Source organism: Esox lucius, chromosome 8 (assembly GCF_011004845.1).
Source record: "Esox lucius isolate fEsoLuc1 chromosome 8, fEsoLuc1.pri, whole genome shotgun sequence".
Lineage (NCBI taxonomy): Eukaryota > Metazoa > Chordata > Actinopteri > Esociformes > Esocidae > Esox > Esox lucius.
In genome coordinates, this window is record NC_047576.1 from 24433597 (window position 1) to 24941308 (window position 507712).

General features: G+C 42.1%; 9 protein-coding genes across 43 annotated transcripts; 7 read left to right on the forward strand and 2 right to left on the reverse strand.

The window, feature by feature from the left end:
- Positions 1 to 76862: 76862 nt before the first annotated feature.
- On the forward strand, positions 76863 to 321664 carry ptprfa (protein tyrosine phosphatase receptor type Fa). 24 transcript variants are annotated; one of them, XM_020049027.2, is made up of 40 exons: positions 76863 to 77260; positions 157841 to 158041; positions 183875 to 184020; positions 185694 to 185835; positions 215831 to 216019; positions 219858 to 219875; positions 224253 to 224363; positions 230900 to 230911; positions 236800 to 237069; positions 239611 to 239756; positions 239919 to 240160; positions 240365 to 240558; positions 241208 to 241341; positions 241553 to 241697; positions 250911 to 251216; positions 255309 to 255502; positions 265212 to 265238; positions 269822 to 269939; positions 271093 to 271534; positions 271711 to 271850; positions 272643 to 272740; positions 274964 to 275220; positions 277048 to 277129; positions 280258 to 280470; positions 285151 to 285311; positions 287584 to 287595; positions 295833 to 295945; positions 299745 to 299777; positions 301448 to 301545; positions 308927 to 309050; positions 309781 to 309956; positions 312138 to 312257; positions 312437 to 312591; positions 312701 to 312986; positions 315970 to 316148; positions 318407 to 318533; positions 318642 to 318767; positions 318990 to 319144; positions 319237 to 319372; positions 319910 to 321664. In XM_020049027.2, exons 2-40 carry the CDS (start codon positions 157939 to 157941, stop codon positions 319976 to 319978), a joined length of 5799 nt encoding a protein of 1932 aa, XP_019904586.2. In that variant the 5' UTR covers positions 76863 to 77260; positions 157841 to 157938; the 3' UTR covers positions 319979 to 321664. The 24 variants fall into 24 exon arrangements, with proteins under 24 accessions (XP_019904586.2, XP_019904593.2, XP_019904595.2 ...); XM_010872304.3 differs by having other exon boundaries at positions 76864 to 77260; positions 285148 to 285311; XM_010872303.3 differs by lacking the exon at positions 76863 to 77260 and adding an exon at positions 132241 to 132673 and having other exon boundaries at positions 285148 to 285311.
- A 442-nt stretch (positions 321665 to 322106) lies between these two features.
- kdm4aa (lysine (K)-specific demethylase 4A, genome duplicate a) lies at positions 322107 to 343024 on the forward strand. The gene is made up of 22 exons (XM_029121591.2): positions 322107 to 322213; positions 323379 to 323545; positions 326502 to 326677; positions 326922 to 327036; positions 327236 to 327429; positions 328081 to 328130; positions 328251 to 328354; positions 328545 to 328682; positions 328785 to 329035; positions 329527 to 329702; positions 329797 to 330815; positions 330956 to 331052; positions 331318 to 331499; positions 333349 to 333574; positions 334589 to 334665; positions 335493 to 335548; positions 336616 to 336724; positions 337953 to 338141; positions 338432 to 338602; positions 340067 to 340186; positions 340379 to 340471; positions 340920 to 343024. The coding sequence occupies exons 2-22, from the start codon at positions 323405 to 323407 to the stop codon at positions 341058 to 341060; spliced, it is 3825 nt and encodes a 1274-aa protein (XP_028977424.2). The 5' UTR covers positions 322107 to 322213; positions 323379 to 323404; the 3' UTR covers positions 341061 to 343024.
- Positions 343025 to 348449: 5425 nt separating this feature from the next.
- LOC106024423 (CMP-N-acetylneuraminate-beta-1,4-galactoside alpha-2,3-sialyltransferase-like) lies at positions 348450 to 404472 on the reverse strand. 3 transcript variants are annotated; one of them, XR_004576031.1, is made up of 3 exons: positions 404396 to 404472; positions 380285 to 380431; positions 348450 to 348930 (listed from the first exon to the last, which is right to left on the reverse strand). XR_004576031.1 is itself a non-coding variant. In XM_034293652.1 (3 exons), exons 1-3 carry the CDS (start codon positions 394734 to 394736, stop codon positions 348856 to 348858), a joined length of 234 nt encoding a protein of 77 aa, XP_034149543.1. In that variant the 5' UTR covers positions 394737 to 394758; the 3' UTR covers positions 348450 to 348855. The 3 variants fall into 3 exon arrangements, 1 of the variants encoding a protein (XP_034149543.1); XR_004576030.1 differs by lacking the exons at positions 380285 to 380431; positions 404396 to 404472 and adding exons at positions 366542 to 367217; positions 367806 to 367939; XM_034293652.1 differs by lacking the exon at positions 404396 to 404472 and adding an exon at positions 394725 to 394758.
- Positions 353234 to 391366, forward strand: LOC105011892 (CMP-N-acetylneuraminate-beta-1,4-galactoside alpha-2,3-sialyltransferase). Of its 8 annotated transcripts, none has more exons than XM_020049131.2 (14): positions 353234 to 353355; positions 353551 to 353598; positions 359043 to 359133; positions 359315 to 359453; positions 361052 to 361108; positions 363337 to 363376; positions 365611 to 365697; positions 367639 to 367733; positions 382671 to 382734; positions 383167 to 383262; positions 384418 to 384604; positions 387307 to 387453; positions 388574 to 388720; positions 390820 to 391366. In XM_020049131.2, exons 4-14 carry the CDS (start codon positions 359345 to 359347, stop codon positions 390925 to 390927), a joined length of 1137 nt encoding a protein of 378 aa, XP_019904690.2. In that variant the 5' UTR covers positions 353234 to 353355; positions 353551 to 353598; positions 359043 to 359133; positions 359315 to 359344; the 3' UTR covers positions 390928 to 391366. The 8 variants fall into 8 exon arrangements, with proteins under 8 accessions (XP_019904690.2, XP_019904691.2, XP_019904689.2 ...); XM_020049132.2 differs by having other exon boundaries at positions 359043 to 359120; positions 359312 to 359453; XM_020049130.2 differs by having other exon boundaries at positions 359043 to 359120.
- LOC105011888 (CMP-N-acetylneuraminate-beta-1,4-galactoside alpha-2,3-sialyltransferase) lies at positions 403727 to 453466 on the forward strand. Of its 2 annotated transcripts, none has more exons than XM_010872326.3 (11): positions 403727 to 403932; positions 404423 to 404570; positions 414216 to 414258; positions 415649 to 415741; positions 426097 to 426191; positions 430514 to 430577; positions 431226 to 431321; positions 431673 to 431859; positions 443107 to 443253; positions 444798 to 444944; positions 451815 to 452163. In XM_010872326.3, exons 2-11 carry the CDS (start codon positions 404456 to 404458, stop codon positions 451821 to 451823), a joined length of 996 nt encoding a protein of 331 aa, XP_010870628.1. In that variant the 5' UTR covers positions 403727 to 403932; positions 404423 to 404455; the 3' UTR covers positions 451824 to 452163. The 2 variants fall into 2 exon arrangements, with proteins under 2 accessions (XP_010870628.1, XP_010870627.1); XM_010872325.3 differs by lacking the exon at positions 451815 to 452163 and adding an exon at positions 452171 to 453466 and having other exon boundaries at positions 403732 to 403932.
- Positions 453467 to 462158: 8692 nt separating this feature from the next.
- On the forward strand, positions 462159 to 486203 carry LOC105011891 (neurturin). 2 transcript variants are annotated; one of them, XM_020049134.2, is made up of 5 exons: positions 462159 to 462483; positions 465383 to 465583; positions 477861 to 477922; positions 479563 to 479770; positions 481771 to 486203. In XM_020049134.2, exons 3-5 carry the CDS (start codon positions 477869 to 477871, stop codon positions 482184 to 482186), a joined length of 678 nt encoding a protein of 225 aa, XP_019904693.2. In that variant the 5' UTR covers positions 462159 to 462483; positions 465383 to 465583; positions 477861 to 477868; the 3' UTR covers positions 482187 to 486203. The 2 variants fall into 2 exon arrangements, with proteins under 2 accessions (XP_019904693.2, XP_010870631.2); XM_010872329.3 differs by lacking the exon at positions 465383 to 465583.
- Positions 486204 to 489788: 3585 nt separating this feature from the next.
- On the forward strand, positions 489789 to 497792 carry rad54l (RAD54 like). Its single transcript, XM_010872324.4, has 18 exons — positions 489789 to 489961; positions 490356 to 490436; positions 490542 to 490667; positions 490813 to 490873; positions 491003 to 491138; positions 491405 to 491474; positions 491597 to 491885; positions 492102 to 492226; positions 493695 to 493845; positions 494005 to 494131; positions 494281 to 494355; positions 494510 to 494643; positions 494906 to 495016; positions 495122 to 495245; positions 495325 to 495403; positions 496039 to 496218; positions 496473 to 496636; positions 496824 to 497792. The coding sequence occupies exons 1-18, from the start codon at positions 489959 to 489961 to the stop codon at positions 497023 to 497025; spliced, it is 2238 nt and encodes a 745-aa protein (XP_010870626.1). The 5' UTR covers positions 489789 to 489958; the 3' UTR covers positions 497026 to 497792.
- On the reverse strand, positions 497482 to 503206 carry lrrc41 (leucine rich repeat containing 41). Its single transcript, XM_010872322.3, has 10 exons — positions 502768 to 503206; positions 502471 to 502557; positions 501390 to 501454; positions 500500 to 501268; positions 500077 to 500310; positions 499513 to 499677; positions 499136 to 499237; positions 498863 to 498991; positions 498691 to 498763; positions 497482 to 498493 (listed from the first exon to the last, which is right to left on the reverse strand). Exons 1-10 carry the CDS (start codon positions 502910 to 502912, stop codon positions 498274 to 498276), a joined length of 1989 nt encoding a protein of 662 aa, XP_010870624.1. The 5' UTR covers positions 502913 to 503206; the 3' UTR covers positions 497482 to 498273.
- Positions 503207 to 503272: 66 nt separating this feature from the next.
- LOC105011885 (proteasome subunit alpha type-7) lies at positions 503273 to 506011 on the forward strand. Its single transcript, NM_001304054.1, is given in 7 exon segments — positions 503273 to 503466; positions 503844 to 503970; positions 504068 to 504192; positions 504417 to 504539; positions 505040 to 505159; positions 505453 to 505515; positions 505653 to 506011. Coding segments are annotated over 7 exon segments (756 nt in total). The 5' UTR covers positions 503273 to 503364; the 3' UTR covers positions 505749 to 506011.
- The last annotated feature ends 1701 nt before the right edge of the window (positions 506012 to 507712 follow it).

The following is a 507712-nucleotide window of genomic DNA, read 5'->3' on the forward strand; positions in this document are numbered from 1 at the left end:
CTCTTTTACATAGACGGCCACACATGGGGACATTGACGGCCATTGACACTGTTCACCTCACTGTATCCTCTTCATCTGTCTTCCTCTCTGATACTGGCTGTCTGTCAATAAAAGCCTTACAATATTAAAGGAGAAAACATTTTCTATACTACTGACTTTCTTGCCTTGTCAGACAGAACAAACAATATTAACTTTTTGTATTGAGATATCTGATAGAAATCAACATCTTATAGTAGCTTGCAACAAAAAAGCTGTGGTTAAGGAATAAGAGTTTCAAACATTTTCCTCAATGAAAGTAATTGTCTGAGCGAGAACTTACTTTTGTACCCTGCATTTGAATGTGTTACTGCTGTTGGCACGGGAAAGGTTATAAAACAGTGCTAGAGAGAGAGAGAGAGAGAGCTCACAGGCAAACAACTTGGAGAGTGTGTCCTAGTTGAAAAAGTGTTGTTTTCCATTATATGAATGACTTCTTTTTCGGCCGTGTGAATTGAGCCAACGAAAGGCATATACTTCGCAGAGGTAGAATGGAACAGTTCTATTCAAACACCAAGAGGGCCAATAATATGGCACATTACCATACCGATTTTAAGGGTAGAGCACCCTTAAAATCGGTTGTAAGTAACACAGGAGCTGCTGTGGTCGTCTTTAGGTTTATTTCAGATGGGTTGTCATAGATAGGAGACTTGCGGTTATACTTCAGTCAAGTTTGAATCTGATATTGCCACAGCTACACAACAGAACAATTTCAAGACTTCATAAGCTTTTGTTGGCGAGGGTTTCAAAAACAGCTGCTATGAGATGATAAGAAGGAAGGCAAAGCTTTACACAAGCCAACTAGCACTCAGAAGCTGCTGAATCAACAGGAATAACAGTCGGTACAAGCTGTATCTGTTAGATTGGATTTGCGAAGACGGAACAGAATTAATATCTTCCTTCTTGAACTTCAATACAAATATCATAGGCTTTGAAATGTTAGAGAATACGATGCTTCACGAATGTCAACATATAACTGGAGCACATCTTTTCTGATTGTAAAGTTCATTGGTAGAGTTTCTGACTGTAACAGTCTTAAGCATGGTTTTATTTGTAATGGTCCTAAACATGGTTTTGGATAATACACTACATGCACAATTATTAGGCACATCATATTCCTCAATATTTATTTTATTGTTGAACAAACACAATGCTCTCAGTCAATCCAAAATATATTTGAACTCAAACCTGAATGTTTAACAAAGGAAAAATTATATGCAGTTAATGTACAGAATTATTAGGCAACTAAATTACAAAAATAATTTAATCCAACTCACTTTTAAGAGTAAGTGCAACAAATACAAAATGAAAATTAACATTTCTGGCCTTTCAAAAATATTCAGTGACCGAAATAGCCACCCTTCTTTTCAATAACTGCCATGATCCTTCCATCCATGCAATCTATCAGTTTCATGATCTGTTCACGATCAATCGCTGAAGCAGCAACCACAGCCTACCAAATGCTGTTCAAAGAGGTGTATTGTCTTCCCCGACTGTAAATCTCACGTTTGAGAATGGTCTACAAGTTCTCAATAGGATTTAAGTTTGGTAAGGAAGGTCATTATTCGGGCATCTTTGAGGCCCTTGCTTGCTAGCCAAGCAGTGGAGTACTTGGATGCATGTGATGGAGCATTGTCCTGCATAAAGAACATGGCCTTCTTGAATGCTGAGGACTTCTTCCTGTACCACTGCTTGAAGAAAGTATCTACCAGAAACTGGCAGTAGGTATGGGAGTTGAGTTTCAGTCCATCTTCAACCTGAAAAGGTCCATGATTCCAGCCCATACCAGTACCCCTCCTCCACCTGGCTGGCGCCTGACTTGAAGTGGTGCCCTGTGTCCATAAGTGATCCAGCCACCGGCCCATCCATCTGGTCCATCAGGGGTCACTCTCATGTCCATAAAACCTTTGAACAATCTGTCTTCAAGTATTTCTTCGCCCAATCTATACGCTTCACTGTGTGAATCGTATTCAGTGGTGGTCTTCTTTCAGCCTTCTTGACCTTGGCCATGTCTCTGAGCACTTGATACCTTGTACTTCTGGACACTCCAGGTAGGTTTCAGTTCTAGAATATGGTGGCACTGGAGGATAATGGGTTCCTGGTAGCTTCATGTTTAAAAGTATTTTGTAGTTAATTTGCGCCTTTTCTTCTCCATGCATTTTTTGCACCCCAGTTGACTATTAGAAACAAAACGTTTGAGTGTCCAGTGGTCACGCCTCAATAGTTTAGCTAGTTCAAGAGTGTTGCATCCGACTGAAAGGCATTTTACGATTTATTACTTTTCAGGGTCAGTTAAATCTCTTTTTTTGGCCCATTTTTCCTGAGGTCATGAAGCTGCCTAATAATTATGCACATCTTGATATAAGGTGTTATTCACTGTTGCCACACCCTCCCTCATTACACCAATAAATTTCACCTGAAAATTATTCAATCCAATGAGCATTGGATAATAGTTTGGAGTTGGAAAATGTGCATAGAAATAATAATACGATCTGAATACTCACTTACCCAATAATTTTGCAGGCAGTGTATTGGTCTTGCAATGTACAGGTTGTGAAAGTGTTTGGAACATTATATGCGGTATCAAAACGTATTCCTGTCAGAATCAACCCAGGATCGCAGGAATTACGTAAATATGTAACTATTCTGGAAAACACGATTACATTCAGTAATGAAAGGATAAATAGTATAATAGAGTGGCTTGCATAACGTTGTGGTCGGGGGTGGTGTGTGGGCGTTTCAACAAATGACTTTCAGTTTGATTGTTTAATTCCGACGAGAGGCGAGACATAATAGGAGCAATATAATAGCTAAACGTTAAGGAGCAACATAATAGCTAAATGTTAAGGAGCAACATAGTAGCTAAAAATTAAGGAGCAACATAATAGCTAAACATTAAGGAGCAAAATAATAGAGATTCATTAAGGACCGATAGCACTCAGGAAATGTTAACAGAGACTACATTTGCACAGATTGCCCCGATCAATAATAACAACTAATTTGTTATTAATTAACAAATTTGTTGTATATGAACGTAATTCCTTAGAGGTGAGGTTGGACAGAATCAATGTAATGCATTACTGTATAATGCTGAAATAATTTGGTTCTTAATTATTGTTATTAACAAAATCCTAATATTGTCAAATCTTAAACCATATTATTGGGACATATGAGCCAGTATTATATTCTACATATACTGTATGTTGATATCAAACTTGATCTCATGGAAATAATAATTGATGATTTGGGAGCCTATGCAATATGAAATTACTGCCAACCACAATGGACAGCAGTCTGGATCCTTTAGTTGTAATCTTAGACTGTGGCTAAACACTAAAAAGCACTCACTGTTGCCTGCCTGCAAGCCTTCAAATTGAAAGAAATTCTTGACGACCTCAATTATGCTTTTGTTCCAGGAATCTTGGCAGGGGTCTAATACATCTGTCTAGATTGGTGTTGCTGAATGGATTCCTGACTGTGTTCTGGCCTCTTATTGTGTTCAAGCAAAGCTGGGTTCTGCAATGCATTCTGATGCTGTCGATGATCTTGTGCTCCTAAAATCTTTTGGGGCTATATTAAATCAGATTGACATTTGCATAAAGTATTTTTGAGACAGTGTCAGAGACCGAACTGAATTACAGCTGTTCATTTCTCAAGTGGCTTGTTTACACTATATTGTGGACACTGTTGGTTACAACTGTGATAGTTAGCTATTAAATATTTTTTTGAGAGGATGCCATTTAATTATTTGTACATTTAATACATATACCTATGTAATGTTTATTTTTCTGGCTGTGCAGTTGGTTGGTCATGCATGTTGTTCATAGCCATGGCAATGAGCTACAAACGTGGGTAGGTGACGAAACCTGACAAAACACAATGATGCCACAAAAATGTAAAATAATAGTTAGCTATTGTGTATGTACAGTTGTGACCGAAAATATTGGCACCCCTGTACTTTAGCAAGCAAGCAAGTTTATTTATATGGCACAATTCATACATCGAAGCAATTCAATGTGCTTTACAAAGAAAAATATATGAAAGTACAATAACATAAAACAAATACTCAAATTAAAACATCAAAGCAAATGAATACATCATAATGATAAAAAAATATAATAAGAAAACAAATAAAGATTAAAAATGGGATAAAAAACCTAGGAAGCTATAAGTTCTCTTAGTCCTGGTTAACATTCTAGCAGCAGCATTCTGAATGAGCTGCAGTTGTTTTACAGTCTTTATTGAAATAAAGCACCGTTTAATTTAGAAAACTGAAAAATTCAAAACTATTTTGGTAACCACATGTATTTCTTTGGTTTGCAGTTGAACAAACCTCCCCAAAAAATCTGGAAAAAAATAAATATCTGATTTTATTTTACTACAAAAAAATTATGTCGCAAACAATATCATTGGCACCTTCTAGAAGTAGCTAGAAATAATAATTTTGAAAGGAGAAATGTACTAATTGTCCTGTTTGTGTCACTGTGTGTACTACTATGACCAAGGAGAAAAGAAAAAGAACCATAAGAATTGTCTGAAGGGGTCAGACACAAGATTGTAGCCAAACATGTCCAATTTTAAGGTTACAAGTCCAGAGACATTGATGTTCCTGTTTCCACCATAGTGTTTTGAAGAAATGTAAGGCCCACTGAACTGTAGCCAACCACTCTGGATAATGCCACAAGAGAAAACATGATCGAAGATCACAGCAAAGAATTCTTCAAGTACTAGAGAAAGCACCTTGATCAGCTGCCACAAACATTCAAGCTGACCAGGGACAAAAGTTTCATTGCACTACATCTGTTGCCAACTCAGTGAAAGTGGATTGTATGGCAGGAGACCCACTGCTGAGAGATATAAGAACATAAAAAAAGCTTACAGCAATTTGTCAAAACACTCCTGAACATGCCACAATCCTTCTGGAGCAATCTCATGTGGACATAAGAGAATAAATTAGAGCTTTTTGGTAAATTACAACATCTCTATGTTTACCGAAAAGAAATTGAAACCTTCAAAGAAAAGAACACCTTCCCCAAAGTCAAACAAAGAGGAGGTTAAGTGATGTTTTGTGGCTGCTTTGCTGCCTCTGGGACTGGGTTAAATGGCCAGATCTAAAGCCTATTGAAACCTGTGGAGAGATCTGAAAACAGCAGTTGGCAAGAACACGCCAAATCGCTGAGAATTTGAGCAGTCTACAGAAAATGAGTGGGCCAAACTGCCAGTACATTGGTGCAGGAAGCTCAGCTATGGCTATAGGAAAGCCCAGACTGTAAATATTTTGACTGTGCTACCAAACAGCCAATAATTTTGACATCCTAGACTCACAATTTGTTTATTTTCTAATTTAATATAATGTATTAGGTTCTGAATTTAAAAAATCTCCAGTTTTAACAGTGAAATATAGAATTGTGGTGACCAAAACAAAATCTTGTCAATTTCAACTACTTTTCTGAGAGAATGGTATTTGTAGAAAGTGCAAGAGTGCCAATACTTTCGGCCATGACTATCACGGTTGGAGTACAGGACCCGAGGCACAGAGAGGTTGTAAGAAAACATTCCTTTATTGGTTTACTTATAAAACAACAAAAGGAGAGGTGGCAACCAAAAGCTGACATGAACAAAGCACAAACAATAATCCACCACACAGGTTGGAAATTGGCAATGACCGGCAGCTGCCTATTATTGGAGACTAAAGAGGCATCCCCACTGTCAGTCCCTAACAATGACTGTACATTAACATCTTATAATTCGTTATTATTGGATTCATTTTGTTAATATATATTTAGACTTTTTTCAGACTCCGAATGCCATTCATCATTTTTGCCATTTGTGAGATCCATCGTTATTTGACAGCCTTAGTATCATTAAATGATTTCTCTTTGCAAGCCACAATTGTGCATCATGAACTTTAACACCCCAATTTGAATCACTTCAAATCATACATTAACATACAGAACATTGCTTTAATCATTTGCATAATTGCAATTGATTCTCTTATTAGGCAACATAATATTTTGCTTCACGCCACATTTGCCTAAATGTTTCTCTGGTGTGGATTTTGTCTCTGAGGCATACATTTGACAGTAGACAGGCCATTGAGAGTTTTTGAAAGTTCACAGACTAGATGAACAGAGATATTGATGGCCTGAATATATGGAGGATTCTATTCATTTCTCGCTTACATTTCATACAATTACCTAAGTCAATATTTTTAAGAAGCTGTGTATCTGATTAGTCACACATGTTGGTCACAGCCATAGCAATGAACAGTTGACTTTGACTGGGTGACAAATCCTTTATTTACTTATTTACATAGTGCTTTCATTTGTGGGAGTCAGTGCAGTTATTCAATTTTCTTGTATTACCATGAAGAATATTCATACTGTTGATGGGTCTAATTTGTGGATGATCAATTAGTCATGGCTACTGTGTTGTTGAGCAGGCCTTGCCTCCCCAGAGTCTTACTATTAGTGACTAGCAAGAATTAAACTTATTAGTGACTAGCAAGAATGAAACTCTGTTATACTTTATTTGCTTAGGATGTATGGTGGAGCTTAGCTTTCACCCCCATGGGTGTGAGTCATAGCCAGGCCTACCTGTGCATAAACTCTGCATGATATTAGAAATAACTGACATTGCGATATTTAGTTTTTCTGCAATATATATTGCGATATGAAAAAATACAAGATGTCTTCAGAAAGAGCTTTGGCTATCAACCTGACAGTATGTATCCTTCCTTTTTCCCCAGCCCCATCCTCTATAAGTAAAATTTATAAAACTTATGAAAATGTGTACATTTCAGAACAGGTTGCTAGGTAATAATATGTAACAGTAATAGTATAGAAAATGGCAACAGTAGTAAAATAGAATGCACAATTGGGCATAGCTTACCAACTGCAAGATGCAGTCTGTGGCCAAAGCATTGCAATTTGGTCCACTTGTTCAGGTGCAGCCTTCACCATGTTCGCGGCATTGTCTGTTGTTATACAGACTAGATGACTCCCATCTAGGCCCCAATCAGCTAAAGGATCTCTCATCCCTGTTGCGATGTTCTCACTTGTATGATCCTCTGGGGAAAAATGCAGTTTGCAAACAGTGACTTTTCAGGTGGAAGTTAATAAAGTGTATGGTCAGACTTATGTAGGGCTCCATGTCCGGGTGGACCACAAGTCTGTTGTTGCTGTATAATATTCCACTTGTGACAGATCTGTTTCAACTTGTGCTTTGCATTTCTCGTACAACTCTGGGATGGCAACTTGAGAAAAATAGTTGCGTGATGGCATTACATACCGCTTGTCAAGCAACCTTTGTCGCATGGTGTAATACTGGCAAATGCATCCGAAATAGATTTTTGCTTTGGACGACATTGCAATATTGGACTCATCATACAAAGATTTGTGATGCCGCCTTAAATGATCAAACAAATTGGTCGTGTTGTGGCAACAGTTGCAAGCCACTCTAGACAAAGTACCTGTTTTTGGTGAACATTATCCTGTCTGTAGCCGAAATATTTCCATATTGACGATGCATTTCTTTTTGCAACCAAATTCTCCATTTCAGTCTTTTTTGCCTGTTCCTCGCGTCAAGCACAAACAGAGCCTGCATGTCAACCAAGTGCAGCAACATAATAAACTGTGTATCTAATAACCCATAAATCCGAGTACATTTCCTAATATCAGATAGATATAATTATAGTTTTCCATTAAAAAAATATATATATTGTAGACTGATATATGTTTACCTTACTAAATCGCACATTCTGCGATGTGACTATTGTGGATGCGTACATCGCAATGTCGATGCTGAAACGATATATCGTGCAGCCTTACTATACATGCATTTCATTACATTTGGTCTGATATTGATGTCTGTCATTTTTAGAATTGATTGCTCTGGTGTTATCATTGAGCTATAGAGCTGAATTGGTCACTCAAAATATATAGTCAAGACAAGAGTGCTCATTTAACTGCTCCTGATAAACAAAGAAATATTGAAAATGTGTAATGGTTTGATAGTAAATTAAATCTCACTCATAGAAATATTATCAAGCCACATAAATAAGCAAACAATTCCTCCTCAGCTAGCTAGATGTAACTAATCACATTACTGGCAAAAGTACTTAGCTTATACGAAGTTATCTGACATAAACAGTTTGCTTATTGTTGAAGCATTTGTTTTGTTCAAATGTTCAGTTTCTAAGATTTATTGGCTGTCTAGTTGCCCTTTACCACAGTGATCAGACCAACTCTAAAAATGTAAAGTGCTAACCGGCCCAAAGTGTCTCAGTAAGGGGTTGGGCCGCCACGAGCTGCCAGAACAGCTTCGATGCGTCTTGGCATAGATTCTCTGGAACTCTACTGGAGGGATGGAACACCATGCTTCCAAAGGATTCTCCCTCATTTGTTGATTTGATGATGATGGTGGAAATCGCTGTCTAACAAGTCTGTCCAGAATCTCACATTGGTGTTCAATTTGGCTGAGATCTGGTGAGTGTGGAGGCCATAGCATATGAGTTGCATCATTTTCATAATCACCACACCACTCAGTGACCCCCCATGCTCTGTTGATGGGGGCATTGTCATCCTGGAAGAGACCAACTAATGATCCCTTGTTGAAAGCCAATTACATCCTTTCCTCTTGCCACCTTGATCGATTTCAACTGGGCCAGTTTAGCATTTTTATACATGACACAGAGCATGATAGGATGTTAATTGCTTTATTGGATCATCCAGTACACAATACAACCATAAATAAACTATTTCCAGATAACTACAGTGCTTCAAGAACCACCACGCACAGACGTATGCAAGACATGGGTTTCAGCTGTCGCATTCCTTGTGTCAAGCCACTCATGAACAAGACACAGTGTCAGAAGCATCTCGCCTGGGCTATTGACAAAAAGGACTGGACTGCTGCTGAGTGGTCCAAAGTTATATTCTCTGATGAACGTAAATTTTGCATTTTCTTTTGGAAATCAAGGTCCCAGAGTCTGGAGGAAGAGAGGAGAGGCACAGAATCCACGTTGCTTGAAGTCCAGTGTAAAGTTTCCACAGTGAGTGATGGTTTGGGGTGCCATGTCATTTGCTGGTGTTAGAGCACTTCATGCTTCTTTCTGCTGACCAACTTTATGGAGATGCAGATTTCATTTTCCAACAGGACTTGGCACCTGCACAGTGCCAAAGCTACCAGTACCTGGTTTAAGGACCAGGGTATCCCTGTTCTTAATTGGCCAGCAAACTCGCCTGACCTTAACCCTATAGAAAATCTATGGGGTATTGTGAAGAGGAAGATGCGATATGCCAGACCCAACAATGCAGAAGAGCTGAAGGCCACTATCAGAGCAACCTGGGCTCTCATAACACCTGAGCAGTGCCACAGATTGATCGATTCCATGCCACGCCGCATTGCTGCAGTAATTCAGGCAAAAGGAGCCCCAACTAAGTATTGAGTGCTGTACATGCTCATACTTTTCATGTTCATAATTTTCAGTTGGCCAACATTTCTAAAAATAATTTTTTTGTATTGGACTTAAGTAATATTCTAATTTTCGTAGATACTGAATTAGGGATTTTCATTAGTTTTCAGTTATAATCATCACAATTAAAATAAATAAACATTTGAAATATATCAGTCTGTGTGGAATGAATTAATATAATATACAAGTTTCACTTTTTGAATGGAATTACTGACATAAATCAACTTTTTGATGATATTCTAACTATATGACCAGCACCTGTAAATGTATTGCAAGTCAATAAAAAAAATCATAGTATTTTTTATTCTGCTTGGGATTCTGCTGTGATGCTGCCTTGCACCCATCCCATCTACTGAAGCTCTGCTTCCATTCAGGATGGTGCTTAATAGTACATTAGTGTAAGACTTACATGTCCGGTTTTGAAGACAACGATCAGGCTGATTCATGGACTAAAAAATCAAGCTCAATCAAATCTCTATTGCGCTTTCGTTTTTTGTCCAGGACTAGGCTTAATCTGCGTCTGGCCCTCACTGTGTAAGTGAGGTTTAACACCAGCTCAATACCTACCTGAGTGTTACACAGTACTCCTTCACACTTCTCGACACTGTCTAAACTGACTGCTACATGTCTGACTGTCACAAATTTTGGGATTTTAAAATGGTGAATGTCTACTCCAAGATCATCTCTCTGCCTATATCTGCGCTTTGGCTCTTTTGTTTTCTAGTCTGGTTTCCCACAGGGCTGTCAAACTAAATGTAAGTCCACAGACAGTACAGCAGAGGACCCTGTGTTTCCCCTCCTCGTGACTCCTCTAAAGCAAACAGCCTTAGTCTTGCTGTCACCAGACTCTCTTTGTGGATCGACAGACATGCTGAAGTCCTCTTTACAATAGCTTGAAGCAAGCAGAGTGAACAGTGTCTCTGCTATGCTGTAGCCTAAGTCTGAGGATAGGTTACACGAGGAGGGCTTCATGCATATGGAGCCACACGTGCACATGTCCGTCCCCTTCCCCCCAAGGTACCATCAGTTAGAATCAGTCTCCATCACTGCAGACAAGAAGCAACAAGTCATGACAACACGCTATCAGTCTAAGATGGAAAAAAGTGCCCTACTGAACTCTGGGAAGTAGAGGCACAATGGTCACTGACAGTGAGACTGGGAGCGGTGTTGTCAGTCATAGGTAGCATCAGTAAGACGCACACATGCATGCACACTCATAGCAGAAGTCTAATAATAAGGACAGAGAAGACAGAAATGATCTCTAATGCCATCATGTCTGTCAGTCTGTCCATATTCATAAATCTAAAACAATTATGTATTTCTGAGAAACATAAGCATAGTTCAAACACAAAGTTGGTGGCAAACTCCCACATTGCACATTGTTTTCAATAGACTTAAAATCTTTTCATTCATTATTCTGTTTGGTTTGATGAGTTCAGAATACATCTTCAAATGTATAAATTCGGTTGACAATCCTGAAAATCCACATTGTCAATATACTGTAAATGCAAAGTTTGATTTGATGAGTTCAGAATCAGACTAAATCTCATCAAATCAAACTTCATTCAAAGTGTTTACAATTGCAATTGTAATTGAAATTACAATTAAGTATGAATATGAAACTGTTTATATGTTCATTATACACTCACCTAAAGGATTATTAGGAACACCATACTAATACTGTGTTTGACCCCCTTTCGCCTTCAGAGCTGCCTTAATTCTACATGGCATTGATTCAACAAGGTGCTGAAAGCATTCTTTAGAAATGTTGGCCCATATTGATAGGATAGCATCTTGCAGTTGATGGAGATTTGTGGGATGCACATCCAGGGCACGAAGCTCCCGTTCCACCACATCCCAAAGATGCTCTATTGGGTTGAGATCTGGTGACTGTGGGGGCCATTTCAGTACAGTGAACTCATTTTCATGTTCAAGAAACCAATTTGAAATGATTTGAGCTTTGTGAAATGGTACATTATTCTGCTGGAAGTAGCCATCAGAGGATGGGTACATGGTGGTCATAAAGGGATTGACATGGTCAGAAACAATGCTCAGGTAGGCAGTGGCATTTAAACAATGCCCAATTGGCACTAAGGGGCCTAAAGTGTGCCAAGAAAACATCCCCCACACCATTACACCACCACCACCAGCCTGCACAGTGGTAACAAGGCATGATGAATCCATGTTCTCATTCTGTTTACGCCATATTCTGACTCTACCATCTGAATGTCTCAACAGAAATCGAGACTCATCAGACCAGGCAACATTCTTCCAGTCTTCAACTGTCCAATTTTGGTGAGCTCGTGCAAATTGTAGCCTCTTTTTCCTATTTGTAGTGGAGATGAGTGGTACCCGGTGGGGTCTTCTGCTGTTGTAGCCCATCTGCCTCAAGGTTGTGTGTGTTGTGGCTTCACAAATGCTTTGCTGCATACCTCGGTTGTAACGAGGGTTTATTTCAGTCAAAGTTGCTCTTCTATCAGCTTGAATCAGTTGGCCCATTCTCCTCTGACCTCTAGCATCAACAAAGCATTTTCGCCCACAGGACTGCCGCATACTGGATGTTTTTCCCTTTTCACACCATTCTTTGTAAACCCTAGAAATGGTTATGTGTGAAAATCCCAGTAACTGAGCAGATTGTGAAATACTCAGACCAGCCCGTCTGGCACCAACACCATGCTCAAAATTGCTTGAATCACCTTTCTTTCCCATTCTGACAATCAGTTTGGAGTTCAGGAGATTGTCTTGACCAGGACCACACCCCTAAATGTATTGAAGCAACTGCCATGTGATTGGTTGATTAGATTTTTGCATTAATGAGAAATTGAACAGGTGTTCCTAATAATCCTTTAGGTGAGTGTATTTTATTCACTGTTTTTCTGTTTTAATTTGGTTGCCATGTTAAAATAATGTTATCGTTGAACTTTCACCCTTAAAACAATCATTTATGGGTTATTTTGTGTGTTTATGTAGAATAAAAACATAGAAATGTATAGCTTCCTGGATTTTTATTGTTTTATACCCACATAATTTCAGTGTTAATAAGCACGTCATGGAAGACGTTTTTATATAGAAAACATTTCTGCCCTAATTTTACATGTCCTAGAGTATGCATTGCCCTGGAGACAAACACACACACGCACGCACGCAGACACACACTCACACACACGCACACTTTCAGGCTAATAGATTTATTCATTATGAGGTGTTGAACCTAATGAGGTTAGATACACAAAGTCTGCTGGCTCCCATACTCTTGGCTTGATTTTTAATTCACATTTAATTAAGATACTGAACCCTTAGAGGAGGAGGAAATTATAGTAAGTGTCAGTGTTGTTCAGTGTGTCACAGTTTTACCCTTCTCTGTCTGAAATGTATTCTATATTATCGTTTAATTAGACAGTAATAGCAATAGTAAAATGTTTTATTATTATATCTGTCATAAGTGCCTGAGAATGAAACAAAGTTAATCTAGCCTGTAATTGTAAAGATCAAAGCATAAGACTAATTCATTTACTATTTTTGGGCTATACAGATCTACATATTCTGTTTCCATAGCACCATTTTGTATATCTTCTGGTTGCTGTTCCATGCATATATACAGTATGTGGTGAATGACTCAGAGGTTTTATATGTCAAATAATCCAGTGCAAGGTGCTTTTACTAGATATGTGATGCAGTGCTGGTTCTATAGAGGAGAACAGAAACACGCTGTAAGGACCCATATAAACATTGTGGGCTATTTGCCAACACATCTTGTCTTTTAATATAGTATGTGTCAAATCATTTCGCTTTAGGCTACAATACAGTCCAGCATGTAATAACCACTGCAATGGAAATATTCCTGAGGTGACATTTAGCAGATTACAGAGAAATAATGAATGTAACCACTTCCCTCCTCTCCCCCAAGGACAGGATAACGCCATTGTACTGTTGCTTTACTATATCGTTTAATAAAATGTTTTTTGTGTTTGAAGGTGTTTGTAGCATGTTAATAAATATTAATTATTTATTTAGTCAGGGTGCAGATTAATACTAATTAGTGTGGGATACAGAGCAGATCATTCCTGCCGTTTCTTAATGTTTCCGTCAATTGTAATAAATATAAGGAAATGTTCCATGAATAGATTGGAGGTTGGAGAATTACGAGAGGAGAGCATCAGTGCAGTCCTGGCTGGCTGACAGCATTCTTTATAAAGTGTACTACTTTTGACCAGAGCCCGATGGGTATATAATGCGTATAGTGCACAATTTAGGGAGTAGTGTGCCATTTGTGATGCCATTAACCACACCAAATGTGGTGTAGTTTAATCGGCACCGGGCCCTTAATCCCTCTCCACCTCCTCCCCCTGAATCACAGACATTATAGAGCAGCACATCATAAACACTTTAGTCTAAAATGCCTTTTAGAAAGATACTGGGAGGCTGCTTGTATGCTGATGGTAATTGCAGATTCACTCTCATGATTGCAAGTACATGCATTATATGTTATTGCTGGATGTCTGTAAGTATTGACATTGATTGCATCTTTTGGTTGAGACGGTATTTGCATAAGGCCCAGTAACCCATAGGTGCTGCATGCTCTTACCACTACTTTGAAAGATGGTTAAATAATGGTTGAGTGATGGTTTTACTTGTGGAATGTTTTCCACCAGTAGAATAGACCAGAAGGAGGGAGAGGCCCACACAAAGGGACACGGAGAGAAAGAGTTTGTCTTTCATTGTGAAAATTTGAAAAGTATATTAAAATGCATTTTAGAGGCTTGGTAATATGGGGTGACATTTAAGGGTGCAAAGGCGTATTGCATTTTAATTATTTATTTGAGAAAAAAATATATAAAAAAATGTCCCTCGACTTCTCTGCCTCCCATTTCTCTCTCTCAATCCCTCCTCGTCCCTGGTCCTGTCCTCTCTCACCCTCCTTCCCTGCTGGCAGCCTGCCTCCCCAACCTCCCCCTCCTCTGGGTCTCTCCATCTCTCTAACACATTAAGATTCCGAATGCAGCCTCTCCTACTCTCCTTCAAGTGAAAAAAAAGAATGTTGGGAAGCAATTGGCTGTAATGACCAGCCGGGTCACCAGCGAATTCAGTCTTAATGAAAGCTGATGTTTTCTATTCTGCCCATGGAACACAGGAATTGGCAACATGCCTGGAAATGATATGGGCATAAAGAACACACCATAGTCCTTGTAAACATCCTAGCACTGATTGCATTGTTTATCACTGGAGAAGGTCCGTAGATGGACTATGATATGACATCATACGTTGTTTACCATAGGAGTAGGTCCATAGATATTACATAATACTGAGAAGTGAGCACTGTATTTCACCGAAGACGACGACTGATTGGACATGTGTTGTTGACACATGCCAAACAGAGACAGAACTCATCTCAGTAACGATGGGATTTTTTATTGTTTACACTTGTATCCGGATACCAATTCCACCAGATGATAAGATGTCCCATGTGATGTGTAATTTTAGAACAGACGCTAATGGAGAAAAGATATGGAATGGCTTAATCTCAGATTCTGCTGGTCAAAGAACTCCCTGCAATCAGGAAGGCACCCTGAGAACATCCATGGGAACATGACACAACCTCCTGATGTTCCGCAGACCCCCTAATGAGTTTGACTTGCTTAGTGCCGTCTTGGTAAGTCACATGGTTATATAGTGATATATTTAAAAAATATATTATTCACAGTACCAGGCAGTTCATCACTTTACACTTATAATAAAAGATGAGTGAAGTAATCAACTGGCCACCCTAGACAGCCTGAGGGTGTGACATCCACAGAATCAAGTTTAATCATTAGGTATGTTTACATATACCAATAATTCTACTTGGTGAAAAGAGCTGCAATATCTTATAGCGACAGCGAAAACAAAAAATACATACAAAATGATAGTTGACCTACAGTAATGTAGAATGAGTGGTCAGAATGTGGAATTTAAAAGGTAAGTTTATCCTATTACAGTTGACGTACAGGTTGAGAGATTTACAATTCCAGTACATTAATCTACAGTGAATATACTTAATGGTGAAGAAAAAAGGTAGGCATGGATCTGTCAAAGACTGTACAGACAAGCCCAACTGCAGACCTCTAGAAGGTACACCACAAGACGCAAAGCACAACAACAGTGAGCCCTAAAAACAGCCAGGATCAATGTATTACAAAGTGCATGAAAGAGCCTGTAGAATTTTGCGACAGTCTTTTAGAAAGATGAGACAAAGTTGAACCTGTGCCAGAAAGATGGCATTTTGAAATTGCTGAGGAAAAAATTGAACTGACCATGATCCAAAGTACACCACCTCATCTGAAACATGGTTGAGGTAGTGTTATGGCTTGGGCATGCTGATGGTCGCTGCTCAATGAATTTGTAAGTGTACAGACATATCTTGTCTTCTAAGATATAACCAAATGGCTCTAAACGTATAGGACAATGCTCAGTGGACAGAAGCAAAACAATGACAGCCAAAACAAGAAGTGTTGTATTCTAAGGTTCACCCCTGCAATGGGCAGATGGCCGTGAACCAAACCACACAGCGATGGAGGCGAGGATGGACGCTACATTTGATCTGTAGAGCTGGGTCATATTGCCTGGTAGTTTTTTTTATTCTGCTGTTAGAGACAGGCCAATCAGAGGCTTCTCCACCCCCTCCTCTGTCGGAAAACATAGGATGAGGAGCTTTGAGGTACGAGATGCCTGTGAAACCACACACCTTACGTGACATCAATCATGCATGATTTAGTGAGTCTTTAGCACGTCTAACCTGCCTACCCATCAAAGAGGTTCCTTGTGAAACATGCTCTTTACAAATAAAAGATTAGTTGCAGATGGCAGAATAGAAGACCCATCATGTGTTTTGTAGCATATTTTTGGGATATTGCAGTAAATCTAAAAGTTCTGAACCTGTATTAATTGCACCAGTGATTAGCTTCACAGTAAGCTAGTCAGTGGATTGAGTCTATCAGATAGATATTCGTAGACATAGTTCCTGTGAAACGCAAAAGGTTGTATTCTTCAAAGTAAAGTAATGGTGAAACAAAGCAGATGGCAGATAGACGCTTTAAGGGTTTTTCTCACTGACATGCTTGTACCATTAAAGCAATATTACTTTGCTGATTTGAATCGTGAATTGTTGGAATAAGTCCTGGGAATCCCAAATGACAACCAATTCTCAACATAGTTCATATTTTCTGAAATATATGAGCACCTAACCAGGCCCGGATCCATGAGGGGGTGGGTGGGTCAAATCTGTCAAGAACTCCCATCAAACGATGAAAACAATTATTCTACCTACACATTACAGCTGCGGCCCATATGACATTACTAACATGACATCAGATTACTTAGCGTAGTTGCTGTGTATAAACCTTTCTTCTTAGATTCTCACTCCGTAGTTGTGGTGTGCTATGCCACCATTCTTAAACTAATTCTACGCTAATGTGTCCCAGATGCTCTGATGTCCTTTCAGGTACACTTAATGGGCATTAGAATATTCCTTTGCGTGTACCATTCATAAGCATATTACACTCATATGTATCTATAATACTCAATGCTTCTAACATACTGTTCATACTGTGCACCGCATCCTACTCTTTCAAAAATGTATGCTAGCATACATTGTAAAGTATATTACTGCCATACTTGCCATATCTATAATTTCAATACCATTACTATTATTGCTGCTACTGTAATTTACAGTGCTTTCTATAAATTGCTGCTAGTCGTGCAGTATTATGTATATTATTGTGGAATTGTTGAGATTGCGGATTGTTGACGTGCTGTACGCTGCCTGCTGTTACCTACCTGGCTACCTGCCAAACTTCAGTTAAAGATAGCAGAGTTAGAGGCTCGGCTTCTAACACAAATGTCAGGCAAGGATTATGCTAGTGTAGAAATAGAAAAAACTGCGTCAGTGCCACCAGGAATAAACGATAGTCTTGTTAGCCCCACGGCACAGCTCCCGCAGCCGGGCAAGAACATTTTCTTGGTCACTGGGAAGAAATGCCGTCGACCAGTTAAACCTGAATCGTTGCTAAATCCAACTGAGACTTTCAACAGGTTTTCCCCACTGGAGTCGGAGTCAAGGCCTGAGCCGTCTTCGGAAGGGAATGATCGGCAGGCATTTTCTACCAGTGGCCTTGAAAAACTGAAAACTTTAGTCATTGGCGATTCCATTACCCGCAGTATTAGACTAAAGAATCAGCCAGCGGTGGTACATTGTTTACCAGGGGGCAGAGCCACCGACGTAGCCGCAAATCTGGGGTTGGTGCTAGCGAAGTCTAAAACTGGCAAGTATAGAGAGTACAGAGATATTGTTATTCACATTGGCACCAACGACATTAGGATGAAACAGTCAGAGGTTACGAAGCAGAACATAGCATCAGCGTGTAAACTAGCAAGAAAGATGTGTCGGCATCGAGTAATTGTCTCTGGCCCCCTCCCAGCTAGGGGTGGTGATGAGCTCTACAGCAGACTTGTGCAACTCAATCGCTGAATGAAAACGGAGTTCTGCCCGTCGCAGGAGGTAGAGTTTGTAGATAACTGGCTTTCTTTTTGGGACTCTCCCAGAAATAGGGCCAGGGCTGATCTGCTGAGGAGCGACGGACTCCATCCTAGCTGGAGTGGTGCTCTTCTTTTATCTAGGAACATTGACAGGAATCTCACTCCTATAGCTTTAACATGAGATAGGGTGCAGGTCAGGCCGCAGGCTGTTAGCCAGCCTACTAGCATAGTGGAGTCTGTCGATAGCATAGCCAGAGTAGTTAGTACAGCTTTACCTATTGCCACTGTGACTCGTTCCAGGCTGAGAAAAGTTAAACAAGGTAGTGCTAACAAAAACAACCTTATTAAGATAAAGCCTTCCTCGCCTCAGTCACAAATAAAAATGACTGTATCACCTCGCATCTCAAAATGGGACTCCTAAATGTTAGATCCCTTGCTCCAAAGGCAGTTGCCGTAAATTAATTAATCTCTGATCATAAACTAGATGTTATTGGTTTATGTGAAATGTGGCTAAAGCCTAATGAATTCAATGCCTTAAATGAGGCCTCTTCTCCTGGTTATACTAGTGATCATATCCCTCGTGCATCCCGAAAAGGAGGGGGTGTCGCTAATATTTATGACAGTAAATATACATTTACTCTCAAACATATCACTGAGTTTCATTCTTTTGAAGTTTTACTAATGAATGTTAACCAGGCCGATAAATTGTTTTACATAGCTACTATTTATAGGCCCCCACGGGCCATGCACAATGTTCCTCACTGAGTTTCCAGAATTCTTGTCTAACCTTGTAGTCAAGGCAGATAATATTTTAATTTTTGGCGATTTCAATATTCATATGGAAAAGTCCAATGATCCTCTTCAAAAAGCCTTTGAAGCCATAATTGTCTCAATGGGTTTTATCCAACATGTCTCAGGTCCAACACATTGCCATAATCACACCTTAGATTTAGTCCTGTCACGAGAAATAGATATTGTAGATCTAATAATTTCCACCCTAAATCCTGGATTATCGGACTGTCTTATTACATTTACCGTTAAAACAAGAAATCCGCTTGCTCCGCAAACAATGAGTTTCAAAAGCCGTACTATAAATTCTCAGACTACAAATAAATTCCTTGATATTCTTACAAGTTCACTCATTAACGACAGAGTAAATAAATCTGTAAACGATCAAATCGAGGATCTAAACTCAACACTGCGAAATCCATTACACACAGTTGCACCACTAAAAACTAAAGAAATACGCAACAAGAAACTTGCTCCCTGGTACACAGACAATACTAGAGCACTTAAGCAACCCTCCAGAAAATTGGAGCGAAAGTGGCACTCCACCAAGTTGGAAATATTTAGACTAGCCTGGTTAGACAGTACACTACAATACCGAAAATCACTCACGTCTGCTCGATCAGCTTATTTCTCCAACCTGATTGAGGTGAACAAAAACAATCCAAAATTTCTCTTTGATACAGTTGCAAAGTTAACAAAAAAGCAAAGCTTAGCAAGTGAAGTGGGTCTTCACTTTAGTTGTAATGAATACATGAACTACTTTGATGAAAAGATCATCACCATTAGAAAACAAACAACTGACTCCTCCTTAAATAGTTATGGTCCTCAAAATCTCAGTTGTCCTAAAAATGTCCTGAACCTCCCTGACCAGATGTCAATGGGGACACTTGAATTTTTTGATACCGTATCACTCGACACATTTACTACATTTGTAATGAGTTCTAAACCCACAAACTCTCAGCTAGACCCGATTCCAACAAAATTACTTAAGGACCTATTTCCTGTGCTAGGTCAGCCAATGCTGAACATAATAAATTGCTCCCTTTCCTCCGGATGTGTACCAAACTCACTAAAAATAGCAAATTACCTTCTAATGGCCTCAGACAAAGGTTCCGCTTCCGTCCTGTTGCTTCTTGATCTTAGTGCTGCTTTTGACACTATTGATCACTCCCTTCTCTCAGAGAGACTGGAAACCCACATTGGGCTACGTGGACATGTTCTAGCCTGGTTTAAATCTTATTTATCTGAAAGATATTAGTTTGTTAGTGTGGATGGCATATCCTCTGACAAGTCAAAGGTATGCTTTGGTGTTCCTCAAGGCTCGGTTCTGGGCCCATTATTGTTCTCACTATATATGCTCCCTCTGGGCGATGTAATCCAAAATCACAATGTAAACTTTCACTGTTACGCTGATGACACACAGTTATATATTTCAATGAAGCATGGAGAAGCCCCTAAATTAGCTACTTTGGAAGCATGCGTTTCAGATATTAGGAAGTGGATGACAGAGAATTTCTTGATCTTAATCTCAAGGAAAACAGAAATGCTCGATTTAGGACCCAAGAAGCAAAGAGCATTGTTAGCAGATCTCACTGTGAACCTTGACGGCTGCATGGTCGTATCCCAAAAAACTGTAAAAAACCTTGGCGTTACCCTTGACCCTGACCTCTCCTTTGAAGAACATGTAAAATATGTCTCAAGAGTTGCTTATTTTCATCTTCGAAACATTGCAAAAATTTGAAACTTTCTATCAAAAACTGATGCAGAAAAATGTATCCATGCTTTCGTTACTTCTAGACTAGATTTCTGCAATGCCCTTCTCTCTGGTTATCCAGACAAATGAATAAATAAACTTCAATTAGTGCTGCACACGGCTGCTAGAATCCTAACTAGAACAAAAAAGTTGAACACATTACTCCTGTCCTAGCGTCCTTACACTGGCTGCCTGTTAGGGTTAAGGCTGATTTTAAGGTTTTACTCTTAACCTAAAAATCTATTAATGGACTTGCTCCTACTTACCTTGCTGAAATGATCCAGCCATACATACCTACACGTAACCTACGATCGCAAGATGCTGGCCTTTTAATTGTACCTAGAATTTCTAAACAAACAGCTGGCGGCAGGGCCTTTTCTCATAGAGCTCCACTACTGTGGAATGATCTGCCAATTAAGATTAGAAATGCAAACTCAGTGAAAACTTTCAAGTGTCTATTAAAAACTCATCTCTACAGCACAGTTTATAATTAGGTGTAGCCTGGCCCGGGGGCGTGAAGGTGATCAGTAGGCTTGATACTGTCCACCCAGGTGGGCTCTCGTCGCCACTGGGATGCCCTCCCTCCAATGCCTTTCGGGGGAAGAGTCACTGGCTTGTTGTCGACTCTCTGTTGTGCACTTGTGCAATTGGGCTGTACGCTGCTGGCAATACTCGGCCCTCATTCAGGGGGGTTGCGGTTGGTGGATGTCCCTTTGGTTGATGCCTAGCAATGTGGTTGGATTGATTTCCTGCCTGTTGGGCCCTGTCCGGGGCCTCCCCCGTCTGGGGCCACAGTGTCGCCGGACCCCCCCATCTCAGTTCCAAGGTGTTTCGCTGCTATATTATTGTGCTGGTGGATATGAGGAATGCACTATTAACTTTTCTCAGTCTCCTAAATTTTAGGAGGAGATGAGGTCCTGGTCCACACCTGCGGAGTACCTGGTTTGGGGGGCCCGTTGCTGTCCCTGTCCTTGTCCATCTGGTCATACTTTTGACCTAGTCTAGAATCAAATAGACTCTGTATTTAGCCCAGAGAAATGTATTTATTATTCCAATTGGACTCTTAATATCTCACCCGGCACAGCCAGAAGAGGACTGGTCACCCCTCTGATCCTGGGTCCTCTCTAGGTTTCTTCCTAAAATTCTGCCTTCTTAGTCTAAGTTTACAGTACTCTTCTTTTTTTTAACTGCTGCTAGTGTAAATTGTTATGTACACTCACCTAAAGGATTATTAGGAACACCATACTAATACTGTGTTTGACCCCCTTTCGCCTTCAGAACTGCCTTAATTCTACATGGCATTGATTCAACAAGGTGCTGAAAGCATTCTTTAGAAATGTTGGCCCACATTGATAGGATAGCATCTTGCAGTTGATGGAGATTTGTGGGGATGCACATCCAGGGCACGAAGCTCCCGTTCCACCACATCCCAAAGATGCTCTATTGGGTTGAGATCTGGTGACTGTGGGGGCCATTTCAGTACAGTGAACTCATTGTCATGTTCAAGAAAAACCAATTTGAAATTATTCGAGCTTTGTGACATGGTGCATTATCCTGTTGGAAGTAGCCATCAGAGGATGGGTACATGGTGGTCATAAAGGGATGGACATGGTCAGAAACAATGCTCAGGTAGGCCGTGGCATTTAAACAATGCCCAATTGGCAATAAGGGGCCTAAAGTGTGCCAAGAAAACATCCCCCACACCATTACACCACCACCACCAGCCTGCACAGTGGTAACAAGGCATGATGGATCCATGTTCTCATTCTGTTTACGCCAAATTCTGACTCTACCATCTGAATGTCTCAACAGAAATCGAGACTCATCAGACCAGGCAACATTCTTCCAGTCTTCAACTGTCCAATTTTGGTGAGCTTGTGCAACTTGTAGCCTCTGTTTCCTATTTGTAGTGGAGATGAGTGGTACCCGGTGGGGTCTTCGGCTGTTGTAGCCCATCCGCCTCAAGGTTGTGCGTGTTGTGGCTTCACAAATGCTTTGCTGCATACCTCAGTTGTAACGAGTGGTTATTTCAGTCAAAGTTGCTCTTCTATCAGCTTGAATCAGTCGGCCCATTCTCCTCTGACCTCTAGCATCAACAAGGCATTTTTGCCCACAGGACTGCCGCATACTGGATGTTTTTCCCTTTTCACACCATTCTTTGTAAACCCTAGAAATGGTTGTGCGTGACAGACCGGCCCGTCTGGCACCAACAACCATGCCACGCTCAAAATTGCTTAAATCATCTTTCTTTCCCATTCTGACATTCAGTTTGGAGTTCAGGAGATTTTCTTGACCAGGACCACACCCCTAAATGCATTGAAGCAACTGCCATGTGATTGGTTGATTAGATAATTGCATTTATGAGAAATTTAACAGATGTTCCTAATAATCCTTTAGGTGAGTGTATATTATTGGTTTATTTTATTATTATGTTCTGTCTAGCTATATTTTTGCTTATATACAGCTCTGGAAAAAATTAAGAGACCACTGCACCTTTTTCTTCCTTTCCAAAAAAGTTGAAAAGGAAAGTTTTGAGTGAGGAACAGAAGTGTTCAATTTGCAGTGCTCTCTTAATTTTAGCTGTTCTGTTCCTCACTCAAAACCTTACTTTTTGACTTTTTTGGAAAGGAAATTAAAAGTTGCAGTGGTCTCTTAATTTTTTCTAGAGCTGTATAATTCTTCTTACAGTAACTCTCACTACGTAGTGGTTGGGTGTCATGTCACAAGAATTTCATTTTGCAAATTGATGACACTGTATTGTTTGGTGCATTTGAGAAATAAACCTTGAAACATGAAACATAGAGAATGTTGCTAGCTGTGACGCAAAAAATAAATTAACTTGCATGCTTTGGCACCTGGTTTTGATATTCTTTTTTACACATGTGGATATTTAGTCTGGCAGAGCGATAGGTCATTGCTACTTTTGGATGGTTGTAGGTAAACTTCTTACTACTGACCACAGAACCATTGACCACTGAATTAGCCACCTATATACTGTAGCGTAAACATGGTCAAACAAGAAACAGGAGCAGCTACAGTTCTGCATTATGACAAACACACATGGAAATATTCTGCAAGATACTGCATATGGAATGGTGCGAGTGCGTAAAGGTGAGGCAAAAAAGAAAGAGAACATAAACGGGGACCGCTGTTGCAATCATTCTCCAGCTGGTGGTTAGTACATCGGCGAGGTGGAACGCCGGAGAGGAGGTAGAGCAGGCTTGCTACAAGGTGCAGATGTTTCAGTACCCACCCCACTAGGTGCAGCTCCGGACTTTACATGGAAGTCAGGACCCATCTGCATTCCTCAGTGCCGTAACCCTCCCAGTCCACTAGGTACTGGACCTGACACCCCCGCTGCCGGGAGTCCAGGGTCGACTCCTCATGATACGCCAGACCCACTGCCACCTCCACCGGGGCAGAGCCGGATCCCCCCAGCCGACCAGGAACCACCGACCTGAGGAGAGAGACTTGGAAGGTGGGTGAGATGTTGTTATATGGAGAGCTGAGGTGCAGTGTGTATGAGACGTCATTTACCTTCCAGAGAACATGGAACAGCCCCACATCCTGGGGCCCAAGCTTACGGCAGAGCAGACGGAGGGGAAGGTCCCTCGTGGACAAACACACCTTGTCCCCCGGACGGTACTCAGGGACGTCACTCTGCTGCCTGTCCGCCTACAGGCGGACGTGGGCAGCGGACCAGACCTCATCGGACTTCCTGAACCACTCCTCCAAGGCCTGGACGTTGCTGGAGCTCCCCACTCAGGGGATGGGTGGTTGGAATCTGAGTACCACCTGGATGGGGGTCAGACCTGTGGAGGAATGGCACAGGGAGTTCTGAGCATACTTCACCCAGGGGAGAAAGCGGGTCCACTCATCTGGACAGTCCATGCAGTAGGACCAGAGGAACACTACCAGTCTTGATTGGTGCGCTCCACCTGCCCATTACCCTGCGGGTGAAGTGCAAGGCACCTACTGTGCCCAACCATACTGCCTGGGCACTAACCACTTTCCTGCTCCGCATTTGGGCCACGGAGCACCCCTTTCGGAAGTGCTCCCTTTCCCCGCAGAACAGGCACAGCCCCTGACGATTCCATGGGCTCCTCCTGGGTGGGTAGGAGTTGGGAATGGTGCGTTTGGCGGTCACAGTCCCGGAGCTGCCCATCGATGGCAATGAAGGGGATGAAGGCGTCCAGCGACATGGAACTGCTTATGCACGGCAGCTCCATTTGGACCAAAAAGAAACAATTGAAAAAAGTGCCTCGGTGCGACAGACTGACGGTGCAAGTGCGTAAAGTTGAGGCAAATAAAAATGAGGAATAACGATCAATAGTCTCTTTACTTTGTCTTTCTATAAATTTAAACAACAGAACCTCACGGTGAAGCGACAAGCAAACAATGTTCTATGGGGTGCAGTGGTAACACAAACACTTATATGGGCATCTAATTAGTGATGGGGAACAGTTGCATCCTGGGGAAGCGCTACTGCCGTCACTCTCCAGCCGGTGGTTAGGACACTGGAGAGGTGGAACGCCGGAGAGGAAGGGGAGCCGCCGTGCCACGCGATGCAGACGTTACACCATATTTCTCCAAACTCCTTAAATTATTTACTCTATTAGTTATAGTATATGAAACAGTATATTTTTTTTATTGGCAGACCGCCACTGATTTGTCCTTTTTTTTTTTTTACAAAATGTTACGCCTCAAAATATCTTTAATGGGGGCAGATATCTTTAGTTATAACGACTGTTGTTGTGTTTGGTTACTTGTCACATACCTTTGAATACTGTGTGTTTGAATAATGGCACTGATATAATGAATAACATAATGAATGAAAATGTATAGGGGCCCGTCATGGATATAAAATGCCCCGGAATGTCATAGCTGGTGCCAGGTCGGCACCTGTTTACCTGTCACTCCAAAGGTCTGGGCGTGGACTTTAGATGTCCTACCTCACAACACCACCTAGGCCCTGGGCTTTGGCCCTACACACTCAATGACACCACCCCAACAAACTGCCATTTCAAAATACTGGGATTCCTAAGATGGGATTTGTCCACAATTATTTTCAATTTCATGATCCAATATCTTTAGGCAGCTAGTCAGTCAGCAGTATAGCAGTGATCCCAAGCATTATCATAGCAATTATACTTCCTGTTCTAACTCCTGTCTGTCTGGGGAATTGGACAACCACAGTGGTTGTGTCCTAAATGGCACCATTTGTTCTTCCACAATTTTTTTAGTGCACTAAACAGGCAAAAGGGTGTCATTTGGGAGGCATCATGAGTCTGCTGTTCATCATCATTATTAAAGTTGACCGTGGGGGAACTGATGTATGTTTGAAATATTGTGCATAGTCCTACACTTTGAAACTGTTTGGTTTTGTGCTGACGTTTATATTTTCAGCTCATTTTTCCTGGTTTTTATGTTTCCCACTCTGCTCAAACTCTACCAGAATGACAGATGGTGGAAGGACTTTTAAAGCTAGAGGAAAATTGCTGTTACCATACATATCTACGTTATTGCCAGTAATCACATTGCTGAGTGGACAACATATTGATAATTACAGTAAACAGTCTAGTCCATATATTTAAGCAATAAGGCAGGAGATGGTGTGGTATAAGGCCAAATAACATTGGTAAGAGCTGTCTTTAGACATTAGTGTAATTGAAGTGCCGGGATGCCATCCTTAGACATGGTAAATTGGCCATATACTACAAACCCAGACGTACCTTATTGGTTATTATATACAGTGCTGCTTACCAGCATAATTAGATAGTCATACCTACACACTGCCCGCAACGGCTTCTCTGAATGATACAAAAGTCTGGGACCCAGCGTGAACACAAAACAATGGTGCTCCAAAATCCTATACCTCAGGACAACCACCACATACAGTACATGTTGTGAACTACTTGTCAACGAGGAAAGGCGGACTGCCAGCTGCCACCTTTCTTGACCAAGACACTGAACGTAAGGTGGGAGGGGAAACGGACCGATGTCAGCGTCTTGACCCAAACAACCTCACCACAGTGGAATCAAGAATGCGTCTAAGATCACCTCAAGGGTAAAGATTAAAACAATGATATAATATCCTGCCACTTTAACAATTAAACATGCTCCCTGTCCTCATATATAGGTTCTTTCTGTCGTCTTCACTAAAATCCTGTCTGTCACCTTAACTAGCATCCTGTCACACCCGACTAATGTCCTGCCTGTCACTTTAACTAGCATCTTTAATATCACCTCAACTGACATCCTTCCTGACACCTCAACCAGCATCCTTTCTGTCACCCTAACCGACATCATTCCTGACACATCAACTACTGACACATTAGATTTTCCTGAGAGTTGAATGTTTGATGGCAAGACATCAATTTTGTTACATCAGATTTCACAAAAATTCTACCTGCTCTTATTGGGATGGGGTCGATAAAGTGACTCGGTAGAAAGTAACACAAGGAACTACAACCCTTCTCATTTGTTAATCCTCCTTATGACATCAGATAAATAGACATTGGAGTTCTGTTATGGAAAACCAAATTATGTTGCTATAGGAACCAACCGCACCAACAAATCACTTGATTGTATTTTGCAGATCCTGAGGTTCTGTCAGAGAGGTGTGCTCTTTGGAACAGCCCTGCTGGTGACAGAAGTCTTAAGAAGCAACCGTGCAGAATAACAAGTGACAGTTACGTTTTTATAAACTGCAAATTGCTGTTTTCTATTTGGGGGGAGATCAGCACCTCCTAGAAAGGATTCGCTCATCTCTTGCCTGTCAAAAAGTTTGTATTACTTTGAGTGTTTAAAAAAAAAAAAATGGTAGAAAATATATTCGTAACTTTTTATTTAGCATTACAACTTTCAACAGTGCAGCTTTCTTTTACAGTGTACAGGTTACTATGGATCTGCTATTGGCTTAACCAGTAATGATACATGTAATTAAGAATCAACTCAAATAGGATTACAAGAAACATATGGTCATATAGATAACATGGCATTGTCTAAGTTGAAAATTAAAAGGAAATTTTTCTGCTTAAATTAAATACTTTTTAATAGATAACCGATAAAAACATGATTAGATGTAAATGACAAAAACAAGCATTGCATACTGTTTTAATATGCTGTTCTTACATATCCTAGGTGAATAATGGTTTGTTATCACATAGCCTGCCCATGCATGAACACTTTGGTGTCCAGGAAATTGGATTGAGAGCAAATTGGTTTATTGTGGGTGAGCTTTTTCACAATACAGAGGACTGGTTAGCCAAACATTATTTACACACACACATATTACATTCTGCTATCCCTATGAGGACCCCAAACATTATTTACACACACAAAGTTACATTCTGCTATCGTTAAGAGGACCCCAAACATTATTTACACAAACTCAAAGTTACATTTTGCTATCCTTACGGGGACCCCAAACATTATTTACACACACACAGTTACATTTTGCTATCCTTAAGGGGACCCCAAACATTATTTACACACACAAAGTTACATTTTGCTATCCTTAAGGGGACCCCAAACATAATTTACACACACAAATTTACATTTTGCTATCCTTAAGGGGACCCCAAACATTATTTACACACACACAAAGTTACATTTTGCTATCCTTAAGGGGACCCCAAACATTATTTACACACACAAAGTTACATTTTGCTATCCTTAAGGGGACCCCAAACATTATTTACACACACAAAGTTACATTTTGCTATCCTTAAGGGGACCCCAAACATTATTTACACACACAAAGTTACATTTTGCTATCCTTAAGGGGACCCCAAACATTATTTACAAACACAAAGTTACATTTTGCTATCCTTAAGGGGACTCAAAACATTATTCCCATTCAGAATTCTACTTTCCCTAACCCATCGACATAGTTTTTTTCTCAAGGGAACACTTCCTCTTACTTTCTCTTAAAGTAACATTTCCATGAATTACAATCCTTGTAGGGATTACACACTCACTACAACACAGGGCTCCATGAGATTACACACTCACACAAACACACTACAACTCAGGGCTCCATGAGATTACACACTCACACACACACACTACAACTCAGGGCTCCATGAGATTACACACTCACACACACACTAGAACACAGGGCTCCATGAGATTACACACTCACACACACACTACAACACAGGGCTCCATGAGATTACACACTCAGACACACACACTACAACACAGGGCTCCATGAGATTACACACTCAGACACACACACTAGAACACAGGGCTCCATGAGATTACACACTCACACACACACACTACAACACAGGGCTCCATGAGATTACACACTCAGACACACACACAGCTCTGGAAATTATTAAGAGACGACTGCAAAATTGTAAGTTTCTCTGGTTTTAATATTGATAGAGATGATTTTGAGTAAAATGAATTTTTTTGTTTTATTCTATAAACTACTGACAACATTACAATAGAAATATTGTGACTTATTTATTAGTAGACAACAACAACTGGCCAAAATAACCAAAAAAATATATATTGTTTTCAGACCTCATTTAATGCAAAGAAAACATATTCATATACATTTTCCAACAACAGAATACTAATACTTTACTTAGAAAGAGTTCAGAAATCAATATTTGGTTGGAATAAACCTGATTTTTTTATCACAGCTTAAATGCGTCTTGGCGTGCTCTCTTCCAGTCTGTCACATTGCTGTTGGGTGACTTTATGCCACTCCTGGCACAAAAATTCAAGTAGCTCGGCTTTGTTTGATGGCTTGTGACCATCCATCTTCCCCTTGATCAAATTCCAGAGGTTTTCAATGGGGTTCCGGTCTGGAGATTGGGCTGGCCATGACAGGGTCTTGATCTGGTGGTCCTCCATCCACACCTTGATTGACCTGGCTGTGTGGCATGGAGCATTGTGTCCTGCTGGAAAAACTAATTCTCAGAGTTGGGGAACATTGTCAGAGCAGAAGGAAGCAGGTGTTCTTCCAGGATCACCTTGTACTTGGCTTGGTTCATGCGTCCTTCACAAAGACAAATCTGCCCAATTCCAGCCTTGCTAAAGCATCCCCAGATCATCACCGATGCTCCACCAAATTTCACAGTGGGTGTAGGCCTCTCCAGGTCTCCATCTAACCATTAGACAACCAGGTGTTGGCCAAAGCTGACTCATCAGAGATGATGACCTTACTCCATTCCTCTACGGTCCAACCCTTATGGTCTTTTGCAAACTTCAGCTTGGCTCTTTTTGCTTCTCATTGATGAAGGGCTTTTTCTAGCTTTGCACAACTTCAGCCCTGCCCCTAGGAGCCTGGTTCGAACCGTCCTCGCCGTGCACTTCACCCCAGCTGCTGTTTGTCATTCTTTTTGTAGGTTACTTGATGTCATCTTACAGTTGTGGAGTGACATTCTAATGAGTTGACGGTCATCTCGGTCGTTTTCGGCCTCTGACAGTCTGTAGCTTTGTTGTCCCCAATGTCTGTTGCTTGACCTTGTTCTTATGACCTGCAGTCTTTGAAATTTCCAGGATGGAAGCAACCTCTGTATCCCTCTGCCAGTAAAGCCAGAATTTAAACCTTCTTTTCCTCACTCAAAGATTTTCTTTTCATGCTGAATAGTTTTTTTAATTCAAAGTACCTTTGAATTTTTGCCATCCAGCTGGTCCTATTGCAAGAGGATAGTGTTGACCACAGCAGTGGTTTTTATACTTTGCCTCCTTATATTAGGTTTGGTTCAGGTAATCACCTAATCAGTACCTCATTAATTAAAATGTGGCGTGCCTGTGTTGGAATTTAACAGACACTGGAATGGAATGGCTGCCATACATGTAGTTGAGCGGTGTCTTAATTTTTTTCTAAAGCAGTATATATATATGGCACTGTTTTACTTTACATACATTATTGAGGCAATGATGTCAAAGTATGTTTGAATGTGCTGTTATTTCTTATGCTACAGCAGGTTGGGCTGAAAGAGCAGAGGGTCTCAGAGCTCTGGAAATATAATGACTCTGAACATTGCTCAGAGCACTGGGACACAAATCTCCCCAGCCACGGAGAGCCACTGAAGTTAAATGCACTCCGGTGACATTACAGAGTCGATGCTTACTGCAAAGTGTGTGAAATAGTTCTAGTCAAGAAAGGAATCAATTTCTTGTGTGAAGTACTGTATCTGGAACTACAGTGTACCGAGTTCCAGAAAGAGTATAGTGAATGTTACAGTTTTAAGGCTAGCCCCAAGGACGTCATTACTTCCTGTATTATACATTCATTTTTGATTTGGGGAAAATAATTAGGTTTATTTTTCCTCAAAAGTCTAGTTCTTCTTTCTGATTTAGTATTTAGAATTGGTTTTAGAACCCCTGGAGGTACAAATGTTTTGGGTTTTAATGCTAATTCCTTCTTAGATTTGTAAAAAGTTAAATATATTGAAAGTGTAAGAGACAGAGGGAATAGACAGACCGATGGTTTTCAGGGCCTTGGCATGTGTTTTATAAAAAAAGAAACTGGGAGAGATGAGAATCCAAACTAAAACATATGCATTCCAGTGGTGGCTTCTCTCTGGGACGACAATGGGTTAGGTCCGGAAATAACTAATGACTCTAACACAAGTTTTGTTATTTTGGCTGTTAACCAAAAAAGGTTACAGTTAAATAATGAATAAGGGCTTAAAGTGCAGGCTATCAACTTTAATTTGATGGTATTCAGACTATTCCATCCATATTGGAGGAAGGATTTAGGAATTACAGCTCTTTAATGTAGCCTCCTCTTTTTCAAGGGATCAAAACTAATTGCACAATTACACAAAAGCTGTTTCATGGTCAGGTGTGGGCTATTCTTTCGTTATTTCTTCATCAATAAAGCAGGTAAAAGGTCAGGAGTTGATTCCAGTTTTGGCATTCACATTTGGAAGCTGTTGTTGTGAACCCACAACATTTGGTCAAAGGAACTCTCAATACAAATGAAACAGGCCATCCTTCAGCTGCAAAGATATCCATCAGAGAGATAGCACGTAAAAAAAGAACGAACCGGTGAGCTCTGCAACACAAAATAAGAAATAAATAACTTCACAACATCCAACCAAGTGAAGAACACTCCATGAGGTAGGCATATTATCCAAGTCTATCAAAAAGTGAAAACTTCACAAGAGCAGAGGGTTCACTACATCGTGGTGGGGTACTGATCCAAAATCATGAAAATGTTGTCCAAATATTTCCAGACCTAACTGCAAATGGGAGGAATGGGCTTGGGCGATCTCTTTCTTCCCATTTTTCAGCCTGTTGTCTGCAGCACTATGTTCAGCCTCTTCCCCCTGCATTACTCCTGCCTTTTTTTAACTTCCCTGCCAATCCCATGATGAAATCTGATGTCAAGCAAGTAAAAGTTACAATGATAAACAGCACCATCTTGTTGCCTACTGCTGACACGTTCCACAAGGAGGGCGACGGAGGCGTGCGCAGAGGTTGAGGTGTCGTTTAATGAGATCAAAAAGGAAAGACACAAGAAAAACCAGCATGCCAAGAACTACAAAAAACACAAACAATGACCGACAAGGACTGGGAGAACATGGCTGAACTAAATAAACAGGCTAACGAGGAGAACAGAAACAGGAGGGGGCTAAACACAGGTGAAAGGAATAGACTGATAAACTGAAACAAGAACAGGAAGGACCATACAAGGACAAGACAAGCCAAGGACAAACAGAAAACACAAAGCGGAACATCAGGCTGGGACCGTTACAACTGCTTAATTTCATTTGCTTTAATACACATATTTTTAGCTCACACAGTTGGGGTTTTTGTGAAGATTGTCTAACCGGAATTTCTTACTTTGATGAAACACTGCATTTTTGGAAAGGCCTTAAACCTGCAGAGTGTGAAGGTCACTGTAAAAATGATCAGGACGGCTACACTCACCTAAAGGATTATTAGGAACACCATACTAATACTGTGTTTGACCCCCTTTCGCCTTCATTAAGAACTGCCTTAATTCTACGTGGCATTGATTCAACAAGGTGCTGAAAGCATTCTTTAGAAATGTTGGCCCATATTGATAGGATAGCATCTTGCAGTTGATGGAGATTTGTGGGATGGACATCCAGGACACGAAGCTCCAGTTCCACCACATCCCAAAGATGCTCTATTGGGTTGAGATCTGGTGACTGTGGGGGCCATTTCAGTACAGTGAACTCATTGTCATGTTCAAGAAACCAATTTGAAATGATTTGAGCTTTGTGACATGGTGCATTATCCTGCTGGAAGTAGCCATCAGAGGATGGGTACAGGGTGGTCATAAAGGGATGGACATGGTCAGAAACAATGCTCAGGTAGGCCGTGGCATTTAAACGATGCCCAATTGGCACTAAGGGGCCTAAAGTGTGCCAAGAAAACATCCCCCACACCATTACACTACCACCGCCAGCCTGCACAGTGGTAACAAGGCATGATGGATCCATGTTCTCATTCTGTTTACGCCAAATTCTGACTCTACCATCTGAAAGTCTCAACAGAAATCGAGACTCATCAGACCAGGCAACATTCTTCCAGTCTTCAACTGTCCAATTTTGGTGAGCTCGTGCAAATTGTAGCCTCTTTTTCCTATTTGTAGTGGAGATGAGTGGTACCCGGTGGGGTCTTCGGCTGTTGTAGCCCATCCGCCTCAAGGTTGTGTGTGTTGTGGCTTCACAAATGCTTTGCTGCATACCTCGGTTGTAACGAGTGGTTATTTCAGTCAAACTTGCTCTTCTATCAGCTTGAATCAGTCGGCCCATTCTCCTCTGACCTCTAGCATCAACAAGGCATTTTCGCCCACAGGACTGCCGCATACTGGATGTTTTTTCCTTTTCACACCATTCTTTGTAAACCCTAGAAATGGTTGTGTGTGACAATCCCAGTAACTGAGCAGATTGTGAAATACTCAGACCGGCCCGTCTGGCACCAACAACCATGCCACGCTCAAAATTGCTTAAATCACCTTTCTTTCCCATTCTGACATTCAGTTTGGAGTTCAGGAGATTGTCTTGACCAGGACCACACCCCTAAATGCATTGAAGCAACTGCCATCTGATTGGTTGATTAGATAATTGCATTTATGAGAAATTGAACAGGTGTTCCTAAGAATCCTTTAGGTCAGTGTACATTCAAAGTGATGATGTCAAATTGACACACAGCATCTGTGAATGCTGTGGTCACAATCACTTTTTAAATTAGCCAAACATTTGAGGATGAAAAGAGCAACAAAAAAACCCGTACTCAGTTGCTACAGTAACACTACATTTAAAAACAGATGTTATTTATTTCTTCCTGTCCCTTCTAAATGGATGGCCTGGTATTGTATGATGTTGTATTGAACAGCTTTCACCCAACAAAACCCATTGTTATGGACTAGACTAATAAGATTTGGGCCCTATTCCCTTGTTCAATGGAGGATCCTTTAATCCAGGGGTTCAGGCCAGCAGGTGGCTAGTTGAAGACAATACGCAACTGAGGTAGTGTCCCAAATTATATCCTATCCCCTATATAGTGAATTACATCCATATGACTCCAGTCAACAGTGTGGCACAATGTAAGAAATAGGGTTCCATTTGTAGCATACAAGGACTTATCCCTCTATCCTGTTGGCTATCTAGTCGAACCAAGCACCTTCCCTCTGAACTCATTCGCATTCAATGTGTGGGAGAGGCCACTGGGCGGATAACGGCCAAGCTGCTTAGCCTCTGTTGACAAAACCCTGGAACAATTGGGCAAAAGCTAGTCCCTCCATTTTGATCAGTAGCCCTGGGCACGGTGAGGCTATTAAGCAGGGAGACTTGGTGAAATGGATTGTGTCTCAAATAGAATCCTTTCTCCTATATAGTGCCCATGGACTGGTCAAAAGCAGAGCACTACATAGGGAATGGGGTGCCATTTGAGATGCAGGCCATGGGGAAGCTCTGTCTTTGTCTTCCACAGCTGGGATGAGAGGGATAAAAGGTCAAATCTTTGAAGCCCACAGTGAGATTCCACGGGTTTATCTACTAATACAACTAATCCTAACACCTCTGCTCTGTAATCAGACAATACTTCTTCTTGTGTTCTACAGTAACACTTCTGGAGGAGGGGGAAATAATACATACATTAATTTTTCTGTCCATTCTTCATTTAGATACGACTTATTACAGTGTAATAATTAGGTAACCAGGAAATTAGCTTAGTATTCATTGTACATGCACATATGTTGGTAAGATCAGGTTTCCATTTAGTCACTGTGATCAGGAGGTGAAAAAGTCCAATCCCAGCAGGGGTTACTGGGTGCTAAAGTCAAATAAGATTGCATCCAAATGGCACTCTATTCCCTACAAAGGCTCTAAATACCTAGGTTTAAAGAAGTGTTCTATATAGGACATAGTGTGCTTTTTGGATGCAATCAAAGCTTTGGTGCACACAGTAATTGCCATTACAGGGTGGTGACACTGTGATGATATGAGTCTGAATAGCCAGCAGTTCCTCTTTAGGGGATTAGCCTTGTCTTTGAACTGTCTGTTTGTTTTTAGTGTTGGAAGTCAGAAACAGGCCCTGTTTGAATGTTATCTTATTCATCCTCAGGAGGCTTGAGGGATATTCGATTAAACTCTATATCATCCCGGTTAAAAACCTAACGTTGACATAACATTAAAAAAATATTGGCCCAACATTTTGCACTTATTTTATAGTAATTTATAATTGACATACATTTGTATGTAGATTTTTATTTCTATTAATGAAAAAAAGTGAAGTATCTTGTGTACGAAGTATTAAACATATTATTCAATATGTTGAAGAAACACATTGGACAGCTATTACAGCTTAAAGTGTTATTGAGTGTTCCTCTACCAGCTTTGCACACCTGGATTTGGGCAGTTTCTCTAATTCTCTGTCAGATTGGATGGGAAGCATTGGTGAACTGTGACTTCTGGTCTCGTTCAATGGGGTTCAAAAAGTGATCAATGATGAATCTTTGCCCTAGTCTGAGATCATGTACGCTCTGAATCAGGTATTCTCCCATTTCTGCAGAGAATCTTTAGTGCCTCGTTTCCTTTGGTGCCAAACACTGGTGTTTTACCCTAAAGTCAATTTTTTTGACACAGGCTAGCACCAGTCAGCCACTAAGCCATGGCTGAGTAGCCCGGCTCTCACTTGGTGCCAAGCCCCGGACTTTAGTACTTAGGGTTTGCAGGGTTTGCAAGTTGACACATTACATGATGTGAAAACGCATCATTGTGCTAATCGAATAGCGATCAGTATCATTTGCTTAGTCTTAGGCTTCTCGTAATGGTTTTCATCTGATCTAACAAACAGATCCCAGATAAAATAAATAAAATAAAGCAACAGTGCAGGGAAGCAAAGACTCACAATGGAAAGAGTTGGAACGACTGAAGGTGGTAGCGCTGAGAAAACGTTGCCTGCGGAAACCTATTACAACTCAAAAAAAACCCAAATCCTTCTATTTGAGGTAGATAGTTTTGACAAAATTATTATTATACCCAAATAATGAATACCCTGGCTAACGGTACCAAACGTGCAGTCAAAACAGGAGAGTTGAGAACCAACATTAGCATAAATTACCAATGTAGCCCTGGTACTGGGGTAAAGCACCAGTGGAGATGTGGCATTAAGCTCTTTTAGAGTGGCGATTGGGTTCTTAGTCACCTCCTTACTAGGGATCACTGAGTCCCTGTGTTCTTAAAATCTATCTGGCAAACTCAGTGACAGTAATCGATTTAATAGTTTGTTAGTTGAAATACATGCTGCTGCTTGGAAATGGATATCCATTACCAGCATTAACCGAATTTGTCACAGAGTTGCACTGCTCTCCAAACCGTCTACGACTATACTTACAGACATGTCAAGTTCTACTGAGTCATGTATCAACCAGCTGTAGATTCAGCCCATCCATACGTCTGCTACCCCAAGGCCAGTGGTCCTTTTATGGCCGGAGGACATATCTCAAACGCATGGCCTTGTGACGAAAGAATGAACCCTGTGCACAGAGCCAAAGATGTTCCAGACATTAGAAAAAATTAAAAGATGCAGATGTGGAATGGATATGCAGACAAACATTTATAACAGTGTTTATTAATAAAGTTTACATTTTATGGATTTAACCAGATGGCCAGATCAATGAAGACTTGGTGGTTTCAAACCTCTTTCATTTCACCATGATGGAGCCCACTGCGCTCCTGGGAACCTTTAATGTGTTTGAATTTTGTTCCTCAGATCTACGCTTCAACACAGTTCTATGTTGGAGGACTACGGAGAGTTCTTTCAACTTCCGGGATTGGTTCTTGCTCTAACATGCGCAGTGAATCAAATGAAGTTGCCACAGGTGGACTCCCATCAAGTTCTAGTGAATTCTCTAGGATTATCAAAAGACAGGACGCATCTGAGCTCAAACTTTCATGTGTCATGGCAAAGGGTCAAAATTCGTGAGATAATAGTTTATATGCAGAGGTGACGTTTTTTATGTTCAATTAATTTGCACACATTTCTTAAAATGGGTTTTTGCTTTCATCATTATTTGGTATTGTGTGTTATTTGATGGTGAAATAAATAAATGTAATCATTAAAGTAGTCAAATTTGGAAGAAGTGAAGGGGCCTGAATTCTTCCAAAGGCACTGTATGTAGTGGTTGGTTTCACTTAAAGTTAGTGTCTAGCTTGTAAATATTGTCAAGAGCGTGAGGTGAAAAAAACGTCTTACTACTATAATCCACCAGAGCCATAACATTGAAGCAATGTCATTTTGTGTACTGACATGGGACACTACAAAGCATCAAAAAGTATGCTGACATTTTCCATTCCTTTGATTGCCAGTTGTCCAGGTGGTATAGCTGAGTCTGTGCATTCACTGTGGTCCCTTGCATCAAAGGTATGACACTGAGCTGACATTCCAAAGGTTAGCATTCCCTGTAGAATGTTTTTTTTCTGTTTGAGGTAATCATCATTGATTACCTCAACCTCTATTACCTCTACACATGTATTACCTCAACCACTATTACCTCAACCTCTGTTACCTCTACCCATCTATTACCTCAACCTCTATTACCTCAATCTCTATTACCTCTACCCATCTATTACCTCAACCTCTATTACCTCCACACATGTATTACCACATCCTCTATTACCTCTACCCATCTATTACCTCAACCTCTATTACCTCAATCTCTATTACCTCTACCCATCGATTACCTCAACCTCTATTACCTCTACCCATCTATTACCTCAACCATTATTACCTCAATCTCTATTACATCTACCCATCTATTACTTCAACCTATATTACCTCTACCCATCTATTACCTCAACCTCTATTACCAATATTACCTTTTTAATGTTAATGAACACGACATCATAAATGAACAGATACATTAATAACTACAGTATTTTGACCTCGCTTGTCTACTACACGGCAGTGGTGGACAAGAGAGCTAGAAAAATGTGTTTGGCTGTATGCCTGTGTTGTCTGCTGTCATAGTATCCTGCAGTATGGAGTACCACAGTAGGGACGTGTGAGGAACAGCACGACAGTGGTGGTGATTGGGGGGGTCGGATGAGGGAGTAGGGGGGTTTGACAGGACAGACTGTGGGGATACGTAATTCAAACCTTTTGACAGATTATTTTTCAGGCCTATGAAAGCTAGTATCCCTGCAGGGGCAGATGAGTGAGGAGGATATTGGGTAGACTGACTCTTTCTCTGTATGCATCACCAGAGCAGAGAGAATCTGAGCACCAGACACTGCTGTGGTCTGTCTGGCCTGATGTCTGCATCTCCCTATCCACCTCTGCACTGGAGTCCTTTCACCAGCCTATCTGAATCTCAGAGGTCTAATTTCATTGCTGCACGGAAGTGAGAGGCAGGTTTTTCTTTTGTATCTAACTGTTCACAAAAATTCCCTAACCCGTCCACAGTTTTTCTTCAAGTTCAAGTAAGACCCAAACAACAAAAAGTATGATGCAAAAACAGAAAGTGTCTGTAACATTTTATAGAAATTGTTACTTTTTTCTCTTCAAAATTAATAAAGACAGAAACAGTTTTTGTTATAAGGAATTTCAAAGGTTCATAGAGATCACTTAGGATCTTGATGCTTCTTTCCCAAAATAATTGGGATACTGTCTCACATAAACATAATCATGCTCTTATACATTACCTCATGTAGAATAGAATAGCTTACTCACAGGCTGAAATTAGACAAAACTATTGCATGCAATGGAAACACATTTAACTTGCAATGAATTGCCTGCTGGAAATATTTGGTGGGAAAATTTGCATATTCTTTCATTCTGATTTAAATACTCACTTGACAGTCTGGTACAGTAGTTAGAAGTCTAGCTAATGTGTATAAAATGATCCCTTTTTCTACAATGGTCATACAAACATATAGCTGTAAATTAACAGACAAAAAACTATTTAACCTGAAAAACATTTCGCTGTGTCCTCTGTGCTTTGATTTTTTGTTTTTTTAAATTAAAGTACAATGTCTTTCTAGCTTTCTCCTGTGAATAACTAAGCATTGTTGTCTGCTTTTAGCTTTCTAGACTCAAATAGTTTTTAATGATTTCAGTCCACCTGTGTCTGAGTTTAACTGAATTGGAGTTGGCCCATTGACCTTCTCCTGCCCAATTACTAGTTCTAGTACCGTGGGGATGAGCCTCAGTGAGACCCCACCTCTCCGCTGACAACAAACCAATAGGATTCCTGTTTTGTTTGAGTAATTTTTACCTCAGAGTAGCACAGACTTTCCTCAAAGGTGAAATATGCAATACAGACCACCAGAAGAGCACAGATTCAAGATCTGTGTGCAAATAGCACTGCAATTATTCAGTTTTCGAAAACATGAATGTGTGTATCACTGTGTGAACAGGTTTTACTACATGAACAAGGAAAAACATCCCCAAAATGTTACATATTTTTCAAATCTGGATAATGTCATGTATTTGGACATTTTCACTTTTCCCGTTTTGTTTTTGGCTTCAGTGTATAGTGTAGGGTAAAAATCAAATTAGTGTTAATGGCTAGTTGCTTTTTTGTTAGGATTAAGTTTAAGGTTGCGGTAAGTTTTTGTTGACTACTGTTAAAGTTCGGTTTGGCCTAACATTAGAAAATATCAACAAATCGTTGAGGCCCCAATTTATATGGCTAAATTAGACCTGTGTGTATGCGGGCTTGTGTGCGAGTGGAGGCACGCACGTGTGTTACAGACATATTCGTAGGGATCGGGGACGCATGACATGGCGCTAGCTGCTCGTCCCCCGAGCTTTACGCGCAGGGGTTAGGGAGTTGTGACGTCGGAGTGAGGAGGTATAATTCAGTGTTTTATGACATGACTTTATGGCTCCCATTGCAGAGGGATGTGGTTCCTGACAGCTCTGGGACCGCCAACATCAGGACAGCACACAGGCAGTGAGTGGGTGGCTGCTACGCCTGACAGTAAGATGCATGGCCTGGCCAATCTGGGCGATTCTGTGAGCTGTGCCAACTGCCATCCTATTCCCTACACAGTGCTCTTTTTTGAGCCTGTTGTGTCTTTGTCAAAAGTAGGGCACTTTATCAGGAAAAGGCAACCATTTGGGATGCTGGTTTTTGCGTGAGCTGTGCCATAATGTGGGGGAGCTGATTAAGTGAATCCTGTAATACTGCTAAAAGAACACTTGGAGTTGTGCGGAGCCGGCAATGGGATTTATATTGAGAGACAGGTCACCTTGGTTTCATCCCAAAGAGCATTTGAATCCTTTCACAGTGCGCTACATACTAGAAAGACGCAGTTCCTTCCTAGGTCTGGTGATAGCCAAATGTTGTGCTGCAGGCTGTGTGGTGTTATTCAAATATCTCCATGCTGAACGTGACATATCACACATCCTATAACAGAGCGACATTAGAATGCAATGTCATGAGTGGTTTCCGAGTAGTGCGTGCAAACGTGTTTGGGGCTTAAATCCTACCTCAAAAACAAGTTAGTATGCATTAATGTGTTTTTTCCGGGTCACACATTTAAGATACTGCTTGTATTACAAGCCCATCGTCAAGTCAACATGTTCGACCATGTCCCCTCTTTTCAGGATCATTCTATTGTAAATCCGTTGCTGAGACCCGGCTGACCAAACCACAGCAAATGCTGCCAGTCCAATTTAACGGTATGTGCACTCCTGCTCCCACCGGCCCTGGTGGAGCTGTGCCGGGCTGTGGGACTAGGATCAGACAGTGTCTTTCTCTGTGTCTGTCCACCTGGAAACAGATTGGACCACCTCCTCTCCTGGACCACCCCGGCTGCTTGGTTCACTGACCCGTACGCTGAGACGCCACCACCGACCAAGTTTCCAGAAACCAGGAAGTGCCCGGGGCAGATTGTGGCAGACCTGCCTGATGGAGCGTCTCCTCACACCACCACAGGACAGCCTCCAGCATCATCATAAGGGACAGAAGGATAGACATAGGCTGGTCTGGAAGGGTTCGGGAAATCGTAAGAAACCTTTGGCGTTTACTTTGTATGTTATTAGGATTGTGAACATACATCCCAACGTCACACGCGGTGTATTATTTAAACCCAGTAAAAAGACAAATGCCCTAAATGGTCTGGGGCATCAATATGTAAATCGGCATTGTTCAATTAAAACATGCCAAGTAACACAAGAGTAATGACTCCTCCACAAGGACAAAACTGGGCGTTGTGTATTGTACTTACACCTGTCACTGTAAAGACCCTTTACTTTCTCAAAGAAACACTACAAAGTATCAGGTTCTCATTCTAGAGTCCTGTACTTCTGGCTTCGATTATTTCAAAGCCACAACCACCTCTCTATCTGTGTTTATTATTGCCTACTTCTAATAAAACTGTGCTTATTTCCCTTCCCATCTCAACAATTTGAGGTCAATCAAATCCAGGCCCCAGGTGTTTTGCAGTATAGCCGAAACTCTTCATTTCTTCATGTGGTTCCAGAAATATGAATTACGAATCCCAGACAAAGCAGGGGGCCATAGCTTACTGTAGAGGCACGGAGAAATCAATGGGGAATTAAGCTAGTTTTCTCTGCTAGTGGCGATCCCATAGAAATGAGGGGTAGCAGTGTACAATGAGATAAGGCCGCCATGCTGCTAACATCTGCCGCTCCCAGAGAGAAGGCCTGTGTCCCAAAAGGCATCCTATTCCCTACACAGTGCACTCGTGGAGTGCATTCCGGTGGGAAGCAATGCACAGTATAGGCTACAGTAGACCGTAGGATGCCATTTGGTCTCATTGTGGTCCATTGAGTCTCAGCAGATGCATACTTCTCACTGCAGGTGTCCTACTGCACAAGACAATATCAAACACCCATCCAACTCAACATGGCAGGTTATTTGTTTCCATCTCGTCGTTCCTAAAATCAGACAGGAGATCCAAAGTTCTTGTCTGCAGTTTTGCAGGGGTGGCAAAGAAATAAAATCTATGATGTCTCTCACATTTAACGTTAACCATAAGTGTTGGCTAACCAAAACATACTCGATATAAATGTGAGTTAGAAGTAAAAAAGCAAAAAAGATAGATAACCTTGACACGAGAAACATACCTAGGGTGACTGGCCTCTTTTTTTTTGTATAGTTCCTCTGACAGTCTTGCATAGAGGTCTTGGAAGACAGGGTGATAATCCCTTGTCATGAACATGGCCATTAGCACCACACTGCCGGGCTGTTGCCAAACCAGGTAGTGATTTGGCCTGCTAAGATGCAGTTAATCACGTAGCCTTAGAACCTTTTGAGGATGTCAAATACCAAGCCGAGTCTTTACAGCCTCCTGAGGGGAATGAGGCCCTGATGTTGACACTGAGACGCCTGAAGCTTTCCACCCACTCCACTTCAGCTGTCAATGTGGATGAGGGCATGCTTGTCCTTCCATTTCCTATAGTCCATAATCTGTTCCTTGGTGTTGCTGACCTTATGAGATTGTTGTCCTGGGACCACTGTACCCCAGGTTTTTCCACATGTCCCCACAGGCTCTCGCCATTAGCGTTTATCAAGCCTTCCATTGCTGCGTTGGCAAGTCCAGTGTTGTATTCACTACAACAAAAAAGCATTTTAAATCAGCGGAAATATTTTTGGGTCAAAATGAATGAAACAAGGGACCTACTTGATTTTTTCCAACTTATGCTACTGTTTTTAACTCTAGATAGTACAATCCAGAATGAAAACAGCCCAACACTAATCATTCCTCTTATTGAGCACCACTAAATATTTCACATACATTTTTGTCAGAGACTGTGATACTTCCTTGAGATATTTACGTAATAATCTTTTTATTCGAAAGCCTGAAATTGACTCCTGAAACTGATCATGGACTTACGGTAGGCATAAGCTATTAATGAGTTACACTATTCTTAAGTAATAATGCAGTGACACACCGGAGTGTGAAGCATGGATGAGCATGGATGAGCATGGATGAGCATGGATGTGGATTCACATAGGGTGTTGTAATAGGTGATTCATTTTATCTGGCATAGTGATATATCTTCACTGCCTAGGTGGACTATAGGGTCTTGTCCATGCTCCTAATGGTCGGGTCCCCTATTGGTTTCAGTTGGGATTGATCCATCCAGTAACCTATCAGTGCACCTCATTATAATGTCTGTTTCCGCCCAGTTCATTCAGGCTGGCTAGAAGAACTGTAGAATAAAGAATGACCTGTTTTGTCCTCTTAGAGTAATTTGATGTTGATTGGCATAGATCTGCATGCCTTTCCAAACTGAACCAAAAATGGCAATCATTCTTTACAATGGATTTGGGTGAAAAGTGGCCACTGATCAGTAGAGAATGGACTGATCGTGATTGTTAATGCGATAATAGTGCTTGTTTCTATAACATCACCATACCATCTCTGAAACATTACACACACACACAGACACTTTACCACCGACCACTGCACTCCATTGTAACAGAAACATTTCCTTCACCCAAATGTTTCCTGGGAAAACTTGCACATTCTTCAAATCATACCTATTTTGGGGACAAGTGTATGGACGTTGGCTCCACTATGTATATTATACAACCTGGTCACACACACACATGGACCAAAATAAAATGTGCTTAACACTTACCCTTTCTCATTATATCCTCTCTCTGTCTGTCTAATTATTCGGCTACAAATCAATGGCCTTCCCCTGGCATTGAGGCACAACCACAGACAGATCCAGTTTCAGAACAGGGAGAATAGGACCGGCACACATCATCTAAGTCCACAGGGGCTCTTTTTTTTTTCAGGTGCCTCAATTTCCAATTTCAACCTTTTTATTTTTCCCAAAATATGTGATTTATAGAAACCCATAGCCTGCAGTCTAACCAAGCCTGTGTTAAAGGGGATGTAGGGAAAGTGGGGGGTGGAGGGACATTTCCAGTCTTCTCCAAAGGGTGAGAGAGACCAGACTTGATGAGACACGAAAACACATCCTCTGTTGGACCCCGTAGTGAGGAGATTATTCCCATTCTGTGCCGTACAGCCTGTTAGGGTGTATAACATACAATATGTTTCAGCCATGATTAATGCACCTTGCAGCATGTTCTGAACTGAACCTTCCCCAAATACAAGATGTTACATATTCACAATAGGAAGACAACGTTATATCGGAGATTCGTTATCTCCACAGTTTGGCAATACGGTTTGGGGTGGTCAGGGTTTGGGGTAAGGACAGTCTGGTTGGCCACAGGTTCACAAATAAGTAACGATATTACTGTTTAAAGCTTCGTCAGATGGTATAATTCCTTTGACTTACTGTGAGAGTGAATGAGCCATCTCCTACCTACTGTTGATTTAGATCAGATCCTGGAACATAATATTAATTAAATATTATAGACAGTACTTCTGAGTAGTATTCACCTCTCTTAAAATTGATTTAATTAGAAAGTTTTGCCACTGATCAACACAAAAATAATATTGTCAAGGTTAAAAATAAAATCAGCAGATTATTTTCTATTAATTACAGATATAAAACAGAAAACAATTGACACAATCAGGACACGGATACAGTCAGAGTAGATGACAGGCTGGAGGGTGTTTTAATAAAGAACGAAAAAAACGGTACTAAAATGACACGTTCAGCTTTTTGTTCTTCTCTGCCATTGTCTTTTGGGCACACACACGCACACACCTTCAGTGGGCTCCCTTTATGCCAGCTCCAATTGCGAGGCAGCTGTGTAAGGGTGGAGCCTCTGGAATACTCCAGCATTTCCCTATGTTTCTGCTGGCCGCTCCGTCCACGTTGCTGAACTTCTGTGGGCAGCATGCTCATGCAGAGGCGAAATGCTGATACGACCGGCACGCCACAATATATAATATGTATATATATATATTGTAGAGAGATGGAGTGACGAAATGATAAAAACACCCAAATGAGACTTATACATAGAGTGCACTACTTCTGAACAGTAACCTATGGACCCTTGTCATAGGGCACAAATTGTGTACTAAATAGGGAGTGCAATTTGGGACACAGACTTATCCACTATGGGGGTGGTGTGTTCTTAATGCAACTTGGTGGGACTTGGAGAATGTCCTAGGGAAGAGGTTAGTCTGCAAAGATAACAGATTTGCCAGCTCTTAGTGAATCCATCCTACAGTGACTGTGGATGAAGGTGGAGGGGGAGGGCGAGGAGAGAGGAAGAGGACTCAAAGACTTGGATTAGCAACATTTCAGTTTCTACCAGCCAGGAGTTTCTCATGATAAGAAACAAACAAGGTATTCAGTAAAGTTTCAAGATGCAGACATGGAATTTTAAAGTAGAAGTTAAGTCTGAGGTGCTATAATTCCAGAACCTTCCAAGCCTGTGTGGCCAGCCTGTCATTGTAAATTAGAATTTGTTCTTAATTGACTTGCCTGCCTGGGAAAAGGTGAAATAGTAGTAATAATAATTAGAATTAAACTATAAGCTCTTTATTCAACTTATGAAACGTCTATTTAAAGTACCTTAATAAAATCATCATTACATGATCGTTCCCCACATTTGCCTGTAACCTCTTAAGCTCCCAAAGTAACTTCACCTACAGAACTGTAACCTGACCCTCCTCTGATCTGTTTGTGTCTCGGAAAATAAGGCAGGACGGTCCGTGGAGTATCTGGAGAATCAGTATCTTTGAGGTGGTATATATATATATTTGTTTTAGTGTCTGTGTCTTATTTTCAGATGCTGTTATTCTCAGCTGCCAAATCACATTCATCACATTTTAGAATTTGTCAGTGCAAAGCTTCTCTTCTGAGTGGTACCTAGTTATCTGGTGTAGTAAGGAGCGACATTGTTTGTGCTAAAAGCTTTACATGACTACAACTGTTCTCTTTTAAGAAAGATTAATTCACCACACCAGGGGAAGGCGTTGTGGTGAAGTATGATGTTTTGTTACAGATTTGACATTACATTTTACAAAATGTCACAATCAACATAACTGTTGGATTTAAACAGAGTTGAGTAATAGAAGGTGCAAGACCGATAGCCAATGTGTTACAATGACATGATTTAGAACTAATGAAATTTTCATATTACCTGTTAAAGGTCAGCCTATTTTGGTGCATGTTCCCCTGCACGCTTAGCTTGCAAAATGAATGTTATTACTGGAAGCAGGGAAACATCGTTGTTGCTGTCATCGATTTCAATCTGTTTTTTATGACTGAGCACACTGTCCATAAAAGCAACCTAACCATGGCGGATGGCACTGTTTTTAGATTCTTCTTCAGTGTCTGGCTGAGTGCCTGTCCAAATTGGCTCCCTATTTCCTTAGTAGAGCATTACTTTAGATCAGGTCAAAAGTAGTGCACTATGTAAGGAAAAGGGTTTCATTTCAGACACACCCTTGGTTACTGTTTCTTTTCAATATGTCCTCCACATACAGCCAGGGATAATTCACACACCAATGGATGCAATTTTGTTTAATGTTTTTTTATTCCTGCTGCCATGAGTAGCCTATTGAGGCATATAAGAAGTCATCACCATGTCATAAGCCTGACTTGGAAGTGGAGTTAACCCGTTCAACAAGCAGACTGTAAGGGATTTGAATGGTAGAAAAAAGATTTTCAGATTCACTGCTACATTACTGTATCTGTCTGCCTCTGTAGATTAATGCCAGCACCAGCCAATCCACTAGCGGTAATGATGACCACTTGTCAATCCGCTAGCAGTAATGATGATCTCAAGCCAATCCTGTAGCGCTGATTATGATCACTAGCCAATCCCCTAGCAGTGATGATGGTCACTAGCCAATCCAATAGGGGAGATGATTATTCCCAGCCAATCCACTAACAGTGGAGAGGATTTCTAGCCAATCAACTTACAGTGGCAATGATTATATTTTCACTATGTGCAGTCTAGCTAAAGTGCTTCATTGATTTTGGATATAGGATTAATTGATAAACAGTGAAAATATTGATGGACTAATGATAAATATTGCCATATCTTTTACTGCAAAACTGCTTAATGCCATTCTGTCTGGACTGTTGGAATGCTCTTTTTAGTGTTGCATCTCCCAAGTGCTTGAGAACACCATATCCAGAACTTTGCAGCATGTGTCCTCACCTACACCTCCTTTGTAGGCACATCACTCCAGGGCTGGTCAACCCTCCACCGGTCCTCAAAATGCATTACATTAAATTCCTGGTTAACATCTACCAAGCTATCGAAGACTCTAGACCCAGGTATCGGACATCATCCTACCTCCTACCTCACACACCTTCTTCACTCCTCTATCTCCCTTCAGCAGCCCCACAGAAGATTAGATAATGTGGGTGCATCCAGGTGTGTGGATCCTTACCTTCCAGCCAGTGTCAGGCTGTTAAGTCTCAGACATTGTCACAGCTAAAGACTAAACTGTTTAGAAAAACTTTCAATGACTTACAGGCCTGTACAGACTTAATATAATTGGTCATTACTTGTAGACTGTACTTGTAGAACACTTCACAGGTTTTTAATGCGGTGTAGGTCCGGGGACTGGGACGGTCATTGCAAAAGCTTGATGAGTCATTTTTGTGGGGATCTGTAGAATGCTTGGAATTGAAGTTCTGCTGGAAGATCCAGCAATGAACCAGTTTTAGCCTCCTGGCAAAGGCAGGCAGATTTTGGTCTAAAATCTTCTTGTACTTCACAGGGTTTCTGCAAGACCAAACCTTTCTTTATACTAAACCAGACTATGACAATATCGTTTGTCTCTTGATGAGAGTAGAAGCTTTCTTCTGGTAAGACATCCAAATGGCTTGTTGGCATGGAGGTGTCTAATCATAGTTTTTGAGATTCAGTGACTACAAGATATAACCAACTTCTGCAATTCTCCAACTATGATCCATAGAGAACGTTACCTCTCAAACCATCCTCCTCAGTGTGTGTGGACAAAATACATGTGGGGCCTTTTCCAGGCACATTCATCGCAGCTCCAGTTGATTCAATCAACTTAATAATTGCCCTAAAAGTGGAGATGAGGTGATTACATACATATATATTTTTTCAACAACCTTTTGACTCATTCAATTGGCAGAGTTTTGCTCATAAGTTTGCGCACCCTGGCAGAAATTGTGAAGTTTTGGCAATGATTTTGAAAATATGATTGATAATGCAAATAAATACTTTTATTTAAGGATAGTGATCATATGAAGCCATTTATTATCACGTTTTTGTTTGGCTCCTTTTTAAATCATAATGAAAACAGAAAATACCCAAATGACCCTGATCAAAAGTTTACATACCCTTGAATGTTTGGCCTTGTTACAGACACACAAGGTGACACACACAGGTGAAAATGGCAATTAAATGTGAATTTCCCACACCTGTGGCTTTTTAAATTGCAATCAGTGTCTGTGTATGAATAGTCAATGTGTTTGTTAGTTCTCATGTGGATACTGAGCCATGGGAAGCAGAAAAGAACTGTCAAAGACCTGCATTACAAGGTGATGGAACTTTATAAAGATGGAAAAGGATATAAAAACATATCCAAAGCCTTGCAAATGCCAGTTAGTACTGTTCAGTCACTTATTAAGAAGTGGAAAATTCAGGGATCTCTTGATACCAAGCCAAGGTCAGGTAGACCAAGAAAGATTTCAGCCAAAACTGCCAGAACAATTGTTTGGAATACAAAGAAAAACCCAGGAGAAATACACGTTGCTCTGGAAAAAGATGGTGTGGTTGTTTCAAGGAGCACAATATGACGATACTTGAACAAAAATGAGATGCATGGTCGAGTTGCCAGAAAGAAGCCTTTACTGCGCTAGTGCCTCAAAGAAGCATGGTTACAATATGCCTGACCACACCTTGACACACCTCACAGCTTTTGACACACTATAATTTGAGAGATGAGACCAAAATAGAGTTTTATATTCACAACCATAAGCGCTGTGTTTGGAGAGGGGTCAACAAGGCCAATAGTGAACAGAATACCATCCCCACTGTAAATCATGGTGGTGGCTCACTGATGTTTAGGGGCTGTGTGAGCTCTAAAGGCAAAGGAAATATTGTGAAAATTGGTGGCAAGATGAATGCAGCATGATATCAGAAAATATTGGCAGACAATTTGCATTCTTCTGCACGAAAGCTGCACATGGGACGCTCTTGGACTTTCCAGCACGACAATGACCCTAAGCACAAGGCCAAGTTGACCCTCCAGTGGTTACAGTAGAAAAAGGTGAAGGTTCTGGAGTGGCCATCACAGTCTCCTGACCTTAATATCATCAAGCCACTCTGTGGAGATCTCAAACATGCGGTTCATGCAATACAACTAAAGACTTTGCATGACCTGGAGGCATTTTCCCAAGACGAATGGGAAGCTAGTTTTCGGGGCCTCATAAACAACTATTACAAAAGACTGCACGCTGTCATTGATGCTAAAGGGGGCAGTATTAAGAACTAAGGGTATGCAGACTTTTGAACATTGGTCAGTTCATTTCTTTCTTTGTTGCCATGTTTTTCATTATGTTTGTGCCATTCTGTTATAACCTAAAGTTGAATGTGAATCCCATAATAAATAAAAGACATGTTTTGCCTGCTCACCAGAGGTGTTGCTAGAATCACAATACATTAGAGGTTTCTCTAGGCGGGCTCACACAAAATGCACACGTTCCAAATAGTGCAAAGTAGGTCTGCTGCTTGAACGACACACAGAAAACCCAAAACATTAGCATTTTTAAATCAACAATATCATATTATTTTTGGACTTTAACGCATGAGTGGAATTACAGATGAACAGATCAGGGGCTATTTTTTTATTATTACTTTTGTCTATATTTGTATATTTATATATGTAAATAGTTTGAGATCCGGGGCTATTCATAAAAGAACTGAGGCAATAGCCTCAGACGCCCAGGCCTAACGACGCCAATGCTGCTCACTCATGTTTTCTTTACAAATGGTACCTATAGTTTCAATTCTCCATGGGTATGCAAACTTTTGACTACCACTGTATGTTCTCTGAGCTTCACTATGGTTGATAGATGAATAAGTGAATTTAGAATGTGACACCTTTATAGTTATTTTCACCACAGTAAATGGAAGTAATAGAACACTTAAGAATTACTATTTACAAAGATTGTCTAAATTTAATACCAGTGTGAAGAGAATTATGTTAGATTTAGTTACAAACGTAATAAGTCAGACAAACAACAATAAAATATTTAAGTTGAGAAACAACCGTATTTATTTTCATGTTTTGCCCATGTGTACCAATATTTTTGTGAGGCACAATTTGTTAATTATTTTCTCCTGTCTGCAGGATCTATATAAACCTGTAGCTCTGCATATTTAGATTTTACAATATTCTGTATTTTTCATTTGATATATAATTTTTTTTTGTCTTATTATTGTTATTATTTTTGGTCAGCATCTTGTATGTGAAAAATATACTTTCAAATTTAACAAAAGTCTTATTGCAAATTATATTATTATAATATAATTATTATTAAAGCCGTTATTTACCACATTAACGCATTACAAAAGTATTTACAGAATCTCCGGTGGACAAAAAATAAGTCTTTGATATACTCCAGTGACATTCCACTAATCTTGGACCTTGTGCGCCACCCCCTCGTCACCCCCCCCCCGCCACCCCGTCCCCCGCCACCACCCCCCCCCCGCCACCCCCTCGTCACCCCCCCCCCCCCCGCCACCCCCCCCCCCCCTCTAAGGTTTCTCTGGTCTGTTCCGTCATGCTCTGACTGCATCAGCATCAGTCATCGTACTTGGTGCTGTCGCTGTGTGTGTGAGAGCTTGCCTGTGCTTCTTGTGTAGTGAGTCAGAGATGCCTAGGCCATCTGTCAGTGGAAGTACCTTGAGAGATGCTTTAATATGTCTAATATTAGCCGTTTTTCCCATTGCACATCCCCTCTGAGGCTGTGTCCTGGGGGAACACCATCTGGCTATCTATTTAGTACTGGATGAGGGGAGAGACTGGTGCTACTTGACCATACCTGGCTGTATTGTAGGTCTACATTGTAGCTTATATATGTACACACATACTTTTACTTTTTTGCTTTTATTTTACCTATATATTGGATTTTGCTCCACCACTTGATCCTTGATGATGTAATACAGTACTGTGTATTTTGTGTTTAAATACAATTTTGTATTGCATCCTTTCATTACCTTTGCTTAGCATTTCTGTTGTGCTCACTCACCCACATAAGAATGCTGGAAGGAGGACTTTGAGCAGTTGTAGGCAAAAGTGAAGAACTTAAAAAAAGACTGAAATTAAATTGCAGTGGTGTACTGTATCTTTATTAATCGAGGTATTTGATAAAGGTCAGAAGTCAGAAGCACAATGTAAGGTTGGAAAGCGTTGGTCCTCAAAGTTATTGCAGCAATCTGTGCACTTTTTTATCCCCAAGGTCACCACTACAGTCTAGGCTTGATCCTTGACTGTACTCCTAATTGACGAGTGACCCAAGATGTGAGGATGCCCATGAGGGAAACTTGTAGTGAATAAAGAAGGTAGCAAAACAATTCAACTAATGATTATATGAACAGTAGACAGTACCTTTGGAAAGTATTCAGGCCCCTTCACCCTCTACACATTTTGTTTCTTATAGACTATATACCAAATATAACCAGTAAAGCAAAAAAAAATTCTGATCATCCTTGAGATATCTGTAGAACTTGATTGGAGTCAACCTGTTGTCTAATTGATTGGACATTTATGAAGGCACACAGCTGTCTATAAACGGTCCCACACTTTACAGTGCATGTCAGAGCAAAGCCAAGCCTTTGATGTACAACTAAGTCACTACAGACCTCCATGACATAATTGTGTTGAGGCAGAGATCTGGGGGAAAAAGTTGTAAACCATTGAAAGTTCCCAGGAGCACAGTGAGCGCCATCATTGTGAAATGAAAGACGCTGGTTGGTTAGGTAGGTGACCAAGATCCAGTGGCCACTAAAACAGCTTCAGACTTTCTCTGCAGAGATGGGAGAACCCCGGGGTGCACAGCCAATACAACACAGAAGTGGCTTTGGGACAAGTCAGTAAGTGGTTTTGAGTGAACCCAATTAAGCATCTGTGGGGAGAGCTGAAGATTGCTGTTTACCAATGCTCCCCATCCAATCTGACTGAGCAGAACCGGCAAAGGCTGAGTACTGAATAAAGGGACTGAATACTTACATGAATGTAAATGAGATTTTTCCATTATTCAATATATTGGCTAAAAATAATAAGTATTTTCACTTTGTCATTATATGACATGGTGCGTAGAATGATTGTAAGCAATAATACACATAATAAATTATAAATGAAGTCTATACAAAACAAAATGTAGAATAATTAAAGGGGTCCAAATTCTTCAAGAGGGCATTGTATATAAATATGTATAGACTGTGCATTTCTATTTTCATTGAAATTCTAAGATGTTGCAGTGTAGTGTTTGTCTTTTAAAGTAGACAGTCAATGTTAATTAAACAATGTACAGAGTATAGCAGAGGTTCAGTTCAGAGCCTAGGATATTTGCATACCTTGTCTCTATCTGCCCCTAAAGTGTATGTTTCATGGGGATTTTATTAGCATTTGAGTAAATTGCATTATGCATCAGGCTCAGATTAATACCCGGGCCCCAGGGCAGTGTGTTGTGTGATGCCGTGAGAATGGCATGACCATGCACACGTCCCAAATGGCATCTTGTTCCCAAAAGTAGCGTACTAAATAGTGAATATGATACCTTTTGGGACGAAGTCCTAACGTTACGCTAACGTTTCTAAAGGGAGAGGAAGGATTTGCTCCTACGGAATCTGCGGCATCCCTTTATAATTGATTGTCATTTTGAAATATTATTGACATAAAATTGCAAATCTTGTTATGCAGTCATACAGGCAGGCAGACAGACACATGATGACCAGTAGATAATGTAGATAGGGGTGCACTACTCTAGTGGTTTTCCAGTCAGCAGCGGTCTAACTGATACCCACTGGAGACCCTGTGATCACTCCAGCTATCCTCCAGAGCCCACCACAGGATATCCTATCCTATCTGGGGGCCATTAGGACACTGCCCTAGCTACCAGAACTACACAGCTATGCATTCAAGAAATTAAAAATTAACTAGTCATATATCTCTTTTTGCTGTCTACTCCAGAGGAAGGAGGAATGAGGGGAAGAGAAGATTCCCTCAGCGCAATGAGATGGGGATGGAAGAGTGAACAATAAGATGACGTCAGCAACCCAATATTCTCATGATCAAACACTTACTGTTAAAAGACAGGCGAAGGGAAATAAATGAGACATGTAACTAATTATGATTATTTTCAACATACAGTAAGACAGATGAGCATCACAGAGTTGCTGAGGGCATTCTGAAAATATTGTGTTATTTAAAATTAAGGGATGCAACGTATTTGTTACTAGTTAATTAACATGTGGCATGAAAACAGTTCTGAACCAATATAAAATGAGCATATTTTTATTTTATTTTTTAAACAGCTCACTTGCTACAATTTAGCGTAATTATTCTAAAATACAGGTCTCTGACAGTAATCGGAATGCAATGATTGAAACCATTCACTTCCTGAAAGAGTATGCCTGTATTCCCTTTTAGCCTTGCTGATACTGACACCCGCTTGGCTACAATGAGGGGGAACATTATGTCTTTGACAAACTGTGCTGAATCTAAAGAGATGACATCAGCATCGGTAGCTGTGTGCTGCCCTGACTGTCAGGGATGATGCTTCATTGTTTTACATCCTAACCAGCTTACTCATCGATTGCTGCAAGGTTGAGTGTCAACTCATGTTAAATGCAATCTACTTCCATTGTGAAACATACAGTTGACTCACAATTGACTTGTTTTCTCTGAGGTTTCTACTAAGGTATCACTCAAGGAAACGTGGTATGTACCCACAATGCGTTGCACCTTTCAAGAATAGGTATTAAAGGGTTTTGGAGGTTTAAGACATTGTCGGCCATATGGGACGCACTTAAAGCTTCATGTTTTTCTTCTGTATTTATTACAAGGTCAGACTTGAAATTAAGTTTAAGGTTAGCCAGTATGTTTAGCCTCATCAACTGCGTGGAGGATGGCACTTGGTTTGTCGGTTTCTAGAGGTTAAAGAGAGATAGAGAGTGAAAGAAAGAGAGAGAGGTGGCGAGAGAGCAGTGCGAGGCCTACTCATCTTACCAGTTCAGCCTCCTCTGGATTCTTAACAGGACGGACAGTAAACAATACAAAACATATCCATTACCCCTTTCTTGTTAGCACTCAACAAGGTCAATCTTAAGAGTGCCGGGCAATCAAGCACAAGCAGTCTTCTGAGTCGTCCTGGGGTGTCAGAGCCGTCACACTGCACCCACCCAGACCTCACACGTGCAGTACTGCTGCTTTGATCTGATATACCAGAGACCTGCAGCAACCCTTGGAGTTCAATTGAGTTTGTGTTACGTGACTGTGCTTCTAATACAGTGTGTGACTGCGATGTGTCCGCGGATCCAGGACTCACGTCCTAGCAGCAGCGTTTGTTTACATCCCAAATGGCACCCTCGTTTTAAACCAGATCCCTGTGATGAACCCAGGTCAAAAATGGAGTGCACTACGAAGGGTATAGGGTCCCACTGGGTAAAGCACGATTGAAAGGAAAGAGGCAGACCAATTTCCCCGCCAGCAGCACTGGAAGCATTGTCCCTGAAGCACTAGCCACTCTAACCGTCTTCAGGATTAGTGAATCTAAGCCCCAGGCCGCTGGAAAATTTGGAGCCTGGGTTTCATGACAGGAACTGTAATTTCATGTTCTAGATCCCCCCCACCCCTACCCGTCTATCTTTCTCCAGCTGATCCATCTCTTTCTCTTTCTACAGGACAACCATCTGATGAACCATCTCTTTTTCTTCTCCTTTCTCCCCATTTTTCTCTCTGATCAACAGAAGGAAATATGTTGGTTGCAGGCAGGGCTCTAAGGTGCAACTATGTATTTTCAAGGTTAAACGCATAATAATGTTTCTCAGCAAAACCTCCTCAACATAGCTTCTCTCCCGTTTGCCTGGGCCACACACACCAAGTGGTTGTCCCCGTTGCTCAACACACTTACAGGCGGGGAACACCAAGATAAAGTAGTTCCTCCATGCCAGGGCTGTTTCTCTCAGCAGTGATCCTGCAATAACCAAACCTGATTTAAACAACAAGATGGCAATGCTGCTCTGTCTACTATTATATAAGTTTGTGTACCTTGATTTCTGCAAAACATGACTTAGTCTAAGCTTGCATGTGCTTACTCCTGTAGCTACTCCCCAACACTAAATGTTCACTATTATACTGAATGGAGTTGTTCAGGGCAACAATCACCACAACTGACGTTACGTACAGTGTATTACCACAAAAGGTCAAAATAAGATGGTATCTTGTTTTTGTCCAAGTGCACACCTCCAATAAAATCACCTATAGGCTCTGTGCACAAGCGTATGGACGGACTTCCGCTTTAGCCAGATGTTGGCATATCATTTTCCGGTTTACTTAAGGCGATCACCCACGTCGCCCAAAATTTCAGTTTTTAGTAGATGTGTCCAAGACCTGCCTAAAATAAGCATTAGTGATGTCTATCGAATTGTTGATGCCTGGTCCCCTGCTCCAACAAGCAAGCGGAACAAGGGATTCAAACTCTACGTATCGAGTTATCTGCACAACTACGAGGGTAAGTAGTTTACTGTGGTGTGCCGGCCGGCTATAGGCTAAGCTAGTTCGCGACGTGTTCCTTTTTAGTGTAGTATTAGGCAGGACAATAGAACGCATAAAAATTTACCCTAGCCTCAAAAATGGCTAAAGAACGCTGGCTGAGCTGGAATGCTAGCGTGTCCCCATAGCAAGTGAATTGAAACGAACCTTCGTTCAGCGTCTTCAACCTGAATGAAGCTTAATATTCCATAGCCTCAGAAAAGCACCAAAACAGGCCTCCTCTTTTATTTTACTACTGTAACCTCATTTCACAACGAAACTGAAAAATAACAACTGGCATAGGAAGTAAACATCTGGTCCTATATGGTATTAATTGCGCTTAAACCTGCGTTACGTGGAAGTATATAAAAAAATCGCCTTTTCTGACTATTTCTAGTCTAGCGTTTGAAGTCATTGAATGGCGCAAGCCATATTTTATTAAAAAGAGGACATTCTCCTGATTAAAATGATGCCCCACTTGTACCTTGAAACTTAAATGAGTCACGTGCATTATATTTCTTTTTTTTCCGTACAACAGCATCACTCATCTTGTTGTGAGTTTAGGTGTTTACTAATGCGGATGAGTATTAGCAAGTAAACCAGAAACTGCAATACCGACTTCTAGACAAAAGCGTAGGTTCCTCACTACGCTGGTGCACAGAGTCTATAAGTACTGCAATGCACAGGTCAACTGATCCAGCAGCAAAAGGCTACAGTATTTGGAAGACGATTGATTATATAAAATTGTAAGTATATATTATAATTGAATTTTATAGCTATATTATATTATAGATTATATGCATGTATATTATATTCTTCAGGTGTGTTTCAAAATGACTTAGGCACAATACTGGTTATATTTCAATATATTTTAAGCCTTAGTTGCATTTGATTGAAAGCGAGATCCTACCTCCTTTTCATCCAACAGACTAGGCTTTTTGTAGTCATTCTGCATCACTCACATTGCTCTTTCTTGAGCAATCTCTCTGCTCATTTCAATCCTAACACAATTGAGAGGCTTTGATTGCCTTGGTTAATTGAAAGCATCTCACAGGAGGAATCAATGACAACATGGGCCATTGACTGAATCTAAATCCTTTTGTTGTCATCCCAATGACAACAATTTGTTTATTATTATTTGTATAGACTGCTCAAAAAACAAAAGGCTAAATCGTACCTTCACAATGTATTGATACTTTCTCTGGATACTTTCTCGCTCTATCTCTTTCTTTGTTTCTCTTTCTCCCCTGCTTTCTCTCGTTAGCATTCATGAAACGTGTGCCTCGTCACTCTGAATCGACTCCTTCCTTTGCTAGTAACTATATATTCTTTCCATATTTCACCGGTGAAAGAAGTTTAGGCATGGATAGTAATTAAGAAAACCACCCGATCCAACTGAAGTTGAGCTGCCCTGTTGTTGGGGAGGAAGCCTGGAGGGTGAGCGTATGAGGACGTCAGCCCCTGGTGGGGACCTAGGTAGTTATCTAGCCGTATGGTATGGACATAGTTTGTACTGAGCCTGCCAGTGGGGCCAACAGCACCCCGGAGTTACGCTGGCATGAGAGAGGGACTCAGTGGAGGAAAGGATGAACCAAAGTTTGTCAAGAACCAACAGTGAGGAAGCAGTTTGTGAAGCTTAGGAAGTGAATGGGGTTCAAATACCAGAGAATGGTTCATTATGCAAAAGGGATTTGTGTGATTGTGAGGCAGGCCTGTGGTTAAAAGAGATCAGATACAGTTGAGCAAATTGACAAATGTCAATGCCCACATAACGAGTTCCTGCTCTTGGAAGCATTTTTGAATAAAAGTGCAAAAATGCAAAGTTCCTTCTGTAAGGCTGCATTCCAAACTGAAAACGGCTGTGCAATGATGTGTGGTTTGAGACATTCGCCATACTGATCTATTTGTGGGACTGAGCAAGTTCTATGAATATAGCCCGGGGGGAAGCTGATCTATGGACTGTTACATCAGTGGTCAAACGTTGGGAGGAGCGCCCTTCTTGTCAAGTTGTCAATAACACGTGCATTTTCCAGAAACATTTATTGATAAAAACAAATAGCTTTTGTAAAATACACAGCACATTAATAATTACCCCACAGATTAATTACATCATATTTGTTTTGTGTAAACTTCACCCTTTTGGCCAGAACTTGATACCCAGGTCACTTCCAGAAGAAAGATTTCACCTGGTTCAACACAGGCCTAAAAATGGGCGTCCCGCCCAGATAAAATAACTTCCTCATTTATTATTGTCTAACTGGGCCCCAGGATCAGAGGGTTTTCGAACTGGCAGTCTGTCGACTGCATTCAGTTCAAGATGCCATATGAGCTGGAGGCTTTGCTTTCAGTTGTCGTGTGAAGACGGCTCAGAGCTAAAGTGAGGTAATTAGCATAGGAATTAACTGTTAGAATGTGTGTTTTCACACATGGAAAAGGGATTGAAAAAAACACTGCATGCCTTCCTCATTACTTTGAGAATTCTACTATATTTTCTGGGCAGTGCACCCTGCTGACTTTTTGAACCCTGACAGACATTTTCTGCATAGGGATGTCTCATATTCTATCTACACCATTGTACCCCACACTTTGAAAAACCTTTGGAAGTCAAACATTCAGTTAAATTGCTGTGCCAGCTTGGCCAACATTGCATTATAAACTGCACATACAATATTCTGTATTTACGGTTTTGGGGAAGAAACTCTAGATATACAGTTTACTGAGATACCAAATACTTCACAATGGAAGAAAATATATAGTTTGTTAGGGACTTGTTGTTGATTGTAGTTCTTGGACATATAATATGTACTGTACACTACATCTAAAATGTTATAGATTACAATTTCCTAAAAAACACAATGAGTATGAAGCCATTATGTTAATTATTAATTATTTTCTCACTAGTACAAACAGTGTAGTAAGAAATAACCAGGCCTGATTCTGAAAAATAAGTTTTTACATCCACCCATATTTATTTTTGCTAAAAAGTAGTGTGGTTCCATTAGGTCTCTACATTGTTACATTACAAAATAAGTTGCAAATTTATTATTGTTATTCCATTCACTATTCCCTCTTTATTATTATTTAATTCACAGTGCACATGTTGGTGGAATATTTCACCATACTATAACATTTCCCCATACTATAACAAATAAACATACTCTACTGACACGGGCAGTCCTTAATCTTGTTTGGTCACACAGTCTATGATGATAATGACCATTGTGTGTGCCATCACCAGGCACCTGCTAGCAAAACTACAACACTTCTAAGACAACTTGATCTCACCAAGAGCAGGTTAATCCTTTTATTTTCATTAACTGCTCCTCTAGCCACTGTTAATCACGCTAAGGTCCACCTAAATCTTTATTCTCATATTTAGCAACACATATTTTGTCATAGCAATAGAGACATCTTGCAGTAAAATAATGAAAGTTAATAACCTCCTGTTATAGTCCCACAAAAAACATTACTGTCCCATTAGTCCTGTCAGTACTTCACTGACAGCTGCTACTCCCACCTCTCCTAAGCCAAATGAATTTAAAGTAAGTAGCACCCTAATTCCTACATATTGCACTACTTTTGTCTTGGACCTGCAGGACTTGAAATTAGTCAGCTCTCAAAACTGGTCGAAAGCTTACAAAAGTACTACACAACTGTTCAATGTCTCTATTACTATATACATATAACAATTGTAAAAGATAATCTTCTAAATTTCCATGGGGAACTTGAAGGATTTTAATGGGAATGGCTAATGTACTGTAATTGTTCAAGACAATTTTAATAAATAATTACAATTAATTAATTCTGTCACATTCGTCCTTTAAGCAGCTTGGGGTAACTGCCTTGCTTTTGGGCACCATCTTTGTATGTGGGAATTGAACCCTGATCTTCAGTTTAAGAGCCTCTGCATTCATCAACAAACCAAACTGGAATACCTCAGATCAAAGTCCACGCAAGTCCTAATGTAGCTGCTAGAACAAGGAATCTCAAAACTTTCTACAGGACCTTGAGGAGAAGTTTGAGTATCGCTGAGCTGGAATATGATTCAACATCACTTCAGTACCACTTTTAAGGCTTTCTTGCATTCAGTAGTGTTTGAAATAGGTTTTGAGACAGAATCATAGAACTAGGGTCGTTCAGCAGGGAACATGTTATTGGAATGTAGATATATGCTATAAAATATGTGATATGGATCAAACGTGCCTCTCCAACATTTACAATAAAGAATCATGTCGGCTCGGCAATGGTATATCTATCAGCAACGTATGGGAACATTTTGCAACTGAATGAAACCTTTTTTATGTGAAGCAACAACTCACCTCATTACACTAGATGCTACAAATCAAAAGTTGCTGCACATCAGAGTGAACTCAGTCTGAGGACTTAGCGTTGTACTGTATTTAGATGTGACAGGACAATAATAATATCCTGACTAAATAATGCCTTTGATCATATTTTGAATGGAAAAAATTTAGACTTTCTACTTTACTGATGTTTAATAAAGGATCTGTTTCAAACAATTTAAATCTGAGACGTAGGAGATAAGGTGTGTGGGCATGGGAGCAAAAGCTTCTCTAGTGACATGAATGTAAAATGTTTGGTTACACTGCAAGAGTTTGTAAACTGTACGTCATGGTGGAAAAGTTGGAGGATGGAAAGGTCTGCAGTTGTGGTGGAAATCCATCCCGATAAGTCCCGAGAGCCATTAGGGTGAAGGAAGACAAAGTAGGGCTGTCAATCAGAAGACATGCTCAGGCAGTGCAGAATTTTAAAAGAACCAAATTAAATGAAGAGGTAATAGAAGTCGATGCTAATCGTAAAATAATAATTGTGAAGGATATTGTTGCGTTCTTCTATGCTGTAGTGTAGGCATCCTTACAGTGGTATTAGAATCAAATAATGACCAACAGCAAACCCTAGGAATGGAGGAATATAAACAGGGACTGTTTATATTTTAAGTCTTGTTACTTAAAATGAGGGAGATAGAACATTGTATTTAGGACAAGACATGTTGGTTTTTCAGGTGACCAATTGAAAAGGACATAGAAATAAAATGTCAAAAAGAAATTGGACTTAATAGTGCAAGTAGAAAACAGATTTTGGAATCTCCAGGATTTTCTAGCCAAGGAAAACTGAAATAAGGAAGAGGTTCCTCCACCCTGGCACTTTTGCCTGTGTGGTGATGAAAATTTAACAGCATGTTGTTTGTTCATGGTTTTGAATAAAAAATAAATAAAACGTTTTTCAAAAGAATGTATTTTACAGGAGAACTGTCCTTACTACTAAAGGTTTCCATCACTTCTGAAACTGGTTAGTGTGAAAGCATTGTGTCAGTGCTTTTAATTGTACTGTTCTAGTCTTTGCTTTCTTACAATCTATTGGTGTTTGTTTTGGGTGCCATGAGGACAGTTGTAATCATGGTAGAACCCTTCATATATTCTTCATGGTAGAACCCTTTGTAGAGGGTTGAATGTAGTACCTTTGAACAATTAAAGTTTTCTTAGTGGCACCCATCATACAGGGATTTAGGTACAGTACAACAATTAATTGCAGGATCTAGTTATAAACATTTAAATCGGGGGTCATTTGCAGAACCCTGAAAAAAGGGTTCTACCTTGTGTGGAGAAAATGAAGAACCCTCAGTGGTTCCATCTAGCTCAAATGTTTCTAAGTGTGTAGGTGGTTAAACATCCCCGCCCCTCCCCCTGTGATCAAAGGCTCAGCTGTTAGTTTAGTTGAATCATTAATATTTTGAGAGTCTGTCATCTTCAATAACCTCAAGTGGGAGGATCACATCACAGCGATTATAAAGCAGGCAAACCTGACAATCAATAAATCATGAAGGCCCTCCTCCACTACAGACTGGTTTGGGTGTGTGTCTGTCCGCTGCCGGGGTGAAGTGTTTACAGAGAGGGTCACCGTCCACCACCTGCCTTCCATTGAGGTCCTATGTGATTCCAGGCCAAAGAAGCTTTCAGGAAAGACAATTGACCCCATTCCACCTCGGTCATCCACTTTAACCAAAATGTTCCTCTGGCAGATCAATCATCCAAGATCAACAAATACTGCCTCCTGAACAGTTTCTTTCCCCGTGCTGTGGCCCTACTGTACGCAACTGGCTGTCTGTCCCATAGAGACTAATTAGACTATGCTCACCATATTAAGACACCTCCAAGCAGTTATTGAAGAGCTTATTGAAGGTGCAATTTACACCTACTGTACTGAATAGCTGCAAACTCTTATTCAAGCTCCCTGCATCTAAATATATATTAGTGGTGCTGTAAATGTGTACCTAGAATTCAAATACATGTTAAATATGGGATTTTTTCTCCTATCCCATTTTGTTATATGCTCACAAATGATTGGATGTAATTGTATGTCAACTATGCGGAGATTCTATGTATTCGGTCCCTAAGTGTTTTTTAGGGTAATTCGGTTTCAGGTTCTTTGTAAGGAAAATTACTCCACATAATCTTTCTTTCAAAAAGTATTTTATTTCTAAAAGTGATTCTCTGCAAACGGTTCTATCTAGCAGCAAAATAGGTTTCCCAATTGAGAAAAATCAAAGAACCATATTTGTTTGTAATTAGCACCATTTGGTCCAAGGAGTGTCATGCATTAAATATTGAGTAATTTGAGATGCAGCAGCCTGTAATTGTGATTGATCTTCTCCCATTGTGCTGCTGGGGTATGGCATTTGACTTGCAGTAACTATGACAGCTCCCACTGGAAAGGTCAGCATCTTTAAACAGGTCTGAGAGTTTCTGTGACAACCTAGCCAGAAAAGAGTGTTCAGTGGATTTGCTCCTGAGGCAAAGGCCTCATTGCTGCCGTGTGAAAACCTCTTATCTTAATAACCGGCCATATTTTACCATTAACAAAAATACAATTTCAAACCTTCAGAAGCTATGACGTTTATCTGATTTAATCTACTGATAAAAGTTACAGAATACATTCAGGAGAGTTACTGCTGTGAAAATATATGTAAAAATGGCCAAAAGCAATATGTTACCATACTCTTCTTATACCTGCACTAGGCATAGCACCATAAAATATCAGAACTTGGAGTCAACCCTTAACTGGCAAGTACAAATGGATTTTTTTACATGCTATATAGTGTATGATGTGGCATGGGTTCAAATTCAGCATTCATGTGATGTACAAACTTGCCTCACGACTAAATATGGGCCTTACCCTGTCTTATACCATGCAAACATTGTTCCCAATAAAAATACTGACAAAATCAACTAAACATATGTTGCACAGCCTCTGAGGGATTGCTGATTCCATTAAACTGGCATGTGGCAACAGAAAGAACATCTCCTCTCATTAGCAGTGCTTTGTTATTCCATGTTCCAATCTCACTGCTTTCTCTATTGAATTGTATTACATTTTCCCACAATTCTAGTGTTCTTTGACCCAATTAACCCCCAGAGAACACAGGTTGTGTCCAAATGGCACCGTATTCTTTACACAGTGCACTGCTTTTACTAGCTATGCTAAAAGGTTGTGTACTATGTAGGGAAAGAGTGCCATTTGGGAGTAGTCTTGAGTGAGTAGTCTGAAGAGCCAAAACTGACAGCAGCCATGTCAGAGGGATAAGCTGTATGTGAAGTGTGATCTGTGATTGGAAAACCACCCAGCAGCCAAAGAATTACATTGTGTTGCATTATAAATCTTGCGTTTAGAAGTTATGTGAAAGGGTACAGATGGATTAAATGTGTTGACCTTGAAATCAGATGCACGTTGCCCTTAAACGGTCATTGTGGCGTAGGTGTTACTATTCTAATTCCCTCTAAACTGTGGAAGTGTATGAATGTTTTCTTGTTATATTAAGATAACAAAATAATATCCGTACACAGGAAGTCATGTTCATTCAAAGCGCGACAGTAATTAACCAATGGGCTTACAGTACTGGGATGTGCATTCTGGTTGGGATGTCTATAAGTAGAGGACAACCGGAAGTTTCTTTGAGATTGAGTTAGATGAAATCGAGTTTGTAAGACTGAGTAACGAGTCTGTAACATCATGAACAATAGACTATCAAATGCTGCAATAAATAATTGAATTACTCTCTCCTTTGACAACCAGATCCGTGATCATTATTTCAACCACTATACGAAATGGCTGATTTCTAACAAAACCAAGATTCAATCTGTGTATCTTTACAATGGGGAGAGTTCCGTGTGGTGCCTTCCAATTACAGGTGTCACATTTATTTCCTTGAGATTCTAGTGTTTACAAGTTTCTTCACACTGGAAGAACATATGCTACAGTACACTAAAACCTCCACTAAAATATGCAGTTGTTTTCATTTTCTCAACTGAAGTTGTTCCAACAAACTACAGTCCTAATACTATTCTGAAATGTAATAGATGACAATTTGCAAAAAGAGGATCATTTGGATTGACCTGCTCTTGGTGAGGTCTTGTTTGGGTTAACATAGTGTCAATTAGCCTGTTAAACAAAACAGCTTGTTTCAATTCAGAATTAAACCGGTCTTTTTTTTTAACCTATTACATAATTGGCTTACACCACAACATGACCAAAAGTTTAGCTAAAATAATCATAATATATGCCTTTATTTGAATTAGTCGATCATCAAACTCTACTTTAGTTGCTAATTACTAGTAACTCTACTGTAGTTACTAATTAAGAGAAATTAATGTAGTTAACAACTCCACAAATCTGTACATTGAATGCTTACAAAAATAATAATGACATGCTTGATGAGAAACTCTAAACCAATAATACCATTGGTTTCTCTGGTCTGATGTGATTAATGATCATCAAGTGTAATTGGATTGTGAAACAATTTTAAAGACCTGCGACTGGATCATCTCTGCTATACTCTGAGCTAGACAGCTCGAGAAGGAGGAGAGGCACAGTCCCTGTGGGACAATGAAAGTGGGGATGATACAGCCCCCCCCCCCCCCCCCCCCCCCCCCCCCCCCGCTGTTGTGATGCCATATGCATGCTCCTCTAAGGCCATTACAGGGCCAGCCTGCTTAATCAACTGAATTAGTGTGTGTCCTCAGAGTTGGGGTACGTTGGGAAGAGTGTGGTGTGTGCACTATTAAATTAGGGCCTATTCTCATTAATGAGATTTACCGGGGCCACATTTTAGCATTTAAACATACAGTAGATACGCTATTTTATTTATGGTTCCAGTGTGGACATATCATGCAGACAACCAGAGCTTGGTGAAAGATGTTACATATACAGGCGCACCTTGACCTCACCAAAAAATTATCTTCAAATAATTTACCGTCGTAAAAGTACCACAGTGTGATACTGTGATCGAACTGTGGTGCTATCTGCAGGGGACATTGTGTAACAATTTAGATTTTTGCAAGTTTACGTTCACACAAACCTTGTGAAAAGACTTAGCACCTCAGTCTTTTTTGTGGTCAAATAAAGCCTAGACAGTAGCTATAAACCTCCAGGGAGACAGAACATGCATCTAATTAGCTGGTAACGTGTAGAAGTTTACTATTTTAATTTAGTTTTATAATTACAGTATTGTGATTGTGTGTGAATTCATATTGGATTATCAGGATATGTTGGTGCATCTGTCTCAACTCAGAAACCGTCTTGCGGATGAGAAAAATCGACTGGAAGTGTACAATGAAGCTCCTTCAAGCAAACTTCACTTTGCAGACGTGATGGTTTTGCCTGTGCTGTAGCATTGTTTTATTGATCACAATGACTTTTTAAACTGCTACTCACAGTTCTGAAATGTTTTGGAGACGTTAACAGCCTTGGTATAGTTTAGCTGTAAGGCAAGATTTACAGAGGCAACCTTATTCCGATTCATTAAAAAGCCACATTATGCTTCAAAGAAGGCCTTGAAATATCCTAGTGACACCACATACAGTACCAAAAATAAATCTCTGTGTATAGTATTGTTTCTCATCTTCAGTGCTATCAAGTGTATACTGCTTGTATACTTCATGTTTGCATGTTTCTGATAAATACCTCTAACTTTTACCAACGGTTTTCTGCTCAAAGAGTGGAAACTTGGTCCTTTAACACCCTTTAAGAGGTACCATACAATAAACCATTAATCAAAGCCAAAATATTTCTTAATTCTCACTCCTAAGCTTTTCCTGTTCTTAAAATGTAGGGTCAAATAGCTCAGCTTGACTAAAAAATGAAATCAAGCAGTGCTGGGTTATTTTGCACAGCCAGAGTAGTAAGAGGTTATTAAATCTCTGCGTAACTGATATTATATTCTCTAGCATACATGGCTCAGTGATATATTCCACATGTTATTGTTGTAATATTGCTACTGATACAACATGCACCCACACACAGACACATTACGATCACTCCAAAGCCACAGTGTACCGTAGTATGATATATCAAAAGCTGAATTGGACATGCTGTAGTAATACAATCATGTAAATGGAACATGTTATGGATACTGGCAGCATACCGAATAAACACAAGCAGAAGGTGTATTTGCAAAGCATGGTGTATACAGTACACTAACAAATGGGTCTTATTTGCCTTCTGTGACAATCCATCATTAATCATCAGGAACAGATTGCTCATGCGACGACCGTGTTTCATTTCTGATGTTTTGCTTTGCATGCTCTTGGAAACAAAATGGTTCTACTTAAAGGCAAAAAGGATCTATAAGGAGGACCAAATAACCTTTTTGTAACCCATTTCTTCAATGAAGGCATTGTGTAGCATCCTGCTGAACAATATTGCGTAGAGATGTTTCCCAAGCTGAGTGCTTGGCTAATTTCTGACATTGGACTTCTCACTGTGACAGACAATGCATCTCAAATGGCCCCCTCTTACCTATAGTGGGAATGTACTCCCTGGGCCATGATCAAAAGGAGGGCACTATAAAGGAAACAAGGTGCCATTTTGGCACAACTAGGTTCATAGAGGGCTGAGGTGAGGCTTCTATGATACACATCAATCTGGTCCCTGTGCTCTGAGCGTTTGAGCTGATAAAAGATTGATGTTCAATAAGAGCTGCACTCAGTGAACAAAATCCTTTATGTTGTTTTTTCCCCCTCTCCAATAAGATCAGATTCCAGCATCATTCATATTGGATGAGGTTGGCATTAAAAAGCTATATCTGTCCACAACGCTTTGTGGTTTCAAAATGCCCCCGGCTGCAATACAACAGCATTTGAGGTGCAGCACAGCTCACATGAAAAATCAAACATTGTTTTTGATAAATAGATAACCTGAAAACAACTAGTCGTTAAGATATTCTAGGAATATCAGGAAGTTGTGTCATGATCCCCTGAACGTTTCATGGATGTCCTCAGTTTGGTGGGTAAATTAAGTACATAAATAAATAAATCAAGTATGCCTGGGGGCTTGCATGAGGGGGTACACATTTTCTTAGCATTGTATGGGTTTGATCGGGTGGAATGTTTTGCCTCATCTCTCTCTAGTCACCCCTTGTGGTGAGTTGGGTATCTGCAAGCTCATGGTTAATGTATTCTCCCCTAAGTGCATAGGTCTGGTCAAGTACTTTATGGTGGAGGAAGCAGTGTGATAAGAAGCAGAACAGCTTGGCAAGATGTGCTTTGGAGGACATATCTTGATCTTCAACTCCACTGAGCCTCATGGGAGTTGCTGTGATGAGGCAAGGCCATAAGAGCAAATTGGATTTATTTTTTATTTGATTTTGATCATCTAGTATCTGTGCTGGTTAAAGCGTTTTTTATCTCTGTAGTGTAGTCAGCCAGCTTACAAGTCAGAAAATGGTCTCAGCTTGACCTCAGGCTACAGAGACAAAATCTTTATGATTACATTTTATACAGTATTATCTCTATAGTCCAGTCAGCCAGCCAGCTCACATTAAAGGGAAAGTTCACCCTAAACTCAGAATGTTGACTCAGTATGAGAATGTTGTCCTTAGTCCACCTATGAGGTATCACAAAACTGTCTGATATTGGGGTGAACTGTCCCTTTAACTCAGAGCCATTGATATATACTGTACATGTAATCTCAAATGGCACCTTATTCATTCCTTATGTGGTGCGTTACTATTTTTTACCATGACTTCAGTGAATCAATGTACTATAGGGATGTGTTGTCACGTGGGAAGGGATGCAGACATATTACAGGGTTCTGGGTCACATACTCCATAGGAACTTCATTAAAACCTCAAAGCTGGGAGGAAGGTTTGGAGCTTGACTGAGGCTACAGTACAGAGCTGCTCACACAGATGCATCTGTGTTCTATCAAGATATTTTTAGACAGAGGAAAGTAAACTGACTAGCTCTAGGCTAAATTCCAATAACCACATTGACTTTAATAAACGTATTCCAAACATCATTAGCTAATACTTTTCTTCCAAAACTAATTAGGTTTGAAGGACATCATGCTGAACTTGTTATCGCATAAGTGTTTATAGAAAACAGGAAGTTGTATGTAGTTAGGTTACTATTTAACAATGAGCTACTAATCTGAATTTACTAACAAAACTGTGCTGTAGCCTCGCCACAATCGCTCAGTGTCACTGAGAATGAAACCAATTATAGCTATTTAACATTACACCAATTTTTTGGAGAACGTGCCTAAATGCAGTAAAGCATTAGTTTCTTGGAAAATGGTTGATTCTCAGTACCATATATTTTTGCTGTTCCACGCTTTTAGGCCAATTGTTTACATTTCTGTTGATTAAAAATGTTAAACTTCAATGACATTAATTCTCATCGACAAAACTATATTTTGGGTTATTAGTTTTTTTCCTCTCATGTTACCTTGACATGCAAACTCAGTTAAAGATGCATTCTGGGATTTTTGGCCATTTGTTGTAGAAGTGGCACTGTTCTGTCATATTATGTGCCTTTATGTGACCCTTGTCCAAACCATCCCTTTTCAAACTTGGAATTCCATGCCAAACAGAGATGTCATAGGGATTCTACTGATTCTATGGATTCTACAGATTATGCATTAACAACATATTACACATTCAGATGAAAATGGAATGTTCGCAATAATTTGTAAATTGCATAAGTCCCTCAGTTTGAGAGGTTAGTTGTGATTCATGCCAATCTTTTGATTGTTTAGGCACAGGATAGTTGATTAATTTGAATTGCGTTAAGTTTGGCATGATGAAGCACTTTGTGTACAGTATATTTAACCGGATTCAGGAGGTAGGTCCAACAAGGATTCAAACCCATATCTGGTGAACACCTACATGTCTAACCATTATGCAATGAGATCCAAATCTCTGATAAAGGCTGATAATGTATGTCATTCAATCTCCAAGGTTGATCAAATTAAAAAGTAAGCATTCTGCCTAATGTGTTGGATGTACCCACAACAATTAAACAAAAGGAGACAATTGAAATGATGTGCCCGGAGGCAGATGTATATTTTTAAGATGTATATTAAGGAGTGATTTTTTTTCTTTTTTCTTCCACAGGTGGGTACAATCCAGACAAAAAAAGCATTACAGGGAAAATGTTTAAAGAAAATCATTGGGGCCTTGATTGTACTCAAAGGTTCAGACGTCATCTAACAACCATTACACAACAATCTGACCGGTATCCGAACTGCCTATTTAAAGAGCCGCTTTCCGAGACTATAAAGAAATACACATGTACTGTATATACAGAATATCCCAATTCCAAGCATGTTCCCTAATGTTCCTGTAAGGTTTTACACTTCCATAAACTTTGACCTGTTGCAGATGCACATCCCTACACTTACGATTATGGTACAATAGCACTACCAGCCAAGAAACCTTTTGGTTTTTCTTTCAATTTAAATTGCTTTGTTTTAGAGTTGCACAGTAATTGGTTCAACCTGGCCCTGTTGTTCAGTTAGCACAAAGAGATTGTTGGGAGAGGAACACTTGGTTAGCTCTTTGACTTTAAGCTGTCAGTTGAAGTACTTGTGTTATACCCTGTTTGAAGTCGATCTGTCATTTCTTTCCCTTTTTGAGATATGTCTAAATCCTTCAGATCCAGAAGCTTTTGTGCATGTGCGGATCACATTCTGTGGTATTTTCTGTGTTAATGTTATATGTAGCTATGGCACACGCTGCTGCTGGCACTTCACCCTTCTTCCTTCCCAGATCCTGTGGCAACGATCAAACACGTTTTGTCTTTTGACACGACATACTCCAACATTTCTTACAATACAGTTGGGACCAGAGATTTTTGGATACTCATACAATTTTCATAAGGGGTTGAACCAATGTAATTGGACGAATTAACACAATCATAAATAAAATGTTCATTATTAATACTTTGTTGAAAATCCTTTGCAGGCAATGACTGCTTGAAGTCTGGAACGCATGGACATGATCAAATGCTGGGTTTCCTCCTTTGTGATGCTTTGCTGGGTCTTTACTGCAGCCGTCTTCGATTGATATTTGTCTGTGGGTCTTTCTGCCTTATGTTTTGTCTTCAGCAAGTGAAATGCATGCTCGATCGGGTTGAGATGAGGTTGATCTTAGTTTCATCGTTCTAAAGAATGCTGTTCCAAATTGGGGCTGGCTGTTTTAGATGTTTTTTGATCTAATCTGGCCTTTCTATTCTTGAGGCTTATGAATGGTTTGCACCTTGTGGTGAACCCTCTGTATTTGCTCTCATGAAGTCTTCTCTTTATGGTTGACTTGGATAGTGATATGCCTACCTCCTGGAGAGTTTTCTTCACTTGATTGGATGTTGTGAAGGATTTTTTCTTTACCATGGAAAAGATCCTACAACCATCACTGCTGTCTTCTGTGGATGTCCAGGCCTTTTTGTGTTGCCGAGCACACCAATGTGTTATTTTGTTCTCAGAATGTACCAAACTGTTGATTTGGCCACTCCTAATGGTCCTGCTATATCTGATGGATTTTTATTGCAGCCTGAGGATGGCCTGTTTCACTTGCATTGAGAGCTCCTTTGATGGAATCATCTCCAGACCATTTACCTGCTTACTTGGTGAAGAACTAACAAAAGAATAGCCCACATCTGTCCATGAAACAGCTTTTGAGTCAATTGTCCAATTATATTTGGTCCCTTGAAAAAGAGGGTGTTACATATTAAAGAGCTGTAATTCCTAAACCCTTCCTCCAATTTGTATGTGAATACCCTGAATTTAAAGCAGAGAGACTGCACTTTAAGGCCCTACTCATTATTTAAATGTAACATTAATATATTTTGGTAAACAGCCAAAATAACAGAACTTGTGTCAGTGTCCAATTATTTCCGAACCTAACTGTATGCATGCTCAACACAAACAAGTTCTCCATTCAGGTATACAAGCCATACATTGAAGGACTTCTTAAAGGAGGTTTACATTTTATTTTTAAGTCACTATTGCAAGCATAAGATATTCGTTTTTGGAACGTTTGTTTGTGGTTTATTTCTGTTCACAAATATGGGGGGCAGAGTCATGGGCTACAGGCTGATGAAGGGGAAAATTATGCAGCACATATGTAAGAAAAGTAAAGGGGGTGTGGAGGGGGCTACATTTAAAGAGTATATAGAGAATACATTAATGCACAAAATCTTCTGGATCTTTAGCATCAAAGCGCATTATAGGCAGACCTGATTCACTGGCTGAACTTTATTCTTGGCAGTCTCATCAGATTCAAAAGCAGCCTCACATGAGGATAGGCCAGGCTGCTGGCTTGGATACTGTCACAGACATTCCGACATTCCAACATTCCGATACTTCCAGGAATGACTGTGGATCATACCCACCAGACCAGACCCGGGTTTGGGGTTTCATTCGGAGTAGCAAAACATTAATTTTTTTTATTTTACATTTCTACAATATTATACTGATCAACTTTAAATGTAAGGAGTGCCTTTGATTTGATGGTTTGTACTTAGACATTTTGGTATTCTTGGTGACCTGTTTCTGCGCTTATTTTTGCTAGCTAACTTCGTCATGACACTGTCTACAAACATGATTGGGTTTTCAACTACAGAAACACTTGTTGCTTATCTTCATACTCGACTACTTTGCCTCTCTGATACAGCGCTGCAAAGAATGTCCTACAAACCAACTGCTCATCGCTATCAGGTTCCTTTTTAGAATATTTAGAATGAGCAGAAAATTATAGCTTATTTTAGCTTTGTTACCTGAACCCCCAATATAATATAATTCCTGATCAAAGTTTTAGGGTATAGACATTTGATATGGCTCTCTAACAACAGTTTTAGGCTGCTCAGGTGCCTGCAAAGCCAACTGAGTTTGTCAGGTGAGGGAGCGTGTGCTTATATATATATGCAGTATTGGGAAAAGCAGAATGGTTTTCTCCTAGGAGGAGGACTTGAACTGATCTTTTACTCCCTCAAATATTTTGGGAGTTTTTGTGATAACATAGAAATTCCAAAATTAGAATTGGGGAAAGGGGAAAAGGGGGGGTAATTTGCATAATAAAAAAATATTGTATGGAAGGAAATGCCACCTTTATATACTAGCTGGATCTATGGAATTTGGAAATTAACTCATTCAATAAAAGTTTGTTTCATCAACATTATCAATCCATAGTTATTTGATATGGAGACTTAAAAGGAAAGTTGCTTGAAAAACTAATGAACATAAAGAAGGATATTTCTTGCACATGCTCCTAGATAGCAAGGTGTTATTGGATCACTGGCTGCCTTCCAAAGTGAAAATGGCACACTGCCAGTAAAATTGCAAAGTGGCCCTGTGGTGGGACAGGAGCTTTTTAGGTCCAAATACATTGCTCAAAAAAACAAGGAAACACTTAATCATCACAGTATAACACCAAGTCAATTAAACTTCAGGGATATCAATCTGTCCAGGAAGCATAAGCGATTGTGAATTCATGTCACCTATTTTGGTGCAAATGAAAGTGACAACAGGTGCACTGGAGAGACAACAGCAAGACAATCCCCAAAAAGTGAGTGATTTTGCAGGTCGTGGCCACAGACAATTGCTCTCTCCTTATCCTTCCTGACTGATTCTTCTCAAGTTTTGTGTTTTGCTAGTGTCCTTGTCACTGCTGGTAGCATTAGGCGATACATGCAGCCCATTCAGTTTGCACAAGGAGTTGAGCTCCTCCAGGGTGGACAATCCATACGTGCCGTCGCAAGAAGGTTTGCTTTGTCTCCCAGTACAGTCTCAAGAGCATGGAGGAGATACCAGGAGATGGATCGTTACACGAGGAGAGCTGGACAGGGGCATCAACCCGGCAGCAGGACCAGTATCTGCTCCTTTGTGTGAGGAGGAACTCTCCTCCAGGTCTGGGAGGAGATCCCCCAGGATACCATCCCCCTGTCTCATCAGGAGCATGCCCAGACGTTGTCAGGAGTGCATACAGGCATGTGGGGGCCATACACACTACTGAGTCACATTATGAGTTGCCGTGATGGAATTCACACAAGTTGAAATAGCCTCTGATTTCAATTGTTCACTTTGATCTTCAGTGTGAGTTTAAGTTGGGCCCTCAATGATTTTGGTGATTTTGGTTTCCATTAACTGTTGTTACGTCATTTTGTTCTCAACGAATTACACAATGTAAAGTAAAGATTTTGAGACCCGATGTCTGATCAAAGTGTTCCCTTAATTTTTTGAGCAGTATATATGGAGGTGTATTCAGAAACAAAAGATGTGTTATGCAACTATATAATGGAACCGTCAATAAAAAATCACTGTCAACAAATATATCAATACAGTTTCACAAAAATGTGTCAAGAACCAAAAATGTATATTTAACTGTAAACAAATACAATGATAAGCAAAAATGTGTACTGTAGCTCCTGGGATGTCACCTTCATTTTTCAGATTTGTGACTTGCATTGCAATTGCTTTTCTGACTATTATTTTTTTATTTATTAAACTCTAAGTTACAAGGATTATACACACATCTGCTAGCTGCCTTCTTTTTAGATTTTCTTTTATACAAGCTTTCATCAACTTTTTAAACCAGCTAGCTAAATTGCACTGTTACTCTATGAACTAAATCCCATGTAGCTAAATATTTACCTAAAAACAGTAATATTGTTTAGTAATATTTTAAACCTAAACCCATTTTCACCCATTCCCCCTTCTGTAATAAATAAGTGTAGTATCCCCAAAAACATGAGCTATGAAGTCTAATATGTTTTAATTTTCTGGAGTTATGAGTCTGCAATGCTGTTAGATTGAGTCTGCCTTGGTGGAGATTAGGATGCATCTAATTTCATGTCTGTCTGGCCATCTCTTTTTCTTCTGTTATCTACCCAATGCTGAGTATCAACTTCTAGCTTTCCATCATGAAGTTTTCTGGTCTACCCTAAGATTGGTGAGACCTCATTATGGGACAGCCTTACTCAACCCTGTACATGCATATCTACAACCCTTGTCTAACATACCTGATTATGATAATTAGCTGGATATAAATCTAAAACTGTTTAGTCACCACTAGGGTTGGAGAGAACACTCCCAGGGAGGTTGTTCTCCATGAACAGGATTGAGCAGGCTTCAACTAGAGCCTCTGCAACACCCAAACATACCCAGGCTGTGCAGAGCATGTGCATGTTTTTTACTACCCACAAGCTGGCTACACATTTTGTATATTTTTATTGTACCTAATATATTACCTATCTTACAATATCATCTTGCAATACAGTCCACCATTCTACCATAGCAATGGTATTTCACTCTTCTGAGTTAAGTAACATGCTTTAAAGCTAAACTTTGGGATGTAAAGTGGAATGTTTGCATATTCTGTTAAAAGTGTTGATTTTTCTTTTTAGGTGATCACCAGAACTATCCAGAACCAACAGCTGATCTTTTATAAGTTACAGCAGCAGCTGACCACAACTACACAAATCTGTTTTTACTATTTAAAAGACAAGCAAAATTATTCCTAACTACGAAGGCACAGGTTGAATCGACCAGGCCTGAACACGGTCACTCCAAACAAATTCTCAAAAAGGACATTAATAAACAGAGCCAGTGTTTAAGGCACAACCATCAAAATCAATCAATATCTATACTCATTTGAAATTTAACAAATACACTGAGCAAAATGTTTTATTAAACATGAAATGTTGCTCCCATGGGACAAACGCTTTACATGTTGCATTTATTTTAATGGTCCTATTTCCTTATGAACTGTTTATCTTTGAAATCATGACATGCTGTGTATGTATGTTTTTGGATTGTATATTTCCAGGGATTTTAATCTTTATTGGACAAATAATTGGTGAAAGATGTTTTTGCAGAAAGAGGGGCAAGTCAGACTCAAACCACCCTATTCCAGGTGTTTATATTTTTGTTCAGTAACTATTTTAGCAATAAAACATCAGGGGATGTGGTATATGGTCAATATATCATGGCTAAGAGCTCTTCTTAGGCGTGATGCATTGATGATGCCAGTATACAGGGAATGCCTGGATACAGCACTTAGCCAAGGCTTACTGGTTGTATACCACAAGCCCCTGAGATGCCATTGCTACTAGAAATTGGTTACCAATACAACTATCACAGTAAAAGTTTATGTATTGTCATACCCTTGGTGAACAGTCTCGTATAGCACGATTTTCAGCTAATCAGCATTCAGCATTAAAGCTGCCTGATTCATAATGAAATATTTACAATGTAACAGGTTCTAGTAGACATACAGAGGTCCATATGAGATATGTACTGAACATTGAAACATATTGTTAATTAAGATAAGATGTATTCTTTTATTTTTAACACCATCTGACATGGAGAAAGACAACAGCAGCTTTATTCACAATGACATTCCTTCAGGCCCTTCTTAGATAATCGTCCATGCATGAACTAAAAAATTTCCAGGTCTAATTTTTCTTTCTTGTATGCATCCAAACTCTACTATATTGTCCCTGTTACTCTGGCCATACATAATGTGATTTTAAACAGCAATTTTGATTATTGATTCCATGTAAATGCTAATGCTGTAATACAGGCATACGTCGCATAATACGAGTGGGTGAAAAGAGAGAAATTATGTTTTTTGCATTTTTCACAATATAGTGGGGTGCCTGAGATGCGACTACTGTCCTCTGTTGATCTGCTGCAACCACAATAGTAGGTGGGTCACAGCATCTATAAATCGCAAGATAGGAAGAGGTGTAAACAGTTAACAATCTGATCAAACTACTGAACAAAAGTCATGTAATCAATGACCATCTATAGCCACTGTGATTCAACACTGTTGTTGCTTGCTCTTTGGGGTTTCAGACAGGGTGTTTTATAAATACACTTTGTGACAACTGCTGAGGTAAAAAGGGCTTTATAAATAAATTTGATTTATTGATTAACCATCTAGAACATACAGTCTGTGACAGTGAAGTCACAACAGCTCATGTCCAGTAATATGGCTTGCCAGACGAGTCCCCACCCTTCACAAACCCTGCTTGGTTGATGCATTTGAGTTAATAGTTGGTATTGACTCCTATTACATCGGAGTTGTCCTCTGAGTTCTCATTCTAAAAAGGCCAAAATAATATTTTGCCATTTTGAAAAGCTTTTCATGGTTCAAATATAAAAAGAAAACTGCTCTAGTTAAAGTATGGTGTCACTAAACCTTGAGTCAGGTCAGCAAACAGTGTTGATTGACGGACGACCTCGTGTCACACATTTTTGGGCACCATGGCTTTGTCTGTCCATTCCAGATGAACAATGTTTTTTGCAGTGATGGCTTTCCTAATGATGGCCCACATGGTTCACAACAGACTTGAGGCTTACTTTTATGTAAATCTTAATTAACTGAAAAATATCACTCACAAGCTATTTTAGCAGGAATGGTCTTTATTTCAAATTAATAGTCCATGGTGAGATAAACCTTGTTTTATTTGTTGACAGTGATGTTTATTTGACAGTTGCATTATATATTTGACTCGTTGTTTACACATTTACAGTATTTTGATAGAACGGTACCTCCAAACTAGTAGACCAATCAGATATGCAAATCGGGATCATCAGGGATGCAAATCACATCATAAGCCGCAAACTCCGCTCACCCGCTGGTGGTGGGACTTTATAGCCGTTTGCATTAGGTAGCCAGATCATTACAAGCTACGGCACATTTGGGATTTAATCGGGAACTCTAAAATTACGTAATGTCCTATTTACTTGCTCTCGTGCTGCGTTCAATCAAATTGCAAATCGCAAATGTCCTAGTTTCTTAGTTTGTCCAGCACATGAACGCGGTGAAATATTTTACAGCCACATCCTCCCGTAAATGACCGACCAAATACGACACCGCGCGAAAATGCCAGCGAACAACCTGTGTGCAGAGCGCAGCGCGCGAGCAAGAGAAGGGGATCCTTGTGCGTTCATGCAGCGCTACAGAGAAGAAATAGAGAGCCTGTCACTTCGCGATGAACAGCGGGTGAGCTACTGAGGAGAGGAGATATAAGACACATTGCTGCTAGAGAGTCTTTGGATAATATGGTCTAATTCAGCAGAACAGTTCATCCAGGTTTTAAACTGTACATCTCAAGGATTATACAATTCATCCTGGTGTAGCCTATCACACAGAGGGCGCACGCCCGGAGTAGGCTAGGTGGACGGCGGGACTGAGACAGAAAGGAACTGTATTCTTTCTGAAGTGCATCGGGAGAACCAAGTTCTTGCTGTTTGCCAAGACCGAAATGCCAACGACCAGGGGACCTAGAGAGAGTGAGTTCTCGTTTTTTAATCAATTTACAATTGTTGTGGACGTTGCCTGAATGACATTTGAATAACATTGTTCAATAGTGGCTTTGAGGGGTTTGTATGGAATTAATGTTGAAATGTGACCGCATTTGCCTATTGTTTATGATGAATGCTGGTTTGCAATATAGGCTGGCTGTTGATAAATTATCTCGTCATGATGAAAAGTTGCTGACTGAATATGGAATGGAATATATTTGCTTTTCTGGTTACTTCATGACAGAATGCATTCAAATGTGTATCGATTCAGAGCTTGTTTGAAATCAATACTGCTATGTACACGCCTCACGGGCAATGCAGACTGGAGCACCTGTGAAGCCGCGTACTGCTCTGCTCACCCGTGGAACCTGTTACATGGACAAACAGGTTGGGTGAATTACATGATAGAGAGGGTGAAGGGTCAATTAACCACTGCCACTGGAGATGTTGTAGCCTGTTGACGAAAGCATCTTAATCATTTTATCTATTGAGTTTTTCTATTGGCCTAGTATGCGCAATAGGTTTATATGCATGTAGGCATGTAATTTTCTATTGGATGTGTTACCAATGAGATTCCAATTAACCACATCTTTGACTGTTTGTTAAGAGAATACATAGCCATACATTTAGAGCAACAATTCGGCGGTGTTTATGGTTCAGTAGAATAGAAGTAAAAAAGCAGGGATCTGGGGAAGCTGTTGGTAATGGAACTCATGGTTGTAGATATTTTCTGATGTACTGTAACTAAGCTATCGTGACTATGGATAGTTGAATAATTATAGTATATCTTTTTTTAAAACATGGCTTTATTTGTTTCATTCGAATTTGACGACTATATGCATGAATATACTAATAAATTAATTAAGTTCATTTTTTCCCTCATCAATCCGTATTAGCCTATGCATTTTTTCCAGAGCCCCAAGGTTATGTCATCAAGGTGAATATTGCCCTGCCGTACTGTAGCATTACGTACCCTCTGCCATTTGTCTAGAATTAACTGGACTTTTTAGAGCAGCTCATTCACTAGCCTTTACGGTTTTCTTTTTGCATTTTCCCCGGATAAAACAACCAATAGTAAACACCACAGAACTCACACATAGAACTTGTCGATGTTGTTTCATGTGGAGAAGAATTCGATTTTATGAGGGCGTCACATCGTCTCTTGCGTTTGACGCATTCGCCAACATTCGAATCAAACTCACCGCTGTGTTGTGATTTACCTGGCGGCTTGCTGTTTATGAACAATATTTGGATTAGGCTGTGTTGTATAGGTTCGACATTCAATAGCGGCCATCATTCATTTTGAATTAGTAATACGTTTTTAATGTGGTTGCAATTAGGCAACAATAAATATAATTATATTGTTGTTTCTTATTTATTTACTGCTTTGGATAACATATACTATAATCATAATGTTGTTATAATGTTGTTATAAGTAGGCCTATAATACGATTAAGTATTAAGAAGTCTAAAATGTAGGCAATTGCTTAAACTTTCTTGATCGGTCTTTCCTGCTGGAAAATTGGGGTTCCAGTAAATTACTGCACCATAATGGAACACAAAGTTTTTGGAACACAAAACAATATTTTATATTTGGATTCATGAATCTCTTTTTTTTTTTGTTAATGTGTCTTGTTTGAATATTTATAAATAGTAACTCGTGAATTTGCCAGTTAGCCAAATATTTAATATAGGCTTATCGAAGTACAGCTTATGGGTTTATAACTAAATGGGTTGACATGGCGCGTAAGGCCACATATGCAGAGAGCTCCTGTAAATTGAATTAAATTTCATTGTTTTTACAGTTTTCTCTATAACTTTTTTGCCTAATTAAGTAATATCTTCCACAGCGTTACAGGACCTGCAAGCCAGTTGGTTTGGTAAAACCACTGAAAGACTGGCTACTGTAGCCACATTTTTTAAATCTGTATTTACCATTGAGGTGGGGTCTAAAAATAAATGATCTACTTGTTTAGAGGCAAACATGTTAATCAATTGTCTCTTACCACATTTTTATCTCCACATGTTCATTCTAAATTGCTTGAGCCTAGTTTGTCCGCAGAATATACAAGAGATTCAAAGATCTAGACCTTTTCTTTCAAGCATGTTTCGTTAAGCCTTTTTGATTCTTACCACACAGGATTTGTTGAGTTGGTACATGTGTACATGAGGGTAACACATTTCTAAGCTTTACAAGACTCAGATTGCAGGCTCCTATCCTACCTGAAGGACTTATTAGAGCCCTGCGTGTGAAGTGCGACTTCCAGCCGTCCATCCCAGGCTGTGTTGAGACAAATTGCATTGCCTTATGCTGGATCTCTCGGCATCGCCAGTGAGCGGCTACCAGGAATGGAATCCGCACCACGTTTTGACCAAATATAGCCTTTTTGTGGCCGCAATTATACTTTGTTCTTGGTTACCCCATATTACCCCAAGTAGCAGAATCTCTGAGATTCCAGAGGCCTGTTGAAAATGAGCTGATCTCTCCAGTGGTTACTCCAAGTTGGACTTTACCTGGTTATGATGTGCGGTGAACCTCTGGCACTTTAGTGATGACTGGCTTGACACCAGGTGTGACCTACACAATGTTTGTGGAGTGGTTTACCACATGGTCTACAAGCAGCTGCTGGAGATGCGTTTCCCTGAGCAACAACTTTGGACATATAACCTCCTGTCCCAACCCTCTGCTGGAAGTAACCTCCCATTACCCTGCTCAAGCCTGATTCATTTGGTGCCACTGATGAGCCATGAACTGTGAGGCAGAGGGCTGTGTGGTCAGATAGAATGGAGACAGTCCAAGTCAGATGTAATCTGGACATGTGCCGGCCTCAGTAGCATTTATTTAACCATGCAACCCTTGAATCTCAGTTAACCTAATTATTTCTTGTTGTTTTCACAGAAAATCCTGATTTGCTGTTTTATTTTGAGGAACAGTTTGAAACTATACTTGTGGATAATTTGACAAAATAATAATTAAATATAAAAATAAATAACTCTTCAATTTCTTTTTGTGTTTAATCTCTCAAGATAGATCAGTCAGTATATTAGGGCGCCACAATGAATCAAATTCCCATCAAAATATTAAAATGTACATGGACAATATGAAAATAAAAAAGGCACACTGTCCATTTTATATTTTACTGCAGGTTTTTTACTCTTGCGACAACTTCACGTAAACACCAAGCCCAGCCCCTTGTTACTTAAGCAGTGCAGTTTTTCCTCCATTCTGTCAGATTCAATATGTTTGCATGCTGTTCTGTAAGGTCATACAGTCAACTGATTGTTTGCCACAAGGTTATTTTGTCACTTTGCGTGTGAATAAGAAAATGTATTTCTATGACTTCAAGAGTTCACCAAGTGTTTTTTCTCACACAAACCACAATATTTTGTGGAAAAATTTCACTTTGAGTTTTGCACATTGGTTGCCCTTAACTAAATTCTTGTTTATGAGCAATTTTTGCAATTGTCCTTCAAAGAAAGAACTATTCTGCTGTGTTGTATTGGTGCTGCATATTTCAGTCCAAGACTCAGTTGCAGTTGTTTAGGCGACATCATAATGAATTCTGTTGTACGAAACACAAGTCACCCATGATTGTATCTTCTCTAACCAATTACAGAATGAAAGCCACTAACATTTTCCAAACATTGCTAGATCCACTTATCCAAGCCATTTGTCGCTGGAACCAAGCAAAATCCATCTGTTTTTTGGGGCCACTGAGATCTAAAAATGGTCTTGAAGATACTCAGATTCATTCATTGTTTTGGAGCAGAAACATCCATTTGGTGCAGTATAGGCTTTGGCTGAAGGAAGGAGTTTGGATAGCCAGTCAACTCTAGAGATGCGCGTAATAAGTAGATTAATATACATGTAAATTCACGAGGGTCAGTTTCATTGCTACTTAATAACCGCATTGACACTCATTCAGTGCGATTGCCTAATTGAATATTGTTTTTGAAAGGAGGTTGTTGCTGTGTGTGAGCGAGAGAGTGAGCTAAACAGTGAGAAGAGAGAGAGAAAGAGAGAGAGAGAGAGAGAGAGAGGGAGTGAAGGGGAGCGGCGAGAGATAATGGAGAGGGATATAGGGTGTGGAGTGTCTTATTAGAGGCTGCGGTGTTGTGCTGTGCTGGGGCCACTGTATCTGTTTGTGCCTCTGCCCTAGGCTAATGAGTGACAGGGCCTGCTGCCTGCTGCTAACTCTGAGCCCTTACTGGTAAACAAAAGGCAGATATTGCTGCCTGACGGATGAGTAATTACCACTTGTAACCACTTTCCTCTTCACTCTCTCAGCACACACTCGCTCTCCTCTGCATACCCTCCATCCCTCTGCTGCTCTCTCGCTGGCTAACAGTTCTCACGGAGCACACGCTTCCCTTCCTTTCCTGGCATGTCTATCTCTCAGTTGTCCTGGCACTCCCTGGCTCTGTGCCGGTCTTTGCTGGTGCTTGCTACGTCGACCAGTTGTGTTATTTCAGGTTCAAGCGTGAGCATCATTTGTATGTCTGTTATACTGAAGGCCGATTGGGCAGGCTTGCAGGGTCAACCCGTGTAATTTCAGCAAACCATGACTCTCACCAACTCAGGTCGTTTATGAAATCTTTTCTGTAATTGGATGCAGATATGATTAGCATTGCTGAGGCATTCTTTTCTTGGAATTTGATATGATCTGTGAGAAATAAGGCTAATTGCTTGTACCCGAATCGTACATTTTTATTTTAATTGAATGTAGTTAGCAGTATTTGATTTGTACCAAACGTCTTCCTTCAATTGATTAATATAAAAATAAAGCCTATCCCTTCATCTGTGTAGAATCAAAGGACATAGCTACTACTTAATTCTGAGGATACTCCTTGCTAATTCTGAATCTTTACTGTAATGGTGAATTAATGTTGAATGTGTAACTCACAACCTCTGCCTTGATAAAACAGTGAGCTGGTTGATCAAAAACAGCACCATCCGGTGGTCCTGGTAATATAAGGGTGAGCCCTAAACTTAGCTCTTTCAACAACCTATCTCTCCGGGCAGGAAAAAACACCATCACCAGATTTGAAGGGAATATATTCCAAAGTATTAAGAACATTTTCTCAAAACCACAGCTTCATACTACTGGTTAAACAAAGATAACTCCTACTGTATGCTGGCCATTAAGTTGGGCTTGGTGTGGGGTGTATGGGATTCCTTAGGTAGCATTTACCATTAATTTGGATACATCGTTTCTTGATCACTGTTAACAAGAGGGTTTGGTCCAGAATCAGAAATAGTTAGTTTGGGTCCATTAGTTTGGGTCCATTGGTGCAGCAGTTTTGTACAAATAAGATTGGGTATGTAATGATTGGGTTAGGAATATTAATTCTATAAACTGAAATATCAATTTTGCATACAGTCCATCTACTTAATCTCTCAAAAATTGAACATATCTCTATTTTGATCTGATACTAAATACAGAACTTGTTTCTGAACAATCTAAGATGTTGGATGCCAAATAATATTTCTGGAATGACTTATCAACCATCTTCTCCCAGGTGATTGTATATGATTATTTTGATGCTCAGCAGACTAACTGATGAGCGTTGACCCTTGATAAGCAATATTTAGCTTACATTTCATGTACAGTACACAAAATGTCCTAAACAGACTAAACTAAATATAGTATGGTAAATAGACTAAGAGACTACCGAATAGTCAGACTTTTGGCAAAAATTGGCAAAAAGACTCACTTCAAAAATTTGTTTTATTATTGGGTATTGTGTGTAGATTGATGGGCAAAAAAGTATGTAATAAATGATATATTAAGTCTATAAGCAAAATGTGGAGGAAGTTAAGGGGTCTGAAAACCTTTTAAAGGCACCGTATACAGTAAATGTCTGTTAATGTCCTTTATTATTTTCTCTCTCACATTTTTGTAATCAAGAAACATGAACTGAGGCCAGGTTTGAAGGAAAACTTGAATAAATACATTATCACATTAGAATATTGGTCTGCGTTGTTTTTAAATGTATGTAGTTCTATCTAAGCACTCTACCTTGTCTATTGAAGTTCTGTATGTTTGTATGTATGTATGTCATGTTTAATGTTTTATGTGGACCCCAGGAAGACTAGCTGCTGCTTTTGGCAGTAGCTAATGTGATCCTAATAAAATCCTAAATCCTACACATCATGCTTTGTAAGTCTAATATTGATATTTGACTCGAGGGCATATTGCATCTTTAAAGAACTCACTCCATGGTGCATATCTCCAAGTAAATATTAAAATAGATATTGATACTCTGGTTGGCTTACATTGAAATTATAATTTGGTTAGCAGCAGTAGACCGGGTTCTCTGTTTGGTAGTGGTCTCCGGATAATCATGCTTGAACTTCTGTGTGGTGTGGGCAGGGGATTGATGTGAAGCAACAATAACATCCAGACTCTAGCGGCTGTGTCCCAGCCCATGCAGTGCTTGCTGGGCTCTCTTTGTCTGCCCCAAGAAGGCACCGGAACATGTAGTGTGTCACTGGGTTGTCAATGTATTGTCCATCTGCAGATTGACCTATCTGCAGAAAAGTCCAGGTTTTCTCTCTCCTTTCATTTCCCCACAATGGAACAGCAACAGCTTTCAATTACACTGGCCCATTGTTTGCTGTTAGACCAGCATATAGAGTTTTGGCTGGCAATGTTTTTGTTTCATCTGTCACAGAGCAAGTGCAAGATCCTATCAGTCACAGGCACAGACCTAATGGAGTCCCAAATGGTCCCCTATTCCTTACGTAGTGCACTATTTTGCCTTGGTCAGTAGGTAATAGGGTGCCATTTCAGACATATGCCAATAGCCAATGATTTCCCCACTGTGATACCAAGGCAATTTACCCTGTATCTAATAATTCTACAACTGTGTTGTTGTGAATGTGCTCTGTCATTGTGTTTTGTGTCTGTGATGTCTGCAGTGTCAGGATGGATGTTAAAGGATTGATTTAAATAATGGCAGCTCCTTCAAGCAGATGAAACTTAATTTAAACAGCTTTCTTTGTCAGGTAAGGTCTGCATCTGGGTAATAGGTAGAAATAATCTGAAATAAATTGGAATCACTGTGCCACAATAACATCCAATTTTGTTTTCTATTCAATAAAACCCAGGGGCATTTAGTTTCCTAACATGATGAAGAACTCAACATGTTTGATATGTATTAGCATTTTTTATTTAATAATGCATTATGTAAAATGTTTGCATTGGAATACAAACCTGATTCCAAAAAAGTTGGGACACTGTATTGTGAATTGTGAATAAAAACAGAATGCAATGTGGAAGTTTCAAATTTCAATATTGTATTCAGAATACAAAATAGATGATATATCAAATGTTTAAACTGAGAAAATGTCACTTTAAGGGACAAATAAGTTGTCTCAAAAAAGTTGGCACAAGGCCATGTTTATCACTGTGTGGCATCCCCTCTTCTTTTTATAGCAGACTGCAAACCTCTGGGGACTGAGGAGACAAGTTGCTCAAGTTTATGAATAGGAATTTTGTCCCATTCTTTTCTAATACAGGTTTCTAGTTGCTCAACTGTCTTAGGTCTTCTTCCTCTTTAGGATTTGCCAAATGTTTTCTATGGGTGAAAGATCTGGACTGCAGGCTGGCCATTTCAGTACTCGGATCCTTCTTCTGTGCAGCCATGACATTTTAATTGATGCAGTATGTGGACTGGCATTTTCATGTTGGAAAATGCAAGGTCTTCCTTGAAAGAGACAACATCTGGATGGGAGCATATGTTGTTCTAGAACTTGGATATAACTGTCAGCATTGATGGTGCCTTTCCAGATGTGTAGGCTGCCCATGCCACATGCACTCATGCAACCCCATACCATCAGAGATGCAGGCTTCTGAACTGAGCGTGGATAACAACTTGGGTTGTCCTTGTCCTCTTTAGTCTGGATGACATGGTGTCCCAGTTTTCCAAAATGAACAAAATGAACAAATTTTTATTTGTCTGACCACAGAACACTTTTCCACTTTGCCACAGTCCATTTTAAATGATCCTTGGCCCAGAGAAAATGTCTGCGCTTCTGGATCCTGTTTATCCGGCTTATTTTTTGACCTATAGAGTTTTGGCCGGCAACGGCGAATGGCACGGTGGATTGTGTTCACCAACAATGTTTTCTGGAAGTATTCCTGAGCCCATGTTGTGATTTCCATTACAGTATCATTCCTGTATGTGATGCAGTGCCGTCTGAGGGCCCGAAGATCACCAGTATGGTTTTCCGGCCTTGACCCTTACGCACAGAGAATGTTCCAGATTCTCAGAATCTTTGGATGATATTATGCACTGTAGATGATGATAACTTCAAACTCTTTGCTATTTTTCTCTGAGAAACTCTTTTTTGATATTGCTCCACTATTTTTCGCTGCAGCATTGGGGGAATTGGTGATCCTCTGCCCATCTTAAATTCTGAGAGACACTGCCACTCTGAGAGGCTCTTTTTATACCCAATCATGTTGCCAATTGACATAATAAGTTGCAAATTGGTCCTCCAGCTGTTCCTTATCTATACATTTAACTTTTCCGGCCTCTTATTGCCTGTCCCAACTTCTTTGGAATGTGTAGCTCTCATGAAATCCAAAATGAGCCAATATTTGGCATGACATTACAAAATGTCTCACTTTAAACATTCAATATGTTATCTATATTCTATTGTGAATTAAATATAAGTTTATGAGATTTGTAAATTATTCCATTCCTTTTTTACTCACAATTTGTACAGTGTCCCAACTTTTTTGGAATCGGGTTTGTAATATAAAATGTCAATTGAATACCTGCAGTAATAGTTGAATGATTGTGTATCCCAATATTCTCATTTCCACACAACATGTTAAAATGATGATTCTCTATTGTCAAATGGAAAAGCTGAACTCCCCGTTGTTTTCCATTGGTGTCACTAAAACATGACAGGTGGCAGACGGGGTACAGGGAGAAAGCAAAACCCATCCTTCATCTACTGGTTGCTAAATGTCTACAGAGGTCTCTCAAGTGAGGAAACAAACAATCCTTGTGCCATCAAAAATATTGTTTATACATTTTTTTAAAGACCAATACTGAAGGAAAACGTGCGCTTAAGGGGAGATTTTCTTTGAATGCACTGTTGCTATTAGTCAGTCAATCAAATGTATTTATAAAGCCCTCTTTACATTTGTCACAAAGTACTTTTACAAAACACACAGTGTGGACATTTTATAGCACTGTGTGCTGTACATGTCCGCACAGTGGGAACAAATTAGGGATATCCCCTTTAACAGTTATTTAGCCAGACAAGTCAATTGAGAACACATTAGTATAGCAGGATGTTGGTGATTTCCAATGCCGTTTTCAATTTAGTTAAAATATATTTATTTTTGTGACACTGTAGGCAGGAGTTGGGAATAGGGACTTCACTAGGGACAGCGATCAGTAACACAGGTGAGGGCAATAACAACAAACAGGTGTCCATTTGGCACTTTGGCTGATAGATTGGCATAGGCTTTATTTTTGGTCTTCATGTAATATTTTTGCTGCAGCATTCTCTGCTCTATTTCACCTGTTAAGAAGAAATGTTCTGCACTTTGAAATGAAGCACTGTCAGCTTTAGAAGGCGGGGAGGGGGGCACTAACACTTTGTAGTTTTAGCTATGGTATTTTAAATGTTATACAAGCGAGAGGCATTTGCGTCATTGAAATGTTGGGATTTCTTTTGATCATGGAGCCGAAAGGCGTTGCTGTGCTTGCATTGCTCAACTTGCAAGATTGTTTTATAGAAGGATGTAGAGCAGTTCGTTTTCCTGTCCTCCAATGTTACTTTATAACAGTTGCTACAGTGAAGCCTATTAACAAGGCTGCCCTGTCATTCTCTATTCTCCTACCTGTCTGTTTATTTTTCTGCCAATAAGCAGGAATCACCTCGTTGAGCTCCGATAGATACACACACAAATGTTTGTCTACCCTTATGGGAACCAGACAAAAGATTCTTACCCGAAACCTCAGCTTTTGTTTTTTATGCAAAATAGGCCTTGGTTTTGTTTGCCGAAATAATTGATTAGTCTTATTTCTGGACAAACAATTGTATTCTATGAATCGATTGATATGATATCTTAACATCAGACAATTGTATTCTGTTAGTCAATTGTTCAGACGTTGGTATTTTTTCCTTGTGAGAGAACATTTTGTTTCTATGATTGGCCGATTTTCACATGGCGTTGTATAAATGATGTGATTTGTGTGAATTTGCTACGTGAAAGTATACATCATGATATCTGACATTGTTTAAGTGTTAGCATTTACTGTAACCACATGTAAAATACAGATTTGAATTAGTGTACACAAAAACTTTAGCCAGTGGCTTTCAACATATAATGTAGCTAGCTAGCTCACTGATTTAGACATAGTCAATAGTTAATGAAGACACAAGAAAAACTATATTTTGGCAATAACCTACATAATGAAGTGTAGCCAGTTATCAAATATGTTTATGTAGTCATTCTCATTTAACAAACCTTTTGCCAAATTGAAAAAATACAACTCATAACTTTAACCAATCACCACACAATATGGGTCAGTTAGGCCACACTGCAATAAGCATTTTCATTCGTTAACGCATGATTATGTCAGATTTGAAAAGTCAATGCATATTGTCATATAAAATGTAATCAACACCTTAGTAACATTACACATTTAATCTCGCATACAACTCTGCCTTATAGAAATTGTCCAGCTTCAATTCCTTGGTGTAGATTCTACAATTGTCTAGAACTCTGTTGGAGGGATGCAACAGCCTTCTTCCTTAGAAATCCAATACTTTTGTTTTGTTAACAGTGGTGGAAAAAAAGACACGAAAAATGATGTGGCCATGGTTTATGTTTTAAATTATTTTCACAAATCAGTCAGAGAAAAATGGTGCCTTGTACTTCGGGGATTGTAATCCTTTAGGGGCTTAGCAATAGTAGTTAAGAGTAATGGGCAGCAGGTACTGCTAACATTGTTTATTCATGATGAGTTATACTGTAACTAAAACAGCACCTAAATGGCTTTTCCTTTGTGTTGGCGCTTACCTGTATTCTACATATGAAATGTATCAGATTTAAATGTATATGCAGGATATATATATATATATATATATATATATATATATATATATATATATAAAAGATAATTGGCAATAAAAACATGTATATTGACATAAAAACTTTAATGTGCAATGACAGTAATTTTGAATATTACATTGAGAACAAATATTTCATAGATTCTAGAATTCTTTATCCTCTGTCGGTAAAATAAATGGGAGTGTCACAGCTGTTTTCAACACATGAAAATGGTAAGCATTTGTTTACAGTTTAAGATGAAAATGTTGTCATGAATCGCTGTCCTTTCTGGGAGTCCACTATGTGTAATTAACATCTGAGAGGAAACAGATAAAAGCATACTGCTGTTCTAAATGGCAATTTAACACTTGATTTCACATCAATGTTTATTCAAAAGAGCACTTATCTTGTGTCCTATCCGTCCCTTGAAAGAGGACCATCAAAACCTAAGCGAAACACTTTACTCCCACTTCATGAGTATTCTAAAATAAAGGCAGGTGTCTGTTGTCCATAGGCTTTAAGTAAAACATGAAAACACCGCTAAATATTACATAAAGTATACTGTATATTGTAGTTTGGCTTCTATCACTGTAGCTTTGGTTAAAATCTCTTGACAAATTCTAACAGTAGATTTTTTCAAATATCAACTGTCGAGTGCTGTCTATCCATCCCATATGGCTCAACTGTAGTAACAACTGCCAGACTGTGAAAGTGTAGCGTCATTTACAGCAACCTTTCTGGTTGTCAGGCACTTTACCGCTACATTGGACATTATCCCATTCAGGATGTGTCCCCAATGGAACCTGTTCCCACTTGAATGCACTACTTACGACCAGGGCCCAAACTTGGTCAAAAGTAGTGCACCATGTAGGTTTTCTAGTGCCATTTGGAACACAGACTTCATCCAATTTACTCTCCAGCCTTTAGATTCCACTGGGAAGGTTTAGCCATTTAGCACCAATAGATGTTTTGTAGTTGTTATTGAAGATTCTTTTATTTTCTTGGCCTGAGATTGCTGCAATCTGTGACATCAACCATGTTTTATTACCTCACACTGTAAACAAGGGATGGACTTCAGAAATTGAGCTAAATTATCTGGATGTATAGTCACACAGGAGGGGACTGGTAGAACACAGCTACAGCAGGCAATCACTTATTGTAGCTCTTTCAATGTAGGTGCACTACAACACAGACATAGATAAATAAATATCTAATTTGTCAAATAATCCACAGAGTGGAAGTCTCCGTGAACTTCTATCTCCTGGTGAAATGTGTTTAAGTTTATCTGGACCAAGAGGGTAAATAAGTAAGTTTATCTATTGATTTGTGCCTTGATTCTTGCTAAACAAACATTGGTGGGAGAAATTAGCTTACTGTTTTTTTGACTAGGAAATAAACTATTAAGATCTGTGGCTAGCAATTTTAGCTTTATAACACATTATACTCTTTATATATATACAGTAACTGACGTTAGAACGTCGATTGATTTAAGCATTGATTATTTAAAATTGTGCCTGTTCAAATTAACTGTTGAGGTCTGTGACTAGCAATCTTTACTGTAAAATATATACTCTTTTTGGATGTGGCTGTAGTACCATCGTTAAAACAACATTGTTTACCACAACATCGGAGGAAATTCTATTTGCTTGCTAACCATGCTTGCTAAATAGGGATCTGTCAGCCTGTCTACTGTGTATTGTACATGAGCAGAAGTGTTTGTATCGGTCTTTAAACAGCTTAAACAAATTCTAATTCAGCTACTTTGCTGTCATTCAGGCTAATGAACATGTAGTGGAAGGAACAGTGGCATCCTTTGTAGAAGGAACGACCAGATTTAGTTGATAGTTGAGAATGCATGAATTTGCTTGTCTAACAGAAAATGTAATTGAAAAATAATTTTTACTGTTAAATGTGTGTTAATAATGGTGTTTGTTTGAAACGGTTGTGTAAGTGGGATGAACATGTCCAGAGTGTGGGGGGGTGTATCTTGCAGAAATTAAAATGTGCTTGTTCTAGAAGATATGTTCCGGTTGCCATGGCGCCTTTGTGGTAGTGGATTGCTCTGCTTTTTATATTTTTTTATGTATTTATGTGTATTTTATTTGAATAGCGTTTTATGAATTTATGTATTTTTATTTGAATAACGTTCAGTTTTTGACTTGCTAATTAAATGCTGATCAGTCAATCAATATATATCAGAAAGTTCTACAGAAATTTTACTTTTCTGCAATCAACTCATTTAGAGCTAGTTGAATGTTTTCTTTAGAATATTTGTATTGAAAATCTGCTCTGAGATTTCCTCTATAATCTGGAGATCTACAAAGAACTGAAATGAAGGACATTCAAGTTTACTCAGGAGTATTTCTTTATAGTTTTGGGAGAATTGAACAATTCTGTTAGTGATGAGCGTAGGGAACATTGAGGAGTGGAGGGTGTGAGTCGCCAGCTTTAGAGAAGTTGCTGTTAGATGGCAGAGATGGTGGGGTGCTGGGTGGGCTGTCCTGCCTACCTGCCTCCACAGGTCCTGCTCATTTCCCTCGTTGAACACATTGGTCCTCACTATGCTCAAATCATGTTCCTCTTGATGGTCATTCTAACTACTGAAAACCTTATCTCTGTCTGAATGTTCTAGTCCACACCTACTCTGTCGCAGTCGTTTGACTTTATTTAGATTTTTCAAGTGCTTTGGGATTTTTTGGTATAATGAAAAGCGCTATAGAAGTTGAGTAAATTATTATATTCATTATTATTATCATTGTTAACATTAGTAATTAGTTAATTAATTAGCTGAGCTAGTCGTGTTTGCTGTAACTGCATGCTGAATGCTTGGTAAAACTATGGGAAATTGCAGTACCTACACCCACTTGTACCTTCCCCCCACTAGGCAGTACCTGCCCCCACCTCAGTAATTGTTCTTACCTTCGTTTTACCAAACTTTACTAAACTCTCTATGATTTTTTGAGGTATTGTGGGCTGTTCTTTGCTATCAAACTATAAGTTACAGCCACATATGAATAATTCTATGAACGCATAAAAGAAAAAATTGCCACGGAAAGCTATTCCAGTGGGTGTACCCAGCGAGACGGCAGTAAATGCTTTCGAGGAATAATATGAATATTGCAAATAAAAGTGCAGTAACAGACAGAACGACTCTGTGTGGTTCTCACTTTATAGCAACATTTACACCATGTTTTGGTTGGGAAACATATGGAATTTGATCAAGTATCTGAGAGTGGTATTATGTCACCATATTGGAAGAAGTGTGCTGTAACTTTGGGAAAATAGCATACAGTTAGTTATTTTTTTCATCACTGAATTCATCACAGTGCTGCATAATTGTGTAGATATCTTATTTCAGTATTTCTGTAAACTTCATGTTTTGTGACATGTAGATTCTTTAACGTTGTTTTCCCCAGAATGGTCTGGCCCACAAAGCTATGGTCCTGATTAGATTCAACACACTAATGAAAGTCTAATGACTTACCCATTTGTTCAGAGTCTGTCTGAGAGGTCTTTTCTCTCTGTAATCTAGCCACAAGGTCAGACTCAGCCAGCATCCCAAATGGGACCCTATAGCCTGTAATGGGCATTACGCTTGACTCCTGTCAAAAGGTGTAGCTCTATAGGGAATAAACTGCCCTGTGAGAGACAGACAGCATGAGTCCATCTTGTACAGCTAAATGTAATGATGTTATGGGGAGAGTTTGATGTATGTCATTTTTCATTGTACTGCTAGATAGATGATCACCTGTAGCTATTGTACAGTTGGTACAAAGGGCTATTGTAGATACTGTATACTCTAGAGACTGACAAGCCAAGCTACAGAGACGGTGCCTCTGTTATATGAGTGGGTTATGCTGCTCTTCACTCACAGGAAGTAAATAGGAGTTGAAGTGTGACCAATACGGTTAGTCCCAGATGGCTTCCTATACCCTGTATAGTGCAACACCTTTTGACTACAGCCCTATTGTCTTCCCTACAAGCCTTGGTCAAAAGGAGGGCACTTCGTAGGGAGTAGGTTGGCCTTTGGGATGCAGTCCTAGTAATTGTAAACAGACAAGACATGGTGGACATAGACCTTGACATGTCCAGAAGATTGAAACACATCAAGGAATGAAATCTACTTCATCAAATATTCAATCACATGTGGTATACATGTTTGTGTGTGTGTGTTTGTGTGTTGTGTCTTCCGTAAACATATTTGACAGAATTAATCAAATCCAAGGTCACAGAAGGACATTTATCAAGCTTTTCAGTAAGTATATCTTTGTAAATCGGTTTTAATTTATTTTGAAGTGGTTAGGTAAGAGAGGAAACGTGGGTTGTGGTAATGTGTGGCTCAGTTGGTTGAGCATGGCATTGCCAGGAATTTAGGCTTAATTCCTGCTGGGGTCGTTCATACCAACATGTATTCATGCATGATTTTCAGTTGCTTTGAATATAATATCTGCTTAATGACCTCTAATAACATATATGAACGGTTAATTTGTTGCTCAGGCTACAGCACTGCTGTACATTATTGTCCTTTATTACCTAAAACGCTTTAATCAGATCTGACTTACAGTGGCCTTTTTCTACTTCCCTCCTAGCAAAATGGAGGACTCTGAGAATCACAAGAAAAGACAAAGGATCTATGAAAAAAACTCCTGTTTCTTAAGCGCCTTTATATAAAGGTGCTTACAAAGATAATTGTATTATGCAAAAGTCCATTCAGACAGTTTTTATATTCCTAGTGTTATTTGAGTAATTGATGTTCTCATCCTCCTTGATTGGGTTCCAGTCTTTGGCCTGATAGCCAGAACAACTTTGATTGGTCCAGAGGAAACGAGGCGTGACCTTGCAGTCCAACAATCTGTTTATTGAATTCCAGTCAAAATCCTTGTCAAAGTGATGCTGCAGTGGAAAGCAACATGAGAGGGTTCATTCATGCAAACATGAAATATGGGTGAGAAATTCTCTGATTCTTTTTTCTTTTGTGTGATTTAGTATGAAGCGCTGTCTCTCAAGATTGCCGTGGCAGTAAAGGTGACAGTGTTGCCATGATGGTTAGACTCAGCTCCGTCCTCATGTAACCGTGGCCATCTGGGTCATTCTGTCCACAACACTGTCTCAAGCCAAGCTACCACTGTGTGCCACAGTGAACCTGTGGAGAAGAACACCTGAGACAGAGTGAAGGGTCATATCAGTATTCAGTGGGTCCCCTTTGCTCCATTTGTTGGCTTCTTGATTGGCTTATACACCGTAGGGCATGGCCATCCTGGTTATATGGTTGAAGAAACATAATGCTCCCCCCATCATGACCCCAGACCACGCCTACCTGTGCCAAACACACTCGCCCACACTACTCATCCGGGTGTAATGGATTTGTTAAGGCCTAATTGAGTTTCATGGTTATACATTGATCTTACCTCTCCAGCCGAGAGCACATCATCGTTTAGAATATACGTCTCAAACAGATTGGCGATCAGCGGGTACAAAAGATGTAAGACCTTCAGTAACCTCTAACCCCCTCCAAAACCTCCATCTACCTCGCCTTGCTCGTCAGCAAACCCCTCCCCATCCCCCCTGTTGACTTGAAAACGGGCGTTGTAGCCTACCTTCCAAATTCCATTGTTGTCTAATGAAAAGAGTAAACTGTTGCCATGACCGCCGCAGTAACCAGCCGGTGCTGCTGAGACGTGCACAGATCTGGACGCATCAATAGAATCTACAAGTGTGGCGAGTCTAATGATCCTCCAATGTCATTACACTTTCATTTTATTTTCATAGCTGGTGTCTCTTTCCATTCATCAAACTGTGGATCCTGGAATTCATCTTGTATTGTCTGAGTGGACAAATGGGCTCACGTAGTCAACAGGAACGCCTTCTGACTATCAGGTGAAAACATCACGACCTGTTCTGTTTATGCCGCATTAAATGGTAATGCACGGTAAAACTGACACCCTAAATCTTTCCTTGGCGTACTAGTCCCCCGGGGATGAATTCATTGGGATTGTAGATGTTTCTATGATACATTATTTGTGGGCACATGCGAGCTGTTCCACACTATTACGTCCTGTATCGGGAAAAAAAGGAAATCTTCCATCACCCATGCTGCTTCCCAACCACCACTGGTGCTCTTAGCGGCTGTGACCTTCTGACTGGCTACCAGGTGAGCAGTGACACGACCGGTGGCGTCGATGTTCTCACCACAGCCACTGGCTCCAGCTGGCAGGGGGGAGGGAGAGGGAGAAGGGTGTATGTGTGTATGTGTTTGAGAGGGAGAGTAGCCCTGGCCTGGTGGTAGAGGGCCTGGTGATTCATGACCATCTCTAGCCTCAGCCCCAGGGCCCCATGGGAAATGGTAGGCATTATCAGTGTTAAATGGGTCTGAAAATGCTCCTCTCTCTCCTCCGGCCGCCCAGCTCCAGGACAGGCTGTACGGCTGCGTGATTTATGGGCTCTGATGCAGCAAATAGTTAGCCACGACGACGTTACCGGCGTTCATTTCCATGGCCACAGTTCAAGTTTATTTCAGTTATAAATTGTAAAAGCCGCGGAGCAAAAAGAGAAAGTGGATTTATGACATCGTGGATGTTGTTTTCAAGCTGCCAAAGGGAAGGCAGGCTTTTTTTTAATGTGTTCAGGACCGTTCTTTTGTGCTCTTATCTTTTTATTTTCTATCCACCCGCTAGTATAATATTGAAAAAATATATATTTTTTAACTAGAACGGTGGATTCACAGTTTTGAAAAAGAAAATGAAGCCAGTTAATTCATAGACTTACCAGAACATTTGTATTAATTTGGTTTCAATCAAAGTTTGTCTTAATATCTGGGTTTTCTGAACCATCTTAAACTGTTTTTATTAGGAGATCATTGAGTAAAAGCAAACAACAAATTATTCAGAAATCTGAGAAAAGTTTCCTGATAAAAATGTTCTGTCTTTCTATTTTACATTTCTGTCTGGAGAAATGTGATGTGGTCTGGTGTGACTTGGTTTCCCAAACCTAGTTAGAATACTATTGGACTAAACAGCTCTATTCAGCCTACTAATGGACAAAAAATCTCTGTTCTGCCTGCTTCTAGACTAAATAGCTCTATTCAACCTACTAATGGACTATTGAGCTCTTTTCAGGCTACTCATGGACTAAAAAGCTGTATTCTGTCGACTGCTGGACTAAAAATCTCTGTTCACCCTACTCATGGACTAAAAAGATGTATTCTGCCTACTCCTGGAATAAAAAACATGTATTCAAACTACTCCTAGACTCCTGGAAAAATTTGTATCTCCTTCCTAATTGAAAGTACGTTTGAGTATAGAATGAGACTTGGTGTGGAAAACTGGCGGTTATAGATCAATGAGAGTAATTAACCTCACAGCGAACCAGGAACACATAATGGGGAAGCAGCAAAACAATGGAACAGGTCAGGACCTGCTTGCCAGACAGGTGGGCCATCTCCTCAGTGTGACCAGCAGGCTCTGTTCCCAGTGGCACCCTATTCACTATGCAGTGCACTATATTTGACCTGGACCTGTAGACAATCTTATTCATAGGGCTCTAAGTCTAGAGCAATGCGAAAAAGTATTTTCAGTAAGGTGTCGGTTGGGACACATCGTCTCTCCTCTCTCTCTCTCTCTCTGTCTGTCCCTCTGTCTCTCCCTCTCTGATACTATCCTGACTGGTCTTCTGTCTCTATACTCATTTAGAGACAGTAACTATAAATCAATGGTCTGGATCGACCGACCACCACACAGTCGACTGGACAAGATCACATTTCTGTCTCACTCTGTACGAGAGAGAGGGAGGAGAGTAGGGATGGGGAGAGGGAGGAGAAGGCGGAGGGAGGAGAGGGAGTGATGGGGAGAGGGAGGAGAAGATGGAGGGAGGAGAGGGAGGGATGGGGAGAGGGAGGAGAAAGCGGAGGGAGGAGAGGGAGGGATGGGGAGAGGGAGGAGAAGGCAGTGGGAGGAGAGGGAGGGAGGAGAGTTAGGGATGGGGAGAGGGAGGAGAGGGTGGAGGGAGGAGAGGGAGGGAGGGAGGAGAGGGAGGGATGGGGAGAGGGAGGAGAGGGCGGAGGGAGGGCAGAAGGGTGAAGCATTTACTTCACGTTAGACAGGGAAATGATTTGTTTACCACCTGAATGAAGGTTTAATTGCTTGTCACACCTAGTGCCATAATTTGGAATCAGTGTGGGGATAAATGTTGAAGTACTTGTAGTGTGGAACGATTTTATATTCTATTATGGTCCATACTATTCTATAATGAATTAGACTATGTCAAATCCTTGACCTTGAGGCATCCTTTTCCTCCCTTTGCACGTTGCAGACCTTAACAGGTGGGCCTGGTTGAACTGTTCTCATATGCAGCATTTTTTAGGCCCTGTATATTGAAGATATGCCAATGGAACCTGCAGGGTGGGACTTGGTTACGTAAGTAATGGCAGATGAAAGCTAGTGTGAGTATTTTCCCTTTGTCGAGAACTCCCACCTCCAGTGACAGGCAGGAGAGGGGCTCTAACGGAGGCGTCGAGAAGATTGTCTTTAAACGGAAGGCGACAGTTGCCTCAAGTCTGTGCTTGATGGAGACAGCACCAGAGGCAGGCAGGCTGGCAGGCAGGCCGCAGCACTGCTGCTCTGCTGTGAAATATGTTACCCTCCTCTCTGCTCCCAGCGAACGTGTCCCTGCAAAGTGACAGCTCCCCCAAACACAGCACCCTTCCTCCTCCAAGAGATACAGCATACCTCGGCTTCTGCCTCAGAAGAACAAGCTCTTCTCCTTCCCGCCATCTGCTGTTTCTCTCAGTTGTTAGTCTGCATCTCTCTTGCTGACATTCCCAGATACAGATAGGGGAAGACTTATTTGAGCTTCTCCCTACCCAGGACTAATACTGTACCTTGAGTAGTCAGTGGACTATCTAGGGATGAAAAGAGGAGGAATTAAAATGGCCTTGATCTAATAGTTATTACCGTGCATTTGTGTCTCACAATCATTGAGCTGGAATATTCCAGTTTCAATTGAGTTACATTTAGAATGTGCATCATTAAATCCCACTTAGATTAGGAGGGTCATTTCGTCAGTGCTGGATGCTTCATTACATTTGAATCAGTTGTGCCATTAGATTGAAATTATTCGCCTTACACTCTTTTAATTGTGTGTCTTGTCAACCCTGCCGCATGATAAATCAAGTAAAAGTGGATGCAGTCATAAGGTATAATGTCTTCCTCTTGAAATGGGTAGTGCCTCAGTGGCCACCCCTGATTACCACTACAGGGCCTGAGATATTGGATGTAATGATGAGATGTTAATGTCTCCGCCCTAACAATGGTGTTCATTGTTCAGAGCAGAACAGGGCTTTAACTAGTTTCTATTGGCACAAATTCAGATTCCAAGGCACAAATTCCATCTCCTTCCTATTCCTTTCTTTGGAGTGGTTGATACAGCATTTAAAAAAAAAATACTTTATATAACATTTGATGAAGGTGTTGACATTAACTGTTGGTATTAATTAGACAGTGAATCGTTATAATAGTTTTGTGAATATTTTAGTTGTCTGGAGGTGCATCACACACAAGTACACTAATAACCACCTCAGCATAACCAGACATATATATATATATATATATATATATATATAAGATTAAGGAAACCTCACGTGTCAATTAATTTTAATCTTGACCATATCTGACACTCTCTCTGACCCTGATACAAAAACTCCTTACCTGTTTAATAATTAAGTACCTTCTTAACGTGGACGGATTATTGAGGAAGTTGTCCCTCTTGCTTAGCCTCTTCATCTCCGACAGGGCTCATATCTATAATGCTTCTCAGAGGAGGAGTGCTGATCTAAGCTCAGGTTGGCCTTTTCTGAGCACATTTGAAAAAAGATTACAGGGGGCCCTGATCCTGGATCAGCACACCTGCGTCGATAAGGTTTACTGATACAAACCCAGAAGCCTTTCAGTGAGACGAGCACCGGTCGCTTTCCAAGCAGGCATGACGGTCACGTACGATATGACTGACCCTAGTCTGACTTTGAAAAAGACCAACTGACCCACACAAAATGGGCACACCACAAATGGCACCTTGTATAGTGCAATCATTTTCACCAGGGCCCAGAAGACTTGGAGCAAAAGTCGTGAACTGGGGAAGTGAAAAACAGAATATTAGGAATAGGGTGTCTTTTGGGCCGTACTCTATATGCTCCCTATTCTACCTTTAATGTTGAGTTCCACATCAGATATGCATTTACTTGAAACAGGATTCTTTTTCTGCTTGCTTTGTAGACAGATCTGAATGGTGGAACACTGGCAACATCAGAGGTGTTCTAGTGTTCATTGTTGAATACTGATTAGTCTGTTTCTCCATGCTACATATTTGTTGTCAATGAAAATGTAGTGCTGCTGCAATGATTTCTGTAATTAACGCTTACATTTTCAAATATGCTGGTGTGTATTTCAGTAAAAACAGAATTACGGATGTGGAATTGGCGTAATTATTCTTCATATCTATTATTGTAAAACTAACAGCCTGGTTAAAGCATTGCTGTGCCAACAATGCTGTCTATAACAGATAGGTTGCATGAAGACTGTGTTTAATCATAATCCCTGACGCATGTGTGATGATGTATGTATGGGTGCCGCCTGTTATGCTAATGCCAATAAATATTTACAGAGACAGTGATGTCTAAAGGATATACTGTTTTTATTGCATTTATTTTCTTTTAACAGTTTAACCTCAATTAAATTTTGTTTCTCTGCTATTTTACATAAATTTTCTCTACAAAAGGTGGGTGTAAATAAAACAAAAAAAACAAATGTTTAGAATCTCTCATACTCTTGCATACGCATGGCCTTACATAATTTCAGTGACTCAACAGCAGGTGCTTGAGAGTTGAAGATCAGGATGTGTGTCCTGATCTGTTCTGCTTAGTATCACTGCTTCGTTTGACCAGGACATTTACACCCGCGGAACTTCTTTAGAGGTGAGCACATTCCTTGGGCAATAACAACAATTGAGTTCGCAATGGCAGCATCCTTCCTTTGTCATGTCTGTCTAAATGAGGCTTTGTGAAAAAGTTTGGTTGAGTTGCAAGTAGAGTTCTCTGTGTGTTAGTCTGTTTTATGGGCAAGACAAACGTCTTTAAACAGAGGTCGGGTTGGTTTTAACCTATCTAGAAGTGACTGCTATGTTCTTCTGTGTAGTGTCTTCCATATCACATCCTATATCCTATAAAGTGCAGTATTTCTGACCAGAGCACATTTTGCTGACGCGGCCACCATGTTTCTGCAGTCTGGGTCCGGGGCCCTGGCTCTGTCCTCTGATGAATATTAAAGGGCTCCTCTCTAGAATCTGCCTCCGGGGGACTGCTCCGTTCGCTTGCTCGGCAGCGTCTTTAGCTCAGATTAATCCGCAGTGTGGCACCGATGATTATGTGTGTCCCCCCCCCTCTAATTCGGAAGAGCCGTTGCCATTTTGTGCCCTGTCATGCTGAACTGTTTGCCCCCCTCCACCCGCTCTGCACATGGAGATGGAGATCAAACAAGGAGCACGGAGGAGGGTCACGGAGTGCACATGGACAGGGATGGAGATGCAATATGCAATTTGTTTCTGTCACCCTAATGTTTCCTGTGCGTGGACTCTTTGTGTCCATCCACTTGGCTTTGTTTGGCAGGCAACAAAAGACGCCAAGTGATTCAGAGTTTAGGGGTTTAACCCTGGGGAATTGCCCGTATGTTAACTGTTAATAATATTCTAAGTCATTTTACAGAGAAAAAGTCATTTTAGCATTTTCATATTTCATAAAACAGCATTTTCCAGTAATACTTATTAATGTCTGGAATTTGTTTTGATTTAAATCTTTCTAGTCAGACTTTGATCATTGTAAGCAATGTTTGATCACTCAATCTGTCTTAAGATGTTGAAATTGAAAGGCTTTCATTTCATTTAAGCGTGTTCTGTGTTTTACATTAGAAGTGAATGAGGTCGATTTGTTGAATGTCAAACATTGTTAATTGTTGTCATCAGTGTATTTCTCCAACTGAAAATATACTGAACACCATGCATTATATATATGTGCGTTTACAGTTTTATAATCAAATTCATTCAACAGGAAACAAAGAGGAACACATGTGACTAAGTAAGTAAATTAGACTCCTGTCTTGACACATTTTATCTGGCTGTGTCCTAAATGACACTATTCCTGACATAGTACACTACTCTGACACCCTCTCATCTACAACTCCATTTCCAAAAAAGGGGGATGCTGTGTGAATGCAAATTAAAACAGAATGCAATGATGTGCAAATCATTTATCCATCCCTGGGCAGCTCAGTGTGTAGACCTGTGTGCTTATACTGCCAGATGCTGTTGGTTTGAATCCCACAGGAGCCAGTGTAAGTTTAACTGCATTTTGTTGTACTGTACTGTACCTGCAGAAGTTAATAAGCAGTTTCTGCCATAAACAAATTTGTTCTGGAAAGATGATATAAGGGGCAGAATGACTTTTCAAGATGTTTGGTGAAACATTTTGCAACAACTGTACTGTCCACATTCAAAAGCGACATCAGGCAGTCAGATCCACAGACCAAAGTGTATTTGTCTTTCTTAGGTAAAAGACAAATTGATGCTGTCTCAGTAGGGTGGTTATAACATTCATAGGCATATAAACTTGTAGCATCTTGTAGGCATGTAGGATCCCCATTTCATCTTCATGTATGTCGCTCAATAACAGTCTCTCAACCATTTCAGACTGGTTTTGATTCTAAATCAAAGCCAGTCTGAAATCAGTTTTCATAATCTTTTCATTTTTGTTATTTGAGGCAAAGCTGATAATATGATCTCAAAATATGCCTTCAGGCCCTCCCACCAGGTGCCAGGAGAGATTTCTTGTGAGGTGTTCACTTGAGAGCAGGTCTCGAGAGCTGGCCATAACTATAGTAGCTATTCTTTCTAATTGGCAGTTGCAAACCTTTCTGTAACCTGACAGAAAAGTGAATTACACTGAATATTGGCAAAATCTAATTTCTTGTCAACAAAGGCATGTGTAATATCTCTACAGACTATACTTAACATCCACAGGTTTGAATTTGTTCTTTGCTATCATCAAAGTTGTTATCATCAAAGTTGTTCAAAAAACATCCCAGATAGTGCAACAAGAAAAGTACTACTATTTTCAAACTCAGTAAGTGCAGATAACATCATGAAATGTTAAACAAATATGGATGACAACCATAGTTTTCTTAGTTGTTCACTTTTACCGCTAAGCTGCATAATTAGCATTTTGAAAATTTTTCTCTATTTTAATTTTCTGGGTTGAGCCACAAGGTATAGAAACAAACAGAAAGGGATGTCAATGCCAACCATGTATATGGAGGAGTCCTGTACAGGAGGCAGGAAGCACAACGTATTGTAGGTATAGTAGTAATTCTATCTGCTCTAAACCTTAGCGTTGCTAACTGACATTAGCCTGAATACAGGCAGCAGGAGATCACCCATTCTGGGTCTTATGTTAGGAACTCTCAGTTGGATGTGTGGGATGAAGAAGCCTTGCTGTGATGTACAGTTCAACAACCAGCCATCTGTCCCATCAAGCCACATCCCAACTGTAAACTAAGTAGCTGTACTATATTCATACTTCGCTAATTTCCCCTCGTATATATAAGCTGTACTGATACTGGAAATGTGTACATCCACTGGAAACCCATTTGAATTATATGCTCAGAGAGTGTCTTTGTGGAGTGGTGCGTGTCAACTTGTCTGTCAGCTGTTAAAAAGTAAGATGGATAGACTGTAACTTCCTGGTTACTAGAACATCTCGCATTATCTTAAGCCATGAGACTCTGTGGTCTTTTTCGTGATTAATCCAAACAATTGAAAACCCCAACTGTTCAAGATCAAACACCATTTGACTTAAAGTCAGGCAATTCTGTAGATTAGTCCTTCTACTCCAAAAAACTCTTTCTGCTAGGAAAATGTTTGCTTCAGGAGCAATGAGGTCTCCATGATGGACTTCCCAGCATTTTACATTTTGTGAAGAACAATCGACTCCTCTTATGCATCTATTGAAAGAAATCATCAACACAATATTTTTCAGACTAGTAACTAAAGCAAGTTGGCTAGTGTTGACCAGTAATCATTCATGTATATTTGTATATTAGCAACATTTATGTTACATGTTTAATGTGTTATTTTTTATAAGCAGATTTGTATATTTGGTCTACTTCTTCTGATTGAGAAACGTTGATCAAGAGTATCGTAGGGGCGTGGTTAAAGAGAACCACAGGTTGTCAAACTTCTGCCCCAGAAAGCCAGCCTCTGTCCCAAGGTGATGTATGTGAAAAGGGTAATTGTTGTCCTCCGGCTACACTCTGACAATTCATAAACCATGGATGTGGGCTCCCTGTTCAGATAGAAGGAAATTAAACTGTAGGCAAATTTCATCCCCTATGAAATGTGTGACTTTGGTTTATGATGGCATATCATAATAAAGACTTGACAATGTGTTGATCTCATTTGAATCAAGACCTAGTTAACAGTTGGCATGCAATGGAAGATAGTGTTGTGTGTGTAAGGGTGTGTTTGTGTGCATGGTTGTGTGTTAAAAACCGTTAGGACTAAAGAGGCCAACAATCCCCTTCAAATACTAGGGGGTTTCTGAATATTGGTATTTCATGCCCTTTAATTGAGAGATCAGTGAGTCGTCAAGCCAAGCCACTCCTTCCCACAATGCTTCATGAAATCAGTACCTCTTCTTCTCTAGAGCAGTTTTTTTCAGCAGAGATTGACATTCAAACAACATGACTTGAACTAGCAATCAAAAGTGCATTTAAAGGAAATATGCACGACTCGCTCACATCTCAGGGTTTTATTCTAGAGTTATTTCAATTTAAAAACATGACGTTTGGGCCCTGGCTGTAGCTGTATTATTTCCATCTGAGATCCCCTGTCTCCATCTAAAACTGAACTGGAAGACATCCTAATGTTGCAACCAATGCGGAGCTACAGATAAATTATTCTCTTTCATTTTTAATCTGAGGTCAAAGGCATTTTGGATGTTCAAATCTGCATTAGCGGAAGTGAATGCCAGAGGGGTGCGTTGTCTGAATGACGATCATAAAAACTATGTACATGAACACACAATCATGACCATAATGGCTGTGACAGCAACTCCGTTACTTCAGTTCCCTAGTTCAGGGCTCATAGGATTCTGGTCAAAACCAAAGTAGGGCACTTAACAGAGCATAGGTTGCCATTTAGCAAGCCACCCAGCACTTTGTGGCCTTGCTCTTGCTTAGTGTTGCTGTCACATGTAATTGTTCTATGTGTCTTAAGTGGCCGCCACTAGCAACCCCTGTTTACAATTGCTTGTCTTACACCCCCATGAAATACATTGTATTGTTCATTTCCTAAAGAGATCACTGACACATTTCCTCCATTTCCTGGCGTTTATATACTTTAAAATATATCCCCTTGTATTATTTTTAGTGTGGGGCTTATTTAAAATATCAATAATTCCCCTATACTGCAACCAATTCTGTTTACACAATAGATTGGTAATGATATGTGTGGGTCATTGAGAAGCTTTGAAACCGTGGTTTGTGAATATAAAATGTTTATGTCTAGCTCATATCATTTCATTTTATAGGATGCAGTAGGCCGGGTGTTTGTTATAAAATAAATATGGCAAAAATTAATATTGATAATAAATGCATTTCCACAGTATAGCTTATATATTTGTTTCCTTTAAAGGGAGGATTGCCACAAAGGCTGCATGGGGCTACTGTACAGTGCCCACATATCAATAACATAGAGTATACAAACATGAATATCACCAGCCAAACTCTGTTCCTATGCTTTTGCGCACTGAGCATATAAGCCAGGTACAACAAAGATTCACATTTTTCCTTGGCGGCAGTGACCATAGTATTCTAGTGAAGTATTTTTTCATCGTTATACCTCTACTAATACTTTGCTATAGAATCATCTTCCCATGAATTTCAGTGTACCGCCTAACGACCATAACCTATTTTTTTGTGTATGCCTACTAAGCCCCTTTGACCAAGAATATAAAACCAAAGGGCTCAGATTTTCGTGAGACAAGGTTGTTCGGTCCCTACCTGGATGAACTTCCGGTATGGGTACTGGGGTGTTTTGGTCCCTGTTCTGCCTCTTAGATCATAATGAATAAGAGGGGGGGGGGGGCTGCCTTATCCTATACAACACTCCTACTCTGAGATGGTTTGTATCTCTGGGCTGTGGAAGAGATGGGTGGAGGTTCTGGCAGGTCTCCACAGTCCAGGCTGTGGGTATGAGGGGATGTGACCAACTGTGCCTGGCAGGGCTGAGGGGACCGGCAATCTGCTGCTGTCATGGGAAGGGTGAGTGTGTCTAAGACAACCTACGGACACAGGCTCATACAGGGGAGGGAGGAGACTTGGAGAGAGAGAAATGGTGCTACTGCCCACATGCCGTGTTCCTGATTATGTACACACAATACAGCGCACTCAGCCACGCACGTCCACACAGACACACACACCCACACAGACACACACCCACGCACACCCACACAGACACCCACGCACACCCACACACACACCCACGCACACCCACACAGACACACACGCCCACACAGACACACACCCACACAGACACACAGACACAGGCCCAGAAAAGACTAGGGCTGTCAAAATTCCTCAAAAATGACGTTCGAATATTCCCTCTAAAAAAACACATACTATTCGAACTATTCGAACTGGTTTTGTCAATGACGCGCATTACGTCAATAACAGGACAAATGAATACAAAGAGACATAAATAGACTACCTATACAAGTAGTTAAGTTTAAACATATTTGACAACGTATTACCTACACAAAAACAAGTAAATCAAATGATGACCAAGACCTCAGACCTCACGCTCGCTCGCTCAAGCACTTTCTCTCTCTCGCCCTCACGCTCTCTGCGCAATAACGGTTTAAAATGAACAACAATAAACACATTTTGAATGCTGATCAAGAGTTTTGTGCAAGCAATATAAGGTTGCGACTATTGTCCCAAATATAGCAGGCTTCATTCACTGATTGAAACAAATATTAACATTAATTGAAGTTTCACAGTTATAAAGTATCCAGTAGAAGTAGACAAATATCTTTCAAACTAACCTTTGTAAAGCTGAAATGAAGACAGATTCAACAACTGCATGGCCTATTTCTCACTTAAAATGTTTTCAGAAACATGTTTCAGTGAACTATTTTTCAACGAGTCGCCATGACACTGTTGAAATTCTCGATTAGCCAGACCCACATCACGCGTTCATCCAATCAGCTGCTGGTCAGGGGCGTGGAGCATCAACCATGGCTGTATGACGTCGCGACAACCACGCTTCAGTTGTGTCGGACATATGGATCTGTACCGTCAGGCGCGCTAGCGCGCCCACTCGCAAAGCAGATAACCAGACAACCTATGCTACCACAAATGTTTTTTTCCACATTTTTTTTTTTTTATTCGAATATTAATTTTCACCTTCAAAATTTGTTTTTTAAAAACTATTCGAATATATATTCGAATTTAGAATATTAGTTGACAGCCCTAGAAAAGACACACACCCACGCACTCCCACACAGACACACACGCACGCACGCCTACACAGACACACACCCACACAGACACACACCCACACAGACACACAGACACACACCCACACAGACACACAGACACAGACCCACACAGACACACACTCATACAGACACACACCCACACAGACACACACCCACACAGACAAGTGGTGATACAACTGTCCTCTTGCGGTCAAAAATGCTCTTCCAAAATGCTGTATTGAGAACGTTTTGGTCTTGCTCTTTTCTTAGTCTTTAGACAGAGACTGAAATATTCCTGTTTTCGATTAATCAATCAAATGTATCTTTCAAAGCCCTTTTTATATCAGCTGTCTAAAAGTGCTTAAACCAGACGAAAATCCCAAATATGTGAACATCATATGAGTACACATAACCTTTTCGGCCCATATTAAGATTTTTGCATGTTCAGATGACCAGTGGGTCAATAAATACAGGTGGGCTGTGTCCAGAGTCTTTAGGCAGAATGTTGGTCAGCTGCACAACCAGGTGGACAAGGACAAGAACGACCAGGCTGGTAATATCTCTCACTAAACACCAGACCACCAAAAGGATGCTAGCCCACAGAGTTCATTCCCACCACACAAGTGTTGGGGGGCGGCATGGAGTAACACAAGTGGGCCGGTGACTCTGCCCTAGAATGGCACTGGAGAGAGGACAGCCCAGTGGAGATGAGAGCTGCCTGGCTAAGACAGCCAATATGGTTTGTAAATCCAGAGCCTTGCCGTTCACCTTCACACCCCTGGGCCAGAATACACTTAATCATAGATCCTGCTGAAGAGTCTTTAGTAAATACGTAAAGGTTGAGACTGAGTCTTAGTCTCTCAATCCTCAGTAATGAAGGTCTGTGGGAGAAAAACCTTGCCTCCAGCTGTTCGTTTTGAAATGGTCGGTACAGTAGTCCACAAGGGAGCCTGCGTCATGTGAATGTCACATATGTGTAGGTATGTACAACAGAACCAATTCAGAGAGATAAGTAGGAGCAAGTCCATGTAATACTTTGTACGTTAACAGTAAAACCTTCAAATCAGCCATTGTCTTCTCATCAGAAGGGAGGCTAATATTGGAGTGATTTGATCAAATCTATTTGCTCTATTTAAGATTCTAGGAGCCATATTCAGCCCTAATTTAATTTTATTTTGTGTCTTATCAGGGTAGCCAGAACAAAGAGAATTGCAATAGTCTTAAATTATCCTGAAGCAACAAAATTGTAGATATGTTTTTAATTAAATATTCTTTTGTTTTTCAACCTTTTTTTGTCCCGGATCATTTTCTTTCACGAACCAATGGCCAAAAAGGCACCCTTGAAATATATGTTATGAAAGATGAGGGTCCAAAATATCACAGAGGCCCCTCTCAGTGTTCTGGAAATGACTACAAAGTTCATTGTGAGATCTGACAGCAAATCTCTGTGGCTTATGTCAATTGGCCACTGTTGAGACTTGACCCTGAGTCATATATCATAAAAGCTTTCATGGCAGAAATATGCCTTTAGAAGTCTAGCAGCTTCTCTCTCTGAGTGGTTGACAAACCAGTGACCTTGGCTTGGCATAAATAATTGCACTTGATTCGCAAGTGCTGACCTAATTTCACAACCATTATACAGAAGAATTACCAAGGCTTTTCCTTCAATTTCTGTCTGCTCGTTCAGCCCCTGACCTGGCTCAGGTTAGAGATACCATAGTAGTTCGGCCCCCTACACTCATTAGCGTAAATTAAGTGGGTACAAATCATCGTGGTATGCTGCCTGACTAGCACTCTTGGCAAGGCATCAGTGGGACACCCATTTCAGAGGCTGGCTGGCACTGGAGCTGATAATGATTTAACATGTAGCCCGGGAACCTCTGGGCACAAACTATTGCAAGGCTAATTCAGTCCAATTAGAAAATAGTTTTCGTACTAGCCCAGATAAAGGAGCATAAATAACCCAGTGTTTTCTTCCCTCCTGGAGCCTTTAAATGCCTGTTGACAGGTTAATGAGTTCTGGTACCTACTGGTCTTCACCTCTCTATCGGTTTCCCACTGTCTCTCTCTCTCTCTGTCTCTCTTTCTTATAATCTCTTGTCCCTCCCTGTGTTCTCTCCCTCCTCTTTTTCTTTCAATCTCTTTTTCATATCTTCTCTTTGTGTTCTCCTCCATCCTCCCTCCCTTTGACAGTATTTGACACAGGCCCCTTGACAGTGCTTAAGTCATGGATTATATAGTTTTATGGTCCAGTTTCAAGCTGGCCAGCTAATGTGTGCTGCTTCTCCTGTTAGTGTGGCTTTATTAAAGCTTCATGTTGTTGGTCCCAAAGCCTCATATACTTTTGTTGTCCCACTGGGTGAGTGGAGTAAACCCATACAAATAGTAGCACTACACTTATTCAAATCAACCTTTTAATGCTTATTTGACATTGTTAAACATTGGTTGCTATTCCTTGTTGTCAGGATGGTTTACTGGGCTCTCTGTGTCCACACGTACTCTCCTTGTGTTGGGATGTGTACGATGGAATGTGCAGGTCTGGAATCCTCCCTCTTTTTTCCTCTCTTCTCTCCCACACCATGGTGGAATGTGTGAGCTAATTGATTTGTTTTGCATACCGCTCTCAACTAGCAACGCTAGTGAGCCTTTTCCCATGCCAAACATGCAATTACTGTGTGTACTCTTCTTTAGTGTTTGCCCATATAGTCTTGTGTGTGTGTCTGGGCAGAATAAATCCCAGGCACCTGTGCCTTTCTGTAACCCAGACTGTGTGTTACCCATTGACACAAGACATCACTACACATCACACAGTCGGTCCCAAAGAGTACCATGCTAATAGGGATGTGAACATTTGCACTTACCATTAAATCAACCTTCCTGTAGCTTAAACCATCCTCACTTCAGTCAAACGTCCTGTAGTTCAAACTATCCTCACTTCAGTCAACCATCCTGTAATTCAAACCATCATCAACATGTTAGTCAATCTTCCTGTAGCTCAAGCTATCATGGGCAATAAACAGTCCATGCAAACATGCATACAAAATCCTTGACGTGCAAGCGATGTGCATATGACATCTCATCTCCCTTGGATCTCTCAGAGAGTGCATTCATTGATCTCCTCATCTGTGCACATTAGCCGGAGGTGTTGTTCGCAGAGAAATCGGGAAGCAGAGAGCCAGCAGCATCTTGCTTTTGTAATTGTATTAATTGTTTTTATTTTGGGCTGATATGCATTCATCATTGTCACTGGAGACCGGAGAGCTGAGAGCATCTCTATGCAGATAGGACTCTCAGCCTTTTTAAGGGGGTATTGGAGAAAGATTCAGTAGCTAACAGAGATAAGAGGAGAGAGGGAGACAAGAGAGGGAGGAGTGTGAGAGCAGGGTGAGAGGGTGGAAGGTTAATGTTTAGGCCTTATATATATGTATATGTATATGTATGTATATATGTATGTATATATACACTCACCTAAAGGATTATTAGGAACACCATACTAATACTGTGTTTGATCCCCTTTCGCCTTCAGAACTGCCTTAATTCTATGTGACACTGATTCAAAAGGTGCTGAAAGCATTCTTTAGAAATGTTGGCCCATATTAATAGGATAGCATCTTGCAGATGATTTGTGGGATGCACATCCAGGGCACGAAGCTCCCGTTCCACCACATCCCAAAGATGCTCTATTGGGTAGAGATCTGGTGGCTGTGGGGGCCATTTCAGTACAGTGAACTCATTGTCATGTTCAAGAAACCAATTTGAAATGATTCGAGCTTTGTGACATGGTGCATTATCCTGCTGGAAGTAGCCATCAGAGGATGGGTACATGGTGGTCATAAAGGGATGGACATGGTCAGAAACAATGCTCAGGTAGGCCTAAAGTGTGCCAAGAAAACATCCCCCACACCATTACACCACCACCACCAGCCTGCACAGTGGTAACAAGGTATGATGGATCCATGTTCTCATTCTGTTTACGCCAAATTCTGACTCTACCATCTGAATGTCTCAACAGAAATCGAGACTCATCAGACCAGGCAACATTCTTCCAGTCTTCAACTGTCCAATTTTGTATAGTATAAAAATGCTTGGCAGGCCTAGTTGCCCATTTTTTGGCTAGGATGGCTAGAAGAAGAGATTGGCCCCAATGTTAATGTTGGGGCATGTTTGGCGGGAGCTTCAGTGATGATGGCTCATTCATTTGCTAATGCTTAATTAACTGTCACTGTTGTACATAAAATGGTTAAATTCATTTGTGTTTAAAAATGTCAAATAACCCGTCGTTCAGTATTTAGTGGTGAAAAGACACTATGACTGCCTGCTCTGCGGGTCACATGAATCTCAGTGTCAAACCAAAGAGAATAGTACTGGACATAAAACAAATGTATAGTATGTAGACATCTCATTTTACTGTAGTTGTCTTGCACTTGAACTAGGTTGAATGCACTGCCTCTAAGTCTTCCTGGATAAGAGCTGCTGTTGACCACTAAAATGTCAATGTAAATCTACTGTCTGCCATTACAAAGATGTCCCTGCATCTATGGCAACACCCCAGTCCAGATGTATATTGCCAGGTTTATAAATGCTGACCTGCTGCCTTGGCGTAAGGGCCTGTAGTGTGTTGAAATCAGAGTTGGCTGGGTTACCCTGCAAACTGGCTGTCAATCAGAGCGGCTTGATACCTGGGTCTGTCCATCCCTAATCACCACATACGCGACTGCTGGGAGCCTTGTGCAGTTTACAGTGCAGAGAAGCAGGCAGGCAGCCAGTCCAAAACCATGTGTTTGTTTTTAGCGAAGTTAAGCACTGAGGCTTGAGCCTTCCCACAGTGCCTGTGTGCTCGACAGCCATCTGCTTCAATGGGCATCATGTGGAACTGAATACACCAGCTAGCTACCAACCTGATACAAGGTACAACTAAGCCCCAACATAGACAGCCAGGAGAGTGTTTAAGGTATATAGAGAAAATATAGGCATTTTAGCCTTGTTCGTTTTGCAGGTAGTGGGACAGAGGGATCCAGAACACCTCCTGTTCCATGAAGGATTTGAGCTCCTCTGCTCTGAAATATATTCAGTAGAAACAGAATTGATTTTATTCTTCTCTTTAACTGGCTGTGAAGATTTAGCTGAAATCATTCTCCCATGGGAGTCCTAGGCTGTGCACTGACTGAAGTGCCTGAAGCTGTGCTGTCTCTTTCTCTCTTTCTCTCTTTTTCTCTCTCTCTCCCTTTCTCTCCCTCTTTCTCTTGTTCTATCTGAAGTCATCCTGTGCCACTGCTGACGAATGGATTTTTTTTTGGGGGGACTCTTTTCACAACTGATTCCTACAAATAGAGAAGACGAGGCAATGGATTTTGTTCTTCAATCTGAAATGACCATCGCAGTCAATGCAATTCTGTCCTGTTAATTTACACTATTGACCAAACCCAAACAAAAATATGTTGAATAAATCTGAATCTACCTTCCACTGTCTACCAAACAAAACATTTTGGATTGTTTTACACTACATTTTTGAATGCCCTTTTGTTTTCCAAATGAGACATATGCAAAGCAAAATTCAATGCTTTCGGAATGTATTCACACCCCTTCACTTTCTTTCAAATTTTGTTGTATTATATACTTAATTTATATTTTTATAGAAAATAGAAAAAAAAATAGAAATTTTATAGACAAATAGAAATTCTCATAATAACAGAGCAAAAGTTTTTTTTTTCAAATGTGTGCCAACAAAAATTTTAACTGAGATATACACTGATGAGACAAAACATTATGACCACCTGCCTAATATACTGTTTGTCCTCCACATGCTGCAAAAACAGAGGTGACTCACTGAGGCATGGACTCTACAAGACCCCATTAGGCATCCTGTTGTATCTGGCACCAAGACATTAGCAGCAGATCCTTCAAGTCCTGTACCTGGCGAGGTGGAGCCACAGTGGATCGGACTTGTCGGTCCAGCACATCCCACAGATGCACAGTCGGATTGAGTTTGGAAGCCAGGGCAAATCCTTGAACATTTGGTCATGTTCCTCCAACAAGTCCCGAATAATGTGTGCAGTGTGGCATGGCGCATAATCCTTCTGAAAGAGGCCTCTACCATCAGGGAATACCATTGCCATGAAGGGGTATACCTGGTCTGCAACAATGTTTAGGGAGGTGTCACATGTCAAACTGACATCCACATTGCTCATACCCAGGTTTTCCCAGCCGAACATTGCCCTGAGTATCACACTCCCTCCATCGGCTTGTTGTCTTCCCGCAGTGCATTCTGGTGCCATCACATCCCCAGGTAAACGTTGCGCACGTACACTGTCATAAATGTGATGTAAATCTTAATGGGACTCATCGGACCAGGCTACCTTCGTCCACTGCTGGACAGGGGTCATCATGGGCACTCTGACCGGTCTGCGTCAATGCAGCCCCATACTCAGCAAGGGGGCAATGCACTGTGTGTTGTGACACATTCCTCCCGTAAGCATCATTAACATTTTCTGTGACGTGCACAGTAGACCTTCTGTCGGTTCAGACAAGATGGAATTGTCTTCATTGGCCCTTGCCCATCAATGTGCCTTGAGCGCCCAACACCCTGTCACTGGTTTGTGGTTTGTCCCTTCTCGGACCACTGTCAGTAGGTACTCACCACTGCTGACCAGAAGCACCCTACAAGCCTTGCCATTTCAGAGATGCTCCAGTTGTCTGCCCATAACCTTTTGGCCCTTGTCAAAGTCGCTCAGGTCTTTACTCCTGCCCATTTCTCCTGCATCCAAAACGTTTTGGAAGTACAGGAGCGGGCAGCCGAATCCTGGGCGGCCTCTACTCCATCTATGTCTGGGCTTTGTTTCTTCTCTGTAAGCTTGGTGAGTTGCATCTTTTTCTTTCGTCTCTTCTTATTCAGCCTTGGTCCTGAGCTGCCGCTTGGGAGCACTTACTATTGGGTCTCCTCAAACGAGGCTAAATAAGAGGCCGGTAGGGGAGAGGATGGACCTGCTGGAAGGTTTGGGAAGCAACCAGCTTTCTCTGTGGAGGGCGTTTGTGTAATGTTGATTGAACAGGTGCGGGCAGGTTCATACTACAATATGTATTCCGACCACTTGCCATGACACTTTATATTGAGCTCAGATGCATCTTGTGTCCTTTGATCATTCTCTAAAGCTGGATTGGAGTACACATGTGCCAAATTGAATTGATTGGATATGATATAGAAAGGCATACATGTATTCATGGGTTGCACGTTTCGATATACTTGACTGATTTAGCTCGACAATTACAACATTGCAGTGTGTCAAAGTACATTTGATAATGTAATGATGATTGCAGTGTTGTTTTTCGGTAAATCTTAACCTACTTTGGCAATGGTGTCGTATTTCCAAGCCCCTATAGTGTAATTTTGACTAAACATTAATTAGCCCATGTTTAAAAGTCATTAGCCCAGATTCATCTACTAGCAATCAATATGGCTGATGTGTCTGTTAATGATTGTTAGTGACCATGGAAACAAGGTGATCGAGTCACAGGGTTTGATCAAAGAATGTAATTCTCCACCCTTTACATTGCATTTCAGAACAAATACCAAACCATACATTTCAAGGAAATCTCTGTTGACATCCAGGATATGTGGAGGCATAGATTGGGGGAAAATTATGAGTTGTTAAGGGATGTGACCAAGAACTCAATGGCCACTCTTACACAAAGAGCTTCTGAGTTTCTGTGCAGCGATGAAAGAACCTGGCAGAAGTACTTCAAGCTGCCATCACTACTAACGGCCCTTGTCCCGAATGAGGAGTGGGAATAAGGAACCAAATGCAGAGTTGGTGAATGTGAAGGACGTGTCCCCTTGCAGACATGTGAAACAACGATGTATGACAACGTAGAACTCCTGCGTAATGCAGACATGCACGTCCGCTACACGGTGACAATCAACAAAACAAGACAGGAAGGAAGGAGAGGGAGAAATATTTATACACAAAGGGATTGGAAGATGGGGAACAGGTGTGCATGTTAGAACAGGATGTGATGAAGTGCAGATGGGAATGTGGACGATCGCAGCTAGAAGGCCGGCGACAATGAGCGACGTGGTTAGGATGAGGGAGGATATAGGACAGACAAAAGAATGAAGGAGGATACAGGACTGATTAGGTTAAGAGCAGATATAGGACAGACTATAGGATGAGAGGGGATACAGGACAGACTATAGGATGAGAGGGGATACAGGACAAACTATAAGATGAGAGAGGATACAGGTTAGACTATAGGATGAGAGGGGATACAGGACAGACTATAGGATGAGAGGGGATACAGGACAAACTATAAGATGAGAGAGGATACAGGTTAGACTATAGGATGAGAGAGGATACATGACAGACTATAGGATGAGAGTGGATAGAGGATAAACTAGAATGAGAGAGGATACAGGACAGACTATAGGATGAGAGAGGATACAGGACAGACTATAGGATGAGAGAGGATACAGGATAGACCTTAGGATGAGCGAGGATGCAAGACAGACTATAGGATGAGAGAGGATACAGGACAGACTATAGGATGAGTGAGGATACTGGACAGACTATAGGATGAGAGAGGATACAGGATAAACTATAGGATGAGAGAGGATACAGGACAGACTATAGGATGAGTGAAGATACTGGACAGACTATAGGATGAGAGAGGATACAGGATAAACTATAGGATGAGAGAGGATACAGGACAGACTATAGGATGAGTGAGGATACTGGACAGACTATAGGATGAGAGAGGATACAGGATAAACTATAGGATGAGAGAGGATACAGGACAGACTATAGGGTGAGAGAGGATACTGGACAGACTATAGAATGTGTTGCATTGGCATAGTGAGGTATAAGTCCCTTTAGGCTGAGAGCAGGAACCTTTCACCTTCTTCAGAACTGCCCTCTTATATGCTTTAAATCAACGTGGTTGTGGGAACGACAGTAGAACAGCTCATGGTCTCATACTGAGAGGTGTTAAAGGTTTATATGGTGCTTGTCTATACCAGGTTTTACTTACAATGCCAGGATTTTATACACACTCTATGTTTCAATCATGCACTTCAATATCAAGGACCTTATTCTCTTAAAAACAGCAGACATGAAACCAAAATGTTCCTTTTATGCTGTCTTGTGATTCAAGAGAACCTTAAATGTTGTTATGGGAACGGAGGCACTTACATGGCTGGTCATTTGTTATCATAGGGCTTGTAGTGGGTAAAACACTAAATTAAGTGGTCTATTGACCAAAGCAATTACGTTTTCTTGTGCTGAGTGGAATGAATGGAATGTTGTAATGACCTTGACTTGCTTTAGAAGTTGAAGTTAAAAATCATGTTCAATGGGAGAATAAGAAAACATCTAACTCACCTATGTACTATATAAGTGCCTTTTCAGATAATTTAAAACTATTTTGTTATTCTCTCTGAGGTAATACTTTGAATTTTGTGCTTTGTGTTAGAAAAGATTTATGTCCAAGGTCACAATAACAAATTCCTGTTCGATGATAATGTCTTGTTTTCAGATAACCTTGCATCTACAATATATCATTTCCGCTGCAGTACTAGCCCAGTGGCTGGCAGACCCTACAGTACTAGCCCAGGGGCTGGCAGACCCGGCCTTCCTCACAGTAACCTCTATATGCTGTATATTGGCATTTGTGACATGACACGGCGGTGACGGGGGAGGGGCAGTGGCCCCAGGGCCCATGTGTTCCTGTGTAGGTGGGGTTAGGGGTCAGGAGGTCTGGTTGACACCAACTCTGTTATTATCTTGTGGTTTTATCGTTTGAAGGATGGGTATAGATCTATGACGTTGTCTTGGAGAGTGTCGTTCTCATTTCATACTGTAGGTTTTCTCGCTTCCTCGTGTCATTTTTCATCACCTCCTTCTCAAAACACTTTGGGGGTCAAGGTCGGAAGAAAGGATCCTGAGATGTTTTTTAATCATTTTAAGATGGAGGTGATGAGAGAGGACATGAGGGATTAAGAAAAGACGAATTGAGGAATAGCCTTGGAACATAACCTCCCAAGCTGACTGTCATATTAATGTAAATCTCATCCTGATGTTGGTTTTTTCTCTCTGACATCTGCCTTAATAATGACTCATAACGTTATTTCTGGAGAGGGAAGCCTGTTATAAACATGGAGGCTGCTGACTGCTTAGCCATTAATCAGACGTGATGCATGATAGCTTTTTAGAGTCTCCTTCACCACCATAGACCAAAGGCTGACCTGAGGATGTCTATGTCCATACAGTATATCTATGAATGGAAGCTGGGAATCTCTACTAGGCACTGTTGGACACTAACCATACAGGCGCTTCAAGTCCACAGACCTGTGTGGAGTTTGGGGTATCTTTGAGATGACATTCCGTGCATAGTCCACGCCTGGTTCACGTGACGTCCTCAGTGATTCAGAGTTTATGACCCTGCTCCACCCTAACAGGTGGCCAGATGCTCACCGCTAATGGGTCGTTAGTCTACACCTCCACACACCTGGAGATCAGTGCCATTCCCCTCTGTAGTGTAGCTGTCTGCCAGTGGAAGAAGTTATGGTGGAGCCAATAACATTGCTGCATCTGCGTGAAGTTCACAGCCTCTGTTTCACACAGCGCGCCGACTTACATCACTCCTATTCATAACAAAATAAAGGAAATGGAGTAAAATGTTTAGATATTTTCGCTGGGCAATATTCACTAAGCCTTTTAATGCACAGTCTATCATAGAATGTGACAGATGTAATCCAACCTCATAAAAGAATGGATGGGAATGATTCAGTATGTTCCCTGTTTATCTCTAAAAAGGGAAAACGTGTCATCCTCAAAGACAGAAGGCTGCATCCAAAATAACACCCTATTCCCTACTTGGGCCTCTGGTCAAATGTAGTGCACTGTGAGGAATAGTGCACTGTGTGGAGTTCCATTTGGGACACAGCCAGAGGGTCCTAATTCCATTCATCTGCACGTAATGTTGGGTAATTCCCTAGTAGTTTATGTGCTTCCTTTTTCTGTAGCAGAGATGAGAATCAGAGTTTAGCCTATCTGGACAAATCCTCCAGGCCACGCTGTGGTAATGAAGCTCAAACCGTCTGAAGAAAGGAAACTTTATCTCTTTCATCTCTCTCTTTCCCTCTTTCTGTCTGATATTCTCTTCACTCTCTATCACTCTCTCTCTCAGCTCCTAAACCCAAACCTCCTCAACTTTTTGCTTGCCTGGCTCAGTGAAAATAATCACAGTTTTCTGCGACTATATCATTGGGGGCAGCTCTTGAAAGACAACAGTGAAGATTGGAGTGGCTTGGTTAATTGTGTGTGGGCAATAGATCCGTGTCCTGACTCTGAAGCAAGACTATTTCTTGTCTTTTAGGACACACAAATGCTGGCATACACAAAAACACACTCCTAGGACAGGTGTTATTAGGACAGATGATTCTAAACCAGGGGGAAGAGTCTATGATTGGGGTCAAACACTCCTAGGGAAATAACAGCATTCAGTCACCATGTTCCAAAAATCTATATTGGTGAATATTTCTAAATCTTTTTGTACATTTACTTTATTTCATGTCAGCCATTCTAAAATTTGATTTGTGAATATATTCAAAATAGGGTCGCTATTTAAATAATGTATTATGCTATATAATAAGCTTAAATGTTTATGAAACACTAAATGCATTTAAAATTATTCAGTTGTATCTAATTTGAAGTATATTTAAATTTTATGGAGTAATACCCATCATACCCAAAGTCTCACATGGGCAGCATTGTTAAGAGCTCACAGACTGTAAAATGTTAACCCACTGATACTACGGAAATGCTGCAATGTGTCTTCATATCATAACAAAAGGATTAGGTTGTAAGCTCTGGAATGAACTCAAGACAGGCTCTGCTTTAAATACTTTAATTATATTTGGAAATTCTTTTCTGGGACTTTAGGGACTATATAGATCTGTGTTTCACTGGTCTATTTTCTCTTCGGTCGAGGAAGAGGAAGAGAGATATAGTGACAGAAAGACAAAGAGAATGTTAGAGTGTCAATGGGCGGGAGAGGGGAAAGTGAGACTGAGAGAGAAAAGGCAGGGAATGAACGAGAGAGGTAGAAGGAGAGTGATAGAGAAGGAAAGGAGGAAGAGCGAAAGAGTGGGAGGGAACAAGCGAAGAGAGGGAAAGCGAGGGATAATGTGGCAGCTTTTCTCCCAGAGGGTGGTTTAGCTAACAGTAGCTGTGAGTTAGTGTGGTGGTACAACAGGGCTACAACGCTGACACCGCACTTCTGTCACAGCACCCGGGGACCAACAGCATCCTCTACACAGGCCCAAACGCAACCCCAATGCTTCCTACATCGTGCACTACCTTTGGCCAATCCCCAGCCTAACGCAGTGCACTGTCTGGGGGACTGACCGCAGTTTGGGACGCCAACACCGTCTGCCTGACTGGAGTGACGCACCGACGAGATGTGACCACGTCGACGTACAGACACACCGAATCTTATGCATACATACTGTACGTCATACAATTAATTATTCATAGGATTTGTATGAAGCATTTCTACTAAGGAACTCTAAGTGCCTCACCATTGTCTAACACCCATCTTTGCGATGCATGGCAACCACTTTGCACTAGAACACTTACCACACATCAGCCATGAGGTGAAAAGGTGAGGAGTCATAAATGCCAGTGAGGAAAGAGGGGGATGATTAGCAGGCTTTGATGGGAAAAGGGTCAGGTCAGGAATGTAGCAGCAGGGTTAACACCCCTACACTAACGGTGAGTAGTAAGGGACCTTTAGTAACCACAGAGGGTTTAGGCCCCCTGTTTAACGTTGTACCTGAAAGACGGCAGCCTACGCAGGGTGTTGTCCTGTTCAATGCCCTGGTCCATTGGGATTCGAGTTTTTTAGTGTAGAGGGAAGGGTGTCTCCTACTGGCCCTCCAACACCATTTCAAGCAGAATCTGGTCTCCCATCCATGGACGAACCAGGACTGACCTTGTTTAGCTGCTGGCATGGCTTGGAATGCGCAGCAAAGTGTGTGAAATATGAGCCATACATGAGGGAAGAAAAGAGCACGCTGCCTCACGCACACGCACACACACACACACACACACACACACACAAACAGACACCTACAAACGCCCACATCCTTCTACATCAACACAAGCACACAGGTACTGTCAAGAAGACACTGATGCTTCTACACCCATGCACAAATCACAGAAAAGAAATACTTGTCATGCTTAGGCCAAGTCTGTCAACAAAGTGTCCATCGCAGCACGCACACATGCACAAATAATTCCAATACAACGCACACATAATTCCAATAAGAGAAAATGGTCCTGCATGCAAAAATCCATTCACGATTAATTCCGTTCCACAAGGGCCGACAAACAGTGACACATTACAGTAATAAGATCAATTGTGAACTCATGCTGGAGATCAATACGCTGAGCACGAATACATCTTTCATCAGATGCTCCTGCCAGGGTTTATTGACCATGACTGCGTCCCAAATGGAATCCCAGCTAAGAAGTACACTACTTTTGACCAGATCCTTGTAGACTCCAGGTCCAAACAAGCGCACTGTTATCAAAACCAGGGTTCCATTTGGAATGCTGAGCTCAAGTTGAAGACAGTCATTTGACAGGCCAGGGGGTTTATCCTCATACCTGTCTGCTCTAACACAGGAACCTTGTTAGAGACATCCGACCAATGACAGCCTTGGGATCGGATCTCACAGCTGTGCCAGGACCGGGCTGCGTCACTGGGCTATTCTTATGCTGTATAGGTGGAAATACTTGGAGTCATACAGTATTCAATGGATTTGTTCTTGAGATGTGGTCTTTTCATCCTGGGGATGCTCTAAATTCTGCCTGTTGTTTTCTCCATCCATACTGAGCCATGAAAGTAAGAAAGCTTTCTCGACAGAAACACTTCTGGTGCTCCTGCTTTAAGCTTTGATTCTACAGCCGATACTTGACTAATTGTAAAAAGAACCTTTGAAGAACAGGCTGTGACACTCCCTGGAGTGGAAAACTGTTTTCCTAATGGACTGGCATTGTGCGAATATAAGTGAAGTGACTGGAAGTGTTTAATATCATCAGGTTTAAATTGGCAGATGCAGACGGGAAGTGCCAAGAACTCAACTACCCACAACAATACTCTGTTCTTTAGATTGGATTAAGCTGGGAATGTAGCAGGAACTAGGGGGAGTTTATCTACCTTACCAATAAGATTAGTAAATGCATTTGTGGAAAGGTTTCTGTAGGCATGGTGAACAGCGTTGGTGTTATTTGTTCAGGAGGTCATATTAATAGGCAAGCCCCTGTCAGAACCCTGTTAAAGCACCTTACATGTCTTGCATAAAGATTCAGTAGTGCGGGGGCTTGTCACCGTTATCACAATTACCTTTTCAGGAATGCTTCTGGTTCTCTGTTGTACTGGATAATCAAGTAGACAAACCTGATGCCCCTGGTCTGAAATAGAGCCTTTCTTGAACCTGCCTTTCTCCACAACACCACACACTCAAGTTCCTGTCTTGTCTACCATGGCCACACAGAAACCTGATTATTCATTTCTCACCCTCTGAAGCGTACCTGTGACCTTCTGAACGATCAGGAGCGCTGGATGTCAGACACTCAGTGACCCCCTTACATTTTTCCTTCCACGTTTAATGTCATCAGCCTCTACCATTAGGTTATAGTTGACTTCCTAAATCAACCAATCGAATGTATATATGAAGCCCTTTTTACATAAGCAGCCGTCACAAAGTGCTTCTGCAAAACACCCAGGCTTAAACCCCAAGGAGCAAACAACAGAGTGGAATTTCAGTGGCTAGGAAAAACACCCTAAGAAGGCTGAAATTTAAGAAGAAATCTAGAGAGGAACCAGGCTATTAATAGACTCTGGAGAGGAGTCCAGAGTCTATAAAACCTAGTCCAGGTCAGGACAGGGACAACCCGAGGGAGGGTCAGCAGAGTGGCAGGTGAAATTGTCAGGTATCATCTTGATCTGCAACACAACCAGGGGGACTTTGGACAGGGACATCAACAAGTCTTCCATGCCTGGTACTCTGGAGGTGTGGGCCAAGACCTCATGTCCTCCTTAGTTTAAAACAGGGCAGGAGACAGGGAAATTTTAGAAAATGCATTCCTTAGATCTACAAAGATTCATAGTGGAGAAGGAGAACTGACCCTAGGAAAGGAATCAAAAGGAATCAAACAGATATATTAGGCATGTAATGCTTCCTGTAATGCTTGTAATGCTTGTAATGCTTCCTACTGCAAGGATTGAGAGAACACAGGACAAAAGCAGTGGTTCTATGAGAGAAAGCACAGGAACTCTTGTTCTAAGAGAGAAAACACAGGAGCTCTTGTTCTAATAAAGACAACCCAGGAGGTCTTGTTTTAAGAGAGAAAACATTAGCTCGAGTTCTAACAGAACACAGGAGCTGTAGTTCTAAGAGAGAGACCACAGGAGTTCTAGTTCTAAGAAAGAGAACACAGGAGCTCTAGTTCTAAGGGAGATAACAGCGGAGCCAACAGTGCTCTTGCACTGCATCCAAAACCTCCCCCCTTTCCCTTCCCTTTTGGCATGTATCCCCTGTCCTCCCTCCCGGCTATGATGCCATGGGCTGTGCTGCTAACACTTTCCAGACCCGCTTGACAATGTACCCTAAATCCTCCCCGGAGACCACCCCTCCCAGTCAAGCCTTCAGTGCATCTCATAGGGGAGAGTGACGTGCCCGGGCCGCAATGTCACCGCCGGGTGAAGCAGCTCCGGTCGGGAGACGAGGAGCGGGGCTCTCAGCTCTCTCGGGCCTAATGACGTCCTTTAAGGCCACCCGCTGCGCTGCCATTCAGAACATGCAGGTAGCTGGCAGGTAATGCGCCCCCCGGGATCTGATTTCCATGTGGGTGTTATGTTGTGGGTGTGAGTCATGGCTGCCTGATGATTATCCGCATCGTCGACATGCGGGTTGAACTGTCCGCGGGCCCAGCGGCGCATCGTCCCGCCTAGTGCGCCAGTTTCGGATCAGGACTCTCAGCTGTTCGGTCGGCAGTAGTGTGCTGTGAAATAGGGCGGCGTTCAGGACGTCGCCAGAGTGTTGCTCTGATTGCTGCCGATGCCTCTGGAGAGACTGTTGACACTGAGAGAGAGAGAGAGAGAGAGAGAGGCGTTATGAGAGACAACCCTGCCTTTCATTATTTATTTAATGTGGTTATTAACAGGTAGGACCTTTTAATAGTCTCCCTCCCTCCTGGTCTGGGAGGCTCTTTGATTTTGAGCATTTTTATTTTTTTATTCACTTGTTTCTCTACTTCCTGCTCAACCAGAACCTCATCAGATGTACAGCATTTGTAGATAGAGGTTTCCAATTCTGCCCTCTGGGCAGGTGCATCTATGAAAGTTATGGATGTTAATGCTGAAAGGCTGGTTTTCAGGAAACATCTGAATAGTATGTACATATTCTTTGCGAGCTTTAACGTTATTTTGAGACATTGATCCGATGCCCTTCTTCAAGGCTACCTTGCACTGGGTTAGGATGGGGTTAGGGTTGGAGTTATAACTGGGCTGGGTTGAGCTGGATGCCCTGTCCTAGCCCAGTCTGGTCTGAGCAAGGTCAGTGTGAGAAATGTGCAGTTCTGTGCAACCATTGTGCACCTCATCTGTGACAGAGAGCCAGCCAACAGGAAGCCACGAGGCAGGCCTCTAATGATTCCCCTGTGTATTGGAGGAGAGTGGATCCGGTAATTAGAGCAGGGAAATGTTAATGCATTCGCTGGAAGATAATGGCCCATCCCTGCCTCACAGCAGCATCACTGGGCATCACACTACAGCGTGACACAGCCAGGGTGTAAATCTCCCAGGTCTGGATGTTTCCTGTCTGACCTCATACAGCAACACTAGCCAAAGCCCCTCCCTCACTCCATGCGTTGATTATGTTTATGTATTCGTACACAGACAGCCTTCCGCCATGACCTCACCGTGCCACTAGCCTCCATGCTTTCCTTTTGTTTGCCTTTCACGTTAGAGGAAAGGGATCAGTCTCATCTCTCTTCTCATCCCGCTCTTTTCCTTTCTTCTCTCTCGTCATCTATTTTCTTGCTGGGCAGCTCAGACGTTCTTTAATTGTCCTTAGAAGGAGAGTTAGTCGTAGCGTTTAAAGTGTTTTGGTTTGCTCTGTGTTCTCACTTATTCCTGCTGACTTGAGAAATAAGAAGGGATTACAGAGCAGCGGAGCCAGTCTCAGACAACAGGGAGGTGCTCACAATGAATAATGGAAAAGGTGTGTGTTGATGTGTTTGTGTGATTGTGTGTGTTTATAGTATGTTCATAACAAATTTCTGCTAATAGGGAGAGGAGATCTGATGAACAACAACACTGCATGACAAAGCGGACAGATGGGCTGGTGAACAGTCAGGATACTGACACACATACACACACACACACACACACACAGAAACACCCACTCTCCAGTGTCTATGTTAGTTTGGACTGAAAATGTTGTACCACAAACATTTTATTTTACTTAACCCCTAACCCCAACCCCCAACACTTAGACCTATGTCTTATCTTAACCATCATTCCACCCTAACATTGAGGTGAAGCCTTAAAACTATTTCATGAGTAATAGCCTGCCGAATGTCCAACGGGTTCCAATGATTGTGGTCAATTTGCTATTCCTGTGCTAGGAAAATTAGTACATACTTACATTAGACAATTTAGCGTGTGTGTGTGTCTGCTAGCCTCTGATGCAGCTAGTAAGGGAGGCGAGCCAGAGAAGCTGTAGAAAATCATGGTGATGAATTGCCTATATTCATTCCCTGACTGGGCCAAGTATTTTATTAGAGGGAGGGGGAGTGTTAGAAAACACCTCAGTATCATTTAACATGGCAGGGACAACAGACATAGAGACAACCCAAAGGTGCCCTTGTTGTTACACTAGCTGAATGTCATCTACTTCACACACTCTGACAGTAAGGCACCACGGAGTGTGTGTGTGTGTGTATGTACATGTGGGGGTGTTTGTGGGTGTACGTGTGGGGGTGTTTGTGGTTGTACGTGTGAGGGTGTTTGTGGTTGTACGTGTGGGGGTGTTTGTGGTTGTACGTGTGAGGGTGTTTGTGGGTGTACGTGTGGGGGTGTTTGTGCGTGTACGTGTGAGGGTGTTTGTTGGTGTACATGTGAGGGTGTTTGTGGTTGTACGTGTGAGGGTGTTTGTGGGTGTACGTGTGAGGGTGTTTGTGGTTGTACGTGTGAGGGTGTTTGTGGTTGTACGTGTGGGGGTGTTTGTGGTTGTACGTGTGAGGGTGTTTGTGGTTGTACGTGTGAGGGTGTTTGTGGTTGTACGTGTGAGGGTGTTTGTGGTTGTACGTGTGAGGGTGTTTGTGGTTGTACGTGTGGGGGTGTTTGTGGGTGTACGTGTGAGGGTGTTTGTGGTTGTACGTGTGGGGGTGTTTGTGGGTGTACGTGTGAGGGTGTTTGTGGTTGTACGTGTGGGGGTGTTTGTGGGTGTACGTGTGAGGGTGTTTGTGGTTGTACGTGTGGGGGTGTTTGTGGTTGTACGTGTGGGGGTGTTTGTGGTTGTACGTGTGAGGGTGTTTGTGGTTGTACGTGTGGGGGTGTTTGTGGTTGTACGTGTGGGGGTGTTTGTGGTTGTACGTGTGGGGGTGTCTGTGGGTGTACGTGTGGGTCTGTGTCTAACATATAGACTTTGGGGCGTGTGTGTGCTTGTCTGTACCAGCTCAGCCCCTTGAAGTCAGTCAGTGTGCTGAGCAGAGCTGAAGGAGAATGAGGAGAGCGGATACTATGGCTGTACCCAAAGTGCCTTTACACTGACTAATTTCCTCTTTTAATTCAGCTATTTAAATGCATCTCCAGTTTGTCAATACCTACTGGGATAACCAATGAGAAATGATTTGTTGTCGGCATTCTGCTCCATGCACAGTGGGGACCTGGGAGAATAAGCAGCCTAGTCAGCCCAGTTAGATGAGTGGGTGGAGGATACGTGTGGTTGTAAAGTCTTTCCATTCAACTCAAAGGGGTTTTATGTGGGGAAACATGTCTACGTTGCCAAAGCAACTGTTACTTTACACAAGTGAAATAAACAATAGAAGATTTGAAGTAGCTGAGACCTGGGTTAGTCCTCACACCTTAGTAATGAGTGTTTTTCTCAGAACCAGTACATCTTCTGTAGAGAGAACCCAATGTCCATGACACGGTATGGGGTTAGGTTTGACACAGTATGGGGTTGGGTATGACTCACTATGCGGTTAGGTATGAAATGATGGCGGTGGGTATGGCACAGTATGGGGTTAGGTATGACACAGTATGGGGTTGGGTATGACACAGTATGGGGTTGGGTATGACACAGCATGGGGTTGGGTGTGACCTGGTATGGGGTTGGGTATGACACAGCATGGGATTGGGTGTGACCTGGTATGGGGTTGGGTATGACACAGTATGGGGTTGGGTATGACCTGGTATGTGGTCAGGTATGACACAGTGTGGGATTGGCTTTGACATAGTATGGGGTTAGGGATGACAGTATGGGATTGGGTATGACATAGTATGGGGTTGGGTATGACACTGTGATTGGGTATGACATAGTATTGGGTTATGTATGACAGGATGGGATTGGGGATGAGACAGTATGGGGTTGGTATGACACATTATGGGGCTGGTATGACACAGTATGGGGTTAGGTATGACAGTATGGGATTGGGTATGACATAGTATGGGGCTGGTATGACACATTATGGGGCTGGTATGACACAGTATGGGGTTAGGTATGACAGTATGGGATTGGGTATGACATAGTATGGGGTTGGGTATGACACTCTGTGATTGGGTATGACATAGTATTGGGTTATGTATGACAGGATGGGATTGGGGATGAGACAGTATGGGGTTGGTATGACACAATATGGGGTTGGGCATGACACAGTATGGGTTTCGATAGGCCACGTTATGGGCTGAGTTGTCACATAGTTTGGGGTTAGATGGACCACATTATTGGTCAGTTTTTAGTCGCACGACAGCTTTGATAACCACTAGTTAGAGTCAAAAACAGGATGGACTGGAAAGTACCTAAAAAAGTCTGCAGTGTTGCTGAAAAAAGGTCTTGTGGTCAGATGATACAGAAATGAACATCTACTGCAGTGATGGCAAGAGGAAATTGTGAACATAAAAAGCAACGTATGGTTGTTATGTTTTAGTTTAATGTAAGACTGCTATCAGAACTGGCTCACTTAAATTCCTTGATGATTTCACTTGGCAACAGCAGGATGAATTCCTATGTGAACAGCAGTGGCAAACTGTGGACCTAGGCCTTCTGTGGACATAGGCTTTCTGTGGACCTAGGCCTTCTGTGGACCGAGGCCTTCTGTGGAACTAGGCCTTCTGTGGACCTAGGCCTTCTGTGGACCTAGGCCTTCTGTGGAACTAGGCTTTCTGTGGAACTAAGCTGTCTGTGGACCTAGGCCTTCTGCGAACCTAGGCCTTCAGTGGATTTAGGCCTTCTGTGAGGGGAAATCTCCTCTTTTACATATTAAACAGCAATTAAGCAAACAGGGGTGTGGTATATGGTCAACCTACCACGGCTAATAGCTTTTCTTAGGCACAGCACATCGCTGTGGTATATTGACCATACACCACACCCCATCATGCTTCATTGCTTACATATACTATGGCTATCAGCCAATCAGCACTAGGGATTTGAAGCTACCAGTCTATAATGGAATCAATGCTTTTTGATGACATCTTAAATGAAGCTAACAGGCCCGAGCTTGAGTGCAGTGAAGCTGGAGATGAATACACAGACTTTGGTCAGAGCGCAGAGCGCTGTAAATGGTTTGCCTAATCACCGGCACGGTATGCTGCTGAAATGCTTCGTCTCAAATACCACATCTCAAACCCAGTTGAATTAAATAATTACAGAAGTAGATGTGGTGTTTGTTCAATTTTCAAACCCTTAGAAATGAGGATTTTTTCTGTACCCTAGGGAACTATTCAGAAATGATCAGTGGGTATATAACCCCTCTAGTTATTGCACAACATCTTGTCAACATGTGAACAAAGAATGCCGCAGATATCTTCACCAATTTGTATTTGATGACAAAAACATGTAATAAACCGTTATAGAAAAATCAACCCACAGGACAACTAGGACAACTGTTTCTCCTTGCCTCTACAGACGGACTGGTTTTCCTTGCCTTTAAAGACGGACTGGTTTTCCATGCCTCTAAAAACGAACTGGTTTTCCATGCCTCTTACCTCTAAGGAAAACTAGACTGGTGTAATGTACGCTTCTGTTTTAGGCTGCATTCTGACAAGATGTTTGGCAATCTCTGGAGGGGACTTTATAGGGGGGTATAACTTGACTGCCTATAGTAGTCTGACCTGTGCTTTAGACAGCAACACCACATTATCCCACCACAGTATCCTACAACAGTATCCTACAATAGTATCCCACCACAGTGTCCTACCACAGTATCCTACAACAGTATGCCACCACAGCATGCTACCACAGCATGCTACCACAGTATCCTACAACAGTATCCTACAACAGTATGCCACCACAGTATCCTACCACAGTATCCTTCTATAGTATCCCACCACAGCATGCTACCACAGTATCCTACAACAGTATCCTACCAAAGTATCCCACCATAGTATCCTATCACAGTATCCTACCACAGTGTCCCATCACAGTATCCTACCACAGTATCCCACCACAGTATCCTACAACAGTATCCTACCACAGTATCCTACCACAGTATCCCACCATATTATACTACCACAATATCGTACCACATTACCCCACGACAGTATCCCACCACTGATTCCTAACACAGTATCCTACCACAGTAGAATACAATGATAACTAAAACACCCCCACAGCGCACCCACCAAGGCATAGATGGTACACCTGCATTGACAGTCACAACAGTAATGGACAAGTTAAGTGACAGAGTCAGTGACAATTACCATTTCCACTCCATGTACGCTAGGCATTTTATTAAACAAATCTACCAGACTGATATAAAAAAAATGACTTTTTAAACAATGAATACAAAAAGCATTCCATTCTATATTCTGAATGCAATAAGCCAGTAAGCCGCAATCATGACAATACAACACATTTCCAAATCGAAATGTACAACTATTTCTACTGCAAACATAATTTATCAAGTTTAACACATGAAGCCTGAATGCAACACTCTCTGTCTCGCAACACTGTTGTTATAGACAGCTAAAAGCAACCAAGCTTTGGAACTTACCAGATTATTATTATTTTAAACTAACATCTTGTTAAAAGTTTGAGAAGAGGCACATGTTGATAAATTTGTGAACATAATTGTTGCTTACATGTCAGTTAGTGACATGTCTTGTAGTTTTCTTGATGTTTTCTTGATGACCTAATGCATTTTTGGCTTACTCTAGAACTGTCCCACCCTTTGCAAGTCATATAATTGATTCTACTGTCATTTGAAAATGCTGCTCTAATACAGTTGAATGGCACATCCTGAAAGCCTTGCCCGGACTGAGCTGTCTTAAGCTAAGATGTCTTAAGGAATGTTAAGAAATCAGAAGACCATCAAAATCATTAAAAATAATAAATTAATAAGAAAATATCTAAACAATACAAATGATAATAAAAATACTAAATATGTAAAAAAAGATCAGTCCTTATCCTTTCTCTGATACAAATGATCCTGTTTTCAAGAATATCCAAAAGAATAAAGCAATTATATTTGATGTGCTTTTGTATACAGTAGATCTTCTTATGCTATACAATATATATAGTATAGTCCCAGAGTTGGTTTCTACAATTCATAACAAAACCTACATTATGAAGAAGAAGCAACATTAAAAGCAAATCCTGAAAAAGGTTATTCAAAAGCACCAATCAAGGTAGGATATACAAGCATTTCCAAGGCACTGAATATCTTCCAGGGGACAGTGAAGTCCATTGTTAAGAAACAGAGAGAATATGGCACAACACAGGTGCTTCACAAAACTGATCATCATGTGAGACTGACAAAAAGAAAACATCTCATATCTAAGTGTATTGGAGTGGCCAGCTCATTCATGGACTTCAATACAATGAGAATGAGAATACTGTAGATGGAAGGAGTTTTGCTGTTCAGCAAAGGTCGCCATCCAAGCTGATTCATTTTGCAAAGAATGGGCAAAAATGTAATTGTCCAGATGTGCAAAGCAGACTCATGGCTGTAATTCCTGCAAACATTACTATTACCAACCTTGACTAAAGGGGGTGAATGCCTGTGCTGTCAAATATTTTCTGATTAGTTTTTTCTATTCCATGTTTTGTAATTTTGATTCTATGTTGTAACACAATAACATGTAGAAAGGTCCATGGGAGGGTGGATGCTTTTGAGAGCCACTACATGTACCTTTCTAACTCATCTCATGTGGGAGTATACTATCCTATACTGGTTTGTTCCCTATCCATGGAATTGTTCCTATCTACACCAGAATAGGGCTTGTGTGAAGGGTTTTTGTACACATACCAAACAGAAAGTCTTAGTTAATTCGTCTGTCACGCATTGTACCATCCAATGAAAGGATAATGAGCTGTGACCCCTCCTCTTTGGGGATCCAACATGACTTCAGGGCAAGGAAGCCTGCTGGCTCATATCTGACAGCTCACGCCCTGCTCACACCATTCCGAAAATGTTCCTCCGGCACGCAAAGGTGGGGTGGCCAGCTCAGGTCAGTCATGACCAAAACATCCAGCCCACCTGAAAAAAAAATCCCCAAAGCATAGGCTCTGTTAGTCTCATGGAGTGACTGGTATGTGCATTTTTGAGTCATGGAGAGACAATGCTCACCAAATCTAGCCACCACCAAACTCTTAACTGTGAACAAACAGCTTCACTAAACTGCATCAAACAATCATCTCCCTTCATCTATATAGACCCACATACTGGAACTGGAAATCTGTAAATGTGGACGTGAACTGAAAAAACATATGTATAATGTATTCTCCTTTCATATCCCATTATCTATGTTCACCAAGAAGTAAAAGTGAAGAAGTTAAAGTTTGGTGTTAATGTTGTTAGCGAATGTTATTCTTATAATGAGTTTCACAACAACCAGCTCACTATGAGGACTCTTTTTTGGTTTCACCTCTTGACATTATGATGGCATGTTTTGAGTTGGCTTGTTTTTAGACGGCTGCTCTTTTTTCAATTGAAACTATATGGGAGTATTGGCCCAAGGGTCTATCTATCTCTCCCCCCTTTCTTTCTATCCCTCTCTTTCTCTCTCTTTCTCCCAAACAAGCAGGTGTTTACTATTTCTCCAGCATATTATTTGCTCAGCTCTTTGTGTGGTTCAGTCACATTGTGCTGTAGTATTGATTTAACAGTGATCACCACCCTGACAGTGTTCACTACAGGCTGAGGGGTTTGACATGAGCCACTCAACACAGGGTTATCGGCAAAGGGATCTTTATATAGCTAGCACCATTTCATTACATTTGAAAGGCTAAAACCAGATATTTTTTCGTAGCTTAGTGTAAGTGTGAATAGGTACTCATAGACATACAGTTGAGAACCTTGTCTGTGTGTGTGTCTGTGTCCGTGAGTCCGTGAGTATGTTCCTTTTCAGTTTAGTTGAAAAATTGCAATTCTGTGGCCTTCCTTCAGCTACTTCCTATTTGGGATGAGAATTCTCTCCTTTAGTGACATGGGTACAGTAACACGTGTCTGTGTACAGGCCCGATCATTTAAATCCGCAATAATGTGCGCAATTCTCCATTTTGTTCAATAGTTTTATAGTATCTAGTATCCTGGCTTTCGTTACAGATCTGTAATCACATTCTCTGTAATTTAGTGAGAAAGCTGCAGACTAACTGTAGAGCTGGAAGGTAGTGTTCTTGTTCACAGATGATTGGATTTCCTCCTGTCTCATTGTTTATGAAAGCATGATTACGATATGGTCATTAACCAGCGCTTCACACCACTAATCATGCAGACCTGCATGTGTGTGTGTGTGTGTGTGTGTGTGTGTGAAATGACTGGTGGGAAGTAATGCCACCAGCCTCCTTTGCTTTCTCTGCCATGTGGTCATTCCAACGCACACACACTCTTTCACACACACACACATGCGCATGCATGCACGCACACACACGCTCACGTTCATGTTTCATGTTTGTTTCGATGCCGTGAAATTGCATGGTTCTCATTTTGCTGGCATCATAAATCTGTTTGTGAGTAATGTGAGAAGTTTGCTGTTCTGTGATATTCAGTAGAATTGGATCCTGCTTTCAAAGCAGCCGCTTCAGTGTGACTTTTTCAGTTGTGCTTTGTTGTAGTTTGTCATGTGTGAGAGCTGGGTTGGAGATGCACTCGACCATACAGTACGCGTTGATTTTACCAGAACTATGTTCAAATATATATTTATATTTATTTATTTCATGAGCAGAATAAATGTTTTTCCAGGGATTTTCCAATGAGGAAAGGAATGCATGCTGTTTTAGGGCAGCTTGACCTAAACCTACATGGAAAGTAAACAGGTTGTGGATGGCTTGAAAAGTTGACTTGCCACTCAAATGTCACAGCACTCCGTAATAAACAGTCAGCATCACAAGGAAGTTAACGTTCTCTACTGAAACAACAGGCTTTGGATAGAAATGTGGAACTATGAACATATTTTCCATTCTGATTTTGTTTCTTGCTTTCTTGTTGGTCATTTTCATGTATTTTGGATTGTACCTGTAACATGTTGGACTATTGTTCTTTCAGTCTCAAAAACCAATATGAGGGATCCACAGAATCAATTAAAAAATACATTTATCTTTTGTTAATTGCAAACTGACAGGTGAAATATATATCTTCTGTAACTCTTCTTAACCTGCTATTAAAAAGCAGTGGATTTCTCTACCTGAACAAACTATTATTTCGATGGTAACTTTTTTAATGCATTTCTATTTGTTCGACAGGTTGAGTTTAATCTGAAAATCATTGTGTGTTCCTTTGAATGTGCTTCACATTTCGATCAGGCTTAGCAGTCCAGCCTGTTAGGGAGAGTCTGTCAGTGTGCTTTCAGACAAATAATGGGTCCTCCATAATCAACACTAGCAAAGATAAACCCCCACTCTACCCAACCCCCTGGCCACTCCGGCGCCACCTAGAGTGGGAGAAAGGGGGAGGAGTGTGATTCTACCTGTGTGGAATAAAACTGCTTTCCCTCCCATTGGCTCAGATACCTGACAAACCCTCCCCCCAAAACCCTGCCTTGAAACTCAACACCTGTGACATCACACCACGGCATTGGCTGCGGCTGGGCTGGCCTGTTCAGATCTCACCGGGTATTCAGACGAGAGTGTCCCAGGAGACATTGAGCTCCAAGACCCCAGCAAGGCTCCCACACAGCTCAGCCAGGAAAGGGCCCAGCGGCTATAGTAAGAGTAGACACTAAGACAATCAGGGGACTAGAGAGCAGCCAACCTGAAGTGCTGCAACCTTCCTTCTTTCCCTCCACCTGTTGTGGCTCGCCCCCACCAGCTTCTCTCTCGCTGTCTTTGTGCTCTCCCTCACACTTTCTAGGAAGGCACACTGGCTCAGGTTTTGTTCTACATCAAGGACCAAGGGATTTTGAGTGGAAACTTGTATGCCTTTTGTTTTTGGGGAGGAAGAGCAGCAGCTTTTTTTTCTCCCGGGTTTTAAAGAGTGTTTGAAGTGGGGATTTTTGTTGTTATTCTGTTGGACTTTAATATGGGTAAGTTTGGCTTTTTACTGCATTTCAGCAATTTATAAAGAGAAAATATTGCATATAGAACACATGGTCACGTCGCAAAGTGTTTATGGGCTGTTTATGGGCAAATGTAATATCATAATATATGATTGGCTGATTTGGATGAATTTTGTGTTTTCTAACTTAAGTTTTCTTTTAAGTTTTCTTATATTTTATCTAGAGAGACAATTTTCTGGAGTTATTTCAATGGCAAATTCCAACTTCTATTGTTTCCATCCATTAACTAAGTACCCCCACCTGTTCAAAGTAAACACAAACAAACAAAGCAGTCACAGAAGGTTGACTAAAGGCTAACGGCTCTCCTGGGTGACCTGTAGCCTGTCTTTGCCTTAAGCTACATTACCTGTACTAAGGTGAGACGGCATCGCCAGGTTTTTGTGAGCGTGTAGTGGCAAGGCTTCTCTGGTTGTTCTCCACGAGGTCGGCCGCCTTCCATCATAATCTCAACATATTGCACCCGAGAACAATGTCTGGATTTTGGTAGTCATTTGTAAAAATTTAAATCTCAGTTTTCAGAGATACATTTGTATATGTTGTACAACTTAACGTTAATGTAGTGTAATGATTCAAGAGGTCATTTTTAAATAAGCTTTTTTAATTTTGTGCGTATTCCAGAAAATAAAATATGATTTTCAAATACAATAAATAAAAGCATTATTTTGTGTAAATATAGTTCAGAATATATATATATATATATATATATATATATATATATATATATATATATATATTCTGTGTGTACATATTATTTAAAAAATATATTTTATTTTTATTTATTCTTTATCATAAAAGCTAGGCATGTTCTTATGACCTCGTGAACCTTCCTTGTTTCATAGATAATGAACTCCTTCAGAAAGGGGGTGTCTTTGGGTGAGAAGGCAGTTCCCTTGAACAAGCTGTCTGTTTTAGTTTGTTAACCAGAGAGCTGAGAGCCTCTCAAAGGAATGACTACATTTCAGCAGCTAAGCCTACCCTTCTGTCCCAAATGTCACCCTATTCCCTAGGTAGTGTACTTCTCTACAGTGCCAGTTGGGACATAGGTGTCTTTCAAATACCCTGTTGTCAGCAGGCTGATCCCACTGTCCCTCTGTACAGTTCTGCAAGTTGTTAAGAGACTTCCACTATTGGCGTGACAACAATTTCATTTAAGAAATATTTACATAATGTGTAAATACCATTTTCTCTTCACTTTAGCAACAAGAAAGTTATTCTGTAAAGCAAAACACATATAAGTACAAAGTGCTTTGGCCTTACTCCTGATATGGATATGGATATGAAATTATATGGACGATGACCGTTTTTACACTACAGTAGTTTTATGTAGAGGAAAGAGACTTGGGCCAAATTTGAATCGGAGATACATTTGTTGTTGTGTAAACAGGTGATAATTTAAATTGTTGTACGCTATTTTCCGGTTGTTAGGTGGTACACTTTCCTGGCTGACATTCCCCGCGATAAGGTCTGTTTTGGAGTGAAATGAGCAGTGATATAAGTTTAGTCCTGCTCCTTGTATACATATATCACAGATTTTAGGAACTAAAAAAATCTCACGCTGGCTCCTCAGAGATTCTACTATCACCAGAAACAGCATTTGTTGATTTTATTTTTGCCGGACCTCGTAAGTGGAGCCTGCCAAGAATAGCGAATGTCTCTTACTGACTTACTGAGTACACCTTGTTAAATAGCGTAGTGATTCGAGAAGCGACCATGCGAACTATAGGTCCTGAGTTGGTATCTCCTCGCAGGCGAAGCGAAGTACGTATTATGAATTATTCCGTATAGACGAAACTTCGCTGGCTGAAACCTCCAGGGACTACATTATAGTAAGCCTGAAATAAGACAGTTTACGGTTATTTTGCGACTGTTTCTGGTGGATTTTCGAAGTATGCATCCGTGCATGCGTTTTGGGTCAGGATAGACACATTTGCTGGCTACAACATACAGTAGTTACGTTATAGTGAGCCTAAAACTGTCTACATATTGCGACTGTTTCTGGCAGGGAAACGTTCATCTTCAGTCTTGCTATAAATTGCTAAATTCTTATGATTATTCCTATGAAGTTAGTAGATACTAGTAAGCTTATTATTGGCTAATACGCTGTTAAAACGGCCTGTGGCGAAAGCTAACAGTTCATAGATGCTATTTGTGGTGGAGTTAAACTTAGTAAGAAACATTAGTCAGTTTAACTGTATCAGTATCATTCACGAATGGCCAATTAGCTGTTAAAACGGCCAGTGGCTAAAGAGGATTTGTTCAGGATAGACACAAGAGGCTATACTGACACCCCTCAAACGTAGAGCTCTGTGGTGTAGTGGTTGGTGACAAAGCCTTTCATGTGGGCAACCCAGGTTAGAATCTCAAGAAGGCAATACCCTCTATTGCGGTCCGGCTGAACTAGGCTTGCCTGGTTTCTTGTTTTTAGGTGCCTGTGTGAGAGGTTTTTAGTTACTTCCAAGCAACGGAAATACTTTGTCTTTATAAAAAAAATTGTCTTTATACATTCAGTGGAAGGGTTTCAGTACCAAACTTTCTATGTCATCACACATTCTACTCAAATACACATTGAGTGAGACATAGTCTTTAGACCTCGGTCGCCAAAGGGAGTTTCTTTAGGGAAAGTGTAATTTCATTAGAAGGATAATAGAATTTTTCAACGATTAACACAATAAAAATGTCACAAACGCGGCAACAGGTTCATTTAAATAGAATGTAGTGTAACACAAGGTGGCCTGTATGTTGCCACAGCACCGGGGCGTATCATGGACAGACACCTCTCTTATTAACGACTGTCTTTCTGTCTGAGAAGAGGGTCAATAGAGAAGGAGATAAGAACAAAAAAAGCTAAATCACAGCTGGCTCCTGGTTAAAATAGTAAATAGGCTGAACAAAATACACACTTTATATTCCAGGCAGACCTTCCCAGTACTACTACTTCAGACCTTTCTCCCCCAATACTACTACTTCAAGACCTTTCTCCCCAATACTACTATTTCAGACCTTTCTCCCCCAATACTACTATTTCAGACCTTTCTCCCCCAATACTACTATTTCAGATGGAGACTATAATAAGGGCTGCAAGGGGGCTTTATCTCTCACCTTCCTACTGCGCTGACTGGCCTGTGCATTCTGTCTATACTGGTTTTTCTGGGCAGTAGCCCCCTCCTCTATGCTAGTCTGTCTCCTTAGCTCCCCTGGGACTCCTAAATGATAACTTGTTCTCTATACTGCACTACATTCCAACAAATCTCTGTCGCGCTCAACAGCGACTGGGAGGAGGCATTGGGCAATGGTCAAAAGTAGTGCTCTATATAGACAATAGTGTTCCATTTGGAACGCCACCCCTAAGCAACCCCATCTGCCTTTGGTTCAGCCCCGCCCCCAGCCCGGCGCCATTCAGCATGAATCTGAGAGCCGGATTTTCTGTGCTCACGGCAGGTTAATTGCATTGCAGATTCCTCCACTAATGGAGCTAATCCCTTCTTTGTGTAGTCTTTGGTTCCGGATCTGAATGATTTGCTTTGTCATTGTGTTGTAGCAGGTATTCATTGATTATTGTTGAGACTATATTTGTTTTCCAGTCTTGTTTTTTGATCACCCTCACACTTGTGACTTAAAAAAGAGCATACAGTCACACAGACACGCACACACACCCACACATACCCACACACATTGTCTCACACACATTGTCTCACACACATTGTCTGAATGTAACCAAGCCATAACAAATATCCGTAACCGGTAATGCCTAAACCTAAAAAAACATTTCCAACAATATGTTCCGTCGGTAGGGAAGTTCTTAAATTCTTGTTTCATAGAGAGGCCTGCAGAAAATCCTTTTGGGACCAATTTATCCAGTTCTATTATCATTGTGGGGACTCGTCCTAACGTTCACGTTCACTAAATAAAAATACTTCTGATAGCTTTGTAGTTCAGTAGTATGTATTCATATTGTGAATCACATACATATATTACAAGTTAGAAAAGATCACTTCCTGAATATTACTTCATATCAGCCAAAAGACAAAACAGGACAGACAAGTACATCAAAAAACATGTTTATGAAACATTCTTGCTTGTAAAAAACTATTACATGTTTTCTTGGTCCACCTGATTTAGACTGATTACCAATTGAGTAACTATGGTAACAGTCTCATGTGTAGACAAGCTAAAACGCTGCTAGCTTGCCACTGTGCCCCTCTGCGTAAGCATATTCCTTATGCATACGGACTATTTCTGCTGTCTTTTATTTCAGCTCATGACGCATGGGACCAACACTTTGAGATTTTGCAATAATTTTCAGATATTTGCATATTTGTTGGGTACAGTTGGTGCGAGTGTCAGAGGACGGGGCTTGGCATATCTGTGTGTACAGGAAGGTGCAAACAGGAGAAAATGGCACAATGAAGGCTTATAAAAATAACCAACAGGATTCTGGCGTTAGACTTACAGGCATCATGAACTTGGCCCTGAAACATAAATTCAAATGAATCAGTTTAATTCTATATATTGCCCCCTCCCACAAACAAAAACACACACACACATACACACAGGTCATTGCCTGGGGTTTACTTTTTAGTTCACTAGGATGTGAATCAAATCAACGCTAGTAATTTAGTTTCCTGAAGGCAATCTTTCTGTTTATTTCTCCACTCTTTGAACTGGGGAATCAAAGTCCTCTCTCAACAACCCCAACCGTTAGAAGAAGAGTTCAAAATAGATGGGATTGAATATTGGTTTGCCTTTTTCTCTGGTTCCGGAGGCACATCTGTCCCAAAGGCAGAATTTATGTGGGTGATTCAATGACGGTGCAGCTTCGTATTTCCCAATTAAAGTCATCCCATTGAGGTCAATTAGGATAATCCTATTGAAGTCCATTTAAGTCACCAAATTAAAGTCCATTGGAGTCAACCTGTTTTAGTCCATTGGAGTCCTCTTATTGTAGTATATCGAAGTCTTCTCATTGATTCCATTAGAGTCATATCACATAATCTATTAGAGTCATCCCATTGAAATCCATAGGAGTCATTCAATGAAGGGTCAGTGGAGTCATCCCATTGAAGTCCATAGGAGTCATCCAATGAAGGTTCAGTGGAGTCATCCCATTGAAATCCATAGGAGTCATTCAATGAAGGGTCAGTGGAGTCATCCCATTGAAGTCCATAGGAGTCATCCAATGAAGGTTCAGTGGAGTCATCCCATTGAAGTCCATAGGAGTCATCCAATGAAGGTTCAGTGGAGTCATCCCATTGAAGTCCATAGGAGTCATCCAATGAAAGTTCAGTGGAGTCATCCCATTGAAGTCCATAGGAGTCATCCAATGAAAGTTCAGTGGAGTCATCTCATTGATGTCCATAGGAGTCATCCAATGAAAGTTCAGTGGAGTCATCTCATTGATGTCCATAGGAGTCATCCAATTGAAGCCCATAGGAATAATCCCATGGAAGTTGATATTTAAATAGTAAGGTAAAAAACTATGTTACAGTAGAATAAAAAAAATAGTTATGTTTAAGGTAATGATTAAGGATTCTTGTTAGATGTTAAGATTATACTATTAAACTATATGGTAGGGACAACCACTAACCAATCAGGTGACCAAAGAGGGAACCAATAATGTAATAAAAAACATAATTACAAAAAACCTGCTTATTGTATCACCTGTTGATTCTCTGGCTTTCAGCCTAGTATATGATGTCATGCCGGATGGTTTAACTTCATCTACTGAGCCAACTTCAGATGAAAAGCTCATCTACAGTATTTCTCTGGGCTTATATAAAATGTGAACTTCCCTGTCTGGTGGTCGACCACAACAATTAGGGCTGATCTGGCTCATGCTTGTCAAACAAGAATCGTCTATTTATTACATTTTTATGGACTGTTTTTATGAACCAGTGTTGTTCCCCATTCTAAACCATATAGTTATCTGTTACTGTTATGTAGTGAGCAAGTTAGGCTATCAAGGGTTTTGCATTAACTGGGGTCATTTGGTTTCAAAGCTGATAACCCTCATCTATTTTTTGTTTAACATTTTTGTGTTTGAACAACTGAAGTAGGACTGATTTGCCTATAGCAATATTTTCCCTCTACCACATCTTGACATTTTTATCAATGAGGAGGTTGCTGAATTCAGTGTCCGTGAACCTGGTAACCTCCCAATCAAATGTTCTCTTCTGCCTTTACCCTACGAGCTGCTCTGCAACGGAGAAAACTTAAAGTGGCTTTGAAGTCGTCAAAAGGCCCAACCTACAGGTCGACATCCGTCCCGCATTCCAAAAGGCATCCTACCCCCTATATAGTGTACTCCCTTTGACTGGGGCCCGTATGTCACTGGTCAAAAGCAGTGCACTATTTAGAGAGTAGGGTGTCATTTGGAGCATAAAATGCTGAATGCTGGTCCTAGTCTGGCTCTACCTGTTCATTCCTTTAACTGACAGTCTGTAGGTTCTATTCTGTTGTCTGCAAAACATCACATAAGCAATAGGGTGTCATTTTGGATAGAGTGGAGACAGGCTGAGAATTCCTGTCCAGACACGCCCTGTGGAAGCAGAGAGAGATGTCTGTCATGACTGGAGTCCTAAGAGAAGACAGCCGTTCATTTCACTAAGCCTTGGCAGTTAGCACATTGTGACGGTAACATAGTACTTTATGCAGAGTGGGAAAGCTTCCTCACGTATGTGCTCGTCAACCACGTATGATACATTCATGTAGCACACACACTACATGTATCATCTGCTATAGAAGACCTCCTTCTTTTAATCGAGTTCCATCATTATTTGAGAATCAGGCAACATTAAGCCGTGTTATTCGCTGCACTGGACACGCTGAGAGACAGTGTGTCAGGGCTGAGCCGCTCAGAATAGGACCCATCCCCGTGAGGTGACTCCTGTCTCCCGAAACTGAATGGGACCTGTCCCCATGAAGTGACCCCTGTCTCCCATAGCTCTGAATGGGACCCGTCCCCATGAGGTGACCCCTGTCTCCCATAGCTCTGAATGGAACCCGTCCCCATGAGGTGACCCCTGTCTCCCGAAACTCTGAATGGGACCCATCCTCATGAGGTGACCCCTGTCTCCCGTAGCTCTGAATGGGACCCGTCCCCATGAGGTGACCCCTGTCTCCCATAGCTCTGAATGGGACCCGTCCCCATGAGGTGACCCCTGTCTCCCGTAGCTCTGAATGGGACCCGTCCCCATGAGGTGACCCCTGTCTCCCATAGCTCTGAATGGGACCTGTCCCCATGAGGTGACCCCTGTCTCCCGTAGCTCTGAATGGGACCCGTCCCCATGAGGTGACCCCTGTCTCCCGGAGCTCTGAATGGGAACAATGATGTCTCCTGGAGCCCGGCGGTGGGAGAATGCCTCCTCCAGACCGTGTGTTTGTCCATGTGTGTGTGGGCTGTGACCCCTCACGTCTCCCAAATATGTTCCGGACACGTCCGTCCACCGGCCTGGAGACGGGGGGAATTAGCAGCGTTTGTATTTAACCGTGTTTATTAACCCAGTCAAGCTCCCAGCTGTCCTGGACGGACATGTCAACTCAAAGGCCTTGTTGCTTAGACAGTGGAGGGAACAGCTGCACAGTTGACTGTCTGGATTTAGATTTGGCTTTGTGTTGGTGGCCACCTTGCCAGTTCCAAATACAAGGATTGTCGACGTGTCATAGGGAACATATTAAGATAGTTATTAAGATAGAAGTGACACGCTTACTAATCAATTGAAAACGCTGCATGTTATGTATGTGGGGAAAACCTTTGAAATGTATTTGTGGGGGGTTACCATATGGGGCAGTGTAGTATTAGAGATTGACATTCAGTGTGAAACTACATCACAACAGATACCATGGTACTGTGTGTTTGTGGGACGTGTTGTAGGACACACCAGGACCACACCGCTCCCAGTAGGGTTATGTCACGGCCACACGCCCCGCAGCTCCACAGTCTGTACGTCCTGTTTCCTGACTCACCCGTCTCATGCTGACAGACTGCTGTCCTATGTAAATCAGCCTGGGAACAGAAGCCTTTAATGTCTCACTCTGGCCTGTTGGAGACGAGGTCTTTCTAGACACTGCTGGGCTCAGTGTCTCCATCCCAGGCTCCCTGCACAGCGGCACACCGCTGATTAAAACACAGTTCTCTCTTTGGAGTGGCCTGCCACTGAGATGTTAGCCCTGCTCAGCCTTCGCTCATTATAATTGCGTCCCTTTGGCTATCAGGCCGAAATGATCAAGCTACAACTCTGTTTGTATTTAATGGATAACAGAAATATAATGGAACACACTGATTTTGTTGGCCCTAACACAAGATTGATTTTCCTTGATTTGGTCCCAGGCTCTGCTTGTGCACTCTGTGGTGCTGCGTGGTTGATTAAGTGTGCATCCCAAATGGCACACAATATCCTATGTAATGCATTACCAGAACCCGATGGCCTGTGTAGGTTATATGAAGGGGTCATTTGGGACTCGCTCAATGTCCTGAGATTAAATGTATTTTTTTAGTTTTTTTGCTTGATTCTTTGTTTAAACAGGACAGATTATCTAAATTTGTCTTCTTTCTAGAACCAGAGAGCAATGCATGAATGCTGAGAATACATTAGGCAGATAGGGCTCATTATTCACTATTGATTAAGAGGTCAGAAATTTGGAATTTGAATGATTGATGTGATTGTTAATGAATGATTACAGCTGTTTACAGTGCTCTGTTTATGCATCAGTGCATTCTGAAAGCCACCTCCTGTTTTGGTAGTCCAACAGTCCGCTGATTGGCTGACGACTTGATCTATTCTTGAACCAAATGTTACCATAATGCCTATTCCCTCGGGTCAAAAGCTACATTATGCATAGACAAGGGTGCCATTTGGGGGTCCTTTTCACCCAACAACACTTGCGGTATTTGCAACCCAAATGACTGTAAACCTTCAGCAAGCTTTTACATCTGCAGTCTAATATGGTGCTTTAACCAATAGTGTTTCAGAGTCCGATTTTTTTAATGTTCTAGTTTCAGACTTCAGAACCAGAAATAGAACCGGTCAAGCTTAGTTCAGCCGTCCCGCAATTAAATAATAAATGTTGTTGCCCTCACTGGATTCAAAACCAGGTCTCCCACGTGAGAGGTTGTGTCTTTAACCACTACACCACAGAGCTATACTTCTACCAGGGTCAGTACAGCATCTTGGCACAAGATCATTTTGTCACGCATTAACAATACGGCAAGTTTGAATATTTCGCTTGACACCATTAAGCATTGTATTAAACTGACTAAGATTTCTTATTAAGTTCACCTCCACCAAAAATAACTTCTATGAATGGCCACTGGCCGTTTTAATAGCTTATTAGCCAGTAATAGGCTTACTACTATCTACTAACTTGCTACTTAGAATAGTCATAATAATTTTGCTATTGCTACTGAGACTGAAGATGATCTTTACTCTGCCAAAGCTATTTAATTTTATGGCAACACAATGTTTTTTTAAAATTTTATTCATGAATGACATTGATACAATAACTATCAATATAGGTTACGATAATTGACTTTTCATCAAGTGAAAAGATATGAATCGTGGAAACCCCTACTCTTTTACAGCCCAATAGGTTGTGATCTACACTATACTGTATTAGCCCATGAAACATGCACGGATGCATACTTCGAAAATACACCAGAAATAGTCACTATATTGCCATAAACTGTTTTATTTTTGGCTTACTATAACATAGTTACTGAAGGTTGCAGACAGTTTTTGACTAATTGGAACAAATCCTAATGCATAACTTGTTCTGACTGAAGAGATTTGAACACAGGATGTCTTGTTTGGCCGTGCACGTCTCTAACCACTAAGCTATTTACTATGGGTCAGTCAGTCAGTCACTCGCTCACTCAATCACTCAGTCACTCAGTAAGAGACATTCGCTCATCTATGCGGTCCGGCAACAAGAAGAAACTAATAGAAGTTAGAAATAGAGAAAAAGAGCAAACAGGGATATTGTGATGGGAGACTGGAGGTAGAAGTCTACCAAGTGTCTAAAGAACATTGTTCTATAAACTCCACGTAACTGATAGTCTGGGAGTATATAAATCCTGTCTGAGCAACCGTGATATAGGGCCAGAGGGAGAGCTAAGAGAGAGACAGTGTGTTAATGAATGGAAGGAGAGATGGGCTGGGCCGGTCTTCAGGGAATAGGCTCAGTTTGCTAGAGCAACATGTATCTCATAACCCGGGTCCCATAAAACTGCTGTCACAGGCTACGCATAAAAACCTTGTTACCTCAGAATTATGTTCCCTCTCCTCATTATTTCACAATTACATTTTGAGGAAGTGAATGGTGAATTTAAGCTATGGCGAACACAACAGCTTAACACTGCAAGCAGCAATAGGCTAGATACTGTATGTCCTGATCCAGCGACTAGCTCAGAGCCTCAAACCATGCGTGCCCACAATATCTTCATCACAAAGCACTTCTTAGGGCCTCAGTCAATGCTGGCCAACATTATCTTCATCACAGTGTACTTCTCAGAGCTTCAGACTGTTCTGGGTCTCATCGTCCACCATGTATTTTAATGGCTTTACCCAATCTACACTGCTCTTATCGCTCTGGACTTCGGAGCAGAGCGGAGAATAGTTCTCTCTATACTTAATAAAGTGGAGTTCTTCACAGGACATGGGTGTTGGGGGATTTAGGCCAAAGCCACACAGATACAGTTAAATGGCTCATGGGGAGGGGATGAGCTAGTAGTATTGCGCTCATTAACATGTTGTAGCAGAGATAGAGAGAGAGCACCACTATTAAGCTCCGTACAAGATTCCCTGCATGCTTCCTACTCTCACTCTCGGTCTGTCTCTCACTCTTTCTGTCTCTCTATCTCTCTCTTTATCTCCTACTCTTTCTCTCTTGCACTCTCTCAGTTAATCCTTTCACTAAGTGGCTGCCCTTTAGTATGTCCAGGCAGGTGTAGTGAACCAAGGGTTGATCTCATATTGTTGCTCTAAAGGCCACCATTACATATTGTTGCTATCAGCACCACATTCTTGTATGAGGATTTACCTAAACCTGGTACATACAAAACATAATATGTGCAATAAGACCAATTCTTCTGCTACAATTACCATTGCAGTTGGTTATAGCTGCTAATGATGAGAACCTCTAATTGTTACTGCGAGGTCTTTCCAGAGTGGCGCGGCAGTGAATGATTTCCTAGGTTGTGATTATAGTAGGGGATCTTCTAAGATGTCCAGCTGCTAATTGCTGTCTGTTGATTTCAATTCAAACCCATCTTGAGGGTCCTTTCTTCTATAATTAAAGAATGTCTTCATCCCGAATGGCCTCTGCTCAGTGGTATTGCATCGATGTAGGGAGAACATGGTGTCATTTGGAACGGCAGGGCCAGACAGGTTACGACATCACTGACTGTAAGGATATGTAATCTGTGGTCAGAGTGGTAAGGGTCTGTGCCCTGGCTGGCTGCCTGGGCGTGTTGAAGGGATACTGTAGGAGGTCTGTATCATCCGTGTTCCCCTGTCAGCCACTCAGGTAGTCTGAGTTTACGTGGCTGCTCCTGTCTTCCCCGTTCTCCTGTCTGCTGTCGCGTCATCCCTTCTGATCCCTTCTGCTGCTCCTCTCAGACGGGGAGAAAAAGAGTCCCAACCCTCCCAGAGTGCCAGCTCTTGGCTGCATCATTTCCTTTGCTTTAGGACACCCCCCCCCCCCCCCCCCGGTCTCTGTCTTTCCAGAGTAAACTGCAGGTCCACCCCGCCCGGAAAACAATCGCTCTCCTGTCTTAGTAGTCGTAGACGGGACTCCGGGTGCATCTTTTGTCAGGCTTTTCCCTGGTTTCTGTATATATGAGCGTGGACTCTGAGCCTGTCTACTCTGCCTTCACACACGCTTGAGTAATTGGCTGCTAGATGACAGTATTGGCTGTGACTTTGTTGGTTGCCGACTTTGACACAACATTGTTGGCCCGGTGTCGGGTGGGTGACAGGCCGCTGTCACCTCTGGCTGCTTGTGCGTGTTGACACCTTCGCCATCGTCTCTCTGACAGACCAGACATACCCCGATCTTGATATGCCACCCATCTTCTCCCCATCAGACACAATCTGGGTCTCTGTCTTCCTGCTTTCTTTGGCATCCCAAATGGCACCCTATTCACTCCAGTTCGCTAGGCTGTGGTCAGTAGGAGTGCAGTTGAATGCGTGGGGAATAGGGCTCCATTTAGAAGGCAGACCCAGACAGGGCCTTGGCTAACAGCTAGCGGCTAACCTTTAGTCTACAGTGTGATTGAGGGGAGTACCGCCGAGCAGAAGCCAATCTCTCCCTGGGGTGGCCACTGAGACAGAATGACACTAACAAACGACTGACAGGTCAGCGTGCAGAACACACACACACACACACAAAGACACACTCACACACACGCACGCGTGCAAAAACACACAGACAAACAACAGTCTCTGTGCTGTGTCTTTAGTATGGGGATGGTGTCACTGCCACCGTGTTTCTGATGCTGTTACAATAGAATGGAATGGCACTCAAATCCCATTTGTGCGGATTAGTGGACAGCAGAATCTGGTGGCACCAGGACACTGCTGTTGTGTCCTCTGGAAAAGGTTACTTCTGTCTGTCACAGCTGTGGTTATGGTCTTAATGAGGTTGATCACTAGCTTTCTCTCTGGCATCAGTAGCAACAATACAGATTTGTGAACAAAAGCAGTTAGATTATTGACAGAATTGCAGCCAATTTTTCAGCCCAGATTTTCAGTGGCACATATTGGAATGAAATATTTAACCCAACATATTAGCTAGCCATTGCAGGGTTATGTTTGGGTGTTGGGATAAATAGGTGTTTTAATCTAAAGCATGTCCATCGTCTTGACTGCTCTCTATACAGGGAATTGATCTATGCCTGTCCTCAATGAATGGGATTGTCAGATGCGCCTAATGAAGCTGTGGCATTATGTGATTAAGCTTCAAGGGCCACTGTAAATGCAGCCAGTCAATGGAATTAAATATTGCAGCCAGACAAGTCCAATAATCAATGCAGTGACCCCTACCTTTCCAAAAAAAACACATTAATGATCGCCATGCGCTACGACAAGCCGGCCACCATGTGTTTCTTTGTCTGCGCGTTCGTTGGAAAGAGCGTGTGCATGCTTCATCCTGAAACACTCAGATAGGAAGGTGTCTTGTGGCTGTTAGAGATAACAGCCACAATCTACCTGGTTCAAATTCTGCACACCATTTGATCTAAGCTACCTCCTGCCTCTGTGCACCATTTGATCTAAGCTACCTCCTGCCTCTGTGCACCATTTGATCTAAGCTACCTCCTGCCTCTGTGCACCATTTGATCTAACCTACCTCCTACCTCTGTGCACCATTTGATCTATCCTACCTCCTGCCTCTGTGCACCATTTGATCTATCCTACCTCCTGCCTCTGTGCACCATTTGATCTAACCTACCTCCTACCTCTGTGCACCATTTGATATATCCTACCTCCTGCCTCTGTGCACCATTTGATCTAACCTACCTACTACATCTGTGCAGCATTTGATCTAACCTACCTCCTACCTCTGTGTACCATTTTATCTAACCTACCCCCTGCCTCTGTGCACCATTTGATCTAACCTACCTCCTGCTTCTGTGCACCATTTGATCTAACCTACCTCCTACCTCTGTGCAACATTTGATCTAACCTACATCCTACCTCTGTGCACCATTTGGTCTAACCTGCCTCCTGCCTCTGTGCACCATTTGATCTAACCTACATCCTACCGCTGTGCACCATTTGGTCTAACCTAGCTCCTACCTTTGTGCATCATTTGATCTAACCTACCTCTTACCTCTGTGCACCATTTGATCTAACCTACCTCCTGCCTCTGTGCACCATTTGATCTAACCTACCTCTTACCTCTGTGCACCATTTGATCTAACCTACCTCTTATCTCTGTGCACCATTTGATCTAACCTACATCCTACCTCTGTGCACCATTTGATCTAACCTACCTCTTACCTCTGTGCACCATTTGATCTAACCTACCTCCTGCCTCTGTGCACCATTTGATCTAACCTACCTCTTACCTCTGTGCACCATTTGATCTAACCTACCTCCTGCCTCTGTGCACCATTTGATCTAACCTACCTCCTGCCTCTGTGCACCATTTGATCTAACCTACCTCCTGCCTCTGTGCACCATTTGATCTAACCTACCTCCTGCCTCTGTGCACCATTTGATCTAACCTACCTCTTACCTCTGTGCACCATTTGATCTAACCTACCTCCTGCCTCTGTGCACCATTTGATCTAACCTACCTCTTACCTCTGTGCACCATTTGATCTAACCTACCTCCTGCCTCTGTGCACCATTTGATCTAACCTACCTCCTGCCTCTGTGCACCATTTGATCTAACCTACCTCCTGCCTCTGTGCACCATTTGATCTAACCTACATTCTACCTCTGTGCACCATTTGATCTTTGTGTTTTGGGGCTGTTGGACTCATACATTGACTTGAACGGGGACTTAATCAGCAGCCAAACAGATACGACGCCCCATTTCATTAATAGCTCAGTGTTTGTCACAGCCTGCTTTATTAGCCTCCATTTGTTTAAACATCATTCATTCACCTAGAGCTCTGTGTCTGTATGTGTGTGTGTGTGTGTGTGTGTGTGTGTGTGTGGCACGTTAAACACGGACTGCTCCATTATCCCTAACTCAGCACAGTTGTTGTGTATTTACAATGAATGCGTAATGAAATGAAAGAGGTGTTTCACTCCGGGCAATCTTTGGGCAACATTAAAAATGTCTGCTAATATTGTGTCAGTCACTTTTAGTCGTCCCATGATATGCAGCAGCTCACAGGAAAGCAGCAGCTCTTATTTATAGTAGACTACTTTCAGTCAGGGCCCATAGAGCTCTGGTCAAGCTTGGTGCACTGTACAGGGAATATAATTCCATTTGGGATGCAGGCATATTTGCAGGTAATTTATGCTATTACTGGTAGTTCACATCGTTCAGAGACTGTAAAATAAGTATACAACTACTCAGCAGTGCTGTGTCCTGCTAATTCAGCATTTTTGGCTGCTACTGTAGGGTTTAAAACGGAGGGTCACTCGTGACTGCTCATTTACTTTGTGTCTCCATCCAAAACGGCACCCTAGTCCCTTATACTGTAGTGCAAGACTTTTGACCAGGGTGATAGTGACCTATGGAAATAGGCCTAGGGAATCACTTTGGACACAGCCCGTCCAAATATTTCATGAGTTTCTATGTTCAAGGGCAGTAAACCATTTAGCTACCTCGTCTACGGTTAAGAGGTGGGGTAAAGTGTGAAGAGCATGTAAATTGTTTGCTGTCGACACATTGTTCGTAGATGTTTTCAGTATTCCTGAAGTATTCTGTATATTTGTCACCGTTGTGTAGTGCTTCGGAAGCGTTCCTCTGGTTCCAGCATGCTCTGTGTAGTTTTCAGAGGATCATTTTTCTGAGATGACTCACCCGACAGCTACTTTACTCTGTCTTTATACTCATTCTTTCCAATGTTTTCTTTACATATCTGACTCTAAGGAATTGTGCTCCACCTTGTGTATGTACTGGGCTTACGAAGACATACAGAAAGAACATTTGGAATGTCTATTTAAATGGAAAGTTTTATCCCTTAAAGTGGCTCACAGAGAAGCTGCAGCAACATTAGCTTGTAATCAAATACACAGAGGCATGTTTCATAACCATTTTGGGATTACTTCAGAGACACCCCTAGCTCCCATTCCACCCTGCTTAATTAGCATGTAAAACCTGAGTTTCCATTGATTTCAAAGGCCGACAGAATGCTGAGGTTAGAACACCAAAGAAGTTCCTAACAAAAGATGAATCGCACTGACTGAAACCGTATGTCCAGCTTCAATAAATACCATCCATTTGATTCACTGTCAGGCTGCAGCTGAATGCCAACCAAGCCTGGTTCCTCCCCGGTTCATTTATTCATAGCCCTGTTTGCCCCCCCCGGTTCGCCCGGTTCCTGTTGGTTTTCCTCAAGACAGTCCTAGACCCGTGTTAAGACAGAGACGATGCGAACTGGTACATTGTTAAGGCAGGTATTGATCCACTTTGGGACTGCTCAGCTGGACAGTGAGAGGAAGAGATCAAAATGGCAATGCAACTGGCCGTGTCAGACATCATAATGAGGTCCGCTGGAGGACCATGGACACGGAGTCAGACTGCAGTCCAAAGCGTTCCTGTTCCCTAGTGCCTGAATCCGGAGCCACAGAGTTGGATATCACCTGCTAATGAATCCCAGCTGAGACTCCCTCCATCCCTCCCTCTCTCCTTCATCCCACCTTCCATCTTTTCTCCCTTCCGTAGTTCCCGCTCAGTCTTTCCCATGTTTCTGTCACTCCGCCGTACAACTCTCCCTCCTCATTCTGTCAATCTGTCCCTCCGTCCTCCTCCCTGCTTCAGTCTTATTAGTATAATCGCACCATTAACTCGTGCACTGATACTTTGCACTGGGGGCAAAGTTATTTCATAAATCTTTTATGACTCAGTCTCGGTCTCGGCTTGGCAGGGAAATTTGTTGTGATAGCACGTCTTCTGGGGCTCATCTGCTCACTCCCATACTATTTGGAGGTAACTCAGGGGCCTGCACTCCCCGTTTGCAAACCAATCTGAATCCTGTTCCCTAAATAGTGCCTTACTTTTGCCTAGGGCCCATAGAGGTCTGTTTAAAAGTAGTGCCCTACATAGGCAATGCACTGCCTGTTGTGATGGATCCCACGGTTGCTGTGTAATTAGCCACTGTGGTGTAGAGGAGGAGTGCTTCACCAGTCCCTCTGAACTCGTAAGGCCAGTAATCCATCCAGACTTCATCACATCCCAATTGACACCCTGCTCTCTAATAATAGCATTACTTTACCAAAGGCAAATACAGCTGTGTCCGAAGAGGAGCGCTGAATAGGGGGGCGGTTTTGGGACGCTGGTTGTATTCACACCGCGGTGGCCCCTGCTCCCTGTTCTACACTCAAAATGAACCTCTTTTTCTTCCCCATTTTATCTCTTGTTTTTCTAATTCAAGCCATGACTGTTCACTCTACCAGACATACTCTGCTTAGAAATGCATTGTGTGTAACGCTCTCCAGTATGATCTGTATCGATATGACAGTATGCATAATGGTACATTTAATCCCATTGGTAAATGTGTGAGGACAGTGCTAAAAGCTGAAACAAACTACTGGAAGTAATTCTTGGTCAGTGTGAAAATGTGACTCTGAAGGTGAGAAGGTGAGATTAACGCTAGGCTAGTGAATGTCAAGTGTGTCTGTCCTGATGCTTCCCGGTTAAACCAATGACAACATTTAATATTGTCATAACTTTTAATGAACATATACAGTATGTTGTATAATCATGAGAAAACAAATGGATTTGTAAATGTTTGTATATGGAGTGGAAACAAGGTTAAACACAATATCCTTTCATTTGTAAACCTAGTGAAATAAATCATAGGAGATTTAACAGGTTTATTGTTCTTAGCCCATCTTGCTTACCCCTTCCCACCCAATGTCCCTGCTGATTCCACTTGCCACATTCATCCCACTTGAACCTATTTGCACATACATTTTGACATGATTTTGTGGTGTTTTTGTTCATTTCAGTGTCTGGCTGTGGTTGTTTTGGGCATTTTAAAGTATGCAGACCAAAAATTAACAATGTTGCAGTCCTGTATTTCGAGACACTCTCTTTGCTTGCCAAGTTCTGCTTGGAGCTAACCAAACCTAATGTATATGTACCTTTATGATATCTCTTCCTGCCCCTGGCCATTTGGATTCCAGTCTCCTGTTGGCTGTGAATAGAGCCCAACTCTTCCTGTCATCACCATCCCACAACCCAGTCACAACTCATCTGCAAGCAGAGCTGTAAGAGAGCAGAAGGAATGTTTTCTTCATAGTCCACCTGTGTTGTCTGGTGTAGGCCCCATGTGAATCTGCGGGATGTTCATTCTCTCAGGCTCAACCTGTCCTCAGAAACTTGGTTACGCACTCATGATCTAGTTAAAGGTCATTCTTGTTATGTTTTTTTTCCTGGACAATAAGGGGCGTTCCTATATAGTTTCTGTAAAACAGTTTAGCACTATGTAAATGACACCAGATTGAGTCATGGGAGAGGTGCCACTTACTCCAATGAGAAGACACCTCACACATATGCTCAGAACGTGTCCACTGCTGAATGAAGTTATGCTGCAGGAGACAGCCAGTGGACTGTGAGGAGCACCCTTCTGCTACTTCCTGTGCTGCTGAGGCTCTTAGATACTACTGCGTGTCACTGATTCATACTCCTTTCTCTAATCCCAGGGTTTGTCTGCATCCAAATGGAGCATAGCTGGTAGGAATGTCAAGGGGTCTGGCAAATGGGTGTGGCTCAAAATTATGTCATATTTCACAGTATCCCCGAATAGGTTTGACTGTGAAGAATAAGGACAGCTACACTTGATGTTCGATAGCCTAGCGTGTGTAGTGACTTGGGTATTAATCACTTTGTCTCTTTTCACACCAACCAGAATGACATCTAGTAATGTGTTTCAGCAAAGATGTTGGCTGATATGCTTGCACCATAAAATATGTGTTTTTGCTGGACCGCATAACTGGAGCCGGCCAAGAAGAGTGAATGTCTCTTACTGACTGAGTGAGTGACTGACTGACTGGCTGACAACCCATTGTTAAAAAGCATAGAGGTTAGAAATGCAGACTGCCATGTAGTTGACCAGGGTTCGATCCTCACCATTTATTCAGGATAGACTAAAACTTTGCTGTCTATTAGCTTCCGTAGCTACATTGTCGTAAGCCTATAGTAAAGCTGTTTACTGTGATGGACAAACTGCACTGACAACAAACATACACACTCACAAACACATCCCGGACTTGTTTCATATCACATGTCTTCAATCATTCACACCAGGTCCCAATCATTTCATTAGTATGTGTTTAAATGTTTCCCCTCTGCTCCCCACAGGTCATTGTTGTTGACTTGTTCCATGTCTCCGTTTGCATGTTCACAGGTACATGGTGAGTGTTTCGTTCTGCTGTTTGAAGTTCAGCCCGGTTGTTTTTGTATACTCTGTGTTGGTTTTCATTAAAAAAGCCTACATCGCCTATGATCCGGCTGCGCCTGGTTCCTTTCCTCCACAACATCATGACATTATACCTGTTGTTGGTTTGGATGCCAGCTAATGTAGGGAACTTGTTTTGAGAACTAATTTCGACAAATTGGTTTGACAATGCAAAAGCAAACCACTTCTCTATACACGAATCATGTGCAACAACATCTACTGTTTAAATAACGTAGTGGTTAAAGAAACAGTCTGTCACATAGTTAACTGCGGATCGAATCCAGCCTGGGCAACCACATTTATCCCTTCTAATCGCGGGCCCGCAGAACTAGGCTTACCTGGTTCATTTTCTTGTTCTTATACTTGAGTAATTAGGCCAGCGGTCTTATCTTACCATTGGTTATTGGTGCATTCTTCTAACAGCTAGGTGGGACCATCATACAGACTTTATAATTGTCAGTATACAGTACTGCCCTAAATAGCAATCAAAAACAGGGCTAGAGAGAAGGGAAACAATAGAATAGTAACCATTGCATTATTTCAAGAACAGCAACAGTGTGGTTATTTCAAATCCTCTTTCAAAAGGTTTCCCAAACTGGGCAGGGACTCCTAGATTCAAAGGCTTTGAGGGGGTTCAGTGGGAGCTGCCCTCATGCAAGGGTGGGAGGGCGAGTATTGTGAAATGTGGGTAGGGATGTGTTGTTCAAGCCTGAAGGTAGGGAGGAGCAGTTTGTCTCCCTGCTCCTTAGACAAGCCCCATTGTCTTGTTGTAGATGTGAACTTCCACCTGAAGCAAGGCCAGTGGAGTGTATGCAGCAGGGGGTGACATGGGAGAACTCTGAAGAGTTCAAAACCAGGCCGGCTTCAGCGTTCTAAACATGTTGAAGTGGTTTGACTGGACGAGCAGAAAACCTACCAATAATGAGTTGCAGAACTCCAGATGTAAGATGCCTGGAATACTACCTGTGTCTAGTCTTGCGTGAGGTAAGGTCATACTCTGGCGATGTTGTAGAACGTGGCGCAGGAATTTGTCACCACCTTGAAGTTAGCAGGAAACACAAATGTCTCGGCGCACTATGCAAAATGAAGTACCGATTCAGATTATACTAGACAGCAACTAATGGATCTTGTGAGTAAAGACAGCATGAGACACTATGTTTCTGTTCCCTTCTGTTAATAATATACAGGATAGGTCTATGTGCAATGTACAGTATGTGCGGTATATGCTTGGACTTTTAGTCAGCTGTGTGGGGATAACAACTTTGCCGCATGGTCCCCCTTGATGACACATTCACGACTGGTGTTAAAGGCTCTAACTTTCTCTCAAGTGGAAAGGGTCTACAGGGGTGGCATCCCAAAAAGGTTATTTCAGACAGATTTACTTTCTAGAGGTTCTTACTGTTGATATGGCCCTGCTAAAGGGGGGTTGTTTTTCGGTTGATTCTTCCTCTGCTAAATGAGGTTCCCATGGAATAAGCCGTGTCAATAGACAGTATAGGAGATTTCAGAAGTGCCATGATAACCAAAGTAATAAAGGTTATATTTCTCTCTCTTTTTTTTTTTTGCATGGCTTCTCCCAGGAACAAAAAAGGGGTTCACCTACACAACCAAAAGCACCTGTTGGGCTACATTTTGATGAGATTGCTGCGTAGCATTTCACTGAATCATCCTCAGCTCTTTGTGCTGTGGGGGATGAGACTTTCCCTCATTTAGAGAGGGTTTGTCCTCCAGAACGTCCCTTTCTGCAGAATCCTTCCTCCAGGGATGAAGGGAATAAAGTGAAAGATAAGAGGAGAGAAAGAAGGATAACACAAGAAGGGAGAAGAGAGGATGGGGGGGAAGTGAGAAGAGATCGAATGCAACAATAGCAAGGAGACGAGAGAGAGAGAGAGAGAGAGAGAGAGGAAAGAAGAAAAGGATAGATAAAAAAATAGGGCATTGAAGATATTAAGATATTGAGAGCAGGTGGAACAGGAAAGCGAGAGTGAGGAGGGGGAGGAGAAGGAAGCAGTTCTCTCTGGGGGGGTCCCTCCTTCAGGAGAAGTCACATCCTCCCATCTCGGCACTGTCTGCTGGGAGCAGATATCACCCCCCAGGAGTGTTCAGCTGTAAACATGCTTGACTTTGGCTCTCCCGACCCAACGACACTCCCGGGAGTTAGTTTAACTTTAGCTGTCTGTCGTGTGGGTCTGATACTGCGTGTGTGATCCTCTTAGGTGTGGGCTGTTTCAGATAACCTCCAGGAGGAAGGCGCTCTCATGTATCCATGCTATGTTGTTGAAGAGGGAACATCAGTGCCCTGAGATGTAGCATTCAGCTATGTGTAATTTTTTTTTGTGTTGACACTGTGTGACGTCGTAAGTTGTTGTTATAGCAGATTTAGACCTCATTATTTGGATTTCATTTGACCTAATTTTATTGCATAGAAAAGGCAGCTAGAGAAGCACCAGGGTATTTGTGTGGTGGTATTCATGTGGTTTTCCATTTCAATCCAGGTAAATGGTCCATTCAATTTGCCTTAAGCCATACACTCTAATATAAAATACTGATATTGGGATAAACCTTCACTTTTAGAGATTTGAATAAAATGAATAAAGAGTAATGGCACTGTCATATAATATTGACAGGATTAAACTAGCCATTTACACAACGGATGTCTTTTCCAGATATCACCCAACCTTTATTATCACAGATGTATTTAATTTACATAATTGAATTGCCCAGTTGGATACCGTATTTCGAATGAAATAGCTGTCAGTATGAAAAGTACTATGTATTCACGTTCTAGATCAACATACGATGTATTGCATTATAATGTGTTAAAAAGTAGGGTAGTATTAGAATTAAGGATTGTGAACTTAGTTTAACCAGGGAAATCTGATTTCCCCTGCCCCATTTTGAAAAGGGCAATGCTTGGGCATAAGTGTTACGTTCAGGGTTAATGTGTTATCTTTAAGGTTAGGGTTAGTTAAAATATGATTTTCTTTTAGGGCACTCTATTCTGATGTTTCCATTTGGACAGCTGAGTTGGACTTGTGTGTCTGTGTGTGTGTTTTATGCCTGTGTGTGTGTGTGTGTGTGTTTGTGTGAGATCATTTCCCTGAAAGCCTCTAATACACTCCAACAGCCTGCCAACAACATGTCGTCTGGGATTAGCGTACATGTGCCATATGATCTAAAATTAGATTATGCATATCCATCGTCCCAGAGATCAGAGGGTCACAGTGTCCAGTCAATTACTGCAAGGACTAACAATGCTATATGGACATGAGGCCGTACAATGGCTTTACTGATGGTACGTACTTCATGAGGAGTGACGAAGTATGCTGTTTCTCTTTGTTGTAACTGACAAACATCACCCAGAGAGATGGATTTCTAAGCTCGGGTTGTGCTCATTAGGGCACAACACCAAACAGTCATGATTGTCATATTGCACATTTGAGACTTGTTTGTTGAAGCCTCAGGGGAGAAAACAACATTCAAAGTATGAAATATTAATGTCTTTCCCAATAAGTTGCCATCAGCCGTGGTGTGTTTCATGAGTCTGTTCGCAGAGATGACTGAAAGTTCGAGGTGATATTGAATCAACGAAGCTGGAAGCTCTGATGGTAATGATTATTCCCCAGCTAGCTGTCTCGGTGTGCAGGTCTCATGGAGTGGTGCTGTCTTGTTTAGACACACAGTAAACATTATTTGAAACACCGCCGTTCTGTACTGTTGCCATCTAAGCTACTTCTTACTTTCAAACAAAATCTTCCTCCGGCCCAATGTACTGTCTTGCAAATGGCACATCACAGTTCTTTGAAAACACTGTCTTAAGTTTCCAAGAGGATTTGTTGTGTAATTGCTGAAGGTTTTTGTTGTTCTTGCCAGCACTGTGCATATTAGGAAGACAGGGAGAAAGAAAGGGGAGGAGGTCACAAAGAGTCAAAGAGAAGGAACATGTTGTGTTTTGCTTTCCATCTTGTCATGAACATGTTCATTATGAAGTTAATTGCAGCCAAGAACGATGCAGGCCCACACACAGCCTCCTTAATGAACGCATATGTATGTTTTTGACGAAAACCACAAAACTTTCTGCAAAGGAATGGCTTTGGGAACAGCCGTTCTTCACCTCTCACTTCGTGGGTTTATCTCCGTGAAGGCAGAATTCACCCCAAAGAGTCCTGTATGTTGTTTATGGGTGAAAGGGAAAAGTACAAGAGGCTACTTCGATGCTTCCCTGTACTCTGGGTGACTAGTGAGGCAGAAGGGAGTGGTTAGGACAGGCCTGAGTGGTCGCAGAATGCCCTAACTCCACCGCACACACACACACACACACATACATACACACACACAAATCGGCTCTGGTCTGAGCACCTGATGAGGAATCTGTGGAGTTGTTAGTTGTTCAGGGTTTTCGTTCCAGGTGCATGATTCGCTGTAATGACCCAGGAATGACCCTGGAATGACCCTGGATAAATGAAGAGCACTGAGGCGGCGTTTTAATGTGGAGACATTGACGACTGCTGTATGGGGTTGGCATGGCAACAAGGAGACTTGGACTCCCTCTCAGATGGCGTCTCTTTTTAGTGTACCGCTGGAGGGCCAACAGGGCGCTGGGCAGAATTAGCTCTCAATTTATGAAATAAAGTGCCATATGGCTCTGAAGGAAAGAGTTTTGTGGGAAACCACTGAATAAACAGTTTGGTCAAAGCTAAGTAATTATTTTGCAATGACAAGAATTATGTTTGGTGGAATCCTTGGTGTCATTCACCTCTGTTTGTTTTCAGTTTTTATTAATCCAATCATTGTGACTTATGTTTAAATCAAAGATTAACATTCCCAAGTAATTGTTCAGGATTAAACCTTGCCTGGATGCTTTTGTTTTGAACAAGCTTCAAACAGACTGACTGTACCGTACCTATGACAGGCTTGGCAGTGCAGGAGCCACTGTAGTAAACATTTGGCTCTGTCAATCTGAGACAAATGGGAGAGAAATTACACACAAGGCTTACATAAGCATGGTGCCTTTTGTGATTTGTGGTCGATTTATAAAAGGCACATGCTCAATAGTTATTATGCTGAAGATTACTAATGTGTGTGTGTGGGTGTGTCTGTGTGTGTGTGTGTGTGTGTGTGTGTGTGTGGGTGTGTTTGTCTTATTGGCAGATCTGAACAACCAAAGAACAATGGCAGCCTAAATGTGTTTTGTTATTTTGTACGAAGGCTGCATCTAAACAGGTGACCCAATTCAGATTGGTTTTTCACTAATGGTATTTTGACCAATTAAATAAGCCCTTAACATCTGATGTGAATAGATCTAATTAGCACAAATAGCAATTAAGCTATACAAGTATGATTCACTGTACATGGGATTCCCCCCTCTTTACAGTTCTTGAAATGTATGTAAAAAAAAACAATTGGGATTTATATGTAAACACAGCCTTAGTCAGCTCTGATAAAAGACGGATGTGAATTTGCAAGAGACACACATACACAAAACGTGTCAGTGTACATACGTCTGTGTAATGATTAATCTCCATGGCTTTGAGGCAGTGAGGAAGTGTAACCGTTAATAGGTCTGAGAGCTTATCTCTGTTCTTCTGTATGTCTGGTTGGTTGCCTGCATTAATGTTGTGCTTCCCTGGGGTATAGTGTCCCTGTCATTGGCCTGTTATTCACCAGGGGTCTGTATGTCTGTTTTGTCTCTTTCCGTCTGTTTCTTTACCCATTCTATCCGTCGGATGGTCCATTTAGTCTCTCTGTCTGGTGTTTCCTTATCTACTGATCTAGTCTAATCGTAGTCTGCTCTACTGGATTTCTACAGCTTTTGTGCAACACAAGGATTGGCTAGTTGCCTGTGTTTAATGATGATAGATTTGACTGGGACAGATTTTATGGTGATAGATTTGACTGTGATGTATTTGACTGTGATAGACTCTACTTGCAATGTTTTTGCTATGTGGTGGGTCATGCTAGTAGATAGTAAGCTGCATGCACGTACAATGTCTTTAGGTATGAGGCTGTGTGAACAGGCCATCCCAAACCTGGCTCACTCCTGTCTCCTTCCTCAGGTGTCACTCCATGATAGCCTGAGCTCCTAATCATCGAGCGGAGCCGGTGTGTGTCGGCAGGGGGAATCAGAGGAGTAAGGAGTGCCAACACCTGGACCATGGCGCCGTGCCACAGAGGGGCTGAATCTCCCCTCGCCAGGGGGGCCATGTTTATCCTGCTGCTGGGCAGCCTGGCCCTGCCATCGCCAACCCACGCAGACAGTGAGTAACACAATACTATCTACCTCCGTAGAGATACGCCATCTCATTCTGTTTCAGTGGATTCATCAGAGAGAAGCGTGCAGTTCTCCGTTGCTGGAAACGTACCAGCTATGATTACAATTTAACTAGCCAATGGAAATCATCCCAGTTTGGAAAGCTGGGTGAAATTAGATCATTTCCGTCAGCTCCTGGCAGCCTGGCATGTCCGTCCCACACAGACAGGCGGTAATACCATGATAATACCTTCTCAGAGAACATTCAGCCGGTTATTCTATAGCTTGGGGAGGTATTTTCAATAGAATATATGGCCTGGTTTCCTAGACCCAGATAAGACCAGTCCTGGAATAAACATCTCGGCATGGAGGTGTGCTGTGAATTATTTAGCATTGGTATGGATATGTCTGTCAGACATGGGCAGCATTGCATGGCCAGAGACTAACCATCTATCATTACTGTTTTTAACCAGCCAAGGTAAAACATAATAATCTCAACAAGCATTGATTCAAAGTTGAACTGACATCTCTACAGCTTTGTGGAACTGATGGTAAATGGTTTATAGTGACACTACTCCAACCAGTTTTGCTTTCTGGTATAGCTCCTATATTAATCTGTCATAACACAGTTCTGCTGAGGTACAGTTCCCATTATCCAACAAGATAGGCACTAGGCCTCCTTTACCGACAGTCCTACAGATGTTTTGGCGACATTGTCAGTACATTATCAATACAGACGTTTTGTTTGCTGTTACATCTATCTCCACCTAATCTTAACAGATCTGGCTAACTAATGATCCGTCCTGTTCTGAGATTTCAGTTCTGCCAGCCTCTGTGACTCTTCTCATCTCTCTATGCTGTTTAGTCATATTAGTATCATGAAACGTTGTCTTGTGGAATCTGTCCCCTCACAACTTGTTGTAACAGGGACCTATCTGAATTTAGACAGAGTGGAAACAGCCTGGAGTCTGGAGAGCATTTCAGAACCTTTCAGGCTCTCTTTAGTTTTTTTTAGAAACATTGTACGTGTTCTGAAGGACGATTGTTCTGAGCTTCTTCATGAATGAATGGTTTCCAGTGAATCTGTGAGAGCTTCTCTCTGTCTGCCATTAACCCCTCTTCATCTAACCAACTTAATCCTTCTGGTGATACAAAAGGCCCACAATGGCAGGGACCTCACCCATTGAGACTATGTTTGAGACCGTGTTGAGAATGCTTAAACCTGCAGTGGAATCTCTAACTGGGTTGTCTGTAACCTATTGGTCTGTTATTTTACACATGCTCCATATACCCTTGCTACCTTCTACATTACACAGATATGGTACGTAGAAGTTGAGTGATGGAATGATGCATGACACCCAGGCAGGTACACAAGCCTGCACCTGCCCTTCCCAGCTGTACCCCTAGATGATTGCATCACGGTAATCAATAAATGTATTAAGCAATTACATGCCTCATTTGTTATTGCAAGGTCAGTTCTGCGCTGAGGTAGCTAGACAACAAACAGGGTGCCCGGTGAACCAGATGACCTAATGAACCATGTTGTTGGGGGGTTTTCTCATGGGAGTTCCATACGCACGTACACCCACTAACGCATACGCACACATACTGTACACACACACACTGCAGTGATCTCATTACTGCACATCCTCCGAGGGGAGCAGCACTCTTTCTAATGAACATGACATGCTTCACGTCAAATTTAGGGTGATTTCTAATGGAAGGAATTAATAAGACAGAAAATGTAATTTTCCCAGCCTCTGTGTGTGTGTGTGTGTGTGTGTGTGTGTGTGTCTGTCTGTGTGTGTGTTAGGAAGGTTAAGTTTGAGTTAAATCCTCTCACTGCCATATTACTGTAAGGTGCTTGGTGTGGCCGACACAGAAAAGAGATGAAAGGAAGGAGAGCTAGGGTTGTAAGAAGAAGCTAAAGCTTAAAAATAGCTTGGGTTGCCAGAAAGAATGAGGCTGATTCTGTAGAGAAACCCTCTTTATTATTCTTCGTCTTAGATTTTCTGCCACACACCTTTTAGAACCTTACATCCTAATGTAACTGGCTGTCAATGGTGATTGTAATCATAATGATAATTTGTTGATGTAAAAGGTTACTGTGTTGTAGATTATTTTGGGAAAATTAATTAGTACCATAGCATTCAATAGAAGAAAAAAACGGATTCATAAAAGATTACCAATAAAACAGCATCCAACCGACAAAGAACATCCATGTAAAAAGCAACACATTATTTATGAATGTATACACAATGTAAGTCGGAATAACATTCAAATCTATTACATGAAATTGCATAAATAGAGTACTTCAGTAAAACAATCTGTTGACTAGTGCCATTGAGAGTTTGAAACAGAAACATTCACATGATTAAAAGATCTGTTTAATTATTTGCCCTTTGATCACATGGCCTTGGGCTTTTTGGTTCACTGAGAGCTGAGTAAATAAAATACCCTTTTCCAGCTTGGGATCAAATTTCTGTAACGTTTAGCACAAAACAAGATTGCATGTATCTTTTATTTTTTTTTTCAGAAATATAGGTCAAATGTATATAATCCTGAAATGGCCTTATAAATCACAATGTTCTAGTGTTTGAGTCTGTATGTTGCTAGCGATGATAACCAGACCACAACAGTGAGTATTGCACACTGCAGTGATTGTAGGCCTTGTGATTACTTGGTGTTCATCTTACCTGCAATTGCCAACTCACCTCATGCTATGCTCACTCTGTGTTTTGTTGACCAGTTACGTCTAGCACTTAGCCTTTAGCTTTTGGCGTTACTCAAAAGCTGCAACCTAGTGTCAATCACAGAGACTATGTCAATCACAAAATGGGAGAAAAAAACAAGTAAAAGTCAACAAGAAAGTCAACAAGGGTGTGAGACTTATTTCTTATGTGCAACACTTTACTTGTACATCCCTACTCGGGACTTGTCTGAGAGAGGTGCTAATTGCTCTAATGTCTGAGTGCAGCCCCTAGAAGCCCCATATGGGCAGGACCCTTTAGATGTCTGGGTTGGCGACAAAATGACACAGAGTCAAGAGCATTCAGTGTACAGTTTGAGACTTGACTTCCAAATCAACTCCTTTATGACTGCCAATTCAGAAAACAAACTATACTGGTACTAAAACCAAAGTTTCCAACATGGGTTGTAAAGATCGAAAATACAGCCAAAATCCCCTTTACAGTACTGAATGTTCATGTTTTGTCAGTCTAATGTTCTTCCAGGATAACAATGACAGGGTGTTCAGAGTTTGTCATTTTCTTTTACATTTCCAAGCATTTTGTGTTTCAGGAATAGTACACGCTTCAGTTTTTTCAGAACTCAAACTGATGCCAGTCAAATAGATAACACAGATGACTGCAGCAGAACAGCACTTGTGCTTGTGGTATTCTTGCACAAATGATTGATTATATGACAGATCTCTAGATACTGTAAAACCTAGATACTATATAATCTAGATACTGTAGAATCTAGATTCCGTAAAATCTAGATACCGTAAAATCTAGATACCATAAAATGTCTTTACATCATGACATTCCAGGCAACCGCTATCGTCCGATAAAATCCATCCATGTAGTCCATGCATTCCAATATTTCAAGGAAGTAGTAGTCACAATAGCTTACATTTCCAGAAAATATGGGGTTGCCGAAAGTTGCGGGACATCAGCTAGAATACAAAGATTACAATGAATAGATTTCATCTGGTGATTTAAACATGAATAGCTCAGTTTATGTGGGCTGTTTACTAAGATCGCTTATTAATGTGACCCGGCATTTCCTGGCCTGATCTGAGCCAGAGGCTGCATTCCAAATAGCAGTGTCCTTTTATAAGACACAACCTTTGACCAGGGCCCTGTAGGCACAAGACTATACAGGGAACGTTGTATTGTTTGAAAGGTAAGCAAAGGCTATTGAACCGGAATGAGGACAATGTACCTGATCAACAAGTCTCTTATCGTATACAGAGGTGCTTTGTGGCACCAATAAACACATTGCTGTGTAATTTAACCTGATAGGAACCAGCAATATAACACACAGGGCCCTGACAGTGATTCTGTTTTGTTCTGTCAACGAAGTGAATATATTTCACACTATTGATTTTCTAGGGATGTGGTAGAGACAACATTATAGTAATTGTAACAAACAATGTGCACATTGAAGATTGACCACTAACTAAGCCCAGGAATACATATATTTTAAATGAATTTTCAAAAATTAACAAATACTTTGGGGGTGCCAAGAAGAATTCACTTAAGCTGGGTTGAATCTATGTGAAGCCCAGCCTCTCCTCCTCTCCTGTCCTCTCTTTCTGTCAGGCCTGTGTGATGAAACCTGGGGAGCCTGGGGACTACAATGTTTGTTCCTCATTAACAGGACGTATCTCTACTGGGGCCATGTGCATCTCTAACTGGCTCACTTCACAGACTGAAATACATATCTTCCCACACACACACACACACACACACTCAGGCACACACAAACCAACAACATGCCTTGTATTGTTCCTTATGTTCTGTGTGTTAGAATTCCCAAGGGAATGAATATGTTTTGGTTTCACTTGTCATAACATGTATTTCAGGTGCAGCCACACCATACTGGTGAAATATTTGCATATAGAGAATATAAAAAGTGTCATAAATTTACCTTTCTGTCTTAATGTTCTAGAACAATATGAAGACAGTTCCCTAAATAGTACGGTACTTTTGGTCGGAAACACAAGGTCCTTGTCCTATTTAAGCAGAATTTACAGCAGGTCCTTTATGTGAGCTTGAAGAAACTTTTGGATGTTCTCTTCTCGGCAAAGCTGCTGAAACCCCTAAACGTGTCGTCAAAGTGTCATAGTCCCCAGGGTGGAATATTTGTGGATGTGTGCTGCCATCCCCACCCCAACCCATAGACCTCTTCTTCTATGCCACTTGCAGCACAGTAGACAAATTGCGTCAAGTCTTTGTGCTTGCAGCTCCCCTGGGTCACGTTTGTGTGATGATCTGCAAAATAGAATCTATTTTTCCCTATTTTTCATTGTCTCCATTTCCGTTCCCCTTTCAAGTCGCTGTGGTAGCTCTTCAAGTCTTCTGTGGTGGGAGGCAGTTGAGAGGGTCTCTAACAGAGTGAAGATCAGAGAGATATTATTCATCAGAACAAACATGACCAACCACTGGTGTTGCCATTACATTAAGGCTAGCGCCAAACTGAGGGTTGCCATATCATTACATTTGCTAAACACAGTCTGATACTTGGCTGCATTCGGATGGTCTTGTATCAAGGGCTGAGAGAACGTTCTTCTATTAAAGTTACAATCCAGCCGAATGATAGGTAGCTATTATATACTCCCATTGCATGAAAAGGCCTGTTTCGGAGGGTCCCCATACAAGTAAAGTTCTTTGTAATAGTGACAGGTAAAAGGCCAGTACAGAGAATTCGTGATATAAAACGATTTTAACCAGTCGTAAGAAGTCAGCTCTTGACATTTCTGTAAATTCCTCAAACTTTGCACATGCAAATTAGTTCTTAACACTTGTCTTTTGTCCTCATTCTAATTTCAACAGTTTACACTCAGCAGGCAACCTAAAGTTAAAAAGCAGTATACTTATAGTTTTGTACTTTTCACAAAAAGTTCATTTGACACGACAAACTGATTTTTATGGGGAAGGCAAATAATATCAGAAGTTATTGCAAATGAAACACTTGTCCGTTGGTTATTCTCACTCTTTTCCGTCTCTATTGATTTCCTCTCTGCTTTTCTCTTAGCTTGTGTCAACAAATATCTTGCACTTTGTGCAAACTGCTGCATTGGCCTCTGTTGGCGATCATCTGCCTTGCTCTTTGACATTATAGCGACTTGACTCAAGTCCATCATTTGACTGGACTCAACTCAGTTGGAGCAAATTAAGTTTAAGTAATAAATAAATAAATAAAAGTGCGGAGATGACACATTGTTTTCCGATTATGGCTCAAAACAGGACGGTGATGGTCTAGGCACAGACTATATGTTTCTGTGGCCAATCAAATTAATGGAGTTAGGAGGGCATAGTGATGGAAAACTAAATAACACAATCTGGCGAAGAAAACCAGGAGTGAGGGCGTGACGATTTTCAATGACCAGTGAAATTAAGAGGATTTGAGTTCACTACAACCCCGCAGTGTTGCCAATTAGATTTAGTGACTTTTCAGATCCCAATAGCTTTTTTTTCCCAAAAAGCGACTAGCGACAAATCTAGTGACTTTTTGTGGTGTTATTGGAGACTCGTTCTTACTCTTCTCAACGAGCAGCGGGTGCCACCATGGGCTCCTCCCCCATCTGAAAGCACTCACAGGTGGCTCAGTCCTCGCACAGCAGTTCCTCCAAGCTGCAGTCAGAGCAGAAGATGTTAACTCCTCCATGTCCAGACTGCAAATGAATCGCGCATGCGGGAAGCCCCTGCTGGCTTTTCCTGCCCATAATGTAAAATGTAAATGTTCTTTGTTGATTTCTTTTGATTTTGACTAAAATAGCGCCCCCTTTTTTGATTTGTTCTTTGTTTTTTTGCTCAGGTGATTATTTCTTGTACATGTACAACGTGTAGTTATTTTGTTGTCCATGACTTAAAATTGCATTGCATTGCTGTGAGGTTAGTATTGCGTAAAGGTTTTATTCCCATTGACAATTTTTCTATTGTTACTTCTCATTCTGTACATTATTTTGGCTGCCAGTGTCCTTTGGAGAACTTTCTATTCTTGTATTGCTGTATGGGAACCTGCAAGCAAGCATTTCCACTTTAAATGTAAATATTATTAATTTAAGTGTTTTTAATTAGAAAAAGAACGAGGGGATGGGCCGTCGGGTTTGAAAAGGGGTTACAGGGTAAAAAAAAATTATGTCTTTACTGGTGGACACAAGTCATGATCTGGAATCATTGCCAGTCACAATCTGTTCTCCACTGATATGTTAATACCTCACAGCAGGGGGTGTGGTTGTGACAATGGAGAGGTTTGTGTGTTGTGATATGTCCTAATGCCCAGTGGTGGGGTTTCCTTAAAAGTAGGGAAGAGTAGAAGAATGTCCCATGCTGGAGCTGTTGCAAGTCAGGATTCTAACTTCTTGACTGGTTCCTTTGCGGTTCCTCTTCGTGAAAAGTCGCGACATAAACCGTCTTTGGAGTGTTGAGTAATTAAAGACTTAAATTCTCACGACTGGCCTGGACTTGGCAACATTCATAAGAGGTAACTAGGACTACGTAACAGGGGTATTTGGCCCAGTGTCCGTTTCTCCACGCGTGGGTGGGATTTTACAGATACTATGACAGCTCTGTTAGCCCATCAGGGACACCTGAACCGGCTCCATAAATCACAATAAACTCTGTCTAATAAATTATTGGATCTCTCCTCTGTCTCTCTCTCTGCCTCCTCTGACCATGCCCCCCCCCCCCCCTCTCCTTTTTGTCCTCTCCTACCTCTCCATTCTCTGCTCATGCTTAACAGAGCATGTTTGGGTGAAAGAATGTCCCCTGTAGCTGTGGGGAGGAGCTGACTGTTGTTGTCAGAGATCAAGCTGAAGACAGAAAAATCTTGCACGACTGCTTTGATGGTCTGGAGGAGATGAGAGTAAAGGATTTCAGTTGCAGCGGTGTGTAGTGATGAGTGGAGGTTGGAGGAGCAGGTGCTGGAAGCAGGGAGGAGTATGGGTAAGAGAAGGAGTGGGGGGAGGAGAACGGGCTGAAATAATACAATTGCATGCAGTATATGTTAAAAAGTAGATTTCTAACATAAAACACAAATTGTAGTAAAGAGAACAAAGATGCCTCGCAAATGAACACTGCTTCAACCCTAACCATACATAATGCTTTATATCCTGAGCCTATGTTTAGGTTATTTAGTTAAACAAGACTAGTTGTGTATTTAATGAGTGGTGACGGAGGTAATCTGTTTCTGTAGTCCTATAAAGTAAAACGTAAAAACATCTCAAACATGCACCTAAAATAATGTAGGCCTGTTATTACCAGCAACAGCACTTGTTTGACATGCAGTGCCATTAGTTACCAGGTAAACAGCATTATCAGTGAGTTTATACCCCTTCTAGGTCAGGGGTCTGGCCAAAACACTGCGCTGCTTCTGTACCTTCTTATGGAGGCTCTCTGGGGCAGCAGTTGCTACTGTGAGTTGTCAATTGTATTTACATATTATGTAAATGCCATTTAAATGTAATTGTTGTCTAAATAGGCTCTAAGTAGAATTATTGCATGTGTCTGTCCACTGTCTCTTGTTTTTCTTTTGCTTCTTTGTTTTTGTTTGTATCGTATATTTGCATATCAAAGATCCATTATAGATGGGATTATTTTCAGATTTACAGCATCATTTGAATATGCTGAAAGCCTTATCAGATGTTAACAGATCTGTATTTGTTTTTCCATGTGTCTGTGTGTGTTTGTAATTGTGTGTGTGCATGGGCCTGTGTCTTTGCCAATATATTATTCAGTGTAAATGATGCCTGAGTCTTTTAGTTTTTCATCTCTCGAACCTACGTACAAGTATACAAGCTAATATTCCAAGGATAAACAAATTCACACGGTGATGCCAGAGCCTTTAAGAGCCTGCCGTGCTGAAGAGTAGTAATATACAGAGTGTGTATCACCTGTAGGTCCCTGGTGGCTCACACTTTGGTGTCCCTGCTCACTTTATAACATGCTGCCAGGAAACTGTAGGTCCCTGTTCCTTATATAACCTTTATAATCTGCCAGGATGCTTTTGGACCCTGTTCACTATATTACCTTTGGTCATGATACTGTAGGTCCCGGTTCCTTATATCATTTATATAATCTGCCAGGATGCTTTTGGACCCTGTTCACTATATTACCTTTGGTCATGATACTGTAGGTCCCGGTTCCTTATATCATTTATATAATCTGCCTGGATGCTTTTGGACCCTGTTCACTATATTACCTTTGGTCATGATACTGTAGGTGCCTGCTCCCTCCTAGTAATGACGTCCTACTGAGACAGCCTATCAGTGAGCCCGCCCACCCCACATCCAGACAGCCTATCAGAGTGCCCACCCACCCCACATCCAGACAGATCTTCAACCTCCTTCAGACAGTTTCTCCCTGGTCTCCCCAGTCTCCTCTTGACTCCTCCACTCCACGGTCAGATACATATCCTCCTTCCTGCCAGCCCTTTCCTCTGCTGCAGCATGGAGCCAAGGGGAGCTCCTGAGGAACTGAGGTACATGCCTGACAATTTCTGCTGTCAGCCACTTCACTGAGTAACACTGGGGGAATCTGAAGATTTTTAAGTATTAGAAGGCAGGCAGGGAGGTGTGGGTTGTGCTGTGAAACTAAATGAGCCAGGTTGGTTCTTTTCTCTATCCTTCTTTCCCTAAAGCTCTTGCTTACTCTCCCTGTATCCCTCCGCAATTTATCCAGCTCATACTGTATGTGTCCAACACACACAGACACTACCTCGCTTGTGCAAACACTCCAAACCAATTTGCACATGTGCCGCACATACTAACATGCCCCAACCATGGTACGAACATATCCATCTTGATTACTGTACTCAAATGTGCTAGTCGGGAATGACAAAAGTACCCTTTTCACAGCAAGTGTCTTCACAAGGCGACATGCCAAATTAGGCAGTGTTATGTTAATATAAACATCTCATGTGATTCCCCATCAGTACACACCATGTAATGTGCGCGCAGCCGAAACCACGCCCCTCAGAAAAAAGACTCTTGGCGTATCTGCTGCAACAGATGTGTAGGTTGGCTAAGAGTTTGAATTTCATAGTTTCATTGTGTATCTGTCATTTTGCTGTGGTTTGACGTGTTAATCATGCCTTGTCGTGACACATCTTAGTTGTCTGTCACACTCTGGAAAACAAAATTAACAAAATGAGTTACTGTTCGGATTAAGGTTAAGAAATGGGTTTAGCAACTATTTGCTTGTTAAGATCCATAAACTGTCTGCCAATAGTGTTCATTATTGGTGGGATTCACCGTATCTCAGCATAAGCTCAAATGTACAGTATATAAGCATTGAAACATTCAATATCTAAAGCACATAACAGCCTAGTCACAATTGTTTTGGTTTCAAGAGCATTTGTTTGCATCCATCTTTACAGTCTATGCATTTTGGTACATGCCCTTTTAAAGAACCAAGTTGTGATGTTATGGATGCTGCTTCCATTTTTCAACGTGGAGAGCTGGTAGAGTATAATGCTGGCATTGTTCTGTATATATTTGAATTGATGTTTGGTCTTTTATCCCCACCAGCCACAAACAATATTGCCCTCTGAACAACTGAATAGATTCCTTTTTTATTGCTTGGCCTGTCTGGTTATTGAATGAGTTGGTTAAAAGAAGTACTCTTGTTCTGTGCCCGCTGTGTCAATCTGAACCCTATAGTCTATTTAGCTCACAACTATTTAATGTTCTGTTTATTTGTAGTGTACTACGTAGAGGACAGGATGCCATTTGGGACTCACATGCAGTGAACAGTGGGAAGGTTGAAGCGGAGGAAGGAGAGTATTTCTTTTTCCATCTCCTATTTAGAGGGATGTATTGAATGTATTGAATGGATGTTACCTGTAGTGCTTCGGAGGGTAGGAGTGTGGTGGATAGAGAGCGCGGAGGGCCGAGCTGCGATTGTTTACGTGTCATTGTGACTGATCAGACGCTGATATGCACGGCTGCTTCATCCTCTAACTCTGGCTCTCTGCTCTGAGTCCTAATGAGACTTTCTCAACAGAGGAGTTACTTTGTTTGAAACTTTTGTCATTTATCAGTGTGAATTGCCTTTGAAACACAGCTCCCTTTCGCCTTACACAACATTTGACTATCTGGCTGTCGGCCTAGACACCATTAAATTCATGGGGGGGGGGGGGGGGTTTCCAGCCCAAATGAGAAAATGGCCTGTAGGACAAGCGGGTGGTGAGGAATTACAATAAGACGTTTGAAACGACATGTTCTAAATGAAAAGGTTTTAGCGTTTGAGGTGTCATGGCCTACTGTGGGTAATGACACACCAGGGCAGCTGATGGGATGTTATTTACCTCATCCAGTCTCTCTAATTTTCTTGTTTGTGTGTGTGTGTCTCTCTCTTTCTCTGTCTATTTCTCTCTTCTGTTGATCTCGATCTCACTTTCTTTCTCTTACCTTTCCCAAAATGGGACTGTCTACCCAATTTTGCAGTAACCAGTTCATCACATCAACTCCAAATGTGTCTGGAAAGTCAACGGTCGAAACATGCATCCTCAGAATGCATGCCCCCCCCCCCCGACTATGGACCTCAGTTAGCTTGAATGCACCCAACCCTCCACAAGAAGTTGCTTCTTGTCAAGGAAACTACAGTCTACAAGAAACTACAAGAAGTTGCAGAGTCAAGGAAACCTCATCCTATGGAACTCACAGACACAGGCTCGAACCCAAGCTATAGCATCGATGTCCTAGATATCTCCATTTTAGATTTCTCAATCCTAGATTTCCCCGTCTACGCACGCACGCGCGCACACACACCTACACACACACACACACACACACACACACACACAGACTAATAGAAGAACAACATGCAATTCTCTTTAATCAATACACTGTTGTAGTGTCATAATGAAGCCACCCCTCTTGTGTTCCAAGCCAGTATATATACACCAGTTGGTCATTGTCTGTTTGACTGGGTAATCTATCTTTCATATCTGTGAGCATGAACAAGCCTCTTACGACAGTTTCCTCTGAGGCCATTAGGCGTTTCATACCTGTCTTTAACTTTAAGTTGCACTTAACAGTGATACTGTCTGCTTAGCGTTTTATGGTGTCAAGGGTTAAAAGCTGAATATCAGGGGTGAGAGGAAGTGTTTCTCCTTTTGATGATTCGGGTGAAAGCAGAGACAACAAGCTTTCCTAACCGTGATCCTATGGAGTAGGAGCCACAGTTCTTTCTCACAGTTTGATTGTCTTTTGTTTTAGCTGGATCTTAGATATAATCCTGATAACCTGTTGCTTTGAAAGAGCTTGCACCCACCTAAACCGTACATTCTGATTCCTGTCTCTGAGAAACGACATACGCATTAACAAAAGGATATCATCACACTTATGACCCAAGTTCCCTGGAAAAACATAAAAACCGCAAGGATTTCTGGGAATAGTGTTTCACCGCTAGCCTTAACATTACCGACCTGGCTTTGCCCAACAACCCTTGTGGTAGTCATCCTCACGAGAGAGAACGTTTCCCAGTGAATATGAATCTGCTCCCTTTACTATCGATAATGTTTCTATAATATCTATTCATGGCCATGAGGAGACTGGAGAGTTGGCGTGAATAGCAGTGGAATTGGAAACCCTGGTGATAATGGGTGAGTCCCAAATGGCACCACTATTCCTGTCACAGTGCACTAATTTCAGCGCCCCCAAGACTGTGGCCAGAAGTGCAATATGTAGGGAGCAGACTGCAATTTGGGACCCAGTTTATGTGTGCGCAGTCCTGGCATTCTTCAAGTCTGTTTGAAGAGGACCATTACTTTAATGCACTTCACAACAGGGAATAAAGGAAAGGTAATTTCACATGGGGTTTATCTCCTCCTGTTGAATTATTTATTTTGGCTGAAAGAGAGAGAAAAAGATGGGCGCTGCTGGAGTGGAAATGGGACGATCTGGAGTGTGTTGTTGTAATGTGCTAATGGAACTCAGTCCAACTAGTTACCCTCCATATGTCCTTTAAAACATCCAGCAGAACTTTGTGTCATAATTTGCCCTGAAGACAAAAACTGTATATGATGGACCTGTAAGTGAAAACTTGCTGGTTTGAATCTCGAAGGTGAACAAAATCTGTCAACGTGCCCTCATGCAAAGCACGGCCCCCTTATTGCTAATATGGGTCACTTTGCAAAAGAGCGTCTGCTGAACGGCTTGCGATGTACAATAACGTTTCTGGCCCTTCTAAAACACAGCTGCTCATGGACGGCTCCTGTCCAGGCTTTCATTTGTCCTCTCTGTGTATTGGAAGGCATTCCTATGGTACTTCCCCCTCGTTCTCAACGTATTGGACTAACTGACCCCTGCACCATCACCTATGTGTAGCAATCACGTGGGTTATTCAGTGCAGCCAATTAGTGCTGCTAGGGCAATCCTCAACTAGCATGCTGTCACCATGGAGACAAATTGGACCCGGGGAGTTCTCTTCTGTCACTCAGTGACTCAGTGACTCAGTGACAGTGAATGGGAATAGCTGGTTTTCTGTTGGATTTATTTGCTTAATAAAACCATTCCCTAACCCCGTTATCCTCTTCTGTCTTGTCATGTCAATGAACAATCATTGTGGATACAGTAGCAGAGTTACAAAGACATAATGCTGAAGGCCACTGTCCCGGCTACAGGAACCCATCTGTATAGCTGCGGACATCCCCCCCAAAGGCCAATGTCCTGTCCACAGTTGTTCTCTTTTCCTCACTAATGCCGGGGTCAAGTCAGAATGCCCATTGTTGATTTGAGTAGGACATGCTCTTGGCTTTCGCCATCATCTGGGGAACACTGTTCAGCTCTGTCCCTGCTGTTAGAATATGCCAACATTTTGGGAAGAAATGAAATGAAGGAAACACACTACTTGTTCCATTTAAACCACCCATGAAGCAGTGAGTTCGTATGTGATTTATTCCACAAGAATGACTCTCCATAGCTGGTGGGTTTAGTTCAATGGTAGAGCATGCATAAAAGAGTAGTGTGTTGGTGACCTGTGAGAAACTCTGCACTGCAGCACTATATGTAAACTGAAACTCTAGAACTTGAGGCATTATTTGTTTCTCGTTGTTCACTTGTAGCCTGCAAAAAGGGATTGGAAGTTACTGTTCATGTAATCACTTCCAACTAGTGTTGCCTCTTGTGATTTCAAATATGTGTAAGTAAATGAACTGGCAGTAGATAACAATATTAGTGTCTGTATTGAATAACGTGTGTTCCCTCTAATGCAAACCACCACATTAATGCGATGTCTTTGCCCAGTCCAATCACCTCCATCGTAATCGACACAAACATATTAACAATGTAAATAAGAGTATGCATGTAAGTGGCTGGATCAATTATTAATGGGAACATATTGGTTGGACTCCAGTATGTGTATTGATTTCTGGCTTCAAATTGCCTTGTAACAACTCGCTGGGTCTGGCTTCTTGATTCCTATCTGGCCTGCTTCGGTTTTGCTTCCACTCACTCAAATTCAATATTAAAACGTCACAAAGGGCTCCCTAATGGTGGTGCACTGAATGGGGAATCGGGTGCCTTTGAGTTTGGATACTGGCCATGACGCTTAACTGTGTGGAAAGGCAGTGTAACAGTGTTGAGGTGTATTCACTATTCACTCTGTTCTGGAGGAACACAGTGCTGATCGTTAGTGTCTGGGGTGTTGGGTTATTTTAGAGGCAGAGATCTTTTCTGGTGGTGAGGGAGGGAGGCTTAATCCTATCTCTCACTCTCTCTCTCTCTCACTCGTTCCCAGGCTGTAGGGACAGAACGCTATTGGATCCTGACGTGTAACGTTCTGGTCCACTCCAACCAAGCTCAACATGATCAAACTGACCTCTCTCTCCCTTGGTTACATCCCGTTCAGCATGACTGATGTTAAAGTTCATATAATCATTGTGGGACATTCCCCTGAATGTTGAGGTAGAAGATATTTACCATGACCGGAACCAACTGTGCGCGTGTGTGTGTGTTTGTGTGTCACCACAGTTCATTCCCACTTGACATCTTCCAGATTACATTATGAAAAATTGGAATTCCCTTTGGCTTTTGATGTGTTCAGGCTTGAGGCGTTAGGATATTCATGGGTCTCTCAGCAAATACAACAGATTAGATAAAGCACAGGTTAAGCTGAGGTCCACCATAAACCACTGGCTGTTCCTGACTGCTTCCGCATCCCCAATGGCCCCTACTCTTTCTGAAGTGCACTACGTTTCACCAGGACCCTAGGGGGTGGTTTGGGATGCAGTCAGTGTGTATGGACTGTGATTCCAGTAAGACAAGTCCACTGCAACTAGGGGTGAACCATTTTTGGAATCGACTCTGACTGATTGAAGTCAGAGGAGTTGACTCTTTCTCGACTCCGACTCCACAGAGCTGGGCAGGTTGGGTAACCAGCAGATTGCCGAGACACACATTTCTTGGTCCTAAACATAAACCATGATGCATTTAATACCTCCCAAGTCTGTCCAAAAATAAATTAATAATTCTCTGACCCAGTGGTATACAGTGGATATGAAAAGTCTACACACCCCTGTTAAAATGCCAGGTTCTTGTGATGTAAAAGAATGAGACAAAGATAAATCATGTCAGAATTTTTTCCACCTTTAATGTGAGCTATAACGTGAACAATTCATTTGAAAAACAAACTGAAATCTTTGAGGGGGGAAAAATTAAAAACTCACAATAACCTGGTCGCATAAGTGTGCACACCCTCAAACTAATACTTTGTTGAAGCACCTTTTGATTTTATTACAGCACTTAGTCTTTTTGGGTAGGAGTCTATTAGCATGGCACATCTTGACGTAGCAATATATGCCCTTTTCTTTTTCAAAAGCGCTCCAAATCTGTCAGATTGCGAGACATCTCCTGTGCACAGCCCTCTTCAGATCACCCCACAGATGTTAAATTGGATTAAGGTCTGGGCTCTGGCTGGGCCATTCAATAACATTAATCTTCTTCTGGTGAAGCCATGCTTTTGAGGATTTGGATGTGTGCTTTGGGTCGTTGTCATGCTGAAAGGTGAACTTCCTCTTCATCTTCAGCGTTCCAACGGACGCCTGAAGATTTTGTGCCAAAATTGCCTTGTATTTGGAACTGTTCATAATTCCAGTTGAAGAAAAACAGCCCAAAAGCATGATGCTGCCACCACCCATGCTTCACTGTGGGTATGGTGTTCTCTGGGTGATGTGCAGTGTTGTTTTTGGGCCAAACATACCTTTTGGAATTATGGCCAAAATGTTCAACCTTGGTTTCATTAGATTATAACACATTTTCCCACGTGCTTTTGGGGGACTTGATGTTTGTTTTTGCAAACTTCAGCCGGGCTTGGATGGGGTTTTTTTTGTAAGAAAAGGCTTCCATCTTGCCACCAATTTTGGAGGGATGTCCAGTTCTTGGTAATGTCTCTGTTGTGCCATATTTTCTCCACTTGATGATGACTGTCATCAATGTGTTCCATGGTATATCTAATGTTTAGGAAATTATTTTATACCCTTCTCCTGACTGGTATCTTTCAACAATGAGATTCCTCTGATGCTTAGGAAGCTCTCTGTGGACCATGGCTTTTGCTCTGAGATGCAACAAAAAAGAACAGCTGACCTTTATTTGTGATTATTCAGAGTCACTTTAAATGATGGCAGGTGTGTAAAGACTTCAATTTAACATGATTTTGAATGTGATTGGTTAATTCTGAACACAGCCAAATCCCCAGTTATAAGAGTGTGTGCACACTTATGCAACCAGGTTATTGTAAGGTTTTTATTTTTCCCCCTCGAAGATTTCAGTTTGTTTTTCAATTGAATTGTTCACATTATAGGTGACATTAAAAGTAGAAAAAGTTCTGACATAATTTATCTTTGTCTCATTCTTTTACATCACAAAAAAAGGGGTGTGTAGACTTTTTATATCCACTGTATATACTAACCTAGTTATATACTGTGCTATATACACTCACCTAAAGGATTATTAGGAACACCTGTTCAATTTCTCATTAATGCAATTATCTAATCAACCAATCACATGGCAGTTGCTTCAATGCATTTAGGGGTGTGGTCCTGGTCAAGACAATCTCCTGAACTCCAAACTGAATGTCAGAATGGGAAAGAGAGTTGATTTAAGCAATTTTGAGTGTGACATGGTTGTTTGTGCCAGACGGGCCGGTCTGAGTATTTCACAATCTGCTCAGTTACTGGGATTTTCACGCAGAACCATTTCTAGGCTTTACAAAGAATGGTGTGAAAAGGAAAAAACATCCAGTATGCGGCAGTCCTGTGGGCGAAAATGCCTTGTTGATGCTAGAGGTCAGAGGAGAATGGGCCGACTGATTCAAGCTGATAGAAGAGCAACTTTGACTGAAATAACCACTTGTTACAACCGAGATATGCAGCAAAGCATTTGTGAAGCCACAACACGCACAACCTTGAGGTGGATGGGCTACAACAGCAGAAGACCCCACGGGTACCACTCATCTCCACTACAAATAGGAAACAGAGGCTACAATTTGCAGGAGCTCACCAAAATTGGACAGTTGAAGACTGGAAGAATGTTGCCTGTTCTGATGTGTCTCGATTTCTGTTGAGACATTCAGATGGTAGAGTCAGAATTTGGCTTAAACAGAATGAGAACATGGATCCATCATGCCTTGTTACCACTGTGCAGGCTGGTGGTGGTGGTGTAATGGTGTGGGGGATGTTTTCTTGGCACACTTTAGGCCCCTTAGTGCCAATTGGGCATCGTTTAAATGCCACGGCCTACCTGAGCATTGTTTCTGACCATGTCCATCCCTTTATGACCACCATGTACCCATCCTGGATGTGCATCCCACAAAATCTCCATCAACTGCAAGATGCTATTCTATCAATATGGGCCAACATTTCTAAAGAATGCTTTCAGCACCTTGTTGAATCAATGCAACGTAGAATTAAGGCAGTTCTGAAGGCGAAAGGGCAAAGGTCAAACACAGTATTAGTATGGTGTTCCTAATAATCCTTTAGGTGAGTGTATATTTGGGGATTTTACTTGGCATTGATTACCAGATATTGACTTGCCCTTCCCTTCTGTTCCTCACGGGTTTGCCTGCTCTTTCAATTTCACTATGAAATAATCAAATCCACGCCCACCATCAAGATATGAGAGTCAACACTGGGAGTCGAACAGCAAGGATTTGAGTAATCGGTTCTTTTTCAGTCGACACTCCCCCACTAGCTATAACCAAATCACTAAGGTTCCAGAGTCTACTGGCTGCAACAGTGCCTTTTCGTGTGTGTTTGCGCACCTGCTGAGTAAAGGCGTGTGAAACAAGTGTTTGTGTTTATAAGGTGTATTCACAGTGAAGTAACCTGAGACAGGTGTGTGAGACAGGTGTATGAGACAGGTGTATGAGATGTGTGTGTGTGTGTGTGTGTGAGTGAGGGAGCCCACAGCAGTGAGAGCGTTACAGTAGCTACACCTCCTCTAGTCTAACAGTCGACTGACAGTGTGGAGCGGAGCGGAGCCACCATGGTCCTGGGTAATGTCTCAGGATGCGTCCACAGGGAGGACTAAACACAATGTTTCCTCGCCTCATTTGGCTTTATTATATTGCTGAGCTCTGGCTATAGTCCGTGGCACCACATCTCAAAGGGCAATAACAGCTTCTCTAGATGCAATACATGCCAGTTCTCTGCAAATGGCCAGTCTGTCTGTCTGCTTGCCTGTCTGTGTGTCTGCCTGTTTGTCTGCTCTAATGGCCATACGTCATTTAGGGGATGCGCACGAATAACCGTAAGCAAATTTCAGGAGGGCTCTGAATCAGAATAATTTCTAGTAGTCTGTATCAGAATAATTTCTAGTGGTCTGAACCAGAATAATTTCTAGTGGTCTGAACCAGAATAATTTCTAGTGGTCAGTGATAGCTGCAGGAATTAAACCTGCAACCTTGGCGTTGTTCATGCTGCAGGGTCACTAACTGAGGCACACAACACCAAGGGAACTTGCAACCCGGGCTATGGCCCTGACAGTTTATTTTGCACCCTCATGGTTTCAGGGTCAAAGGCCATTGGCTGGGTGTCCTCTGGAACAAGAAGTGTACAACTATGCCCAGACAGACTTGTACAACAATGGGTTATTCAGACAGGCAGTCATTTGGGCAATAGTTTTTGGTCAGTGTTGATGTGTTAGGGATGTGCCCTATTTTTCCATCTGTCTCTTTATATATTCTAAGGAAAGGATTATTATTTTGGATGCCGCTGTACAGTGCAGTATGTTGCTAGCTATTAGAATGTACAATGGGATTTTAATTGTTTTCTACTACATGGAATAGTCCCAAATCTGACTGTTTTAACAGACATAATACAGCATATGCCTAGTGCCTTAAACCAAACATATGCCTCTAATGGAATTACATGTCGTTAACTTATCTTGAACTTCTGATAATGACTGCTCTATATCCTTGCAAACTTTTCTGCACAATCGAGAGCATTCTGACTAACTGCACCACAGTGAGGTTTAGCAGTTGCTCGGAGGCTTGGTGGCCCAGAAAGCCCTGCAACAGGTGGTGAAAACCGCCCAGCACATCACTGGTGCCCAGCTCTCAGCCATCGTAGACCTCCAGTGCAAGCGGTGTCTACTGTAATCCTGCTGAACTCTGTGACCCATCATTTACCCCCCCCACCCCGCCTCTCAGGGTCCTTGTTGCACTACTCCCTTTGTACTACTCTGACACTGCCTTGCAAAGTCTGGTAATGGATGTTTTCAGTTGTTACATGTACGTGTCTCCCTCAGGCAAATCACTGCTGCTTTTTCCTGCTTTTCACTTGCACATTGCACATTTAATTTGCCTCTTTGCACACTTAGAATTGTGATTGCATTTTTACAGTTGTTACATATACATGTCTACCTCAGGGACCTCATTGCTCCTATCTCTGCATCCCAGTTGCACATGCTACCTTACCCCTTTAATTTGCCTCGATTGCACATCTAGAATGCCATTCAGAATTGCTGTTTGTACCCTCTCAAATATTTATTCCACTTGTAACATACACTACACTTAAAATGTGCTGCCCTCTATTTGCCTTCATTGCACATTTAATACTGCCATTTGTACTGCATTTGCCTTCATTGCACATCTATACATTCCACTGGTAATATACATATACTTATTACATGTAAATGTTCTGCCAACTTATATTTGCACTTCTGGTTAGATGCTAACTGTATTTCATTGTACTGTACTTGTTCAATGACCATAAAGTTGAACATAATATAATGACATTTTTGACTATCTGTGCCCATCCCCAAAGTATTTTTTGCTTTGGAGGCAGCAACAATTCACACAGACCACATTTAGGGCATGTAACCCTAACCCTTTCAGGGATTCGTACCCGTAATAATGTGTCATGTGGAATCTTCTGCATGGTCAATTCTTATACCATAAATATTCACACAGTATTTTTCTCTCATTTTAAGTCCAAGAGGCTTGTCCTTGAAAACATATATAGGAAGTCAAACGTTCCTTTCTTGCCTCTCTCTCTTTCCCTCGCTCATATTTGAGCAAAGGCTGAATGTGAAGTAGAGAAAACTCACAGCTGTCAGTCATATAAGCGTTGGGGCTGAAGGAAAGACAGAGCTATTGTGACGATAGTACAATACATAGCATGGTGCAACCCAGCCTCCTGTCATCCGTTTTCCACCCCTCGTTCCTCAGATTAAGAACATACGTCATCACTGATGACACTGTCGCCACTCTGATTCTCGCTCTCTTATATGGTGTTTTAAAGGGCAACCTTGTCCAACTGAAAACTGCCCCTTCCCAGCCCCGGGCTATAACATCAGCTTCCTTTTATCTCTGTACTGCCCACTAGGGTCCTTCCTAGATGGCCATTTTAAAGCTGTTGTTTGACAGTGTGCCAGTAGCAGAATATTGCTTCAACACCCCGATGGACTGCAGATGTTTTTTATTTGAATATGAGTAGAGGAAGCTGACAGAATGGAAAAATTGCATTGAGGTTTCTTTATAGATTCTCAGTTTTTATTTGTGTATATTCGTTTTACCATTTGGAGATTGCAACACTGCCATGCAAATTCAGGGCGCCAAATTTCTTCAAATAATTTATAGATTAAGCACTGATGCTGTGCAAGGCTAGCACAAACACTATCTTCTGTTGTTCTATGAGGTGTTCCACAATTCCACTATCTATGGAATTATGTTTGGTGTTATTGTTTGGTTCTATTATGAAGCCCAGTCTATTACATTTGGAGGGTTTTGGGGGTGCTTTACTAGACAACATATTTCTCCATACTTGAGAAGCCATTCTGCTGCCACTGTAACCTAGCACTCGTGTTTTTGAGGCTATCTGATGGTTTACGCCTTGCAGTGTATCCTGTGTAGTTCTTCTGGTGACGTCTTTTTTGCAATTGTTGGTGGTTGACCCATCCACGCCTTTTTTCTTGTTTTTTCTCGTGTATTCTTTGGCCATCCACTAGAGGTCTTGCACAGCCTTTGGCTCGCCTGTGCTTCTCTCCTTTTCTGTAGTCCAAACTGTTGTTTTTGTTGTCGTGTTGACTAACACGAATAGTAGATTTTAGATGCAAACTCATATCCTACAATCAAAACTAAACACAGTCGTTCCCTTATGCATGCACAAATGATGTTGCATGATGTTACCTCACTAACCAAAAACACCTTTTGGTCCCAAAACTTTTGGTGCCCTGAAATAGGGAGATAATGTTCAAAAATAATTTTAATTTTAAATGGTTTAACTGTACCATCAAACAAAAGTTAAAAGTATTTACTTTAAGAAAAACATTTGTTTCACTGTCGAATATGAATGCCACAGTGTCTATGTACTCTGTCCCTAAGTCTCCTGTGTTCTGGTTTTACCAGGGGGAAGATTAACACTAGATTCCCCATTGGGATTACACATTATTGCCCAAAGTGGTGCCCAGACATGAACAACTTAGTCATGGCATTACTGTAGTTCCCTCAGTGAAGCTGGGTTTTCAGTAAGATTGTACCTTTGTATTAAGATTAAACACGTCACACCATCACATGACATGCTATCACAAAATATCTGTCATTCCGCTTTAAATACTGGATGTACAAACAGAGCTGTGCTTCTGAACCTCCGGCCAAATGCATGACCAGATTAGAGGATTTTATTTCTCTCAGATCATGCAAACCCAGAAAAAGCTGAAAATCAAATCAAACATTGATAAGCCGCTATCTGTGAGGCAAAATACCTAAATGTGCAATTACAGCAGCAAGTTGCAAGACCCACTGCCATGAGGAAGGAGCAACCAGTGGAGCACAAACTGCATCGTGAACCTAACGCATATTCATGTCTATTTATTTTCCCTTGTCAATTCTCTCTTGTAGCTACTTGCACATTTTAACAACACTGTGCATAGACTGTAATAACATTTAAACGGATTCATCCTTTTTTGCATGTGTTTATAATGTTTAGCCATAATTTTTAATTTACTAATGTTATTTCTGTTTACCCTGTTTTTATTATGTTCTTTTTTTCCACTTGCATTGGAAGACAACAGTTTCACATTAAAATTAATCCCTCTAATTCGAAAATGAAAATGTATATAAAAGTAGAGTTAAAGCAGGAAAAGATAAGTAGGGAAATAGAAAGAAAACAGGGAAAGACAAGTAGGGAAATTGAAAGAGCAGTCAAGACAGAGGAAATGTAAAGAGAGATGTAAAGAGAGAAAAATAGCAGAGATAGATAGGAGAGGAGATACAGTGGCCTCCATAAGAGAGAGTGCAGTCAAAATTGCTATTGTTGCTGTACAATCGAGGGATATAGAAGTACTATTAAAATATCAACATGAGACAAAGGTACAGAAGCAGAAGACTTCGGCAGCAGAATTTAAGGTACACTGCAGGATGTAAACCCCTGATCAGCACCAAAAACAGAAAGACCAGAGATCAGCCAGTATCGTTTTTAAACAGAGTTTTGTGGACAAATGAGACAAAGGGGATTGTTTATCAAAGTGATAGGAAGGCAGAAGTGTGGATGATCCAAAGCATACCACCTCATCTGTGAAGCAGGGTGGGTATGCATGGTTTCCTCTGGAACAGGCAAACCCATCTTTAACAAATGAAGGAAGCAGCAGAATTAATTCAGAAGTGTACAGCATCTGGGATACAAATGTACACGAAAATGCCACCAGACTCATTGGGCAGCGCTTCACAATGCGACCAGACACTGACCCAAAACACACTGCCACATCCACCAAGGAGTTCCTCAAAGGGGAAGATGTGGAAGGTTTTAGTTTGATCAAGTCAATCTCCCCACCTAAATGTGACTGAGCATGCATATCAGTTGCTGAAGAGGAGACTGCACACAGAAACTCCCCAAAACAAGCAACAGCTCAAAATGGCTGCAGTAATGTCTTGGCATAAGACCTCAAAGGATGATATCAAAAGTTTGATGATGTCAACAGGTCATAGACTCACTGCTGTTTTTGCATTCGAGGGATTTGCAACTAAATACCGACTTAATAGCTTTTATACTTCTTACATTTGCTTGCTTACGTTTTTCAGATGCCTTGAGTATACAGCAAGAATTGCAATTTTACTGTCCCAATACTCACAGAGGGTACTGTAGATGCAGAAAGAGAAAAGGTGCAGAGAGAAAGAAGTAGAAGGAGGAAGAGAGGAGAGCAAAAGCTTTCTCATGGTATGTGATCCGCAGTTTTCCGAGTGGTGCTACAGCATAGCCCTACATGAGGACCACATCCACTGACCTGTATTCCCACTGAGCCAACTGGCAAAATTTGCTGCATTTCACTTTGTAATCAATTTGTCTTAACTGTATTATAGCAGTGTTGGTGTATAGATTCTAGTTCCAATCTATACACCAGTATATACCATCTTGAGTCTCAAAAGGACAGTAATTGAGTTCAAATAGAAAGGGGCCTTGTTCTGGTTTGGAATTGTAATTTCATCACACCAACATTTATTAGGAAATTCCCAAAAAGACACTTAAGACATAAACTTCATGCACAAACCAGCAATTTAATGTTTGATGTCAGTGGTTAGCTCATTATTCATTCATCCATCACAGCCAAATGTTTTAAAATGTTACAGGCAACCCATGTCCTTCTTATGGTCCCAGTAAAGCAGATCGTCCACGAATCATATTGTTGAAACTGTAGGTGAAAATATTTATTTTCCAATTCTGTTACACATGCAAGCGTACATGCGATTAGGTTTGTCTACCTGCCACTGTATATGTCTCTGGGTGGCTAATTGGGTCCATCTAGAACATCATAGGGGGTGGACTGTGTGCCCACATCTAGAGCATCTTTGGGGGTGGACTGTGTGCCCACATCTAGAGCATCTTTGGGGGTGGACTGTGTGCCCACATCTAGAGCATCTTTGGGGGTGGACTGTGTGCCCAAATCTAGAGCATCTTTGGGGGAGGATTGTGTGCCCACATCTAGAACATTGTGGGGGGGTGGACTATGTGCCCACATCTAGAACATTTTGGGGGGTGGACTGTCTGACCACATCTAGAACATCTTGGGGGGTGGACTGTCTGCCGACATCGGAGAGGAATGCTGCATGCAGGAACAGGAGCCTGCTCAGATCATGACATCATCTCAAGATGTTTGCCAATTATTCTCCATATTCCCTACATGTTGTAGTGCACCTGAACAAAGACACACTGACTACCTCACAGGGACCTTTTATCAACCCCCATTAAGATAAAGGCTATTTTAGTCTTTCAATTTAGGGCTTAGAGTAAAAATTACAATTGGGGTTGGGGTTAATGTTAAGGGTTGGGGTTAGGGTTAGAGTTAGGGTTAATGTTAAGGGTTGGGGTTAGGTTTAGAGTTAGGGTTAATGTTAAGGGTTGGGGTTAGGGTTAGAGTTAGGGTTAATGTTAAGAGTTGGGGTTAGGTTTAGAGTTAGGGTTAATGTTAAGGGTTGGGGTTAGGTTTAGAGTTAGGGGTTAATGTTAAGGGTTGGGGTTAAGTTTAGAGTTAGGGCTAATGTTAAGGGTGGGGTTAGGTTTAGAGTCAGGGTTAATGTTAAGGGTTGGGGTTAGGTTTAGAGTTAGGGTTAATGTTAAGGGTTGGGGTTAGGGTTATAGTTAGGGTTAATGTTAAGGGTTGGGGTTAGGTTTAGAGTTAGGGTTAATGTTAAGGGTTGGGGTTAGGGTTAGAGTTAGGGTTAATGCTAAGTGTTGGGGTTAGAGTTAGGTTTAATGTTTAGGGTCGGGGTTAATGTGAAGTGGGGGGGTTAGGGTTAGAGATAGGTTTAATGTTAAGGGTGGGGGTGTGGGATTGTTTTTAAATTGGATTTCTTGGGCTGGTCCCCACTAATATAGTAATAATAAGTAATATAGTAAAACAAATATGTGCGGGTTAGCCTACAGCGTTAGTGCTTGACACCTCTGACAAGTTCAGTGGAATATTTAATTACACCTCTGTCTCATCAATATTCCTCTAAAATAATAATATAACTCAGAGCAATAGACTTGGGGGGGGGCGATAGGTTGCCATGGTGCCTTGACAGTGTGTCATCCAAGTTAATTGTGTTCCGTCAGAAACCCCTTGCTCTAAGACAAGGCTTAAAGACTGCATCCTTCAGTACGTTGTGTTCCCTATATAACTTCTATACTGTACTATACGTAGTGGACCCCTAACTTTGGAAGCTTGTCAGAGACCCGTTGACCCTTAAGGTGATGCACAGGACCAAAGTGAATAATTCCATGTGTTTTCTCCTAATATATCAGATTTATTTAACTAACTGACAGTTTTGGATGACAACTGAGAGGGAGAATCACAACAGTGGTCCTGGACCATTTGGCTTGCTGGCATTTTTAAATTGGTTTGGCTTGAGGCAGTGAAGTGGCAGTGTTTCAGAACGCACTTCCTGTTGTTGCTGAATGAACAGGACCTGATAGACAACCTTTGAGAGCCCTACAATCGATGCCCACATGTAACCTGTCCAGAGAGTTGTTATTGTTTTCTCTTTCCTTGCCTGTCTGGCTCTTTTTCTACTTTGGTGTCTTGACCAACTACCTGCCCAGGATTATGGGATTACTGCAACCGCTGATAAAATAAGACTTGATGAACAATAAAATAATCTTCTTTTCTAAATAAGTGTTTTCTCTTCCTCTTATCCAGGCATGCCCAGCTTCATCAAATCTCCAGATGACCAGACAGGTATCTCGGGAGGCGTGGCTTCCTTTGTTTGCCAGGCGGTGGGCGAACCCAAGCCACGCATCACATGGATGAAGAAAGGCAAGAAGGTCAGCTCTCAGCGTTTTGAGGTATGTCCTATAGAATAATAAACCTGGTCAGTTGGATCCATTGTGCTTATTGTCTGAAACCTGTGGTTTCTTTTAGCGATGAAGTCTGAGAAGATGTGGTATAGTCTACTTTAGTCGTGTTGTGTTGGCCAAATACCACAAACCTTATTTCAATTATAAACTGCTAACAAAGGAAACCATGCATGTTTTTATTTATTTTGTCACAACCAAGCTGTGCTAGAACAGAAATTATACATTGTTTGGTTCAGATAGACAGAACAAGCAGACAGACAGACATGCAGGCAGGCTGGCAGACAGACAGACAGACCAGGTGGGAGACAGACACACAAACATGCAGGCAGACAGGCAGTCCAGCTAGCAGCCAGACAGGCCAGGTAGGAAACAGACAGGCAGACATGCAGGCAGTTCGGCTGGCAGACAGACAGACCAGGTAGGAAACAGACAGACAGATATGCAGACAGGCAGTCCGGCTGGCAGACAGACAGACCAGGTAGGAAACAGACATGCAGGCAGGCTGGCAGACAGACAGACCAGGTAGGAAACAGACAGACAGGCAGACAGGCAGGCAGACAGACCAGGTAGGAAACCAACAGAAAGGCATACGTTGAAAGCAGCAGTAGCAGCAGGGAGGCCCATTAGCTGCCAGCTAGTAAAAATGATTTTAAATGAGCCGGTCTCAACATGGTTCCCTCCACAGATGCAGACGCTTAGCTCACATTGACGTGATTAATAGGAAATATCTTCCACCTGTCTGCACTGCACTCAAAAATGAGCCTGGCTCTGTGTGCAGTCTGTGCCAAGGTTTGGACGAGCAGTGAGCCCAGGGGGAGACAGAAGAGGAATCCACTGTAGACCTGGATTTAAATAGCATTAGAAATATATTGTATTCATTAGCTGTGCAATGATTGAGCTTTTCTGGCGCAATGGGACCAAACAAGTGGACCCTTTAATTGTCAACCCAGTCCATCTGACACTTACATGGGAGGCTCTTGTGAATGCTCAGATTGAAGGAAAGATTTCAGATACTGCGTGAACCCATGTTCCACTGATAAATACTCAGTCATTAGAGTAAATAATGTTCATGAATGTTCTCTTCCTGTCATGTGGATGTTTGGGTCAGCCACTTCCAATCGCAGCAGAAGGAATTTTAGGAGCCCCTCTCCACTGACCCCTGACCTCTGATCCTTTGCATTCTAAAGATTTGCTTCCAAAATGTCTGAAATACCTGCTGCCCACTCAGCCTGATCGTCACATACAACTGACTTATCTCCGATTGGACGGTGGTATAATGGCAAACTACCTATACGGCCGTAACCACAGCCATACCATGGTTAGAAGTCTTTCTTAAAGCTGGCTTTGCTGAGTGAGCTTCGAAAGTCAGGTTCGGCTCCGTTGTCTACCTGCTACATTTGCAGCCTACCCATGTTAACAGTCCACATCCTCGGTCCTTCCTAGCTAAATGAAAAGCAGCAGGTCCTATGGCCCTGAATTAGTCCCCCTGTCAGTGATCAAACCAGGTCTGTTCCCCGGGGTCAACCGCTGCTGCTCCGACAGTGCCCTGCTGCACCGGGACGTGTCCGCGAAACAGCGATCAAAGGAACGCCTGGTCTTCCACGACACTTTGAATCAGTTCGGATCTCAGTTATATGACGACCATGCTGCTTATCCCCCAGGTGATAGAGTTCGATGACGGCTCAGGTTCTGTGCTGCGTATCCAGCCCCTTCGGACCCACCGGGACGAGGCCATCTATGAGTGCACCGCCACCAACAGTGCGGGAGAGATCAACACCAGCGCCAAACTCACCGTGCTGGAAGGTAGGATCTACATCAATCCCTTCCTTTCTCTCGCTCACATACTCACGCAAGCATGCCCATACACACTAGCATGCCACACACACACACACTTCAAAGGTGACCCAGCGGGAGTGGAATATGAACACACACACACACACAAAACCACACACACATACTCACACAAAGTCCAGTGAATGTTTGAAGTAGGACAGAAGCCCACACAGCCACACCCAGAAACACAGACACATACAGACACGCAGAAACCATTTTCCTGTCCCTCTGTCTAATCATTCCCTCGTCACGTATTCAGCCACAGTGGGTTTCTCCGTCTTGATCGGCGTTGCTCGTCCACATACAGTGGGGAGAACAAGTATTTGATACACTGCAGATTATACAGGTTTTCCTACTTACAAAGCATGTAGAGGTCTGTCATTTTTATCATAGGTACACTTCAACTGTGAGAGACGGAATCTAAAACAAAAATCCAGAAAATCACATTGTATGATTTTTAAATAATTAATTTGCATTTTATTGCATGACATAAGTATTTGATCACCTACCATCCAGTAAGAATTCCGGCTCTCACAGACCTGTTAGTTTTTCTTTAAGAAGCCCTCCTGTTTTACACTCATTACCTGTATTAACTGCACCTGTTTGAACTCATTACCTGTATAAAAGACACCTGTCCACACACTCAATCAAACAGACTCCAACCTCTCCACAATGGCCAAGACCAGAGAGCTGTGTTAGGATATCAGGGATAAAATTGTCGACCTGCACAAGGCTGGGATGGGCTAAAGGACAAGGCAAGCAGCTTGGTGAGAAGGCAACAACTGTTGGTGCAATTATTAGAAAATGGAAGAAGTTCAAGATGACGGTCAATCTCCCTCGGTCTGGGGCTCCATGCAAGATCTCTTCCTCGTGGGGCATGAATGATCATGAGGAAGGTGAGGGATCAGCTAAGAACTACACGGCAGGACCTGGTCAATGACCTGAAGAGAGCTGGGACCACAGTCTCAAAAGTAACACACTACGCCGTCATGGATTAAAATCCTGCAGCGCACGCAAGGTCCCCCTGCTCAAGCCAGCGCATATCCAGGCCCGTCTGAAGTTTGCCAATGACCATCTGGACGATCCAGAGGTGGAATGGGAGAAGGTCATGTGGTCTGATGAGACACAAATGGAGATTTTTGGTTTAAACTCCACTCGCCGTGTTTGGAGGAAGAAAGAAGGATGAGTACAACCCCAAGAAGACCATCCCAACCGTGAAGCATGGATGTGGAAACATCATTTTTTGGGTATGCTTTTCTGCAAAGGGGAAAAGACGACTGCACCGTATTGAGGGGAGCATGGATGGGACCATGTATCGCGAGATCTTGGCCAACAACCTCCTTCCCTCAGTAAGAGCATTGAAGATGGGTCGTGGCTGGGTCTTCCAGCATGACAACGACCTGAAACACACAGCCAGGTCGAAGCATCTCAAGGTCTTGGAGTGGCCTAGCCAGTCTCCAGACCTGAACCCAATAGAAAATATTTGGAGGGAGCTGAAAGTCTGTATTGCCCAGCGACAGCCCCGAAACCTGAAGGATCTAGAGAAGGTCTGTTTGGAGTTGTGGGCCAAAATCCCTGCTGCAGTGTGTGCAAACCTGGTCAAGAACTACAGGAAACTTATTATCTCTGTAATTGCAAACAAAGGTTTCTGTACCAAATATTAAGTTCTGCTTTTCTGATGTATCAAATACTTATGTCATGCAATAAAATGCAAATTAATTACTTAAAAATCATACAATGTGATTTTCTGGATTTTTGTTTTAGATTCCGTCACTCACAGTTGAAGAGTACCTATGATAAGAATTACAGACATCTACATGCTTTGTATGTGGGAAAACCTGCAAAATCGGCAGTGTATCAAATACTTTGGTCAAATATGTTGGTCCAGATTCCAGCCATGTCTGGAGGTCTGCCAGTGATCACAGAGGACCAGCCTAGCTGTGTCAAGATGGAGAGGATGTTTTATGTTATATTAGGGCCTCTTTTAGCTAGTCTGTTGCATGGTTGAAGAAGTACAAACGAGGCGTCATTTTGTGATTTGCCTGTAGCTGTTAGTTGTTCTGATTAGTGCCCAAAATGTGTCTTGACATCTCTATTTGATTACGCTTGCCGACCATGAATCTACAATCTATCCGCTGCAAATTGATTTTGTTCTCAAGTTGAAAGCTACTGTAGGTGGGTCTGTGTGAAATGCTTTTTTTTAAATCTCCTGCCAGTGGGAAGATTAAAGATTATGTCCAACAGCAATTATTTTATCCACACTCAAATTGATCGAGAAATATTTACGCAAAATTTTATCCGGCTGGTAGGGTTATACCAAATCACCTAGGAACACATTACCTGGACTAGGAGCCGATGTTGTAGATACCTTCAGGCCTGCAGGCTCCCTTTCTGGCTTGCTCAGTAAAAATAGCTGGGGGCTGTCGCGCAATACACCCAAGACTTCAACGCTTCAGCCTGCGTCCCAAACAAGGCCCGGTTTGCTAAGTAGTGCCATGCTTTGAATCAGAATAGGGTGCCATTTGGGATTAATTTTCAGAACTACCGAAGGTCTGGTTAGTGGAGCGGCCGGGCAGTGAGGTAATTGGCTTTACCCGGTATCGGTATCGGCTGATCTAGGATCAGATTAATGGTGGATTAAAATCAGTCTGATGTAGATGTATGCAGAATGCCTGCGGACAGAGAGACTGAGAGATGGATTCGGGTAGGGGGGCTTGGCAGCATGTAATTGACTGGTCTCTGATCAGCCTTAATCTGCTTATCCAACTGCACCCTGTTCAGCTACATAGAGCATTACTGACCAGGGTTCATAGGGCACAGAAGTTCTTCACTATGTAGGGATTTCCATCTGGTTCTGTCTGGTTCTGTCTGGTTCTGACTGTTCTGCCACTGAATATGTGCTGTCAGATTACAGAGTTTAACCTGTAGATTTAGAGAAGGTTCTTGGGCAGCTTGGTGACAAATACAATTATTACATATTTTGTTTTTTAAATATCACGTGCCTTTTTTTAAGATAGCTTCCAGACTGGCATTGAGTTAACATCGGTCTGATCTAAAGGACATGGCAGCATGTTAAGACTTACGGCCATTCCAATCTGTCCTCCATACTTAAACTGGTGGGCTACTATAATTGCATACAGTGTCGGTCAATAGTATTTGGACAGTGACCATGTTGCGCTTCTGGCTCTATACTAGTGCACTTTGGATTTTAATTGTATAATAACTATGATGTTAACCAGAAATGGAACCAGGCAAGCCTAGTTCAGCCAGCCCACGATTTGTAATAATGTTGTTGCCCTCAATGGATTTGAACCAGGGTCTCTCATGTGAGAGGCTGTGTCGTTAACCACTTCACCACAGAGCTTTAATTTTGTGGGTATAGTGTCTCGACATTAGATCATCATGTCACACATTAACATCACGCCAAATTTGAATATTTCGCTAGACACCATTAAGGATTGTGTTAAACTGACTAGCATTTTTTAAGTTCACCTCCACCACAAATGGAATCTATTAACTGGCCTTTGCCGGTTTTAACAGCTTATTAGCCAGTACTAGGCTTACTAGTGTCTATTAACTTACTACTTGGAATTGTCATAAGAATTGAGCAATTGCTAGCGAGATTGAAGATGAGCTTTACACTGCCAAAGCTATTTCAGTAGTCGGTCAATCAGTCACTCGCTCTTCTTGGCCAGCTCCACTTAAGCGGTCTGGCAAAAAGCAGACTACCAGCTTTAATTTGTGTAATTTAATGCAAATTTGGTTACTTTGTGTTACTGTTTAATCTTTCTGTTGGTCTTTTTGTTGCTGTAATATGCTCTGGTTGAACTGCCAATGCGGTTATTCTCAGATTTTATTTTGAGATTCATTTTTGCAATGTTTTAGAAAACTTGTCTTGTCTTGAATCTTGTCTTTATTATTCTATAGAAATCCAAATATACACAATATGTCATATCTTTGTGTCCCTGGAAAATAACTAGTCCTTATTTTGGAAAACTCAAGGACTAACGGCAGTGTGACTTAAAACGCTAGAGATATATGAATAAAAAATGTTAAATGTATTATTTATATTTTTATTTTGAGACTTTCCAGAGCTAAATCACTCTAACCTCATATTAATTGTGTAATTTAATATCCAAAAGGGTTTGGTGCACAGAGCCAAAACAACTCCATGTGTGACAGTTCAAACGCTTGTAAACCTCAATGTAGGACGACGGTTGATGCAGCAATTGAGCACTTTACAAGACAGCCTTCAAATATGTGAAAGAAAGATAGTAGGATGATTGCTCCAGTGCACCTTACCGTACGTCAGGATCAGAGGCATATGGGAAAGAAAGCAGTGATGTTTTAGACAGAATTCATGTTTGTTACCTGAGGTTGAGCTGTGACAAGGAGTGGAGAAGTGGAGATGGAGGAGAGTGATGAGAAATGTGGGAGGAGAGGAAAAGAGATGCAGGAGGCGAGGAGACCGAATGAGAAATGGAGATGGAGAGGAGAGATGGATGTGAGTAAAAGAGAGATGGCGGAGGAGAGATGAATGTGAGGAAAAGAGAGATGCCGGAGGTGCGCCGAATGTGAGGAAGAGAGAGGTATAAGAGGAGCGCCGAAGGTGAGAGGAAAAGAGAGACGGACAAGGAGTGCCGAATGTGAGAGGAAAAGAGAAATGGATCACGTCTCCCTCATTACAAAACAGCAGGAAGAGAGAAGGTAGTCCTGAGGCTTAAACATTTCATAACAGACAGCCAGATAGAAAGAGAGGGAGAGAGAGAGAGAGTGAGAGTGTGTGTGTCAAAGACCTAGAAAGCCTTCACAGTCTCTTCCTCCTCTCTCCACAGACTGATGAAGTAATGTTTTCATGCGAATAGAAGCGAATTCAAAAAAGGGAAGTGAGAGAAATGGAAAGTAATGAATGAGGGAAAGCCTGAAAGGTGAAGAGACAGCAGAGGGAGCGGCAAGAAGAGAGAGAGATAAAAACAGAGAGCGAGGAGAAACGGGAGGAGAGCAGGGAGAGTCAATGAGAGGAGAGAGTCAGTGCGTACAGCCAGGCGCTGTGGGTAAGAAGAGAAAGGCATTAGTCACGAAGTGAACACTGGAAGGAAGCCTGAGGGAGAGACAGTGAGGAACAGAGAGAGATCATTAAGACTAAGAAGGTATGGCGGCGAGGGAGAAACAGACAGAGAGGAAACACACTCGTGTGTGGGATGCTGTAGCTGTGGCTGTCCTCGCGCCACACTGCCATTCACAACGGATGGACCCCGTGCATCACATCACCATATAATGAAGCCATGATATCACTGCGCTCCGTGGGTCAGGAGCTCCATGGTGGATCTGATTCCAATGTCCGTCCCAAGCATTCATTTGAAGTCCATACAGACTCACCCCCGGTACCCGTGCCTATCTGGTGGTCCTGAGAGAGTTGACTCAACAGGGCAGGGTGGACTCCCTCCCTGCCTAATGCTGATGTCTTTCCTCCGACCCATGTCCGATTATGCCAAGCAAGGATCAAGTCGTTCTGGCCGAAAACATTTACAGATGTAGCTCAATTTTGTACCGTGCTTTCCATGTGTGTTGGTCATTTGGCATGTAAAGGCTTTTCTACAAAGTTCTACAAACAAGCTGTCCACAGGATGAACCATGTCTGGGTTTACTGTTAACAGTCTGTTCAAATTTGGTGTCAGTCTCATAATCCAAGCATGTCGTTTCAAGTCCAGGCTGGATTGGTTCCTATTAAATGGTTCCTGGTTCTGGCAGTGAAATCTGTGTAGAATGAGGAATGAAGCGGTTTATAGGGGGCTTCTCCCAGCCTGACTACACCGGTAAAGTCCTGCTGCAGAGTTATAGGCTAAATCTAACACTTACTGCACTTAGAGAGACTGGCTAGCATTCACAATGACCACATTCATTTTATCTTTAAAGGTATTACATTATTTCTACTTTGAAACACTATTTCCTCAACTTATTAACCAAACATTAAATAAGTACTGAAATATTTAAAATGTGGGTCTCCTGCAATTGTGTAGTTCGAATCTCCTGCATTTTCGTAAATGTCATGGGTTCTTAGTATAATACATATCCTTTCTTGCTGTAGGTTTATTTTTGAACAGTGTTGGCTGTAGAGACATATTCTGCCATGGGGTTTTAATTGTAATCACTTACCCAGTTCATAGATCACTCAAATGAGATGCTAAACCAACCCATGCCCAGTGATTGCCTGTTGATGATTCTTTGTATGTGTTGGTATAATGTCTATTCTTCTTCTGGGTTTTGCCCTTTATGGTACACTATGCTGAGGAGGAGTGTTTGGGATGCAGGTATGATCTATATTATTCATGAAGCGACACCCAGGGGTCTGTCCCTTGCCCATATGGCTGGGGACTGATCCAAAATTACCTCTGTCATCTTCACTCTGTCTTCTATCTGCATTCTCCATCTTCTGGAGACATGCCCAGTCTGTGGATTGGAGGGAGGAGGGATGGAGGACTAGAGCGGAGGAGGTGATAGAGGAGGTGACAGAGGATATGGCATGGGAGGGTCTCCGGGACGGTGTAGCGCCAGTGGTAACAAATGACTACAGCATAATTAAATATGAATGATGAGCAGTATTTAACAGTCACGTCACTCCCTGCCACAGTATGCCAGAGAGTTTACGATCCCCCAGCAAATCATGTGGTTTGTCTCAGCTGCAGTGGCTGTCACGATGACAGACAAGGCCTGTGCCTCAAATGACACCCTATGTCCTACGTAGCACACAGCCTCTGGGCGGGTCCACGACGGGCCCTGGTGAAGTAGCACTCTATGCGGACCTAAATTACACCCAGCATTTTTCATGATCACTACGATTGGATTGCTCCTATAACGTGAATTCTTTTAATGGAGTGAAGCGATTTGTCAGGCTGTGAATGAAGTGAAGGAATATTTAACATGGCTGTGGTTAACGACCTGCACTCTCCGATTCTGTCCTGTACTCAGAGCATAATGCCGAAGAGACAATGTGGCAGTTGTTGGGACCATCTAGATAGCTTGGCTCTTATTACTCTAGCAACGATACCGTGCTAAAATAAGCCGTAATGCCTGGCACAGTGCTGGGCCTTTCGTCAGATTTCTAGCTGGTGGTGTTTTGGATTTTCCAAGACGCACCCGCTTTTTCCTGGAGCTGGAAAACGGGGCTGGTTTTCACATGGAGCGAGGGTGTAGTGAGCCAGGGAGAGATGGATGTGAGAGGGAGATAAGGAGGGGGGGGATGAGAAGGGCATGCAGGAACCAGCACACCTGCTGGATAGATAGAGAGAAAGAGAGAGCCAGAGAGAGAGAGAGAGAGATAAGGGAGGTGCAGCCAGGGAAGGTGTGTGCTTGTGTATTGACCTGATCTCTCCACTGTAGGCCCACAACATCAACACAGTAATGCTGGAGGAGGGTGAGGGCGTCTACTGTTACACGCTAGCTTAGCACCCAGGACCTCACCGATCGCTTCATCTGCATGCTTAAACAGACACCAGAGAGGAAACCAAGCCAAACCAGCATGCTGGAGTTATCCTCTCCATCACACGCCAACACACACACATACACACACACACACACACAGCAGTTCACTAATGTCCCATGTGTTATATCATATAAACCTAAATATGTGACCAGTATAAGACTATGCAAATGAATGAACCAAGTCTTTAAGACACTGTTGGACTCACGTAAGATCATCCAAAAAATCGGAATTTGCAAGTGAGCAGTTTTAGAGCAGAATTTAGAGCACAGATCTCTACTAGTTGTTTATCAAGGGCACATATTGAATTAACATTGCAGAATTTACATGACATATTATAGTGGCATTCTTTTCAATTTCAACTGCACTGGCATTAGAAGGCATTAGTAATGTAGATAGAATTATTAACCATGTAAAATAGAATATGACCAATCTATATATACATACTACCTTGTTTTAGACATTCAATAGTGGCCTTACTTGTTTTTACCCATATAAAATATTATTTATGAAACAAATACTATAATAATAATTTACTATTACATACTGTCAATTATGAAACTAATCTACATGGCATTATCATATGACTTAATCCATAGTAAGAAGCAGGAAAAGAGACAGAACTAAGACTATGGAAGCAGTACACGAGATGGCTTAGGTTAGTGAATCAGGAAAGGAGAGGGCTAAGGTTAGTGAATGAGGAAAGGAGAGGGCTAAGGTTAGTGAATCAGGAAAGGACAGGGCTAAGGTTAGTGAATCAGGAAATGAGAGGTCAAAGGTTAGTGAATCAGGAAAGGAGAGGGCTAAGGTTAGTGAAGCAGGAAAGGACAGGGCTAAGGTTAGTGAAGCAGGAAAGGGGTTAGTGAAGCAGGAAAGGAGAGGGCTAAGGTTAGTGAAGCAGGAAAGGAGAGTGCTCTTAAGATAACGATTATCTAGATTTTTTGCTTATGCCTCATAGTCCTATAGCCTATGTTCATTACTTTTTATTATTAAGCCTAATCCAAATAGATGATTATCAGTTCTTACATAGATGCTTCTCTAGTGCTTATTTAGTAGTCTAACGATAGATCAAAGCAAACCACAAAGATATACCTGTCTTTAGTGATGCAGTTTGGACATTTCACCTGAGGAATCCTTCTCTGGGATGATGGCTCGGTTTGATGTCTAACTGTCTTTTTCTTTTAGAGGCAATAAGTTACTTCATGTGTGGGCTTAGGATGACATTGCAATAATCATTGGCTTATTCAATGGGCAACATCTGTTTGTAGACTTCACAGCAAAAGCTGGGATTGAGAATGATAACATCCGTATTTTGTTCCTGTCTCAAAAAGAAGCGCTACACCTCTGCTCTTCTGTGGTCAACATTTAGATAAATAGCAGACCTTGATGCAGTGTGTTTGTTCTAAGACCAATCTAAGCAGTCAGTCCTCAGAATACTGTAAAAAAGAGAGAGCCAGGGGAGATTTGTCCAGCACTGGAAAGAGGATTTTGTGTTTTGGGCAATTTTCCCTAGGTGACAAAACAAACACGCAAAAAAACACAACAACCTCCCCGAAGCTAGATTTGGCAGAGTGAGAACCTAGAGTATCTGTCATAGGGCCTTTAAGAGACAGACAAGTGATCCTTCCTTCAGTGTCTCAGAGGGTCAAGGACAGTTCTCCACTTGGCAACCACCATTTACACTCTGTTTTTAAAGGTGAGGTGCTTCTCTTGTGAATCAACTCAACATGCACTTGAGTCCTGTGTTGTTGCCACTATATATATATATATATATATATATATATATATATATATATATATATATATATATATATATATATATATATATATATATATATATATTACCTAATATAACCCATTATTATTAACACTACATATACTTCTGTTACCAAAGTCAACGTTATTTAGACTACACATACTCCTGTTACCTATTATAACCCAATGTTATTTACACTACATATATTTCTGTTAGTTATTATTTATTATAAGCCACTGTTATTTACTCAACATATTTCTATTATTTATTGAAGCCCACACTGTGATGCATTAAGCCTAAAAACATATCTTAGCAGTGGTAGATTGGTCATATTCTACTCCCTCTCTGCCATAATTACTTAAAACCCAGTGTTATTTTCACTATATTTACACTGTACTTCCATCAGTGGTGCCGTTCGAAATGGCACCCTATCTCGCCCCAAATTGTGCACTATATGCTGCCATTTGGGACGCATGATGTCTTTTTTCTGGTAATGTCCTATTGTAATTAATTATTTCTTCAGTATGTTTGCTATAATACTATTCTGCCCTTGAATTTAAAACATATATACTTTTTTTCCATTTGGCTCTAATCTTATTCCCAGGCACTTCTGCGCTGAACGCAATTGCCTGAGGACAAGGTTAATTTGGCTCTAACAGAATGTCTCAAATAACACAGCAACAAAATGGTTGTTGGTCTTGGCCATTGATATTCTGTAGGTACAGCATTTGATGTCACTGTGACCTTGATCATTGAGTATGATGGGTCCTCTCAAAGTGGCAGGGAAGGAGAATTGCTATCAGAGTAGGAAACATTACACCAGCTATTTGTGTCTTTGTCTATGAACAGAAGCAGTCACAGAGATGCTGTGTAGTCTATAGATGTGATAATGCTATTAGATCCTATAGCCCCTTGAGGATTATGTTCAAGAATTCAGAACACACAACTGGGCAACCAGTCAAATTGCTAACATATTTATAAATCCTATGCCTCGGGAAGACATGAACATTAAGCTAATGACATTGGATCACATCATCATAGGCAGGAACGTGAATATATTATCTTGAAGTTAGGTCAGATTCTTCAGTGATGGCTTACATATGATTTCATATTTATGTTGATGGATTGATGTGACCTTGTGACCGACTGATTGTCAGTAGAACATCCAGGTTTGAAACATATCAACCTGGTGTCCACACTGATATAAAAATTGCATATTGCTGCCAGACATGTGCTTTTTGTATTTACAGTGTAATAAAAGTCAAGGCATCCCATCACTGATTAGCCATTATGTGTCATGTCTTAATGAAAGGGAATGACTTGTATTCTCATGATGGACTAGTCACTAACCACTAACCTTTTCTAGTCTGTCTCATTAAACTGTAGTGTAGGAGATATGTACAACGTTCACCTTTCCACTTAAACAGAATAACAGAATGTTTTCTTGCCTGTTTTAGGGTCTGAGTGTAGAAACAGCATGAGTCTGGTTGCAAAGGTTTTAGAGTGGCAGACTGTGTAGTGGCTCGTTGTGTTTGTCTGTCTCTTCTCCGACAGCCCCTTGCTGACATTATGACATCCCAAACAGCACCACAGTCCACTACATTTACAGCCAACTGAAGGGCTCTGGTGAAAGGTTGGGAATGAAGTGCCACTGGGGATGTCCAGGACAAGATCGGTTTCCCAAAAGGCTTGTTGTTCCCTCGCATAATGCTTTTACCAGAGCTGGTCCTGGTCAGAGTAGAACATTACATTGACAGTAGGGTGTCATGAGATGCAGACAAGTCTTGCAATAGCAGAAATGGTTTGTTAAACCACCATGGACTATATTGTGAGTCACTGCGTACTGCATCGTGAGTCACTGTGAACTGCATTGTGAGTCACTGCGAACTGCATTGTGAGGAACTGCGTACGCATCGTGAGACACTGCGTATCGCATCGTGAGTCACTGCATCGTGAGTCACTGCGTACTGCATCGTGAGGAACTGCGTCCCGCATCGTGAGTCACTATGTACGGCATCATGAGGAACTGCGTACCGCATCGTGAGTCACTGCGTACTGCATCGTGAGGAACTGCGTACCGCATCGTGAGTCACTATGTACGGCATCATGAGGAACTGCGTCTCCCGCATCGTGAGTCACTGCGTACTGCATCGTGAGGAACTGCGTACCGCATTGTGAGTCACTATGTACGGCATCATGAGGAACTGCGTCCCGCATCGTGAGTCACTGCGTCCCGCATCGTGAGTCACTATGTACGGCATCGTGAGGAACTGCGTACCGCATCGTGAGTCACTATGTACGGCATCATGAGGAACTGCGTCTCCCGCATCGTGAGTCACTGCGTCCCGCATCGTGAGTCACTGCGTACTGCATCGTGAGGAACTGCGACCCGCATCGTGAGTCACTGCGTCCCGCATCGTGAGTCACTATGTACTGCATCATGAGGAACTGCGTCTCCCGCATCGTGAGTCATTGCGTCCCGCATCATGAGTCACTATGTACTGCATCGTGAGGAACTGCGTCCCACATCGTGAGTCACTGCATCCCGCATCGTGAGTCACTATGTATGGCATCATGAGTCACTGCGTCCCGCATCGTGAGTCACTATGTACGGCATCATGAGTCACTGCATCGTGAGTCACTGCATACTGCATCGTGAGGAACTGCGTCCCGCATCGTGAGTCACTGCGTCCCGCATCGTGAGTCACTATGTACTGCATCATGAGGAACTGCGTCTCCCGCATCGTGAGTCACTGCGTCCCGCATCATGAGTCACTATGTACGGCATCATGAGGAACTGCGTCCCGCATCGTGAGTCACTGCGTACCGCATCGTGAGTCACTATGTATGGCATCATGAGTCACTGCATCCCGCATCGTGAGTCACTATGTATGGCATCATGAGTCACTGCGTCCCGCATCGTGAGTCACTATGTACGGCATCATGAGGAACTGCGTCCCGCATCGTGAGTCACTATGTATGGCATCATGAGTCACTGCTTACTGCATCGTGAGTTTCTGCGTACCGCATCGCGAGGAACTGCGTATGGCATCATGAGTCACTGCTTACTGCATTGTGAGTTTCTGCGTACCGCATCGCGAGGAACTGCGTACCACATCGTGAGGAACTGCGTATGGCATCATGAGGTACTGCTTACCTCATTGTGAGTTACTATATACCACATTGTGAGTCACTGCGTGCCACATTGTGAGTAACTGCATACCACATCGCAAGTCGCTGTGTACCGCATTGTTTGGAACTCTGTACCGCAACGTGAGTAACTGCATACTGCATCGTCATTTACTGCGTATAGCATTGTGAGGTACTGCGTACCACATTGTGAGGAACTGCGTACCACATCGTGAGGAATTGCGTACCTCATCGTGAGGGACTGTTTACCACATCATGACTAGGCATTATCCCAGGTGATGGATGGGAGCCAGTTTCTGAACGAAAACGAACAACATTACAGTTTTCACCGACCTTGAAATGAGATTCGCTCCTCTAGCGCTTTCTCTCTCTCTCTGTTTAGGCCCCTTCAGTGTGCTGGTCGTTGTCTGCCTGCCTCTCAGACTGCAGGTTAGATGCATGTATCCCTCTGTCTGTGGTACGACACCGGCTGTGGTCCCAGACATCCCTGTGTAGTGTACGACTGTTCGCCCAGGGCTCGTGTGTGATGTACTGGGGATGCAGCCCTGACGCAGACTTGGACGCCCACGTACCCAACCAACCCTTCGGCCTTTGTTTTCCTTCAGAAGCTCTGCGTTGGGAAAAGAAAAAAGGGGGGGAGGGCCTCCTTGAGAAATGATAAATCTAAATGGAGGGGAGGATGAGGATGGTGAGGAGAGAGTGAAGGGCTAGGAAACATCTACATGTCCTTCTCATCTCCTGTGTTGTTTTGTGCTGCCTCCCTTCCTTAGCAACAAGATCTGTTGGTAGGTAGAAGTAACAACATTAGGATCATTAATCTGCTGTAATGCTTTTTCCAGCCATGCATAAAAGCCCTATGCTAACATAGTCATTAAGTATCTAACCACACTGAATCTATCACCCACCCTGGGCTATGCAATGTGTCTGTTTTGGATCCAGACAGATTAAAATCAGGCTTCAAAACAGGTTAAAAGGGTGTGAAATGAATACTAAAAAAAACAGGGAGTTAAGTCAGTCTTCAGTAAATCATATCCCTCTTTAAAACTGGCCCTATAACCAAGCTGGACTCATCGATCTGATGTAGCATAGTATACGTACATTTTAAATGAGTCTCATATTATGTTTTATTCGGTACAACTACTGGGGGCAATTCTTAACCAGAGAACATCAATTCACCTCATAGAAAAATGAGCACCAGTCAGTGGTGCAGGCCTCACTGATATGGTGCTTTTAATTGCCAGAGGAAAACTAGCACTGTTTTATTCAACCTCAAGTCAATCAATCAAATTTATTTCATACAGACCTTTTTAGCAGGTTGTCACAAAGTGTTTTTACAGATACCCAGCCTCAAACCCCAAAGAGGAAACAACAACAGAGTTGATGCTCAGTGTCTCTGAAAAACTCCTTAGCAAGTCCGAAATTAGGAAGAGACCTAGAGAGGAACCAGACTCTGAGGGGTGGCCTGTCCTCTTCTGGCTGTGCTGGGTGAAGATTATAAGAGTATATGATCTTTTGGACCATGTTGATGTTTTTGCATGTTCAGATGACAAACAGGCCAATACATGCATGCGGGTGTGTACAGAGCCTTTATGCTGAATCCAAGTCAACTCCATAACCAGGTGGACAAATCACAGCAAAATCAGGTGGGCTGTGGGCGATATCAGCAGGAATCCTCAGACAGCCACTTGATCTGCAACACAACCAGGAGGACTTTGGACAAGGACAGCTAGGAGTCATTTGGGCCAGGTAGTCCTGTAGCGTCATCCAAGGTCTCCTGTGCTTCTGAGGTTAAACAGAACACAAGGAATGTTAGAGGGAGCATTCCTTGGATTCAAAGGCATGCCTGATCATACTGTTTCAGATTGACCCTTGCACCCGTCAAATAAAGTAATGCAATCTAAATTATTGGGACTGGACAGACTGACCCTAGCCCCCGACACAATAATATATCCAGAGTCACTGTGCCACTATCTGTGGTTAACCCAGGACAGGGCCTACCAGGCAGGAAGTGACCCCACCCCCTATGCCAAGTATCAGACCAAAAGGGACACCAACCAACCGTGACCACCCTGAAAGGGGGCTGAGTGTCACCCACAGTGCAGCAAGGGGGAACGAGACTCAGTGACTCCGCCCCCGATTGGCATTGGAAAGAGGACATCCCAGTGGAAGGGAGCCCCCAGTAAAAGTTGATTTAAACGGCTGATCATTCCACACTAGTGGAGCTCTATGGCGGAAAGCCCCGCCTCCAGCTGTTTGTTTAGAAATTATATGTATAATAAGGAGGCCTGCATCTTGTGATGTTAGTAAACGTGTAGGTATGTACGGCTGGACCAATTCCCGAGATGTGACTAGGAGCAAGTCCACGAAATGATTTGAAGGTTAACAGTAAAACTCTAAAATCAGTCCAGCCTTTGTCCAGTCATGCACCTAACGCAGTGTATTCACACACAGTTCATGTAATTTCATGAAACAATGCAGGTGCTGATCGCACAGCTGTATTAACTAATTGATGGGTGCGTAAGAGAAAAGGAACATTGGTAGGAAAAGGCACTCAATGTCAATGAATCACTCGACTGCTATACAGTTAGTGAATGTTGCACTAAAATGTCACAATGACAATGATATATTTGAATATATATAAAAAGTTATAATAGGAATGTTTCAAAACTCGCACTACTGTAACACTGTTACAATGTATTATAGAATAAAGTAACAATGTTGAAATACTTAATGGTTATTGATTTTTGTCTTTGCTTTCTGTATTCATATCGGTGTTGTATAAGGGCTCAGAATGTGTGTTGGTCATGTGGGTTTCCTTCCCCACCTGTTTCCTGCCAGAGCATGACCTGAACCAGCTACGCTGCTAGTCAGTCATTCCCAAGTGTTCCAGTACATCACTCTGTGTGTGCATGGGTGTGTGTGTGTGTGTGTGTGTGAGTCTGAGTGTGTGTGCGCACATGCCTGCATATTTGTTTGTATGCGTGCAAGCATGTGTGTGTGCGTGTCTATGAGCGAACAAGCGTGTTTATTATAACCAGAGAGAGAGAGGCAGAGAGTGGAACCTCGATTACATTGATCTAATTTGGTGTATTAAGAAATACACTTGCTCATTAGCCTGTCATCTCCACGGAGAACTCTGTAATGTCCGGAGGTATGGGAACATTCCCAGCTGAGAGTGTTGGACATCACAGATGACAGCGTTTCAGTTCCTCTTCAACGGGTTTCCTCTCTTGTCTAGGAGGATACTATTTCATTACAGGTGGGATTACAAAGACCAAACACCTGTGACTCATGTTCACTAACAAAACACTGGCTATAGGATACTCCATAGCACTCTCACAGAGACTCTCACTGTTGTGTCTACTGAACGTTTAAGGCTCTTAGAGGGCTGGTTGGGCGAGGAGTTGTGAGAGAGAGAAGGAAGGAGATAGCTATGGAAATAGAGATGGAAAAAGAGAGAGAATAGAAGCAGAGAGCTCCTGGGCATGTGTAGGTCTTGGCACACATAAAAACGAATTTAACAGCCACAATTATGTGTGTTGTATAAAAGAAATGCGGATGATGTTTTATAATGGACATGGATGACATGGATGAGTTCTGCCTTACAATGTTGTATAAACGAGAAGAGACATTAATGTGTTCAACCTCACTATGTTGTACAAAGGACAGGAGACCTGGATGAGTCCCACCTCAATATGTCGAATAAACGAGAGGAGACTTGATGAGTCCTACCTCTCTGTTTGATAGAGGACAGGAGACGTGGGTCCCGCCTCACTACATAGCGGAGACCAGTCTAGATGCCCCACATTCCTCTGCCCATGTATACGACGCACACAGGGTAGATTACCCTTTAGAGAATGGGTGGCCTGGGGAGAGTTAAAAGTAAATGATAAGAACGGTGTTACGTGACTGATTTAGCATTGATTGAGTTCATTAGTGCCACGTCTTCATGAAGTGTATTGAATGATGACCATTCTCTCATACTATCTCGTGGCACTTCAGCGACATAGGAATTTGATTGTGCATAATCAAAAGAGTAAAGATTTGTTTCTATATACAATTTGTTTAATCATTTTGTTCACCTTAGGTGAAAACATTGCAAGTCCATTGAAATGTTTCAAGCTATTGTCCCAGAGAACATGAGAGCATGTAGTGTTCATTTTGAGAAAGCTCTGACCCCTGACGGCCTGCAGGGATTGGGAGAGGATATCATATCTGTAGTCTGAACTGCCTAAGTGCTTAGCCTCAGAGATAAGAAACATGTCTGGCACGCATTCCCCTTCAGCCGTCTTCAGTCTTTCTTTACACATACTGTGTTTGTTTATCTTTCTGGTTACTCCGCCCAAAGAATTCCCATTCAGAGTGATCTCTTTTCTAACCTTAACCCCAAATCCCTTACCTTAAGCCTAACTCTTAGTGGTAACCCTAAACCCTAAAAGTAATATTTATCCTAAACCTGACCCCCATAACTCAAAATAGCCTTACCCTAGCCCTGTACACACAACCCTGTACACACACTAATTTAAACCATAACCTCAACCTTATTCTACCTATAAGATGAGTTGGTGTAGGGCCTATGTCTCTGTGCATCCTGTCTCCTCAGGGGGATCAGATTTTAGTCTTAAACTTAACCAAGCCTTAATGCCTAACCCTAAACCTAACTCATAAAATTCTAACCTAAAAAATGTAAATAAAAGCAATGATCATGCTAATACCAATTGAAAGTTTTGATCTAAACCTCCTAAGCTGTAAACAGCTTTTATCCTATATGTTAACCGATTAGTCAGGTTTTACTGTCTTCTTGTCCCCACATGAATTGTTACCACGGGAATGGTTAAGACAGACCTGCTATCTCTCTCTCTACATCTCTCTGTCTATTTATTTCTATATTCTATATCAAAATAAATTACCATGCTAATGCTTTAAAAGGCTTTATTTTCTCTCATGTATTTTGTCAAGACATTCCAAACAAATGTGCTTTGACAGCCTGACTAGCACAAGGAGATGTTTCAGTTGAGAGGGTCAATAATTTCTGAGCAATAAACAAAACTGTCATGAAATGTAGCCCTTCAAATCCAAAATGATGAGTCTCAGTTCAACATCTGCAGCTATTGAAATTATAAAAACATTGTATAATATGATGTAATTGACAAATCACTGTCATTATCATAAACCCTCTCATTATTCATCCAGCACATTGCAACACCATAAGAAAGTAAGAAAGCGCTTCATTCAGTTAATTGAACACTACAATTTCCTGTGAAACGTGGACAATTGAATGGCAATTTGTACACTTTATTCTATCAAGTCCTTTTCTCTCTCACTCCCATTCCTACAAGAGGCCATGTGTCTTGCTAGGCCGTCATTGCGGATGAGAATGTGTTCTTAATTGGCTGGGATCTTAATTGGCTGTGTTGGCCAGGTCAAATTAAGATTTATCAAATTATTACATTGCCATCAGTCAGTGACTTCCACTTTTCACTCTTTGTCTGTGGACTTTGTTTCCCCCCTCAAACCAGACGGTTGGTGTGTCTTTACGGGCCTGTAACTTTGTTAGTTGGAGTAACAAAAACAGAAACTACAACATGAAAACAGAAACTATGTTACATCAGTATGGAAACCAAAAGATGACTGACAATATACACTAGGGAAGGAAGAACTTACAGTGCTCATAACTTTGCATACTCCTGCAGACATTGTGACATTTTGGCAATGATTTAGAAAATCGTCTTTTATTTAAGGAGAGCGATCATACGAAGCCATTTATTATCACATTGTTGTTTGGCTCCTTTTTGAATCATAATGATAACACAAATCAACGAAATGACTTTGATCAAAAGTTTACATACTCTTGAATGTTTGGCCTTGTTACAGACACACAAGGTGACACACACAGGTAAAAATGGCAATTTTAGGATGGATTTCCCACACCTGTGGCTTTTTTAACTGCAATTATATAAATAGTCAAGGAGTTCGTTAGCTCTCACGTGGATGCACTGACCAGAGTGAGTCACTGCGTACCGCATCGTGAGTGTACCGCAGTGACGGAAATGGATATAAAGATAGCCAAAGTCTTGCCAAACTGCACGCTGTCATTGACGCTAAAGGGGGCGATACACAGTATTAAGAACTAAGGGTATGCAGACTTTTGAACAGGGGTCAGTTCATTTTTTTCTTTGTTGCCATGTTTTGTTTTATGATTGTGCCTTTCTGTTACAACCTACAGTTGAATGTGAATCCCATAAGAAATAAAAGACAATGTGTTTGGCCTGCTCACTCATGTTTTCTTTACAAATGCTACATATATTACCAATTCTCCAAGGGTATGCAGACTTTTAAACAGAAAAAGAAGAAAAAAAGGTGAGTGATCAGGAACACAAGTGAAAGCTTTTACAACAAACAGGTGTCCGTGCTCCCAAACGAGGGAGAGAGGGCGTGACAGGTCCCAGTGGAACCTCTTCTTTGTCTAGTGGACTCCTTTTGAACAGGGCCTATGGGCCAACGAGTTCTTTATAGGGAAAAGGTAAAATTTGCGATGCAGCAGTCAGTCGTTGGTACAGGGCAGCTCTCTCTCTCTCGCTCTATCTGGGACGGATGGTGTGATGAAGTGGCCTGGGGCCTGGCAGTGAACAGGCTTTACTCCTATAATATCACATGAGCTGGAGTCTACCTCTGGCACTGCCCGCTCCCTATCGCACGCTGTGCAAACGGACGTTCCGCATAATTATTCTCATCCATCACCCGATACAGCACAGACATACACACACGCACACACGCACATGCACGCGCTGCGCTTCGCCTAGCCGAGGCCGACATACAGTTCCAACAGATATTGCTGGGTCTCAGAGTTGCCTCTCGGCGCTCTAGCAATCAAACGGCGTGTTTTTTATTCATTGGCATGTGACCCTGCACTCACTAGCCCTCCTTCTCTTCCTCATCCGTCAGGTGACACGTGTTGTAGCAGGAACAATTGGTTTGGTTGTCAGCGCCTCATGGCCGATCCCTTTCTGATGTGACCACTGCATGTTAGGCTTTCTGATACAGACATCGTTGTGTACGCTTTGAAAATGTGCTAATGGTGTGTCTCGACGTGGACATGCTTCTTTAAGCTTGTTCCATTTCAGTTCTAAACACATTTGTGAACAATAACATAGAACTCGGCCGGTCAAACCTTGCTGGCGTGCTTTTAATGGCATTTTCTCAAAGCGGCACAATTATCACTAATGTCACCAATATTCCCGAAGGCCTGGTTTCCTCCTGATGATGTTGTTAAAGTTGTCACTTTTAAACATGCACACCGGTTGTTAAAACATTCCAACATTCGCTCAGCTCTTCTGATTTCCGAGCTTTTTAACCCAACCAACAATTTTATGACTGCTCTGTATTCATGTAAAATATGATATATCTATTGATCTAGCCTGTACTATACATTCATGCCTCTCTAACTGACTTTAGTCACAAAAGGTTGCTACTTAAATGTGAATCATATACTTACGTCTTTCTAACTGAGAACAATGAAAACAGTGGCTAAATTAAGTAGTTGTCCTGTTCTGATTAATAGTAAAATTGCAGAATGGCTTTTAGTTGCTGTGTTTAAGCCATAATAGCGAAATGGACATCAACAAATTAGGGATACGGAAATAAATTTAGAAGACATTGTTTTCGTAATGTGTTCCCTTTGGCAGCCTTAATTAAAGCATAAAGGCATATACAAATAAAATAACATTATTATATATTATATATTCGGTTCTCAATATCTAAAACACGTGCATATGTTTGTTGGTGTATGTTGATAGCCTGGTGTATTTTGACACAGTATCATGATTTGGGACAGGAGCTCCTTTTCCTAACCATTAGAACAGGTAGGTCACACAGACAGGACACACACACACACACACACACACACAGAAACACACACACACTTACTTAACTAAACCTAAATGGAGACAACAAAGCTGATTGTCTTTAAAAAAGCATATGTTTACTAATCCTTATCTTAAACTTATCATGAAAGGTTTATTCTAAACCTAACCCGTAAAATGAAAATTGCATTTGTGGGGACCAATTTCAGGTTTTCCTTGTGGGGACATCAGTTTCCCATAATGTACACATAGACCTGGATCCCAGTTACACACATACACACACAGACTCAATTTGCCTCTTTGCCAAAGCCACAAAAAGACATTGATGGACACATTGCACTAACTCTATCTGTGGAGACATAAAAACTGGTGATTCAAGATATACACCCAGGGGTTCAGTTGGGACATTATCGCTGGTTTAGCTGTTGAGGATTTTTCATGAGAATTACAAACAGGGCATCTGTCTTCATGGTGGAGGAATCGCTGTCCGGTACATTCTACACACGTATTCACCTCTTTACAAAAGGATAAACAGCATATTCTACATCATGACAGAAGTACATCTATAAGCCAGCCTCTGTCATCCTCTGTCAACCTCTCTCCTCTCCTCCTCCTTTTCTTGGCTTGTCAGGTCCCACGGTGCTGAGTCCGGTGTTGTATTCCTGGGTCGAATTAAAGGAGGTATCCCCTTTAAAGTGTCACCTCACTGCCTGAAATGACGGATGGCGGGAGTGTCGGTCATATTAATGCGCTGTAAAGAGGACAAATTCTCCCCATGCCAATTACCGCTAGCTCTCCGGTCCCCCTGTCCGCTGTCTGCCTCTCACGGGTGGGGGGCGGGGGTCTTTCACTGGGACCTGGTTTGGCGAAACACTGAGCAGTGAGCCTGCACTGTGGAAGTGGAATATGGCTATTACGGGACTGACGTTCGGAATGGGAACGAAGAGTCACAGGGGCACATTCGAGGGCAGGCAGGTTCAAAGGTTAACCCTAATACACGCTAATCTGTACATGATAAGACATGACTTAAGAGGCCAGAACGGCCATGGCAAAATAACACTGGCCTCTGCGTGCAGGCTCTCAGTATACTGGAGAGAAGTTCTTTCATTTCTTCCATTCCCGTCCCAGAGTAAATACCTCTGAAATCCATTTTGTACAGTTCCGTGTATCTTGTGGTTTGTGGGTAGCGGGTGTTGTGCGCGTCCTCCCTCTCCTCAACCATTGCGACCTTTCGGGGAGCATATCTGGCATAGAGTTTGTGTGTTCTGGTGGCTTCTGCAGGGGTGAGATTTCTGCCTCAGCTATCTGCCATCTTAGTTCCCTTTTTATCTCTCCTGAGACAGGCCTTACACACGCAGAGCCCACAGGCTCCACACATAAGCAAATGCATACCGAACACACAAACACAAACACGCATGCTGAACACTCACACATTATTGTTGGATGTTGAGACCCGATAAAGAAGCAATTAAAATATGTCAGATTTTGACTTTAATAACAACATCTTATTTACACTTTCCCTCTCCTGTCTTCTCTGGTTAGTCTTTCCTTCACATAGCCTTGGCGTGGCATTAACTAACTTATTATTTATTGTATTCAGTTTTCTCTAAGTCTGTTTCACATGGTTACGTATTCCCTGTGGATCACTACTCAAAATTTGAATTAATCTCAGTACTATCCTGGTGAAAAAACACTTTTATTTGTCTTCATGTAATTTGGAGGGTTAATAGTGTTATCCGCCATCTAGCAGCTGTCTGGTTCTGCCTTCTGTTGGGATGTGAAGCTGGTGGCTGTTTGCCGGGCTGCTGTCACAGAGGCTGGGAATGAATTCGGAATGTTACATGGGAATGACATGGTCATCACTGCTGAAGGGACAGAGGGAGGGCAATTAAAATCTCTTCTGAATTGCCAGCATGACTGTGAAGTCCAAGCTGACACAGAAACACACACAAATGAACCAAAACAATAGTAGTAAAGAATACTCAACTTAAGATAACATAATTAGTATACAATAATACGCTGTATCAAACACATGCACACACACTCACACACACACCCAGGGGTTGAGTCGTTATGAACATGTGCCCAGGCATAGTTAAGTGATAGCCTGTGAGTAAACTCTACTGACTTACGTAAACCTCAGGGGAGGTCTCTTCAAAGGCTTTGCTTCAAACAGCAACTATTAAAGTCTTATTAGGAGCTGTGTTGCTTAAGTGTATCTCTGTATGGGTGTGTGCGTGTGTATGCGCATGCGCATGCGTCTACCGCATAGAGAGAGATTAATAAATTAGCAATGCAAATAAATGCATCCGACTAATTATCCTTCACGAAAACAAGTGAAGGTCGGAAGTCTTGTGGAAGACAACCAGAAACCATTTTCCTCTCAGCAGCCATGCCAGCGTGAAGCCCTATACTTCACACATCCTTGGGAAACCGAAGGGGGCTGCGTCACACAGCCCCCGTCACACAGCCCCCTATTCCCTGAGTAGCGCACTTTTTTTAACCCTTGAGCCTTTAGATTGTGATGGGGCCCTGGTCAACAGGAGTTTCTACATAGGGCACCATTTCAGAAGCATCCAGCATCGCCATGGTACCGATTGCCATGTCAACGGTCGCTGTGTTACTGTGGTATTACTGGTCTCTAGTCACGCCCTCTCTCGCAAGTCTCAATTAAGACCTGACAGTCAGGTGGAGTGACGCTTTGACGCCGTGTTGTCAGGCTTACGGGGAGATTACACAGCTCCCACTGGCATTCCGGGAGACACGCGTCCCCTGGAACGCGGGGGGGGGGGGGGGGGGTCGTGCGGGTTGGTGACGACTGAACGCAGTGCCACAAAGTCCAAGGGCGCTGAGGGGTCAGTTCCTGACTCGTCATGGGCGATCGGTCACTACCTGCTGAGAGCGAGCGAACGGAGCAGAGGAAAGTCGGAGTCGGCGGAAGGGAGAGCCGCTCCTCGCACTGCGGCGTTCATTAAGGTGCCACCGCGGTGTGACGGAGGTCGGACCGGGCGCCACAAACAGCTCCCCATCCCCTATATAGTGGCCTAGGTTTTAGAGCCGCCGTTTGGCCCTGGTGAAATTTAGTGCACTTTGTAGGGGACTATAAGGGCTGTCGCAGTGGGGGGGCTTAGTTCTCAAAAGCTTTTCTCCTCTCTCAGCTGGAATCAATCTCCTCCTATTAGAGGTAAAGATACACAGCCTGCATGGGAGCCGCTTGTTGCATTTAATTGGCGGACCGCTGTGTGGATGTTCTGCCCGCCCCGCCAAGGTCCCTCTCTTTGTCAACTTCCTTTCTCGTCCGATTTCTGTGGCCGTAAGCTCGGCACCTCTTGGCTTTCTTCAAGGAGTTAGCGAGTGCAGACAAACGCACGCACGCCCGCCCGCACGCCAGCACACATCTCTCCTGCACCATCATCTGTGCCCTGTTCTTTGCCCCTGACATAACGACTCGCTGGTGCTCTTTTAATTTTACAGCGAGGGAGATCTTATTAAGAGCCTATCATTCCCCTGGGGTTTCTCTGGCATCTCCTTGATTAAATTGGATCTGAGGGGCATGAGGAGGGAGGGGAGGGAAGAGGAGGGAAGAGGAGGGAGGTAGACGAGGAGGAGAGGGGGACTGCTGAAGATATCTGAAGTGTCCACAAGCGAAGGTGTGTTCTCTTTGTTTAAAATAACTCCCTAACCTCTCTAGATGTTTGCTCCCAAGTCTCTAAATTCTAGCTTTAACATTCACTGAAACACTACTGGCCTTGGGCCGAAGTGGTGGTTCTGCTTTAGAGCCAACAGAAGAGCTTCACTCTTTCCACGGATTCACCTGTTAACCCAGAATTACACTGCAAATTATTTTACCTATGGAACAAGACAATTTAACAATTTTTGAGGAGATATTTGCTTGAAATAAGTGAAATAATCAGCCAATGGAACAAGACAAATTACACAATATTTTCATTATAATTTTTCAATATAGCTTGTTAAGAAAAATATACCTTATTTTAAGGATTGTCGGAGTTTTATCCTGAAAATAAGATAAATATACTTGATAAGAAATAGATTTTTTTGGCAGTGTATTGCATTGTGTTGTTGGCTTGATGCTTGATTAAGTTTTGAGTGGGAAAAGTTCAATCAGAACCAGAACATTATCTAAAAGTCTATTGGCCAAATTTCCCCTGCTTTTATGAAAATTTAAAAGATGTTAAATTTCTGTGCGATTGTCTTTTGTCTTTATGGCAGATTATTACAATTTGAAAAGACATTTGGACCAAGTTAATTCAAAAGGGACCAAATTGGTTAATTGCACTACAAATGAAGTATTCTTTTCTATTCTGATCTGAATTTAACAGTCTTGCTCTGGTTTCGGGTGTGGTGCCATTAGATATACTGTCAATTGTAACAGGATAGTATTGTTTACTTGAGCAGTAAAACCTTCCTCTCATACACACTGCCATCCTTCCATGTCTCCAGTATATACTCTATATGCTCCCAAACACAGATTCTCTGGGGAAATCCTGAGTGGTAACTGATACCCATCTGGTATCTGGAATCGTCTGAGCAACCTGTCCTAAGTAGCAAATGATACCCGTCTGGGATCGTGTGAGGGACCTGTCAGCCCATAGAGAGACTAAGTAGAGAGGCCCCATCTGCCTGCAGTAACCCAGAGAGCAGCATGTTTAGAAATTGAGTTACTAGAATGTACGTTCTAATTCAAGTCAATGTTCCTGTGAATCTGGAATTGCACATTTCTGTGGCAACACAACAGAACTCATTACCAGAGCAATTCTCCCTCTGTCCGTCCAGGCGGAGCATCTCTGGCTTACTCTTAACTTAGCTTTCGACATGCAAATAGCACTATGAGAAATGCTGCTTAAAGATAGGGCTGTTTGATGGCAGGTGCTTGCATTTCTGTGACCAAGACAAACCCAGCTAGAATTACCTTAAACATTCCTTGACTCTTTCGGGCGTCACAGTATGGGCCAGTAAAGACCACCCTGCCATGTTCTAGTTCTCTATGTGCCCATGTACAGTACATTATAATAATTTGGCAGCAAGACAGCTCTTAATATATCTTAAGCCTGTGTGACAACCACATATTCAAGTCATAGTAAGTACATTTTCCTCAATAAAGAATGTATCACAAAGTGCTGGTTGGAAAAGTAAAGGTTTGATTGGGCTTAGTGGGAGCTGTCCTTCCATATGGGTGGGAAAACCAAGAGATCAGACGTGGCAGAATTAAGTCTCCAGTAGGGCTTTAGGGTTTGGGCAATGCTGGGATGCTGTCCAGTGTCTGTGTTCTTTAGCACATCTTAATCTTTTCATTTTACTGGTCAGTCTGAGATATGTCTTTTTCTTTGCAACTCTGCCTAGAAGGCTAGCATCCCAGCATCGCCTCTTCACTGTTGACAATGAGTGTTTAATGGATACTATTTAATGAAGCTGCTAGTTGAGGACCTGTCAGGCCGCTGTTTCTCAATCTGGCCTGTCTTCACCTGGGTTGATCTGGTCTGATCCTGGCCTGTTTTCAACTGGACTGATATGATCTGATTCTGGCCTGTCTTCACCTGGGCTGAGCTGATCCTGGCATGTCTTCAACTGGGCTGATCTGATCCTGGCCTGTCTTCACCTGGGTTAATCTGATCCTGGCCAGTCTGCACCTGGGCTGATCTGATCCTGGCCAGTCTGCACCTGGGCTGATCTGATTCTGGCCTGTCTTCACCTGGGCTGATCTGATCCTGGCATGTCTTCAACTGGGCTGATCTGATCCTGGCCTGTCTTCACCTGGGTTAATCTGATCCTGGCCAGTCTGCACCTGGGCTGATCTGATCCTGGCCAGTCTGCACCTGGGCTGATCTGATTCTGGCCTGTCTTCACCTGGGCTGATCTGATCCTGGCCTGTCTTCACCTGGGTTAATCTGATCCTGGCCAGTCTGCACCTGGGCTGATCTGATTCTGGCCTGTCTTCACCTGGGCTGATCTGATCTGATTCTGGCTTGTCTTCACCTGGGCTGATCTGATCTGGTCCATGGCCTGTCTTCACCTGGGCTGATCTGATCTGATTCTGGCTTGTCTTCACCTGGGCTGATCTGATCTGGTCCATGGCCTGTCTTCTCCTGGGCGGATCTGGTCTGATCCTGTTTCTGTCCTCTGTAAAAAAAAACAAAAAAAAAACGAAGTGTGCATTACAGGAGGAATGTGTGTCTGTAGCAGATGCCAGACACCTTGCTGCAGCAGTACTGTAGAGAACAATCACCTCAGTGTGAAGAGTCTCTCTCTGGCTACATGCCATTAGCATCACAGCTCAAGCACCCGCCTTTCCACTGACATCACACTATTACTGCTTCTGAAATAGCACCATATTCCGTATTAGGGCTTCGGACAAAGAAAGTGCACTATATAGGGAATAGGGTGTCAGTTTGGAGAGACGGGGCGTCTTCACACCATCCTGTCTGTGGAAATACCTTCTGACTGACAGACTATCAGTTTCTCCTCTGTGGCAGCTTCCTTTATGTATACAGATTAGGCAGGTGGGACAATAAAATTCTACAATCCTCAATTTGAGGAATTTCTTTCATGGCAGTAGGTGGGGTCCCCTTTCCAAAGGATAGATTATCCTAGCCTGTTGTACCAGAGTGAATGCTGCAGTCACCTTTGTTTTACTTGTGAATGCAATGTTCATTGTGGTTTAATCAGATGAAGGTAATTCTCCTGTTTGAAAATATATAATTTTGTATCCACTTTCAACAACCTGTATGTATTTGTCTTTTGTAGTAGAAAATGCTACCCATGCAATCCTGGTAGATGTTAGTCGTGACTGTGTCATCCAAGACAGATGGAGGTTATAGAATTACAGGAATAGCTGGTGTGTTTTCTTCACTTTCTTTGTTCTTTAGATATAAGGCATGTTTTTGTCACAGGCTATTCAGAGTGATATTTTGCTAGAGAGAGTCAGCAGGAGTGAGAGAGAGAGGGAAATACACAGCGTTATTAAGTGGTCCAACTGTGGATGTGTTATGAGGCAGTGTTTGTCATGTCTTACCTTTACACTGGAGAGACCATGGTTTTCCTCCACAGTGTGAATAAGGACAACAATAAATGGTTGGGCTCCAGCTGCTGTTTTGGACTGCCAGTTACTCTTCCTGAGATCCACAGAAACGATTAAACACATCCTAATACAGAACATGAATAACTTTCATTTCTAGTCAGAAGCATATTTGTTGTATTATATACCACTGGAAACAATGGAAATGTATTTAATATCAACATTAGTAATATTTTATTCCTAAATAGCAAAACATGTTCTTTACTGTCCTTACTTAAACAATTTTAAACATTCATATTTACTAATATCGTGCCCTTAAAATACATAATATATCGATTTGGATTATCTTAAGTAATCTTAAGTATTTATATATAGTAAAATTTATTTTTATCTGGGGCTGTCCTGAAGGTAATACAACTTTTGCAGTGGAAACCATTGTCAATTACACAAACACTATGACATTGATAACACAGGCATGGCATACTGGAGGTGTGTCCGTACCGTACGTACTTTCACAATGACGTGGTTCTGGTTGTATTACATTATACAACCATTCTTGTTGTGTTAGCAGAATACAGTGTGCTTTTATGTACCCAACAAGAGCATCATAGCCAAAGGAATAAATTGCCCTGACAGGCTAGATGTTTCCCAAGGACAGTCAGTCTGCCAGCCAACCAGACCAGCCAACCAGAATACCTAGTCAATCAAACAAGCCAACCCCACCAGCCAGCCAGCCAGCCAACCAGCCCAGCCAGCCAGCCAACTAGCTCAGCCAGCCAGCCAACCAGCCAGCCAACCAGCCCAGCCAGCCAACCAGCCAACTAGCTCAGCCAGCCAGACACTGTTCTTTAGTCCCTGGGTTATTTGACAGGCTAGGTGTTTCCCACAGCCAGACAACCAGCAAGCCAATTTGCCTAGGAGCCAGCCATCCCTCCTTAGAGTTTGTTATGGTAATTTGTCTCTCTTTCCATTGGATCTTCCCTCTCTTTCCCAGCCAGCCTCTTTATTAGAGGGCTTCCCAGTGTCTCTGGACTCCTTACTCCCAGTGTCTCTGGACACCAGCACAGTGGTGTCATTGTGTCAGTCCCTTTATACCTCACTCCTTCTGCACATGCCCCATAGGCTTCCAGGAGGACAGGGTGTCATTTTGGGCACGTCCTCTGTTTCCTCATTGTACCAGAGAGAATGAATTGCGGTTGGGATCACTTCTGAGGTTTTCCCAGTATGTGTCTGCATAGTGCTAATAGACAGAAATGACCTCACTCTTTTACACTACCTGCTATTGACTTTCCCCTCCATTGCACATTGCATTGTGAGAATCACAATGTCTTCTCTGTTGTCATCGCCTCAGGTTACTGTCTGACAGGGCTAACGACAGGCACTGGGATGCGTCCCAAATGGAAGCCCATTCTCCTTATAGTGCACTATTTTGGATTAGGGCTTGTGAAACTCATGTCAACAATAGGGCACTACATAGGTAGGAATTGATTTGGATAGAAGGTAGTGGTGTCACATCACCGCAATAATGCAGGCTTGGCTGTTTGTCGCTGATGTCCTCTGTGGTGTTACTGATCCAGCAAGCGTATAAGTCACTGTATTCTAGCTTGTCTCATTGAAGATGTTAACTGCTGGAACGGTGACACACAGACAAGCAACCTGGGCAGGACATGAAAAGTCATTATTTTCATTAAACATATTTATCTAAACAGCAACGGCAGGTCTAAAAAGGCTTGTGCTGGTTCACTGGTCCTGCCTTCATCAGTTTTCTCACTGTGCTGGACGGGCAGATAGATAAGCTATGCTTCTGCATAAGTTATTTCAAGGTCCTTCAAATGTATTTCCTTCAGAGCTTTTTTCCCTGGAGAATCTGAAGATGGAGCATTGTTCCACTGCAGACACAAGAGAAGAGAAGGGAAGCATACAGTGGAATTTCAGCCTTTATTACATTTATTACAATTTCGTCAACTAATTTGTCCGAGGTTGGCATTTGACCACACTGGCTGGCCAGACGATCATTCCAGAGCATACTGGGACCCACTCTCTCTATCAGAATGCAATTTAGCCTGAGTGAAATTGCATGGCGTTCCCCGGCCTTGCTCTCCACAGATCCATGACGAGGAATTCCGTAGCTGGATTAGTCACGCCTTGGCCTAGCAGTATTTACATTAGGGATGGATTTCACAGTGTTTTTAAGGGGACCACCTCTCTGCAGTTTAACATTGTGGAATGAAATAGGCCAATCACAGAGCACAGTCCCAAGGACTGGGTGGGATGGGGCGGTGGGGGAGTGTCTTACAGTATCAGGATATGAGGGACGGATTTAAATACGTGTGTTTTCATGTTAAAAAATTTAATATGGGCAAGAAGTCGTTACAAGGTTAGTAAATACTTGAAAAATGTTGCGTTATAAGTTCATGTTAATAGGGTTAGGGTTAGGGATTGGAAACATTGGTTTTCTGTTTTCTGGTCCCCACAAGGATAGAGATGCAAGGCTGGGTGTGTGTGTGTTTGTGTGTTTGTTCTTTGTGTGTGTGTGTGTGTGTGTGTGTGTGTGAATTAATGGCAGCAATCTACGGTTTTCCCTTAATGGGGATCATTTAAACTAATCTTCATTAAAACTAAACTTCATTAAAAGGTGTGTCTGTATACTGTTCTAATCCCATCTCTCTCTCTGTTTCCCCCAGAGGACCAGATTCCCCATGGCTTCCCCACCATAGACATGGGTCCCCAGCTGAAGGTGGTGGAACGGACCCGGACAGCCACTATGCTGTGTGCTGCTAGTGGCAACCCCGACCCAGAGATCTCCTGGTTCAAGGACTTCCTCCCTGTAGATATCAACAGCAGCAATGGACGAATCAAACAGCTCCGCTCAGGTACTCAGCCTCTATAAGATCCTCTCACATGTTAGGTTCCACAATGGTTTGCATCATATCAAACACACCCAATAAAATCAGTGAAATATAATAGCTATTCCCATGCTGTGTCAAACACGGAATATAAATAGGTTAGGGTAGAATGTGTAATTTTTAAATGCTAATATACCATGGCCAAATCATTCCTTGGAGTTTTGAATAAATGTTTTTCTGCTTTAATTTAACAGCACATAGCTCTATAATTCTGTAAGTGTTTCTCTAGGGTTAACTCGGCTGTGATTCTGTACCTGCAAATGGTACCCTTAGTTGGCTGTGATTCATATTGCCATTCTGTCCAACCAGTATAGCCTTGGCACAACTCACAAAGAGCTTGTATCCAAGCCCCAACGAGGACAGCACCGAGAGCAAGCCGTTTGTTTATCGTCTAACACCAATCACCGGTGAGGACAATGCAACCAAGCCATTTGTCCATTAGCGGCGCAGTAGCCAATCAAGAGCGACAATGGAGAGCCTCAGTGTCATAGTCCTATTCTCAAGCCTTAACATGAGAACGACAACCAGTTTCAGGTGACCTTTGTCCACAAATGAGAAGAGCTGTGTAAAGTATTGTGTCAGTGAGGCAGATGCAGCAAAAGCTGTCCAAAATGTCATACCTGTTTCCCCCCCAGCACTACTTCCTAAACAATTAGCACTGACTTAACCAAAAGCTTTCCATATCCTGAGCTGAACCCATTAAAAGCCCAGCCCTGGCAGAGTTGGAGATAATGTAGAAACGAACAGTGTTCCCTTTTACCCAGAGGCCTCTCCTCTGGCTCCTGTGTACCAAGGCGGACGCACACACACACACACACCCACACACACACACACACACATACATACACACACACAGAGGAAAGGCTGAGAGACAGGCTTCAGGACATGTCTAGTCTGTGTTGTCAATGGCAACCTTTCCCCAGTATAGCCTTCTGTAGGGTAATGCCCAAAAGTAGGGCACTGTATAGGGAAAAGGGTTTGGGTTGGGACGACCTCCATGTAGCTTTGAAGCCTGTGGAAGCTGAAGGATGTTCCAGACAGGCCTCTTCCATGGGGCCTCAGGTGAGAACAGATCCTCCCATCATGTTTAATGAACATGACAGAGCTGTCATTGTTTCAATTTGGTTCATATTTCCGATTTGCCTTCTTCGTCACGCGTAGGCCGTGCCCCAACTGGCACTCGACTTCCTTTAAGGTGCAGAGCTCTGGTCAAAGGCAGTGCACTACACTGGGTGGAGGGTGCCATTTGGGATGCACTCACTGTCCCACTGCAGTCTAGCACAGATGGGCGTATCTGTTTACTTCTTTTTTTAACATGCTGCCCATTCGTTAAGCGTCTGTCAGAACAGCTGACCGGGTACCATGTCATTAACTTGACATTCAAGCCATTTATTTGTTCAAATACAATACATTATGCGCCAGTGAGATTACATTTGCTCATAAATTAGTATCCCTATTACAGAACCTTTTATCCATCAAGGAATGCTAATAGCTCCATTTTTCAATTTGAGACCTTTGCACTCTGTTGGCAAATGAAAGACAGGCCACCGTGTGTCCTTTGCCTCAAATGGAGCTCAGAGCTCTACCACCCCTCTACTCAGGCTGTCACACAGACAGCACCCTATTCCCCTGTGGTGCACATCCTCATCCCAGCGTCAGGTAGTGCACTACGTCAGGAGTAGGGTGACCTTCAGGACACAGCCTTAAGCATGTCATTGTTTCCCCGGTAATTATCGATAGGCTTGTCCAAACCAGGCAGTCTGGTCCCAGGCATTGATCGACACTGTTTACCATGCAGGCCACGCGATAAGCAAACATGACCGTCCTCCGCTGGCCAAGGGATCTGACGGGGAGGAAGAGAAGGGCAGGAGAGGTGTAGGAGTGGAAGAGGAGGAGGATTAGTGTCTCTAGACATGGCTAAACCTCTGTCCTTTTCCATAAATACTCCCGGAGTAGCAGGAGTACAAGGCCACGCTTCTGTGTGTGACCAGTCACTCTCCTGGGCCCGGCTGACTCACCGGGTCTGCCTGCCAAATGTTGCCCTATTCCCTTTTAAGTGCCCTCCGTTCCAAGGCTTCCGCTCAAACCGTAGTGGTCTATAACAGAGACCGCGGAGGGCCGTTGGGTACACACCATAGCTGATCGGGGGTTCTTTCCGTCGGTGCCTGCTACGGCACGTGCCTGAGTGTATAATGCCATCAGGGAGTTATTGTGGAAATAAAAACAGGTTACGATGATGTGTTAAATATAGGCGGAGTAAGGGACTAATGTAATCCAAGGTAACAACTGCTAGTGATTAACCCCGGTGTATTTATCCCAACTATAGGGAGATGAATACGTGCCTACTGTATCCAGGACATCGTGAAAACATAATAAAGCCCTATTATTTTTCGCAATGTACCAAGTACCTGCTACACTCAAATCTGTCACGGACAAACAAAGCCTGCGATGGACGTGCCGTCCCAAAACCCACCCGACCCTGGGGCACCGAGGCTGTGTGTCTGTCCTGGCAGGTCTCAGCGTAGACCCGGTCCACTTTAAGCTGCTGATGACCTCATCGTCATGGGACACACAGCTTTTAGGGGGCAGTCTGTCCTTTCTGTCCGCCCCCTCCTCCACCTCTATGCTCCTGTCCGATGAGTGGACTATGGTGTTGGTTCATTATCCAGATGAGGTATATCTGTATAGTAACCAAACCGACTCCTCCAGCGTTTGTTGCATATGAACAGATATGCCCAAATGACCCCATACTAACACCAACCGGAACAATGTATTCAGACCAAACAAGCAGATAATTTCAGGGTTCTGCACATAGATGATTGATTTGAAAAAGATGTGTATGAAACAGGTAATTTGAACAGTGATCCTAGTCATTTTGGAATTAATCAGTATACAAATAGCATTGCACCCGCTTTAGACAGTTGTTCTCCTATAATGCAGCAACAACATCACAGATAAGGCTGCTGGTTCCAGGACTCATAGTTTCGTATTGTTGCATCAGATACTGTATGTACCTATTGTTTCTGTTAGCCTGATTACAACAGGAGGGCTGAACACACCATGTAAGTTATATAGTATAGTTATGCCTTAGGTAACAGCCAGAAACAGGCTGGTTTTGGGTGAACAGAGGGTCAGCCCACTCTAGACTGATATTAATGAGTCAACAAGCTGTTTGGGAGAACATGTAGCTTTGTGATCGTAACAGACTGACAGCTCAGTAGCACAAAGCGCCAGGTGTATACAGTAGCACCAACCGCCGGGCGTATAGCCCAAATAACCATGGGTAGAAAAGAAATAGGCAGATGTAGACAACATGAAGAATTCTGATTATAACACAGTACTGGCTTCTAAAACACATAGCCTCCAGGTGTGTTGTACAAACAGGGAAGTGCCTAGCACTCAAATCTATTGACAAAATATACATTCACTTCATATAGGATAATAGCTATGGCACTGTAGGTTCTAGTTACAGATAACCGGATTAGTTACCACACTGACACGCTTACCCAATATAGCAAAATGCATAACAGTGTGTTATACCCAGAAATTAAAAAAGGGATTTATTTTCTTTATATAATTTTTCTTCAGGCTGAGGGGAAAATAGCTAGAGGAACTCAAGAATCAAGCTGTTTTTTTCCTCTGCTCTCCTTCTTTTTATTCACTCTCTTTTTATATCAATCTCTTTCTCTCTTTTTATGTCAGTCTTTTTTTCTGTCTCTTTCTATGTCGACCTCTTTCTTGCTCTCTTTCGTCTTTGTACTAATGCTTCTCTCTAATCTTATTTGCATTCACATTACCTCTCCAGGTGGTACACCAATCAGAGGTAAGAATGCTGGGTGCAGAAAAATGTCCACTCACTCATTCTCCTGTGCTCCTCCTCGTTCTCCACGTTCTCCTCCTCCTTCTCCTTCCCCTTTCACCTCACAATGTCCCCATCTTCAGTTCACTGTCCTCCCTCTTCAGGTCCTGAATCCTTCTCTGCTTCAACGCGTGACCCTTTGTAAAAGTCTGGTCTACTGCATCTAAACAAGAAAAACCTCAAAGAAAGAATCCATAAAGTCCTTACTAGACCTATTCAAATTGAAAGTTAGCCCAAAAAAAACTGCAATGCCATGGAAACGAAAGTTATCTAAGATGGACCGGCTTAAACTGTAGAAATACAAAACATTCCCATTTAGAATGGCAGCTCTGTCCCAGGTCTGGCTGGTGATCTCTTGACCACTCTGTCAACGTTATATTCCTGCACTCCCTACCATGAGCTTGAAACGCTTCCATTTAAATACACAGCGTATGATGGGATGGACACCTGATGTGATTAGCAGTCTGTATGGTGTTGTAGACGTCAACTCTGACCCCTGCCTAAGCACTGCTCTGAAAGGCTATTGTCCGAGGCAGGATGAAGGGAAAGTTATTAACTTAAGCCTCTCATGGGCAAAGTGAGAGTGGAGCTTCTGGCTGCCAGCTAAACTGTCTTTGTTATGAGACTCCAAAACCCAGAACCTCCCTGGCGTCGCCCCCAATGGCACCCTGTTCCCTACAAAGTGCCCATCTCAATAGTCAGATTGTGTGTATTATATAGTGGGCCATTTGGGATGACGTCTCTCTCTCTGCCGAAGAAGTCATCTGATAGTTTTGACAGCTTGATTTCATATGAAGCAGAGGAGCCAGAACAGGATTAGGTGGTCGGGTAACCGTGAACTTCACCATTTGCCTGCTGCTCACCTTGTCGTTTCTCTGAAGATGAAGAACATGACATGTCATCGAGGGGTCTCTGCCATGACGACGCGCCAAAGGGAAATGTCCCAAATGACACCCTTTACTTTTCACTGGGGGCCTACAGTATGATAGGGTCAATACATAATCAATAACTAACTGTGAAGCAGACTTATCTGGCAATAACCAACCAATGCATTATGCTACTGCCTTCACTTTGGGAACAGTGGGAGATTTGCCCTACCGCACACAGAGCTCTAAGCTCAGATCTCTTCATGATCGTCCTAGAGGGATAATGTACTTGGAACAGGTCTCGCATTATCATTCTGACACAAGTGCGATGTTCTACGGAATGGAAAAGGCGTGCCTGTGTCGCGCTGGGTTTGGGTGAAAGTTTCCGTGTCCGTGTGAATGAGTTTGTCTGAGTCTCTGTGTGACATTTTAAGCATCCGCCTACGAAGACAGAACTCCCTGATTACTGGCGTAGCATAGAAGCTGCCTGATAGAGATACATCTGGGCGCCCCTCCACCTTACCTGACTCCACGTTCACACACTGTAGACGTCGTCACACACCCATGGCCGTTTATTTCCGTCTGAATTCGTTATCAGCGCATTATCATCCCATATGATGCATTTCAGGATGAACTTCTGAAATATATTTGTGCATATATTCTCTATTAATGTTCCGTCGGCACCCCACTGACAACAAACTGCATGATGTGTGTAACATCATGGTCGACAGCATCACTGTACATAACCACCACAAACACAGTCATATTGTCTGTCCAAAACGATCGACTGTTATAAATATGCAACAGTATATATATCTATACAGATGGGTCCAGAAATATTTGGACACTGACACAAGTCTTGTTATTTTGGCTGTTTACCAGAATATATTCAAGTTACAGTAAAAACAAATAATATGGGCTTAAAGTGCAGGCTCTCAGCTTTAATGTCAGGGTATTCACATCCAAATTTGAGGAAGGGGAAGAATTACAGCTCTTTAATAAGTAGCCCCCTCTTTTTCAAGGGACCAAAAGCAGTTGACTCAAAAGCTGTTTCATGGACAGGTGTGGGCTATTCCTTCGTTATTTCGCCATCAATTAAGCAGGTTAAAGGTCTGGAGTTGATTCCAGGTGTGGCATTCACATTTGGAATCTGTTGCTGTGAACTCACAACATGCGGTCAAAGGTGCTCTCAATGCAAGTGAAACAGGCCATCCTTAGGCTGCAAAAAAATTCATCCATCAGAGAGATAGCAGGGACATTAGGAGTGGCCAAATCAACTCTTTGGTAATTTCAGAGAAAAACAGAACACACTGCAACACAAAAAGGCCTGGACATCCATGGAAGACAACTGTGTATACTTAGCCAAAAACATCTAAAGAAGCCAGCCCAGTTCTGGAACAGCATTCTTTGGAAAGATGAAACTAAGTTCAACCTGTACCAGAATGATGGGAAGAAAAAAGTATGGAGAAGTCTTGGAACGGCTCATGATCCGAAGCATAACACATCATCTGTAAAACACGGTGGAAGCAGTGTGATGGCATGAGCATGCATGGCTTCCAATGGCACTTGGTCACTAGTTAATGATGTAACAGAAGCAGCCGGATGAATTCTGAAGTGCATTGGGATATATTGTCTGCTGAGATTCAGCCAAATTTAGAAGTTGATTGGACAGCGCTACACTTTACAATGACCGAAAACATATACTGTGAAAGCAACCCAGCATTTTTTAGGCAAAGAAGTGGAATATTCTGCAATGGCAGAGTCAATCACCTGATCTCAACATGATTGAGAATGCATTTCACTTACTGAAGACAAAACATAAGTCAGAAAGTTCCATGCACAAACAATAACTGAAGACAGCTGCATTAAAGGCCTGGCAAAGAATCACAAAGGAGAAAATCCAGCGTTTGTTGATGTACATGTGTTCCAGAATTCAAGCAGTCATTGCCTGCAAATGATTCTCGACAAAGTATTAAAAATGAACATTTTGTTTATGATTTTGTTAATTTGTCCAATTACATTTGAGCCCTTGAACTAAGGATACTGGGTATGAAAATGGTTGCAATTCCTAAATGTTTCATACAAAATTATTGTTCAACCCTTTGAATTATAGCTGGAAGTATGCACTTCAATAGTATTTTGGTTGTTTCATTTCAAATCCATTGTGGTGGCGTGCAGAGTCAAAATTATGAAAATTGTGTCAGGGTCCAAATATTTCCAGCCCTAACTGTATGTATATAAATGCACTAGGATGTATGCTTTGATAAATGGTACGAGAAAATGTTGAAACGTTTTTATCTCTGTGAGTGAGTGGAAATCAGGTGAGTGTTGTGTTCATGGTTCTGGCTGAAAACAAAGAGGCCACATCGTTTGAGAAATGTTTCAGATTTTTACTGTCACGACAAGTAGAGCAGATGATAACAACTAATCAGTGTTGAACAGAGAATACTGGATTAGTGATGTGTGCCTAGTTCACCTTTGGCAAAGTGATGGAAGACGGTGATAAGCCGACAGTGATAAGAAGACAGTGGAGGAGAGAGTGAGGAGGAGAGAGTGAGGAGGAGAGAGTGAGGAGGAGACAGTGAGGAGGAGAGAGTGAGGAGGAGAGAGTGAGGAGGGGACAGTGAGGAGGAGAGAGTGAGGAGGAGAGAGTGAGGAGGAGAGAGTGAGGAGGAGAGAGTGAGGAGGGGACTGTGAGGAGGAGACAGTGAGGAGGAGAGAGTGAGGAGGGGACAGTGAGGAGGAGACAGAGAGGAGGAGACCGTTAGGAGGGGACAGTGAGGAGGTGTAAATGAGGAGGTGGCTGTGAGGAGAAGACAGTGAGGGGCAGGCAGTGAGGAGGAGCGAATGAGGAGGAGGCTGTGAAGAGAAGAGTGAGGGGCAGACAGTGAGGAGAAGAGTAAGTAAGTGATTGTGATGACTCATAGAATGCCTCAGGTCTGCATTTGACTTTTGGGTTGGAAACTGAGAAGATATTTTGATAATGAGACAATAGATGTATAATTCACCTTTCAGTGGCTGTAACCCTTTGGCTTCCCTTCATGGGTTCATTCTCATAGTACCAAACAGATGAGCTAGAGTTTCAGTTAAGGACCATTCAGAAGGGTATTAAAATGTCTCCTGCAAGTCCCTAATTTAAAGCCCAATGCACCAGTCTGTGCTTTGCTCTTTGTCAGTGCTACCCCACTGATATAGACTTGTTCTGGTATAGACTGCACATGGATGACAAGTTGGTCTGACTATTGTTTTGTGTGTGTGTGTGTGTGTGACTTTGAATTAGTGTACACGTTTTAACACGTACCTGTAGTTGTGTCCCAAATGGCACCCTATTCCCTATCTTCCCCGTAAGGCTCTACAACGCTCGGGCACCACTGAAGGTAGGGGAAACGGTGTCCTTTGGGATGCATCCATGCTGGATCCCATTCTGTCAGTCTGCGTGGACTCTGAGCCTTGACTATGTGCCGTCTCTCTTCAGGAGCTCTCCAGATAGAGAACAGTGAAGAGTCGGACCAGGGCAAGTACGAGTGCGTGGCGGTCAACAGTGCCGGGATCCGCTACTCGGCTCCAGCCAATCTCTACGTGAGAGGTAAGAGCCCTGGCCGATGAGCGGGTCACTGCTAACGTTGGGGGGCCATCCACCTTATTGTTGTCCATGTCTTCCCTCTGCTGCTCTCTGGTCGAGCACTAAAGACAAGTTTAAGGTAACCCACTCCACAGCTCCACAGCCAGGTCTGCTCTGTGTTCCAGCTAACCCATTCCTCTCCACAGCGAGCCTGTTTTACCACACATATAGTCCGCATGGATCTATGTTCCCCTCACCGCCAGGCTGGCTGGAGCTGACAGATGCCATCTACCTCCTTCCTGCTTGGACAAATAGAGCACCTGCCCAGGCGACGAGTCAGTGATTGTCATCCTAGTTGGGTTGGACACGTTGGTGCCTGTTCTTTTGTTCTTCCAATGTTTTGTCTATCCTCTGAGTGAAGTTTATTTTTCTTTTCTATTGGGTGACTGTACACCGACTCGTCCCTTGTTGTAAGTGTTTTTGACCCCATTCACCTCAGATGAAATGAAAATTGATGGTTTTGATGTTTAGAGGTGAATGGGAGGTCAGGTGAGGTTTCACCAGATTTGCTTGGGTTGTGTTCACAAATGGTGCTCGATTACATATGAAGTCAACTTCTTTTGTGCTTTGCTAAAGAACATTTTGAGGCCATTTTTTAGAAAGGTTTGGTGAAGTAGAGAAAGAGTTGAAATGGGTACATCATGTAGAGAGAGCGTTACATACAGGTGGAAAAGCATCATGGGTACTATTACCCTGAGAGGAGGAACGTCCCCTATCAACAGGATGCTAGTCATTCAATGGAAGAGATACAGTTACCTGAGGGAAGGAACATCCCCTATCAACAGGATGCTAGTCATTCAATGGAAGAGATACAGTTACCTGAGGGAAGGAACGTCCCCTATCAACAGGATGCTAGTCATTCTATGGAAGAGATACAGTTACCTGAGGGAAGTAACGTCCCCTATCAACAGGATGCTAGTCATTCTATGGAAGAGCCATAATTATCCTGAGGGAAGGAACATCCCCTATCAACAGGATGCTAGTCATTCTATGGAAGAGCTACAATTATCCTGAGGGAAGGAATGTCCCCTATCAACAGGATGCTAGTCATTCTATGGAAGAGGTACTGTTATCCTGAGGGAAGGAACGTCCCCTATCAAAAGGATGCTAGTCATTCAATGGAAGAGCTACAATTATCCTGAGAGGAGGAACGTCCCCTATCAACAGGATGCTAGTCATTCAATGGAAGAGCTACAGTTATCCTGAGAGGAGGAATGTCCCTTGAGATGAACAAGATGTTAGTCATTCTATAAAGCAGTCTGAAATGGCAGTGTGTTCCCCCCAGGTCACTGCTTCGCTTGGAGAAAACAGTGCTGTTTAGGACATAATCAACCCAACAGGGCTAATTTCATATCCCACTCTGAGCCCAGAGGCTTTCAGAAGAATAATAACATGAAGTTCTCAAAGGCAATGTTCCTTATTCCAAAAAAAAAAAAAAAGGCCTTTACATGACCCTTTGTGATTTTTAAACCTTAGTTTTTTTTTAATGAAATGTTTCCCACTTGGCTCTGCTACTGAAACCATTCAAATATATCCTGTCTAGATTTGTTTTAGATCACATTGTGTGGGTTTCCATAGCAACAATATTTATGAAGATGCCTTAATTAGTGTCTTAATCAAGTATTAATTTCTAGCATTGCGTTAATTGCTTTGTTTTTAAGCTCTTTAAATTAAAAGTTGCTTTTCTTCCAGTTGGGGGAAAAAATTGTCTTACAGTATTTCTTGTAGTGTTTCTGTATTTTTAAACGTTGATTTTATAACATTCCCACCAGGTAACTTGTTCAGGTATCTGTCATTCATTTGGTTTCTGACATGTCTATGGGATAAACACAGCAGTCTTTCCTCCCTGCACTGCAGTAGATACCTTCTGTGTAAACTGCCCTCAGGTTGCCCTCTGACCTACGGAAAGAAATCATCTGCGTCTGGAAACATGGAAACCACCTATTTCAACCCGGCTCGTAAATTCTCCCAAATTACATACATGACCCATTCATTGATAAGAAGGAATGTAATAAAAAACTATAAAAATAAAAAAACGATATAAAAGATGCATAGAATAGATGATAGCAGCCGTTCTCTTCGGTGCCGGGCTCCACTGTGGTTTGTCTGTGTTCCAAATGCTAACCTAACCCCCGGTATGATGCTCCATTTGACCAGTACCATGTTTATGTGTTCACTAAAAAGGCATTTGTGACACAGACCTTAACTCGGATCACAGAGGGAGTACAGTCGTGCGGAATATAAATTTAGGATTGGTCCGTTTGACGAATAGCGTTTAATATATATGTATGAGTGTTCTATAATCAGCCTGCACCTGCCCTGTGACAGGGAGGATGAGATTGACTACTTGATAGCGGTGTGTACAGGTTTGAATACGGGTGTGTGCTTGTGCATGTTTCTAAGTGTTGGTCTGTGTGTTTTATATGGTATGTGATATAATCCTGCAGTATTTCCATGTCTGTGTCAGTTTGCCTGTAGTTTGAATCTCAGCTTATGGAAAATGTGTGGCAGGGCACCATTTGCTGTGGCATTTTTCAATCTCCACTTTTTATTATGTTTCATAAAAAGTCCAGGACCAAAGCGTTTGAAATAGGTACAGATTGCTGGTTTTTGGACCGATTTGAATCCTGATTTGTCTTCTTGCACGCCATTTCTCTGTCCTTCACATCTGAGAGCTGCTGCAGGCTCTTTGCCTGTCTTGACCAATCAGATTTAAAGAAATAGCCTTTGTACAGGCCCGGGCGCACAAGCTCAAGGCTCTCCACTTTCCTTCGGTAGTTTCTTTATTTACAGATAGACTTGAGCAAAAACTCTTCAGTATAAATGTGGCAGCCTGTTTAATGCTAAGCTTTAGCAATTTATAGGCAACCTGAATCGTTGTATTACATGGAAACAAGATTATTTTTTTGTCTGATCAACTGTAGGCTTACTGCAGCTGCATACATCTTGGCCATTTTCTCCGGTAAGGGTGAGGGCTTGGGTAAACAAAATGTTAACGTCTGTTTATTCTGTTGACCATTGGTTTGAAAGAATGCAATTGGAATCAAATGTTGTCTTTTTATAGACTTGGACAACACATACTCAGTCTACAGTACATTATTAACTGGAATCAATCAATAAACACAACCGATGATATAAGTTTTTACTAGGCACTCAATTGCATAAAGCTAGTACATGATGCAAGCTTGCATAAAGCATGCTTAACCTTGTGATTTTTATCATGTTGCTTTGCATTTTCTGTGTATAGGAAATGAAATATCATTCTTATGAACAAAACCACGTCACCCCAAGGCCAGCGATTTTCCAGTATTATATTTGAAAAAAATCTATGTGATTAGAAAATTAGAAAAACTTTCCTTTGAGTGTTCAGTTAATTAGAACAAAAAGGGCAACAGATTGCTTTATCTTGATTTTCAGGATGAATACAGGCCGTGAAAGATGGGCCTCAATTCTCCTTCAGACTTTATACGTTTTAAGCAGGTGTCAGATTGAGGTATTGCCTTTGAGAACTGGGTTTCATTTGTGTTCTTCATCGAAAAAATATTGTAGCTTCCCTATTCCTTTATTTATTTTTTCCATTGAGTACCCTATTCCGTTATGCGTTGCTATGCATTTCTATACAGTGGATATAAAAAGTCTACACACCCCTGTTAAAATGCCAGGTTTTTGTGATGTAAAAGAATGAGACAAAGATTAATCATGTCAGAACCTTTTCCTCTTTTAATGTGACCTATAATGTGAACAATTAAATTGAAAAACAAACTGAAATCTTCGAGGGGGGAAAATGAAAATGAAAAACCTTACAATAACATGGTTCCATAAGTGTGCACACCCTCTTATAACTGGGGATGTGGCTGTGTCTGATCCAAAAGGTATCTTTGGCGCAAAAACAACACTGCACATCACCCATAGAACACCATACCCACAGTGAAGCATGGTGGTGGCAGCATCATGCTTTGGGGCTGTTTTTCTTCAGCTGAAACCAGGGCCTTAGTCAGGGTGGAGGGAATTATGAACAGTTCCAAATACCAGGCAATTTTGGCACAAAACCTTCAGGCATCCGTTAGAAAGATGAAGATGAAGAGGAAGTTCACCTTTCAGCACAACATCCAAATCCACAAAAGCATGGCTTCACCAGAAGAAGATTAACATTTTGGAATGGCCCAGCCAGAACCCAGACCTGAATCCAATTGAACATCTGTAGGGTGATCTGAAGAGGGCTGTGCATATGAGTTGTCCTCGCAATCTGTCAGATTTGGAGCGCTTTTGCAAAGAAGAGTGGGAAAATATTGCCACGTCAAGATGTGCCATGCTAATAGACTCCTACCCAAAAAGACTGAGTGCTGTAATAAAATCAAAAGGTTAAAGTATAAGTTTAAGGGTGTGCACACTTATGCAACCAGGTTATTGTGAGTTTTTTTTTAATTTTGTTTCTCCTCCTCAAAAATGTCAGTATGTTTTTCAATTGAATTGTTCATGTTATAGGTCACATTAAAGGTGGAAAAAGTTCTGACATGATTTATCTTTGTCAAGACTACCATATTTTTACATAGCTGTGTGTTTTCTTACTAATGTCTGTTTCTGTGAAACTGCATTGTTTTCGCTCTGTACAATGTTACTCTGTGTTGTTGTCACTCTGTACAATGTCATCCTGGGGTGTTGTGACTCTGTATAATGTAACTCTGGGTTGTTGAACAATGTCACTGTGGGTTATTGTTGCTCTGTACAATTTCTTTTTGTCTCTCCAGGTGTGCTCTACTTGACCAGTGTTATAATTTCCATTCTGATACCTGAAAGCTCTCTCTCTCTTTCTGTCTGTCTTCCTCTTTCTACGTGTGTGGGCTTAAAGTGCGTGTCTGTACTGGCTTCATGTCCATTGCTATGTTAAGTCATATACGCAGAGTGTATATGGGAGCGTTCATTTCACAAATGCTTATCCTGCTATTTAAAGACAAGTCATTGTGTGCATTCTCGTGTCTGTGTTTGCCTTACACTGGAGATACATTGGGGCTTCTTGTGTTAAGCGTCGCGTTGACACTAGAGGGTTTTTGTAATCAATGAAAGCAGCCACTTTCCTGCGGTTGCATTGTGTTTTCCTGCAGCGTACAGCTGAAAACATAAGCTGCTTCTATTTTCTGCCTCTGACTCTTGGTTCAGAGACGCAGAACCCAACTTTCATTGGTGAAAACATGAAATCTGCTGATAGCATGGGGCAACAGAGATTTGGACACCACTTAACAGTGGAGAATTCTAACAATTTTGACAGACAAAGGAATCCTTTCAAATAGAAGTATGTTCAGCATTCTACCAGATATTGACATTTCATCTTCTTTTATGTTGTCATCACTGTGGGTACTTTTGGGGATCCATTTTCCATCCACAAACGTATTTATGTAGCACCTTAAATAGTGATGCTGACCCTGTCCTGACGCCTCAACGTATCAACAGTGTTAGTCACCCAAGATCTCATGTGCCTTGGGGTTCTTTGAGTATCTCTGAAACTGTGTGTATGTCTGTTTTTATTTGTCCTTGTGTGTCTGTGTGTTTGTGTGTGTGTGCGTGTTTGTGCGTGCGTGTGTGTTTGCGTGTGAATGCACAGATCAAGGTTAGAAACCAGCTTTGAATCGAAGGAGACAAATCTATAATGCACTGACTCTTTAGATGCACTGTACTTTGGTCTGACGTAGAACATGATTTATAAGACCTCACTCATTGAAGTCTTCCCCATTGTGACCTATTTGGTGAAATGCGCTTGGAAACAAAGATGTTATCAGGCCATTGCCTTCACATTGAATTAGTGATGCACAGAGCTATCTTTTGTCAGTATACAGCATTGTGGGCAGGCCATTTTGTGTGTATGACTAATCCTGAGTCAGTGACGGCCATGTTTGATGTTTGTATTCATATCCAGTCTCTCTGCTCTCTTATAAATGTGGCCTGCCTTAGCTACCAGCAGGACAGTATCTGCTTTGTGTGCATAATGAAGTATTCTTGCCAGCCTGGGAGATTCTGACTGCATCTCAAACGGTACTTCTCCATTTATAGTGCACTATTTTGGTCTACATCTCAGAGTCGTGCAGTGTATAGGGAACATGGTTTGATTTGGGACACGGTGTCTGACTCTCTAATGCCATCTTAATTCACAGGAACCAGTCGATGGGTCTAAAGGTAGATCATGAGAGTAGTCAGAAACAGAGAGCAGTGTGCAAGAGTGTGTGCCTGTGTTCATTTGTTATGCACTATATGAGAGATGTTGCTTTGTATGTAATGTGTGTGTGTGTGTGTGTATCAGTGCTCTGGCTATTGTATCCATAGTATTTTCCTTACTCTCTCATGGATAAGCAGAAATATTTGCCTGTTTTACTCTGTTTCTCCTTCCTCTTCCTTTTTTCTCTTGTTTTTTTTTTTTTCTTGTTTTTTTCTCTTTTATCTTTATTCCCTCCATCATCACCGCACTCCGCCATCCATAAAACAATCCAAACCTCACCAAATCCTCTCAGATCAACGAGAAGGTTGGTTCTTTTCACTCTTTACCTCCCTGATCCTCCTCTGGAACCCCAGGGTTGGCCCAGGCCCGGTGGACTGGAGTCTGGCGGTGCCCCTGGCCTCATGCTGGGTGCCGCGGGCCCGTCCCGGCCTGATGACCTCTCAGGAGCCTCCCTGCGTCTGCCATCCTGAACCTCCACTGTGCATCTCTTACCTCCGTCCCCACCCTCCCTACCGCCGCTGCCCTGCCTGCATCCACCGGCTACATCCTGTTATGGCTTCAGTGTGCTTGGCATGGATGGATCTCCTCTCTCAGCTTGAGTCTGTTTACCTTATTCACTTCCTCAGGTGTTCCTCACCTCCCCTACACAGTGTCACCATTGTTGTCTAGACTATGTCACCGTATCTGTCTAGACCATGTCATCATAGCTGTGTAGTAGTAGACCATGTCACATTCGCTGTCTAGACCATGTCACATTCGCTGTCTAGACCATGTCACATTCGCTGTCTAGACCATGTCACATTGGCTGTCTAGACCATGTCACATTCACTGTCTAGACCATGTCCCATTTGCTGTCTAGACCATGTCACATTCACTGTCTATACCATGTCACATTCACTGTCTAGACCATGTAACATTCGCTGTCTAGACCATGTCACATTTGCTCTCTAGACCATGTCACATTTGCTCTCTAGACCATGTCACATTTGCTGTCTAGACCATCATGGCTGTGTCCAGTTGTACCCTAGTCCTTATACAGTCTAGTAATTTGGGCCTCAAGGGCTCTAGTCCAAATGTAGGTCACTATAGGGACTACGGTGTCCATTCACTCTGGGATCATCCATAGAACCTGACCCTGAGCCCTCACATCTTTGTTACCTACAGATTGTCTCCATGGTCCCAGTCTAGCTGAATGCACCACTTTCTCACCCTGACTTTTTTGTTTCTCATACACTTCCATCAGCTGGGAGCAGCCGTCCACCCTACAAACTTAAAGAAAACAGAGGCATTGGGATTTGCCCTCTCTAAGATACTAAGTCAGTGGTTGGCTGTGAATGTCTTTCTCATCTAGGGACTCATTTGAACGGATCTCAGTCTCGGTTCTATCTATTGTTTATGAAATCTTGAACTGGTGTAGCATATGTGCTCTCACTGAGATATATCTGATCGTTGCTCTTGTACTGTTCCTTGTCAACAGTGTGGTATGCCATTGTCTTATGTTCCAAATCCTGGGTTCAGGGAGCAGATATGAATGTTTCACCAAGCTTATGAGATCAGAACTATTTACATACAAGTTCAAATTTCAATACGTGCCTTTTCCCCCACCACCCTGGAACGCTTAGCCTATTTAGTAGAGGATGTAGTGTTATCCTGGTTAGCAGTGGAAAGCCTTTTGAGTTTTCAAGGAATTTAATTAGGCCAAAGCAGCTTTGATTGTTTATTTTGGAATGGCCATTCATTGCAGGCTTCCAGATTTAGTTCCCAGAACAATGAGAGCAGTATAAAACAAAGCGGGAGAGACTGCATAGGAGGAGATTCTTTTTAGAAGGACCCAGTGTGTCTTTCAGTCGTTTTTTTACAGTCAATCTTCCATGGCTGAGCTGAGAAGCTGTCTCTCAGTAGATGATAGAAAGTGTCTCTGGCCATCCTATCCTCCTGCCAACTCACACATCAGCCGGACACATTCTGAAATGGAGGTCTGTGCCCTCTGACAGTTTACCTTCCATTAATCCCAGACAGAGTAATGGATTTAGTAGAACAAACTATGTTCAAGAGTTAACTTATTCCTTTCCTCTCCCCTTTTTCATGTAAAAATACATAGTTAGGTGATTGTTCCAGAGAGACGTAAAAGAGAATGAACTGAGGGAAAGCCTCCTGGATTCTCTGTCCAGTTCAGTTGGCTAGGACTCTCTGATCTCCATTCTCTCTGTTCTAACAACAATTACTTCATCTTCATTTTGAAAAAGTCTCACACAGCAAGGAATCATTTTGCAACAGCAGGGTAATCAAACGAGGCAACATTAAAGATGTTGTCTACATGAGCAATCCACAAACTACTAGGCCAGTCATTGTTATATTGTGAATGCCAAATCCCTAAGTCAAGGCGGATAATTCTCCCATGTTTTGTCAAAATCTGCCTGGAGAGTATTTGGCTTAGACACAATGGAAGAATGCATAAAAGATGTTGGCAGATGTAGATAGATGTTGGTACTTGTTGGGTAGATGTTTGCAAATGTCAGTATACGATGATAGATGTTGATAGATGTCGCGAAGATTATGATAGATGATGAGAGATGTTAATAAGATCATGTTAAATGTTGGTAGACAAATTATCCTAGACTCTAATACAAGGTTAGTGTGAATGATGAACCTGGTGTTCTTAAATGTGTGTATAGTTCCCTTGTTATAGCGGACAGTAAAATCACCTTTTAATGAATACATAGTGGGCCTGCAGAACCACTACAGACTAGCCCACTGAACTCCAGTAGCTTCCCTGGCATCCATTAGAAATGGTCTGTGAGTTGGTCTGTAAATTGCTACAGGTTGAGTAATTGTTTGTTAGAGGGACACTTTATGTGATCATGCCAGCATGGCGTCATGCTCATAGCTTCTCTCCAGTGTTGACTCTCTGCCTGCTTCGTGCCTGGGCTGCTGCATGCCTTGCTTGACAATGTCAGTGTGCCAGAAAATATGTGTGCAACCCACGGTTGTGCTTCCAAACCCCTCCTCTCCCCTTCCATCCCAATCCCCCCCCCCCCCCCCCCCACACACACACACACACACCCAGGTCCAAATATGTACCTTTTTTATATCAGGATTCTGCCTTCAATCCCAAATCCTTCTTTGCCTCCCTCCTTTTCTTACACGTCTCTCTCTCTGTGGCATGCCGATGAAGATAAGAGAGTGTGTTTGCATTATAACATCCGGGCCGGCCTTTCAGGCTGCCGCTCCTTCCTCTGATACTAAAACTGCTTCCTGTAAAACTAGTGACTAAACCTCACAGTGTGGCTTCCCTCCTACGGCGAGGTCTCTCCTTGTCCGCCACTTCCTGATGACCGTTAACCCTACACGTTTGTCCTCTGTAGCCACTATTAACTCAGTAAACCGCCTTGTTATAACATCTCTGAGTCACTCACTCAGTCAGCCGGTCAACAGTAACCATCGTGTCATGCTGAAAGTGTTCCATACCCATGGGTAACCAACCAACCTCCTCATCCTCCTAAAATAGTCAACGGTGACTAACATTGGTTTGTTGTGATGCCCCCTGCACTGACCTGCGCTGCCCAGCATATTGACACCGAGCGGACTCCAACCTCATACAACCACTGACCTTAATTATTACACAGGAACCTACACTCTGTTTTTACTTAACTTGAATGATTCCCGTTTAGACTTTATTACACACGTGCCTCACATCCAGACACGCATACATGCAGAACGACATACAGAATATATGCAAAGGCCGGGCAGATGAATACTGTTGTTGAGAAAGATTGAATAGCCCATGATCTTGACAATGTTCTTTTATGTTGAGGAACACTGGGTGCTTTAGATACCCATAATGCACCACAGGCAGTGGTTATTCATGTCACTCAGTTCTATTACTCTGCCATAGCACACAGTACCACTTTCAAGAAACATAAAAACTGAAATATAATAGAAAAAATAACGGAATAAAATGTTGGTTTTTACGGTATGTAGATTGCTGGTCAGCCAGGCAGTGCCGATGGGCCCAGGAATAAGTACTACAATATATTAATACTTTGCCTGCATCATTTTGCTTTGGTAAGAAAATAAGATCATATCCCAGTCATAACGAGAGTTTAAGAGAGTCTATATGAATAATGTTGCCTTTATCTTCACACACAAAACAGAGGTCTGCCACAGAGCTCTCCTCCCGCTTCCCAAATGAAACTATTTCTGCATTCCAAATGGCCCCCGAGTGCACTTTTGAACAGAATCATACCAACGGTTTTCCAGTGCAAAAAAGAGATAATAATCGGAATGTCCATAATTCATGTGTCTGTTTCTCAAACTGTAACAGACTGCTGCTTACTGATGATTAAGAAGCTCAGTTCTGTCTGAAAAGGGATCGTATTGTGGGAGGCTTGTGAGTTGCTCCAGACCTCCCTCTGTGTTGGAAGATCAATTGGGAATTTAAACGTCAAGGCCTGGTTTTTGCTGCTAGTTGTGCCTCACCAGTGCAATGGTTTACAAATTCCACATCTAGGAAGTATAGAAAATAGTGTGAAAATATGAGACTGGCTGTAGTGCCACTGAAACATCTTGATGTTTGGAACCCCCCCCACCCCCCACCCCCAAAAAAAGTCTGGGGCTGCCTCAAACAGATCTAGACCTTCGCCTCCTCTCACAATCGCCCCTCTCTTCCTCACGTCTCACTCTCTTACTCTTTCTTTTGGTCTTTTTCTATCCCTTTTGCCTCCCTACCTCCCTCCCTCTCTCCCTCCCTCTCTCTTTCCCTCTCTCCCTCCCTCTCTCCTTCCCACTCTCCTTCCCTCTCTCCCTCCCACTCTCCCTCCCTCTCTCCTTCCCTCTCTCCCTCCCTCTCTCCCTCCCACTCTCCCTCCCTCTCTCCTTCCCTCTCTCCCTCCCTCTCTCCTTCCCACTCTCCCTCCCTCTCTCCCTCCCTCTCTCCCTCCCTCTCTCCTTCCCTCTGTCAGCCATCAGACTCTCCGACATGGCTAGTCTCCGTGGGAACCCATGTTAATGCCAGCCGTCTTTATTACAGACTTGACGGTTCACTCCTCTCTTCTCGTTCTGCCCTCCCTCCCTCCCAGACGGTGTCAGCAGACAGACAATGCAGCTATTGTCTTCGTAGAGGACAGCCTGGCACAGCCAGCGCCACAACTATCAGCATTACCTTCTATTTCCTCTTTCACTCACAGAATATCTGAACCCACACAAACACTGCACATTCATTTCTCACAGTCATTCGTCACTTGTTTGAAGCTGGTTATTAACTTGATACTATGCTTGATTGAGCCAAATTGAGACATTTTATACCCAGTACACAGAATTCTTGTTCACTTTCTTTGCTCAAAGTACCAACCTGGATTTATACAACATTGTCTATGTCCCGCTGTGCTTCATTTAGGTTCATTTAAGTAAAATGTTAGTCCATATGAGCATGTGTTGCAATTGGCAATCGTTTCCCTCTGTAGAACACTACTTTTGACTAGGGCCTATAGGACAAAGAGTGTCATTTGGGACGTGGATCAGATCTGTCCATAACCTCTTGTTTGATTCAGTTTTACAAACACAGCATGCAGATCTCACCGCCCCTACTATTTAGTTTAACAAAGAAAAAAAAACTAAATAATAAAAATAGATGTAAGCCACCATTTAAGACACTCAGCATATTTCATGACCATTCTCAGCTTTCCCATTTAAAGCATGCGTGAGCACTTTAGCTGCTGTGCCATTGAGCTATGTATATTTAATGCACGCAGAGAGAGGAGCGCAGCAGCCTTAATTCAGACGTAATGAGCAGTACTTCCCAGCACTTAAGGGGATTTCTGATGGTAGGCAATGTAGGGAAACATCTCTTATTCCTTTACACCCACATACATGGGTGTACCAACTAGGTAACCGTGGATACGGTAGAGAAACCATGGACTATCAGCACACACTCTTGGCGTGTCGTAGGCCTCGGCTTTAGTCTGCCCTAGACATTTATTTGCCTCCAGATTTCACTTTTAGGCAGGAAAGTCCTATTTGACTGGGGTACACCCTAACAGCTAACACAGATGCATTGCATTGGGAGCCTCTCGACTGGCCCAGAACACAGTAACAGCCAGGCCTGGCCAAAAGGTATTAGCCATGTCTGTGCCATGTGCCACATGAAACCTCCACTTCCCCTGCCTCTCACCGTCCTCTGCTCTCACCCTCCAGTACGCCGCGTGCCTCCCCGTTTCTCCATCCCGCCCACCAACCACGAGGTGATGCCGGGGGGCAGCGTGAACCTGACCTGCGTGGCGGTGGGAGCCCCCATGCCCTACGTCAAGTGGATGATGGGGGTCCTGGAGCTGACCAAAGAGGAAGAGATGCCCATCGGGAGGAACGTGTTGGAGGTCACCAACGTCCGCCAGTCCGCCAACTACACGTGCGTGGCGATATCGTCGCTCGGCATGATCGAGACCACGGCGCAGATCACTGTGAAAGGTGAGAGGGCTCGTGGGATCCCTAGTACCGTGACTCCAGTGCAGATGATTCGGGATCTACACTGACATCCATAGGATATGTTAGATGGTGAAAATAGACATTAGTCATTTTAGAATGGAGCCTTAGCGGGCTACCCCCCAAACATTTATTTTGTTTTACTTCCGAAGTTTGATTGGAACTTTAGTTTTGGTTATCTGTCTAGTGTGCGTCGCGCTGAGACTCTGGTAAAGAGGTCATATTAACATGACGAATCCCTCCGACACCAGATGACACTGTGTTCATTAATATACTCATCAATGATTCAGCATGGCTGATATTTATGGAAAACACAAATATTACAAACTACTGAACAAAGTGTTTACTTTCCTGTCACAGAGTTATCTTGTTTTCAGTAAATAGGCCTAGCCATTGTATCTATCATTGACAGCACCGGGATTTGTCTAAAATCTACTTACATTTAGATGCATGATTCTTCACTGAACTAATAAAACACTAAAGATTTAATTTACTAGTGGTTTGTTATTGCTCAAAAATGAAATATGTTCTCTGATAACCTCTGAGTTTGTTCATTTACTAGAGTTATTCAAGGGCAAACTCAAGGAGAAGAAAGTGAAGTATTCTACTCATAATTGCATAGATCTTTTCTGAATGAAGTGGCCCTATGGTAATACTAACAAAACACTGTATTACTTTTAAAGATACAATAATAAATTAACCCTAATAGAACTCCCCAATTAGCCCATGATAATACTCCCAATGTTGACAGATGGTAAAGTCTAGTCCAGATGGTAAAGTCGTTTTCTCTTCTCTACAGACTCAGTTTTACTGATAAATAGGTATTCCACAACTTAGAACTGTGATGCATGCATAAATCGCCCTAACATCGTCTAACTTATGATCACTCAGTATTCACAGTTATACTGTAGGGAATTCACATGTTGTTAAAGGAAATATAAAAGCTTCTGTTTCCTTTTTTAGATGCCTCCATCCCAAAAAGCTCCCTATATTCTGTAAAGAGTACTCCCAAGCATGAGCCCTGGTTTAAATTAGTGCAAGATACAGGGAATATGATGCAATTTTGGCCACTCGCAATAATAGCAGATCTCCAGCAAGGCATGGGGAGTCAGTTCTGTGGCTGTATAAGAGTTGCTCTCTTGCTCTTAACCCTCTAGGTTGTAATGTCTCATTGCTAATGCCCGCCTAACGTCTGCAAGGCGAGCTGTTCGCACTGTTTTACACCCGACCACCTCTTACTTCAGTAAATCCATTTGGACTCTGACAGCAGCGCAATCATAAACAACACAAAAGTGATTTAGCAACCATTTTCAGGCACAATATTACTACATAGACTCTTTCCGTTTACGATGGAAATAGGAAAATCTGGGCGAGTGTGTATACTACCATTACTGTGAGATAAGCGGACAGATAATAACATTCGTTTCAGGAGTTTCCAACTTAAACGGTATGCCAGTATGGAACAAAATACTCATTCTCTTATGTTCTGTAATATGTTACCTTGCAATTCCATAGAATGTCAAAATATAGAAAAAGACTTCAACAAGTAGTCAGACAAAATAGTCTCGGTAACTTTCATTAATGTAACTATTTTTTTGCAGCGCTTGCATAGATTTTTGCGGTTTGTACAAATAGTATTCTGGATTTTTATTTTTGTTTGGTTATTCATGTAAGACTAATATAAACTTTTCTTCAGTGTCTTCACAGTCCCTAAATAATTACATTTTCTTCAGTTTATTTTTTTTTTTATTTGAGGTTCCAAGCCCTGAAATTGATTCTCTGGGTAAATATGTAAATAAAACGAAAGTAAAGTTGAGACATTGCTCAATTTATCTCTGTTCAAGACTTTCAGGCTCTCACCTTAATTGAAGGACAAAGTTTTGCCCTAGATAGCCGAGCAGGAGAGAATGTGCTTTCAATTCGGAGTGAAAGAGCAGGAAGGATAGCGAGAGAGAAAGAAGGGTGTGTTGAATGGTCTGTGTTTTGCCTGTGAATAGGCAGAGTGCGTGTCACACTGGGTGAGAGGCACTTTGCTTTGAGAGATAATGAACATGGCTGGCTGGGCCCCTGTGATGACAGGTAGGAGACCGAGTGGGAGACAGGCTTCTGAATGGTGATTGACTGATAGGATAGGAGTGCTGTCCTTCTGACTGTTTTCTCTCTGTCTTGTTGAATTGATCATTTTGATTGATGAGATTGTTGTTCACTGGGCACCATTGTGAATGAAACACTGGTCTCCACTGGGCTCCCCTGTATAAATATAACGTAATAATAATTTTGCTTTTATTGCCGCGCTAACAGCACCAGAGTCTGCGTTAGTGAGATAGGCCACTTTCAGCCACTTTCCCTCCTTTATCTGTGGTGTTATGTTAGCTGGACTGGATGGCTAGTGGGAGAATAGAGTGTGAATAGAATGGAATGGACTAGTCTCATTTATTGTCCACCGAAAACAAAAATGTCTATCTTTGCTGTTGTGCTTTTTCATCACCTGTGTATTTCTGTCTTTCGTCCTGGCCTTCCTGACAGCCCTGCCAAAACCTCCTACCTCCCTGATTGTGACGGAGACCACAGCCACCAGCGTCACTCTGACCTGGGACTCGGGGAACCCCGAGCCGGTGTCCTACTATGTGATCCAGTACCGGGCGAAGGTCTCAGACAACGGCTTCCAAGAGGTTAGTTGTAATGCTACCAATGATTCAGGGGAATTGCACGATGCTAGCGACATCAGGGGATTCCCTGGTCAGTGTCGATGGTTACGCATGTCACCCTGGATAACGTGCGGACAATTCTAATACGCTAAACGACCACATTGACGTGATTTAATGACACTGCAGGTGGACGGCGTGGCAACCACGCGCTACAGCATCGGTGGGCTCAGCCCCTACTCTGAGTACGAGTTCCGCGTCATGGCGGTGAACAACATCGGGCGTGGCCCTCCCAGCGGCCTCGTGGACACCAGGACCAGTGAGCAGGCTCCTTCCTCGCCACCGCTGGCTGTGCAGGCCCGCATGCTCAGCGCCTCCACCATGCTGGTCCAATGGGAGCCGCCCGAGGAGCCTAACGGGCAGATTAGAGGGTAATGTATGAACATGTAGTACATCACGATGGAAGAAGTAATATATAAAACCTTTATGAGGCCGAAATTCTTCATAAATCTCCCAAAGCTTAAGGTTGATGAACTGCAACGGGCCAGTTGGTCTTGCGCTTTTCCCGAGCGTGTTCCTTTTCATGTTTCGCCTTCTAAACGGATGACGGATCGATTTTCTAACTCCATCCTCAGGTACCGTGTGTACTACAGCTCGGAGCAGGGTGCACCGCTCAGTACCTGGCAGAAACACAACACGGACGACAGCAGACTGACCACCATCTCAGGCCTGACCACTGACATCACCTACAGCCTCCGGGTGCTGGGCTTCACCTCCGTAGGGGACGGGCCTCCTTCAGACGTACTGCAGGTCAAGACCCAGCAGGGCGGTGAGTGGATGCCCTGAACTAGGGACCCTATCTAGTACACTAAATAGGTGACGAGTGTACGTCGGAACTCTGGCGTGCTACACATGGTGAACAGTGTGAAACCACACGCTTCAGAGTGACACTCTTAAGGATCCCCCAGGGTCACAGCTGGCCGACCTTCGGGCCCACCGTCTACCGTAGAGGGTTAACCGAGCGAAGGTCCCTGGCCGTGTTAGACAGTGCCCCATGATCATGTCACCGTGCGCAAACGCTACCTCTGTACCGGGTATTTACTGTTGCCTTTAGAGGTATGAAGGAGCTACTCGAGAAATGAGTTCTGCATTGTACAGATATTCGTGAAAGCGCGGTCTAGCCGCTATTACGGAGTGATTCATGTGAATGCACAGCCCATCTCCTGTGTCTCACAGCATGTAGACTATATGATTCATTCACTCGCTTTTAGTTATTAACCTTTGTGTACCAAGACTCAACCTCCAGTCATGGATTTAAAAGGAAATAGCTGGTGTGAGAGTTTCCGAGGCTTTTTAAAAGGATCGGGGGGAGTGGATGACTGCCGACTCCAGCAATATTAGGACACGACCCCCCTAGCGTTCTGAGAGCACCGTCTGAGATAACGACTCTCCCTCTCTCCCGCCTTCCCTTCTCTCAGTACCGGCTCAGCCATCGAGCTTCGAGGCGGAGGCGGAGCTTGACACCCGCATCATGTTGTCGTGGCTGTGGCCGGTCCAAGATCAGATCACCAAGTACGAGCTCATGTACTGGGAGGCTGGCTCCAGCAACAAGGTATAGTTTCATCTGGCTTGAGGGCCAAGGAAAATCCTTTAATTAAGACTGATGTCGACGCAGTTCATTCTGAGGCATGTTCTTACTTTGTAGTATTCTACATTACGTTAACTTTGAATAATGCTATAATATAATGCTTACTTTGCACACAAGAGGGTTTCCTGGTCCACATGACTTTACAAACATGTTTTCTGCATCTTGTCCCCCTTAGCTCCATGTGGTCTTCCCTCCTGGGGGATCTCATGCTGTGGAGGGTCTGAAGCCAGACACCCTTTACATGTTCTCCCTGGCTGCTCGCTCTGACATGGGCCTGGGTGTCTACACCCAGCCTATTGAAGCCAGGACTGCCCAGTCCAGTAAGTACTGAAACTCCTAGACCCAAAACTACAGGGGCCTCATGTACAAAGACTTGCGTTGAATTCATACTAAAACTTTGCGTACGGACAAAGCCATAAATGTGCGTACGCACCAAAAAAATCAGATGTATGAATCTCTGCGTACGCAGAATTCCAAATACATTCTCTTTGTACATCCCAATCAACGCGAAATTGAGCGCACATGCACGAGCACCACACCACACCCTGTCTCCTCCCTCAATTAAATCAATTTAAATATGGTAATTAGTCCAATTTGGCAAAAGAAACCTGCAAGAACATGGCTAAAGCAAGCAAGAAACGAAATTTCACTGAAAACGAATTAGAGGTGCTACTATCAGAGGTAGAAACAAGAAAAAATATTTTATTTGGAAATCTGTCCTCTGGAATTAATAACAAAAGAAAGAAAAAAGAGTGGGCGAGTTTGTCTGATGCCGTCAACGCGGTGGGATCTGAGAGTCGCACCGTAAATGAACTGAAGAAGAAATGGTCAGACATAAAGGTGGAAGTTAAGCGGAGAACTGCTGCGCACCGACAAAGTGTGGGCAGAACAGGCGGTGGTACAGGGACCGATGAACTTGCACCCTTTGATCAGAGAGTTGCCTCTATTGTAGGAGACACGTTAATCTCTGGAATCGTATCCGCTGATGTAGGAGACTCGGATATACTACAGGACTGCCAGCAAGGTGACTCAGATTTATTTCCTTAACTTTGATATACATAGCCAGCCACCGTTTAATTTTAAAATGCATGCAATATAGCAAAAAGTACACCAGAGATTTCACGTATCCACTGCTTTTATTGCAAATGCGTGTACCCATTAATAAGGAACAGACTGAAATTACTGTTAAGATGTGCCTGTGTTTATTTGGACTTAGGAACCGCAGGAACGTCCACTGGCACGCACTCAGAGTCCGCACCACCTGAGCAGCCAGAGCCCATTCAGTCCAGCGTCTCCCGTGTCTCTAATGTTCCCCCCAGTGCTGAAGCCCGTCCATCTGGCAGTGTCTTGACGCATGCTGTTCTGGAGTCACAACAGCTAATTGTTAGGGCCATTGAAGAAATGAACAGTCACCTTAAAAATGTCACTGACGCACTCACAGAAATAAGCCATACATTAAAAGAATTGGTCAAAAAATGAACTTTGTGTCTGAGTACCATTTATATTGTCGCAATTACACGTTGACGGGCCTGAATGGCTTGTTGATTGTGCTGCACATATACTGGTCCTGGGTCAGGGTCATCTGGTGGTGCCCCCACCTCACCAAGGGGTATGCCATGCCTGTGCGCGACATTGTGCAGCACTCCACAGGCCAGTATGATGCGGCAAACCTTGTCAGGGCGGTATAACAGCATCCCCCCGGTCCTGTCAAGGCAGCGCCACCGACATTTCAGCTGCCCAATCGCCCGCTCCACAACTGACCGAGTGCGGGAATGGGCATCATTGTATCTGCGCTCTCGGTCAGTTTGTGGGTTGGTGAGGGGGGTTAACAGCCACGTCTTTAGTGGATAACCACTGTCTCCTGATGGGCAGTAATAATAATTACAGACACAAACATTTTACTTTTAGATAGAACCATGCATTTAAATGCATAACTTCCCAAGTAGCCACCCATCGCGCACCCTGCCAGCTTGGAGTCTCATCCCAACCATGCTGTTTGTAAGGATATATGAATCATGGGTTGACCCAGGCCACCTTGCCACAATATTTGTTAGGCGCATTTGTGCATCACATATAATCTGCACATTTATTGAATGGAAATGTTTCCGATTCACATATGCAAATTCTTCTTCAGATGGCGCCTTTATAGCAATATGTGTGCAGTCGATCGCTCCGATTACATTAGGAAAACCGGCTATCGCTGCAAATTGCGCTTTGATGTTTGGCTGGTCACCTGCATCGTATGGGAACGTTATATACCTGGTAGACAAGCGGATGATGCCGTCCCATACAGGTGGCATTGCACGGCTCAAACACGACTGGCTTATTCCTGAGCGGTCTGCCAGTTCTCTTTGGAAAGAACCGGTTGCTAGGAAACCAAGTGTAGTAAGCACCTGTAAAAGAACGGGTAATGCGTGGCTTCTCACTGTCTCTCTTTCCAAATTCGGACCCAACTCAGCGCAGAGCTCCAAGAGTATAGCCCTTGGAAATCTGAAACGGCTGATAAGCCAGTCATCATCGTGGGCCAGAAAATCACTGTGGTCCCTAAAAACCCGTTCTCTCCGGATTTGTCCATTGAAAATGTCTTCTAATAAAGCCAAAGCTGCCATTGCTAGACGGGTTGTATCAATTTTCACATCCTTTATATATGTTCTTACTTAATTGCATAATAAATAGAATATTCTAATAAGACTCGTGTGACAATAATATGGCAAATCATTTATCAATTACAAATTATAAGCAATATCTGGCAGGTGCGATAGAACAGTTCGTAGTGTAATGTTTGCCACTTCACTTTATTGCCTCTATGAGTCGCCAACGGACAAACATCATAAAAATGTACGTACGCCAGGCCTGAAGTTTACGTGGAAGAACGCACATTCTTACGTTAATTTCACTGTTAGTACATCTGACCGTGAACGTGAAAGCTGGCGTACGCCGTGTTTTCGTGCGTACGCAAGATTGATACATGAGGCCCCAGGTCTCTAACTCTCTTGAATCTATAGCCCTATAGTCTTTTGCTCTTCTCTGTGCAATCCGTTCGCTTGCACTAGCATTACTCTAGGAAATTTGTGAATTCTCCTGTATCTTACAAGAATGTGCAGTCTACCCCTCACTGAGTTAGCATAAAGGTAGGTCATACTATTTCTGTATTAAAAAAAACAAACATGTTAAGCTCTTTCACAAGAAAGGACTGTGAAAATGTACAGGTCTTTCACAAAAAAGGACTGTGAAAATGTCATCCATTGTTGGCACTTTCCAAGCTAAGCACTTTCCTCCCCACTTATCAGCGGATGAAGGCTGGTGATGTTTCAAAGCACCTTTAACCCTCCTCATCTTGAAGTCAGAATCCTTTGAGTATACAGGTCATGTTCGCTGCATTCATTCTCCCTTTTTGATTTGCTGTCCGTCGATAACAAATCGCTGCCTGTAGGCCGTTGCCCATTTTGACAAATAATATGATAAATCCACTGTGTCACGTTCAACCAAGAACATACAGTGGGGAGAACAAGTATTTGATACACTGCCGATTTTGCAGGTTTTCCTACTTACAAAGCATGTAGAGGTCTGTAATTTTTATCATAGGTACACTTCAACTGTGAGAGACAGAATCTAAAACAAAAATCCAGAAAATCACGTTGTATGATTTTTAAATAATTAATTTGCATTTTATTGAATGACATAAGTATTTGATCACCTACAAACCAGTAAGAATTTCGTCTCTCACAGACCTGTTAGTTTTTCTTTAAGAAGCCCTCCTGTTCTCCACTCATTACCTGTATTAACTGCACCTGTTTGACCTCGTTACCTATATAAAAGACACTTGTCCACACACTCCATCAAACAGACTCCAACCTCTCCACAATGGCCAAGACCAGAGAGCTGTGTAAGAAGATCAGGGTAAAATTGTAGACCTGCACAAGGCTGGGATGGGCTACAGGACAATAGGCGACAGCTTGGTCAGAAGGCAACAACTTTTGGTGCAATTATTAGAAAATGGAAGAAGTTCAAGATGACGGTCAATCTCCCTCGGCCTGGGGCTCCATGCAAGATCTCACCAAGTGGGGCATCAATGATCATGAGGAAGATGAGGGATCAGCCCAGAACTGCACGGCAGGACCTGGTCAATGACCTGAAGAGAGCTGGGACCACAGTCTCAAAGATAACTATTAGTAACACACTACACCGTCATGGATTAAAATCCTGCAGCGCACGCAAGGTCCCCCTGCTCAAGCCAGGCCCGTCTGAAGTTTGCCAGTGACCATCTGGATGATCCAGAGGAGGAATGGGAGAAGGTCATGTGGTCTGATGAGATAAAAATTTAGCTTTTTGGTCTAAACTCCACTCACCGTGTTTGGAGGAAGACGAAGGATGAGTACAACCCCAAGAACACCATCTCAACCGTGAAGCATGGAGGTGGAAACATCATTCTTTGGGGATGCTTTTCTGCAAAGGGGACAGGACGACTGCACCATATTGAGGGGAGGATGGATGGGGCCATGTATCGCGAGATCTTGGCCAACAACCTCCTTCCCTCTGTAAGAGCGTTGAAGATGGGTCGTGGCTGGGTCTGTCCAGCTGTCCAGCTTCCTCCCCCGCCATCGGATCCAACTCACCACCAGGTGGTGATCAGTTGACAGCTCCACCCCTCTCTTCACCCGAGTGTCCAAGACATACGGCCGCAGGTCAGATGAAATGACAACAAAGTCGATCATCGACCTACGGCCTAGTGCCTGGCCTGGTGCCTGGCCTGGTGCCACGTGCACTGATGGACACCCTTATGCTTGAACATGGTGTTCGTTATGGACAAACTGTGACTAGCACAGAAGACCAATAACTGAACACCGCTCGGGTTCAGATCAGGAGGGCCGTTCCTCCCAATCACGGCCCTCCAGGTGTCACTGGAGTCCCCAGTCGGAGCACTTTCCAGCACCCCTCCCAGAGACTCCAAGAAAGTCGGGTACTCTGCACTGCCGTTCGGCCCGTAGGCACAAACAACAGTGAGAGACCTATCCCCGACCCGTAGGCGCAGGGATACGACCCTCTCATTCACCGGGGTAAATTCCAGCACATGGCGGCAGAGCTGGGGAGCTATAAGTAAACCCACACCAGCCCGCCACCTCTCACCATGGGCAACTCCAGAGTGGTGAAGAGTCCATCCTCTCTCAAGGAGTGTGGTTCCAGAGCCCAAGCCGTGTCGGAACCTCTAGTCGGAACCTCTTAACCTCACGCACAATCTCAGGCTCCTTCCCCGCCAGCGAGGTGACGTTCCACGTCCCTAGAACTAGTCCAGGGATCAGGTTGTTGAGGCCCCCGCCTTCGACTGCCACCCGATCCTCTATGCACCGACCCCCTATGGTCCCTCCTGCAGGTGGTGAGCCCACGGGAAGCCGGCCCCACATCGCTCCTTCAGGCTGAGCCCGGCCGGACCCCGTGGGGAAAGGCCTGGCCACCAGGCGCTAGCATACGAGCCCCAACACCGGGCCTGGCTCCAGGGTGGGGCCCCGGCTGCGACATACCGGGCGACGTCACGGTCCTCAAAATGTTTTCCATCATTAAAGGGTTTTTGAACCGCTCTTAGTCTGACCTGTCGCCCAGGACCTGTTTGCCTTGGGAGACCCTACCAGGGGCATACAGCCCCAGACAACATAGCTCCTAGGGTCACTACTCAAACCCCTCCACCACGTTAAGGTGGCAGTTCATGGAGAGGTTTCTGTACCAAATATTAAGCTCTGCTTTTCTGATGTATCAAATTCTTATGTCATGCAATAAAATGCTAATTAATTACTTAAAAATCGTACAATGTGAATTTCTGGATTTTCTACATGCTGGATTTTCTACATGCTGGGAAAACCTGCAAAATCGGCAGTGTATCAAATACTTGTTCGTATCCAGTATGATGCGTAACCCAGCAACCCAAGCAGGCCGGTGCACAGAAGGCACGGCTACATCATAAATGTCACCATCATTTTTTATTCTAGTTGATAATGAAACGTGCCAATGTGCACTACGAAACACCTTTATGTACGGCTTGGTATCCACCAACGCAATCACTGTCACCAGGCCGACACCAATAGCACCGAACAGCTTCCTGTTAATTGAGTTTTTAGCCGGTAACCCTCTCCTCGGCTGCGCCCCGGCTGTTTTCACCGGCCCAGCCTCCGCTCGCGGCGCCTGGCACGGTCTCTACGGGGGGTTGGAAACTGAAATATTTATGACAGATTCCCAAAAGGAATCAAAGCTTGTTCTGAGCCGTTTGTTTTTTCTTGTCAGCCATGACAGTTTCCCTGTGTGGAAAGGAGAGAGCAAGGATACCTCAGATGTCACCTCAAATGTCACCTCGGTCCCTGTTTAGCGCCCTTCATTCACTGTCAACTAGGCCACTAAATAGGTTATAAGGTGCAATGAGAGATGGAGAACAAGGCACCAAGCAGGACGTTGGTTTTCCCTCCACCATATCTCTCTCTCTCTCCATCTTTCCCTCTCTGTCTCCCTCTCTAACTTATCTGTCTGCCCACTGACACTTGGAGTCCCTGAGTCACCCATGTCAAGAAGGTTTGAACATGGCAGAGTATTTTGTCTTTCCATTTCCTCTCTAGAACTGTTCTGTTGCTCTCTATATATCTCTCTTCCTCTTAATCTTGATCTCTCAATCCATCTCCGTCTCTCTTACTCTTCTCTTTACTCTCTGTCTCCCTCAGTCCTTCTCGGTCTCTTCCAGTCTTTATGTCTCAATATCTTCCACTTTTCCTTCTTTCAGTGCATTTAATCTTTCTCTGCCCTATTCCCTCGCTTCTCCAAATCACTCTCACAATTCTATCACATCTATGTCCTCAATATTCTCACTCTCCCATTCACCATTTAATTTAATTTTCTCTCTGTATCTCTGTCTCTCTCGCTCTCTCTCTCTGTTCACATATCTCCTACTGTTTATCTCCCTGTCTGGGTCTGCCACAGTCTCATCCTTTTTTTCTACTCTATTCCTATTTCCAACATAGATTTTGCATTATGAGTCCCACACATACTCCTTCCTCTCAAATTTACTCCACATATACATGTATATATACTGTATATATATTTTTTCATATTCATATGCAATATATTCGCATAGATTTTCAGCTAAGATGAGTTGGGTCAACAGTTGTTTACTATTGCTGGGGATGCATAGTCTGCATTTTCCAAAGTGCCTCTATATTTGGTCTGTATTCATTCATTGGGCGTCTATAGTCTGAGCAAAGGAATGGCCAGTCGAGGATGAACTCATTAACACTGAGTTGCTCAACATGACATTACAATGTCCTGCTTCCTTACTACTCTCGCTGCCGAATCACGGAATGGTCCAGCTGAATGCCGTGTCCATTGACTCTTAGCACCATTAGGTCTGTTCATGCTGTCATCTGAGATTCTGGCCGTGTACATGTTTATGCGTTGAACCATTTCATCATTTTAATTATATGCCTGATTTACATTTTAAGTATTTATTTTTTCTTCTGGATTGTGGAGAAACGTGGGAGATAGAAAGGCGTGGGAGAAAAACACCTGCTCATAACAAATGAATATACATTTCTGTAAACACCAAATAGACTTGGTTACAGTATTTGGCGCTGTACCTTAACGTGTGCGCTGAATGGAAGTCTATTTCTTATATACAATGCATTCCTTGTGACCATGTCGCCAGGTAGAACATGGGCTCCAAAGTGGCAAGGTGATGTGTTGCGTTACAGTGCATCTCCATCATTTTGACCCAGGGTCGTATCCTGTTGGCATCATTCCTGCATTTAAAAAGCCCGGGAAATGTCAGTGCAAGTTTGCCATCTGGATGGGTGGGATTTTGGACATGGTTGATTTGCCCCGTCACAATTTAGTGACTCCTTGTGGTGGGTCAGGGGCCTGCAAGCTTAACCGTTGTTGTTAGCCTGATGTGCCTTCTCCTCCAAGCAGGTAGGTTATAGTTTATTTTCTGGTCGAGCAAGCACTTTGATAAAAAGCACAAAGGCCTGGCATTAGATTACACTTCCTAATCTTTGACTCTCCAAGCCTGCTGGGAGTTGCTTCAACGAGATAAGGCAGTAGTCACTAATTAGACACCAAAATAATGGGAGGGAAAATTTTGTGAAACTTATATTATTAATATTAATAACATCAATAAAATCATATTATAAACATAATATTAATATAAATAGTATAATAGTAATACATACACTCACCTAAAGGATTATTAGGAACACCTGTTCAATTTCTCATTAATGCAATTATCTAATCAATCAATCACATGGCAGTTGCTTCAATGCATTTAGGGGTGTGGTCCTGGTCAAGACAATCTCCTGAACTCCAAACTGAATGTCAGAATGGGAAAGAAAGGCGATTTAAGCAATTTTGAGCGTGGCATGGTTGTTTGTGCCAGACGGGCCGGTCTGAGTATTTCACAATCTGCTCAGTTACTGGGATTTTCACGCACAACCATTTCTAGGGTTTACAAAGAATGGTGTGAAAAGGGAAAAACATCCAGTATGTGGCAGTCCTGTGGGCGAAAATGGCTTGTTGATGCTAGAGGTCAGAGGAGAATGGGCCGACTGATTCAAGCTGATAGAAGAGCAACTTTGACTGAAATAACTACTCGTTACAACCGAGGTATGCAGCAAAGCATTTGTGAAGCCACAACACGCACAACCTTGTTGTAGCGGATGGGCTACAACAGCAGAAGACCCCACCGGGTACCACTCATCTCCACTACAAATAGGAAAAAGAGGCTACAATTTGCACGAGCTCACCAAAATTGGACAGTTGAAGACTGGAAGAATGTTGCCTGGTCTGATGAGTCTCAATTTCTGTTGAGAAATTCAGATGGTAGAGTCAGAATTTGGCGTAAACAGAATGAGAACATGGATCCATCATGCCTTGTAACCACTGTGCTGGCTGGTGGTGGTGGTATAATGGTGTGGGGGATGTTTTCTTGGCACACTTTAGGTCCCTTAGTTCCAATTGGACATCGTTTAAATGCCACGGCTTACCTGAGCATTGTTTCTGACCATGTCCATCCCTTTATGACCACCATGTACCCATCCTCTGATGGCTACTTCCAGCAGGATAATGCACCATGTCACAAAGCTCGAATCATTTCAAATTGGTTTCTTGAACATGACACTGTACTGAAATGGCCCCCACAGTCACCAGATCTCAACCCAATAGAGCATCTTTGGGATGTAGTGGAACAGGAGCTTCGTGCCCTGGATGTGCATCCCACAAATCTCCATCAACTGCAAGATGCTATCCTTTCAACATGGGCCAACATTTCTAAAGAATGTTTCAGCACCTTGTTGAATCAATGCCATGTATAATTAAGGCAGTTCTGAAGGCGAAAGGGGGTCAAACACAATATTAGTATGGTGTTCCTGATAATCATTTAGGTTAGTGTATATACATATCTACATAATTATATAAAGAAAAAGTTCACTAGAAAGGGAATAGGGTTCTATTTGAAATGTTCCAACTGTCACGTAACCCTCCTGCTTGACCCCATCCCCCTCCCCCAGCCCCCTCTGCCCCTCCCCAGGAGGTACACCTGCTGAGCCTCAGCTCCACCAGCATCAAGGTGAGTTGGGTGGCGCCCCCTGCAGCCAGCCGCCATGGGGACATCGTTCGCTACTCCCTAGCATACCAGGCCACAACTGGAGAGGACTTGAAGCGCCACGAGGTGTCGGGCGTCAGGGCGGATGTTTCTAGTTATACCTTGGAGGGCCTGGGGAAGTGGACAGAGTACCAGGTGTGGGTCAGGGCTCACACAGATGTAGGCCCAGGCCCAGAGAGTCCGCCAGCCCGGATCAGGACCCAGGAGGATGGTACGTCCATGGTTGGGTCCAAGCCTGGGGCTTTCTTCCCTGGGAAAGCACTGGCACTAACTCTGCTGTAACCACTGCTCTACTTTACTAATTCTCCTGCTTCCATGGCCTACATCTGTACCTCCTACTGGCCACATAAAGCCCTCTTTCTCTGGATACATATATGGCACTAACCCAGACTCACCGGAGCTTCTTCTAGCACTACTAGTGTTCAACTACTACTCCCACTACCACCATCGCTACTACTACAACTCTTGATTTCACTGCTCACCTCTTCCTGCCTTCCTATTTCTGCTCTTCTCTTCCTCTCTCTGGGCGTGCTGTCATTTCTCCAAGCCAGCTGTCAACTGGGGAGTCTGGAGTGGAGTCTGAGTGGGAAAATTGACAGGTTCCGTCTCCTCTCAGCTCAGAGCTCTAGTCTTAGCGGCGGCGGCGGCAGGCGAGGGAAGCGAGTGGCAAAATGGGCCGAACGTAGGAGGCTAGTACGAAAGTGTGGGCAACTCTTCTTCAATCACCAAGCCTTGTTTGCCTGTTAGAGACACAGGGCACTTCTGAAAATAGCCACCTGTTTAGGCCTCTGGTCAACGTATTATACAGGGAATGAAGTGAACGCACACAGAGCACACCTTATCGCCTCGCCACCACACCACAGTCCATTGACCGAGTCCTCTTACCGGAGGACGCCATTACCAAATCCTTACAATGGGCTGCGCATCACCGAGAGCAGCTCTTTGCCTGAGCCACTGGAGAAAATCTAAGTATCAGGGGATGAGTCCAGCGGAGGCTGGCTTCCCAGGGTTAAGACCACAGGCAGTGCTGTGTGGAGAGCTGTGGAGACCAGTCTTCTTCACCTTCCCATCACTGGGTTTCCTCTGTCTCCCGCTGCCCATCTGTCAACACAGTGTCGGACAGCAGCCCTTTCTCCTTTCCTTCTTTTTGTCCGATAGAACGCGTTTTTTTCTACTCCTTTCGCCAGCCATCTGTCCGTCCATGGGGACCACTAACAACTGAAGACTGCCCTTGACATCTCCCTACCCCCCTCTCTCCTTTCCCACCTCCCTTGTTCCCCCTCCCTCTTTCCCGCCTCCCTCGTTCCCCCTCCCTCTTTCCCGCCTACCTCGTTCCCCCTCCCTCTTTCCCCCCTCTCTCTAAATGATGTTAGTCTTTCCTGTTGTCTGCATTCATTTGATTCCCTGGTGCTTTCAGTGCGTTTGCATTGTCTGTGTCTATATTTCAAGCACGAGAGTTGACTCTGGGAGGAGGGATGGTGTGCGTGCGTGCGTGTGTGTGTGTGCGTGTGTGTGTGTGTGTGTGTGTATGCGGAGGGGTGTATGACTCGGCTGTTGTTTCTGCTGTGTAAAGCAGCTGCTTTCTTTTTTCTTTGATGTTCAGGGAAAGCAGTTTTTTTGTTTGTTTGTTTTTTACAATTATTAACCCCTACAGAATGTTACATATTTTTCATTGCTGGAGGATTATTTTCCTGCTGTAGGAAACCAGGAGTGTCAGGAAGCAGAGTGCTTAGAGCATCTGACCATAACTAAAATGTTGCTTGATCGAACCCCAGAGAACAAACCTCCCCTTCTGTCATTCTCACCTGAGCAGAGCAATTAAGCCTAATTGCTCCCATGTTGTTGCTGTGAATGATAATATGTTCTCAGGCAACTTACCAGTTAAAATCTGGGCAAAATCCTACCTCTGTGTGTCTGGTCAGAAAGCTACAAGTATTATTACTTTCCCAACCCTGTCTACCCTCTCTTTTTGGTTTCAGATTTTATCCATCTCTTTCCTTGTCTGCTTTTCTTTGTATCTCTCAGGGGCAGCAGGACTTTCATACAAAGACAGACAATAATGTCTCATAAGAGACAAGCAGAAGCATTGTTGCAGTTAAACATGATTTTCCTCCCACTCACAGCTACTATCCTTCACTATTTCACCTCCCTCTCTCCATCTCTTCTTATTTCTCTCTCCTCCTCTTCATCTCTCTCTTTAACCTTCTCTCAGTCTCCCTCTTTTCCTATCTTTCCTCTCTCTCTCTCCCCATCTTTCTCTCGCCCGTCCTCTGCTACATGTTTTCTCTGCACACCCACTGAATTCTTTTCATCTCTTCTTTCAGGGCTCTGTTTGACTTTTAGCTCTCGTCCCTCCTGTCCCGCATCTGTCCGTTTGTCAGTGCATTAGCATCCTCTGCTGTATCCGTCCCCTCTATATTCCTCTCTCGCTTTCTCCATCTTTTTAACTCTGCCCTCTCTTTCTCTCACTTGTCTCTGTCTCTCTGTCTCTCGCCAGTGTGTCCCCAACCCTCACTGCGGAGTAGCACCCGCTGAGCGGGCAGATCGCCGACCTGAAGTCTCATTTGGTCCGTATCACTGGTCGTGAAGACCAGTCCCTCTGGCTCACAATTCATTTGTTATAATAAACTGAAATGAAGCCAATCTCACAGCCTCTAATTATCCAGATCCGAACAGCATCTAGTCAGCGGCGAGCAGCAGAGCGCCGCGTGGCTGTCCTTGATGAATGTGTAGCCACGTGCCGGGCTGCCCATCATGTCAGCTGGACCGGAACCTGCAGTACTCTCGCTGGGCCACAACAACTGTCTGCTGCCCCGCCCCCTTTCCCCCTCTTCTCCATGTCCTCTGCTACAATGGGATGAGTGGCTCCAGAGCTGACTGGGACCATACATTCCTATTCTCTCCCAGATCTTTATCGAATTACCGGCTGAATCACTTTCCCGCTGGCCTGAGCTGACAAGCACATGAAGTGCGCTTGATTGCCTTGACGCAGTGGGATTCTGGGAAAAAGTGCATTAGCAACTTCAGTCAAGTGGCCCTGAGTAGAAGGGACGTTTTAGAAACAAGAGAACCCAGCATGAACCGGTTCTGTCTCTGCACCACGGTTTCCATGGAGACTCATTGGGAGTGAGTGGGAGCTCTCTTTCTCTCCGGGAGGGATGGAGAGAAAGGGAGAAAAAGAGGTGAAGCTGAGAGAGGCGGAAGGATAAAGACAAAAAAGAAAGCGAGGATTCAGCCAGAAAAGGCTGGCCGCGGTCTGAGTCCACTATCCGGCCCTAACAACTATAACACTGACCGATCATAGTCTGTTGTTTAGAGACAGTAGGGTTCATTGTTACACAGCCTCCGGATGAATCTGAACCCAGCATGGTCAATTTACACCCAGCAGTAGTCTGGATTGAAACCCTTGAAGACCAAACTTCAAAGTGTTAGGCTGCATTGTGTCTGTTTATATACATGCTGAGTGTCTTCATCCATTTTACAAAGGTCTTGTAAGCGTTCTAAATGCCACCCTATTGCTTACATTTGGCACTCTTTCACAACGTTAACCGTAGTCCACAACATAGGGGACAGGGGGTGATTTGGGTGGCAGTCTGAGGCTTTGTGTTTATCTGTTAATACAAGAACCATATTGACTTCTGGTTTTGTGAAGGACGGTCGAGGCAGCAGGATTCTCTGGGATTCTGGGAAGCTTGCAGATGCATCATGAGGTTAAATGTTTCCAATTAGCAGAGCTGCTATGCATATCGCTGACTGGCAGATAGCAGGCTCCCCCTTTCCATTAGGCCTCTATGCTAGCAGTGTGCTTCTTTCTGCGTCTTCATTTTTGAACACACGTCTGTTTACCCTTTAGCCCCCACTGTGTGGAGTTCCCTCCGCTCACCTTTATCCAAGTCATATTTGTTCTTTATTTAAATGGTCCCCTGTAGGACCTTGGGTCCCGGAGGTACTCCTAATAAGTCTATTTAAGTAGCTGCTCTGCACTTCCAATGCCATGCAGCACAAAGTCGGTGCACTTTAACAGGCTTCAGCAACACCACCCCCTCTCCGCCCGCCACACAAGGCACCCTGATTGATCTTCAAAGAAAGCTCTGACACCTTTGAATTAACATCGAACCTTTGTATTTAATAGTGAACTATACAGCAACAAAACGCTATGTTTTCTTGGGAGCAGGCTTGTTTGGTCGTCCTCCGCGATTCTCCAGGGTTCACCTGGGCAGCCTGCGAGGATTGAATCCTGTAGCTGAACCTAAGTATGTTCCCGACTTACTGTATGTTATCTGTGCCACCTGTATACCCCCAGTGCCCGGAGCCCCTCCCAGGAAGGTGGAGACAGATGCCTTGAACTCCACGGCCCTGAGGGTGACGTGGAAGCCCCCCCTTCAGGTGAAGCAGCACGGCCAGATCCGGGGATACCAGGTGGTGTACTCCCGGCTTGAGAACGGAGAGCCACGCGGACAGCCTAACATCATGGATGTCTCCCTGCCTGAGGCACAGGTACCGTCTGTCTGCTGAGACTTACTGTTGGCAACAAAATGTTAAAATACAAACCAAACCCCAAAGGCTTCATCCTATGTCCAGATTTCACATACGCATTTGTTGCAAAACAAAACATTGTCATTCTTTATGTTGACTGTGCATGATTGAGCTCGCCTGCCCCTTTGGCACACCAGGACGACTCAAGCAAACAGTCATAGAACTCCGGTCTGGTGGCATTGAACTCACAGCGTTCTGACTCACGATAGTTTGTGGTTCACTGGGTAATGATTTTCACTGTCAGAGGTACAGACTATTCATCACTATGAATAGGTTCCCTTCAAGATGGCAAACTATTTGCCATTGGGCTCTGGTCCAAAACAGTGTATACTTTATGGAGAACACATTGCTGTTTGGGAGGTATTTTAAATGTGATTGAAAACTGGCTGTTTTCTGGTGAACCGGTATGTTCTTTTAAAAACAACAATGAAAAAATGCCTCCATTTCCACTCGACTGGAATAGGGCGGTGCTGAAAATACCTAAATAACTTGTGTGCTGTCTACGCTGCTGATGAAAGTGCACTGGGTGATTTTATATTTAGATATGGATGTGAGTTGGCCTGCCTTTTATGTAGATTAGAATAGAAACTCACTGCCTTGTTATTCCAGGGAAAATAATTGTGTTTTCTATTGTTGCCGGGGTCTTCAACCTCTTGTATTAATGTCAAATGAGGAATATGAAAAAGCATAGACGTAATCCTGATTACGAAGGCTTACGTACACGTTCAGACACACACACACTCCCACATACCATATAAACACACACGCACACGCTATTTCTCTTTTTCGGTCTCACTCATCTTTTCACTCTGTTTCTCTCCGACTGTCTCCCTCTCTTTCTGTCAGCGTATTAATACCGGCTATAGGAGGATCCCTAGTCGTATTATAATGTCCCAAGAAAAGGAAAATGCGTTTTTCCACGTGAAGCGCCGCTAGGACGGGTGTTATCCTGGCATTAGCTTGCGAGAGCGTGCCTTCCTCCCCTCTGAAGCACCCTGTGTGAAGTCGTCCTCCAGCGTCTCGGGTTATCAGCGCTAGAACACCGTGCTCCCCTGATAGCTGCAGGCAAGCCAGGCTGACACGTTCAGTCTGGAGGTGTGATTAGATGTACAGGGAGACAATTCACCAGACAACACGTCTGATTCCGCTGCTGTTTTACAGCGCTCCTCCATTCAGACTCAGGTATTATCCACATGACTGACGTTTGTACTGACATGCCGCGAATGGCTTCTGTCTCTGCGCCCTAACCTCACGCTGTAAAGCTCTCACGCGTCCCAAATCAGACCCTATTCCCTACATGGTGCACTCCGGTTTAGAAGAGTCCTGTGACTACAGCACGTCGGAGGTGGTCCTCCCAAGCATCATCCGCGGAGTGTTGACCTCTGGTTTCTTTTTACTATGCAGTGAGATCACACTTGGTCCAGATTGTTTTTGATCATTGACCGATAAATTTTAGTTGAAGGTCTGATTACTTCCAGGTCCAGTACATTGTGTAGATAGAGTGTAGTTTATGGTTTTAGTCACTGATACAAGAAGTAAATTTATGTTTTTCCCTTGAGCAAGGTGCTTTACCATAATTTATTGGCCTTGATGGCTGTCTGCTGTATTTGGTCTCTCAACACAAACATATAATTATGTCAGAGTTCTCTGAATGTATGAACACTCAATGGTACAGACCGCACTTCATCCAGCAACACCTACACAACTCATCTGCCTTTATCACTTGCAATCCTTACACACACACTCACACACACACACAGAGACAAAAACACACTATGTACACACACACTAAACTATAGCACTTATTGAGCCAGCTGAAAGCCATGTAGACTTATCCTACAGAGGGCAGATTGTTCCAGTCATTTCACATAGTTTTTTTTTCTCTCTCAGAGATATAGGCTCCAGCTCTTTTCTCAAGTAGGGCATTCCTGTCTTATCTGAGTGAAGAGCAGGACTGGATGAAGGCCTCTACTTCTGTACACCCCAGCACATTTATGACACAAATGCGGGCTATGACGCGTGTGTGTGGAAACACACACACAATAGATATCACACCTGCGTGCGCACAACCCTGTCCACATAGACACACATTTACACACACAAATACACACATACCAGATTTGGCACATCACACAAACGGTGTCAGTTTGATTTGTAACATTTCTTATTTGTCTCTTTCCAACCCAGTGAGCTGTTGTTATATTAGATTCAATAAATTGTCAGGAGCTGCTTGTTCAGTCCTTTGCATGGGACTGCAAGACAGGCCACAGGCGGTTGCTTTCTGCATACGTTCTGATTCGGTAGGATGGAGGAGGAGGAGGAGAGAGGGGGATGAAGGGTTACAGAGAGAATGAGGATCTGTCAGTATTGGGCTTTGTGTCATTGGATCTATGTCTTTTATGACATACGTTCACACACACAGTGTTGTTGGATCTCTGTCAGGTACAGCACACACACACAGTGTTGTTGGATCTCTGTTATGTACAACACACACACACACACACAGTGTTGTTGGATCTCTGTCAGGTACAGCACACACACACAGTGTTGTTGGATCTCTGTTATGTACAACACACACACACACACAGTGTTGTTGGATCTCTGTCAGGTACAGCACACACACACAGTGTTGTTGGATCTTTGTTATGTACAACACACACACACACAGTGTTGTTGTATCTCTGTCAGGTACAGCACACACAGTGTTGTTGGATCTCTGTTGTGTACAACACACACACACAGTGTCGTTGGATCTCTGTAGAGTACAGCACACACACACACAGTGTCGTTGGATCTCTGTCAGATACAGCACACACACACACAGTGTTGTTGGATCTCTGTTGTATACAACACACACACACAGTGTCGTTGGATCTCTGTCAGATACAGAACACACACACAGTGTCGTTGGATCTCTGTCAGGTACAACACACACACACAGTGTCGTTGGATCTCTGTAGATTACAACACACACACACAGTGTCGTTGGATCTCTGTAAATTACAACACACACACACAGTGTCATTGGATCTCTGTTGTGTACAACACACACACACACAGTGTCATTGGATCTCTGTCAGGTACAACACACACACACCGTGTCGTTAGATCTCTGTCATGTACAACACACACACTGTGTCACTGGATCTCTCTCCTGTACAACACACACACAGTGTCACTGGATCTCTTTCCTGTACAACACACACTCAGTGTCACTGCATCTCTGGTTCTGTTGTACATTCTACTGTATGATAGATTGATTCTGTACCTGGCGCGGTGCTCAATCACTTTAAGTGGGCCAGGAGGTTTTGCCAGGCTCATATCTTATTGCCAGTGCAGAACGCCATGCTGTGCCCATGTTTATGGCGCCCGCGTCCTTGTCAGTCCCATGAAAAACAGGCTCTCCTACTCCTGTCTCTGATGAAATCAAGGAATTAAATGTAGACGAGTCCATTCCCCATCGTAGCTTATACAGTGTTACGGATTGAAGAGAGAGAAGACATCTTTTCAGTCATAGAAACACTACTGCATAACCCAGGCTAGAAGCTTTCATCAATATAGGTCTAGTAACATGTTATCATAACCCAAACTAAAAGCTTTCATCAATGTAGGCCTAGTAGCATGTTATCATAACCCAGGCTAGAAGCTTTCATCAGTATAGGCCTAGTAGCATGTTATCATAACCCAGGCTAGAATCATTCATCAATATAGGCCTAGTAGCATGTAATCATTACCCGGGCTAGAAGCTTTCATCAATATCAGCCAAGTAACGTTATCATAACCCAGGCTAGAAGCTTTCATCAATATAGGCCTAGTAGCATGTTATCATTACCTAGGCTAGAAGCTTTCATCAATAAAGGCTTAGTAGCATGTTATCACAACCCAGGCTAGAAGCTTTAATCAATATAGGCTTAGTAGCATGTTATCATTACCCAGGCTAGAAGCTTTCATCAATATAGGCCTAGTAGCATGTAATCATAACCCAGGCTAGAAGCTTTTATCAGTATAGGCCTACATTAGTAACGTGCAATCATAACCTAACCTGGAAGCTTTTATCAGTATAGGCATAGTAACATGTTATCATATCCTAGGATACAAACTGTCATCAGTATAGGCATATTTACATGTTATCATAACCTAGACTACAAGCTGTCATCAGTATAGCTCTAGTAGTCATTTTTCATTTGGAAGAAGCTTTTAAAATCCCTTAGCCATTTTACTGTGGTGGTGGATTGTCTCTTTAGAACAGCAATCAAGCTTGGATTACTGCAGTCTTTGTCACGCTTATGACGAAATCCTTAATGACAGAGTAAATTTCACCATATCAAATTATTGGCCGTGGAGGTTGGTGACACTGAGGAACATAAAGGCTTAATTGCTTGCCAACTCTTTTCCCTGTGTTTTACGATGCCTTTACCTTTCTGTATTTATGCCTGTCTCTCTCTCTCTGTCTCTCCCACACTCACTCTTGAGTCTCTGACCTCTGTCTCCCTCTTCGCTTGTGAAAAAACAGTGTTGTTTTTCTCGCAAGCTGGTTGTTTTGTGGGTTGAATTCATGCTTGTTTTTTGGCATCTGGAGGATCCTTCCAGGCCTCAGTGGTGACGGCTGTGAAGCGTGAGGACCGTCTGATCAGATAAGACAGTCCTGATCTGTCAAGCGCTCTCCTGGAGCCCAGGAAAAGAGAGACGTGGGGACAGGGAGATGGAGAGGATGAGATAGAGATTGAAGGAGAGAGGGAAGATAGAGGAAGTGAAGGAGAGAAGGAGAGAGGGGAATTAGGGCAGATGAGAAAGATAGCAGAGAAAAGGACAGAGCGAGAGGCTGTCGTTACGTGTGGGTGGTAAGGAGCCATTATCTATAAACAAAGGCAACCTTGGTGCTTGAAGCCCACACTCTGGCAGATATATTTACAGCTCAGAGAGACGAGGAGAGAAGCCCTGGACTTTTTTTTTTCTGGTTGCTTTCACGGAGCACATTGTAATGTCACAAATGGCAGTACACACATTCTCCTTGTCAAACATCTACCACTTGAAGGTCCCAGTTGTTTACGTTGTTCCTTTTTAACGTCTTCACTGCGAGAGCTGATATTTTCTAAACGCTCCACTTAAAAGCTTTAGTGCTTGTTAACAGTAGCGTAGTGACTTCTAACAAACAGATAGCATTCTCTCCTTCCATGTACCATGCATCCCAAAGGTATTTCCATAGCCATATGCAGGGCTAACTGTCAGGCCTGCTTCCATATGCTTCAGGCAGCCAGCTATGTGTGAAATGAACTGAAGCAAGACATATAGACTGCCTGGTGCCACGCGCCACCTCTGAGATGGATTAATGCTGCCCGTAAGAGCGGCCGACCGCCACAAAACGAAATGTTCCGAATAGGATTGAAGTGGCTATGCTGCTAAAGGACACGCGATGGGACACACTCCATTAAGATCAAGATGGAGAGAGAGATGTAAAGAGAAAAGAGAGGAGAGAAAGATGGAAAGAGAATGGAGATGAAGAGAGAGATTGAAAGAGAAGGGAGATGAAGAGAGAGATGTAAAGAGAAGGGAGATGAAGAGAGAGATGGAAAGAGAAGGGAGATGAAGAGAGATGGAAAGAGAAGGGAGATGAAGAGAGAGATGGAAAGAGAAGGGAGATGAAGAGAGAGATGGAAATAGAAGGGAGATGAAGAGAGAGATGGAAAGAGAAGGGAGATGAAGAGAGAGATGGAAAGAGAAGGGAGATGAAGAGAGAGATGGAAAGAGAAGGGAGATGAAGAGAGAGATGGAAAGAGAAGGGAGATGAAGAGAGAGATGGAAAGAGAAGGGAGATGAAGAGAGAGATGGAAAGAGAGAGAGGACAGGGAGAGTTGTAGCTAGTTTCAGGCCTTCTGTCACAGTCAAGTGCCAGACAGGCAGTTATTTGATCGCATTGGATGAGACACATTACACACAGGAAAATTATACTATCAACGGATAGAAATGGCAATTTTCTAATGAGACGGGTTCGTGTCAGTGTGGGCGTTGTATTCACAGTGTTGTAAGTGTCGGCTACTTAAAAGGATGTTTTCAGAGGTCTCTGCTTTCTCTGTGGGAAAACGAGCAGTCTACTGCCATTTCTATTATAAAACAGAATCGTTTTCTTCCAGTTGCTGGTAAGTGGATTAAAAACTCTTCTGTGTGAGATTTAGTCAAATGCAGCCTTTGACGAAACACCCAGGCCTATGTATGACACAAGGGAATATGATATGGGTAACATTACTATGTTACCACAAATCCTGAGTGTCATTACTACTTCAACATAAAGCGGAAATAACTTTGCTATGTTAACCTAAAGCAGGAGTAAAATATTAACCATTTTGCAGACTATTGGCTTCTTTCCTGGTGGGAAGCAAACCCATGAGCTTGGATTTCTAAGTTTTTTCGAAACAGGAAATGAGAAGGTCTAGCTTACCTTGCAGCAGGACCAGCCTAGGTTATAACTGTAGTGTAACAGTTATAACTGCTGTCCAGCAACACTGACTTTTCGGTTGTCAGGGAATGACTGCCAGAAGAGCACAAGCCACCCCTCAGTTTCCCCTAGCCACTGTGCATCCATTTTTGATGCTTCCTCTTTGAGATTTGAGGCAGGGTAACCGTAGAAACACTTTGTGATAACTGCTAATTTAAAAAGGGCTTTACAAAACAAATGTAAACTGATTTAATTGACTGTGTCCACTCTGTGCCGCTTTGTCTTTTAGCTCTTTCTGGACCCGGCTGCTAGTCCGGAGCTCCCTGTGCTTCTCTTACTGTACCGATAAGGAGCCTCTAGTTCATCAAGTTAACATTGGATTAAACAATGTTATTTAGGGCTTTTTTACGTGACGATACATTTTCAAGGACATGTGGAAGATTTGAGACACTATGTTGTTTTGTTGAGTGAACTAATATCGATAGCTGGCGATGCCACCTTCCAAGGTAGCGTGCGACACATTTTGGACAGAGCCCCCGAGGATTGCAAGTGTCAACACAATTGTTTTCGGAGGTTTATCAAGTTTCCATGCGGTGCCCAAAATCCTGCATGGTTTGTCTGTTCAGGCCAGTGTAAATTCAAACGATTTGAAAACAATTACGCAAACTAAGATAACTCTGTCCAGGATTTTATTCTCTCGTAATATACACAAGCACTTTGTTTGGCCTGTTTAGTTTGGCCCTAAGGGGCCGCCACCACACAGCCTTGACCTCCCACACAGAGGACTGCTGTGAACGGCAGCCACACCAAGACCACAGGGTCGTCTAGAGTTCAGCCCCGCCTTACCTTTGCACGTCCTTTAAAAATATTGTCAAGCTATCAAGTGCTTTTCCATTCAATTCCATTCAACTTAAGGAGGGAAATACTTTTTCATGGTACACTGTCTAAGGAGAATGTGTCCGTCGTTTACCTGAACTTTTCCCTTTTCTCATTTTCGGGTTATTGACTCTGTTGTCAAGTGTTTTTATGGGTTCTGGAGATGAACATCTGTGTAGTGTGATGGAATTGCCTCCGGCTGAGACATTTTGGTTTCGGCGGTACTCTTAACTCTGAGGTCTTCACACATTACATACTGTGTAATGCCCCGGAATGTCAGTAGCTCTTTCTGTGAATGTTGCCAAAGGTGTTTTTTAAATGGCCCGTTTCCTTTCTAAAATAAGCTCCCATTCTGTGTTTTTTTCATGCGCCTGAGACTGATATTAAGGAAATCATGTATGTTGAACGAGTTGCAAATGGAAGATATCAAGATCATTGCTAGCTATGAACGCACGGAACGAGACAGAATTCATCCTAGTGAAGCAACACGGCTGTCTGTCAGGTCAACTGAGTGGGTTTATTTTCCGTCACTGTTCTACGATGCTGCATTATTCCTTGATTTAGTGCATGACTGGCACTTCCAGTAGGGGACTAGACTACATAGCCGATTTTCAACCGCCCGTTCTTAGCTCTCCTAGCGGCTATTCTTTATGATAAGGCTATTTTAAAGAATCTAGAAAAAGAAGTGTTCCAGTCTGCCCCTTTGTCTTTTATTTTCCGTTAGTCAGCAAGGCCTTGGAGTGGAATACAAATGCCCCGTCTCTCCGAATCAATTCCGCTGTGGCATCTGCTACTGTACGTGGTGGTGGTGGGGGGGGGGGGCAGTTAGAGAGACGGAGAAAGAATGAGACCAAATTGAACCTCCATCAGCCATTAGTTCTTTTCTCTGAGGAGAAGCAGCCTCTTCCAGAGGTCTGGTCTGGGATGGAGAAATGGAGAGATGGAGAAATAGAGGGATGGAGTAATGAAGAGGGCAAGCCTGGGGGGTGGCTAGAAGGAAGGCTGGTAGGGGGTGTGTAGGGTTTATAGGAAGTGTGAATGGAGGGAATAGATTGCGCAGGTACCCCCACGATGAAGGGGAAATGTAATCCCCGGACGAGCTGCTGAATAAGCAAAGGGGCTCTAACCTGTGAAGGAGAAATGTCAGCTCAACTCACTGACAGACACTTTGCAGCAGCACAGGAAAATCACCAGCCACGGTGTCAAGCTCTCTACCTCCCTCTCTCTCTCCACCTCTGCCTCACTCCATCTTTACCTCCCCCTTTCTCTCTCAGTGAAACTCTCGCACGCGTGCGCACATGCAAAATGGCTGTGTGGAGCCGGGGAGCTGAGAGGTGGAAGAGGTGTCATGTTGTGCTGTGGGGTATTAACGATGAAAGAGATTCAAGTGACAAAAGGAGTAAAAAGGAGGAAGAAGGGCAGGTCTTGCAGACACAGACAAAGTCTCTTCCCAGCCCTTTCTCTATCTCCCCGCTCCTCTAGTTCTCATACCATCTTTGCTATTACATTAGACATCTCATGTGCAATATCACAGGGGTTGTCTACGTAGAAGCCATTTTCTCTCCTTCTCTCTCTACATGATAAGAGCTTGTTATCATCAGCCCATTGAAGACTGAGATAGACTAATCATGTGTGCATTTATTTCTCACAGCCTATTTAAGAATTAACAGCTCAGCTGTAAAGATTTCTTGTTATTGCTCATCTTCCTATTTGTTTTTGCTTATGTATACGGTTTAATTTCACTCTGATGTCAGTATTGGCTATCTAGAATATTTAGGAAAATGCTTTCACACAATTATACCAATGGAATAACAAGGCAGTAAATGTGTCTTAACGCCAAGTCACCTTCTAAGAATTGTGCATTTGGTTGAATAGAGGGGCCCATGTTTTTAGGCACAGTCAATGTTTGCATGAAGCCATTTCAGGTAAGTCATCCGTGATCAGCTTGCTTCCTGGGCCACACCAAAAGGGCGATAAGGATTTTGTCTTTCGCTGATCGATGAAACCGCACAATATGTCTACCTGCACGGGAATCCCACCAACTCAGCGCCAATCCATGCGGAGGGAGCCACTGCCATACCTTCAACCCAAACACCTGTATCCATTGCTGCATGTTAACACTTCACATCCCCTGCCTCTAGCACCTGTTTCCTCTCTACGAGTCACTAATCACTGGAACAGACAGACTGAGCATGTATCTGTCCCAGTTGGCCTGGTGTCAGTATTAGTCTGGCCCATGACCCATTTCCTACCTACAGAGAAAAAAAAAAGTTATCTTTTTTTTTTGTTCTGTCCTTGCTGTTCTCTGTTTGACTCCCTCTCTCCCCCCCTCCCTCCCTCCCATTTGATCCCTATCATCAGTGGAACGTTGAGGATTCGGCGGATTATGTGAGTAGTAGAAGTGTGTAGGGTGTGCTGGGGTGCTGTGTATTCAGTGGGCCGTGGCCTCTGTTCTCTCTATCCTCTACCGAACCCTCGCACTATTCTCCTCTCTCTGGGGACTAACGCTATCTCCTTCCCTTAACCTGAAGCAGTCAGTCTGCTCACATTACAGTGGAGAGGTAGACAGAAAAGATAGAATGGACCAATAGGTCTCTCTTGCCAGACTCTGTGTCACAAAGACCAGTCAACCACACTAGGTACCAATTTGTTTGGGAAACAGTATAAAATGTAACTTCTCTACCTGGCCCTGACCTTTATATGACTCAGTAAAGGAGCTCTTCCTCCATAAAATATAAAGTGTCATTTTTGTGAAACATAACATGCATATGATTCTAATTGAGCACACTTACTATGCTAATAACCAAGTCTCTGGAGTCCTCAATAGAATGAATCCTTCATCTCCATAGCTGTATGTTTTACCGTAAGGCTAGACCATTCTAGGGCTAGGCCATTCCAGGGCTAGGCCATTGTGGTGCCGGGCCATTCTAGGGTAAAATAAATGTCAGGGTTATTCAATTTTAAGAAAAATTTTAAGAATTTTGAAATTGTAATTCTCCACAAAACAGAAACAAAAATAGCTGTGTATTTTATTTTCCAACTTCACCTTTCCTCCCAGTCTGCTCGGGCTCCTTACTAACAGTGTGCAGTGAGGCGGCGGGGGGTCCCGGGAGTGTCGGCGGTGACGGGAGGGGGATGTGTTCAGGGGGTGTAGGGAGTGGGGTGACGCGGGGGTGTGAGGGGCTCCTGGGGCAGGACACCAACCGTGTTCACTGTGGTGATTCTGAGGCTGGTCAGAGAGCGCTGCTGAAGACACGACACACCCCAGCCTGGGAGGACCCCTTCCGGCTGCAATCCCTCCATGGCTCAGCAGTTGGGTCATGTTGCGTGAGAACTAGCATCACTTCTCTCTGAGGCGTTCCAGCTGTAAATCATCTTTTGTTTTGGTTCCAGAGGGGAAGAAGGGTGTTGTTGTGCTTCATGTGCTGGTAATTTTCCGCGGCCAGCCCTGCCTAGTAAAGTATCTCCCATCATTTCCCATAGTCACACAAATACCTGCATCCCTCTGTCTCCCTGCCAGGTAAGGTAGCACACACACACATACACACACAAAGTCCTGGGTGTTGTGTTGAAATAATAGTCCTGACCTGGCCCTTGCTGTGCGCTGTCAAACAGAAAACAGAAACATTACCGTAGCTAACTGAGGCTCCCGAGTCCTGAGCTTTCGGCTGCCACGCTTGAATCACCCCAACCACATTTTGCTTTCACTAAGAAGAGGATTTCCAGTTGAGGGCTGCTGAACGTCATGTTATGCTGTGTGGCTGAATCCACTGTGACTCTGGCTAATTGACTGTGCTGTGAATTTCTGAATTTGTGTTTATATTCTGTAATGGAGGTTGCACACGGCCCAGTGATGCGTATTGTTATGATTCGTTTGTTTAAGTGTTGTTGTTGTCCAATTGTGTGTCTGTTTGTTTGTGTGTGTCTTGCAGTAGGCAAGTCTGGTCCTAGAATGCTTCAGGCGTTTCATGTTTTTGATTTAACAGACCTGAAATAGCAGGTGTGTTGAATTTAGGCAATCACTGACCCGATCAATTAATTAACTCAGTTGGTCAGGTGTGGTCCCTTGCTAAATCGAAATGCCACCGTGCCTTAGGCCCTCCAGAAACAGGTATACTACTCTGGGTGTACAGTAAATCCCACTACTTGTTCTGAAACCATCCCGACTGAGGCACAAGTCCCCGAGTGGCTTTTCTGAAGCTTTTGACATTGTCGCTTAGACAAAATAAAATGTTATTAGATCGACAGGCCCATCTGTTCCTAATACTACACAGTGACAGTTCCAGACAGACAGTTTAGAGCCTGAGGACTAACCACAGAGTTTTGGGAGCAGAAACAAGGTTTGGTTGTCTTCTGTTGTTCTCTTTTCTGTGACTCCTTATGGAACTGGAACCACGGTTCCAAACTCAGGTTTAGAGAACCCATCCCACGCAAATGGGAGATACACGTCAGTCGTGGGTCACTAATGGAACACTGAGGTATCTCAAAAAGCCACGGTAGGTGGGTCTATAATGTACAGTCCAGATTAGAATGTATTTTACTGGGTTCAACGATGCGTCATGATAAGCTATTCACTGACAGTACATGGAAATGAATGTAACAGCAAAGCCACTGTTTAGTTGTCACCCTTAATTAACATTTAGGAGTCTGATAGTTGTATTTGCTTATTAGGACTGATGGTTGTGCAGCAGTGACTTCAGGAACCCCTGGTGATTAAGGCAGAGTTTTAAAATGAGGTGAAGGAAGAGGTAAAAGATGTCTGTGCAGGAAGCGGAGAGGACCAGGGTGTTTGATGTGGATCCTATTGAAACAAAGGGATGACAACTTGATGGGCTTCGGTGTACTAGGCTGGGACTGACTTCCTTTGTATGTGAAACCCAATGTGTGTCTTGGTCACAAAGTGCCCTGGTCACAAGTTGTGTGTCTGCAGTATGGGGGACGTTTGGGATGCACTCCCGTCCTGAGTGTTGAATCTATCCCCGTCCTTGGGACTCCGACCCGAAATTCAATTCCAAGTACAGGAGTATTCCTCACTCCCTTATTCATCCGTCATGTACACCCTTCTGCATTTGAAGAGAGAGAATTATATATTATTTTCCAGATGAGCAAGAAACCACTCCAGCACTGACACTAAAAAGGAATCCTTGGCGATTAAAATAATGAGGCTTTTAAAGGAAAATTAATAGCTTCAGATGACTCATATTCCTTCTCATCGCTAACTACCCTCCAGGCCCCAACACCCCCCCCCCCCCCCCCCATAAATGATGAGTTGGGGTTTTGGGGGGTTTTACTTCCTAAACCCTAAGTGAGCGATCTCTGCGCAAAATAGCCTTGTATATAGAACGGCAGCCTGCTCTATAGCATGTCTGTGATTACATGGCTGCTTCTTAATTAGCAGAAAGGGAAGCTCTTTCTCTTTTTTTTATGAATATCATGCAATAAAGATGTGAGAGGCTAACTATGAAATCATAATTAAAAATCAGTTTGGGCTCCGGGAAGCGGAGCTGGCTTGCATGGCCGTACTAATTTGTGTGGTTTCTAGCTGCAGGTTTGTGGTCTGTCATCTCTTCTCCCGGGCTGAGCTCCAGGCCCCAGCAGCATACAGGCCACAGGCCTGTTCTCAGTTGGAACCCTCACCCCCAATCTATTATTTTAGGCAGTGTCCCAAATGAAATCCAGTTGCTTTTACAGTAAACTAGGCACTGCCAAGGGAGTATGAGGCCATTTAGGACCGGCTCTCGGCCTTTACTGATCCTCTCCTACCCACCATTCTCTCTCTCACCTCATCAGCCCTGGAGGAAATGGATCCCCCGCTTAGGCGGAGAAAGAAAAAGAAAGAGCCTCTCCAAGTTTTTTTTTTATGGGCTCAGAGAAGCTCTGGCTCTTTTAGGTGTCCACGTTTTAATGAGTTCTCTTTGAAAGAGAAAAAGAACATGTGCAAGTACACGCACGTAGATGTAGAGGAGATGTGTGTTATGGGGAGTGGTGTGTGTATGTGTGTTCCTGATTTGTGTGTGTGTGTGTGTGATTGTGGTTGTACAGTACTATGCTCACAAAGTTACCTGACATTTTGGTTCTACAAGATTTTTCAAGAGACCCCCACAAATGATATTTTTAGGATGATAGGTTAGTTTTGGCTCCCAAATGTCCTTTATAACCCCTGTCATATTGTTGCCCTCCAGTGACTCCCAGTGGAATGTCAGGTGCCTGCAAGCTCTGTCTGGAAAACGGCCTCTCTTCTGGAGTCTTGGTCCCTGGTTAAGTTTGCAGGAAGTATTGACTTTCTTCAAACCTGCTGTGGAGATGCGATGGGGCATGTAGCAAATTGGTCATAGTAGCAAACTGGATATCACCAAATTTAAAGGAGAAAAATTTGGTTTTCAAAAAATATAATACATTATAGTACATTAGGTTTTTAATCAGAAAATTAATATTTGTTTATTTTCTTACTAAAATAATTATAAATAATAATTGCTGTTATTTCTGAGGGACAGAGCAACATAGCAAGAAAATTGGATATTCAGCTCTTGTACAACAACTAGGGGGAGCGCTGTGAATACAACCGATCTGATCTCGTTGAGGACAGATCATCGAGGAGAGATTTATTTCCAAGGGGTGTCTAAGATCCAAGCTGTCCTCTGACAGTGTACCCTTCCACTGATCCAGTGGACCCGGTCCATTAACACGATATGAACACAGGCCAATGGCAGTAGAACAAGTCTTCTGCTCTCCCTTTCAAGGCGTTTGATGCCTTGGCTTTTCCTTTCCCCTCTGTAAGCGTTTCTCAGAACTGGAACGCCTTGGGAGTGTTCAAAAAGCTATTCTGACTTATGGAGTATGACTGTTTGTGTGTGCTTGTGGCTGCCCCACATCTGAGCTGGTCTCAACACAGGACGGTTGGTGAAGGCTGGCCCGTGGTGTTAGCATAGCGTTAGCCTGACCTTGGCTGTTTGTACTTCTCTCTCCCGCAGGAGGCTGTTGTAACAGGCCTACTACCCGAGACCAGCTACTCTGTCACGGTGGCTGCCTACACCACCAAGGGGGACGGGGCTCGCAGTAAGGCTAAGGTGGTCACCACCACAGGGGCAGGTGGGTACAGTTTTAGGAGTAGGTCAGTCATCATGTGTAGGTGACTCATCAAGATGTGCTTACTTGTTCAGGTACTAACCTATGGTGTATGTTCTAAAGAAGTATACTCTATAGACCAGCGCCCTAGCACTATAGAGCTGCTTCTACTAATGAAGGCTTTGATGATGTGTTGTTCGGTTGTGCTTAGGCAAGGCCAGGAAGAAGAGACTGACACAACGAGTGGGGTTCTGTCTGGATTCATGCTATAATAAAATGGGGTTCTATCTGGATTTATACTCTAAGAAACTGGGAGTTCTATCTTGATTTCTATCTAGATTCATACTCTAAGAATCTATGAGAAAATTGGGTTTTGTCTGTATTTACTACAGACAACAAAAAAAGGGTTCTGTCTGCACATACATGGATAACAGTGTCAGCTATGTTAGTTTGGGATATATATGATGGGTTGTCAGTGCCAACCTGGTTAAATAAAGGCAGCTTTTGCCTCGTAGAAGCAGAAATATCGTCACAGCAACAAGGCTTTGTGTATTATGGCTTATAGGGGTTGCAGTTTATTTTAGAGAGCATGGGAAGTTGAGTTCATAGACAGTTCAGAGTTGAGGGGTGTCAGTTTGGTTGACAGGTACATGCAGTTAGTCCCACAGAAAGATTCTGAGGAGACATCACCATGTTACCATTGATGTACACTGAATGTGCAGCGTTTCCTGGACAAGTTTCTGTGGTAACATCACAGCTGCCATCACTAAACACAGCGCAGGCTCCAATTGCCTTAGCCTTAATCTACCCTCTCCGAACACTCACTCTGTCTTCAACCGAAACATCAACAAACTATATAGCGCTTTTGTTTTGAATAAGGTTTGTACAGTTCTGGTGGAAAGTCATGCACTACGTAGGAAATAGGTCGCAGAGACTAGCAGATCCTTTCACCACGCCCTCATTGTCTTAACTGCCAGAGTAATATCTGTAATGACTTATTATATCTCCATATAACTTTAGGAATTGACAGTCGCGCCTAACAACAGCCGGAGTAATCATTGTGTGTTATGTCATTACCGAACGTGTTCCGAGTCCTTATTAAACGTGTTCCGTGTCATTGGTTTGTGTGCTCGGTGTCGTTACGCTAACGAGGCTAATCGCTCTCCCCGGCCACCAGTCCCGGGCAAGCCCACCATGATGATCAGCACCACCAGCGGTAACACCGCCCTCATCCAGTGGCAGCCTCCAAAGGAGATGGTGGGCGAGCACGTGGGCTACCGGCTGCAGTACAAGCGCGCCGAGGAGGAGTCGTTCACCGTGAAGGACTTCAAGAAGACCGACGACCACTTCACCGTCACGGGCCTGCACAAGGGCGCCACGTACATCTTCAAGCTCTGCGCCAAGAACCGGGCGGGCAACGGCGAGGAGTACATGAAGGAGATCACCACGCCGGACGATGTGCCTGGCAGCTATCCCCAGAACCTGAGTGTGGTGGGCCTGACCACCACCACCACCAAGCTGGCCTGGGAGCCTCCGGCACTGGCTGAGAGGAATGGCAAGATTGTCCAGTACGTGGTCGTGTACCGAGATATCAACAGCCAGCAGAACCATACAAACAGGTATCACTGACTGCACAATAGATACACGCTTTCAACCTCATTGGAGGCCTTGAATTTGGGGTTCATTATTGCCCCTTTTACATTTCCTTGTCCTTCAAAAGGCTGTGTGTGGTACGGAGGTTGTTTATTTAAATATAACATGTTATGCTGACGTATGTGTGTGTCTGCCTCTGCAGCACGACAGAAACCCAGATGACCGTCACCGGGCTGCAGCCTGACACCACCTATGACATCCGGGTCAGAGCTTTCACCAGCAAAGGAGGAGGACCCATCAGCCCCAGCATACAGAGCAGAACCATGTCTACCTCCATGCCGGGTGAGGACCCAGTCGGCATACAGGGCAAATGTACTCACACACGCACACACACACACACGCGCGTGCACACACATGATCACGCCAAACACTCATGCATGCGACCCCAACATTTGCATGCGTGAACCACACCCTCACTTCCACACACACGCACACACACCGACACAAAGGTTTCACCCAGATTTAGGCGGGCAGATGGTATAGGACAGAGGCAGAGGCGTGTCTGTGTGAGAACTGATGGACATTAGCGTGGGGGAGTCAACCTGGCGTGACCGCTACATCAGATGAGCAACGCAGTGAAACGCTCTCTTCATGTTCTTATCAGAGAACATATGGTTCTTGTGGAAATGAACGCTAATCTGCCCGCTCCCAGCGATACTATGAAGTCATCTGTAATGCACAGACGTCCAGCAGCTATATAGTAGCTGCCAGTCTTCCAAATCAGTTAGCGTCACAGTGATTAGAGCCTTACATTCGCACTACTTCAGCTATAAGTGTATGTAAATATGCAGTTTTCCCAAAGTTAGGACCCCACAGTAAATATTGTACAGTTTAATGTAGAGGAAAGGTCAACTGATGGTTTATAATGTTCTTTCTAATGTTAAAAATGAAATGCACAACGTGTTACCACTGAAACATGCAGGCCACGGCACCTTAACTGGACTAGTATTACAGAGTTACCTGCTCAGCGAGCAGTTTCATAACCTGGTTGTGCTTTTTAGAATTTGCCCTCTGTGCCCCCCCCCCCAACTCACCCCCTCCCCAACATGCTCCTTCTCACCCCAACTCCATCAGAGTTCACCAAAAACTTTGGTGTGAAAGCCGTGATGAAGACGTCAGTCCTGCTGACTTGGGAAGTGCCAGAAACCTACAAGTCTCAAGTGCCTTTCAAGGTAAGACAACTCCATCCTGACGCTCTGATTGTCCTGGGAATAGCGTTGTGTGGGAGTGAATCCACCTTTGTCAGATGACAACGGGAAAAACAGTCCGACGACACAATGGAGGTGCTGGGATTGGAATAGATATGGAAATGTCATGGGAATGAGGAAGGATATGACCGCACTTGAAATGATTGGTTCTGCTTTATATTCCGTCATGCGTGGCTCTTAACTGTCCTGGCTCATATAGAAGGCATGGGATATAATCATGGTGGCATAATAGAACTGTGCTCACTCCCTTCAACAAAGCCCCATGATTGTCAGTGAATATGATAGACTTCATTGCAGGACCTCTGCGATAACCAAGAAGTTGTTTCTGAGCTGTTCAATCAGGAAGGTATGTGTGCTTGTCTTTGTGTGTGTCTGTGCATGTGAGTCGGTTCCCTCAATCTTTTTTTAAGGAACCGTTCATTTGGGAACAGGTGATGAAATTGGGACAGATAATATGTAGCTTATTTTAATGTGTATTGTATAATCTAAAATAATTGTAGTGTACCTTTTCGCCTTTACATTGGAGATTTTTTTGATTTTTTTTTTCTCTCTAAAGGGCACTACCGTCTTTGCAGCTTATCTTTGGAATATCTATAAACCAGCAAAAAAAATAACTAGATGCTGCTACCTATCCTGCCCATGGTATACAGTGGATATACAAAGTCTACACACCCCTGTTAAAATGTCAGGTTCTTGTAATGCAAAAGAATGAGACAAAGATAAATCATGAACTTTTTCCACCTTTAATGTGACCTATAATATGAACAATTCAATTGAAAAACAAACTGAAATCTTTCAGGGGGAAAAAATAAAAAACCAACAATAACCTGGTTGCATAAGTGTGCACACCCTTAAACTAATACTTTGTTGAAGCACCTTTTGATTTTATTACAGCACTCAGTCTTTTGGGTTGGAGTCTATTAGCATGGCACATCTTGACGTGGCAATATTTGCCCAATCTTCTTTGCAAAAGCGCTCCAAATCTGTCAGATTGCGTGGACATATCCTGTGCACAGGCCTCTTCAGATCACCCCACAGATGTTCAATTGGATTCATGTCTGGGCTCTGGCTGGGCCATTCCAAAACTTTAATCTTCTGGTGAAGCCATGCTTTTGTGGATTTGGATGTGTGCTTTGGGTTGTTATCGTGCTGGAAGGTGAACTTCCTCTTCATCTTCAGCTTTTTAATTGAAAACTGAAGGTTTTGTGCCATAATTGCCTGGTATTTGGAACTGTTCATAATTCTTTGGATGATGTGCAGTGTTGTTTTTGCGCCAAACATACCTTTTGGAATTATGGCCGAAAAGTTCAACCTTGGTTTCATCAGACCATAACACATTTCCCCACGTGCTTTTGGGGACTTGATGTTTGTTTTTGCAAACTTCAGCCAGGCTTGGATGTTTTTCTTTTTAAGTAAAGGCTTCTGTCTTGCCACCCTACCCCATAGCCCATTCGTATTAAGAATGCGGGAGATTGTGGTCACATGTAGCACACAGCCAGTACCTGCCAGAAATTCCTGCAGTTTCTTTAATATTGCTGTAGGCCTCTTGGAAGCCTCCCTGACCAGTTTTCTTCTCATCTTTTCATCAATTTTGGAGGGACATCCAGTTCTTGGTGATGCCTCTGTTGTGCCATATTTTCTCCACTTGATGATGACTTTCTTCACTGTGTTCCATGGTATATCTTATGCTTTGGAAATTCTTTGGTACCCTTCTCCTGACTAATATCTTTCAACAATGAGATCCCTCTGATGCTTTGGAAACTCTCTGGGGACCATGGCTCTGAGATGCAACTAAGAAAATGTCAGGAAAATCCTACTAGAACTTTATTTGTGATTAATCAGTCACATTAAATTACTTTAAATGATGGCTGGTGTCTATTTAAGTTTGAATGTGATTGGTTAATTCTGAACACAGCCAAGAGGGTGTGCACACTTATGCAACCAGGTTATTGTAAGGTTTTTATTTTTAATTTTTTCACTTTTTTTCAATTGAATTGTTCATATTATAGGTCACATAAAAAGTGGAACAATTTCTGACATGATTTATCTTTGTCTCATTCTTTTAAATCACAAAAACCTGGCATTTTAACAGGGGTGTGTAGACTTTTTACTGTATATCCACTGTAATATCCAATATCCACTGTAATATCCACTATAACCAAGTGCACATCCTCTGTGTCCCTCTAGATCCTCTATAACCAGCAGAGTGTGGAGGTCCAGGGGAACCTGAAGAGGAAGCTGATCACCAGGCTACAGCCTGACACGGACTACAGCTTTGTGCTGATGTCCAGAGGGAACAGTGCCGGAGGGCTGCAGCAGCAGGTCTCCATCAGAACGGCCCCGGACCTCCTCAAGACCAAACCTGTTCAGTACCATCAAGACCCAGAGGAGGGGGGCAAACTCACAATCACACTGCCCAAAGTCCCTACTACCGCCCCGGTCAGGTCCGTTGAGTCTCTCAGCAGCATCATCACTGCCGACCGCTGCATTCTTTCCTGTTTAGTGGTTCTCAGTGTGTATGTGTGTGTGTGTTTTGTGGTATGTTGTCTGGTTTTTCTTCTAGGTAGGGACTGGGGCTGAATGTTCCTTAGTTTCTATCTGAACCCAGATTTTATTCTCTGTTCCACTTATTTAGTAGCGCTGATACCGGTATTAACCACGTCATACTGTGCTTACTATCATACATTCATTCAGCGCGAGTCGTCCACCAGCTCTCCACGTGTCCTTACCAGAGATAGGCACGGAGATGCCGGGAGACAGGCAAAGCTTTGCAGAGCACCGCTTCTGTCTGTTGTCTGGCTGCTACGTCATCTGTTCATCTCTCTGGCCGAGCGCCACGTTTCCCAGAGCCATACTGTTAAAAGTAACACCCAGCATTTTGTACGGAGCCCAGAGAGGATTCGGACAGAGAGAGGATGACACACGGCATTGGCTGAAGAGGCTGATCTGGCTGGACTTCAGGTCCAGAAGGCCTTCCTCACCAGCACACAGAAAACAACATGGCTTTTCATGCTAACGCCAAATCAATAGTCTCAGACAGGCAGCAGGACTGGGATGAAGGAGGGGGATACTTGAGGGATGAGGATCTGCACGTATACTCATACACACAAACACTCACAGACGCACGCACACACACAAACACAGACACATGCACACACACAAACACACACAGACGCGCGCACACACACAAACACACTCAGACGCACGCACACACACAGACGCATGCACACACACAAACACACACAGACGCATGCGCACACATAAACACACACAGACACACACACAAACACACTCAGACGCACGCACACACACAGACGCATGCACACACACAAACACACACAGACGCATGCGCACACATAAACACACACAGACACACACACAAACACACTCAGACGCACACACACACAAGCTGTGTCCGCCGGGGCCATCTGGACCGAGAACAACTCCAGTGCTTTTATATTTATTGATTTATTTTTATTTTGACATTTCTTGTCAGTGGTAGACCCATAGAGAGAGCACACCATTAGGTGTCAGTCTGGCCTCGTCCTAGACCAGCTCGCTGTCCAACAATCATTAGTCTGTTATTGAAAAATCTGTGCTAATAAAAGAGTCACACATCTTTCCTGTAGCTCGCAGCCACACTTTCTTCATGAGTTGGCTTCAGATGGTAACTGATAAGAGATCAGGGGCCCGATGCCAAACCTGTAGTTTCACACAAGGTGCTTATTTAGCCCAACTACTGAGGTGGACAGACTTGCAAATTGCTTGGATTTTACTGTGGTTTTATTGTTTGTTTCTAAAAAAGAAACAGAGAATATCTCAGCCCTAATAAGCTGTGCCAGCAGGAGTGGTAAAAAAGAAAGAAAACTAATTTAGCAGCACAATCCATATCTTAATGCCCTGGCCAGACCTTATAACACCCACACACACACACATTTGACGCCAGAGCCAGAGTCCTCATCAAACGCAGGCTCTGGCTCCATCCCTCATGGTTATAGGTGTTAACTGGGTTGAATAAATTATAAATCTGTACACATCAGAGTTCACATACTACGTCTCTGTGTGTGTTTGTGTGCATGCGTGTCTGCGTGTTCTCGTGTGTGTGCTTATTACATTGTAATTACTTGGCTGACAATGAAAACAGCATCGAACTATCACTGCACTTGAACCATGGAAGAACGATTGAGGCCTCATTTGCCAGCTTGTAGGGCTGAGACACACCAACACACACTAACACCCTGTGCTTTCTCGTCCTCCCACACTCCCTCCAGGTGGTACTACATAGTGGTGGTTCCTGTCACTCCAACTACATTACACAGATGGGAAAACCCTGAAGACATGGACGTAGATGAGGTGAGCGTGTGTGTTTGTGTGTGTGTATTCATGCTATGCATGCGTGCAGTTTTTGCTTATTACCGTAACGCACACTTGGTCAGAATCAAGGACAATGGGTTCTCCTTTGAGGACCGTAATTAAAAAGCACAGGGTTCCATAGTTGTGGTTCCTTTAAATACATTATCATCTTTAACATGCATCAAATCTTTCCTCAACCTCCAAAAATGTATACGATTATATTGACGGATCATGCAATGAATAATTTTTTTCTTTGAGGAGTACTGTGCAAGATGGTGATTTTGGTTTAAATAATTGCACTTTTTATTGTTTATGTGAAACTGTCCTTGAGTGTTTGAGGGATTTTTGAAAAGCTACTGTCAGCTTTGTGTTGTTATAAGGTGAGCATTCTGGGCTTCAGTACTTTGTTTTTGCATTACTTTGCTTTCTCCAAAATCTACTGTCGTTTGCAGAAAAAAAGCCCAGTGGTGCAGCCTCTCTGTTAAATAAATATGCCTGTTTCCTAAGCATCTTTGAGACAGCAAGATCTGCTTTCTCATTTTCTTTTCCTTCCATCTAAATCATTGCTCTGCTGCAGTTTTCTAGAGAAACTATTTTCTCTAGTATAAAGGGAATTGGTTGAAGTTTGTGAGTGGTGAAGAGAGGCAAGGTTATAGGGGTCTTTTACATATTAAAACATTTGGTTGAATTCTAAGAATCCAAACATCTGTAGAATCTCTCTGGGTACTGTGAGTGTTGATAGTACTACACTGACCCCGGTTGAGTTGAGACAGAAACAGACTCTCAGAGACTGATTGAAATAAACTAGGTTGACGGAGTAAGATGCGCACTAAAGAGGCTGCTGGAGAACAGATGAGTCAATCTCCGAAGACACATCTACCTCCCGTTCCTCTCTCTTTATGTCCGAGAGGTACCCCAAACACTGGAAAACACGTTAGTTTTACTATCAAGGTGAGGAACGGCAATTTAATGCCATTAAAAATAACTTTCACCTAACCCCAAATCTTAACTGCAATAACCTAACCTTTATCCCTAACTCCTAAATATAACCCTCAATGCCTAAGTTTAACCATATCCCTAATTCTAAGGCAAACTGTAAACTTAACCCCAAGTCAGATAAAGCTTCTTGTTACACACACGGGAACATACACCTAAGCCTATTTTAATACAGTTTGACCTATCACCCCAGTTGGAGGTCATAAAAAGGTCAGAATTTTCATAGTCATCAGAGATGTCAGACTAGTTCTTTACAGTCCATCTGACCGATTCACTATGGATCAGTTCTTTGCAGTCCGTCTGACCGGCTCACTATGGACCAGTTTTTTACAGTCTGTCTGACCGATTCACTATGGATCAGTTCTTTACAGTCCATCTGACCAATTCACTATGGATCAGTTCTTTACAGTCCATCTGACCAATTCACTATGGACCAGTTCTTTACAGTCCATCTGACCGATTTACTATGGACCAGTTCTTTACAGTCCATCTGACCGGCTCACTATGGGCCAGTTCTTTAACGTCTGTGGTTCACTACTCTATGCTTCATTTCCCATATGACATGTTAACCCACCCGTGAGCCAACAAGCTCAATTCATTGCAGCATGTGTAAAATCCAGCGTTTGTGTTAAGCCATAAGGCACAATCGGTTCTAAATGGCCAATATACAACAGCTAAGAGCTGTTCTTAGGCACAATGCATCACAGAGTGCCAGGATACAGCAGTTAGCTGTGGTCTAGTGGCAATATTCCACAACCCCAAGAGATGCCTTATTGCTATTAAAAACCAGTTACCGACACAATTAGAACATTAAATGTTATGTAGTGTCATAACCACGAGTGGTAGGAGAAAGTTTGTCTCAAATGACACCCTGTTACCTACACAGTACACTACCTTTGACCAACGTGGTGCAGTTTAGGACACAGTTATGTACACTACCGTTTAAAGGTTTGTGGTCACTTAGAAATGTCCTTGTTTCCCATGAAAGCATACATGACATGAGTTTGAATAGGAAATATAGCAAAATTGTCATTGACCATTATTTGTCCTGTTGGAGGATACTGGCGCTGTCCACATGGTACGGCATGACGTTGCAAAATGGAGTGATATTATCTCTTCTTCAAGATCCCTTCAACCTGTCCAAATCTTAGACTTCACCACCACCAAAGCACCCCCAGACCATCACATTGCCTCCACCATGCTTGACAGACGGCATCAAGCACCCCTCCAGCATCTATTAATTTAGTCTGCATTTGACAAATGTTTTTTTTAATGATCTGAACACCTCAAACTTAGATTTATCTGTCCATAAAACTCAAATTTTCCTCTGTCCAGTGTCTATGTTCTTTTGCCCATCTTAATTTTTCTTTTTATTGACCAGTCTGAGATATGCAACTCTGCCTAGAAGGCCAGTATCTTGGAGTTGCCTCTTTACTGTAGATGTTGAGACTGGTGTTTTCTGGGTATTATTTAATGAAACTGCCAGTTGAGGACCTGTGAGCCATCTATTTCTCAAACAATGTATTTGTCTTCTTGTTCAGTTGTGCACCTGGGCCTCCCACTCCTCTTTCAACTCTGGTTAGAGCCAGTTCGCGCTTTTCTGTGAAGGGAGTAGTTCTGTGAAAGGAGTAGTACACAGCGTTCTATAAGCTCTTCAGTGTCTTGGCAATTGTTCTCATGGAATAGCCTTCATTTTCAAAACAAGAATAGACTGACTAGTTTCAGAAAGTTCTTTGTTTCTGACCATTTTCTGGTCTGTAATCAAACCCATAATTGTTGATGCTCCAAATACTCAACTAGTCTGAAGGCCAGTTTTATTGCTTCTTTAATCAGCACAACAGGTTTCAGTGGTGCTAACATAATTGCAAAATGGCACAGTGTGTCATTGGAACACAGGACTGTTGGTTGCTGATAATGGGCCTCTGTACACCTATGTAGATACTCCATAAAAACTAGAAATTTCCAGCTACAATAGTAATATACAAGATTAACAATGTCTACACTGTATTTCTGTTCAATTAAATGTTATTGTAATGGACAGAAAATTAGCTTTTATTTATAAAACAAATACATTTGTAAGTGAATGCAAACTTTTGAACGTTAGTGTATCTTTCTCCTTGTTGTCATGTCAGCTCCTGGAGGCTAGTTCTGACCAGAGCCCAGGAAGGAGGAGGAGACAGACTCAGGAGTTCCTGAGACCCTACATTGCCGCCAAGTTGGAGTCTCTGCCAGACACCTTCACTCTAGGAGACGAGAAGAAGTACAATGGTTTCTATAACAAGCCTCTACCGGGACAACAGCAGTACCGCTGTTTCGTCCTGGCGGCTCTCAAAGACCATGAGTCTGTAAGTAAACCAGCCAATTCTCCTCCAGTACTTAGTGTTGAAGGAACAGGGTTCCTCTGCAGTAGAGTCTTTCACTGATGGGTCTTTACACAGCTCTTCTGCCTCAAAACTGTATTTTCCTGTCAGCTCTACATTTGTGTGTGCTGCATGTAGAATTGATTGCATGGTTGATAAAAATTAAATATTTTAAAGCACAAATCTGTTTTACAATCATCGGAGGACAAAACCTCGATCTTGAGAGTGCCAGTTCATTTCCACGTCTCACTTCTACACATAGTGTGTTGTGGTCTTTGAAACTGGGTTGTGGTGTTGTGTGTTGCACTGGTTTGAGGAAGAACAGCGTGGTCCTGTTTAGCAGAGTGAGTGACGGACACATAACACATCTGAGATGCCAGTAAAGTGATACATTGTCGAATCTAAATCAAGCCTGGCCAGAGAAAATAGCAGGCTAATCACATTCATGGGGAAACAGGGAAGTGAGCTCAGCTTTCTAGTTATATGGCAGGGTGGATGTCAGGGTGGATGGGGAGGGGGAGGTGGGGGACTGGAGCGAAAAGGGCACTGCAGCTTTATGTGTCTCCCATGGCTAGTAAACAAACCTGGAAGTGTGAAATTGGATAAAAGAAACAGGCCATATAAACAGTATGATCACTTAGAGCAGGGAAGAGAGGGAAATATGGAGAGAGGGAGGGAGGAGAGCAAACGTTCGGCAGAGAGGGTGTCAGTTTTATCAGAGGGGCCTGGAGAGAAGAGTACAGGAATGATGAAAAGACTGAGAGGTAAAGAATGAGAGCGAGAACCAGTCACATGAAGGGGGAGAGATTGGCAGATGAAGCCCGGTGCCTGGAGTAATATACAGTGCTAAGATGGAACAGAAACACAGCAGAAGTTGGGGGAGATTTATGGATGAAAAACAGAGATGTTTACATGACCCAGAGGGAAGCAGAGAGGCAGTCACACCTTCAGAACTGGAGACAGACTGAATAAGGGAGAGACACAGGGAGAGACACAGGGAGACACACAGGGAGAGACACAGAGAGAGACACAGGGAGACACACAGGGAGAGACACAGAGAGAGACACAGGGAGACACACAGGGAGAGACACAGGGAGAGACACAGAGAGAGACACAGAGAGAGACACAGGGAGACACACAGGGAGAGACATAGGGAGAGACACAGGGAGAGACACAGGGAGAGACACAGAGAGAGACACAGAGAGAGACACAGGGAGACACACAGGGAGAGACACAGAGAGAGACACAGAGAGAGACACAGGGAGAGACACAGAGAGAGACACAGGGAGAGACACAGGGAGAGACACAGAGAGAGACACAGAGAGAGACACAGAGAGAGACACAGAAAGAGACACAGGGAGAGACACAGGGAGAGACACAGAGAGAGACACAGAGAGAGACACAGGGAGAGACACAGGGAGAGACACAGAGAGAGACACAGGGAGAGACACAGGGAGAGACATAGAGAGAGACACAGGGAGAGACACAGGGAGAGACACAGGGAGAGACATAGGGAGAGACACAGGGAGAGACACAGGGAGAGACACAGGGAGAGACACAGGGAGAGACACAGAAAAAGAGAGTGAGAAAGAAACAGGTCGTAGCCTGGGGAGAAAGTAAGCTGAGGCTCCTGGCTCCTGTCCTGTTTCTCACAGATAGTGTGCTTGTGCACATGTGTGTGTGTGTGTGTGTACATGTGTGTGTATACAGAGAGAGGAAGAAGAGTGTGTTGTTGGAAATATCCAACGCTGTCAGCCCTTATCACATTCAGCTTTAGTTAAGGAGAAACACAGGAGAATACGTGTACATTCACCCTCACTATCTTCCCCTCCATCGCCATCAGTTCTGCTTTTCTCTCCCTGTATAATCTCTCCAATATGTTCCCATCAGTTCTGCTTTTCTCTCCCTGTATAATCTCTCCAATATGTTCCCATCAGTTCTGCTTCTCTCTCCCTGTATAATCTCTCCAATATGTTCCCATCAGTTCTGCTTTTCTCTCCGTGTATAATCTCTCCAATATGTTCCCATCAGTTCTGCTTTTCTCTCCCTGTATAATCTCTCCAATATGTTCCCATCAGTCCTGCTTCTCTCTCCCTGTATAATCTCTCCAATATGTTCCCATCAGTCCTGCTTCTCTCTCCCTGTATAATCTCTCCAATATGTTCCCATCAGTCCTGCTTCTCTCTCCCTGTATAATCTCTCCAATATGTTCCCATCAGTTCTGCTTCTCTCTCCCTGTATAATCTCTCCAATATGTTCCCATCAGTTCTGCTTCTCTCCCTGTATAATCTCTCCAATATGTTCCCATCAGTTCTGCTTCTCTTTTCCTGTATTATCTCTCCAAAATGTTCCCATCAGTTCTGCTTCTCTCTCCCTGTATTATCTCTCCAGTATGTTCCCATGCAGCATTTGGAAGTCAGCTGGCAATACATTATTCACTAACTCCATGGGATGTGTTTCTAGCAGACAGGGCTTCTCAAACTGATCACTACCAGTCACCCCCCCTCCACTAAGAATTTCTTAATGTGCTCTTTGGTATTGGGCATATCATGTTTAAGAGGCATGACTGCTGCCATTTTTCAAAGAAGGTGCTGCACTGACTTCTACAAAAGTACAAGAAAGCCACTGAGAAGTTGGAAAAAGAAGAGATGAGCCTGGGAGAGGGACTTAAATGAAAGATAGTGAAGAGAACAAGATGAGCCAGGAAGCCAGGAAGAGACAAAGCTCTAAATTTGAACAGTTCTGAGTTATGTCAGGATATTCACGTCTGTTTTTGTGATCGAATGGATCATGGCCCTAGGTATTTCTCAGCATGCTTCAGAATTTTGGCATTCACCATGACCTTTCTTAACAGCTTGATGAAATACTTTACAAATCTCATATAACATATGCAATATGTATATGCAGATAAACTGTAGACTGACGTGCAAACCCTTTGGCAGTTATGAATCCTTCATTTTAAAAGATGTGACTTCCGCCATCTGCAGCGATACCAGATGCTTGCTTTCCCTGTTTTCTTTCCAGAAATCTATTTATTCTGTGGTGAAGTATTCAGAAGAGTTCACAGTAACTGTGAGGGTCGGACTCCCTTTTTCATCCGTAACGGGGCCCAACCTATGCAAAATGCATGTAGACATGAAGCCGACGTGGGAATCAACAAGATCTCCATCACCGACTAATAATAAGTTAAACAGATCCATACAGTTGACCAGAAAGTATCCTCCGTCAAGCCCAGATGCCTAACCTTTTTAGTCTTGTACAGCAAAGGGGTTGCCCCGGAGAGATACTGAGGTACATGTAGATCCAGAGCCAGGGAGAGAGGGATGGAGGTAGAGACGGAAAGAGGGAGATGTACCGAAGGAGGAATGACTCAGTCTCTGTGTGGAGTCCCTGTTGCGCCGACTTTGACAGCCTCTGAGTTCAAATCCCATAAAATGGCCACCTTCCGCCACGCCCCACTGTATCCGCCGGAGACCCCGCGGCCTGACCCAGTCCCGCTGACATCATCATCATGGTGCAGCCCCGCTGTTTCAGATGGCTGGCGGAGAGCAGGAGAAGGGGAGAGCAGCACAGGAGGAAAGTATCTCCCCCAGGGATCAGGGCAGGAGAAAGGAGGGGGCTGACAGATCTACCGGAGGGACGGGAGCAGCTGGGAGTGGGCGATGGCTGATGCACGGGCAGGATTTAGGGTTTGTTGGCGTGTGCGGATCAAACGTGATCATTCTTCCTGCTGTACACACACAGACGCTCCAAATGTGTTTAGTACTGTAGCTTCGACTGCGTCTGCCCGTAGGCTACAGTGAGACCACACTTCCCTCCAGACCCTCGTCTGTGCCGCCATAGTAGGCAGGCATTTCTGGAGTCTGCACTGCCCTGTGAGTTTCTACGGCTGTGTCAGCACCTGTTTATATCCTTTTTCATAAAATGTTTTTTAAAAAGCCAATTAGAACCATATTAAAAAAGTGTTCCGTCATCAATTTCCAAAAAAGGCAACAGCTATTTCCCTGGTTCTCTCTCTCGTTCTATCGGCTCGAGAACCTTTTCTCACCTTGATGAAGTTGTTTACAGAGGACGGATACAGCAGAAACTGCTTGGCTTGTTGCACACATCACATAATAAAGTTAAATGGATCAATTTGCAAGGCGTAATTCACTTAAAGTAACTGGGCTTGTTGTCACTTTGTGTTCTGCCTGACAGGCCGGGGAAGTTTCACTCTATTTAAGACCAGAGCAAGGTATATGAGTATGCCTCTCTCTCTGTCTCTCTCTCTCCTTAGCCTCTCTCTGTCTGTCTCTCTCACCAGATGCCTGGCTGATGTTAGATTAGGGCTAAGGCAGAGCTGCTGTAGTCTAGGACTCAGGGCTGAGGGAGCATCATGTTAAGGAAGCACCTTATCGTCTGATGCCTGGTTAATGTTAGGCTCCGTCAGACTCTGACATGCCATTAGCCAGCGGGTTAGACTGGATATAAGGCATCAGAGACGTTCGAGCTGTAGAGATCTCCGTGTTTCTTCGGCATTGGAGCAGGCTTGAGGTTAACACGGGCCAAGCGGTTCCAAAGAAGTGTTCCGCCTCATTTAAACTATGGCGCCTTTCCGTTCTAAACCGGGGGTTGGCTGGGTGGCGTCGCGCTCTTCACCTCCTTCTGTCTTCTCTCCCTCAGCAGAAGACGTTTGCGGCAAGCCCCTACTCCGACGCCATTACGGTTAAGCTCCACAGCGGCATGTCTCGCCACGCCGAGGACCCGGAGATGCTGTGGGTCATGGGCCCCGTGCTGGCCGTCGTGCTCATCATCATCATCGTCATCGCCATCCTGCTCTTCAAGAGGTACGTTCGGGGTTCAGAAGCAGCAGGGCTCTGTCTGATGCTTCCTTGTCACAGGATCCTGTCTTGCTTCGGACCAGCGACTACGCTGAACGTATATCCAGGCCATGCAATAGATCTTGGCTTGGATTAGTTAGGACCAGCATTTTGACAAGGCTCTGCTGGTCAACATATACATGTTTACAGCAGAGTGGCATTATTGCTGGGAGAGTTGGGATTAAACTGATACTGATGTGTTGTCGTGGACCAAATCTTTTCAAGCAATAAGCCTGTGTCTTTGAGCGAGGTTTGTGTTATTCAACGTTCGTCTCAGTTCTGTCTCCATGAATGATCATCCGAGAGCAGTTACTGCAGGTTTTATTTGTGCTTTTAGTTTTAAGATTTATTATATATGACATCCGCCTGTTAGAGCAAGGTTTGTGTTATCCAATGTTAATCTCAGTTCTGTCTCCATGAATGATCATCCGAGAGCAGTTACTGGAGGTTTTATTTTTGCTTTTAGTTTAAGATTTATTATAAATGACATCCGCCTGTTGGAGTTCTGTGGTTTTAGTTAGACACAATAATTCATCTGGCCTGGGTCTTGAGGGCTACAGGCCCTGTGAGGATACTTTCCATGAAATGGCATTGAGAGACATCTCAGTTAGGCAGCGTGCAGCCCTGCTCTCCAAGGCAGGTAAACAGTTGGCTGGGCCCAGACGTTTTTTTTTTTGCTCTGTTTGAATGGGGCTGTCCTTAGGCCACACATATGGAGCTTCTGACTGAGCTTATGTTAAGTGTATGGAGACTCAATCCGGCTCTGGGGATGTGCTACTGTACTCTACTTACTTCTCATAGGGCCTCATCTTACTTGAAAGCGTTTCTGAACATGATTCAGCCCAGTTCAAATGAATAGGGGAATCAGGTGCTCAACTGACTGACTTAATCATTTTAAAAAACATTCCTCACTTCTCCTTATTCTGGCGACCAGAACCAGAGAGCTCACCTGGCTCATACCAACCCAGGAGAGTGAAGTAGTGAGTTGAACTCATTTGAACTAGTAATTCAAAGTATTTTATTCAGGTCTAAGTCCTGTTGGCTTTGGGGGAAGTTGTCAGTGGTAGATAGACAGAGTCAGAATGCAGTGGCAGAGAGCCTTAACATCTCTCACTCTCAGTGGGTAAGCCTAGCCATGGCTGGCTTAGATGGCAGGAGGGTGGATAATTTCTTCTGAGCAAATGAGAATAAATCTTTTGAAGTTGCCCAATTTCCCATGCCTATTTGATAGCATATGCACAAGGCTCTCTGAAGTCCTAACCAGGAGCCATTGAAAGTTTGTATAACTTGGAAGTCATTTTGTCCTAAATATAATGTAACCTTTACAGAATTTAGGACCAGACCTTTAGCCTTTTTTGCAGTTCAACAATATGTGATCTGCCCACAGAATGTAATATGTTGACATAGTTGATATTAGGATGAAGGTTGCTGTTGTTGGCTTAGCTATTGTATTTCATCAACAAAGATGCAAATACAATCTGTTTCACTTTTCCATTTATCCAGTAAGAACAATATGTACCTCGAGGAAAACAAAGGAGTAGAGTGAACAATCATTGAACTGGTCTCTGGTGAACACCACAGAATATAATAACAATAAAAATAATAACATAATTAGATCCTAAACGCCCGAAACTGCAGAGAGATCCACTTTGCCTTTTCACTTACAGTATGCATCTGATGGAGAAATGGAAAAAAGATATTAAAAAACTTGTTGAAGATGATCATAGTGGCAGGGATTGAGATCTAGGCGCCTAGAGGAAAAACTCATTTTCTAAATGTCAGCGTCGTCATCTGAACAAAACTGCAGGGCTGAGAGGATGAAGGAGGAGAGGGTGGGAGGGGTAGTGGGTGGGAGGATGAAGGAGTACAGGGTCGGATGATGGGGGGGTAGAGGGTGGGAGGATGGGGGGGTAGAGGGTGGGAGGATGCGGGGGTTAGAGGGTGGGAAGATGGGAAGATGGGGGGGTAAGGCACCAGCATAAGTCAGGGGCTGTTACTCATCCACTGCTGCTCTGCTTTAACCCTGCTGCTGACAAACTGTAATTTAATCCACCATCTCTCTCTCTCTCTCTCTCTCTCTCTCTCCTACTGTCTGTCTATATATCCTACTGTCTCTCTACATTCTACTGTCTGTCTCTATCTCTTACGGTCTGTCTCTTTCTCTCCTAATATCTGTCTGTCTCTCACTGTTTCTCTCTGTCTTCTCCCTCCCTCACCTTTTTGCTTTCTATGGATGCAGCAAACAAGAAAGGTTAGTGCTTCTCTCCTGTTTTGCCCTTACACCTTTAACTGTTTTTAACCCATAAACTTCACTGGCTTTGTTGCCATTCTGCAGCACATCTCCTTTCCCTCCCCGCTCTCCTTCTTTTATAACCTCCTATCCTCTCACTTTTCATACCTTCCTCTCCTCCCTTCTCTCTCTTTCTTTCATACGCTCCTATCATGTCCCTTTTCACAGCCCTACTCTCCTTCTTTCTCCACTCCTTTCATTTCACCCTCTCCATTCTCTTTCTTTTTCCTTACTCCTTCTTTCGTACCCTCCTCCTTTCTCTCTCTTTTTTTCAAACCCTCCTCTCCTCTAGTGTCCTCTTTTTCTCCTCTGTAGTTTCCTATCTTCTCTCATTCCTTCTATCCCTCCTCTCCCCTACTTTGCTCCTCCCCTTTCTTCCCTCTTCCCCGCCTCCACTTCTCTCCTCTATAAGAAGTGCTTCTGGGACAGGGTATTCTACTCTGCTCTGCGCTGACTGAAGCCTCTGATTTAGAGTTTGAGTGACTGACTGACACATGCTCTTTGTTTCTGCTACACTGTCAAGATCACAGATCACGAAATGCTGCCATGTACTGTGTCTTTGACTTGTGTGTTGTTGAGTGTTTTTTTAAAGACCTCTTGAGAGGGTTGTGAGTGCGTGTGTGTATGTACGTGTGTGCATGTGCGCGTGTGCGTGCACATGTGGGTGTGGCTGCGTGAATGAGTGTGTGTGTGTAAGTTGTTCAAAGCCAGCTTTGAATGATTTTGATTGATGGTTGATCTGTTGAACTGTCTGTCTCAGTAATCCTATCTATCTCTGGGAGACATCGAAAGCTGTGGTTTCATCTCACCACCCACACACCTGCAGCTTTCACGCCTTTCAAACTAAATGCCAAAGTTGCAGTTAAAAGACATGTCGTTCCCAAGGCAGACTAACAAAGACTTCTATAAGTATTTTAAGATAACACCTAGGAAGACTAACAAAGACTCCTATATGTATTTCATGGAAGACTAACAAAGAATTCTATACATATTTCAAGATGTCCTATAGGTAGACAAACAAAGACTCCTACCTATATTTCAAGACATCCCCTAGGCAGACTAACAAAGACTCTTATAGATATTTCAAAGCAGCCTAACAGACTTCTGGAAGTATTTCAAAACGTTCCCTTGGCAGACTAAGAAAGACTACTGTATGAATTGTATGCCTCTGTGTTCCATCTCTCTCTCCATCTCCATAACTATGTTTTAAATAAATCTAGATTCCCTTTGATAAAATAAAATGACTGCCTACATAGACACAGACCCCTTAACTTTCTTAGAGACTTAATGTATAATTTATTACAAATGGTTTTGCATCTATCAACACACAGTACCCCATGCAAATTTGTGCCAGTTTAGTGAAAATGAAAAACAGCACTTCAGATCTTCTCTGCAGGTATGGGAGAACCTGCAAGAAAGACAAACATGTCTGCAGCACTCCATCAATCAGGTCTATATGGTAGCCACTTCTGAGTAAAAGGTATATGACATGCTGCCTGAAGGACCCTGAGAGCCTGAGCGCCAGAGGAAAAAGATTCTCTGCTCTGATGATACCATAATCAAACTATTAGTGCTAAATTCTACGAGTGTGTCTTTGGGTTGTTACCATCCATACAGTGAAGCATGGTGGTGGGAGCGTTATGCTGTGGGGGTGGTTCACAGGGACTTGGGGACTGGTCAGGATTGAGGGAAGGATGAATGTAGCAAAATACAGAGAGGTCCTTGAACAAAACCTGAGCCAGAGTGCGCAGGACCTCAGTCTTGAGTCAAAGATTCATCTTTCAGCAATGAAAATGACCGAAGCGCAAACTGAAGACTAGAGTGCCTTCAAAGGTCTATCAAGGTCCTTGAGTGGCCCAGCCAAAGTATAGACGTGAACCCAGTTGAATATCTGTGGGGAGACCTGAAGATTGCTGTTCATTCCCATTCTAATATCATAGTGCTTGAGAGTCTACAAGGATAAATGGGAAACTGCCATGCTCAAAGCTGGTTGAGACTAACTAAGCTGTGATCACTGCCAAAGACACTTCTGTAATGAATAAAGGGTCTGAATACGTAAGTACTGTGTATGTACATATTGTATTATAGATTTTCAATAAATTACAATAAAGTGCGTAAAAAGTATTGTGTGTACATTGGTCAAAGGAGACTGCTTGAATTTATGGTTAAATTGCTGAAAAGAAACCACTACTGAAGGACACCAATAAGAAGAAGGATGTGTGAAGAGGTGTGATTGTCTGGAGGTTATTTCATTGTTTTGATGTCTTCACTATTATTCTACAATGTGGAAAATTGTACAAATAATTAAAACAAATTGAATGAGTGGGTTTGTTCAAACTTTTTAGTGGTACTGTGTATATACATACGTACATACGAATATACAGTTAAGCCCAAAAGTATTCATACCCATGGCAAAATTTGAGCCATAGTGAATTTTTATTTGACCAATAGGTTTCTTCTGGCTGGAAATTACATCAACATGCGACATAATTATATACTGAACAAAATTATAAACGCAACACTTTTGTTTTTGCCCCCATTTATCATGAGCTGAACTCAAAGATCTAAGACTTTCTCTATGTACACAAAATGCCTATTTCTCTCAAATATTGTTCACAAATCTGTCTAAATCTGTGTTAGTGAGCACTTCTCCTTTACCAAGATAAACCATCCACCTCACAAGTGTGGCATATCAAGATGCTGATTAGGCAGCATGATTATTGCACAGGTGTGCCTTAGGCTGGCCACAAATAAAAGGCCACTCTAAAATGTGCAGTTTCACTGTATTGGGGGGGTCCGAGGGGGTCCGAAAAACCAGTCAGTATCTGGTGTGACCACCATTTGCCTCACACAGTGCAACACATCTCCTTCACATAGAGTTGATCAGGTTGTTGATTGTGGCCTGTGGAATGTTGGTCCACTCCTCTTCAATGGCTGTGCGAAGTTGCTGGATATTGGAAGGACCTGGAACACACTGTCGTATACGCCGATCCAGAGCTTCCCAAACATGCTCAATGGGTGACATGTCCGGTGACTATGCTGGCCATGCAAGAACTGGGATGTTTTCAGCTTCCAGGAATTGTATACAGATCCATGCAACATGGGGTCGTGCATTATCATGCTGCAACATGAGGTGATGGCCGTGGATGAATGGCACAACAATGGGCCTCAGGATCTTGCCTCGGTATCTCTGTGCATTCAAAATGCTGTCAATAAAATACACCTGTTTTCGTTGTCCATAACACATGCCTGCCCATACCATAACCCCACCGCCACCATGGGCCACTTGATCCACAAAGTTGACATCAGCAAACTGCTCACCCACACAACGCCATACACGCTGTCTGCCATCTGCCCTGTACAGTGAAAACCGGGATTCATCCATGAAGAGAACACCTCTCCAAGTGCCAGACGCCATCGAATGTGAGCATTTGCCCACTCAAGTCGGTTACGACGACGAACTGCATTCAGGTCGAGCATGCAGATGAGCTTCCCTGAGACGGTTTCTGACAGTTTGTGCAGAAATTCTTTGGTTATGCAAACCGATTGTTGCTGCAGCTGTTCGGGTGGCTGGTCTTAGACGAGGTGAAGATGCTGAAGATGCTGGGGTGAAGATGCTGGATGTGGAGGTCCTGGGCTGGTGTGGTTACACGTGGTCTGCGGTTGTGAGGCCGGTTTGACGTCCTGCCAAATTCTCAGAAACCCCTTTTGAGACGGTTTATGGTAGAGAAATGAACATTCAATTCACAGGCAACAGCTCTGGTGGACATTCCTGCAGTCAGAATGCCAATTGCACGCTCCCTCAAAACTTGCGACATCTGTGGCATTGTGCTGTGTGATCATGCTGTCTAATCAGCATCTTGATATGCCACACCTGTGAGGTGGATGAATTTTCTCGGCAAAGGAGAAGTGCTCACTAACACAGATTTAGACAGATTTGTGAACAATACTTGAGAGAAATAGGCCTTTTGTGTACATAGAGAAAGTCTTAGATCTTTGAGTTCAGCTCATGATAAATTGGGACAAAAACTAAAGTGTTGCATTTATAATTTTGTTCAGTGTATTTATGTTATTCATTTATATCTCCAGCAACTGAGATGGAACATTTTGATTTTGTGGGCAATTAATCTACTAGAAGATCAACATTTTGCAAATGGTCATCTCAGTCTCCCATGGACCTCCCAACCTTCTTCTAAATTGAAGAAGGTTGTCCATAGACTAGGCTTGGTGCCATTTTCCTTGCAACAAGAGGTTGAACAGAATGCAAAAAAAACAATTTAACATTACAGAAATGTTAAATCACAATTAATGAGTACATTATGTAATTACAATATACTATAGTATATTATGTAATTACAATGTACTATAGCTCAGTAGTGTTTTATATACAGTCTTTCCTCGCTTTTTCAAGAGTGCCAGTAATGTTAGAGGTTACTGTACATTTACATTTTAGACATTTGGCGGACAGTGTTATTCACTGCAATTACAGTGAAATGACTCAGGGAACCAAACCAGAGTTTGTTAATGGTCCAACGCCTTCATCGGTAGGCTATCTGCTGCCCCAGAAACAACTATGCTAACATGGCAGCACTAATAGCTGCCCTCACAGACAGCCCGGGGATCACATCAGTAGCAGCACTCAGTAATGGAGGCCGCTGCATTCCAAGCCATCTTAGTGTGACGTTAGCACTACCCAGAGAAACATACAGGCTTTAGAGCATTAGTCCAGGAGCTGCTGTAACATGGAAACACTTAAGAGCTCAGTTAGCATACTAGTTCTAGGAAACATGGTGTGGCACTCTGAGAATTGCAGAGGCCCCAGCAGAGGTGCTGTACATCTCACTCTCACACTGCTCTCTTCCCTTCTTTCCTTCACTCTTCCTTCTTCCATCACTTCTTCTTTCCCTGCATTCTTACCCTGTCCCTACTTGCATCTCTCTTCCCCCTCTCCTTCCCTCGCCCATCGCTCTCTCTCACTCTCGCTCTCCCCCACTTTCTCTCTCCACTTCTGTAATTAACCAGCCTTGCTCGTCTGTCACCGCGGCTGATCCGTTAATTGCTCGGCCTGTTTGCTTTCACACATTCGTACGGGGGAAATTAGTGATTTTAATGAGCGTAAACCTAAAACTGTGTCACCGCATCCCCCCCAGCTGTGTAGACAGTGAAGTGGGCCCTCCGCACACAAACGGCCTCACCTGGGGAACCGACAAGTACACACCAGGCAGATAGTGTTATTCCACAGCAGGATACCGTACACTCCGGATGCTCTAAACCGTGCACTGCTTTTGACCAGAACGTAGGCCTGTGCTTAAAAGTAGAACAGAACAAAGTAGAACAGTAAAGCCAATATGTTTGGGGTGTCAAACATATTGGCTTTACTGAAGACTACACTTAGGCCTCTTCTTCACGAACTGATGTCGGACACAAACTGAACATGGTCCTGGTATGGCTAGTGTGTTCGACAGTTCTCTCTATGTTAACGACATACACTCACCTAAAGGATTATAAGGAACACCTCATACATTTCTCATTAATGCAATTATCTAATCAACCAATCACATGGCAGTTGCTTCAATGCATTTCGGTGTGGTCCTGGTCAAGACAATCTCCTGAACTCCAAACTGAATGTAAGAATGGGAAAGAAAGGTGATTTAAGCAATTTTGAGCGTGGCATGGTTGTTGGTGCCACAGACGGGCCGGTCTGAGTATTTCAAAATCTGCTCAGTTACTGGGATTTTCACGCACAACCATTTCTAGGGTTTACAAAGAATGGTGTGAAAAGGGAAAAACTGTGGCAGTCCTGTGGGCGAAAATGCCTTGTTGATGCTATAGGTCAGAGGAGAATGGGCCGACTGATTCAAGCTGATAGAAGAGCAACTTTGACTGAAATAACCACTTGTTACAACCGAGGTATGCAGCAAAACATTTGTGTATCCAGAACACACACAACCTTGAGGCGGATGGGCTACAACAGCAGAAGACCCCACCGGGTACCACTCACCTCCACTACAAATAGAAAAAAGAGGCTACAATTTGCACAAGCTCACCAAAATTGGACAGTTGAAGACTGGAAGAATGTTGCCTGTTCTGATGAGTCTCGATTTCTGTTGAGACATTCAGATGGTAGAGAATTTGACGTAAACAGAATGAGAACATAGATCCATCATGCCTAGTTACCACTGTGCAGGCTGGTGGTGGTGGTGTAATGGTGTGGGGGATGTTTTCTTGGCACACTTTAGGCCCCTTAGTGCCAATTGGGCATCGTTTAGATGCTACGGCCTACCTGAGCATTGTTTCTGACCATGTCCATCCCTTTATGATCACCATGTACCCATCCTCTGATGGCTACTTCCAGCAGGATAATGCACCATGTCACAAAGCTTGGATCATTTCAAATTGGTTTCTTGAACATGACAATGAGTTCACTGTACTGAAATGGCCCCCACAGTCACCAGATCTCAACCCAATAGAGCATCTTTGGGATGTGGTGGAACGGGAGCTTCGTGCCCTGGATGTTTATACCACAAATTTCCATCAACTGCAAGATGCTATCCTATCAATATGGGCCAACATTTCTAAAGAATGCTTTCAGCACCGTGTTGAATCAATGCCACGTAGAATTAAGGCAGTTCTGAAGGCGAAAAGGGATCAAACACAGTATTAGTATGGTGTTCCTAATAATCCTTTAGGTGAGTGTAGTATAAATGATACAACAGCAATGCTTCTTCTGGAGATGAACTGAGATTGGCCTGTATCAGCCAGCCGTCCCTATTGTATGGTTGTATGCTATCACCACCATGCGCAGGGTTGGGTAGGTTACTTTTTAAATGTAATCCTTTACAGTTACAAGTTACCAGTCCACATTTGTAATCAGTAATGTAATCTGATGGAATAACCTATAACCAATTGAACATCTTTTTGTGGGATCAATCAGTGTTAGAGTTTACATAGCTGAACAAAAACGGAATTAGCATTTTACCTTATGGGTTGTGTACAGTGCCTTTGGAAAGGGTTTTTTAAACCATTGCTTCTATACTTCAATATGATGGGGCTACATCTCTACATTGCACCCTATAGGTCTGTCAGATATTTAGTCATTCCAATGAATCCAATAACCCTCGATCTTCCAGAATCTGACTTTATATCTGAACATAACCCAAAAATCTAATGATGCATAAGCCTATTTTGTTATGTGTTATGTATTCATGATTTTAATTGTTTCAAAGCATTGTTGAAAAATAAATGGCAATTACCCAAAAAGAGTATTGACTTAGTTGTATATAGAAATTAAGATATCCGTAGCTTTTCGTATATAAACTAAATCTGCAGTGGTCTGATGTTTTGCTCCCCAACCTACAACATTGTCAAAATGTTGCAGAAACTTTTGCATCCGTGAACACCCGCATAGAAATAAGATTTACCTGCACTAACGTAACCTGCGATTATTAAGGCCACCAGTGATGGATTTTCAAAACGCAAATGAAATAAATAAACTGTGATTATAAACCTGCACTCTTAGCTTAAAGTAAATGACGTCAGCAGCCAATGATAACCAATGAACACAATTTTCAGAGATGCAAAGCAAGCAGAATCACATGGCCTACCTGTATGGACGGAGTTGAGTCAAATGCAAATAATCATCCTTTGGCAAAGTGCTTCCCAACACACCTTTTCTCCTCAAATGTCGTGGTAAATTCCATAGAATGTTTGATCTTGAAGGCAGCACCATGTTGCAGCTATCTAACAAATAGTTGCCTAATCCATTAAACAATTCCTGTCTAAGTTCTTCGGTGCAACTCGTCCTGGCTGGGTTGTTTGGTGCATTTGACAAATAAACCTTGAAACTTGAAAAAGATATAACACCAGGGAGGCCTATCATTGTTTTGAGAAAGATGCGTCGATAACTAAATAATATTTTATAAGGCTTGGCCAATATTACCTCTTCTTTTTCAATTGAAGTAATCCAAAAGTAATCATACAAGTATCTGTAATCCGATTAAAGCATTTTTGTTGGTAATTTAACAGATTACAGTTACTGTAATTTTTTTGTAATCCGTTTGCAATCCATTACTCCCCAACTCTGACCATGCGTCATGCCCATTTACAGGTAGCATGTCAGTGGGCTGTCTGGAATGCAGACTTGGCACTGTGTTTTTGGAGCTCCCCTCATGGACTCTCTTCGCTGTCTCTCTCCCCAGGAAACGTGCATCTCCCTCGGCCAAGGATGAACACTCTGCTGGGGTGAAGGACTCTCTGCTGGCCCACTCCTCTGACCCTGTGGAGATGAGACGACTCAACTACCAGACACAAGGTATAGACACATACACACATGGATTCAATTGCACGCACACGTGTGCACACAGACCCAAGCTATAAGACACAAGGTAAAGACCTTCAAACACAGACAGACCAAACGAACAAACAACAAAGTTTTTCGACCATGACCAAATGATCCACCTCAGTGCCTGCAGACAAAAATTCTAATAAGCTGCCGTCCAGCCATCTCCTTTGGTCACTCACTCTTCCGCTATGATTCTTGCTGCTACCTGTGGAGCTCTTGATAGCCACTTTTACTAGATGAAGCCATTTAACACTGTTCGCAATACAGCCTTGAAAGACCACTGTTACGCATTATGCCGATGATTGAGCTACAACACTATCAGATGCCCAAATTAAAGATGGTTGACAATAATTTAATGTCAACAATTATCAGTCAAATATTCCTGCGTTACTGGATATCTACAGTGTTCTTTGTAACACATATTGAAGGTTGATGTTTAGAATAAACATTGCTATAGTGTACTGGGATCGTATCAGTCTTGTAGTATTTGGATCAGTGCTGTTTCAAAACTGAATGTATTATTTGAGGATTTGTTAAAAACAACCCTGAAGCTTTGGTCTGAGAGTCAGACCATCAAGATGTCCCCTCCCTTTCGACCTTCTATGACCTTTATCAAAAGCAAACATTTTCTTTTAAGTTGTCCAAATAAGTTGTTGCTAAAAACCAGTACTGCTTCTTGTGTCACTGGGAAGTAGCAAGAGAGAGAGAAATTATTGCGGTGTGTCTAATAAAGCATAGCGTGTGTTTAAGAAAGAAAATATTTATTTTTATACCAAGCCCTCTTTGGCCTTGAAATGTTTGATTGTGTAGGCGTTACTAAACATTGCTGTAGATATTTGCATACACAGCCCTGATAAGATGATAGATGATAGATTTTGATGGCAACCTGGTTCAGTGCTCTCAATAATTATTAGAATCGTTGGTAATGAGCAAAAACAATTACGAAAAAAAGTCATTGTTTTATATTAGATTGATCTTGCATGGACAAATATGAAAAATCTATGCTTTAATTCAGTGAAAATTATTTAACGAATAAACTATTTCTTGACCAAGTTTGTCCCGTTATTGGAACCTGTTATTGGGCTACAAGACCATTGCCAAACAGCCTGGTGAGAAGGTGACAACAGTTGGTGTGATTATTCGCAAATGGAAGAAACACAAAAGAACTGTCAATCTCCCTCGGTCTGGGGCTCCATGCAAAATCTCACCTGGTGGAGTTGCAATGAGCATGAGAACGGTGAGGAATCAGCCCAGAACTACACGGGAGGATCTTGTGAATGATCTCAAGGCATCTGGGAACATAGTCACCAAGAAAACAATTGGTAACACACTACACCGTGAAGGACTGAAAGGTCCCCCAGGCTCAAGAAAGCCCGTGTTCAAGCCCGTCTGAAGTTTGCCAATGAACATCTGAATGATTCAGAGGAGAACTGGGTGAAAGTGTTGTGGTCAGATGAGACCAAAATCAAGCTCTTTGGCAACAACTCAACTCGCCGTGTTTGGAGGAGGAGGAATGCTGCCTATAACCCCAAGAACACCATCCCCACCGTCAAACATGGAGATGGAAACATTATGGTTTGGGGGTGTTTTTCTGCTAAGGGGACAGGGCAACTTCACCGCATCAAAGGGACGATGGACTGGGCCATGTATCATCAAATGTTGGACGAGAACCTCCTTACCTCAGCCAGGGCATTGAAAATGGGTGGTGGATGGGTATTCCAGCATGACAATGACCCAAAACACATGGCCAAGGCAACAAAGGAGTGGCTCAAGAAGAAGCACATTAAGGTCCTGGAGTAGCCTAGCCAGGTGGTCAAGCATATTGTAACCAAGCTTTTTTGTGGCATTGGCGCAGTAAAGGCTTCTTTCTGGCAACTCGACCATGCAGCTCATTTTTGTTCATGTATCGTCATATTGTGCTCCTTGAAACAACCACACTGTCTTTTTCCAGAACAGCCTGTATTTCTCCTGAGTTTACCTGTGGGTTTTCTTTGTAAACAATTCTTCTGGCAGTTTTGGCTGAAATCTTTCTTGATCTACCTGACTTTGGCTTGGTATCAAGAGAGCCCTGAATTTTCCACTTCTTAATAAGTGATTGAACAGTACTGACTGGCATTTGCAAGGCTTTTGATATCTTTTGATATCCTTTTTCATCTTTATGAAGTTCCATTACTTTGTTACGCAGGTCTTTTGACAGTTTTTTTCTGCTCCCTATGGCTCAGTATCTATCCTGCTCAGTGCCTCCACGTGAGAGCTAACAAACTCATTGACTATTTATACACAGACAGTAATTGCAATTTAAAAAGCCACAGGTGTGGGAAATTCACATTTAATTGCCATTTTCACCTGTGTGTGTCATCTTGTGTGTCTGTAACAAGGCCAAACATTCAAGGTTATGTAAGCTTTTGATCAGGGCCATTTTGAGCCATACAGCTACGTGATAATAAATTGCTTCATATGATCACTATCCTTAAATAAAAGACAGTTATTTTGCATGATCAGTCATATTTTCTAAATCAATTCCAAAATTTCACAATTTCTGCCAGGGTATGCAAACTTATGAGCACAACTGTATTCAACCTTAATTTAGCTATTTGTTTTATTGAATTCACTGGGTCTTTTTTAATAACCTATATTTGCTAGACTTATTTAATTTCAATCTTAATCTTTTTCTAATATATCATTCTTATCACAGTAAATAATATCAATCAAATGCCTGCCATAATTGATCAGTACAGGCAGTTTCAATCATTCTTGGTTTATCTACCCAGCTCTGTTGTATGCTAGTACATCCATTTGTTTTTCAAAGCATCTCTAAGTCTGCTTTGCAAATGATGCCCTAAGTAGGGAGTAGGCTGCTGTTTGGGATTGTCTCTTTTGCTGCTTTAGTAGCCTGACGCAGCTGGGTAATGAACTACTGTTGAAAGCAGCATGGAGATTCTTGATCTTTTAACTCAGCTGCAAATTAAGCCTGCAGACACTCTCTCTTGCCCTCTTTCTCTTTTCTGTTTGTGTTTCTTTCTTTGTGTCCTCTCTTTTGTTCTCTCTCTCCTCTAACTCTTCATATAATCTCTCTACTCTCATTCCTTTTCTTATCTCTTTCAAACTATCCATCCCTCGCTCCAGTAATCTCAGCAGTTGGCGGGTGTTCATTGTGAATTTAGATACTTCACAGGCCTACTCTTTGCTTTAGTATGTTCCAGTAATGTACTGTTAGATGGACAGCTGCTGAGGCCTTGTCTGTAGGAGGAACCTGGCAGATGTTGTTTACTCAAATGGACAGGTATGTCTTAGACTCAGTCGCTTACTATTTGTCCTTTGTGTGCAACAATGAAGATCCCCGCTAGGCATGTGGCATGTGTTATAATATGCCAATGTTGCTCACTAAAGCGCTCTAAATGACTTTAACATGGTTAGTGAATAGTAAGTACATATTCTTTAAAATTTCCAAGACTGTTATGTGTCAAAGGGACGTTTGGTGCCTTTTGTATTGAGATGGTACTGTTGCCTAAATTTCAGTTTGGATCCAGGCTTCTGTCCTGGCTGTGAAAGGCTGAAACTAAGATGGATTTCCAGGCTAACAGATCAACTCACTCCCAATGTACAGACATCTAAACATTGAGGCTTTCTGGAAATCTTGGTGCTCTTTCTAGCTCTCCTTCGATCCTTCTTTTCTTCCCACTCCTCTGTTCCACACTGAATGTGAATAATCCCTGTCTGGTTTCGTTGTTGAGGATGTCACACCGACCTCCCCATCTTCTCCCCACAGGTTCCAGTGCCCTCAGTTGCCAGAACACTCCAAGTTAGTTTCCATTCCTCCTGTGTTCTCGAACTATTTTATCCCCATTTCTTCTCTCCCTGTATCTCTCTCTCCCTCCCTCTCCCTTTCCCCGTCTCACTCTCACTCTAATCTTTGAGTCCCTCCAAACTTCCATAGTATCACAATCACAGCTCATTCAACGGTACCATGTTCTGTATATATGTATTCAGCCGATGTGGCAGAAAGTTCCGGAGAATTTGTTGTGGAGGTGCTACTTTGGGAGCTGAGGGGGAAAGTCACTCCCCTCCATCAATGCCACCCTCCATAACACCGTCTCCTTTACCCCTTCTGTTCATAGTCTCTCAAGCCAGGCAGCTTACTTCCACAATATCTGAATGCTACAGTTTGTGTTGCCCAAGGTCTGACCATCCTCTTCTCCCCCGCTGTTCTCTGCACCCACCAAGGCCAATCTCATCTCTGCTCCATGCTAGCTGCTCCTCGCCTGTGATCTATATCGATTGGTAGCTTAGGCGGCTGGGCACACACCCTCTCCCTCTGAACCCCCCCCCCACCATCGCGAGCCGTGTCACTTCTTTTCCACACGTTTGCCTTAGAACTGTCACCTGTCATCGCTGGCTGCTAATAATGCACAGTGTTTGGTTGGATGGCTGTTTGTGGAAGGTCAGGGGTTATAGCAGTGGACCAGGGGTTCATGGACAGACATTAGGGTATTTCAGAATCAGCCTTTAAATTCAGTGTGTCGCTACAGAGTCAGTTATGTCTCATTTGAACCAATAATATATGTTTAAGTGGAGTGTGGTGCTTTGATTGTGGCTGTCTGTGTTTGTTTAGTGCTGTGTGGTCCTGTCATTTGGAGGATATTCCTGAGATGAATGATTGTTCCCTCCTTTGTCAGTTCCTTCAAGTTATTTTGTCACTAAAAGAGATTTTAAATGTTTCTGTACTTTGAGATTTCAGTGTCAGGTTAATTGCTCTGTTTTTGTTCCACAATCATGTTATTTGTGAATGGGAATTACCTTTCTTTTGGTTCATAATAGAATCATTACTAACGCATTAAGATGTTGGTCCCATCTAGCTATAGCCCAAGATGGTTTTCAGTTGTATGGGAAAATGCAAAGTCACCTGTTTTTATATAACATGATGCTCTGACCCCTCCCACTCCCACTTGTGTTATGGGCTACAGCCAACCAATCAGCATGCTCATTCACTCACTTTCTTCACAGGAGTGACCCACAGCATGGTGTGAGATATCACCTCTGTCACTCACACTCACTCTCTAACACTCTGTTTCTGCCTCTCCCCTTCTTCCTTTTTGTAAATCTCTGTCTCACTTTCTTCTAACCACACACTTCCTCTAGTTTCACCACTCCGTGAGCTCTGTTGCTTTGTCATCACACATGCATCAGTTCTTCTGCTGCATATCTTCAATTGTTTCTATGTCTGTATAAGTGTGTCTGTCTACCTAGTCAGTGCCGTGTGTGGCGTGTGTGTGGCGTGTGTGTAGGTGTGTGAGGCGTGTGTGTAGGTTTGTGTCGTGTGTGTGTGGTGTGTCTGGCATGTGTGTACGTGTGTGTAGGTGTGTGTTGTGTGTGGCGTGTGTACGTGTGTGTGGTGTGTGTGTTAATATGTTGCACTGTGTTGTAAGTGTTTGTAGTACTGTAAGCAGGTAACCCTGCTCCTTTTCTCTTCAGGGATGAGGGAGCACCCACCCATCTCCACCGCTGATCTGGCTGACCATATAGAGCGACTGAAGGCCAACGACGGGCTCCGCTTCTCGCAGGAGTACGAGGTAAGTAGCGCCGCCCTGCTCCGCCCTGCTCCGCCCTGCTCCGCCCCACTGATTACACCCCTGTTTCTCCGCATCACAGTCCCCCCATCTGAAGGCTCCACATTCTCTACGCCTGTAGTCTCGCTGAACGTAAAGGTTGACACCCTGCAACCGCTGGCTGTCTGCAGAGAACCAATCATCTAGGATTACAAACTGGTTTCTAGGGGAACCAATGTTCCCTCATCTCCGTACAACACACCTGGTTATGAACATGGGCGGTGTAAATCTTAGTTAACATCTATCAGAGGCGTGGGTTGGTCTAGCTGTTTAAGCTGTGGCTTACAGAATACATGCACAGATGAGAGCCTGGCTTTGAAACTGGCCCTCTCCCTTCTCTTACCTTTTCACACTGGGTTATCTAATTAATAGAAAATAAGAAAAAAATATAAATAAAATTGGGATGTCCCACTCTTAAGAAAAAAAAATAGCATTTGTACCGGCTTCTGCATAGTTGTTTTACAATTTTCTTGCGTTTAGCTGGACTTAGCTACATGTGCATGTCACTCTGTGTAAGTTCAAGGCTGGTTTACAATCTTGCTGCTAAAGTGGCTCTTGAAACTATTCACCACCCTTGGTCTTTTCCACATTTTTATGTGTTACAACTAGTGCTGTCAAATGATTAAAAATATTAATCGCAATTAATCACAAATGTTTGTAGTTAATCGCAATAAATCACAATATTAATTTGTTTTCATATTTGATCCTAAATAAATAGTTTTAAAAAGCAGTGCATTGTGTTAAAGACATTATGTTTAATTGTAAAATATGGATATTGCTTGATTTTAAATTAAGTGCTGGAGCTGTCTTTTTCCAAGTTGGTCCATTCAAACAGCATATGTCATGGCCCTTTAATGTCTCCTCTCAAATGTTCACAATAACTGGCAGAATCCATTGGTATCCCATGTAAATCTAAATAAAAAAGTTGCTGGTCCATGATTCAATTATTCTACCATCTTCTACCATTGTGCTCTTGATCAAGGCACCAAGTATAATGACAGTTATGTTAGGATTCTGTTTAAACACCCATCAGCCCCTCTGTCTGGAAAGCTGCAGGCATGTTATCCTACCCTGAATAACACCTATGCTTTTTGAGGTATTGTACTTTGATTACTAGGCTAAAATGGGGTTAGAATGGGGTTCAGGTCAGGTCGCTTTTTGATAGGTGTTCAGCCACAACCAGATTCAGTGGGGCAAAAAATGATTTAGTCAGCCACCAATTGTGCAAGTTCTCCCACTTAAAAAGATGAGAGAGGCCTGTAATTTTCATCATAGGTACACTTCAACTATGAGAGACAAAATCTGAAAATAAATCCAGAAAATCACATTGTAGGATTTTTTATGAATTTATTGGTAAATTCCTCTGTGAAATAAGTATTTGGTCACCTACAAACAAGCAAGATTTCTGACTAAATATTTTTTTGCCCCACTGTATGTGTGTCTTTACTGTATTAAATGATTTCCAAATGCAATAAGGTACATTACTTAAATAGGCAAAGGCATAAAGTAGGAAAGGTAGACAGAGATGTTTATCCACAAACATTAATCAAGATCAGGTATATAATTTATTTACGCTCAGCACAGAAGTTGTTAGTTATAGATAGCGTTTATAATGGTTGAATGGAAATGCAACTAGCGATGGAATTAATGTCTAGTTTAGGCTAGCAACAACATGAAATAATGTACCATGCAAAAAGCAAGGTTAACAGGTGGATTCCTGCACATGCAGTGTCTAGGGATCAGCTTCAGAAAAGGGTCAGGGAAGAGGCACGGCTGTTCTTTTTGTATATTCCAATTTCCGACTTGGAACATTACAGACTGTGTTCTAAAGTATGAGTACTAACGTGCTTTTAGACCCCATTCCCCATATTTCACACATAAACAGCATACCGTCGTTGAAAACTAAATCTCTCCATTTAACAGCAGGAATCGAAGACATGGCAAGTAAACACGATTCATGAATGGTTAGGCTACTCTACATTGTCATATTGACAAAAGCTAATTTTAAGCACTCTGGACCACTCCAGCACAAGTGAAGTGCCAAATAAAGTTACCCATACACTGTTGTAAGTCAATTAGTGACAGCTCCTGCTCAAGTCAAGCACTAACTATGGGTCTGAGGCTCAAAAAAATTTGTTAACAGCAGCATTTTTAATTAATCGTTTGCGTTAACACGTTAATTTTGACAGCCCTAGTTACAACATGAATCAGCAGGAAGTCCATCAAAGTGGATTTATTAAAGAGTTTTTGACACTGATCAACACAAAACAATCAATAATTTCAAAGGCGAAAATCATATCTGCAAGTTCTAAGTTAATTACCTGCATATGTTTTCACCCCATTTGCTATGATACACCTGAATGGAGACCATTCAGGAGTACATCTGAAATAATATTGTCTTTAGAAGTCACGCAACTTGTTGAATAGAGACCATCTTTGTGCCATTAAGGTGATTCACATGATTTCAGATTAAATTAACCTGTCTCTGGGAGGTCCAACAATTGGTTATTATAATTCTAAATACAACTGCATCATGAAGACAAAGGAACATTCGAAGCAAATGCAGAATAAGGATATTTAAAAGCACCAATCAGGGGAAGGATTTAAGACCATTTCCAAGGCATTGAAATCTCACAGAGCACAGTAATTATTATTAATATTACTACTACAAAATGTAAACAATATAAAACAACTGTGAATCTGTACAGGACAAGCAGTCCTCAAGAACTCAGTATTAATTTGGAAGAAAGGCCTGTAGTCAGAAAGGCCATCTAGAAGTCTAAGGCAAATCTAAATGAAGTTTACAATCTTCCACTGCTAAGCTATAAGACATTGTGCACACTGCAAAAAATGTCCAGGTGATTCACAAAAGAAGCCTTTATGGGGGAGTGGAAAAAACAACTCATATAAAATGTTGGCTAGAATTTAACAGAAGGCATGTGGGAGACACAGAGACCCAGTGAAATATGATTATATGGTCTGATAAGACCAAAAGAGCTTTTTGGCCTTAATGCAAAACAAAAAGGTAAATGTCATGGAGTGGCCAAGTCAAATTCCAGACCTCAATCCAGTTGAGAATATGTGGAAAGTCCCCATCCAACTGGACAAAGCTTGAGCAATTTGCAAAGAATGGAAAATAGTTTTTGTGTCCAGATGTGCAAAGCTGATTTGCACATCCAAATTCACTTGTGTCTGTCATTGCTGCCTAAGGTGCCTCTACCAAATCTTGCCTCTATGGGGTGAATTACTACTGTTTTTTACTTTGACATTGTAGACTTTGTTTGTGTTGATCAGTGGCATAAAGACCTAAATAAATCCGATTTCTTGTTTAACGCAATAAAATATTGAACAAGTATGCATGAATTCTATCCCTTTCTCTGTTTTCCCCCTCCCTTCCAGAAATTGTATTCCAGTACACTTACCTACTGTATACACCAGGGAGGGATTATGTCTTGTTGATGTCCTACAGGAAGGTGATTTGCATTTAAAGTGGTGAATTTCCAGCCGGATAAAGCAGGACAGATGGGAGTACTGTTTACAGAGGAGGATGGGGGTATATTAATTATGAAGTCAGATGTGCATCCCAAATGACACCCTATTCCGTATATAGTGCCCTAATTTTAATCACATGGTTAAGGTAATGGAATGTGAAATGTTGAGAGCGAAACAGGAATGTGTTGAGAGCAAAACAGGAATGTGTTGAATGTTAGAATGTTTGAGCCCAGTGGTCTAAATTAATGTCTTGCAGTTCAGCTGCATCATTCCGGAGTTTGAATATTTTTTGCTACATATGGACCTTACCTGGGGTACAGTATGTACACTATGTGCTGGTGAATACGTCCTGGTTCAGGGAGCAACGTGATATAAAGCAGAAGAGCTTGGTGAGATGTAAATGGGAGGGCACACGTCTTGATGCCCCTGAGCACACTGAGAATTGCTGTGGTGAGGCAATGCCAGAATTTCCAGTTGGAAAAAATTGATTGACTGCCAATCATTTGGATTGGCAGTCAAACAGCAAAGATGTCGTTTTTGTTTATTTACCACTCAGAAAATGAAGAGAACACTGAGCCAAGAACCAGGTGAAACATAGTTATGAAATGGGTAGAAGCAGACAATAAAACTACATACACATGGAGATTTTAGGGAGATAGCACAGGGTGTCAGGCTATTCTCAGGGCAGCACACCTTGAAATTACATCATCATAATTACTGTATTTAAATGACAGGAGCCCTGCTAAGCATTCACACAGCCTGTTACCTCTGACAAATAACTTGCTAAAAGTGTGTGTTCCAAATAGCACCCTATTTGCTGTAATAACTTTTAAACAGGATCTACAGGATTGAACACTAGTGCAGCATTAAGGGAATATGGCGTCATTTACAGCACTGTGATTTGTACCCTGGGTGCATGGTTTATGCCACAGTAATACAAATAGCCTTCAACAGTTGCACACACGCACGGTATGCTGTGAAAATAAACCAAAGCGTAGAAGTTATGATAAGTACTGTGCCTGTCTTTAATTGAATACTTCAATAATTGACTACTGTTAAAATACATTCCAGGAGAATCACTGACTGTCAGCTGTTGTCTTTTATAGGTGAACAGTGTAATTGGGTAGGATCATGTTAATAGCTAATAGAGTTGTAGCTAACACCCACCCCCACACACACACACACACACACATACTTTACTCTTAACTGGTTACGATTAGTGATTCATGACCACTGCCAGCTACAGTGTGATAAGCCCCGCGCCTCATCAGTCCAAGGCTATCACTAGACTTCGACTTCATCTCCCAGTCTGCCCGGTGTCAGGACAAGACGAAAACACGGTGACAGTGAAATGGACCGGGCCTTGCTCTGTTTGTCACACGCTGTCCAACTCCACCGTCTCCTTCGCTGGTTGAAGGGATTGATACCTTCTGCTGACACAGAGGAAGGAAGCGACACCAGATGGTCCAGGAGCGTGTCGATTCAGCCAGAGATGACAAATTTAGTGTTGGGACTTTGCAAACAGTTAATGTAAGCGCTTGGCTGGCGATGTTGGCTGGGGAGTGACAACAGGTGTTAATCAGGCTTTTCACCAGACACAATCACCACCTAATGTGCCTCGCTAGATCGAGGTATCGCTGGAAGATGAATGGGAGGAGCTTTTTAAATACAGCCGCGTCACCACTGCCTCGCTCACTTACGGCAAGTTATGGGTCTTTTTAAAATGTCTGATGCGTTCCGTCAAAATGACTGGTGTTAAAATGTCTGGTGCGTTGCCCGTGAGCCTGTTTTACGTTAGTGGATCTGTGGACAGGTGCCATAAATAACAAAATCAACCATGCTCGCACATACACACGCGCGCGCACACCCGCCCACCCATACAGAGGCACTTATAGTTAACTTCAGACTGTTAGGGAGGGAGTCAGAGGCTTATTGCGGAGTCGGCAGAAAGGAGTCTCTGGCTGAGTCCCGAATGGCTCTCTACTCCCTATTAAATGTCCTTCCTCTGGGCCCTCGCGGAAAGCCGTGCACTAAATTGGTTTGGGGCACACCTCAGGTTGCGTCAATTAGAAATACAGAAAACAAGGTCTTTCAGACACTTGGCCAGGTGGGAGTCTGTCTGCATGCACACATCCAAACACGTCCGCCTAAATCTTACCGGGGGAACAATAGGGTGCCCTTTGGGAGATCCCCATCAATTTACTCATGAAGACAAGATTTGATATCAGGTGAAATGCAGGAGCCGTTCTGGTACCATCACACACAAACACACACCCACACACGCACGCACTCCCCACAAGCTGAGGGGTCATCAAATGTGTCAGGATGCAAAGGGAGTGTCACTTGCGTATGTAAATTCAGGGTCCTCTGCCAAACGTCAGCATGGTATCTTGGCCTGACAGAGGTACGTGCTGGCAGCCCCCTGGACTTCTGTCTTTCGGTCCGACTGTTCTCTGGACACCGTTCTCCATTTTTCTGAGAAATGAAAATGCGTCAGTGCCGACGAGAAAGCGTGATTGCACAGTAACTGATTTTCACGTCAGTGGGGCGCATTAGCGGTAATGTGTGTGATTTGTCAGAGCGACGCAGCGAAGGCTTTACCTAACAGGCTGTTAAATAAGATGTGCGCTCAACCTCTCTAACCATTGCCTTTGTTATAAGCAGACAGACTGGAGCCCGAACGCCTGTCAGCCAGTCAGACAACCTTTTTTTTTTTTTCTGTGTGTCTGTGTACGTACTTTCATGTGCGTGATAGAGCAAGAGTTAGAAAGGGGTTGAGAGCGATGCAGCAAAAAATAAAAAAGGATAAGAGAGATAAAGGGAAAGGAAAGCGCGGGCGTGGACTGTGAAGAGGTCTGGGAGAGTGTGTTTGTTTTTCAGATAATGTGACATTAGTGCAGAGAACAGAATGGTCAATAAGGATGAATCTAGTGTCTATCTTTATTTAGTTGGACCAAGCTTCCACGTGACAATGATCTAATAGTTGGAGCAGAGTCGTTGACCATTTGCGCGGATCAATATGAGGCTAAGATGAATCCCCAGGTGGCATAGCTGTAGCTGTCCAGTCATCCGCCTACCATATTCACATATTCACAGTCTCATACTGTAACATAGACAACGTCTATAGACAACAACTTCTATGCAACATTGCTTCTTGCAGCGGTCTCTGGAAAGGTCCTCTGTTTCATTCTTCCTCGTTTGAGGATACAGCTAGCATGTTCTATTTACGTCCTCTTATCCTTTTTTACATTTACTTTTGAGTCATTTTGTCATCCAACATAAGAAACAGTCTTTCTTCCAGTTACCTGCTGGATTTGGATGGGATGCTAACATTGTGTAGTTGTGATGTTCAGTCACAGTGGTCTATTTTATTCTCTGGGTTCTGCCCTCTCTGTGTCAAGGGGCTTGGTAGTCGCGACCTCTGGCTGGGTAGATTCAGCAATGCTGTCGAAGAGGTTGTGTTTCTGGTCTGTTCACCTCCATGACTCATTGATTCATCTGAACAGCTCTGCATTTCTTGACCCAGAGGTGGTGGAGCCATGGCCTAGAAGTGGTTTTATGACAGTACAAGAAGCCAGAGTGCTTGGAGATCACATATGGCTGCTTTTATTACAGAACAGACATTGAAAAGGATGTGGAATGAGTTCCCGTGCTTCCATAATCCTTTAGAATGAAACGTACAGCTTTTTCCCCACGAAACTCTGCAAGGATTTTGGTTTTGAAAATTGCTCAAGGAACCCAATGCATCACATTCTCTTCCTCTTCTCTTTTCTCTATTTCTCTCTTACTGTCACTCCTACTTTTCTCTCTCTCTCTCACTCCCCCCATCTTCTTCTTTCCTTGCCTCCATCAGTCTGTAGATCCTGGCCAGCAGTTCACATGGGAACACTCTAACCTGGAAGTGAACAAGCCAAAGAACCGCTATGCAAATGTCATCGCCTATGACCACTCCAGGGTCATCCTCTCTTCAGTCGATGGTATGTTTGGTCAATTGGTTGTTGTTCTTGTTGCTATTTGCTTTCTAGATGTTTTTTAAACAGTGGTGGATGATTGTAGGATCCTTTCCATGGTAAAGAAAAATCCCTTCACAACTTCCTGCAAATGGTTGCAATTCCTAAACGTTTCATACAATATATTTGTTCAACCACTTCAATTTATGCTTAAAGCCAGCACTTCAATTGCATCTCAGTTGTTTCATTTCAAATCCATTGTGGTGGCGTGCAGTGCCAAAATTATGAAAATTGTGTCAGTGCCCAAATATTTCTGGACTGTATGAAATAATTATGTTAGCATGGATGTCTCAATAGAAAGCTAAGTCTGTTGACTAAGCTTCAATCCACTCCAAAGTCACAACAGCAGCAATTGATCTGTCACAACCCAAGCCCCAGGTGTGACCATGTCGCTGCCTCCCACTGCTGTCTGACACTTTTTGGAGTCGATCAGCGATGTAAATGCCTTCTGCTGCTTGTGAAGGCATTCCGTCTGCCTTCTCTAGAATAGGGGGGGGGCTGTTTATACCCTGTTTATAACCCACCACCCATCCCAAATGGCACCCTACTCAGTACACTACTTTTGACAGGCGCTCAATGGGGAAGTGATAAAATGGATTGAATGAAATGAGTTGCCCTGGCCAAACTGTTGTACATTATATAAGGAAAAGAAGGCCACTTGGAGTGCCACCCTAATGTTTCCTTCACTGTACTACAGGCGTGCCAGGCAGCGACTACATCAACGCCAACTATATAGATGGCTACAGGAAGCAGAACGCCTACATCGCCACCCAGGGCCCGCTTCCTGAAACCCTCAGCGACTTCTGGAGGATGGTTTGGGAGCAGAGGACCAACACTATTGTCATGATGACCAGACTGGAGGAGAAGTCCCGGGTGACTGAATACACACGCACGCACGCATACACACATTCCCTATGTCCGCTCAAACACACGGCCTGCACGAAAGCACACAGGTCCTGACCGCTGCTTCACCCCGTGCTGTCACTGACCCTGCCCTCCCTGACTGAGCCAGCCCCAGTAGACCCACAGAGGGCCCTCTAATGGACACGAGGTGTGAGGGTCGGCCATCAGGTGGCAAAACCCTTAATGGACTGCTTTAATACTCAGTGAATAAGTGACATGAATGATGGCAACAAGAGAGAGAGGGAAGTGTGTAGGTGAGAAGGCTTTCACACACACACACACACACACACATACAAAGACACACACCAACAAACCTCTGGCACAGTTAATAACAGTGGACCGAAAGGGCATCCCAAATTGTCACACCTTGAAAGCCTTGACAGACCTCATCGAGTTTATGCAGTACTGGATATCACACCTCTCTCCCTGGCTGCACAAGGGGACAGGTTGTCCTTAATTGACCTTTCATCTTTGATTCGCTGTCCGATCCTGTTCTCTGAGAGTGATTCCTGCCAGTGATGTCCCAGCAGCTACTCTGTGTCCTCTGGTCTCTTTATGAACCGGGGGGAGGGACCTGAAAGAGAACAGCCTACAGGCTGTGGACGGCCAGGACGCAGGGACACAGTGATTTTAGGAAATCCAGGGGAATGATTGTTGTGGAGTTAATGAAATAAAGATAAGCGTCTCAGTGTCAATTATTATTTTATTCTGAGCTCAGGGGGAAAACAGAGTTACAGTGTAATGCAATCTCACCGAGTCCCCCTTTCTGGGCCATATAGCAGATGAATATATACTAATCTAAGCATGATCAGCAGAACAAATATGATCTTCCCTTAAAAATGTAAACGTTTCAACCAAGAGATATGGACTTCAAAATGCACTTTACATGAGATGCAAAAATCACCTGAACCCACTGGTATTCATGTACTGGCAATGAGAATAACAGGAGTGATCAGGTTTTAATTTTCCCACATATATAAGAAATAATTACATACTTTTCTTTTCTCTGACTTCTTAAAGGGCAATTGAGCAAAAGATGTGTATACAGCATGGACTGTTCTAGATAGTTCCATCACATGACACGTCCCGGAAGTTTGTGACCCTGCTGTCCAATGGACTGTCAAATCACAATGCCCCCCCTCAATGCTTTCACCAATGGCCTTTTTTAGCAACAGGCTACTGTCCAACTATAATGCTTTGACAAATCCCATTGTCATCGAAAACAGGCAGACAAGAGAGGCACCAGTCACATGATCAGCTCCAGGGGCTTCATTGATCAAGCATGAATTGAAACAATCCTACATGTGTAATTAGATATGCCATTGATAATGCTGGTACACATAGAACAGTGTGATTCATAAAACGATCCTACAAGCATTTTGACACACCGTTAGTGTCTTCCATGGATAAATACCACTTTGGAATACTTCAAAGATCTTGCACAAACTTGGCTATTTGTATTTTTACCCATTATTGGTCTAAATCCATATTTGGTCCATCTCTTGGTCTATCCCTAAGTCCTGGCTCCAACTTGTTGAGCAATAAGGTAGGGAAAGTGTTTGCATAACTGTTGTGTACTTGTTTCGTGGCCATTTGTTCCGGGTTAGATAAGGTTCCATTGAAAAGTGCTTGTTGCAGTAACCCGAGGAGGCCTTTATTATCTGTGTTCCTCTAAAATACATGTTTTTTTACGCCCAAAACGATGTCTGCTGAGCCACCGAAAATCGTATCAAGGATCTGTGTAGCGGAAGCCCCCCCATCTGCTTGGCCCATTCCAACTAGAGTCCCTGGGCCTGTAGTACCCTAGAGCTGGGCCCCTCGTCTCCAGCTGTCTCTGGCTCTCCTCCTCTCCCCTGCCAGAACATGAAGGATATCACAGTGGAAGGGAAGCGGCTCAATCTGTCATCATTAACTCTGCCTCGGTCGTTGTCCTGTAACACTAACCCCCTCAAGTCCCAATTCAAAAAAACATTAGGCCCCTTCTGCAGCTTTAGTTCCTAGGCTGTTCACACTGTTAGGGCTCCTATTCCAAAGCTCCTGATTGTTCCTGTATGCCCGTGTGGCTCCCTCCGGTCCCCTGACTGTGGAAGCTGACTCAGTGTCTGTGTACTACACAATGTCTGATGTTTGTTGTTCTGTGTCAATGTGCAGGTGAAGTGTGACCAGTACTGGCCCAGTCGAGGGACAGAGACCTACGGCATGATTCAGGTGACCATGCTGGACACTGTGGAGCTGGCTACGTACAGCGTGCGGACCTTTGCCCTTTATAAGGTAAGAACCACACAGGTACGGATGCAGAATATGTGCAGGTCTCACTGAATGTATTCTGGAACCATTGTCAGGTGATATTGCTAGCTAACTCGGGTACACGTTGTTGTTAATATGAATGCCTGACTGTCGGAGAGAACGCCCAAATGTGTCTTTTTGGCCTTCTGACTGTTTTCCATCAGAATGGCTCCAGTGAGAAGAGGGAGGTTCGTCAGTTCCAGTTTATGGCCTGGCCGGACCACGGAGTGCCTGAGTACCCCACCCCCACCCTGGCCTTCCTACGCCGGGTGAAGGCCTGCAACCCAACAGACGCAGGACCCATGGTGGTCCACTGCAGGTGACACCAACCTCAGACCCATCTCCTGTATTGAAAACATTTAGAATGAAGGTTATACTGAAGCTGCGCCGAGGCCCTTTAAGTGACAGTTTCCCAACTGTCCCCCCAGTGCTGGTGTAGGGCGGACAGGGTGCTTCATCGTGATCGAGGCCATGCTGGAGCGGATGAAGCACGAGAACTCTGTGGATATCTATGGTCATGTGACGTGTATGAGATCTCAGAGGAACTACATGGTGCAGACGGAGGACCAGTACATCTTCATCCACGAGGCCCTCCTGGAGGCAGCCACCTGTGGGACCACAGAGGTCCCGGCGCGCAACCTATACGCACACATCCAGAAACTGACCCAGGTCACCCCCGGCGACACCGTCACCGCAATGGAGCTGGAGTTCAAGGTAGAGTAACAAAACATGGAGCTGGAGTTCAAGGTAGAGTAACAAAACATGGAGCTGGAGTTCAAGGTAGAGTAACAAAACATGGAGGTGGAGTTCAAGGTAGAGTAACAAAACAGGGAGCTGGAGTTCAAGGTAGAGTAACAAAACAGGGAGCTGGAGTTCAAGGTAGAGTAACAAAACATGGAGCTGGAGTTCAAGGTAGAGTAACAAAACATGGAGGTGGAGTTCAAGGTAGAGTAACAAAACATGGAACTGGAGTTCAAGGTAGAGTAACAAAACATGGAGCTGGAGTTCAAGGTAGAGTAACAAAACATGGAGCTGGAGTTCAAGGTAGAGTAACAAAACATGGAGGTGGAGTTCAAGGTAGAGTAACAAAACAGGGAGCTGGAGTTCAAGGTAGAGTAACAAAACAGGGAGCTGGAGTTCAAGGTAGAGTAACAAAACATGGAGCTGGATTCAAGGTAGAGTAACAAAACATGGAGGTGGAGTTCAAGGTAGAGTAACAAAACATGGAACTGGATTTCAAGGTAGAGTAACAAAACAGGGAGCTGGAGTTCAAGGTAGAGTAACAAAACATGGAGCTGGAGTTCAAGGTAGAGTAACAAAACATGGAGCTGGAGTTCAAGGTAGAGTAACATACATGGAGGTGGAGTTCAAGGTAGAGTAACAAAACAGGGTGCTGGAGTTCAAGGTAGAGTAACAAAACATGGAGCTCGAGTTCAAGGTAGAGTAACAAAACATGGAGGTGGAGTTCAAGGTAGAGTAACAAAACAGGGAGCTGGAGTTCAAGGTAGAGTAACAAAACATGGAGGTGGAGTTCAAGGTAGAGTAACAAAACATGGAGCTGGAGTTCAGGGTAGAGTAACAAAAACTGGAGCTGGAGTTCAAGGTAACAAGCTCTGTCAAACCAGAAATTGTCATAACGAACGCTGAGTTTTTCAGATTCAGAAAAAGAACAGTAAATGATCAGAACACAAAGGACCAAATGTGAATGTGAACAAAACCTCCTACCTTCTAGGTTAAGTGGATCTTATCCTGTTCAAGTGAATAAAATGCAAACACTATCCACCAATCAGAATCTATTCTATGGGCCGACCATTGCAGAAAATCCAATTGACATTAGAGCCTGCATTGTGTGCCTTGAATTACAAATGATTGGACCTTGAAAAGATCCTTTATATCATTCAGAATAATATATTGTCATTTTTCCACACTGTCAATCATTTATCTGGCCATCTTACTCAAACTACCAATGTCCAATGTAACCTAATGTGGGTTCGCTCTGACTAAAGAAATCTGAAGCAAACATGCCTTTGTATTGCTTTGCAATTCCTCTATTTAATGTAAACATTTAAAGTAAAGTCACCACTGCCGCGAAAGCCAAATTTTTTATTTTTTGACTCGTTGGGAAAGGATGTAAGATGTTTTTTTCAGTTGTTTTTGTTGCTGTTGTTGTTTCTGTTGTTTTTGCTGTTTTTTGTTATGTTGTTTCTGTTGCCGTTTTTGTTCCTGTTGTTGTGGTTTTTCTTGTTGTTGTGTCTGTTGTTTCTGCTGTTGTTGCTGTTGTTGGGGGTGCTGTTGATGGTGGTTGTCTCTGTTTATGACTCAGTGGGAGCAGGAAATAAATGTCTCAGTGTTAGATGAAGAGAAGGGATTTCAATTCTCAGAATGGAACTATGTGATGAATGGAATCTCTTAGGAAGGGAGTTCTGTTTCATAGTCTTATCTTCTGGACTGGGGATGAAAGACCAAGAGAGTGAGAAAGAGAGAGAGAGAGAGAGAGAGAGAGAGAGAGGGAGAGTAGAAAGGGGTTTGGGGGATGGATAGACAGAGAAAGTGTGTGTGTGTGAGAGAGGGGAAAAGAATAAAGGGGGTCGCGCGAAGGAGAAACAGAGAGAGAAAGAGTGATCTGGTTAGGGAGAAGTGTTGGGGCTGGCGGACCATCTGAAGCCTGCAGATAAAGCCTCAGTGGGCTGAAGAGCGGATGCATCCTGGGATTGGGCCGATACCACTGGGCTCCAGCCACCACCACCCCCCTCAGATACTCACTGCCTGCATCTCAAATCACACCCTATTCCCTAAAAAGTGAAGGCCACTACTTTTGAGTGGGGCGCATAGGTCAGTGGTCAAGTAGAGCACTATGTAGGGATTAGGCCAAACATTGGGAAGCAGACCCTCCCGTTATAGGAAAACAAAACTGCTCTAACCAGCCTCCTCCTCTGGGATGCTGCCACAACTCAAATTATGTGGATCAAACTTGTTAAGCAAGCAGGATGATTGTAAATCTGCAGCGAGTATAATTAGGTTTTGATGCTCGGCTCCACTCGCAAATTTGTTTCGCAAGCAAGTTCTGAAATTGACACTTCGCTTTTTTTGCTACTGACGGAGAATCGTTTCAGGAGGACCCCGTCAGCAAAGCCAACAGGAGGAAAAAAACTGCTGTCAAATGGGAGAAGATGGATTTTCAGTCTTCGAAGTTTTGTTTGGTTTGTTTGTTATTCTGTTACTGCAGCAGGGATATAGAGGGCCTGTGTATCTCTCTCAACAGCCCTCTCCAATGTGTGAGTGGGAGCGTTTGTTTTCGTCTCCCCGACTTCACTGTGCATGGCTGTGGTGTCGACACTTGTTTAAAGGAGAGATTGAGAGAGAGACGTTATTCGAAGCAAGAGAACAAAGGGGCTCGGCTTAAAGCTCATCATTTTCATGCATCAATAAGAGTGTTAGTCCCCGTGCCCTCAGACATCCCTGCTCACACTGCATCACCAGGCTGGCTGAGATCCATGGATTTAGCACATTGAAAAGACTCAGGAAGGGAGGTGTGTGTCAGGGTGTAGCTGAGGCAACAGTCGTTGTCGGGGTTAAGGGCATGGATTTAGTATTCGCAATTCTACTTATTATGTGTCAGCGGTTGGGGTCTGTGTTTTTTCCACAAATGTCAGATTGTGTCTTTACTCTGCCCTTTCCTGTTCCGTTACTTCTCCAGAAACTGGCCAACTCCAAAGCACATACCTCAAGATTCATCAGTGCCAACCTTCCCTGCAACAAGTTCAAGAACCGGCTGGTGAATATCATGCCTTTTGAGTCCACCCGCGTTTGTCTGCAGCCTATCAGAGGTGTGGAGGGCTCCGACTACATCAACGCCAGCTTCATCGACGGATACAGGTGAAAGACAGGTGGAGGAGGAGGGTTTAGACTGTGCTAAAGCAAGATGAATATTTCGAAGACCAGAGTTAATGAAATTGGGGGGAAGTGAGAATAGCGGGCAGGAAATAGAAGTGAAATGAGGATCCGTCCTGCAGACACATATCCTCCAATGAACCAGGAGGTGGACCTTTCTCACAGTGGTTGACAGTACTGAATCATGGAGTGACATGGAGGATACTGTTTTCCTGCCTCTCAAACCTGTCGCATCAGTTGTCAGGGCAAATTGGTCATTTTGGCAGTACTGTCCATTCCTTTCCACATTTCGTCCGTGGTTAATGAATAAGCTGTTGGTGACAGGTGACAAACTACCCCTGGGAGGGGAAGAAAGGGATTACCTATTGTGATGACTTTGTTTTTATCTGCTGGTCGCCACAATTGTTTACTGTGCAGATGAGCTTCTATTATAATCTGCCCAGCAACACACAATGGAAAATGCAGGATCTTTACAGACATTTTCTTCATATTGTTGATATTTATAAATAGGCACCTTAGTCTTGCAAAGATGGATGGAAAGCTGGGTTTTGTACAAAGTTACAGTGGGGTGTGAGTGAGTGTGTGTCTGTGTGTTGGTTTGCTTGAGCATGAGTGTGTGTGAGGTGCTTAGGGAATCCCGCTCAGTTACTGTCCCATATCAAATTAATACCTAATCAGAGTGGTCCCATAGAGACGTCTCCTTTATGGAAGTGTAAACAGTGAAATTGGCAGTAATCCACGATGCTACAACACCCTAATGATTGACTGGCTGAAAGAATAGGAGATTTCTTTATTTTTAGGGGGGGGGTTTGTTGACGGTTTTCCATTTGGATTTCCTCCCCCTCATCATCACTCATCACCCACCCACACACACCACCTCCTCTGTGCCTAATGATGTCCCTGGGGCTGCTCTGCCTGAGGGAAGAGGAGGGAGAGAAGCAAGGAGGAGGTGTAGAAGAAAGGTGGTTATAATTCCTCTTTAATTCCAGTAGCGGTAATTAAGAGCGAATTAAGACATAGAGAGGTGTTAGGTCACATCCCAAATGGAACTCCTAACTCCTAACCCTAAATAGCGTACTACTTTACCACTGAAGAGAATAGGGTGGCATTTGGGATTCCACGAAAGTCTTAGCGCTCTCTCTCCTGGCAGGCTGGCTGGCATCGTTAAAGAGCCAGAGGTGAATTGAAAGACTTTGGTGAAGGAGAACATGACAGAATTATGATGACGTCATTGTAGCTGGGTTTTCCCTGGGACTCCGACATCCCGATGTTAGGAGCTGTCAGGATGTCAGGAGCTGAAGTTGGGCCCTGAAAGTCGTAACACAAGCCACGCGTCGGTCCGTTAAGACGGGAGGATTTGGCTTAGCCATGATCCCTGTGCATGGCCAACACACTCCTTCCATGGGAACCGTTACTGCTCGTGGAGTAGCAGAACACAGCGAGGACAGTGACTCTGGACGAACCTGACTGTCAACCTGAGGTTGAAATAGATGGACATGCCTCGCAAATCCATCAGCAGCCCCTCCATGGAGTGTATGTTACGCCTCATATAGAGTCGTCTGTTCCTGTGAGATTGTATGAACACTGTATAATACACTGCTGTAGCTGGCCGTATTCCTGCCCCAGTCATTTGGTCCTTCCTTAGCTTCAGTGGCTTCGGGTGCATTCACGCATGTGTGCATACACGGTCTTTGCGTGTGCACTCATGCGTCTGGCCGCTGGAATGTGTGTGTCTTGGGCTGGGCTGACTCGTGTTTCTCAGGATGCTTGGGAGAAATGGAATCCTGTGGACACCTACCTTCCCATAGCCTAACACTGCCCTCTGGTGTAGAATAAGTAGAACTGGACCCCAGCCGCAACGATGCGGTTCTCATTGGCATGGAGAGGAGGACAGACACTTAGTGTCTCGGCAGCAAAACGTAATGAAACTACACCCAGCCTCGCCTCTGTTATCAGTCCTGGGCCTGTCAGATTACAGTAGAACCACTCAGGACTCAACAAGTCAGGGGTTCTCAACTCAGATTCCGGGGACTCTAAGGACGGCTGGTTTTCTATTCTACCTGATAGCTCCTTGCATTCAACTGGTGTCCCGGGTCTAAATCAGTCCCTGGTAACAGGGCTGGAATGAAAACCTGAAATAGTCTGTGTTCTGAGGCCTGGAGGGATCAACAGATATGGTAGTGTCGTTTATAGCCTCTGGTGTTTCCTGTGGCCTGACGTTTAGTGGTTCTCCTGTCCCTCAGGCAGCAGAAGGCCTACATGGCCACCCAAGGCCCACTGGCAGAGACCACGGAGGACTTCTGGAGGATGCTGTGGGAACACAACTCCACCATCGTGGTCATGCTCACCAAGCTCCGAGAGATGGGACGGGTGAGGGCTATGGTTACAACACACACACATAAACACACACCCACACACACATAAACACATACACACGCTCAGTTCTGTTTTTGACCGTCACTACTGTCTGTTTTTCAGGAGAAGTGTCATCAGTACTGGCCTGCTGAGCGCTCCGCCAGATACCAGTACTTTGTAGTGGACCCCATGGCTGAGTACAACATGCCCCAGTACATCCTCAGAGAGTTTAAAGTCACAGATGCCAGGGTTTGTCCATCTGTTAATCCATCCATTCTAACTGTCTATCTGCATGTTTTTCTCTCTTTCTGTGTGTGTGCGTGTGAGTGTGCACTTCTCTATGGAGCACACTGTAGCAGACAAATTGGTAGAATGAGTTATTCCGAAGGTGTAATGATTCATAAAGTGTTACAAACCTGCGTGACCCTTTTAGGAAGTTTTCTAAAAACGTCCCACCCCTCCCCTTCTCAGGATGGCCAGTCTAGGACCATACGGCAGTTCCAATTTACTGATTGGCCAGAACAAGGGGTGCCGAAAACTGGAGAGGGCTTTATCGACTTCATTGGCCAAGTGCATAAAACCAAGGAACAGTTTGGACAGGATGGACCTATATCTGTGCACTGCAGGTACCAGGAACCAGTGGCAATGGATGTTGTTTGTGTGTGTGTGTGTGTTTACATGTGTGTGTGTGTGTAACCCAGTCTTTGCTCCGATACAGTGCTGGTGTTGGGAGGACTGGTGTGTTCATCACCCTTAGTATTGTCCTGGAGAGGATGAGGTACGAGGGCGTGGTGGACCTCTTCCAGACCGTCAAGACCCTGAGGACCCAGAGACCTGCCATGGTGCAAACAGAGGTACCATACCATCACAGTGGTCCACTATAGTGGGATCAGGGGCACCGTATAGGGAGGAAAAGTTAGGACAATTCCAAGGGCCCATGACTGACAGGGGCCCCAAAAAATAGGTAACAGCTGCGCAGAGGGGGCCCAATTTTTTGTCATGGGGCCCAAAATTCCTGGTGGCGCCCCTGACTGGGAAAAACTGGTTAGAGAAGGACTTCTGGACCCAGGTCACTTAGAAAACAACAGGATTCAGTTGGGAAAAATAAAGAATCAGATTTGTTTGTGCAATGTCCTGTCGTGAGGCAGTAATGTTACAGGAGACCAACCGTGTAGTTATTGCAACTTATTGATACAAAACCACTCTCCCTGGAGAATACAACACTTAAATGTAAAATTAAATGTTAAACTTGAATTCCATTCTGCAGTCTATATACAAGAAACAAACATGAATCGTTAGGAAGTTCTCACAATCTCAGGAGGTTGCTGATATTGCTCTATTTGCTCGGTAGACTCTGTTGACCTGATCTGCCCCCACTGTTTGATTCCCAGGACCAGTACCAGCTGTGCTACAGGGCAGCTCTGGAGTACCTTGGCAGCTTTGACCACTATGCAACATAATAACCACTCCCAGAATGCACTTGGGTTCAGGAACGCCGCCCGTGTGTCCCTTCTGAGCCATATCCACCCTGCTGACAAAGTCCAGAAACTGCCGGAGGGCCGTGAGGAGAGGAAACGGGGAGGGGGGTGCGGAGGAGGAGTAGAGAGCACAAGTCTGACTGGACAACCTTCAATCAGGTGGAACTGTACTCCTGAACTGACTGGCACAATAAACCTGCTTTAAAACCCTCCACTACTAAAATCTACTCCACTAAAAGAGTCTTTAAAGAATCTTCAGTGTGCTTTATTCTGATGTCTATATATGCACACAACTTAAAGCCCCTATTTCTGCTCCTCCTACTGCTGATATAGCAAAAGTTATTTTTCTGCTTTCATTATGCATCAATATCATGACTATTACCCATTATAAGTATATCATTATAATTATTTAGAATTTATTTTCTAATCATTTATACACTGGTTATTGTATGTTTTAATGGGTCTTATTCATTGTTTGTATCTTTTTTGTTTTGTTTTTTAATTTTTTTAGCACAAGGGACATGTATTTTAAACATGCTCCGAGTTCTTATTAATACTGGAGATGTACACATACTCAGAGCTGCTAATAATGTTATTTTTTACCATAATAATTATAGTATTCTAAAGTTCTCTATTATCTGGTTGGTTGTACTCTGTGGGATATGGGGGACAAAACTTTTATAAGCCTTTTCACTTCATGGTACTTTACAGAATGACTATGACAACAAGAGATCATACACTTGTACACCGGAGTTAGTGGACTACTATAAAATAAACGTATGGTTATAAAAAACTGAATAGACTAATCTTGATAATGTTGGACAAATGTGCCATGTACAGATTCTGGCTTTTTTTTCTCAATAGCTGTTTACTGTGATTTTCTTAATGCCTGTTTGAAGAGCTCCTGTCCAAATCCAGACACAGCAAAAGAAATACAGACACATTAGATTACACGGAACATTGTTTGTCCTGTAACAGCACCACTTACTTGTCACATCCAGGTTAGGAAATCTTGGCCTGAGGTTGACTGAACTAAACATCACTTCGAGAAGCGAAAAAGGAACAGGCACCCTGGCTCAGGTCTGATTTGACAAGATATGGAGTAACAGATAGAGCTCTCCACATCACAGTATAATGTACAGTGCCCAACACAACCCATCCTATGAGAAGTGTTCAAGTGACCAGACAGTTATCCATGTTTCCATGTGTTTCTGATTACCCTGCGGACTCTGAACAATAAACTGCGAATGCCTGGTCTAGCCTGCCGTGACTGGCCAGCCCTGCAGATAATACCTGACAACAACTCATTCATGGTATAACTGCTGTACTGTACTATTCTGTATTATCACCTCACTTTGGTACTGGTGGACACCCTCCTGGAACACAAAAATGCAGCGTCAATGTGCTAGTGGAGGATCTCTACGTTAAACTCTAGCGTTTGTCTCTAAAGTGGGGCCATGGGATTGGTAAGTGAGGTGAATTTGGATTGAGTGGGCCCAGAAGGACTGACTACAAAACATGATTCCTTTTACTTTGTCTTCGAATAGTGACGTAGGGGTTCAATCTGTTGTATATGCCATGTTTTCTATTTGTTAATAAGAAAGGAGAGGGAAATAAATGTCGCAAAAACCTTGATGTTAATAAAGTTGAATAATTGGGTTTTTTATAATGTGGTGGTTGTACGGCTCTTTTGTACTGTGGTTTGTTAAACAAGTTGCTTTTCCATACCATACTATTTCCCTCCATGGTCCTGCTCCCACTATATCCATCGTTTTGCCAGAGAAACAAATGGTGGTGGTCATAAGAGCCACACCTTGTGCAGACTTAAATGAAAATGGAATGCTGTAGTTGATGACAAAGGGAAGGTTGAACATCGTTTAAACCCAACAGTTTGACAGTTGTACTCCAGGTTTCGAAGACGAATATTCACAGAAAACGTATTTGATAGTTTTATATGGCGTTATCCTACAATTATAGAAATCTAATTAAATGTGCCTCAGTAGGCGGAGTCAACATAAAATGCTGCTTTATGGTTAGTCAAGGCTGAGCGTGAGACACGCCCTCATTCAGCCTTGTAAACAAACACTCATTGAGCATGCGTGTATGACACTGGAGTAATGGAGGACTATCTTTCCTGTCTATGGTGAATTCTTAACAAATAATCTTCTGCTTTTGAAGATTTTGACAGATCTATCAGTAATTACTTTGTCGGCTGGCGTAAGTTAACATTTCAAAGTTGAACACGTGTTTGATATTTAGCAACTAGTTAGAAATTATGTTCCTGAAAATTAATATTAACATTGCAGCCGAAGCTAGCTATGCTACACTGACGTATAGCAAATAACGGTAGCTAGCCTACTTGTTTCCAAGTTGTTTAAGATGTGATACATTATCCGTATTACGTTTGTCAGTTATATGACGTAATGTATGATGAAACTCTGGTAGTATGTTGTATTTGCTTTAGTTACATGCATCTTTATGTAAAACATACATTTTGCTAACGTTAACGCGCTAGCTGTTTTCAGAGTTAGCTGACACTGGGCCCAACTTGGCATTCAACCAATCACATATTTAGGAATTCATTTATTCAGGATTTCGTCCAATCGTTCTCGACAGGTGGGCAGGAACTTCTTATTAAGCTAACTAGATGATTCAATTAATATGAGCATACTACTAGCTAGTTAACTTTCCTTATATTGTAACTAAGAAAAAGTTCGTCAACAACACATGCCGTTCGTTACCTAGCTTAGCTAACTGAGTAGCTTTTTCTACATACTGTTTAGTAATAGACTGGAGTGCTTCTTGGCTACTACCGTAGCTAGCTACTGTAACCGTAGTTGTATTTCATATTTGTTATTGATATTATAGTAACAAGCTATATAATAAGCAATATTAAACTTTGCTAGTTAGTGTCCATTGTAAATGAACTTTGTGCAAAATCAGTAGGGGGCGACAGGTGATCAGGACTGTACATTATATGTTGTCAAATATGCACTGTTTCAATGATTGCAATTGTTCCTGTCAAGTTGGCTTATGTGAGAAACTTCACACAACATTATACCTCAAAGGTGAAGCATTATCTACATCTGATGTTATTTACCCAGAAAAAAGTCAAAACTAGACTTGCAAGCTAGTCTGACTTTCACTCAAAACTGGGTACTTAAGCCTAGGGTTCTTTGCTAGAGTTGGGTGGACACCAAAAACTATGCACTGCATATCCAATCCTAAGTCTTTGGGGCTGGTCTGCATATGGCCACAAGCACAGGCTATATGTTTCTGAAGCAGTGGGTGCAGCTCTTGAAAATGTCAGACTCTCATCACATTATCAGTATCATGTGGTAAGGTGTGACTCGGTTAACATCAAAAGATGATCTTTCTCCAGTGTCTGCAGAACAGCGTGACACCAGGATGGCGTCAGATACTGTGACCCAACAGCTTACTGACTCCAGGATCATGACCTTTCACCCTACCAGGGATGAGTTTAAGGACTTCAGCCGTTACATTGCGTACATGGAGTCACAGGGAGCTCACAAAGGTGGAATGGCAAAGGTGGGTGTGTTGCATTTGAGGGCTGATGTGGTAGCCTACGGGTCAACAGCATTGGCCAGTAAATGAAAAGTCCTTGGTTCTAATCCCAGAGCCAGGTAGGCAAAATAAGTGTTCTTTCCTTGAGCAAAACAGTTACCCCTAATTGTTTCTGTCTGGTTGCTGTAAATACCAAATAGTTCTTAGCATACTTTCATGGTAAAGATGAATTAATCATTATGTGCTTTAAATGTTTATCTACAGAGCTATGGACTTAATTTATAATTGATTATATTTATGTTTGCCATCAGTCTACACACCATTCCTATAAACGTGAAGTGAAAACAATATTTTATAAATGTCTGCTAATTTTATTGGGGGAAAATAAATATTGTGTACAACATAAATATTCAGACACTTTGCCATGACACTTCAAATTGAGCTCTAAAGCATCCTGTGTCCTTTCATCATTCTTGAGATGTCTTTATTTGAATCCACCTGGCAAATTCTATTGATTGGACATGAATTAGAAAGGCACACACGTGTCTATATACAGTGGGGAGAACTAGTAATTGATACACTGCCAATTCTGCAGTTTCTTCTACTTACAAAGCATGTAGAGTTCTGTAATTTTAATCATAGGTAAAAAAAAATCCAGAAAATCACATTGTATGATTTTTAAATAATTTATTTGCATTTTATTGCATGACAAGTATTTGATCACCTTACCAACCAGTAAGAATTTTCTTTAAGAAGCCCTCGTGTTCTCCACTCATTACCTGTATTAACTGCACCTGTTTGACCTCGTTACCTGTATAAAAGACACCTGTCCACACACTCAATCAAACAGACTCCAACCTCTCCACAATGGCCAAGACCAGAGAGCTGTGTAAGAAAATCAGGGGTAAAATTGTAGACCTGCACAAGGCTGGGATGGGCTACAGGACAATAGCAGCTTGGTGAGAAGGCAACAACTGTTGGTGCAATTATAAGAAATGGAAGACGTTCAAGATGACGGTCAATCTCCCTCGGTCTGGGGCTCCATGCAAGATCTCACCTCGTGGGATTTAATGATCATGAGGAAGGTGAGGGATCAGCCCAGAACTACACGGCAGGACCTGGTCAATGACCTGAAGAGAGCTGGGACCACAGTCTCAAAGAAAACCATTAGTAACAAACTACTCTGTCATGGATTAAGGTCCCCCTGCTCAAGTCCAGGCCCATCTGAAGTTTACCAATGACCATCTGGAAGATCCAGAGGAGGAATGGGAGATGGGAGAAGGTCATGTGGTCTGATGAGACAAAAATAGAGCTTTTTGGTCTAAACTCCACTCTCTGTTTTTGGAGGAAGAAGAAGGATGAGTACAACCCCAAGAACACCATCCCAACCGTGAAGCATGGAGGTGGAAACGTCATTCTTTGGGGATGCTTTTCTGCAAAGGGGACAGGATGACTGCACTGTATTGTGGGGAGGATGGGTGAGGCCATGTATTGTGAGATCTTGGCCAACAACCTCCTTACCTCAGTAAGAGCATTAAAGATGGGTCGTGGCTGGGTCTTCCAGCATGACAACGACCCGAAACACACAGCCAGGGCAACTAAGGAGTGGCTCCGTAAGAAGCATCTCAAGGTCCTGGAGTGGCCTAGCCAGTCTCCAGACCTGAACCCAAAAGAAAATCATTTGAGGGAGCTGAAAGTCTGTATTGCCCAGCGACAGCCCCGAAACCTGAAGGATCTGGAGAAGGTCTGTATGGAGGAGTGGGCCAAAATCCTTGCTGCAGTTTGTGCAAACCTTGTCAAGAACTACAGGAAACATATGATCTCTGTAATTGCAAACAAAGGTTTCTGTACCAAGTATTAAGTTCTGTTTTTCTGATCTATCAAATATTTATGTCATGCAATAAAATGTAAATTAATTACTTCGAAATCTTACAATGTGATTTTCTGGATTTTTGTTTTTGATTCCGTCACTCACAGTTGAAGAGTGCCTATGATAAAAATTACAGACTTCTACATGCTTTGTAAGTGGGAAAACCTGCAAAATCGGCAGGTTATCAAATACTTGTTCTCCCCACTGTATGTTCCCTTACATTATGGTGCATATCAGAGTCATTGGGCTCTCTTTGGTCAGGGAGATGTTTAAGAACCCAATGGCAACTCTAAGCGTCAGAGTTTTTCTGCAGATGAGAGAACTTGCCAGCAGGACAACTCTCTGCAGCACTTCATTAATCAAACCTTTATGGTAGAGTGGCTGGACCAAAGCATGTGACATGCCATCTTAAGGACTCGGAGCATGAGAAATAGATTTTCTGGTCTGATGAGACCAAAATATTAGGCATGAATATCAAGCGCCGGTGCAAACAACATAACTAAAGGGTCCTTGAAGAAGACCTCATCCACAAGGCTTAATACTGGTGTGAAGATTCATCTTTCAGCAAAACAACAATCCAAAGTACATAGCCAAGGCAATGCTGGAGTGGCTCTTGGATAAGTCTGGGAATGTCCTTGAGTGGCCTGGCCAGAGCCTATTAAACATCTGTTGGGAGACCTAGAAATCGTAGTTCACTCTTATTCCCTATCCAATCTGAAAGAGGTTGACAGGATCTGTGAGGAAGAATTGGAGAAACCGTCAAATCTAGGTATGCATAGCTGGTAGAAGCACACCGAAGGAATCAATGCACATCTGGATTGCTGTCAAAGGTGCTATTAAAAATTACTGAGTAAAGGGTCCGAATACTTATGTACAGTAAATATAATACTTTTTTCTCAAAAAAAATTCTAAAGCAATATTTGTTTTTCATTACGGTTTATTGTGTGTAGATTAATGACAAAAATTACATGGAATCTATCATAAAGTCAGTCCATAACACAAGAACACATAGAGAGAGTGAAGGCTTTCAATACCTTCTGAAGGCGCTGTATATGCCGTTCTCTGCTAACTACACTGCGTAACTCTGCGTGCTACGTTGTGTTTTTGCAGGTGATTCCGCCCAAAGACTGGAAACCCAGACGTACCTACGATGACATCGATGATCTTGTGATTCCTGCTCCCATACAACAGGTGGTGACTGGCCAGTCGGGTCTTTTCACCCAGTATAACATCCAAAAGAAACCCATGACCGTCCAAGAGTTCAGGAAGACGGCCAACACAGACAAGTAAGCCTTCCCACCCTAGTTCTACACATGGTTGGAACATATTCATGAACTAAAAATAATTGCACTAATGGTTTTGTTTCTTGAAACACTTATGTTTCTGTCAACCTCTTACCATCTACTAAGAGGGCCATGTATTTGAGTGTAAGTGAAACAAAGAACTTCATTTGCTGGTATTAGGACATACCTTTTAATGAGTATTTAGCTTGTTCATTGTCTTCATATTTTCTACCCTTGTCTTTTGTAGGTTCTGTAACCCCCGATATGTGGATTTTGAGGAACTGGAGAGAAAGTTTTGGAAAAACCTGACTTTTAACCCCCCTCTATATGGAGCTGATGTCAATGGGACACTTTATGATCCAGTGAGTTTTTCTGTGTCATTCCATTCCAAGGTTGTCTTTCATTGGCCCATTCACTGTCATAACATCGCCACTCACTTCTAACAATGGACTCACCAAACGTCAGCCCTCGTTTGATTCTACTTTGGATTTTAATAGCCTTATGTAGAACTGTCAAATGTCCTTCCCCTTGACAGCCTCCTCCCACTTCTGTCTCTTCTAGGACGTGACTGAGTGGAACATTGGTTGCCTGAACACTATCCTGGACACAGTGGAGAAGGAGAGTGGGATCAAGATCAAAGGGGTGAACACTCCATACCTGTATTTTGGCATGTGGAAGAGCACCTTTGCCTGGCACACTGAAGACATGGATCTCTACAGCATCAACTATCTTCACTTTGGAGAGCCCAAGTCCTGGTAAATTTCATTGTTTTAACACAGTTTAAAAAAGAAAAATAATCGGTTCGGTTCAGTAGAATGTGTTGTGTTTCATAGGGCTGCAACCACTAATCGATAAGAATTGATAAACCAATGTCATTATTGATCAGTTGTCTGCGTGCGACAAAGCAAAAATAAGTTACAGCGGCACTCAGCTCCGTAACCTAGTCTGAAAGGAGTGTGTGCTGTTCTTAGAGCTCCGTTTGACATTATGCTGTAAGGTACAAGTTGAAGTCAAAAGTCATCTGAAATGAATTGTTCAGTTGTGCATTAATGTGGCGGTTGTATTGAATTATAGGGATGTACTTCAGGCTGTATTTTAACCATTTTATAATCAGCTTATTATAAGACTCTCAGCACTTACATTTCCTTATTACTTTCTACTGTGTACTGCATGAGTTGACACAGGGCTCTTCTGCAAAATAGTCCTTTGGTCTCAGCATTTTATTTGACCTAACTTTTAGCAGGGGGGCTATTCATACTCTCTGTTTGTTGTATTAGCAGATTAATCGATTATTGGAATATTTGTTAGTTGCAGCCCAAGTGTGTCATCAGACTGTCTGTGTGCATAGCATCTCACATAAATCATCTGGGCAACTTTTGATGTGGTGTTTTTCCATCTTTCTGCAGGTATGTTGTACCCCCGGAGCATGGGAAAAGGTTGGAGCGCCTCGCTAAAGGTGTGTAGAAAGGGCCTTCATAATCTTTCCTCAAACCTTATTGTTTTTCATTGTTATCTGTCAACTTAGTAGTAGAGTAGCCAGCTTAATTCCTGATGCTGTTTAATCTTTCCCTTTCAGGGTTTTTCCCTGGGAGTGCTCAGAGCTGTGAAGCTTTCCTTCGCCACAAGATGACTCTAATCTCACCCTCTATTCTGAAGAAATATGGCATACCGTTTGAGAAGGTGACCCCACTTTCAGTGTAAAGAATTAAATCGTAGTACTCCGCTAAACCTTTAGGGTGTATGTTTTTACAATGGTATGATGTAAGTGTTTTTAGAAAGTACTCGGTATGGTAGGTGTTTTTTTCATGGTAGTAATGTGGCCATCTCTTTGGATCAGAGGATTCATATTTACTGTGTGTTATGTGTTTAGATCACACAGGAGGCTGGTGAGTTTGTAGTGACTTTCCCGTTTGGTTACCATGCTGGTTTCAACCACGGCTTCAACTGTGCCGAGTCAACTAATTTTGCCACACAACGATGGATCGATTATGGCAAAGTAGCTACACTGGTATGTGCGGTTTCATTGTGTGATTTCAGGTTGTGTGTAATCTGTTGGTTTGGTATAAAATCATTATATTCTAATGGGCGATCCTTGACCTCCCGACCCCAGTGCTCGTGCCGTAAAGACATGGTGAAGATCTCTATGGATGTGTTTGTGAGGAAGTTCCAACCAGATCGCTACAAAGCATGGAAGGCAGGGAAGGACAACTCTCCTATTGACCACTCCAAGCCCACGCCCGAGGCAAGTGAGTTCCTCAAGGGTGATGAGACGAGGGAGCCTGGGAAGGAGGATCCGAGCCCCAGCGAAGTCCCTGACCAGGAGGTCTTTACCACAGACACCTCCCTACAGGAGGAGAATAGGTCTGTACCATATTCTGTTTCACTGTCTGTGATCGCTACATACAAATATATGTTTACTCATTATTGAATATGAGTTCAAATTGCTGGCTGAGATGCAGTAGTCCCTGATTTGTAGGTAACTGCATCATTGCGAGATCCTGTATAAATAAATATTGACTTGCAGGGGGAGCTTAGTTCTGCTGTTGTCCCGTGCCAATGTAGTATTTTGAAGGTATAGCCTTAGCCTCAAACATTAAATGGGAGAAGAACCTAACAAAAAAACAATTTCTGTTGATTTGGCTAAATAACTCAAAAGTTGGCTACCATCTGATTTAAACTATACGTCCTCCAGCCCCATACGTTACTGCCAGAAATAGGTGAATGGAAAGCTTGTTGTTTTCCTATGGATTAAATAGTTGATTTGTTTTGAGTTTCCGTGACGGTAATCAAAAAGGCAATATATTTGTATCTACAGTATATGAAGCAGTTCCTCTCTCTGTCCTTTGCCACAGCAGTCCGAAGCCGAAACTCTGCAAAAAGCGCCAGCGAGGAGGTGTTCTGGAGGTAGCGGAGGATAGAGACACTGAACGGGCTGAGGAGGAGGAGGAGGAGGCGGTGGTGGAGCAGAAGAAACCCAAGCTGAGCAAGGAGGACGAGGGGAGTGCGGCACACACCCTGGCACACAAAGGTACCTCAGTCACTGTTTGTACTTTGGTACAGAGGTCATTTAGACATCGCCATGTGCCTCCAGCTTTTCATGTTTGATTTTATTTTTATTTCAGAGCCAAAGCCAAAGAACATAAAAAATGAGCAAACAGACCCACTACTTAACGCAAAGACCAACCGAAACACAAATGCCAGCCGAAAGCTAGCGCTTCAGATGAAAGCCAATAACTCTCTTAAATGTAATCCGGTCAAGTCTCGGCCACAGACTGACAAACCGTCAACCCAGCCAGCGGTGGAAGCCCCCTGCCCCCTGGCGGTGGAAGCCCCCTGCCCCCTGGCGGTGGAAACCTCCTCCCCCCTGGCGGTGGAAACCTCCTCCCCCCTGGCGGTGGAAACCCCCTCCCCCCTGGCGGTGGAAGCCCCCTCCCCCCTGGCGGTGGAAGCCCCCTCCCCCCTGGCGGTGGAAGCCCCCTCCCCCCTGGCGGTGGAAACCTCCTCCCCCCTGGCGGTGGAAACCCCCTCCCCCCTGGCGGTGGAAGCCCCCTCCCCCCTGGCGGTGGAAGCCCCCTCCCCCCTGGCGGTGGAAGCCTCCTCCCCCCTGGCGGTGGAAGCCTCCTCCCCCCTGGCGGTGGAAGCCTCCTCCCCCCTGGCGGTGGAAGCCTCCTCCCCCCTGGCGGTGGAAGCCCCCTCCCCCCTGGCGGTGGAAGCCCCCTCCCCCCTGGCGGTGGAAGCCCCCTCCCCCCTGGCGGTGGAAGCCCCCTCCCCCCTGGCGGTGGAAGCCCCCTCCCCCCTGCCGGTGGAAGCCCCCTCCCCCCTGGCGGTGGAAGCCACCTCCCCCCTGGCGGTGGAAGCCACCTCCCCCCTGGCGGTGGATGCCACCTCCCCCCTGGCGGTGGATGCCACCTCTAGCTCAAAGACAGCCGGCCCCAGTGAGGAAGTGAAGCCCCACACGCCGGCCCGTAGCACCAGCCCAGCCCAACGGCTCTTCCAGAGGACCCTGAGCCCGGCGGATGTCCTGCACGTTCACAGCTATGCCAAGGGTGACTACAGCGAGGGAGAAACAAAGGAGAGCCAGGAGGAGAGGAGGAGCGAGAGTAGTGACAGTGAAGGAGAGGAACAGGACGACAGCAGCAAGGTCAGTGGGGTATAGCAGTGTCTAGAAGTCACATCTGATGGAATGGCCCTTTTATGGATTTAATTAGAGATTTCTGTTGTAAGATCTCATGTTCAAGAGTCTGCTGCAATTATTCTGTTGTTACCTCTTTATGCCACCAGGGGGCAGAAGAGGGTGGAGAGGATGATGGCGTGCCCAGCAAACTGGGGAAGCTGCCTCACCACCACCCTCTGCTGAAGGACAGCCTGAGTGATGAGGGTGAGTTTTAATAGAACCTCCTCATTAACATTATTAAACCCCAGTTAAATTCTATGTTCCCAAGGGAGAGAACGTTTGCCACTTTTAAGAAAGCAATGTCAGGTTTGCCATTGCATTATGCACTTATCAGTGTGTGTATTGTTAATTGGATGATATTTGTTTGTCTGTGAGGTTCAAAAAGCCCTGTTAGGATTAGAGCATGTAGGCTGGTGGATTTGTATGGACCGTCGGTGCTAACGTCCAGTGGTCTCTGTATTGATGGTAGAGCTGCCGGAGCAGTCCCCGGTGGAGGAGGACGGCTTAGAGGGCGAGTCGTGGGCCAAGCCTCTGACCCAGCTGTGGCAGAACAGACCCCCTAACCTGAAGAGAGAGAAGGAGCACAACCTCCGCATGGGCCTCCAGGCCCCCTACTGCTCAGTGTGCTTGCTGTTCCAGACGTACCAACGGGTGAGGAGGTGGTTGTGGGTGGGTGGGTGGGAGGGAGGGAGGTCAGGCTGGTGTGGGTGGGTGAGTTGGAGGTTGTGGGCGGGAGGGTGGGTGTGTGTGTGTGTGTGTGTGGGTAAGGAGGAGGTTGTGGGTGAGAAGGAGGTTGTGGATGGGTGGGTGGCTGTGTGGGTCGGTGTGGGTGGGTGTGCCTGGGGTCCCAGAGGGTAAGGAGACATTTTCACAGAAACACAAGGCTTCTGGGTGTCTAGAAAAGTGATATTCAGTCCAAACATTAAGATTATTATTATAATAGCAATATAAATTTTGTAATTGGAGTTTCCTGAATGTTCCAAAAAGGTTTCCACGGGTGTCCATCTTACTTTTTAAGCTTGTGCTTTTAAAGTTACATGATGGTGTATTGATAAGAAAATAGGCAAATTATGTGGATTAATCAGTTATGTTATATTCTGAATACAAACATCAGTTGCACTTTTAGTGGTTGGGATGGTGTCTCACTACAGCTCCATTCCGGGTTTTTTGGTGAGCCTTTTGGCTCTGTTCACCTGAAACAGTACTCATTTGGCTCCTGAACAGCTGTTCATTTAAAAATAAAGGTTAAGTAGTTGGCTAGAATTATGTTAGAGTAAAATCCTAATTACTAGATTGCCAGCTTTATTATATATATTTTTTTACTCTACTGGAAAAAGGCACGCATGCCAGAGAGGTGTCCTCCCCACTATATAGCCATTCTGCAGTGTGGATATACTGCCTATAGTGAATATGCTTTCACCTTCTCTGCAAATAATCATTGTTCGAGTAAATAAAATACACAAATTAAGCTGCCAAATTAATTTCTACTTTCACTAATGCAATTCAGTTTCCAGTGTTCACTAAAAGGAGCTGTAAAAAGGGCCGTTTGTTTGCAAATGACCCATTACTAGAAGTGGAGCTTATATTATGGATGTGTGGTGGGAATGTTGTTGGTTTGAATCCTGGCCCAAAATGAAATGTTTAAAGAAAATGTCAAATCGAAGGCGACCTGTTTAAAACTTCTTTCCTGCTTGCATTTTATGAACATAAATTGTATAGTAAACCTGCTTACTTTTCATTCATAGACTCCTGGATAAAAAGGACTTGCAAATTAGACAGTCATCCACACTTCAGAACTTAACACTGTTCTGTCAGGCATTTATTGACATGTAGAAGCCTTCTGTTACAAAATGAAACCTAAAGCCTTTTGTCAGCACACACAGTGTTTTCCACCATTGGCTGAAATGAACCCCTAGCCCTGGGCAGCCCCCACGTGCTTATGAGAAGGCTGCAACCCGGCATCAGTGTATTTCTCACCAACTATTCTCATGTGAGCTAAATGTGTCAAATTGGCATTAACCTCTCCATAACATTCTGCCACAGGTTATCAGTCCATGCTTTATGGTCTTCTGCATACTGCTAAACATTCAGTTTTTTTGCCTTTCCGCGAGAATGTTTCCGTAGCAACATGCATTACAAGACCGTTTCTTATGAGACTTCACTTTTCACGGTGGAAGTGAGTACTTTGTTTCTTGTTGACCTCCACAGATGCAAGAAGTAAGCTCTTCATTGAATTTCCTTCTGTCTCTATGGCCCTCAAATTTCCGCTTCATGGAGATTGTGGACATAATCACAGATTCCAGACAAACACGGAATTTAACAAAATAAACAGTTTTATCAGGTGGACTTCAGCAAAATATTCTGTACATACAGAAACACACACAGGCTAGCTTTATTACTTGGTACATTTTTCTACATGTGACTAGACCGAATGGCAATGTGGATATGTTATTTTTTGTCCTCTCCAAACATGATAAATCTGATTTATTTTGATCTTCAGACCGAGTGTGCTGATGACAGTGTGAACCCTCCAGTAGTCTTGCCTGGAGGCAGGCTGAGGACGAAGCCTCTCATACCCGAGATGTGTTTCACCACCACCTCAGAGCCAGAGGAGGGCGCTGACAAGCAGCAGGCCGGAGCCCAGGCCCCCACCACCCCTCACCTGGAGCCAGATGGCACCAGTCTACTCATCAGCTGCTCCAACTGCAGCGTCCGTGTACACACCAGTCAGTAATATTCATTAACTACACACCAGTCAGTAATACCCGGGAACTAACTATTCTCCAGTCAGTAATACCCGGGAACTAACTATTCTCCAGTCAGTAATACTCGGGAACTAACTATTCTCCAGTCAGTAATACCCGGGAACTAACTATTCACCAGTCAGTAATACCCGGGAACTAACTATTCACCAGTCAGTAATACCCGGGAACTAACTATTCACCAGTCAGTAATACCCGGGAACTAACTATTCACCAGTCAGTAATACTCGGGAACTAACTATTCACCAGTCAGTAATACCCGGGAACTAACTATTCACCAGTCAGTAATACCCGGGAACTAACTATTCACCAGTCAGTAATACCCGGGAACTAACTACATACGAGTAAGTAATATGAACAAAAGAATTGCCTAAATAACTACCTTTTTTACTGAGTACCCTCAAGTCAGTACTCTCTGCATGAATTATTCTCATGACTAGTTTATGACTGAAAGAAGTAACTATGCAAAATGGACCAATTATGCTGATCAAAAATGCAAAACATCAGAATAAAGGAGTCTTTCTTTGCTTATGTGAGATATAAAGTAGCCATCGTGGCTAATTACACCTGAGTGTGTAAAGAAATACTTGGTAGCTACACCCGATTTTCTAGTTATTTTTTATTTTTTCTGAATAATATTTCTGGTTCCTAGGCAGAACCTGGTTCCAGGTTGTCAGCATGCTTGTGGAGATTCTAAACTTTGAGTTTCATTTTGCCCCACTCTGTAAACATGTTTTTTTTTTTTAACCACAGCTAGATTGATTCACAAATAATTGCAAGATGGAATGTCAACCACAAAATGACAACATTTTCTTTGTTACTTTCTAACATTTACTGTCAAAGTCACACCACAGGGCCAAGCTGCTGCCATTGTCCCATTTTTATATAGATGCTTTTAGACTATCTCCCATCGGACTTTGAGCTATGACCAACTGGTGCAACCGGCCTCTGAACTTGTTTTTGTTTGTGTGTCCCCAGGTTGTTATGGAGTGGATCCAGAGAGCGTGACTAAGGATTGGACATGTGCTCGCTGTAAAGCTAACGCCATGAATGAGGTTGGTTTCTACACGACAACTTTGCATTAGGTCATACCAGCCATTTACTGGGAGTGCCACTCCCCCTCCCCCAGAACTCTGTTGCAACAACTGACAATTGTGTTTGCCAACATTGTAGTAAACTAACTTCTTGTTAGATCTTGCTGTAGGACAAATTCAAAGCATGGTTAGTATCCATGTCTAAATGTTTTTCAGGGGATTTCTGGAGTACTTCTGATTTGTAATTGGGTCCTATAAAAAAACATATGCTTAACCTTATAACAAAATGTATTACGTCATAACAAGCCTGGCAAAGAAGGAGTAACTCTGTTATCTTGCATTGTTTTTAATACAACCAAACCTCACATTCCCTAACTTATCTGGGTGAGGGATATGCAAACTAATCTTCAGGACTTCTGAGAGCTGTTGTGGCTTGTCAGAGCTGTTGGCTTCGGGTGTGTTCTGACTTGTCTGCAAACCAATCCAACATAGGCTGTGTGCTGCAGATTAAATACAAATCTTTGCCCTAGTCTGAGGTCCTGTACCATCTGGTTCAGGTTTTCTTCATGGACATTTCTATATTTTGCTCCATTCATCCTGCTCCTTTCTATCATGTCTTACCTGTCACATTAATACATTTGTAACCTTGTAACTCTGTTACCAGACATTTATTTGGACTGTTTTGAACTATTGAATAAAATAATAATAATGATGACAAAGTATCTGAGAATTGTTAGTGTATGAAATACATTTGAACACTTTGTTAGTATTGCATTAATGTACCACCGTTTGACAAATGTATTCACGTGACTAGGATGACATGGTTGACAGTCAGCCCTTTTTTCCAGAGTTGCTGCTTGTGTTCTCTAAGAGGTGGAGCCCTGCAGAAAGCCAACAACAACAAGTAAGTCCAGCATTTAAAGTCTGTCACGTATTAAAAAAAACACAGATTGTATATATTACAGATTATATACACAGAACTCATTTACTTTTTGGATGGTATCGGAGGGATTCCCAAACCTCTCCCCTGGCTTCTCTGATTTTTCATGTGTTTTTTCTTTGTCCAAAATGGCGCTCCTGATTCAATTAATCTAGTTATTAGCTGACAAATTTAATCAGTTGTTTGTTTTGGGTTAAAACAACAAAAGTAAAATGTCTTTGAGGCCCAAGGAGATATTTGGGGAACCAAATAGATCAACTCTTAACCAGATGAAAAATTATTCTGTCACCGGTATCAATAATGGCACAGGGCTCTTTTAATGTTATGTTACAACAATTTTTTAAATAAATCAAGATGCATATTTTTCAGTTTAGAGTCTGCAAAAACATGGGTTTTGGGTAAATTGTAGCTTCAAGAATGTCTGAAAGGACCCAAAAGATTCCTGATAGCTAGCTGTGTTGGGTGGAGTACAGGTCCAAGCAGTGGGGTGTTGTGCCCTCTGCCCTAGGTCACTTAATAGAAGTTCCAGTGACGATCCAGACACCATCTGATGTTATTCACCCCTACACAACCTTTCCAAATGTTGTGTAGCAACATGCAATCAAAATTGATTTCATTTTGTGTTTTTGCCACTGATCAACACAGTCTGTATTGTCCAAGCCAAAGATTAAATCTACAAATTTCTCTAAATTAATTACAAATAAAAAACTGAAAATAATCTTTGGCAGAGGTACAACTAGTAATTGCTGTCTCTTTGGATAGGTCTTAACACCGTTGGCTTCTGTTGTATGAGGATCGTTTGTCCCCTCCCCCTAAATCCCAGGTCTTTTGCCGACTTTCGTATGTTTTCCTGTATTTCTCTGTGCTTTTTTTGTTTTGCCACCTAACTTCACAAGCTTTCTAGGTCCTGGCACAGAGAAGCATCCCTGATGGCTCTGAAAGTACTGTCCGAAAAGTGGCCCACGTTCCCTCGGAATGTGACGTGTGACAAGTGACACTGTCCTATTTGTGTGTGTATTGATGTGTTGTAGGTGGGTCCATGTGCTGTGTGCAGTTGCGGTATTAGAGGCTCGCTTTGTGAACATCAATGAGAGAAGCCCAGTGGATCTGAGTGGGATTCCACTACAGAGATTTAAACTGGTGAGTTAAAAACCGCACATAATAACATACAAGGAACAGGACCTCTGTCGTACCCTACTCTACAACCAAGGTGCATAAACGGCAAACTATAGAGGGGAGTGGTTTTCAAATGTTTGACTTCTAGGATGTATATAACCTTTTCAATGCCAAGTGGATAAGATGTATGCCTGTGAGAAACAAATATACACTACCATTCAAAAGTTTGGGGTCATTTAAAAATGTCCTTGTTTTTGAAAGACAAGCAAATTTTGTGTCCATTAAAATAACACCAAGTTGATCAGAAATGCAGTGTCGACATACACATTACTGCAGTGTCGACATACACATTACTGCAGTGTCGACATACACATTACTGCAGTGTCGACATACACATTACTGCAGTGTCGACATACACATTACTGCAGTGTCGACAAACACACTACTGCAGTGTCGACATACACACTACTGCAGTGTCGACATACACACTACTGCAGTGTCGACATACACACTAATGTTGTAGCTGGAAGTGGCTAAACATTTGAATGGAATATCTACAAAGGCATACAGAGGCCCCTTTATAAGCAATCATCAGTCCTGTGTTCCAATGGCAAATTGCGTTTTCTAATCCAAGTTAATCATTTTTAAAGGCTAGCTGATGAGTAGAAAACGATGTTGCCATTGTTAGCACAGCTGAAAACTTTTGTGCTGATTGAAGAAGCAATAAAAATGGCCTTTAGGCTTGTTGAGTATCTGGAGCATCAGCAATTGACAGTTTAATTATAGGCTCAAAATGGTCAGAAACAAACAACTGTTGTTCTTTTGTCCGTATAAAGTTGCTTTTTGGTTGTTATCATGTAAACCACAAGTCCATTTAAATATTTCGTTCCGAAATCCAAATTTTGCTTTGTCTGTAAATCATTTGGAGCACAAGGTAGCCAGTTTTTCCAACCATCAATTAAAAACAAGTTAAATAGGCCGATCAATCTTTATTGGTTACGGCTGCCTTCCAAAAATTCCATATCGTTAAGCCTCTAGCTGAATATTCTCCTGTGAACATTTATGAGACATAAACAGGGTTTGAACCTCCACCTCAATGCATAGAAGTTCTGCTTGCCGCTGCAACATTGGACATTAGGTCATCTTTAGGATGCTGCCTGCTACTGTAAAGTTTGACCGCATGTATAGGCCTTGTTTTCCCTGTGGGACTTCCCTTTCCTCTGTCTAGTAATATTTTGTCTGTGCTGTGCAGAAATGTTACTATTGTAAGAAGCGAATGAAGAAGACATCCGGGTGTTGTGTTCAGTGTTCCCATGGCCGCTGTCCCACGGCCTACCACCCGACATGTGCCCAGGCTGCTGGGGTTCTCATGCAGCCAGACGAATGGCCTTTTGTGGTCTACGTTACCTGCTGCCGGCACAAAGGACCCATCCAGACAGAGGTATATCTCCGTTAAACTGCACTTCTTGTTCAGGAAGATGTTTCAGAAATGAGAAGCTGTACCAGCGGAACTCTGAAGACATCAGTTGTGGGACTTATTTACAACATGCTGCTGATAAAAGTTGGCCTTTTAGTTAACCGTTCTGTATATTCAGTACTATGCTCATAAACATGTTCTTTGTAAACTTGAATAGGTTTCCCAAATAATAGTCAACCCCCACATGACCATACCTCCCTGCAGCCCAAAGATGTTGACAGAGTATCCTGATTGACATCTACCTTCTCTCCCAGCGTAACAAGGCTGCCATGCATGAACTCATCGTGGGACAGAGGGTGATCTGTAAGCACAAAAATGGCCGCTACTACCAGTGTGACGTGGTGCAGCTCTCTAAGGAAACATTCTACGAGGTCAACTTTGACGACGGTTCCTTCAGCGATAACCTCTTTCCCCAAGACATTGTGGTGAGAAGACTAACGTGTGCTTGTTCGTGGACACATTTGTGCTTGGGTGGATAGTACCAAGTTGAGGTCAGGGTTCTTAGTGGTTTATAAGCATTTAAATAATACTTTGTGTGTTTATACAGTACATCTGTACCACACATTTGTTGCTTGCGTTTTGCGTTAGTGGTTGCTAAATGGTGAGTTTCTAGGATTTACAGTTTAAGTCAGAAGTTTACATACACCTTAGCCAAATGCAATTAAACTCAGTTGTTCACAATTTCTGACATTTTAATCCTACTAAAAATTCCTTGTCTTAGGTCAGTTAGGATGACCACTTTATTCTAAGAATGTGAAATGCCCGAATAATAGTAGTGATTGATTTCAATTTTTATTTCTTTCATGGCATTCCCAGTGGGGCAAAAGTTTACATACACTCAATTAGTGTTTGGTAGCTTTGTCTTTAAATTGTTTAACTTGGGTAAAACATTTTGGGTAGCTTTACACAAGCTTCCCACAATTAGTTGGGTGAATTTTGGCCCATTTATCCTGACATAACTGGTGTAACTTGGAGTATGCTTGGGGTCATAATCCATTTGGAAGACCCATTTGTGACCAAGCTTTAACATCCTTACTGATGTCTTGATGTTGCTTCACTTCAATATATCCACGTATGTTTCCCTCATGATGCCATCTACTTTGTGAACTACACCAGTCTCTCCTACAGCAAAGCATCCCGACAACATGATGCTGCTACCCCCATGCTTCAGGGTTTGGATGGGGTTATTTGGCCTGCAAACCTCCCACTTTTTCCTCCAAACATAACAATGGTCATTATGGCCAAACAGTTTAATGTTGGTTTCATCAGACTAGAGGATATTTCTCCAAAGGGTATGATCTTTGTCCCCATGTGCAGATGCAAACCATAGTCTGGCTTTTTTTATGGAGGTTTTGGAGCAGTGGCTTCTTCCTTGCTAAGCGGCCTTTCAGTTTGTTGATATAGGACTCGATTTACTGTAGATATAGTTGTTCTGGGATTGATTTGCACTTTTTGCACCCAAAGTATGTTGATACCTAGGAGACAGAACGCATCGTCTTCCTGAGCGGTATGATTGCTGCGTGCTCCCATGGTGTTTATACTTGCGTACCATTGATTGTACAGATGAACGTGGTACCTTAAGACGTTTGGAAATTGCTCCCAAGGATGAACCAGACTTGTGGAGGTCTACAGTTTTTTTTTATGGTATACTTTTTAAGCATAGTTAACATTATGTAAACCTCTGACCCACTGGAATTATGATGAATTATAAGTGAAAAAATCTGTCTGAACAATTGTTGGAAAAATTACTGCTCATGCACAAAGTAGATGTCCTAACCAATTTGGCAACACTATAGTTTGTAAACCTGAAATCTGTGGAGTGGAATATAATTTTTTTTAATGACTTTCGACTTCAACTGTATATGATGGTTGTTTTGTGTTGTCGTCAGGGCCGGGACTGTGTCCAGTTAGGCCCTCCACCGCATGGTGACGTGGTCCAGGTCAGGTGGACGGATGGACTAGTCTACGGGGCAAAGTTTGTGGCTGCACACGACATCCAGATGTACCAGGTACTGCGACACCAGTCACATTTACTGTCATATGCAACATCAGACTGTTTTCTACACATGCTTTTCTGTCTGAAATGAAGTGTACTGTAAAGCCAGTTCAGTAAAGTCTAGTGAATCTGTTTTCTTTTATATGAGGGAAGACACCTTTTGTGCTTTCATACTGAATGGTATCGCTGGTTTTGTTTCATGCAGGTGGAGTTTGAAGATGGTTCACAACTAACCGCTAAGAGAGATGATGTCTATACGCTGGATGAGGAATTGCCCAAGAGAGTCAAGTCAAGACTGGTGAGTTTACTGTCAAACTAACTGTACAGTACACTTTCAGAATGCAGACACATTACATAATGTCACATACAAGGGGTCCTACATTACAAGTCATTCATGTTTACCGTACTAAGTTGAAATATCTTGCTGATGCATTTTTAATTTAGCATTGCTTGTGAACGTCAGCGCTGAAATGAAGTCAAAGCTCATTTGAAGGTTGCATCTCTGAGCCGCTCACATTAAATGAGCATCAGTAACAGAGGCATTTCCCATGTAGGCCAACACTTTGGGATTTTGTCAATCTTAAAAACCTTTATATGGCATCTATGTCAGCCCAAATCGAGTAATGTGTGCCTGGCATTAGCTACCGGCCGCTATTCAATGTGCCGAATCTGCTAACCTTTTGTGAATAGTTTGTCTGTACAGTCATGTTTCTCACAGATTTTAAATAAAATCCCCCTCTCCCCAGTCCAAGGCATCAGACATGCGTTTTGATGGGATCTTTGAGGACAAGGAGGCCATTCAGCAGTCAAAGAGACAAAGAGTGATAAACTCACGGTACAGAGGTGACTACATTGAACCTGTGATCTACAGAGCCATCATGGAGTAGTCTCACAACTACAGCATGATGAAGATGCGTCCTCTTTCAACAATTCACCAGCACTGATAGTTCTTATCCCATCTGCTCAGTTCATCTAAATGTATTGAGTGAGCGAGGGCCTCTGCCTGAAGTACTTCCCCTGATGATAACCTTCCAGTCCCTTCTTTAGACTGTTTTGCTCCCCTTACTGTTGTCTCTTAATCATTCATACTTATGCTACAGTTTCCCAGATACATACAAAATTTGTTCTGAACTATGAAGAACTTTCTGTTGAGATGGTTTTTAATTCCAGGAACTTTGTTTCTGTAAAATCAGACACCTTTTAAGTTGTGACTGTGATCAAGAACTTGAGAGCAGGGCCACCTTTTCTCCATTTTGCGTAGGTTATAGAAGCTGGGAAGAGAACTGCCATCCATGTCAGCTTTTATGCCGCTCGTCTAGTGCCCAGTAGCTGTAACTATCTCTTTAATATAAGCGTGTCGGACCATGAATTTTGCTCCTAAACAAAATGTAGCTTTTTAAATAATATCCACTCAACATAATTCAGTGGCAGGAATGAATTCCTAAATTGAGTGAAGCAGACACAGAAGTCACTGCCATTACTCCTTATAAACACACATTTGTGTTTTCTAAAAATCACTGAATGTTGTCAGTTGTTTATTTTTCATATGTATTTATTTTCCTATGTCATTTTCAGGGTGCTACTTACGCACCTGTGTTTTACTTTCAAGGAGGTGCAATGCCATTATCCTCATGAAGCCTCCTTCTCTAAGCAGATTCACACTGTTGACTGCATTCCTAAACATTGTATTTTGTAGGAACGCATTGAATATAGCATTTTCCATTTTTAGATTTTTTTTTTTACCAGTGTATTTATTATATGGTGCTTTGAGAAAGCAACCTCTGTAATACAGACAGTTTGTCATTTGCAATGCGTCAGAGGTTCTGGACCGAGGATTATGTATGTTCTATTTTTGCTATAGAGAGAAATTGAAAATGGCCTGTTCAGGATTACTACAGGTGCTCCCTTTATATCCAAGTTTGTTCTTTACTCTTTTAATGAAAGTTGAGCGCTGCACTTTTATTTAAGTCCAGTTTGAGAGGACATTTTAATAGTTGTGTGCTGACGTTTGCTATTTTTGTCACACAAAAAAAAAACGTTTGAAAATGTATTGTACATTTATAAGAACTGATTGATTGTCACAACACCCATCTCCACTCAGCCAAGATCATCAACCATGATGCGCTTATTCATTTAGGATAAGGTGGCCTTCAGATTGTCTCCATTGTTTGCCTGTATTCTGCTGTTGTCTTGAGTGTAAGGTTGTAATGTCTGGTAGCTTTCACTGAATTTTAAGAAATCCTGGTGGGAATATTCTTAAAATCAGAAAGAAGTACACCTAAAATCTGGGAATCCTTCAACTGATTTCTCAAAATGTTGGGAAAATTACTGAAATTGACCAACCGACATGAGTTTGAGAGTTACAGAACTGATAGACCTCCTGTGTGGTTTTCAGTCAGTTATATTCACTCACAGCAGTAACATGTGCAAAGATTATATCATCTTCATTCAACAGTATGGAAAAGACTTGTGAAAAGTTTTCTATAAATAAAAGCCTGTTTTATTGCTTTGTTTTAGAATGATACATGTTCTATGTTCACAGTCAGGAAAATACTGTGAGATGTAATTATTATACTAAGTTGTGTATTTAAATATGTAAACTTGGATTTCTGTCTGAAATGGCACCCTATTCCCTACTGGATCTATTGTACTTTTAACCAGAGGCAAAATAAGTGCACTATACAAGAAATAGGTTGCCATTTTCAGACTGATCCCAGGTCTGTTCATATGTGACCTTTTGACTTAGTTTTTCTGTATTTCTGATAAATGAACGCTGGGCTTCTTCCAGATTCATTCATACCTTTTGTAAAGATCATTTTGTTTGTTTCAGTAAATCTTTTTTGGCTTGTCATGTTTTGTTAGATCTTTCAATGTTAATGAAGCCAACACTGTTGCCTGGCTCTGCTTCATCCACAGTGTTTTCAGTGAGAAACTGTTTTTCTTTATCTCAAATATTCAGATAATAGCTAGAAAAGCAAACACGTGGCCTGGGATCAACAAACAGTAGTTAATTCATTAGGCCTGGTGACCATGTGAACGCTTCTGGATAAATGGTATTGGATCACAGCCTTTATTGTTCCCAAATTACTCCTAAAAGCAGTTTTTCCCACCCAAGCACCTTTTTCTCTTAGCACTAACCTTCCACACCCACCAACCATGTATTCACATCATGTCCTGAATTTCATCTCCAACACACACCCCCTTCCCTCCATTGCATACCTTAACTATAGTCCCAGGTCCTGCAGGAACCATTCACCGGAGCAGAGTACCTCCTCATCATACCCTGTTCTTAGTAAGAATCAATAGTGCCCCAGAGTTTGAATGTTATACAGTTTCAAAAAACAAAAGCATTAATATAGGAAACTGTAACATGGGTGTATTTTACTCTTTCCTAGCCTTTTTCAAGTGCCTTCAGCCATTCAGTTTAAGTGACAGGGTAATAAGGTTGGTCAGCAATACATAAAACCCTTTGTCAGGATAGTATGAGCTGGGTTTTTATTGTAGTGCATTGATAACTTACTACAATTAGAGTGCCCTCCATAAATATTAGGACGGTCAAGTCAAAATAGTTATTTTTGCTGCACAATCAAGGCATTTGAAAATAAAATGTAAAGATGAATATGAGACCAAATTACAGACTGTCATTTCATTTCTGGCTGTTTCAATGTTTCACCAACAAAACAGCACTTTCATTAGAGTTTAAGTATTGGGAAAATTCAACTTAAAGCAAATTTAAGCAGTATAAAAGCTAGTATTAAATCACAAATACCTTGCATGCAATAACCAATTACCTTCACCAAACTCAAGGTATCATCTTTTCAGATGCCTTGCCAAGCCTTTACGGCAAACATTTTAATCTATTGTGTATTTTGGGGAGTTTGTGACTTCAGTCCCTTGTGTAAGGAAAATGCATGTTCAATTAGATTTAAATCAGGAAATGTTTCCTTTGGCAGTGTGTTTTGGGTCATTGTCCTGATGCATTGTGAAGCATGTCCTAATGGCAATTTCTTGTACATCAGTAGCCGATATGCTTCTGTACACTTTTCTGCTGCTGCCATCATTCATTACATCATCAGTAAAGATGAGTTTGCCTGTTCCAGAGGAACACGGCCACGCCATGACACTACCTTCACAGCTGAAGTGGTGTGCTTTGTATCATCCTCACTTCTGCCTTCCTATCACTTTGGTGATGGTTCACTATCGTCTCTGTCTATTACTTTTGAGCAAATTGTGCTCTTCCTGTTTTGGATGCTGATCAGAGGTTTGCATCTTACAGTGTAGCCTTTGTAATGCTGTTTTCCAAAGCCTTATGCAAACATTAGATTGTGACACTTTCACCACAAGCATTCTGGAGGGTATTGGTGATTTTACAGACAGTTCAGGGTTGTTTTTCACAGCGCTGGTCTGTTTTCTGTCATCAAATGCTGCTGTCTTCCTTGGCCGACCTGGTCGTTGCTGATTGCTGAAGACATCAGTGGTTTCTTTTGCAAGGCATTAATTTGGCACTGTTCTAACTTTTGTGCTCTGGTTGTCATTGAGTTCCTCTGTTCATCTTATATGCTTTCTTTTCTTTCATGGACAGCTCCTTAGTCTCATGTTGGATTGTGCCTACTGACACCAAACTTAGATTCCAAAGGCAAAAGCAAGGTATAACGAGAAAAGGAACCAGGCAAGCCTAGTTTAGCTGGCCCGAGATGAGAATGGATGTATTTGTTGTTGTCTCTGACTGGTTTCGATCTACGGTTTCCTATGTGGCAAACTGTCTTTAACCATATTTAAACAGCAAGAATGCAACTTTTACCTCAGCCATAACATTTTTGCTGAAATAACATGGACAATAGAATGTTTATTAACGGAATTAAAGTGCATTCTTGTACAAAGATCACTGTAGATGGAAAGATAATAGCTATATAGTACTTATAATGAAAACAATGACTCCACTCCATGGCTGGTTCATTTTGTTAGAAAACAACAATATAAAAGGGTCACGTAATACAATTTCTCTTTAAAAAATGAGATTTTTGTCTCAGAAATATTTATCCTGAAAAATACAGAGTGGATAAATATTTCTGAGACAAAAATTGCAACTTCTGAGAGAAGAATCGAACCGGGGTCAAAGCATTCAAGTGCGTATGGTATTCAAATGCCACTTTTATCTCAGCCATTATATTTTTTTGTTTAAATAATGTGGGAAACAGAACTTTTACTAACAGAACTAAAGTGTGTTTTTGTACAATGATTACTGTATGGTCGTCCATACAATAACGATTGAATAGCTAACAACTACGCTATGTGAATTACGAGGAAATCGATAGTGATAGTGATAGTGAACTACGTACTGTTTTGTATATATTAAGCTAAAATGCCAGTATTGAAACCGACTGGGACATACTACCTCTCAATAGACCATTCAAAATTGCATCTCGACATTAAACCATTTCGTTACGCGTTAACATCACGCCAAGTTTGAATATTTAGATAGACACTATTAATCATTGTGTTGAACTGACTAAAGTTTCCTATTAAGTTTACTTCAACCACAAATAGTATCTATGAACTGTATCTATGACGCTTTTATTAGCCGGTACCCAGATAGCAAAAAATATCCGCACAGCTTCTTTTTGCCGCCGGCCCTAAGCTGTCGGCTATACGTGCGTCCTGCCGAATACGTCACTCCCATTTCTTGCGAGATGCCGCGGGCAATGAGCCGGCGGTCTGACTGCTTCATTTTCTCTGGCGGTTGCAGCCTGCTAGCTAGCAAAGTCATCGACTACCATCGTTTAAGTAAGTACATGTTTCCTTTTTGTGTAACAAATATGACTGTATTTGCAGCAATGTTCGATAAATATTAACTTCATGAAATGAAACCGGAGATATAATTACTGAGTGAATTAACTATGTTCCTAAATATGACGCATAATTGGCCATACTGAAATCAATCCCATTAACAGTTATGGGTCGTATTTAGGAACATAGTTAATTCACTCAGTAATTATATCTCCGGTTTCATTTCATGAAGTTAATATTTATCGAACATTGCTGCAAATACAGCAAGTCCATTTCCCTCCAAAATTAAACACAAAAACGTATTAATGCTGTTTCCGTCCCCACCCCCCTCCCCCCCAGAAAAGTATATTGTATACATTTAATGTTAGCGTAAACATAATAATCAATGTACATTATGCGTCAATATTTACCTATAATTGCTGCAAATATAGCTGCTGCTGTGTGTCCCGCTTAAACTCATTCAAACTGGTTGACAGCGCAGCTCTGTTTGGAACTATTGAGAGCTACATAAACCACGTGGCGGCGAGATCATAGTGTCGCAACTCTCTTTTTCAACGGCTCTGGCTTTGCACAGTTCAATTATTGTTTCATTACTGAATATGCAATCTCTGCAGTGAAATTAAAGCTGTTATGTTTGTTCCCCCAGCTTGTAAAGTACTAAGCTTTACACCACCAGCAGCAAATTTACCCTGGCAACATATGGGTGAAAACGCTGGAGGTATGTAATACGTTGCGCTAAGCTAAGTTTTACATTTAAGTCCAATTCATTAAATGTATGCAATTACTTCAAACATATTTTTACGTCAATGAGAGAAAGTCATCGCTTTGTTATTGGCCCTTGGACGCCCCTGGCATCTCGTGTACAGCACAAAGTTTTCAGCAATGAGGGTATATTCTAGGCCTATGTCTTGTTGTCCAGTGTTTTAACAGTATTGAAAAAATTGCCTTTGGTAGTTTTAAAAAAAAAATTATGTAGATTTCCAGAGACTCCAGAATGAAAACCAAGCTCTGAGGGAGGAGAACCAAGCCCTGAGGGAATGCAGTGCACAAGCAGGTGAGAATGTGCACTCTTTCTTAAATTTTACTTTTTTGTGTGTAATGTAGGTTCAGAATTACCATATGCCTTTGATATTGTAGCTTCGGATGACAGCGGCTCACTTCAAGAGCAGGACTGACTACTTTATTCTGGGAACCCCTGTAGGTGCGTTACCTGAAAGGAGCATCTGACCGTGAAGGCAGAAAAAGGCGCAGCACAGCCGACCCCTTAAACCTAGGCTGACTACTGACACCCCAGCATCACTGAACTGGAACACTTTCTTTATCCTGCAGTCAGTAACATCAAGAAGCCCGAAGTGCCAGACTACACTCACCAAATCCACCCTGTTTTTTTTGTATTTTAACTTAAGTATTGGCTTATTTCATTCCGTCTTAACGATTCTATTTTAGTTTGTAAATCCTATTTCATACCTGTTACTTGATATTGCACATTAACTAGTACCAAAAATCTACTTTAATTTCATCAGTGTGCTTAACTGTTATTCTATTAATAATAGCTTGGAAATACTATTTCGTACCTCTGATACTTGATATTGCACATTACCTGGTACCAAATATTCTACTTACTCTGTTTTTAACATCAGCATTTTTCATTCCATCACAGTGCTTAACTGTTATTCTATTGTTAGAAATAGCTTGTAAATCCTTGTGCCACAGGTCAGCATTGCATTTATAATGGTCTGTTCTACTACTGTTTTTACCTCTGTATTTTTATATAAATATATATGTCAAGTTTTGTTTATCACAGATACAAGAGACACAGGTCTTATTGCAGCACGGTGTAAATCTTGTGCTCCAGGTCAGCAATGCCATTATAACGGTCTATTCTACTCCAGAGCTTTACTCTAAATTATTACCACTTTTCCTATTGTTAGAAATGGCTTGAAAATGTGATGTTATACCTCGATTTATTTGGTATCCTGCACATTCTTTGGTACCAAATATCCTCATTACTTGTTATGTTTACTAGTAGTTTCTTTCATCCCAGAGCTGACCTCGTTATATTATTAACAATGATTGTGTTTGTGTTATAATTTGCTTGTATGGCTGTTTTTTTTTTTTTTTTTTACCAAAATTTAATTGGAAACCTGCATGTTCTGTAGTGTGTATTTATATGTATATTTTTTTCTGCCTGTTATTTATTTCAGTTATCTGACACATCTTGTTTGAATGACCGTTACTGTTACAGTGAAATGTGGAATTAAAAATATTTGACTTCCTTGTTCATGCTTTGGCAGAATGTTATGGGAACTGAAGACATGCAATCATATCAAAGAGGTATATAAATGTAAAACGGTAATTGTTGTTTTGTGAAATGTTCAGTTGACATTGTTAAAATAAGTTACTGTGGATAATGTTGATATGAAAAGATTTTGAAGAACAAAAGTAAGCAAAATTCCACCACAATGTCATTGAGCTTCTATATGGTGCTTTTTAATTAATGTATTATATACAGTAAATGGACTGTTACTGGTAAGACATTGAACTAACACAAAGCAAGTGTTTAGATCCATGGATGTTGTTTTAGTAATGGAAAAGTAGGTGGTATGGGGAGAATGTGAGGGAAGAATTAAGAACAGAAGAAAAAATTGCTTTGTGTGGGCTTTTGGGGGTGGGGGGGCTGGCCCTTTTGGATGTGGATCTCGGATGTTTGTGCAGTCCTGGTTCGTGGCACAGCATTTATTTAATTTATTAATGTTTTCTTTACCTTTTCAAACCTTTCTTAATACATTCCTATAGTAAGGGCTGTAGTTCGTTGGAGAACAACGAGGCATGACACAGAGCTGCCGGGAAGCCCCTCTATTATAAATCTAAACATACACGCAATGACCAAGGGGGTCAATTAGGGTAGCTGGAAGTGCAGGCCTCGGCAAGGGAACCCCTCATCTGGACAGTCGGTTCAGTCTGCATCACCTGGAACATACAAAACACATTCAGCATTTCCAGACTCTCCTCTCCATACCTGTCTGAGAGTCCCTTTTTTTTAAATCCTTGCCTTGACGTGCTACCAGTAGTGACAAGCACACTAGCAAAACACAAAACTAAAGCAGAATCATTCAGGAAGGATGAGGAGAGATGGACTCCAGGTGTGGCTTGTCAGAAGAAACATTCACAAAAAATAAGGAGTGATGGACTCCAGGTGTGGCTTGTCAGTGCTCTTGGTTTTTTCTCAGGTGTCCTAAGGCTAGGGTGGCATGATGCTGAAGCGCCACTACTTTTTACTTTTTAGAAAGTAAAAAAATATAGATTGTAGTCCCTCTGCCTGAGATTGAAATTAAGGGAACACTTAAATCACACATTGGGTCTCGGTGAACTAAATACAGTGGGGAGAACAAGTATTTGACACACTGAAGATTTTGCAGGTTTTCCTACTTACAAAACATGTAGAGGTCTGTCATTTTTATCATAGGTACACTTCAACGGTGAGAAACGGAATCTATTATTGCATGGCATAAGTATTTGATACATCAGAAAAACAGAACTTAATATTTGGTACAGAAACCTTTGTTTGCAGTTACAGAGATCATACGTTTCCTGTAGTTCTTGACCAGGTTTGCACACACTGCAGCAGGGATTTTGGCCCACTCCTCCATACAGACCTTGACCAGGTTTGCACACACTGTGCCTGAGCTCATTTAAGTCGAAAACTCCCCTCTGGTCTGACAAATCAAAATTATATATTTTTTTGGGGAATCATGGATGCCACGTCCTCTGGGCTAAAGAGGAGAGGGACCATCAGTGCATGCTCATGCCATCACACTGCCTCCCCCGTGTTTTACAGATGATGTGGTATGCTTAGGATCATGAGCAGTTCCAAGCCTTCTCCATACTTTTTTCTTCCCATCATTCTAGTACAGATTTTTCCTGGCAAAGTCTAATCTGTCCTTTCTATTCTTGAGGCTTAGGAATGATTTGTACATTGTGGTGGACCCTCTTTATTTGCTCTTGTGAAATGTTCTCTTTATGGTAGACTTTGATAATGATATGCCTACTTCCTGGAGAGTGTTCTTCACTTGGCTGGATGTTGTGAAGGGGTTTTTCTTTACCATGGAAACGATCCTATGGTTATCCACCACTGTTGTCTTCTATGGACATACATGCCTTTTTATGTTGCACCATAAAAAAAAGAAGGATGGCCTGTTTCACTTTGACCGCTTGTTGTGGGTTCACAGCAATAGCTTCCAAATGTGAATGCCAAACCTGAAATCAATGTGCATTGGAAATTTGAGCTGTCACTTATGCCTATATCGGAACACCCCTATAAAATAGGCCCTTCGGCTCAGGGTGGCCTATGGCATCCATCCCCTGGGTGCTGTTTGTCTCTGTCAGGGAGAACCAGAGGAAGTAGTGGGATATGCACCGAGGCAAAAGGTCCACACGCTTTTCCAAACTTGTATCATATCATCTTCACCACAAGACGATGAGGGACATTTTTTCGTGACAACAAATGTCCCACTGTTTTCCTTCCCTTGGGATGGATAGCCATAGGAAGGCCAGACATGGAAGGACACACGTCAGCAATTGTATTGCCAACTACAGGGACTGTAATGAAACATAAGCACCCGCGGTTGGGCTTTGGAAGTACAGAGACAGCATGTGTTCTTTGTAATGTCATGTGATGAGGAACCTACCTAAGCTGTTGCACATTTAGGCGGATATGTCTGCAAATAAGATAAGGTGTAAAGATGGTTTCAGTGTGTTTAAAAACAATGTTGGGATTTTATTGTTAAAATTGCTTTTATAGTTTAAATGCTGTTCTTTATGTGCATTAAGACATTTTTTCCCCCTAAACTGTAGTACACCCTTCATTCAGAAATTGGGAGAATACTCATTTAGAATGCCTTAAGCTTTCATAGTAACAGCATTTTTATAATCTCTGGTTGTTGTGTTGATTTGTTGATGAGTTAGGTTTGAGATGTTAATTTCTCAGACACCACTAAATATTTGATTTCATTTCAAAAATGTCTCATTGTGCCCCAACCGTGCATGGACCCAGTTAAACCAACTCTTCCAAACAAGCTGGACCAGTTTTCCTGCAGATTTGACTTTCAAAAGTCACTGAATCACGAGATAAACTCCCTCCCCCTCCCAAACTCAAACCTAAAGTCAATGACAGACAATCAGCAGAGGGACATGACATTTTGACAATTGACTTCAGTATAACATATATTTAGTAATTATGTGAGAACTAGCACCTAGCCTAATAAGACTGTTTTTGCATTTTCAACATGTGTAATTACATAGATTTGTTTTGTGATTTAGCAGATGCTCATATTCAGAGCAATTGGCAGGCACAGTGACCCCAAACTTTTGAATGGCAGTGTATGTTTGGATGTTGAAGTCATCCAGTAGGTCTACAACAGAAGCTGGAAGATGACAGCAATATTAAGCTTGAAAGGGACAGTGACTTTAACAGAATGCAGTTCAAGAGGAAAGGTGAACAAGGAAGATGATAGAAGATCTTAGTTTTGGAGAAATCGTTAGCCTTGTGCTTCCACCACAAAGACCAGGCATTCTAAGACCAAGAAAACAAAGAGTCTGATGAAGTGTACATTTTAGCTCTGCACTGTAGCTCTGCATTCAACAACATCATCCCAGAACTACTACAATACAAGCGGTCCTAAAAGAATGTGTCCAGCTCTATCTTTTGGTGAATCACTGACTTCCTGACAACAAATAAAAACCCATACATACCTCAGTATGAATATCACATTCAATATGACATCACCTGTCCTGTATTGATCAAGGGTCCAAAACATTTATTACCCCACTCCAGTGGAAAATCCAGTCTGACCAGGAGTGTGTTTGCGTGAGAGATAATGTGTGAGAGAGAGAGAGAGAGAGAGAGGGGGGGGGGGGGGGGTGGTAGCCTATATGCTTAATGTCATCAAATGTAGCTTGTAACCTATTCCTCTGCCTATTGGGAATACATGGGGGAAATCGTGTGAACAAGACAATGTGAATGTTAGAAATGGTTCCATTATGATTGTTTTACTGGGATTTCTAGCGTTGCTGGACATTTTTCAGGGCTGTTTGTTCTTTCTGTTAGGAAAACATTCATTTAGAAAAGCCTTATGATTCTAAAAAGCTGTTGTAGATGAGCTGGTTTAATGTAAAAATGTAGTGGGGGCTATATACAGGTGTACACATTTTAGTTGATGTAGCGTGACAGTTATGATTCATATGCAGGTGTCTAACTGCTTGTAAATATGATGTCGACATGCCGTTGTTAAAGGGGAATAACAACAAATATCTACAATTTGTCTAAGTTCATAAATCGCTTGAAGTAATTGCTGGACTATCTCTCTAAAAGGCGAATCTTGTGTGAGTGCAGCATCATTTGGTTATATTGCTCTCCCCAAACTAAAGCGTTTTGATCAAACTTTGCAAAATAACGAGTATCTACGTAAAAACTGAGCAACTCAGCAAAAACACACAAATGAGGAAAACAAAATCGATTTTGTTATACCATGTACATTTTTTGTGATAAATGTCATTTGCAGATGGAACATTTTACCATTTCACCTAACATCTCCAAAGACGGCTTGTTGACCTGTGCAGTAAGCCATCTATGGAGGAGATGTTTAAAAAGGTCACATTTTCCTGAGTGAGAGAGTTGCATATATAAACAGACAGTAATTATATAACTAATATAAGTCAATCAAAGTCTAGGTATTTATGGAGTATGGAAAGTATTTGCCTCAGGTATGTAAAGATTCTGGTATAGACGTCCAGGTTGAGCAAGCAGCATTATAAAAACCAGAACAGCATTAGATGTGATTTGGAAAACATATCACAACATTGACAGTTCTGAGTGGGAGTTTCTGTGATGAAGTGTAAACAATAATTAGATATAATTTCATAATGTAAGACAGGTGATTATAAAGGGTGGCATATTCATAATTTTGAATAGAAAATTATAAGCAGTCTTGAAAAGCTGTCATTCATTGCAGTCCTACTTGTTTTTGAGAAGTAAAAATGTATTTCCACTGTGGATGTATTAAACTGCACGATTGCTTTGACAGCATACTAATATATGAGTAATGAACATACAGTACATATTGGACTGCATTATGCACTGATGAAACAAAGTATCAGCAGTATACAGTATTTGTATCCATTTTCATTAGGCTACTTTAAATTGTTGACTTTTATTTTGAAGCTGAAACTAAGAGATGGGAGGAATCCATTACCTTGTCTCACGCTGGCTCGCGATTATTGTGGCCAGCTGCTTTTAGGTGATGAAAGTACTACAGTAGGCGACTAAGTGGTTCAAAACTAAGCCCGCTAAACGTTTTGGGTAAATAAACCACATTGCGTGTACATGAATAACAAGTGGTGAGTAAAAACAATTAATTAATGCACTGTTAACAATTAATGCACTGTCTTGATAATTATAACTTCGTATGAGTCTTTTTTCCTGGCAATATTAATACTTCTTTCGTTCCTTAAAATATACTCTTCATAGCCTACACCAGAATTACCTTTAATCGCTAACAAATTATACATTATAATATGCCGTATACATTATAGTGGGACAGAATACCCCAAATCTACACGAAGTCAGCATACATTTGGGTGGTGAGTGCATTTTTATACTGTACTTTTCAGAAGTCATAATAAACTGCCTCCTAGCTCGTGTAGTAAGGCAGATGGTGTGCATATAAAATAATGGGAAATGAACTGTGAGTACATATGAAATGTACATGCATTGACAGTTGATGTATACATTTAGTTTTTCTGCAGTATGTTTAGATTAAGGGAGACGTTTTTTAGTGCAGTTATTTATTTTACAGGTTGGAGGTGACTTGATGTAGTGAGTAGGTTAGGCTCTAATTTTAGTAGTCTCTGGTAAACTACAGATTGTCGAATATGCTGTGTACGACAGACTATAGGTCATGTATGAGAGGCAGAAAATGGATGTGGCAGGGAGGCAGCCTAGCATTGCGTTGGTGTGTTGTCATGGGTTGTGAAGGTGGTATTGGTTGCGGTTTTGAAAACATTGTTGAAAGGAGTAGGTTACTCATTACGAATGCCTTAAGCTTTAACAGCTCTTGTTGGGAACTGCATTCTTACTGTCAGAGACGGTTCGTTTCATGATATTTTCACCTAGACTATCTGCATGATTTAAAGGGGCATTTCCGCAAAATTGTCATTTAATCCTGCGAAATATCCTTTAGCTCTGGTTCCTGGAGGTAAAAAAAAAAGTATGGCAATTTATGTACAACCTGATTCCTTATCCTTAAGACAGTTTCCTGTAAGACAATATACATGCTTTAAAAAGAATAGACAGAAAGCAGTAAACATTATTTTTCAATGCAGCATCATGAGTTTGTCCATTTAAACTGTGTATAGTCAATTAGTTTGTTAGCACTCATGTGGATGCACTGAGCAGGCTAGATACTGAGCAATGTGGAGCAGAAAATAACTGTCAATAGACCTGTGTAACAAGGTAATGTAACTTTCTAAAAGATGGAAAAGGATATATAAAGATATCTCTTGATACCAAGGTCAGGTAGACCAAGAAAGATTTCAGCCAAAACTGCCAGAAGATTTGTTTGGGATACAAAGGAAAACCCACAGGTAACCTCAGGAGAAATACAGGCTACTCAGGAAAAAGACGGTGTGGTTGTTTCAAGGGGCACAATACGACGATACTTAAACAAAAATGAGCTACATGGTCCACTTGGAGTGATAAGATCAAAACAGAGCTTTATGTTCACAACCACAAGCTCTATGTTTGGACAGGGATCAACAAGTACCATCCCCACTGTGAAGCATGCTGGTGAATCTTGTGAAAATGTATGGCAAGATGAATGCAGCATGTTATCAGAAAATACTGGCAGACAATTTGCATTCTTTTGTACAATTTGCATTCTGCTGGACTTTCTAGCACGACAATGACCCTAAGCGCAAGGCCAATTTACCCTCCATTGGTTACAGCAGAAAAAGGTGAAGGTTCTGGAGTGGTATTAGTTATATAATTATTAGTTACACTTATCTACAGTACTTTGGGAATCCTGCCACTCATAACACCCATTTGTCTGTGGGTTAAACATGGAGAATTCATTATGGGTTGTAAATACCTTGTGACCTTTGAGTAATTTTGCTGTTTTAAAGTAAATGGTTTACGTAATGTTAACTAATGTACTGTTATTAATAGCAAATGTTAGTAGCAGTACTAGCTAGCTACTACGGCAGCCACTACCACTAGCCACACCAAGTTACTTTACGTATTCAAGATAAGTTAGACAATTACATACACCGGCTAATGAAGGAAAAATACACAAAATGTATACTAACTGAACTATCTGGACATTGTTTTGATGTACAATACTTTAGCGTTATAGCTGGAAAAGAACATAGTTAAAAACTAAAGCTGACATTACCCACTTGACTTGAGATACCTACGTGACCATTGGAAAATACACGTTCCCGGTCTTCTTCTTTTAAATGAATGGCTGATCGTATCCATTGAAGGTGCATATACTGCCACCTACCGTACTGGAGTGTGAGGCCGCTCACGGCCTGCCTTTCTTACATCCTCCCGCCCAGACCTGAAGCCCTGAGAAATAGACATACAGCCTTAGCCACCATCCCAGTCCTCTTCCCGTCCCCCAGCAACCCCTCTACATCCCCTTTCCTACCCTCCCCTCTAACCTTCTCATACAACCTTTCCCTCTCAGCATCATACTGCTACCAATACAACACATGTTCAACCGTTTCCTCCACTCGACACCCATCACACAGCCCGTTTTCATGCTTACCTATCACCTTCAATGACATGTTTAATCCTGTATGCCCTAACCATAGTCAACACCACATGACCTCTTCTCTCCTACACCCCATATTCATCATCTCTACCCTCACTTTCCACTTCACCCCATAATACCCTCTCCCCTTCCTGCCACCATCCCACTTCCTCTGCCAACAGTCAACACCTACCCCCTTTATCAACATTTTAATTTCCCCCCGTCCTAACGGTACCTGTACACCCACCCCCTCCTTCCTACACACACTCCTAGCCAACCTATCAGCCCCTTCATTACCCTCCACACCAACATGAGCCGGCACCCAGCAGAACTGAACCACCACACCCATCCTCTCCAATCCCAACAACAACACCATCATCTCCACCAGCAAGTCACCTTCCAGTCTGTAAGCTGCCTAACACAGCTGCTGTGTCGGAACACACCACCACTCTCAATGGTCTCACCTCCTCCACCCACCAAGAATCATCGCCACTATCTCTTCCGTATAAACTCCCCACCTGGTCTGGCAATCTCTGAGCCATCTCTACATTACATTCCGGCACATACACCCCCACACCAACCCTTCCACTCTCCGAATCCTTTCACCCATCTGTATTTATCTGGAGAAACATGTAATACCCCTCACCAACATACCTTTCCACACATCGACCCATGCACCCCTCATCCCACTCCTTCCCACTAACAAACTGACATCCACCTCTGGCTTTGGAAACAACCAATGTGGAACATTACCCAGTGCAACTGTAGGCCCCGCTTCCCCCTCACTTAATCCATACTCCTTCACCAACTTCCCAATTACCCACCCATACACCTTCACCTTGCCCACTTCCCGCTCCCAGAAATGATCCACAGCCTTGACTGCTGGATCACCTTCATGCACCCCTTTAATCTGGCCCAGTACGCCAGTGCCAGTTTATCCCGCCTCAGTTCCAGCGGCATCTCCCCAACTTCCACTTGCAAGGCCTCAACCGATGTTGTCTTAAACGCACCTACACACACCCGTAATGCTGTCGCGTGGACCACATCAAAACATTTCAAAACACAGCCGTAATGCTGTCGCCTGGACCACATCTAAACATTTCAAAACACAGCTGTAATGCTGTCGCCTGGACCACATCTAAACATTTCAAAACACAGCCGTAATGCTGTCGCCTGGACCACATCTAAACATTTCAAAACACAGCCGTAACGATGTTGCCTGGACCACATCTAAACATTTCAACACACAGCCGTAACGATGTCGCCTGGACCACATCTAAACATTTCAACACACAGCCGTAACGATGTCGCCTGGACCACATCTAAACATTTCAACACTGATTTAGTTGCATACCCATACACAAAACGCCCATTGTCTAAAATTGACCTAATCAGCGTCTGATACATGCACACCAGAGTACGACTCCCCAATCATGCCCTACTATGGTTCATAGCCCTCCGACATCTCACAGCAATATACTGCACGTGGGTCCTCCATGTCAACTTCCCATCAAACCACAGGCCAAAGTACTTGAATTCTGACACCCGCACCAATTCCTGTCCATATACAGGTGCTGGTCATAAAATTAGAATATCATCAAAAAGTTTATTTATTTCAGTAATTCCATTAAAAAAGTTCAACTTGTATAATTTATACATTCATTTCACACAGACTGATATATTTCAAGTGTTTATTTCTTTTAATTTTGATGATTATAACTGAAAACTAATGAGAGATGTTGGCCAACTGAAAAGTATGAACATGAAAAGTATGCGCATGTACAGCACTCAATACTGAGTTGGGGCTGCTTTTGCCTGAATAACTGCAGCAATGCGGCGCGGCATGGAGTCGATCAGTCTGTGGCACTGCTCAGGTGTTATGAGAGCCCAGGTTGCTCTGATAGTGGCCTTCAGCTCTTCTGCATTGTTGGGTCTGGCGTATCGCATCTTCCTCTTCCCAATACCCCATAGATTTTCTATAGGGTTAAGGTCAGGCGAGTTTGCTGGCCAATTAAGAACAGGGATACCATGGTCCTTAAACCAGGTACTGGTAGCTTTGGCACTGTGCAGGTGCCAAGTCCTGTTGGAAAATGAAATCTGCATCTCCATAAAGTTGGTCAGCAGCAGGAAGCATGAAGTGCTCTAAAACTTCCTGGTAGATGGCTGCGTTGACCTTGGACCTCAGAAAACACAGTGGACCAACACCAGCAGATGACATGGCACCCCAAACCATCACTGATTGTGGAAACTTTACACTGGACTTCAAGCAACGTGGATTCTGTGCCTCTCATCTCTTCCTCCAGACTCTGGGACCTTGATTTCCAAAGGAAATGCAATAACAGGCCATGCTTAATTTCAACGACACTAACCTAGCTACGTTGTTGTTTCTTTTACTACAATGTCTGTCAGATAGAAAGCCAATGATAATGTTGCGTTAGCTAATCGCAGTTAGCTGGCTTGATGCTCGTTTTACTTTGGTTACGGTGTAACTCAGGGAAATTGTATCTTCTGGATCTAGCTAACTAATCAATGATGTCAGAAGTGTGTCAACACTAAACCAGATAGCTACCACAACATAGCATTAAATAAAGATATAGCATATTTGCTGTAGCTAACAACGCCTGATGTCCACCAGATACCTCAAACGCATTGCGCCGCGGCAGAAGTCATTCAATGTCAATGAAGCTATCTGAAAAGGTACGTTTCCAGTGCGATGCTGCATTGCGGAGCGTTTGGTGTAACGCATGTGTTCAATATTTCCAACTTGTGCGTGGTTTTACTGTTGCGGTGGTACGACAGAAGGTCAAGTTCAAGTTCGTGGCAACGAGTTTCACTTGACCATAGCCAACTAATAAAAAATGCTTACCCGTTACCTGTTTATTTATAAATTTATAATCTACATCGGTCAAGCTAAATTTGATAATCTGCTTAATAAAATAATTAAAGTGGCTACAGTACCTAACCAACGCAAAAAACGAATTAAGTAGATAACAAGTCAGCTAGCATTGTATCAACAGGTTTGACGTATCTGGTGGAAGGCGCAAATCAGCCTTTATTCTATGGCAGGCCAAGTGAGTCAATCATTAGCGCAAGACGCAGTAATGAAAAATACAACATTTTGGCAGACAACACGTTTATGGCTGAACTACGCTTGCTAAGTTCCTTTTATGGTTTTTAGGGAGAATTTGCTTGTTTTATTGTAGAACATCAATTTGCCATATTAAGTATTCATAACATTCATACAACATATCCATTCAATTGATTTTGCCACAGGTGATCTCCAGTCGAGTTCTAGAGACATCTCAAAGATGCTCAAAGGACACAGCATCCATCTGAGCTCAATTTGAAGTGGTCTGAATGCTATGTACATTTACATTTTCCATACATTAGAGGAACATTTCTGTTGTTATGGGACTTTGTATGTTGTTTGAAGGCAAAGAATATATTTGATCAATTAAAAGTTAAATATTTAACACAAAAAAATGGTTTCATATTTTCATATTTTCCCATCTCTGTTGATGATAATCTATGCCCTTCTTCAGCAGTATGGAGGAGGCCATGTACAGTAGGAAGTGATGAGAGTCAGAAAGACCCGTCAACTGCTCCTGGTGATCTGTCCCTTTTTGGTGCTGGGCTTTTTTTACTACACTTTTGAGAGACTGCACGGATGGGGACAGAAACCACGTAAGTACTGTATATTAACTGTAATAACCACACAGTCCCCACAATGTCCAGTTAATCTGAGAAGTACCGGGGGCTGCCACATTGGGCGCCTGGGGAACAATTAGGGTTAAATATCTTGCTCTAGTACAGATACTTTTTGACAGCTTTGAGCTAGCAATTTTTTGTTTTCTGGTAAGAAGTTCTGAAAGAAGTGTGGTAGGGCTAGGTGTTCCTGATTATTGTAACAGAGCATCATCCATGGACTTCAGTGCTAGTTATTGTAGCAGAGCATCATCCATGGACTTCAGTGCTAGTTATTGTAGCAGAGCATCATCCATGGACTTTAGTGCTAGTTATTGTAGAAGAGCATCATCCATGGACTTCAGTGCTAGTTATTGTAGAAGAGCATCATCCATGGACTTTAGTACTAGCGGAGGGTCTGATCTTCCTCACTCGGTGGAGAAAAAGTGCAGACAAAAAAGATTGACTTCTCCACCATTCCGACATCCTCCACCACTGTGAAAAGGGTCAGTATAGCGCCTCTCAATTGCGAGATTGGTGAAAATAGATTGGTGGATATAGTGAAACAAAGAAAAATGCAGTTCGGTGTAGGACTGGGCGGTATGGCAAGAAAAAGGTTTTCCAATATATTACATATTATTGATATATTACATTATTTGATATTGATGAATATAACTACACAGGGCTCTATGATGACATTTTTTACAAGGAGCTCCTCAGTTGAAAAATATAGGCCCAAGCAAAATTAATTTAGGAGCTCAATTCAGTTAAATAGTTCAAATTATCTCTGGTGCTGACAGTTAATCACAACAGTTATGGACAAAAACAGAGAGCTGAAAACATCTATCCAACCTTTTCAGGTATAAGAGTGATATAAAAAAAAGAAATTATGTTTGGGTGATTAACGTTTAAGCATAAGAAATGGAATATCAGGTATAGAAAACAGTGGCATGCTACTAAGGTTGAATATGAAAAATGTAAGTAGTCTATTATGATTTTATACACTCACCTAAAGGATTATTAGGAACACCATACTAATACTGTGTTTGACCCCCTTTCGCCTTCAGAACTGCCTTAATTCTATGTGGCATTGATTCAACAAGGTGCTGAAAGCATTCTTTAGAAATGTTGGCCCATATTGATAGGATAGCATCTTGCAGTTGATGGAGATTTGTGGGATGCACATCCAGGGCACGAAGCTCCCGTTCCACCACATCCCAAAGATGCTCTATTGGGTTGAGATCTGGTGACTGTGGTGGCCATTTCAGTACAGTGAACTCATTGTCATGTTCAAGAAACCAATTTGAAATGATTCAAGCCTTGTGACATGGTGCATTATACTGCTGGAAGTAGCCATCAGAGGATGGGTACATGGTGGTCATAAAGGGATGGACATGGTCAGAAACAATGCTCAGGTAGGCCGTGGCATTTAAACGATGCCCAATTGGCACTAAGGGGCCTAAAGTGTGCCAAGAAAACATCCCCCACACCATTACACCACCACCAGCAGCCTGGACAGTGGTAACAAGGCATGATGGATCCATGTTCTCATTCTGTTTACGCCAAATTCTGACTCTACCATCTGAATGTCTCAACAGAAATCGAGACTCATCAGACCAGGCAACATTCTTCCAGTCTTCAACTGTCCAATTTTGGTGAGCTCGTGCAAATTGTAGCCTCTTTTTCTTATTTGTAGTGGAGATGAGTGGTACCCGGTGGGGTCTTCTGCTGTGGTAGCCCATCCGCCTCAAGGTTGTGCGTGTTATGGTTTCACAAATGCTTTGCTGCATACCTCGGATGTAACGAATGGTTATTTCAGTCAAAGTTGCTCTTCTATCAGCTTGAATCAGTCGGCCCATTCTCCTCTGACCTCTAGCACAGGACTGCCGCATACTGGATGTTTTTCCCTTTTCACACCATTCTTTGTAAACCCTAGAAATGGTTGTGCGTGAAAATCCCAGTAACTGAGCAGATTGTGAAATACTCAGAACTGTCTGGCACCAACAACCATGCCACGCTGAAAATTGCTTAAATCACCTTTCTTTCCCATTCTGACATTCAGTCTGGAGTTCAGGAGATTGTCTTGACCAGGACCACACCCCTAAATGCATTGAAGCAACTGCCATGTGATTGGTTGATTAGATAATTGGATTAATGAGAAATTGAACAGTTGTTCCTAATAATCCTTTAGGTGAGTGTATATTTTCACATTTTATAAACAGTTTCATACATTTTGAGCCTTCAATTTGTCCTCTGGTGTGACATGGCAATTATTATGCAGCTTAAATTTCCGATTAGTAAATTACTTTAATCTGCATAAATTCAGTAAAATAAGGCATCATCTTCATTGAATGATGGGATACCCTCTTATTTTGAAGCCTTTTGTCAAACCTTTTTATAGATTCACAAATCTATGAATTCACAAATCATGTTGAGATAATTTGCCACATATTATTTCTGTTTTCCCAAAGAGAAAAACTTTGAATTATTCAATTTCTAATATCACACCATAGGAAACAATTTAATAATAATCCAGGAGGTTTATATAGGGTGGCTTCTGTCACTTTTGTGATTTTTGAGGTGGGTGGGAATTCCTGTGTGACGAATGGGCGGGGGTTCTGTTATGACCAGGCAGAACTTCCTACATGACGTATGATAAGGTGGAATTTCTGTTAACGTATGCATGTCTGGTGAATTAAATATGAAGGGGTGTGGTTTGACAATGCAACACAAGGGCCGTGCATTGGGTGTGAAAAAGTATGTTATGTATGATTGCTTTGATGTGTTCATAGATGTTTGATGTTTACAATCTACGTTCGTGTTCCGGCTTGTTAGATTCCCTACATTTTATGTTACGATAAATGTTATAATAACTGCATGAGTAACAGATTGTTTACGACCACCATTTGATGCATTGCAGCATTTCATGCCAACTTGTTCTGCTAATGGTCAGACAACTTTGTAGTGCATGGGATGAGAGTCTCTGCACTCAACAGATGAGAAATATACTGTTTCAGAATTTAATGAACAGGTTTCTTTAGGTAACTTTTTCCTCAAATTGTTTCTGTAACTTTGCGGTTTACAAATAGCAATATATTTTTGGGAGACCCGTTGTCCAATTCGTGTCCAAACCATTGATGTGCAGGAGTTGACATGAAGAGTGGGTTGAGGAGGATTCGGAAGATCCATCATGTACTAGGGCTACTCGATTTGGATAAAAATTCGAATTGCTATTTCTTTGCCAAATATTGCAATCAAGGTAATGATTTGCAATTTTCAAACAGTGTAAACTGTGTAGATAATCTCACTTTAAAATAGATAATGTGCTATTTAACTGAATACAAATTGAGTTCAGGGTTTTTATTTTAAACTTATTACCAATTTGAATATTTGTCAATATTGCAATTTAGATTATAATTTGATTAATCCTGCAGCCCTGTGGTGTAGTAAGTGCACTGGCAATCAACGTGCAGTGTCCAAGCAGGGTTGCCAGATTATAGTATACCACACAATCACCCGCAGACTCGCCATTTATTCAATACAACCCTATCTGTAAATCAGTCCGTCCAAGCCAATTTTTGCCCGCACACTGTAAAAGATATGGTTTCCACAACCCCTCTGACTGAAAAATAGCCCACTTGTGCGGGAACCATCTGATAACAGAGTCCAAGGACTGCCCGGATAGGATTAGGGAGTTTGTGGTAAGGGTCCATGCTGTGCAGTTGGTGTCTTTTTGATAGACACAGGAATTTGTGGGAGTGGGTGATTATGCAGTCTGTGCTTTAATTGCATGCATTTGTTTTGGAGTTTTTTCCCTTGTTTTCCTCATCAACATAGTGTTTCATTTTTCTGTCTCATGTATCTCTATCTTTCTCTTATTTAGTGTATGACCAAGAGGGATTTTTGCTGGAGCTAGATGATATGTAAGTATTCACCTAATCCAATTTATTGTGCTTTATCCTATTTATTTTGCTCTGTCTTCACAACATGAATTTTGTTGTTTTGAGTAGCCTCAACCCTTTCCACTATCTGTATCGCTTCATGAATGTCTCCTAATGATTCATGTAAGCTCTACCTATACCGCTTTACTGTGATTTAATTAAGAATGCACAAAATAGTACACTTTATGGTCAAACACCAACAATATAGGCTGGAAGGGGTATGTGATCCTTTAAGATAATGACTTTTTCCATTATGGATCATTAGAGTCCGGTGTCCCAATCAGTGAGATCACATTAAATCGTTACAGACAGGTTTACACAGAAGCACATTTCAATCTTGGAATTCCCCAGTCAGAGTCCTCACAACCTTATTGAAATGCTGCAGCGTGACCTGAAGCAAGCTATCCATGCAAGATGTCCAAGAATATTAATGAACTGAAGCAGTATTGTAAGGAAGGATGGTCCAAAATACCTCCTAACTGTTGTGGTCAGCAGCTTCTCAATTGGACCTGGGATCATGTCTTCTTTTTTGAGAAATAACTTAATACATTAACATTGTTTCATACATTAACAAATTATTATTGATTGTATCTGGAAGGAAATAAAAGGTATTTTTTTACCATTGTCATTCCTACAATCAGGGCTCGACAATAACGATGCCCCGGGGTGGGCCAGTGCAAAAAAGACATGTTGGCACGCGCCGTTGTCCAATCAAGAGTTGAGTAGTGATGTGATGAGTGGTTGTCAAATGTTATTTCTCTAATCTCAATACATTCTTTTAAACAACTGGAGGGAGACAAAAAGTGAAGATGGCAGCAAAGGAAAATTATGAGCTCAAACGGAACCGTAACTTTTTCCATCAGTGGAAAAAATTATTTACCTGGGTCGACTTTGACTGAACTCAGACGCACTGTTTCGTCTGTCGTAAGTTCGCGGCTAAAGCAGACAAATGTGGGTCTTTTTATACAGTTACTGACAATTTCCGAAAACAATCCCTGACCAGACATGCTAATAGCAGACAGCACCTTGTCTACGTGGCAGCTAAGCGGGTGGCTGACAATCCCGCGCTGCTCAGGATTTTAAATGCAGATGCCCATCGTGTCATTGCACGACTTATAACAACGGCATATCTCGTAACTAAAACGAACCAGCCGTTCGCCTCGTTCCCCTGGGCCGTTGAACTTCCGCAAAAGAATGTTATCGACCTGGGTAGTCTGTATCATACTGATGTGGCATGTCGCGGGCAATCAACTAGTTACGTCTACTGATTATTTTTTAGGACGGTCAGATAATGGTTGAAACGTTAAGCTAGTTGTGTCCCAATCTTTAATAAAAACAATCTTCACCGCGGTGTTTTGAGTCAATGATATGCCATTCATTTTTTTTAATGATTAGCCTGTCATTTTATAATTCTAGAAATGTTTTATTTTGCAATTAAAGGAGGTGGATGATTAAGGCAATTAATTTTGACGGAAAGTATTATATTTTTGAAGGACCAGAGGTTGTACAGCTTCAACCATTTAGTTGTGTAGAGATTGTTGTCAGCAGGAGAGATACCTCATGTTTGAGGTCGGTTAGTTTGTTTTGATTTAAAAGTAAATTGTTTTGTTGACTTATCTTTTTATTTTTTTATAATTTAAAATGTGATTTAGTTTTTATATCTAGGATGTATGTAATAGACTAACATGTTAACAGAATAACATAACTTATAAGTCTTTGGTTTTGTTGTAACACTGATAAATTACAACTTTTGGAGTGTGTGAAACCCTTCCTTTACTCTTTCTAATCTTGATAATAATTCTGAGCAATGGAGAACCAGGGGATTCTCCATTGGTAATAATACAAATTACCTAGTATAAACCCAATATACTAACTAATAAATCAGTTATAGTCAGTGTATTGGCAGCAGGTTAGCCTAACAGTCAATAGAATTCAAAAGGTTGCTGGTTCTAATCCCTGACTCAACTAAGTGAAAGTCATTCTTTCCCTACGCAAGACCGTTGACCCTAATTGCGCCCAGATCGTTGCTGTAAAGAAGAATGTGTTCTTTGTGTGTTTACCTGGTATAATAACTGTTTCATTTGTTGAAATTCAGTGTTTAAAAAAAGTCAATGGAAATGCCTATGTACCTTTTGTACAGTAATTAGTGAATTGGTCAGGGGTTTTAATGTCTTGCTTGACCTGTCTGTCTCTGATCTCTCCTCCTTGTACCACAGGTCTTTAGAGCACTACAATAGATATCTCAGTAAGGAAAGCTGCAAGACAGGCTATGCAGCTGCAAAGATGGCCACCCTATATCCAGAGTGAGAAATGTTTTATGTTATCATTTCTACTGGTTTTCTATTTTATTAAATAGTAGCCTTTTGCTCCTATTTTAGTTTATTTCATTTATTACCCTTAGATGAGATGAGGCTTTTTCGCAATGGTTTTAATATGAGAACACTTTCACGGGGGAAAACATGTTGTTTGTGTATGTGTCACAAATTGGTGGATGTACAGAGGAAGTAGGTGTGGGCTTGGATAAGAGTTAAACTAAACCGGTCTTACACACACACACACCTTGTCACCGGCCCCCACCATGCATGGACCCAGTTGAAGGACTTATTGTTTATACGACTCTTCCAAACAAGATGGACCAGTTTTCCTGCAGATTTGATTTTCAAAGGCCGATCAATTACGAGATAGCATCACTCCCCCTCCCAAACCCACACCTAAAGTCAGTGACAAGCAATGATCAGTAAGACATTTAGTGGGCAAGACATTTTCTGGAGTGGACACTGACTTCGGTATAATATATATTTAGTAATTATCTGAGAACTAGTTTGTGTAATAGTACACATTTTTGTGATTTAGCAGATGCTCATATCCAGAGCAATTGGCAGGCACAGTTAGGATTAAGTGCCTTGCTCAAGGCCACTAGAGCACCAGATGAGGTGCAGGGGAAGGGTCGACATCAGGTCCTGCCCCGGTGCAGGACACATATTTTTAAAATTGTCATACTGTATAGCAATGATACGATAGCCCCTAGTGATTTGGTGAATAGGGAGAAGATGGGAAGGCCTAAAAAGGACCCTTTGGGGACATCATTATTGACAGCCTGTGGAGCAAACAGATGCTCTGCAATTTACCATGGCAGGTGCAGCTTACCGGTTAAGATGCAGTCAGAGAGACCCTCAGATGCCCGGTGCCAAGAGGGTAGCAATGAGAATGTAATGGAAGGTTTCTGAAGGATGGGGACAAAGGCAGGGGATAGTTCTTGAAGGATGGGGACAAAGGCAGGGGATAGTTCTTGAAGGATGGGGACAAAGGCAGGGGATAGTTCTTGAAGGATGGGGACAAAGGCAGGGGATAGTTCTTGAAGGATGGGGACAAAGGCAGGGGATAGTTCTTGAAGGATGGGGACAAAGGCAGGGGATAGTTCTTGAAGGATGGGGACAAAGGCAGGGGATAGTTCTTGAAGGATGGGGACAAAGGCAGGGGATAGTTCTTGAAGGATGATCCTTACCCCTCTTGAAGCCTAACTGATCAGCATTGAGAAGATCATTCTGAGATATCAGGAAATTTGATGAGACAGCATGCTCAAGTATTTTGGAAAGAAAAGACAAAAGGAATCCTGGACTGGAGCTTTTGACATCATCGAAGTTAAGTGTTGTCTTCTTGAGGAGGAGAGTGATTCTGTCCATCTTGAAGTCGGGGCATGCAGCCAGCAGTCAGGGATCAGTTTGTGAGAGAGGTGATGAATGGGAGAAAACGTCCAGAGATTACCTAGAGATCAGAGCTGGGGATGGGGTTAAGGGAGCAGGATGTGGGTGTACTGGTTTGGCTGGGAGTGTAGGATTGGAGGAGAGAAAATGAAAAGGAGAGAAAGCAGTGATCAGAGACCTGGAGATGGTTGCAGTAAGATTAATCAGCAGACAAATAAATAAAACACATGCATTTAATCAGTGTTTTTTTTCTGTTTAATCGCAATATATAACAAAGTAGTTGTTACTTCGCACCCAGAGATTTATTGTTTCACCTCTTCTTTCCCCCTTGTATTTCAGTAGTACTATGTCTTTATAGGGAATAAAACTGTCAATCTCAATAGGATTTGATCTCCTGATTATATACCAGTGTTCCTATGTATACCTGGAGGTTGTCCAGACAGGGTTTAGTCTGCCCCCTGTCTTGGCTTATTCCATCCTGTTATTTCTAAGCTTTCTCGTTCTCACATGTCATAACGTTTTGCCTTCATTTATCTCAAGGTTTGATAAATCAGCCCCCATGTTCCTCGATATGAATTATAAAAGATTCTCCAAGATCAGCAACTTCTACCTACCCTTTGGAACAAAATGGCAAGGTATGGGTCTCTGTTTTTTACGTTTTCTTTCATAATTTAACATCCAGCTCTTGTGAGAGGATGTAAGCTCACCTACATGAGCAGGATAGGATCTTGTTTCTGACCAGGGAGTCCAAATACTGCTTTTATCTCCAACCCTGTTTCCAAACATTGTGACGCTGCCTAAAACAACAGAATGCAATGATGTCCAAATCATTTATCCATATATTTATTTGAAAATGGTACAAAGACAGCATATCAAATGTTGAAACAGAGAAATGTTATTGTTTTTGGAAAAATACATGCCATTTTGAATTTAATGCCGGCAACACATTTCGAAGAAGTTGCGACAGCGGCATTTTTACCACTATGTTGCATCGCCTCTTAACAATACTCTGTAAGCGTTTTGAGGAGACCAATTGCTTTAGTTATGAAAGTGAAATGTTTTGCTAGTGTTGCTTGATATAGGTTTTTAGCTGCTGAACAGTTGGGGTTCTTCTTTGTCGTATTTTTTATTTCATAATGCGCCAAATGTTTTCAGCTGGTGACAGGTCTTTTACTACAGAGCCATGCTGTTGTAATACGTGCAGAATGTCATTTAGCATTGTCTTGCTGAAATAAGCAAGGCCTTCCCTGAAAAAGATGTTGTCTGGATGGCAGCATATGTTGCTCCAGAACCTGTATACATAGTTCAGCATTAAAGTCACCCATGCCATGTGCATCAATGCACCCCGTACCATCACGGATGTTGGCTTTTGTGCCGGTTGCTCTGTGGCGGTGTGTGCTCTCTCCCTCTCTGGCACTCCACCTCGCCGCTGTACTAATTGGTATATACCATATTGGAAATAGCATTCGGCAAGATGATGTCGCACATGGCAGCACATTCGGGAGAGACCTATTGAGCCAGCCGGTGTTGCGGTGCATCCCCTTGTCAACCGTGTGGTGTCTAGCAGCACTCGGGTAAGGGAACTCTGGAGAGCCTTGCCTGAAAAAATATGATGGTAATCCGGAGGGTTGTCGTGGTTTCCTTCTCCAATGTGACTTGTATTTTGAAGATTAACCTTAGACGGAGGGTAACCATGATAATCACTCTCTTAACCTGGCACGCCCTTGAATGGGTAATGGCACTATGGGATAGCTGCTTTGGGGAATTGAGTTCTTCAGTTTCATCGCTCAGTTCCAAGTCGTGTTTGACCATCATGCAGAGGGGCAGCATGGGGGCGAGCGGCTTAGGTGCCTTAGGCAGGGAGTGGGCACGGCCTCGGAGTACCTGCTGTTGTTCCGGACGGTATCCAGTGGCTGGTGTGTGCCGGCTCTACGGCTCTGCCTTTCGCAGGGGACTGCGGACTGAGGTTCAGATAGAGCTGGTGTGCGGAAGCGCTTCCATGCCCCTGGATGTTTATGTCACCCGGGACGTTGTCATCAATGGGCAGCACAGGACTGTGACGTTTGGAGCACCGAGCCCATCCTTCCCCCACTCGGATGGAGCCCATGGAACTGGGGAGTACGAGGCTCACCACAGAGGAGTCAACAGGGTCTGTGCCTGTTCTACGGTGAGAAGGGGCACTTCCAGAAGGGGTATGCCTCGGCCCAGGCACAGACCAGGAAGGAGGTGAGTAGCCAGGCAGCACAGATTGGCACAGTAGGTGCCTTGCGTTTACATAATATAGCAGGCCCTTTCTGTTGCTCGGTGGTGTTGTCTGGGGGCTTTCCCTCTCATACATCCACAGCTCTGATTGACTCCAGAGCCACAGGGAGCTTCATCAACTGTTCCCTGGTATCTGCTCTCGGGCTGCCGTTACGCCATTCGTGGTCGTTGATAGCCATCCAGACTTTAGATGGCCATCCCATGGGGTCCGTTTCCATTAACCTCTTGACCCATTTTATAATTTAGTTTTACATATATTTCTCAGATTCCAGCTCTGTCACTTATGTTCAGGTGAAGATTCCTTTATTAATAAATTCCTATCCAGATGACATGCCTCCAAATGTACTTTGGTAAATTACCGTTATTGTCCAAAGTAGTACAATTAGATTTGCTGTTATTTATTCCATTGATTTTGCATGAAATTAAGGTGAATTCATTGACTGAGCTGTAATATGGCAAATACTTGAAGAAATAATGGAGGATTATGGAAAACATTTCAGGTGTACATCTAGAGGGAAATGTAAAAGAACAAACCAAACTTGTTAGTAGATCTCATGCTCATATGGATAGTGAGCTTTTAAGAAATTGTTCTGCAGATATAAAAATTCTGGTAAAATCCGGAAAATCTAATTGGGGTTGTACTGTGTATAGGGATGTTCTGTGACCAACAAACATGTTATTTTAATGACAGTTAATATTGATAGGAATCTATTGAAAAAAGGAAATCTATTGAGATCAGATTATGAAATGACTAACAGCTTTAACAACGTTAATAAATGTAGAAAATGACAGGTTTGTTTCATAACACAAAATGTCTGTACAGCTGTTTTTCCTTTGGAGGCGAAGGTTATTGAAAGGTTACCAACACTTGAATTATTTTTTTTTGCTCATATGCAATCAGTGGATTTGCACTTGACAGTCCATAATATTCCATAAACAGCATATTGTTACCTTTTGGGGTCTGATATCAGAAAAGGGTACATTTATCTATCAAATCAAAGGGTGTACTTTGCTCTTTACCTTTATCAGATTTCATGTTCAGTACCAGTCAAAAGTTTGGACAGACCTTCTCATTCAAGTGTATTACTTAAATGTGACTTATTTTGCACATTGTGGAACAATAGTGAAGACATCAAAACTGAGAGAACTTATGGAATCATGCAGCAATAATAAAAATTAAAAAAAGATTCAAAATATATTTAATGTTGTAGATTCTTCAAAGTAGCCACGCTTTGCCTTGATGACAGCTTTGCATACTCTTGGCCTTCTCTCAACCAGCTTCATTAGGTAGTCTTTGATACTGTACCACTGTCATCTTTATCTTTATTCACAAGCAAATTGTGAACAGTCAAATGTGAAACTAAATTCAATCAGGTGCTCAACCTAATGAATTGATTTGCAAACTGCAGTATGTGTTGCTTGGTAACAACGTAAACAATGGGAATTTCAAACCACCTTTTGTATAATGCTTACAAGTTATACTGAATATTGTATTGATGTCATTGTCACAACTATTTAATTTTATTCACTGAGTCTGAAATAACGTTTTTAAATGCAAATGTAATTTGTAAAACTTTTTTTTTTACTGTTATTGTACATTCAATTATCAACTGTAATACAATGGGCCTATGAAATGTAGATGGCATAAAGCATTAATTTTGTAATTATGTTGTATTTATTATTCACTCAAACCCACCGTCGTGTCTCAATACACATGATTATCTTTTTTCTTGCATACTTTGTGTTTCATTACGTTTTCCTCTTCGTTTAGTAAATCCTCTTCGTTTATCTAGGCCAATGTTCTCTGATGTAAAGAATACAATTAATTTAAACAATGCTTTGACAGTTTCTTGTCTGGTTTCACTGCTCCACTATAGGCAGATATAAATAGACTGATTAACACCCTTCGAGGGGAGAGTCCTCTATTCACGTGGTAAATTGTTTTTAGTGTTTTTGTGTTGTTTTTGAGGCTGTATGACTAGACCTATAATTTGTGTAGGCCTAGCCTATTAGAAATACAAGAGTGATTTTATTACCCAATTTGAAACCATGAACCGCATTGGAACATACACTGTATAGCCAAAAGTATGTGGACCCCTGACAATAATGAGCTTGTTGGACATCCAATTCTAGAATAATATGGAGCTCTTTGCAGCTCTTTTCAGCTATAATAGCCACCACTCTTCTGTGAAGGCTTTCCACAAGATATTGGTGTGTCTCTGTGGGTATTTGTGCCCTTTCAACCAAGATCGCATTTGTGATGTCAGGCACTGAGACAGCCTGGCTCGCAATCGCGGATCCAATTCATCACAAAAATGTTCAGTGGGGTTGTGGTCAGGGGTCTGTGCATGCCTCTCGAGTTCCTCCACACCAACCTATTCAAAACATCTTGAAGCATTAAAATGACCCTTCACTGGAACACAGGCACAGACCATTATCTCTACTCCAACATGCAATTTGACCCTCTAGTGGTTACAGCAGAAAAAGGGGAAGGTTCTGGAGTAGCCATCATAGTCTTCTGACCTTAATATCATCTAGCCACTCTGGGGAGATCTGCCACTCTGGGGAGGCAAATAGTATTACAATTTAGGAATAATGTTTTTCAACATAAAATTGCTGAGAGTTTGGGGATCTCAATCAATCAATCAAATGTATTTATAAACCCCTTTTTACAACAGCAGTTGTCACAAAGTGCTTTACAGAGACACCCGGCCTTTAACCCCAAGGAGCAAACAACAGTAGTGTTGGATTTCAGTGGCTAGGAAAAACTCTCTAAGAAGTCCGAATTTTAGGAAAAAACCTATGCTCAGAGGGGTGACCAGTCCTCTTCTGGCTGTGACGGGTGAGATATTAAGAGTCCAATTAGAATCTCTCTGGGCTAAATCCAGAGTCTATTTGATTCTAGACTAGGTCAAAAGTATGACCAGGTGGACAAGGACAGGGACAGCAACGGGGCCCCCCAAACCAGGTACTCCGCAGGTGTGGACCAGGACCTCATCTCCTCCTAAAATTTTAAACTGGAGGAGACTGAGAAAAGTTAGAAAGTGCATTCCTCATATCACCCAGCACAATAATATAGCAGCGTAACACCTTGGAACTGAGACAGGGGGGTCCGGCGACACTGTGGCCCTACCTGGGGGAGGCCCCGCACAGGGCCCAACAGGCAGAAAATCAATCCACCCACATTGCCAGGCATCAACCAAAGGGACACCCACCAACCGCAACTCCCCTGAAAGAGGGCCGAGTATTGCCAGCAGCGTACAGCCCAATCGAACAAGTGCACAACAGAGAGACAACAACAAGCCAGTGACTCTTCCCCCGAAAGGCATTGGAGGGAGGGCATCCCAGTGGTGACGAGAGCCCACCTGGCAAGACAGCAAGGGTGGACAGTATCAAGCCTACTGGTCACCTTCACGCCCCGGGCCAGGCTACACCTAATTATAAACCGTGCTGTAGAGATGAGTTTTTAGTAGACACTTGAAAGTTTGCACTTCTAACCTTAATTGGCAGATCATTCCACAGTAGTGGAGCTCTATGAGAAAAGGTCCTGCCGCCAGCTGTTTGTTTAGAAATTCTAAGTACATTTAAAAGGCCTGCATCTTGCGATTGTAGGTTACGTGTAGGTTTGTATGGCTGGATCATTTCAGCAAGGTAAGTAGGAGCAAGTCCATGTGTATTGATTTATAGGTTAAGAGTAAAACCTTAAAATCAGCCCTAACCCTAACAGGCAGCCAGTGTAAGGACGCTAAGACAGGAGTAATGTGTTCAAATGTTTTTGTTCTAGTTAGGATTCTAGCCGCCGTGTGCAGCACTAATTGAAGTTTATTTATTAATTTGTCTGGATAACCAGAGAGAAGAGCATTGCAGTAATCTAGTATAGAAGTAAAGAAAGCATGGATACATTTTTCTGCATCAGTTTTTGATAGAAAGTTTCAAATTTTTGCAATGTTTCGAAGATGAAAATAAGCAACTCTTGAGACATATTTTATATGTTCTTCAAAGGAGAGGTCAGGGTCAAGGGTAACGCTGAGGTTTCTTACAGTTTTTTGGGATACGACCATGCAGCCGTCGAGGTTCACAGTGAGATCTGCTAACAAAGCTCTTTGTTTCTTGGGTCCTAAAACGAGAATTTCTGTATTCCTTGAGTTTAAGAGCAAGAAATTCTCTGTCATACACTTCCTAATATCTAAAACGCATGCTTCCAAAGTAGCTAATTTAGGGGCTTCTCCATGCTTCATTGAAATATATAACTGTGTGTCATCAGCGTAACAGGGAAAGTTTACATTGTGATTTCAGATTACATCACCCAGAGGGAGCATATATAGTGAGAACAATAATGGGCCCAGAACCGAGCCTTGGGGTACACCAAAGCATACCTTTGACTTGTCAGAGGGATATGCCATCCACACTAACAAACTGATATCTTTCAGATAAATACGATTTAAACCAGGCTAGAACATGTCCACGTAGCCCAATATGGGTTTCCAGTCTCTCTAAGAGAAGGGAGTGATCAATAGTGTCAAAAGCAGCACTAAGATCAAGAAGCAACAGGACGGATGCGGAACCTTGGTCCGAGGCCATTAGAAGGTCATTTGTTACCTTCACTTGTGCAGTCTCAGTACTATGATGGGATCTGAAACCGGACTAGAGTATTTCATAAATGTTACTTGTCTTTAGGAAGGCATTCAGTTGTTGGGAAACACATTTTAAGATTTTTGAGAGGAACGGGAGGTTCAATATTGGCCTATAATTGTTTAATATGTCGGGATCCAGATTAGATATTTTTTAGAAGAGGCTTAATTTCCGCTATTTTTAGTGAGTTTGGTACACATCCGGAGGAAAGGGAGCAATTTATTATGTTCAGCATTGGCTGACCTAGCACAGGAAATAGCTCCTTAAGTAATTTTGTTGGAATCGGGTCTAGCTGAGAGTTTGTGGGTTTAGAACTCATTACAAATTTAGTAAATGTGTCGAGCGATACGGTATCAAAAAATTCAAGTGTCCCCATTGACACCTGGTCAGGGAGGTTCAGGACATTTTTAGGACAACTGAGATTTTGAGGACCATAACTTTTCAAGGAGGAGTCAGTTATTTGTTTTCTAATGGTGATGATCTTTTCATCAAAGTAGTTCATGTATTCATTACAGCTAAAGTGAAGACCCACTTCACTTGTTGAGCTTTGTTTTTTTGTTAACTTTGCAACTGTATCAAAGAGACATTTTTGATTGTTTTTGTTCACCTCAATCAGGTTGGAGAAATAAGCTGATCGAGCAGACGTGAGTGATTTTCGGTATTGTAGTGTACTGTCTATCCAGGCAAGTCTAAATACTTCCAACTTGGTGGAGCGCCACTTTTGCTCCAATTTTCTGGAGGCATGCTTAAGTGCTCTAGTATTGTCTGTGTACCAGGGAGCAAGTTTCTTTTTGCGTATTTCTTTAGTTTTTAGTGGTGCAACTGTGTCTAATGGATTTCGCAGTGTTGAGTTTAGATCCTCGATTTAATCGTTCACAGATTTATTTACTCTGTCGTTAATGAGCGAGCTTGTAAGAATATCAAGGAATTTATTTGTAGTCCGAGAATTTATAGTACGGCTTTTGAAACTCCTTGTTTGCGGAGTGGATTTCTTGTTTTAACGGTAAATGTAATAAGACGGTGATCCGATAATCCAGGATTTTGGGGGGAAATTATTAGATCTACTGTTTTGATGATTTGGAAGGACTGTATACTTCAGCTGGTCTTTAAAAGGTTGTGGCCATCAAGGGGGCATCGATCAGAATGCAGACAAGATGTTCCCTTTAGATGATTTATTAGTATAAACGTTTCAACCGGCATTGGTGGGTGTGGTTCTAAAACAAAGATACAGATACAAATCAGTAAATGAAGACTACATAAATGCCAACTAGCCATTACATGCCTAGCAGGTATATAATAAACAAACACACAATCAAGAGATTAAATTAGAGTTTCGTTATACAATTTAAATGCAGTAGTACACTTTCTGCCTGTTCAGAGGTTAAGTGCTGCAAATTCACTGCAACAATACCCAACATTCTAAATAGCTAAACCATAATGATAAGATTCAGAAATCCTCCTTGATGTAAACAACGTTACACATAGTGCAAGAACAACCTAAATATTTAAAATGTAGATATATATATAAGGCTTGTAAAGTAACACCTCCATTAATATATATGCTGCGTTCTAAACAATTAAACATGTGGGCAGTGCGAGGCTCCGCCATTATACAATAAGGAACAGCAACGTGCTGCGAACTCGTTACAGCACAATGAACAAAGCGTCACTTTTTAAGGTAAACGAACAACACCCGTTTTACTTACTGGTAGTTGCACGCACACAATTGTAAGGACTTAGATATAATGACAGTAACACTATATAATAATAACTATAAATCAACCGCACAGTTTTCCAACGTCAGCTCCCTCTTCCTGGTTTTCTTGAAACTGAACTTAAACCAAGCGTGCCGCACAAGCCCTGAAAAGTGAAGCCAAAACGTCTCGATCGTCCCCTAGTGAGTGGTCCCAGTATAGGTCATAAACCCCGCCCTCCCCATGTTATTCAATGGGACGCGAGACCAACTAAACAATTAAATTACCCTTCAAATATCTTTTTTCCGAAGCTGGTTTCTGTCATTTACTGTAGTTTGTATCACGCTAATGTAAATTCAAGAGTTTGTTTTTAAAATAAGTTGGTTTTTAGTTAGTTATTTAATGCTCTAAATACGGTGGTGTGACGTCATGATTCACAGCTGTGATTGACAGCTATCTGAGCCGAGGATCAGGCTTTTTTCGCGATCTTCGGAGGACTGAGGAGATTGGAGCTTTACATTTAATCTCTAAATTTCTATAATTGATATAATTTCACACGGACATAATGGGTTGTTCTGCAGTACATTGTGCTAACCGATCTGGCATTTCCAATCGATCTTTGAATTTTTTTCGGTAAGTAAAATTTATAAGCTATTTAATTAGTAAATAAATGTAATGGGTTAGCTAAAAGACAACAAGCCTCGTTAATAGCCATGTTAATAGCTAGCAGGTGATCGTTAGCTAGAAGTTACCAATTATTTTTGTATTAGGCCTATTCTAAATTAAGGTTAAACATGATGTAAGTTAGGCTATAACATATCGTCTAGGTTTAACAAGCAAAGGTTGTACTGTACTTGTACTTGGACTGGCGATTGATTACGGTATGCGCATTCTGCGAGGGAGAGTGAGGGCGGGGCACAGGGGTGGGGCCGTTGATTTCGCGGCTTTACGGCTTTACTTCCTTCTCGCTACTGCGCATAACTACTGCGCAGAACTGGTCCCAAGATCGCTATCTGCGCAGACGCAAGTCCAAGATGTCAGCGCCGTATCGGGACACTGGTGGCTTCAGTTTTCACCAATGGAAAAGAGCGAAAGGGCGTCGTCCATTTTTTTTACAGTCTATGACTTAAACAATCTTCCTCAGCGAAAAGCCGAGCGCAGTGGCGCTCCTGATTGGCCAATTCTAAAACAGCCAATTTACCTGCCTACAAGGGTCGTCCTTCGTAACATCTACAATATCTATTTTTCATGACAGGACTAAATCTAAGGTGTGATTGTGGCAATGTGTTGGACCTGAGACATGTTGGATAAAACCCATTGAGTCAAGTATGGCTTCAAAGGCTTTTTGAAGAGGATCATTGGACTTTTCCATTTGAATATTGAAATCGCCAAAAATTAGAATACTATCTGCCATGACTACAAGGTTAGACAATCATTCTGGAAACTCAGTGAGGAACATTGTGTATTGCCCGGGGGGCCTATAAATAGCTATTTAAAACGATTTCTCGGCCTGGTTAACTTTCATTAGTAAGACTTCAAAAGAATGAAGTTTTGTATCTCCGCTACTGTACATAATATCAGTAAAATATTCACAGAATCCTGCGAAATCTCTGTACGCAAGAGACAGTGTCGAAAACCAGTATTGGATGGCTTTGATCTTCAGGCACTGCATAAAAACAGACATGGTTCGCTAGTGGACATCACTGCATGGGGCTGTGCACTGGAGATGTCCTCGCAATCTGACAGATTTGGAACGCTTTTGCAAAGAAGAGTGGGAAGATATTGCCATGTCAAGATGTGCCACGCTAATAGACTCTTACCCAAAAAGACTGAGTGCAGTAATAAAATCAAAAGGTGCTTCAACAAAGTATTAATTTGAGGGTGTGCACACTTATGCAACCAGATTTTTTATTTTTCCAACTCAAAGATTTCAGTTTGTTTTTCAATTGAATTGTTCACGTTATAGGTCACATTAAAAGTAAAAAATTTCTGACATGATTTCTCTTTGTCTCATTCTTTTACATCACAAGAACCTGGCATTTTAACAGGGGTGTGTAGACTTTTTCTATCCACTGTAGTATCATTAGAAGATTCAGAGAATCCAGAAAAGTCTCTGTTTGCAAGGGAAAGGCTGAAAACCAATATTGGATGGACATGATCTTCGGGCCTTCAGGTGGCACTGTATTAAAAGCAGACACAATTATGTAGTGGAAATCACTGCATGGGCTCAGGAACACTTCTGAAAACCATTGTCTATGAACACCATACGTCGCTGAAAAGTGAAAACTCTTCCATGCAATGAAGAAACCATACATGAATAAGATCCAGAAACCCTGGTGCCTTCTCTGGGCCCGAGCTAATTTAAGATGGACTTAATTTAAAATGAAAACAGTCCTATTGTCTGACAAATCAATATATACAAGTTTTTTGGAGCAACATATGTTGCCATCCAGATGTCGTCATTTCCAGCGAAAGCCTTGCTTATTTCAGAAGACAATGCCAAGCCACATTCTGCGCGTATTACAACAGCATGGCTCCGTAGTAAAAGAGTTGGGGTGCTAAACTGGCCAGTCTGCAGTCCAGACATGTCACCCATCAAAAATCTTTGGCACTTTATGAAACAAAAACACGACAAAGGACAACCCGAACTGTTGAGCAGCTGCAGTCCTATATTAAGCAAGAATGGGAAAACATTTCACTTTCAAAACTATAGCAATTGGTATCCTCAGTTCCCAAAAGCTTAGTGTTGTTAAAAGAAGAGGTGATTCAACACTGTGGTAAACTTGCCCTGTCCCAACTTTTTTGAAACGTGTTGCTGGCATCAAATTCAAAATGGGCATATATTTTTTCAAAAACAATAACAAATCTCAGTGTCAACATTTGATGTGTTGTCTTTATACTACTGTCTATTCAATATAGGTATTAAATGATTTGCACATCATTGCATTCTGTTTTTATTTACATTTTACACAGCATCCCAACTTTGTTGGAAACAGAGTTGTAAGTCCAGGGATTGAAATTGCCATTGTATAACACTTATTTTGTGGTCCCACAATCATTTCTGTGATGACTTTGATTCGAGCTTGTTGAAAGGTCCCTCAATCTCCAGGCAGAGGCTGGCAGGTTTTGGTCAAAAAGTTCCTGGTGGAATTCAATATGCCAATGATCTTAACAAGCACCTGGACCACTATTAGCAAAACTAGTCCTAAACATTAAAGATCTGCCATATTTTACTGAGGGTATCAGGGGATTTTCCTAAGATGCACTCCCCTTTTGTCACCAAACATACTGATGGTAAAAAACCAGAAAAGGAACGAGGCAAGCCTAGTTCAGCTGGCCTGTGATTAGAAGTGATAAGTGTTGTCACCCTTGAACCTTGTCTTCCATGTGAGAGGCTGTGTCTTTAACCACTAGTGAAAAGATGAGAATTGTGGAAACCCCTACTCTTTTACTAAGGGGTTGTGATCTAGCCTATATTACCCCAAAAAGCATGCACAGGTGCGTACTTTGAAAATCCTCCAGAAATAGTTGCAATATAACTGTAAACAGTTTTATTTTAGGCTTACTTTAACATAGCTACTTAAGGCTGTAACCAAAGTTCTTGTCTATCCTGAACAAATCCTAATGCATAATTTGTTTTGACTGTGATGAGGCTCAAACGCGGGACCTCTCGCATTGAAGTCAGCATCTTTAACCACTACACTATTTAACAAGGGGTAGTTTGTCAGTCAGTCACTCACTCAGTAAGAGACAATCACTCTTCTTGGCCAGCTCTGCTTACGCAGTCTGGCAAAAAATATATTCTCATCTGACCACAACACGATTGAAATTGTAGTTCCAGTAACGCTTGGCAAAGTTTCCTGTTTCCCGTTCCTCATGAACGCATCTCACTCCCTGGTTCCCAATCACCTGAATAGTGAACACCTGTTCACCCACCTAGTTCTCATTAGTTTGCCATATTAGTTCAGTTTGTTGCTCCTGTTTCTTTGTGAGGTATTGTTTTGTTTTGCACATTATACAAAGCCATTCTTGATAGTTCTCTTTACGTACTGCCTTCCTGTGTACTGACCAGCCTTCCAGCCTGTTGCTTCTTGACACTGTTTTGAGCCTGCCTAATTTTGTACCTTTGCCATTCTGCTCGCCTGTGTATTGACCTTTGCCTGCTTGACTACTGCCTTGTCGGAATAATAAATTAAAACATTTGTTAAAACAGACAACATTTTAAGGTGGCATTCTGTAGTTCTCATTCATCATTTAATTGAATTTTCATATGCCCGTACAGCAAAAATAACAATATTGACATTACTGTGCCAGTAGTTATGGAGGACATTGCATGTATCTATGATCATGCAGGTGAGAGGTGAGTTGCTCGGAAGGATGACTTTTTCAGACTGACAACATACATTACACATGCCCCTCTTTCTGGCTTCATTATTTCAACAGGGCTCTGTAGCAGACACTATTTCAAAGTGTCTGCTATAGTGGGACCAAATGGTCAGAAATGCATTCTCTTTCTATCCATGTTGTGTGTGTGTGAATGCCCCTTTGTGACCCTTTGAAGTGGAATATGGCTGTGGTGAGCTTCTCGCCACTGGTACCTCATTGATGGCCGCCATCATGATCTTGTCGTAGTAGTGTAGGGGGGCGTGGGGCGCTGTCATGTCATAGCCAAACCCGGCCACGGCTACCTCATCACAGTTATGAAGGGCCATTGTTATGGCAACCGTCCCCAGTGTCGGGATGTTCTGAAAAACAGAGAATACAAAATGTTTTCTTGAAACAGGGCAGTGACTAAAGAAGCAGAGGACAAATTAACACCTTTTTAATACTTTGTTAAAAATCCTTTGCATGCAATTACTGCTTGAAGTCTGGAACACATGGACATCACCAGACGCTGGGTTTCCTCCTTCGTGATGCTTCACCAGGCCTTTATTGCAGCTGTCTTCAGTTGTTGTTTGTTTCTGGGTCTTTCTGCCTTGTTTTGTCTTCAGCAAGTGAAATGCACGCTTGATCGGGTTGAGATCACGTGACTGACTCTGCCAATGCAGAATATTCCACTTCTTTACTTTAAAAAACTTGGGTTGCTTTTACAGTTTGTTTTAGGTAATTTTCCATCTGTGAAGTGAAGCGCCGTCCAATCAACTTTAATGAATTTAGCCGAATCTGAGCAGACAACATATCCCTATACACTTCAGAATTAATCTGGCTGCTTCTGTCTTCTGTCACATCATCCAGTGCCATTGGAAGCCATGCATGCCCATGCCATCACACTGCCTCCATGTGTTTTACAGATGATGTGGTATGCTTCGGATCATGAGCCGTTCCAAGCCTTCTCCATACTTTTTTCTTCCCATCATTCTGGTACAGGTTGATCTTAGTTTCATCTGTCCAAAAAATGCTGTTCCATAACCGAGCTGGCTTTTTTAGATGTTTTTTGGAAAATCTAATTTGGCCTTTCTATTCTTGAGGCTTATGAATGGTGGGATAAATATTAAAGAGCTGTAATTCCTAAACCCTTCTTCCAATTTGGATGTAAATACCCTCAAATTAAAGCTGTGAGATTGCACTTTAAGCTCATATTCATTAACTGTCATATTCAACTGTAACTTGAATATATTTGTACACACCTTGTGTGCATTTTAATTCAACTTCTGAAATTTGAAACAGCTTTAGTTTCATCATTCATAATGCGTACTTCGCTTCGGCTGCAGGGAGATACGAACTCAGGACCTATAATTCACAGGTCCACTTCTCTAACCACTACGCTATTTAACAAGGGGTAGTCTGTCAGTTAGTCACTCACTCAGTAAGAGACATTGGCTCTTCTTAGCCATCTCCGCTTACGTGGTCTGGCAGTAAACTGTTTCATTTTATGATTCCTATAATGTAGCTACTGAAGGTTGTAGCCAGCAAAGTTTTTGTCAATCCTGAACAAATCCTCTTTTGCCACTGGCTGTTTTAACAGCTAATTAGCCATTTGTATCTGCATTGTTTTAGGGTAGTGCTTTCAACTTAGCCTGGTCTGTATCATGTCAGGGTAGTGTTTTCAACCTAACCTGGTCTGCATCGTGTCAGGGTAGTGTTGTCATCCTAACTCTGATACAAAACATTTTGCCAGCTTATATTGTATGTATAACAATACAAGCACACATGTGATGTGCCATGCTAATAGACTCTTACCCAAAAAGACTGAGTGCTGTAATAAAATCAAATGGTGCTTCAACAAAGTATTAGTTTAAGGGTGTGCACACTTATGCAACCAGGTTATTGTGAGTTAAAAAAAAAATCACCTCAAAGATTTCAGTTTGTTTTTCAATTTGATTATTGAATTATTTATAGGTCACATTAAAGGTAGAAAAAGTTCTGACATGATTTATCTTTGTCTCATTCTTTTACCTCACAAGAACCTGGCATTTTCACAGGGGTGTTTAGACTTTTTATATCCACTGTGTGTATGTATATACATATATATATATATATATATACATATATATATATATATATATATATATATATATATATATATATATATATATATATATATTTATTTATATATTTCCACACACACATACATTTTATTTAGTTTATTTATTTTTCTTTGTACATTTTTAATGGTACTGTGTGTGGTCCTGACCTCTTGCAATTGTATGCATTTCGCCAGGTGTTCATTGCAAATGAGAATTGGGTTTCAGTTGAATTACCTGTTGAATAACCACAGAGCAGTGTGCAGCCAACTGTCTTCATAAACTACTATAGCAGAGGCAAGCAGCACAATTAGAGGGGAGAAGAAGACATAAGCTCAGAAAAGGCAGCTGTGTGCAATAAGTGGTGGCCCAACCTTTTCCTTGGCTCTCTTCCCTGGACCATTCATCAGTCACCATGGCGGTCCACCAGGCCTAGTAACTACACTGTCCTCCCCCTCTGCTGAGATGATGATGATGCATCTTGTACTGAGAAGTTTTTTTATTTCTCTTATTTCCTCAGAAAGGATCCTAGATCTCATTTTGATGACCACCGAGAGTTATGGGCTGGGAGAAAAGCTTGAAAAGTATGTCTTTACTCTAGCATCCTCACAGTTGTATTACAACAACAGAGTAGCCTTTGTGATTTTATAGTCAGGCCTGCTTCACACAGACATTAGAATGCAACCCTCTAATACAGAAACTACAGAGCTTTTTCTAAAGAAGTATTGCCTGGTACCTGATCCCTAAACTTAGTTTTTTCCATTACCCCTTGAAGTTTCCAACTGGGTTCAAGGAAATTGGAAATGTGTTTATCCAGCTGGAATATAGATCTCAGAGTAAATTTAGTCAAATTCCCTTCTACATAAGACTGAGGGTGCCCAACAGATACAGCCCAACTGCATAATATCATAATCAGATGAATTTCAGAATAGAATGAATTGGCGTTCACTACTTGGCATTTTCCTCACAAAGCTCACAGAACTTATTTTCTGCTGTTTTTCCCCCTGCTGTTTTAGCCTGAATTGTAAGAAGTGTATCATCGTGGGAAATGGTGGTATTCTGACCAACAGATCTATGGGTGCGAGGATTGACGAGTACGATGTGATTGTAAGGTCAGTTAAGACAATGGTTGATGTGTCTTAGATTTTTCTAAAAGTGTAGGTTCCTGACTACTGGGGGTCTCTAAGTTTTTCGTTTCTTTCTTCACATTTATAAATACAGATACAGAGACCCATGTCTCGTTCACATCTGAGCCCTGTATTAAACGCAATAGAAACACGTACAAAATGCAAATATGAATTGACACAATTTAAGAAAAACAATCACAATTGACACTTAGAAGCTAATTTGTCAGACATTTACATTTCCTTATAACAAACTAAAACATTTACAGCATGGTTACTCTAAATGGTATTGCATGAGTGTGGGCCATAATATTCAAAAGCAGTTTTGCCCTGTTCTGAATAATCCTGTTGCGTCTCCAGAACTTGCCTTTACGCCTGTGATAAAACAGAAGGCTGAAGGATATAAGGAATATAAGTTGCTTGCACAATTTAGTTTCTATGTTGAGGTGACAAACGTTGTTTTTATAAAATTGACCTTTTTATTTAATTGAATCTGTGTGTTTTGATCAAATTTTCAATATAGCAAACCCCAGGGTTAGATGGGCCAACAAGAATGCCTTTCTTATCATTTACAAAGTTGGGGGACCGGTTGGGGGCTGTGTGGCTGTGCCTAGCACCCATGGGAGTGAAAGCTAAGCTCTGATCCTGCCTAATGTATTTGTAGAAAGGAAACCAGGATACTTAAATAATCTTTCCTAGATTCATTCTATTCTCTCTATTCACCCACCTTTTAAATGAACTTGAGGGAGAACATTCAGTCTCTCTCTCCTTCTGCAACAGGTGTTCCTGATGTTTTTCACTCTTCATTTTTTACACAGAAAATTAATACATTGGGATCTATTTTCCATATTATGTCCATATTACATATTAACAGTACTACTACAAACACTAATGTTATTCCACTGCCAAATGGTATAATAATATTGAACACCAAGTTATTTATACATTTTCCTTTACAAAAAGTGATTAGATAAAGTGATGGCAAAGTTACACATTCTATATAATTACTTTCAATCAAATTAAAAAATGTTGTACTCCTCGACTTCATAAGATTGTACAAATTGAGAAGTAGCTCAGGTTGTGTGATTGTGAGAACCCTGTGGTTGTAGACTCTTCCTGCCAGTTGACCTGTGTGTGTTGCAGGTTGAACAATGCCCCAGTGAGAGGTTATGAGAAGGATGTGGGCAGCCGGACCACCATGCGTATCACCTACCCAGAAGGAGCCATTCAAAAGGCTGAACTCTACGAGAAGGACTCCCTGTTTGTCCTCTCTGCATTCAAACCTTCAGATTTCCTGTGGCTGTGTTCCATGCTCTTTAAAATTAGATTGGTAAGGCATTTTTTGTGATGTGGAGTTTGCAAACACTTTGTTCAATTTGAACGACCTTTTACTTGTCATGACAGTTTTTTTGAGAGGCTACCAACAACAAGTTCTACACCAGGATCCATTGAAGGATCATTTCATTGTCATCTGGCATTTTTATTTACCTTACAAAAATGGCTTCGCAACTGCTAGTTTGTCACAAGTGTTTCTGACTACAGCGAGAACTATGCCTAACTTCAAATGTGTCAAGAAATGCTCTTTATGCTCATCAGTCACAATTGTCATTGTTTAAATGACAGCAATAAACACCCTATGTTGAAAGAGGTTTGCAGAATTAGCACCTTCCGATATTCCGACCCCTTCACTTCCTCCAAAAATTTTTAAACTTAATTTCAAATTGATAATTATTTTTGACATAATTAATTAACAAAGAGAAAACTATTTAAAAATAAATGTGACCTCAGTTGTATTCTTTCCCCTTTGATTGTTCTTGAGATGTCTCTAGAACCTGACTGTTCTCATGTGGCAAATTCATTTGAAAGGACATGATTTGGAAAGGCACACGCATATACAGGTGCATCTAAAAAAAAAGTTATCTTGAAATGAAAGAAAAACTAACGTTGTGCCATGAAATGGCTTTGGCACATCTTTAGTCTCGTTAGCAATTGCTCAATTCATATGACTATTCCAAGTAGTAAGCCAGTAGATACTAATAAGCCTGTTACTTACTAATAAGCTGTTAAAACGGCCAGTGGCAAAAGCCATACAGATCATAGATGCTATTTGGTGTAAACTTAATAAGAAATTTTAGTTAGTTTAACACAATGATTAATGGTGTCAAGCTAAATATTCAAACTTGGCGTGATGGTTATTTGTGACTAAATTATCCAATGTCGATGCAGTTTTCTGACAAGGCAGTATGTCCCAATCGGTCCCAATACTGGCATACTAGCTTACTATATACAAAACAGTACGTACTTCACCATTATCCGCAAAGTATGTAATGTGCGATTTGAGATTCAGCCAATGCTTTCGATTTCCTCATAGTTCACATAGCATAGTGGTTAGCTATTCAACTGTTATTGTATGGACGACCATCTACAGTATTATTTGTACTAGAGTACTTAAGAGTACACTTTAGTTCTGTTAATAAAGGTTCTGTTGCCCATGTTATTTCAGCATATAATGCAAGAAGTTACAACTCCAAATGTAACTTCCTCTGGGGTAGAAGTTACTTTTGGAGTCGATACAGAGTCGAACTGAATAGCAGCAGGATGTGTGGTCTTGTGGGATTATCCCTGCCCCACGGACCGATTCCCCTCTCAGACGATCACATTTTTGTCTCAGAAATATTTATCCACTCTGTATTTTTCAGTCATTGCACAACAATATATATCCACTCTGTAACACCATGATTCTCATATTTAATTGAGTAATTGCATTACATGACACTTACAATTTTATTGTTTTCTAAAGAAATTAACCAGCCATGGAGTAATTGGAGTCATTGTTTTCATTATAGGTACTGTATAGCTATTAGCTAGCCATCTACAGTAATCCTTGTTCCATTAATAAATGTTCTGTTGTCCATGTTATTTCAGAATTTTTTTATGGCTTAGGTAAAAGTTGCAATCCCGCTGTTTGAATAGCATAATGTTTAAAGACACAGTCTGCAACATAGAAAACTGCAGATCAAAACCAGCCAGGGAAAACAAGATTAATCCTTTCTAGTCGCAGGCCGGCTGAACTAGGCTTGCCTGGTTCCTTTTCTGGTTTTTACCTTTAACCAACCTTATTTGTTTCAGTCTTGATGATTACGGCTTACTCATGGAAATAAAAAATCTAATAAAAAATACAGTATCTTAAAATACCTGAGACCTGAGAAGAGATTTAATCAGCTAATTAACTCAACACACCTGCAAACGTTTCCTAAGTATGTTATTTTTAGCACTCAATACTTTAGCGAAGCTCCTTTTGCACAAATGACTGCATCAATGCAGTGTGGCATGAAGGCAATCAGCCTGTGGCACTGCATACGTGTTATGGAAGCCCAGGTTGCTTTGATAGCGGCCTTCAGCTCGTCTGTGTTGTCGGGTCTGGTGTATAAAATTTTTTTCTTGACACGTTACGTTCAGGCAAGTTTGCTAGCCAAGTAATCACAGTATCACAGTAATACCACGGTCAGCAAACCATTTACCAGTCGTTTTGACACTGTGGGCAGGTGCCAAGTCCTGCTGGAAAAGGAAATCAGCATCTACATAAAGCTTGTCAGCAGATGGAAGGATGAAGTGCTCTAAAATCAAAAATAAATAAATATTCAATGCTAATATGAACCAGTGGGGAGGGCCTAATGTCATTCAAAATATTAGTGCCTTGTCATGATTTCTACGTCCAGTTCTTCAATAATTTTTCTTGTGAGGATCTCTGTAATCCTGCATGAACCTAATTCCCTCTTAAAGGTTTATATATAAGAAATAATAGATTATTTCCCTCAACTTTTATTATTTGATCTTGACTTCACTACTGCTGTAAAAAAATTCTAGGTAACTAGCTACAAAGAATGTCTACATGCCTGAAGCAAATATGTCATATTGTTATTGAAAGTGGTAAATGTGTTACTGATGTCTTCATTTGTTATTACCTCAGGAAGACATTTCAATGCTACTAACATCCCTGCTCTCTTTTGTATCATTCTTCATTTCCCTCAGTATAACGTAGATATGTTCTGGAAGTCTGTGGCGCGTCATGTTCCCAGGGAGCCCCGTGACGTAAGAATCCTGAACCCTTACTTCATACAGGAAGCTTCCTTCAGGTTGATCGGCCTGCCTCACAACAACGGAAAGATGGGGATAGGGGTGAGAGATTGGAAAACTAGTCCTATACATTTAAATTGACCTATACATACACTATATACCACAAGGATCCAGCTATTGTTTGACAGTTAAGTACCTATCATTTATTTGCATTGTATATAAATGAATGCCTAAAAGTCAACATTGTATATATCCTACAGAATGTGTATATATACAGTGGGGCAAACAAGTATTTAGTCAGCCACCAATTGTGCAAGTTCTCCCACTTAAAAAGATGAGAGAGGCCTGTAATTTTCATCATAGGTACACTTCAACTGTGAGAGACAAAATTAGAAAAAGAAATCCAGAAATCACATTGTAAGATGAAACTTTACAAGAGCAAATACAAAGGGTTCCCTACAAGGTGCAAACCATTCATAAGCCTCAAGAATAGAAAGGCCAAATTAGATTTTCCAAAAAACATCTAAAAAAGCCAGCTCGGTTATGGAACAGCATTTTTTGGACAGATGAAACTAAGATCAACCTGTACCAGAATGATGGGAAGAAAAAAGTATGGAGAAGGCTTGGAATGGCTCATGATCCGAAGCATACCACATCATCTGTAAAACACATGGAGGCAGTGTGATGGCATGGGCATGCATGGCTTCCAATGGCACTGGATCACTAGTGTTTATGGATGATGTGACAGAAGACAGAAGCAGCCAGATTAATTCTGAAGTGTATAGGGATATGTTGTCTGCTCAGATTCGGCTAAATTCATTAAAGTTGATTGGACGGCGCTTCACTTCACAGATGGAAAATTACCTAAAACAAACTGTAAAAGCAACCCAAGTTTTTTAAAGCAAAGAAGTGGAATATTCTGCATTGGCAGAGTCAGTCACGTGATCTCAACCCGATCAAGCATGCATTTCACTTGCTGAAGACAAAACAAGGCAGAAAGACCCAGAAACAAACAACAACTGAAGACAGCTGCAATAAAGGCCTGGCGAAGCATCACGAAGGAGGAAACCCAGCGTCTGGTGATGTCCATGTGTTCCAGACTTCAAGCAGTAATTGCCTGCAAAGGATTTTTAACAAAGTATTAAAAAGGTGTTAATTTGTCCTCTGCTTCTTTAGTCACTGCCCTGTTTCAAGAAACATTTTTGTATTCTCTGTTTTTCAGAACATCCCGACACTGGGGACGGTTGCCATAACAATGGCCCTTCATAACTGTGATGAGGTAGCCGTGGCCGGGTTTGGCTATGACATGACAGCGCCCCACGCCCCCCTACACTACTACGACAAGATCATGATGGCGGCCATCAATGAGGTACCAGTGGCGAGAAGCTCACCACAGCCATATTCCACTTCAAAGGGTCACAAAAGGGCATTCACACACACACAACATGGATAGAAAGAGAATGCATTTCTGACCATTTGGTCCCACTATAGCAGACACTTTGTTTAGGTTTCTGCAGAGCCCTGTTGAAATAATGAAGCCAGAAAGAGGGGCATGTGTAATGTATGTTGTCAGTCTGAAAGTGTCATCCTTCCAAGCAACTCACCTCTCACCTGCATGATCATAGATATATGCAATGTCCTCCATAACTACTGACACAGTAATGTCAATATTGTTTTTTTTGCTGTACGGGCATATGAAAATTCAATTAAAAGATGAATGAGACAAAACTACCAAATGCCACCTTAAAATGTTGTCTGTTTCAACAAATGTTTTAACAATTAAGAATAACTAAGAATAACTAACGCAACGCAGAGCTTAATTTATTATTCCGACAAGGCAGTAGTCAGGCAGGCAAAGGTCAATACACAGGCAAGCAGAATGGCGAAGGTACAAAATTAGGCAGGCTCAAAACAGTGTCAAGAAGCAACAGCCTGGAAGGCTGGTCAGTACACAGGAAGGCAGTACGTAAAGAGAACTATCAGGAACGGCTTTGTATAATGTGCAAAACAAAACAATACCTCACAAAGAAACAGGAGCAACAAACTGAACTAATATGGCAAACTAATGAGAACTAGGTGGGTGAACAGGTGTTCACTATTCAGGTGATTGGGAACCAGGGAGTGAGATGCGTTCATGAGGAACGGGAAACAGGAAATTTTGCCAAGCGTTACTGGAACTACAATTTCAATCATGTTGTGGTCAGATGAGAATATATTTTTTTCCAGACTGCGTAAGCAGAGCTGGCCAAGAAGAGTGATTGTCTCTTACTGAGTGAGTGACTGACTGACAAACTACCCCTTGTTAAATAGTGTAGTGGTTAAAGATGCTGACTTCAATGCGAGAGGTCCCGCGTTTGAGCCTCATCACAGTCAAAACAAATTATGCATTAGGATTTGTTCAGGATAGACAAGAACTTTGGTTACAGCCTTAAGTAGCTATGTTAAAGTAAGCCTAAAATAAAACTGTTTACAGTTATATTGCAACTATTTCTGGAGGATTTTCAAAGTACGCACCTGTGCATGCTTTTTGGGGTAATATAGGCTAGATCACAACCCCTTAGTAAAAGAGTAGGGGTTTCCACAATTCTCATCTTTTCACTAGTGGTTAAAGACACAGCCTCTCACATGGAAGACAAGGTTCAAGGGTGACAACACTTATCACTTCTAATCACAGGCCAGCTGAACTAGGCTTGCCTCGTTCCTTTTCTGGTTTTTTACCATCAGTATGTTTGGTGAGTGCATCTTAGGAAAAGCCCCTGATACCCTCAGTAAAATATGGCGGATCTTTAATGTTTAGGACTAGTTTTGCTAATAGTGGTCCTGTGGTGACCCACAAAGAAGGCATTCATGAGAGAGACATTCACCGGAGAACTGTTCCTTTAAGGGAAGGGAGGAAGTAGATAAAAGTTCCGGTTGAGCGCTGTTGTTATATTCCGGAGCCCTGTACAGTTTGACAGTGATTCTGATATTGAGAGTAAAGTTGACTCGACGCGTCTCTGTCTCAATTTATTGCACTCCACAGTCCAGTTGCTTGTTAAGATCATTGGCATATTGAATTCAACCAGGAACTTTTTGACCAAAACCTGCTAGCATACCTTCTTATAACTGGGGGATATGGCTGTGTCACTGTGTCATTGGTCTCGCAGTCAACTCCAATGATCTGGTCCCTTTTTACTTATGACCTCTAGATTTGCAGCCACTGAGAACCTATGATTAAAAGTTGGATGTACCGTAATATGGACACAGCACAATTTCGTCAGCTTGTGTCTGCTTTACTGTATAGTGTTGGTCTTTTTACCTGCATCTCCTGTAAAATACCTAACTTCTTCCTCTCTTTCTCTCTCTCATATCCCACTGCTGTTATTCTGCATCTCCTCTCCTCAACCCCTTTCTGCTCCTATCTCTCCTACCCTCCTCTCTCTTCCCATCTCTCCTCTCTTCACCTCCATCTCTGTCTCCTCTTCACAGTCCTGGACTCATAACATCTTTCAAGAGAAGGAGTTCCTGATTAAGCTGGTAAAGGAAGGTGTTATACAGGACTTGACCAATGGGATATGCAGCTCGAGGTGCTTGTGACATCAAATCAACCAATCCCATGTCCCAGAGATATAGGACAAACAGGGGCAGAATTATTATGTCCATATCTGAGTCATTTGCTCTGACGTATGAGAGTGACAGTATATTGAACCTTTGTTTAACTACACTGGAAAAATCTAGAACACCATAGAACAGGGTAATTCTAACTTTTTTGCAGGGACCCCATTTTTATACTCCAGAATTTCTGGTGACCACATGAGGGGGTCATTGACAACATCCAAGCACCACTATTAAATATTAGCCAGCAATAACAAATCATACAATTTGCCCATTTCTCTGCCTTTCTAAGGCAGATAAAAGGGACTCACAGTATGGTGACCCCACGGCAATTTCATGTGACCCCATTTTGAATGCACAGAGATACTGTGACGAGATCCATTGTTGTGCCATTCATCCACAATCATCACCTCATGTTGCATGATAATGCACGGCTCAATGTTGCAAGGATCTGTACACAATTCCTGGAAGCTGAATATACCCCATTTCTTGCATGGCCAGCATACTCACCGGATATTTCACCCATTGAGCATGTTTGGGATGCTCTGGATCAGCGTATACGACAGTGTGTTCCAAGTCCTGCCAATATCCAGCAACTTTGCACAGCCATTGCAGAGTGGACCAACATTCCACAGGCCTCAATCAACAACCTGATCAACTCTATGCAAAGGAGATGTATTGCACTGCGTGAGGCAAATGGTGGTCACACCAGATACTGACCTGTGCAATAATCATGCTGTCTAATCAGCAACTTGATATGCTACACCTGTGAGGTGGATGGATTATCTCGGCAAAGGAGAAGTGCCTACTAACACAGATTTAGACAGATTTGTGAACAATATTTGAAATATTAGTTTTTGAAAGAAACACATTTTTTTGTCCATTAAAATGACATACTATTGTAGAATTGAGTGTCGAAACTGTGTGTTTACCGCTTAAACAGAAATCTCAGCACCTACACATCACCACATTTTGAGTAGTGATACAATCTCTCCTCTATGTCAGCAGACATTCAACCTACATTTACACTTAAGAGCTATAAGTGAAGCTCTGTTCATGTCCTTTGTGGCACCTTACCAGAACATATAACAGGTTCAGGTTTTTAAAAAAGGTCCATAGTGTGATGTCAAGAAAGTGTGGAAGTGTGATGTCAAGAAAGAAGAAGAGCATTACAGACATTTTTCATCTACATAGGTATACAGAGTCCCACTATCAGCAAACACCAATCATGTGTTCCAATTGCATGTTGTTGGCTAATCCAAGTTTATTATTAGAAAATCCTTTTGCGATTATGTCAGCAACGCTGAAAAGTGTTGTGCAGATTAAAGAAGCAATAAAAAGGGCCTTCTTTAGACTAGTTCAGTATCTTCAGCATTTGTGTGGCCAGAAACAAAGTAGTTTCTTCTAAAACTCATCAGTCTATTCATCTGAGAAATGTAAGAAATTGGCAAGATACTGAAGATCTCCTACAATGTGTGCCACTCCCTTCACAGAAGAGAATCTCAAAAGCATTTTCTAATGATCAATTAGACTTTTAATATGATGAACTTGGTTTAGCAAAAACAATGGCCCTCATTTTTCAAAAGTGCGTACAGCAAATTTCCAGCGTACACCTGGCGTACACCCAAAACCACGGTGACTTTGAGATTTATCAATATGGACGTTGGCGTACAGGACTCTCAAATCCTACACCAGCTCAGGAGGTGGTGTACGCACGTTCTGAGTTAGTGCGGAAATGCGCAGAAAAAAAATCCTAACGCACTGACAAAGTAAAAGATATGATGTATTATGACCCACTGTAAATAAAAAACAACATAATTACAAACTTCAGTGTTTATTTTTGTGCAACATGGAGTTCAATGTTTCATTTGTGTGACTTTACCAAAGCATTTGATTTATATGTATTCCTTCAGATGCGAGCCTGTGCGCTTTACATGACGTTTCAGGGTTAGGCCCGGACTGGGTTCAGTAATAAAAGGCTTTTAATGACCAAAATATAATTCAGACTGACAAAATAATAAAAATGACCTTCTTCTTTTAAATAATAATAATAGAAATAATAATAATAACGACATTCTTCTTCTAAATAACAATAAACGTCATTAATAATAAATATCATAAAATAATAAGACGAATATTACAAATTGTCATGCAATTATTAATGTGAATGAATGGTACTCCACATCACATCATCATCTTTTATTCCGCTTTTTAAACTGCCAAATGAAACAATTTTATTTCTTTCTACCTCCCTGGTGATCGTCTCAATCTCCACGTCAGAGAGGTTTCTCTTTTTTGCCGTCTTCCGTGTGTCCATGGCTTAAATGAGGGCGTGGGGGAAGTGGAGACTTGAATATATAGGGGCGTGTTATTCTAATGACGGTCGTTTTTAGCCGCGCCATTTATCAAGGGCAGGTATTGCGTACACCTGGATTTTAAAGGTACGCACAGCTTCATAAATCAGGCGGTGAGAGGAGTGTAAGCAAAATCTTACGCCAACATATACACCCGTTTCTACGCAAGAATGATAAATGAGGGCCAATGTGCCTTTGGAACACAGGAGTATTTTTTTCATAATCAACATGAAGATGGGGGGTGGGTGGGCCTCCAAAGACACTTGTGCCCTGGGGCCTCATAGAATGTAGATCCTTCCTTGATCATGATCCACCCCAGATAGCACAGAGCCACTTTGGCACCTCCTGAGCATTGTCATAACGCCATGTTCAGGACTCCTAACTTCTGGGGGGTATTCCATAAACACAGCGATTGAAATCAACGCTTATATGAAAAAGTCTGGTTTGAATGAACGCCAACTTTCACTTGGCTCAAGCCGTTCCATTAACACAATTTAGCAGTGTCTTGTCAACGTTAACTCAAACCATGCTTGAACAACCTTGCATTGTGCATGCGCACGGAGTACATAAGCGGCCCACAACAAGTGATCGTCGAAAAGACGCTTTAACTACGCGGAAACAAGAGCAGTATTTCTCTCAACAGCAAAACAAACCTTGCTGATGGAACTTTATGAAGAATTTAACGTCATCACCAAAAAGGGCTATATTGCCGCAATTAACAAGGCAAGGAAGATGGCTTGGCAAAGAAATGCTGGCAGATTACATGCATAAATTATGTTTCAATATTTAAATGTTTATTGGTCCAATGCAGCGAACAACACATCCTGCACAATGAAATTATTGTGACATGGCACCTGACACCTAAGTAGTGAGAGTTAAGAAGAAGAATATATAAGCAAAAATATAGCCAGACAATGAATAGTAATAATATAAAGTAACAATACTCTGTACACTTGCAGCAGTTTAAAAAAAAAAGGGTCCTCTAAACTAGCAGCAATATGGTTAGTATTACTGAACATTTAGATATGTCAAGTATGGCAATAATATACATAACAGTGTAAACTAGCAGAAATTGGTAGAATTATTGAATATTATAGATATATGAGTGCAATAAGCTTATGAATGGTGGCATAACCCACTACAACTATATAGTGAGAAGAATGTATACACAGCAATAATATATATAACACTGTGCATAGTTGAAGTTTAAAAATAGTACTGTAAACTAGCGGCAATATTGAATATTATAGATATGGCAAGTATGGCTGTAATATACATACAAATTTACACTAGCATCACTTTTTGAAAGAGTAGGATGGGTAGTATGACCAGTATGTTAGAAGTATTGAGTATTATAGATTCATGAATGTAATAATCTTATGAATGGTACATGCAAAGGAATATTCTAACGCCCATTAAAAGTACCTGAAAGGGCATCAGAGCATCTGGAAAGTTTGTGTGATCAGTATGATCATGGATCAGTGTTGCTGGTTGAGGAGCCTTGTGGCCTGAGGGGGGAAAAAATTATTTAGTATGGAAGTGCATGCTCCGGTAGCATCTATCAGACGGCAGCAGTCTGAACAGACCATAGCCTGGGTAGCTGTGATCTTTGATAATGTTTTGTACTTTCCTCAGGCATTGTGTGTCGTAGATGCCTTGCACAGAGAGGAGATAGCAGCCGATGATGCACTCTGCAGACATTACCACCCTCTGTAGGGACTTGCAGCCTAAAGCGGAGTAGCTGCCGTGCAGCCTGAGAGGATGCTTTCAACAGTGCACCTGTAGAAGTTGGTGAGAGTTTTTACAGACATGCCAAATGTATTGTCTCCCCTCAGGAAGTATCATTGTTTTTGTGTAGTTTTCACTGCTGAGTTTACTTGTCTGGACCAAGTGAGGTCATCTTGGATGAACACACTGAGAAATGTTAATTCTGAGACTCCACTTCAACTCCATCGATGTGTATTGGGGAATTACCCCCTCTGATGCTTCCTGAAATCCACGATCATCTCTTTAGTTTTGCAGACGTTGAGAGAGAGGTTGTTGTCCTGGCACCATGTAGCCAGGTTGTTTACCTCCTCTCTGTAAGTGGTCTCATTATTGTAGGAGATGAGACCCAGGATGGTTGTGTCATCCACGAATTGTAGGATGATGTTGGAGCTGTGTGTGGCCACGCAGTCATGTGTGAACAGGGAGTACAGGAGGGGACTGAGTACACAGCCCTTGGGGCCTCCAGTGCTCAGGGTCAGTGCAGAGGAGGTGAGGTTGCCCATTCTCACCACCTGGTGTGAGAATTATACTAGCCTACTTATTGTTTCATTTGTATTTTTTAATTAAAGTATTAAGCATTAATAAAAAATTGGTCAGCATGAATAAGAAGTGTTGATGCAGTGGTGTCTTTCAAAAGTTATATTCCAGTTCTGAATTATCTCAACAATAATCACATTCCAGAATAATATTTGTAACTTTGTCTCTGACATTGTGTGCGGTTTCAAAACTGGTTTTGCATAGGCCTTCTGCAGCTGCATGTTACTGCTATGACATATTTAGGAAAGGAAATACCAGATTTTTTAAACCTTAGATCTGTGCTGATAAGGTAAAGTGAAACATTACAGTGGGGAGAACTAGTATTTGATACACTGCCGATTTTGCAGGTTTTCCCACATACAAAGCATGTATAAGTCTAATCTTTATCATAGGTACTCTTCAACTGTGAGTGACGGAATCTCAAACAAAAATCTAGAAAATCACATTGTAAGATTTTTTAGTAATTAATATGCATTTTATTGCATGACATAAGTATTTGATACATCAGAAAAGCAGAACTTAATATTTGGTACAGAAACCTTTGTATGCATTTACAGAGATCATACGTTTCCTGTAGTTCTTCAAATTCAGAAAAATGCATTCCTCATATCAACAATGATTTATAGTTGAGAAGGTGAACTTAGTGGGGAAGGAGAACTGACCCAATCCCCCAGCACAATAGTATAGCAGTGTAAGACCTTGGAACTGAGACAGGAGGGTCCGGCGATACTGTGGCCCTACCAGGGGGAGGCCCTGGACAAGGCCCAACAGGCAGGAAATCAATCCACCCACATTGCCAGGCATCAACCAAAGGGACACCCATCAACCGCAACCACCCTAAATGAGGGCCGAGTATTGCCAGCAGAGTACAGCCCAATTGCACAAGTGCACAACAGAGAGACAACAACAAGCCAGTGACTCTTCCCCGAAAGGCATTGGAAGGAGGGCATCCCAATGGCGACGAGAGCCCAACTGGCAAGACAGCAAGGGTGGACAGTATCAAGCCTTCTGGTCACCTTCACGCCCCCGGGCCAGGCTATGCATAATTATAAACCGTACTTTAGAGATGAGTTTTTAGTAGACACTTGAAAGTTTGCACTGAGTTTGCATTTCTAACCTTACTTGGCAGATCATTCCACAGTAGTGGAGCTCTATGAGAAAAGGCCCTGCCTCTGGCTGTTTGTTTAGAAATTCGAGGTACAATTAAAAGGCCTGCATCTTGCGATCGTAGGTTACGTGTAGGTATGTATGGCTAGATCATTTCAGCAAGGTAAGTAGGAGTAAGTCTATGTATTGATTTATCGATTTAACAGTAAAACCTTAAAATCATCCCTAACTCTAACAGGCAGCCAGTGTAAGGACGCTAGTACAGGAGTAATGTGTTCACATTTTTTTGTTCTAGTTAGGATTCTAGCAGCTGTGTGCAACACTAATTTAAGTTTATTTATTGATTTGTCAATAAAATATCAACAATACCCGCACTCTATTTGTCATGGTCGACAAGCTTACAAACCCAATAAAGTAGATAGCATCAGAACTCATGTCCACTGTGAAATGTAATGAATTTGCGTGTTTCTTTAGTGAATAAATAATAAGTATTAGATGAAACATCAGAACTACACAGTCTAACAAGGACTCTATACCGTCACCACGACAACCAAGACATAACTTGGTTATTATGTCGCATTTTAATACTGATAATAACTGATCCAAAATTCCTAGAAGAAACAGTTCGACATCTTAAAGCTTTCACTTGCTGTCTCGACACACTGCCATCAGACTTTTTTAAAACAATTTTTAACTCTCTAACAATGGACCTACAGTAAATAGTTTATAGCTCTCTGCAATCAGGCATTTTCCCAACGTCTCTAAAAACAGCTGCCATTATGCCTCTATTAAAAAAGAGAACACTGGATGCATCTATAATGAACAACTATAGACCTGTATCAAATCTCCCTTTTATAGCCAAGATCATTGAGAAGGTTGTCTTCAAATAACTCAGCAATTTTGTGACCTCAAGCGGTCTCTTAGACCAATTTCAGTCAGGTTTCCGACCTCACCACAGTACTGAAACGGCCCTGATTAAAGTTTTGAATGATATATGCCTGAATACTGATAAAATAACAGTTCTGGTTCTATTAGATCTCAGTCCAGCATTTGATACTGTAGATCATAGAACACTTATAGATAGGCTGGAAAATTGGGTAGGACTCTCCGGGACAGTCCTTGATTGGTTCAGATCTTATCTAGATGTCCGGAGTTACTTTGTCACCATTGGTAATCATGAATCTGATAGGGTGGCGTAATCATGAAACATGCAGAGTTCCACAGAGATCAGTTCTCACACCGCTTCTGTTCTCTCTATATGCTACCTCTGGGCCAAATTCTACAGAACAACAACATTAACTACCACAGCTATGCCGATGATACTCAAATATATATGGCTCTCGAACCGTATGACAACAGCTCAATAGACTCTCTGTGTCACTGTATAGAGCACATAAATACCTGGGTGAACCAAAATAGTCTACAATTAAACCAAGATAAAACTGAGATTGTGTTTGGCAACAAAAATAAAAGAACAAGTATTAGTAAAGAGATAAAAACCAGGGATCAAGTGTGTAATCTTGGTGTTTTGATTGACTCAGACCTCACATTTAACAGTCATATCAAAGCGGTCACCAAAACAGCATTCTATCATCTAAAAAATACAGCCAGAATCAAAGGCTTGGTGTCCCAAAAAGACCAAGAGAAGCTCATCCATGCTTTTATCTCTAGTAGGGTTGACTACTGTAATGGCCTCTTAACTGGCCTCCCAAAAAAGGCTGTAAAACAATTGCAGCTCATTCAGAATGATGCTGCTAGAATGTTAACCAGGACCAAGAGAACCGAGCACATCACTCTGGTTCTTAAATCTTTGCTTTGGCTCCCAGTCAGTTACAGAATAAATTTCAAAGTGGTGCTTTTAGTTTATATATCTCTAAATGGTTTAGGACCCGAATACATTTCTGATATGTTTGCAGAATATGAACCGAGAAGGGCTCTTAGATCCATGAACACAGGTCAGCTAGTAGAGCCCAGAGTCCAAACTAAACATGGAGAAGCTGCGTTTAGCACTAATTCTGTACAAAACTGGAATAAACTACCAGAAGATCTTAGACGTGCCCCAAATATATCGATTTTTAAATCCAGGTTAAAAACTCTCACGTGCCTATGACTGAGCACTTAAACTTAACCACACTGTTTTGCTTTATAGCTTCCCACTTTTAATTTTTAGCCTTATTGCTTCCCACTTTTAATCTTGATATGTTTTTTTATTGTATTTATTATGATGTATTTGTTTTTATGTTATTATTTTCATATATTTGTTTTTGTAAAGCACTTTGATTTGCTTTGATGTATGAATTGTGCTATATAAATAAACTTGTTTGCTTGCTTTAACCAAATCACATTTCTCCTAATTGGGATAACTGATACCCACACATTTTAAATGAAGAGAAATATTTGAAGGCCAAAGGCATAACATGATTTAATGAGTTTAAGGAAATAATAAAAGACTACATTGTAGCCGTCATTTTGAGAGCATGTCAACTTCTGACGTTTGTTTCCAGTGAAATGGCCTGAGTTGTGTCAGCAAATGTGACTGAGTCATATGGTCTTGTGGCCTAATTTCACTTCCACATATATCACAGTACTCCTCTGCCACAATTACAAGGTCCAGTGTTGGCCACATTTTGCTGATCACTCCTGTCTTTTATTAGTGCATGGAGAAAAGTATACCGTAGCTGCCTGAATGAAGCAGTTGATCCCTTAAATTATCTATCAATTTCAAAAGTCTTATTTAGACCACTGAGAAATGCCTTAAATTTGGTTTTATCCTTTACGCATCATATTTTTGGAAAATTTCTAAATCATTTGAATGATGTACTTATACTGTATTTTATTTATTATATCTGGAGCCAGATCTTTTTCCTCCTATTATATAACATGTTTTTATGTTCTATAATGAAATGCATATTTTAAGTCTATTGGCAAACATGAATCAAACTCTAACTAGGGCCTAAACATTTTTGTGTTGACCAGGACCATTTTGTTATTGTGTGTTTGAGATAAATAGCTTAAATACCACAAGAAAATGTTGTTGAGCTTGTGCATAAAAATAGTATTTCTGTACTTCCTGCCTTTTTGATATTATGTCCAGATGCAATCTCTAAAACTCATTGAATCTCCAGAAACTTTTGTTAATATTACTTTTATTCTAAAATCTAGGGGTGCCTTATTTCAAATTCTAAGAAATATTTTTACATGCCACTAAGGACTGCCCTAATGTACACACATAAGACAAGTGAAAAAACAGGTGTCAATGATTATCAACGAAAACTGAGTCCAGGTGCACATAACCACAAACGTAGGGTCCAGACAGACAACAAAACAAGGACTGGAATTCAGAGGCGTTACAGTAGGACTATTTGATAAGGAAACTTACAGTGAGCTATTATCTGTAAGGCTTACAATGTGGGTTTAGCAGATTTGACCTATTATTTCAATTATCCATAAACAAAACTGGCTCATTGTGAGAGTGACTGTGCCTAACAAATGTGTACATTCTAGTACAAGTTGATCTTAGTTTCATCAATCCCAAAAATGCTGTTCCAGAAGTCTAATCTGGCCTATGTATTCTTGAGGCTTATGAATAGATTGCACCTTGTGGTGAACCCCCTGTATTTGCTCTCGTGAAGTCTTCTCTTTATGGTAGCCTTGGATAATGATATGCCTACCTTCTGGAGAGTTCTTCACTTGGCTGGATGTTGTGAAGGGTTTTTTCTTTACCATGGAAAGAATCCTATGATCATCCACCACTGTTGTATTTAATGCATGTACAGACATTTGAACTGTTGATTTGGCCACTTCTAATGTTCCTGCTATCTGATGGATTTTTTATTTTTTTGCTGCATTCCAAATATGAATGCAACACCCGGAATCAACTCCAAATCTTTTACGTGCTTAGTTGATGAAGAAATAATGAAGGAATAGCCCACACCTGTCCATGAAACAGCTTTTGAGTCAATTATCCAATAACTTTTGGTTCCTTGAAAAAGTGGGGACTACAAAAAGAGATGTAATTTCTAAACACTCCCTCCATTTTGGATGGTAATATCCTCCAGTTAAAGTTGAGAGACTGCACCTTAAGCACATATTCATTATTTAACTGTAACCTGAATATATTTAGGTAAACGACCAAAATAACAAAACTTGTGTCAGTGTCCAATTATTTCTGGACCTAACTGTACTAACTACTTGGAATAGCCATATGAATTGAGGAATTTCTAACGAGACTGAAGATTAACTTTACACTGCCAAAGCTATTTCATTTCATGACACAGCAATGTTTGTTTTTCTTTTGTTCGTGAATGACATTGATACAATAACTATCAATATGGGTGACGATAACTGACTTTTTTGTTAAGTGAAAAGAGAAGAGAATCTTGGAAACCATCCACTTTTACTACGCAAGGGGTTGTGATCTATAATACCCCAAAAAGCATGCATGGATGCGTAATTTGAAAATCCACCAGAAATAGTACACCATCCGGGAACTTTTAGCATACTAATTTCAGATTACTATGGTTTGAGACATACTAATCTTCTCACGTACTATTCTGGCATACTATATAGTATGCAAGTTCATGATTTGAGATTCAGCACTTTTGTAGAATTGAATGGTTTAGTCTTTTCAACCAGCTTAAATCTAAGGGTTTCCACATGAAGGTTAATATGAGCATTTAAAATAAATATTTCCCAAATGTAACCATTTTCCCAGCTTTTACAAGTTTATGTAGAAAATGGCAGGCATTTTGGACAAAAATAGGTGACCAAGTCTTAAATAAGGCGTTTTAATAATTAAAGAAGGGCCTTGGTACGGGATGTAACCAAGAACTAGTGATAGCCATTCAAGGCTTTGTGTTATTTTAGCAGCAGGATATTATGCTGGCAGCACTCAGATTTACTTTCTCACAATAAAGGCCATCATTGAAATGTATAAGGCATTAAAGGCAATATAGTTAACAATCTAGTATGTGAAAAATAACAGACAACAATAACATTGGAACGAACATTAAACATAAAATGTACAGACTAGATTGTGAACTATATTGCATTATATATTTCAATGATGCCTTTTATTTTGAAAAAGAAAATCTGAGTTAGCTCTGCTAGCATAATATCCTGCTGCTAGAAGAATGGTAATGAAGCCTTGAATGTACATCACTACCAAGAACTCAACTGCCACCTTAACAGAGCTTCAGAATTTCTCTGCAGATAAGGGAGAAAAGTCTTAATGTGGATGTTCTATGAAGCTGTACCTGTCATTTCATTCAGAAATAAATATTGCGTCCAATTATCAGTCATTTATTTTCAACTGATCTACACTGCTCCAAAAAAAATCACAAATCACACTGGGTCTCGATGAAGGAAATATATTAATGATCAAAATCTTTACGGTACATTGTGTAATTCGTTGAGAACAAAATGACGTAATAATGGTCAATGGAAAACAAAATCACAGTTTGAGGGCTGGCTTCAAACATCGAAAATCTAAGTAAACAACTGAAATCACAGGCTATTCCAACGTGTGTGAATTTCATCAGGGCAACTCATAATGTGACTCAGTAGTGTGTATGGCCCCCTGGTGCCTGTATGCACTCCCGACAACATCTGGGCATGTTCCTGATGAGACGGTGGATGGTATCCAGGTGGATCTCCTCCCAGACCTGGATCAGGGCATCAGTGAGCTCCTGGACAGTCTGTGGTGATACTTGGCGGTGTATAATGCATGATATATCATGTCCCAGAGGTTCTCAATTGGATTCAGGTCTGGGGATGGTGAGGGCCAGTCAATGGCATCAATGCCTTCATCATCCAAGAACTGCCTACACACTTTGGCATGCACATGCACATTCGTAGCTAGCTTGAAGTAATTTTGTAGGGCTCTGGCAGTACTCCTCCTGTTCCTCCTTGCACATAGGAGCAGATACCGGTCCTGCTGCTGGGTTGATGCCCTTCTACGGCCCTTTTGAGCTTTCCTCTTGTAACGGCCCGTCTCCTGGTATCTCTTCCATGTTCTTGAGACTGTAATGGCAGACACATCACACCTTCTTGCAAGGGCACGTATGGATGTGCCATCTTAGAGGAGCTGGACTCCCTGTGCAACTTGAATGGGCTGCAGGTACCGCCTCATGCTACCAGTGTGACAAGGACACTAGCAAAATGAAAAACTAGAGAAGAATCAGTCAGGAAGGAAAAAGACAGGGCCACCACCTGCAAAACCTTTCCCTTTTTGGGGGTTGTCTTGTTGTTGCCTCTCCAGTGCACCCAAAACAGGTGACATTGTTTCATAATCACTTATGCTTCCTAACTGGACAGTTTGATATCCCTGAAGTTTAATTGCCTCAGTGTTATTCTGTGATGATTGTGTTCTCTTAATCTTTTTGAGCAGTGTGCATGTGAAAAAGTTGCTGGTTGATGCACTAATCTGAAAAGCGGTATAAATTCTGCCAGTGATTTTGTGCTCTGCTGCTATGAATGAATTAATGCAATAGTCGCATAAGTGCAATAACGTATAAGAAGTCACATGTTAAAAAGGATTAAAATAGTTGTTAATCCCTTTTAATTTAAGCAGAAGCTCAGTTTTTGGTTCGATATGTCTACAATCAAACCTTGCATTCATTATTGCCATCCACATCCAAGTATCATTCATATATGTTTTGGAATGCTGCTTGGTTTAATGTATTTTTCTCTGCGACTGTAAAACGAATAGCCATTAATTGAAAGGTTGAGCTGGAGGATCACGTTTGAATATATGAATCCTACCTATTTTGTTGCTGCCAGGTGTGAAACGATTATATGACCCTCAAGAACACTCCGCTGCAACCTTTCTTCACTATTTTGTGACAAACCCTGATGTGGGGCTTGATGTCTCAAGTGGACAGTGTTTATAGCTCCTTGGCGTATAGCTCCTTGTTGAAAAGAAATTCAAGACCTTTATTCACATTCTGTCATGTCAGATGTAGCTACCTTCTCCACCGTGGTGCTGAAAAAAATTCTATGCTAATTAGCAAAAAGTGTGACACCCATCCCCGGTCTCCCCTACAGTAGTCCGCTGATTTCTGAGAATGGCTCCGAACACATCCACTCGCAAGAGGATATTCATTTTGAGTTACAGGATATGAATACGATAGCTAGAATAGCTTCATCAGTAATGTGCTTTAGCTAACGTTAGCTATCTAAACTACGCGTGCATCCACGTCGGGGACACATTATCAATGTAAAGGTAGGGATTTAAATGTACAATTTAGACCAAGTCTGGCTAGCTAGCTTTTTTACTGTAACGTGCCGTGCTTCATTTTCGAGCAGAAGGAATTATGCATTGTAACGTAGCAATATCGGTAAACCTGTGCTCTAAATCGCTGGTTTGTATTGTACAGCTCATTGTAATGTTGTCAACATAACAGCAGCTAGTAAAACAGAGTTGTCTTTTCTAACTTCGACAGCTAGCTAACGTTACCTATCGATGCCAAGATGATAACTGATCTGGTTTGGGTGCAGCGAAATTGATCTGCTGTGTATTTAGTAAATGTTCCCTTTCTGCTATTCTTCTATTAATTTGACTAGATAAGAAGTGCATTGTGTGACATTCTGTTATACAATTTTATTCTATGTCCATTACAAGGTACGTTTCTTTTTTTAAATGCATTGGAATTAAATGTATCCAATATCTGAAAATAATCCAATACCTGATGTTAATCTATGCCCTTCTTCAGCATTATGGAGGAGGCCATGTACAGTAGGAGGTGATGAGAGTCAGAAAGACCCGTCAACTGCTCCTGGTGCTCTGTCCCTTTTTGGTGCTGTTCTTTCTTTACTACTCAATTGGGAAACTCCACCTATGGGGATGGGGACAAGAACCATGTAAGTATAGCTAATACAATGTCCTTAGTAGTACAGTAATCTATCCATGTCCTACCAGCCTGGTTTTCCAGGCAATTCTATTAACCGTGGTTAAAATCGTCAACCCCAAATATAGAGATTCCACATGAAGTTAACAAAAGAACCAAAAGAGTGGTAACACAACATTTGTCTAGATATTTCTATTTTAATGTGACAATGCTTATAGTTGTCCCTGCGCCATCCGTACATCATCATCTGTCGTCCCTACTTCCATCACCTGTGAAAGACAAACATACAGTAGGGAGAACAAGTATTTGATACACTGCTGATTTTTCAGGTTTTCCCACTTACAAAGCATCTAGAGGTCTGTCATTTTCATCATAGGTACACTTCAACTGTGAGTGACAGAATCTAAAACAGAAATCCAGAAAATCACATTGTATGATTTTTAAGTAATTAATTTGCATTTTATTGCATGACATAAGTATTTGATACATCAGAGAAGCAGAACTTAATGTTTGGTTCAGAAACCTTTGTTTGCAATTACAGAGATCATACGTTTCCTGTAGGTCTTGACCAGGTTTGCAAACACTGCAGCAGGGATTTTGTCCCACTCCTTCATACAGACCTTCTCCAGATCCTTCAGGTTTCGGGGCTGTCGCTGGGCAACACAGACTTTCAGCTCCCTCCAAAGATTTCTACTATTGGGTTCAGGTTTGGAGACTGGCTAGGCCACTCCAGGACCTTGAGATGCGTTTGATCTCAAGGTCCTGTATGATCTCTGTAAATGCAAACAAAGGTTTCTATACCAAATATTAAGTTCTGCTTTTCTGATGTATCAAATACTTATGTCTTGCAATAAAATGCAAATTCATTACTTAAAAATCATACAATGTGATTTTCTGGATTATTATTTTTTTATTCCGTCTCTCACAGTTGAAGTGTAAAACATGACTGTGTTTCACTTTTTAATGACCCTTTGAAGTACTGGCAACTACTGCTGTCATTTGTTGCCATCATCAACTGTCGCATTAACACTAAAACATGTTAGTTAACTGGTTTTCAAAAATCTAATTTCTCTAGTATAGAATACTTATCTTATTCAACAAAGACAGCCACATGTCTGCGGTAAGTGGTTGTTGTACATTCATTTTCAATCATTTTTGGTTTACTGTTATAGATGTTTAATTGCAGCTAATGTGAAACATTCTGTAGTCATCAACAGGGGGAGCTAAAAGACAAAGTCAGGATCAGAGAAACCTTGGACTTGTTCAGTACCGTCTGCAATTATTGGGACAGTGAAGAATTTATTTTGGCAAAGAAATTGGATTTGAAGTCATAGTTTCAACAGGGTTGAAGTCTAGCCTAGCTTTTATGTGAGGATGTTTATTTAAATATTATTTTAACTAGTTAGAAGGAACCACAGTTAAGGGCACTAAAATGCCTTATCAATTTAGTGTCCAAATAAAACATTTACTGGCTTTATTGCATTTGCAAACATAACTGCCTGAAGTCTGACCCTTAAACCCCATCAGACATTTGATATCTTCTCTGGTGATGCTCTGCCAGGGGTGTACTGCAGCCATCATCAGTATCTGTTTGTTTGGAGTTCTCTTCTTCAGCAATTGAAAGGCATGTTCTATTGGATTTATATCTTTTCACTTTTTGTTCCTATATATCTTTTCACTTTTTGGCTAGGTGCAATAAGTGTGTTTGAAGTTTATTGCTGTATGTGTGGACATGTGTATCTCACTTAATAAAAGCATGGGCACCTATATGGACTTGATTTGCACTCAGACATGAGAGCAATTAGTACCTAGTCCCGAGTAGGGATTGTCAAGTTCACACTGTCTATACAATTTGCTTTACTAACAAAGAACATGGACTATATTTGTTCATGCTTAAGCTTGTTTGCCTATACTAAGGGAGACCCCAATAGAGGAACTGCTGCACTATTAAAATCCGGCACTGTCAAACTGTGCAGTTCTGTAGGCAATAGACTGATCAGTGGCATTGTCTCTGCTCCTAAGAGACTAAGCTGCCGTTGCGCTGCACCTTAATAGTGAGGGATACAAAAGCAATCAATGGGCTCAGCTGTGGTTAATTGTCGAGCACAAAACAGTTAAAATCAACTATACCGCTCTATACCCGCAGGCCTATTATTTATGTAACTTGGGCAGCAACAATACAACTCTACATTAGAGATTCAGCAGCAGCAATACGACTCCACGTTAGAGATTCAGCAGCAACAATACGACTCCACGTTAGAGATTCAGCAGCAACAATACGACTCCACGTTAGAGGTTCAGCAGCAACAATACGATTCGGCAGCAACAATAAGACTCCACATTAGAGATTCGGCAGCAACAATAGGACTCCACGTTAGAGATTCAGCAGCAACAATACGATTCCACGTTAGAGATTCAGCAGCAACAAAACGACTCCACATTAGAGATTCGGCAGCAACAATATGACTCCACATTAGAGATTGGGCAGCAACAATACGACTCCACATTAGAGATTCGGCAGCAACAATACGACTCAACATTAGAGATTCGGCAGCAACAATACGACTCCACATTAGAGATTCGGCAGCAACAATACGACTCCACATTAGAGATTCGGCAGCAACAATACGACTCCACATTAGAGATTCGGCAGCAACAATAAGACTCCACATTAGAGATTCGGCAGCAACAATAAGATCTCCGGTTTTAAAGTCTGCAGTGAAACGTTATGTGCATTTGTCAGGGAACCGACCGGCGGTAACAATAGGACTTCCGATTTTCTTTTTTTCCTTCAGTTTGCGGTGTGTCTATAGTGTCTATTGTCTACATTTTTGTAGGAAAAACTGTGTGGGGGAAAATATAAAAGAAACAAAATTATTATTTAAATAATACTTTACATAAGTTAATGTAGAGAACATATCTAATATATAAAAATCCTATTTTAATAGTATTGTTGTTGCTTGTACTCATTAGCTTTAGAGAGGGATTGTGTTTTAAATCCAACTATATTTACCATCCCCGCACTGTAATGTACAAGGGATACTTCTTGCGGAAAAACTATTCAGTGCCGCAGTGAATGTATTGTAAGAAATACTTTGGAGAGTTTGTAAAATTACAATTTGTGAAATCTTGGGGCACTGTTTGCTACATCTAGCAAAACTATATTTTCTACTCCCTCTTTAACCCCCAATGCAACACACTATACTGTACATGGAATTCATATTGCCTCATTTGTTAGTTGCTAGTGGCTTTAATTAGCAGTCTGGGAGGCGATTCAAGAACAGTTTTAGATAATGGTTAATTGAGAGTGAGCATCACAAAGAAATTGACATAAGTGGAAAGAAAACACTCACTCAACCTACTATCCCAGATACAATTATAGCTCTACCCAATAAACTCTACTCATGCCAAAGAAATAACAAATGCAATAGCGAAGTTTATGGCAATTGATCTGCAGCCTTGCCAAATATATGCCAAGGTGTAAATAGTTGTATTAAAATAGGGCTGGACATAGTTGCTACCAATTCTAAAACAAAATGTATTTAAATTAAAAGTAGCTTTAATAAAAATTAACTGTTTTAACAGCAGTGTAGTCAGCACTGAAAAAAGTCGAATCGTGACCTAAAAATCAAGTCAAATCGAATTGAGGATTTGGAGAATCGTTATACCCCTAGTATGAACCCTGTAAACTGAAGACAGGGTTTCTTACTTGTGGTTTTCTGAACGAGGAACCATGTCTTGCAAAACACTTTTTGTGATGCAGAACACCTGACCTTAACATTGTCAGTATTCACATGTCTGTCAAGTAGTTAGTTATAGCTTGGTCTCAGCCAGTTGAGGCAAACCTCTGGCATGGCGAAGTGGGGGGTCAACAACACCAAAAGCGGCATCCTGTAGGAAGTGGTTCACCAACCTCCAGCTGTCTTAAAGTTCCATTGTAGCCCTGAACTAGTTAACCTGTAACAAGTAGTCATTAGGCTTGACTTTTGAGTCAGGTGCAGGTATGGGTTAGGTTTTGGAATAAATTGGAATACATGTAATACATGGAATGGCTGTGGGTCCTCCATAGAGGTTTGAGAACCACCATTGGAAGGGACTAGGTATTTATGTTGAATTACACCAGGACATCTGGGATTTATTAGACTATTTTTATTTGCCTCAACCGAGGAGACTTTTATTCAGAAGTCTCACTTGAGACAATCCTTATTTTAAAATAATAATTATACTGTTAAAAATATTATTTCAGCCTGAACATTTCTCTGTGTAATAACAAAATGGCTTAACTTTATCCCTAATTCCCCATGCATTCACAGAGAGCTCATACTGTACATACAATAGGCCCACAGCATTACTACACTCATACAGTACATTAATAGACAGTTTAATATCAGTTTTAGTATCTGACCATATCCAAAAGGATTATACATCACATCCTTAAGCCATCAAATTGATAAATCTGTCATAGAGTCCCAGAGCAAGGCAGTTAACCATAATTGCTTCCAGGCTTTACATTGCTGTGAATGAGAATGTTGTCTCAGACACCTGGTAAATAGGGTAAAAAAGTGTTTCACATCCATGTTAAGGCTAAAAATGCAAGAACATTCCTCATTCCTCATCTTTACTTCACCTTTGTCCTACCATGCAAAGTCTTTGAAAATACACATTATTTCAAAGCAGAGAATTCTTCCTGTACCAAAAGGCTAGCAAATGCTAGCAATTTAGGAGGGATGTTTGTTCACCGTTCTCCACAGATCATAAAAGGGATGTAGGAGCTGAGCGTGAGGCTTGAGGGCTGTCTGTTCTCTGCCAACTCGAGACCAGGCTTCATTTAAAAAATAACTATTATCTAAAAACAAACGTTGAAACCTTTCCCTGAATCTTTATACCTTTTGGGTGATGGGTCAAAGAAAGTAAGTTGAGGAGGTTATTTCAGCTGTAGACTACTGTAATGTCCATAAACAACAGATCTTGTGAAAAAACTAAAATCAACCACCTCGAACACCCTTTCTTGATTTTACATGCAACGGTACATACACCATCTGTGGTACCACTATGGGGTTGTTGAACTTCTGTGGTTTGTAGCCCCACTTCAGGTTTCATCCCAAATGGCAGCCTTAATATACAGTAGATGGCATCTGACCTGAATGCTCTGGCCCTGGAGAAATGTTGTGCACAAAATAGGTAATAATGCTTCATCTGGGATACAACCCCTATACAACAGCTTGTTACAACAGCTTGTTCTACTGAGGAGCCTTTCTAGGCCACAATCCAACCCAGGCCACACTCACTGCCGGGTCATCTTTAAAGTTGCACAATCAGATAAAGATAATATTGGCTTTTAACACTCAAGTGGATTATTAGGTCCTCTGTTTAATGGCTGCATGTCAGACATTGGAATTGTCACAACCCCTTCCTTTCCAAAAAAGTTGAAAAGGAAGGTTTTGAGTGAGGAACAGAAGGTTTAAAATTAAGAGACCACTGCAAATTGAATGCTTCTGTTCCTCAACCAATTTTTTTTCCCAGAGCTGTATATGAGGAGTGTAAGAGAGGTGCTTGGATGAGTGTCCGATGTGTAAGTGTCACGTGTGCTTAACCAAAAACCATGAACAGATCAGAAAAACAAAATGGCGATCACAGAGAGCGAGAGCGCGAGAGAGAGCCAGGAATGGGCCCCAGGAACTTTTATTTTGAAGTGAATCCCAGCCCCAGTTGCAACTCGTCATCTTAACGACCCAATGAGTTCCACCTGCAACCTAACAAACATCAATGTCACACACAGAGAAAGAGTCAGGGAGCAAGAGGGTGTAACAGAATGACATCAATGGTGGCACTACAATATGATAACTAGGTCTCAGTTTCATGGTTCTAGGATTGGTCAGGATAGTTGTTGTTTACACTACCCATATGGCCCTTGTTTTGAAAACTGTAATCTGCTGTGGCATGGGATTTTCTTTAGGTTGTGGCATTCACACAGGAAGCATTGCTCCTCGCAGCAGATATTTGCTCGGACTATGCTGGATGTGTACTGTAGGCCTATTACTCACTGGTTTGGAGTCCTGAATGTCCTGTGACATGCAAACCAAACCCTCCAACCGAGCCCTTCAACTGTGTAAACATGAATTGGGTATCCTTTTAATCATCCTGCCATTGGTTTCTCCCACTCGGAACAACAAACACTCAGAGTAGTGTTGATCTAAGCTCTTTCACAGATGCAATTAGTTTATTTTCTTTTGGGGTTGTAGCTTTATCTCATGATTTGCAGTATGGTCCTACTTACCAGCAACACTTTATGAAATGGCAGGTTGAGCCACTATGAGTACTGACCCAGTTTGACTGACAGTGACTGATGTTGTTGGTAGTGGTAGTGCCTAGTAGCAGTAGAACAAGAGATGGATGTAGTTATCGAAGAAAGGGTGTTAGAGGAAATGATGAGGTTAGTGTGGCTTGTTGTTTATTTCAAACCGTATGACTAACATTACTCAACCTACCACCTGTTTCACACTGTTGTTTTCCTCCAGCAATCAAACGCCTAGAACAGACATTTTCGTTCAAGTCGGTGTTCTGGTACGGACGGGCCAGTTGTATTTCTGTGCTACTTCCTGGGAGAGGTCGTTATTTCCTGATTTAATGGAACAATTACTAACCCAGAGCTCAATGTGTCACTTAAGTCTTGTGTTTCAGAGACATACCTGGGTAGTGTTTTCACTGTGGGACAGTACAGATGAAGTTTAAAGTTAAGCCTAAATATATGTAAATAAATCAACCAGGAATCATTTTTGGGAGGTTCAGTACATCTTAATAGTGCCTCTACATAACTGCTAAAAATAGTGTATTGTCAGATATTTGCTATGTTATTTCATCTACTATACTTATAGTAGTCACCTCCCAACATTGTGAATTGTTGGCACACTGACAATGTGGAAATGTGTGCTGATGTACAGTGCATTTGTATTGACAAAATAGTTATGTTCTTTCTATGTGCCTTTATCTGACAAAAGAAAACACTTTAGCATCCCTCATTTACATAAATATTTTCATTTATTTTGTACAAACCCGATTCCAGAAAAGTTGGGACACTGTACAATTGTGAATAAAAACAGAATGCAATGATGTGGAAGTTTCAATTTCAATATTCTATTCAGAATACAACATAGATGACATATCAAATGTTTAAACTGAGCAAATGTATCACTTTAATGGGAAAATAAGTTGATTTTAAATTTCATGGCATCAACACATCTCAAAAAAGTTGGGACAAGGCCATGTTTGCCACTGTGTGGCATCCCCTCTTCTTTTTATAACAGACTGCAAATGTCTGGGGACTGAGGAGACAAGTTGCTCAGGTTTATGAATAGGAATGTTGTCCCATTCCTGTCCAATACAGGCTTCTAGTTGCTCAACTGTTTTAGGTCTTCTTTGTCGCACCGTCCTCTTTATGATGCGCCAAATGTTTTCTATGGGTGAAAGATCTGGACTGCAGGCTGGCCATTTCAGTACCCGGATCCTTCTTCTATGCAGCCATGACATTGTAATTGATGAAGTATGTGGTCTGGCATTGTCATGTTGGAAAATGCAAGGTCTTCCCTGAAAGAGACAACGTCTGGATGGGAGCATATGTTGTTCTAGAACTTGGATATAACTGTCAGCATTGATGGTGCCTTTCCAGATGTGTAGGCTGCCCATGCCACACGCACTCATGCAACCCCATACCATCAGAGATGCAGGCTTCTGAACTGAGCGCTGATAACAATTTGGGTTGTCCTTGTCCTCTTAAGTCCGGATAACATGGCGTCCCAGTTTTCCAAAATGAACTTCAAATTTTGATTAGTCTGACCACAGAACACTTCCACTTTGCCACAGTCCATTTTAAATGATCCTTGGCCCAGAGAAAACGCCTGCGCTTCTGGATCCTGTTTAGATACGGCTTCTTTTTTGACCTACAGAGTTTTAGCCGGCAACGGCGAATGGCACAGTGGATTGTGTTCACCGACAATGTTTTCTGGAAGTATTCCTGAGCCCATGTTGTGATTTCCATTACAGTATCATTCCTGTACGTGATGCAGTGCCATCTAAGGGCCTGAAGATCACAGGGATCCAGGATGGTTGTCCGGCCTTGACCCTTACGCACAGAGATTGTTCCAGATTCTCTGAATCTTTGGATGATATTATGCACTGTAGATGATGATAACTTCAAACTCTTTGCAATTTTTCTCTGAGAAACTCCTTTCTGATATTGCTCCACTATCTTTCGCTGCAGCATTGGGGGAATTGGTGATCCTCTGCCCATCTTGACTTCTGAGAGACACTGCCACTCTGAGAGGCTCTTTTTATACCCAATCATGTTGCCAATTGACATAATAAGTTGCAAATTGGTCCTCCAGCTGTTCCTTATATATACATTTAACTTTTCCGGCCTCTTATTGCTACCTGTCCCAACTTTTTTGGAATGTGTAGCTCTCATGAAATCCATAATGAGCCAATATTTGGCATGACATTACAAAATGTCTCACTTTCAACATTCGATATGTTATCTATATTCTATTGTGAATTAAATATACGTTTATGAGATTTGTAAATTATTTTTTACTCAGAATTTGTACATTGTCCCAACGTTTTTGGAATCAGGTTTGTACATACGCTATTACCTCGATACCATGTCATTAAGTTCTTCCCTTTTAACTGGGTATGTACAACTGTGTATGTAATATTTTAATGACTTCAAGGCCCTGGAATCTCAAGTATATCTAATTGGTTAACAACAAGCAGTTTTCCTGTTCCTCAACCAGCTAGCTTCGCAGCAAAACTCCCAATCCCATATGCCCCTCATCCAACTCACTAGAGGACTTCTCTCTCTCTTTCTCTCCCTCTCTTTCTCTCTCCCTCTCTCTTTCTGTTAAATAAAAGCATCACCAACCCCTCTGATTACCTCACATGTTTGGTTCAAAACTAGAATCTTTCCAGTTTTAAACTTTGTATTGTGAATGATGGAAGCTGTATTTGAATTCAGGTTATCCCGACCATAGTGAATTAGTTAAACTAAGCCATGTAATTTATCTGGACACATTTTGGCTAGCAGTATTCCTGCTGCCAGCCAGACCATTGAGAAGAGCAGATATAATTTCCTCGGGTCCTGTCCTCCTGTTCCACTCCCATGAAGACATGAAGTCATGGATCAGGGCTGTGTCTAAAGGGCAGAGAGGAAACCGTCATCACCAGTTTAAAGGACAATCAGTGACCCCTGATATGATGAACGTGAGATAATGATTGCAGGCAGACATGTTTTCCTGATAATTAAAATGTGTTCATGTACTGTAGGAAGAACTACTGACTCATGATCTATGACGTTTGCTCTGACCTAGGCTGCCTGGATTCGCTTCAACAAAATGTTGTTTTCTCCTTATTGCCTTCCACTTCAGAGATTGTAGTTGTTTCTTTCAGCATCATGGTACCTATAGAACATTCATACCTATGGGTGATCCATTATCTCTGTACAAATAATATCAAATAGAAAAATTTAACCATTGATTTATGCACACGTTGTTTTGTTTTGCAGTGTTTCGTTTTTTCCTTATTCTTTCATAATCAACATAATACTTTCTCTTTCTCTTTTGCTCTATCTATATCTGTCATCTCAATCTCTATCTATATATTTATTTAGTGTATGACAAACAGGGATTCTTGCTGAATCTGGATGGTAATCTGTAAGTATTCCCTTAATCCATTCTCTAATTCTCTAAAGTGTTGTGCTTTACCCTTTTACCTAGCTCTGTGTTTTGGCTACACGACCTTCATCTGTGTGTTTTTTGTTGGCCTTATCAAACTCAGACCATGGCATTGCTTTGTCTTATTGCAAGGAAATAAAGTCATTTCACTGTTACTTATTTTTTTCGTTAGCCGCAGTGAGTGTTAATTTATGATTTAATCCATTAGTTAGACATACATATCAGCATGGCTGCGGGTGGAATTATTAAAAGTATCCAATGAATGTATTGAACATGTAGACACAACGAAGTGAAAGAGATGACTATTATACCCACTACAGTGCCATGATGCTGTGCCCTAGCTTTCCCAGTTGGTTTATCTGGCTGCACATCCAAGGGCCTCTTTTCATTGGACTGGGCCATGAGCTGAGCAGGTTATTAACGATGAGGTTGTAGCTGCTGGTCTCAATATCAATGTGTGTGGGCTTCAGGATATGAGCCTGGCCCCTGGGCTGCTTCCCAAATGGCACCTTACTCCCTTCATAGTGCACTACTTTAGACCAGGGAAGGGCCATTTGGAACGCCCATGTGAGGTCAATCAGTTTTCTTAAGAGTCACTGCTACCTTCAACAATGACCAGGCCCACCTGGATGTAACTGTTTGACATCTTCAGATACACTGAGCCGAGTAACCTAAGCCCTAATGAGTTTAGGGGCCACTTTGGCTCGCTGGAAACAAAGGTATAATTGAATATCCTGGTTTGCATCCCCAGTGACCATGCTCTGGTCAGAAGTAGTGCACTATGCAGGCAATAGGGCACAATTTGGCATGCAGATTAATGATATGTGAAGGACTCCTTCCACCTGCAGACATTCCACAATCAACAGGTTCACACACACTGTCTAGATACATATTTACATGAGTCTGTTTACCAGGTTTAATTTGTGTTTTGCTGATTCAATGGGTGGGGGTGAGAGTTAACGTAAAATAAACAATGTGTTAGAGAAAGCCTCACTCCCATTTCATTGAAAGACTTGTTACTGAATTCTCACCAATTAGCCCTGTTAATATTAACATTAATGTCCCCCAGCTGTTACTGTCAAAAACGTTTTCAGGGTGTATGGAGCTCTCCTTTTTAAGGGGATGTGTCATGCTCTCAAACATAAAGGCTAATTTGGGAACCCAGTTAGATCTTTGTATTTGTCGGCTTTCATAATATTTATCAATGTGTGTTCTTTGGATTCTAATAATTTGGTATTCAAAGGTTAAATCGGGGTCGTTGGTTATTACAGTTACTGTACAGTTAAGCAGTGTTCTCCTGGTTGTTCTGCAAGGCGTTTGTGATCTTCTTTTGTGACTTTGTCGCTGACCTCCCTGTCTTGTACTACAGGCCTTTGGAGCTGATGTACAAGTATGGCAATCTCAGCAAGGGAGTCTGCAAGCCAAGCTATGCCGCTGCAAAGATGTCCGCCATCTATCCAAAGTGAGCCAAACCTTTTTATGTTCATGGTTTTTCACACGTTTCTTCAGCTTGGCCTGATAATAATATATTTTTCTCCTATTTTGGTGTTCTTATTCTAATATTTAGGATGAGGGTGGCACTTTGGCAAGGCACTCACCTCACTGACTACAGCCATCCTTCTCTTGACATTCTGTTATTTCTAACCCTTGGTCCTGCTTTGTTATACTATACACCGATCAGCCATAACATTATGTCCAATGAATAACACTGATAATCTTGTTATCATGGCACCTGTCAGTGGGTGGGATATATAAGGCAGCAAGTGAACATTATGTCCTCAAAGTTGATGTGTTAGAAGCAAGAAATATGGGCAAGCATAAGGATCTGAGCGACTTTGACAAAGGCCAAATTGTAATGGCTAGATGACTGGGTCTCAGTATCTCCCTTGTGGGTTGTTCCCGGTCTGCAGTGGTCAGTATCTATCAAAAGTGGTCCAAGGAAGTAAAAGCGGTAAACTGGTCATGGGCGGCCAAGGCTCATTGATGCACAGGTGAAGCGAAGGCTGACCTGTGTGTTCTGATCCAACAGACGAGCTACTATAGCACACATTTCTTATCTACTGCCAAAAGCACCTACAATGGGCACATGAGTATCAGAACTGGACCACGAAGCAATGGAAGAAGGTGGCCTGGTCTGATAAATCACATTGCGTTGCTTACCTGGAGAACACATGGCACCAGGATGCACTATGGGAAGGAGGCAAGCTGGCGGAGGCAGTGTGATGCTTTGGCCAATGTTCTGCTGGGAAATCTTGGGTCCTGCCTTTCATGTGGATGTTACTTTGAGACATACCACCTACCTAAACATTATTGTAGAACATGTACACCCTTTCATGGCAACGGTATTCCCTGATGGCATTGGCCAGGATAATGCACCCTGCCACAAAGCAAAAAAATGGTTCAGGAATGGTTTGAAGAACACAACAACAAGTTCAAGGTGTTGACTTGGCCTCCAAATTCTCCAGATCTCAGTTTCTTCGAGCATGTGTGGGATGTGCCAGACAGACAGGTCAGATCCATGGAAGCCCCATCTCGCCACTTACATGACTTAAAGGATCTGCTGCTAATGTCTTGGTGCCAGATACCACAGCACAGAGGTCTAGTGGAGTCCATGCTTCGATGGGTCAAGGCTGTTTTAGTGGCAAAAGTGTGACCCACACAATATTAGGCAGGTGGTCATAATGTTATGGCCGATTGGTGTATATGTCACTTTACTAAGTCTTGGCATGATCAGAATAAATGGACAGATTATTACCAGGTCCTTCTCAGATGCTGTAGAAAAGTCCCTCTTTGAGAGCATGTGTCACTTTCTCTGTCCTGAAGTGACTAATCAACCCAATGTCTCCATCCCTCCCCAGCTAGAGAGATAGGGATTCATAGTTGACCAAATCTCTAATGGTCCTCTCCTTAGGCAGCTCAGAGGCCATGTGTCAAAGCACCCTCAATGCCTCAGTGACCTTAGTGGGGATGTCTACCTTCATATGTCTCTTTGTCTCTTTCCATTACCTTCTGGAAGACGGTCTGAGGGGAAGTACCTCAGATGTTCTCCTGTGAGTTTTGAGAAAGAAGCTAGAGACTCCACAAGAAATCAAGGACAGACTAATTGAGGTTGGACACGGTGTGGTGAAAGGTCACTGATATTCCCCTACCTACAATACTATGGAAACACATGTTCGTATTGGATCATCCATTACTAATGCCAGACCATTCTAATTTACACATCATTGTCTATTACAAATGTCAAATGACTCAATAAGTTATCACTGTCCTGAACTTTATTTGATTGCTTTGGTTCTGGTCTTTATTAAAAGGACAATGTCATTCATGGAATTAACTGTCTTGGTGTAGTGTTGTTGAACCGTTCTCTACTGAATAATTTGGTCACTGAATGGTATCAATCCTGTTCTCATTTGCGTTCTTGTCTATTCTATTTTCTACATGATGTAGTTATGTCGTCTTCTTATACAATTGAGTTTACTTACTCACCCTGTGCCATCATGGACGCTAGTCCTGCCATGTGGAAATCTCCGCTGAGTTCAGAGTGGCGTGACAGATGAAAGATCCCATTTCCCTTCCTCAATTATTTAATACTAGATACGTCTCCACAGCATCAAAGCCCTTCACCTGTGTATGTTGTTTTCTTAGGGCCTAAGAAATGCATCAGCCAGTTATGTTATGCATCAGCCAGTCTCTCAATGAGAGTTGGTACCCATTCCTATGGCAGAAAGAAATCAATTTTTTACCTTTTATGCTTTGCAGCCCTCCCAGTGCGTGAGAGAGCCAATGGCCCCGTCCACTTATCTAGTCTTGTTAAGCACCCAAAGACACGCAACTCCCACCAGGGCTTGCTAAGAAAAGTGGTCATTAATGGATGGAGAGAGGGAGGGATATGAGAATGGGATCAGTAAAATAACACTGCTTTGAACATCCTGAGATGCTGACAGAAATAAATTGCATCGTATTAGTTTAACCCTTTATTGGTTGACTGCACAGCAATGTACATACAATGTCTTGGCATCATGTTATGTTCCTCTGGGCTAACTCACTTCCATCACATGATCAATTACAGTGGGGAGAACAAGTATTTGATACACTGCCAATTTAGCTGGTGTTCCTACTTACAAAGCATGTAGAAGTCTGTAAATTGTATCATAGGTACTCTTCAACTGTGAGTGACGGAATCTAAAACAAAAATCCAGAAAATCACATTGTATGATTTTTTAATAATTAATTAGCATTTTATTGCATTACATAAGTATTTGATACATTAGAAAAGCAGAACTTAGGATTTGGTACAGAAACCTTTGTTTGCAATTACAGAGATCATACATTTCCTGTAGTTCTTGACAAGGTTTGCACAAACTGCAGCAGGGATTTTGACCCACTCCTCCATACAGATCCTTCAGGTTTCAGGGCTGTCGCTGGGCAATACAAACTTTCAGCTCCCTCCAAAGATTTTCAATTGGGTCCAAGTCTGGAGACTGGTTAGGCCACTCCAGGACCTTAAGATGCTTCTTACGGAGCCACACCTTAGTTGCCCTGGCTGTGTGTTTCGGGTCGTTGTCATGCTGGAAGACCCAGCCACGACCCATCTTCAATGCTCTTACTGAGGGAAGGAGGTTGTTGGCCAAGATCTTGCGATACATGGCCCCATCCATCCTCCCCTCAATACTGTGCAGTCGTCCTGTCCCCTTTGCAAAAAACTGTCCCCAAAGAACGATGTTTCCACTTCCATGCTTCACGGTTGGGCTGGTGTTCTTGGGATTGTACTCATCCTTCTTCCTTGAAACATGGCGAGTGGAGTTTAGACCAAAAAGCTCTATTTTTGTCTCATCAGACCACATGGCCTTCTCCCATTCCTCCTCTGGATCATCCAGATGGTCATTGGCAAACTTCAGTCAGGCCTGGACATGCGTTGGCTTGAGCAGGGGGACCTTGCGTGCGCTGCTGGATTTTAATCCATGACGGCGTAGTGTGTTACTAATGGTTTTCTTTGAGACTGTGGTCCCAGCTCTCTTCAGGTCCTGCCATGTAGTTCTGGGCTGATCCCTCACCTTCCTCATGATCATTGATCCCCCAAGAGGTGAGATCTTGCATGGAGCCCCAGACTGAGGGAGATTGACCGTCATCTTGAACTTCTTCCATTTTCTAATAATTGCAACAGTTGTTGCCTTCTGACCAAGCTGCTTGCCTATTGTCCTGTAGCTCATCCTAGCCTTGTGCAGGTCTACAATTTTATCCCTGATTTTCTTACACAGCTCTCTGGTCTTGGCCATTGTGGAGAGGTTGGAGTCTGTTTGATTGTGTGGACAAGTGTCTTTTATACAGGTAACGAGTTCAAACAGGTGCAGTTAATACAGGTAATGAGTGGGGAACAGGAGGGCTACTTAAAGAAAAACTAACAGGTCTGTAAAAGCCGAAATTCTTACTGGTTGGTAGGTGATCAAATACTTATGTCATGCAATAAAATGCAAATTAGTTATTAAAAAAATCATACAATGTGATTCTCTGGATTTTTGTTTTAGATTCCATCTCTCACAGTTGAAGTATACCTATGATAGAACTTACAGACCTTTACATGCTTTGTAAGTAGGAAAACCTGCAAAATTGGCAGTGTATCAAATACTTGTTCTCCCCACTGTGTATATATATCTTTTCAACTGCAGCTAATTTGTGAAATTATGGCACAATAAGCACAATTTGTTTTGAGGCATGATTCGGATGTACAACCCTGTTTCCAAAAAGTTGTGACTCTGCCTAAGATGCAAATACAGTGGATATAAAAAGTCTACACACCCCTGTTCAAATGCCAGGTTCTTGGGTTGTAAAAGAATGAGACAAATAAAAATCATGTCAGAACTTTTTCCACCTTTAATGTGACCTATAAGGTGAACAACTCAATTGAAAAACAAACTGAAATCTTTGAGTGGGAAAAAATTAAAATCTGGTTGCATAAGTGTGCACCATACCATACCATCATATACCGCTTATCCGGGGCTGGGTCGCAGGGGCAGCAGTCTAAGCAGGGATGCCCAGACTTCCCTCTCCCCAGACACTTCCTCCAGCTCTTCCGGGGGGACACTGAGGCGTTCCCAGGCCAGCCGGGAGACATAGTCCCTCCAGCGTGTCCTAGGTCTTCCCCGGGGTCTCCTCCCGGTGGGACGGGACCGGAACACCTTCCCGGGAAGGCGTTCCGGAGGCATCCGAAACAGATGCCCAAGCCACCTCAGCTGACCCCTCTCGATGTGGAGGAGCAGCGGCTCTACTCTGAGCTCCTCCCGGGTGACCGAGCTTCTCACCCTATCTCTAAGGGATCGCCCAGCCACCCTGCGGAGAAAGCTCATTTCGGCCGCCTGTATCCGGGATCTTGTCCTTTCGGTCATGACCCAAAGCTCATGACCATAGGTGAGAGTAGGAACGTAGATTGACTGGTAAATCAAAAACTTTCTTCACCACGACAGACCGATACATCGATCGCATTACTGCAGAAGCTGCACCGATCCGTCTGTCAATCTCCCGTTTCATCTTCCTTCACTCGTGAACAGGACCCCTAGATACTTAAACTCCTCCACTTGAGGCAGGCACTCTCCACCAACCTGAAGTGGGCAAGCCACTCTTTTCCGACTGAGGACCATGGCCTCGGATTTGGAGGTACTGATTTTCATCCCGACCGCTTCACACTCGGCTGCAAACCATCCAAGTGCATGCTGAAGGTCCTGGCTTGAAGGGGCCAACACGACAACATAATCCGCAAAGAGCAGAGACGAAATCGTGTGGTCCCCAAACCTGACACCCTCCGGCCCCTGGCTGCGCCTAGAAATTCTGTCCATAAAAATTACGAACAGAACCGGTGACAAAGGGCAGCCCTGCCAGAGTCCAACATGCACCGGGAACAAGTCTGACTTACTGCCGGCAATGCGGACCAAGCTCCTGCTTCGGTCGTACAGGGACCTGACAGCCCTTAGCAAAGGACCCAGGACCCCATATTCCCAAAGCACTCTCCACAGGATGCCGCGAGGGACACAGTCGAATGCCTTCTCCAAATCCACAAAACACATGTGGACTGGTTAGGCAAACTCCCATGAACCCTCCATCACCCTGTAGAGGGTACAGAGCTGGTCCAGTGTTCCACGGCCTGGACGAAAACCACACTGTTCCTCCTGAATCCGAGGTTCTACTATCGGCCGTCTTCTCCTCTCCAGAACCCTGGCATAGACTTTCCCGGGGAGGCTGAGAAGTGTGATCCCCCTATAGTTGGAACACACCCTGCGGTCCCCCTTCTTAAAAAGAGGGACCACCACCCCGGTCTCCCATCCCAGAGGCACTGTCCCCGACTGCCACACGATGTTGCACAGGCGTGTCAACCAAGACAGCCCCACAACATCCAGAGACTTGAGGTACTCAGGGCGGATCTCATCCACCCCCGGTGCCTTGCCACCGAGGAGTTTCTTAACCACCTTGGTGACTTCAGCCCGGGTGATGGACGAGTCCACCTCTGAGCCCTCATCCTCTGCTTCCTCAATGGATGACGTGACAGCGGGATTGAGGAGATCCTCGATGTACTCCTTCCACCGCCCGACGACATCCCTAGTTGAGGTCAACAGCTGCCCACCTCTACTGTAAACAGCGTTGGTAAGGCACTGTTTCCCTCTCCTGAGGCGCCGGATGGTTTGCCAGAATCTCTTCGAGGCCAGCCGATAGTCCTTCTCCATGGCCTCACCGAACTCCTCCCAGGTCGAGTTTTTGCCTCCACAACCACCCGGGCTGTAGTCCGCTTGGCCTGTCGGTACCCGTCAGCTGCCTCAGGAGTCCCACAAGCCAACCAGGCCTGATAGGACTCCTTCTTCAGCTTGACAGCATCCCTTACTTCCGGTGTCCACCACCGGGTTCGGGGACTGCCGCCTCGACAGGCACCGGAGACCTTAGGCCACAGCTCCGAGCGGCCGCTTCGACAATGGCGGTGGAGAACATGGTCCACTCGGACTCAATATCTCCAGCCTCCCTCGGGATCCAGTCAAAGCTCTGCCGGAGGTGGGAGTTAAAGATCTCTCTGACAGGAGACTCGGCCAGACGTTCCCAGCAGACCCTTACAGTACGCTTGGGCCTGCCGAGTCTGTCCAGCTTCCTCCCCCGCCACCGGATCCAACTCACAACCAGGTGGTGATCAGTTGACAGCTCCGCCCCTCTCTTCACCCGAGTGTCCAAGACATGTGGCCGCAGGTCAGATGAAACGACAACAAAGTCGATCATCGACCTGCGGCCTAGGGTGTCCTGGTGCCACGTGCACTGATGGACACCCTTATGCTTGAACCTGGTGTTCGTTATGGACAAACTGTGACTAGCACAGAAGTCCAATAACTGAACACCGCTCGGGTTCAGATCACAGGGGCCGTTCCTCCCAATCACGCCCCTCCAGGTGTCACTGTCGTTGCCCACGTGGGCGTTGAAGTCCCCCAGTAGAACGATAGAGTCCCCAGTCGGAGCACTTTCCAGCACCCCTCCAAGAGACTCCAAGAAGGTCGGGTACTCTGCACTGCCGTTCGGCCCGTAGGCACAAACAACAGTGAGAGACCTATCCCCGACCCGTAGGCGCAGGGAAACGACCCTCTCGTTCACCGGGGTAAACTCCAACACATGGCGGTAGAGCTGGGGAGCTATAAGCAAACCCACACCAGCCCGCCGCCTCTCACCATGGGCAACTCCAGAGTGGTGAAGAGTCCATCCTCTCTCAAGGAGTGTGGTTCCAGAGCCCAAGCGTAGAGGTGATCCCGACTACCTCTAGTCGGAACCTCTCAACCTCACACACGATCTCAGGCTCCTTCCCCGCCAGCGAGGTGACATTCCACATCCCTAGAGCTAGTTTCCGTGTCCAGGGATCGGGTTGTGGTGAGGGGCAACAACTGTTGGCGCAATTATTAGAAAATGGAAGAAGTTCAAGTTGACGGTCACTCTGTATATCTGTGTCATTCATAAAGGCCACTCTGCACAGCATCGTGATTGTTAATTGTCAACCTGCATTTCAGCATTCGCTATCTATCTGTCTGTTATTTCCTGCCAGATCACAGATTATTAGCTGTTCATTATGTGATATTACACATGAAAAGGACTGGAGGGGCTGTCTAGGTTAAAGAAGCTTACCCTAGCAATTGGACATTAAAATGTGCATTGTTTTGTTAACTTGAGAATGATCAATTTAAAAATAATCTCCACTTAAGGGAATAAAAACGAATAAAAAATGTATGCTGTAGCTACAGAATTTATTTTGCTAAATTAGAAATGATTATCCAACAATGACAACAACTATTAAAAAGTATGAAAATGTATGCTATAATTGCAGTACGTTTCTCTAGATAAGAGCATTTGCTAAATGGTGTAAATACAAATCTACTTTATGTGAGTTCATCATGTTAAAGACCTCTGTAATCACTCATGGATGAATCAATGGAAAAAATCTAGTACAAACAATATTTTTAAATGTATAAGTGTTCCAAATGAACAATGGGAGTCATTGGGCTAACATGAATTTATCATCATTTGTTCTGGCTAATTCATAATTATGGCTAATTGTTCATTTGTTCTGGTTCATGGTAAAAAAAAAATTCTGGCTAATTCATCATTTGTTCTGGCTAATTCATCATTTGTTCTAGCTAATTCATCATTTGTTCTGGCTAATTCATCATTTGTTCTAGCTAATTCATTTTTTGTTCTGGCAAATTTTCCCCCTCTGATGAAATATGGTGAAGATTCCTCTGGCTCTACTAAGCATATTTTGACAAAACTTGTGAATCTTGTGTCGTGGTGTTGAGTACTGGCATTTTTATGTAGATTAAGTTGATTGGCTCATACAGAGATGTGGGAAATCCATTAACATGTGTGTTTGCATAGTTATATATAGAAAATATGCTTTCTAAGCTGTGTGTAGCTCAGTTGTCTCTGCATCTAAAGGCTGTAACTTAAAGGCCAGGTCGAGGTTATACTTTCTGTTTTCATAATAATTTACCTACCCACTCAAACACACTACCTGGCACAATTTAAATGCATGTTCCCAGGAACCTGAGATTAAATGATTACTAGCCTATTATCAAATTCAGCCGTTGAGTGATGGTTTTAGTTTTACTTTGATATTATGCTATTCAATTTTGTTCTGTAATACATAGTGTATTGTGACAGAGCTTGGTTGAATTATTTGTATTGTTGTTTATAGAAGGTATTTTCAAATGTAGATTATCACAAGCATAGATGTAATAAATCCATGAACACTTATGCTTGCATGTTTCTACGTACATAGGGAAAATATACTTGTTTTGCCAAGCTGCTTTGTAGCCCAATGAAACTGATTGAGATCAATGGTTAAGCTAGTACTAAAACAGCAAAAGTGGCGAACAATGATGCCTTGTTCTTATTGATGGCGAATTCTTCATGCTGCAGTTCTAGATGCATTTTTAATGCAGGTCCCAGTGACTAGCATTCTGAAAGTGTGTTATTCCTCAGAACAACATGTAATTACGAGTGTTGGCATCGGCAGGGAGACAGACATGAGTTGATCAGAGTCTTGATCTAGATCCAGAGTTTATAATTACTATCTAAAAGTTGGCTCATACAATGACATAATTATTGATAGATTCTGATAAAAATTTACATTATTTTTTATAATCTGGGTCTCACAACCAGGTTAATACGTACACAGACATACACAGTTGGAGGCCTCAGTCTAGCTGTATGTGGTCACTTTCCATCTGAGCCCTAATAAGGGTAGACATGTGTAAGCACTAAATGGACCAGAGCATATATTCCAAATGTTATTTGGCAAACTGAATCTACTTCATTGTGTCATTACAGTTAGTTGAGACACTAAAACCACCCGAAAGTAGTTTATTGTCATCTGCATTTTCATGAACTGTTGAACATGGCCCCTGAAATGGCATCTGCCTTTCCATGTTTGTTAATATGGAGTGAGTGTCAGTGACATGCAGGAGTGTTACAGCAGTTACTTTAGCCTACTGTACTGCCTCTGCTGTGCTAGAGTGATGAACTCTCCTGTATGTGACATATCAGACTAGCATCCATCTCACTTCTCAAGTGGCATGTCGAGGACTTTCAAATCTACCCTGAGGTCATGCAGAGTTTATTTTCCCAGGCATACATGTTAGGGCATTTCCTAGCATGTGTTCTGCCCTTCGGATAAACTGTTGGCTTTCCCTCTGCGGGTGAATACCAAGGTGATGCAACGCTGTCTGGAATCTGTAAAAGGTCTTTATCTCGCCCAGTTCACCGGCATCAGATGCATCTGCATGACAATCGCAATGGAAGGCTACCAAGATTCAAATGTTTTCAAATTCAGTAGGTTTGGGTGGTCTCAAGATGATATTGATAGTCATTCACAGACGGACTTGTCACTTGCTACTATGGCCACACAAATTGTGTTTTACGATACAGTTTTTTTTAACCTTCACGATAGTTAAAAGGTTTGTTTGTCAAAACAAAGTACTGTAATGGTGCTTTAACTTGCCTTATAATCAATGCCTAAAAAAATGGAGATTCCCATTGAAGCATAATGCCTTGAAGTTGGTTTTCCCACTGTTATCCCATTCAACCATCCTCCCTGGTCTGTAATTGCTGATAAAGAAAGGGGCAGCCCATAGACTACCTGAAACACAAACCTGCTAATCCTGTAATGCAGCACATTAATCAGGGCATCTTCTGACTTACCACAACATGGGTGTCTGTCTGTCCTGGTGACGTCTGGGGTTATTTATGGCCAGCTAATTCAAACCAGTTTTGCTCTGCCATCATAACTTGGGCTGTCTCTATCTCCAGGTTCACTAAACCAGCCCCCATGTTCCTCGATATGAATTATAGAAGATTCTCCAAGATCAGTAACTTCTTCCCACCTTTTGGAACAAGAATGCAAGGTAAGGACCTCCATTTACCATATTGTTTATTTAACAAGGTACAACCTAGAGGTTGAGGATGAAGTCTGTTTTTTGGGTCAGTATTCAGATCAGGGAGAAAACACCTTGTCAAAATACTGGCCTTATCACCTAGCAACATGTGACTCAGGAGGCATAGCGTCACTGTAAGGACCAGGCTTACAACAAGGCATCAACCTGGCCTGGCTTTCCAAAACATCTTAAAAGGATAGTTTACACAAATTACAAAATGCCACTGTCTTTGGTGTGCACATACTAATGCAGCATAGCTTTAAATCCAACCCACTGATCTTTCCGCAAAAACTGATCTTTCCGTCAAATGTTCTAAATATCCATAGGGAATCTTGTGCCACTTGAGAGACATGTCTCTCCCTCCCTATCTCTCTCATCCCATCTCTCTATCCCATCTGTCTCCCTCCCTATCTCTCTCATCCCATCTCTCTCCTCCCATCTCTCTCCCTCCCTATCTCTCATCCCATCTCTCTATCCCATCTCTCTCTCAACCCATCTCTCTCCCTCCCTATCTTTCTCATCCTATCTCTCTCATCCCATCTCTCTATCCCATCTCTCTCCCTCCCTATCTCTCTATCCCATCTCTCCATTCCATCTCTCCCTTCCTGTCTCTCTCCCTCCCTATCTCTATCCCATCTCTCTCCCTCCCTATCTCTCTATCCCATCTCTCTCCCTCCCTATCTCTCTATCCCATCTCTCCATTCCATCTCTCTATCCCATCTCTCTCCCTCCCTATCTCTCTATCCCATCTCTCTCCCTCCCTATCTCTCTATCCCATCTCTCTCCCTCCCTATCTCTCTATCCCATCTCTCTCCCTCCCTATCTCTCTATCCCATCTCTCCATTCCATCTCTCTATCCCATCTCTCTCCCTCCCTATCTCTCTATCCCATCTCTCTCCCTCCCTATCTCTCTATCCCATCTCTCCCTTCCTGTCTCTCTCCCTCCCTATATCTCTATCCCATCTCTCTCCCTCCCTATCTCTCTATCCCATCTCTCTCCCTCCCTATCTCTCTATCTCATCTCTCCATTAAATCTCTCCCTCCCCGTCATTCACCCTCCTATCCCTCTCCATCAATCAATCAATCAATCAAATTTATTTATAAAGCCCTTTTTACAACAGCAGTTGTCACAAAGTGCTTTACAGAGACACCCGGCCTTAAACCCCAAGGAGCAAACAACAGTAGTGTTGAATTTCATCAATTTCTCACCCTTCTACCTCCCTCCCCATATCTCTCCCTTCATCTTTCTCCATCTTATCTCTCTCCCTCATATCTCTCCCATCTCTCTCCCTCCCCATGTCTCTCCCTCCATATTTCTCCCTCCATCTTTCTCCCTCCATCTCACCCTCCCATCAATCCTGCAATAGCTGCAGATAAGGAATCCCAGCGGTGACTATCTCTACCAGTGGTGTGCACTGTTTCTTAGGGATCTTTTTGTAACACTGACATTTGTTCAAGGGTCAGTTATTGGTCTTTTTTAGATTGGGTTAGATTTTGTTATACAGTGAAGTGTATTTTATTACATTTTTCTGTGGAGATTTGGGCTGTATAGACAACTTTCTTAACTTTGTATTAATTTCCATTAATTCCACATTGTATGCTGATAATATAACTTTATGTTACTAGAATGCTATCTTTGGGTCATGTTATATGACCTCTTGCATCGGAGGGTTCAACTCCCACGTGTCTAATGGCAATTTAATGCTCTGGTAATTTAGTTGAATGTAAATAATCACGAAGTGCACGCAACTACTAGGCACTAGGCTTTCATCTTGTGACAAATGGTCCTGCAATTCAAGCTCTCAATTGTTTTCCTAATTAAAGTTAGTTTAATCCTGATCACCTGAATTATAGGGCAAATGTATTTGCCCTTGTAAATTGCATCGAAAACATCCCGATTGAAGTTTTTAGTTTTTTTCTTCCCATAATAACTGGCTAGGTAAATAACCAGTTGTAGAGCATTGCCCAGAGAATGTGACTGTATAGTGGTACTTCAGGGTTACATGAATAATCAGATGGAGTAGTTTTGTAAAGACAGGGTCAGATATCTCATTGTAAAGACTACTACTAGGGACCAGAGAAAGGATTGGCCCTAGGGAGCTGTCCTTCACAGGGTGCCTAAAGGCATTTAGATAAATTGTCAGAGGAATGTTGTACTTAATTGGTAGACTTTGGCCTTCTGGGTTTAATGACCACATAGCAGAACTCCAGAGGTATCCTAGTTGAAAGCCTGCATTCTGACATTGATATTGATTCAACCTTATTCCCTGAGGTCCAAGGATTGCTGCCAGCGTCAGTATGGTGAATGGGCCTTTCCTCTAACGTGTATTTCTTATTCCCCTAACATTATCACTCAGGGTCGTTATAATATTCCGTGACTTACAAGGCACCCCTGATTCAGCGAAGAAAATAAGGCTGTATAAACAGCTCAGGTAATGAGGTGTTGCAACATTGTACTTCATCAATGGTTCAAAGAAAACAATCAAAATGGCATATTTTTCAAATTATTAATGTATTTTCAGTGTATTTCTTTGGTACTTTGTACATCCTCGGTTTGCAAGGATAATGGCACAGACCGTTTTACTATAATTTGTTATGAGATACACATGAGAGCATACTGAAAGGGATCTTACAACATTCCTCCATATAGCATATTTTTTGATACTTGAGATCCTTCAGTCTGCACTTCTAGAAGAATGAGATGTTCTTTGCAAAAATATAGATTTGTTGCTCAATTAACCATTTCTTTCTGGGTTTTGACATTGTCTTGGGGGATCATAGTCTTGCTCGAAGAGATTTCTGGCAGGTGCATCCAGGTCCTCGATTGTCCTGAATGTATTATTTTTGTGTCCCTTAATGAGACCCCAGGACCAGTGGAAGCAAACCAGCCCCATAACATCAAATATCCATATCCATAATTGATCGTAGGTAGGAGGTTTCTTTCTGCATATGGATCCTTCTTTCAACACCAAATCCACCACTGGCCAGCCTGAACAAAAGGCTTTGTTTTTGTTTCATCTGATTGTAGCACCTGCTTCCAATCCAATTGCCAAACCCACCACTGGCCGGCCTGAACAAAAGGCTCTGTTTTTGTTTCATCTGATTGTAGCAACTGCTTCCAAGCCAATTGCCGATGCTGATTGGAAAATTCCAGGGGCTTACATTTGTTGGTTGCTCTCAACAAAGGCTTTCTTCGTGGCAACCCTTCCAAATAGGCTAGATTCTAATTTTAGATGAGGGGCCAGTTGCAACAGTAGTCAAGTCTATGTCTGGTAGAATGCGCTCTATGCTGGACCAGCTGGGTGTTAGCCCTAGATATGGATACTGACAGTTAGTCTTTTGAGAGGTTATACTTCAGCCGGCGTAATCTGTTTGAAATTATATATGAGCTCTATCTGCAGCCTCTAGTAGATTTTCAGAGCATTTGCTTCTTTTCTGGTTCTTGCCATTAGATTTTTCCATTTCTTTTATACCTCTTCCAATGTCCTACACTTAAGCTTAAGTTTCTTATGCTGAAACTATAGAGATTTTTATTACGTTAACACAGATGTTTGGTTTGATTTTTTAAATAAAATCTTAAAATGGCATTAGTTTTTGGAGAAAATATCTAATAAAATATATTGGGTATATTATTATTTATATATATATTTTGTTAATTATTAAATAGAGCTCTTTCCCTGTGTTATTTTCTACTGTTTTTGTTGCACTTGTTTATCAGGTGGTTCATAAGTATTTGTCATACAGGAGAGTGTGTCTGTGTCCCAAATTGCTCCCTATTCTCTCTATACATGTGGTCCTCAATTTTGGTCCTGGGGAGCCAAAGTTGTTCCCACTTTAGTTTAGTTCATCTCATCATTAAGTTTTATAGTACACTATTGTTGACCTATAGGCCTCTGGTGTGCAGTCTTTCACAAAGTGTGCACCTCTTTGGCTCCCCAGGACCCAGATTAAGAACCACTGCTCTAACCAGCGTATAGATGATAGGGTGGACCATGAGTGTTTTCAAGGGATGTACATATGTGTGGGGTCTAGCATGGCTTATCTGCCTGGTCACCAAACTGTGACATTTAGGTGATTGACTGGCTGACAGAAGAAGTGTTCTGTTCATCCCTTCCACTCTCCTTCCGTCGGCCCACCCAGCCTCAAGCCTGGCTCCATTCCCTGGGACTTTTATTACTATCCATGGTGATCCAGCAGGCCTTGTAACTACACTGTGTTCCTCTCTTTGTTGAGGTGAGGATGACGCATCTTGTACTAAGATGTTCTTTTTTTTCTTTTTCTTATCTCCTCAGAAAGGATCCTGGATGTTATTCTGAAGACCACAAAGAGCTATGGGCTTGGAGAGGAGCTTGACTGGTATGTCCATCCTTCAGCATCCCTCAGAGCGTTATTACCTCAACAGGAATTTCTAGCGCTCATGTTTCTGAAGGACGTTTAGAAAACAAACCTCTGTTAATGGTCAGAAAAGGTATATCCTGATCCCTCATCCATTTTTGCTGTCTTGCCAACTCCTTTAGAAAATGATAAAGCCCGAAGGACCCTAGAAGTTGGGAAGACAGCACAAACAAATCTGGGACCAGACTTGAAATATGTTCTACCAATCCAGGAAACTTTGCTGAGTAATTTTACTCCCTACATAAAGATTAATGAATTAATCACACAAGGCCATGTGTTGGGCAGTATAGGTAGTTTTATAATTTCACTTTTGGCCATTGTTCTCTCCAAATTGCTTGGTTCTTTCCAGAACCTCTAGGATCTGCCAACCGGATTTCATCAACTAAGGAAATTAGGAATGTGTTTATTTTTCCACCTGGAATGTAGATCTCTGAGTAAAAAGGGGTCACATTCCCCACTACGTAAGGCCGTCAGTGTGCCCAACAGGGACAGCCCAACTTTATATAATATCAGAATCAAATGAATCACCATGCAGTACTTTCTGTTTTCATTACTTCACAAAGCTTACAGAACTTTCTTTTTCTGCTGTTTTTTCCCCTGCTGTTTTAGCCTGAGTTGTAAGAAGTGTATCATTGTGGGAAATGGTGGTATTCTGACCAACAGATCTATGGGTGCGAGGATTGACGAGTACGATGTGATTGTAAGGTCAGTTAAGACAGTTTCTTAGAAACACTTGCCCCTAATAGAAATTGTTTAGCTTTAATCTGACTCCTGTCAAATACATTGGCTGGAGGTCCCCAGGAGAGGTTTCAGAAACACTTATCTAAGGCTCATCAACACCAGGATTCCTTCCGTTCTCTCCTCTCTATTCTTTTCAAATGCACTTCAAAAGAACCATTGCCGTTCCCCCTCTCCAACCTCCTCAAAACATATTGTAGTTGAAGAAATAAGGAAGGAAGGAATTGAGAAGCAAGTTGAGAAGTAGCTCAGGTTGTGTGATTGTGAGAACCCTGTGGTTGTAGACTCTTCCTGCCAGTTGACCTGTGTGTGTTGCAGGTTGAACGAGGCCCCAGTGAGAGGTTATGAGAAGGATGTGGGCAGCCGGACCACCATGCGTATCACCTACCCAGAGGGAGCCATTCAAAAGGCTGAACTCTACGAGAAGGACTCGCTGTTTGTCCTCTCTGCATTCAAACCTTCAGATTTCCAGTGGCTGCGGTCCATGCTCTTTAAAAGGAGGCTGGTGAGGCCAATTTAAAAATGTTCACACTTCTGAGACAAGCCAAGGCAAGCCAGACTTGTGGTCATCCAGCAAACAAGCACCGTTCAACAAAGTTAGCCTATTGTACAATTTTTTTAATGCTTCAGTGTCATTTTCACAAACAGCTGCATGGCTCAGAACTGATTGTCCAAAAGGCAATTGTTTCAAAACTAAGCACATTTTCAAATGACTGTCCAAATTACAGTTGTGCTCATACGTTTGCATACCCCGGTATAAAATGTGAAATTGTGGCATTGACTTGGAAAATATGACTGATCTTTTTTTTAAGGATAGTGATCATATGAAACCATTTATTATCACTTTTTGTTTGGCTCCTTTTTAAATCATAATGATAACAGAAATCACCCAAATGGCCTTGATCAAAAGTGTACATACCCTTGAATGTTTGGCCTTGTTACAGACACACAAGGTGACACACAGAGGTGAAAATGGCAATTAAGGGTGAATTTCCCACACCTGTGGCTTTTTAAATTGCAATCAGTATCTGTGTATAAATAGTCAATGAGTTTGTTAGCTCTCACATGGATGCACTGAGCAGGCTAGATACTAAGCCATGGGGAGCAGAAAAGAACTGTCAAAAGACCTGCGTAACAATAAAGATGGAAAAGGATATAAAAAGATGGGGTTTCAGGCGGGGTGTTTTGTAAAAGCACTTTGTGACAACTACTGATTTAAAAAAGGGCTTTATTGTTACATTTGATTGATTGAATACATTTTACTATTACTTAATCCCGCGTAAGTGGAGCCAACCTAGAAGAGCGAATGTCTCTGACTGACTGACTAACTACCCCTTGTTAAATAGCATAGTGGTTTGAGACGCGGACCAAGGAACGACAGGTCCCATGTTCGACTCCTGTCTCCTGTCACAGAACACATTATACCTTAGGATCTGTTCAGGATAGATAAAAACTGCGCTGGCTACAAACTTCTGTAGTTATGTTATAGGAAGACTAAATATAAAATTTCTGGTGGATTTGGATTTGTTCAGGATAGACGGACACTTTGCTGGCTACACGATTCTCTTGTCTTTTCACTTGACAAAAAAGTCAGTTATCTTCACCCATACTGAGTTATTGTATCCATGTAATTCACGAATAGCTAATAAGCTGTTAAAATGGCCAGTGGCAAAAGCTATACAGTTCATAGATGCTATTTGTGGTGGAGGTAAACTTAATAAGAAACATTACTCAGTTTAACACAATGGTTAATGGTGTCTAGCTAAATATTCAAACTGTGTGATGTTACTGCACGACAAAATGATATAATGTCAAAAGGCTATACCGACACCCGGCAAATGTATTGCTTTGTGGAATAGTGGTTAAAGGCAGCCTCTCACGTGGGAGACACAGGTTCCCCTCCAGGGAGGGAAACAATAATCATCTCTTTTTATTGCGGGCCGCCTGAACTAGGCTTACCTGGTTTCTTGTTTTAACAATATCACTTAACATTTTATAAACCTATGTATTTTAAACTGGTTTGTGTACTACAAATGTTGAGAACTACGTCATGAATATATATGTTGGTGAAGTAACATTATAATATATAATGTGTACAGTGTCTTCATCTACCAGTATTATTACATATGATTAAGATTTTACTTCAAGGTACTTCAATAACTATGTTTTGTACTCAAACATTTAGTTTTTACCTTCTCAGAATGCCCCACTAAGTTTGAGCTTAGTCACTGGAAGTTCTTTGCTGTATAGGCAGCTTTAAATTAATCAGACTAACCAGTAGAGGGCAGTGGGAAGTTAGACTTAAGACAGCTAATACTACCATGCCATATGCACCTGTCTTTCATGTTTTAACAATGGTGTAATACTCTACCCAGGAAATACACAGGTTCATTATGATAACAAGAAAGTTCAAAGTGAGAAAAAAACAACCAATCAGACCCTGTGTAATCAAGAAGATACTTGCCCACTTTCCACACACTTCAATTGGATAATACTAAAGCAGCCGACTGAAACTTATGTTGAAAATACTTCTTTGTGGTTAAAAATACATTGCGGAGATGCAAATTATTTTATTCAGTTGGATAGATTTATAATCAGTCTTTGAAACTTCTAACTTGTATTGACTGGTCTCCATATATAAACTAACCTAAAGGATTATTAGGAACACCTGTTCAATTTCTCATTAATGCAATTATCTAATCAACCAGTCACATGGCAGTTGTTTCAATGCATTTAGGGGTGTTGTCCTGGTCAAGACAATCTCCTGAACTCCAAACTGAATTTCAGAATGGGAAAGAAAGGTAATTTAAGCAATATTGAGCGTGGCATGGTTGTTGGTGCCAGACGGGCCGGTCTGAGTATTTCGCAATCTGCTCAGTTACTGGGATTTTCACGCACAACCATTTCTAGGGTTTACAAAGAATGGTGTGAAAAGGGAAAAACATCCAGTATGCGGCAGTCCTGTGGGCAAAAATGCCTTGTTGATGCTAGAGGTCAGAGGAGAATGGGCCGACTGATTCAAGCTGATAGAAGAGCAAGTTTGACTGAAATAACCACTTGTTACAACCGAGGTATGCAGCATAGCATTTGTGAAGCCACAACACGCACAATCTTGAGGCGGATGGGCTACAACAGCAGAAGACCCCACCGGGTACCACTCATCTCCACTACAAATAGGAAAAAGAGGCTACAATTTGCACGAGCTCACCAATATTGGACAGTTGAAGACTGGAAGAATGTTGCCTGGTCTGATGTCTCGATTTCTGTTGAGACATTCAGATGGTAGAGTCAGAATTTGGCGTAAACAGAATGAGAACTTGGATCCATCATGCTTTGTTATCACTGTGCAGGCTGGTGGTGGTGGTGTAATGGTGTGGGGGATGTTTCCTTGGCACAAATTAGGCCCCTTAGTGCCAATTGAGCATTGTTTAAATGCCACGGCCTACCTGAGCATTGTTTCTGACCATGTCCATCCCTTTATAATATCATTTCAAATTGGTTTCTTGAACATGACAATGAGTTCACTGTACTGAAATGGCCCCCACAGTCACCAGATCTCAACCCAATAGAGCATCTTTGGGATGTGGTGGAACGGGAGCTTCGTGCCCTGGATGTGCATCCCACAAATCTCCATCAAGTGCAAGATGCTATCTTATCAATATGGGCCAACATTTCTAAAGAATGCTTTCTGCACCTTGTTGAATCAATGCCACGTAGAATTAAGGCAGTTCTGAAGGCGAAAGGGGGTCAAACACAGTATTAGTATGGTGTTCCTAATAATCCTTTAGGTGAGTGTATGTATTCTGTGTTAAGGCATACACCGATCAGCCATAACATTATGATCGTTTTGATCTGGAGAATTTGGAGTCCAAGTCAACACCTTGAACTCGTTGTTGTGTTCCACAAACCAGTCCTGAACAATTTAATACGCATTGAGCATTATCCTGCTGATGGAGGCCAATACCAACACGGAAAACCATTGCCATGAAAAGGTGCACATGGTCTGCATGTGCATCCTTACCCTTGCACATTGCCCAAAGCATCACACTGCCTCCGCCGGCTTGTCTCCTTCCCATAGTGCATCCTGGTGCCATGTGTTCTCTAGGTAAGCGATGCACACTCACGGCCATCCACGTGATGTAAAAGGAAACGTGATTCATCAGATCAGGCCACCTTCTTCCATTGCTCCATAGTCCAGTTCTGATGATCAACTGCCCCTTGTAGGCGCTTTCGGCAGTAAACAGGGGTAAGCATGGGCATCCTGACTGATCTGCGGCTACACAGCCCCATACGCAAAAAACTGCCATGCACTGTGTCTTCTGACACCTTTCTATCAGTACCAGCATTAACTTTTTCATCAATTTGAGCTACAGTAGCTTGTCTGTTGGATTGGACCACATGGGCCAGCCTTTGCTTCCCACATGCATCAGTGAGACTTTGCCACCAATGACCCTGAACAATTCACCACTTTTCCTTCTTTTGTCCAATTTTGATTGGTACTGACCATTGCAGCCCGGGAACACCCCACAAGGGCTGCAGTTTTGGATATGATCTGACCCAGTTATCTAGCCATCACAATTTGGCTCTTGTCAAAGTCACTAAGATCCTTATGCTCAGATCCATTTTTTCTGATTCTAACATATCAACTTTGAGGACAGAATGTCCACTTGCAGCCTAGTATATCCCACCCACTGACAGGTGCCATGATAAGAAGATTATCAGTGTTATTCACTTCACCTGTCAGTGGTCATAATGTTATGGCTGATCGCTGGATGTGCGCTGTGTTGAGAAATATGTACATTATGTACACTGTGTGGTAAAGTGTGCATATTAGAGGACAATTGCTACTGTAGAGTGTTGCATGCTGTCAGTCAGTCAGTCAATCACCTAAGTGTCATATCATAGCTGGCCTTAGGCAGAGTGGAACGTATTATAGTTATTATAGTTCAGACCTTCAGACCATTGAGACGATCCTCCTCATCATCTTTATGGAACACTAAGTAAATCACTTTAGTTCCACAGTCCTTTCTTTGCTATACTCACTTCAACAAAAAGGCATCTCTGTCTCCTCTTTCTCTTGTGTAGTGTGATCTGGTCAGACCAGGCCTGGGGTTAGTGGGGTACAGTACTCCCTTTATTTTGGCTGACAGACAGTGTAGGGTTTCCCTCCCTCAGGTGAGAGATGGACGTTTAGAGTTGGACCATTTGAATCATTCTCTCTCGCTCTGTCTCTGTTTATCTGAATACACTCAAGCTGGGCAGTCTATGAGAGCTTTTACCTCTGCTCTTCTCACGTCTACATTATGCATTAGGGTTTTCACATGTTGTAGGGGGGAGGGGTGCAGAGGTAAGTATGGGAGAGATCGGGTCAGAGAGATATGCTTGTTTCACTTTGGCTGCCCTATTGTCATTCATTCATTCATGCTTCATCAAGCTTACCACACATTAGCCACAAAACTGCACAGAAGCAAGGCTCTTCCCATACACTGTCAGAAACATACACACAATGCCTGACAGGAGAGAACAGACTCATGAGAATAAGATGAAAGGTGGCCTACAAGGTATTGTTGTTCTCATGCCTTCTCACTCAAATGTTTGTAAATTAATTAAAATCTGTGGGTTCCCCCTGTCTATTTAAACCTTTATTATGCACCAGTCTAGGTCAGAGCAGCAGTCAATGTTGATTTTCAGTACAAAGGGCTGCAACCTGGTTATTGTCTCTGAGGGGAAACATGTTTAGCTGTGGTTTTCAGTCATTGGGGTCATTCCTTCATGGCTGACTGAAAACAACTGATAGAACAACAACATACCTGATTCTGCTTCTATCTCTTCATCATCCCTTTTTAGAGTCCATTGGGACAGTATTGTATCTGAAGGGGGGCAGAAATAGCTTGGATTTAAGTATGTAAGGAATGAGGAACACTATTAACCAGTGTGTGTAGGGGCTCCAAAGACCGACTCCTGTCCTTGCTCCAATTACTGAGGGGATCAGACATTTGGAGAGATGAAGGAGATGGGGCTGAGGGCTGGTGGGATTTGGAATTCAAGCGTCTGGTGCAGATCAGAGAGCAACAGTAGCTGTGAGAGTTGACCTGAGCTCACCTGGCCTACCCAGTGCCCACCTGGCCTACCCAGTGCCCACCTGGCCTACCCAGTGCCCACCTGGCCTACCCAGTGCCCACCTGGCCGCCTACCCAGTGCTCACCTGGCCTAGATTGACACATCTCTTGAAAACAAGATTCATCTCTCTAGAAACGAGATAGACACGTCTCTAGAAAACAAGATTCTCTCATGTCTCTAGAAACAAGATTGACACATGTCCCTAGAAAACATTTTGCGCAGACCTTACCTGGAGGCCCTGATGTGTGTATCTATAAAGCCCTCATAGAAGGAGACGTAGTTGCATATAGGCCTAACTATGGATTTGTAGCTTGACATGTATGGAGCAGAAATAACAAATCTTCTCAGGACAAAGATAGCCATGGATACTGTACACGTTGTACACTGTATATTATGTGTATAAAAGAATGTGGGACCTAGTAACCGCCACACAATAAAAATAGACCTGGTGCTGGAAGATTCAGGGAATCCTTAGAAATGAATGATGCCACCACCCTCATTCACAAGCTTTCAGAATGAGGGAGCTCATGTTGCTGCTGCCACCGCTGCTTGGCTGTAACTCACAGACCAACAAACACACAGACCAATTGTCAGTGGTTATGATTGAGTGAGAGTGGGCTGATCAGCAGTGACTTATGATGAGGAGATAAGAGTGGAGGAGACAGCGGCATGGACTGAGTGCTTGCATTGTACTATGAAGAGCACCAATTACACTCATGGCCTACTCATGGCAGGGGACAACTCTAGCCTCACTGTTCTGCATGGTCAAAGGGCACCTCATTTAACACAATGGCTGCTTCCTGGATGGCACCCTATTCCCTTTACAGTGCACTACTTTGGACCAGGTCAGGGCCCTTACCACCAAGACATACTGTCATTTGGGATGCAACCTCTGGGCTAATATGCTAACTATTCTTTTGAACTAACTGGGAATTTACCAGAGCAGTGTGGTTGGCACAGTATGTACTGAATCTGTGCGCAAATGCCATTGTTTCCCTTTTGGCCAGGGCAAGCTCAGTCAACTGCAGAGAAAGTGTTTAAAAGAAAACAAATGATATTTGAGCCCAGGTAGGTCTGCTGTGTTTTCCATCCCAGTGGGTGAGTGTGTTAGAGGAGGGTCCTGTTGCCTTCTCAGAGGGCGCAGTGGTTCCCGTTACAGAGGACTCCCAGCTGGCCTTTCAGCGGGCCACGCGGGGCTGCAGTTGCTGAGAACAGCAGAGTGATGGTGCCTCGCTAACAGCTGATACCAGTGGAGGGGCTCATACCAGCGCTGTGTCGTTTTAACCCAAAGCAGGGCCAACATACCTGAGTTCCCTGTGGTGTATTAGAGCAGTCCCAGGTATCCCGGTAACTGGCCCTAATCATCAGGAATGCTTCTTGACTCCCAGCAATTACCTTAATGGACAGAGGTATATTGATACAGCAGGGTCTTCTCTCTACAGATCTGTTTGCTCTTCTTGTTTTTCATCAGCTCTCTCTTTTTCTCTCTGTACCTCTCAGTCTGAAGGCTTTCTCCGCGTCTGATACTCACCAAATTTTCCACAAATTTTGCATTCCAATCACACTTTTTTATCTCATTTATTTCAAAGGTTAGGCTGTCTCAGAGTTGTTAGTGGTAATCTGTTATCTGGTAATGCTATTGTTCTTATGTAGTGTTTCTATTAAGGGAAACTGGAATCCACATGGCAGAGAGTGAGGTGGTTGTTTGGTCTTTGTTTGGTTTACATCTGGTTCTGATATCTGTCATTTCCTCATTCACTTTTTTAACTTCTTTATTACCATGGAGAACACAGACAAAAACTGTGTCCTGAATGGTGACCTCTTCCCTATTTAGGGTGCTTTAGTTTTGACCAGGGTGCTACATTGGTTTCAGGGTGCCATTTGGGACACTGATAGAGACTAGGTGGAAATGTACAGAGGAGTTGGGACACTTCTTCATTGTAAAATCTTTGTTTCTGAACTTTGACACTAAAGTAAGAGTTCTTCCGGCTGGCAGATTTTCCAGTGGTCTTCATTGTTTCGGAGACTGGATGTGAGACCTGAGGTTTCTGGTTGTGGAATGGGATGATTTTTGTCAAAAGGAATATATTAATTCCTGTTGGATAAACAGACGTTTAGTTAGCTTTTTTTGTAATAGTCAGCTTTACCAAGACCACATTGCTTCTTTGTTGGTCTGGATTCCTGGATTAGTTGCTGCAGCGTGCGATGAAAAGGCAACAGATCTATTTTTGACCAAAGAAAACACTGATGATAAACCAACTGAGCTGTGAGGTGTTCTTTACTTGGCTTTTATATACTCCAAGCCCGTAAAAGGAACCCCCGTCTGGCCTGTAAAAGTCACAGGGCTTCCTAAACTGGTCTGCGGTTCTCTGGAACATCTGTGTGAAGTATACCGGCTTAGTATAGTACGGTGGTCTCTAGAGAGAGAAATGGGCCTTGATCTACCAGATCTCCTTCCACCCCACTTCAGGACCTGGACCTCTTCCCACCCAGTAGGTTAAGTTATAGGACCTGGACCTCTTCCCACCCAGTAGGTTAAGTTATAGGACCTGGACCTCTTCCCACCCAGTAGGTTAAGTTATAGGACCTGGAGATCTTCTGACCCAGTAGGTTAAGTTATAGGACCTGGACCTCTTCCCACCCAGTAGGTTAAGTTATAGGACCTGGACCTCTTCCCACCCAGTAGGTTAAGTTATAGGACCTGGACCTCTTCCCACCCAGTAGGTTAAGTTATAGGACCTGGACCTCTTCCCACCCAGTAGGTTAAGTTATAGGACCTGGAGATCTTCTGACCCAGTAGGTTAAGTTATAGGACCTGGAGATCTTCTGACCCAGTAGGGTAAGTTATAGGACCTGGAGATCTTCTGACCCAGTAGGGTAAGTTATAGGACCTGGACCTCTTCCCACCCAGTAGGTTACGTTATAGGACCTGGAGATCTTCTGACCCAGTAGGGTAAGTTATAGGTGTGTCTCTCCTCTCTGGCCCTAGTTTCACATCCCCATTTCTACAAAATCATGTTATTTTCACACCTCCATTGGACATCTGAAGGATTCTGTGTTACTATAAACAGTTTGAATGGACCGCTGGCTCCCAGTTGCGAGATTTCTATTGGATATTACATTTCAAGCCCCTAACATGCCTGTTGGTGTTATCTGTTACGTCCATTACTGTTTTTACAATGGGTATCACACATTTGGAAGGGAGTTGTTTCATACTCAGTTATGCAACAGTGCAGAAAGTGGAAGAAAACCTGGAGGTAAAGTGATTTTATTTTGCCAGGAGTGAGCTGTACACAACAAGTTGGGATACAACACCTTTTAATGATTTATTATTATTACTGTCAAGTTTCTCCCAATTTTGTGGTGTCCAGTACGTAATTATGGCCTTGCTTCACCACAACAACTTCCAGCGGGCTCGGCTTAGTCAAAGACAGGGACATGGGTCCTCCAAGACACGTCACACCAAGCTGTTCTGCTTCTTATCACAATACTCAACCAGGAAGTAGGGCAGAACTAACACGCTTGGAGCAGGTGAGGCTATACAGCCGGGTTTGGTGCCTAAAATTTATGAGGTTAGTTGCGCAATGAGAGCTCTGTGGGGACAAACATATTTGGGTTTTATACAGTCAGTTCAGTCAATGAGCCCAGCTGGACAGTTTATGATTGTGGCTAGAATTTAAATCGTTGTCTACTCAACTTGGGACTTAAATTGTTGACAAGTACCTCACTTTTTTTGTATTAGAGTAATACATTTTTGTTAGTGTTTTAATTATTTTAATTACAGCAGTGCTCGGAAAGCAAGAGAGTGAAGGACTTGTGGCGCGTGCTGAGTTTCAGTGCAGACTCTTCTGATGAGTGGTAGACTGCATCACTGTGACATCCAGATGGTTACTATCAATATTACCAGTTATTTCTCATGTAGGCTTCTATTCTCCTCAAAAAATAATAATGTGGGATGGAAGAAATTGGCCACATCAGCTAATGCCAGCGTTGTGATAGAGCTGCCAGATGATGACCAACACTAAGTTATTTCTCTCTCCATCGAATCAAACAACTTTTGTTTTACATGTTTTAAGTTGTGCCCTGCTGCCACTGTTGCTAGCTAGCCTGCATAATGTTGCTTTTCTTGCCGGCTAGCCAGCATAAACTAGCTAGTTGGGGCCAGCTCATCATAACCACTGATTAAACTGACTGAACTAAAGCTATTAGTTTCCGCACAACTCTCAGCTGTTCAACATATGTCATATAATTTGGGCAGAAGCCGTGTCTATTTAGCCTCTCCATTATTGGAGGAGAGTTTTCTTATGGTTAATGACGAGAGCTTGCATGTTTCCCGACCCCCTGCAAGGAGTCGCTAGAGCACGATGTGGCAACACCTATCCGACCATCCCTCATTCCCACACAAACGTTGTTGTGCCACGTGCCTTTGTGGGAGTTCCGAGCATGTTCGGTATGCCACGGCATGAACATTTACCTCATGCCTTTGACTTCTGCATCACTCTGAAGGCCATATCCGGAAAAAAGCCTTTCTCATGCACATTTGGAACTCTGACCAAGTGGGACATTTGATTGTGTGTCTTAGGGTTCACGTCTTTTTGTAAATTTTCTACCATGGACTTAATCGGTTTCACTTTTGGGGAAGCATATGATTTTGGACAAGGTTACCTGGCCCCATACCTAGCTTGGAATTGTGTTACACAGTGGTCTAGGACCTGTGAATGTGTCTTCGTGACTGACATGTGACAGCTCAACAAACCAAAAAATGTATGTACTTGTTGGTGGTTATAGTAAGCTGAATGTAAATGGGACCTTTGACAATACACTCTGTCATAACTCAAGTAAAGTAAAAACCAGACAATTACGTTTGGGTGTCATAACATATTCTATATTTATTACAGCATCTTCCATCAATTTTCCACCTCCAAACAACCACATGTTTTTGGTTTAATGATCGGGGGTAGGCTGTGTCCCTGGGCCAGGCTTTATGTGTCCCTGGCTGTGATGTTGTTGCCTGTCAGAATCAGAAAGGCCCTTTATTCATAACCAGTCTGACAGATAGGTAGGTTGTGTCTGGGCTTGTCCTGGGCACACAGCCAAACCAACCTCAAAGCCACTTGGCCATATTTTATAGTCACCCTTTATTTGGAAATATCAAAGGCAGTACTCTGGTCTATTTGTACAGGTGACTTGTGTTACAATCCACTGACCAACTGCTAAGCCTCAGCTCTCACTTCGACAGTTTCTCAGCTGAGGAGAAGAATGAATGACCAAGGCCGAATAACATCAGAAGCAGACATGGGTTTAAGTACTATTTGCTACCTTTGTAAATGCTCTGTGGTAGATTTAGCTTTACAAGCTTAATAAACCAATGGAATACTGCCTAAACTGTAATCCCTGATAGTATTTGAACCCTGTTCTGGTGAGAAGAGATGACAAGCTGCTCGAACTTCCTGGTAGTTAATATTGTATGCAGCAGTCGATTCTAAGTTCTGGAAGACGTGCTGTTGGAGACCAGAGGTCACATTGTCATAGAAAGTGGTACATGTGCTAGAGATGTCTTTTACCTCTTGAGGACACTATTAATACCCCCCCCCCCCCCCCCCCCCGCCACACTGATGTCTTTCTCTCATAGCATAACCCAGAAGGTTTCTGGAAGTCTGTGGCGCGTCATGTTCCCAGGGAGCCCAGTGACATGAGAATCCTGAACCCTTACTTCATACAGGAAGCTTCCTTCAGGTTGATCGGCCTGCCTCACAACAACGGACAGATGGGGAGAGGGGTGAGAAAAATGTATTTACTGTTAAATTTCAGCCTGAACACACTACCCTAACACAATACAGACCAGGTCAGCCTGAACACTATCCTAACACAGTACAGACAAGGTCAGCCTGAACACACTACCCTAACACAATACATACCAGGTCAGCCTGAACACTATCCTAACAAAGTACTAACAAGGTCAGCCTGAACACACTACCCTAACACAATACAGGCCTGTTCAAGCCTGAACACACTACCCTAATATATAAAATGTTAGGATAGAGATTCTACTTAAGAGATTATGAAGATATTTCACATGCTGCCCAAAATGGAAGGTTGAGCAATAGTTCTGTTTATTAGCAGAAGTCCAGGAATGCATCTTTACATTTTCCTGGCACTGTTTCCAAAAACAAATATTTTAGCATGTGAATAAATCCCATAACATTTTCATGTCTAAATCGTCCAAAAGTTTCTGACCTTATAGATGATTTAAACATAATTTGTGAAAAATACTAATGTTGTTGCAATTTATTGAATAGGATTTTTTTCCATAAATGCCACTAAGTCATTGTGCTGATATCATAATTTTGTTTTTGGACAACTTGGACATACTACTGTAAAAGTGGCCTCTGGACTTGGATGGGATTTGTGCCACAAATCCTAGCATTTGAAAGGGACCTAAACCATAGCATGGATTAATGTCATACAATGAGGTAATGAAGTATTTGATCCACTGCTGATTTTGTACATTTGCCCACTGGTTAAGAAATTATCAGTGTGTAATTTTAATGGTAGGTTTATTTGAACAGTGAGAGACAGAATAACAACAAAATAATCCAGAAAAATGAAAAAAGATTATAAATAGATTTGTGCGAATAATCGCACCAACTGTTGTCACCTTCTCACCAAGCTGCTTATCGGTGGTCTTGTAGCCCATTCCAGCCTTGTGTAGGTCTACAATCTTGTCCCTGACATCCTTGGACAGCTCTTTGGTCTTGGCCATGTTGGAGAGTTTGAAATCTGATTGATTGATTGCATCTGTGGACAGGTGTCTTTTATACAGGTAATTAAGAGCACTCCCTTTAAGATGTTTTTGTTGTTATTCTGTCTCTTACTGTTCAAATAAACCTACCATTAAAATTATAGACTGATCATTTCTTTGTCAGCGGGCAAATGTACAAAATCAGCAGTGGATCAAATACTTTTTTCCCTCACTGTACATCAACAGAATGCTTGCAGAGTAAGGACAGAAATGTGCCATTTTGTTATTTGGATGAACTATCCCTTTAAGCTGAACAGAGGGAGTGAAAATCAGATAGGGAAAGAGTGAGAGGACATTTTCCCACCAGCAGCAGCTCTGGTAACAAAATTAAATTGACATGATATGCTCATTTTCATGACTAGTTTTTTCAAACAGTTCCATGACTTCTGTTTTGGTAACCTTCTTACATTTCCACATTTCCCCTTTGTTACCTCATGTTCTATTCACCTCCGAGAGCTATACTAAGCTTATTTACTTATAGTCCTGTTTCAGAAACATTTGTCGTCTTCTCTTTTTTCCAGAATATTCCAACACTGGGGACGGTTGCCATAACAATGGCCCTTCATAACTGTGATGAGGTAGCCGTGGCCGGGTTTGGCTATGACATGACAGCGCCCCACGCCCCCCTACACTACTATGAGAAGATCAGAATGGCGGCCATTAAAGAGGTACCAGTAGCGTGAAACTGACCACAGCCATTTTCAACTTTAAAGGGTGAAAGGTGCCTTGTCACACACAGCATTGAACGTGGATAAAAAGAATTTTGGTCACAGTAACAGAAGTTTTGTTTAGGTTTCTGCAGAGCCCAGCTGAAATAATGAAAGCTAAAAGAGGGGCATGTGTAATGTATGTTGTCAGTCTGACAGTGTCATCCTTCCCAGCAGCTCACCTCTCACCCACATGTTCAAACATTTGACTGGTACTCTGTGTATGTGTATGTTTGGACACACCTACTCATTCAAGGGTATTTCTTAAATTTTACTAATGAAAACTTTGTAGAATAGTAGTGAAAACATTAGAAATAAGAAATAACATATGGAATCATGTAGTTACCAAAAAACTGTCAGATCAAAATACATTTCATATTCTAGGTTATTTAGAGTAGCCACCCTTGATAACAGCTTTGCGCACTCTTTGCATTCTCTCAACCAGCTTCATGAAGTAGTCAGCAGGAATGATTTTCAAACAGTCATGAAGGATTTCCCACATATGCTAAACTCTTGTTGGCTGCTTTTCCTTCACTCTGCTGTCCAACTTATCCCAAACCATCTCTATTGGGTTGAGGTCTGGTGATTGAGGAGCCCAATATCAGTTGAGATGGCGTATGGCTGCAGAATGCTGTGTTAGGCATGCTGGTTAAATGTGCTTTCAATTCAAAATAAATCACTGACAGTGTCACCAGCCAAGTACCCCCACAGCATCATACTTCCACCTCCATGATTCACATGGGGAACCACACATGCAGTGATCATTTGTTCACCCACTCTGCGTCTCACAATGACACGGCGGGTTGGGACAATAAATCGCACATTTCGTGGCCCAAGCCTCTTCTAAGTGGTGTCCTTCAGTAGTGGTTTCTTTGGAGCAATTTGACCATAAAAGCCTTATTCACAGTCTCATCTGTGTGAATCAGGATGTGTCTGTTGAACTCCATGATGCATTTATTTGGGCTGCAATCTAAGTTGCAGTTAATTGCCAATTTCTGAGGCTGGTTACTCCAATGAACGTATCCTCTGCAGCAGAGGTAACTCTGGGTCTTCCTTTCCTGTGGCAGTCCTCATGAGAGCCAGCTTCATCATAGCGCTTACATTTTTTTTAAACTTCACTTGAATGATGGACTGTTGATTTTCTTTGCTTATTTGAGCTGCTCTTGCTCTTATATGGACTACTAGAGTACATACATAATCATGGCCTTCTGTGTACCCATCCTACCTTGTCACCCTCTGTATACCCATCCTAAAGCATTAAGAAGTAAGGATATTCCACAAATTAACTTTTAACAAGGCACATCTGTTAATTTAAATGCATTCCTGGTGACTACCCCATGAAGCAGGTTGAGAGAATGTAAAGTCATCATGGTAAAGCTGTCATCATGGTAAAGGGTGCATACTTTGAAGAATCTAAAATATTTCTGTATTTTGATTTGTTTAAAATGTTTTGGTTACTATGCGACTCCATATCCGTTATTTCATAGTTTTGATGTCTTCACTATTATTCTACAATGCGGCAAATAATAAAAATTAAGAAATACCCTTGAATGAGTTGTTGTGTCCAAACGTTTGACTGGTACTCTATAACACACCACACACACACACACACACACACAGCATGAAAGGGAGAATAATTGATTGCTTTGGTCACAATGTCAAAATAACTCCATAAAGAGGAGCGTTTATAAAGATCTTGTAAAACAACTGACCTGAGTATTTGAACTATGCACTGTAATTGTAAACTATGTCCAATGAAATCCAAGCTATTCTTTCTAGAGACTTTACTGTTTAGTGAACAGGTGTCAGATTGATGTCTGTCTATATCTAGACAGCCTCAGGTTTGCTTTTCATGCTGTCCTTCAGTCTTCGTCCCAAATGGTACCCTGCTCCTTCCTTAGAGCTTCCCTTTTGACCAGGACTGATAGGGAATAGGCTGCCATTTGGGACTCAGTGGCAGACTGAGCTGAGGTGAGTCTCCTAAGGTGGGCTGTGAAAGCAAGGGTTACATTGACCTGTAAGATGGAGAGATGACCATGTAGGGCATTCCAGTGCTCCAGTCAGGGGACTATAAAGATCTTTATCGCTTCCTCAGTTCCAGGGATACATTTATATGATTCATTCATTCAGTGAATCATATATACTTGCAGCCTTCAGAATCCCTCAGTCCAGAGCTCTTCTGCCTAAATCAGAGTCCACAGATACAATATTCTGATGTTCTGTTGCGACAAAACATGCAACTCTAGACCACATTTTGCAGGTGTCACACAGCCCAAATGCACACATCCTCAAATCCCAACCAACACAGCTCTGGTATGTGCCTATGTTTCATTTTAATATGTTGAGTTTTAGCTTTTCTGCCTGAAAATCATCGGATCAATGTTGTAGGTTTTCAAAAGGTTAAAGCATGTTGTGACAGGGTTCATTTATGAAAGAGGGTGATCTTAAAAACACAGGCATAGAACTTTCAAGGGGATCCCCGTGAGACTGAGTCATACAGGTCAGTGGACTGTGTGGTTCAACTGTTGTCAACTGTTGTCTTCACCCTTAGCTAAGCGAACATACCAGCATCCCCCACATCCATCCACCCACTCAGTCCACAGCTATGTACCATGCAGCCAAGGCTGTGTTGCTGTATTAGCATTCCCTGCTAAGCATGTCTCTGCTTCCATTTAAACTGTCCACCAACATTCTGGCTGTTTAGCTTTGCTAGTTTACTTCTCCCCAGGGGATGTTTACACCGACTTTTCTACCATTATTTGATTCCCTTCTGCAAGAGTCTTGTGGTTACTCTTATCTTCATGGTTTTACTGCACATTTACCCCTACACAAAAGGCGAGATGTGGAGTAGGATATGTAATTAAAAGACAAGTGTAAAGGATCGTGTGGTGTTTAAGACGGTGAACATTCACAAGCACTTCAACCAGTGTGTCCTGAGGTTTTGATCTGAGCACTGTAGGACAGGTGCCGGATAGTCATTTGACCATCTTCTCACAGCAGTAAAATAATCAGTAACAGGGAATTAGACTTATTGTGTATTATTTTTAAGTAGAAAACGTTTTAAGTCTTGAATACACCATGTGTTTGCATTTCCTGAGCACTACATGGAATACAGAGTGGTGAATAGGGTCGGGTGTAGTGCATTATATAGAATAGGGAGTAATGAACCGTATGGATTAGGGAGTAGAAGAATATATGGAATATGGAGTAGAGGACTATATGGAATAGGGAGTAGAGAACTAAATGGAATATGGAGGATTGGACTATATGGAATAGGGAGTAGAGGACTATATGTAATTGGGAGTCGAGGACTAAATGGAATAGGGAGTAGAGAACTATATGGAATAGGGAGTAGAGGACTAAATGGAATAGGGAGTAGAAGACTAAATGGAATAGGGAGGATTGGACTATATGTAATAGGGAGTAGAGGACTGTGGAATAGGGAGTAGAGGACAAAATGAAATAGGGAGTAGAATACTAAATGGAATAGGGAGTAGAGAACTAAATGGAATAGGGAGGATTGGACTATATGGAATATGGAGTAGAGGACTATGTGGAATAGGGAGTAGAGAACTAAATGGAATATGGAGGATTGGACTATATGGAATAAGGTATAGTTAACTATGGGGAATAGGGTGTAGAGGACTATGGAATAGGGAGTAGAGGACTAAATGGAATAGGGAGTAGAGAACTAAATAGAATAGGGAGGATTGGACTATATGGAATAGGGAGTAGAGGACTATGTGGAATAGGGAGTAGAGGACTATGTGGAATAGGGAGTAGAGGACTATGTGGAATAGGGAGTAGAGGACTAAATGGAATAGGGAGTAGAGAACTATATGGAATATGGAGTAGAGAACTAAATGGAATATGGAGGATTGGACTATATGGAAAAAGGTATAGTTCACTATGGGGAATAGGGTGTAGCTGATTATGGAATAGGGTGTTGAGGAATGTATGGAATAGGATGTAGAAAACAACAGTGGGGAGAACAAGTATTTGATACTTTGCAGGTTTTCCCACTTAGAAAGCATGTATAAGTCTGTAATCTTTATCATAGGTACTCTTCAACTGTGAGTGACGGAATCTAAAACAAAAATCCAGAAAATCACATTGTATGATGTTTAAGTAATTAATTTGCATTTTATTGCATGACATAAGTATTTGATACATCAGAAAAGCAGAACTTAATTTTTGGTACAGAAACCTTTGTTTGCAATTACAGAGATCATACATTTCCTGTAGGTCTTGACCAGGTTTGCACACACTGCAGAAGGGATTTTGGCCCACTCCTCCATACAGACCTTCTCCAGATCCTACAGGTTTCGGGGCTGTTGCTGGGCAATATGGACTTTCAGCTCCCTCCAAAGATTTTCTATTGGGTTCAGGTCTGGAGACTGGCTAGGCCACTCCAGGACCTTGAGATGCTTCGTTGTCATGCTAGAACACCCAGCCACGACCCATCTTCAATGCTTTTACTGAGGGAAGGAGGTTGTTGGCCAAGATCTCCCGATACATGGCTCCATCCATCCTCCCCTCAATACGGTGCAGTCGTCCTGTCCCCTTTGCAGAAAACCATCCCAAAAGGATGATGTTTCCACCTCCATGCTTCACGGTTGGGATGGTGTTCTTGGGGTTGTACTCATCCTTCTTCTTCCTCCAAACACGGCGAGTGGTGTTTAGACCAAAAAGCTAAAAAAAATTCTCATCAGACCACATGACCTTCTCCCATTCCTCCTCTGGATCATCCAGATGGTCATTGGCAAACTTCAGACAGGCCTGGACATGCGCTGGCTTGAGCAGGGGGACCTTGCTGCAGGATTTTGATCCATGACGGCGTAGTGTGTTACTAATGGTTTTCTTTGAGACTGTAGTCCCAGCTCTCTTCAGGTCATTGACCAGGTCCTGCCGTGTAGTTCTGGACTGATCCCTCACCTTCCTCATGATCACAAGGTGAGATCTTGCATGGAGCCCCAGACCGAGGGAGGTTGACCATCATCTTGAACTTCTTCCATTTTCTAATAATTGCGCCAACAGTTGTTGTCTTCTCACCAAGCGGATTGCCTATTGTCCTGTAGCCCATCCCAGCCTTGTGCAGGTCTACAATTTTATCCCTGATGTCCTTACACAGCTCTCTGGTCTTGGCCATTGTGGAGAGGTTGGAGTCTGTTTGAGTGTGTGGACAGGTGTCTTTTATACAGGTAACAAGTTCAAACAGGTGCAGTTAATACAGGTAATGAGTGGAAAACAGGAGGGCTTCTTAAAGAAAAACTAACAAGGTCTGTGAGAGCCGGAATTCTTACTGGTTGGTAGGTGATCAAATACTTATGTCATGCAATAAAAGGCAAATTAATTATTAAAAACATCATACAATGTGATTTTCTGGATTTTTGTTTTAAATTCTGTCTCTCACAGTTGAAGGGTACCTATGATAAAAATTTCAGACCTCTACATGCTTTGTAAGTAAGAAAACCTGCAAAATCGGCAGTGTATCAAATACTTGTTCTCCCCACTGTATGTGGAATAGTGAGTTGTGAACTATATGGAAAAGGCAGCACATTAACACAGAACTGCCCAATCAGGTGTACGTGTGTTCTCTCCTCATACTGGTGTCAACTTGTGTTTCAGTTTGAAGGGACACAAAAGCCGTCTCTTCTCCACCCCGACGCCCCTGCAATATATAATTGAGAGGTGTGGGAGTACAGTATCTTCTCTTTGGGTGACCCTGGGCCAGTGCAAAGCTGTCAATCCAAGATGAGTGCAGGGCCTCACACTGAAACACTTTGGGTCTGTCTGTACCTGTAGAACTGCTCGGTCCAGCAGGCTGTACAGTACATTACAGCATAACTGTTGAAACAGTCATCAAAGGCTCCTCATAATGATACTAAAATGAGTGACTAAGACAAAATGAGGCAAGACTCAACACATATACCTACATATAATTGAGCAATCAACTGCCTTCATTCTTCAATCTAGCATATCCCTATCTTATCCCTGCCCTGAAGGATTTCCCAGCATTATAAAGGGAACTCCTGAATCGGGAGCTCTTTACCCAAGACGGAAAGGCAGGGAAAGTTGGAGGGAGCAAATAAGGGGGAGAGAAAGAGAGCAAGATAAAAGAGATGGATAGGGAGAAGGAGTCCAGGTGGAACCATCTGGAGCCCACCTAGTCCACTTCTTATCCCCTCCTCCACTTTTCTCCTCCCAGTCTTCCACTTCCCCTCCTGTTCTTCCACTTGCCTGCTCCTGTTCTTCCCCTTTCCTCCTGTTCTTCCACCCCACTCTTCCCCTCTTTCTCCCATCCATTCATCCATCCCTTCTTCCATCCCGCACCTCTTACTGAGCAGTCAGTCACTGAGCTTTAGCCAGGAGCTTCACCTGACTGTCCTTCAGTGGTCTGTGTTCAGCATGGTTCTTCAGAATGAATAACTCTACCAGTTGTTTATAAGGTTTGTGTTTGGGCCAGAGAACTACAGGTGATGTATCCAGTGTTTTTAAGGTTTGTGTTTGGGCCAGAGAACTACAGGTGATGTATCCAGTGTTTTTAAGGTTTGTGTTTGGGTCAGAGACCTACAGGTGATGTATACAGTGTTTATAAGGTTTGTGTTTGGGTCAGAGAACTCCAGTGATAAAGGCTGGAGAATGAACAAGTTCATATTCCAGAACCACCCATCCACACAGACACCCAAATGCCATTCACTGGCACCCCCCAACTCACGTCTTTATGGGTTGCTGTTTTTAATCATCAATGGTCGTTGTCCCATTTAGCTTGTAAAGCAATGACAATAAAGCAGTTATCTATTTTTCTCTCTTATCTTTTGTATCCCACAGCCCTTGTAAAGTGGTTTAACCACAACGTTTACTGGACCACTGCCATTGTGTCTCTGTCGTCCCCTGTATTTAAGGGGCAGCTCTGTAAGTGGAAAAGGCTCCTTTAGAAATACACAATAGTTCCACCGCCAACCTCAATGGTCTGGTCCCTTTAGGACTTCTTTCATGTTACTATTGTACCTCTGGCCTTTACCGCTGCTGAGAAAATCTGTTTTAAAGTTGAAAAGTTCTGGAGCCAGCGCCTTTTCATCCTCTCTGCCTGCATGGCGAAAGAGTGTGTGACTTTTTACCCTTTCCTTGTAAAGTAACTCTTTTAATCTGTCTCCCTCTGCTATCACACTGTCCCCTCTTCACAGTCCTGGACTCATAACATTTGTAAAGAGAAGGAGTTCCTGATAAAGCTGGTTAAGGCGGGTGTTATACAGGACTTGACCAATGGGATTTGTGGCTCAGGCTGCTGGTGACAACGTCCAATCCCCATTCCTGGAGATAGAGGAGAAACCGAAGCCGGAGTGCGATCCAGCTCTCATATGATCTTCAGGACAGAAGGCTGGTAGCAGCTTTTGATGGCATCTCACTCTGACGTAGGACAACAACGGTAGATGGAATTTTTGACTGGACTGCAGTGGAGAAACCTAGAGCTACAACACGCAAGAAGGATATAGACCTGAGAATTACACACTGTTGTGTTTGAACAGTTCAACAGTATTGTGGAATGAGGGGCTAAGACTCTGAGGAGTAGGAATACGTTGATAGAACTACTAGCATATACAGTACTACACATGAATGTATTCAATCATTACATACAGTATACATCGCTGGAACTGTTCTTGGGCTGTTATTAATGTCTTTATTTGTTTTTATCTCTGTCATGGCTACCTCTCTATTTGGCCTTTGTCTGATAGGATGGCTTACACACACATTATGGCTCATGTCTCCACACCTTCCTTCGCCCTTTTAAGATGTTTTAAATGATTTACTTGAATGATTACTTTGTTCTCCTACTTGTTCTGAGTCAGAAGACGAGGAATGACTGACCGCCTCAATAGAGAAACACCTATTTTTTTCAGTTAACTACTGAGGCCTCCCTTTCTGCTTTTGTTTTACTGCTCTCTGTGAGAGAAACACAGGGCTTTGAGTCATCACGGTCTAAACTTTCATAGATTCCATTCACAATGTTACACTGGTCTTAGTGCAGATATAATTGTCCAAAATTACTCCCTATTGCCCATAGTGCAGTACATTACTATAGAGCAGGGCCTATGGGCCTCTGGTCAAAAATAATAAAAAAAGAATTCACTAAATAGGGAATTGATCATCTTTTGGGATACATAGATATTTTATCTACATCTTCAGAGGCCCACAAACCTTAACGTTTCCACTTTGCACTATTCATTGTTTATTTTAAAGATTTTAGCTTAGTCACTTCTAAATGTTATTTCCTTTGTTCATTTTTGCCAAAATGAATAGTATTTTACTATGGAATTATATATGGTGTCTTAAGACAATATATTGTTGAACGCAGAAAAGTTATTATATTCCCACATACACAAGCCAAAGCAATTATGTTAATTTGAATTATTTTCTATTGGTCATACACTGTCATCACTCTTCATGTATCAAAGATGATTCGACCAATTAAATAAAAATAACATTATAATGTAATGTCTCTTCATTTGAACCTTTGTAATTGAAAAAGATATCTGTCTGTGTTTTTATGCATTTAAAAACTAATCTATGTTGTACTGCAACATAGCAATGTCTTCTAAAACCAACCTGTTTAGATGGTATTTTTGTGTTTGTTCTCCACCCATCTCTGTGTTAGTAGTGGATACACCTTAGCAGAAAGATCATCTTAGCTTGTCCCACTTTAGAGAGCTGTAAACTATTCCATATCCTAAGTGGCATCAACAAACAGTAGATGTTTATGAGAGAGTCCTGGTAAACATGGTCAATGTAACTGGCAGGTGTGAGTCATCGTGGTGCTGTCTATGAACAGGGTTAAAATTTGATTCCAAATGTTTTACTATTTCACATTTTGCTCTCGACTGCCTGGAAGGCCATTTTGGTGGCTGCTATGGTTTTGGGTCTTTTATAGTTCCGTCAAGTCAGGTTACGATCAAACAATCACAGAGAAAGTGTTTGCAATCATTTGAAATACTTTTTGAACCCAGGTCCGGTTTTTTTCTGGGTGGGTTCTTGCAGGATATTTGTATGGAAAAGGTCAAGGGCGAGGAATGCTCTAGGGTCCACCCTTTGGAGACGGCCAACAACGGAACGGTATTCTGGGAACAGATTGCTGACCGTCATAACTCTTCCAGAATGATCACTGGTTTGTGTGTGCATGCCTTTGTGTTTGTGAACAGGCGGAAATAGGTTTTGCCATGGTTAGTGTTGCATTGTAACTATACCTTTTTATTAAGTCAGAGGTATCAGAGAGCTGTCAAAGCTTTTATTGCCTTTTGGCAGGAAATTGGGTCCATCCAAATAATTTGGTCTGCAAGTTAGTATGGATCAGTTTAGTTCGAGAGAGCTGAACACAACCAGATATTATTACACAAAGGTATGGGCTCGAAGGATTTCTGTTAAAGTTTGAATCTAGAAAACTTCCAAATGTGTGCTACGACTGGGGCCAATGATTGGATTGATGTATGTCTGTTCTAGAGTGTTAAATGCGTCTTAATTTTATTTTGCCCATTTACAATTTTTTATGTCCAATTATTAGTTAAGACCTTGTCTTATATCAGTAAGAGTCAAATATAAGGACACCTCTAAAACATACCTGCCAAGCGGTTCTGCTTCTTTCTACACTTCTCTCTCAACAACAAAGTTACCCAGGACCAACACGCAAGGAGGAGAACGCTCCTTCAGCTAACAACCACAATTAGCTTGTAAAACTCAACCTATTTGAGGGAGTAGCTGGAGCATGTTGAGTCCGTCCCCACCTCCCCCATCTTGGGGCTATGTGTGGCCAATGTGTTACGACACACCTTGGAATCAAACCCATATTGTAGTGGTGCCTTCGACCACTCCGACCACTTTGTCCCTTGGGAGGCTCCAAGGCACCCTATTCCCTAATTTGGTGAGTTCACTTCTTTTAACCAGTGACCAAAAGTAGTGCACTATAACCTGTAAGAAATTGGGTGACATTTGGGATGCAGACTTTTATGTGCTGTCACGAGGTCCTTTGAATCCTAGTACAGTATTGGCTGGCTTGTTAATAATGTGACCATGTAATGAACACTGTTTTGGCTAAAGGATCCTAGCGCCAACATATCGCAGTTATGCTGCTAATAAATTTTATGAGACCTTAAAAACATTTCGCTCTACATTAGAGAATGTTATAAACTGTGTTTATTGGAACCTGGCCTTAAGTTTTGAAATAGTGTGTTCTACTGTAGATAGATGCCGGCAGTATTATAAATCACACGCAGTATTATAAATGTTGCGTTCTATTTAGAAATTCTGAGGAATTGTAAATAATAATTTTCTGGTTAGGGGTTTACTTCAATGCTCACTGAAAGATTATGTGTATTAGTATAGGGTAGATGCATTAAGAATAGAATATCTGATCTACAGACTAATATATTGTAGATGGACTTTAACATATATCTAGTTACCTAGACAAAGCTTAACTCCAAACCGACACTAATGTCTAATACTAGTTAACCCAACGACAGGTTGCTTCCCCTGGAAGACTTCTGGTGGTCAGAGCCTCTGTATGTTTTGAAATGCTTGTAGCATCTGCAGTAAATAGGACACACATATAGTGTGTGAGATTACAGACAGCTCTGCTATGGACACAACAGGCAGGTGGACACTATTTTAAGGTCTGGATCCTTGACCTGGACGTGTGTGCGTGTGCGTGTGTGTGTGTGTGTGTGTTATGGGTGAGGGGTTTGCGGTTCGGTCGGGTGCACACAGACAGGTGGTCTGGTCTTCTCTATGTAGGTGGCCTTCCGTCCAAGTGACCACATGGTTATGGCCGGGGGTTAGGACACTAGGGGACTTCTCTCTCATACCACCAGCAGTAGAAAATGCCTGACAGTCTTTTGAACTTCTTTGGCTTCCTTCTTCTGTCTTTCCTGAAATACGAGCTCTGGTTCTTGTCGCTTGGTCCCATCATTTCGTTTTAATGAAACTTTGAGCGAGGCAGGGTTTTGGTCTGCCCCTGCACTGTTCTCCAGTGGAGTGTGTCTGTGAAGTCTCAGGTTCCACAGCCGGCTCTCACTGACCCTGCATCTGCACTGAATATGCCCATATCTGCTTCAACACTGACCAATAAAAAGGTTTACACTAAAACAGGAGAAGTGGGAACTCTTCCAGACAAAAAACATGTTGCTCCACTCCCCTCGCTCATTCTTCGTTCTCTACCTTTCTCACTTCTCTCCTCTCTCTAGATCCTCTGTGAACCCTGTCCCTTTCCTCTGTTTCTGGGATGCTGAACTTTTTCTTTGTCGTCCTTTATGATTTATTGTTTTATGGAGGGAATTTTCCGTGGCTTCTCTGGTCTTCTGGTCCTCAGGTCAGTAGAAGAAATGTGCTACTTCTCACTCACAAGGTACAATGTTTCTTAAATAAATGGTATAGCCCATTTTAGTCTGTGAGACATTAGCAACATTAAAGCACTCACTCAGCCGTGGCCCAGAGAAGAATGTTGGCAGACCCTGGGACTAGACACAAACTCACAGACTCACTTCACATCTGCATTAGGGACAGAAGACAGACATAGAAACAGGTGTTTGTGCTCCCATTGCTATTGTAGATCATTCACTTCTGACTTAAGAAATTCCTTTATATTCTCCTATTCAGGTTTTTATACTACAACTATGTCAGGAATTGACAGAATGTAGAAAGCGGTGCTCTCAAAAAAAAAGTTCTGTATGTAATCATTTTAAAACCCATTTGGTGTTTATGGGGACCAGGTTGGTTCAGCGATCCTGGTTCACCAAACTGCTTGTTCTTTCAGGTTTCCAGGTGCTTTGGAGATATCTTCATATATAGCATGCTCTCCAGAAATAGACTAAGTGGCCAACTGTGATCCTAGCTCGGTGAAGTGGAATCACTATATCTACTTCCTTCCAGGTCCCTGTGGACTCCGGCAGGTGAGTTAGCTAAGAGAGTCAGAGAACAAGCGAGAGTCAGATGCTGACTACGTAACCTGTCCGTCAACCCTATCGACAGGGACCTCCCTAACCCTCCTCTCTCTGTCGCCCCAGCGACTGTACTAACAAGCGTACCGTTCCGTGTTCTTTACTGTACCCTGCAGGGATTCACCAGCTGACCTGTTGATCGGATATAATTAATGCAAAGACCAGCATGTCACGAACATGATCCATTCCAGAAATGGTGTCTGAGTAGAATTCTACGTAACAGCATTGTCACGACACCCTGTCTGGACCAGAGTGTCGTGACAATTCCCTGGGTGATGTTAAAGGCATTCTGTGCCCCACCTACAGTAACTACTTAAGACCTAGGTGCTGGGAATCAGCAGGAGAGCAGAGATCCCGCCTTACCACCCAGAGACCGTCTGACCTCTTAACTGTACCTCAACCTTTGGCCAGTTGACCCATAGGTCAAAAGTGTACATTTCATGCATCAACCTTTTTCTAATTCTCAAGGTCTAGACCTCCAGCGTCATTGTGAGCCATACTCAAATGCAAAGTTAGCAAGTTTCCTCATACAAAGATCCAGATTGGAAGGTTGGGTGGATAGATCCACTGGCCAGCCATAACAGGGGACTTGACCCAAAGGGCGCCGGCTAATCAGGGTCATGTTCTGTTCTGGATGCACAGTGTGAACCCTGGTTGATGTTAGACTAGAGAAATGGATGGTGACTATCAAGCATCGGTTGGAAGATATCGTCAACCTTTTGATGCTGCTACTGTGACCTCTATCAGATTTTCAAATCTTTCTCTTCTCCCCTGCCAGTTTTAATTGCCCATGACTAAATATACTTGTGTGGTTTGGCAGTGTGGCAGAGACTCTATTTCATTTTGCTCTAAACAAACAGTCTCTACTTTGTGAGAAATATAGGTTCTGCGGTATTGCAATGTAATTCACTTAAGGGAAGAAAATGCACTGTGGATTAGCTTTAGAAGAAAACTACATCAAATGACTCTCTCCCTGTTTAAATACTAACCTAGGTCTTGTTTAGTGCATGTGGTCCCAGCCGGGATCCCATTTCCTTGCTGCTATCCATCCTAACAGGCAATGACAGCATCCCAAATGACACCCTACTCACTGTATAGTGAATTAGCTCTCTGTTGATCCAGCTGAATTCTATACGCCTGAATATACATCACTCTGACAGAGGCCAAATTGAGTTTAAATGGCTATTTGAAATAAAATTATCTTGGTCATCAATTCTTTTTGAAGTGTTCAGACATCATTCCTGTAGAAAGGGAAGGTAGGCTAATTGTATCCATAGGGAAGTCGACTTGTGCAACCTGGAAAGCCCTGAGAACAAGAATTCATAGCCATTGGTCCATGCTTGAAGTACATGTGAATTTAATCAGCCGTTTGCTTTTACAGTAGGAGGCTATAGGAGCAGAGAAAGAATGTGTGGAGTGAGATATCAGAATTTCTGAAGGTGGTGGATGGGATGTACAGTAAGGTCTGGAAATATTTGGACACTAACCCAATTTTCATAATTCTGGCTCTGTACGCCACCACAATGGATTTGAAATTAAACAACAGAGATGCAATTGAAGTGCAGACTTTCTGCTTTAATTGAAGGAGTCGAACAAAAATATTGTATAAAAGGTTTAGGAATTGCAACCCTTTTCATACACAGTCCTCTTATTTCAGGCTCAAATGTAATTGGACAAATTAACACAATCATAAATAAAATGGTCATTTGTAATACTTTGTCGAGAATCCTTTCTAGGCAATGAATGCTTAAAGTCTGGAACGCATGGACATCACCAAATGTTGGGTTTCCTCCTTTGTGTTGCTTTGCCAGGCCTTTACTGCAGCTGTCTTTCTGCCTTGTGTTTTTTGTCTTCAGTAAGTGAAATGTTGCTTGATCGGGTTGAGATCAGGTGATTGACTCGGCCATTGCGGAAAAATCCTGGGTTGGTTTCGCAGTATGTTTTGGGTCATTGTTCATCTGTAAAGTGAAACGGCATCCAATCAACTTTGCTGAATTTGGCTGAATTTGTGCGGACAATATATCCCTATACACTTCAGAATTCATCCGGCTGCTTCTTTCTTCTGTTACATCATCAATAAACACTAGTGACCCAGTGCCATTGAAAGCCATGCATGCCCATGTCATCACACTGCCTCCACGTGTTTTACAGATGATGTGGTATGCTTCGGATCATGAGCCATTCCAAGCCTTCTCCATACTTTTTTCTTCCCATCATTATGGTACAGGTTGATCATTGTTTCATCTGTCCAAAGAATGCTGATCCAGAACTGGGCTGGCTTTTTTAGATGTCTTTTTGCAAAGTTTAATCTGGCCTTTCGATTCCACCTTGTGGTGAACCCTCTGTATTTGCTCTCATTAAGTCTTGTCTTTATGGTAGACTTGGATAATGATATACCTACCTCCTGGAGAGTATTCGTCACATGGCTGGATGTTGTGAAGAGGCTTTTTCTTTACCATGGAAAGGATCTTACGATAATTTTTTCTCATAATGTACCAAACGGTTGATTTGGCCACTCCTAATGTTCCTGCTATCTCTCTGATTATATATTTTTTTGCAGCCTAACCATGTTTCACTTGCATTGAGAGCTCCTTTGCCCCATGTTGTGGGTTCACAGCAACAGCTTCCAAATGCGAATGCCACACCTGGAATCAGCACCAGACCTTTAACCTGCTTAATTGATGATGAAACAACGAAGGAATAGCCCACACCTGTCCATGAAACAGCATTGAGTCTATTGTCCAATTACTTATGGTCCCTTAAAAAAGAAGAGGCTACATATTATAGAGCTGTATATTATATTCCTAAACCCTTCCTCCAATTTGGATGTGAGTACCCTCAACTTAAATCTGAGAGACTGCACTTTAAGCCCATATTCATTATTTAAATGTAACTTGAATATATGTTGGTAAACAACCAAAATATCAAAACTTCTGTGTCAGTGTCCAATTATTTCCGGACCTAACTGTAGGCCTGTGGCAGAAGCAGTGGGTATGCCCAGTGTCTGGAGCACCAGAGAGGGAGCGAGCAGGTTGTCCCGTGTTGTCTTAGTGCCTGCGTCTGGCCCGAGTCGGGAGAGCCTCTGTGAGCTGGGCAGCACGGGGCTGTGAGTCCAGGGCCTGGCATGTAGTGTGGCCTCCCGGGTGCCTGGTCGGCTGTGATGAGTGTGTCGTCCCTGCAGGAGGCCCTCATTAATCATCTCCCTGTGAGCAGAGGTCAACTAGGTCCTCATACCTCTAAACCACTACACAAGAAAAGTTCTGAGGTCAGCTAGCCCCTCGTGTGTGTGCGTAGACGGCATAACTCGCCAAAGCCTCAACGTCTGTTAAATTGTCTAACCCCTCCAAGGTCAGCTGTATTTTATGACTCATGATGCAGTGAGGATACTGAATATAATTCAGGCATTATACACTTTTGGTTGAGAGGTTGTTTTTGGTCATGCAAATGCTGTTCACCGAGGAATACCGGAGCTATGAATAAAGATCTGGTCTCTGAGTCTCTTCTCAGGGCCCCTATGAACTCCTCTGTCTCCTGCCTCTGGGCCTCGGTCAGCCTGCTGGCCTCTCTAACACCCCTAGCTCCAGGCAAACGGGAACGGCTGCCTTCTTCAACCCGTTAGGCTGCCTCCCAGGCTCTGCCCTGCTTGGTCAGCAGAGAGTGGCAGGGTCAAGCACCAGCAGCAACCAGTGAGCCAGTCAACCTTCCACTGCTGCCCAAAGAAGGCAACCCTCAGTGGGACTTAAATCTCCTGTTTGGCATCGGCTGGACTGGAGATGCTATGGCTTTGTGCTCTTTGGGGGGAGAAGAGATCCACAATCTAAATAGGTTTGGGTCCCAAATGGTGCTATATAGTCCCTTACATTTTATGCTATGGGTCCTGATCAGGTACTGCACAAACTAGGGAATAGGGTGCAGTTTGGGAGAGACATTTAGTTTAAGCCTGTCTGGCCCCATAGTTGGTGGGTTTGATTCTAGGCCAATCTTGATTACTCCTCCAAGATGGAGATTGCACCCCAGACGCTTGCGGGAAATTTGGTCATGAAAGTCATTTTTTATATATTTGTATTTAGTTTTTACCTCTGTTTTAGCATGTACGTTTACTGAGAACACTTTCTTGTTTTCATCGACGACCTGGGAGCAATTAGGGTTAACTGCCTTGTTTTGGGACAGAATAAAAGATTTTTCACCTAGCTTGCTGAGGGATTATATCTAGCAAATATTTTAGTTACTGTTTAGATGCTCCAAATTCTAGTTTACCTACTGCTCTATGCTACATATGACCCCCTTCTCTTAATTATTTAGGTCACTATTCTGGTCAGAATTAGTGCACTATATAGGGAATAGGGTGCCATTTGGGATGTAGTAATGGTTGGATCATTACTGAGTTAACACAGCTTTGTTTTCATGGTTTGTTTTATAAATTGTTAAGTTTGTGATTGGAGGTTTTAATGGCTTCATTTCAGAAAGAACAGGCTTTAGGTAAATTACGGTCAGATAGAACATTTTGGCTATTGTGCAAGTAATTGTGCATGTAATTGCGCTGAAAACCACTTTAAATACAACCTCTTTTAAAACAAAGACCCTTTCTCACATTCAAGTAAATACTGAAATATTGTGTCATTCAATAGGGAAATCTAGAACAAAAAAGCTGTCATTATACAAAAAACTGAATTTATGTGGCATAAATTATTGTTATCTGTCATTTAAAGTCTTTGGGGAATTTTATGAGATAACAAATTGTACAAGTGCTGCAGTGCAGTGTGTAAACTAAATACCCTGGGGCTTAGCTGAGCAGCAGGGTGGTAGAATTTGGTGCACATAAATGGGGTGTACCGCTGCCTCCTATCTGTTGCCTTAAAGTGATCAATTACACGCTCATAGTAGACAGTCAGTCGTGCACAAGCCTTTGGAGTCCTACTAAAAATAAATGTTCAGCCTTTCTTACTAACCCTGATAACTTTGGACTTATTAAAGGACATACGGAATTTGTTGCATGTAGTGAATAAAATAAGGAATCAAAATAGTTCCTAGGCCTGTTATTTAACCTGTGTATTGTGGGTTGGGATCATGTGATAGACGGTGGAATTTGACACCTCAGGCTTTAGAAAACCTAAGCCCACTCACATCTGTATTTGGAACTAGATTTTAACTCAAACATCTGCAGTTTGTAGCGACGAGGAAAGAGGAAGACTTTCCCACTCTTCAATGAGAACGATACCTGTGACGCGGTCGGTTCATAACGCAGCTCGCGCATCTTACCATTGTGGAACATACAGAACCCTAGGATCAAGTGAAGTTTAATAGCTTGGTTGTCGGAAAGTTTTTGAGAAAAATGTGTCCGCATGTTTTGTGATTGAAACTGGGTTTGTGCAAGTATGCCAGAGTATATAAGAGAGAAATCCAGAGAAAGATTTTTAAGGAGCAAAGTGCCATTTCATGTAGATTTGTTTTCTAACGTTGATATTTTCGTCTCAACCTCACGTCCATGATTGAGAAGGTTTTCAGAGTCGTTAAAGGTAAGAATTAAATAAACACATTTTCTTATGGGTTATATACATAACAAGGAATGTTCATTGCTTGTTTTCGCTTAAGCTACAGTAGCTACATTTTTAATTTAGCCCCACGCAAGCTAAAGTTAATGTAGACTATAAAATATGTCAGTTACTAATTGCAGCCTAGTTATGGCAGTCGTGTTCCAACTTCTGTCTGCCTTGAAACGGACTCTCATTGCCGCGCTCTATAATAATCCTTTGAATTTGTGCCAAATATGCCAGGCCATTTGACATGTAATTCAACCCTAGAATATATAAATTATTTTATTATCAAACTAAAACTGACTGAAACAAAATAACAGAAATATAAATCCTACTTTTTGTAATTATAATGGTCATAATAATTAAAATATTTAATGATTAAAAGTCCACTGTTACTAACACTACTAATAATAATTATGATAATAACAATAGCAGTGATAAAGTTATTAAAATGAAACGATCGAGTATTATGAATGAAAAATTAAATGCACATTTTATATTCTTCCTGTCTGTATGCATAGGACTATTTGTTTTCTGAAGCTTTATACATTTTGGCGAAATACGAAAAAAGACATTTATTTTATAAGCTGATACGGTTTAACACGAATGCGTTGTCTAAGTAACAGATGATAAGTATCTTGAAAATCTAACGTTTTATTATATAACGCAATGGATAATAAAATAAAGATTTCAGCCATACCATGCGTAAATTGGTGAGGGAATCCCAGGAGCGCGTGCCGGACTGATGCGCTGCTGCGAAATGTTTATCATTCGATTTCCAAGGTGGTGTCACTTTATTTTATGTCAGTCTGTGCGGTAATATTGAACTCATGTTCTCTTATGTGTTTTCTAAAGAGGGCGACAAAACAGCTACTTGTTGTGTGAGTAAATAGTTGAACCTCAGGACAGTATTTAAGTTTGATCTTCATTTGATCTTCGTAGTCCACCTATGTCATTTTATTTTTTATGTTAGCTATTTTCCACTTGTCGACATGCTGGTTTTTCTTCTAACATGTGGTTAAATATGTGGCTTTTAATTGAATATAAGTGTTTTTTTCGCGTATGGATTAAATACAATTCAGCATTATATTAGAATGTCTGATGATAAAGAAAATACGGATTAGCTTCAAATCTAGTTCATAGATGAAGACAAGTGATTTTAATTCGCATTTACCTGAGACGTGTGCAAATCCCTATCAAGCTAAAGCCCCTTCTTTCTTTCACTCTTTCTCTCTACTTTGTCCATCCCCTCCCGTTCCGCATATCCTTCTCTTCCCCTGTCCTTTAAAGGTATGTTGGACTAATATGTTAGGAATGTTAAATAGGTCCATTGTCTCTTCTCAATGAAATATGGCCTCTTGATTTAACAGTAAATTAAATTGCTAGCTTCTTGATAGATTAATTGCATTAATATAGGTTGGGTGATTTGATTTGAAATTAAAGAAAGGCTATTTATAAAAAGTCTGAGTGTGGACAGGCTAGATAGCAGGATGTATGTTTCCTGTCCATCCATACAGGCTGTTATATTTTGAAGCTCCCTGTATTATCTAACTGCTTTTTAAATGCATATTTTATTTCCCTTATTTGACCTTTGAAATGCTCAGTGTGAAGTGTCAGCATTAGAAAACACAACTGAAAATATTCTCTTTGTCATTCCTGGTTGGCTGATAGGAGTGTCAAAGCCCACCCCCTTGCCCAGATGAACATTCAATGGTTCAACCCTCAGATTATGATGTCCGGATCTAAGCCAAAAGTTCCATCCCATTTTAGCAGACTGAAATTCCAAGCCTTTTTTTCATAATTTCTTACACAAAAAGGGTTTTATCATAATTTACCCAATATGTTTTTTTGACCTCATACTGTGTTAATCCCATCAAAACAACAGAGAAATATATTTTTTCATTCGGGGGGTCCCTGTGTTAGTAGTTCATAGTAATACTGTAGTTCTAGTACTTTCTCTGATGTTAAATGCCTTAACTAGGTCTATGCACCACAAACAGCCCTTTAGTTCGTTATAATCCATGCTGAAATGCATATTGATCTGGTGCAGGACTAAAGTTATATAACAGGCCAGAAAACAGCAGATGTGTTGCTATTTCACAGGTTTACAGAATATCCTTCTTCATAGGCTGAAGCCCAACAGGGTTCCATTTAGTAATCCTCAGGGCGGGACAGGCCATGGGCAGGGCAGGGCAGGAGAGAGTTATGGGCTGCAGTAGGGTCGTGGCAGAATAACGGCAGCCTGCTTTATAGCAGTGAGGGCTAATGAGAGGCAAGGCCTGGTAGTAATGAAAAACACCTTCGTTCCACTCCCAGGGTCAGTCAGAGTGGTAGCCCATTCTTTATAGTACATAGTACTGCCATTATTCATACTCCCACCATAGCTGTGATTGCTTTGTATTATACTGACTGTGCTGTTCGTCATTTGATCGGTTGGTCGTTGGTTGTTTTGCCATACATAGTAGAGTTGGTTACAGCACATTGGTACAGGGTGAGGAGGTTCAGCATATCTGCTCCATACAGGGTGAGGAGGTTCAGTATGACTGCTCCATACAGGGTGAGGAGGTTCAGTATGACTGCTCCATACAGGGTGAGGAGGTTCAGTATGACTGCTCCATACAGGGTGAGGAGGTTCAGTATGACTGCTCCATACAGGGTGAGGAGGTTCAGTATGACTGCTCCATACAGGGTGAGGAGGTTCAGTATGACTGCTCCATACAGGGTGAGGAGGGTAATTTGCAATTATGGCTTTGCGTTATTGCACTGCTTAGAAGGTTCGGTTTGGTCCTCTGAACCATATCTCGGCAAGACATTCATGTACATTCATGGTACATACATGCTTTGAGGAGAGTACATACTCCAGCTAAGGAATTTATTTCAGCCTGCAGGTGCCTGGCCTACCACAAGGAGTCGCTGTGTGTAGGCAATTAAGGCAGCCGTGTCCAAACTCTTACTCATTCCACCCTGCATGGTGATGAGGCGGAGCCAATTTGCACCACCCTCTGCGGGACCCCCGGACTCCATGGTTATGCCATGACCTGGATTTGAACTCCTGTCTGCCATGACGCTGCTGCGTTTCGGGGTAATGACTTACACCACTACAGCAAAATGAATAGGAATTATCATTGACATGGTTAGAAATAATGATTTTTAATTGAAATAATAATTGTATCCTTTGCTTTTGTCAAATAATCCTCCATTTGAAGCAATTACAGCCTTGCGGGCCTTGGATCATTCTAGTTACCAATTGTAATCTGAAGAAATTTCACCCCATGCTTCCTGAAGTACCTCCCAAACATGTGATTGACTTGATGGGCACATCTTACTGTACCATGACCATACAGTCAAGCTGCTCCCACAACAGCTCAATCGGGTTGAGATCTGGTGAGTTTGCTGGCCACTCCATTATATACAGAATACCAGCTGACTGCTTCTTCCCTAAATAGTTCTTGCACAGTTTGGAGCTGTGCTTCGGGTCATTGTCCTGTTTCAGGAGGAAACTGGCTCCAATTAAGCACTCTCCACAGGGTATGGCATGGCTTAGCAAAATGGAGAGATAGACTTCCTTCTTCAAGATTCCTTATACCCTGTACAAAACTCCCACTTTACCTCCACCAAAGCACCCCCAGACCATCACATTGCCCCCCCATGCTTGACAGATGGCTTCAAGCACTCCTCCAGCATCTTTTCATTTGGTCCGCGTCTGTCGAATTTTCTTCTTTGTGATCCGAACACCACAGTCCTGTTTCCAATCTTCCTCTGTCCAGTGTCTGTGTTCTTTTGCCCATCTTGATCTTTTCTTTTTGTTAGCCAGTCTGAGACATGCCTTTTTCTTTGCAAATGTGCCCAGTAGGCCAGCATCCCGGAGTTGCCTCTTCAATGTTGGCGATAAGTCTGGTGTTTTGCTGGTGCAATTTTATGAAGCTGCAAGTTGAGGACATGTGAAGCGTCTGTCTCTCATTTACAACATTAACAATTTCTACACTAACAATTTCTACACTGAATTTCTGATTGATTTGATGTTATTTTAATGGACATACAGTGACCCCAAACTTTAGAAAGGTAGAGTAAATTTTTCAGTTTTCACCATTCTGACAGTTCATCCCAAACCAGCTGAATGGGGTTTAAGTTTGGAGACTGTGCTGGCCATTCCATGATTTGAAGCCTACCATCTTCTACCGTTCTTCTAGGGTAGTTCTGACATAGCCTGGAGGTATGTTTTGGGTCATTATCTTTCTGTAGGATGAACCCCTGACCAACTAGGCATACACCAGATGGTCCTGCAAAAGGCTGTTTTAGCCATTTTATTTCAGCTTTGCCACTCACTCTGTGCCAGTCACCAACTCTGGGTCCAGCAAAAGAGCCCCAGGCTATCATACATCCTCCTCCATGTTTGACAGTTAGTGTCACACACTGAGGATCCATCTTTTTGCCTATTTGACGAAATGCAAAAACCCTGTGTGATGAACTGAGGATTTCAAATTTTGATTCACCAGTGTTCCATGACCCAGAAAAGCCACTCTTATTTTGCCATCTTATCAGTGGCTTTCTTACTACCACTTAACTTGTCAAACCTGCAGCTTGAAGTCCCTTCTTCACAGTTGAAACTGAGACTTGTTGACTTCAACCAGTGTTAAGCTGTGCCACCTATCACGCAAGCTGACTCTCAGAAACTTGTCTTCTGATTTTGTTATGGCTTTGGGTCTGCCAGACCTCTTCCTATCAGTTTCCCCCAGTTTCGAAGTGCGTTTTGGTGGTGTAGGAAACTGTACTCACTGTCACCTTGGCTTTCTTTGCAATTACTCTAAAGGTTTTTGTACATTATTTATTTATTTTTTACTTCTGGCAATTTACCACTTACCCTATCATTTCAGATTGTTTACTGTTCTTGAACTGCTTAAACTTCAATGAAAACAGGAAAGACTGCATTTTAAATAAAAAAAAAACATAAACTTCAACCAGTAAAATGTCTCTTTGGCAAAAAATCATAACCAAATATGATTGTAGTGACTGTTTAAGCAATATTCAAAACAACATTGTATGTCTATGAGAAACCCAAAAAGGAAGTAGTAACCATATAAATATAGGCCATGCTTTATGGTTCCAGGTTACTAAGGGCTTGTTTAGTAAAGATGCAGTCCAGGATTTTTGGTTACTGATTGTGAAAGCGGCACCATTGCCCCACATAGGGTCCAAAAAATTGTGTATTATGTCATTTGTGTGCCAATTTCTGTCCCATGTCATCAAAACCACAAACTTTCAAGCTTTGGATTTCATGGCTCATTGAGGGACCATAGATTAGGTACATACACAATTCTATTTATAGGTTAGGAACCAACGGCGTAGGTTTGTATTGTATATTGGGGTGGGTCAGAGTCAATAGATCCCAGGATTTTCAGTCTGTTCAAGGGGGGTTATACTGACCTGTCTGTAATATTGGGGAGTCATGACCCCCGTCCCCCCTAATTCTACACCCATGTTAGGAACATACAGACAACATTTAGCACATATTTTCCAAAATGGGTTTAAGATATGTGGTTTAAATTAAATGTTTTGTCACAATAGTCCGAGGCTACATCTGTGATGTATGATATTGTTTTATGTTGTGTAGATCCTGAGAAGAGTAACGGCTACTTTTGTCAGATGCTTATTAAGAACCTAATCAAAATCCAAATCTTAACATGGTCTTTTTAGAATGTTTTCAAGTACAACCCCATTTCCCAAAAACTTGGGACGTTGTGTAAAATGTAAAGAAAAACAGAATGCAATGATGTGCAAATCATTTAAACCCTATATTCAATAGAAAATAGTACCAAGTCAACATATCAAATGTTGAAACTGAGAAATGTTATTGTTTCTTGAAAAATATTTCCCCACTTTGAATTTGATGCTAGCAACAGTTTAAAAAAAGCTGGGACAGGGGCTTTTCCAAGACTGGAAAAGTTGTGTAATGCTAACAAAAATCTGTTGGAACATCTCTCAACTATTTTGGTGAATTGGCAACTGATAATTAACATGTTGGGTATAAAAACAGCATCCCAGAGAGGATGAGTTGTTCAGAAGTAAAGATGGGGAGGGGTTCACCACTCTGTGAAAGATTGCACCGGCAAATAGTGCAAATATTTAAGAATAAAATCCACCGTATGTAATATTATTAGATGATACAGAGAATCCGGAGAAATCTGTGTATGCAAGGGACAAGGCCGAAAACCAATATTAGATGGCTGTGATCTTCAAGCCCTGTCTGTAGTGAACATCACTGCATGGCTCAAGAACACTTCTGAAAACCATTGTCTATGAACACAATACAGACGAAGCAGAAAACTGTCCAGTAGTCTGACAAATACAAATTTGAAATTATTTTTGGGAATCATGGACACCGCATCCTATGGGCTAAAGAGGAGAAGGACCATCCCACTTGTTACCGGCGCACCATTCGAAAGCTATCATTCGTGATGGTATGGGGGTGTGTTAGTGCATATGATATGGGTGACTTCTGTGAAGGCACCATTAATTCTGAACAATATATACAGGTTTTGGAGCAACGTATGCTGCCATCCAGACAACGTCTTTATCAGGGAAGGCCTTGCTTATTTCAGCAAGACAATGCCAAACCACATTCTTCATGTATTACAACAGCATGGCTCCGTAATAAAACAGTCCGGGTGCTAAACTGGCCTGACCTGTCACCCGGTGAAAACATTTGGCGCATTATGAAACAAAAAAAAAGACAAAGGAGACCCCGAAAAGTTGAGCAGCTGAAATCCAATATCAAGCAAGAATGGGGATTTCACTTCTAAAACTATAGCACCTGGTGTCCTCGGTTCCCAAACGCTTACAGATTATTTTTAAAAGGCGAGGTGATACAACAGTGTTAAACATGCCCCTGTCCCAACTTTTTTGAACCGTGTTGCTAGCATCAAATTCAAAATGGGTAAAAAATTTGCAAAAACAGTAACATTTCTTAGTTTCAACCTGTGATATGTTGTCTTTGTACTATTTTCAATAAAAAATATGGAGATAAACAATTTCTACATCATTGCGTTCTGTTTTTATTTGTATGTTACGCTGCGTCCCAACGTTTTTGGGTTGTAAAACCAAAGACAGTTGGCTGTCATGCTACAATGCATGTACAGTGTTTTATAAGCATTAAAGGGAAACATTTATTTTTCTGGCAACACAACCTAGTATGTTCTGCTGCTGTATATTTGTTCAAGCTTTGCTTGGACATCCATCATTTAAGTTTTTCTTTTGGTGACATCAAAATGTGATTTGATACAAAATAATGTCATTAATGACTGGGGATTATCACTAACCATTTCCATTGTCAAAACCAACAGCTGTTCACCCATTTGTTTCCGGGAACAATCAGAATGGTTAAATATTTTTGGTTGATTGTTGTAATCATCTTGAAGGTGTTTACATCCAGACTTATTGTGGAGAACAAAATAGCGATCATAGGCATGACATTGCATTTCTCTACAGCAAGGAGTTTGGGTAGCAAGGAAACGTGAGAGTTTCAACTGCCTTATTTATTCAGAATGGTGTGTGTCCCAAACAGCATCATATTCCACGCAGTACCCCACTTTCGACAGAGACCCACAGCACTCTGGTCGAAAGTAGTGCACTATATCGAGAACGGGGGTTAGGACATAACGCTTAGGACATAACGTTTTAGGATGGGAGACAGATGATCAGTGGTTTTCTGTGCGGGGGAAATACTAGGAAATGTAGTTAAAGTTTAGTTGTGCACTCCAAACAGCTTGCTTTCGGGATGCAGTATAATGACACATGTGTAAACACAGCAATCCTCTGCCAGAAAACCTGAGTCACAAACGTGGATGTGATATCTCCAACAGTTCAGGGAAGCATGAGACACCATGCTTGCTCCAATCCTCACTTCAAAAGTCTCTCTCTGACTCAGCTGCTGTAGTGTCACTTGTGAAGTGTTTCTGAAATATTAAATGCTTATTACTACTCGGGTTAACATGCAACTAAGTCTCAGACCATGTCTGTCCTATAAGCTTAGATTCCTGCTGTAAAGTTCCAAAGAACAAAGGGGGAAAGAGCAAGAAACATAAAGAAAGAGAGTGGGTGATTGTGTTAAAGCTGCTGAGTATGTAGCCAAACTCACAGACATAGCGAACCAGTAGCTCCACTAGGGGATAGAGAGAGGCATAGACTTCCAGTGCATTTTGTTTGAGCCTCAGAGCCTCACTCACAGCCCAGTTGAACATCTGCACCACACAAGCTACGCTCACACGGAAGGAGCACGCAGGGAATGCAAACACCCTCCACTTCATTTGTAAAAGACAAATGTAAAAAATGTCTTCCGGACAGGGGCTCATCCATCAAGAGGCTTGGATGGGTCTTCCAGTCTGCTGGGCTGCGTGGGCTAGTGTGGGTGGACATTGGCACTGTTTGCTGCACCAAACACATGCACGCACACAAACACAGGACATTTACCTTGAATGTTCTTAATTCATTTCATGTAAATTTCTGGGTAATAATTTAGCACCACTGAAATGGTTAGTAAAAATAAATAAAAATAGCTTCTTAACAAATAGCAGTTTCTCAATAATTTATTTTGGGCTGCCTAGTAGTAGTGGTCTAACTGGGGATGGGAAAACTGAAAAACAGCAATTATTGGCTATGTGGTCTAAAACCCTCTTTCCTATTGGTCTATTAACTAATTTACTGCTGGTTATGAGTTTTGAGTGAGGAACAGCAGTGGTCACTTAATTTTAACCCTTCTATTCCTCACTCAAAACCTTCCTTTCCAGAGCTGTATATAAAAAGGAAATCAGGTTCATCTGCACTTTGCCTTTTAATCATTCTTGGACATTTAAGTGGTTTACTGTTAAGAAAGTAGCATGGTGTTTTGTTAGGACTGTTGGTGGTCTAAATTCCATCTTAGTCACAGTAGCATTGGATTTATCCGCAATGGAGAGTTATATACAGATTATATCCTGCTGTGTATTATTGTATTCTCATGCAGAATAAATGTAGGGATGTGGGGGATAAGGTGCTCTGGATAAAGTATTTGTTATAATTTATGTTTTTCTTCTTTAATGTGTCCTTATATGGAGTTATAATAAACCGTATTCTGTTAGGACAAGTTACTGTATAGTTTGATATAGTTATAGTTTGACTGTATACATCCCTCTTGGAACACCTGCTATATTTGCTGATTTTAATTAAATGCCTTAATTAATGGTGGGCTGTCAGTTTCAATAAGGCATCTACAGTAATGCTGCCATACCCACTCATTGTTCTATAAAAACTGTCATTTTGGTCTGGTAGTTTAGACTTGAAAAGTTGATTTCCGGAATGCTCAGTGCCTTCCAGAGCCTTCAGGACAGGAACTAACTGCATGGGTGGGTGGCTTCTGTATATTGTTCAAATGTAGTGAGGCATGTAATTAATATGTAAATGTGTCTTAATGTGCTTCATTTGAAGTAACAGGAATTCTGACAGCTTGTTTTTGTTGAAATAATCAAATTTCTAAGACTGTATATTTGTGTAGTAAATGCAGCAGTGGCCATGGTTGGAATGTGTCATGCTCAATCTACTTCAATCTCTATTTAAGTGTAAATCATCTCTGTTATTTAATACAGATCTGGTTAGCTGTAGTTTGGTCCAACATCCTTTCATTACTCAGATGTCCTCTGAGGTTATCCATGATATGATGAGTGCCCAGTGCCCATTGCAAATGTAATGATCTTGGGAAGTAGTATTTTTCTTTAAACTATGACTTCATTGGTCAACTGTCATTTTCAAAAGAAACTTCGTATTTTAGTTATTGAGAACGAAAATGTTAAGGTGTAATCCACCCAAAAACACAAATTGCCATGGTTTAATAATACAAATATATGATTACAATGTACTGTATGTTGTAGCATTTTCTGCATTCCATAGTTAGCAAGCAAGATGAGAAATTTGTAAAAATCTGACTTAAGTTGAATACAAAACCCACACTGCAATGATCTGTTGAGACAGGCTCTGGCTGGCTATGTACATTTTTAGCTAAGTGTCTAGGTAGCTTGGAAACATACTCGCAAAAAATAGCAAAGTCAATATTAGCATGTGAAATAGTTCTATGGTTGTAAAATGTCTTTTCATCATGGTTTTTATGAAGTAAGTACTACTGAATATTAATTGGATGACGCACTGTGTACTTTGAGGAAATGTAAAGTAAAAATATACTTTATGATGGTAATATACATAGATGTGTTCTAGACAAGTATCCCCACACCATTTACTGTCTGATTTGGAAATCTGGAGTGCAGGTTGCTGTTATAAAAGAAAGTGTATTATCCTGTATCACCAGCAGTAGAACAACACATACCTATGACGTGTTACTACAAAATCACTCAGAAGTTAAATGTGTAAAATGTACTATACCCACTAATAGAACATAGGTTTTCACCAAATTGATAGGAGATTATTTTGTTTCTGGATTAAACCTATGGGTGATCATATTTGGCCAAACACAAAGGCATCACATAGTATAGGTACAATTTCAGAAATTCTTGGGAGGACAATGAAGGTTCATAAAGAAAACTGGGCCTACATGACAGCTCAGACCCGGCAGCTATTCCGGGTCCCTCTTTAGCTGAGACCCAGAAAGCAGACCTGTTTTGACAACTCCCTGTCTCTTCAGAGTGGCAGGCCCGATTAAGAAACCCCAGCTAATTGCCTTTCTAACTATGACAGGCCTACTCCAGACCTGTGAACCATACCAAAACTCACGCACCTCCCGTCAACTTTAAATCATGTGCTTGCTGACTGATTGTGTTACCATTTTCCTATTCTGAAGGGTACATAATCTGTGTATAGATATCATTCAACACGTGGCCTACTGTGTCCCAGTAGTTTAAGCAAATGCCTCCAGTGCACAAATGCCTCCTAAAAATGTATATTTAAAAAGGATAACATTTAACATAATCCAAAACTAGAGCAAACGCCTAGTTTTTTAACTGCAAAAACTCATATATTATTCATATATTTTTACCTGATGAAGACTTGCATATGGGCTTCCAAACAACAGAAGATGAAGGAGCTGTGTGTAGACTAGGAAGTGATCTCCACAATTTTTGGAAAGCCTCTACGCACCAAACCACACCAGACAAAGGAGAGAGTTGTTGTTTCCTTCACTACTGTATGTGGTCCGTATCTGTGGTTGAGTGTCATGTATAGTCGACTCTAATGACTCACCACAATAGTCATGTGTGCAATAGAACCATATGCTTCATGTTTGGCAAGCCACTGACCGTAGTCGTTGGCAAGACAACACAAACTGATGAGGGCTCCAGGCTAACTGTCCAGTGACTCAACATCACATTCCTCAAAGTTGTTGCTGGCATATTTCACATTGTCTTGCTCTCTAAGCTGTAAACACAAGGACATATTTTCTCAATGACACTATACAAGTCCGCCAAGTTAGCTAACTTCAGTATATTCGGTAGGGTAAAATATGTATTCATTTTGCTCTGGCTTGAGACAATTGTATTCATTAATTCATTCACTTGACTGTAGTGTAAACGGTTTGGAGAGCATTCTCTCTCCCAGTTCTCCTGTCCTCTACGATGATATCTGTGTGAACGGATTAGATGTAGACTACACCCAGTGACAGAGTGATGGCTGAATGGGCTAAGGATGTGTAAGCAGTAGCAGCTGGAAGTGAAACATTAAAACCGCTGAATCCATGTGGGTGTCGGTGTGGGGGACTGGGAACTGAGAGGGGGGTGGGTAATATATCCTGGGCCTTGAGGTTCCTGACAATAGCCCTGTCGATGGATACAATACCCTTACAGGTGTGTGCATGCTTTTCTGTGTTTGCGCATTATGGGTTACGCTGTGAACGGTGCTGAGCGAATACGTTATGTACTTCTACCCTAATCCTCACCATGGATTTGTGATGATGATAAAGGTCAGGCCTTGGTTAGTTGTTTTCCAGGGTGCTCTGAGTGACAGAGCCTAAAAGTTGAACGGAAGCCGCAGAGCACATCAGAGCACTTTGTGTCTGAAGTTGGGTAGATTGGGTCCCTGGACAGAAGACCTGATTGCTGTGTTGGAAGACAATCAGGAGGCACTCGATTCTAAAGAAATCCCAATGCCCATGTGGTCACTAAAGATACCATGGTCCATATTGTAAGAGTCGAGGTGTTAAACCAGGTGTCCTCACTACATTTCCAATCTTGCCATCAATTTATCAAAGACTAGCCTAAGCCGCTTGATCCCGCAAGTTTACATTTATAAGTTGCTCGGATACCAGTCTGGTTCGGCTGAGTATGTTTATGTTTGGATCCGGCGCACTTTTATGAATTATGGGTGTGGAGGTTGGGTTGCTCGATTTGGATAAAATATTGAATCGCGATTTCTTTGACAAATGCAATTACAGTTATGATTTGCGATTTTCATTCATAGGTGTAAACAGGGTAGATTATCTCACTTACAAATAGAGATCATAGCCTACATAATGTACTATTCAATTTAATAAAAATCAGGTAAAAGTTCAGTGTTTTCTATGTTACACATAATGCCAATTTGAAGGTGCAGCCTGTGTCGAACTATTCGTTTAACTGCTCATTTAATGCAATGTCTGTGCCGTTGCCATAGATGGTTAGGCAAAATTGCTCAACCCTTGGTATATTTTCTTTCTTTGTAGGCATCGACATTGAAGCCAAAACTGTTATGTTGTGTATGTTACGGACATACGACACATGCCCGTAGCCTCGCGTGAAGCGCATATCATTCACCTTTTTTGGGGATGAAAATCACGTAAATTGGCGAATATTGCACATATCAGTATCAAATTTCGATAATATTTCAATTACATGTGCAGCCTCTAGGTGATGATGAGTACTCAAGGGTCTGTGCAAGGCTAATCAAAGCCTCCTTATCATCCCCAACTTCCAATTAACTCAATACAGCATGGTTTTGGTTGGTCTAGGATGGGCTAGCCCTGCTCTGTTATGGGTTGTCCTAGCGCTTGGCTGGGTTGGTCTAGCAATTATCTGTATTGGTCTAGCCTTGGCCTGGTCTGTAATGGTCTAGCCCTGGTGTGGTCTGTAATGGTCTAGTCCTAGTCTGGTCTGTAATGGTCTAGCCCTGGTCGGATCTGTAATGATCTTGCCCAGGTCTGGTCTGTAATGGTCTATTCCTGGTCTGGCTCTGCTCACAGTGCCCATATGTGTCTGAGGAGTTATTTTATCTTCATGTCTCTGGACTCATCAAAGCTTGTGTAAATTCTCTATTGGTGTAGAATGCACCCTTTTAAGGGCAGGGTGTTCCAGTCCAACACTTAACCACCATGATTAAGTATGCAGCATTACAATGACCTATAAGCCTAGCTTACTCTTCCATCCTGGCTAAACAGTCAATCTATCCTTCTAACTCTATTACAAATTCCTTGTCTGAGTTCCCAGTGTGCAATGTTTGGGCCCATAGGGTTCGGGTCAGAAGCAGGTCTCTGTAGGAAGTACTGTGCTACTTGGAACACAGACATCTTGCTGTTTTGTCCTACTCATGTTTCCCTGTATTTACGGTCACTTTCCTCTTCATGCTAGTTACTTTGTTATTATTTTTAAGTCCAAAGCAACTCCCACCAGTCTTGGGAGATTCAAAGTTTTAGACCACATATTGCCAAGCTGTTCTGGTTCTTTATCACACTGCTTGCTCAAAAGTACTCCCTGGCACCTATCTGCTTGGAGAAGATAACATTCACTGGCCAACAATCACTGTTGAGCTTGCAGGTGACTTGACTTACCACAGGGAGTTTACACAGCGCAACAAGGCTAGGCAACTAGCTCCAGAAGGTGCTTAATCAATTTGCACCAACCCATGCAAGAACCCTCTGCCAGTATGCCGTGACATAGCTTTAAGTTCTTATAGTATCTCATTTTACTGGGAATAATAGGATATTGAGTACCGTTCCCTGGGTTAGGGTTGTGGCGGCCAGGCTTGCTTGGCTGACTGATGTTGTGTAATAGGAGCCAAATCTTCTTCTATGCTCATGTGTTTAGTGTGAACTTTGCAGCTTGCCAGTCCAAGTTGTGTCTGCAATGTTGTGTACAGAACTTTAATCTGTCGTCTCTGTATAGGTCATAGAATAGGATTGAAATCAGACTCACCAGTTGTTTATAGAACACATGGATGATCAAATTGAGGACAATTTTAAACCGTTAAATGGTAAGGCAATTAATCCTAATTTACGAGGTATGTTTTATTGGTGTCCTTTTATTAGTTAGTCTGATCCAGGAACAAATTGTTTTGAACAGAAAAGCTTGGCTGTAAGCAGGAAAGATTGCATCTCTTTTTAAAACTTTCTCCAGCCGTATCTTGTTGTGAGCATATAAAAGCTGTCTTTCTGTTCTGGTTGGACGAGACAGGAATACGTCCAGCCGCAAGGACTCACACTAGCTACAGGATCCAGTCCAACCCCATGAACACACTAGCTACAGGATCCAGTCCAGCCGCAAGGATTCACACTAGCTACAGGATCCAGTCCAACCCCATGAACACACTAGCTACAGGATCCAGTCCAACCGCAAGGATTCACACTAGCTACAGGATCCAGTCCAACCCCATGAACACACTAGCTACAGGATCCAGTCCAACCCCATGAACACACTAGCTACAGGATCCAGTCCAACCGCAAGGATTCACACTAGCTACAGGATCCAGTCCAAACCCATGAACACACTAGCTACAGGATCCAGTCCAACCCCATGAACACACTAGCTACAGGATCCAGTCCAGCCCCATTGACGCATATTAGCTACAGGAACCATACTAGCCCCATGGACACAGTAGCTACAGGAACCAGACTAGCCCAGCCCCCTGGACAAAGACTAATTGTAAATGAATGTCACAAAGGTGTTGAGATTGACAGCAGGCGTATTTGTCCTCTCTCCCCTGGCAAATCCACCTGACACCTATATTTCTGTCTTTGAACCCTGACCCTGCAAAGTGCCAGCAGCACAGAACGAGCTGTCTATATTAAGGGAAACTCACCATACTTTCTCCTTAGCACCCGGTAGCCTCCGACCTTGTTGCTGTCACAAATGACACCATATTCTGTGTGTAGTGCACTGGGGTGAAACGTAATGTGCTTTATAGGTTATATGGTGCAATTTGGGACATAATACATGTAATGTCATTTATAGTGGAGTTAGAGTTGCTGAAAACAAACCAAGGGGTAAGCTAGCTATCAACTTGCTACTTGTTGTTTTCCTCCTCATTCTCAATGAAACTTTAATGTAAAGTTCTAGATGGACTGACGACTGTAGAGGACAAGTAGGGAGAGGAATGTAGTAGATGTGGTAATTGTTCAACACACTGCTTCATCTTTACAGATGGAAAAATGTGGAGGAGGCAGGAATTGTCAAATGCCCAATATCACCTGAGGAACTGGAAGGTGAGTTTACTTTTGTAATGATTATAATAATCCCAACAAATAACAACAGCAAAACACTTTGAAATCCAAACAGTCATTAGCATGAATAAAACCTCCTTAATGAAATAAGGACATTTGGGTCTGAAGGTTTGCTTGCTGGCTGGCAGCGTGTTTTAGCCTATGGCTGCAGTGGTATATGTTTCAGCCTTATCATTTTCCACTACCTGGCCAGTCTGATCTGGGCCTTTGTACTGCTGCCTCCGGAGAAACTCATTTTATAAGTGCCTCGGAAACATTACCCCTGCTAGGCCCTGAAGAGTGTCGGCTGTCAATTAAGTAATTAAAGAGGCAAGGTGTTCGCCACAGCCGGTTCCCTGGTTTGTCAGTGGACTGTTCAATAGAACTGGGTTAAAATACTATTTGGAATCTTTTGTGACTGTTGGATCAGCCTACCTGTATTGATGGCGGACAGGCTTTTCACTTGACTTCCATTGCAACAGGTATGCTAAATAAAGCAGAACAAAGGTCTTTGATGTTATTATGAATAGTATTTGAACTCAGGTGGGTTCCAGTGGGCCCTGGGAATGTCCCCATGTCAGACTATGGGGCTAGAGTCTGGGGGCTGCTGTGGATGGGACAGTAAGGACAACGATCCGGATCACCTTACCTACGACAGCTTGGAGTCCCACAACCTCACAGGGATTATGTAACACACAATCAAATCATATGACAAACACAGGCAGGTGACCTCCTATCTGTTCAGTAAACTGGTTGGTCATCCCCAAGTGGTCATTATTGCTAGGCATAAAACAAAACTACGAGGGGAGAGAGATGTGTTCTTTAATGTGTGAAGCAATTCTGTGGTTGTTGTCTGCTGTTTTTACGGAGGACATTGTCAGGTACATGTGTGGTCAAGAATTTGGTTTGTCTGGTGGTAGACCCAGGTTTAGATCCTGCACCTTACTGTCATAGAGATAAGCAGGCCTTCAAGCCAGATATATCAATTATATTAAGTCTGAGGCTGAGGCTCTGAGCTGTTAGTTGTGGTGGTGGTGACACTGCACTACCACCAGCTGTGGTTAGTATGTCTGTCTTTTTTATGTTCTCTAGACACTTGTGTTGCTGTGTTTATAGTATGATTCTGTGTTTATGTTTATTTACCAGTGCCATATTTAATTTGTCTGCTGCCTATGTCGATTATTTCCCTATGTTTATTTACTCAACTACATTTCAATGTCACTCCTCTGCTTTTTGTCTGCTTGTCTTCTGTGTAATGTTGAATACGTTGTAATTGTTTCTTAAGTAACTGCTATTGCTCTCTGTACTAACTGCCATAGGTTCTGTAGTAACTATCATAAATTGTATAGAGACTATCATAACTTCTGCAGTAACTACCATAACCTCTGTAGTAACTGCCATAACGTCTGCAGCAAGTACCATAACTGCTGTGGTAATGGCCATGTCTTCAGTAATAAGTACCATAACCTCTATAGTAATTAAAATAAGTTCTGTAGTAACTGCCGTAACTGCTGTGGTAACTGCTTTGGTAACTGCCAAACCTTCCGTAAAAACATTATGTATCTCTGATGCTGGGAGCATTGTAATGACTGTAGTAAACGCTAATGGTGTGATGACATGCACTCTCATCATCTCCCTACCAGATGATGCTGTGGGTATTGGCCTCTCTGTTGACGTTGGTGGAGGGAGTGTTTTCTGAAGAGGACCTCAAAGAGGCCCACGCTGAGAATCTCCATGTCCAGGAGGGGACCACCGCCCCCAGGGCTTGGTACCCAGACCACTACCCCGAGGTCCACGAGCTTGGAAAGGAGCAGGACAGCCGTGACCTGTCCTTCTGGCCCAGTCTGTCAGGTTAGTACTTTCTCAGAACTCTCCATGAGCTCAGATGGGTCAAATGCTGAATGTCTTCGCAAAAACCATATCCCATGAAGGTCCTGGTCAGAACACAGGGACTGGGGTGCCAATGAGGAGGCAGACGTCTTGTTTTATGTCCAATAGCAATCAGGGCCTGATCATTGGAATTCTGAATGGTTTGGTCTTAGACAGACTTCTTTACCGAGGAAATACTGTTTAGGAAGGAGGAATATAAAAAACAGTGTCCTTCCCCATGTAACAAAAACTCAGCGGAGCACAGTGGGCAGACCCAGTGCTGTTTGATGACTCCCACATAGCAGAGACCTTGAAATACTGTAACGATACACACTTTCTTATGGTGCTACTCTTCAGAGATACTTTGGCTGCATCCCAAATAACATCTTGTTCCTTATATTGACAAGGGCTCTATGGACAACTGTGACACGCTGTCCTCAGGAGTACACACAGGATTAACACAGAAGTAGAACTAAGTGGTATACAACTCAGTGGTAACAAGATTGAGCTATATTCAGGAGTAAAAACAGTAGCAACAAAGGAGTAACTCACAGGACTAATATAGATCATGTATGTCTTTGGTTTTTACTGCTCTTACTCTTTTACTGACTGCACAATAATCATGAAGTAATTATATGTATACAAATATCTCCCCAAAAATGAATGAAATCACTGGGGAGGAGGTTTCTTTGCAGCAACACTCTGTCAGAGGAGATTCCCTAAAGCATGAGGAATATTTCTATAATTGTTTAAAATTATTTAAAACCCCTGTGACGTGTTATAACATGGCTAGAAGTGGAAGCAGTTGAATTTTTCTTTTTTGCCTGGGGAACATTTTTATTTGAATTTATTTTCTTTTTTTGTAAACAATGCGGCATGAACTGACAAGTGTGTTACTGTAACTCTCCATGCAGCAGCTCACACATTGAAATAATTAATTCTCCCTAAGAAAACCCATTAAGCAGCACAAATAAGGAGACAATAACGAGTAGACCTACAAACCTTCAAGAGTTCAAGGCAAAACCACACTCAGGTCAAAAGAATGTTGAAAGAGCTCTAATTACAGGATTAGGAATTACATTATTTTAGTCGTCATTTGCACACAAGGTCAAAACAAAGGTCAACCACCCTTTTAACCCCACCCCTCTAAATTGGAGAGGGGTGGAGGGGCTGCCAGATGGCTGTAAATATGGCTAACTGCCTTGCTCAAGGGCAAAGCCATACCTTGCCAGTCCTACCAGTCAGTTCCTGGCTCAAAGCTAACTGCTGGTCTACCTGCAGCCGTAATCCACGTGACCAGGTGAAGTAAAAAAAACTGTTATACATTAAACATACTGATGGGCTTTAGTAAGTTAATGGACGGAAATGTCTCCTTTAAAATATATTTCACACAGAGGAACCTTGTTTTTCCTGCTGGAGAGCAGACAGATGCTCCTCCTCTTCTTCCTCTCCTCCGGTGGTAATCAACCTACACTGTGACAGCACACTTAGCGCCATTCCACTGATAACAGGAGGAATTTAACTCCCGGTTTCAACACTACTCGTATCTGTTTTCAATTTAAACACACATGCTCTCTCTCCCCCACTAGACTAGCCCAAACATAGAGACGCAGGAAAGTACACAAATACACACACACAAGCAAGTACATACACATACTGCTGGGTGCAGAAGTACCAGCTAAACTGTGCTCAGTGGCCCATTACCCAACAAGACTGTGAGAAGTTCACCTTATTTCTAAAGGCCACAGCCAGCATCTGGAATGTATCTGAAATCTGTACGCAATTTAATGTTCTGTTTTTTTAGACCTCCTTAAAGAGTTCACAGGTTTAGATATTCACTATTAAGTCAGTTACCTATAGTTACGCCAAAATCCAAATTGATCACACAATGTATCCATGAATAATGTGTAGAAGTGCTGTACAGAGGTCATTGCATCACCGTTCAATTCACCTGCTCTCTCCATGTGTCTGGTCTCCTTCAGAGAGCCTCGATGTCGAGGACGACGGAGATCACTACCCGAGCAGGTGGGAGCGCTCGCCCCCCGACACCGAACCTTCCCGTAGAGGCTCCCGCAAGAACCGCAGGAAGCCAAAAAACAGCAGCCGGGACTGCCGCATGGAGCGAAAGGAGATGCGTGTCAGAGACCTGGGCCTGGGCTTCGACTCAGACGAGATTGTCCTGTTTAAATACTGCGTGGGGACATGTCTGAGCTCCCGGAAGAACTATGACCTGGCCCTCAAGGCCATGACGGAAAACGGGAGTATCTCCAGCGAGAAGGTGAGCGTCGGCCCCTGCTGCCGGCCCACCCGCTACGAGACGGTCTCTTTCATGGACGCTCAGACAATATGGCAGACCATCAAGTCGTTGTCGGCAGCTAACTGTAGCTGCGTGGGTTGACGGGCCGTTCGAGGAAGTCTACCTGCAGGACACACATGCATAAAGAAGCTTCAGGGTGAAGAGAGGAAGAGGCTGAAATGCCTTTAATGTAGTAGTGGGCATTAAGGGTGAACCAGAGCCAAAAGCTGGGTCTCAGTTCGACGTGGATCCACTTTTGTGTGGAAGCAGGCCTCTTAGGTGGTGGGAGCAGAGGATAGAGATACAGCCTGTCAAACCTTACACCCAACCGAGGAGCTGCGTCTTCAGTCAGGGGCCAGGAGACTGGAGAGGACTGGAGCTCGTTGGCAGGTCCTGGGTTGGTTATGTCCCCTGTGATAAAAGCATTGTGCCCCAAGAAGGCTGGCTATCACATGCCTACAACCAGGATATGTGAAACAAATGTCTTGGACCAGTGGACATTTACTCTTAACCAGGAGTGGAGCATCATGGGTTACGGGGCAGCTAACGTTTTAGAGGGCTACACATTTTAAGACTAAATACTTTGATATGAAGAAATATTATGAAGTGAGAAGTTGTTTGTTTTCAAAGTCTCTTCAATTAGACCAAAATCACTTTATGGGGTTATGCATTGCTATGTTTCCTTCTTCAAGGGCAGCTCATCCACACTGTGGTTGGTGGTGACAAGGTTGTTTTCAGCCAGTCTTAGGACTCTCTCAAATCCCAGTCTATACACAGGCTATGGGAATAAAATGAAGCACACAGTAACTAGACAATGGCATTCAAGTGATTCCAACACTAAGCACACGCATCTACTCTTACAACAAAGCAAAACAAACTGTACTACACCAAACTGGATTAGCTGTAAATCTTGAAGAATCCAAAACACTTGTAGCTTAGCCCAATGTGTTTCCTTTCTATAAACAGTGTGTAGTAGAATGCTATGACAGGGCCAAGGTGAGTCAGGGCTCAGCCATACCTCCCGCTGCCTAACACACATCTTTCATCATAGTTTATTTTCACCTCTGAACATGGCACAACACCGCTGTCCCCTGAACATTTAGGATTTTGAAGATTACAAAGACTGAGCATTATGGTAACTGTTATTATAAATGTTTGTTATGCCATATCTTATTGTGATATAAAACATCTCATACACTGTGGCATTGTTTATCAAGGTGGTGTTTCTTATAGAAAAACATAACTATTGACAACAGTTTAATGGGCCACATATGTGGCTGCCACTCCACACCTGACCAATAGGAATGGAGACATACAGAAGAAATAATGACAATAAGGTATATATGTAGTATGAAAACAAGGGGAAGGTTTACATAGTATTCTATCACACATAATGCAAACTTGTATATACTATATATATATACAGTTTATATTGATATAGTATTGAATGAATCAATTTCTCTGTTCTTCAGATAGTTGTTTGTTAAGCGACGGTATAGAGTGCCCTCCAGAATTATTGGCACCCAAGGTACATTAGCACAAAAGGGCTGTGAAAAAATTGCATTGTTTTTTATCAACATGATCTAACACTCAGAAAATCATATGAACCAAATCTTTACTAGTACTAGTTGTTTTATTCAAATGTTTTTTTATTGGCATCCCTAAAAAAAATATTTACAAAATCCAATTGATGTATATTCCGATTAAGAGTTTACTTTTTAAAGTTCATCAGAGTCTTTGGGAACTCTTAAGTGGTCACCCATAACATCCTGTTTCACTTGGGTATAAATATGAGACAGAAGCTGAACTCCCTCATCCATGAACATGGGAAAGGCCAGAAAACACCAAACAAATGAGACAAAAGGTTGTTGACCTTCACAAATCAGGCAATGGCTATAAAAAGATTACTATGCGCCTGAAAATACCCATCTGCACTATTAGGCAATAATTTAACTGTAAATGTAAAACAACTGTAGATCTGATGAACCTGTCTGTAACAAATATTTTGTCCACATGCACAGTGAGAAGGATAGTTCAAGTGGAATGAAAATGTCTAAGAATCACGGTTGAAATATTGTATCTTTGGTCTCCAAGTCTCCCAAACTAGTCTCCATGCCAACCAGTTAATTGGAGGGATTCCCAGAGGAAAGCCTCTGCTTTCCCCAAACCAAAAACGTAACCTCCTTGAGTTTGTTACGTTTATTGGAACTTTGATTGGAACCAAGTTCAATAGTCAGAATTTTTTACTCCAAACACAAGAGGTTGGTTTAGCATAAAAAGAGCCATGGGCATACAGAAAATAACCTAATCCCCACTGTGTGGTGGTGAATATTTCATTTTGTTGGGCTTTTTGACTTCCAAAAGCCCAGGGGCCTTCTTAGGATGCATGGTACCGTGTATTCCATCAAGTACCAAGAGATTTTAAGCCAAAACCCGACTGCCTCTTCCAAGATGGAAAAACTGAGTTGTCGTTGAATCTTCCAGCCGGACAATGATTCAAAGCCTACCTCCAAATCCACCCAAAAATGGTTCACTGACCATAGAATCAAGCTTTTCAATTATAATAATCAATTATTTATTGATGACAGTTTATTTTCTTTGATCAGATATTGTTTTATTAAAGATTCACATCATTTTTGACTGTAAGATCAAGCTGATAAATACTAATAAAAAAATCTTAACATTTTGTTCATATGTAACTAGTGTGCCAATAATTCTAAAGGGCAATATTTTCATATTTTGGTGTTCAGAATACAAATGAAGCATTTATTATTATTCAACTGCTGGACATTTTACAGTATGTGTCCATAAAGAAAGGTCGTATTTTAATCTCTATGTAATATGCATATTGTGTACATTATAGTTCTGAACCATTCTCTCAGGACAGGGCTGTTTTGTTTTACAAAGATACCTCTCCTCTGTCTCATTGTAGTTGGATATCAACCGGGTATCAAATGTAACGATCTTTCTTTTAACACTTTCACAATTACAAACAATCAGGAAAAATATGTTTTGATATGTTGTGGTGGTTCATTAACGGTCTTAATCTCTGTTTTCCACCTGGATCCCACCACCCACTGAAATACCGTGAATCTAATGTTGTAGATTTTGTGGTCTAACCCATCTAACTACAGTATGTGCATGACATGCAGGGATTTTTTTTTAACTGGTAATGGTTCACAGCACTATGTTTAGGGATTGACAAAGTGTTAACAACACACAAGATGGCACGCTTTTATTCTGCCTTCAGTACAGGTCTGGTTGTGGTTCTATGAAGATGCAGCAGCTGGTGTGATTCATGTGTAAAAACATTGGGCTTCTCTCTTTAAGTCCCAATTTAATTTCCCTGTTAGGTGCTGTGCATCTCTTTATTATCATTTTATTGTAAGATTATCACCTTATTAGGGACAGTATTTATTAGATCTAAATTATTTATTTATTGTAATTTCATGTTATACGCTTGGTATTACTAATATCATACATATCATTTATGAAGTGGCCATGTATGCCTTTTATTTTACTGTTGTTTTTTTGTTGAGCAAGAATGTTTTGAAGTGTCTCTCTCTATCACACACACACACACACACACACACACACACACACACACACAGACAGACAGACAGACACAGACAGACAGTGCATGTACTGTAGGTGTATCCATTATGCAGTATCGTTCTATATGAACCAGACAACGAGCCAATATAACCTGGTGTGACATTCTCCAGTAGCTGTCAGTTACATGTGATGCCAAGAGATAAGTGCCAGACGCTGGCAAGGTATAAGAGACCAAATACCTTTGTTTCCATTAGATGTATTAGTTCTGATGTCTAACGTGTACCCTACACAAGTACACAATGAACTACCATTAGCTATGCAAAATGATGATCCTGTGTAGTTAAGGTCGCAAAAATATGCAAACTTTCTGCTGCGCCACAACTCTAATTCTAAATATATGATTGCCTCTTGCGTAGATAGTTGCATTCTTTTGTTGCGTAGTTGTGTATGGTATAAATTAAGCTTTAGTCAGAGACAACAGTAGGCCTACTCATTTTCATGGGGCCTTGTTGTAGTTAAATATACATGTACCTTATTATCCAGTGTTTAACAAAGACAAAAAATGTTGGTAATTATAAGTAATATATATACATATTATTATATTATTATAATTTCATGTATTATTATTGGTATTTTTTATTATTCAGTTCATGTTGTTGTTGTTGTTGTTACTATCATGTCTGAAAGGTCTCATGGACACTATTTTTGTACGTCTACAAGAAATGAAATAAAATATTATTTAAACTTGAAATGGCTCTGTACACCCAATCACATGAAAAAATGTAGCAAAAAGATACACAATATAAATATGTTAAATTAACTCATAATCATCACATGCATCGCTGCATGCAGGTCTACAGAAAATTCCTTTTACTTCATGGCTTGGTTTTTGCTTGTGGTGTGTGGAACATTATGTGTGCTTTCTAAATCATGTCCAATCAACTTAATTTTCCACAGTTTGACATTTAAGTTCTAGAGACATTTCAAGGGTGATCAAAGGACACAGTGCATCTGTGTTCATTTTTGAGTGTTTTGGGAAAGGGTCTGAATACTTCTACATTTGAGATATTTAAGTTTTCAATAAACAGGCACAAACTTCTAAAAACATGTTTAGGGTTTTTCAGTGTAGGGTATCAAGGTTAGATTGATGGCAAAAATATGTATGTAATCAAATATTCATTCAATTTGTAACACAACAAACTCGGAAGGGGTCTGAAGAATTTCCGAAGGCACCGTGTAATTTCACGCCGACTTAGTACTGCTACTCCCTGTAAATGGTTATTTATAAAGTTTTGGATTTTTTCCTTTTTTTCCCTTTTTTTTCTCCTCCATTTATTTAAATATAACTCTGTACAGTATATCGTTTTCCTTGCTATGTTCTATCTTTCCATTTGGGATTCATCTAACTGCATTGTAAGGCCCATAAGTTAGAATTACATTGTGTAACGGGGAAAGACACGGAAATGAACCCAGAGGATGTGTTCAGGGCCCTGGACAGTGTTTTATTAACTAAACCAGAAGGGAGAGGGGAGGAGGTGAGGGAGAAACCCAACTCAAAAGACAAAACCCTTTTATGGGGAGGCGGCAGTGAACTGGGAGGAATGGATGCTGGCGGTTTTCATTTTGGCGGCCTCCTCCTCCGCCTTGCAGCCTTGCCTTGTTCCACATTTTCTTTCTCTTTGGTTTTGGCCTCCACCCCAAGCTGCTCTCTGGAAGCCTTTAAATACCTCCCCAGAAGAGGTCCAATCGAAGGCAGGTGTGTAGGGGCAGGGCTGATCCTTCTGGCTGCCTCCGGAAGATTCTGGAAGCTACCAGCATTCTCTGTTGTGGGTGTTTGTTTTGTAACGACAGCTGTAACGCTGTAACGACAGCTAGTCATCCTGGGGTGTCAGTGTGCACTGATCCATGAGGCGTGGGTGCGTTTGCGCCACAATTGTTAGTCTTCAGCTGTTGTTAACAATCATTTTTTCATAGTCAGACGGAGACAATTTACCAGGATTGGGAAAACTGCAATGACCTGTACCAAGCAGCCATTTCCTGGCTACTGGGAAGCAGTATTTTTTAACCAATCATCAGAGTGTTTTTGATTGACCAAACTAACATGAAGATGTAAATAAAACCATTACCAATTTTACAGGTATTCTAAAAGCTACAGAGAATCGACATACAATAATCTTTGAGACCTCTGTCTAAACAGTTAATTGCCCACTCTAACTAGCATTTCTACCTCAGCTGGTACTGTACACTGTTTCAACACTGTAACACCAGGTTTATTGGCGAACTCTTTGGTAGTGGATTCTATGTCCAGGACCACCCATTCCTAATACTGTGTCTGTGTCTGCATGACTGTAACTAGCTATTTTGGAGGGCAAAAAAGCCTGCTAAATAACTGGCTTGTAAGTACGTAATGAAGATCCGTTCATTCAAGTCATGGATGCTTTGTTTCTCCCATCTACTAGTTAGTGGATCCTGGATTCAGCAGGACATTTTCATTCCCTAAACACTGGCCTTTATACAGCCTGCAACTCAAGTTGTTTGGCCACCTGCCCAGGGGTTGTGTGATATTATTAGTACACTATGTTCTCTCTTCAGGGGTACAGTAAAGAGATCAGAATACAGATATACACCTCATACAGCAGCTCCTCCCAGTGACTGTGTGTGGTTGCTGGTGTGTTATCATAGCCGTGCTACGTGCTATAGCATAGGCAGACTTTGGAACATTGTCATACAGAGTGGGCATTGCAGTGGGCAACGTGTGGGCCTCTTTTGGCCATGGTTTAAAAAGGTGCTTTATCTCAACACTAAAGGTGTTCACGCAAAAGAAAAGACCTATCAAAGAGTGTGATGGCGTTGGATAAGAGAACAAGACAGGCCTTGTGCAGTAGTTTACAGAGACGTGCAGAATGTGGTGTCAGCTCTGCACTTCACAAAACACTCCTGTGGGAGCTCCTTTCTGAATTGGTGTCACTTCCTTTAGACTATTAGAACAACCAAGGCGGTAACCCAGGCAGTAACCATACAAACATCAAGGCATTTTATATAACTTTTCTCATTACCATTTCAAGTCTTCACAATATTGAGAAGGAAAGGTGTTGTAATCTGAGGCCGCCAGGAATGAAATCAGCTACTCAGTGTTGGTTCATTCATGATTGTTTGTTATAAATGTGAGCTACAAAAACATGAACGGAAATGCTGCAGAATAGCCTAGTTTCATCTTAATGATAATGACAAATACTCAGGTGTCTTAAATAAGTTGGGCCCTGGATGTGACCGCCTTTTCTTTCACCTGGTACTACGTCTCACTTTGCATGAGAGACAATAATAACACAATAAAACATGCTGATTGAGAAACCTGCATCCTGTAGCCAAATGGCCTCCTATAAGTAGTACAGGACAGGGAATAAGGTGCCATTTGGGACGCACACACACTACGGGACTAGGCCACACCAGTGGCGACCCAGACCTGACCTCTGCTCACCACACCCAGTCCTGCACCTGTGTTCCCTGGCCCTGGTTTACAAGGGACATTGGGGAGGCTGTGGAGAAACCCCTTGTTGAGTTTATGGAAACTCATGTTTATTATCTGTGTTGTAAATAGGAGATCTGTACTGGCTAATGGCTATGAACATTTACTCCAGGTTAACAAAGGAATGAGACAGATGCCCAAATACTAAGATGAATAGAAATGATAAGGATCTTTACACACTTAGATAAATATAACACCAGGAATCAATTCAATGATCTGAAACGTCTTGGCAGAAATCTGTTTTCATTAGGGTTTCCTACTCTGTGAATTGTGGTCTACAGCAATGTCAACAACCAATACTTAAAATGTAGACTATAGAGATCCTATAATAAAAAATAAAAAAAAGATTACATCATGGTCACCGCAAATATAGATGCTTTTCATTTGAAATTGATTTATTTAATTTCCAGTATCACAAAAATCTAAAATCTCTGTAATTATTTTTATAGAAATATTCACTGCTTTATTTTATACATTTGCTTGAAGTGTAAACTGATTGTTCAAAACCTTGTCTCAGTAGGTCCCCTAGTGGCTATATGATAGTCCATGAGCTTTTTCCGACGCAGTATTTCCCAAACGAGAACATACTTTTTAGCCTTTGCGCTTGCCCTATGATTGTACAACTGCGCGCGGGATATTTAACAGACATAAACAACCCAAAGAGGGAAACACGGGTGTTGAAGTTAGCTAGATTTTTTTACTAAATAATGATATAGCAACTGACATGTGTCTTTTGTTAACCATTCATCAACATTTATGTATTGTGCACATCACATAACCATAGACGAGAAAAATGGTAAGTAGCTCTTTGATAGTAAACATGTAGCTGGTTAGCTAGTATAAGCAGTTCCTAGCTTGTTAGCTAGTTGCAGTACTGTACTTCCCTGCCAACCAGAACAGTAAAATGTGATCTAGTTCACCCTTCTTTTTGGGAGGTAGATCCTTGTGCACTGCTGAATTTGAGGCAACAGATCCACAAGAAAGTATTATTTAAAAAAAACTTTCCAAACCCAGGACTGCTGACGATTCGTTATGTATTTTTCTCACCTGAGAAATCACATTGTCTATGACACAGGTTAATCTGTGCATGCGAGAACTTTTATTTTTACGTGTAGTCTAGACAAGCAGAGAGAAAGTCATTTGCGACATGAAATTATTCTCTGACATCCATGTGCACTATGTCATGACAGAGGCGAAGCCTAGCACCAAGCCAGGTTGCCAAAAGGAAACAAGGAGGAGATTCGGATGAGGATTGGGACCCAGAAGAAGATGTAAGTTTGATATGCTGCTTTGATCAGACATTCATTTATATTGACTTTGATTGCTCCTCTACTGATCTCAAGAACATAGGATAACAACATTACATGCTGTTTCAGACCAAAAGGCGAAGGAAAGGAGGAAAAGAACCAAGTCAAAGCAGAGAGAGTTACATATCTCCCTTCAGAAAGCCACTGACACAGTTGACCAATCAGCCTGTACTATGTGTGGACAGCAATGCACATGTGAGTATTGTCATTTTAAGCAGAGTGCACATGTCATTGACAAGTGTGTAGAATGTGATTGTATGAACAATCAGTAAAATGCTATTATCGACACGTAATCCCTATTCCTTAAGTATTTTTGCTTATGAATGTATTGTCTTTACAGGAAGCCTTCATTCGAAGTATTCTCTCAAAACCTTTTAAAATCCCTATCCCCAATTACACAGGTATGTGTCTAGTCAATATTTTTTGCTCAGTACTTCTCACCATGTATTTCTGTATGACTTTATACACAGCCTGATGCCAATTATATAACACTGAGTAATGTTCCATTGGGGAATGTTTTTGTTCTACAGGCTCTCTGGGGATTAGAGCACTGGGACTGAAGCGTTCAGGGGTGAGAAAGTCTCTTCACGACCCATTTGAAGATGGTGCACTGGTCCTATATGAGCCTCCAGTGCTGAGTGCTCATGAGCTGATCAAAGCAGAGAAGTGAGTTTCTTCATTTTCTTAATGGTGGGAGAGATGCAAATACAGTTGCTCTAGATGTTATGCAATGTTGGTCAGTATTTCAGGTTGTAGTGGAAGTTTATTTTACATTTACCATATGCTTTTATCTAGTGCAACTTATAGTAAGCACATTTTCTTAAGATAATGATACCACCAAACTCTAATCTTAAAAACAATCATAAAAACAAATCCTCAAATCAGCAGTGTTAGTAAGAAAATGGTTTAACCATATTTCTCTTCATGTGCAGAGAGAAGCTGCCTGTTCATGTTGTGGTGGATCCAGTCCTGGGAAAGGTTCTCAGACCCCATCAGAGAGAGGTACTGTCTCTTTCAAACTCCAGACACATTTCCTGTGGTACTACTCTTGACCAGGGTCCGGAGGTTGTTTACATGGTTGTCTACTAACTGCAGCTTAACCAGGTTGTGTTGTTTTCTGCCAGGGTGTGAAGTTCCTGTGGGACTGTGTGACCGGGAGACGTATTGGCAACTCATACGGCTGCATCATGGCTGATGAGATGGGGCTGGGGAAAACCTTGCAGTGTATAGCCCTCATGTGGACCCTGCTGCGCCAGAGTCCAGACGGCAAGCCAGAGATAGACAAGGCCATCGTGGTGTCACCCTCTAGTCTGGTCCGTAACTGGTATAACGAGGTGGGCAAGTGGCTGGGTGGACGCATCACCCCGGTGGCCATCGACGGGGGATCCAAGGAAGAGATCGACAGGAAACTAGGTACGCCTAGTTAAAAGTTACAATGGGCTACGTTTTGACAGTTGACAGGGATTCATTTTTTCTGGATTGTTACCGAATAATGGAAAGGGGGGCCTGAGTGAAAACATTTGGAAACCCTCATTTGTGACGAAATGAAAACAGAAGTTGGAATTGGCTTGTGTGCGAATACAATGTTGTGGTCATGTAGTGTCATGGCTGTGTTTGTGTGTTCAACAGTGAACTTCATGACTCAGCACGGCTTAAGGGTTCCCACCCCCATTCTGATCATTTCATACGAGACGTTCCGGCTTCATGCTGAAGTTCTGCACAAGGGCAAAGTAGGACTCGTTATCTGTGACGAGGTACAGCGACTATGATCTAGGCTCTTACTCTATCTGATTAGAATTGCCAATCTAAAATCACCTAAAGGATTATTAGGAACACCTGTTCAATTTCTCATTAATGCAATTATCTAATCAACCAATCACATGGCAGTTGCGTCAATGCATTTAGGGGTTTGGTCCTGGTCAAGACAATCTCCTGAACTCCAAACTGAATGTCAGAATGGGGAAAGAAAGGTGATTTAAGCAATTTTGAGCATGGCATGGTTGTTGGTGCCAGACGGGCCGGTCTGAGTATTTCACAATCTGCTCAGTTACTGGGATTTTCACGCACAACCATTTCTAGGGTTTACAAAGAATGGTGTGAAAAGGGAAAAACATCCAGTATGCGGCAGTCCTGTGGGCGAAAATGCCTTGTTGATGCTAGAGGTCAGAGGAGAATGGGCCGACTGATTTAAGCTGATAGAAGAGCAACTTTGACTGAAATAACCACTTGTTACAACCGAGGTATGCAGCAAAGCATTTGTGAAGCCACAACACGCACAACTTTGAGGCGGATGGGCTACAACAGCAGAAGACCCCACCGGGTACCACTCATCTCCACTACAAAAAGGAAAAAGAGGCTACAATTTGCACAAGCTCACCAAAATTGGACAGTTGAAGACTGGAAGAATGTTGCCTGGTCTGATGAGTTTTGATTTCTGTTGAGACATTCAGATGGTAGAGTCAGAATTTGGCGTAAACAGAATGAGAACATGGATCCATCATGCCTTGTTACCACTGTGCAGGCTGCTGGTGGTGGTGTAATGGTGTGGGGGATGTTTTCTTGGCACACTTTAGGCCCCTTCGTGCCAATTGGGCATCGTTTAAATGCCAAGGCCTACCTGAGCATTGTTTCTGACCATGTCCATCCCTTTATGACCACCATGTAACCATCTTCTGATGGCTACTTCCAGCAGGATAATGCACCATGTCACAAAGCTCGAATCATTTCAAATTGGTTTCTTGAACATGACAATGAGTTCACTGTACAGAATTGGCCCCCAACAGTCACCAGATCTCAACCCAATAGAGCATCTTTGGGATGTGGTGGAACGGGATCCTTGTGCCCTGGATGTGCATCCCACAAATCTCCAACTGCAAGATGATATCCTATCAATATGGGCCAACATTTCTAAAGAATGCTTTCAGCACCTTGTTGAATCAATGCCACGTAGAATTAAGGCAGTTCTGAAGGCGAAAGGGGGTCAAACACAGTATTAGTATGGTGTTCCTAATAATCCTTTAGGTGAGTGTATTATCATTTTGTCCCTTAAGATGATGAATGTGATTACGTGGATAGCCTGTTATACTTTGAGTTTGGGCCTTAAGCCCTTTGGTTTTCGATTTGATGTTGTCCGATTGACAATATACTCCCTAGACATAACTTTCATGAATTGTGTTGATTTGTAGACTGGATATGTTGATGACACTGTGTTTTACCACATAGGGTCATCGGCTGAAGAACTCTGACAACCAGACTTACCAGGCTCTTAATGCTATGAGTGCACAGAGGAGAGTGCTGATCTCTGGCACGCCCATTCAGAATGACCTGCTAGAGTACTTCAGTCTGGTGCACTTTGTCAATGCTGGTATACTGGGTAAGTGGATGCTACTTACCCACAAAATTGACAAAACCTGATTAAAAAGATGATCTTAAGAGAATGGGTGTGTCCATACTTTTGACTGGTCCTCTGTGTTCTGAATGGATGGGGCCAGGGAAATGATCAGATCACTTAGATCTCCCCCTTCGTTCTTAGGCACAGCCCAGGAGTTTAAGAAGCGTTTTGAGGTCCCCATCCTGAAGGGGCGTGACGCAGATGCCAGTGACAAAGACCGGCTCGCAGGAGAGGAAAAACTCAAGGAGCTGATCAGCATTGTCAACAGGTCAGTCTGAAAGCTTCACACAAGGCTGGATACCAGGGGTTAGTTACAACACAACAGACCTCGGATGTCACGTGCAGGTCCTTTTATTTTCTATTGACTGTCACCGTAATACACTGTGCCTAATGCATTTCTCTGATTGGTGGTTTTAGGTGCTTGATCAGGAGAACCTCGGATATCCTCTCCAAGTATCTCCCTGTTAAGATCGAGCAGGTCGTCTGTTGCAGGTAACTCTAGGAAGAAATATCATTTTATTCAATAACTTTCTCCTGCAATTGGCTAATAATTATTGTTTGGAATCAATGAAGTTGTTGGGGTTCAACAATGTGTAATAATTGCAGGTGTACAGGGATGTTGTATATTTATGTTTGTTCTCTCCAGGCTGACTCCCCTCCAGACAGAGCTGTATAAGCTGTTCCTGAGGCAGGCTAAGCCCTTGGAGACACTGCAGCAGCAGGGAAAGATCAGCGTCTCCTCTCTTTCCTCCATCACCTCTCTCAAAAAGCTCTGCAACCGTAAGTGTCCCAAACCCAGCGCCGCTTAGACCTTTGTCCTTCTCTGTTGAAGCTAAGCAAGGTCCCACACAATAATGTCAGTAAGTCACACTGGATGAGAAAGTTGATTAAGGTGTACTGATGACATCCTGTTTCTAACTTCTCCTTTGATGCCTCTTAATCTAAGCAAAGTGGGTGCAGGGATATAATGGCAGGTGTTGGTCAGTTGGATGTCTTGCCTCAGTATTTGGTTTTAATTGTTATTTGTTTTTTTCCCTCCCAGACCCAGCTCTCATCTATGATAAGTGTGTGGAGGGAGAGGAGGGTTTTGACGGAGCCCTGAGCCTGTTCCCTCCTGGATACTCAACAAAAGCTGTGGAGCCTCAGCTCTCTGGTAACACATTACAACAACTGGCCCTAGTTAAACAATTTAGTTGGAGCCTGCCAATATAATTAACATTCTGTACAGCAGCTGTAGTGATGTTTGTTTTTCCTCCAGGTAAAATGCTGGTTCTGGACTATCTCCTGGCCATGACCAGAAGCACCACTAGTGACAAAGTGGTGTTGGTCTCCAACTACACACAAACACTGGACCTCTTTGAGAAGCTGTGCCGAACTCGAAGGTAAAACTCACATATTTTTTCATATCAAAATACGTGTACATTTAGGATGGAGAATGAACACTTTCCTTTCTTCCCCCAGATACCTCTATGTCCGACTTGATGGCACAATGTCCATTAAGAAGAGGGCAAAGATAGTGGAGAGGTTCAACAGCCCGTCTGTAAGTATTAAAACACATTGGAAAAGTATGTAGCCATAGGTATTTACATCAGAATCACGGTTATTAAGTACATCTACACCTTTGGGATAATTGTGCTGATAATGGTAGACAGAACACACGTCTACACAAAGTTGACTTAGTAATGTGCAGCGGATGCTGAGTATATGAGACAATGGGATGAGTGCTACGTATATCATTATCTTCAGTGGACTTCACTCTGAAACAAGATGAGCAGATGTTTATGTGCAGCGTAGGTCAGTTAGTTGTCTTGGTGTGGTGATCTTCTGGGACAGATGGCTGGTTGCTGAGGGCCACAGCACAGGGAAAGCTCACCAGTAACCTACGACTTGTCATTGTTGTGATACAAACGTATTCTATGGGACACAGATGTCCTCGACTTAGGATGTGAACCTGTCATTGCAGTCTTGTATGTTGCCATTGTTCTGGTCAGAATCTGTGCTGTCAAGGCAGTCTTAGTAGCTCAACAATGGCCTTGTCAGTCCATTGTCCCACTGTTTCACTGGCTTTACAATTTCAAGTTTGTCTTGGTGTGGAGAGGCATCACTGTCTTGTCTTGCTCACACACACACACACACACACACACACTCTTTGACTCACATTCAATATTCTCTAAGAGCCCAGAGTTCATCTTCATGCTGAGTAGCAAGGCTGGTGGATGTGGCCTGAATTTGATTGGCGCAAATCGCTTGGTGATGTTTGACCCTGACTGGAACCCAGCCAATGACGAGCAGGCCATGGCTAGAGTCTGGAGAGATGGACAGAAAAAGACCTGCTACATCTACAGACTGCTTTCAGTGAGTAGCTGGAGTCTCTTTAATGAAAAACATTTCAAGTGTATTTTCACTATTCAATAACTGAAATAAAACATACTGCACATCACTCACTGCATTAAAAGCTGCATGTACTGACAGTTAACAGCTATTTGACAGTTGCTGTTTGTCCCAGATGTCACACTATTCCCTACATGGAGCACTAGTTTTGACCAGAGCCCCATAGGGAATAAGGTTCTATTAGGGATGTTCTTAATGTTAGATCCTACTTTCTACAGACAGGCACAATTGAGGAGAAAATCCTCCAGCGGCAGGCCCATAAGAAGGCCCTGAGCAGCTGTGTGGTGGACGAGGAGCAGGATGTGGAGAGACACTTCTCCCTGGGGGAGCTTCGAGAACTGTTCCACCTCAGTGAAGATACCACCAGCGACACACATGACAGGTACATGTTGGCACGACCAACCAATGATTTCTACAACCCCAAAAGCCTTAACCGAAAATACGCTTTTTGTCCTCGCGACAGATTTTGGTTGATACAAGATACATTCCTGTATCATTTAATTTTGCACTGTGCCAAAAGTTCTAAGTTACTAGGTCAGTACAGCAGACTGTTCTGTGTTCCGCGCCAGGTTCCGCTGTAAGCGCTGTGTGAATGGGCGTCAGGTGCGCCCCCCTCCCGAGGATTCAGACTGCACCTGTGACCTGTCCCAGTGGTACCACTGTTCTGACAAGAAAGGCCTGAGGGACCCGGTGCTGCAGGCATCATGGGATGCAGCCGTGTCCTTCGTCTTCCACCAGCGCTCCCACGAGGACCAGAGAGGCGTGGTGTGACAGCCGGGCAGGCTCCCAAAAACAGGATACCCACCCTAAACCAAGGATGGTCAACCAACACACAGGAACAACATAACTGGACTAGAGCCTCTAGGATAAGGCAGTGGAAAACAGACAGAAACACGTCCTCATTATGGACATTACTGGTGACTGTCTGTAAGGGTCTGTAACTCAGTAACTATTTTGAAAACCATCAAGACCTTGAAAAGGATATCCTACCTATAACTGTCCATCTGTCTTTAGCCTGTTTTTGTTTATATTCACTCTGTAAATAATATTTATATATTGTCTGTGTATACTTTCTTAAAAATATTATTTTGATAGTTGGTTCAATAAATAGAGTGCAATTGTCCAAGGCAACCAGTAAGTTGAACAATCTATTCTGTCACAAGCCAACCCACTTTATAAACTTGATACGAAAGCTGCAGATGCTGCATTACACACCATGACACTGTCAACAATACCAAAAAGTATTTATTTAATGGCTGGTTCATTTGTTATTCTTTGCAAAATCACCTCTATTCTTTTTAGAACATTGGTTTTCATGTAATAGGCCTGTAAACGGTAACTTTAATTTCCAGTAACTTCTCAGTCAACCACCCATTTTCCTCCTCTTGGGTAAAGGACAGACTTAACCTGTCACCTACTTTTTGCAACCCATCCTGTAGAAAAAAATAATTTAACAATGACTAATGATTTCAATTGGAACAATGACTATCAAAACCGCTTCTGTATTTTATTCAATTAGTGGTAATCTGAAAAACCTATGGATTGAAATGCATCAAATGCAAACAGCATTTAAGGAACATCAAAGAACATTCAGGGTATAATGTAAGTTTTTGATATTCTTTTTCTCCCAGCCTCATTCAGTGCTTGGTAAGGTCCCCTTTGGAAGTTTTCTTGCAAGTTTAAAGCTTTAGGGCACGTTTGTAAGAAGGAAAGACTGCACAGTATATTAATGTTCACTGAAACCTGGATGTAGCATTTAAATGCACATTTCCTGAGTTTTTCTTACAACGCTATTTTCAATTCTGGTGACCTCACATGGGGTCATAACCCTTAGTTTCAGAAAGGCTAAATTAAGGGCTCTTGTCTACCCCATTGGGGAATCGCATTAAAGCATGATGAAAGTGAAAGGCAAAGTTCTCCAATAGCAAAATCCTGCATTTGCAGTAAAGATTGGCCTGAATATAGAGGCCATCTAGAGGAATATTCACCCTGCCCTGTTCACAGGACGTAAGGCCTAGTTCACATGATGCTGACATGATCGGCCATGGTGTCCTTGGAGTTCCAGTGGTCAGTGATGAGGTCACAGACGTGACTGAGAGTACCCAGTGCAGTGTCCTTCAGTGCCATTTCTCTGTCCAGGGGGTTGCTCTTCAGAGTGACGAGTAGTCTCCAGGGAGGATGATGAGTCTCCAACAGCCTTCCAAACTCCAGCAGCTCTGACGGCTTGATAAAGTTGGAGCTGTCAATTACAGGACAAGAAATACAAAGTTTAGAAGGGCTGTGGCTATGTAACGATTAACTGTCCGTCTGTCAAAGTTCACAGTTGAACACTGTCCATCATGGATTTGGAAGTGTTGGGAACTCCGGTTAAATTAGGCCTCTTAAAATGTCAAAATAGACTACCAATGAAACAATTTAAATGTTGATAATACTTGCCTGATATCCAGTTCTTTCAGTGTACTTGGTGATGGTCCCATGAACAGTTCCCCCAACACTATCACATTCTTGGCTAAAGAAAGAATATAAAAAGACATGGTCTTTTTATATAAAATACCACCCAGAGTTGTCAGGGCTGAAACCTTTAAAACACAGGTAACTGAACTCTTACCAAGGCGGTTTTGAACCAGGTTGAGGGACCGGAGCGTGGAAACTTTCTTAATTGAATTAACCAGCTGTCTGACAGCATCTTCCTTTTTACTGCATTTCTCCAGAAGGCGACAGTCCTTCAATGACAACACTGTCATTATGGAGCAGACAGGAGAACACAATTGGTATGAGTCCCAAATTGGGAATTAATTATCTTTCAGCTTGATTTTAGATTTCTGGACAAATAAACAACATTTTTGCTCATGTTTATCAAGGATGCCTTGTCTTGACTTGCCTTCCAACATACAGTTGTGATCCAGTAGCTGGAAGATTGCACAGTGACAGTCAGACAGGTTCATATCCTCCAAGGTAAGTTCTTTCAGTTGACGATTAGACTCTGCAACAGCAGGAACACACAGAAGACAGTTCAACAAACTACTATATGAGTGAAAATAACAGCTATGAAGGTAAAACGACCTTAACCCATTTCTGAAGCAAAGTAATGAAGAGCAAGAGAAGCCATATTACACAGCCTATCATACACTGACCAACATCAATGACAACTACAAAACTCCCAGTCAAATAGCACCTGTACTCTGTTCACGCTTGTTTTATGTTACTCTGGTTACCAATTCCATTACAACTTATTGAGAGACATTTTATAACATGTACCAGCCAGTGTTTGGATGAGGTGGCTGGGAGAGCAGCTGGCAGAACAGTTGATTCCTGAGACGTGAAGTGAGGTGAGATGAGGAGAACGTTTCAGCACACCCTGCAGGTTCTCCACACTCGTCCTCAAATTGGGTGCTTTCACGCACAGCTTTTCCAGGGAGAGTTCTAGCAACAGAAATGTGGGAAGAGCCAATGTTCTCAAAAACAATGACTACACTGGGCAAATGTTGCCTGTAAACACCCAACTCAAATTAAACAGCATACATTGTAGTTGCTCTTTTATATTTAGTTGTCACCAAACCCTACATCAGGGCTATTCAACACTTTTGTTTTCAAAGTCTGAAGGTTTCAAGGTCTGAAGGTCTGATTCCGATATGAATCAGTGCCTTGTTAGACAGTAAGAAAACCAGAAGTGTTTCGGCCCTCCAGGAACAATAGTCCTGCCCTAAATCCTCAAACAGGAAAACCAATTTCATGAAGGTTGGAGATGAATAGCTTGGGGTGGTCAACGGGCAGGTTCCCAGAAACAGTAAGCGTAGCCTGGGTCTGGGTCTCGTCAGTCACCTGTTTGGTGTGTATGCTGCCGGACGCTTCTCAGCGGAGCGTGCTGGTACTCTGCGACAGGGTGAATCTCCATGGAGAACGACCTGAGGCTGGGGCAAGCGTTGAGCAGGGATTCCATCAGAGCAGGATGGGGGAGGGACCCCACACTCAGCTCAGTGAGGGAACAGCCCCCCTGCTCAGACAGCCTCCGCAGACATTCTGCCAGGCTCAACACGTCACCCTCCTCAAAGGTCCCTGCAAACAAAGGCAGCAGCAAGACAGGGAATCAGGCCGTGTCCCATCCCCAGACGGCACCAATTCACCCTGGTAGTGCACCACAGTGAATAAGGTACCATTTGGGATACACAGGGCTCCAGCACTACTTCTGACTAGGGTACTTATAAAGTGACTAGGGTGTCATAATAATAAACACAAGCTACTTACATGCACTATGGAGGCTTAGAGAGCGGAGGCACAGCCAAGAAGGCAGTAGAGGAAGCAGTACAGGAAGGATTCCATCCCTGAAACAGTTTATGGCCAGGGAATGGATCTGTCCCTTGGGGCAACTCTCCTTCGAGGGACTAGCCGAGGGAACAAACATCTGGCACGGTGGTTTGGGGTCCATACACTGGCACGGGCAACTGGCCCGGTCAAGTTTTTCCTCTGCAGAGGCAATACTCAACCTAGGACGCTTGGGTTGGGTCCCTTCAGGCTCCGCGTCCTCCAGGAGCAGGCAGGCGGCAGTGGTTTCAGCAGCAGCTCCACCGGGTTCTCTCTCTCCATGAATGGACTGCAGTGGGCATTGGTTGCTGGCACTTTGAGGCCCTCTGCCATGAAGAATCCAAGCCAGTAAACAGGGGTCCGGGCTATGGGCGATGACGACACTACGGGCTGCCCCGTGGTCCAGTAAACGGTGCAGAGCATACAAGACGTCACCGGGAAACTCTCTGAGCCGACTGTTGACCTCCAGCTGAATGCTCCTTACAGTCGTTTCCAGGACGCTCAAAACAGGTCTCCGTTCAATGAAGCCACAGGGGGGGGATGTCCGGAACACGAGCAGATGCTGAATATATTTGGCCATGACCAAGAGGAGGGTGTTAAAGTTGACATTCAGGAGGTATTTTGCATCCCCTCTGAATCGGAGGCTATAGAAAGCCATGTTAAAGAGCTTGTTCATGATTTTCTCCCTCCACTCAACTTCAGTTAGTCTTGTCTGGAAGAAAACATTAATTAACGTGTTGATTGCAATTCAATGTACTTATTAGGCCATGCTTTGTTGGTTTACTTAAAGCATTTTCTTTATTTAACAATTAATTTGTTTATTATATACTTACAATCCCTTTGCGAGGCCCAGAGATTTCTCTCAATATTCCTGCCCAAACAAATGAGGTGGAGATTCCTGAAAGACATAATAATTAAATGCTTTGGCCTAGTCGGCCCATGCTGTGCTAACTAGGTGCTGGGTAAGGTAGTTTACTTTTTTATGTTCTCCCTTCCACAATTTTTGTTTGTGTCACTGCAACTATTCTGAATGAAGTTCAATATTTTGGCTAACTTTCCTCACAGGTTTTATACTCGTTTTAAAATCAGACAACATGTTACTGATGGCATGTAATCAGCTACTCCAAATCCCTGCACATTAGTCTGAAGAATGTTGTACCTGCCTGACAGCAACATCAGCAGCGTGATCCCACAGCGTGCTTGTTTATAGAAGTCAGACTTATATGTGCTTAGCTGTTGTCAGCAAGAGGCAAACACGACAGTATGGATCTGCACAAAACTGCAATGGTACATCATTTTTTTTAAGACAGTTTGTCACTGATATTAAATATACTGACTGATAACAGTACCCCAAGTGACGATCTGTTAAAGTAGAAGATCTGGATGTTAGTTCACATGGTGCCTTATGTTGTCTATAGTTTTGGGTTCTGAAGATGAAGGTATTTTATTAAACTGTTATTAACCAAATAAGCAAATTAACCAATGGTGATGACCTGGCCAAAGGCAATCCATTGCATGATATGTGGCTATCTTAAAGATCTTTTACAATTTGTTCCAGTCACTAGCAGTGGCAAACTGCAGTTAACATAAATAAGAGGATAGCATTAAAAAGAGGTGCTATTGTGAACAAAAGCAATACTAGACTGATCACTAGTCTTGGCAGAAGAATGCGTTGTAGTTGGTAGGCATATTTGTGATACTATCTATGAGAGTTTTTAATTGGTCCAAAAATGTGGGATTGAATCGGGTAGGACTTGCTTGACCTAACAATTTGGGAAAAATATAAAATGTTGAATTGAAGCTCCACATATTTTGGTGGGTTAAGCATATCCCGGTTGAGGTCGCCTAAAAAACTAAAAACTCTTAGACAGATAAGGGACAAGTTCCCATTAGTGTGTGTAATAGAGTACTCACCTCTGAGATTCACTGCAGGTTGAATTCTATCCAGATCAACAATGTTCAGATGAGGCAAGAGCTCCTTGATCAGTGATACTGGTAGGTCTAGTTGTGTTATATTCACAATAACATGATTATTATTTCATTTTCAAACAAGTATACTGAAACGGTATTTTCATGTATTGTAATCCTTCTTAAGAATAATCAGCTCTGTTCTCTTGACTATGGAGATTTAATATTATTATAATGGGTTACGTATTATCCAGCAGATATAAAACTTATAAAATACAGCTTTAATAGCCAAGATAACCTTACCAAGAGCTTTCTTTTCTAGTACATCCACGTGGTGACTGACGGTTTTGAGGCATATATCCTTCAAGGTAGGTGTACTGGTGGACGTATATTTGGCCATCCGTCTGTCATGGGCTCTTTTAATTTGTTCGATATAAGAAACAAACATGCTTTGTCGAATTCACTGTGTTAAGTAAAATCTAGCAAATCTAGCAAATAAAAAATTAAAAGCAATTTTATAACTGAAAACAATTGTAATATAATTTTACTACTACGAGCCAATTCAGATAGGCCATATTCACCGCTGTAAATTGACAATATTTGCAAATACTACAAAACAGTAAAATTACCCTATTCAATTGCACAACTAAACAATGCAATACCTCTAAATAATAGGTACTTAGTAACATTTACGTTGTATCCACCCTGTATCCACCTAGCTAGCCCATTTCAGGATTTTACTAAATTGTTTAGTTTTGTCAACTTCCGGTAAAGTAATCTCCCCTTGAGCGTGTAGCTACAAGCGCATGCGCACATTTGTAGGTGTCCAGTCCTGAGTTTTGCTTTAGCGCCTTGTTTAGCCTAATCGTGATTTAAAAACAAGTTTATTAGTGGTTAGAGATGGCCGCTAGATATGATAGAGCTATAACTGTATTTTCCCCTGATGGACATCTGTTTCAAGTGGAATATGCGCAAGAAGCAGTGAAGAAAGGCTCCACTGCGGTGAGTGCTATTCGCTAACTAGCCAGTTTAGCTAGCAAGTGCTGTAGCCAAGAACAGCTAAGGATTTAGCTAGCTAACGTTAGATACGTTCCATTCAATCACTTGATGTTTCTTTTGGTTTGCCAGTTGTATGAAGTTACTTCACACTCTTTTTAAATGTAAATTTACAATGAATTGTAGCTATGTCTGAATAACCACAGCTTGCTACCAGCTGCGTTACTTCTGGATTTTCATTCAGTAGAGCGAGCATGACTTGCATGTTGTTGCTATTTAGCTAACAAGTGTAGGCTGTGTAATGTACAGACAATTGCAGTATCATATTAACTTAGTAAACGAATAAATTATGGACTATTGTCTTTAATATTTCTATTATGCAGGTGGGCATCCGAGGGAAAGATATTGTCGTTCTGGGTGTTGAAAAAAAGTCCGTAGCGAAACTACAAGAGGAGAGGACTGTGCGCAAGATTTGTGCACTGGATGATCATGTGTGTATGGCTTTTGCAGGTAAGAACTCGCGAAAATTGTGTTCATTGAGGCAGTAAATGCCAGATTGGTTAAATTCTTGTAGCTCTGACATTTTCCTTATCATATGCCCTCCCAGGTCTGACAGCCGACGCTCGTATTGTTATCAACAGAGCCCGGGTGGAGTGTCAGAGTCACCGGCTCACAGTAGAGGACCCTGTTACTGTGGAGTACATCACACGACACATTGCTACGCTCAAACAGGTAACATAAAAATAAAAAAACCTGATACGACCAGTGCACATGCATGTAGTGAATAGTTTTGCGCCAAAATATAAACAAGTGTTTCATATAGGACAATTGAAGGTTTTACATCGGTTTCAGTCTCTTTTCTATCATTTGGTCCCTAAGGAACATGACTTCAGAGCTTTTCCTCTCTATCAAACCCCTTGTAAGAATGTTTCACTTTCTTCCTCATGTCCCCCCAGCGCTACACGCAGAGTAATGGACGCAGACCTTTCGGAATCTCTGCTTTGATTGTGGGCTTTGACTACGACGGAACTCCGCGGCTGTATCAAACTGACCCGTCTGGAACGTACCATGCCTGGAAGGTGTGTGGGAGACATTTCTAGGGACCTTTCTGATATCTGGCTTTTATGTAGGTTTTCGTGTAGCACTTGGTATCCTTGGGGAAGAGTGAACAGAACCTATTGGCAAAAGGTATAATGATAGTGTGGTTAGTAACATTTTGGTATCATGAAAATAACCACCTCACCTTAAAAAAAAGTTTGTTTCCACACAATTCTTTGAGTCATTATTTGTCGCTTGCCTGTTTAATCTTAATTTTTCTATTTAATCCATTGTATAATAAGGTTGTAATATAACAAAATGGGTCAGTGATGTGGTCTGACTACTTTCTAATATGCTGTAAATAGAAATTCCAGCCTGCACAACAAAATATGTAAGTTCATTAGTTAAATGGGATCTTTTGGGGTTGGTGTTTCAGAAGAACGGGTGTAGTACATTTTACTGGATGTGTGGTTCAGTCATTCTAACAATTTTTACTAACTCAGTTTTTTTGGGGCTAATTTCTCCATCTACTCTTACACAGGCCAACGCCATTGGTCGCAGTGCCAAAACTGTCAGGGAATTTCTGGAGAAGAACTACACAGATGAAGCCATCGCCACGGACAATGATGCTATAAAGCTGGCCATCAAAGCCCTGCTGGAGGTATGGGACCAGTAACATATAACATTTCAGCATCAGTGAAAAAAGAGAGTTATCTGTTTAATTAGAAATGTGAAAATAGTATCTTCTTGGTTTTCATCTGCTTTTTCTTCAATGCATTACTCTTGGGTGTTGATAACCAGAACATGTTGCTGCTTGTGATGGCCGCTTCATCATGTACAGTGTACCGCTGCCAGCGTAGTATTAGATCTGGCCCGTGCTCTTTCAGCTTTGAAAACATTTAGAATTAAATGGGGAAATCCTGCTAACCTAATCTCATGATGCTATCCTCTCAGGTTGTCCAGTCAGGAGGGAAGAACATTGAGCTGGCAGTGATCAGAAGGAACCAGCCACTGAAGGTAAATAAACTTGTGCACAGGCTTTCACAGTTTTTGTCTTTGAAATCCTCCCTGGTTCAGGGATGTGGGTTTGACTTCCATGGGGGGCAATACGGTTAATATATGCTTTCACTAATGCAAATGTTTGTCTCCCTCAGCTTTTGGAGTCAAAAGAAATTGAAACACTTGTGGCTGAAATTGAGAAGGAGAAAGAAGAGGAGGCAGAGAAGAAGAAGCAGAAGAAATCTACATAAATCCAACTAGTCCATTAATCTGTACGTTTTGTGTGAGGATAGGATAAGTTTCAATTCAGGGTGAATACATCAAATTCCCTCTGTATCCAACAAGAGGGCACTCTTGTCTCCATTTCTTTGGTTTGAAATACGTATTTACATTAGCAACAACCTTTCTGTTGACTTGTTAGCGCATCATTATGCTCACCCGGAACTGAAGCATATTTGACTCCACAGATAATGCTGTTTATAAATTTAATCTTGAATAAAAGATTGTCATTTGTATTTTTGAATGCTCAGTTGTCATTTACATGTTGAGAAATTCATTGTCATTAGTGCACATTAATGACTGGATGTATTGATATTGGTATTGAAGAGCCAACAACAGATCCAGGAACTCCAGTCAAATCAGTTTGTATCAAATAATAAACCCCAAAACCAATCCTCAATCACAATATTAGATTAGATTCCAATTTATTGTCATTGAACAAGTACAGTGCAATGAAATGCAGTTAGCATCTAATGAGAAGTACAAATAGAAGAGGGCAGAAAATGTAAACATTTTAAGTATAGTGTATATTACAAGTAGGATAAATAGTTGTGCGGGTACAAATGGCAATTCTGAATGGCATTATAGATGTGCAATTGAGGCAAATTGAAGGAGTAAGGTAGCATGTGCAACTGGGATGCAGAAATAGCAGCAATGAGGATCCCAAGGTGGACATGTACAGTTAGGTCTGAAAATATTTGGACACTGACACAAATATTTTGGCTCTACACCACCACAATGGATTTGAAATGAAACAACCGAGATGCAATTGAAGTGCAGACTTTCACCTTTAATTAAAAAAGTTGGGAAAAAAATTGTATGAAACGCTTAGGAATTGCAACCATTTTCATACACAGTCCCCTTATTTCAGGGACTCATATTTAATTGGACAAATTAACACAATCATAAAATTTTCATTTTTAATACTTTGTTGAGAATCCTTTGCAGGCAATAACTGCTTGAAGTCTAGAATCAATGGACATCACCAAACACTGGGTTTCCTCCTTTGTGATGCTTAGCCAGACCTTTACTGCAGCTGTCTTCAGTTGTTTGTTTGTGGGTCTTTCTAACTTAGGTTTTGTCTTCAGTAAGTGAAATGCATTCTCGATTGGGTTGAGATCATGTGATTGACTCGGCCATTGCTGAATATTCCACTTCTTTGCCTTAAAAAACTCCTGGGTTGCTTTCACAGTATATTTTGGATCATTGTCCAACTGTAAAGTGAAGCGCCGTCCAATCAACTTTGCTGAATTTGGCTGAATCTGAGCACACCATATGCCAATATACTTCCGAATTAATCCGTCTGCTTCGGTCACATCATCAATAAACACTAGTGCCCCAGTGCCATTGGAAGCCATGCATGCCCATGCCATCACACTGCCTCCACCTTGTTTTACAGATGATGTGGTATGCTTTTGATCATGAGCCGTTCCAAGCATTCTCCATACTTTTTATTTCCCATCATTCTGGTACAGGTTGATCTTCAAAGAATGCTGTTCCAGAACTGGGCTGGCTTTTTTTAGATGTTTTTTGGCAAAGTCTAATCTGGCCATTCTATTCTTGAGGCTTATGAAGTCTTGTGAAGTTTTGTCTATATGGTAGACTTGGATAATGATATGCCTACCTCCTGGAGTGTTCTTCACTTCACTGGATGTTGTGAATGGGTTTTTCTTTACCATGGAAAGGATCCTACGAAAGGATCCATCCACCACTGTTGTCTTCCTTGGACGTCCAGGCCTTTTTATGTTGCACCAGTGTGTTCTTTTTTCCTCAGAATGTACCAAACTGTTGATTTGGCCACTTAATGTTCCTGCTATCTCTCTGATGGATTTTTATTTTTGCAACCTAAGATTGGCCTGTTTCACTTGCAATGAGAGCTCCTTTAAACACATGTTGTGCGTTCACAGCAACAGCTTCCAAATGCAAATGCCACACC

Excerpts from the sequence above, each read along its gene's own strand:
- ptprfa (XM_010872304.3), top strand. The coding sequence starts at position 157,939 with ATGGCGCCGTGCCACAGAGGGGCTGAATCTCCCCTCGCCAGGGGGGCC. Across the intron at positions 240,161-240,364 it reads CCTAACGGGCAGATTAGAGG|GTACCGTGTGTACTACAGCT; the intron begins GTAATGTATGAA and ends CTCCATCCTCAG. Across the intron at positions 319,373-319,909 it reads CTGCCATGGTGCAAACAGAG|GACCAGTACCAGCTGTGCTA; the intron begins GTACCATACCAT and ends TTTGATTCCCAG.
- kdm4aa (XM_029121591.2), top strand. The coding sequence starts at position 323,405 with ATGGCGTCAGATACTGTGACCCAACAGCTTACTGACTCCAGGATCATG. Across the intron at positions 326,678-326,921 it reads AAGACGGCCAACACAGACAA|GTTCTGTAACCCCCGATATG; the intron begins GTAAGCCTTCCC and ends TGTCTTTTGTAG. Across the intron at positions 331,500-333,348 it reads TGTTCCAGACGTACCAACGG|ACCGAGTGTGCTGATGACAG; the intron begins GTGAGGAGGTGG and ends TTTGATCTTCAG.
- LOC105011892 (XM_020049131.2), top strand. The coding sequence starts at position 359,345 with ATGAGAGTCAGAAAGACCCGTCAACTGCTCCTGGTGATCTGTCCCTTT. Across the intron at positions 363,377-365,610 it reads TTGCTGGAGCTAGATGATAT|GTCTTTAGAGCACTACAATA; the intron begins GTAAGTATTCAC and ends CTTGTACCACAG. Across the intron at positions 384,605-387,306 it reads TGCTCTTTAAAATTAGATTG|TATAACGTAGATATGTTCTG; the intron begins GTAAGGCATTTT and ends CATTTCCCTCAG.
- LOC106024423 (XM_034293652.1), bottom strand. Across the intron at positions 348,931-380,284 it reads TGATGGCGGCCATCAATGAG|GTGATGCAGACTGAACCGAC; the intron begins GTACCAGTGGCG and ends TGTATGTTCCAG.
- LOC105011888 (XM_010872325.3), top strand. The coding sequence starts at position 404,456 with ATGAGAGTCAGAAAGACCCGTCAACTGCTCCTGGTGCTCTGTCCCTTT. Across the intron at positions 415,742-426,096 it reads ATGTCCGCCATCTATCCAAA|GTTCACTAAACCAGCCCCCA; the intron begins GTGAGCCAAACC and ends CTCTATCTCCAG. Across the intron at positions 430,578-431,225 it reads CTTGGAGAGGAGCTTGACTG|CCTGAGTTGTAAGAAGTGTA; the intron begins GTATGTCCATCC and ends CTGCTGTTTTAG.
- LOC105011891 (XM_010872329.3), top strand. The coding sequence starts at position 462,453 with ATGATTGAGAAGGTTTTCAGAGTCGTTAAAG. Across the intron at positions 462,484-477,860 it reads GGTTTTCAGAGTCGTTAAAG|ATGGAAAAATGTGGAGGAGG; the intron begins GTAAGAATTAAA and ends TCATCTTTACAG. Across the intron at positions 479,771-481,770 it reads CTTCTGGCCCAGTCTGTCAG|AGAGCCTCGATGTCGAGGAC; the intron begins GTTAGTACTTTC and ends GGTCTCCTTCAG.
- rad54l (XM_010872324.4), top strand. Across the intron at positions 490,874-491,002 it reads CCCTATCCCCAATTACACAG|GCTCTCTGGGGATTAGAGCA; the intron begins GTATGTGTCTAG and ends TTTGTTCTACAG. Across the intron at positions 492,227-493,694 it reads GACTCGTTATCTGTGACGAG|GGTCATCGGCTGAAGAACTC; the intron begins GTACAGCGACTA and ends TTTACCACATAG.
- lrrc41 (XM_010872322.3), bottom strand. The coding sequence starts at position 502,912 with ATGTTTGTTTCTTATATCGAACAAATTAAAAGAGCCCATGACAGACGG. Across the intron at positions 500,311-500,499 it reads TCTAAGCCTCCATAGTGCAT|GGACCTTTGAGGAGGGTGAC; the intron begins GTAAGTAGCTTG and ends CTTTGTTTGCAG. Across the intron at positions 499,678-500,076 it reads GCAGCATACACACCAAACAG|AACTCTCCCTGGAAAAGCTG; the intron begins GTGACTGACGAG and ends TTCTGTTGCTAG.